This window comes from Nomascus leucogenys, chromosome 11 (genome assembly GCF_006542625.1).
Source record: "Nomascus leucogenys isolate Asia chromosome 11, Asia_NLE_v1, whole genome shotgun sequence".
Lineage (NCBI taxonomy): Eukaryota > Metazoa > Chordata > Mammalia > Primates > Hylobatidae > Nomascus > Nomascus leucogenys.
In genome coordinates, this window is record NC_044391.1 from 61384981 (window position 1) to 61961696 (window position 576716).

Here is a 576716-nt window from a genome sequence, read left to right on the forward strand (position 1 = left end):
ATGGCGGGATAAATGGAACAATGTGCTGAAAGCTGAGGAATTTTCCAACTGTGCTATGTCTCCCATTGCAGAACTCTCCTTATAGAATAATGAAAGTGAAACAGCATTTTGAAGACTCAGTTACAGCACTTTCTGGAAGATAGCACCTTGTGCAGTGAACAGGGTGTTTTAGAAAATGCATTCTATGATCTTAAGCAGTGAGTCATTTCCTAGCTCATCAAATTTAAGTTGGCCTGGATTGTAAAGAGTGCAATTATTTTATGTAAAACTAAGAAAGAAAAATATACTATCAAGTAAACTATAACTTACAATGATTGTAAGAAGCAGGCTGATGTCAGAGGTACAAAAACCTTAGAAAAAGACAAAAGAGAAGTTATGTAAGACAGAAGAAATATTGTAAGTGGTACACTTTTGTTCTGTAGCCATAATTCAGAAGTCAAGGAACCAAGGAGTGGAAGTGAAAGTGATGTTTTAACCTACTATACCAATGTCACCTTCACAAAATCCTGTGCCATTTTGGACTCTTCTGACATTTATTATTATTATTATTATTATTATTATTATTATTATTTAAACCTATTCTGACAATTTAATTATGTGGACTTGTCAAAATTTTATTTCAAGATTGTTCAAAAAAAGGGACCTAAGCAGACCAATTTAAAGATTTATCTTTTGCTAGTGACATTTATAGAAAACAGAAATGTTAGTTAATTAAGAAAAGATTTTCTGATTAGAGATGATTAGGCTTCTGACAGTCAGCTGACGGAAGGTGGGCAGGTGACTAGCTTTCCAGAATAGATCTCAGGCTTATTACAGTTCATCAGGCAATGATACAATGGTGCTTAGGCTATTTCATTAGGTATGCCCAATTTTCTTGGAAGGAGGTTGTGAAATACATTCCAGACCAGGTTTGGGGCAATATTTTGCTTAAGTTTCCAAAGGGAGAAATGCTTCCACCAGGGACATAACAACAGTTGCATTTTAGGCTCTTCCTGAAACAAGCAAAACAAAACAAAATAAAATAAGAACTAGTGTGGGAGTAAAATAACTGTTCCAGTGATTAATCGAATTACCAAAGAAAACTAGTGCTACTATTTCACAATGGAGACAAAAAAATATGTCTAGAGCCAAGTCATCGAAATTGTCTCCAAATAGTGGCCAGTCTAGGGGTAAAAGATAATGGAAAATTATATTGGTGAAATGCTCATTCAGGCAAGACCGGCAAGGAGTTAGACATCTCAGAATAAAGATTTGGATCAACGTGCAGAGAAAACAAAAAAACCATCAAGCAAACAAAACTAATCAGCTAAGGCATTGGGTAAAGAGTGTGACGTAGGTCATAGCTATACATAGTTCTTTCTGTTTATGTGATGTCTATATCTCTACCTACTAGTTAACTTTTTTCTTCTCTTCCCTTCCTTTTCTTTTTTTTATATGGGATTTGTGTGTGTGTATGTGTGTGTGTGTGTGTGTGTAAGACAGGGTCTTGCTCTGTCATCCTGGCTGGAGTGCAGTGGCACAACTATAGGTCATAGCATCCTCAAAACTCCTGGGCTCAAGTGATCCTCCTGCCTTAGACTCCTGAGTAGCTGGAACTGGGATTACAGCACACACCACCACACCCAGCTAACTTTTAAACTTTTTTATAGAGATGGGAGTCTCACTTTATTGCTTAGGCTTGTCTCATAGAATGCATCATCGATGTTAAATATCTAATTTAATTTATAGCTTTATACATAAGAGAACAATCTAAGCTGCTGTACAAGAGAGTCTAAAATCCAGTAGCTTAAGATAAAAGTTTATTTCTCTCTCATATAATAGTTGGGCTTATAGTCTAGGGCTCGATGGTGGCTTGAGCCACTATCAGAGATCCAAGTTCTTCTACTGCTTGCTCTCCCATTCCTAGAATGCTGTCCCTGCCTGAAATGTCAAAGATAGTTGAACCCCACATGCATATTTCAGTGTGTAGGAAAGAGGAAAGAAAAAAGGACAACAATGTTGAAGGTGGCATTTCAGCTGAACTAAAAGAAGCATGAGTATCACAAAAAGATCATTAGAGTGACTGATGAGACTTTGGTTCTCTCCTTTTGGAGAGATGGCAAATGCATTATATCTGTATGATAATGGTTATTTTCGATTGCAGTTGTTGGAAGTTTAAGTATATGGAGAAATGTGTGTATAAATGTTGCATACCCAGAAAATTGAACTTGGTGGATATAATGAAATGACACTCATATTCACTCCAACTTTCTCCTCATGTGACTTTCTAAGCAGCAAAGGTTGCAAAAATTAAAACTCCATGTTTTAGATTCCTTTGAAGCTGAGGTTGAAGATAAGAATTATGTACTGTATGTTACATAGAACTGCTTGAAGCATGGAGAGCAGACATCTCCCTATGCTTTGGGTGTTATTTTTGGCAGGCACCATTGTATACTTGTTGGTTTCACTGAAACAGCATTCCAACCACTGACTTCTAGACTGGAGGTTGATATATGTTTTCTGTAAAGGGCTATAGAGCATATATACCAGTTTTATGGAACAAGAGGCCACATACAAGCTCTGACCCAATTCCTCAACTCTGCCTTGCAGTGAAAGCAGCCACAGGCAGTATGTAAACAGAGGAGTGTGGTCATGTTTGCTGCCTGGATTTGGTCTGGGGAACATTGATTTCCAGCCTCTTTTCTGGAGCATAGTCTTGGAAAGGCAGATTCAAGCAGCATTGGTGGCCCTACCCAGCAATGCATTCTCTAGTCATTGAGAGTGACTACAGAATGGGTGTCAGGAGGGAGTTGTGGAGATGCTGGCTTATTTTCTGGCTCACAGTCAGAAAGGCTTCTGTGTTTCCCTCTCTTCCTAACTGTGGTAAGTTCCCTGGTGAGCCAGTTCTATTGTATTGATCTTGGAATCATTCCTGGAGGAAGCTTAGGATAAAGTCTGCCTTTCCATTCCTTTAATGATTTTTGTAGGCACTTTGTTTCCTACATTTAAACCAGTGTCTACATAAAATATGTCTACGGTGGATTCTGTTTCTTGTAAATAAAAACTGTCTGATCCTAGCTTACCTCTACATATTATTGAGAGTCCATAACTCTCAATAGGCAACATGCCAGGAAAGAGAGGCAAAGGCTAAGTGGATGTGAGGATATCTGGTTGCCTAAGGAAATGCTTTTTTTCCCTCCATAGAAAGCCAGAATAACACCATGCACAGTGCATTTTGGTCTGAAATCTTGGCAAAGAAGGCTTAAGCTCTGACTTGAATTCAACAAAATCACACTGGATTATGATTAGAAATCACACATGCAGTACATCAAGCTTTCCTTCCATTTGGACAGAAAAGCTACCAGCACCCACGTGGATAGTAAATGGTACAAGAGATATTCTAGCTTGTCTTTCGACAAATGCTGGGCTTGATTTTGTGGCTCTCCATTCCAAATTAGTAGAGAAAATAGTCTATAAATATGTTTAAAATGCTGATTAATGAGGGAATGTTTACAGTTCTGAAGATTCCTTTCTATTAGAAACAGATAAAACAGAAATTATTAGAAGATGTCTGACTGTCTTCTAATAATCATCCGACTGAAGAAGACAGGAAACAATCATAGAAAGCCAGGAGTAAGAAGCGAAGATTAGGATGCAAAGACAGATGATAGAAGTAGGAATAGGTATGGCTAGACTTACCAAACCCAATTACAGAGGAAAATCAGTGTTGAAGAAGAAGTGAAGGTAATAAACTTGTAAAAGATCAAATGAAGATTTGATACATGACCATGAGGTCTAGCAAGGTAAGTAGCAAATCTTTAGGGCAGGCTGCCAGCCTGGATAGCTTCTTCCAACATGTGGCTTAACTTGCCACTCTCTTAATAGTGCCTTTTAATAACAGAATTTCTTAATTTAAAAAGTGTAATTTATCAATCTTTCCTTTTTTGGTTGGTGCTTTTTGTTCTGTTTAGAAATCTTTGCATACCTCATTTCATAAAAGTATTTACCCATGTTACCTTCTAAAGCTTTGCATGTATATTTCACAATTAGGTCCATGAATTAATTATTACATTTGATGTAAAATGGGGATCAAAATTTGGTTTTTCATATGGATATCTACTGATACAGCACCAATTACTCAAAAAAAATCATTTACCTACTATCAGTGGCACTTTTGTCATATATTAGATTGGTTGGATATGTATGTGTCTACTCCTGGATTTTCTATTCCATTTAATTGGTCTATTTACTTCCTGGTACAACATTATATTGTTGTAATTATTGTAGCTTTATAGTAAGTTGTGATATCTGGAATTGTAAGTCCTCCACCTACATTTTTCAAGATTTAAAAAAAAATTCTTTAGTATTTCCATATAAATTTTAGAATTAGCTTTTCAGTTTCCACATAGACACCTACACAAACCTGCTGAGAATTTAATTGCAATAGCAATACATATATAAATTTATTTAGAAAGAACTGACATTATCTTTACTATGAAGAGGTTCACAGCTCCTTATAGGACTTCCATAGGCAGCTATGGGTGAACAGAACTTTTCAAAGATTTCTAGGATGTCCTCCAGAACTCACCTTAGGAATAAAGTTTGCATGATGTCACACAATGTGACTCTAAGTTTGTCTTGTCATTTCCATATTCTAAAGTAACACAAAGACCCTTGAAGTTGCCTTTGACAAATCTGATGTCAATAGAATGGGCACTAATAATTCTCCCACAGGGAGGGGTAGTAAATTGTTGTGAAAATAACACTCTATCAGACTTAGTATAAGAGGCTCAGCCAAAATCTCAAAATCTTCATCACTGTCCTGAAATCATAAGATATAGGACCATCTGTACAACTTAAAAGCCATGTATGAGTCCATTTTCACATTGCTATAAAGACCTGCCCTGAGACTGGGTAATTTATAAAGAAAAGAGGTTAAATTGACTCACAGATCTGCATGGCTGGGAGGCCTCATACAATTATGGCAGAAAGGGAAGCAGGCACATGGTGAGAGAGACAGAAGGTGAGAGAGACAGTGTGAAGGAGGAACTCTTACAAACTTATAAAACCGTCAGATCCCATGAGAACTCACTCACTATCATGAGAACAGCATGAGGGAAACCACCCCCATGATCCAATCACCTCCCACAAGATATCTCCCTTGACATGTGGGGATTGTGGGGATTATGGGGATTACAATTCCAGATGAAATTTGGGAGGGGACAGAGAGCCAAACTGTCAGAGGTGTTTGAACAAGAGCAACTCCATCTTGAATAGGGGCTTGGTAAAATAAGGCTAAGACCTATTGGGCTGCATTCCCAGGAGGTTAAGGCATTCTTAGTCATAGGATGAGACAGGAGGTCATTGCAAGATACAGGTCATAAAGACCTTGCTGATAAAAAAGACCGCAATAAAGAAGCTGGCCAAAACCCACCAAAACCAAGATGGCGACGAGAGTGACCTCTGGTTGTCCTCACAGCTCATTATATGCTAATTATAATGCCTTAGCATGCTAAAAGACACTCCCATCAGTGCCATCACAGTTTACAAATGCCATGGCAACGTTAGGAATTTACCCTATATGGTCAAGAAGTGGGGGGAACTCTTGGTTTCAGGAATTGCCCACCCCTTTCCTGGAAAACTCATGAATAATCCACCCCTTGTTTAGTATATAATCAATAAATAACCATAAAAATGGACAACAAGCAGCTCAGGCTGCTGCTCTGCCTATGGAGTAGCCCTTCTTTTATCCCTTTACTTTCCTAATAAGCTTACTTTCACTTTACTGTATGAACTTGCCCTGAAATCTGTCTTTTTTTTTTTTGCTTTAATTTTTTATTTTTTTTTAATTATACTTTAAGTTCTAGGGTACATGTGCACAACATGCAGGTTTGTTACATATGTATACATGTGCCATGTTGGTGTACTGCACCCGTTAACTCGTCATTTACATTAGGTATATCTCCTAATGCTATCTCTTCTCCCTCCCCCCACCCCATGACAGGCCCTGGTGTGTGATGTTCCCCTTCCTGTGTCCATGAGTTCTCATTGTTCAATTCCCACCTATGAGTGAGAACATGCGGTGTTTGGTTTGTTGTCCTTGCGATAGTTTGCTGAAAATGATGGTTTGCATTTTCATCCATGTCCCTACAAAGGACATGAACTCATCATTTTTTATGGCTGCATAGTATTCCATGGTGTATATGTGCAACATTTTCTTAATCCAGTCTATCGTTGTAGGACATTTGGGTTGGTTCCAACACCTTGCTATAGTGAATAGTGCCGCAATAAACATACGTGTGCATGTGTCTTTATAGCAGCATGATTTATAGTCCTTTGGGTATATACCCAGTAATGGGATGGCTGGGTCAAATGGTATTTCTAGTTCTAGATCCCTGAGGAATTGCAACTGACTTCCAAATAGTTGAACTAGTTACAGTCCACAACATGTAAAAGTGTTCCTATTTCTCCACATCCTCCAGCACCTGTGTTTCCTGATTTTTATGATGGCATTCTAATGGTGTGAGATGTATCTCACTGTGGTTTGATTGCATTTCTCTGATGGCCAGTGATGATGAGCATTTCTTCATGTGTTTTTTGGCTGCATAAATGTCTTCTTTTGAGAAGTGTCTGTTCATGTCCTTTGCCCACTTTTTGATGGGGTTGTTTGTTTTATTCTTGTAAATTTGTTTGAGTTCATTGTAGATTCTGGATATTAGCCCTTTGTCAGATGAGTAGGTTGCAAAAATTTTCTCCCATTCTGTAGGTTGCCTGGTCACTCTGATGGTAGTTTCTTTTGCTGTGCAGAAGCTCTTTAGTTTAATTAGATCCCATTTGTCAATTTTGGCTTTTGTTGCCATTGCTTTTGGTGTTTTAGACATGAAGTCCTTGCCCACGCCTATGTCCTGAGTGGTATTGCCTAGGTTTTCTTATAGGATTTTAATGGTTTTAGGTCTAACATTTAAGTCTTTAATCCATCTTGAATTAATTTTTGTATAAGGTGTAAGGAAGGGATCCAGTTTCAGCTTTCTACATATGGCTAGCCAGTTTTCCCAGCACCGTTTATTAAATAGGGAATCCTTTCCCCATTTCTCGTTTTTGTCAGGTTTGTCAAAGATCAGATAGTTGTAGATATGCGGCATCATTTCTGAGGGCTCTGTTCTGTTCCATTGATCTATGTCTCTGTTGTGGTACCAGTACCATACTGTTTTGGTTACTATAGCCTTGTAGTATAGTTTGAAGTCAGGTAGCGTGATGCCTCCAGCTTTGTTCTTTTGGCTTAGGATTGACTTGGCGATGCGGGCTCTTTTTTGGTTCCATATGAACTTTAAAGTAGTTTTTTTCCTATTCTGTGAAGAAAGTCATTGGTAGCTTGATGGGGATGGCATTGAATCTATAAATTACCTTGAGCAGTATGGCCATTTTCACAATATTGATTCTTCCTACCCATCAGCATGGAATGTTCTTCCATTTGTTTGTATCCTCTTTTATTTCATTGAGCAGTGGTTTGTAGTTCTCCTTGAAGAGGTCCTTCACATCCCTTGTAAGTTGGATTCCTAGGTATATCTCTTTGAGCATGTGAATGGATTCACTCATGATTTGTTCTGTTTGTTTGTTATTGTGTACAGAATGCTTTGATTTTTAATTGTTTTGTATCTAGACTTTCTGAGTTGCTATCATTAAGATTTTGCTGTGGGTTTTTATATTTTTGCCATTTTTTCTTTTTATTGTTTTTTTTTTTTGTTGCTCTGCAATTCAGCACTATGTTGAATAGGAGCAGTGAGAGAGGATCCCTGTCTTGTGCCAGTTTCAGAGGAATGCTTCAGTTTTTGCCCATTCAATATGATATTGGCTGTGGGTTTGTCATAGATAGCTCTTATTATTTTGAGATACATCCCATCAATACCTAATTTATTGAGAGTTTTTAGCATGAAGTGTTGTTGAATTTTGTCAAAGGCCTTTTCTGCATCTATTGAGATAATCATGTGGTTTTTGTCTTTGGTTCTGTTTATATGCTGGATTACATTTATTGATTTGCGTATGTTGAACCAGCCTTGCATCCCAGGGATGAAGCCCACTTGATCATGGTGGATAAGCTTTTTGATGTGCTGCTGGATTCGGTTTGCCAGTATTTTATTGAGGATTTTTGCATCAATGTTCATCAAGGATATTGGTCTGAAATTCTCTTTTTTGGTTATGTCTCTGCCAGGCTTTGGTATCAGGACGATGCTGGCTTCATAAAATGTGTTAGGGAGGATTTCCCTCTTTTTCTCTCGATTGGAATAGTTTCAGAAAGAATGTTACCAGTTCCTCCTTGTACCTCTGGTAGAATTCGGCTGTGAATCCATCAGGTCCTGGACTCTTTTTGGTTGGTAAGCTATTGATTATTGCCACAATTTCAGAACCTGTTATTGGTCTATTCAGAGATTCAACTTCTTCCTGATTTAGTCTTGGGAGGGTGTATTTGTCGAGGAATTTATCCATTTCTTCTAGATTTTCTAGTTTATTTGCATAGAGGTGTTTGTAGTATTCTCTGATGGTAGATTGTATTTCCGTGGGATCAGTGGTGATATCCCCTTTTTCATTTTTTATTGTGTCTATTTGATTCTTCTCTCTTTTCTTCTTTATTAGTCTTGCTAGCAATTTTGTTGATCTTTTCAAAAAACCAGCTCCTGGATTCATTAACTTTTTGAAGGGTTTTTTGTGTCTCTATTTCCTTCAGTTCTGCTCTGATTTTAGTTATTTCTAGCCTTCTGCTAGCTTTTGAATGTGTTTGCTCTTGCTTTTCTAGTTCTTTTAATTGTGATGTTAGGGTGTCAATTTTGGATCTTTCCTGCTTTCTCTTGTGGGCATTTAGTGCTATAAATTTCCCTCTACACACTGCTTTGAACGTGTCCCAGAGATTCTGGTATGTTGTGTCTTTGTTCTCGTTGGTTTCAAAGAACATCTTTATTTCTGCCTTCATTTCATTATGTACCCAGTAGTCATTCAGGAGCAGGTTGTTCAGTTTCCATGTAGTTGAGCAGTTTTGAGTGAGTTTCTTAATCCTGAGTTCTAGTTTGATTGCACTGTGGTCTGAGAGACAGTTTGTTATAATTTCTGTTTTTTTACATTTGCTGAGGAGAGCTTTACTTCCAACTATGTGGTCAATTTTGGAATAGGTGTGGTGTGCTGCTGAAAAAAATGTATATTCTGTTGATTTGGGGTGGAGAGTTCTGTAGATGTCTATTAGGTCCACTTTGTGTAGAGCTGAGTTCAATTCCTGGATATCCTTGTTAACTTTCTGTCTCTTTGATCTGTCTAGTGTTGACAGTGGGGTGTTAAAATCTCCCATTATTATTGTGTGGGAGTTTAAGTCCCTTTGTAGGTCACTCAGGACTTGCTTTATGAATCTGAGTGCTCCTGTGTTGGGTGCATATATATTTAGGATAGTTAGCCCTTCTTGTTGAATTGATCCCTTTACCATTATGTAATGGCCTTCTTTGTCTCTTTTGATCTTTGTTGGTTTAAAGTCTGTTTTATCAGAGACTAGGATTGCAACCCCTGCCTTTTTTTGTTTTCCATTTGCTTGATAGATCTTCCTCCATCCCTTTATTTTGAGTCTATGTGTGTCTCTGCACGTGAGATGGGTTTCCTGAATACAGCACACTGATGGGTACTGACTCCTTATCCAATTTGCCAGTCTGTGTCTTTTAATTGGAGCATTTAGCCCATTTACATTTAACATTAATATTGTTACGTGTGAATCTGATCCTGTCATTATGATGTTAGTTGGTTATTTTGCTCGTTAGTTGATGCAGTTTCTTCCTAGCCTTGATGGTCTTTACAATTTGGCATGTTTTTGCAGTGGCTGGTACTGGTTGTTCCTTTCCATGTTTAGTGCTTCCTTCAGGAGCTCTTTTAGGGCAGGCCTGGTGGTGACAAAATCACTCAGCATTTGCTTGTCTGTAAAGTATTTTATTTCTCCTTCACTTATGAAGCTTAGTTTGGCTGGATGTGAAATTCTGGGTTGAAAATTCTTTTCTTTAAGAACGTTGAATATCGGCCCCCACTCTCTTCTGGCTTGTAGAGTTTCTGCCGAGATATCAGCTGTTAGTCTGATGGGCTTCCCTTTGTGGGTAACCCGACCTTTCTCTCTGGCTGCCCTTAACATTTTTTCCTTCATTTCAACTTTGGTGAATCTGACAATTATGTGTCTTGGAGTTGCTCTTCTTGAGCAGTATCTTTGTGGCGTTCTCTGTATTTCCTGAATCTGAATGTTGGCCTGCCTTGCTAGATTGGGGAAGTTCTCCTGGATAATATCTTGCAGAGTGTTTTCCAACTTGGTTCCATTCTCCCCGTCATTTTCAGGTACACCAATCAGACGTAGGTTTGGTCTTTTCACATAGTCCCAAATTTCTTGGAGGCTTTGTTCATTTCTTTTTATTCTTTTTTGTCTAAACTTCCCTTCTCGCTTCATTTCATTCATTTCATCTTCCATCAGCGATACCCTTTCTTCCAGTTGATCGTATCTGCTACCAAGGCTTCTGCAATCTTCGCGTAGTTCTCGAAACTTGGCTTTCAGCTCCATCAGCTCCTTTAAGCCCTTCTCTCCATTGGTTATTCTAGTTATCCATTCTTCTAATTTTTTTTCAAAGTTTTTAACTTCTTTGCTATTGTTTTGAATTTCCTCCCGTAGCTCAGAGTATTTTGATCGTCTGAAGCCTTCTTCTCTCAACTCGTCAAAGTCATCCTCCATCCAGCTTTGTTCCGTTGCTGGTGAGGAACTGTGTTCCTTTGGAGGAGGAGAGGTGCTCTGCTTTTTAGAGTTTCCAGCTTTTCTGCTCTGTTTTTTCCCCATCTTTGTGGTTTTATCTACTTTTGGTCTTTGATGATGGTGACGTACAGATGGGTTTTTGGTGTGGATGTCCTTTCTGTTTGTTAGTTTTCCTTCTACCAGACAGGACCCTCAGCTGCAGGTCTGTTGGAGTTTACTAGAGGTCCACTCCAGACCCTGTTTGGCTGGGTGACAGCAGCGGTGGCTGCAGAACAGCGGACTTTCGTGAGACCACAAATTCAGCTGTCTGATAGTTCCTCTGCAAGTTTTGTCTCAGAGGAGTACCCGGCCGAGTGAGGTGTCAGTCTGTCCCTACTGGGGGGGTGCCTCCTAGTTAGGCTGCTCGGGGGTGAGGGACCCACTTTAGGAGGCAGTCTGTCCGTTCTCAGATCTCCAGCTGTGTGCTGGGAGAACCACTACTCTCTTCAAAGATGTCAGTCAGACAGGGACATTTAATTCTGAGGAGGTTCCTGCTGACTTTTTGTCTGTGCCCCGCCCCCAGAGGTGGAGCCTACAGAGGCAGACAGGCCTCCTTGAGCTGTGGTGGGCTCCACCCAGTTCGAGCTTCCTGGCTGCTTTGTTTACCTAAGCAAGCCTGGGCAATGGTGGGCGCCCCTCCCCCAGCCTCGCTGCCGCCTTGCAGCTTGATCTCAGACTGCTGTGCTAGCAATCAGTGAGACTCCGTGGGCATAGGACCGTCCGAGCCAGGTGCGGGACACAATCTCCTAGTGTGCCGTTTTCCAGGCCTGTTGGAAAAGTGCAGTATTAGGGTGGGACTGACCCAATATTCCAGGTGCCATCTGTTACCCCTTTCTTTGACTAGGAAAGGGAACTCCCTGACCCCTTGCACTTCCCGAGTGAGGCAATGCCTCGCCCTGCTTCGGCTCGCACACAGTGCGCTTCACCGACTGTCCTGCACCGACTGTTTGGCACTCCCTAATGAGATGAAACCGGTACCTCAAGCAGAAATGCAGAAATCACCCATCTTCTGTGTCGCTCAGGCTGGGAGCTGGAGACTGGAGCTGTTCCTATTCGGCCATCTTGGCTCCACCCCCAGATATTTCTAGTTCTAGATCCTTGAGGAATCACCACACTGACTTCCACAATGGTTGAACTAGTTTACAGTCCCACCAACAGTGTAAAAGTGTTCCTATTTCTCCACATCCTCTCCAGTACCTGTTATTTCCTGACTTGTTAATGATCACCATTCTAACGGATATGAGATGGTATCTCATTGTAGTTTTGATTTGCATTTCTCTGATGGCCAGTGATGATGAGCATTTTTTCACATGTCTGTTGGCTACATAAATGTCTTCTTTTGCGACGTGTCTGTTCATATCCTTCACCCACTTGTTGATGGGATTGTTTGATTTTTTCTTGAGATTTGTTTAAGTTCTTTGTAGATTCTAGATATTAGTCCTTTGTCAGATGGGTAGATTGTAAAAATTTTCTCCCATTCTGTAGGTTGCCTGTTCATTCTGATGGTAGTTTCTTTTGCTGTGCAGAAGCTCTTTAGTTTAATTAGATCCCATTTGTCAATTTTGGCTTTTCTTGCCATTGCTTTTGGTGTTTTAGTCATGAAGTCCTTGCCCATGCCTATGTGCTGAATGGTATTGCCTAGGTTTTCTTCTAGGGTTTTTATGGTTTTAGGTCTAATATTTAAGTCTTTAATCCATCTTGAATTAATTTTTGTATAAGGTGTAAGGAAGGGATCCAGTTCCAGCTTTCTACATATGGCTAGCCAGTTTTCCCAGCACCATTTATTAAACAGGGATTCCTTTCCCCATTTCTTGTTTTTGTCAGGTTTGTCAAAGATTAGATGGTTGTAGATGTGTGGTATTACTTCTGAGGGCTCTGTTCTGTTCCATTGGTCTATATCTCTGTGTTGGTACCAGTACCATGCTGTTTTGATTGCTGTAGCCTTGTAGTATAGTTTGAAATTAGGTAGTGTGATGCCTTCAGCTTTGATCTTTTGGCTTAGGAGTGTCTTGGCAATATGGGCTCTTTTTTGGTTCCATTTGAACTTTAAAGTAGTTTTTTTTTCCAATTCTGTGAAGAAAGTCATTGGTAGCTTGATGGGGATGGCATTGAATCTATAAATTACCTTGGGCAGTATGGCCATTTTCATGATATTGATTCTTCCTATCCATGAGCATGGAAAGTTCTTCCATTTGTTTGTGTCCTCTTTTATTTTATTGAGCAGTGGTTTGTAGTTCTCCTTGAAGAGGTCCTTCACATCCCTTGTAAGTTGGATTCCTTAGTATTTTATTCTCTTTGAAGCAATTGTGAATGGGAGTTCACTCATGATTTGGCTCTCTGTTTGTCTCTTATTGGTGTATAGGAAGGCTTGTGATTTTTGTACATTGATTTTGTTTTCCTGAGACTCTGCTGAAGTTGCATATCAGCTTAAGGAGATTTTGGGCTGAGATGATGGGGTTTTCTAAATATACAATCATGTCATCTGCAAACAGGAACAATTTGACTTCCTCTTTTCCTAATTGAATACCCTTTATTTCTTTCTCCTGCCTCAATGCCCTGGCCAGAAATTCCAACACTATGTTGAATAGGAGTGGTGAGCGAGGGCATCCCTGTCTTGTGCCAGTTTTCAGAGGGAATGCTTCCAGTTTTTGCACATTCAGCATGATATTGGCTGTGGGTTTTTCATAAATAGCTCTTACTATTTTGAGATTTGTCCCATCAATACCTAGTTTCTTGAGAGTTTTTAGCATGAAGACTGTTGAATTTTGTCAAAGGCCTTTTCTGCAACTATTGAGATAATCATGTGGCTTTTGTCTTTGGTTCTGTTTTTATGATGGATTGCGTTTATTGATTTGTGTATGTTGAACCAGCCTTGCATCCCAGGGATGAAGCCAACTTGATCATTTCTTTATTTCTGCCTTCATTTTATTATGTACCCAGTAGTCATTCAGCAGCAGGTTGTTCAGTTTCCATGTAGTTGAGTGGTTTTGAGTGAGTTTCTTAATCCTGAGTTCTAGTTTGATTGCACTGTGGTCTGAAAGACAGTTTGTTATAATTTCTGTTCTTTTACATTTGCTGAGGAGTGCTTTACTTCCAGCTATGTGGTCAATTTTGGAATAAGTGCAATATGGTGCTGAGAAAAATGTATATTCTGTTGATTTGGGGTGGAGAGTCCTATAGATGTCTATTAGGTCTGCTTGGTGCAGAGCTGAGGTCAATTCCTGGATATCCTTGTTAACATTCTGTCTTGTTGATCTGTCTAATGTTGACAGTGGGGTGTTAAAGTCTCCCATTATTATTGTGTGAGACTCTTAGTATCTTTGTAGGTCTCTAAGGGCTTGCTTTAGGAATCTGGGTGCTCCCGTATTGGGTGCATATATATTTAGGATAGTTAGCTCTTCTTGTTGAATTGATCCCTTTACCATTATGTAATGGCCTTCTTTGTCTCCTTTGATCTTTGATGGTTTAAAGTCTGTTTTGTCAGAGACTAGGAATGCAACCCCTGATTTTTGTTGTTGTTGTTTTCCATTTGTTTCATAGATCTTCCTCCATCCCTTTATTTTGAGCCTGTGTGTGTCTCTGCACATGAGATGGGTCTCCTGAGTACAGCACACTGATGGGTCTTGACTCTTTATCCAATTTGCCAGTGTCCGTCTTTTAATTGGAGCATTTACCCCATTTACATTTAAGGTTAATATTGTTATGTGTGAATTTGATCCTGTCATTATGATGTTAGCTGGTGATTTTGCTCGTTTGTTGATGCAGTTTCTTGCTAGCATCAATGGTCTTTAGAATTTGGCATGTTTTTGCAGTGGCTGGTACCGGTTAGTCCTTTCCTTGTTTAGTGCTTCCTTCAGGAGCTCTTGTAAGGCAGGCCTGGTGGTGACAAAATCTCTCAGCATTTGTTTGTCTGTAAAGGATTTTATTTCTCCTTTACATATGTAGCTTAGTTTGGCTGGATATGAATTTCTGGGTTGAAAATTCTTTTCTTTAAGAATATTGAATATTGGCCCCGACTCTCTTCTGGCTTGCAGAGTTTCTGCTGAGAAATCTGCTGTTAGTCTGATGGGCTTCCCTTTGTGGGTAACCCGGCCTTTCTCTCTGACTGCCCTTAACATTTTTTATTTCATTTCAACTTTGGTGAATCTGACAATTATGTTTCTTGGAGTTGCTCTTCTTGAGGAGTATCTCTGTGGCATTCTCTGTATTTCCTGAATTTGAATGTTAGCCTGCCTTGCTAGGTTGGGGAAGTTCTCCTGGATAGTATCCTGAAGGGTGTTTTCCAACTAGGTTCCATTCTCCCTATCTCATTCAGGTACACCAATCAGACATAGATTTGGTCTTTTCACATAGTCCCATATTTGTTGGAGGCTTTGTTGGTTTCTTTTCTCTTTTTTTCTAAACTTCTCTTCTCACTTCATTTCATTCATTTCATCTTCCATCACTGATACCCTTTCTTCCACTTGATCAAATCGGCTACTGAAGCTTATGCGTTCATCACATAGTTCTCATGCCATGGTTTTCAGCTCCATCAGGTCATTTAAGGTCTTCTCTACACTGGTTATTCTAGTTAGCTATTTGTCTAATCTTTTTTCAAGATTTTTAGCTTCTTTGCAATGGGTTCGAATATCCTCCTTTAGCTCGGAGAAGTTTCTTATTACTGATCATTTGAAGCCTTCTTCTCTCAACTCATCAAAGTCATTCTCCATCCAGCTTTGTTCCATTGCTGGTGAGGAGCTGCATTCCTTTGCAGGAGGAGAGGCGCTTGATTTTTAGAATTTTCTGCTTTTCTGCTCTGGTTTCTCTGCATCTTTGTGGTTTTATCTACCTTTATCTACCTTTGGTCTTTGATGATGGTGACGTACAGATGGGGTTTTGGTGTGGATGTCCTTTCTGTTTGTTAGTTTTCCTTCTAATAGTCAGGACCCTCAGCTGCAGGTCTGTTGGAGTTTGCTGGAGGTCCACTCCCAACCCTGTTTGCCTGGGTATCACCAGCAGAGGCTGCAGAACAGCAAAAATTGCAGAACAGCAAATTTTGCTGCCTGATCCTTCCTCTGGGAGCTTTGACTCAGAGGGGCACCCTGCCATATGAGGTCTCAGTTGGCTCCTACTTGGAGGTGTCTCCCAGTTAGGCTACTCGGGGTCCAGGGACCTGCTTGAGGAGGCAGTCTGTCTGTTCTCAGATCTCAGACTCCATGCTTGGAGAACTACTACTCTATTCAAAGCTGTCAGACAGGGTTGTTTAAGTCTGCAGAAGTTTCTCCTCCCTTTTGTTCAGCTATGCCCTGCCCCCAGAGGTGGAGTCTACAGAGGCAGGCAGGCCTCATTTAGCTGCGGTGGGCTCCACCAAGTTTGAGCTTCCCGGCCGCTTTGTTTACCTACTCAAGCCCCAGCAATGGCGGACACCCCTCCCCCAGCCTCACTGCCACCTTGCAGTTTGATCTCAGACTGCTGTGCTAGCAGTGAGCGAGGCTCCATGAGCATGGGACCATCTGAGCCAGGCACGGGATATAATCTCCTGGTGTGCCATTTGCTAAGACCATTGGAAAAGCACAGTATTAGGGTGGGAGTGTCCCAATTTTCCAGGTACCATCTGTCGCAGCTTCCCTTGGCTAGGAAAGGGAATTACCTGACCCCTTGCACTTCCCCAGTGAGGTGATGCCCCGCCCTTCTCTGTGGGCTGCACCCACTGTCTGACAAGCCCCAGTGAGATGAACCCGGTACCTCAGTTGGAAATGCAGTAATCACCCGTTTTCTGCGTCACTCATGCTGGGAGCTGTAGACTGAAGCTGTTCTTATTCGCCCATTTTGGAATATCCCCCTGCCAAATTCTGTCTTGTGTGAGATCAGTGAAGCCTCTCCTGGGGTCTAGATTGGGACCGCTTTCTGGATACACAACCATATCAGGCCAGAAACAGTTTTAGAGGGTTTGCAGAAATCAACAAAATGTTACATTTTAACAGTGGCTCCAAGACACGTTTATAAAGGTTGAAGCTGATTTATCATAACCAGCTTTCTGAGAAAAAAACTGTGTTAAAGAATGAAGTGAAATAACATATATAAAATTAGTAATACCAACCATGAAATGAGGTGTGTGAGTTTTCTGTTTTACTATAATCCACTGTAAGATTTAGTTGTCAGACATAGTTTATGGCCCCCAGCCGGATATTTTAAACACTAGTTATTTATATGATTTTAGATTTGGCTGCTGAACTGCACACACTTCCAGGGCTTTATATGTGATCACTGGGCTCTGGATCCAAAGGAAGCCTCAACTGCACAGGCATCCAAGGCCCATGGATTGAAGCAGAGCTTGTGGATTGAGATGTGAGGTTTGGTTATTCTTCTCTTTACAAATAGAACAAAAGTGATCCTCTTGATAGATTTGTAATTCAAATGGTTATAGCGGCTTACAGAAAATAAGCACTCATTTCAAGGTAGCTTTTGAAGTCACTGAGTTTTGTTAGCTTAGAAAGATATCTTTGGCTCTTGAAAATCAAAAGGAGTAACTTCTGTCTTAGGGAATATACATAACCCAGTGAAAATGTTGACTGATAAACTTTTTTTTCTTTAAAAGTACTTGGGACTAGTAGCATTCTAGATAATTGTACTGATTTATGTGCTGCTACTACTAGCAAATGCTTACATAGAACATTCTGCTTTAGCTATAGTTTGATAAGTGTAAATTTCTGCTATCCTTGCTGAAATTGCTACATCGAAATTAATGGAAGTTATCTGAGTACAATTTACAATAAGATAAACAATGTCAAACAAAGGTCATTTCCTGTTGACTAAGATAATGAGGTAAAATTAAAATATTCATGTGTAATGACAAATAAGATTTGTAAACAAAATATCCAACCCATTGGGAAGGGCAATTAGTAAAAGAAACAATATGCTTTAAATGCTAGAAAAAATATCAAACTTTATTAATACCCTGATCAAAATAAAATGATGTTGAGGATTGTTTATCTCAACTTAACCCCAACTTCCATTCTGAATTGGAAAACTTGCTGACTGAAACTGTGAAGTTGAAGACCACTCCTTTCTAACTTTTTGACTTCAATATAGATATTATTTGACTATCATCAGTAATTCCAAATTTTGCAGGTGATATTTGCATCCTTGCATATGGTGTGCAAATCAAGGCAGTTTCTAAGATTACTGCTGAATAGGTAGAGATTTGTCTTCACTCCCTTTCTTTCTGTTCTTTTTTCTCCCTCCCTTGTCCCACCCACCTTGAATACCTACAGACACCTGTGTACTACTGCTGCCAGTCTACTTGTCACTGCTTCAGGGGTTGCTAGTCATCTCTAAAATCCATGTTTGCCTCTGTTTCTCACTGACGTGGGACATTACCTTTTCCAGCCTCTTTCTCTGTTAAGTGGGGCAAGGAGACAGAATTCAACAATGTGCAACATTTACAAATTGAGTGTCTAAAGTTTATTTCCAGATCTGCCTTCTCTTGTTTTCCCTTCTCTGTTAGCCAGATGCAAAGCATTCAGTGGAAGTTATGGAGGCTCTAGGTGATAGAAGAGTCACTGACAAAAGAAACCTGGGTACCCAAGTGACTATATGGGGCAGAGAAACCCACTTCCCACTGCCTCCACCCTAGCCAACCTCCACATTCAACAAGAATGGGAGTAAATAGTAATTCTTAATTTTGGTAAGTTATGAGGCTTAAGAATTGTTTATGAGCAGTTAGCATATCTTCACAAATACAGTGTTCTCTTTCCAGATGATTTGTCCGCTCTCCACTTACCCTTTAGGATAGGAGTTGGAAAACTACGAAATTGGCTAAACAGAGCCATGCCCTGTTTTTGTACAGTCTGCAATCTAAAAGAGTTTTTTTCTAAGTTTAAAGTGTTTATTTAAAGAACAAGATGAGAAGGAAGATGGGGAAGAGGAAGAGGCAACAACATGACAGAGATAGCATGTGGCATAAAAACAAAAAATATTTACTGTCTGGCCTTTTACAGAAAATGGTTGCCAACCCCAGCTCTAGAATATTAGGGATCGTCCAAGATCCTTGGTAAGAGTCTTAATGTGCCAGACTGCTCATCATGCGGTCACCAGTGTCTATCTAAGCCAAGACTGCGACTCTGCACCCTGCCACAGTTTTTGGCATCCAGGTTCCAGATTAGGGCAGGGCTCTCTGCAGACATACAAGGGGTGGGCATGAGGTGGGCATTCTAACTTATCCCTGAGCCTCAGTTTTTCACGTGGGTCCCCATGGGCACCTCTCTTTGGGCCTGGAGTCACACAACCACCATTTGAGGGGGGCTATAAGATTTTGGTTTTAACACTCCAGAGGCTGGAAAACAGACTCAAATTCCTGGGGAAGGAAGTAGTCTTCGCTATCCCTCTCATGGTTTTCACATTGTAATCTACTAGGTTGGTGCAAAGTAATTGCAATTTTTACCATTGCTTTTAATGCAATTACTTTTGCACTAACCTAATAGTTCCAAGATTTCACAAAACTTCTATCAGTGTAAACATTGTTCCTGCAAAAACTCTCATGGACACTAACACAAGAATGGAGGCTGATACATGTTATGTATGTGGAGAGGGCATATCTAAGAGTGTGCATGTAGTATATGTATGGTATTTTCTACACTGGCAAGCAATTGGCTAAAATATCCGATTATATTTGTGTTTGTATAGGACTGACCATCTAATGAAAATATTTGAGATTTTAAGTTGGCAGTGAAGAAGCTATCTATGCCAGGCATTCCATTTTGGGAGTGGAAGTTTCTTGACTCTAAAATTATAAAAATTTGGTTATTACTTAGCTGACTATATTTAAGAGCGTTCTAAAAGCAAAAACCGAGGTTCTGGGGACAAAAGAAAAAAAAACATAGTTTCTCTTGGCTGAGAGGAATCATGTACACCTTACTAGGGTGCGGGAGTCACAGTCTTGGTGCCTAGAGTATTAAGGCTGAATTTTATAATGGCAGTGTCTAGACCAAACTATCCTACCAAGCACAACCAAATCTGGCAACTGATCATAAAATATAAAAAAGACAATTTATAGTTAGTGAAAAACTTTAAAATCTCTTGGAATTCAAATCAGCGTTAGACTGAATTATAGTTTCATCAGAATAAATTCAAAAGCAAAACAAAAAAGGACAAAGAAATGGCTGACTGCCCAAACATAATTCTGGACTTCTTGACACCTGCTGACTATGGATTTATTTGTTCTTATAAATGTTTTCTTGAAAAATAAAGCATATCCCAGATATGCAGTCTTATCTAAGCAATCACAGAACTTTTAATGAAGTTATGTTAGGAAAGTTTTTAAAGGGAATACAGTTTTAAATCCTGGGTTTCATACAACATGTAAAGCAGGCCTGGTGTTATTATGCTTTACAAATATTTTAGGATTACATACTTAGACTAGAATAAATCACCTATTTCTCCAAAATAAAAGGACCACCAAATTTTATGGTCAACTCTCTCTTCCATGTCTGAGAGAAATATTGCTTGCAGAGCCAAGGAGGCTTTGTGCATGAAAGAGCACATGAATGAAAGACATCCTCTTGCCAATCTCCCTTCACTGACTTCCAGGGAATTAACATTGACAGGCTTCCTGATGTCAGTCCCTCTCCTCCAACAGGCTTCTTATCCACTTTAATTCCCTGATGGAGTGACTGGATAAACAAATCCACACTATGTTGGCATCAAACACTAATATTTTTATAAGCCTTCAACAAATTTAATACCTTTGGCTTTTTGGCAAGGTTTGCCCTCTCAGGGAAGAGAATGTCAAAACCTTTTGTAAAACCCCACAATTATTCTTACTCTTTCAAGGTTATTTTTAAACAGATTGCTTGAAGAGAACAAAATTGGCATGAGCTGTTAGCTTTAAACTCATTGATTAAAACTGGGAGCAACATGGCATACATCATCTTTCTATATGGATAATGGAGATAATGGTAATGTTTTTCAGCAGGTAAGAGTTTTAGGATTTAAAGGAGGTGTGTTTTTGTTGTTGGTGAAGTTTTTTTTTTTAATTTGCCCTTTTCCCAAAGGGAAAAATTTTTGTTTCTGCAGAAAACATATTTTAACATATTTAAACATATTTTAAAGTACTCCAAGAATGACTAGCTAATTTAAATTTCCGTTAAGAAAAGAACTAAGAATGAACTTCTAAAAAAAGACTAGCATAAAGACTACACCTTGGACAGGCCTGATGTTTCTTGTACATGATCAATATCTAACGCCAGCCATATGGCTTCTATAGGAGAGCAGTTTGCCTGAATGAGCAGGTCAGTCTTCTAGGAATGACACACCATTACCAGTTTACAGATCATTCCTGTCTTTGTCTGTGAGTCACAAAAAGAAGTAAGACAATTTTCTTTTGGCATTTTATTCCTTTCTTTCTCAATCACCTTTTCCTTGCCTGGAGCAGCAAGGACCTTTGTATGCAGGCATCTACAAAGACTGCAATATTTCGGCCCATTTGAAGCTTTCATATTGAAATTCTGCAAATTTGTATTTCATATTCTTAATGCTAATGCTGATTTGATCTTGGAGCAAAATGCCCTAAAACAGACGCTAGTTTCTTTTTCTCCAGAATAGTTTAAATTGCCTATACATTTAAAAAATTGTATTACAAAAGCTCATTTTCTACTATTTTATATTGTATTTTACTTTATTACCTCATAACCTATTTGAACAATTAATTGATGGTTTCTCATAAAACTGAGTACAGGTCTTTGCTTTTACAATGTCCATTTTCTTACATTCTCATTATTACAATGCCTGGCAATGTGGCCACAAAAGTCAACTCTTTGTAGAAAAACTATTTAAGAATAATAATCTTGACAAAATGTTAGTTTAATACGATTTTACACTGTTATATATAATTTATTTTTTGCATTTTCTGTAAAAAAGCAATGCATCATTTTGGGGAGAATGTCTGTGAAAATGCAAAGCTTTATTTTACTCATGCACTTGAAGAAGGCAAGAATTACCTAAGATAGCTTTTTATTCACATTTTTAAATTAAAATAAACATTCTAAACCATAGATAAGAATATTATAAAATATTTTAGTAAATCGGAGATGGTCTAGAATTTTGAATAAAATTATTTCAATCAAGCTAAGTACAGGCTACTGGAAGATTTTCTACAAAGAGAATTTGACAATTTAGATAAGAAGCAACAACAAAGACCATTAATCTTCCTGCTGTGAGAGGTAATATCACAACCTTGTGGTATTTCTGAGATGATGGAAGGCCAGGCTGATGAGAAAGCTGATGTGGCTTCAAGAACTTTTTGTCCAAATAAAAGCAACATGCATTATGTAGACAAGAAGGAGAGACAATTTACTTTCAAGGTAGCTACTAAAGGAAGCTTTTTTTTTTTCAGACTTGAGATTTTTTGAGATAAACAAGCTCTTATATTTATAAAGCAATACACAAAAATGTAATAGCCTACCAAAAAAAAAAAAAGCTTCTGTCATCTTACAGGCAAGTACCTGATATATTGTAGAAAATGTATCCCTACTTCACCCTCTCACTTTGAAACAACAATCACAAAAATTGGGTCAATGGAGAACTTTCTGGGAGGTCATACTAATTCACAGGGGCAGAGATAAAACAAAACAAATTTGATTAAGAAAAGTCAAATGCAAGTAGAAACAAAGCGATGGAATTATGTGAAAAATAGCAGGCTCATGTTTCCTATCAGTATATGAATTTAGACCTTTTTCACACTTTCTACTGAAAGGTCGAGGGAAAGGGAAAAATAATATAAATAAATCAGTGTTCCTGGATATACAACATAAAGACATTTTGATCATGAGATCTAGTGTCTCAAAAAGGAAAGGAAGAAAAGGAGGTAAAGGGAAGGGATAGTTTGAGAACAAGGGAAAGAGGGAAGGAGTAAAAAGAAAAGGAAAGCAAAGAACACAAACCAACATTTTCAGAGCACTTACTGAGCTCTAGGCACTGTGATAGGTGCTTTCATGTATGTCACCAGATCTAATTTTTAACATAAATTTCTAGATAAATATTATTACCCCATTTATATAGAAGAGAAAGCTGAGATGCATAAAAATTAAATAAAGCAAACTGAAACCAGGATTAAAAATCATTTTGACTGTTAGCTCATTCATTCTCCATTTTATCACTATCATTGGAAATAGTACAAATTAATCTTCTCACATGTAAATGACTAATCATTGCCCAGTGAAGTGGATTTAATTCCTAGAGATGGCAATCTTCCTATCAAAATTTGAATCTCCAAAGAAACCTCAGTGTTTTTGGCCCCAGTCCATATATAAGGTGTTTTAACTATGGAATCTGCAACATGGACATCAGTGGAGACAATCCACAGCCGTCAAAGTCCATCAAACTATTACAATGTACTGATTGGGAAATCCTTCTGTGATGGCTGCTGTTTTCTTAGTCAGGGGTAATGATCTTCCTTTTAGAAAAGAATAGTTTAGCTTCCGTAACCACTCAAGGGATTCTCCCTGCCTGCTGCATAAAGACAGGCATTGCAGTAAAGAAAGTGTTTAACAGACAGGAGGCCAGCCACACCACATAGGAGATGGAATTAGTATTCAAATCATCGCATCCAAAGAAACTCTCAAGGGTTAGGGGTTTTTCGAAGGCAGTTTGGGGAAATGTATAGGGGTAGCCAGGTAACAGGTGCTTGCTGCTGATTGGTTGAGGCAGAGATGAAATCACAGGGGGTCAAAGCTGTCCTCCTGTGGGCTGAATAGCTTCTGGGTGGGGCCACAGTAGTAGGGATGGCAGGTCCAGGTGCAGCCATGAGTTTCAGATGTGCAAAAATACCTGAAAAGTATCTCAAAAGGCCCATCTTTGGTTCTATGATAGTGATGTTGTTTGCAGGAGTAATTAGGGAAGTTGCATTGTCTTATAACCTTCAGAATAAAGGCTGACAATCATTTGTGTCTCCGCCTTAGCAAGACTCATGCTCCTCTCCTACCCCAGCCTGATGGCCTCCCATTAGCTTTACAAAAGTGGTTGAGTTTCAGGGCAAAGTCCATTATCATTTAAACTATAGCCTGAATGTCTTCCAAAGTTAGCTTTGCCCAATAGCTCACGAATAATTAAAGGAAAGGCAAGATAGGGTGGACTAACTCAGATCTCTTTCAGTGTCATAATTTTCTCACTGATATAATTTTTTCAAAAGTGATTTTACCTCCGAGAGGAAAGGATGTCATTGTTGAGAAATACTTTTTTCTTATAGTTAACCACCAATTCCTGGACCAGATATAACTGATTTTGCACCCTAGGATTTTAACCATCTCCTATACTGCTTTCTCTTTGATTTTGTTTTCTTTGCCCAGTTGCAGCCCTTCAAAGCTCCACTCTTAGTTACTAAGCAGACTTTCTTCCTGCTGCTCCATCTCTGTTTATTGAGGTCACTTCAATCTCCTTCTGTCTCTTGTATCCTCCCATTATTGGTTCCACCTTGGCAACTTACTTCGATCTGCCTCTTGCTAAATTTGTATGCTATGTCCTGCTGTGTTTTCTGGTTTGGGTCACACTGCCCTACAAGAAAACTTTGGAATCAATGTCCAGGATCTTAGGTGATTCCCTTCATTTGGGGCAAATCCCTGGGGGCTTCATGAAAGTTGAGATGCTGTGGGCAATATTGACACAGGAGTTTTCTTAGTTACTTTGCAAGCCAGGGACCTCCAGCCAGTGATGCCCCTGCCTGGGCCTCACTCAGCCATGCTCCCTGCCACTGGAGGCAGCTGCCCACTCGACCCACCCAGGCTGTGCCTGGCTTGTGCACCAGCTGAGCCTGCAGCTGGGCCAAGCATGCGCCAGCCCACCTGTGCTGTAGCTCATACCCACGTTCAGCAGTTCCTGAGTTCTTGTCCCATGTCCAAGAATAATGAGGATATTCTGACAGTTGAAGGGTGAGGAGGGCAGAGAAGAGTTTTATTGAGGATGAAACAGCTCTTAGCCAAGAGGGCTCGTGAGGGTGGTCAGCCACCTGGAGTTGGGTGTTTCTCTCCCAGTGTGGCTGAGTCCAGGACTTTTGTGGGCTCATAATAGGGGAGTGCATCCTGATTGGTTTGTGAGTATGCAAAAAAGGTTAAAAACAAAGGCAGCAATCAAAAGTGGGCATGGCAGTGTGAAAAAACATTTAGGGATGGGTAGGTATATGTAAAATAGGTGAAGGGTGGGGATCGATCAGAGGAAAGCACGCCAAAAGGGAAGAAAGGTTCTCAACCTGGTCCCTGGATTTGAATTGTAGCTTGGCTTTCAGGCTTTAAACTGTCTTTGGTTTGCAGTTGGGGTTTCACAGGGGTCCCATTCCTATCTGCCTAGGCATTTGTCTGCTTCCTGCCACTATCAATATGAACTTAATGACAGTGCTAGAGTATATTGATCCAACCATTCCCTTGCAATTTCTTGTCCCCTTTACCTTCCAATATTGTGACTCTCATTCTCAAGTGGGCCCTCAGTGTTGCCCAGTGGATTCACCTGCCATATTTTCTTAATACATTCTCTCTTATACCTTCACAGATGGCCATCTTATGCCATCTCTCTCCTTCAACCACCAGTACCTCCTCCTCGCTTTCCAATCAGAATAACTGGCCTTTCTTCCTCTATAGAAAATCAAAGAAACAAAAGGATACAATTCCATATGCTCCCAAAACCACTTCTACTGACTTATTAATATATTTGCCTTTCCTCCATCACCTGTAGGTAGAATAACCACCAACTCATCTACGGTCAATCCCTTCATTTGGGCACTAGATCCCAACCTTTCATGCCAATTCAAATACATTAAGTTAGCAACCGTCTATTCTCTATGGCATCATCAATTTTCCCTCTTTACTATATCATTCTCGGTATCATACCAATATGCTATAAAACCTCTTATCTATACCTTTCTTCTTGCTGCCCCATTTCCTGGTCCTCTGTTCCAGTAAATTTTTTGATAATGTTGTCTATGTTTGCTATCTCTATTCCTCTCTTCTAATATTTTTCAGAACCCATTACAATCAGGCTTTTAATTCACTGAAACAGCTCTTGTCAAGGTCTCCAATGACCTGTAATTGCCAAGTTCAATGGTCAATTCTCTGTTCTCATCTAATATTTAGTAGAGTGATCATTTCCTTATTTCCACTTTCTTCACTTAACTTCTGGCATATTTCTCTCTCTATCTCACTCTCCCTCTCTCAGTGCCCTTCTTCATTAGCTATTTCTTCCTAATCTTCTTTGCTGGTTTCTATTCATCTCTCCTAACTCTAAATTGGAGGGTCCTATGACACAGTACTCAGATGTCTTCCTTCACTCCCTAGGTGAGCGCAACTAGTCTCATGGCTTTCAACATGCCCTCACTTCCAGACTTATACTTCTAGCCCAGGTGTCTCAGCTGAACTCCAGACTCATATACTCAACTGTATAGTTGACATTTCCACTTACAATTATAATATGTAACTCAAGCTTATATGTCCAGACCAAATACTGATTTTCTACATCCCTGCCCCAACCTGCTTCTCCTATAGGCCACCCTATGTCAGTAAATGGTAATTCCATTTTTTCATTGCTCTGGTTAAAACATTCCCTTTCCCTTTCTCTTCTACCATATTCAACCTATTACTAATCCTACTTGATCTACGTTCAAAATATACCTAAAATCTGACTATGCCTTACTATCTCTACTACTATCACCACTGTCCAAGCCACTGTAATCTTGTTTGTATTATATCTACAAGCTGTTAACTGGTCCTTCTACTTCCACACTTGTTTCAATCTATTCAGTCTATTCACTATACAGTAGCTAGAATGCTCTTTTGAAAATGGAAGGTCGGGTGCTGTTACATTTCTAACCAATACTCTCCAATGACTTCCTAGCTCATGCCAAGTAATAGCCAAAAATCCTGTGTCTACAAAATGCTTTCCTCTCTTCCCAACCTTTTCAACTTTGTCACCTACCAATTCCCCACTCATGGCTTATTCTGCTTCAACTACATCAGCCTTATTGCTGGCTTCAGGGGTTTTGTATGCAGTTTCTTCTGCCTAAATGTTTCCCCTGAGTTCCACGGCTCCCTTCCTCACTTCCTCCAGGTCATTGCCCATGTGTGCCTTCACTGGCAAAGCCTCCCTGACCTAGTATTAAGAAGGCTCAATACCTCATAACTGTCCCCAGCCCTCCCTACTCTATCATGTGCTTATTTCTTCACTTGTTTTGCTTATTATTTTTTATTGGCAATCTCCTTTCACTAGACTATAAACTCTATGAGGGCAGCAAGCTTTACTTGTTCTTTGAAATATCCCTCATGCCTACAGTAATATCTGTCTCAGAGTAAACTTCAATAAATATTGTTGAATAAATACGTTGGGATAATAATAAGATTAACTAATCTGACTTGTTTGCTGAGGAGGTATTTTCTTAGAATGATCACCAAACTACAAGTATTAAAGGTCTTAGGCAAAAGAAAAAGGAAATGAAAGTAAGCTAAGGTTTCCTGGTAATTTGCTTCGTGTGTGAAGAAGTCAACCTTGATTTATCTACTACGTGATGGTATGGATTTTTTTTTTTTTTTTTTTTTTGAGATGGAGTTTCGCTCTTGTTGCCCAGGCTGGAGTGCAATGGCATGATCTTCGCTCACTGCAACCTCGGCCTCCTGGGTTCAAGCAATTCTCCTGCCTCAGCCTCCCTAGTAGCTGGGATTACAGGCGCCTGCCACCACGCCAAGCTAATTTTTTGTATTTTTAGTAGAGACAGGGTTTCACTACGTTGGCCAGGCTGGTCTTGAACTCCTGACCTCTGGTGATCCACTTGCCTTGGCCTCCCAAAGTGCTGGGATTACAGGCATGAGCCACCCCATCCGGACTGGATTTTGGTTTTCATCCTCAAAGTCTAACATTATAACCAGGCCTGTGCTCACAGTAAAGGAGCAGAAAATTCCATATGAAGCTTGCCTTTGAAGTGTCCTTACAAACGTTCTGACACAAGCTTCTCCCATCACAGACAGGCCAATGCTTGCTCAAGGGCACTCAGCAAATCAAGGGCAGAGCTTTTTATTTTCGAATCTATTTTAACATACTTGTATAACAGAGATGCTTCAATTTTCTGTCTTTTTTTTGGTAATAAAAACTATCCAAAATTTAACAACAAGGTAAAGAGAGTTCGGTGCTCTTTTAAAGTCATGTAAGAGCCCTGCCTTACCAGCCTACCAGATCTGTCCAACAGAAATACAACGTGAACCTTATATGTAATCTGAATTTTCTAGTAGCCACAGTAAAACATTTTAAAAGAAACGGGTGAAATGAATTTGAATAATTTATTTAACCCAATGTATGAAAAATATTATTTTGACCTGTAGTCAACATAGAAACTTATTAGTGGGGAAGTTTACATTTTTTTTTCGTGCTGTTTTTGAAATTCAGTGTGTATTTTACACTTGTAGCAGGTCTCAATGTGGACTTGCCACACTTTAAGTGTTCTGTAGCCACATGTGGCTAGTGGCTTACATATTAACCAATACAGCTTTAGGGAAACCACCTATGTTTGACTTTTTTTAAAATTTTTTAATTTTTAATGACATTTATTTATTTATTTTAATTTAATTTTTTTTTTTTTTGAGATGGAGTCTCACTCTGTCACCCAGGCTGGAGTGCAATGGTGTCATCTCGGCTCACTGCAAACTCCACCTCCCAGGTTCACGCTATTCTCCTGCCTCAGCCTCCCGAGTAGCTGAGACTACAAGGTGCCCACCACCACGCCTGGCTAATTTTTTGCATTTTTAGTAGAGACGGGATTTCACCGTGTTAGCCAGGATGGTCTCGATGTCCTGACCTTGTGATCCGCCTGCTTCAGCCTCCCAAAGTGCTAGGATTACAGGCGTGAGCCACTGTGACCAGCCATCATTTATTTTTAATAGTTTCCAGATTCCATAAATTTTGATCATAATGTTAATTTAGAGATGACGGGTTTAATACAATCAACTTTTTGTCCAGTAGTGAAACAAATAACTTTTATTTAGTAGAAAATATAACATCAACAATCATGATTTCATTGTCATGTAGGAGTTTTGTACCTCAGTTTTTCATCCTTTGTCAGCATTCTTTTCTGTGCTGACCATATGTCCTCCCACTCACCACATGTCCACAGACCAGCCTCTCCTATCTCCCTCTGAATCAACTTTGCAGACCTGGTTACTTCCCATATTAGTGAGTTAAATGCCTCTTTGGCATGGATTCATCAAATATTTGCAAGAGAATTATGTTTTTAACTTTCTGAAATGTATATTTTGACATGTGGGTATTTTAATTGGCATAGTTTAAGGCATCAAATTTGTACATTGAAATGTTTCATCTTTTCAGTCAGCATCATCAAATTTGTCTCTTTTAGCTGGCATACAGAAATCTAATCACAGAATAAGTGCATGACTGCCAGTACAGAGGGATTTGTGGAACCTTAAGACAATCCTCTTTGTTGAGAAATTATCAGCCTTTAGGGCTGAATGAAATTCCAGCCAGGTGTTAACAAACTAGAAAACACAGTTATCTGGAAAGGGAGACATCAGTAAAGCCCCTTGCCACCCCCTGTCCCATACCTGAGAATTTTCCTGAGGAAACAGGACAAAGTAGCCAAGAGTATTGAGGGAGGAAGCATAAATCGTACTTTGTGTGTGTTGCAGCAGGGACTGGGGAGTAAGTATGAAGATGATGGAACATGAGGATAATTGTGTCACAGGTGCTCTGAGAGTTTCTTGAAGAAAAAATACTTCCTAATTTCACTTGGATTTGGCCTTACCAACAATTTAAACCACATGAAAGCGTGATGACATTGGCACAGCAAACGTCTGTTTAACTTACTGGAATTTACCTATGTCCCACCTGAAGAAAACAGAGAGTAAAGGAGAAATGTAGAGCAAGAGAGGAAGAGTGAGAGACATCTCTTTAGTTGCACGTTTGTCTTTTTCTTTGTCAAATCATGGCCTCTCCTGTTGCAGGCCTCAGGGAAAGAGAAACAACAGCACAAGTTCTGAGTGACACATGTAAGATTAATTCAGCTTTTGAGTCTCCAAAGACTAACTTATTTAAGAGTTAAAGGACGTTCAAAAGCAATTTTGACTGTATGTGATTTTTGACTTACCTAACCCCTGAAGAGAATAAATATCCTACCCTGTTATCGTAGAAACCTGTCAAGCAATTTAAGTAAATCATGATTCAGAGCATCCTTGTATCTCCTTGTTGCCCAGTGCCATTTCCCAGCACTTAAAAACCGCTCCTTCAAGATACTGCTTCTGAGCTCCACCCATTTGCATCTCCCCTCCTTCCTTCTTGGAAGGCGTCTGCTCCTAGTTCCCAGTCTCACTTGAATCTCTCATTTAATCTGGCTTTTATAAAAAGTTTCTACAACAAAGTAGAAAAAAAATTCCACCTTTTTCTTACATTGGGGTTGTCCACAGGTCATTTTTCTCCACCTATCACAAATTTCTCAGCTCTTTAAGAAAAGCTTCTTTGTCATACTCTGGTCTTGTTACCTGCACTGGAGACCTTTTTGGAATAGGAGGTCCTTTTATTTCTTGTCCCCTTGCTCTGGACAGCTTTATCACAAAACAATCTTAATTTTCTCCTAGCACTTCATTATCACATTGTTTGTTTGCTTGCTTTTCATTGCCTGTCTTCCCTACTATTCTGTCATAAGTGCAGGGACTATACGTTATTCACCATACCATCTGGGCATTGTAGGCATACAATTTTGTTGTTGTTTTGAGTAAACAATTGAATGCAACAAGTAAAGTTGTTAATAAATAAGTAGGTGTCTAAATCAAAGCTATTCAAAACTTAGAGAAAAGAAGGAATTGTTGAATGACTGCTATTTCAAACAGTTTGCTTATACTATTTGATACAGCAATCCTGAGAGATATGTATTATCACCATTTTATAGACTAAGAGTTTGGGAGTAAGAGTTTGGGAACTCATTCATTGATTCTCAGCCTACTAGTTGATTCCTGCAGGCTAAATTTCCCAGGCTTGCTGGATAACTGACTTCTAGCTGAGTTTGGACCAAGTGCAGCATCAAGCCTTCGTCCTGTGGGCAGGACGAAGGACACTGGGGAGTATCTCTCTGTCCTCTTGTTTCTCAGAGAACACTGGTGTCCTCTCTGGTGCTCCATTTTCTATTCCTCCATCTCCTTCTGATTCTAGCTTTTTCCAATTGACTCCAGCCCCATACTCCAATGGATGTCTTTTCCTTCACAATCACTTCAGCCTAAGGATGGTAGTCATTTCTTGCTACTGCTAATCTTGGTTGATTAAACACTTCCTGTTTAGCTTTTGATCTCTTTTTCATTGTGTCACCCTTTCTTGTATAACTTTTTTGCTAGTTTACATATGTAGAGTGGCTTCTGTTTTCTGACTGGACTTGAAATACACAGGGGGTTTATCCATGCAAACCCTGGCAACCTGTACCTTTCTCTGGTTAAAATATTAAGTGCTAAGTACTGTTACTGGCATATTTCTTTTATCTTTCTTTTTTTTTTTTTTTTGGAGACATAGTCTTGCTAGTCTTGCTCTGTCACCAAGTGGCATGATCTCAGTTCAGTGCAACCTCCACCTCCTCCTGCCTCAACTTCCTGTGTAGCTGGGACTATAGGTATGTGCAACCATGCCTGGCTAGGTTTTGTATTTTTTGTAGAGATGTGGGTTTTACCATGTTTTACCATGTTTCCCAGGATGGTCTCAGACTCCCAGACTCAAACAATCCACCTGCCTCAGCCTCCCAAAGTGCTGAGATTACAGGCATGAGCCACCATGCCTGGCCTCAGTTACTGGCTTATTTCTAAGAACCCAACTTTGCAGTAGATGACAGCAACACATATCTTTCCTAGTCTGAGTAGAAATGCAAAGATGAATAGTGATAATAATTTTATTTTATAATTATCCATGCAACTTTCAAATCCTTTCACATGACATTTAATTTTCACTGTATTTTAGGAGGAGCCAAATATTTTCTCAGCCTTTCAAACAGAGTAAAGCTGAGGCAAAGTAAAGTCAAATGATTTGTCCAGGTTTTTTGGTAAGCCAGAGCTTTTTCTACTAGGATGTTATAATTAAGAGTCAACCTTTGCAAACTCCTTATTTAAATTATCGTTCAGAGATGGAAGGGAGGGAAACAGACAGAGGAATGCCATCTAACTTTCAGTGGCACTTAAAGTCACACTTCAAATGTCTTTAGCAATGCCACTTGGGAACATCACAGGGCATTTGCTGCAATCTCAAAGATGCTTAGCATTCAAATCAGACATTGCTACAAAGGATACAGAAGAATGCTAAAGAAAAAACATACATTATATGTGTCTGTAGATGTATGCACATCCATATCCATATGTACACCTGCATTAGTATTATCTGTGTAACATAAGAAGACAGAAACTAGAAGTGTAGTCTCTATTTCCTAACTAATAAAATTACTCTTACTTTCAATACTAAGGCAGATTAAAACATGTATAATATACAAACAGCCACTTCTATTACATAAGATGATCATGTAAGAGAAAAAATATTAACTATATATAAATGTCAAAAAACTAGTACTCAATGATGTTAGTACTAGTTTTAAAGAATGTGTGGAACAAACCAAAAGAAAATGCCGTTAAAAAAAAATGTAAGCAGTACGTGGTGGCTCATGCCTGTAATCCCAGCGCTTTGGGAGGCCAAGACAGAAGGATCGCTTAAGCTCAGAAGTTGGAGACCAGCCTTGGCACCACAGAAAGACCTCATCTCTACCAAAAATCAAATAAATTAATTGGGTGTGGTGGTGTACACCTGTAGTCCCAGCTACTTGGGAGGCTGACATGGGAGGATCACTTTATTTTGCACTCTGCCATAGTTCTTGGAAAATAACAGGTATGATTAATCTTTTGTTATACATACCACCTATCAGCACAGCAGTCAACAGGAATTCAGTGAGTTTTGTCTTGTTACTCTGTTTTATGGGGAATATGATAATCTTTTCAAACATAGTTGGTGCTGTTGATGGTCTAATAACATCTACTGTGGGCAGGGCTGGGCTCTGAAGACAGGCCAGCCCATTAATTGGAGCAACTCCCAAGTGTAGGTCCAACAAGGGGAACATAGCATGGGACACAAGTAAACAGTTAGGGATTCTTGGCAAGCAAGTCTCACAGGATGGATGTTTTAAAATAAAGCAACAGGAGATCCTGGCCCATGGATAGGACATAGACCACGCAATTCAAGAACAGATTTATTATTCAGGAGTTTTTCCATTGCAAATGACAGAAACTCAACTCAAAATAGCCTTTTCACAAAAGGGAATATATTGTTTCACGTACCAAGAAGTCTGAAAGCACTGAAATTTCAGTCACAGCTAGACCCGGTGGCTCACTTAAAGATATTTTAATAGTACTCTGTCTCACTCTTCATCTCTTGAACAGGCTCATGCTGCATGGTAGGCCAAATGGCTCACCATAGCCCAATTTCATATCTTAGTATCCTATTAACCTCAACAGAATAGGTCTTTTGTGATTGCCCCAGAAGAACAGTTCTAGGGAAGACACTTCTTGGCCTGTCTCGAGTCAGGTGTGTATTCCTGGACCTGTCACAATGGTCAGGAGCCTCCCCAAAGATGGGGGAATTTTGGCCAGGCCTGGATCCTATTCCCTCCTCTGTTTAATGGGGAGTGACAAGATGTATATGAACCACATGAAATGGATTTCCCAAAGGAAAGAGGAATTACATTAAAGAATAAGAAGGAGGGAAAGCCAGGTAGGCCAGAATAATAAATGTCCACTACATAAACAATAATATTCAGAAAGACAGTCAGGGGTTTGACACACAGGAAGCCTTTACATGTGTGAAAACAAATGGATTCTTTGTTTGTGAGGGATGCCCAGAGGTGGTAAAGACACCAGTGGGCAATGGACACGATGCTGTCATGACATGCATTTTTTCCCAGAATATGTATCAGTAAAAAGGAGCAATTGAATAACGCCAAACTAAAAGATAAAAGATGAATTCTCTACTACCATTTTTTTTGTTTTCTACGTGAGTGGCAGGTAAAAAATTGCTCCCCTGAAATGGATCATTAATTTAAAACTAGTTAAATGTAAGTTGTCAGAGAAATGTCAGAGTTATGGGTCTAGTAAAGTTAGTGAAAGTATAAAGTGTGTAATTGCTTACAAATGAAAATAAAACCCAAATGTTTTCTATTATTGAAAATAGTAGCCGTTTACCTGTGGCCCAATTTTAAGTTATAATTATAAAAATTCATTATTGTTTACATTATTTCCATTTTTGACTTTTTGCAATTGACTATTTCTACTTCCATTTCCATTTTTAAATGTTGCCTTTTGCAGTTAATTAAGGGATGGTTCTTTTCCAGTGTAGAAGGCAAAGACAGTTTTAGCAGAGAAGAAAGAGATAGGGTTTGGGGTTATTGGCTGATTATACTTGATTCCTTTTGAACTATTCCTTCTATCTAATAAGAAGTGAAAAAATGTTTGCCGAATACAGCATTAATTATCCATGGCTGGATCCTGGAAGCCAAATCGAAGTTCTCTGAATAATGAGAAAGTGCTGAAAATAAATATTAATGATAAAGTATTACTGACCATGAATTATTATACTTTGAAAACATTTTGTTTATATTTGACTCTTTTGAGAACACAATGTCCTCAAATTCTTCAGCCTTCTATGCCACTTCTCTCTCTCTCTCTCTCTCTCTTTGAACCTTAAATATGAATGTTCTTAGTAGCAGTATTCACAATAGCCAAAACGTGGAAACAACCTAAATGCCCATCAACTGATGAATAGAGAAACAAAATTCGGTACATTCATACAATGAGATTTTTAAAAATTTCCATTTTTATTTTAGATTCATGGGGCAAATGTACAGATTTATTACAAGGGTATATTGTGTGGTGCTGACACTTCTATCTTTAAAATCCTAGTAACAGTAGTGATATGATTTGGCTGTGTCCCCACCAAAATCTCATCTTGAATTGTAGTTTCCATACTTCCCATATGTCATGGGAAGGACCTGGTGGGATGTAATTGAATCAGGGGGTGGTTACCCCCATGCTGCTCTTCTCGTGATACTAAGTGAGTTCTCACAGGATCTGATGGTTTTATAAGGGGCTTTCTGCTTTTTGCACAGCACTTCTCCTTCCTGCCATCATATGAAGAAGGATGTGCTTGCTTCCTCTTCCACCATGATTATAAGTTTCCTGAGGCCTCCCCACCCGTGCAGAATTGTGAGCCAATTAAACCTTTTTCCCTTATAAATTACCTGGTCTTCGGCAGTTCTTTATAGCAGCAGGGGAATGGGCTAATACAGCAAATTGGCACTGGGTAGTGGGGCGTTGCTGTAAAGATACTGAAAAATGGGGAAGCAACTTGGAACTGGGTAACAGACAGAGGTTGAAATAGTTTGGAGGGCTCAGAGGAAGAAAGAAGATGTGGGAAAGTTTGGAACTTCCTAGACACTTGTTGAATGGCTTTGACCAAAATGCTGATAGTGATATGGACAATGAAGTTTAGGCTGAGGTGGTCTCAGATGGAGATAGGAACTTGTTTGGAACTGGAATAAAGGTTATTCTTGCTATATTTTAGCAAAGAGACTGGCAGCATTTTGCCCCTGCCCTAGAGATCTGTGGAACTTTGAACTTGAGAGAGATCATTTACTGTATCTGGCAAAAGAAATTTCTAAGCAGCAAAGCATTCAAGATGTGACTTGGGTACTGTTAAAAGCATTCAGCTTTATGCATTCACGAAGATATGGTTTGGAACGGGAACTTATGTTTAAAAGGGAACCAGAGTGTAAGAGTTTGGAAAATTTGCAGCCTGATGATGTGATAGAAAATAAAACCCATTTTCTGAGGAGAATTCAAGCTGGCTGAAAAATCTGCATAAGAAACAAAGAGCCAGATGTTAATTGCCAAGACAACAGGAAAAATGTATCCAGGGCATGTCAGAGGTCTTCATGGCAGCCCCTCCCATCACAGGCCCAGAGGCTTTGGGGAGAAATGGTTTTGTGTGCTGGATCCAGGGCCTTGCTGTTTTGTGCAGTCTTGGGACTTGGTGTCCTGGCCAGCTGTGGCTAAAATGGGCCAAGTTATAGTTCAGGTTGTGGCTTCAGAGGGTGCAAACCCTAAGCCTTGGCAGCTTCCACATGTTGTCAAGTTTGCGGGTGCACAGAAGTCAAGAATTGAGGTTTGGGAACCTCTGCCTAGATTTCTGAGGATGTATGGAAATGCCTGATGTCCAGGCAGAAGTCTGCTGCAGGGGCAGAGCCCTCATGGAGAACCTCTGGGGAAAATGTGGAAGGGAAATGTGGGGTTGGAGCCCCCACACAGAGTCTCCACTGGGGCACTGCCTAGTTGAGCTGTGAGAAGAGGGCCACTGCTCTCCAGACCCCAGAATTGTAGATCCATCAACAGCTTACAGCACGAGCCTGGAAAAGCTGCAGACACTCAATGCCAGCCCATGAAGGCAGCCATGGGGGGCTGTACCCTGCAAAGCCACAGGTGTGGGACTCCCCAAAGCTGTGGGACTCCCCAAAGCTGTGAGAGCCCACTTCTTGCTTCAGCATGACCTTGAGGTGAGACATGGAGTCAAAAGAGATCATTTTGGAGCTTTAAGATTTGACTGCCCTGCTAGATTTTGGACTTGCTTGGGTCCTGTAGCCCCTTTATTTTGGACAATTTTTCCCATTTGGAACTCCTATATTTATCCAATGCCTATAAACCCATTGTATCTAGGAAGTACCTAACTTGCTTTAGAGTTTACAGGCTCATATGCACAGGGACTTGCCTTGTCTCAGATGAGACTTTGGACTTGGATTTTTGGGTTAATGCTGAAATGAGTTAAGACTGGGAGACTGTTGGGAAGGCATGACTGTGTTTTGAAATGTGAGGACATGAGATTTGGGAGGGGCCAGGGGCAGAATGGTATGGTTTGGCCGTGTCCTCACCCAAATCTCATCTTGAATTGTAGTTCCCATAATCCCTACATGCAGTGGCAGGGACCCAGTGGGAGGTAATTGAATCATGGGCTGGTTATCACCATGCTGCTGTTCTTGTGATAGTAAGTGAGTTCTCACAAGATCTGATGGTTTTATAAGGAAACTTTCCCTCTTTGCTTGGCACTTCTCCTTCCTGCTATCATGTGAACAAGGACGTGTTTGCTTTCCCTTCCACAATGATTGTAAGTTTCCCGAGGCCCTCCAAGCCATGTGGAACTGTGAGTCAATTAAATCTCTTTCCTTTATAAATTGCCCATTTTGGGGCAGTTCTTTATAGCAGCATGAGAATGGACTAATACAACTAGTTTACATTTTTCTATCCTTATTGATTTATAGGAAATACTGTCTTATACCACATTTCTCTTTCCAAATATTTCTCGGTTAACATTCAGGAATGCTCTCTTCTTTTACAAATGCTTCCTGCATGTCACTTGGCATCTTTTACTTCAAGCTGCTTCTCTGGACTTCCAGACACATCACTGCTTGCCAGGTCAATATTACTCTTCTAGGATATTGGAGCACTCCTTTGTGTGGGAGCATGTTCATCCAACAACTTTTTAAAGTTTACTGTTTAACAAAACTATGCAAAAGCATAAGAACAGAAAAAGTTATAATGTAGACTGCAGATGGGAGGCATGGAAATCTCACAGCCCCCCCTTTTGCCAGAGAGCAGACATAACGGTTTCTACATTCAGTTGCCACACCCCTCCTCCAGGGATCAACCAGCACTCTCCTAATTCCCATACGTGCCACTCTGTTGCAGAGACTGATTTCCCGGCCTTGACCACGTTACTTTACATTAGACCTTCCTTACTTGGCTAGAGTCCAGATGTCTAAAGTCGAGACATTATGCACAGCTTTTAGAATTTCAATACACAAGTACAACTTATTTTATTATGCTTTGCTTTATTCTACTTTGCAGATATTGCAATTTTTTTAATAAATTGAATGTCTGTGGTAACCCTGCATGAAGTAAGTTTATTGGCATCATTTTTCCCACAGCATGTGTTCACTTTGTATCTCTATGTCACATTTTGGTAATTCTCACAATATTTCAGACTTTTCCATTATTACTATATCTGCTACTGTGATCTGTGATCAGTGATCTTTGATGTTACTATTATAATTGTTCTGGGTTGCCATGAACTGCACAGATATAAGATTTAATTGATACTTAATTGATAAATGTTAGGTGTGTTCAGACTGTTCTGCCAGGTAGCTCTTCTTCCATATCTCTCCCTCTCCTGTAAACTCCCAATTCCCTGAGATACAACAATATTAAAATTAGGCCAATGAATAATTCTACAATGGCCTCTAAGTGTTCAAGTGACAGGAAGGGAAACACACCTTTTACTTTAAATCAACAGCTAGAAGGATTAAGCTTAGTGAGGAAGGCATGTGGAAAGCTGAGATATGCTGAAAGCAAGGCCTCTTGTGCCAAACAGTTAGCCAAGTTGTGATTGCTAAGAAAAAGTTCTTGAAGGAAATTAAAAGTGCTACTTTAGTGAACATACAAATTATAAGAAAGCAAAACAGCCTTTATCGCTGATATGAAGAAAGTTAGGCTGGTCTGGATAGAGGATCAAACCAGTCACAACATTCCCTTAAGCCAAGGCTTAATCCAGTGCAAGGCCCTATCTCTCTTCCATTCTATGAAGGTTGAGAGAGGTGGGGAAGCAGCAGAAGAAAAGTTGGAAGCTAGGAGAGGTTGTTTCATGGTGCTTAAAGAAAGAAGCCATCTCCATAATATAAAAGTGCAAGGTGAAGCAGCGAGTGCTGATGAAGAAGCCGCAGCAAGTTATTCAGAAAATCTAGCTAAGATCATTAATGAAGGAGGTTACACTAAACAACAGATTTTCAATGTGTACAAAACAGCCTTATACTGGAAGAAAATGCCATGTAGGACTTTCAGAGCTAAAATGGAGAAGTCAATGCTTGGGTTCAAAGCAATGCAGCTGGTGACTTTACTCTGTTACCATTCTAAAAATTCTAGGACCCTTAAAAATTATGCTAACTCTACTTTGCCTGAGCTGGTGAATAGAAAAACAAAGCCTGGATGATAGCAAATATGTTTACAGCATAGCTTTAATATTTAATCCCTGTATTGAGACCTACTGCTCAGAAAAGATTTCTTTAAAAATATTACAGTTCATTTGACAATGCACCTGGTCATCCAAGAGCACTAATGAAAAAGTAAAAGGAGATTAATGTTGTTTTCATGCTGTTAACACAACATCCATTTTGCAGCCATGGATCAAGGAGTAATTTCAACTTTCAAGTCTAATTATTTAATAAATGTATTTTATAAGGCTATAGCTGCAAGAGATAGTGATTCTTAATGGATCTGGGAAAAGTCCAGTGCAAACCTTCTGGAAATGTTTCACCATTCTAGATGTCAGTAAGGACATTGATGATTCATCAGAGGAGTGCAAAAATCAACATTAACAAGAGTTTTGAAGAGGTTGATTCCAACCCTCGAGGATGACTTTGAGGGGTTCAAGACTTCAGCAGAAAAGTAACTGCAGATGTGATGGAAATAGCAGGAGAACTGGAATTAGAAGTGGAGCCTGAATATGTGACTGAATTGTTGCAATCTCATGAGAAAATTGTAACAGATTAGGAGTTACTACTTATGGGTGAGCAAATAAAGCAGTTTCTTGAGATGAAATCCACTCCTGGTGAAGTCGCTGTGAGTATTGTTGAAATGACAACAAAAGATTTAGAATATTTCATAAACTTGGTTGATAAAGCAATGTCAGGGTTTGAGAGGATTGACTCCTCTTTGAAAGAAGTTCTACTGTGAGTAAAATGCTATCAAAGAGTATCACATACTACAGAAAAAAAGTCTTTCATGAAAGGAAGAGTTAATCAATTTAGCAAACTTCATTGTTGCATTATTTTTAGAAATTGTCACAACCACCCCACCCTTTAGCAGCCACCAGCCTGATTAGTCAGCAACCATCAAACATTGAGACAACATCCTCCACAAGCTAAAAGATGACTACTCACTGAAGGATCAGATGATTATTAGCAGTTTTTAGCAATAACATCTTTTGAAAACTAAGGTCTGTACATTAATTTTTGAGATAATGCTATTTCTCATTTAATAGACCAAAATATAATATAAACGTAACTTAATATGTACTGGAAAACCAAAAACTCCATGTGAATTTTATTGTGATCTTTACTTTATTGTGGTGACCTGGAACCAAACTCACAATATCTCTGAGTTATGCCTGTATGGAAAAAGCCTCTGTTCTGGAATACACCTACGTTTGCATATCTAAGTCTCCCTTAAAAAGTTATCTCCATCCAAACCCCATCATACATACATATATGACACACAGAATCTTCACGAAAAGATAAATCCTGCTGTGTCTCAAAGGCAACAGGCAAAGTAGTAGTTTGTCCTGAGAGACTGTTTAAGAGAAGTCAGCAAATATATTTTAAGTCCATGAATCGCATTTTAGAAATGAAAGTACAAAACTGTGACCTCTCTAAGGATGCAAGAGAGTGGAATATGATCTCTCATGTTCGTGAATACACCACTGTTAGTGTATAAGTATGATACTGACTTTCAAATATGCAAATGCATCACTGTTATTTCAGGGATTAAATGACTGCCATAATTGGACCTGCAATCCATTCTATGGACCATTTCTAAAACTGCCATGATTTGCAGTTTTCTGGATCTGAAAGTGAAGTACCAGAGTTTAGGTTTGCAAACTATCAGCATAGTCTGTAATAGTTCCACACCGATGTAATTATGAAAAGGTGTGTTACCAATTTTTCCCATTTTGAAGGTTTTGAATATCCACATTATTGAAAGAACAGCACAAGCAAGAGGCAATGTCGGAAGGTGGCGACAGTGTCCGAGACAGAGGAGATTTTTCAGTCAAGCAAGGTTTCTGCAACCTTCTACTGACAGTTAAGAAGCAAAAGGTGGAAAAACAACTGAAGTGTGGAAGATGAATTATCAGACTAAAAACCTTTATGTCTAACCAGAATGGTGGATGGAGGTTTTATTAGGAAATACAATTATTATTTTATTCAACGTACACTTAGTGACTACTTACTATCTGTAGTGTTCTGAATTGTAGAGGACAGAAACAAGAAACCACGTCTACAAAAAGGTAACATTTATCTACATTGTATACATATGTTTACTCATGTATGCACACAAAACTGTTAATGTTAAATGAGATAATACGTAAACCATGCAATAAGGAAAGGTAGAAAATGATTAGGGAGTTCAGAAGACAGCCCTACTTGGCAGAGAACAAAGAATTAGGAATAGCAAGGAGAATCATTTGTCTGGAAAAACAAGGTACATGTAAATGAAAGGTGAAATATAAGATACCTGGAGGCCCTAGAGTATCCTTCAATACTCTTGAACATTGTTTCATAACAATGAGATTCTACTAAAAGCTTTTGATCCAGGGAATGACACAATCAGTGTTGTACATTAGGAAGTCAGTCTGGTGCTAGAAAGAAGGTAAGGATAAGATAAAAGAAGAAAATTTAAAACTAGAACAAATTTGACATATTTGCAGCTAGCTTATGAAATCATTATATAAAGATTATGAATGAATTTCACAAGAGGGAACTAGTTTGACCTTTAAGAGTCCACGTTAAATGTTTATCCAGGCTGATGTAAGTTATTAAACTAAAATCATTTCAGATGTTTCACAGTGTTTACTGAAGTTTCCTCTTGGCTTTTTTTTGGCACGTGCAAATACATTGCAGTGCAATAAATGCGCTGAAGTGGGGAAGAGAAAGCTGCCCTTTTCCCCTCTTGTTGTGTCCTACGTAGCTTTAGTGACTCTAGGGAGCAGAATAGGATTACTGTAGAAGCCTAGAACCGGCTGTGCCTGAGCTGTGGCTGGGGATAATGAAGGCATCCACAAAGGAAACATATTTGCTATTACTTCTATTCTTTCCAAACATTTTTCATCATGAACACATTAACTGATCCAGCCTTTGGAGACTTAAGAGAGTGTCAGGAAGATGGAATTGAAAGCTGCCTCGAGAGAATTCTTGTGGAAAAACTAATGTTGGGCGGAAGGAGGCTTTTCATTATACAGTATCTAGGAAAATGCGTAGTTAGCATTCATTCTAACAAGAGTAAAAGAAAAATTCATTATTATTTGGCAATGAATCTTCTTTATTAATTCCCTCGTTTATCTATGAAAGCTTTAATGAGCACCAAACACATATTACCATTATAAAGCCTGGAGAAACTGTCAAGGACTCCAGCTTAGGGTACAATTAGCAGTACAACAGGTTAAGGGCAGTGTAAGAAGGAGAAACAAGGGGCAGAAGTGACATGTGGAAGGGAGATGTCAGTTAATCAGGGAAAGCATCCTACAGAGGCAACAGCTAAGCTGAATTTTTATAGATGAATAAGAATTTGTCAAGAAGTATGTTTGTCAAGAGGTCATCTCATTCAGAGAGAAACAACACCTGCAAAGACATAGGGAAGTGCCAGAGAATGACTAATTAGAAGGCAGAGACCAGATATGACTGGCATAAATCATTAAGTTCAGAACTCACCCTACAAAGTGTGATTGTTTTTGAAGACCGTTTCATAGTGTCAAAATCTGAAATGTACAAACAACATACTTACAAATAGAATCTGTTCTGGTTGGCATTCTTTTTTATTTTCAACTAAATTTTTATATGATTCCTTCAATATTGACACACTAAAGAAAGACAGTTGGTATAGCTATCTTTCTGGTTTGCCAGGACTGGGGGAGGCTGGTTTAGGGTCTGGATGTGAAGTTGGGAAAATTGAAGTGCTTTGCAGTGGAGGACATTTTGTAGTCAAAGTAGCAACATCTGAGAGTGAAATTCAGTTCATAAAATATGCAATGGGAGAAGAGCTAAGAAAGCTTATTTAATTTGCTTAAGTAAATGAGTTAATTCATGTGAAGTGTTCAAAACAGTATTTGGCATATAACACTCAACAAACGTTAACTGCTATTATTAATATTATTTATATTTTAAAGGAAAAATAGAGTAGGAAGAAATAAGGAATATTATAGATGTGGAGTAGGGTTTTTCATTAACTCAGTATAAAGATATCACAACTGATACATTCAACAAACATTTATCAAACATATTCTCTGGGCTAGGCACAAAGATTCTGGAATATGGGGACACAGAAGGGATCAAAGGAGACAAAAAAGCCCTGCTTTGCTGAGTATGGCTTAGTCTTAGGAGTCTGGAGCCAGGGTTATGTAACAGACTCCCAAATCTGTGGGTACTGCAATGGCTCTCCTTCCTGTCTCCTTCTGCAAAGCCCACTGAAGAGGGTCCTAGTGAGGAGAAATATGACGGCCAGAAGAGAGAGCACCATTCCCGTGGCTGACTGCAAGACTCAGCCAATCTTCTGGCTGCTGCTGTCCTGGATCTCTGGGCCCAGCCCATGCCCTCATCGCCTACCCTGACTTCTCCCTGTGTGGGGAAGGGGTGGTGGGGAGGTTTCCCGGGGGTACTCCTTTTGTGCAAGGATGTTGCTCCCGCTGCATGGCGGACTACTTATATAGCTGAGTTTACTTTTGAACTGAATGTTAATCAAGTATCAGATCAATTACGACTTAGAAGCTTTTGAGGCATTTTTTTCTGAGTAATCTAACCTAATCTATCATAGCTAAACTGATACTTACCAGGAAAAATAAAACAAAAGCCCTCCCCCCCACCACCACATTTCATTTTGTTTAAATTCTAAAAATGTAGGAGTGGATGATGTCAATAGCTGTCAATGTCCTGGTCTGAGAATATCTTTATTGCTGTTTAAACTGTATATTTTTATGTAAAATTAAAACTTTACTTTGAAAACTAAAAATTTCACATAAATGTCTGTGTAAGTTGTTAAATTTACTATGTAATGATTCTTTCTATTGTCTGCATGACATTACAACTTGGTGTAACTTGCTCTGCAGAGCCATTCAGCACTTATTTTATCAGTCCAAGCACCTTAAAAACCTCTTTTTCGTGTATTTTTATCTTTTCACCCAGAGGAATGTAGGGACAATTATATCATTGATTCTGAACTATTTCTTAAACCTAGAGATACACTGAGGCTTTCAGGATTGAGACAAATTGTCCAAAATTGTGTGGATAGATTCAAACAAATTTGTCTTTTACATGCACACAAGTACTCATACTCACTCACATGGACTGTCTTCTGCTAATAATGGAATTAGGCTAAATTAAGTCATCCAGTAAAAGAACAGGAAATTCAGGACAATTGGTCTGTGAGAATTTGGAATGAAAAGTGTTATTTACTTAGAAAATGGATCCACTAAGTGTAAATTAACCTAAATTATACTCTTTTTAGGGGGTTGGGATAAATAGACTGCTAAGTCAGGAAAATTATATATAATTACTATGAATCACTTTCATTGAAATTTTAACAGAATGTCTCAAGATCTTGCTGAAGAATATCCCAAGAGCAATGTACATTGGATGATAATACAGATAGGAGTATTTTAATAGCAGATGAACTATTGTTTCTAAATATATTCTATTAAGATATACCTTCAGGGATCTTTTTTTATTTAACACTATATCAATAATATAGTGACACAAGCTATCTTGTCAAATCTACTAATCACACAAAACTGGAAGAGAAAAGTACTATAATGGATAATAGAATCTAGATTCCAGAGAAATAATGATTTTAATTAAAAAAATAAATTATAGGATGAGAAGAACTTGATATAGATGTTTACGTGGGTAGAAAAAGCCAGGAAGTTTTAGTTGACTAGAGAATAATATAAATATATGATGAATATTAAAGATATTGCATAGACTGAGAGAGGCAAAGTAATTTTAATCCTCAGTGGTCATGATACATCTGGAATATTATGTTTAGTAATTGATGTCATGTTTAAATAGAGACATCTGCAAACACTGGCACCTCCGATGGAATTTAAGTGATATGAGGAAGAAAATGGAAACCACGTAACATGAGGAAGCACTGAAGGACCTACAAGTGTAGGAACTGTAGAACACAACATATTCAAGAGAAATGCTAGTTGTATTCAAATAATTAGAACAATGGTACATAGATGAGTAATTAGATTAATTTTGCATTAGTGAAGAAGACAAATCTACAATCTATAAGGAAAAATTAAAAAGAGGAATTTGACTCAATGTAAAGCATTTTCATTCATCAAAATTGTGAGGGGAGAAATCTTAGGCCAAAAATCCCTTGTCATTGTTTCTTGTCATTAGAAAACTTCAGCTAGAAATCAAATGACCATGTTTTGAAAGTTGTTAAAGGAGAAAAAAAAAGAAAGTTGTTAAAGGAAGCATTCATTTACATTGTAAATGTTTGAGACTTGCACTGCCAGTTGGATTCTTAGGGATTTTCCAAACGTATTTGAATTTTCTAAAATTGTTCAACTAATATTCCAATTGCAATATTTTTGTATATAGTCCTTTAGGATAATCTCTTTCCCTTTTATTTAAAAACAAATCCCCAGAAAATGTGAATGCAAAATGAAAGTCCCTTTTCATCTCTTTTAATAAAAGCAAAGTGATTAATTTTTTAAGATTGGCATGGCCAAGCAAGTTTACATTGAAATTATGCAAATACAAGTTATTTCCAAATAAAACAAGTTTTACTTTAGCATGTGCAATATGCCTTGACTTCACTTATATATATGCAAAAGGTTTTGACTTCTGCTTGGAAACATTTCTGTTTTTTTCCTTCCACTTTTTACTTTTTTTTTCAACCTGGATTTTGGATTCTCCAATATAGTAAGTATATAGTGTATAATTTGTGGTATAAATTCCTCGATATAGTTGAGCCTTAATGTTCTCAACAGAAAAGCTATACCTCAGCTCTTCAAGTGCCTGTTTTGTCCAAATGTCCACACCTTCTATTTAGGATGGATAGTTGGATGGACTACAGAGATGACCGGTGAACCTATCGTAGCAGCACTGTTCCTCCATCCTATCATCACCAGTGCTATGCAGAAAATAGGAATCTATCTGGAGAAGCCCATATACTGACAATTTGACAGCTGGTTCCCCTTCTTCAGAGGGAAGTGGATATTTGTGTTGTATTCTCATAATTTCAGAAACCTGAAAAATTTATGTAACTAGAGTTTTTAGTATAAAATGAGAAATTTATTGGCTACCATTGGGATTAGTTATAAATAATAGAACAGTGTATGTGAGCTTGCTTACTAGATTAAATGTAAACTTTTTTATGTTTTTGTTTTTATTCTTTCTTTTACTTTTTTTTCTTTTTGGTTAGGTTAAACTGCAAGATTTCACTTGGCACAGCTCCTAGAATGTAAGGGAAATTTAGAAGCAGCTAGAGTTGCCCTTCTTTTCACTTTTGTTGAGATTGATGCCAGAGGCATGATGGAATACAAATGTGTGCTACTCCATCTTGTAAGTAAGCACATTCTGTTTACTTAGGCACAATGCACACGTAATTTTGTTGATTTGATTCTTTGCATAAACAATGAGAAAAGGAAAGTCAGCACAACAAAGGAGGAAAGAAAAAGCAGTTGTTGACTTGTCTAACTTGAGCACTGTTGAAGTTCAGTAAGCTGTAGTAAGAAGTTATTGAGAGAATAGTGGAATTTGGAGTCTAAATGCCTGGACTTAAACCACAACCCTGACATTCATTAGATTTATGACCTTGGACAAGCTATTAGCTTTCTCTGAGTTTCAGTTTCCCATTTGTAAAAATGAGGATAAGGATAACCCATCTTGAAGATTTGTGATGAAATCCTGCCTTTTCTAAAGGAATCTGGCACACAGGGGCTACTCCAAAAAGACTATTTAAATCTGAGAACTCATTGTTCTTTTATTCCAAATTGCCTGGTTTCTGCTATATTTCATTATGGTTGAAAGTTTTGGCTTAACTATTTAACAATCATGCTTCAAAGTAATTCCAAGGCAAGATAAGGTGAAAAAAGAAGGATATTGGATGGGCTGCAAATTTATATTTTCCATTTTCTATTCCTGGAAGTCTTTCTTCCAGGATTTGGATTATATAGGTCTTGTTTGTGTTCTTTTAGTGGTAGCCTTGACATTGAAAATTGCATTTCAGCAAGTTTTATTAATTGTCAGTATTTAAAACTATGGATTCTGCTGCTTTTGTGGCTATTACTTACTGTTTCTGGTTCAGATGCTTTTTGTTGCTCACTGTTAGTTTTTTTTTTTTTTAACAGTTTGTTGTTCAGATTAGAAAAAAATGTATTATCGAGGTACATTTTTGAAAAACTTAAAAATGCTTAGCTGATTTTTCAAACTAAATTAAATATTGTAATTAAAAACACAAATAGTTATAAAATTGAAGTTGTCTTTCAAATTATAGTTATAATTTGTCCTTAAAATTTCTAGAGTTCATAATATTCTGCTTCCCAGGTGATATAATTTGGTCTTAAAATTTCCAGAGTTTATAATATTCTGCTTCCAAGATGATGTACTGATCCCTCTACTTCTCTTTCCTGGTTGAAAATCTCTGTTTTAATCCTGATTACCCTTTTCTCTATTTATATTAATCCATTTTTTCAACCACCAGATGTCCATGTTTGTATTATTATTTTTTTCTGGAAGCGTACATAAATGTATTCTTTATGAGACCTACATTTCTAAAATTATATTCTTTTGCCCTGGAAAATAAATAGAAGACTGAATTTCACCAAGATATTAGTCAGTGAATGCTAAGTGTCAGGATGAGGTACTTTTATTTGTATTCCAATTAATATAGTCTCTAAACTAACTCCTCAAATATTCCACCAGGACCAATTTCTTAGGAGGGTACATAATTTTTAAAAAGTTATTACTATGACAAATTATAAGGAGTTGTCCCTTTGCTCTACTTCTTCCTACTCACAATTTCTGTTTCCCCGAGGCAGCCATTTGCAACTCTTTTGATATGTTTTTCTAGTATTAATTCTCAAAACTGTAAATTGTATGTTTACAAATCATCTGTCATCTATGAGTTATTTTCTAAACATCTGAAGAGCTGAAGATTTAACTGTCTTATGTTTCCTCTCAAATCTCCCACATTCTTCCCCTCCACCTCTTCCAAACCATCACTTCACTAAAATTTTTACAGAGTGGAGTTGTAGTTCTATACTGTAGTTCTATACTGTAGTTCTATACTGACACTTTTTTTGCTGAATGTGATGGTTAATTTTATGCATTAACTTGATTGGGCCAGAGAATGCCCAGGTATTTAGTCAAACATTTTTCTGAGTGTGTCGGCAAGGGTAATTTTGAATGAGATTAATATTCAAATCAGTAGAAAGATAATATGGTGGTCTTCATCCAATCACTTGAAGGTCTGACTAGAACAGAAAAGTTGAATCTCCCAAGCATAAGCAGGAACTTCTGCCGGAATGTTTTGGAGCTGGGACATTGGTCTCAAACTGAAGCATTGGGTATTCTTGGGTCTCAAGTCTACTGACTGTTGAAATAGAAATTACAACATTGAATTGGAAAAAACTACTTTAAAGTTCATATGGAACCAAAAAAGAGCCCACATCGCCAAGTCAATCCTAAGCCAAAAGAACAAAGCTGGAGGCATCACGCTACCTGACTTCAAATTATACTACAAGGCTACAGTAACCAAAACAGCATGGTACTGGTACCACAACAGAGACATAGATCAATGGAACAGAACAGAGCCCTCAGAAATGATGCCGCATATCTACAACTATCTGATCTTTGACAAACCTGACAAAAACAAGAAATGGGGAAAGGATTCCCTATTTAATAAATGGTGCTGGGAAAACTAGCTAGCCATATGTAGAAAGCTGAAACTGGATCCCTTCCTTACACCTCATACAAAAATTAATTCAAGATGGATTAAAGACTTAAATGTTAGACCTAAAACCATTAAAATCCTACAAGAAAACCTAGGCAATACCATTCAGGACATAGGCATGGGCAAGGACTTCATGTCTAAAACACCAAAAGCAATGGCAACAAAAGCCAAAATTGACAAATGGGATCTAATTAAACTAAAGAGCTTCTGCACAGCAAAAGAAACTACCATCAGAGTGAACAGGCAACCTACAGAATGGGAGAAAATTTTTGCAACCTACTCATCTGACAAAGGGCTAACATCCAGAATCTACAATGAACTCAAACAAATTTACAAGAATAAAACAAACAACCCCATCAAAAAGTGGGCAAAGGACATGAACAGACACTTCTCAAAAGAAGACATTTATGCAGCCAAAAAACACATGAAGAAATGCTCATCATCACTGGCCATCAGAGAAATGCAAATCAAAACCACAGTCAGATACCATCTCACACCAGTTAGAATGGCCATCATTAAAAAATCAGGAAACAACAGGTGCTGGAGAGGATGTGGAGAAATAGGAACACTTTTACACTGTCGGTGGGACTGTAAACTAGTTCAACCATTGTGGAAGTCAGTGTGGCGATTCCTCAGAGATCTAGAACTAGAAATACCATTTGACCCAGCCATCCCATTCCTGGGTATATACCCAAAGGACTATAAATCATGCTGCTATAAAGACACATGCACACGTATGTTTATTGCGGCACTATTCACAATAGCAAAGACTTGGACCCAACCCAAATGTCCAACAACGATAGACTGGATTAAGAAAATGTGGCACATACACACCATGGAATACTATGCAGCCATAAAAAATGATGAGTTCATGTCCTTTGTAGGGACATGGATGAAACTGGAAAACATCATTCTCAGTAAACTATCGCAAGGACAAAAAACCAAACACTGCATGTTCTCACTCATAAGTGGGAATTGAACGAGAACTCATGGACACAGGAAGGGGAACATCACACTTCGGGGACTGTTGTGGGGTTGGGGGAGGGGGGAGGGACAGCATTAGGAGATATACCTAATGCTAAATGACGAGTTAATGGGTGCAGGAAATCAACATGGCACATGGATGCATATGTAACAAACCTGCACGTTGTGCACATGTACCCTAAAACCTAAAGTATAATAAAGAAAAAAAAAAAGAAATTACAACGTTGGCTCTTCTGGTTTTCAGAATTGTGGAGAAACAAATTTCTGTTGTGTATAGCCCACTTACTCCATGATATTTTGTTACAGTAGCCCAAATATATTAGGACAATAGTTATGGACATGGATATACAAATATCTTTTGAGACCCTGCTTTCAGTTCTCTCAGATATATATCCAGTAGTGGAATTGCTGGATCATATGGTAATTCTATTTTAATTTTTTGGGAAATCACTATACTTTTTCCACAGTGGCTATGTCATTTTACATTTCCACCAACAGTGCACAAGGATGCGAATTTCTCCACATCTGTCAAGAAGTTTATTTTTATTTTCTATTTGTTACTTAATAGTAGTCATCCTAATGGGTGTGAGGGATCTTTATATCTTTATGGAAATGAATATGTTGTCTACCAGAGACAATTTTGATAAACTGTATTATCACAAGAAATTGTCTGCTGTATTTTCAGTTTTCAGCATATATCTAAAAGTTAGTTATTTTACAATACATATATCATAAAGATATATATTTATCATATATATTTTATATGTTAATTTTATGTTAATCATGTATATAATACATATTTATATATTTATATATTTTATAAAATATGTATGATTAATATATATTACATATATATGATTAATATATATTACATAGATATGATCAATATATATTACATATATATTTCTCCTATGTATCAATAGTAATTTCTCCCATGCCATTTCTTTTCCTTTTATTTTTACTCAATTAGCTAGTGTTTTTTCTATTTTGTTGACTTAGAGAATCAAGATTTTTCTCTGAAAGACTGTTTTCTGTTCACTACCTCATTAATCTCTGTTTTTATCTCCATTATTTTCTTCACTGTGCTTATTTTGGCTTACTTTTTAAAAACTTTTTGAATAGGAAATTTATTTATTTACAATTATCTATCTTTCTATTGATATATATGGCGCAAGAATTGGCAAACTATTTTTGTAAAGGGCCTATAAATAATATATATTTTATGTTTTGTGGGCATACAGTCTCTCACAACTACTCCACTTTGCAGTTGTGCAAAAACAGTCACAGAATATGCTTAAATGAAGAAGTATGACTCTTTTTGTAGGCCATACAAAACAGACAGGGAGTTAGAGTTCGCCACTACTGTGACCAGTAGTTTTCTGACCCCCGATACAAATGCTTAAGTCTCTGAATTCTCCAATTTTTCTTTAAATATATCCCACAGATTGTAATAGGTAGTTTTTTTTTATCATTCTTTTTTTCCAGAAAATTTTGTGATTTCTGTTTGTGTTTCCTCTTCTACCCAAGAGTTACTTAGTTTTTTATTCCTGTGTGAAAAAGCCATTTTTATTTTAATTTCGCATTCTTTTACATTGTAATTAGAGTGTGTTGTCATTGTGTCAACTTATTAAAGTTGCAGACTTCTTTGTGATCTGACATGATTTCTTTTTGTGACTATTCCATGTGTACTTGAGAAGAAACTATATTCTCCATATATATAATGTAGTGTCATGTTTGATATACCTCCATAAGACCTATATTGTTGATTATGTTATTTATATTTTCTCTAATCCTTTTTTTCTTTTACCTGTCTTACACTGAGAGTAATATATTAGAATCAAATAAATATAGTGTTTCTGTTTTATATCTCCTCTCATTTGTTTTAAGTGGTTATAGTATTACCTAGTGCTTGGATATTCATAACTTTCATATCTTCATTGTAAATTGTGGCTTTTAATATTTTAAAGTGCCCATTTTTCTCATTTAATACTTTTTGCCCTGAATTTTACTTTAATGTCAGAAACACAATTCCTTCTTCCTTGTTGTTTCCATTTGCCTGATATAGCTTTGCTAATGCCTTTATTTCTAGCACATTTGAATTATGTTTTATGTGTGTCTCTTGTGCACGGCAGAGTTGAGTTGCTTTATGAGCCAATTCAAAAGGAGCTTTCTTTTAGTAGGTGAGTAAAGCCTATTTATATTCAATGGTACAATAATTATGTTGGTTTCTGTCGTATTGTGTTATAATTATTGTGTCTATTATATTTACTATATGCCTTTCTGTATTTATGGAGTTTTATTTCCTTTATTTGAAAATCTCCTTTTGTATTTAGAAAGTCTTGTGTTTTGTATTATCTACTACCTATTCATGCACACCTTTTAAGTGCCTTTAATAAACTTATTTCTTCCTTAATGTTTTACTCTGCAGTCTGTGAAATGTACATGTTATTCTTTGACTCCCACCTATCACCTTTACAGTCAATGCTCTTATTCCACTTTCTCTTTTCTCTTTCTTTTCTCCTTCCATCTATTAGTTGTGTTCTTTCTACTTTGTCAGTATATGTAATGCTTACACACTGTTCTTTCATTCATGTATCAACTTTGTATTAGTGTTAGTTCTACAGTTAAACACATTAAATGCTCATCTTTGGTCCTTTTGTATAAGCTTCCCCAGGCATCTGTTTTGGTGAAGTTTCTCTTGTAATAGACTACTCATGAAGAGCTCATGAAAATAATACACCTTGATTTTCTTTTAATTCAAAGCTATTTATTTCATAGGCTTGTTATTTGAAGGATGACTTGGCTGCATATAAAATATTTTTCTCACACCTTCTCTAGATTTTTAAAAAGTGTGCTTATTTTTTTTAAATGTGACCTTGCTTTTTATGTTGCTTATGAAAAGTCTGGCACCAGCTTACTTTTTTTAATCCTTATAATTTTGTTTTATCTGCAGATGCTGATGATTTTGTTTTTGTCTCACAAAACCTAATCATTTTACCAGGATATGTCTCAGAGTTATTGTTCTGGGTCAGTTTTCCCAGGTATATAATGGGCTGTCAGTTTTTAAATTAAAGTTTTCTTTTGAAAGTCTTGTTAGATTATAGTTTTAAATATTATTTCTGTTGATTGTGTTGCTTTCCTTCTTCTGGGATTCTAATTATATGTGTGTTAGGTCTTCTTTGTCTTCTATATCACCTACTATCTCTCTAAACGTGTTTACTTCTTTATTTCATTTCATTTTTATGGTTTCTTTTCTTTCCCTCTTTCCTCAATGCTCCTTACTAAATTTCCATTTAAATCTATTATCCCTTGAACATTTGGTAATTTATCCTTCTTTTCTAATATGATTTATATAATTTACTAAACTCTTGTTGCTTTCTTTCAGTGGAAATTTTGTTGATGGTGTTTTTTTGGGGACCATTTGTATTCTTAGCTTTTGCATTTTTAATTTTTATATTTTCTAAAAATACCTTCAAATTCCTGTTTGAGGATTTTAAACTAAGACTTAAGCATTGTGTTATAGGTTTATTCTGCTTTGTGGCTTGTTTTATTTTTGAGGAGAAATTTTCTCAACTGAAATCTTGATTCACACCTTCTGTTTTCTTACTTCAATGCCATATATAAAATTTGTTTGATTTATTTCTATTTGTGAGCATCTAATGGACGTTTGATTTATTTCTATTTGTGAGCATCTAATAGATTCTTTGTTTGAAAGCTATCTCTTAGTTTATGGAAATGTAGTTTTGCTAATGGTTCCTTATGTTTATTTTGGTGATGGTTTATTTTGTCTCCTTTTGTTTCTGCAAGATTGTTAATTCCCTCCTCTTTGTATTTTTGTTTTCCTCTACTACCATATTTTCCCAAGAGGCATCACCCTTCTCTGTTTATCTCTCTTCCCTAGAAGTAGTTCTTCTCTCAGGCTGTCACTCCAGTTCTCACTTTCAAGTACCTTTCCTGTAGTAATGTGAATTACCAAGTATCAGGCCAATACTTGTGCATTTGCTGCTGAATCCTTTTCTTGCCCCCTTAGGAATACTTTTTCCTTAATGCATATATTTACTCTGTCCTCTTTTCATGGACTTTCTTAAGCCTCCCCTCTCCTATCATCCATACCTGCAGGTATGCAATAGCCGTGGAAACTCTGTCAGAAATTGGGTGTTTGTTTATTTACACCTAATCCGACTCTTTTATTATCCTCTGAGTTTTAATAATGCCGAATACTTGGGTCATACGTTATTTTATTTGCCTTCTTTGTTGCTCTTATGTTTTTTGAGATAGCGTGTAAAGACATTCAGATTCAGGCAGTCACCCTAACCCTCCATAAATCTAGTTTTAAATAAGGTTTTTGAAATTGAGCCTACATTTGAAAATACATGACATGAGCACCATATCCACAGTTCTATAGCAAGACATGTCCCTTAGTTTTCTGAAAATAGTCATTTTAGGCTAGGCATGGTGGCACACACCTGTAGTCTCAGCCACTTGGGAGGCTAAGGTGGAAGGATTCTATGAGCCCAGGAGTTCAAGGATGCAGTGAGCTATACACTCTAGCTTGGCTGAGAAAGTGAGATCTTGTCTCTTAAAAGTAAATAAATAAATAAATAAATAATAAGCTTTTTTGTAGCAGAACTATAATTTAATCTCTTAGAGAAACCACCTTCTCTGAATAAGTTGTTTCTAGAAATGTTTTTCATAAATAATTAGTAGTTATAAATTAAAGTGAGTATCTCCAGACTCAACCTTGTGACTCTGCTCTACAATCTGGTCAGTTTATGGCTTCACTGAGTAGCTTTATAACTCTTCCTCTCTTCTGATTGGTGTAAAAATTTTACCTATTCCAACTTTAGGGAAATTATGTGTGTGTAGGGGAAAATAAAGTTTGGGTACCTAAGCAGAATTATGAGAGTATTTCTATTATGTGAAGGGAATTAATAAATTATCAACATTAGTAAGTAAACCACCAAGTTATTTGATGTAAAAGCATTAGAAAGCTTTGCTTAAATGGACTGACTGTATCACTGCAGTGCTAACTCCTTTGAGCCTACCTTGGAGCATAACCAAGCAGCCTACCCTGTCTCTGACTGGACCACTCTATAGGACAGTTCATCCAGTGGGGAGTTGTCAGTTTGTGACTACGTGAGTGCTCACCAAAATTGTTCTTTCATTACTGCCTGCCATGGAGATATATATATATATATATATATAATATATATTTAAATATTCATGTGTTATTATTGTTATTTATTTATTCTAAAATATCTGTTGAGGCCGGGCGTGGTGTCTCATGCCTGTAATGCCAACACTTTGGGAGGCCAAGGTGGGCAGATAACCTAAATTCAGGAGTTCAAGACCAGCCTGGTCAACATGGCAAAACCCTGTCTTTACTATAAATACAAAAATTAGTCAGGCTTGGTGATGTATGCCTGTAATACCAGCTGCTAGGGAGGCTGAGGCAGGAGAATCACTTGAACCCAGGAGGCAGAGGTTGCAGTGAGCCAAGTTCATGCCACTGCACTCCAGCCTGGGTGACTGAGTGAGACTCCCTCTCAAAAAAATAAATAATAATAAACCTGCTGAGCACATAAGTTCCTGTTCTCATGGAGCATACACTCTTGAAGAGGGAGAAAAGAGATATACAAATAAACAAATAAATACCAAGTTTATTTTTTCCTACAGGAAAGTGTTAGGAAAGGAAAACAACAGTGTGATGTGATAGTGAAGATACTTTAATAGTGTTGTCACGAAAGTCTTCTCTAAGAGGTGACATTTAAGATTAGACTTGAAAAATCTTAAATAGCCAATCATGAAGAACCAGGCAAAGGTCTTCTATAAAAAGGGACAGCAACTGAGTTCGGCACATTTGAAAAACAGAAAGAAGGCCAGTATGATTAGAATACAGTGAGCAAAGTGTTGAATGGTTTAAGATGAAGTCAGAGAGGTGAGGAGGCACCAGACCACATGTAATGAAAAAGAGTTGGATGTTCTAGCTGGAATTCAAGGCTATCAAAGGGTTTCAAAGGCGGGAATGATATAATCTCAATTTTACTTTTAAATGATCACTCTGGTTGTTTGAATAAAGTAAATAGCTGGGAGACATAAGTGGAAGGAGGGAAATCAATTAGCAGACTGTTGCACTAGGCCTCCAGAAAGATAATTGTTCATAGCTTTGATCAGAGTGACAGCACTGAAGATACATTAGAATATAATCTGGGAGGAGGATTAATATGAATTATGAATGAATTAGATGAGTGAGTGAAATGGAGGAATGAAGGATGACTTCTTGATTTTGAATCCGTGCAACTAATTGGACATTGAAAAAATAATCTAAAAAAATTGGCATTTAATATTGCAGGAATTGTTGCTGATTTGCTTTATTGTCATCACAAAAGTAGAGAGGAGGGATACAGAAGAGCATAAAAGGGGACTGGTAGGAAGTTTCCATTTTCTTTTGTTGCATCCGGTCAAAACCTATGGTTTAGTTTTATAGTATTGTTAGGGTCAGCAGGGATTCAGTCAGTGGCTGAACAATGGTGGCCTGGGCCTCAGCATGCAGTAGGCTGTGCACCTCTGCTTAGTAGTGTTGTCAGGGAAGTCTTTTCTGAGAGGTGCTATTTAATACTAGAGTTCAAAAATAATAACCAGGCATATGAAGAACCAGGAGAAGACCCCTTTTCAAAAAAAGGAACAGCAACTGAGTTTGACAAATTTGAGGAACAGAAAGAAGGCCAGTGTGGCTGCAACATGGTAAGCAAAGGGCTGAATGGCTTGTGATGATGTCAGAGAGGTGGGGAAGGGTCAGATCATACATAATAAAAAATAACTGGACATTAACACTGTAATGTAGGGCCGACCATTCGAGAGTCTTAAATAGGGGAGGACTTGGTTGAGAGAGGACTTTTAAAGTGAGAAAGTGTCTCAGGGTGGAGTAATTCCAGCTCCAACAACCCTGCATCTCCTATCAATTCCATTATGCTTTTCCAAAGAATTGTGGCACACATGAAAAACTTCAGCATCTCATATCATTTTCAAGACTACAGTTTAAATAAATCATTATAGAAGGTGGAGCCAAGATGGCTGAATAGGAACAGCTCCGGTCTACAGCTCCCAGCATGAGTGACACAGAAGACGGGTGATTTCTGCATTTCCATCTGAGGTACCTGGTTCATCTCACTAGGGAGTGCCAAACAGTGGGTGCAGGACAGTCAGTGAAGCACACTGTGCGTGAGCTGAAGTGGGGCGAGGCATTGCCTCACTCAGGAAGTGCAAGGGGTCAGGGAGTTCCCTTTCCTAGTCAAAGAAAGGGGTGACAGACGGCACCTGGAAAATCGGGTCACTCCCACCCTAATACTGCATTTTTCCAACAGGCTTGGAAAACGGCACACCAGGAGATTGTGTCCTCCACCTGGCTCAGAGGGTCCCACACCCATGGAGTCTCACTGATTGCTAGCACAGCAGTCTGAGATCAAACTGCAAGGCGGCAGCAAGGCTGGGGGAGGGGTGCCCGCCATTGCCCAGGCTTGCTTAGGTAAACAAAGCAGCCAGGAAGCTCGAACTGGGTGGAGCCCACCACAGCTCCAGGAGGCCTGCCTGCCTCTGTAGGCTCCACCTCTGGGGGCAGGGCACAGACAAACAAAAAGTCAGCAGTAACCTCTGCAGACTTAAATGTCCCTGTCTGACAGCTTTGAAGAGAGTAGTGGTTCTCCCAGCATGCACCTAGAGATCTGAGAATGGGCAGACTGCCTCCTAAAGTGGGTCCCTGACCCCCAAGCAGCCTAACTGGAAGGCACCCCCAAGTAGGGACAGACTGACACCTCACTTGGCCGGGTACTCCTCTGAGACAAAACTTCCAGAGGAACGATCAGACAGCTGAATTTGCGGTCTCACGAAAATCCGCTGTTCTGCAGCCACCGCTGCTGACACCCAGCCAAACAGGGTGTGGAGTGGACCTCTAGCAAACTGAAACAGACCTGCAGCTGAGGGTCCTGCCTGTTAGAAGGAAAACTCACAAACAGAAAGGACATCCACAGCAAAAACCCTTCTGTACATCACCATCATCAAAGACCAAAAGTAGATAAAACCACAAAGATGGGGAAAAAACAGAGCAGAAAAACTGGAAATTCTAAAAAGCAGAGCGCCTCTCCTCCTCCAAAGGAATGCAGTTCCTCACTAGCAACGGAACAAAGCTGGATGGAGAATGACTTTGATGCGTTGAGAGAAGGCTTCAGATGATCAAACTACTCTGAGCTACAGGAGGAAATTCAAACCAAAGGCAAAGAAGTTAAAAACTTTGAAAAAAAAATTAGATGAATGTTTAACTAAAATAAGCAATACAGAGAAGGGCTTAAAGGAGCTGATGGAGCTGAAAGCCAAGTTTTGAGAACTACGTGAAGAATGCAGAAGCCTCAGTAGCTGATGCAATCAACTGGAAGAAAGGGTATCAGTGACAGAAGATGAAATGAATGCAATGAAGCGAGAAGGGAAGTTTAGAGAAAAAAGAATAAAAAGAAATGAACAAATCCTCCAAGAAATATGGGACTATGTGAAAAGACCAAACCTATGTCTGATTGGTGTACCTGAAAGTGACGGGGAGAATGGAACCAAGTTGGAAAACATTCTGCAAGGTATTATTCAGGAGAACTTCCCCAATCTAGCAAGGCAGGCCAACATTCAGATTCAGGAAATACAGAGAACATCACAAAGATACTCCTCGAGAAGAGCAACTCCAAGACACATAATTGTGAGATTCACCAAAGTTGAAATGAAGGAAAAAATGTTAAGGGCGGCCAGAGAGAAAGGTCGGGTTACCCACAAAGGGAAGCCCATCAGACTAAGAGCTGATCTCTAGGCAGAAACTCTACAAGCCAGAAGAGAGTGGGGGCCGATATTCAACATTCTTAAAGAAAAGAATTTTCAACCCAGAATTTCATATCCAGCCAAACTAAGCTTCATAAGTGAAGGAGAAATAAAATATTTTACAGACAAGCAAATGCTGAGTGATTTTGTCACCACCAGGCCTGCCCTAAAAGAGCTCCTGAAGGAAGCACTAAACATGGAAAGGAACAACCGGTACCAGCCACTGCAAAAACATGGCAAATTGTAAAAACCATCAAGACTAGGAAGAAACTGCATCAACTAACGAGCAAAATAAGCAGCTAACAGCATAATGACAGGATCAAATTCACACATAACAATATTAACTTTAAATGTAAATGGGCTAAATGCTCCAATTAAAAGACACAGACTGGCAAATTAGATAAGGAGTCAAGACCCATCAGTGTGCTGTATTCAGGAAACCCATCTCACGTGCAGAGACACACATAGACTCAAAATAAAGGGATGGAGGAAGATCTACCAAGCAAATGGAAAACAAAAAAAGGCAGGGGTTGCAATCCTAGTCTCTGATAAAATAGACTTTAAACCAACAAAGATCAAAAGAGACAAAGAAGGCCATTACATAATGGTAAAGGGATCAATTCAACAAGAAGAGCTAACTATCCTAAATATATATGCACCCAATACAGGAGCACCCAGATTCATAAAGCAAGTCCTGAGTGACCTACAAAGAGACTTAGACTCCCACACAATAATAATGGGAGACTTTAACACCCAAATGTCAACATTAGACAGATCAACAAGACAGAAAGTTAACAAAGATACCCAGGAATTGAACTCAGCTTTGCACCAAGCGGACCTAATAGACATCTACAGAACTCTCCACCCCAAATCAACAGAATATACATTCTTCTCAGCACCACACTACACCTATTCCAAAATTGACCACCTAGTTGGAAGTAAAGCACTCCTCAGCAAATGCAAAAGAACAGAAATTATAACAAACTGTCTCCCAGACCACAGTGCAATCAAACTAGAACTCAGGATTAAGAAACTCACTCAAAACCGCTCAACTACATGGAAACTCAACAACCTGTTCCTGAATGACTACTGGGTACATAACGAAATGAAGGCAGAAATAAAGATGTTCTTTGAAACCAACGAGGACAAAGACACAACATACCAGAATCTCTGGGACACGTTCAAAGCAGTGTGTAGAGGGAAATTTATAGCACTAAATGCCCACAACAGAAAGCAGGAAAGATCCAAAATTGACACTGTAACATCACAATTAAAAGAACTGGAAAAGCAAGAGCAAACACATTCAAAAGCCAGCAGAAGGCAAGAAATAACTAAAATCAGAGCAGAACTGAAGGAAATAGAGACACAAAAAACTCTTCAAATAATTAATGAATCCAGGAGCTGGCTTTTTGAAAATATCAACAAAATTGATAGACTGCTAGCAAGACCAATAAAGAAGAAATGAGAGAAGAATCAAATAGACGCAATACAAAATGATAAAGGGGATATCATTACCGATCCCACAGAAATACAATCTACCATCAGAGAATACTACAAACACCTCTATGCAAATAAACTAGAAAATCTAGAAGAAATGGATAAATTCCTCGACAAATACACCCTCCCAAGACTAAACCAGGAAGAAGTTGAATGTCTGAATAGACCAATAACAGGCTCTGAAATTGTGGCAATAATCAATAGCATAGCAACCAAAAAGAGTCTGGGACCAGACGGATTCACAGCTGAATTCTACCAGAGGTACAGGGAGGAACTGGTACCATTCCTTCTGAAACTATTCCAATCTACAGAAAAAGAGGGAATCCTCCCTAACACATTTTACGAGGACAGCATCATCCTGATACCAAAGCCTGGCAGAGACATAACCAAAAAAGAGAATTTCAGACCAATATCATTGATGAACATTGATGCAAAAATCCTCAATAAAATACTGGCAAACTGAATCCAGCAGCACATCAAAAAACTTATCCACCATGATCAAGTGGGCTTCATCCCTGGGATGCAAGGCTGGTTCAACATACACAAACCAATAAATGTAATCCAGCATATAAACAGAACCAAAGACAAAAGCCACATGATTATCTCAATAGATGCAGAAAGGGCCTTTGACAAAATTCAACAACACTTCATGCTAAAAACTCTCAATAAATTAGGTACTGATTGGACGTATCTCAAAATAATAAGAGCTATCTATGACAGACCCACAGCCAATATCATACTGAATGGGCAAAAACTGGAAGCATTCCCTTTGAAAACTGGCACAAGACAGTGATGCCCTGTCTCACCACTCCTATTCAACATAGTGTTGGAACTTCTGGCCAGGGCAATCAGGCAGGAGAAGGAAATAAAGGGTATTCAATTAGGAAAAGAGGAAGTCAAATTGTCCCTGTTTGCAGATGACATGATTGTATATCTAGAAAACCCCATTGTCTCAGCCCAAAATCTCCTTAAGCTGCTAAGCAACTTCACCAAAGTCTCAGGATACAAAATCAATGTACAAAAATCACAAGCCTTCTTGTACACCAATCACAGACAAACAGAGAGCCAAATCATGAGTGAACTCCCATTCACAATTGCTTCAAACAGAATAAACTACCTAGGAATCCAACTTACAAGGGACATGAAGGACCTCTTCAAGGAGAACTACAAACCACTGCTCAATGAAATAAAAGAGGATACAAACAAATGGAAGAACATTCCATGCTCATGAGTTGGAAGAATCAATATCGCAAAAATGGCCATACTGCCCAAGGTAATTTATAGATTCAATGCCATCCCCATCAAGCTACCAATGACTTTCTTCACAGAATTGGAAAAAACTACTTTAAAGTTCATATGGAACCAAAAAAGAGCCCACATCGCCAAGTCAACCGTAAGCCAAAAGAACAAAGCTGGAGGCATCACGCTACCTGACTTCAAACTATACTACAAGGCTACAGTAACCAAAACAGTATGGTACTGGTACCACAACAGAGACATAGATTAATGGAACAGAACAGAGCCCTCAAAAATAATGCCACATATCTACAACTATCTGATCTTTGACAAACCTGACAAAAACAAGAAATGGGATAAGGATTCCCTATTTAATAAATGGTACTGGGAAAACTGGCTAGCCATATGTAGAAAGCTGAAACTGGATCCCTTCCTTACACCTTATACAAAAATGAATTCAAGATGGATTAAAGACTTACATGTTAGACCTAAAACCATTAAAATCCTACAAGAAAACATAGGCAATACCATTCAGGACATAGGCATGGACAAGGACTTCATGTCTAAAACACCAAAAGCAATGGCAACAAAAGCCAAAATTGACAAATGGGATCTAATTAAACTAAAGAGCTTCTGCACAGCAAAAGAAACTACCATCAGAGTGAACAGGCAACCTACAGAATGGGAGAAAATTGTTGCAACCTACTCATCTGACAAAGGGCTAATATCCAGAATCTACAATGAACTCAAACAAATTTACAAGAAAAAAACAAACAACCCCATCAAAAAGTGGGCAGAGGACATGAACAGACACTTCTCAAAAGAAGACATTTATGCAGCCAAAAAACACATGAAAAAATGCTCATCATCACTGGCCATCAGAGAAATGCAAATCAAAACCACAATGAGATACCATCTCACACCAGTTAGAATGGCCATCATTAAAAAGTCAGGAAACAACAGGTGCTGGAGAGGATGTGGAGAAATAGGAACACTTTTATGCTGTTGGTGGGACTGTAAACTAGTTCAACCATTGTGGAAGTCAGTGTGGCAATTCCTCAGGGATCTAGAACTAGAAATACCATTTGACCCAGCCATCCCATTACTGGGTACATATCCAAAGGACTATAAATCATGCTGCTATAAAGACACATGCACACGTATGTTTATTGCGGCACTATTCACAATAGCAAAGACTTGGAACCAACCCAAATGTCCAACAACGCTAGACTGGATTAAGAAAATGTGGCACATATACAGCATGGAATACTATGCAGGCATAAAAAATGATGAGTTCATGTCCTTTGTAGGGACATGGATGAAACTACAAACCATCATTCTCAGTAAACTATTGCAAGGACAAAAAACCAAACACCGCATGTTCTCACTCATAGGTGGGAATTGAACAATGAGAAAACATGGACACAGGAAGGGGAGCATCACACTCTGGGGACTGTTGTGGGGTGGGGGGTCGGGGGAGGGATAGCATTAGGAGATATACCTAATGCTAAATGACGAGTTAATGGGTGCAGGAAATCAACATGGCACATGGATATGTATGTAACAAACCTGCACATTGTGCACATGTACCCTAAAACTTAAAGTATAATAATAAAAATAAATAAATAAATAAATAAATATATAAATGAATCATTGTAGTGTGTTTTTCTTTTTGTAACCAACCTGACTTAGGTTAGTGTTTTTACTAGAAATTTACTAGCCAATAATGGAATTTTTGATAGTACAAGAACAATCTACCTATTGTAGAATAATAAGATTGTAAACAGCAGTAGCAATATAGGAAAAATTCAGACATTCAGCTATACTGGAGAGGTATGATAGGCAGCTTCCAGCAATATATGCAATAAATATATATGTCTGTATCTAATCAGTTAACTCCCTTTAGTTAGACCACCAGGTGGAGGCAAGTCCAGGCTTTGATCCAATTTTATTTCAATGCCAAATGGTATAGCTTCTTGAGAAAGGGAATTATTATGTCTATCTAAAGTGTAAGGAAGTTTTCTTTTAAGTAGAGCTTCTTAATTGAAAATTCAGTGGTGGCTAAATGCTTATATTTACTGGAAATAGACAACAGTTTCTCAAGCTGTGTTTTTTGCTTTCCTGTGTGTTGAGATATTTGTGGTTTATGTTCCTCATAATGTAACTGAAGACTCAAAGGAATGGCAACAGAACAAGACAATGGCAGATCTCATTTTCTTCAGAAACAACAAGCTGGAATTCAGAGTCCTAAAGTTTGAATTCTACATATTTTCTACTTGTCTAGGTGGATTTAGAATTTTTGGTGCTTTAACCTGTGACTTGCCGTATTTTCATATTTAAAGTTATGAGAGCACCAAGTTAACACATAATGAAGATAAAAAGTGACACAGCTGCTCTTTCTATAGTGAGAAACTGGTGATATGGTCCTTAAAAATCTCTGCTATTTCACATGAGAATAAGGAAACTAAAAGCAAAGTAAGTTGTCACTACAAAACTACATGTATGCTATTTCTTATCCTCTGTCTAGTTGATTTTCATTTGTTTACAAATACCTAATTCATATGACACTTTTTCTGAAGGCATCTCAAATGACATATAATCGAAAGTAGACAGAAGTAACATTTTTTTTTTCAGTTCTGACCAGGATACCCAATAAACAAAATATAGACTTTGCCTTAAGGAGCTTTTATTTGTAATGAACAGAAATATACCAATAAATGCCTACAACAAAATTTTATAGTATCATGATAAATTTATGTGTAAAGTGTAGAAGTACTGAAAAGGAAGTGGTTATATCTGGGCATGGGAGTAGGAAGAAGGGATAGAGAAAGCTTAATGAAAGAAATAACTTCCAACAAAATTTTGGCGGGCAAACAAGAATTCACCTGGTTGAAAACAGTCTAGGTGGGGAAGAGGGAGGAATCGTGTCCGGGTTGAGAGAAGAACAGGTGTGAAGACAGAGTCAAGCAAAGAGAATGGCATTAAGGGTGCTCTGTTTTGTTTGTGTTCCTAATTCTTTAATTTTCTTTTTTTATAGGCAACAAATATTTATTGAGTACCTATCACGCCCCATGGACTGTTTACTTTATGAAGCTTAAGTTCTAGAGAAGAGGTAGGTAACTATATTCTACAAGATAGGCAATAAACCCAATGAACACAGAACACATACTGTAATGGAAAATGCCATTGAGAAATTGGAAGTAGGAAAGGGGATGGAGAGATCTGGGATGGGGATTGGTGAAAGTGAGTTTTAAATGAGATGGTTAGGAATGGGCTCACTGGGAAAGTAATATTTTAATAAAAATCTGAACAATGTTTTCATGCAGAAAACAGAAGAGCATTTCAGGAGAGAAATCAGAATAGTCCAAAGCAGGCAGAAACTGAAGCATTAGCAGGGTTGTATTCCCTTCAGAAGCTCTGCAGGAGACTCAGTTGCTTGCTTCTTCTAGCTTTTGGTGTTTGCTGGGACAGCTTGGCATATGGCTGCATCACTTGCTTATCTTCAAGGGCAGCATCCCCAAATCTCTCTCTGTGGTGTCTTCACATTACCTTCTGCTCTGTGTAGTAAAATCTCCCATTCCTCCTTCTTATAAGGATTCATGTGGTTGCATTTAGGGCGATCTCAGCTGGATAATCCAAGATAATCTCTCCATCTCAAGAGCCTTAACTTAATCACTACATAGACTGTCACATAAGGTAACACTCACAGATTCCAGGGATTAGGGGAAGAGGGTATAAACTTCTTCTATTTAGCCTTATTTGGGCTTCTTGGAGTTTCCCCTGTGTTTACAGAGTTTAAGGGTCAGTTTAAGATTTGGATGGAGTTTATATTCTGAACTGGGGACTCTCTTTTCCTGGATGTCTATTTTCTAAGGTTGACCTGTCTTACTTCTTTCTTCTGTTGTCATCTAGAGTTCTGTCCACTATTTCTTCAAGACAGAAATATTGTGCCTTTATTGTTGTTCGAGACTTAGCCATCCTGTTTGGAATTAGCCAGTTTCTGCATTCAAGACCAAAAACTAGATGAAATAGGAAGCTACTTTCTGTCATTTCCTTTTCCCACAAATATTCACTTCTTCAGTTTCTGCCTGCTTTGGACTATTCTACAGTGCCCTGAAGTAGGTGTTCTCTTTTTCCCAGAGTTTATAGTTTTTATCTATAGGGTAGATGGTCAACAGTAGTTACTTCTCTATTACTGAAAGCTGGGCCTGCACATTTTTTTAAGAGCACATGGGGCATTTACAAAAAAAAAATGCAAGTTTTGGTTTATAAACAAAGTCTCAACAAATCACCATAGGTTGCAGCCCTTTTAAAGTATTTTTCTGACAAAAGAAATTTAAAATTCTAAAACAAAAAGATAAACTAAAAACCGTAAATGACTATATATAAAACAATGGACTTTTAAATAATCTTTGAGTCACAAAAGAAAAACAAAGATTAAAAAACATTTGGACTACATGCTAAAAAAGACATTAAAATGTGTCAGATATACTAAAGCACTACTTAGAGAAAATATTATAGACTTAAAAGCAAATATTTAAAAAGAGAGAGGGTGAAAAGTCAATGATGTATGTTTCCATCCCAAGAAAAGAAAAAGAATACCAAATCCAAACGAAGTAGAAAAGGAGGAAGGAAATAATAGAGATAAGAGCTGAAATAAATAAAATTAAAACCAAATATACATTAGAGAAAAATAACAAAGCCAAATTGATATTTGAAATGATTAACAAAATTTCTGAACACTGTGAAAAACAGACAAGAAAAAAGCTGACAACTTATCAGTAATCAGGAATAAAATTTAGATTATAAATACAAACTCCAATAGACATTAAATATAATAAAGGATATTGTGAACAGTTTTGTTCAAAATATTCAAAATAAGTTTGAATATTTGGATGAAATGGACAAATTCTCTTCTCTGTTCCTTCTCCTTTGCACTCTCTATTATTGTGTGAGGGTGGGATGTATATTTGGGTAGACGACCTTTTATAAAAGCACTGCTTTATTGTATTATGCCATTCTTGCATTGCTGTAAAGAAATTGCTTGAAACTGGGTAATTTATAAAGAAAAGAGGTTTAATTGGTTCACTGTTCTGCACACTGTACAGGAAACATGGAGCTGGCAGCTACTTCGCTTCTAGATAAGCCTCAGGAAGTTTACAATCATGGCAGAAGGCGAAGGGGGAGCAGGGATGTCACATGGTAAAATAAGGAGCAAGTGAGAGAGAGTAAAGGGGAGGTGCCACATGCTTTTAAACAAACAGATCTTGTGTGAACTCAGTGTGAAAGCTCACTTATCACTAAGGGGATGGCCCAAGTCATTCATGAGGGATCTGCTCCCATGATCCAAACACCTCCCACCAGGCTCCACCTCCAACACGAGGGATTACATTTCAGCATGAGATTTGGGTGGGGACAAACATTCAAACTCTACCATTAGCCAATAATTTTGAATATGAGTATTGTTTAACTTTGCTCCTCATTTTATGGCATAGTAAACTGAGGTTTACAATTCTTTCCCTATTCTCTTAGTTATTAGTGGAGAGTTGAGCAAAGGTGTTGTTGTTTAAATGTATCGTCCAAAGTTCATGTGTTGAGAATTTAATACCAATGCAACACTGTTGAGAGGTGGGACCTGTAAGACATGATTAGCTCATAAGGCTGTGCCCTCATGTGTGGACTAGTGCCCCTATGGCAGGAGTGGGTGATTTATAAAAGAGTAAGTTGAGCCTTCTTCCCTCCCCCTCCTTTTTACCCTCTGCCATGGGATGATGCAGCAGAAGGCCCCCACCAGATGTCAGCCCTTTGATCTTAGACTTTCCAGCCTCCAGAATTGTGAGGAAATAAATTTCTGTCCTTCATAAATTACCCAGTCTCAGGTATTCTGTCATAGCAGCGCAAAACAGACAAAGATAAAAGGTCTTCTAACCCCCAGTCTTTTATCCACTTCAGAGGGTAAAGGTATCCATTATTTCAAAGAGCTATTCAGAAAATAGGATTTTCAGTGTCTATAATGAGAGTTGGTAATGAAAGGAAAGGACATATTAATTAAGGTTGAGAGTGGGAGTTCACTAATAATATCTGACTGCTGACTTTCCATGAATGAGGAGACTAAAGCTACAATTTAAACAACTGAATTGAGCATTGGCTGCTCCCCATGAGTTGTATGAGTTGAAAGAATTTGAGGACACATTGGCTATGAACTAAGGAGTAACACATCCTTTTGTTACATTATACATTGACTCCTATTATATAAATGGGGCAACATGAAAGATAAATTAGTGGACTCCATTGTGAAACAATAGATGTGAAGATGTCCTTGCAGTATTAACTTGTGTCCTTTTCTGTAAATTTGCTCTTTTGGTGCATAGCAGTTACTGATAAGCTAAGAGATTCAAATATTACTCTTAATCCCTAAAAAGATTACAGTGGCTCTGCATGAGTAGCAAGTTGCTGCTGTTTAATATATATCCAGTATTTAGTATTCAAAAACTTTCCCGTCGTGGTCTCCCCACCACGTGGCACTGATAGTGTGTGTGTCTGCACGCATGCTTGGTGCACTGTGCGTCCATCCCATTGCCTGGATTCCCAGTTGGCTATGTAAAAGCTAGGTCAGTGGGCTGACGTGATCTCTGAGATGCTGCAGACTGGGTTTAGCATGACTCTCTTTAAACCAGTAGGCAGAACCTTGGTTACCTTTCTGCTGTGGTAATTGCAGCTTAAAATATTAATTGGGAAAGCCCGTTTTCCTTACTCTCCTGTTTTATTGCCATATCGAGTATGTTAGAAACTGTTCTGGAAGCATGGAGAAGTGAGGAAACGGTGGGCGGAGCAGAGGAGAAAGAAAGGGCGTACATGCTGTGGAAAGCTGCACTGTTGCTGTAGTTTCCTTTCCCTTCACTGAGGTTTAATCACTAGTTGGAGGAAATTGGAATGTTTGAAGAAGGGCCAGTGCAGGGTGGAAAAAGGAGGGGAAGACAGGAGAATTCAATAATAAGGCCAAAGGGAGTTAAGCAAAGCAATGCCCAATAAATTGTACTATGGAACTCAGTAAGTGACTAGGGAGTCAGAGCCATCCACGGCACATAGCAAAATTGTCCTACTGTTTCTTTTGAACATCTGCAGACAGGTTCTATACCAGACTGCCAGATTGGAAGCCTTCAGACTGTTGTTTCTATAATTCCCTTCTTCCTAATTTTAGGGACAGAAGTGCCAGCTGGCCGTTCATTTTCCAACAGCTTTCTTCATACCTCGACACCAGTCCTGATCACTCTGATCCCATACTCATGAGGCCGACCTCAAACTTACAAGCAAGTTGAATCTGAGCTGAATTTATAGTTAAAGTGGCATGCTTTCACAGATTTTTATAGATGCTGGAAGATGAGTACACCGGTAGGACCAGTCCTGAAAACATCAAAAGGCTGGATGATACAGGGAGGAAAAAGAGAAGGAACTCTGCTGAAAGAAATACCAAAACTGTTATTGTTCATGTGGTAGAAAAAGTAATGAATGAAGTCTTAAGACCTGGGGTCTAGCTGCAGCTTTCCCCTAACTAGTCACATGACCTTTAGCAAATTCTGTCCCTTCCTCACAGAATAATGAGTGGAATTCAACATTTCTTTCTTCTTCTTTTTCTTCTTCTTTTTTTTTTTTTTTTTTTTTTTTTTGAGACGGAGTTTTGCTCTTGTTGCTGCCCAGGCTGGAGTACAATGGTGCGATCTCGGCTCACCGCAACCACTTCTGCCTCCCGGGTTCAAGAGATTCTCCTGCCTCAGCCTCCTGAGTAGCTAGGATTACAGGCATATGCCAGCACGCCCAGCTAATTTTGCATTTTTAGTAGACACAGGGTTTCTCCATGTTGGTCAGGCTGGTCTCGAACTCCCAACCTCTGGTGATCTGCCTGCCTTGGCCTCCCAAAGTGCTGGCATTACAAGGAATTGAATAATTTCTAAGATCCTTCAAACTTTCATATTTTCAAAACCATATATTTGTCAACAAATACATATTAGATGTCTGCAATATACCAAGCATTATATACCCATCTATAATATTTTACTGCCTTTGTTTTTGAAGGACCACATTTCTCTTTGGTTACTCAATTTCCTCATTGTGAAATGCGACTAATGATGACCCTCCTGCTTATTTTAGAACACAGAGGGAAATTGTCTGAAAGTGATCTGGAAAATTTAAAATGTTCTGCAGCAGACACCTTTGACATATTCATTTGTATTCTGGGAACATATGTACAGGTTTTTCTCTTTGAGATAATAAGCAATAACCTGAAAACGCTCTGTTTTACTTGAAAATGTGTGAGATGCCTGATCCAGAGAGAAATTATCCTAATACTGTTAATATTGTTCTAGAGTTGTGTGCGCATGCTCACACAAAGCTGCTAATTAGATCATAGTAAATGCACAAAGTAACATTGTCTGCTTGAAGAATAAAGAATGTGTTCCATGAGAGCTTGCCTATTTTATTCATCATTATATTTATAATAGTAATATTTGTTGAAGGAAGGAATGAAGCAATGAAAGAATGCAGATTGCAGAGATTTCTTTAGTTTTCTTTTCATTACCAATTTCAATTCTTGCGTCGTCTTCAATATTTAGGTATTTTCTTTGATACTTTTTCTTCTCCTCTGATTACCTCTAGAGGAGAGTATATTGAAGCTCATTTTGACTCAAAATAATTTATGCTTAGGAATCAAAAGATGTTCGTGTCGCAGACACACATTCCTAAGAAATATTACTATTGTAGTTGCTTCCTGAGATCGTCTCTAACGTGTCCAATACATTATTCTGCTTTAGTTCTGTAGCACCTAACCCAGGGTATGGCACTGAAAAAGTGTTCAGTAATTCATGAATGATTTGGCCAATCCAATGGAATAACTGGTGTGAGTACCTGCGACAGAGGTGCATGACTAATAGGAGTATTGTGTAAGAAATGACACAGGGGTTCTGAAATTTTGCCATGGCATATTTAGTCATTTCCATTCAGTGTTAAGATGGTTGTCACCACACAAATCATATCTATTTGTTCACTGTAAATTTTCTCCAGGGTCACTTCCCACCTTCAAATGCATTTTCTATTCTATTCTATTCTATTCTATTCTATTCTATTCTATTCTATTCTATTCTATTATTATTATTTTTTGAGGTGGAGTCTCGCTCTGTCGCCCAGGCTGGAGTGCAGTGGGGCAACCTCGGCTCACTGCAAGCTCCGCCTCCTGGGTTCACGCCATTCTCCTGCCTCAGCCTTCCGAGTAGCTGGGACTACAGGCGCCCGACACCATGCCCGGCTAATTTTTTGTATTTTGTTTGTTTGTTTGTTTTATTAGAGACGAGGTTTTACCCTGTTAGCCAGGATGGTCTCGATCTCCTGACCTCGTGATCCGCCTGCCTCGCCTCCCAAAGTGCTGGGATTACAGGCGTGAGCCACCTCGCCCGGCCCCCAGCTTCAAATGCATTAATCGGATTCCTCCAGTATTATGAAGAAAACATTATGAAGAGCCTTACCTGATGATAGTAATAACAACCGTAACCACTAAGTAGAGTCATTTATTAATGTAGCAATGCCATATTCTCTAATTATGACATTCTATAGTAATTCTATACATTATTAATGTAGCAATGTCATATTCTCTAACAGTTGTCCAGTGTCCCAAGCCTATCATAAGCTCTTTGAAGCTCTTTGAGAACGAGAGTTGTGTCTTATGCTCAGCACTTAGGATGGCTACTTAATTTAGATAGAAGAAGAATGTGGCTATTTGCAGGCAAAAGGCAACTTGAGTCCTCACATGGCACTATATACTAAGACACCCTACACCCCCAGTTTTACATGTGGTAGTTCTAGCATGTTCCTTCATTTAAGGATTCTCTTGAATTCCATAATTTCCAGATTCCACCTGAATAAATGGTGGAGATGGCAACTGGACACAAAGTTATTTTACCCTGTTCCCTTCACATAAAAGGCAGGCTTGGGATCACTTAGGTTTGAGGGCATAAACATCCTCTCAGTGTCTGAGTACCAAAGAAATGATAAACTACTATCAATAGAAAAGTAACAGATAGCTTAATTATCAATCAGTCTAGTGGTGATTATTTTAAGACTTTTGCCACAAACTGAACTGCCCCAAAGCAAATCTCTCATGCAGTTTGGCCTTAATTTCTTTTACTCTTTTTTTGAGAGGTTATTATGCAGTGCTTCCCCGTTTAAAACACTGTTTCTACCGGGGAATATTTGGGGGTCTTCTGCATTACAGACTAAATAATTCAGTCTTTTCTCAAGAAAAACTGCCATGTTACATCTGGACAAAAATGGAAACTTTAAAAAAAGGCTCACATCGTTTTATTTTCCTTTCTGTGTGTGTATTTTTTCCCACAGAAGTATCTTATTATTTCCTAATCGAAGCTCCTTCTTCTCTATGAGGCGCTGGCCTGATATTTTCGCCTGACAAATCTCCCGGAGCAGATGGTCCCTTCAGGGAAGCTCAGGAAAGTGCTGGGTGTCTAGTTATTGCCTGGCCCCTCCCTACCTCTTGGGGCCTCAAATGACAAGTCATCAAACCAGTTTCCCTCCAGCAAAGGTCCTTGATCCGGTAGCAGCAGGTTTGGGTTTCAGGCACTGCAGAGACCCTTTGCAGTTGGGTTTAGCAGCTACCCAAGTCTGCAGCCTGCGCTGGTCCTGGGGGTGAGAGTGATATCCCTGTTGTCCAATCAGAGACGCGGGTTTCCCTGTGGTCCCCGCCCCCCTTTCCCTGCTGCCCCAATAACCGCCCTAAAAGGCCGGGCTTCTGCTGTCAAGTAGCCAGGGTGGGCTCCGCGAGGCGAGGAGGGGCTCCGGTGGGGAGGTGCGCTCCCAGGTGTTTGCAGCGGAAGTGAGAAACCTGTAGGGTATGGTCCAGCTGTGCGGCACCGAGGCGAGCAGGAGCGGGGAACAGGTAGGAAGCTGGACTTTTCCTTCTTTGCAGATAAAATAAAGAATGCGCATTTCCATGCTGTTGCCTCCCTTCCCCCAGCCCCGCCCAGCCCTCGTCACCCCCAAATCTCCTGCGGTCGCTGCAGCTCTCGCCGTGAAGTACGGCGCGGGAAGGACTGGGGCGGAGGTGGCTGGGGTGCGGGGAAGCAGGGGTGCGGGATGCCGGAGCCCTGGGGTGCCAGGCAAGGCAGGACGGCAGTGCCCTAGGAGAGGGCTCCGAGCCCGGGGTCTGTGTCTCGTCAACTTTCCTTTCGGAGGCTGCCGCCGCCAGCGCCGGGAACTCGCCCCAGGGATGCCATATCGCCTCGGCAGGGGAGGGGTGGGGAAGCAGAGAGGTCGGCAGCCCGGGGCCCGCAGGTCTTTTGCTCCCGACGCCGGCCCGCTCCTGCTCGTCTTTCGCATCCCACCTGGGCGCCTGGCTAGCGCATCGCGGAAAACCTGGGAGCGGTTGCGGAGAGGGGAGGAAGGGACTTGTTTGTCCCCTGAGCCCTCTGTTAAGATCTGGCTCCCTTCAGGAGAAGGGGGTGGGGAAGAATCCCTGCAACTCGAAGGGCACGTTGCGATTAATTACATCTCCGTTGAGAAGGCACCGGCCCTTCTCCACGATCTGCGGCAGGTGGGAGGGAGAGACCGCGGAGCCACTGCCCCTCCCCTCCTAGCCTGGCGCTGTCTACGGGAACCACCTTCACACCTAGTTTCTGAAAGGTGGGTTTGGCTTCAGGGATTTCCAGGGAGTCAAGTGATTGTGCCCGGATGGGCTCGGAGCGGCTGCGAGGCTGCCTCCCTAGGTGACCGCATCTGGGTAGTAGGTGTTGGCTCAGTGCCGGTTCCTGCAGGAGTCAGATTGCTGGGAGCAGTAGGCAGAAGAATTGCAGAGAGATCCGACGCTGCATCACCCTCTGGGACTGATGACACCCTGCTTTGAAAATTCCTGAAAAATCGGGATGATGGGAAAGAGGGAAAGGGGATAGCTGCGACCTTTCCTTATTTATTTATTTTCATGCCAAACCGGGCATGGGTATTCGTACGTGTGCTTGTGTGTGCACATCTCCAAGGTGGAGCTATATATAGCTCCTGCATACCCAGCCCGGCTTCCCTGCTGCTGAGCCGGCTGCCTTGGCCTTCTCAAGCAATCTGGAAGCACTGAGTGGGAGGGGCAAAAGGGAATCCAATTCTCCATTGGGGGAAAAGCCGGAGAAGAAGCATTCAGACTGCTGAAACCCTGAGTGAAATAATGTTTTTGTAACTTACGTAAAGATCAATATTTCATATTTCATGTTTTCAATATGTCATATTTCATGTTTTCAATATTTCAGTATTTTGAAAACATTCTTAGAGTGCCAATATGATCTTCACCCATTTCGCCGCATTTTTCGGTTTCTAAGTGTGCATATGAAACTTACCAGGCCGAAGTGTAACGCAAATCAAATTAATACATGCCGTATCTGGGATATTTTATTAGACTCGGCATAATGGTTTGGTTATTTGGTAGTAAATTTATTTCAGTGATAACTTATGGCTAACAGCATTTGGGGATCTGGGAATGGATCCACCCACTTTCCAAGACTAAGGAACTGCTAGAACCCTTGCGGGGGTAGATGTGAGGTATTTCTTTGTACAGATTTTACTTGTGGACCTGATATTTAAATTTGTACTGCTTTTTCATATCACATCTATTTGTACTACATGGGCTTTCTTTTATAGATTGATGTATGTGCATTTATCTTTGCCATTCCCTGAAATTATTTATTCCTGATGACCACCTTTCCATTTTCACAGATGAAGAAACTAAGATTCAGAGGACACAAGTGATTGGTTGAAAGTCTTCTGAAAACTTTAATATTCCAACAACCTGCCGTGTAATTATACTGCATAGCAGTTTCCCCTCAAATAGAGTACTTTTTAGCTTCCCATGATTTTTGGTCCTGGCAACAAAATGTGGTTAATGTTGATACCAGGAACAATATAAATCAAGTTTATTCAGTTCTAGTCTGACATGTATCCCTACAAAATTTAATTCTGTGTTTTAAGAACAAAATTCTGACTTGCCAAGTCATTTTGAAGATAAATGATTTAATCTACCAAGTTACCATCACAGGCAGTGTGAGCTGGCTTTTAATTTTGCTCTGCAACTTCCTGATGATCTAATTTGGAGCAAGTTAATTAAACTCTGAGAATCTGTTTCCTTGTCTTCAAAAGGAATTTTGTAGCATTGAATTTTCAGGTTGCTATGAGGGTCATAAAAAGTATGCATGTTTCTATCATGGGGATGGGCACATAGTGGGTCATTAATAAATAGGGCTACTGGTAATAATAACAATACATTTGTATGTATCAACTAAATGCATTTTAAAATTCATGGTTCTAACAAAACGATCACTCCTCTTCAGAATCTCTAGTAGACTATTTTCACTTGGAAACTTAATCATACTTAGTCTTATTTTGTTGCTTAATCCTCATTTGTATGTCTGATTTGTTTTCTAATTAGGAAGTACTTTGCAGAAAAAGACTACGCTTATAATCTTTTTGTATACCCCACCACACTGAACACAGTCCTATAATAAAAAGATTCTTGTTCAGGAAGCATCATCCTAAGAAGCTGGATGGGTGCTGCAATGATTTGGGGATATTTTTTTGGTAGAAGGCTATGCCTTGGGAGGAAACTTCTTCTAGCTTTATGATCCTCTCCATGAGGAGTAATGGATGACAAAAAGTGTTTCTATATCTTTTCATAGAATGATTCAGTTCTCCAGTAGGGGTTATGACCATGTACTGGTTCTATGTATTCTCTTGTATCTTGTGTCCCTTGAGACCAGCTAGAAAGAGCTGAAATAGACAATTTATATTTCTGTATACAAAATATGCCCTGTAATTGCCTTATTTCAAAAAAATCAACAAATGCTCCAATTTCCATCTATTTCTACATGTAAATTGGCCATGGTCTCTATCATATCCCACAGCTTATTCTAACTCACCAGTAAGCTCCTTCTCCTCAATTCCAATGTTTGTTTTCTTTTTATTGATGTATTATCCATTGTTCTCTTCTGACCTTCTATTTTCCATATTGTCCATCTTCTTCTTGAAATTTTGCTCCTTGACACCACAATGCTGATACCATAGTTTTTTCTTAATTTTTCTAACTTTCCTTTCTTTGTCTCCCTCTTATCTTCTCTTTCTACTTCTAGCTTTCAAGCAAATCCCCCAAATTGATGACAATTTATCTTATTGAAAATAAAGTTCTCCTTCTGCATTTCCATTCCTAATCTCCCTCCCATTACCCATTTCCTTTACACTTATCCTATTGGCTAAGAGCACAGGCTTTGGGAGGAAGCCTGCAGGTGTTAATATTTAGGTATCATGATGCAGTTAAGCGACCATCAGCAAGTCAGCTGGGGATTATCATAGCACTTATGTGAGAGGATTTTGTGATTTTTAAAATATTAAGTGAGATAATGCATGTTAAACATTCAAAATAGGGTTTGGCCCAAGGTAATTACTCATAAAGAATAGCTATTAATAATAGAAGTGCTAGTGTAGCAATCGTAATGTACAAGGTGAAAACTGGTTTTGCTTTTTCTCCGTCAATAGGCATCATTCCTAAACTGGCTTTTATCAATGGAGACTACAACTTTACAGGCTTTCTGGCTTGTGGTTAATTACTTTTTAAGACGTTCTTTCCACTAGTCCAAGTGTTCACCATATAGTCAGTAATTAATTCATTTTTATTTTCAATGCTAATTTGTATCTTTCTCTGCTTATTCCAGCGCTAGTTTCCTCTGACACTTCATGCCTGGATGAGTCCGGTAGGCATGTTCTCAAAACTTCCAATGTATAAGTCTGTCTGCTGTAATCTAAGATGCCATGTATTATTGGTATAATGTGTTTTCAATTTTCATTAGTGCTTCTATTTTCCTTTGAAACTTTCACTGTACTTTAGTTCAAATCTTAAAAAGCACTGATTTTGGAGCAGGAGACTCCGGTTCAACTCCTGACAATAGGACTGATCTGTTGTGTGACCTTTGAAATGTAGCAGCAGGAGGATGGGGCATTATTTCACTTCAATAATATGAATGATCTACTGTGTAAAGTTACATTCAAAAGTCTATCTATTCAATATTAAATTGAAAATGATACTTTATTATTATAAGGACATCTAGAATCATTAAAGAAATACTGGGAATAAAGAAAAATCCACCAAATTCCACAATACAAAGAGATCCTATTTCAATCTTCCAGTCTTATTTCTATTAATATGAATAGGTATTTTTCAATTACAGATTTGAGTTTATAGTGAACATGCACTTTTGTATTTAGCTTTTTAAACTGAATATACCTTAAACATTTATTCATTTCATTTAATATTCTTACTATCCATGTGTCTTTTGGCTGTCAGTATTCTTTGATAGATCTTTAGGTTGTTTTCAGTTTTGCACCATCATGAAAATGAAACTTTGTATACATTAATATTTGCATTTCTGACCATTTCCTTATGACAACTTCTTAGAAGTTACCCAGTCAAAGTGTAAATATTTTTAACTTCATAACACTTACTGCCAAATTGCTTCCCCCAAAATATAAGCACAGATTTATGCTCTACCAGTCTACCAGTGGTTGGACCAGTTTGGCCATACTCTCATTAACACTTGGTATTATTTTTAAAAATTGTGATCATTTTGATAGTAAAATTGTGTATCTAGTTATTCTTCTGAGTTATTGTTCCTATGATTTTGGATGAGTTCAAAAATGTTATTATGTTTATAGGTTCTTTGTATTTCTTAATTTGTGAATTTCATTTGACTCTTTATTGGAGTGTTCATATTTTCTTCATGTAATAGGAAATCTGTGGTATATTGCAAAAATTGTCCTCATCTTGTTCTTTGCATTTTAAAAAATGCTTTCTAACACACAGAAATATAGAGCTTTACTGTAGTTTATAAATCTATTTGCAGTAGTATCTCTTTGTAGCTTTCAGGTTCAGAAAACTTTCTACCATTTAACGGAGAATTGAATATAAAAACAACATGTGACGGTGCTATTGCTGAACTTCTCTCCTCCTTTGAAGCAGAATCTGGCTTATATATATCATATGTATATCCCAGTGCGAAACGGCTCTGGGGACACATAAAATTCACTCAGTCTATTAAGATCCCATTATTCTTTAGGCAGGTCTCCCATGAAGTGAATAGTACCTTAATTCTTTCTGAGCTACTATCGTCCATTTCAAAAGAGCCACAGGGCAGAATGCACTATGGAAGATATTAATGGCCAGGTTACTCAGCCAGAGCAGGGCACTTTGTTTGCACAATTATCTGAATGACTCAGGCACTAAATCTGCTTCTGCCAGGATTATCCAGATGGTCCTTAATTCACTAGATAATTATTCACCCCTGTACTTGATTTTGATGGTGTAGACCTGAGCATGTCATCACTTTTCCTGCACTGTTTTGTTACTACTCTAAATGCTTAGGGCTGGTTGCATTAGTTTCTTTTATGAGAGGCAGGTTGCCCAGTTCTTCAGAGCACAAGTGTTAAGAGTTATGCAGAGCTTTGCATGAAACCTAGCTCAGTCAGTTACTAGCAGTGTGGTTTGAGGCCAGCCACTTAATTTTTTTTTCCTTTTTTTCTTTTTTCTTTTTTTTTTTAACGGAGTCTCGCTCTGTCGCCCAGGCTGGAATGCAGTGGCGTGATCTCGGCTCACTGCAAGCTCCGCCTCCTGGGTTCACGCTATTCTCCTGCCTCAGCCTCCCGAGTAGCTGGGACTACAGGTGCCCATCACTACACCTGGCTAATTTTGTTGTATTTTTAGTAGAGACGGGGTTTCACCGTGTTAGCAAGGATGGTCTCGATCTCCTGACCTTGTGATCCGCCCGCCTCGGCCTCCCAAAGTGCTGGGATTACAGGCGTGAGCCGCCACGACCGGCCATGAGAGCAGCCACTTAAATTTTTATACAACATTGTTTTCTGTGTAAGAAACATATTCAGAGTTTGATCCCTATTTCATTCTCCTCCCTCATAGTCACCTTCTTCTAAGTATATTCTATATGTCATAACCACAGTTGTCTTTCTAAAACCAATTTCATTGTATTCTTCCTCTGCTGAAAATTTTTTGTTAGTTCCCCTTTTTTTGTATTAGTAAGATGTCTGAAGTCTTTTGCATTGCACCTAAAGTCCTTTATTAAATGGTACCTGGTAACTTCTCTAGATTCATTTTCTGATTAATCAAATTTCTTCCATCTCCCATCTCCCACAATGTCAATCAACTGAACTGTTTGCCTTCTCCTAATGCATCCTGTTTTCTCTTTTCTCCCAACACCCTCCCATGTTCCCCATGTTCTATTCTCTACTATAAATAACCTGTTTTCTTGTCTGCTTTTTAACTGACCTAACCTTTTCATGCCTTGGGTCAGCTGCCACCATTTTTTGGAGGACTTCCCTGAATTCCCAGTCTTAAATTTTGACTCCCATGGTAACCTGTGGATATCCCTGCCGTATCACTTACCATACTATATTGTACTGATTGTTTACTTGTCTCTTGCCCCCACTGTAAGTCCTTGAGGATAGAGACCATACGTTATTTTTCTTTGTGTCTGATAGAGGACCTGACATAGAGTTGATACTTAATAAATATTTTCTGAAGACATGAATAAAAGAAGGTTAAGATTAAATTAGTTTTTAGGATTTCAACAAATGAAGGATTCATATCTTTACCCTGGAAACCAATCAATAAAAACTAAAAATTATGTCGATCTTCACAGTATTTCAAAAATTAACTTCCTGGTTTTGTTGATTTATACAGAATGAATAAAAAAGAGTTTTTTTTTTAATGAGGAATTTTGTAATGAAAAGCATGCCTAGGACAGCCAATAATTCCAAATTGCTAAATCAGTCAATAAATATCTTTTAAATAATTCTGCATTTTAAAAGGAAAGAGGAATGTATAGTTATATGGATAATGTAGATGTATAAATTTAGCTGTGTTGGAATTAAATAATGGCAAAGTTAATTTCACTTTTCTTTATTTAATAGAAGGTCTTCCATTGGTGTCATCTTTGGTAGATTACAAAGCATGGTCACATGCATAGTCTTATTTGATCCTTCGAAACAGTTTTGAAAGTTAGATTCAAAGGCATGGTCATCCACTTTACAGATAAAAAAACGAGCTCAGAGAAGTAACTAATTTGCCCAAGGTTACACGTTAGTGGCAAATCTGGACAAGTAAGATGATCTTGCTCATAGTTGAGTGTCCCATGTGTTATGCTTGGCCCAGAACATCTCACTGAGCGATGACTGCCACCATTTTGTCTAGGTTAAGGACAACAATCTTGATAGTAACAATCCCCTGAGCCATCTAGTAAAAATGTATTGCATTATTACCTACATAGGGTTTTTACTTAGATTTTTAGTAATCTGAGAAGAAACCAGCTGACACAACTTTTTGCTTTAAACATATTTTAAAGTCTTATATTTAGTTACTTGATCATTTAGAACACACACACATACACACACACACCATATTACCATTTTTTTTGTTTGTTTTGAAGTATTTGTCTTTTTATATTAGGTGACAAGTACAATGCTCTTTCCCTTACTTTTTTTTTTAAACTTGAATTATTAAAATATTTTTTTCAGCCAGGCATGGTGGCTCACACCTGTAATCCCAGCACTTTGGGAGGACCAGGCGGGCAGATCATGAGGTCAGGAGTTTGAGACCAGCCTGGCCAACATGGTGAAACCCCATCTCTACTAAAAATACAAAAATTAGCTGGGCATAGTGATGCATGCCTATAATCCCAGCTACTGAGGAGGCTGAGGGAGGAGAATCATTTGAACCCAGGAGGCGGAAGTTGCAGGGAGCTGAGATTACACCATTGCACTCCAGCCTAGGTGACAGGGTGAGACTCTGTCTCAAAAAAGAAAAAAAAAATCTGGATTTTCTTTATTTAGTAGACAATGTTCAACTTTAGTCTTCAGGTTTTGGCTTAGCATATATTCTGTAATCTTGGAGAACCAGATAGGTCAAATGCATTTTTTAGGAAATAGTGCAAGTGATGAAAAAGAAATTTATGAAAAAGAAATGGGTACTTAGTAAGAATGGTGATCTATCCTAGTTTGAAAATTACGAACACCGAGATATAAGATGATTTTTAAAATTTGACTTGTGCAAACGTCTTCTCTGTAATTGCACCTCAATTATTAACAATCACTTATCGAGCACTCACCCTGTGTTGGGCATTTAAAAAAAAAAAATGTGTTGCACATGACCATCTCAAAACTTTACAAAACCAGTGAAAAGGATTTTTAAAGTTTATTATTCCGATTTTGCAGATCAGGGAAGTTAGTTATTAAAAAGTTAATGCATGGAGAGGATAGAATTCACACCCAGATTGTCTGACTCTGAAGTACAAGTTTTTAATTGCTGTGTTATTCAGCACCAACCCCCAGGGCTCATGATAGCTGGTTTTAGTATTTCGTGAGTCACGGTTTAAAACGCTGCTATTCTAAGTGACCGGAATCTATCCCTAAACCCTCAAATAAATTTAGTATTAATACAAGGAATTAAATCATTCTAAATTTGCATATGTTTTATTTATGAATATCTTATTGATATCTTTCACTACAGTAATTTACATGGTGCAGTTTCCCAAGCATGAATTGGACCATTACAATGTGTCATTTAAATATGCCTCTGATGAGCCAATCATTTGAATTTTGACGCAAGCACCAGAAGTTTTTATGCATTTCTGCCCTAATTTTGCTTTCTAACATCTCAAATCATAAATAGTAATTCTCTCCTAAGGCTTCTAATCTGATAGTATTTAATTGTCATGGTTACTAAAAGTACAGATTTGTTAACTGTAACAGACAAGATGAATATTATAAACAATATTTATAATATTCTAGCTTGAAACGCAAGCTGTTTACTGTAATAGAATTTTATCTCAGATAAAACTTTCCTTTGTAAATTATTTTTATACATTAAATGTGGTGTAATATAATTTACAATATTTGTAAATGCCTAATGGATTGACTTTATTTTTCTTTTGGTCTACTTATATTATTTTGGAGAGAGTAACAACTTTCAGATTGCTTGAAAATTAACCTGGTTTCTCAAAAAATGTTATTTTCAAATTTTGGTTTATGCACAAGTTGAGTGGTAATAAACCTAAGACATCAACTTTCAGTAAAACACTGTATTATTACATTCTTTCCTTTTCCCTTTTTAATTAAAGAATAGCAGACATACAGAAAACATTTGGCTCAGTGAGCTATAACAAAGTATTCATACTGTGAAATCAATATTCATTTCAGAAGAAGGAATCTTGTCAGCACCCAGGTACCCCGCTTCCAGCCCCACTTAATCACTATCGCCTTACTCTTCTCCAAAGACAGCTTCTGACTAATAAGACTGTAGAATAGTTTTGTCTGTTTTTAAAATCTACATAAACGGAATCATGAAATATGCATTTTTGTATCGGATTTTTTTTTTTTCCCCCAGAGACAGGGTCTTGCTCTGTTGCCCAGCCTGTTCTCGGACTCCTGGCCTCGAACGATCCTCCCTGCTCAGCCTCCCGGAGTACTGGGATTACAGGCATGAGCCATCATGCCTGGCCCAGATTCCTTTTGTTCAAAATTTTTTGTGAGCTGTGTCAATATTCTTGCATGTAGCAATAATTTATTTTCATTGTACTGTAGAATTCTATTGAATGAATGCCCCCAAAATATACATATTTATTCTATTGTTGAATACTTGGGTTGTTTCCAGTTTTGTGTTATTACTGATAGTTCTCCTACGCATGTTTTCAAATTTATTAGACATTGTTTTTCTTTTTTCTCTTTGAGAGGAGTTTCGCTCTTGTTGTCCAGGCTGGAGTGCAATGGTGCGATCTCGGCTCCCCGCAACCTCTGCCTCCCAGGTTCAAGCGATTATCCTGCCTCAGCCTCCCAAGTAGCTGAGATTACAGGAGCCTGCCACCACGCTCCGCTAATCTTTTGTATTTTTAATAGAGGTGGGGTTTCACCATGTTGGCCAGGCTGGTCATGAACTCCTGACCTCCATTGTGCCCGGCCCCAAATTGAATTATACCACGTACGGTGTTCTGCCACTTCCTTTTATCTTGGACAACTTTTTCTTTCCACATATTATAGTGCCAACACATTCTTTTCAGCACTTGCATAGTATCCCTTTGCATAAAACACAATTTATTTGTCTCATTGTTGGAACTTTGGGTAATGTTTCCAATGTTTTTTAAAAAAGAATGCTACAGAAACATTATTCTACGTGTAGTTTTGTATATTCCTGGGAATATTTTTCTAAGATACTTCCAGAATGAAATTGCTAGCCAAGAGGTATATATATATTTTTTACAGATGATTGGTATTTCCAAGTTGCCCTTTAAAGAGACTATAGTAATTTATAATCTTAGAAACATGAATAGGAATGTCTGCTTTTGCATATTCTCCCTAGTACTATTATCAGTCTTTCAAATATGTTTGGATTTTGTATTTCCAAATCAAATTATTACTGAAAAAATAATATAAATGAAGCATACCTGTGTGCTAAAGAGATCATAAAACATAACATTTGGTGTTTCCCTATAGACTAAATTTTGCTATTTTATATAAAAATATTTCAGTTATTTTTGGAATTATAAAAACATTTCAGTTTATTTAAGTGGATCCTAAGTTGTTTCATAAAATTCAAACTAAAACTCCCCTGCCTTCATCGTTATTTTTAGTATTACAGCTTTTCAATGGGTAAAGACTTAAATCTATATTCTGGCACTTAGTAGATACGTAATTTTGGAAAATTTACTCAGTTCCTCTTACTTTGAGTGCCTTCGTTTTCCAAAGTCGTGAAAATAGATATGGAAGTTAAGTTTGCTGTATCGCTCTCATCTGATGGTTTTCCAGGTTTGATTTAGGTAATTAGGCTACTTAGGCAGGTGCCTGTTTCTCACTGACCTATTTATGACCCTCTCAGAGCTGCTTGTTCTTCAGTGAGAAGAGTTTCTAGACATGAAAAGGGGCCTGTTTCCTATGAATAATCTACAAAGTAGTCTCTTCTGCTAGTTAGAAATGGAAAGAAGTGATGTGAATAATATTTCCTTCTTTCCTTCATTTATATTGTTGGTGAGAGGAGGGAGAGAGAGAGAGCGAGAGAACAGAAACACAGATCTACCACGTGGTAGACATTGCACTGGGGCTAGAGATACAGTAATGATTAAGTGAGACTTTTTCTTGCCTTCAAGAGTCTTCTAAACTAAGTTTGTAAAATAGATAAAAAGGTAGTTCAAAACCGCGAATGGGTGCTTTGAGCCAAGCAGAGCCAACATGCTAGGGGAATTATTCTATGCAGAGGACAAATAAAGTCCTGGAGGCAAAGAACAGCATGACTGGTTCAAATAACAAAAAGAAATAAAGAAATATGGTATAGTATAAATTATACAGTAGCAAGACACATGACTGAAGAGCAGAAAAAGAAAGTTTCTTTAAAGTGTTGAAGTATGTGTCTTATTCTCGGAGCAATGGTTAAAAGAAAGGCAGTGATTTAATCAGATTTCATAATTATTTTTTAGGATTTAATAAAGTAAAAGACACTAGCTATGAAAGGACTGTAATTTCAAAAATGTTAAAGAAAATAAGTCTAGATTTGAAACAGCATATCTAGATCATTCTTGATAAAAAAAAGAAATTTTGAAAACTTGGCAGGCCCATACTCTCCGAATTATCTTTTAATAAGATCTAGTAGTAATTTTATTATTGACTTCATCTTGCTGTTAGGCATGTTATGAAAGCTCCCTTTGAGTAGTTAAGAAAAGATAATTAAAGATAGAGTCATATTTTTTCATCTTCATCTTTTTCACAGCTTCTTTGATTACACAGCTTCTTTCTTGATTTTGGCTAAGACACATATATTTTGAAAGCCATAAAAATTCACAGATGTCCTAGACTTAGGATTTTATCCCTAGCTATGGCTTAGAATACTACCTTGCTTATTTTTATAAACACGTATGGTTTCCTGTTTGTATACAATCATATCTGTTATGGGGGTATAAGAAATAGTCATTTACAATATGACTAAATCACTAAGGAAAAGATGTACAGTAAAACTTGGATTTTGGAGATATTTTAAACTGATGGTTTCTATAAAATGCTATTCCCTGGAACTTCTCATGCCTCACATCACCAGACCGAGAATTTTTTTGTCTTATTTATTTCTACAATGGTAAAGTAATTAGTTGTAAAGACGAAAAATTGCCATTGCTACTGACCTAAATGATGATGTTAGTGGTACTGAAATGTGCTCGGAGAATCATTGCTCAGCATGTGAAAAGCTTATCCTTGCAATAAAAATCCCTCTATTTTCTGATACTCTGATAACATTATATATTGAGAAGTCACAAAGATTTACTGATATATAGCAAGTGTAATTTCTTCTTTGTTTCTTCTTTACTTTCTGTCTCTTTTTAGTGCCTTCAGTGTTCAGGGAAGTGTCATGCCAAGGTATATTGACAATACTGGTCCTTTTTGAGTGTCCAAAAACAGTGGTATTTCTCGAAACTAGTGATTGCCTATTATTTGATTCATTAGGGAATTAAAATTTGTCAGCCTTTTCTCCAGGATTTTGTTTCATCCTGAGAATATTTTCCTTCCCAATTGCTTGCAGTTGACACCACTATTTGAATCCTGATGAATTATTTCTGCTTCACGTTTGCCATAGACCTTCTGCTCAATTTGCATATGCTTATATACTTTCTTTATCATAAACTTCCCTGTGTTTGAGATGGGGTAAGCACTGTTGATGATGGGTAGTAATAGAGAATCATTCCATCTACATCAGATCATACTTTTTTTTTTTCAATGTTTAATAACAGGTTCTAGAATTCTGGGCAAAAGTAACATCTCTCTTTTTTTTAAGTGTTGTATTAGTCCATTCCTGCATTGCTATAACAAAATACCTGAGACTGGGTAATTTATAAAGAAAAGAGGTTTAACTGACCACGGTTCTGCAGGCTGTACAGGAAGCATAATGCAGGCATTGCTTCTGAGGAGACCTCAGGTAGCTTCTAATCGTGGTAGAAGGTAAAGAGGGAGCAAGCGCCTCACATGGCAGGAGTAGGAGTAAGAGAGAGCGGCGGGGAGGTGCTGCACACTGAGACAACCAGATCCCACAAGAACTCACTCACTATCCTGAGAACAGCACCAAGGGGTTGGTGCTAAACCATTCATGAGAAATCTGCCCGCAGGATCCAATCATCTCCCACCAGGCCACACCTCCAACATTGGGTATTAAGATTTGACATGAGATTTGGGTGGCAACACAGATCCAAACTATATCATTTGATGCTTTATATATATATATATATATATATATATATATTTTATTATACTTTAATTTCTAGGGTACATGTGCGCAACGTGCAGGTTTGTTACATATGTATACATGTGCCATGTTGGTGTGCTGCACCCATTAACTCATCATTTACATTAGGTATATCTCCTAATGCTATCCCTCCCGCCTCCCCTGATGCTTTAACCAGAGAGAAATCTTTGCCTGTGTCTTCACTGTATATCTGGTAAACATCTGCTCATTTCTCAAGTTTCCTCCATGCCACATTTTTCAGGAAGCTTCTCCTGGCCTGACTTCTCCCAGGCAGATCGACACCTCCCTCATATGTTCCTAGTGTACCTTGTATAAACTTCTCACATAGCCTCTTTAACACTTCATTATCCATACTTATGTCCATGTCTCCCTTTCTTTACTAGATTGTAAGAGTAGAGAATATGTCTTTTCAATTTTTATTTTGAATCTTCAATGCCTAGAACACTGCCTCAAACTTATAGGACCCCTCAAAACACACTAATGTTTTGGATGTTTTTAAGTAAACAAAGAAAATATTTTAGAAATGTTTTTTGTAATAATATTTCATATTCTGAAAATCCCAGAGGAAGGTTGTCTATTTATTAGCAGATGCCCACACTACTTCTTCCATATTGGTAGATAAGATCATGATAATATATATGCTGTATAACTGATACATTATAAGGCACTGGCTGTTCTCAATATTTACAGTTCATAAGAATTACCTGAGATTGTTAAAAAGGAGGAATCCTGACTCTCATCCCTACAGACTCTGGCTTAGTAGATCTGATATGGGACCCAGGAATCTGCATTTCTAACAGTGTCTCTGTTGCTTCTCAGAGCACATTCCAGAAACAAAACTTTTGATCAACCTAGATGGAATTAATGCTTGTGCTTCAACAAAACATACATATAAAGACGTGCACGCACACACACACACACACACACACACACACACACACACAACCCTGCTCAGATTAAGACTATGGAATTGCTTTTAAATACCTCAAGGATCACCACAATGCCAGAGCCATCACCATTACTTCTTTCTCTTACTCTGTCATTGCTTTTCTCCTTTTCCTCTTTCATTTCTTTTCTTTTCTTTTCTTTTTTTTCGAGATGGAGTCTCGCTGTGTCGCCCAGGCTGGAGTGCAGTGGTGCGATATCAGCTCACTACAAGCTCCGCCTCCCGGGTTCACGCCATTCTCCTGCCTCAGCCTCCTGAGTAGCTGGGACTACAGGCACCTGCCACCACACCTGGCTAATTGTTTTTTGTATTTTTTAGTAGAGATGGGGTTTCACCGTGTTAGCCAGGATGGTCTCGATCTCCTGACCTCATGATCTGCCCCCCTCGGCCTCCCAAAAGGCTGGGATTACAGGCTTCCTCTTTCATTTCTATTATCTTTCTTCTTTTCTAACAAAGGATGGCTTTTTACAAACATTGCTAACCAATCTGAGCATCCCTTTCCTTTCATGTTGAATACTAATTTATTTCAGTGCACAAAATGTTCCAATCTACTGTGCTTGTCCAGATATGTTTTTTGATGACTGATAATGGGTGACTGATTTGTCTCTAAAGAAAGTGTTTCATTGTGAGATGAAGAGGAAAATATGAGGAAGAAAAAATATTTTGGAGTCTTCAGTTTCTTGTGTGGCCATTGGAAAGACGGTTTCTATACTGCTAATTTTAATGTAAGATATTTTTAGTCAACCAAATTCTCAATGTGGCTGCAAAATGAAGCATAATTTATGTACAAACTAAGAGCAAAGGCCACTTGCTGTAATTTTTATATAACTGTTATCAAAAATTGATGCATTATTTTATAATATTAACTCTTCCAATGGCTTTTTAGTCCTAGGTACTTTTCTCAAATAGAAATTATATTGTGATCTAGAATTTTGAATGTAATTTGAAGTTACATTTTCTTCCATTTATTAAATTTTACATTAGGGAGAAATTATGGTATATTACTCGTACTATGCTTTCATTTTGGAAGTCAAAATTGTACCACTAAGACTCTCTATTAACATTTCTTAATTAACTATTGGGTTTCTGGCAAGCTATGGGCATACCTTGTAGTTTTTGTGGGTTTAGTTCCAGATCACTCAATAAAGCCAGTATTGCAATAAAGAGAGTCACACAAATTTTTTGATGTTGCAGTGCTTATAAAAGTGATGTTTACACTATACTGTAGTCTATTAAGTGTGCAATAGCATTATGTCTAAGAAAATGTACACACCTTAATTAAAAAATACTTTGTTACTAAAAATGCCACTAATTGTCTGAGCCTTCAGCCAGTCATACTCTCTTTTTGCTGGGAGAGGGTCTTGCCTAGATGCTGATTTCTGAGGACTGATTTAGGGTGGTGGTTGCCAAAGGTTGGGGTGGCTATGGCAATTTCTAAAAAGATGACACTGAGGTTTGTGAAATCAGTTGACTCATCTGTAGCATGCAATTCTGTTTTATAGCCTTTTACCCACAGTAGAGCTTCTTTCAAAATTGGAATTGATCTCTCAAATTTTGCTACTGCTTTAGCCACTGAATTTATGTAATATTCTGAGTCCTTACTTGCCATTTCAACAATGTTCACATCTTCAACAGGAGTAGATTCTATCTCAAGAAACCACTTTTATCCACAAGAAGCAACTCCTCTTCTGTCACAGTTTTATCATGAGATTATAGCAATTCAGTCAAATATTCAAGCTCCACTTCTAATTCTATTTCTCTCGGTATTTCTACTTTTGCATTTATTTTCTCCACTGAAATATTGAACTCTTCAAATTCAACTTCTTCCAAACTCCTGTTAATACTGATACTTCTATTTGACTTCCTCCCAAATGTACTCAATGGCATCTAAAATAGTAAATTCTTTTCAAAAGATTTTTAACTGACTTTTTTCCCAGATCCATCAGAGGAATTACTATCTATGGCAGCTAAAATCTTGTGAAAGGTATTTCCTAAATAAAAAAAAAATCTTGAAAGTCAGAATTACTCCTTGATTCATGGCTGCAGAATGGGTGTTATGTTAGCAGTCATGAAAATAACAGCAATCTCTTCATACATCTCCCCCAGTGCTCTTGGGTGACCAGGTGCATTGTCAATGAGCAGTAGTATTTTGAAAGGATTGTTTTTTTTTTTCTGAGCAGTCGGTCTCAACAGTGGGCTTAAAATATTTAGTAAACCATGCTGTAAACAGATATGCTACATCCAGACTTTGTTGTTCTATTTGCAGAGCACAGGCAGAGTAGAGTTAGCATAATCCTTAAGTGCCCTAGAATTTTCAGAATGCTAAATGAGTATTGGCTTCAGATTAAAGTCAGCAGCTACATTAGCTACTAATAAGAAAGTCAACCTGTCCTGAAATTTTGAACCCCGGTGTTGACTTCTCCTTTTTAGCTCCGAAAGTCCTAGATGGCATCTCTTTCCAGTATAAGGCTGTTTTGTTTACATTGAAATTACGTTGTTTAGTGTAGCCACCTTCATGAGTGAGCTTAGCTAGATCTTCTGAATAACTTGCTGCAGCTTGTACATCACATCACCACTTCCTGCTTCACTTCGCATTTTTATGTTATGGAGATGGCTTCTTTCCTTAAACCTCATGAACCAACCTCTGCTAGCTTCCAGCTCTTCTTTTAGCATTCACAGAATGGAAGAGAGTCAGGGCCTTGCTCTGGCTTAGGCTTTGGCTTAAGGGAACGTTGTGGCTGGTTTGACTTTCTATCAAGGCTACTCAAACTTTCTCCATTATCAGCAATAGTCTGATTGTCTTTCTTATTTGTGTGTACACTAAAGTAGTACTGTTACATTTTTTCAAGAATTTTTCCTTTATACTCACAACTTAGCTATTTCTCCAGGAGCCCCAGGTTTTTTCTTAGCTTTCCACATAGCTTCCTTACTAATCTTAATAATTTTTAGCTTTTGATTTAAAGTGAGAGACGTGGGACTCTTCCTTTCAATTGAACACTTGGAGGCCGTTTTATTTGACTTTTTTTTTTCCCAGAACCATCTGAGGAATCACTATCTATGGCAGCTAAAATCTTATGAAATCTTACGAATCTTAGAGGCCATTATAGGGTTACCTGAACTAATTTCAATATTGTTGTCTCAAGGAATGGGAAGGCCTGAGGAGAGGGAGAAAGATGGAGGAATTACCCCTTAGTGGAGCAAGGTAATCAACCTATTGATTAAGTATCAATTAAGTCTTACGTAGGTGCAGTTCATGGCACCCCAAAACAATTACTATAGTAATCAAAGATCACTGATCACAGATCACCATAACACATATAATAATAATGAAAAAGTTTGAAATATTGTGAGAATTACCAAACGATGACACAGAGATAAGAAGTGAGCTCATGCTGTTGGAAAAATGATGACAATAGACTTACCTGACACGGGGTTGCCACAAAACTTCAATTTGTAAACAAATGTCATATCTGTGAAGTGCAATAAAGTGAAGTCCAATAAAATGAGGTATATCTGTACTGATAAATTTCCACTGAATGTGGAAATCTAATATCTGATCTAAGATGGTAGATACGAATATAGTGACTGGTATTCATTTAAGATATTTTTTGAGTACAGACTTGTAAAACAATGTTACAACTGTTTTTACAAATATTATTTATTCATATTGTCCTCTATTTCTAAAAAGAATACTGCAAAACCAAGGAATTTCTTATGGGTTCTTGCAAATATACAGGTAGAGACAATCTTGCTGTTCTCAACAATTATTTTATCTTTTTAGATTTCATAGTGTAATTCACACATAAGCTAGTTATTTCTACTTTTGAATTTTAAATTCAGCCTTTCTCCACATGCTTTGGAACCTATTCTAGAAGAAGACACTAATACTTATATTGCTAAAAATATCACTCTGAGGTGCAATATCTTAGTTAAATTGGGCTTCACCTCAGCGTCACTATTTCTACAGCTATCCTTTAAACCTGTCAGAGAGAGGAATCTCTTCTCTTTCATATTTCTAATCCCTCTACTGGTGCTGTGGATCTGAACTTTCCATAATATGAAGGGAAATTTTCTCTTGTGCTCAGAAGTTTCTACTCCTGAAATTTCAGTCTTTCCCTGTCAATTCTAGAATTCTCCTGCCTTCAAACTTCTGGGTTATGTTTCTCTACTAACTTTTCTAGCTATGTTTTTCTTTCATTTTTCTCTTCCCTTTTCAGAATTACTAGTCTGTAGTTTCAAAATCTCTTCCACCCAACTTGTTGTAGAGAAAAAGTAAAGCCAATTTTGGTCTAAGTCTTCTTTCTCCTCTTAGGTTCTGGGTTATATCCCTTCACATTTTTAGGGACCTCACTGTATTCATTATCACTTCTTTCTTGTATCTTAAACCTTACCCTCTCTATTGACCTCCTGATGTCAGGATTTATGCTTGGCTAATTCTCTTTATCTAAAAAACAATGCAGAAGAAATTAAACAAATGAAAACCCTCCTTAAACTTTTGCACCCCCAACTAATAACCATAGTCATTTCTCCTTCTTCTCTTTTGTAGCCAAATTTCTTTCTTTCTTTGTTTCTTCTTCCCCTCCTCCTCCTCTTCCTACTCTTCTACCTTTTCTTCTTTTTTTAAGAGACAGGATCTTGCTCTGTCTCCCATGCTGGAGTGCAGTGGTATAATTAATAGTTCACCATAACCTCAAACTCCTGAGCTCAAGGGATCCTCCCACCTCAGCTTCCCAAGTAGCCGGCACTACAGGCACTTGCCATTATGGTTAGCCTGTTATTTTTATTTGTAGAGAAGGGATCTTGCTATGTTTGCTATGTTTCCCAGGCTGTTCTCAAACTCCTGGCCTGAAGTGATTGTCTTGTCTCAGTTTCCGAAAGTGTTGGTATTACAGGAGTGAGCCACTGTGCCCAGCCCCAAATTTCTTTAAACATTCATCTATGCTTACTTCACAGTTCTTTGTCTTGAATTCACTCTATAACTCTGAAATCTGCTTTTTATTATTTTATTAAAGCTGCAGTTTACTAGGTCACTAAAATATCCTTATTTCATAAATTGTATGAATACTTTTCAGATGTTATCTTACTAGACCTTTCATCACAAATTAACACTGTTCAGTTTTTCTTCTTGGAAAAAACTTTTGATAGTTTGGATTTATTTTTCAGCAAATATTCATTTATCTTCTATTCCTACTGTGATAGAGCATACTGCCATGTCAGTTGATGTTGTGCTAGGCCATATGATTTTCTGTGACCAATGTAATAGTAGTGGATAGGAACTAAGTAGAGGTTTCAAATGTGCATCTGCTATTTTTTTTTTTTTTTTTTTTTTTTTTTACTTAAAGACTAGTGTGATAGTAATGCTTGGTTCTTATACTCTGTCATCTGCCTTGAGAAGCACATGTGCTAGGAACCTGCGGATCCAAGGTGGATGTGGAGAGATCTGAGCAGAGCTGAACTCAATACAAAGCTTAGAGCAAGCCCAACCAACCCCATAGCCTAAAGTGTAACTGGCCCAGTCAAACTGTGGACCTATGAGCAAGAAAAAAATAAATGCCTGTTGTAATTTGGGGATGTTTATTTTGCAGTATTATGAGACAATAGCTGATTGGTATAACTCAATTCCTAGAAACTTAATAAAACCATCTTCTGGATTTTTCTTGTAAGTTTCAGGAACCATTGTAACATGCTATAGTTTGGATGTTTGTTCCCCAAAACCTCATTTTGAAATTTAATTCCCAATGTTGGTGGTGTAGCCTAATGGAAAGTGTTTGGGTCACCAGGGAGGATCCCTCATGAACGGCTTGCTGTCATCCTGCAGGTAATCTGGGGATGTGAGTTATTTCTTAATTCCCATGAGAGCTGGTTGTTGAAAAGAAGTCTGGCACTTCCCTTCGCACTCTTGCTTATGTTGCTATAAAGGAATACCAGAGGCTGTGTAATGTATAAAGAAAAGAGGTTTATTTGGCTTATGGTTCTGCAAACCGTGCAAGAAAAACACCACTAGCTTCTGCTTCTGCTCAGGACCTTATTTTTGCATTCATTTCAAAACCAAGTACATTCCATTAAAAAGTTTTTAAATGAACTGAGCCTTTTATTTTGAATCCTATATCATGGCTTTTTTTTTTTTTTTTTACTGCTTTCTCAAAAATATAATTGAAGTGATTTATGTCATCTAGAGAAGTATTTTTCTCCCTCAAGTCATGGATTGATATAGTTCATGGGAATAATTACAGGGATTTATTGAGCAGAAATTTAAATAAACTTGATGTTGGATAAAATCAATACTGTCATGCCGAGGAGCATTTTATCATGGTTGTTATCATACTTGTTTATATTATACTAAATAAAGTATGTGTGTATATATATATATTTTAAATGCAGAATAAACTTAGTGATTTATGTTTCTTTATGCTAATAACCTATTGATTATTTGGAATATTATCATGGGTTGATTTTTCTATTTATATGGAATGACATAACACATATAAATGCCCCCCACACACCATAAAAAAGATTTGACTAATGAAAGTGCTAGAGAAGTTGTGCTGTACATGTAATATTTTTAAGGTCCTATCATGTTAAAAATATGCCATAAGGCATAGGAAAAGAAAGTCAGTATTTAGGGAGAATGAAGGAGCTCTATATGTTCCCAATACAATAAACGAAAAAGTAAATGAAATGTCCAATCCAATAACCCTTATGAATTATTACTATGAGAACCACTGAAAAATAGAGTCATATGTCTTTTCCACATTTAGTGCTTTGGTCAAATCTATTGTTTAATGACAGAATCATACCTTTTTCCCCTAGTATTATGAAATTACACTCTTCTCTATTTCTCACTGCTAAGAGGAACAGGATGAGGTCAAGTGACCTCCCTGGTGGGTAATTGGGATTCTACTGATCACTGGAAAGATCTTATTTTATTCTTTGACTATCTATGTGGTATGAGATGGGAATGATTACCCGCTGTTTTATTTTTTTGTTTGTATTATTCAGAAAATAGCATTCTCTACTTAAAGAACTTACAATTGGCAGTTGACTTAGCATCTTGTCTGTTTGAAAATTCTTCACAGGTAGACACATATTAAAGATTTTTGGATTTTCAAAAAGCAGATTTTCACTTTAAACATTAATAAACTCAAGAAAGTCATGCAATTAGGGCACTTCATGAAGAAAAGTGGAACAGTATGTGTGTTTCTGGAATCAATGGGTTGCTGGATAGTAACTGTAAATCTTACACAAAGGATCCCATATTACTGAATAATAGCACCTTCCCCCATCTCTCCAACATAGGCATGATTAAAATGTTGATTATTTGTGAAGTTACGTTATCCATCTTTGTTGGAAAATGAAAAGATACAGTAGCATGTCTAATCCTTTATTATCAAGATGCTCTTATCTTTTATATCTTCACAGAAATAGAGGTTGAGATCAATATTATATATTATTTGCTTTAAGAAGTGACATGTTGAATCAGCTTTCCTGCAGACTTTCATTTATTCAACCTTGAACTGATTACCTTGTAAGATGTCAGGGTTGTCAAAAATGCTATTTAACATGAATTTTTTTATAGATATGAAGCAACCAAAATGCAAGATTATATTTCAGTGAGCTAAAAGTGACTATATCATATGAATATTCTGCAGCTTCTGAAACTTTGGGATTTTGTGCTATCCAGCTCCCGAGGGATTCTTACTGCCTCAGGACCTGCTGAAACAAAATATGCCTTTGATATTTAACTCTATGCTCTGTATGCGATCCACTCAAAACTAGACTGAAAGTCTTTTGTTTCTTAAAAAAGAGGTAAATATTGACCTTAGACAAGAACTTCAGGTCCTCATGGTCATTCTGCAGCTGACTGAAAAATTCTCTGTGAAAGAAAACAATTTTGGGAGCATTTTTGTAGAAAAATTAAAAAATGGATGTAGAAAGACATGCGATAAGAAAATAGAGATTAAGAAAATGTGGCACATATACACCATGGAATACTATGCAGCCATAAAAAATGATGAATTCGTGTCCTTTGTAGGGACATGGATGAAACTGGAAAACATCATTCTCAGTAAACTATCGCAAGGACAAAAAACCAAACACCGCATGTTCTCACTCATAGGTGGGAATTGAACAATGAGAACTCATGGACACAGGAAGGGGAACATCACATTCCAGGGACTGTTGTGGGGTGGGGGGAGTGGGGAGGGACAGCATTAGGAGATATACCTAATGCTAAATGACGAGTTAATGGGTGCAGGAAATCAACATGGCGCATGGATACATATGTAACAAACCTGCACACTGTGCACATGTACCCTAAAACCTAAAGTATAATTAAAAAATAAATAAATAAATTAATTAATTAATTAAAAAAAAAAGAAAATATAACACCATGGATTAAGAACTGAATTTCATTTGTTTTAGATTTCCTCTAAGCCCATGATTCTTAAGCATGAATGTACATTGAGTATCACTGGAATTGCATGTTAAAACAGATTCCTTGGCCGGGCGTGGTGGCTCATGCCTGTAATCTCAGCCCTTTGGGAGGCCGAGGCGGGCGGATCACGAGGTCAGGAGATCGAGACCATCCTGGCTAACATAGTGAAACCCCGTCTCTACTAAAAATACAAAAAAAATTAGCCGGGCGTGTTGGCGGGCACCTGTAGTCCCAGCTACTCGGGAGGCTGAGGCAGGAGAATGGCGTGAACCCGGGAGGCGGAGCCTGCAGTGAGCGGAGATCACGCCACTGCACTCCAGCCTGGGCGAGAGTGAGACTCTGTCTCAAAAAAAAAAAAAAAAAAAAACAGATTCCTTGACCCCACTGTCGAAGAGTCTAATTCATTAGGTCTGGAGTGCGGCCTGATAATTTGCATTTTAACAAGCTCCCAGGTGATGGTGGTACTGCTTTTTCGAGAGCCTCCTTTGGGTAGCACTGCCCTAAGTAGTAACTTTGGTGCCAACACTTCTTTGTTAACTGGTAGCTCTTATCTCAGAAAATGATAATGATGCCAAGAGTATTAATGCGAGAAAAGAACAAAACAGATTCGTTTATGCATAGGATAGCCACATTAGCAGGATTTTTTTTTTGCCTTCATTTAACAGTACTAATTTTTTTTTATTAATTGGTGCAAAAGTAACCACAGTTTTTGCCATTACTTTCAATGGCAAAAACTGAGATTACTTTTGCACGAACTTGATATTAAAAAACAACTAAATAGTCTTCCAGGGCTTGATCTGATTCCCCTTGTGTTGGAGAAAATATTGACAATCCTGTTGCTTTTAAGAAATAAATCTGTTAGGGTCTCAAGTTTTTATTACAATCAAGCCTTTGGGGGAGCCAGTGGAACAGATCTGAAGCTTTTTCATTAACTGATTTCAAATCTCTTATAGTTTAGCAGTCAGAGGAGTTGATGTAATTTGCCATCACAAATCACTAGTAAATGCACCCTTGAGATTAAGAATTAAGTTCCACAGATATCTGTAACATTTTAAAAGTCAGGATGGTAGAGTGACTCACAACCTAGTTGAATGTTAAAATCACCTGGGTAACTTTAACAATACTGATCTGATGCCTGGGCACCACCATTCAGACATTCAGAGTTAATTAGTTTGGGCTTGCACCTTGACGTAGGGAAATGGATAGAGGATAATAGTTAAGGAGGGAGAGGTGCAGATATGAAGAAAACTACCATTTCTTGAGACCTACTTTCTTTGTCAGGCACTACAGAGGGCATTCTAAAAATACTGTCCCTAAGCCTCACATAAACTCAAAAGGTAGCTTTAAAAAAAATCTAAGGAAAGAAGCTTGAAGAAAAGGATAAACTTTTCCATGGCAAGAGGTTGTTAAGTAATGAGGGACTGGCCCCAGCATCCTTGCAAGGGTACTAGATGCTTCCATTCCTTCTCTCTCTCTCTCTCCTCTTCTTCTTCCCTTCCTTCCCTCCCTCCTCCTTTCCTTCCTCTCTCTCCCTTTCTTCCTCCTCTTTCCTTTTCCTCCCTTCCTTTCCTCCTTCCCCTTCCTCCTCTCCTCCTCCTTCTCCTCCATCCTTTTCTTCTTTCTTCTTCCTCTTTTTTCTCCTCCTCCTCCTTCTCCTCCTTCTTTATTCTTCCACAAATCTAAATACCTTGGGACAAGAGACAACCTCTAACAAATGTTGAAAGTCCCATATAAGGAGCAATGTATCCTTCACAATATACACTTGATACCTATTATGAATAAAGCTTTGCCTACACCACCTGGGTGTCGGACATGGGCAATTACAAAATGTATCTAGAGACTGAGACACTAGCTGCATTTCCAGGCATATCTGAAACTCATTGGCTTAGCCTTCAATGAAAAGGACATTGGAAGATACATAGATAGTTTAGATTCAGAATTTGGCAACAATTATTATTGTAATTGTAGTTGAAAACCATCTGTGATCTCATTACATAGTTACAGGGACAAGATGAGGGTAAACTTCTGATACTAAGAATAAATGAACCATATCAGAGTGAACACCAGAAATTCTTTCTTCTCTAATGTTAAGGAACCCATGTAGAAATCAGTCTACTTAAAAACAGATAAATATAACCTGCTCCTATATATATTAACAACACTTTAAAGCTAACAATTACAAAGCTCTTTTAGATGTGTTTTATAATCTTATTTAATCTTCACAACATCTTTTTAGAGCAATGGGGAAAGAGAAAATAATGGTTTATATATTAATAGGTGTGTACAAAGCCTTTTGTACATATTTTTATGTAACCGTCACAGGTAGCCAAAAGTGTTATTTTTTTTCTGTTTTATAAGAAAGGCTCAGAAAAGTGAAATAACTTGCACATAGTCATTGATTCAGTAACTACTGGAGACTGAGATGAAAACCTGAACCCGCTACAAGCAAAAAGTTGACTAAAATTACTGCTCTCACTCTCTTTAACAGTCATTTGTATTAAGCTGAAACACAGTTGAACCTCTGTATAGAAGCTATTTGTTTGACCTAAATGTATATATAAATAAGAAAATCAATACAGGACATTCATTAACCTAAAATTATAAATAATAAATCCATTAAACTCAACTAAAATGAACACTGAGCTACTTTTCATATAAAGGGCTTTGAAGAATGTCATAGGGTATAGTTATTATATTCTTGATATGCATTGGATTTCGGACTTAAAATTTTTTTTCTTCCTTTCAGTTCCAAAGTACATACTTATTTGAACTTTAGCTACCCATCCAAATTGGTATTTAAAATAAGTGAATTTCTGCTTATTCACTGGGTGTCAATATTTGTAAATATAAAGTCATTTTCAGATGAACTTCATTTATTTTATTTCAAGTCAGTTTCTTGAAGGAGCCTTATGACATCATGAGGAAAGTCATTTCACAGTTTTATGTAGAAATATAGTTTTGTTTTTCTAGCATTGGTTAAGTTGAAGCTTCAGAATTGCGGGCACCACTGGATAAAATTACTCCTGTATACATGGGACACCTGGCGGATTACTTCAGCAAAATAGGGCCTTGTTGAAAAGTAATTGTGCCCGTGAATTCTTACAAAACTAGGTTTGTCATCTTTAGGTCTATATTAATCAGTCTTTAGTGAGCTTTAAAGTTTCTAAGAAAATGGGACTTTTTTGTAAATAGGTTGTATATTTTGTCTTTAAAGAAGAAAGATTCTAAATTTTTAATTGAATGACTTAAAAGTAGATTAAGTTTTAATTTTTTCTCAATGTTTTATTTGTGTTTTCACATGGAATTGGGTCTATTTAGTTTCTTTTATCTCATCTGACAGATATCTCTTTCTTAAAGTAATGTGCATTCTCATTTGAAACCAAGAACATGCTGAATAATTGTAAGGATATTTCCTGAGGTTCATGAAAGGTTTGTTGTTTGTTTGTTTTTTGTTTTGTTTTGTTTTGAGACAGAATCTTGTTCTGTCACCAGGCTGGAGTGCAGTGGCACAATCTTGGCTCACTGCAACCTCCACCTCCCGGGTTCAATCGATTCTCCTGCCTCAGCCTCCTGAGTAGCTGGAACTACAGGCGCGTGCTACCATACCCAGCTAATTTTTTTTTTTTTTTGTATTTTACTAGAGATGGGATTTTGCCGTGTTGGCCAGGATGGTCTCGATCTCCTGACCTCGTAATCTGCCAGCCTGGGCCTCCCAAAGTGTTGGGATTACAGGCGTGAGCCACCGTGCCCAGTGTTTTTCAGTGCCTTCTCTGATAAGGAACCCGAGAGGCTTCCAGTCAACACTGGGGGCTGGCTTCAGTGAATTCAGTCATGCTGGTAGAGCCCACTATTTTCGTCCTAGTGGGTGAAAAAGGAAGCCTCTAGGGGCAATAGCTAAAGTGTTCTAAAACCCATCACGTCGCAGCAGTACAACTAAATAGAGTCCTCACATGGCACTGTGAGGTAGAGACTACTATCCTCTATTTAAAGATGAAGAAACTGAGGTCAAGTGAGGTTACAAGTTTAGAGTCAATAAGTGATAGGGCTGGGATTCTAAGTTACATCTGATGGACATCACACCAATCCTTCAAAACTTTCTCTTACTCTACTGTTATCTTTATCTGAAAAGGCCTTTATGTGCATTTCTGGGCCCTGGCTATTCATATGATGAATATCTGGGATTTTTTTTTTTTTCCATTAGGGAACATTTTCCAAAGATGCCCTTAGAAGGATGGTTTCATCACATTTTCTTTCCCCTCAACTTGGATGTTTGGAGGGGTTGTTTTTTTTTAACAGAGGCTATTTGAGATCAGCATTATTTGATTACCTGCATGTTATTACGGTTCAAAACTTTGTAAACACTGAACAACTGAAGTTAATCATTTACTTATTTGTCCCTTGAACAAGTGTTGCCCCTCACTTAGAAATAATGTGCTCAATATGGAAAAATTAACAGTTGCTGAGTCACCAAAGGAAATAATGCAATTTATGGATTTTTTTTTAATAATATTAGATTTTGCTGAATAAATCAGTAATATGTGGACACAATAGGAAGATGAATTAATAGTTACTTTGATTTAAGATTGACGAGAGTTGTATTTTCGGAGTATGGTATTTATGGAAGCTTTATATATAGGCCTAATCATTTAGACATCATAAACTTTAAGCTCAAAAATTGCTGTATAATTTCTAAGCTTTTTATAAGCAAATTCTAATTAGTTGTCCTTCTTAACCTGATGATCGGGCTTACAAAAGAGTTACTAAATATCACAACTGAAAGAAAAGAAGCAGTGGCTTTTATGAAAAATAGAATCTATCTTTGAATCAAGACTGAAACCTTAACTATATTCCATGTGTAACTGTGAAACTTAAATTATCTTATTGTGCTTTGAGATCAATAAAATATATCATCCTTATTTGCTTACTATATTCTTGCATGGTTCAAATGAAATACATAACATGCTTGCTACATAACTGTAGATCTTAGACAACAAAGCAAATATTTATTATTTACCATGTGTCAGTACCATGCAAAGTTAAAAGAGTAGAGTTTGTTAAAAGATTTGTCTTGGTGGTCCAAATACTTTGACATTCATCAATGTGGCTTTCTTTTTTTTTTTTTTTTTCAGACGGAGTCTCACTCTATCGCCCAGGCTGGAGTGCAGTGGTGCGATCACGGCTCACTGCAAGCTCTGCCTCCTGGGTTCAAGCAATTCTCCTGTCTCAGCCTCCTGAGTAGCTGGGATTACAGGCACATGCCACCACGCCCGGTTAGTTTTCTGTTTTTTTTTTTTTTTTTTTTTTGGATTTTTAGTAGAGACGGGGTTTTATCATGTTGGTCAGGCTGGTCTTGAACTCCTGACCTCGTGATCTGCCTGCGTCGGCCTCCCAAAGTGCTGGGATTACAGGCATGAGCCACTGCGCCCGGCCTAATGTGGCTTTCTTAGACTTGTCTACTCATGACTAGTCTAAGAATTAGACTATTTGTTTTTATTTTCACCTATTTATCTCTAAAATATGTTAGAATCAAAAGAGTAAGTTTTGAAAAACATATTTATTGGTACTAACTTGGTCTCTTCGGTTCTAGTTTTTTTCATTGATTTTTAAAGACTTAATTAAAAGTATGCTTGTTTCATTGTTAAATACTATAGCTAGATCACAGGATAAGTAACAACCATCTCAAAGGGGTGTGTGTGTGTGTGTGTGTGTGTGTGTGTGTGTGTATACACACACAAGAGTCATGCAGTACAACCAGTGAATTAAGGCATAGAGTAAAATACCATTTGTGTGACTGTTTGTTTTGTGTTTTTGAGAATTGAATTGTATTTGAAATGCAAAGACAATACAGTAGATGGATAATTGAATCATATTATAAGTCTCCTTGAAGGTTTAATAATCCTAACAATTTTTTGTGTAATTAAAAAAATATTGTCAGGCCAGGTGCGGTGGCTCACGCCTGTAATCCCAGTACTTTGGGAGGCTAAGGCGGGTGGATCACGAGGTCAGGAGATCAAGACCATCCTGGCCAACATGGTGAAACCCTGTCTCTACTAAAAATGCAAAAAAATTAGCTGGGCATGGTGGTGCATGCCTGTAATCCCAGCTACTCGGGAGGCTGAGGCAGGAGAATCCCTTGAACCAGGGAGTTGGAGGTTGCAGTGAGCCGAGATCACACCACTGCACTCCAGCCTATTTGTAACAGAGCAAGATTCTGTCTCAAAAAAACAAAAAAAGAGAGAAATGTTATAATATATATACATATATACACATATATATACACATATATACACATATATATACATATATATGTAGTCAGATTGTTTAAACTGAAATCCAGCTATGAATATGTAAAATATAAAGTGAAATATGATTTTCTCATTTAAGAAAACAAATGCATTCGTTGAATCTCTCTCTTCTCTTTCCGAATCCCAGGCATCACTTTCATCTAGACATCTCACTTATCAGAATTACATTTCAGACAGTGATACTTACATAAAGGATTAATGCATTCTATCTCTGTCCTCTTTCATAGCAATCTCGTGTGCCAGTTTGTCATGTTTCTTATCACATTCTCTGCCCCAAAATGGCAAAGTAGCTACATGGATGATGACTATAAAAATATGCAGGACTACCTCCTTTTTTTTTATATTGAACCTTTTTTTCTAGGTTTTAAGGTTCTTTATGTCATATAAAGATCTCTAAAAACATCAACTTATTTTCCCTGCCAAAGAGAAATGCCAAAGAAAAATTTGACTTTGATTCTCAATCTCAAAACTTAGTATATTCATTTTTATAATTTATCACAAAGGATGCTGTCTGCTGAATTGGGACATATTACATTAATTTGAGCCGTGGGGAATAACAGACTTCTCCATCAGCTAACAAACACCTTGTAGGGGAGCTGCGCAGGTACAAAAGAAGGACAGGGCCACATTTCCTTCCTTATAATATAGAAATTCAAACTAAACACGCAGTGTCTGTGGCTCATTTGGTGACAAAATTTGATCTTGACCTGAACTCACTTGTTAGGATAACCTGTTCTGAACTGGTTTAGGCAATTTATATCTTCTCTATTCCACTTGGTGTGAATATTCACAATATTCGCAGTTTTTGCTGAAGAAATATGGATGTCTTTGATTACATGTTGTAATTCCAAACATGTATATACACATATATACACAAGTTTCTAAAAATTATAAAAAATATCTAGGTCCAAAACATATCTGGCCCTATGAGCTTTGGAAAAGTGGTTGTAGGTCTCTATTAGATATTGTCCATGTCTTCAAGCCACTTATAGTTTATTGAGATGCGTGACAGTAAACTCCATTCTCAGAGAGTCAAAATAGTTACTGAAAGTCTAACAGTTGGCCGATATATACATATACACACATACGTACGCACACACGCATGCACACACTATCCATGTTTTATATATATTATATATAGTATGGATTTTGTGGTACATGAGAAAAGAAGTGTTAATGTAGAATAAGTCTAGTAATGTAAAACATTTCAGAGAGTAATAGAACTGGTTCTCTCTTTTCTAAGCGTATTTGAATTTATTTCTTAATAAAATAAAGCAAAACCACATCCAGTAAGAAAACTTCTGCATATATGCTGAGGGAAAACGTATATAAGGCAGTAAAATTTTAATGAGAGCCTTCCAACAAATGTGCTTTTTTTTTTTTTTCCTATGTAAAGGAAAGGTGTTTTGAAGATAGAGTAGGGTAATCAGTTTAGAGCAAAGAACTAAATAGAATTTGTTGGCTTTCACTCTCGCCTTACTAGATCTGACTTTAGGCAAGTTACTTAAAATCTCTCAGCCTGCTTTATTGTCTATGAAATATTAATAATAAAAGTAGCTGCCATAGAGTGCTGCTAGAGGATGACATGGGATAGTGAGTGTACTGGCGGGAGCCTGGCACAGAGGAGACAGGCCGACTTCGCTCCTTATCTGGAAGCTGTTCCATCCAGGCCTAATAGATGATGTTTTTAGACTGTGGAATTCCACATAATTAATTCTTAGCTATTCAAGATCATTATTTTCATTGCATATTAGATTTCCCTTTGCTGGGCTAAATTGTTCCGTAATCTTTTAAGATTTCATCTCTAATAACTAAAGTAGTCGTCTGGTGAAGAAGCCAACCTCAGCTGCTTTACACTTTCAGTTTTATTAACCTGAAAGCCTCCAAGATGACTCTCATGAGACTTCCAGATTGAACCTTCAGAATTTTTCCAGAAAGTGCAGGAAACTGGAACTAAATGGAATATGGCTATATAAATGTTCGTCTGAGTGGTTTTTGAGCTTTGAAAGAATATATACTTTATTATCCCTGATTTGTTTTTTAAAGTGTTTTATGAAACATTTGATGTGTTATTCATGGACTTATCATAGGTGACTGAAACTTTTATAGCTCTGTTATTCATTCCAGGCATGAAGTGATCACACCTTTTGCCCTGTTAGGATTGTACCACAGTAAGCAACAAGATACAAAAACAGGGGATATATGTCAATGGGTTATATTCACAACTAGAAACTCTGACATATTTCTGCTAGATATAGTGAAGTCATACTAGTTTGAAGGAACTACTAATGTGACCAAGAATCTCTGCATATGTTTAAATGGTTTATCTAAAATGTAAGTGGAAGAGACGGTAGCAGGGCCTCATTATGACTTTCATGGACCCTAGACACTTCTAACTGCCTGGGCCTCTCCTTCTAATAGAAAGAGAAAGAGAATTATAAATTATAAATGAGAGGCAGAGACAGAGAGAATTACAAATTATATTCTGTCTTGGTGTAAAGACTGGATTCATTCATTATATATTCATTATTTTATATATACTATTCCTTGTATGTCCAGGCTGGATTCATTATTATATATTCATTATCATTGTATTTTTCATTTCTAATTTTAAGACAAATTAGAACATTTTTGAACCTCTAAATGTAACATGTACCCTAGGCACTGTCCCTACTATGCCTACCTCATAGGTAAGTCGGTCCCAGATACTAGCAGAAGTTTGCTAATCATTTCTCTTAAAAGCCAGTTATGGTCAGATTCTGGCATATTCTGGGAACAAAGAGAGGGCTCCACTGCAATCCCTGGATATCTACAGGAGTGTCTTTCAGGCATAGAATAGAGGCTTGGCTCATCCAAGTACTGATTTCTTCAACAAACAGAGAAAAAGAAAACTGACCTTCAATATAGGCTGATAGATCCTGTCCTGACTTCCAACACAACTTAATTTCTGTCTGCCACTACCCTAGGCTATTGGATCTCCTGACTAGCAAAATAAAAATGAAAGAATTTAAAATTATTTCATTCTCCTTTTATTTGTGCTATAAATATCTGGAAATAGATACATAAGTTTTTTGGATACTCAGTACTGAAAATGTACAGACCGTCCTCTGTGATCATGAGCAAACAGAAGAACACTTACTTTGGTTCAAAAGGTAGTGATATTTAAAATAAGACAGAGTATAGATTTATACATTGGTTACTACAACACACGATAAAGAATTTTTGAATTTATTATGTTGGTATCAAAAATAAACCAAGGACATGCTTTTCCGATTAAGGTAGAATAAGAATCATGGATGAGAAAATGCTCTGAAACAATGAGAGATAATGTGGAATGAAAAGCACTATTGCTACATTTAAAACCTGAAAGAAAATAGAGATTGCTGATGAAATTTTACCAAATCAGCCATGTAGACGACAAGTTCAGGAAATTCCCCTGGAACTCAGAAAAATATAAAGAGACCAAAATTACAAAAGACAAATGACATGTGACCAAGAAAGAGTTAAGTTCCACTTAGCTTGACTAAATTGGCTTCTTCCTAAGTCTCAGTCACCTTACCTCCCTTTTCTAGGGGATTTACCTTAGAAAACTTGTAATCGGGCTGGGTGCAGTGGCTCATGCCTGTAATCCCAGCACTTTGGGAGGCCGAGGCAGGTGGATCACCTGAGGTTGGGAATTCGAGACCAGCCTGACCAACATGGAGAAACCCTGTCTCTACTAAAAGTACAAAATTAGCCAGGTGTGGTGGCGCATGCCTGTAATCCTAGCTACTCAGAAGGCTGAGGCAGGAAAATCACTTGAACCTGAGAGGCAGAGGTTGCAGTGAGCCGAGATCACACCATTGCACTCCAGCCTGGGCAACAGAAGCGAAACTCCGTCTCAAAAAAAAAAAAAAAAAAAAAAAGAAAAACAAAAGAAAACTTGTCATGGAAAATTCTCTCTCTACCATTGCACTCCAGCCTGGGTGACAGAGTGAGACTCCATCTAAAAAAACAAACAAACAAACAAAAAAAAACAGATAAATATAACCTGCTCCTATATATATTAACAACACTTTAAAGCTAACAATTACAAAGCTCTTTTAGATGTGTTTTATAATCTTATTTAATCTTCACAACATCTTTTTAGAGCAATGGGGAAAGAGAAAATAATGGTTTATATATTTATAGGTGTATACAAAGCCTTTTGTACATATTTTTATGTAATCCTCACAGTTAGCCAAAAGTGTTATTTTTTTTTTTCTGTTTTATAAGAAACGCTCAGAGGAGTGAAATAACTTGCATATAGTCATTGATTCAGTAACTACTGGAGACTGAGATTACACCATTGCACTCCAGCCTGGGCAACAAAAGTGAAACTCCGTCTCAAAAACAAGAAAAAGAAAAAGAAAAAAAAAAGAAAACTTGTAATGGAAAATTCTTTCTCTACCCCTTTGAGACATACATAAATCTTTTCCCAGCCCAGCCTGTAGCCAGTTTTACAATCCAGAAATGTATTTCTCAAGGACCTGGGAGCCATCTCTTTGAAATATAATCATTAAGGAAGATAGCACCCCTACCCCTATCTCTTAGTTTCTATAGGAGAGTAGAACCTAATTTCAACAAGTGCCAATTAGCAAACACAGTTGACCTAATCACCAGCCTCATCATAACATTCTTCAGTACCTGTCCACTAGCTCACCTCAGCTCTTAAAATCTCTCTTACTTATTGTTTTGGTGGAGTTGAGTTTAATCCCTTTCAACTACTGCAATAGTCTTGAGTAAAGTTTTTCTTGCCTGGTTAAATTTGTCCAGTACAATATTTCTTTGACACAAGGAGGCCAGAGCTCTGAGATTAAATAGGTGTTTAGTAGGCACTCAATTGAAAAAAAAACAGCAAACAGGAGAAGCAATAATTTAAAATAGTGGGGAAAAAAAGTTTCATGAGTTCAAGGAAGTCTTGAGTCAGCATTTGTATAGTAATAACTGATGAGAAGAAATCAATACACAAGTATGGCAAAATATCTAACATTTCAAGAATAATAAAACCTTTTGTTTAATGACTAGGGAGGGGGAAAGAATGTGGCAAACAGAAGAAAATAAATTTTACCCACTCCAGGATTCGAATATAGCTATTCTTTATTATTGCTGATGTGGTAAAAAGTAATACAAATATTAAAATATTTTGGAAAAATGTTAAAACAATTCAGAAACTACGTTCTGGCTTTAAAATAGTACGTATGAAGAAATTTGAGAAAAGGGATGTATTACTTCGTTCTCACACTGCTATGAAGCAGTACCCCAGACTGGGTAATTTATAAAGGAAAGAGGTTTCATTGACTCACAGTTCTGCATGGCTGGCGAGACCTCAGGAAACTTACAATCATGATGGAGGACAAAGGAGAAGCAGGCACCTTCTTCACAGGGTGGCAGGATGAGGTAAGTACCAGCAGGGGAAATGCCAGGTGCTTATACAACCGTCAGATCTCCTAAGACTCATGCACCATCACCAGAACAGCATGAGGGAAACCACCCTCATGAATTTGAGATGAGAATTTAAAAATTCTAATAATGAAAGTATTTATTTAAAATGCTTCCTCATGTTCTTTTTTATTATAATAATTAAAAATGTCTGATAATGAACATGAGGAAATATTATTTTTAAAATATATGATACAGTATAGTAAATGTGATGGTTAACTAGACTTCTGCAAGGACAAATTGTCAAAAGAGGAAAAACAATGCAAAAATCAAAGACTCTTAAGATTGGGGCCAAAAAATTCCTGATATATGCTATTTACAAGAGAAAAGTTTAAAAGATTTTAGTCATTGTGTTTAAAATGACATAAAGCTTTAAATAAAATAAGAAGAATGTCAGACAAATATAACAGCAAATGAAAAGCAGAAATACTCAACAGAATTCAAAGCAAAGAGGATAAATGGAATGTAGAGGATTAGTTTTATAGATGGTAAGAAAATGTACATCACAGATAAAAAAAAAGGATGGACCTGAATGAGCCAGAAAATGTACATGCGAATTTTAAGAAACTGTTATAAATACAAGGAGACTCAAATGATAAATAATATAAACATATTGGATTTAAGTGATAGAACTAATAAGATTAACTTATATACTAAACTTGTAACTTATTTAGAAAAAACACTTTATTTTCAAATTTCCATGTATCCAAACAAAATCAATCCTATATTAGGCCGCAGACAAATTATTGAAAAATTCTAAAAAGCAAAAACTACACATGCTACACCCTTTATCTATAAAATAAATATAGGATATTTATTAAAAATCCTAACATAAAAATATGCACTGAATTTGAAAAGCCTTCCCAGATGCAAGTGATTTATTAAGGAAATATACTCAGGACAAATCCGTAAGTGAGGGAAATAGAATAATGTGTTCGAGTGGGATGAGAGACTGAAGTCTAGTCTCAATCGCTCCCAATATAAACTGGCATCCAAACGACGCTGTACGGGTGTCCGCCCTCAGGCAGAGCAGCAGTGCTTTTGGACTGTCCTATCACGAAACCATTGGCTGATGTGTCATGCCCAGAGTAAGGCATCTCTTCTTAGGCCAGGACAGTTTCCCAGAGAAGAGTGCAGCTATGTGCTCACGGTAGCTGGGAGACATTCGTACTGATTAGTAAAAAGGGATTCTGGGTTGAGGACTGACATCAACAACAGCCATGCTTTCAATTAACATTAATTTTAGCAGCTAGAAGGAGAAAACATAATGAAAGTAGTATAAATAAGACAAGGCTTTGTTTTTTTCATGAAACAGGAAGTCCAGAGGCAGGCAGTTTCGATCTGTGCGTTAACTCCAGGACATTCTTAAGTATCTCTGCTTTTTCTCCCCCCTCTCCTGCTCCATAGTATCCTAAGTGTGTGGTTTTATCCTCATGTTGAAGATGATTGCTAAGCCTTTGGGCAAATGACCATATCCAGGCAGGAACAAGGGGAAGAGTAGAGGACCAAAAAAAGGGAAACTAGTGGTAAGCTCTGTAAGACCTCTTCCAGAGCTTTCCTGGAAGTACGACCTAGCAACTTCTATAGTATCTCATTGGGTAGAACTAGACCCTAGTTGTAAGGACTTGACAAAAATGTTGGCTGTCCACATTCTATAGGAAAGGAAGGCAGATGAGAAGTGGGATTTGGAATGGCTCTGAACACCAACAATGTTTACCAAATCAACCCATTTTACATTTGAGATAAATGACTCTCTTAATTAACTCTTAGGAAAACAGTCCCTTTTACAATTTTATCATGTTTAGAAAATAACAGAGATTAAAAAGTACATATAAAATGATGCACAGGCTTCCTCTTCCTCCTCCTCTTCTGGGTGAGTACTCCCCCAGCAGGCAGGCAGCATGGCGGCCAAGGAGACAGGTGGCTGGAGTCCCCAGGACAATCTCTATTGTCCTACCTGCATCAACTTGGCATCAAGGCTTGCACTTCTGCTCACAGAATATCTCAAATAAAATTGAACTGCTCACAAATTATTACATAAGAAAGCAAAAGATGAAAAGGAAAAGCAAGAAGTGTCTTCCTGGACTGTAGAAGGTGATATTAACACTGACCCTTGGGCCAGTGTTAATATCCGTATACTGGTAAACTTAGACCGCATTATCCACTGATGCCAACAAGACCGGTGCCAAGTTACTGTCAAAGACCAGATTTTACTGATCATTCCTTGGGAATGTCTGAATCTGAGCAGGCTCTTAAAGATACTTCTCAAGTTAAATCATTCTGATCTGAAGATTAAAAGGGATCCGACTTGTATCTAAGCTGCTAGAGAAGTTTTGGATATTGCTGCTGGGATGGTTAAACCAGGTGTAACTACTGAAGGATCAGACCATGCTGTACACTCAGCATGCATTGCAAGAAATTGTTATCCTTCTCCTCTGAGTTATTATATTTTCCCACAGAATTCCAGACAGTCCTTGGAAGAAGGTGATATTGTTAATGTCGACATCACTCTTTACTGCAGTGGTTATCATGGGGACACGGTGAGAACGCACGGAAATTTGTTCAGACCACATATGAGTGCCTCATGCAAGCCATCAATGCAGTGAAACCTGATGTTTGATACAGATAACTGGGAAACATATTTCAGAAGCCTGCCCAAGCAAATGAATTTTCAGTTGTTTGAAGCTATCGCGAGCATGGAGTCCACAAGCTTTTTCATACAGCTCCCAATGCACTCCATTGTGCCCAAAATAAAGCAGTTGGTGTGATACAGTCAAGCCATGTATTTACAGTTGAGCCAATGATTTGTGAAGGTGGATGGCAGGATGAATCCTAGCCAGAAGGTTGGACTACAGTGAGGAGACAGTGAAAGCGGTCCGCTCAGTTCCACTACTCCTTGCTGGTCACAGACACTGGCTGTGAAATGCTAACCTGGCAACTTGATATGAATAGCCTCACTACATATCCCAATTTTAATTTCTTCCAAAATAGCACATCTCAATAGTACCTTCTTACTGTATTATGCATTTTGGGGGGAGTAGAGAAAGGAAGGGGACACTTTCTATCATTTGTTTTGTTTTGACCAACGGTAAGAAAGGACTACAGCAATTTGATGTGTCCTCAAGAACTTGTTTTGAGTCTAAAAAAGCTGAGAAGAATAAAAGAAACATTGCTCAACTCTTTTCAGTGCTGTCCCTTCCCTCTAAATCTTCCTACACACCCATTTTCTCATTATGAGACTTTTTAAAGTTTAGATTATGGCAAAAGTAGCCATGCTCCCAGTGGTGGCTGACTGTTGCAGGGTGTGAGAATTTTGTAGTACACTGCTATGCCAAACCGCTAGTTGGTCAGAAATGGGAGGGGCAAAGCCCCTTCTCTTCTTTATTTTGTTTCAAGGGCATACCTTGGAGATTCTCAGAGAAGGGTGGAGGGTGCACTGTGGAGGATGATGGGGAAAGAGTTCTAAAGTGTCTCCAGCTGTGAGCACAGTGAGTCAAGTGTGCTGTTAGATTCTGTTTAGTAAACCTGATGGTGACTGTAGCAGGGATGTAACTGTCCATGGTATGCTGAAAACACACCTCACCTTTACATAGTTGAGAACCTCATTAGAAATGACCTCAGTTGCCCAATATCTATGTTCCTTTTGACAGTTGTCCAAATAGGAATGTATCCAATGACTACATATCAGATCCTAAAGTCATTGTCATTATTAGAGTGGACTTAATTAATGGGTATTTGCTAACTTTCATGTAATATAATTTCATACCACTGACATGTTCTATAATAGTTGTAAGAGAATATCTTTTCCAGAGTGTCTGAGGCCTTATTGTTTTAAAATAGTTATAATAACATTTCCATTGCTTTTATTATTTTATTGATTTAGTAAAGTGACTGTATCTGGTTTCAATTTGGGGGAGTATGTGTGTGAAGTTTTTATCAATCTGTAATATTTGTGATGGAATGCCTTGCAATGTAAATGTTAATATAATGTGTAAAATGAGATTTAACAGTTTAAATGACTATCAAAAAAGATATTATGCAACAGGCATAGTAAAGCCGGAAAATAAGGAAACTAACAATTAAACAAACTAAGCATTAGAAAAAAAGAATAAGAATATATACTTGAGGAAAGTAAAGAAGAAAAAAATCACCAAAAACAAAAGCTTAAATTTAAAAATTGGGATAAAAAGGGGAAATGCCATTTTTAATTTAATATTTGTTCTTTGACAAGGTCATTAAAATAGACCAATCCTTGGCAAGACATATAGGAAAACAAAGGAGAAAAGAAATGTCTAATGTTAGAAATGATGGTGGGAGGGATATAACAACATATTTTGGGTGTTTTTTCCCTTAACAATAAAGCAAATACTATGACAATTCTATATTTTTTAAAAAGGCCAAACAGGAGTGAAGTATAAACTTTTTAGTAAACCGTAAATGACCAAAGTTGATTTGACAGATAATAGAAAACCATGGGGAAAATGGATAAAGCAGCCATTAATTTTCAAAACACCATTTGTCAAATTGAAACGGAAACAACAGTCTGAGCAAAAAATCCTCAGCACAATTTAAAAATATAAATTTCAAAAGTTTTTTAAAATGTACATATTCTTTAGATATCTTGCTCGCAGGGATTTTTATTGGGGAAAGAATGAAAAGATATACACAAAGATTGATGTGACCAGGTATGCAATATACCATAGTTTATTAGCACTACTTATTATAGAAAGTATTGATAATAATTTCAATATTCAACTGCAGAAAATTGTGGGTCACACATACAGTGGAATATATTAATTAGATTGAACTGTATCAAATTGCCACTATTGACCATTTCTAATCAATAAAAACAGTGACTACAAACCTAACAAATACACACAAATACATATTTAGATATCCCAGTAATTTAACTGTGGTTATTTCTGACTGGGGGGCTTTTGGGTGATTTAAACAGTCTAATTAGATTCTAATACAGGAACAAAATAAGCACGTAACATGCATGTATTGCTTTATAATCTTTCACTAAATTATGAACTCTTGGGGAACAGGAATTTGGTTTTGGTAATCATTACATTCTTGGTGCAGAAGGAAATCTGAAAATATTTGTTGAATCAATGACTGAAAAAATATTTGTACTATAAAATAGAAAATGTTAAATTGCAAATGAGAAAAGCTAGAGTAGTTGCTCATTAAACCATTTGCCTCACCGTATGGAAAGGTCAAAGCAATTTTAAGACTATAGTGCTTAATTTAGGCAGTAATTTTTTTGCAAAGTATTCAGTATGTATAGTATCTGATAATGTTATGTCTACTTTCTAGCTATCTTTGAAAACATCTTATTAAATTTCATAAATTTAATATGTGGAGAACTAAGGAAAATTCCAATGATAAATGGGGACATTCAACATTAAGAGAACATTCCCGTGTAAAAGTTTGGAACAGAACTGCAGCATAATATTTTAATTTATCATAATGATTTATGAAATTACACCAAATACATTTTACAGATTCATTATCCAAAATTCTCAAACTTCAAAAATGAAATATTTGAAGATGTCAAATAATTATGTAGACCATGCTGATAGTCTGCCAGGAAAACTTCACTGCAGAATTGTAGCTGAGTTGTTTTCCCCTCTAGTGCATAGAGGGGCATGAGAAACCACTGACTGTGATGGTCTTTAATGTAATGCAAAAGAACATTGAAATCCATATTTGCTCAGAAATCCTATTAGTGTCTCTATTGAGGAAACCTCAAAGAAAAGCACTGAAGTGTTAATGATTTGCCTACAGAATTTTTGTCCAAATGTTTGGATAAGCTGACAGGAATCAATTCTATAAAAATCCTTTCTTTCAAATTATTTCACTAATATAAAACTCCCTAATCCAGTAGCATTCTTTGACATTTTTCTTAATATCAAAATGCTAATTTTGCCTACATAATATTCATAAATGAAGCAGGCATTTTTTATTACTCTCTCTCCTTACTCATAGGGTTGGTGTATATTTTAATTAGCTTCAAAAGTTACAACTGCCTTGTTATTTTTACTAGAAAATTTATTCTTGTAGTCACCTAATGGATATGATAATCAGTACAGAGCCTAGAAGCTTCTGCATTCTGTTTATAAAAGAGACACAGTTCCTGGGTATGAATTTGGGCTCTGAGTGGAGACAGGTAAACCAGGAGAGAATATTTATAAATACAGTAAGTAGATGTATTTGGTTATAATATTTTGTTGGCAGATGTTACACTTGATTTGCAGTTTTCGAAATACAAAATACAGTGTCCTTAAAATAGAATGTTGCCTCCTAACAAAAAGCTTATAAACCGGAATAAGGCAACTATTTTTGCTTATTTATTTATTTTTTTTTTTGGTCACAAACAGATAGCTTAAAAATGATGGCTGAAATACACATTCTAGATTTGGATTCCTTATTTTAAAAGTCAGATTTTTTTCAGAAATTAAAATATATTCAGTGGCAAAATTTGACAGCACAATGTGGGGTTCATAATTTTACTATCACGCTATTCTCAAAAGTGTTCAAGTAAGGAGGTCTTCCTGCCCTCCCCCTTCCCCTGCCAGAGGAAGAAGTACAAGAGATTTTTGGCACCATGAGATAAAGAAAGGCAGCAGGCTTAAAAAGCAACTAAAGGACTTGATTGTGAGGAATTCTTTATTGCCAGTAGTGTTTGTTCAACGTTGAACTAGGAAGAGTTTGCAGAATATTTCCAATTTGATAAAGTATATAATACATTCTAAATATTTTATATTTAAAAAGAATAAATATTCGTTCTTGTCTTTTTACATTTATCTCTACTGCCACACAGCTCCATTGAGTGGAATTTAGAAAGTTTGTCTGTGAAAGAGTACAGTCTTTCAATTGATCCTCACATTTGTCAAGAACACTGACGATTGATTTGATTGCAGCTCCAGCAGTTAAAGGAGTGTTCATTTCATGATCAAGTAGCCTGAAAACACTTCTTTAAAGTGAACGTTTCTTTTATATTTGGTGATTCACTGCTCACCAGTGTCTCTGTTCCTGGGTTTTCCCCGCAACTCTCCTTCTGACATTTCCATTAAACTGTAAAAAATAAGTGTTGGCTGATTAACATCTTAAGAGCTCTGCAAAAAGCCATATCCATGAATCAAAGTCAGTGTGCACCACTGGTAATTAACTTGACAAAATTCAGCTTTCCAAGCTAATCATCCTCTGGCTGCTTTATGTAATTGCTGTCAATTCAGATCTACAAAACAATTGGAGTCCACTAAAAGGCAGAGAGAGCATAAGAACTAATGATTAGGCCAAGTTCTCTAGCTGAGAACATATTCTGATTAAAATGCTGGAGTATAATGAGGAAACAGAAACATTCAAAATGTTAACTTGAGGGTTCCACATTTATAATTATATGAAAACAGCCCATTTAAGATCAAACTAATGGTAAGGGTTAAGTGGTGAGATTCAATGTAATAAATATCCTAGGGTTTACCATGTAAAAGTTACTGAGCAAGACCCTGAAAAGGCAGTAGCCCTTTAGGGCACTGCAGGGCATCATGGATGAAGAGCACTGCTTCTGCAATGAGACATTTAAATACTGGCCTTGGCTAGTTGCGTGATTTGGGACAAACTGCTCACCTTCATTCAGCCCACATTTTCTCATTAGGAAAATGGAAAAAGTGATGTTACCTAGCTTATATGTTTGAGGATTAATGCAAACAATGACCTAATCTGTTACCTGGAATTTCGTAGATGCCAAATAACTATCACATATTCTATTATCATTACAATTTATCACTAAGGGAAAAGTCAAGTATGCAAATTAATATAACATAATAAGCATGCTAAGAAAAATACAGATGAAATTGCCCATTGTATTTACAAATGGAGAACCAACATCTGGGTCAGGAAAACTTGAAGGAAGAGAAATTGATTTTGGAGGTGTTTTTTCACAAGAAGTATAATTTATCAACTAAGTTGAGAAGATTCATTTCAGTAGAGTAAGAGCAAAGTCATTCATCAGGAAAAGCATGATGTGCAACTGAGGAATAGTAAAACAATCATTTTACTAGGCATATGATTTTATGATAGTGTAAAAGAAGATTATACTGCAAAGAAAGGTTGGATAACTATTGTGGGTTGACTATTTAAATCATCATTGTTGAATGTTTCAAAGGATATTTTGTTCATTCCTTAAAGATCAGAATATTTCAACACCAAAGAGTTCCACAGAACCAAAACAGGCTTTGTCTCCCCAAAAACCCTCAGTAGACATATATTCAATAATTAAAGCTATGTATACTTTCTTAGATTAAAATCAGTAGCTTTTATGGAAGTCAGTTTAGTACTCTTATTTAGAAGTGACAAGAAACTTCAAACAACATAAGAAGATTCCTCAAAATACACATTTGGTACATACAAAGAAAGGTAACTAGAATATTTTAAATATTATTAAAAGTCTATAATTTTATTTATTTATGTTTATTAATATTTATTGTTTGGCTAAGGCAATGGGCATCGTTCCCATGGAAAAATCACCTATTGAGTTTATCAAATTAAACACCTTTTGGGCTGAGTCTTAAAAATTCTGATTTCATTTGTTTAGAGTGAAGCTCAAAGCATCAGTAATTTTCAAAGTTATAACGGAATCCTAACTGTGAGAAAGGCGACCAAAGATACTTCCTCTTTCTCTCCTCTGAAATCATGTAAACAAGAATAACGAGAAAAAGGTAAACCATGTTTTTGTCAAAAATAGGGACATCTATAATCTTGAATCACAATTTAAGATGAAGAGCTGTCAAATGCAATAAATATCAAATCAGGGTGCAGGAAGATACTGACAGAGGGCATATGGAGTTACATATTTCAGACACAGCCAGCCAGATGCAAACATTTTCCAGAGCATTGGGGGATGCTGAAGAGGAAAATTAACAGTCCTTGGTTTGAGTGAATAGAAGCAACATGTTTGAGCAGGCTGTAGGAACTCTCCTGTCCTCCATTTGTTACTACAGAGAGGCGGGGGAGGTAGGTCTCATTGAGGAAATCACAATTGCTTGCCATCTTTGCCGGAAGAGAACTGTGGAATAAGCAGAGGAGAAAACATCTATTGTGATTATCCTGCAGCTGTCTCAGAAAGATGGGGCAAGACATGCTGGCCTCATACAAACATCCAATCCCCAGGGGAAGCTGAAGGAAAAGGCAGCACTCTGTGAGCCAGGGCCACTTTCTCTTAAATAGACCACTATTCTGACACACACAAACACATACAGAATCAATCAATCAGACATGAGCACTTGGAAGTGTAAAAGGCATGTAAATGATAATGAAGATCTGGCAGTCATTAATACATAGGCACAAGTAAAATGGACAGAAATATAGTAAAACAATATTCTAATTTGTATAGGATATTCTAATTTATCTCTCAGACCACGGCAAACAAATAGACCAAAAGTAATGCATAGATCTTAATAATATAATTATAAGATATGGTTTAAAAAGCTCTTGCAATATTCACATGAGAAAAAAAATAATAGATCAGAAAGAAATTGCTAACATATTTCCCAAAGGAAAAGTATTAGCTTCACTGATCACAGTGAAATAAGTGGCTCTCACAAGTGGCTTTTGGGTTAAAGATGAAGTTCAGAGCAAAAGAGCAGATTACTTGGAAAATAAATATAATAAAGCATTATATATGAAGACCTATGGTATACAATTAAGTCACAGTAACTAGAGGCAAGTTCCTAGCCATGAACACTTGCATTGATAAAGAATGAAAATAAATAATTTTGGTAACTAACTCACACATAATACAATAAGTTAAACAAATGAAAATATTTAATAATTTAAAGCAGAAAAGAAATGTCTTAGAGAACAGACAAAACAGAGCTAACAAATCAACCCAATAACTGGGTCTTAAACAAACAAACAAACAAACTAAAAACAGTGACTAACCTAATCAGGACGCTGGTGGTGAAAGCACAAATACATTAAGAACTGGAAATGGGGAAATACCTCAGAGGCAGAAGACATTAAAAGAATTGCATAAGGGTAGTTTTTTCAACATTATAAAAATAAATTTTAAATCCTACACGAAATCAGTATTTTTCTAAGAAAATAGAAATGAGTGAAACTGATCCTTGAGAACAGAGACCAATTGCTAAAGAAAAAAATTCAAAAACTTTATCATGGAGATATTCCCCCCTCCAAATCAGTATAAATCCAGATTGGTTGGTGGATTTCATATATAAATTTTTTATCTTCAAATAGTTTGAAGCACTACAAGAGAAACAGATGCTTGTAGCACTTCAAGCTATTTGAAAAGATAAGAACATAAATATTTACACTTGTATAGTAGTCAGGGTTCTCTAGAGGGACAGAACTAATAGGATATATGTATATGTGTATATATATATACTTATATATATGGGAGTATATATATATATATATATACTTATATATATGGGAGTATATATATATATATATATACTTATATATATGGGAGTATATATATATATATATATATATATATATATATATATATGAGTTTATTAAGTATTAATTTACATGATCACAAGGTCCCACAATAGGCTGTCTGCAAGCTGAGGAGCAAGGAGAGCCAGTCTGGGTCCCAAAACTGAAGAACCTGGAGTCAGATGTTCAAGGGCAGGAAGCATTCAGCATGGAAGAAAGATGTAGGCTGGGAGGCTAGGCCAGTCTCTCCTTTCACATTTTTCTGCCTGCTTTATATTTGCTGGCAGCTGAGTAGATTGCACCCACCAGACTCAGGGTGGGTTTGCCTTCCCCAGCCAACTGACTCAACTGTTAATCTACTTTGGTGGCACCCTCACAGACACACCCAGGATTAATACTTTGTATCTTTCAATCCAATCAAGTTGACACTCAGTATTAACCATCACACAATTATATTTTCTAATCTAGCATTACATTACTACCAAAATCTGACAAATTAAAAAGATGTATAGACAATAGAACTTGAAACAAAGATCAGAATAAAAGACTAGCAACTAGAATGAAACATCACAAATATACAGTAATATACCACCACTAAGTGTGGCTTACTCTAGGAACTCAAATATGGTTCTGGATTGAGGCACCACATTAAGAGATCATAAGAGAAAAATCAAATATTAAAATACGCAGAGATTGAAATTATAATTCAGTGTATATTCTGTATTTTTAAAAACTTTTAATAAGATAGTAATAAGTTTGTGTATTCTTGATAAATAATCTATAAATCCCAAAGTGATTTTGAAGAACAAGTGAAGGGGAACTGCTGTATCGCATACCAAGTTTAGCATAATTTCATAATAATATGATATTTGTTCAGAGTATACAATGTTGAACAAAACAGAGAGCTCAGAAACTTACACTGATGTCATTATATGGATATACCAACTAGTGGGGGAAAAGAAAACTATTCCACAAATGGCACTGGGAAAACTGCTGTTTTATTTTGGGAGCTAGGGTAGAAATCTTTACTTCACACTAATAAAATAATTCAAGTCCATCAGAATTTTGAAGGGTAAAAAACATTTAATCTTTAGAAAAAGAATATTTGAAAATATGTGGTTGACTTTTGTGTTGTGAAGCATTTCTTAAACAAATTACAGAAAGCAAAAGGGAAAGATTAAAAATGCAAAGCTTCATTTTGACAAAGGACATCGTTAAATACAGTTTGAAGTTAAGCCATAAACTAGCAAACGCAATATACAAGACCTACAATAGAAAAGGAACCACAAAAAAGATATAAAAATTTTATAACTCAATAACTGAAATATAAATGACCCATTAATAAAGGGTCAAATATTGTGAACAGGCGTATCAGAGAAGAGAACATCTGAACGGTCAGTAAATACATGAAACGAGGCTCAATGGCACTAACAGTCAAGGAAATGCAAAATAAAACTACAGAGATTTAATGTTTTCTGTCTACCAAATTTGCAAAAATTAAAAAGCATAGCAGTGGAAAGTTCTATCTGTAGTCGACGGGATTTTGAACTAATAAAAGCACTCTGGAGCCCAATCCGGCGATATTTAGTATAATAGGAGATTCATAGGCCCTTCAACCTAGCAACTTCACTTCTAAACACATATGCTGGAGAAGAACAGTGGTTCTTAACCTTGCGTGCGCATGACAGTCATACCAGTACCCAGGCTGCACTACAAACCAGTTAAGTCAGAAATACCAGAGACATTTTTCCGGCGTCAGTATGTTATAAAGCTCCTCAGGGGATTCTAGTGTGCAGTGGAGCTTAAGAACCCATTTTGGAGAATCTCTCACAAATACATAAGAAAAATGAGAAGAAATCTATGAGCGTATTAATTTTAATCTTGTTTGTAATAAGGAAAAACTGCATTTCAAATGAGTAAACAACTTGGATAGTCAATAAGGATAAATCTCAAAATCTCAGCATTTAGTTTAAAAAGCTAGTTGCAGAATGAAACATATTGTATCATTTATATAAGATTTGAAGGCATGCAAAACAATGCTTTAAAATGTTGTTGATCACATAATGTGCAGCGTTTTGAAATGTGTAAGAAACGCTGTGATTAAAAAACAATTTCAGGATATTTCTAGACCTCAGGCATAAGGATGTCAGATTTAGCAAATAAAAATACATTTAAATTGTATATCATATGAGACATACTTACACTAAATATTTCTTCATTGTTTATCTGAAATTCAAATTTAACAGGGAGTCTTGCATTTTATCTGGCAATCCCACTTGGGAGGGGATCTGGAAAGGTAAACAGAGGCTTCAGCCATATCTGTAATGTTTTCTTTCTTTAAGAAATAATTGAAACAAGTATGGTCAAATGCTAGAGTTTGACAGAGATTGTTTACTACAGGGGTATCTTATATTTTTCTGTGTCCTTGAAATACTATTATAAACATATTTTGAGGAAAATACAAGGAAAGAACAGACCTCAGTAGTAGTAACAATACAAAGGAGAAACTATATTGAAATAAACATTAGTAAATGTCCAAGATCAATAAGAAGAAAACATATTACACTACCAAGGATTAGAAAGGAGGATATGAATAGACAGAAAGACATGCCATATCTTGCTTTTGGATTGTTAGACTTACAGTGTAAAGAAATCTGAGCTTCCTATGTTAGTCCATACATTCAATAAATTCCCCTCAAAAATTCAACATAAATTCTTATGAACTACACAAAATAATGGACTCTAAACTTCATGAGGGTAAATAAATTCACAAGATCTGCCAGATAAATCTGAGAGTGATGAAAAATAAAGGGTAGATAACTCAACCTTGTAATGAAACATGTTATAAATCTACTGTAATTAAAACAAAGGAGTATGTAAATAATCATAGTTACATTCGAGCTGAAGTTGTGACCTTTGATTTGGATGGCCATAGAAGTAAAATGGTGTCAATCATTGCATAATGCAGATTTACCCCCAATATATTTTAAAATCTATGCTATCCTCCTTATCTTTTTACTTTTTGCCCCAATTCGGATTTCTATCACCTTTCTTCTGGAAATTATAGTAACTCTAACTGCTGTTCATACTTACAGTATTTTCTTCTAAAACCTTAGCCAAAATGATTGATCATAAGCACAAAATGTGTCAATTCCTTACATAAAATAGTTTAGTGCCTCTTCATTGCATCCTTGACAAATGTCAGGCATGGTAACATGGAATAAAAGACGCTTTAGGGCCCAGCCTTGGCCTCCCTCTTCAGCCTTATCTCTAGCACTGAAATAACTCTGAGAGCTTCCCCTTGTCCCCTCCTGATATGGTTTTGCTGTGTCCCCACCCAAATCTCATCTTGAATTGTAGCTCCCATAGTCCCCACATGCTGTGGGAGGGACCCAGTAGGAGGTAATTGAATGATGGGAGTGGGTTTTCCCATGTTGTTCTCGTGATACTGAATAAGTCTCATAAGATTTGATGGTTTTATAAAGGGCAGTTCCCCTGCACACACTCTCTTGCCTGCCGCCACTTAAGATGTGCTTTTGCTCTTTCTTTGCCTTCCACCCTGATTGTGAGGCCTCCCCTACCATGTGGAACTGTGAATTCATTATACCTCTTTTTCCTTATCAATTATTTAGTCTTGGGTATTTCTCCCTAGCAGTATGAAAATGGGCGAATACCCCTCCTGTACACCTGGCCATTTCTCACTGCCTGGAACTTTTACCTTTTTGCACTCAATTCCTAGCATCCTATATATATAATTGATGGTTAGTGAATGAAGTGATCTATGGAATATCTACTGAAGTCGTTTCAATAAACAATTGCATACATGCCCAGACAATTGATATTTAAAATAGACAAAAAACAATAAACTTCCTGGGATAGGAAGCTGGACAGATATTTCTAGTTTTATTGACTATGTCCTTACGCTGGTTTGTTTACTTCACTTTAAAGCAGCTTTAATTTAATAAATCTGTTTTTTGATATCAGTTAAGTGTAGAAGAATCAAACCGTAATCCATATTTCTTCATTTTACAATGGTGGTTCCAAGAAAAACTCTAATGAGGAAGCTTCCCTCATTTTTATGATCCATCCCTTTTTCTTCCTGTATATGCTCTCTAAATTATCATACATCACAAAAAGATAGAAGAGTGATAAACTAAAACAATGGGTTTAATTAGAAATAATCTGATCATTTAACTTTAATTACAAGGCTATTGATGTATTTAAATTTCATTTTAAATGACATCTATTAGCAACTATTTGCACTGGATATTATAAATATCAACTTAACACTTGAAATAGCCTGTGCATTAGGCATTAATTCTATTTTACAGATGATGAAATGTGACATTGAGTTACCACTAGTAAATGCCAAATCTCAGAGAAGTAGACATTATATCATTTCACTTCAGACTTATTTTCCTTGATACAAGTATTTATCCTATTTTTACTCATCTTTTGTGATGGATATTTACAAATAACTATTATTAGATGAAATAAATTTTAATGGAAAAATTTTAAAAATTCTAGAAATGAATTCATAATGTATTATCATTTCTAATTGAATACATTTAAACTTGCTATTGTTTTTTAATTTTTCTTTGTGAAGCAGAATTTATTTTCCTTTTTTTCTCTCTTTACTGTAGGGGGAAAAAGTCTAAGCTTTCAAAATTTCCAAGAGTTTTGTATATATATTCTGAAGAAATGAGACAAAACTCCTTCTACTTATAATAGGGCTTTTTCTCAAGTCAGACAAACTGACCCAATAATATCACATTACAGTGGGATTTTGGCCTAAAGTACTTAAAATATAACCCGTGTAACCTAGCCACAACTGAATGAAGCCAATAATGCTCCCCTACTGTTCGATGATAAAAAGAACTTCAGGGAAGTTTCATTTATCCTGCTCTTTCACTGTTCAGCAAGGTGACTGCCAAGTTGAGTTTACAATAGCTTAAATGGGCTAAAACTAAAAGCATTTGGTAGAGTGGTATTTCACCATAGTAGTTCTTGTGCTCAATAGCTGAACTGAATTTACACAAAAAGGGACAGAGGAAAATGGTTTGTCTTTTTTTGCAGAGAATTCTATCCAAATTAACTCGCATTTAATTACTTCGTATTTTGGAAATGACAACATTTTCAAGTGAGTAAAGTTTGTCTTTTCTTTGCTGCTTGTCAACTCTTTCATCTTTCTTCTTTAAGTGTATGTTTTTAATTAATTAATTAATTTATTTATTTATTTATATTTTTTGTGAGACAGAGTCTCAGTCTGTTGCCCAGGCTGGAGTGCAATGGTGTGATCATAGCTCACTGCAGCCTCAAACTTCTGGACTCAAGCAATCTTCCCTAATTTCTATATCTTGTGTTCTCTCATGTCCTTTGACTTCTATTCCTAGAGACCTGTAAGCCTTTGCTATTAATTCTCTTATAAGGCCTTATAAGCAATCAGTTTTCAGTCCTTGAAAACTGATTCATGGTGCTCTGATAATTTTCCTCCTCAATCATTAATCAAATATGCCAGGCACTGAGTGAAGCATTAGCATATGATGGATGTGCAACTAATACTGGATGAGACAATGATACAATGATGAGTAAGACCCAATCTCTACTCTGGATGAGATTATTATTAAGTAAGCAAGATGGAATAGCCAGTAATTAAATTCTGTTACCTTACAGTAGGTAATGAGTTAAATATATGAAAACTGTATAATGGGAATGCGGCGAGCAGGACAAATTATTCTGCAGGTTGAGGCTGGGGGAATGGGAGGCTTCATTAAAGAAGAAACGTCTGAGTCTTGTTGTGAAGGATGTCTAGGGAGAATAATTGCAACAGTTTTCTAACCAGTTGAGGTATTCACAAGCAATGGGGTTGGGCAAGGACCAGTTGTGTCCTGAGTCTTTCTATTGAGTTTGGAAGGAACACAAGGTGTGGGGCGGGAGTGACAAGTGATAAACTTGGACAGTTAGACTTGCTCTAGACATTCAAGGACTTTCTTTGTGATGCTTTTGAGTTCGAATGTAATCATGTGGGCAATGCAGGACAAAATAATGTTAAAAAAATTGCAATGAATGACAAAGAGGCAGGGAGATTGTTGGAATAGTTAAGGTTGCCAACTCTGCCACATACTAGCTGTGTTATCAAATTACTTATCTTTTTGTACATCAGTTTTGTCAACAATATGATGCTAATACATATGACTGGTGTAAAGATTAAATTAGGTAACAAAGGCTAAGTATTTAGAATGGGTGTTTAGGAAAAAACAAAACATGTTTGTTGGCCCCATAAATGTCTTCTTTTGAGAAGTGTTTGTTCATGTCCTTTGCCCACTTTGTAATGGGTTGTTTTGTTTTGTTTTCTTGTAAATTTGTTTAAGCTCCTTGTAGATTCTGGATGTTAGATAGATTGCAAAAATATTCTCCCATTTTGTAGGTTGTCTGTTTGCTCTGATGATAGTTTCTTTTGCTGTGCAGAGCCCTTTAGTTTAATTAAGTCCCAATTATCAATTTTTGCTTTTGTTGCAATTGCTTTTGATGTTTTTGTCATGAAATCTTTGCCTGTGCCTATGTCCTGAATGGTATTGCCTAGATTTTCTTCTAGGGTTGTTACAGTTTTGGGTTTCACATATACACCATAGAACACTATGCAGCCATGAAAAAGAATGAGATCATGTCCTTTGCAGGGACATGGTTGGAGCCAGAAGCCATTATCCTCAGCAAACTAACACAGGAACAGAAAACCAAACACCACATGTTCTCACATATAAGTGGAAGCTGAACAATGAGACCACATGGACACAGGGAGGGGAACAATACACACTGGGGCCTGTCGGTAGCAGGGGTAGAGGGAGGGAAAGCATCAGGTTAAATAGCAAATGCATGTGGGACTTAATACCTAGGTGATGGGTTGATAGGTTCAGCAAACCACCATGACACACATTTACCTATGTAACAAACCTGCACATCCTGCACATGTATCCTGGAACTTTAAATTAAATTAAAAAAAATAAAAGAACAAAACAAAACACAGAGATGAACGCATGAAGGGAATGAGGGTGGAAAAGATGCATCAATTTCGGTAGATTTCTGGAATGGAATAGCCTGCATTTGGGAACTGGTGCGTTGTGATGGGAAAGGTAGAGAAAGAAGTGAAATTTGCGCTGAGGTTTTCTAGCATGGTAGCATAAAATGCTACAGAGGGCCAGAGGTGATTGAAGGAATTCCTGTTAACATTTTTGTACAAAAGATGCTACAAATCTTTGCAAGAAACTGCTATATCTTTCAGTTGATATCAGAATACATAGGACTGAAACTTAGAATAGAAGTAGTAGTTAGAAAAGAAATATTTGGGAATTAAGGGAGTAAAAGACAGCTGTTAAAGCCATTCAGGTTGAACGTGTGGATTAAAAGGTGGAAAGAATTGTTCGTTACAGCAGTTTTTAAGGATGACCAGAGGAGAAATTGCTAATGATAGATTCATAGATATATTGAGAAGGGAGAACTTTTGGTGCAAGAACTTTTCATGGAGGCGTTTAACACCCATGTTACATATTAGGAAAATAAAATTACTGTTCGGGAGAACATTTGGAAAAATAATCATATTTATTTTATGTGTTTATTTGAGCCCTTTGTTTCCTAAACAAATGTTTCCTTACATGTTTGTGATTGGACTGTAACAATGTATAATCTGCTTCATTCACTTAATATTTGATGTGATCCATATTGTCACATAATCTTCATAATCACCATATTTAGCAGCTATAAAAAGTCCATATTGAATTGCACCAAATTTCCTTGACTGTTTCCCAACTGGGAGATATGTTAACATTTTCGTTATTTTGTTCTGCCAAATATCTTCAGAACTAAAATGACTTTATTAGTTTCTCATTTTTCGTGATGTTGATGAAAAGAGTCAAACTCTGTAAAATATTTGAAGAGATTTATTGTGAGCCAAATATGAGTGACCATGGCTTATGACACAACCCTCAGGAGATGCTGAGAACATGTGCCCAAGGTACTTGGCCAACAAATGTATAAGTTTTATACATTTTAGGGGGCCATAAGACATCAGTCAATACATGTAAGATGTACATTGGTTCTGTCTGGAAAGGTGGGATAACTGGAAGGGGGCCAGGTTTCCAGCTTATAGGTGAATTTAAAGATGTCCTGATTGGCAGTTGGTTGAAAGAGTTTATCTAAAGATCTGGAATTAATAGAAAGAAAATGTCTGGGTTAAGATAAGGGATTATGGAGAACAAGGTTCTTATTATACAAATTAAGCCTCCAGGTGGCAGGCTTCAGAGAGAATAGAATGTAAATATTTCTTATCAGACCTAAAAAGGTGCCAGCCTCTTAGTCAATTCTCTATTTTCCAGGGAAAAGGCCTGGAAAAGGGCAAGGGGATTCTCTACAGAATGTAGTATTTTCCCCACAGAAGACAACTTTGCAGGGCTATTTTAAGATATGGCAAAGAAATGTATTCGGGGTTAAAATATTTTGATTTCTTTATCTGTCATGTGATGTTATCCCAGAATCAGGTTGGAAAGTAAGGTATGTTGTATAGGGTTAAATAAAACCCCTCTGATGAGACTTTATGGTTTGTAGGGAATGACTCCCTGGTCCCTTAGATAGGAATTTGAGCAAGAGAAGGGAAAAAATCAAAGTTTAGTTCTCACTTAGGTAGTCCTATTTATGAAACTGGACATAAATCACAAAATGTCTATTCCACAGAATTGATATTTACTTTAACAGTAAAACATATTCAACCTTCCAACAATTATTGATGCAACAACTTAATTATTAGTGGCATTCTCACTTGCATTATTGTCATTTTCCATCAAGGTACAGGTATTGGCATCAAATGCTCCTTTTTAAAAAAGACCAAATATTGGCAGTCTTACTACTACCAAATTATACTTAACTGTAAAACATTTTAAGGTATTAAAATCTGCTTCAAATAATCTTGGCTATTCCAATACTTATTAACGAGCTTAATTCTGTATTATTCACTAAAGAACCAACCATATAAGCCATTATCATATATGAATACGTTACTGGCAGCAAATCTATAAGGGTCTGCAGCAATCTAAATTCTTGCCTCCTCAGAAGAAAGAATTTGACTGAGGGGCATAAGACAGAAAAAGAGACAGAGGTAAGTTTAAGAGCAGGAGTAAAAGTTTTTTTAAAAGCTTTAGAGCAGGAACAAAAGGAAGGAAAGTACCCTTGGAAGAGGCCCAATAGGTAACTTGAAGGAAAAGTGTGGGGTTTGATCTTTTGATTTGGGGTTTTATATGTTGGCATACTTCCAAAGTCTTGCATCCCGTTTCCCTTGATTTTTCCCTTGGGGTGGGTCGCCTACATACACAATGGTCTGCTAACGCTTGGGAGATGAGTATGTGCAGTGTGTTTACTAGAGTTACAGGCACGCTCACATGAAGCATTCTTCCCTCTTCCAGTGGAATGCCCATGGAAGGTCATATACCAGTTAAACACTGCCATTTTGCCTTGGAACTGTGCATGCTTGAGCCCACTCACCCAGTTCCTGAGGTCTTATCAGGAAACTGTCAATCACCAGGTTCAGGTGTTTTTATCTATTAGGAAATTGCCTTTCCCTGATGCTGGCTGCAACCAGTTATTACTTTGAAGAGGCAGTGTGACAACTGCCTGACCATCACCTGATGGTTGCCTGACATTCCTGGTGGGGTACGGGGAGCCCTCTCCTGCCCCACTCCTACCTGACTATCTACTGTAACAAATATAGCCTAGACACATTACGTGTAATGGAAATAATTAATCTGATAACATAGATCAATGTGAAAACTCATTCTGTCTCTATCATTTAGTTTCCAGTTGGGAAATTCATGTTTTTGTTTGTCTCACTGGGTGTACAGTTTACAAATGAAGTAATTATCATACATGGCATTTCTATCTCGCCTTTTCAAACCAGTTGAATTTTGTACATATTATAATAGTATTCCAATATTTTGTGAAGGGGTGTGTGTGTGTGTGTGTGTGTGTGTGTGTGTTAGTGACTATTTTAGATAAGGTGGTCAGAGAAGGTATCTTCAGAGAAGCAAGCCATGCAAAGACATGGAAGAAGAATTATAGACAAAAAAAGATGATAAAATACAACATGCCAGGAGCCTAGTGAGCAAAAGCCAAGTGATAGATTCCACAGCACAAGTGATGAGGTGGCTGGCCTGGTGCACAGTGGTGCATGATGCTTTTGCCTTGTGTTCTAAGTATGTGGACCCACTAGTGGATTTTAAGTGGAGCTCTTAGCTAATACGATTTGCACTTTTAAAATATCAATTTGGCTGCTGGTTGGAGAATAGCTTGCAGAGGGGAGAGGAAATAAGGAATCTAGTCAGGAAGATATTGTTTTAAATTAACAGAATAAATAATAACACACGGAGTGGTAAGAAAAATTAGCCATATTAATGTCGATGGACTTGACTGTGATTTGATACCAAAAAAAAGTGTTTCTTAATAGGAAGTTGAGATACAGATAAAGACAAGTACATTACAAGCAACAAAAAACTACTTTGGTAACAAAGGCTTCAATTTGCATGACTTCTTTCTCAGAAATCAGTAGTCTGAGTTGAGTGAAATGGTGTATTCATGAAAGGAGAGTATTAGATACTAAATTAGATCTCTGTGCAGGCAGAGACCCACATTGTGGAGGGCATAAAATACAAAGTTCAGGAGTTTGTACATCATCCTGTAGGCAGTCGTATTAAATGCAAATATTTGAAGAGGACCATGGAATGTACAATTTGGTGCTTTAGGCATATTGATCTGGCAGTGGTTTTTAGCAGTTTTGAGGGAATAAGAAGGCACACAAGAAGACTTGCTGGGGAATAAAATAATAGATGGGATATAAATGAATATCTGAGCAGAAGCCAGGTTCATTGTTAACTGTTAGGTGAGAGACATTGGAAGGGACTGTCTGCAGGGTTGAAGAAGGAAAAATGAAGGGTAACTCCATTTTATTTACATAAAAAAATTCATCATTAATCCCTGCAACAAACTGGTGAGGTAGGTAAGATTCTTTTACAGAAGAGGAAACTGAGATGGCCGTGGCATAGTAGCTTGCTAAATTCTCACAAATAGTGAGGGACAGAGTGGGATTTCTAAGCCCTGGTAAATTATATAACATTGTCTCCAAAATATGCTGAAATAATTAAAAGTTTCTAAAGATTGATTGTGCACACTTATTGTACATATTCTCAGAATATTTATTTCCTTGCTGAAATAGTTGTTGTACTTGAAAACTGTTGTGCTTATTTATATTGTTGTTGCTAAGCTATTTAAAACACAAAGTAAAATCAAAACTTTATTTAAATAGAACTTTGGCTTTTAACTCCACTGTATTCATTTAATCACAAAAATAATGTTAATGTATTTGTTCGTAAAGTCTTTTATATTGCTGTTTTGTTAAATCTATTTGCTTACTGATTTAATTAATGATTTGTCTATGACAGACCTAATTGGAGATTACTATGCTTAAAAAAATAGGATAGAGTCAAAGAAATAAAGCTGTAGAAACAATTTAGTGGAAGAGAAAAGGCTTTGACGATAAACAGTAGTCTAAAAATTTTAAGTGCGATATATATTTTTTATCTATGTTTTCTTGCTAAGTTAAAATTAAAATGTGCTAGACTTGAAAACAGACAAAACACCCCTGAGGTTCTTTTACCTGGTTTTATACCACAGTATTCTTTGATATTAGTGAACTATTTCAGTTTGCTTCTTTTTTTTTTTTTTTTGTTTTTTGTTTTTTGAGACGGAGTCTCGCTCTGTCACCCAGGCTGGAGTGCAGTGGCGCAATCTCGGCTCACTGCAAGCTCCGCCTCCCGGGTTCCCGCCATTCTCCTGCCTCAGCCTCTCCGAGTAGCAGGGACTACAGGCGCCCGCCACCACGCCCGGCTAATTTTTTTGTATTTTTAGTAGAGACGGGGTTTCACCGTGGTCTCGATCTCCTGACCTCGTGATCCGCCCACCTCGGCCTCCCAAAGTGCTGGGATTACAAGTGTGAGCCACCGCGCCCGGCCCAGTTTGCTTCTTTGCATTGTTATGGGAATGATTAACCTGGTGTTCTCCTGATTTATTAGTGCTATCTGAAAAGCATCAATACTTTATTGTCTCTCTGGAATTCTTTTTCATTTTGTAAGAATCACTGAGAGACTGAGCTATATAATACTTGTATAGAGCTGTGTCCTCTTAAAGATATAAGGTAAATCATTATAAATTGTCATTGATTTCGCATAGTGGGCCAGTTATTGTGGCAAACTGAATGTACAGTAAACAGCCTATACCTCTATTGTCCACCTTTCAGTTTAACCCACCACAATTCACTGATTTCTTTGACTGAAAAAAATATTTCTTTCTTTATCCTTATGCTTAGTAATGCACAGGAGTGTACAGATATTGGGATGTGTGTTCGTACTACTTGAGACATCTTTCAAATGAACAAACAAATGAACTTCCTCTGGGTGAATAAGAGCCAGAATATAAGTATAATTCAATATTTTTTGTTAATAACGTGGTAGGGCTAGGGTGAGGTCATAAAGAAAATGAGGGACTATCTATACAATGGTAATAGTAGTAGTTATATATGTGGGTTTTTTTTGTTGTTTTTTTTTTATTTTTTTTCATTTAATCCTTGAAACCACTCAGGCAACCAGCTCTTATTTACAATAATGCCATTTTCATGGATAATAGAAAATGAAGTTCTGATAGGTTAAGTAACATGACCAAAATCACAGAGTTTACATTTCATGAAAAGTAAATCTATGTGTTGTGGCAATAGGTGTTGTGGAGAGCTTCAGTGAAGCTGTGTGAGGGGGAGAGTCTGGTGAAAGAGAAGAGTTGGAGTCTAGGATGTTAGGGATGAGGTTTTCACTATTTTACGTATGTGGTTAGGAAGTTCTGACTCTCAAGAAGGAAGGAGTGATCCACTGTATCAAATTCTCCTACTAGTCCCTATAAGATGAGAACTGAAGTTTGGACCTTTAATTTTGTGGTGTAGACGTCACTGAGGCTGTGAAAAGAGCTATTTCCTGGAGTGGTAAGAAGATAAGCCTGATTGAATTGGTTCAGAAGAATGAGGGGAATGGAGACAGTATTAACAGCTCTTAGTGTTGCTATAAAGGAAAGCAGAAAAATGGGACAGTAACTGGATGAGGATGTGAGATCTAGGAAGGCTGACTGTCACTTCTAAGATGGAAAGTTTTTTAAAAATCAGATTTGCATGATGATGAGTTCATCTACTAGAGAGGAAATATCAATGAGGCAGGAGGGGAATATTCTGGAGCATTGCCACTAAGTAGCTATAAAGGTATGGATGTGTTCTGATATATAGGGAGGGATTCACTCCAGGTAAAGTAGGGAAACTCATGTATTTTAACAGAAGAAAAGATATAATGCATGAATACAGATGAAAGTTAGTTGGTGGGTGTGGTGCTGGCAATATTTGAAAGTTCTCTTTTGATTGCATTTTTTAAAAAAGAATTAGAAAGCATGGATATTAGCTGCACAGGGTGGCTCACACCTGTAATCTCAGCTCTTTGGGAGGCCGAGGCCAGAGGATCACTTGAACCCAGGAGTTTAAGAACAGTCTGGGCAAGATAGTGAGACCCCCATCTCTATTTTGAAAATAAAAAATAAAAAATAAATTAAAAAGCATGGACACTAGTTGAGAATCAGAAAAGAGGAAAAATGCTAGTGAGGGAATAGAAATGAGAGAACTCAGGAAAAGGCACTTTGGAGAAAGAGGATTATAAAGAAAATATATTTATCTTGAGGATCTGATGTTTGAGATCCTCTGGTCATTCAAGAAGAGAGGATATCTAATCCTTTTGTTTAGTCAGGAGATGAAGACTAGAGATAGATTTGGGTATTTATGGCACAGATATGGTAATTTAAACCATGCTGTAAAATATATGGCCAGAGAGAACTAGCAGAGTGAGAAGAAGCCAAGGTCATAACTTGAAGAATTTCATTATTTGTTTAAATAATGGAAGAGCAGCCAGTACAGGAGGAAGAAAACAAAGACGGGTAAAGAAAAGTAGGATCAAACAGCAACGGCAGTGACAAAAAGGACATTTACAGAGTGTTCAGTTTTTAAATGGAATCTAATAGGATGAAGACCAAAAAGAGACCGCTGCATTTTTAAAAATTAGGAAGTTATTGATTATCTAACTGGGAATTATTTCAGAAGAGTGATGGGTTTGAAACTACAATAGTTTTGGCTGCAGATTTGATATATTTGACCATGAGAGTGAAATGAAACATCCTGGGATGTTAATAGTTTAAACTGAGTCAGAGGAATTTTTATGTTTTTATAAAAGTTAACTAAGTATCTCCTGTGTGCCAGACACTATTCCCAGTAGCCTTGGACAAAATGGACATTGTGGAAAACATATAGACAAAAATTTCTATCCTCAAATTTCTTACATTCTAGGTTAGGTTCGTTCTTTTGGCCTGGAAATTTTGTATCAGGAGAACGAGTCAAAGGAGAGAGAGAAATAAAGGAGGTGTCTCTAGGGCACTGCAGAGCTAAGAGAAATTCACAAAGTGTTTAGATTACATGACAAGAGGAAACCATGATAAACTGTAAACCAGGCAACCCTGGTTTTCGGTTCGTGGCTTCTACATGAACTAGGATTTTGTAAAGAAACACTATAATTCAGTGAAAACAACAATATACTAGGTGTCAGAAGACTGTGGTATCAGACCCACAGCATCACCGTTATATGAGTTAAGGAAAGAATCCCACAGAGCCATAGCTTCTTCTCTGCTAAATAGCGATAATATCTACCTATTGACCTCCAAGTGTTGTTACATTGGTCAGATGAAGTTATATGGTCTCTAAAGAGCCTCATAAATTAAAGGGTTTACTATAAGAAGGTGCTAATTGACAAAGCACATCTTCAGAATCTTGTGACCCATATTTTATGGTTCTCAAATTGAAGCCATTTTTATTATCATTATTTATTTGTATTTATCTGAGGTCTACTGGAGTGAATTTTTTCATCTTCTTGATGTTTTTATTCTTAAATTTAAATTTGTAAAATATTTACAAAACATTTAATGAAGTTTTTTTATGAGCCATTAACAAAATAAATTTGGAATATATAATTCTCCTTGACAACCGTGCACTGACACAGAAACAAAGGCTTTATTATGCCCTGTATGGTCACATGTTTATAATAGATGAGCCTTGGCTTACAATAACTGCTTTGTTTAATGTTTATTAGCCCATGCCTTGCTGCAATTTAACTTGTCCTAAATTCACTGTTTCAGAACTACAACGTGTGTAGCACATTCATTGTCCTTTGAATAATACTCTGTTGCTTGAGTAGAATCTCAAGAGACTATAACCTTGGGATTTTAAGTTTCTTTCCTTATATGCTCTAGAAAACCCTTAATGAATGTTGATTATGTAAAGGCATTAAAATATTTTAAGTGGTAGAAACTGTCCTTATATGATTTTGAAAAAATATCTGTTTTTTAAAAAATATCTACGTAGAGGGTCTGGCTTACCTCACATTCTCCCCTTAGTGCTGATGTTAATGAACATGATCCAGGCGTCAACTTCAACTAGTGGTTATTTTATCCAACTTCAAATAAGACAATTCTATGGTATAGTATATTGTTTATAATTCTAATCTTGATTCCAGGAAGTTTCCATAATTTTGATGATTATTACTTAATGTTTTACAATGGTTTCACAAAAGTTAAAGACAAAAACATTTCAAACATAACATTTTAAACTCTAGAACACTTTCTTTTTAGATACCCTTGATTTATAAAAACAAAATTTGTTTCTCCTTATTTTCCTCAATATTACTAAATAAAACAAATGGCTAATTAAGGTACTAAGGTAATGAGATTATCTCATTCAATCAATTTATGTTATAATTAAAACTGAAGTTTAAAAATATTCTGTGACTGCCCAAGCTACAGGATTGGAATGTAGAACCTAGAATCCCTTCATTACCAGAGTATATGTCATTGCCTTTGGTGGTTTTCATAATTAAGTATTTTCACATATGGTAGTGGTAGTGATGGTGAGCGAAGAGTAGCGTTGACCACAATCCTGCAATGTTAATTTTACCTTGCAGGGGCCTGCAACCATGTGAATACTCTGAAGCTCTAGTAATCTTGACCAATTCCCACTAAAAGGAGTGAAGAGAGGCAAACCTTATTCTCCCCTCCTCCTCGTCTCCTTCCTTTTCGTCTTCTTCATCTTCACTATTTGTTGCTTTCTTAACTTTCTGAATATACTGCTATAAAAAAGAGGAAAATGCTGAAGAAAATTACAATGACCTATAACTCCATGACTCAGAAATAGCCACTCTCTTTATTCTCCTATCTTATCATTATTTTTCTTAGTCCATTTTCATACTGCTATGAAGAAATACCCGAGACTGGATAATTTATAAAGAAAAAAAGGGGTTTAATGGACTCACAGTTCCACGTGGCTGGGGAGGCCTCGTAATCATGGTGGAAGGGGAAGCAAATATGTCCTTCTTCACATGGTGGCAGCAAGAAGAAGTGCCAAGCAAGAGGGGAAAAGCCCCTTATAACACCATCAGATCTTGTGAGAACTCACTATCTAGAGAGCAACGTGGAGGTAACTGCCCCCATGATTCAGTTACCTCCCAATAGGTCTCTCCTGTAACACATGGGGATTATGGGAACTACAATTCAAGATGAGATTTGGATAGGGACATAGCCAAACCATATCATTATTTTTCTGATGCATTTTTTCTAACAGATATTTGAGAAAATTGAGACTATATATTTCACACTATTTTATAACCTCCCCCGTAGATTTGACAGTGTCTGGAGCAACATCAAATATGCTTACATGTTCTTCAATATTATGAATTTTAATTGTTCTATAACATTTTAATATAAGGATATATTATAATTTAATTCATCCCCTATTGTTGGAAATTTATATTGTTTCTATTATTCACTGTTATGAAAATCAGATTTTTTAAACTTTGCTTCATATTGTTAAATTACCTTCAGAAAGTTATCAGTTGATATTCTGCCAGTATGAAAGCCCTCGTATTCTTCTATGCATCACAATATTTGGTGCACTATAGATGCATGTGCATATACACATATATAGGATAAATTATAATATATGTTTAAATAAGTTAAATACATAAGTCATAATAGTACCTCATTTTTTGGTTTTGTTTTACATTATTATCTATGGGCAAGGCTAAATATCTTTCATATACTACTGGCTATCCCTATAGTCATCCCTTGTATCTACAGGGAAATTGATTCCAGCACCCTTACAGGTATCAAAATTCACAATGTTCAAGTCCCTTTTCTAAAATGGCATAGTATTTTCATATAACCAATACACATTCTCCTGCATACTTTAAATCATGTCTACATTACTTATAATTCCTAATACAATGTAAATGCTATGTAAATAGTTGTTATACTGTATTTCTTTATTTGTATTTTTTTTACTGTTGCATTGTGTTTTAATGGTTTTGAAAAATACTTTTTTATCCACAGTTGTTTGAATCTGTGGATGTGGAATGTGCAGATACAGAGAGCCAACTGTATCTTCTTTTGCATTTCTTAATCGTGCATTGCCAGTTTTTTCTTTTGAGCAATCATTTGTAACAGTTATTTGTATTTTGATGATATGTTCTCTTTTTCTAGTATTTATGTTGCAAGTTTTTTCTCAAGTTGTCAATGTTATGTTCATAGTTTTAAAAATTAAATCTACCTGTATTCTTTTTTGCTTTGTATTGTCATAATTATCACATCTATTATTAGGTCCCTTTCTGTACCTCTAGTCTGTGAAAAGAAACTCTATACCTTCTATTAGTACCATTTTCAATATTGTTGTTGCTTTATAATGTGTACTCATATTTTAAAACTGGTTTCTATACATTTAAAAAAATTTCTTGGTTGAGGCTGGGTGTGCTGTAATCCCAGCACTTTGAGAAGCCAAGGTGGAATATCCCTGGAGCCAAGTCATGATCAGCCTGGACAACATAGTGAGACTCTGCCTCTACAGATCATAAAAAAGTTAGCTGGGCATGGTGGCATATTCCTGTAGTCCCGGTTACTTGAGAGGCTGAGGCGGGAGGATTGCTTGGGCCTAGGAAGTTGAAGCTGGAGTGAGCCATGATTTTTCCACTGCATTCCATCCAGGGCAACAGAGTGAGACCGCATCTCAAAAAAAAAAAAAAAAAAAAAAAAAAGAAATAGCTTGGTTGTTCTTACTATTTATTTATTTATTCCAGAAATAAAAATACTTTTTCATTTTCTTATTTCTTATTTATTTATTCTTCCAAAGAAACCTATCTGGGAAAAGAGAAGTAATAGCAAGTTTGTGTGTTGATAGGAATTACCAATGGGTGTTGGAAAACATCGATGACACAAGAAGAAAAGGAGGCTGGGCAAGGCGGGTCACATGATGATACGAGTACTTTGGGAGGCTAAGGCGGGAGGATTGCTTGGGGCTGGGAGTTTGAGATCAGCTAAGGACCATAGTGAGATCCTGTCTTTACAAAATATTTAATTAAAAAAAGTCAGCTGGGCTTGGTGTTACAATCCCAACTACTTGGGAGGTGGAGGCAGAGGATACCTTGAGCCTAGGAGTTTGAGATTACAGTGAGCTATGATTGTACCAGTGCATTTAAACCTCAGTGACAGAGGGAGACCCTGTCTCTACAAAAATTAAAAAGAGGAGACTTCCTGGAGTGATTAGAGTAGGTGAGAGGGATGAGATCTTATGTATAAGGGGGAAGTTTCGATCTTGTAGACCCTTATTATTATATGGTACTTGCCTAGTAAGGGTGGAATTGAGGGAAGGGATATTAATAGCTTTAGGAGAGAAGAGTAATTTTGAAATACTAATCTAGAAGAATGGGAGCATGAATGGTTTGGTTTATTGGGGATTGTTCAATTTCAGGAGATTGTTCATAAATGTAAAGTGAAAACATTCTGTATGATTTTATGGTGTGTTTTGTTTTTCTAGCCACATTTAGATACATAGTTGCAAGCACAGAAAAGGTGTAACTGATTTTAACTAGGGTTGGATCCAGTCAAGGATACAGTGAAGCAGGATAGGAGCAAGGGAGTTTTATAAAATGAAGTGATTTTTATAATGTGTCATGAAATTTAAGCCAAATAAGGAAAGTAGTAAGAGCATGAGTTCGGCGTGAGGGAGCATGTAGTAGGATCTATGGATTGTAGATCCTGGTGTGGTAGAACCATTGTAGTTAAGGAGCTTAGAGCAAGTGATCTGGGAAGAAGGAAGGCCGTAGTCAGAGAGTACAGTGCTAGAAATTGAGATTATAAAGGGAGTGTCCTCACTGGTGTAACCAGAGGAGCTGCAGTGGCATGGAGGACAAAATTACCAAATGAGAGGAAGTCAATAACTAAAAGGTCAGTGTTTCAGAGGAGCCATGTGTATAGCTATTGGAACTGCCAAAAATTACAATAAAATTCGCATTGGAGATTGTGACAGTGGGCAAAGATGTCTGAGAAATTAGTAGGTAATTGCAACAAGAAGTGGTACTGGATGGTACCGTCAAAGGCCGTGAGTTTCAAAGCTGAGGATTGTTAGGAAAGGCATTTGCGCTAGGTGTTCCCCGAGCCTAGAATGCTTTCCCCTAGATCTTGCAAATAGTTTGCTCCTCTTTACTAATTAGTTCTTTGTTCACATGTCACCTCCAAGAGGCTTTGCGTCATCATCCAATTTGAAGTAGTCCCTCAAGTCATTCTCTGCTTTGTTGCTTGCTTTATATTTTAACAGCACTTATAACTAACTGAAACTATCTTGTTTATTTATTTGTTTTTGTATACTGGACACTCCTTCTTAGGGGATATATTTTGAAAACAGTTTTGCTAGTCTTTTTGTGTGGCTAGTTCCCAGACTTGTGATTACAGCCACATAGTAAGCAGTCAATAATTAGTTTTTGATTGAATGAATGAATATTATAGGACATCTTGGTCAGCTTGGGCTGCAATAATAAAATGACATGGACTGGGTGGCTTAAACAATAATGCAGTTCCTGGTGAGGGCTCTCTTCCTGGTTTGCAAATGTCAGCCTTCTTGCTGTAACCTCATATAGCAAAGAAAGAGTGACTCTGGTCTCTTTCTCTCCTTCTAAGTATATTAATCCCATCATGGGGGTTCTACTCCTATGATCTCATCTAAATATAATTATTTCCCAAAGGCCCCACCTCCAAATGCCGTCACGTTGGGGGTGAGGGTTTCAGTATTTGAGCTTGGGAAGGACGAAAACTTTCAGTCTATTTCATAGATGAAATATTATCTTCCACATTCCTGTGACTTCTTTCAGAATCCAAATATATTTTTTAAAGCATCCTCCAGCTCAGAACATTCATTCTTTTAAGAATTCCTATTATTTACCCTTTCCTCAAGAAATGTGAATTAGAATATAAGAAGAAATAAAGTATAAAGGTAAGGCTTGCTTTGTGATATTTAAGTTTTCAAAGTTAGGACTCACAGATTTTGTCAGTTATTACTTCAAGCAATTCTCACCAGTGGGTTAACGAACTTGAAGTACGGTTATCTTGATGTATTGGTTTCAGCTTCCACTATGCTGTTTTGCTCAGCCAATGATAAGCTTCCATAGATGTTGACCACACAAAGATAACCTTGTTGCTCCCCTCACTATGACATTCTTTTAGAATTCTTTGCACATTCTTTTAGAAACCAGGGTAAGCATGAATTGAAAATCTCATTAGTAAGAAAAAAATAAAACCATTTGTCTATCTTAAGTTAGTCTTTCCTTATTAAAATAATCAAATATCTTTATATTTTTGTGCTAAATACAAAGTACTATAAATAAATTTATTTTCTTATGACTTGACAATAAGCAGACATATTAGGTAATTAACATGCTATTTAGTTTATATATAGAAAAGTAGAAATAGCATGGTATAGTAGAATGAGCACTTGGTGTTGTCGAGGATTAATTAAGATAACAAATGTAAATCTGTCTCCCCTTCTTTTCTCTTTAATGGACCAAATATGTGTTATTCATCTTCTTACACTTTAATTTGGTGCCTTAGAGAAAGACATTTTTTCCACATTGTAGATAGTTATTATCTAGTATGATTCTAATTGTTGCTGCCCTATTTTTATAAAATGCCATTCTGTAATCACATCAGTGATTTAATGTTTCTAATAATTTACATTTTTAAGCCTCTGGTGTTATGAATGTTTTATACAGTAGTTCATTTCTATTTATATATTCAGAATATTTGAAGTTCAAAACAAAGTGTTTTTTTTTTATTTGTTGGTGTTCTGAGAATTTTATAGGAGATTTGAAGAGAAATATGTCACCATTTTAAATTCTGCAACCAGTTATTGAACACCTACCAAGTGAAAGACCCTAAGATAAGAAATATAGGCACCTTTTTTGAAGTGAAAATTACTGAGACAATAATTACAAAGGTTATTTAATTTCCTGTTACAATGTAATTCTTTATATCTGCTTAAAAATTGTGTCTTCTATAGATTTTGAAACATCGATGGACGCTCCACATTGTAATATTTTGCATGCCAGCAAACTGTGTAATCTGTTTTTGTTTTATTTTGTTTTTATTATGAAAAACTTCAAATATGTACAAAACTAGATGAAAGAGTATAATGAACTGCTACACATACATAATCCAGTTTCAACAGTTATCAACTCAAGATGAATCTGATTTTTTTATACCGCACTCACTTGTATATAACTTACCTCTTTGAACAAAAGTTCTCGAAAAACAAATTTGAAGGAAAGAGACTTTATTCCAGTGAAGAGTTTGCAAACCAGGGGAGACACAGCCTTCTTGTAATGAAAGTACACTCCAGACAATAGAGAGAGGATTCAGGTTTTATATATATGTATATATATATTCTTTTGTTTGTTTGTTTGTTTGTTTGTTTGAGACAGAATTTCACTCTTGTTGCCCAGGCTGAAGTGCAATGGCAGGCCCTCAGCTCACTGCAACCTCCCACTCTGGATTCAAGCTATTCTCCTGCCTCGGCCTCCCAAGTAGCTGGGATTACAGGCATGTATCACCATGCCTGGCTAATTTTGTATTTTTAGTAGAGATGGGGTTTCACCATGTTGGTCAGGCTAGTCTCAAACTCCTGACCTTAAGTGATCCATTTGCCTCAGCCTCCCAATGTGCTGGAATTACAGGCATGAGCCACCATGCCTGGCCAAGTATTCAGGTTTTATAGCAAAAGTTCCTGCTCAGTTTCCCAATAAGGTTTGTTTATACAAATGGAGGATTGAAACTTGCTTAGTTCTGATTGGTTGATAGAACTGAGCCCTGATTGGCTGGGTCAAGGGAGCTCTGATTGGTTGGTTTCCAAGCCCAAAACCAGAGGTCTCTGTTAGGTGTTTTTTCTTTTTTTCTCTTTCTTTCTCCCTCCCCTCCCCTCCCCTTCCTCCCTTCTCCTCCCTTTCCCTTTCCCTTTCTCTTTCTCTTTTTCAGACAGGGTCTCACCTAGGCAGGAATGCAGTGAAATGGTTATGGCTCACTGCATCTTCTACCTCCCAGGCTCAAGTGATTCTCCCACCTGAGCCTCCCAAGTAGCTAGGACCACAGGCACCCACCATCACACCTGGCTAATTTTCTGTATTTTTTTGTAGAGACGTGGTCTTGCTGTGTTGCCCAGGCTGGTCTTGAACTCCTGGGCTCAAGAAATCTGCCCACCTCGGCCTCCCAAAGTGCTGGGATTACAGGCGTGAGCCACCTCACTTGGCCCAGATATTTTTTTTTCAAAAAGCCACTGTGGGACTGGGGAGTGAATCAGGCAACAACTTATCTTGGCACCTACAACAGGAACCGATTTGACTTTATTATACAAAGGAAGGTCCTGTGATACTTTTATAACATCTTTCTGAGAACACAGAGTAGGTGACCACTCCCTTACCCAGCTATGGCCACCAGGTTCTGTCTTAAATATAGACATCTCAGTTAGCTGCGGGAGTCCATTTTGCCTATTGGTCGGGGACATACTTTAATACCTTAGATCTGGAATCAGCCACTCCTCCAAGCTCTGATTGCATTAGTACTGTAAGCCTTTAATCTGGGTGCCAGCGGATTTTATTGCTACCACGCTGGGTTTGTTTTGGTTTTTTGCTTTTTTTAGTTGACAGTATAGGAAATATGTTTTGTTTTGATTTTCAATATAAAATATATTTTCAGTTCATACTGGCTTTTACAATTGAAATTTAAGGTTTCTGAATTTTTAATCACTTCTTACATCTGTACATCTTTCTTCCATGTCAAGCATCCCATGTGTCATGAAAACGAGATGATTATATATCACAATTATATCACAAATTTATATCACAAAATTACACATTTGTTTTATCCTATAAAAACGCACAAGAATATCTACAATATAAACACTGCTACCAACATTATTTTTATTGACAGCAGTTAATGTTTGTTTCTTTGCAGTTCTTTTGCAGTTCCTTAGATTATAGCTCACTAGGCATGTGCAAATTATTGTGTTTTAAAATCACTTGGAATTGCTATTCACAGTGTGGCTATACCAGTGACTGGATACACATTTGGATCTATTTATTTCATTTCATTTTGTGATTTTAAAAGCTTTTTATTGAAAATTGTATTTTATTTTCTAATTATCCAAAATATTTACACGGTTCAATGAAAAAATACAAAGCTAATTATATTTAAGTAAATCTAGTCGATAGCTCACACCCTGAACTCTATTTTTTTATCCCCTTATAGGTGACAACTTCAAAAAACAAATAGTTCATACTTACATTGTTGGTCTTTTAAAATAATACACACACACACACACACACACACACACTCTTCCACTTTGATATCATAAAGGCCAAGGAGGTAGTCCGTGTTAACTGTGTCCCCTAATGTAATTTAATTTTATATGATATGCTCCAGAACACTGAATTGTTCCCTTGGAAAAATAATTACTCTGTCAAATAAATTTTAGTCAAACTAAATAGGTTTTCTGGAAATGTGCATTATAATCTTCAGAAAAGATTATCATACATGTAGCATTTCACAAATGTATTTCATAGGTAATCTATTTGTAAGTCAACATGATAAAATCTCTAAGTGAAATATAGTTTGGAAAATACTGACTTAATTCATGTACTATGGAGTTGTCAACAGATTTATCTAAAGACTTACAATTTTTAAATATTTTTCATCTATACCAATTTTTAGAAAAACATACTCTGTAATTTAGTGTAGTAACACTTCTTTTTAGTTAGACGCCATTTAATTTTCTTATAAAATAGTAGTGGGTATCTTTTAAAAGCATCCTAGACTTGGGAAATTATAATAAGATTTGTTCTTCTACCTGTCTTCACTGGATCACTTCTATTCTTTAATCTGCAGTTTTCTTTTTTTTTTTCTTGAAAAGTTTTAGTAAACTATTTTTAAATATATAATTCAGTCAGTTTTTATTCCTGGTTCTCAGTTTGGTTGTGGACATGTGGCATTAAAACATATTTTGGTTTTATTTTATTTCTTAGATAGATCCGCTTAAATACTTAAAAAGGTAAGCTTTTTAAAAAATCTACTGGTTGGTAGCTGTTGCTTGTATGAGTATTTATATTTCAGTTATTTTACTTGTATTATTTTAAATTTAACATTTTTTTCTTCATAGTTAGAGGGTTTTTTGTTTGCCCATCTGTTTTACTGTTCACTTGGATTTTGGGGGCTGTTTGTGTCTTCGGTGAACAATCATCAAAGGCTAGAATCATAGAGAAATTAAAATGTTATTTTAGAATAGGCTAAACTTCTAAGCTTAATTAAACTTTCAAATTAATACCAGAATCCTAATTTAAGCTGAATGGCAATGCAGGATAACTGATTTCTCTGTTTTTGTTAGGGACACTTTTACAATACAATCCTAATTTAAGCTGAATGGCAATGCAGAATAACTGATTTCTCTGTTTTTGTTAGGGACACTTCTACAATACATATTGACTAGCACAAACATCACAAGGTCTTTACATGCCAGACTGTATACTTTTTGTTCCTCTTTAATTCACAATCAGGCTCAAATATGTTAATCTCTGGGTAACTAAAAGTAAGTATATGTTTAAAGAAAGCTAGACTTTATTTTCTTTCAAAGGAATAGTAAGTACAAACATTATGAATTTTACTGTTACACGTATACAAAGATCACCTCTAATGTAGCCATTTACAAGTACAATTTCCAAAGTAGAAATAGCCTTAAACTACCACAAGAGGGATTTAGGGCAAACCTTCTACATTTTGTAGAATACCTTCATCAGTGATGAACTGCTAGGTATACTCTTTAACTGTGGGTAAAAATCATGATGATAAGAAAAGGAGTTGGTCCATGGACAATAGAAGTCATCACCTTAGAAAAAAGATTAAAATTTAAATGTTCTTGAGAATTCAGAGAAATAGTCAGAACTTATCCAAAATAAAAGTATATTTAGGCAAAAACTTTACAAAATTTTAGATGAGTAATATGTATTATCACAAAAACTCAGCATAATTTCAAAACAAAACAAAAAAAGAAGTAAATGTTTTTATATAATGTATGAGTATAAATGTTCTACTGCATAGAATAGCAAAAGAAGGAAAGGACTTGTGTCCTAGCAGCTGGGTTTGAATCTTCACTCATGCATAAGAACTGTCTGAGACCCTGCTTTGTGCTATACTGTGTGCAGGTACCACAGATAAAATGATGACTAAAATTATACATGGTCCCTTTTCTTTTGTGGCTTACATTATAGTGGCTAAGACAGGAATTGAGTAAATAATAATAATAATGAAAGCATGTAATTAAAAAGTGAAATGGGTGCTCTGAAGTTAAACTATAGTTTGAATATTTGTCCCCTCCAAATCTCATGTTGAAATCTGGTCCCCAATGTTGGAGTTGGGGCCTAGTGGGAGGTGTTTGGGTCATGGGGCAGGAGCCCTCATGAATGGCTTGGCGCCCTCTCTGCGGTAACGATTGAATTCTCACTCTGTTAGTTCATGTGACAGCAGGTTATTTAAAAGAGCACAGTGCCCATCTTCACTTCTCTTCCTCTCTTTCTAGCCATGTGACAAATCTGCAGCCCCCTTGCCATGATTAAAGGTCTCCTGAGGCCCTGATCAGAAGCAAACGCTAGTGCCAGGCTTCTTGTACAGCGCACAAAACTGTGAACCAAATAAATTCCTTTTCTTTATAAATTACCCAGACTCTTTATAAATTACCCGGCCACCTTTATGGCAGTGCCGAATGGACTAAGACAGTAAGCAAATAAAATGAGCTTAGAAATCTTCATATTAATGGAAACTTAAATCTTGAGCGAATGTCAGGAAAGAGTTCACTGATGGAGGAATTTAAGGGGAGATCTGAAGGTTAAGTAATATATTTATTAAGTAAATTTAGTAAGTAAATGAAGGGTGAGGGGCTTGTGCAGCTGACAATATTCTAGGATGGAAAAATGTAGTGAGAACAAACGTTTTGTGGAGGGAAGAAACACATTGTATTAGGAAAATGGAAAGAATGTCACTGTGGCTAGTGTACAGAGAAAGGAAAGAAAATGAAAGGAAGGTAAGGCTAAAGAAAGGAGAAGAGGGTACACCACAGAAGGCTTTGTAGGCCATTTAAAGTATTTGGGTCTTTGTCTAGGGTGCCACAGAATAAAATGAGGAAAACGAAGTGGGGATTCAGAGGTAGGTAATATCCATGACTAATTTATTGAAAAGTGAATTTCAATGAACTTACTGAAAATATGTTGAATTATCCTCACAATCTCAAAATCTTACTGGCTTCTAAGTACACTTATTTCCCACTCAATGGTCTGAACATCTCCTGTAGCAGCTCTGCTCCAGATTTCAGACTCTAGGCCTGGGATCCCTCAGAATATCTCATTAGGGACTCAATATCTACCTGGATAATACTTTTCTTATAGCATGGGGTGTAAGAGATGGGGGCAGAAATAGCATGGGCCAAGCCAAACCATGGAAACATCTTTAAGGCTCTGTTTAGAGATGGTTTATTTCCATCTGTTCACATAACTGCTTTCCATTAACTGAAGCAAGTCACATGGCTAAATTCAAACTTAATAGAAGGGGTACTCCTTCCATAGAGGGAGTGTGGAGAAATGTGATTATTTAGTGAACCATAATATCTACCTAAAGGATTTTCTGGAAGCTATGGGTTAGGAACATTAAAGAACAATAGCACCAGGCAGATTTAACAGGGAAGGAAGACTTTATTCAAGACTATTGCAGTATGGGAGAAAGACTGTTGCAGTAGGGGGAAGAGATTAGCCTCAACTCCAGTGAAACAAAAGGCAGAAAATGCTGAGATGAACTAATGCTGAGATGAACTAATGGAATAGTATTGAAGGACATTAAGAAAAGAGGTTTGTCTATTTGATTAAGCCATCTGTGTTTTCTAATTGTTTTTTATTGATGTTAGGCTCCTACTCTCCCACAGAGACTGATAGATAAAGGTATTAATACTATCTTTTTTGATGATTACATTTCAACGAAATGGATTCCAGGCCCTTGAGAAAGACTTTCCTGGTATAGAAGATTTACTTCTCCAAAGTGCAGAGAAAGAACTCACAATTGCAAGATTTAAAAAAGCAATGGTCTGAGAAAAGTGAGGACAGGGGCCTATTGTTAGGAAGAAACCTGCCTAAAGTCTAATAAAGTCGAGGGAAAATGTAAGACTGTCTTGGTTAGAAGAAGGAACAACCATATGCTTAGAAGCATGTCAGCAACGTCCCTTAGAATTCCACCTTTCATGAGAAGATACTGTCCGGGCATTATTGGATTTCTTCTTTGAACCATTGATTGTTTAGCAGCATATTGCTTAATTTACCAACATTTGAGGATTTTCTAGTTATCTTTTGGTTTATGATTTCAAATTAAATTTCCATTGAGATTAGAGAACATATTTTATTTCATCTGTGAGTCTGCTTTACAAAAATATTTGTAAAATGTTCCATAAGCACTTGAAAATAATGTGTTTTTGTAGTAATTGGGTACAATATTTTATATTATATATATTAGGTCATATAGAATAAATATTATATATATGTATATCAGGATATTATGTTAATTGAGGATATTGTTGACAAGATTGATAATGGATATATATGCAGAATATGGTAAATAAAGGAATCAAGAATAAGTCTAGATCCTTGCTTTGTGGCTTCACTTGAGCTGCAGTGTGAATGATGAGGACATTTTTCTAAGAAAACTCAGAAAGGAACAGGTTCGAGTAATATGTCAAATTTGGCCATGCTAAGTTTAGATGTCATTTGACATACAAGCGGAGATGTCAGTTCAGGAGTAGAGTATAAAAGTTTTGAGCTCAGTGAAAAGATAGGAAGCTGATTCATAGATTTGAGAGTCTAATAGTGTCACCTGGACAGAGCGTTTAGCTAGGGAAGAGTCCTAATGTATTTCAACTTCAGAGATAGAACAGAGGCAAAGGAACCAGCAAAGGAGAACAAGAATGAGTCTTTAGGAAAGTGAGAGGAAAATAATAAGTTTGGTTAACAGAGTCAAGGGAAAAAATGTGTTTTAAGATGGAATTCAGTGGCTGTGTCAAATATTTCTAAAAGGTGAAGTATTATGAGAACAGAAAAATGACTATTGATTTTGATAATCCAAGACCTTTGATGACCTTGACAAGAATAGTTGGCAAAAGATGGTATAACACTTACCCATATTTTTTGCCAATAGAAAATTTAAAACATTGTTTAATTCTGAAAGAATAAATAAATTCACACATTTATCAATCTCCTGCTGTATACAGGTCACTGGGGATACAAAGATAACAAATGATGTTTTATGCTTTGATGGAGCTCATAGTGTTGGAGGGAATCAGACATGCAAAAACAAACTAAAACAAAATTTTACAAGTCCTGGGCAAAAGAGATATCCAATGTTGTGGAAGCTGGAGATGCCCATGGTTATTTTAACTGTGGGAAACTAAGAGGAGGAAAGACTGGGGCTTGAGAAGTGCTTGACAGTTTTCTTGGCAAACATTGGAGGAAAGTGCATTCTAAGCTGGGCACGGTGGCTCACGCCTGTAGTCCCAGCACTTTGGGAGGCCAAGGCCCACAGATCATTTGAGGTCAAGGGTTCAAGATCAGCCTGGCCATCATGGCAAAACCCCATCTCTACTAAAAATACAAAAATTAGCCGGCATGGTGATGGGTGACTGTAATCCCAGCTACTTGGGAGGCTGAGGCAGGAGAGTCACTTGAACCCGGGAGGTGGTGGTTTCAGTGAGCTGAGATCATGCCACTGTACTCCAGCATGGGTGACGGAGTGAAACTCCATCTTAAAAAAAAAGAGAGAGCATTCCAGCATTTCAAAAGCATTGAAGAATGTGCTCTAAAGGCAGAGCATTTAATGAAATAATCAGAGAACTGTAACATCACCTCTGAGATAATTAGAAATGTGTGTATGTATTGGATGGGGCTTGGTCCTGCAAATTTTAGGTGCTACCGGCCTTTACAAGGGAAGGAGGATAGTAAACATTCTGTAATCCTTGGATGGATTATCTTGATCAACTTATCTGAGACACCTCAATAGGGTGTTTCCCCGTGGAATTGTAATATAATATATTAGAGTGTGATACATGGAAGGACAGGCGGTGGTGGAGGATGAGAAGAGATGTTGGACAGTAGAGAGATGCAATGATAAATAATGGCAGATATTTTAGAAATAGAATTCATTTAACCTGGAGACTGATCAGATGGGTCTGAGGTCAGGCAAGGTTGTGACTGCCACCTTTTAGATGTGAGTCACTGTTTGGATAGTGGTGCTTCTCAATCAGACAGGAATATACGGACAAAGCAGATGTCAGCCTGTGGGAGATGTTGAATTTATTTTTGAACAGGTTAAATTTTAGGGGTCTATGGGAAATATTCAAGTATAATGTCCAATATAAAATTGACAATAGGAATCTGGACTTCAGAAGAGAGATTGGGAATGGAGATAGATGTGAGAATCATGGGTTAATAAAAATGAACATTATAGTAATGAAAAGTTACTTTAAAGTAAACAAATGTAATGATTCAAGGAAATATATATTTTTAATATGATCAATGAGAGTATTTAGAAATTTCAAATTTCCAATTTATTTTACATAATCTCTCCTTGGTCTGAAAATTACTGGGGGTCAATAATACTATGATATAAAATGTTTACTTTTTAATTAGTTCTTAATAATTGAATTATCTTATTTTTTTCTACTGACCTTTCTTTTCTTTCTTTTTTTTTTTTTTGAGAAGGAGTCTGACTCTGTCACCCAGGCTGGCGTGCAGTGGCGCGATCTCGGCTCACTGCAAGCTCCGCCTCCCGGGTTCACGCCATTCTCCTGCCTCAGCCTCCCGAGTAGCTGGGAATACAGGTGTGCGCCATCATGCCCGGCTAATTTTTTGTATTTTTAGTAGAGACAGGGGTTTCACCGTGTTAGCCAGGATGGTCTCAATCTCCTAACCTCGTGATCCACCCGCCTTGACCTCCCAAAGTGCTAGGATTACAGGCATGAGCCACCGCACCAGTCCCTTTTTTTTTTTTTTTTTTTTTTTTTGAGACGGAGTCTCGCTCTGTCGCCCAGGCTGGAGGGCAGTGGCGCAATCTCGGCTCACTGCAAGCTCCACCTCCCGGGTCTATTGACCTTTCTTTATATGTTACTTAAATACGACTTGAAAAGTTATCAAACTGAGATAATTTTCATTCCACTTTTCTTATTAATTTATATTTTAGTAAGTAAAAATAACTAAAGTGTTTTCCTTAAACAATTGACTTTTCTAACCTAGTAAATTATAAGGCCCATTAATGTTTCTTTAATATTTCGTATTCCCAAAAAGGAAAATCTTAATGTAATAAATAATTTTGTTGCAATATTTTATCAGTTATACTTCTAAAGATTGATCAGCTTATATGTTTATAGACTGATAAAATAATTTTAAAATAAATTTCTTCCCAGTACAAATGGAGATTGGCTTTACAACGTTACTCATATTCTCAATGTATCCTTTAAATTCCTTTACAACATTTGTATTACAGTTTATAATTTACAAATTATTAATAGTTGCTGTGTTACTTAATTGTTACTACAATTCTGTGAAGTGGATCAGTAATGTTATTTCATGGAAAAGGACACTTTAGCTCAGAACTGAAGGTCATGCAGCTAGTAAGGGCTGAGGGGCCCTCAAGTTGGTTCCTGCACCGCAAGCCTGCAGATCTTTGTCCATACCTGGGCAATTTCAAAGCCATATCAGACTTTTGTTAAAGCACTTGTTTGTACTGCTTTTACAGTTCCCTTATAAGCACACACTAATTAGGAAATCCTGTCCTTTATAGAAAATGGCCAAGACGTGATCCATCTTCTCCTAACCCCCTGTCTTTTTCTCAACTAGGCACAAGTAAGCATCTTGTATGAAACTGAAAAAGTACTACACTTTTTGGGTTATAACAAAGCAAGGTTATTTTCATCTCTAACAGTTCCTGGCTGATCACCGTGTTCCATGCCACAGAAAAGCCTGAATAATTCCTTTAAACAACGTACTGAAGCCAAGAATTAGCATTCTTTCTGGCTGAATTGCAACTGCACACAGGTTGGCCTCTCATTTTTGCAACAATGTTTTCATTAGGTCAGCTGAAAGGTTGGCTTCTCTGAATGCAAAGTGAGAAACAGACAAGGAAGAGGAGATTGAGCAAGAAATAATCTCTAGTGAGTCCCTTGTGTACATTTTCTCAAATTTTAGATAGTAACTTTATTCTTAGGCGCAATCAAGGACTATTTATTTTTATTTTATTATACATAAGAATCTTTTATTTGTATGTTATTGCATATGTTCATATATAAATATATATGTTTACATGTTCTTTCAAACTCTGGTGGTGTCCCCAAAACTGTGTGCTATGATGATCAGCACGAACCAATCATCCCAAAGCAGGGTCTACAGAAGGTCTGAGTGGGTATAATTGCTTTCTAGTGGCAATTCATTATTGCAGATTACAAAGTCAGATATACCATAGTGCATCTGTGTGGAATTATAAAGAATTCATTTTTGTTATTTTCATTCCTAGATTCAACATGCTTTAAAAAAACATAAAATAAAAATAAGCAGAATAATTCTATGAAGATGAATTTTAGTAGTTGTAAACAATATCTCTTTTTTTCTGAAACACATGAGCAATTGATTTTTATTAGTAGGAGGGGAAGAATAACATCGCACTAAATTCAATCTTCTGATAAACGTGATGTTAATGTTATTAAATATCATAGCCAATTGTAATTATTTTGGAAACAAGAGCAGACTATGAAGTGCATCTTGTGTTTGCCCATGGCCAACAATTAAAATTCAATTTATACAGGAGAAAAAAATAAATACATTATAAATTTGGTGTTTAATGATATTTATTCTGACATTTATGCACTGAACTCTAGTACGTTTCAGTTAACCCAGTGTAAGAGGAAACAACCAGCAATGTGAGGGCTTATTTAGTTAGATACAGTGCATAGGAACTTGTCTTCATTTAAAATTTGTGCATTTTGTTCATCATGAATTTTTGCATCAATTTTGCTGCTTTATGATATTGCACTAAAATATTATTTATCTTTATTAGGGATTTTTTTTTTTGGAGTTCCCTTAAACTTTGCACCTGAGGCAAGTGCCTTATTGTTTCATCCTGGTCCTGGCCCTGTACTGTTTAGATATTTTAAAGGCAATAATAAATTGTAATATTTATAGAAATAAACCTCTAGGAAAGGTTTCATCCTTGGCCCACTATTTAATTAGTTATGTGTAAATATCTCTAACAGAACATTATTAAAAATAAAAAACGGGAACCATATGTAGAGAGGAGAAGACCTAAGGGCCTATGAACTCTGTTGCAGGGAAGTGAGAAGAGAGTTCTGCTAGGTTGTTTTGTCCTCAGGCACAGGGTTCTTTTGACAGGTAGTGAAACAAAAACTGTAACCCTATTGAGATTGGAGGAGCTCTATAGCCTTAGTCATGCCAAGCTTTGTATTTTGTTAAATACTACCAAATCCCTCTTTATAAAGCAATCACATTTTTTAGCACCTCAAAGTATGCCACTGTTACCTGGAAAGAGGGTTCCTTGGAGAATAAATTGGCAGTCTTTGTAACTTCAGTTATTCTGGAGAGGCATTCACCAAATCAGTGATCCATAGAAAGAATAGCCCTCAGGCCCAGGGTTGCATTCAGAAAATTTTCAGAGGAAATCATTAAAATCTCTTGGAGTCTTTTCTAAAGAGCCAACTTAGATGCAATATTATCTGGAACTGGAAATAAAACTAGCACTAGAATAATAAAATTTTCAGTAATAAAGCATGTGTAAATGGAATCAGAACATTTCTATGATAAACTTTTGTTAAAATACAGCCATTAGATTTTCGTATGTATGGATGTGTGTATATGTGCATGTGTGTGAATGTGTGTATTTTCAATGCTTTAGGTATTGAAGCCATGAAAAGAATTAGTAAAGGGTGTGTATATAGCTTATACCAATTCACATATTGGGTTCAAATAGGAATTTTAGAGTCTAGATGCCATATAAGGAATACATAAAGCTTAACATATAACATGCCATTATCAAAATATAATCACAAATATTTCTAAAATGTGTATAAAGAGGGGATGATCAGAGATTGTGCAAGAGACTGAGACTGGCCTGACTTGATTCATGCTTTTTCTCTTACATGAACCTTATTGGTATTTGCAAAATAATAAATACAAAATATGAAGCTATTACATTTTACTAGTGACAGTGAAATAAGCAGGGGTGGGTGCATTATGAAACTAATGAGGTGGAAACTCCCTTATTAGTGTTTCAATTTTAGTTCATTGTTTTCCAATCCTATGAGCTGAGTCTTGCTTTGCTTATTGAGTCAGAAACCTCAGTGCATTTTCATTTGTTCATAATTATAGTCTGTCCATGTACTAAAGAAGCCTGCTCTAAGAGAAACCCAGGAAATAAATTCAATAGGATCTCATGAAACTCTTAGAATATTCTAATAAGGAATCACATTAGATATAAATTTAATTCTGCTACAATTAGAGAAAAGATTGAAGCTTGTGAAAACTTGTTGAATTAGGATCACACTCAGAGAGTATTAGAATCTGGGCTAGAACCATTTCTCAGGCTTGCAAACTAAAATTCTTTTCTTTATATCAGTCTGTCATCCTGTATTCTTTCCATGAATGGTCACTATGTATATTTTTTACTTTGGCTTTAGGATAATTTGCTGAGAAGCTTAATTTTCAAGTAAAATAAAGTCAATGTCTAGTGTTATTTATTTCTTTTATAATGTCGTTCTCGCAAATATTCTGCTAGATATGGGAAACTCTATATATTTAAGAGGGATATGTTCTTATTTAGACAGCCCAGACAGGGGAAACCTAAGACTATTTATCTAATCTGTGCTGATGCAGAAAGTGTTCAATTCAGGATTAGTCAATGATAGTGTAAATAAGTGGGAAAGATTTGTATTGCTGCTTTCATGAGCAACTGAGTTGCAGAATTAATAAGCACAGTAGGCACCTACAGGCTGTGGGTTGCCTATGGCCCTACCCAAGGAGAATTGCCAGTTGTAAAATTGGTTAGGGTGGGTGGTGTATTTATGAGGTGTCCAAAAAATAAAATATGAGATCTATTATAATTATTTGGTAATACTAATTATTTAATAATATCAATTTTATACGATTTTAAACTTTTGTTTAAAAGACAATTTAAATGGTCTTGATCTGCACCCTCTTCCTTAATGCTATGCCGAGGGAAATACACACATAGCAAGTTGGACAAAACACATGGCAAATGGCAGAGGAGGATTAGAATCTAAGTCTCCAGGGCTCCCGGCTCCTTAGATTTCTCAGAAAACTATGCTTGTACCATTATATGGTCAAGTAAATTTACTAGAGGAGAAATCTGGTTATCCAGATACTGGAATACTAATTTTGGTTTCACCTCCAACCCTTCATATAAACTTTTTTCTCATATTTATTTCTTATCTGCAAAATAATATACTGTAGATGTTATATGGAATTGTGAATTATTCATATAATTCAGAATAAAGTTGTTTCTAAATTGCCTTCAAGTATTTGTGCTTTAAAGATAAATTATTTTTTATCCATGTGGTACAAGTAAAAAGCAAGAAGAACATGAACTTTCTTTGGCTGAAGCAATCACACTCATTTGTTTGTCATCACATATTGTGTCTTATCACAATATAATAGATGACTTCCATAGTAAGTTACCTAGAGGAATTTTAATTATAATATGAGAAGCTAAAGCCAGAGAATAAAGAATTAAAATCTATTCTGGTATTAAAACTAAGAAGAAGCAAAATAGAGGGGAGATATTAATACTTGCCCAATGGTTATAGGTTTGAAAGATTAACTTTATATTTATACCTGTACAATTTTTGCCATGTTTTCTCTTACCAGTAATTCAATACCGTAAGTTGAGTATTTAGGCTCACGAAAAATAAATGTAAGTATCGTTCTGTACCTTGATAATTTCAAAATGAATATTGAGCTGATGTTGGGAAGGCATTGAATATATCTTAATAGGACAATCAGATGATTATGGCCGTGACATAAGAATATTTCTCTGGAATCGATGCACCAGATAAAGTGGAAAAGGAGGCTAACTAAAAAGTTGTTGTAATTGTCTAAGCAATAGAAAGAAGGGCTTCATTAGCATGGGGACAGTGAGACTGAAAAGATTGTAGACTCCATTAAAATTGCCACTTCACATGCTGTTAATTTCTAAGGGAAGTGGAACTAAAATGCACTGTGTCAAGCTCAGATAAGTGGAAAAGAAGTATGTATATCGTGTGTGTGAATATATATCATGGATTGGATATACGCACATTGGATATACATATATTCCAAACTTTTGTAACTAATCTTAGATAGGCAAATGTGTATAAACATTGCTTTGGTTGATATATTAGTTCTTTTAAAAATTCGTGCAATGTATCCACCATATGTTGACTCTAATATTAATGTTTCTGTCAAATAACACCTTCAAATAAGTTTAAACTCCATAAAAATTAATACCTGAGTTAAAGACAACTGAATTCCAGATTTGTTTTATGAGACAAAGTGCTGATAAAACACTCTGTCTAAGCCTGTAGCCTACTCCTTTTCTGCTCTGACTGGCTTGGCACTTTTCATTTTAGAAAAACCATAGTTAAGTCATTTTAGTTTTAATTTTACATTCATCCTGTACAACAGTGAGGATTCAGACATTTTTCCATCCTTTCAAATTCTCAAAAGCTATATTTATTTTAAAAAATATAAGAATAGATGTGTAAACCTAGGAAATGATTTTAATATACATAGTTAACATTTCATTGACTTTCATATGTTAAATCTGTGCTGTGTGAGCAGCAGGAAGCTACAGAGACTTCCGAAAACAAAACAAAACAGTGTTAGCTTTATGATAGTGCTCAGCATTCTTCACTTTAAACAATGTTTTTCTGACCTCTGACCAGCAACTGTATACATACATATATATATATATATATGTTGCTATTCTAAGTACTTTCGGGCAAGTGTGAGCTGTTATCCCTGTTCTTAATGAGCAAATTTTGCACAAAAATTAGAGCATATTTCCAAACCAATGTATCAGCAAACATTAGTTTACATTATATATAATTGTTAGAAGCATATGTTTAGTATTGGACACAACTCCAGATATGATCTCATCAAATGCAATTTTCATGGAACTTATTTTTGTCAGCACACTTACCATCTTCTTTCTCTACAATTTAAGCTCAACTACAGAAAAGATGTGTTTGACTTGTTCTCACTGGTTGTCACGGTATTTGCAGTGCCATGAAGAAGCTGAGTATAGAACAAGCTGAAGTAGGCAGACCCTCATGAGCAAAAACATGTAATTCCAAACAAGGAAGATTGTAAGATAACATAATAACTTGGTTGATATAGGTGGGATGAGTTGATCAGGGAAGAGAGAAGCTCAAAACAAACTGAAGACTGCATAATTTTTTTTGCAAAATTAAGATCTATAAGTGAGGATTGGTGACAAAAGGAGGGAGGCTCATATTTGAAAGAGCTCCTCAGAAGGTTGCCAGGTAGTGTGGGGTTTGTGTTGTTGGAAAGTCACTCTAAGGAAGGCAGTCATGATTGTGATGTCTAAAGAGAATTTCAAAGACTGGATTCATTTCTGAATGTTTAAGGGAAGACATTGATCTATCAGTAGTTCAATTATTCATGAGAGGGAAATTTGCAATCTCACAAGACAGCACATATTTAAAGAATGATTATAGACAATATATGTGATCTAATGAGAGTCTCCTCCAAGGAGAAGAAAACTAATGGTGATTGTCAACTTTCATGAATATTTTAACAAGTAAATAAACTCAATGTGATAAAGTCTGCTTTGTAACATATTCCACTGCTTCCTCTCCAGTGTAATTTCATGAATAACTACAGAAATCACACACTTAACTCTCATCTCAATATATAATTTAGCTATTATTGAATCTTCTTGCACTAAGAGAACATTTAAATTATGCGTTTAGTCTTCTACTTTTGGTCTTTTTTTTTTCATTACCTTTCTCCAGTTTTTTAAAACCAAAGTTTACTAAAATATTTGAGAGAGAAATTAGAGCAACTAAGTCTTTTTAAATTTTTTATTAGTATGGTTAAATAATAGTTGTACATATTTATAAGGTACATGTGATACTCTGATATAAGTATACAATATGTAATGATTAAATAAGGATAATAGAGGTATCCATCATCTCAAGTATTTATCATTTCTTTGTATTTGGAGCATTCCAATTCAACTGGCTTAATTTAAAATGTACAATAAATTATTGTTAATTATGGTCACCCTGTTTTGCTACTGAACACCAGCTCTTATTCCTTCTATCTTACTACATTTTTGTACCTATTAACCATCCCCTCTTTATTGTTCTTTCTAATGTTTAATAGGAAAGTGGTTATTTTTCTTGATCTACTATATGGAGGAGAGATTTTAAAAATAACTTTAGGTGCTGTATTTGGAAGGAAACTAACATATTTAAATGAAGACTACAATTAAATATTTTTAAATATAATGCATGTTTCTTTAATATAAATGAATTATATATAATATAATGTATATTTCCTTTGGTAGATATTAATTTGGAAAAATTTTTACATATGAGATATAATTACCTAGAGGCCTAGAAACTTGGGTAGGTTGTTTATCTTTAGTTCTATAATTATTTTTTCCATTATATTTTGGGTACTAAATAAATATCTCCTTGATTGCATATCTAAGCCTGATATCCTAGTAGGGAATAACATATGTAGGTATATTATGACTAGGCCGTGGTTTATCTTTTTTTATCTTTACTTTTTACTTCATTTGAGAAATCATTTCTCCTAATCACAAGTAAAATATGAACATACTTTAACTCTGGAAATCAGCATTCAAAAACTAAAGTGTACAAAAACATAAATCCAAGAGTTTAAAGAAAGACAGTGGAAAGACAGAGTTACATAATAAATTTTGTTATGTGTAGGCACCAGCAAGTTTTATCTTATAGTTAAGACCTAAGTTAGACACAAATAACTAAGACAATGGTGACTTGAACTGCTAGCAACATTGTGGGGTAACATTGCCAAAAACAAGTAGGCAAACAAAAAAAAATCCCCAGAGATCAATATGAGGCAAAAACGTAGTGTAAGTAGTATGTTGTCACTGCATAGTTACTTCATGAGCCAATTACAGATATAGATAGATTTTTAATAGTATAAGACAAAAGTTTTTTGAATTATACAGTGTGGCTTATTAATTATCCATTGTAAAAGTTACAATAGCAACTATTTAGGGCATTTGCCTCATTCCACATGATGTATGGTAATGTTATTGCAGCCCAAAGCACTGATATTTCTCTATTATTCCTTTGTTTTAAATTTCCATTCTTTTTTATTTAAAATGGGCCACAAATTATAGTTTCTGTGTTATACTAGCCAGTGTACAGTTGGGACTCATTACCGAGTCTAGAATTCTACAACACTGTAAGACAGATAAGATCAAGAGTTCTCAGCAAGAGTCGGACACATAAGATAAAAGTAAAGCCTTTATAATAAACCAAAATTCACTGAATTGCACACTTAAAATAGATCAATTTTAGGGTGTGCAAATTATATATCAATAAAGTTAGTTTTTGTTTTCTTTTGTTTTGTTTTAAGATAGAACCAGGAGAGGATTTCACTTCCAGCCATTATTGATTTGTGACTCGTAATTCTTAGGTCTTCCGTGAAATACTGTGGGGTCAATTACTCATGCCTCATTTTTATATTTTGAATTGCTCCTTTTTTCCAGATACATTCCCAACTTTAAAAATGCCCATTGAGCTTACATTCTTAAAAACAAACAGGAAACAAGCAAAAATCTTTCTCTGTCCCTACTTCCTTCTTTTCTGTCTTCTAAGTTTTAGACTTAAGAAAGGAATAGTTTCTGTATTATTTCAACATCTTTAACACCTCCCTTTACTATTGGGTTGAGAGTGACTTTGCAGAATTCACCAGTTACTCTTGAATTGCCAGCTATAATGATTTCTGTACAATTCTCATTTTTCTAGAACTCTATCAAGTAGGGAACACACTTAAGAAACTCTTTTCATTAAAGCAGTTTTTGTTTTTGGCTTCAGTGACCCTATTTTTAACATGTTAAATGTTTTCTCTGGTCACACTTTTATAGTGTTATTTTGTTTTTTGTTTATCTTGTATATCCCACCTCTCCCAGTCTTAAATTCTTCCCACTTATGTCCCCTGATTCTCTTGGCATTAACTGTCACACCTCTATAAAAATGGCATCCCAAACCCTAACTCTAACCTTGACCTCTCTCTTTACTTTGGGTACATATATTCAACTTCCTTTTTGATCAATATGACATTTCTCACTAAACCTTAAAGTGAAAATCATCTCTCTTTCTCCAGACTCTATGTCCAATATCAGGTAATAGCTTATCCATACATCTTGTCAACCATGCTAGGATAGTCAGGGTATCTAATTACTATGTTTTTTTTTATTCTCTATATCCAAACAGTTACCAAGTCTTATCAAGTCTATCTTGAAATTTCTTTTATATATGAAACCTTTCTGTGTGTGTATAGTAATAAGCTCTTCCTAGGACTTAAAGGAAGGGAAAGGCTAATGTTACATATGCTGTCTGGGAACACAGCATTTCCTCAAGACCTTACTTTTTGGTAACACCTACGTGACCCTCCTGGCACAGAGTTTAGCATAATGTAAAAGAACAAGTCTTCAGGGTCAGCACAGGATGAGTACTATCACATATGGCATATTGCAGTGAATTAGAAAAAGATTCCTTCTGTAATATACATCCTTCTTTTTAAAAAAGTCACAATGTAAATTTTTTAAGAAAAATATATTTTATTGCCATCTATGGGAAAAAGTCTGGAATAAGTATACAAATCTGCATTGTCTATGCTCTGATATGTCGTGTTCTAAGGGGTGCATAAACTGCATAAGCACACATGGTAGCTGTGCGTAATGCTGTGCTTTTCAAATCCTGGTCCAACTGTTTAGTAGCTTAACCTTGGTAATATACTCAACAACTTTGAACTTCAGATTCATCACCTATGGCGTGACTAATAACACTGTCTCTTTCAGTCAGTCTTTAGGAAGGGTAAATATGGAAATATATATAAGTAATAAGCAACTTCAAATTTACCTGTAGATGTTTTCAGTCTACTGCCTTGAAAGCACATCATGACAAGATACCAGATTGTGGAACTCCTTACGCTAATGTAAAGGGGCAATGAAAACACTGTTCGTTTTAACATTTCACTACAAATCATTAAACGTGTCTTCAGGAATATTTATTTGAGGTCATTTCAAAGGAACCAGAGGAACAGTCATCCTATTTTTTTAATAACTCAAGATGTAGCCTGGAATCTAATTGTACCTGAATGTTGGACAAAACTATGTGAAGGCTTATTACCAAACTATGAAAAAGTATCTTGGCTTCACCATTTCCATGTTATCATCATATTTTATTGTTCTCCTATCTCAGAGGTCAGCAAAGCACAGGCCATGGACTATATCCAACCCCTGTACTGTTTTTGTAAATAAAGTTCTATTGGAACATAGCCACATGCATTCATTTATATACAGTCTAGGCTGCTTTCCTGATACAAGGGCAGAATTGAGTAGTTGTCACAGACACCATATGGTCTGCAAATAATAAAATATTTATCTGGGCCTTTATGCAAAATATTTGTGAACCCTGATTTTTTATCCATTTTAAAATACCAATTCACTTGACTTTCCATTCTGCTCAATTCTACAAATAGACAAAAAATATTATGTTAATCTGGAGCATAGTGAGTCTTATTTTGCCTTTCAAAGTATCTTTTATGAATGAACTTAAACCTAATTATAGCATGCTGGCTTAAACATGAACAATCCCTTAGGTTTTGTTTTAAAAAACAAAACTAACCAAAAGAAAACCTAAGACAAAGCAACTTGTTCATTTTTGCCAGATTTTTATTGGAACTACATAGAAAATATTTCCTATAAGAAATTGGCTCTCAATGACTGATTGTTTTGTTATTAAAATATAATGGTGGGGAAAAGTCCATTTAGTAGTTTTAGAAGAGCCATGTTGTTTGATGATACAGTGACTGAGTTAGTTGCCTGTTTGAAACTATTTTTGACTGATAGTCAGGAAATTCCATGAGTGCCTACTTCGTTCATTAAAGCAAGTAGTTGAAACCTTTCCTTTTCATATGGAAAAATGACTAAAAATCAGGCAGCATATTGTTATGGAAAAATATGAACAGTCAGGTAGATGTAGTCTTACTCAAATACTAGCTGTATAATTTTGGGATAGACTTTAGTTTCCACATTTCTGAAAGCAAAATAAATAATCTTTATTTTTTTAAAGATTTTTGATAATTATGTTAAAATCTTAGTAAAGAACAGTTTCTTAATTAATAGTATGGTAAAGATTGGGTTCATTAAGTAAAATATGTCAAATTTACTCAGAATATTCTTCAAAAAGTCTATTTCTCAAATTTTCCCATCTGTTTGTGTGAATTTATTTAGCAGTTTGTTTTGTGTGCTGCTTCTCATTCTTGAAAACAAGTTAAGAACTTAACTTTATTCACCTTTTTCCACCTACCTTTTAAAATAATTCTACCAAGGACACTTATAATTTAAAAGCTAGTTGTCTGGTATCATTTGGATGTGTAGATACAGCTAAAGGAATACTTAGTTATGGAGTAAGGAAATAAACAGCAAACCTTAAGAGATTAATTTTTTTACTGAGCTTTCCAAAGTCCTAAATATCAGTGGCCAGGGATTGAACCTTAATCATAATTACAGGCTCCAAAAGCATTGCTGTCATTTAAGACATTCTTTTAAATGTGTTTCTTTAGAGTTAAGCCATGAAAGTGAAGTTTTCCTATTATTGACTGTAAAACAGTTAAGAGATGCTTTAGAATCCAACATAGAAGGTCCTCAAAGTTAAATGAAAATAAGAGCAGAAGTTAAATCTATTTTTAAAAGAAGAAATTGAATATAAAAAGTGTCATTGCCATTGATATCAAAGTGCAGGTATAATCATAGTTCAGCAGGATATATTTTAGCTAGATTATGAAAGCTTTCCATAGATGAGCACAGTTCAAAGCAATCCGATTCTGGTTTCTGTTTCTGCCATTGTTATGAGGACTCTTTTACATTGGAAGACTAAATCTCCCCAAACAGGTGTCATTCTGGAGCAAATTGAAAGAGTTTGAGCTTGGATTATGGTCAGGATTCCTAAGATCTTCTGGACCACATGTCTTTCTCTCGAAAAGCCTTCAGACCAAAGTGTGTTCTCTTTTTATATCCTATTCTAGGCCATAGTCCTACCATGCCTAAAAGTGACCTGCTTTGGAAATATGGCTGATCAGTACAGGTATATAGAAGAAATTCTCTGTGAACTTTGTAATTCACAAATTGTAAGAAGTTGTTTTAATAGTACAGGATGATTATGGGAAGCTATGTATCTCAGTTTGTCTACCTAAGATGGGCATCCTGGGAGGATGACAGGTGAACTTGTCACGTATGTATCCCAATTGGGAAAAGGAATAAGGAATTATCTGAATGATTAGGTTTTGAAGTTTAAGACCATTAGGAATTCAAAATATTTGAGAAGGAAAGTCTGACAATGATAAATAATTTATTTAGTTAACAACACTGTGGGCAGCTACAATATGGTTTCAGCTACAATATGGCAGCCACAAATTTCAATTGATTCCCATGCTACCTATCAAAATAAAATAAAATTTGAAAGTCTTTCTTATACTTGCATGTCTGATATTTTCATAGAGAATGCCATTGTGTGAGAATAAAATGTCAAATTCTCTATTCTCGGGAGGCTGACATGGAGCGATCACTTGAGGACAGGAGTTTGAGGCCAGCCTGGGCAACACAGTGAGATTCCATCTAAGAAAAAAAAAAAAAAAACACCAATCCTCATTTCAAGGTTCATCTCAAAAATCCATGAATCAAAAGAGGAGGCCTTTGAGGAGAGGTTAAGGCATTCTATTCAAGCCTCTTTTTTTTTTTTTTTTAAGAGGTTCAGGGTTTGTTGAGTAGGAAGGTATGATGTGGCTCCTGGAATGACTGCTCACACCAAAGGGTAGAATTTTCGTTTTAAAAGAATTTTATGCAAAAATGATGGAAATCTTTTTTTTTTTTTAATTTCTAAGGGTGATATGACTCATTAATGCATCAGGCTTTCTTTTACACTAGACAGCAATCACATGCTCACTACTAAGGTTACCTCTGTTAGCAAGAGGTATCTCATCCATAAGCAGCTAATAATGGGAACCAAATAGATGAAATAAATCGGATGTGAAACAAATATAAGACCCTCGAAATGTAAGTGACCAGCAAAGAGAATAGTGCATCTTGGGACATAAGCTATGACTATATTAGACCTTCAAAGCCATATTTGCACAGATAGGTAAAGTGCTAGGAACAGGTGAACTCACAACCCTACCTGTGGGACAAAAGGCCTCAGATGAGATAAAGAGTGAAGTCAGAAGAAGAGAGATTTTATATAAGCCACCAGAAGACACAATAGCACTGCACTCTCACATTTGGGTCTCTGGCCCATTGGACATCTGTCTTGACCATTCCAATAGAAAATTTAAATCTTGGTTCAGGCTGGGCCATTGATCCTGGTCCCAGTCCTCTATTGAGTATGTGTCAGAAATCCCTGGGTGAACTTTCATCTCTTTTCCTAAGGGTTCCATGGGAGACAAATGTTTCTTCTGCATGTATTAGGAACAAGCTTAAATGTGGTACAAATTTTGTTATTTTATTATCTTGTATGGGCTAACGGGAGGGTTAGTCATTGTTAAATTTCTGCCTCCCATTAAATTTCATCATTATTCAATTTTTTTAAACCAATATGTGGGTTGAAATGAGTCACCAAAGTGAAGAACTGGAACGTAAAAACCCGAAAGCAACATGATCAAGTGAATATAGCAGAATAAAAGGCCCTAAATTGAATTGTTTCTGTGTGTACACTGTGTCTTCTCAATTCTTCTCTATTATAGTCAGAATGGATCCTTATTGATTTATTTAATGCATGTTTATATTTTTGTTTCTGCATCTGATCTCATATTTTCTCAGGAGAATATAATGCTTTTCCTTTAGAATGCAATGTTAATTATCAAGGTAACTGAGATTTGGGAATTTAATGCGCTCTTTCTGTTCTCTTCCTTCTATTAATTTTTTATTAGTTATCTTGAGAGAATAAATATTTTTAGAATACTATCTGAATATAATTTTGTCTTGTCACATGAGAAATTGTTAATTTTTGAAGTTTAATTTTGTTACATAATAGTAATTTGAGTGAAACCATCTCCATTACCTATCGATATGCACACATATTTTTTAAAAGTTCCAATAATAGTGTTGTACATCATAAAGTGGGACAAATTCAGCAGTGATATTAAAGTATTATAGTTTTATTTGAAGTATTAATTTCTAATAGAAGTTGATAATGCTGAATAAGATGGTGTTTTGGATATGAACCATTAACAGGCTTTGAAAAAATAAAAAAAAGGTCAAACCATTTTAGCTTAAAAGTATTTACGGATTTCATAAATATAATTTATGAATATGCCAAAACCTTATATAATGGTCAAAACAACAACTTAAAACTTCTTAGGGATTAAAATGCAACTGATCTTCTATAGAACAAATTGAAAATTTTTGCTAAAAGTAAAAACATTTTAATCTTCAAGTTAACTATAATTTCATAATTACTGATTTGTAGATATCCACTTTGGATCATTTCTAGTGTAGTTACTAGATGAGGTCTGTCTAACACTGAAATTTGCTAGAGGGACAATTGGAATGATGCATATTTGAGGAAAATTTAGGAATATTGGGTTACCCAAGTAGATGGAGGTATATGGACTTATTTTGTTGATAAGAGAAAGTGATTTTTCCAGCTTCATAACTGATCCCCTAATTCCAGTGTTCTCTACCTGAAAAATAATGGGCTGCATTTTATAATATCATAGTTGAGTAAAAGAATCCACAGTCTATATGGGGTAGCCAAATAAAAAAAGCTTAGAATGACAAATTATCTAGTTTTTCCAAGGTATAAAATGATGACTTAATCCTAACAGAAGCAACAGAGGAAGGGTGTGCATGCTGTTGCCAGAAGACATAAAGGAAATAAGTATTTATGATAGATTAGATGAAAGGAATAAAGAAAAGAGGAGAGAAATTGGTTTTGGTGTTTCTTCTATAGCATAAGGGAAATTTTCAAATGAATGTACGTAAGAATACAAACTGTTTTGTTAGAGAACAATATGAGTTTGGTCTCTATTTTGCTTTTAAAGTACCAGTGGGAGCTCCGCTTCATTTATTCTATAGGACATAGAAAGTTGAGTGAAGAAGAGTTAAAGATTGAGTCCTAGCTCCATTAAATATATTTATTAAAGATTTTAGAGTGGGTGATTTCTCTGAAAGAATTAGTATAAAAATAGAAGAACATAGAGCTGGCATTTTAAATATAATTATCAGATGAACAGTTTTGAATAAAATATAGCTGTGTGAGATTAAAAAATATATGTGAGAAGATGCAAGCTGAACGCCAGTCTTGCCTCCTATACCTGACTCAAAAATCTCAAAAGATTTTGAGTTTTGAATGTTTTTTGCTAGTTTGCTTGACATTAAAATGTTGACTTCTACAAAGTGAATAAAGTAGATTAAAGGCTGATCATCAGACTCCCTTGATAATGCAAATTACATAGAACACAACTCTAGTAAACATCAATTTCAATATGTTATTGACAATGTGACTTCTCTTACCTTAAACATTTTCTTTCATGTGGTATTATCACCATTCCATTAACAATGTTTCAGGGAAAATATGATTAAAACAACTTGTATTTTAGAATCACAACACTCCTTCACTCGTTGTGTGAAACATGTAAATCAGGTAATAAAAAAACAAAAAATGAATCAAGAAGAGAAACTCTTCTTATGCTAGAAATTCATTTTGAGAGATGTCATTCATTAATGCTGAGATAAATATTATAAAAATGAAAGACACTTTTTCTTAACATTAGTAAATAAAATATAGATGGAAATTATATGTACAACATAGTTACAAATTTCTTACCAATTAATTTCTTTATACTGACCATCTTCACTTGTAAATTAAATTTGTCAATTTTATGCTAAATTTTCAGCTAACAGTAAAGAAAAATAGATATTCTCTTCAAGTTTCCCACAGTGTAGTTAAAAATATCAGATATGTAAACAAATTATTACAGCATAATGTAATCCCCTGCTACAGAAGCCCAAAGGGTGCTATTACTCATTTTGACTGGGTGGTTCAGGACTAGGGAAAATATGAATCTTTATCAAACTTCTAAAATAAAATATAATTTCTGAATTTAGACCTGTATTTGTCTGGAAATGAGTCTTCATATGGCACTATCAATATATTTTTAGAAAGTGGGGATTTAAAATGTGAAACTTGCGCCTGTGGTCTGCTACTTACTTTTCTCACACAGCAGTTCCCCCAATAGTAGTACTTAAATGCATTAAGAAGTTGAGTGGAAAAGCCATCACTTTGGTAATTGTTTTATTTAAGGTAATGGAACTCATGTACAGGCAATGCAATGAGTCACTTCAGTTTTTGAAGATAAATTGAGATAGTTTTAAAGATTATATCGAGGGTTCTCATTCTGGCAGGTTATAAATGAAAAACTCTAACATATGACTGTAAGAAATGTGTTTTTAAATGTTTTGCTGAGCAGGCTAGAAAAGAAAGTATTCCAAGGGATAAAGATGAAGTGAAAGCAGGGACCCTGAGAGGCAAGCAAGTGCCAAGCTGGGAATGTAAGATAAAGCCTGGCTTGCCCAAGTTGGAGACTGATAGAAAAGCTCCCCAGAGAGCAGGATCCCAAAGGGCAATACTGTGAGAACAGGTTCAACAGGGTCATGTTCTGTACAGGAAATAAACCTATCACTGGGAATATACATCAGAGAAATGTACTTACCCACACCTTGCCACTGATTGGATTGGCACAAATCTGCCCTTAGAATTCAGAAATATAAGGTAGCCTTCACTCAGGTTTGGGGGCAGAATTCACCTGCGTGGTCCAACAAACCTCAACTGATATCTTTGAGTGGTTACAGAATCATAGTCATGGGGTGGATGCAAAAGGAATCCTTTGTAGTGTGAACCTAAATTCAAGGCATTTCCTAGATACAGTTCTAAGGAAATGAGTAAATCATCTGAAAATTATAAAACGTAAAAAATAAAATAGACTTAAAGCTAACAAAAGCATGACAGGAGATCTAGACTTACAAAGATTTCAGATATTGGAAGTATCAGACACAGAAAAAAACTGTTTAGTATTCTATTAATTTTCTTTTGCTGTCTGTGTTGTTCCATTTTTGCATCACTATGAAGAAACACCTAAAGACGGGGTAATTTATAAAGAAAAGAGGTTTAATTGGCTCATGGTTCTGTATGCTGTACAGGAAGCGTGGTGCCAGCATCTCCTCAGTTTCTGGTGAGGCCTCAGGGAGCTTTCACTCACAGTGGAAGGCAAAGTGGGAGCAGGCACGTCACGTGGCAAGGAAGGGGGTGAGAGAGAAGGGGGAGGTACTGTCTCACGTGTCCCTGTGAAGAGACCACCAAACAGGATTTGTGTGAGCAACAAGGCTGTTTATTTCACCTGGGTGCAGGTGGGCTGAGTCCGAAAAGAGAGTCAGCAAAGGGTGGTGGATTATCATTAGTTCTTATAGGTTTTGGGATAGGCGGTGGAGTTAGGAGCAATGTTTTGCGGGCAGTTGGTGGATCTCACAAAGTACATTCTCAAGGGTAGGGAGAGTTACAAAGAACCTTCTTAAGAGTGGGGGAGATTACAAAGTACCTTCTTAAGGGTGGGGGAGATTACAAAGTACATTGATCAGTTAGGGTGGGGCAGAAACAAATTACAATGGTGGAATGTCATCAGTTAAGGCTATTTTCACTTCTTTTGTGGATCTTCAGTTGCTTCAGGCCATCTGGATGGCTTAGCTTGGGCTCAGAGGCCTGACAGTAGGATACTCTTTTAAACAACCAGATCTCACATGAACTAACTGAGGGAGAGTCACTTATTACCATGGGGATGGTGCTGTCATGTATGAGGGATCTGCCCCCATGATCCAATCATCTTGACCTGGCCTCACCTACAACATTGGGGATTACATTTCGACATGAGATTCAGAAGGGACAAACACCCAAACTACATCACAGCCATAACAAATTATCACGCACATTGTGTCTTATGACAACAATTCTGTAAAAACATAGTTCTCTAGGTCAGACATCCAGTATGGGCATTACCAGACTAAAATCAAGGTATTGTTAGGTTATATTTCTTTCTTGAGACTCTATGGGAAAATCGTTCTCTGACTCATTCGGGTTATTGGCAGAAGTCAGTTTCTGTGGTTATAGGACTGAGCTCCTTATTTTCTTGCTGCTCTAGGTTGAGGGTTGCACTCAGCTTCTAAAGGCCACAGAATGCCTTTGTGTACCACCTCTTCATCTTCAAAGCCAGCAACAGCTGATTAAGTCCTTCTCACATCACATCTCTCTCTAGCCCTTTCAGTCTAAGCTGGCAGTGTTTCTGGTGACACGAAATTCTCAAGAACTCTGTGAGTGTCTTGTGTATGTCACAAGGCTTTACTTCATTAGATAAGAGGCATGTCCATGGTTCTTTCCAAGGTGATCCCTTCATTTTTGGCTTCTGCTGAGATGGCTGAAGGGACTTATAAGGTAGAAGATATTTACAAAGTGGTTGCTTTGAATATTATTAGTAGAAGTATGGGCATTAGAGACTGTCCAGTCTTCAGAACTGGAAATCCAAGGGAAACTGAAGCAGGATAAATTAAAAGAAAATTATGCCTAAACACATAAAAATGAAATGCAGGACATCAACAATAAAGAAGAACTGGAAGCAGTTAGAGAAACAAGGGAAAGCATCACTGAAGGAAAGGCAATTAGACTGATAACTTCTAAATTGCAACAATGGAATCCAGAAGATACTAGAATGTGGGATCTGTCTAGAAGATTCCATTTCTCTGTGAATATCTTCCATGTCACTCTGCTCACTTCCATCTTTCAGTTATACATTATTTAACCGGCCTTATTATTGTATTTCTTCCCTTGTCCTTTAAATTCAGTTTAGCACTTCTAATATCTAATAAATGAGTATAAATCTGTCACATATTTAATTATTCATTTATTCAACCAATATTTGTCATCAGCTCACTATGATGTTCATTATAGGCCAAGATTTACTGGAATACTGGGGATATATTAAAAAATCTGCCTCTATATCAAGTTATTTATTTATATCAATTTTTCCAATTTAGAAGTTGTGAGTATAAAGTCATACCGTTCATCTTATTTATAAGGTAACTTCTCAATTGTTTATCACTTAAAAACCTTTATCTTTATAACTTTTATCTTATATAATTTTCGAACAATTCCATGGTCTCTCTTAAATGTTACAGTTGACTCAGGACTTGGCAGCTATCATCAATCAACAATAATTTGTTTAGCACCAAATATGTGCTCACTACTCTGCTTAGCACTTTTGGGCACATGGGGAAAAGTGTTACAGCCCAGCTGTATCTTTCAGTGTCATTAGAGACTATTCATTATATTGCATTTGGCAGACTCCGCTTTTTGTTATTTTTATAATTGAATTATTTTGGATTTTTAATAACTTCTAGTTCTTCATCACTTGTATTAGAATAAATTATAGAATAGATGTTCAAAGTTGTTGCTTTATTTTTCTGAGCATGACTAATATAAGAAAATCTCATGACTTTTCATTTCATTTCATCAAAACAAGAATTCCTTATTAAGTAAAAGTAAATCCAAGCAGTCACAGGGATTTAATGCCTGAGATTCAATGAGGAATAAAATAAAATGACCATGAATTTTTCATAAAGCAAACATAAGCTTTATTTTTTCCCAGAATTACACCAATGACATTCATCTGGAATTTAGGAAAACATTTTGCCGAATTCCAGATGAATTTCATTGTGTGATTCATCTGGAATTTAACATTTTGCTGAATTTAATAATTTACTAAATTTTGCTGGATGTATAATTTTATCTGGAAAATATATAATGTGGCATCTCTTATGTAGAGGATAGAATATTAGTGTTAAACAGAACTGGTTTGAACCTTGGCTTTGCAAATTACTAGCTGTGGATGCTTAGGCAAGCTACGTATCTCCCTGGAGCCTCATCTCACTATTAAAAAACAAACAAACAAACAAAAAAACTAGAATTCAAACACAGTTTTTTGGCCGGGCGCGGTGGCTCACACTTGTAATCCCAGCACTTTGGGAGGCCGAGGCGGGCGGATCACGAGGTCAGGAGATCGAGACCACGGTGAAACCCCGTCTCTACTAAAAATACAAAAAATTAGCCGGGCGTGGTGGCGGGCGCCTTGTAGTCCCAGCTACTCGGAGAGGCTGAGGCAGGAGAATGGCGGGAACCCGGGAAGCCGAGCTTGCAGTGAGCCGAGATCGCGCCACTGCACTCCAGCCTGGGCGACAGAGCGAGACTCCGTCTCAAAATAAAATAAAATAAAATAAAATAAAAAACACAGTCTTTTTTATTTCGAATTATATTAACTCTAAACTTGGCATGAGCATATTTGCAGAAAGTCCAATGTCTCCTCCCATTGTCCAAGATTCCTAGAGAATTGCTCCATCTAATGTAGTCTGCCCTGCTTCCAAATGCCAGGCTCAGAGAAAACCAGGAAGTTCATCCATTGATTTCTGTCACTATACACACAGCCACTATGGAAAAGTAGTTCCCAGCACATTCTAACTGGTGATTTTGCATGCTACTGAAAGGGATTCCTCAACACCTGCGAGCTTCATGCTTCCATCTGTCATGTAGAAGCACCTCAGCCAGTGTTCCTACATGTCCACCATGATGCAGTAGCCAGGGCAGGAAAGACGGCCAGCTTCAGCCCTTCTGCAGAAGCCTCTAAACCACAGTTCTGAGCCTGGCCAGGCTCTCCTTTGCCTCATGGTGACCTATTTGGGGCTCCTGATGGCCTTTCCTGCCAGCAGCCTCAGTCAAGAACAGAAATACTTCAAAGAGGTTCCGGTAGCATTAAAATCACAAAAGGATCCTTCTCCAACAACCCCAAATGACCCCTTGGAAAATTTGCTAACACCTCTGTGACCCAATCTTGAGGAGGCTGGAGTCAGCCATAATTTAGCAGATCATAAAAGGACCTATTATTACCTTCCCCCAGGGAAATAGATATCTCCTAGGTGACTAGAGGCAAGTAAAGTGACTGTTTAAAGTTCTTTCTAGGTTTAAGTTCACTAGCAAAGCTTCTCTTTCTTTTATGTTCTGCCTCGTCACATATATCATACATCGTGCTATTGTTAGGATTAATGAGATGACATATGTAAAGTATCCACTACATAGTAGACACTTTATACATGTTAATTTTCTCTCTTTTTCGACATTCTTAATTTTTAGTTTAGATCTTCATTGCTATTTTTCATTTTCACTATATCCCACACGAGATTATAAAATCTATAGAGGAAGGGAGTTATGTCTTACATATCTTTCACATCCACAGATTATTTAGTATAATTCCTTGCAGCTACATATTAATTGCTATATAATTATTATTTCAGTGAATACTTTGAGATTGATTTTTTCCATATGTAGATAATAAAATCTGCTTTTTAAATTTCTTTGTGTGACTTTCTGCTATGAATGTTATTATTCTGAGAAGAAGCTTGGCAAGGAAAGGAGATGGATTTCTAATCCAACTATTTGCATTTTGATAACTGAATCACCCATCAGTCAATAACACTTAAATTGCTTAGAAATTTTCTTGAACACTTGAAATAATGGGTTCCCTTCTTTCTCAGAAATGGTGAGGCAAGAATACATTTGTAAGAGGCATACTGTTGCAATGAAAACAACCTAAAGAAACTGAAATCTGAATTCTGAATCTCCACTGATACTGGCAAGGGAACAGGCAAGTCATTCAGTGATTCTCATTTGGCAAAAAGGGGGTGACAATGAAAAGATCATTATAAGGATTACAGAAAATACAAGCATACTGTCCTGTGATAGGAACTCTTTAATTTAAAAAATGCACACACATGTTGAAAAAGTTGGAAAATAAGAGAAATAACTCATAATCTCATATCTCATGGATAAGCTTTTGTTAACATTTTGAGATATTTTGAGTTCATATATGCATAAATTTTAATATCCTATTTTTTACTTCATGTTTCATTGTGTTGAATTTTGAACTTTTCCATGTTGTAAATTCTTCAAAAATATTATTTTAATGCTATACTTTATATAATGTGGACATTTCTCATGGTTTCACCAAATTTTTTCTATTGTTTAACTTAAAATAATTGCATTATCATCTTTGTAAAGTTTCCATATTTCTGTATATTTTCTTGGAAAATATGATGGGAACACGTGGAAGATTCTTACTTTTTTAGATTTACATCTTTGATATCTGCTAACTTAACATTTCTTCTTCCATCTAATCTTGAAATACCTCCACAGACCCATGACTTGTATAAATCTATTGTTTTGCTGACGTTCCCACATGTGTGCTGCCTAGGGCTAGTGTTAATAGCATGCACTTTGCCTATATTGAGGAAGTCTAGCGGCTGCATGCCCCTCTGCTTCCTTCTAGCTGCAAATTCTAGTACATGGAAAGACTTGTGCAATACGTGTGACTCCTGCTCTTAAGGTCCAGACCCAATTGGCCTTTGAGATTTGTCACATCCAGCTGATGCCCCTTGCTGCCTCTAAAAGGCAACACAGATGAACTTCAGGAGCCAGGGAATCTCCCCGACAACTTCCTGCGGTGGGCAGTGTTATGGATAGGAAGACACATGCCCAACTTGACCCAGTGAGCTGTTACCACCTTTATGATATGATCAGTTCGTTCTTCCAGAAGAGCTCTTAGAAAACTTGACCCCTAGATTACAGCTTTCAGTTAACATCTATGGAGAATTTAAATGAATAGGCACTAGGAATTTTCTCTGTGCATCACTATCTCCCTTAGAAAAATAGACTGCTTTGTCCTCTTCTCCCTGCCTGTATGTACCTCCTTGCCTTCTCACTGCCGTCCAGACTTTGGGTCCTGGCAGCACTGAAAATACCAGGGATACTGCTGCCCAGTAAACTGCAGGCAAGAAGGGTGTACAGCACCACTCATTCAAAACCACTTTCCAATCTTAGGGGAGAACTTTCTGTCCACATCTCCTGTCCCACCACCAACCAACACAAGAAATGGTGCAATGTGAATCTTTTTTTCTCCATACATTCTTCTCTCCAAGTCTCTTTCTGAAGCCCCTTTGAAAATTCTTTCCATGTTAAAAGATCCCCCAAAACTAATTCTACCTAATTCACATCAATGACCTTAACTCAAACTCAAGGAAGCCCCTTGTAATAGTTAAGGTCTGGGCTTTTATTCTCAGTCAGCCAAGGATTGTCTTCGTAGAATCCCTGCGTTTTAGTCTCAGCCACAGTTTGTAAAAGAGAGGCTTTCCCGTAGTCTATGGCTGGGGTTAGGAAAGAACACTTTCCTCAAATTCTTTATTTCATATTCTTACAACAATTTTGTTATTACTTGTTTCGGTTAGCGTTAATAACTACCCTTTTTAAGTGCTCTGTTTCACAAATTTATTATTTGCACACATTGATGCCGATGATAGATAGTTTGTCAGCTTTTTTTGTTTTATATTTTAGCAAAGGAAAAGAGATTCACTTTTAACGTGGCATCAGTTACCTTTGATTTTGCTTAACCCCTGTCATTGTCTTATCTCCAGAGATGGTTATCACCTTGTTCCTGACAATATGTATAGGTAGAGTCACCAAATTGCTGACCTCAATTACCAAAATATGTCCCAAATTCTCTACTATGGTCTAAAATTCCCATGGTTAAATTTACCATTTAAATTGTTCTTTGTAACCAAAGTTGGATCATTTTCTCTACTAGACCAGTTAAAATATGTGTGGGCACTGAATTTTTCTTTTGATGAAGGGATGTTGATTCAGTTATCAGACTAGCTTAGGAATAAATTTGGGTGGAACTAAGAAATACATGTAGACTATTCCTTTAAATATTGTAGTCATATACCTATATTTCATTACTCTAAAGTCTACAATGTTCATTTACATCTATAATCATTTTTAACCTTCACAAAAAACTGTGAATTATGTAGCTTGTGCACAGAGCTGATGAATAGTAGAAACTACAAGATAATGTAGATACCACTTTGTTAGGATATGCAAAAATGATCTCCAAAAATATACTACATGTCAGAAAGTATCCCACCCACATCTTCCCACTGAGCACTGGAAATGATGGCTGACTGCATGATATTTCAATGATTGGGAGAGATGTTTATATTGATGTAAATAAAATAAGGGCTCAAACTCCTGAAGATGTAGTCTGATCAATCTACTCTTGTTTCAGAGTACTTGCTATGTGCTCAGCACTGTTTAGAGTTTTATGGGCCATTCAAAAGAACACAATATTGTTCTATTTATCAAATAGCTCATAATCTGTGTAAGGAAATCAAATTAACCTGAAGAATTATTAGAAAAAATAATGAAGAATTCATAGAAAAAAACTAATATTAGGGTTTGGAGCACTGATCATCTAGGAATTCCGAGAATGCAAAGAACAATAGGGGCTGGAGTCCTCAGAGGATGATTCCTTGAGGAAATAACACGAGTTGAGCTTTGGGGAGAAATGGGACCCAGCAGCACCCAAATCTCAGCTCCTCCACCCACTTTTTAATTTTGTTTGGAATGTTACCTAAACTCCTTTGAACCGCACATGTTGACAGTGGTAAAATGAGCAGGCAACGCTTACTTTACTTATTGTGACTATTAAGTAAGATGTTTTATAGAAAATACAAGTGCTTGATAATAACAAAAATCTCCATTTTTTTTTACATTTAAAATCTATTATTTAAACTTGTTTACTATTTAATCACTTTATTTGTCTTTCTTTTCTTCTCTGGACGTGTAAAAGAAGGTAATGAAAACATTCAAGAAGGCAGAAAATGAAAATTATTGTAAACCACAGCACTAAAATAATAGATACAGAAATCCTTGAGGACACAGACTTCTCTGTGGGTTAGTGGAAAAAATAAATTCTTGATTTTCAAAGACTACCACTCTTCTACTTTCTATCTTGATATACAATTATTTGTCTTATATTTATTATTGAACTATGAGGTGTTGACTTTTGTGGGTCTTTTTAGTTTTAATTGTTTATTTTTATTTCCCAAGAGCCTTGGCAAAATTCCTTGCATATAGTTTTTTAGGAAATGTTATTCATTGGTGTATTCATTAAGTAAGTATTTCTTCAGCAGTGAAGGAAACCAAAAATATTTCACCTAAAAATATATTTCTTTGGCCTATTTTGAGATGGCTATTCAGACCGGTTACAGACCACAGGAATAGCTCTGAAAAGCTTCCCTTTGTGGGGAGAGATTTGCATTTGTAGGGAAAATCTACATTAGTGAAATAAACAGCCAGGCTTTCTCCCGAGTCCTCCTTAGCCTCATCTAAAAAAGATTAACTCAGTAAAAAAGAGACTCAGAGTCTAACAATCTTAAAGGTCTGATGGAAAAACTGTTACCACAGGTTAGCGTCTCATCTTTCTGAGGGCTGCTACCTGTGAGGCTTCATCTGAGTAACAAGACCATCTTCCTAGCCACGCCTTTCCACCTTTCCCTTCTGTTGTAACCTGTCTTGCCATGCTCCAATCCTTTATTTTTTCTGCAACCTCAGGATGGTATACAAACTTCAACTATCTGGCTCCTCTTTTGAGTCCCACACTTTATGCATGGTTCTGGTGTCCATATGCACATTAAAAGAAATTCGTATGCTTTTTTCCCCTGTTAGTCTGTCTTTTGTTACAGAAGTGTCCCAGCTAAGAACCTATGAGAGTTAGGGAAAGAAATTACACATTTTGTCCCTGTCAGCACCTACTTGTGGGAAAAAAAAAAAAAAAAAATTCAGGTTGTATATGTAATGTGGAACCAGATCATGAAACACTTTGGACTCTGACATCAACATTTTAAACTTATAAGATAAACAATAATGCCCTTATCTCTTTCTGTCACTCTAAATTATGCCTTACTCTAGCATTCTTCAAAGAGCATAAGCCAAGCTGTGTCATCCTTTAGTACTTCTTTTATGCGGCTTCCTCTTCCTGGAATCACTCCCCTGTCTGCCACCTGGAAAATATCTACTCTTGTCCCGGCACTTAGATGAATGAAACCTTTTCTGACCTTCTTCTTCCCCACCCCTTCAGGGAGGTTATTCTAGTTTCTCCTTTCTGCTTGCTCTGAATCCACTACTTATTTTTATCACAGCCCTATAACATTATTCCATCCATTTGTTCAAATCTTTTTCTATTATAAGGTAGTACTATTAGACCGCAATTACTTTTGCACCAGTCTAATACATTAGAAATGTGAATACTAGGGAAGTGGTGGTAAGGGGAAACTCATTTGCATAAATTTAGATCATTTCTCTTATACATACGTAGTAAGTGTTCCACAATTTAAGGTTTTACCCAGATGTGCGTACAACCTGAAAATCTTCGGAGTGCTGGCAAAATAAGAAATTTAGTTTAATAACCCTATCATTGTACAATGAGGAAACCAACTGAGATAAATAGGCTCATTGAGCAGCACTTTGCATGAATATTTTTTAGTTATGCCTGTAAGAGACAGCAACATTATTTTTGTATTGCTGAAGTGCTTTGAGAGTAATGCCCTGGTGACAGCATAAACAAAATACAAAGGCCAGTTTGTTTTTATATATAAATGGGGGATTGTTGGTGAAGAGTTGTGCCAGCCAGTACAGAGTGGAATAGTGTTTTATTCCTCTCAAGATAGATAGATAGCTGAATTGCCTGAGTTCCTGCTGTTTTATGGCCTGCCCCTTGAATTTAATAGTGAATAACTATTTTTTTTTTTTTTTTTGCGTGGTTGGTGAGGAAATATATAATTTAAATGAAACTGAACAAATCATATTGTCATTAAAAATATGTTTATCTGATATTTTACCTAAATGATATGTTGCCAAAAATATTAAATATCCTATTTATTAAACATTATGGGGTTTTCAAAGTAAATTCTGTCTTTATTAAAATAGAATGGACACCTTGTTAATGCATTACACTTTTAAAATGTACAGAGGATTACAGCACAGAGAGATGCAGAAAAGTTACTATAATTCTGAGAAAAGAGATGGGAAAGCTTACTTCTAGTAGCTCCCATTGGGAAGGAGTGATTGGGAAAGGCTTCTCAAACAGAATAAACCTGAAAAGTGGGTCTGCCAATTGAGGAAGGGAGAATTAGAAGAGACAGAAGATTGGAGTGGAATCATGGAGGCCATTGCACACCATGAGAGAATTTTATTTTTGTTTGATAGATATAAAGGAGTTGTGATGATTAATTTTATGTGTCAATTTGGCTAGGCTATAGTACTTACTTAATCAAACACTAATCTAGATATTGTTGTGATGGTATTTTGTGGATGTGGGTTGCAATCAGTTGATTTTAAGTAAAGCAGATTTCCCTCCATAATGTGGGAAGATCTCATCCGATCATGTGAAGGTCTTAAGAGAAAACCCTGAGGATTCCCAGATAAGAGAAAATTCTGCTTCAAGACTGTAGGATCACCTACTGCCAAGTTTTGAGCCTTTCAGCCAGCCTTGGGGATTTCTTACTTGCCAACCCTACACCCACATCCTCTGAACCAGTTCCTTAAAATAAATCTCTGTAAACATGTCTACATGTATACACACACACACACACACACACATTTTTTTTTTTTTTTTTTTGAGACAAAGTCTCACTCTGTCACCAGGCTGGAGTGCAGTGGTGCGATTTTGGCTCACTGCAACACACACATTTTATTAAGCAGAATCTATACATTTAACAGAACCTATACATATAGATTATATGTGTGTATATATGAACATATATAGAATACATATATTTAAAATAGATGTATTTAGAATATTTAAAATATATGTATTCTATTTATAGGCACATATATAAAGGTTCTGTTGGTTCTGAAAAATACACACACACACACACACACATAATGTTTATTCTATTGTTTCTCTTAAAAACTAATAAATGGAATCAGGAGTTATAACAAGTTTTAAACAAAACTATATTTATTACCTTTCTGGCAGAAATTAGATTCTGTAATTTTAAGCTCTTATTGGTCATTAGTTTATGCCAGATTTATGCTACATGCTATACAGTAAACAGAAGCATAAAACAATGCCAGTTTTCAGGGATTTTCTGCAATCGTTGCTAACAGTTTTTATCACTTGTGTGTGGTAGGCAATGTGCTAAGTATTTTTTAAATTTTTTACTTAAGTAATCAAGGCAACATTCTTATGAGGTGGATATTTTTAACATAGATATTATTATATTTGTAATTTGACAGATGAATTAATTGAATTTACAGCTAGTAAATGTCATACCCAGTGCCAAACCTGGGCTATAATGCATGAAATTTGTATTTTGCCACCAAAATGCACATCTGCTCATGTAATACAATTTGACTATGATCAATGACCAGTGAACAATATAAAACCATGCTCTTAAATATTCATAAAGAAAAACATAAGTAGCTGTATTTCTTGTAGAAAAGGGTTTCTAAGCACAGGAGGCTTCATGGGTTGTGGAAGGAGGCTACTGGCTTAACCAGTAAGAATAGAGAAATAGCATAGAATGTGATGACCAGCTCTAAGAAACATTAAAGCAATCATGGTATTTCAAAACCTCAATTAACCAACTTCAAGTCATACTTTAATAGATTTGCTTCAGACCTTTAGACTAGGGCTCTTCAGAATATGGCTCTGTGACTAGTAACATCAGCCTCACCACTACCCGAGAGCTTGCTAGAAAAGCAAACTTGGAGACTTCATTCCAGATATTATATATCAAAATCTCTAGGAGTGGGGCCTAGAAATCTGTTTTAAACAGCTAAGTGATCTATGCTTAAGTTAAAGTTCAAAAAGTACTGTACTAGAACAACAGGGCTGACAAAGAAGAGTGCCCTGATGCTGAGGTGAGCTTCCCCAGGGAAAGCAAAATGAAGACATCAAGCTGGAGTGAACTAGAATTAATAATGGTTAATGAATGTTCTGTCTTAGGCATCTTGCAAGGTGGGAATCTGGGACAGAAATAACTTCAGGAGGGACAGAACTTAAGGAGAGTCATGGAGAAAATGAAATTCTCTCACTTAAGTGAAAATGAGTTTGGACAAAAGTCAGAACGGTAACACCACATAGGCCAAAAAGGTCAGGATTGTGTGTGTCTAGGATCAAAGCAGAGTTAACAGTGAGGACAAAGCTTGGCAAGCCAAGGAGACAAAAGTCCTGGGACAAAAGAATTGCTATTCTCAAGAGAAACTAAAGCTGTTAGAATTCATAGCCGCAGGTCTGAAGTTGAATATAAACTAATTATTTGGAAGCAGGCAGCCCACATCTATTAGTTCAACCCTCTCACAGTTGTCAATTCCCCATCTTATTAGCACCTAATAAAATTATATCTTGTGCCACTGATGCATTCACCTATTAATTCAAAAAATAATTTTGGCACCCCCTATGTGCCCAATACAGTGATAAATAGCAGAGATACGAGGGTAAGTGAGACAAATGTGATCCCAGACATCAGGAGAGAGACATTGAATAAATAATTACCCAAGTAGTAAGTATTTTATGACAATTATTCTAAGTTCTACCTAGAAAAAGTATGGATATTGTGAGTATCACAGGACACCTAACCTATCCTGCAAGGAAGACTGGTGGGAATATGATCTGGGAGTTTTTTAGAGGAAGTAAATTTTAAATAACAACCTCAGATAAGGTGTTAGCTAAGAAAAGAACTGGGGAAAAGCATCCTAGGCCAAAAGAGCAGCTTATGCAGAGACAGAGAGTATGTTAAGATAGAGTGGGAGGATGCCCAGGGTGACTGGAATGTAGTGAGTGGGGGGAAAATAGCCAAAGATAAGGCTAGTGATGATACAGGATCTGCCATGGCCCGTTGAAGACATAGCATAGCATCATAAGTATAATAAGAAAACATCAAACATTTTTAAGCTAGTAAATAATGATGACACTGACATTGAGAATATTCTTCTAGGTGCTCTGATAGAGTTTTGGTACAGAGAAATCTTTTAGGAGTTTATTGCAATCATTCAAGCAAGGGGAAATGATGGCTTGGACTAGTTTAATGGTGGTGAGGAGCGAAAGAACACAATGGATTCGGTTTATAGTTATGAAGTACAAAACAAGGTGCTAGTGGCCATAGAGGAAGAAGAAAATATAAACTATGACATCTAAGTGGCAGATGGGTGGAGACTGCTCCCATTAACTAGAATAGGGAGAACTGAAAGATGATCCCATTTTACGGGAAAAGTCAAGAGTTCAATTGTGATTGCTTGAGTTTGAGATGCCTGTATATATACCTGAGTATAATATAAAATATATAAGTGGGTTAATGAGTCTGGAGCTCAGAAAAGACATTTGGACTGGAGATGTAAGTTTGGATGCATTATACATGATAGATCATGTTATTAGAGTGGATGAAAATATCTAGGGAGAGAGGATGAAATGAGAAAAAATTTCTTATCCTTCAATCTTTAAAGCATGATAATAAAAATGTTGCACTGGGAAAGGAGATCGAAAATAAATGAACAGAGAAGCAAAAAGAAAAGGAGGAGAGCTTGTGTCTCAGAAGCCAGTTGAGATGCTCCTACTAAAGCGTCATTGATTGTGTGCCACAGCCCCAGAGGTTTAATCAAATGGAGTGGGACAGACAGATTCGCTATCTTTTGTTTTCTTATACTTACTATACTTTCTTAGTCAATCTTGCCCAACTAAAGACTTTTTTTCAGGCAAACAAAGCTGCACAAATTCACTGCCTATAGACCTGCAGCACAAATAATGGCAAAGGAAGTTCTTTAGGTGGATGATAGCAGAGGGTATTCCCCAGAGCAATGCATTATGAAGGCCCGAGGTATAAAAGTCTATATTCTACCACTCAGCCATTAAAAAAAGAACAAGATCATATCCTTTGCAGGGACATGGATGGAACTGGAGGCCATTATCCTTAGCAAACTAACACAGGAACAGAAAACCAAATACTGCATGTTCTCACTTATAAGTGGGAGCTTAATGATGATGAGAACACGTGGACACATAGAGGAGAACAACAGACACTGGGGCCCACTAGAGGGTGGAGGGTGGGAGGAGGAAAAAACTCAGGAAAAATAATTAATGAGTACTAGGCTTAATACCTGGGTGATGAGGAAATAATCTGTACAGCAAATTCCCATGACATAGGTTTACCTATTTAACAAACCTCCACATGTACCCCTGAACTTAAAATAAAAATTTTCAAAAAGTCCGTATTACATCCATGCTACTCTCTAGTCAGAAGCAGAATGCAATATAAGCGTAACATTCTAACTTATTTTTTAATTTTATATATATGTATACATAAAGATCAGTAAATTGAATTACTGTTCAAGTCTCTTAGGTTATTGGATCATTACTGAAGGAAAACAAGGCATTGAAAGGTTGTTGGAAACATGAGATTTGATAAATCATGGAAAATATATAGGAAAATACCAGTCACAAATAAATCTCATAATCTATAGCTTAATATTGTTTGATTATATATATATAATAAAATCTGTTACTTATAATCAGATGTATTATTTGAAGTTTAATTGATATTTTTATACGTGATAAAATCTATTACTGAGTAATTATTTAATAATCTATATATATAATAAAATCCATCACTACATAGAATTTGCACTAAAATTACCTGTATCACCAAGTCAGAGTATACAAAGGGTAAAATTATGATAAATACTGAAATTAAATTCCTTAAATGCCTGATGAGTTTATTTTTTTCTCTCGGCATTAAGAAGTTGGTAAAAATTGATATAAAAATTAGCAAACACTTTAAAATGTGTTTGTCCCATTTTCTGGCAGAACATAACCCTTGTGTTTCCACACTTGGCTCTCCTTGTGAGAGATAATATTTTCTGAATCATTGAGACCTGACAAAACAAAAGGCTTCAGAAAATCTGGCTAAATTCATCAGCCAGTCAATAAGTAAGCCTTTATTATAACCAATTTTATGCAAGCTCTGTACTAGATGTGTACAATACAGAAGCATAAAGCATGGTGCCAGTTTGCATAAAGTTTATATATTAATAGTAACTAACAACTAGGAGCACTTACTATATAGAAGCACTATGCTTGGTATGTTTTTTCATGTTCTTTCATTTAATCAGTCCTTACAATATTCCCATGACATATGCATTATTATTAGTAGTAGTATTTTCATTTGAGAAATAAATACACTGAGGTTTAATGAGCTTAGGTAACTTGGCTATGGACAAACAATAACTAAGCATACAATATGACATTAAAGTCCAAAGTGTGAGAAATGAAAGTTCGTGCTTTTAACAATTAAATATACTCTCTCTCCCACTTTCCAACTAATTGGGAAGGTGATATGGTTTGGTTCTGTGTCCCCACCTAAATCTCACCTTGAATTGTAATCCTCTTTATCCCCACGTGTCAAGGGTGGGACCAGGTGGAGGTAATTGGATCACGGGGGTGGTTTCCCTCATGCTGTTCTCATGACAGTGAGTTCTCACGACATCTGATGGTTTTATAAGTGTCTGGCATTTCCTCTGCTTGCAATCACTCCATGCTGCAACCCTACGAAGAAGGTGCCTGCTTCTCCCTTGCCTTCTGCCATGATTGTAAGTTTCCTGAAGCCTCTCCAGCAATCCAGAACTACGAGTCAATTAAAATTTTTTCTTTGATAAATTACCCAGTCTTGGGTATTTCTTCATAGTAGTGTGAGAATGGACTAATACAGAAGGTAAGGAAGATACATTTGAAATAATGAATAATACAAGTTAGGAGGAAAAAATGCTCTTTAATTATCCTTATTAAAAATAATATTCTCTACTCTTAAGCAATATTTGTGAAATTATTAAATTAAAAAATCAGCAGGCTTCCCAGCCAACTGAGGTTTTCTCACTTTTGATAGAGAGGAAAAGTGACGGCTTAATCATTGAGAGTACGGACATAGATCATACCCTGGAAACAGAAAGTTAGAAAGGTTAAAGGCATAAAGCGTTTTCAGCATATCTGGCAGTCATCTCCACATCAGATGAACACATCAGCCTTAACAACTAGAAAAATAGGAGCCAGCTAAGAACATTCTCAAAGAGCTGAGGAGAATCTCCCTGGAGAAAGCAAAGTGAAAACAGCAGACTTATTAGAATTAATAACAGCTAATCAGTGTTCTGTGTTAGGTTGAGCATGAGCAGGAATCCGTAACAGCACAGAATTCAAGTAGGTTAGGCATAGGTAGGATTGTGGAGATAAGAAAACTTTCCCACATAAGAATAAATGAGGTTGGACACAAAGTCAGAGCAGAATGTGGGTAACATCAGGTCAAACTAGAATTTTTTTTTTTTTTTTTAAGATAGATTTGACAAGCCAGAAGGCAAAATCCTGGAAAAGACAAGTAGCACAGATTTTTAGAGAGAATAATAATAATAACAAATACCCTTAGCCAAAGGTTTGAAGTTAAAAGTGAACCATTTATTCAGCAGCAAGCATCTCAGTTCTAGATGGTCAACTCCATCACGGTAAATGGTAATTCAAAATTAAAAAATCAGATCATCTGACATTAGCAATAATATACATTGATTCATTTATCCATGCACTCAGCAAGTATCATTTGGTAACCTCTATGTGCCTATCACAGTGATAAACACCAGGCCTCTGATAAATGAAAGTCAAATGAAACAAATATGTTCTTTGCTGTAGTGGAAATTGCATTATAGTGGAAGAGTTAGGTATTAAATAAATAATTATAAAATTGGGTTGTTAATTACAGTTTTGATCAGAGCAATAGAGATAAGGTAAAATTTTGTGAGCATAAATTGAAGAAGGAAGTTTCCTAGTTTGCAAAGTAGTAAAGAAGATACAGCCTCAAATACGAGACTGTTAGCCAAGTAAACATTTGGAGAAACAGCACTCCTGACAGGGAGTGTAAGTTTCATAAGTTGAAAAAAATAGGGAGATTGCCAGTGTGGCTGGAAAGTGGTGAAGGAGGGGGAAAGAGAACAAGATGAGGCTAGAGGGTTGGTCAGGGGCCAACAGGATGTTTTATGCTATATTGAAGATTTAAAATATTAATCGTAGTGGGAAAACACATTTTGAGTCCAGCTGGTATGATGACATCCACATTTTTAAAAGACACTTTGAGGTGTTCTGATACAGTATTTGGTGTGAATTAGCAAGCAGGAGTGTGAATACAGGGAGATCATTTATCAGGCTATTTCAGGAGTCTAAGCAAGAGATAGATTATGAGGGCTCGAACTTGGTTCGACAATGAAGACCAAAAAAAAAAAAAAAAAAAGGTAGATGGAAGATGGATACAGTATATAATCGGGGGATAGAAAAAGGAATTGTAGCTGTAGGCATCAAACATGAGCAGATGGTGTAGGATGGTGCCATTTACTAGAAAAGGAAGAACTGAAGGAAGACCAGATTTTGGGAAAATATTGAGAGTTCAGTTATCTCAGAATGAAATAACCAAGTAGAAATATTAAGTGGATGTGTCTACAGTTAGGAAAAGATATCTTGGTTGGAGACAGAGTTCGAGTTCATCAGTATATACATGTTCTATAAAAGATGACATCTGTAACGGGAAGACAGAAGGAAATCCAAGTTTAGAAAAAGAAAGCTGAGTTGTGTATTGCCTGAATTTGAGATGTTTGTATGATACCCAAGTGTAAATATTAAGTATGAGGTAACTTCAGTATGGTCATAAAAAATGGACTTAAAGGTAGAAAAAACATAAACTTTATTTCTCAACATAAGCTCTTCAATGACAAGACACTTTTGTAAGCAATGATACCAGCCATTTAGTCCATCTCTAAAGAACTAAGAGTCCTGGGAATTTAATCATGCCAATGCAGTCTTTTTTACATTATTAACTGAAGAAAAATCAGTGCCCTTTACAGACTTTTTAAGATTAGGAAACAAAAAGAAGTCAGAAGGAGCCAAATCAGGACCATAAGATGTATGTCTGATGATTTCCCATCAAAATCCTCCCCAAATTATGCTTGTTTGATGAGAAGGATGAACAAAAAAAGCATTGGCATGGTGAAAGACTATGGTGAAGATTTCCCAGACACTTTTCTGCTAAAGCTTTGGCTATCTTTTCAAAACACTCTCATAAAAAGCAGATATTATCATTCTTGGCACTCCCAAAAGTCAGTAAGCAAAATGCCTTGAGCATGCCAGAAACTGTTGCCATGAACTTTGCTCTTGGCCAGTCTGTTTTGCTTTGACTAGACCACTTCCACCTTGCTTTGATTATCTTTGTCTTCATCTTCAGAATTTTACTGGTAAAGCCATGTTTCGAATCCTGTCAAAATTCTTTGAAGAAATGCTTTAGAGTCTTGATCCCGCTTGTTTAAAATTTCCATTGAAAGCTCTGCTGTTATCTGCAGCTGATCTGGGTGCAATGGTTTGGGCACCTGAGTGGAAATTTTGCTCAACTTTAATTTTTCAGTTAGAATTGTGTAAGCTGAACCAATTGATATATCTATCGTGTTGGCTACTGTTTCTTCTGTTAATTGTAGATCTCTTCAGTTAGGGCATGAACAAGATGAATGTTTTCCTCACGAATTGATGTGGATGGTGTGTCACTGCAGGCTTCATCTTCAACATTGTCTCATCCCTTCTTAAAATGAGTTATTCATTTGTAAACTGCCAATTTGTGGGGAGGCATTGTCCTCGTAAACTTTTTGAAGAGCATCAGTGATTTCACTATTCTTCCACCCAAGCTTTACCATGAATTTAATGTTTAATTTTGCTTTAATTTTAGCAGAATTCAAGTTGCTCTGATAGGGTCTCTTTTCAAACTGATGTTTATCCTTCTTAGTGTCTCAAACTAGATCCTGTTTAGATATGTTTTAACAAGCTAGTATAACTTTATTTTGATGCAAAAAAAATTTGAAACCCATGCTTAGATTTTCACAATATGCATTTTTGAAGACCCCCTTGTATGTAATTTGGCTAAGGGTCTGAATTTCAGAAAAGAAATTTTGGCTAACATATAAGTTTGAATTTATTATATATGATCTTTCAAGTTACAAGAGTAGATGAGAATATCGGGAGAGAACATGAAGGAGAAGAGGAGAGGGGAAGAGGGAAGAGGAGAGGAATGATGAGAAGGATACAGGAAGGGAGGAGAGGAGAAGGAAGGGCAAGGAGAAGATAGGGGAGATAACTTTTGGACCACAGATTTTTGAGGGAAGATAAAGTACATCCACTTTAAGGGCATTAAGCTGATCTTAATACCTGATCACTTACAAGACAACAAGCTATGATTCACTTACAATTACCTACCAAGAGTTACTGCATGGTGGAGGTAAAGGAGGTATGGTTGAGTGTGCTCACTAGGCTAATTTATCTAGTTCCAAACTTTCCTGCTGCTAATTGCTCTAGAGACTACTGAACGTGGTAATGTGACTCTCATTAAATGAATAAAATAATTCCAAGTGACTTGCACTTCTAGACTTTGTTCTGGAAGTTACATAGAACAAAAGACAGATCAGGTAAAAGCAGTGATTAGGTTGTGGGCTTTGAAATTTCCATCTATTCCTTTGAATATAACAGTAATAATATTGAACTAGGAAAGGTGTAACATTTATAAATGTTAATAAAATTCAAAACAAATGTTGACAAGATATGTGTACATAAACAGTTCACAAGCCACCTGCCATTTTACGAATGCTAGTCATTTTCTTTAATAATTCCATAAAATTTTATTTCAGGTACTATTGCCATTTTGCAGTTGTTGTTTTGAAAACCCCTCAAGAGACTGTATGTTTGAAAATAAGGTTGGGAAACCAGTTTAATATTCCACTGGTACAAGAGCAGATGGTTGCCTGACCTCGTATTAGATTGAGGGATTGTAGTCACATGCCTCTGTTAATAACAAGATGGGATTGATGGATAGAGGGGAGGGTAAGATTTAAGATGCATCAAGAGAGCAGGGCTTAGGGTAGGAAAGGCAAATTTTAATGGATTCAGGTTATAGGGTCTTCAGAATTTTATCTCAGGGTAACTGGAGCACAGTGGACTGGCTATTTTTACCATTTTAAGAGCTCTTTATTTTTTTTTAATGTATAGGCCAAATTTCTCTCCAGCATCACATTCCTTTGGCCTAAAGAAATAGTTTTAATATTTCTTGTAAATCAGGTGCATTGGAAATGCATTATCTCAGTGTTGTTTTTTTTTTAAATCTGAAAAATGTCCTTATTTTGCCTGTATTTTTGAAAGATTTTCACTGAGTATCAGATTATGGATTGACAGTTGTTTTTATTGTTGCTGTTGTTTCCTTCTTCAAAGATATCACTGCAGTGTCTTCTGGTGTACACAGTTACTGACAAAAAAGTCTGACTTTTTAATGTTTGTTCCTTGGTGCACAATACATTTTTCCATATTCTCACTGCCTTTCATATATTTTTAATTTTTATTTTTATCAGTGTGACTGTGATGTATCTACGTGTTGTATTTGTTTATTCTGGTATTTATAATATTTGAGGTTCTCTGAGCTTCTTGGATATGTGGTTTATTGTATTTTCTTCTTTTTGGAACATTTTCAACAACTGTCATCTCAAATATTTCTTCTACCCTCTTTTCCCTCTTTTCTTCTGGACTTTTACACGAGACTGATATTTACCATCTGATAGTGGTCCGGAGTCCTTGGAAGCTCTGTGCGTGGTTTTTCTCCCCACCATTTTTCATTTTATGTGTCAATTTGGGTGATTTCTATTAGGCTATCCTTAAGTTCATTGAATGTTTCCTGAGCTGTATCAAGTGTACTGGTTGGTCTATCAAAGAAATTCTTAATTTCTAATATTATCTTCTTAAAAAAAAAAGTCTGGTACTTCCATTTGACTCTTACGTAAAGTTTCCGTCTTCCTGCTTAAATTCTCACTGTGTTAAGGAAGGTTTCCCACTGTCCCCTTTATATCTTTTAGCATTTTAATCGCTGATTTTTTTTTTTATTATTATACTTTAGGTTTTAGGGTACATGTGCACAATGTGCAGGTTTGTTACAGATGTATCCATGTGCCATGTTGGTTTGCTGCACCCATTAACTCGTCATTTAGCATTAGGTATATCTCCTAATGCTGTCCCTCCCCCCTCTCCCCACCCCACAACAGTCCCGGGAGTGTGATGCTCCCCTTCCTGTGTCCATGAGTTCTCATTGTTCAATTCCCACCTATGAGTGAGAACATGCGGTGTTTGGTTTTTTGTCCTTGCGATAGTTTACTGAGAATGATGTTTTCCAGTTTCATCCATGTCCCTACAAAGGACATGAACTCATCATTTTTTATGGCTGCATAGTATTCCATGGTGTATATGTGCCACATTTTCTTAATCCAGTCTATCGTTGTTGGACATTTGGGTTGGTTCCAAGTCTTTGCTATTGTGAATAGTGCTGCAATAAACATATGTGTGCATGTGTCTTTATAGCAGCATGATTTATAGTCCTTTGGGTATATACCCAGTAAGGGATGGCTGGGTCAAATGGCATTTCTAGTTCTAGATCCCTGAGGAATCGCCACACTGACTTCCACAATGGTTGAACTAGTTTACAGTCCCACCAACAGTGTAAAAGTGTTCCTATTTCTCCACATCCTCTCCAGCACCTGTTGTTTCCTGACTTTTTAATGATGGCTGTTCTAACTGGTGCGAGATATTTTAAATTCTCTATCTGATAGTTTCAATATCCGAGCTATCTCTGAGTTTAGTTTAGTTGGTTACTTTGCTTTTGAAAATAGGTTGCTGTGTGTGTGTATGTGTGTGTATGTGTGTGTATCTCATAAATTTGAATGCTAAACATTGTGTATGGAACAGTAGAGGCTGAGGTCAATGGTATTTATACCTGAAAATGAGCAGGCCCCTTCTATTGGGTTGTTAGTGTGTGGAAGGAGATCTGAATTTTTAGTTGTTTCTTACTCTGGCTATCTTCAATGGGACACAGGCTTCAAATTTCTCTAGCGTGGCCTGATGCTTAGAGAGAACCTGGGTTGCTGTTGCTTGTTTGTTTTCTTTCCTATTTTTTTAAACCAATGTTGTAATTCGCTCCCAGCTGTCAGTTGACTCTATGTGCCCTTTGCACAGATGATATCTCTCTCCATGTTCTTTACTGCACTCCAAAGGTAGAATGTTGTTGCTTGACACTCAGTGCTAGGTTATATTGGAGTGCAGGGATAACAGGCTCTCTATTCTGCTCTAATCTCAGCCTTAAAGAGCTCCTGTGTGCCTATGCTTCAAGAGTGCGGGTTTTTCAGCATTTCTGCGCCTCCTCCCCATGAAGGCCAAGCTACCTTATATATGCAGCTGGTCTTGGCAGAGAGTTTCCCGCCAATCCTTTAGCAATAAGAGATTTCAACTTGCTATTTGGTATTGCTGTAGAAGCCTAGATCGAAGTCCTCCCCCAGAGAGAAGAGTGGTTTTATTTGTTTGTTTGTTTTTGCCATTCCTCCAGCTGTAATGTCTCTTTGTCCTGTGGTTATGAGACCTTACCCACCCGCTAATGTCATAAAATGTCTCTTTTGTCAGAGAGGAGAGTTCAGGGAAGTGCATGGCATCACATGCCTATTCCTCCACAGTTCCCAATCATTTCCCACCCAAATGGACCACCAGTGGGGGCTCTCTGGTCTCCCTCCCTAACGCCAATCTTCTTTATGAGCACTTGAAAAATCTCCTTGGAGCTTGCAAGTGATTAAAGCTTTTCTTTTTGTCAGATGGCCCGAGCTATTTCTGATTGACATGGTAGCCCATATGGCCTCTGCAGATCTTTAAAATTTTAGCTAATTAAGTCTCAATCACACACATATTGTCCCTAGTGTGGCACGTCTTTCTCCCATACTCCACCACTAGTGAGACAGTTTGTGTGGCCTGCTTTTCCCTGGAGGCACTTGTCCCTTTTTGAATTATGGGTTACATGATTACCTTGTAGTCTGAGCTCTCTGACAAACAATAAAATCATTATTTTCTAGTTTATTCAGTTTTTTCATAGTTATGGTAGAAGCACTATCCTTTGCAGCTTTCTACATCCTAAATGAAGGCAAGTTATAGGACTTTTTTGACTCAGTCATATTGATGTAGAGCAGCCACACTATACCAAGCACAGGAAAGGTACAGAATAGTGATAATTCATACAAAATAATCACTGATTCTTTACCTGGAGATGACCCTAAAGGATGGATACTTACCTTGGGCTGGGATCAAGAAGTATAAAATCCCTGGAAATGAAATAACATATATTCCCTCCTCTATAGCTCTTCATTCCTTTTGATTTCACCTCCTCACTTCTGACATATACTTGCAAGAAAAGGGGGTGTCCACATCATATAAACGGCTCCCTCAATTATTATTATTATTATTATTATTATTTTTATACCCCTCCTTTTTTTATCCCCATCCCTACATGGTGAGTAGTTCTCTAGTCTGGAGAGTATGGACCAGAGTCTTGATTACCAACAGAGCTAACATGGTAGACATTTCCAAAGAGCTAGCATAAGGAGGGCAAAAGGTGGCTCTAGCCTTGTCTAAAAGCTAGTGCTACCCTCTTCTTACATTTAAGATTTCTGCTGCACCAAAGGCCAAAGCCTCTCATTTTCAAGGACTCTGGAACAGTCCTGCAAGTGCTCTAAATGTAGAGTGATTAGAAGATCTTAGTTAATTAAGATGGATACAGGTTAGGAGTGGACTTCATAAGATCCTTCTCAGATCCTGTCAGAACCTCAAAATTCTTCTCTGTTCTTACGTTTCTTCAAATGGAATCTATGATTCTTACCCTACTTTGTTAAGCCATTGTACTGTTTAAATTACTGTTGTGTATTTTTAGGTAACTACCTTATAAACCTATTCAACCGTAGGAAAAAGGTACATTTGGTGCTAATTTTAAATATAATTACCTTTAACATTTTCTTTTATCTCTTAATATCTTTTAATATTATTGTCATCCAGGAGGGATAGGAATTTAAATAGGATGGTTCAAAGCATATTTATAGCTAACTTGCGTGCCTGTGATGAAGCAAATTTAACCACAATGATTTTCCAAATTCTTTGTTTACTTAGACAGTATAACTGCCTTTGATAGTTTCTTAATTTTCTTCCCTCAACTGTCAATGGTAAAAGTACAGATCTTTTGGAATAAGCATTCCCTGGGTGTTCCTTTAGATTCAGTCATTGTTCAGTTGACCAAAGAGAAATTACTATAGCTCAACTTTTGCCTATCCATACTGGAACATTAGTTAAAATTTTGTTGACTGTGTTAAAATCAAAATTTAAAAACACGATTTTTTGGAGTTAGTTACGGTTAATTGTCTTTAAATCTCTCAAGTCATTGAATTGTGAGCTGAGATGTGCTGGTAAATGTGTAACAACCGACTCTCCCAGGGAAAAGAGAAAACCCTAATGTGCAGCATTTGCTGATTTTGGTCATATAAATATTTCCACCATGGTTGATTCCAAGCTACCAACATGATGTCATCAAACATCATGTAATTGGGAAGAGGTACTCAATAGCACAGAATTTCCACCATACAGATAAAATAGGTGTAAATAATCTCTATAGCATTAATAATATTAAAATATATAGGAATGATATATTTTGAGTATTTAGCATTTTAAAAATATAATTTAAAGCTTATCATTTAATTATTAATGATGACTGTGATTTTTTTAAACAACCAACTTGCAAAATTCCTGAAATTAAAATAGGCTCTTCCAAATTGTGATGGGCTGATGGCAACAAACCACTGGTTCTAAGCCTTTGAGGACAAGAGCTTTTAAATTCCCACCACCAGACTGGGTTTTGACTCACAGCCCACATCAGCGAATATTTGTGAAAGAAAGAGCTCAAGTCAAGGTTAGCCAATACAAAACAAACAAACAAACAAAAACCTAGTTATTATTCTTTGAATTCATACATGTGCATGGTCCAAGCTGGTTTTTCTTTTGCTTCAATTCCCTTGTTTTTCTTTGTGCATGTAATTTAGATTATTTTTCAAACATAATTATTACTGGGTCATACAATGGTCACTCTAGTCAAGAATCTTGCATCTGACAATTTTTCACCAAGAAGACAGTCTAGATCATGTGTTATTCACATAAATAAGGAATTTTATTACCTACTTTAAATCAATTATCTATTGCTAATTGAAATATTGTGTATTTCTATATAAAGTAACACTTTGTTCAGAAAGATCCCTACACCCATTCCCTAGAACTAAAATATTGGTTGTATTTTCAAGATATCTTTATGTCTTCCTCTTTAATTTCATAGGACAGATGTCTGTGATGAAATCTTTTCCAGGAAATTACAGCTGCTAGTTTCAAGATAAAACTCCTTATGAAGAAGCAAAGTTGATTGATTACCTTATGCAATAACTCCACAAAATGAATGTTTTACAAAATAACTTGCTTGTATATTAATATCCTTCTCTGGGGGTTAGTTTGGGGCAGGAAATAAAATGTGTCCCAAAGTATACATATGAAAAGGAACTTATACAAAATCATCTTATTAAAATGTGAGGCCAAGACAGGAGGATCATGAGGTCAGGAGTTCAAGATCAGCCTGACCAGCATGACCTGTCTCTACTAAAAATATAAAATTAGCCAGGCATGGTGGTGCACGCCTGTAATCCCAGCTACTCAGGAGGCTGAGGCAGGAGAATCGCTTGAACTCAGGAGGCAGAGGTTGCAGTGAGCCGAGATTGTGCCACTGCACTCCAGCCTGGGCGACAGAGCGAGACTCTGTCTCACATACACACACACACAAAAAGTCAAAACTCATTTGTAAGTGGCTCTATATATTTGGAGAATTTTAAAACTCTACAGATTGTTTTTAATAAAATTCAGGTGACACTAATCTCTATTGTTAATCGTCAGGATAGTGTCTATCTTTGGGGCTGGTAGAGGATGGATTAGTGTGCATTATTAGTGTGAACAATATATACTTGTGTGCTGTAATCATGGTATGGTTATCTTAAAAAATATATGCAAAAGTTTTTAGATAAGTAACTTTTTAATGAAAATGAGGCTGAAAGTCCATAAATGAAGCCTGTATTTTAAATCAAGTATTGTAGCGAATTTTGTTTGGGGCATTTATTCATTCATGCATTCCTACAATAAACCCTCTTTTATATTCTTCAGCTTTGTTGAGGTATACTTGACAAATAAAAATTTTATGTATTAAAGGTGTACATGAGTCACAAAGTGATGTTTCGATATCTACATACACTTTGCTAAATGATTTCCACAATAAAGTTTGTTAACATAGCCATCACCTCACATAGATACCTTTTGTTCTTTTTGTGCTGACAATACTTAAGATCTACTTTCTTAGAGAATTTCAAGTTTATAATATGGCATTATTAACTATAGTCACCATGTTTTACATGAGGTCTCTAGAACTTATTCGTCTTACAACTGCCAGGTTTGTACCCTTTGACCAACATCTCCCCATTTCCAGCACGCTCAAACATCTAGTACCTCACCTTCTATTCTGTTTCTATGAGATTGATTTTTGTTTTTAGATTTCACATATAAGCGAGATTACATAGTGTTTATCTTTCTGTGTGTGACACTTCAGTTAGCATAATGTTCTCCGGGTTCATCCTAGTTGTTGTAAATGACAAGATTTCCTTCCTTTTACAAATTGAGCTGGAATCAGTGGCTGATGCCTGTAATTTCACACCTTTGGGAGGCTAAGACTGGAGGATTGCTTGAGGGCAAGAGTTTGAAACCAGCTAGGCAACATAGTGAGACCTCATGTCTACAAAATGTTAATAAATAAATAAAGTAGCTAGGCATGGTGGTACATGACTGTAGTTCTAGCTACTCAGGAGGCTGAGGCAGGAAGATCACTTGACCCTAGAAGTTTGAGGTTACAATCAGCTACGATCATGGCACTGTACTCCAGCCTGGGTGACAGAATGAAAGCCTGTCTCTAAAAATAAATAACAAATAAAAATTGATTAATATTTAATTGCATATACATCAAATTTCTTTATCCGTTCATTCATCAATGGACACTTAGCTTGTGTTCATGACTTGGTTATAGAGAATAATGCTGCAGTGAACATGGAAGTACAGATATTTCTTCAAGACAGTGATTAAATTTTCTTTGGATATACACCCTGAAATCGGATTGCTTGATAATGTGGTCATTCTGTTAATTTTTTAGTATCATCCATAATGTATTACATAACCCTTTGCTGGTATTTTATAAAGACAACACAATATGCCTTTTGAAAACACTGAGGTGAGGATATTTGCATTTATGTTTATCAGAATTGGCCTGTAATTTTCTTTTCTTGTAGTGTGTTTATCTGACTTTGGTATAAGGATAAAGCTGGCCTCATTAAAAAGAGTTTGAAAGTGTTCACTTCTCTAAAATTTTTCAAACTGTTTGAGAAAGATTGGCATAAATTCTTTTCTAAATGTTCGATATAATTCACCAGTAAAGTCATCCATTTCTGGGCTTTTTTTGATAGAAGATTTTTGATAACTGATTAGATTGCCTTACTTGTATTGGTCTGTTTAGATTTTCTATTTCATAATTCAATCTTGATAGGTTGTACACTTCCAGGAACTTATTGATTTCTTCTAGATTATCCAATTTGTTCTCATATAATTGTTCACAGTAGCCTCTTATAATCCTTTGTGTTTTGTAATATCACCTGTCATGTCCTTTTTCATTTCTCATTTTACTTGAGTCTTTTCTCCTTTTTCCTTCATCTCACTAAAGGTTTGTCAACTTATTTCAAAAAAAAAAAAAACTCTTAGTGTCATTGACATTTTCTATTGTTTTTCCATTTTCTATTTCACTTATTTCTGCTGTGACTTTGTTACTTCGTTTCTTCTACTAACTTTAGTCTTAGTTTGTTCTTCTTTTTCTCATTCCTTGAGGTGTAATGTTAGGTTGTTTATGTGAGATCTTTCTTTTTTTTTAAATGTAGATATTTATTGCCATAACTGTCTCCTTAGAACTGCTTTTGCTGCATCCCTTAAATTTTGGTATGTTGTGTTTTCATTTTTGTCTTAAGATATTTTCAAAATTATCTTTTGATTTCTTTGACTCATTGGTTATTCAGGAGCATATTGTTTAATTTCCACATATTTGTGAATTTTCCAGTCTTTCTGTTATTATTGACTTCTAGATTTGATTGTAAAAGATACTTAATATGATTTCAAGCTTCTTAAATTTGCTGAGACTTATTTTGTGGCCCAGTGTTTGATCTGTCCTAGAGAATGCTGTGTGAACACTTGAGAAGAATACGTATCCTGCTGCTGTTGCATGGAATGTTCTGTACATGTCTCTTGTGTTCATTTTGTCTATAGGTTATTTAAGTCTGCTGTTTTCTTACTGATTTTCTGTCTGGATGATTTATCCATTGTTGAAAATGGGGTATTGAAGCCCCTAATACCATTGTATTTGTGTTCATTTCTCCCATCAGTTCTGTTACTATTTGTTTTATATATTTAGCTGCTATAGTATTGGGTGCATATATACTTACAATGGTTATATCTTGATGAATTCACCCTTTTATCATGATATAATGACCTTTGTCTCTTATGACAGTATTTTACTTAAATTCTATTTTGTAAAAGACCATTTTATAGGCCGGGCGCGGTGGCTCACGCCTGTAATCCCAGCACTTTGGGAGGCCGAGGTGGGCGGATCAAGAGGTCAGGAGATCGAGACCATGGTGAAACCCCGTCTCTACTAAAAATACAAAAAATTAGCCAGGCGCGGTGGCATGTGCCTATAGTCCCAGCTACGCGGGAGGCTGAGGCAGGAGAATGGCGTGAACCCGGGAGGCGGAGCTTGCAGTGAGCCGAGATCGTGTCACTGCACTCCAGCCTGGGCGACAGAGTGAGACTCTGTCTCAAAAAAAAAAAAGACCATTTTATATATTTAGGGTTCCATTTGCATGGAATATCTTCTTACATCCCTTCACTTTGTTTGTATGTGCCCTTAAAGCTCTAGTGAGTCTCTTGTAGGTAGCATCTAGTTAGGTCTTATTTTTCTGTTCATTTGTCTGTTTTACTCCATTAAGCCACTCTGTATTTTTTGTTGAGAGAATTTAATCCATTTGCATTCAAGATAATTATTGCTAGGTAAGGACTTAATACTGCCATTTTGTTAATTGCTTTTTTTTTTTGGTTGTTTTGAAAATTAATTCCTTCCTTCCTTCCTTCTTTCCTTCCTTCCTTCCTTCCTTCCTTCCTTCCTTCCTTCCTTCCTTCCTTCTTTCCTTCCTTCCTTCCATCCCCCCTTTTCTTTTCCTTCCTTCCTTCCTTCCTTCCTCTTTCATCCTCCCTCTTCCATCCCCTCCCCTCTCCTCCTCTTCCTTTCCTTTCCTTTCTTCTCTCCTCTCCTCCTCTTCTCTCCTTCCTTCCCTCCCTCCCTCCCTCTTTCTCTCTTTCTTTCTTTCTTTCTTTCTTTCTCTTTCTTTCTTTTTTCTTTCTTTCTTTCTTTTTCCTTCTTTCTTTCTCTCTTTCTTTCTCTTTCTTTCTTTCTTTCTTTCTTTCTTTCTTTCTTTCTTTCTTTCTTTCTTTCTTTCTTTCTGCCTTCCCTGCCTTTCTTTTTATTTTTTGCTGTCATTTTTGACTCAATAATTTTCATTTTTTTTCTTTTTTGCTTCTAAAAAGAAAAAAAAACAGGATACATATGCAGAATGTGCAGATTTGTTACATAGGTATACAGGTGCTGTGGTTTGCTACACCAATTGACCCATCCTGTAAGTTCCCTCTCCTCACCCCCCACCCCACAACAGGCCAGGGTGTGTGTTGTTCCCCTCTTTGTGTCCATGTGTTCTCAGTGTTCAACTCCTTCTTATGAGTGAGAACATGCAGTGTTTGGTTTTCTGTTCCTGGGTTAGTTTGGTGAGATCGATGGCTTCCAACCTCATCCGTGTCCCTGCAAAGAACATGATCTCATTCCTTTTTATGCCTGCATAGTATTCTATGTTGTATATGTACCACATTTTCTTTATTCAGTCTATCATTGGTGGGCATTTGGGTGGGTTCCAAGTCTTTGCTATTGTAAATAGTGCTGCAATAAACATACATTTGCATGTGTCTTTATAATAGAATCATTTATATTCCTTTGGGTATATATCCAGTAATGGGATTCCTGGATCAAATGGTATTTCTGGTTCTAGATCCTTGAGGAATTGCCATACTGTCTTCCACAATGGTTGAACTAATTTACATTCCCACCAACAGTGTAAAAATATTTCTATTTCTCCACAGCCTTGCTAGCATCTACTATTTCCTGACATTTTAATAATGGTCATTCTGACTGGTGTGAGATGGTATCTCACTGTGGTTTTGATTTGCATTTCTCTGAGGATCAGTGGTGTTCAGCTTTTTTTCATATATTTGTTGACTGCGTAAATGTCTTTTTTTGAGAAGTGTCTGTTCATATCATTTGCCCACTTTTTGATGGTGCTGTTTGTCTTTTTCTTGTAAATATGTTTAAGTTCCCTATAAATTCTGGATATTAGACCCTTGTCAGATGGGTAGATTGCAAAAATTTTTCTCCCATTCTTTAGGCTGCCTCCTCACTCTGATGATAGTTTCTTTTGCTGTGCAGAAGCTCTTTAGTTTAATTAGATTCCATTTGTCAATTTTGGCTTTTGTTGCAATTGCTTTTGGAGTTTTTGTCATGAAGTCTTTGCCCATGCTTATGTCCTAAATGGTATTACCTAGGTTTTCTTCTAGGGTTTTTATGGTTTTAGGTTTTACATTTGAGTCTTTAACCCATCTTGAATTAATTTTTGTACAAGATGTAAGGAAGGAGTCCAGTTTCATTTTTTCTGCATATGGTTAGCCAGTTTTCCCAGCCATTTACTGAATAGGAGATCCTTTCCCCATTGATTGTTTTTGTCAGGTTTGTCAAAGATCAGATGGTTGTAGATGTGCGGTGTTATTTCTGAGGTCTCCATTCTGCTCCATTGGTCTATATGATTGTTTTGGTACCAGTATCATGCTGTTTTGGTTACTGTAGCCTTGTAGTATAGTTTGAAGTCAGGTGGTGTGATACCTCCAGCTCTGTTCTTTTTGCTTAGGATTGTCTTGGCTATCTGGGGTCTTCTTAGATTCCATATGAAATTTAAAATAGTTTTTTTCTAATTATGTGAAGAATGCTAATGGTAGTTTGATGAGAATAGCATTGAATCTATAAATTACTTTGGATGGCCATTTTCACAATATTGATTCTTCCTATGCATGAGGATGGAATATTTTTCCATTTGTTTGTGTTCTCTCATTTCCTTGAGCAGTTGTTTGTAGTTCTCCTTGAAGAGGTCCTTCACATCCCTTGTTAGCTGTATTCCTAGGTATTTTATTCTTTTTGTAGCAATTGTGAATGGGATTTCATTTATGATTTGGCTCTCTGCTTGCCTATTGTAGGTGTAAAGGAATGCTTGTGATTTTTGCACACTGATTTTGCATCCTGAGACTTTACTGAAGTTGCTTATCAGTTTAGGAAGTCTTTGGGCTGAGATGATGGGATTTTCAAACTATAAAATCATGTCATCTACAAACAGAGACAACTTGACTTCCTCTCTTCCTATTTGGACACCCCTTATTTCTTTCTGTTACCTGATTGCCCTGGCCAGAACTTCCAATTCTATGTTGAATAGGAGTGGTAAGAAAGGGCATCCTTGTCTTGTACCAGTTTTCAAAGGGAATGCTTCCAGCTTTTGTCCATTCTACATGACATTGTGTGTAGGTTTGTCATAAATAACTCTAATTATTTTGAGATATGTTCCATCAATACCTAGTTTATTGAGAGATTTTAACATGAAACGATGTTAAATTTTATCAAAGGCCTTTATTGCATCTACTGAGATAATCTTGTGGTTTTTGTCTTTGGTTCTGTTTATGTGATGGATTATGTTTATTGATTTGTGTATGTTGAACCAGCCTTGCATCCCAGGGTTGAAGCTGACTTGGTCATGGTGGATAAGTTTTTTGGTGTGCTGCTGGATTTGGCTAGCCACTATTTTATTGAAGGTTTTTGCATTGATGTTCATCAGGGATATTGGCCTGATGTTTTCTTTTTTTGTTGTGTCTCTTCCTGGTTTTGGTATCAGGATGATGCTGGCTTCATAAAATGAGTTAGGGAGGAGTCTCTCCTTTTCAATTGTTTGGAATAGTTTCAGAAGGAATGGTACTAGCTCCTCCTTGTATTTCTGGTAGAATTCAGCTGTGAATCCGTCTGGTCCTGGGATTTTTTTGGTTGGTAGGCTATTAATTACTGCCTCAATTTCAGAGCTTGTTATTGGTCTATTCAGGGATTCAACTTCTTCCTGGTTTAGTCCTGATAGGGTGTACATGTCCAGGAATTTATCCATTTCTTCTAGATTTTCCAGTTTATTTGCATAGAGGTGTTTATATTATTCTCTGATGGTAGTTTGTATTTCTGTGGGGTCAATGGTGATATCCCCTTTACCACTTTTTATTGTGTCTATTTGATTCTTCTCTCTCTTCTTTATTAATCTAGCTAGTGGTCAATCTATTTTGCTATTTTTTTTTTTCCCCAAAAAAACAGCTCCTGAATTTGTTGATTTTTTTGAAGGGTTTTTCGTGTCTCTATTTCCTGCACTTCTTCTCTGATCTTAGTTATTTCTTGTCTTCTGGCAGCTTTTGGATTATTTTGCTCTTGCCTCTCTAGCTCTTTTAATTGTGATATTAGAGTGTTGATTTGAGATCCTTCTAGCTTTCTGATGTGGGCACTTAGTGCTATAAATTAACCTGTTAACACTGCCATAGCTGTGTCTCAGAGATTCTGGTACATTGTCTCTTTGCTATCATTAATTTCAAATAACTTCTTGATTTCTGCCTCAATTTCATTATTTACCCTGGAGTCGTTCAGGAGCAGGTTGTTCAACTTCCATGAAATTGTGTAGTTTTGTGTGAGTTTCTTAATCTGGGTTCTAATTTGATTGCACCGTGGTCTGCGAGACTGTTCATTACGATTTCCATTCTTTTGCATTTGCTGAGAAGTGTTTTACTTTCAATTATGTGGTCAATTTTAGAATAAGTGCCATGTGGCACTGAGAAGAATGTATAGTCTGTTGATTTGGAGTAGAGAGTTCCATAGATGTCTACTAGGTCCCCTTGATCCAGAGCTGAGTTCAAGTCCTGAATATCCTTGTTAATTTTGTCTCTCATTGATCTGCCTAATGCTGACAGTGGGGTGTTAAAGTCTTACACTATTATTGTGTGGGAGTCTAAGTCTCTTTGTAGGTCTCTAAGAACTTGTTTTATGAATCTCAGTGCTCCTCTCTTGGGTGCATATATATTCACAATAGTTAGCTCTTCTTGTTGAATTGTTCCCTTTACCATTATGCAATACCCTTCTTTGTCTTTTTTGCTCTTTGTTGGTTTAAAGCCTGTTTTGTCAGAGACTAGGAGACTAGGATTGCAACCCCTACTTTTTTTTTTTCCTTTTCATTTCCTTGGTAAATTTTCCTCCATCCCTTTCTTTTGAGACTGTGTGTGTCTTTGCATGTAAGATGGGTCTCCTGAATACAGGACACTGATGGGTCTTGACTCCTTATCCAGTTTGCCAGTTTGTGTCTTTTAACTGAGGCATTTAGCCCATTTACATTTAAGGTTAATATTGTTATGTGTGAGTTTGATCCTATCATCATGATGCTATTTGGCTATTTTGCCCACTAGTTGATGTAGTTTCTTCGTAGTGTCATTGGTCTTTATGTTTTGGTGTGTTTTTGCAGTGGCTGGTACCGGTTTTTCCTTTTAGTATTTAATGCTTTTTTCAGGAGCTCTTGCAGGGCAGGCCTGGTGGTAACAAAATCCTTCAGCATTTACTTGTCTGGAAAGGATTTTATTTTTCCTTTGCTTATGAAGCTTAGTTTGGCTGGAAATGAAATTCTGGGTTGAAAATTCCTTCCTTTAAGAAGGTTGAATATTGGCCCCTCATCTCTTCTGGCTTGTAGACTTTCTGCTGAGAGGTCTGTTTTATTCTGATGGGTTTCCCTTTGTAGGTGACCTGGCCTTTCTTTCTGGTTGCCCTTAACAGGTTTTCCTTCATTTTGACATTGGAGAATCTGATGATTATGTGTCTTAGGGTTGATCTTCTCATGGAGTATCATCTTAATGGTGTTCTCTGTATTTCCTGAACTTGCATGTTGGCCTGTCTTTCTAGGTTGGGGAAGTTCTCCTGGATAATATACTGAAATGTGTTTTCCAGCCTGATTCCGTCCTCCCCAGCTCCTTCTGGTTGTCCAATCAATTGTAGGTTCAGTTTTTTTGTGAAGTTCCATATTTCTTGGAGGCTTTGTTCATCCCTTTTCATTCCTTTTTTCTCTATTCTTGTCTGCATGTCTTATTTCAGTAAAGTGGTCTTCGAACTCTGATATCCTTTCTTCCGCTTGGTCAATTCTTCTGTTTTTACTTGTGTATGCATCACGAAGTTCTTGTGCTGTGCTTTTCAGCTCCTTAGGTAATTTATATTCCTCTCTAAACTGGATATTCTAGTTAATAATTTCTCTAACCTTTTATCAAGGTTCTTAGCTTCTTTGCATTGGGTTAGAACATGCTCCTTTAGCTCATCATAGTTTTTTATTACCCGTCTTCTGAAGCCTACTTCTGTCAATTCATCCATCTGATCCTCCATCCAGTTCTGTGCCCTTGATGGAAAGATGCTGCAATTATTTGAGGGAGAGGAGGCACTCTGGCCTTTTGGGTTTTCAGCATTTTTTCATTGATTCTTTTTCATCTTTGTGAGTTTTTCTAGTTTTGGTATTTGAGGCTGCTGACCCTTGGATGGGGTTTTTCTGGGGGCCTTTTTGTTGTTGTTGTTGATGCTATTTTTGTCACTTTGTGCTTGTTTGTTTTCTTTCAATAGTCAGGTCCCTCTTCCGTAGGGCTGCTGCAGTTTGCTGGGGGTTTTGCTTCAGGCCTTATTCATCTGATTCACTCCTGTGCCTACGGATGTCATTCAAGGAGGCTGAAGAGCAGCAAAGATGGGTGCCTGCTCCTTCTTCTGGGACCTCTGACCTTGAGGGGCACCAACCTGATGCTAGTAGGATGGCTCCTGTATAGGGTGTGTCTGACAACCCCTGTTGGAGGGTCTCACTCAGTTGGGTGGCACAGGAAGCAGGACCTGTTTAAGAAAGCACTTTATCCCTTGGTGGAAAGGGTGTGTTTTGCTGGGGGAAACCCACTTGTCTGGGCTGCCCAGAGTCTTCAGAATGACCAGGAGGAGAGGCTAAGTCTGCTGGTCCCCAGAGACTGCGACCACCCCTCCCGCTAGGGGCTCAGACCCAGGGAGATCTGAATTCTGTCCCTGAGCCTCTGGCTGGAGTTATTGGAGATCCTGTAGGAAAGCCCCACCCACTGAGGAAGGATGGGTCAGGGTTAGACCTGAAGAGGCCCTCTGGCCTTATTCCACAGCAAGTGTGCTGTGCTGTGGGGCCAAGTCTTGGGACCAAGCTATCCAGCCTTCCTAGCTCCAGCAAGGGAAAAGCACAGCCTGGAGCTATAGAAATAGGTGCCGCCCTTCCCCCCGCCCAGGGAGCTTAGCATGTTAGGCATCGTAGGTCCCAGTGCTGGCTGCTGTTCCTCCCTCAAGGAGCTCAAATGGCTTAGACAGCAGGCAGCTGCAGCCAGTGCTGGTCGCCCCTCCCACCTGGAGTTCAGTAAGCTTAAACAGATGCCAGCGAGAGGCTGTAAGAATCTGCGCATTCTGGGATTGGGACACTAGGCTCTGGTGGTGTGGGTTCACGAGTAGGATCTTCCGATCTGTGGGTTGCACATTTCTGTGGAAAAAGGACAGTTTCCCCTGCTGGGTATCGTGCTCACTCACCACCTCCCTTGGCTCGGGGGAGGGGGTTCCCCTTCCTTGTGTGGTTCTCAGGTTGGCTGCGGCATCACACTGCTCTTTCTTCTCTCCGTGGGTCATGCCAGCCTTCTAGTCAATTTTGATGAGAGAACCTGGATACCTTGGTTGCCAGTGAAGGATTCACATGCTTCTTATGTTTTTATAAGAAGCATGGCACTAGCATCTGCATCTGGTAAAGGCCTCGGAATACTTTCATTCATGGCAGAAGGCAAAGGGGAACCAGCATGTGCAGAGATGACATGGTAAAAGAGGAAGAACGAGAGAGGGTGAGGAAGTACCAGGCTCTTTTTAACAACCATCTCTTGTGGGAACTAATTCACTCATCTCTGATGGAGGGCATTACTCTATTCCTGAGGTATCCATCCCCATGACCCAGACACCTCCCATTAAGTCCAACACTGCCACATTGGGGATCAAATTTCAATGTAAGGTTCAGAGGGGACAAGTATTCAAACCATAGCAGTGGCTCTGATTCTGAGGTGTGGACACATATGGAGTGGCAGTGAAGTCGGAGTCCAGAATACAGTCGTGTAGAGTGGCTATAGGACCTGGAGTGTAGGTAGCTCTCAGGGACTGTGGCTCTGGTGTCTGAGACATGGGCACTTACAGTGGAGTCATAGAGCCAGTGGTCTGGAACACGGGTACAAGTGGAGTGGTCATGACTCTAGAGTTTGGTGGGGTTTGGGAGGTAGCATCACAATAATAGTTCCTTTTTGGGGGAATCACAGCATCTCCCTCTCCAGGTTGTTCACAGTGGCAATGGCTCTGGGTGAAAGTTACCAGTGTCCCTTGCAGAGAAGATTCACTGGAAACCATGCTGGCACCCGATGCATGGCTAATACTGATAGCCCCCACCATTCTAGACATCTCTAGATATCTCAGGTGTGCCATTCTCCCCAGTGATTTATTCTGTGTGATTATTCTGGGCATTTTGCTTATTTATTGTTTGTTTTGTTTCCTTTTGTTGCATGGATTCTTTTGAAACTTTGAGCAATCCCAAGGATGTTTTTCTTGCCTTTGTAGGGAAAATAAGGCTGATGTCTCCAGCTCTGTCATCTTGATGACATCACTCCGCATTAAATCTTTCTAAAGGAATTACTTACTGTTTGATTCATACTTCTCAAAAGCTCAAAAGTTCTAAAATAACCAAGAGTGTACACATATTTGTTGAATAAATAATTTGAGACATAATGAGACAGGTCTAAATTGTCTTGAGACTGGAAATATGTTTAGGCTAAATTATTTTTCAAATATTTAAATGTGTTACTAGAGAAGCTAAATAGGATGTAATTTTAAAAGCTCTTCCTTAATATGCATCCAGAGAGACAGACTGGCAGGTATCCAAAGCTATTTGGTGACTCTCATGGGGCAGAACTTGTTGCTGAGATTTCTTGATTTAAATATGAGTTGAATATGCCTTCCTCTAGGAGTATTTTGTCACTTAAAAAGAAAAACTGCCTATTTTAAAGTAATTAAAATTAAATATGATTAAATAGGGATTATTAGAATTATTTGTTATACTTTGATAAATGTAAAAGACTTTATGTTTTTCAATTATACTTGTAACCATTAGTAGTAATATTAGTGGTCTCATTTTACATGGAGATTAAATTGCAATTAGCTCATTTTCATGAAACCTGGGAAATCATTTGGTATACGGATATTTGACAACTATTTGAAACATTAGGGAAAATCCTGGGTATTTTAATGGAACCAGAAATTCTTTAATGTTACATAAACCATGTACAAGTATCTCAAATTTTGAAACATGTTTGATACCTGTTCACTGTAGGTATTTAATTTTTTTTCTTTAACTGAATCTCTTTCTTAATGATTGGAGAGATGCTTCAAATAGAATTGGATGACATTAGACGTATTTTTTTTCTCCTGGTTACCATCTTAAGAGGGAAATAGAAACTGAAGAAAGGGGACTCCAGCTACAAAACCAAGGTAGCTAGCTTTATTATATTTTCCTCACTTTTAAAATATATTATTGATATTTCAAACATTTAGATAGTATTCAAAAACAAAATCAAAATTTGTGTTCCACTACCAGCTTAATAAATAGTAGTACTATGGGCAATTGAAGTCTTCTGTGAATTTCTTCCTGGTAATACCCTCCTCTGCTCCCCAGAAGTAACTATGATCCTGAATGTGGTATTTATATACTTCTCAATCTTTTTTATAATTTCCAGTCTAGACAAAACATAATTTTTTTTTTTTTTTTTTTGAGACAGAGTCTCACTCTGTCAACTAGGCTGGAGTGCAATGGCACAATCTCAGCTCACTGCACCCTCTGCCTCCCAGGTTCAAGCAATTCTCCTGCCTTAGCCTCCTGAGTAGCTGGGATTACAGGTGCCCGACACCATGCCCAGCTAATTTTTGTACTTTTAGTAGATATGGGGTTTCACCATGTTAGCCAGGCTGGTCTCGAACTCCTGACCTCAGGTGATCTGCTTGCCTAGGGCTCCCAAAGTGCTGGGAAAAAATATTATTATGCTATCTTGCTTGTTTTTACATGTTATGATTGGAATTGTGATATATGAGTTCTTCTGTACATTTTCTTCCTCAATATTAAGCTTGTAGGCTCTATGTTGATACTTGTAGCTCTATTGTATTATTTTTGAGTGAATTTTTAAAAATGCTATTAAAGTGTGATATAAAGTAACAAACATGGCTTTTTGTCACATGGACCTCAAATTCTGTCTTATTCCGTATATCTGTGTACCTTTAAGAAAGTTATTTAAATGATCTCAGCCAGCTTTTAAAAAAATCTATAGAATGAGGTAATAGCATCTTCTTTTATCTTCCAAATTTTATTTTAGAACCAGGGGCTACATGGACAGGTTTATTACAAAAGTATACTGCTTGGTACTGAGGGTTGGAGTATGATTGAATCCATCACCCAGGTAATGAGCATGATACCTAACAGGTAGTTTTTTTTTTTTTTACTCCTACCCACTTCTCTTTCTCCCTCTTATATTCTCTGGTGTTTTTTGTTACCATCTTTACGTCCATGTGTACCCAATGTTTAGCTCCCACTTATAATTGAGAATATAGCATATTCTTTATAAAGTAGTCTTGGTATAATGATATAATGGGTATATATATTTAAACACATATATGTATATATACACACAAACATATCCACACATATATACAATAATATATGTTTGGAACATAACAAATATTAATTCTTTTCCCTATTATAATTTTCTTTTCTATCTCCACTTTTTAAAATTAGTTGTGATTACTATAAATACTTTTTATATAACAGGGACTACTTGTTGGTATTCTGGGATATAAGAATGCAAGGAAAAAAATTTGAGAAAAAACATTCTGTTATGTCTGTGGTTCTCAGCAGCTTGATGCAGTGAAAGAGGCCTGAGCTATGAAGTCATAAATCCTGGATGTGACTTCCAGCTCACTGGTTCACTGGTTATGTGACTTGACCAAATTACTTAATTTTCTTTTAGCCTGATTTTTCATTGGCAAAATGGAAACAGATGCTACTTAACTGATAAGGGCTTTGTGATGATGAAATTAAATCAGTTTAGTAAAGTACTAAACATTTTTCCAGGCTTATTATATATGTGTAATGCAAATTAGCAGATTTCCCTTTTACCATCAATTTATTAATATGTCAAATATTAACAGAAGTCTGTTATATACATCTAATTATCTACATTTCAGGGCTTTATTTTCCGTCTTCTTTTCACTGTACACTTTCAAACCCTGAGTTATTTCATGGACTTCCATAGCTTAAGCAGTTCTGGACACTAACAAACCAACATATTCAGCTACAGACTCATTATCCAATAGATTATTGGAAATGTTATGTGCCTAACTCTTCATCTTCCTAGTTTACCTCTCCTTTGTTAAATCTAAAATTATTTTCTCATTATCTCACCATATTCTTATAATACTTAGTTCTACTACTCTAGTGTTTAAATATCTCTAAAATATTTTCCTCATCACTGTATCCTTACATTTGCCTTGTTTAGGCCCTCATCACTTCTGGTGGATTAGAAGTGATATTTTATTAAATGTATCCCTTGCTCCTGTTTATGGCATCCAGTCTATCATTCCTCCACAAAATCTGGCCATATTACTCTCTTGGTGAGATCTTGAAATATTTCTATTTCTGCGGAATAGCATCAAACACCTTAACAGCATTGAAATTGTCCTATATAATCAATATTTTAACAGTTTTTAAAAGGTCTATATAAATCAGATTCTATGTAATTTTGCCCTATCACCTGATAAATTGTCCATTGTATCCAAAGTTCTCATCATAGAGAAACTTGAGTTTCTCAAAGCTTATCATGCAATGTCCTCCCTCTCTACAAATGCATGTGTTGTTGTCTTTCCTGGAAATGCCTTCAAGCCTTTTCTTCCAATACTAAGCCTTGAGAGGAAATAAATTAATGTTTCTAAAGTCCTTACTGTATCAGAAACTGTGTTAAGTAATGTAAAGACATGGCAATAGTTGAATTTCCTAATAACTCCATGAAGTTGACAAGATCTCCATTTCAGAGATGAAATTGAGGCAGGATTTAAACTCTCATTGGCTGACTCCAAAAACTGTATTTTTAACAATTGTGCCCTAAATAATTTATTTAATTCTCACAAAAACCTAAAGAAAGATAGATATTTAAGTTGATTTTTACGTGATAAAACATGCTCTTGTAGTATGAATGGTGTATCCTAGTCATATAGTTAAATTCAGCAAAGCCTAAATTTAATATCAAATTTGACAAACATTAAAGCCCATATTGTTTCCATTATAAACCCCTGTGTCTTTAAATATCACCCCTTCCCTCAATGAATCATTTCCCAGTGCTCCCACGGGTAGATGATAATGCCAATGTTTTCTCTGCTGATATGCCTCGTATAGTGGAATAAAATAAGAATAATTAACATTTACCGAGCAGTTATTTAACATATAGACACATTTCTATGTGCTTTGGTTAATTATCTAATTTACATATCTCAATGAGTATCATAGCGACCATATGCATTACTCTGCAACAGTGTGGTTGCCTGTTTTCCTTATGAAAGTGTGAACACCTTGGAGGCAACAACTGACTGATACGTATCTGACTTCCTAGCATCTAGTGCAATTCCTTGTGTGTAGAAGGTCCACAATAAATATTTTTAATTAAATGAATGGGCTATGTTAGGGAGTGTCTATGATATTGGTAGGACACAGAAAAGTAGAAAGCATGTCTTAAATCTTGGAGAACAAATGAAATCTTCTCCCACAGTACTTATCCCTTGAACTCAGGAATGCAGAATCTTTAGTGGTTTAAATTCTTCTCCTAAAAATTACGCATTTTCCAAATGACAGTAGTCAGTTAGACATCTTAATAGATATCACAGATTTATACCTAAATTTGCTTTGATTTATACCCAAATTTTGATTTATTTTATTGGCCCCATTCACATTATAGCGTTCACTCCTTATTTTACATGCACTATAAAATTCAAAGTATTGGAAAGTCTCTTGATCTGTAAAGACATTACATTTGTCTAAAGTGGCCATCTCTGTTTTCCATCCATTTGGAAAGCTCATTTAAGTGTTTTTCTCAGGCATAGCCAGACTTCTGAAAAATGGAAATTGGCTCTTCATTACGACCTTGTCTTTGTTTTATCTGAGAGTACAATTGTCTACTTTTCCTCCATCATTTCCATTCAAGGCTTACTTGCTGCATCTTTTCTTGACTTCCTCAGGATTTACTATCTGCATAGTTTTCCTCGTGCCATATGTTTCTCTACTTTGCTGGGTTCTAATTTTCGTCTATTCTAGGATGATGACGACGATGATGATGATGAAATGATGATGATGATGATGTGTGTGTGTATATGTTGTCTTTGTGTGTTTCTCATCTCCGTCTCCATCTTTAGACAATTGAAACCTGAAACTTAACCAAGCAGATGCAAAGTTGCAGTCTTTGTTTCAGAGTTGGCTACGGAGATTTGTATGTGAGAAACGATACTGGCTTTCCTTCCACTCACTGACGAAAGAGGGACTAAGCTAATGCTCTTCCCAGCCACCTGGTTATGCACTGTTGAATCATGCCATTTTAGGAAACTGAAATTTCTAGTGCTTACATTTGTAATTATCGTAGGTTATGTCAGTAATTTAGATTTCCTAAATTATTGTACTCTATATAACCTTGTACCTAATAAATTTCAAAATATTCAAATTTTATTTATAAATAAAATGCTTTTTATATGAAATTGCTTCTATATATGATTAAATTGATAAAACTTCTGTGATTTATAAAATGTCTGAGGCCTTTAAATCTTCTATTTAAGGAATAAATAATATTACTCATAGAAGAGAGAAATATCGGGGAGCCAGGCACGGTGGCTCACACCTGTAATCCCAGCACTTTGGGAGGCCGAGGCAGGTGGATCACGAGGTCAGGAGATCAAGACCATCCTGGCTAACACGGTGAAATCCCGTCTCTACTAAAAAATACAAAAAAATTACCCGGGTGTGGTGGCGGGTGCCTGTAGTCCCAGCTACTCGGGAGGCTGAGGCAGGAGAATAACTTGAACCCGGGAGGCGGAGCTTGCCGTTAGTGGCGATTGAACCACTGCACTCCAGCCTGGGCAACAGTGTGAGACTCCGTCTCAAAAAAAAAAAAAAGAAAACAGAAAAAAAAAAAAGAGAGAAATATTATAAAACAAAGTCTATGTAGCTTACTTGAAGTTTATTAGCTTGGGGGCAATACATGCGAATATGAAAATAGAAGCTACCCAGGGCAGAACAAAACATTGTGGCACATGGAATACATAATAGACAGAGGAAGTGGATGGCTAATTTCTCAGACTGCCATTTGGAATGTTTTATCATCTTTATCAGTCAAGTGCAACTGTCTTCTCTATGGCTCAGCAGGGATTATGCTTCACATGCGCTTAGACATCTCTAAACTCAGCACCTATTGTCATCAGCACCCCTACTACCTTCAAGGGCTGATATCAACTGCTATTGATTTATTGATGAAAATAACCATGATGACACCACCAAGGGTGAATAGCTCCCTACAGCAGAATTATCAGTTGGAAAACTTTGGTTTAACTCTGACAGTCATTCTTTACTCAACCCTGAGTAATGAACTTAAAGGTTTCACTTTGATTTTACAAATGATCAGGTGGAATGACATAGAAATATGAATTGTGTGTGTGTGTGCATGTATGTGAGACAGCGTATAAAAAGAGGCTTTGGGAAGACATGACTTTAGGCATCTCAGTAACCTTAATAACATCATGTTCAGTCCACTTTTGGTGGAAAAAGAAGGCTTAATTGGTTTTTATATCTAAGAAACTTTGAAAAATAGACAAGCATTTTATACATATATGTATTTGCTGGTTTACATGAATCTCCCATCCTACAGTATTTTTGCAAATACTGCAGTATTTTGCAAATACTGTTATGACATTTTAAAATGCTACCTTTGTTTTCCCTTGATGAATATTAGCAAAATTAAATGTACATTTTGTTTTAAAGCCTGTTTTTTTCTTCAGGCAATGAAAACAATGCTGTGTTCTTAGAAGCTTAAATTCTAAGAGCAAGAGCTCTCAGAACCACTGACACACCCAAAGTAAAGGTGCTTATGTTCCAAAACAGTTAATATTGATGGACACATATACCCATATTGATGATTTTTAAGAGAAACTCCTTCCACATTTTTGAATTGAAAAATTAATTATTTGTCAATTAAACTTCTCTAAAAAAGTTATTCAAATGAGTCCAGGTAAAAATCTCCATATTTTATAGCCACATATTTTCTCTTTCTTTCATTTATTTATTTTCTTAATTTTCATTTAGCCTTGTTGATGTTCCAGAAATGATAGCGAAAAGCCAATTCCGTATATCTCACTTATAATGTAGAATATCAGCCTAAACTTGCAGAAACTATATCTTTTGAATAAAAGACAGCAGATGCTGTAGCATTTCTGCCAAAGAAGGAGTCCAGTTTAAACATTCTGCAGTATGCAAATGTCATCTCCTCTATGTGAATGTTTTCCCCGAGTGGATGTTGCAGGGTTGGAGTCTTCTGCCTATGATTTAGGTTGTAATTTTATTTGTGGAAATAAACCAATCGTGGAGCTCCAATTGTCTGGGCGGTGAGGTGATCAATAGCCCATTACTGGATAGAACAGCGACTACAGGAAGAGCATTGAAGATTTTAATGTATGAATTATGCATGCAGCGCGCATTCTTTAGTCTCCGAACAGAATGACAGGGTTTGTGAAGTCGCCTCAGATAGTTTCTTGCATTAAGTGACTGCAGTGAAATGCTTAATATTTTCAGGCATAGAAGCAGCATTGACTCCGGCCAGCCGAATTTGGAAGATGTAAATCTGCCAGCTCACAGCACGGAATGCTTTATTTGAAAGTATTGCTGTATAGACAGCCAGCTTTTCTGTCATCTAACCTGCTCTCCCCAGGTTGGCTGAAGGATGGGAGCGGCTGTGCCTGCCTGTGAGGTCACAGCATGAAGTCCTTTTAACTTGCTTTCTGCTGCAGGAGAGAGGCGTATTGTGGTATAACTGTTGCTGTATTTATTCAGATGGACAATTTGCAATAGATATTATACCCAGGACGACAGATAAGTCAACACATAAGGTAAGTCCAAGGTTTTTTTAATAGGTTAGGTGATTGTAAACTAGAATATGCTGAGTTAGGATAATGGTGATGCCATATTAGTGAGGTTGACTCAGACCTTAGTATTGCAACGCCAGCATCAGGACTCTCAATTGTTATGTTAAATGAGAGGTGACTTTCTATATTTGATAGTATTGGACCATAGGGTATTTGATCTTGCATGCAAAAGCTTTTCAAGAATGTACTAGAGCTCGAATGTGTGGAAGACTGCAAACTGGGGAGGGGCAGCAGGAGAATGAGCTGAATCGATAACTGGAAATTACCTCCTTGTGGGGAAGTTTTAGCACGGCTGTGGCATCGCGTTGGCTCAGATTATTTCCTTAATGTCAACATTTTCAGATTCTAGTAAAAGATGTGGGTAGACACCAGAAATGCTCAAACCTTCTCCCAGAAGCAGAGGAGAGCACTGAGGTACTCAAACTCAAATACTGTGTTGCATACAAATTGAGCAGATGGAATTCAAACAATTTTGGACTAGCCTGCCCTTGAGGGAAGACCTTGCTGTCAAACAAAACCATTTGACTTCTACCTGTGGTGGTTTGGTTTTATTTTTCCCTCTTGTCAAGAATGCCTTACTCCAAAACGTATGGATAGATGACATGTTGTGACATTTACCCAAAAAAGAGTTTTATTTCTTGGTGTTTAAAAAATTACCCTTATACAATTATAGGACCCACTACATAAGATCCAAATAAAATTTACAAAAACTCTGTAAAACTGAAAAACACAGTACTATATGAGTATATTTGTCAGAAGTCATTGTTAATTAAAGTTGCTTGCTTAAATATCATGGCAAATGATTAATTCCTGAACATTTGTTTAGGATGACAAAACAGAATTAATAAATATAAAGCAAGAGACACTAGATAAGTAAAATTCTTTAAGGATACTCTTCAATTTATATTACTAGTGAATATATATTACTAGTGAATATATATACTAGTGAATTTATATTACTAGTGAATATATATGCACATGCATACATACATATATATTATCATTCATAGTTTATAAAACATTAATATATGCACTATAATATATAGGTATATCTACTTCCTCGTGTATGTTTATTGATACTGTTTTTAAAAGTGTGTTTGCTAAATCATCTATCAAGACCAAGAACAGATAAGGACGAGTATGTTTTGGAAAAAAAAAAAAAAAAAGCATCACTTTATTTTTTTTAAAAAGAAAGAAATTTAGAGTAATGATGATAATAAGAGCACAGGAAAACTACATTTCATGCATTTCAATTCTGCTACAATGTTGATATTTTATTGGGGTTTCCTGTTGTCCAGGCGTTGTGCACAGAACTCCCAGCATTACAGAATGGTTTAAATCTTCAAAGCTGATCTAGTTTAGGTATGAGGAAACTCACACCTGAAGTTTTTCCTTAGGGAGGGGAATAAAGGAAGGAGATATTACTACCTATATATCTTAGAGGTCTCCTGATGCTGAGTCATGGTGTTCAGTTCTGCTCAAATGCCTCCTGGCTGAGGTGGCTGGTTAACAGCTAATAAAATGGAATCTAGAGGAAAATGAGAAAGAATGGAGGGGGGCAGAAACTTAAGGATACTTATTGCCTAATGACACACACTAAATTCTGAGTAATAAGTAGAATGTCAGTGCTACTTGTTGGATCTGGCTGAGTTGACAGTAGGAGAATAAAAGCTCCCGTGCTGGGTGACAAGATCATAGCAGTAGAATTACTAGCCTAACAAGGGGAGAGTGTATAAACAAAGGGGTTCGAGAAGCACTGCCCTTGTACTTATCTAAAGCTCTCTGTCTTCTTTCTAGTCTCAACCCAAGCCATTAATCAATCTCATTTAAAAGACATAATGTTCAGATAAAGAATAGTTTCCGGATCATGTAAGGAAACTCTGGAATAAGATGTGCTCAGTTCCTGCTTCCCACGGTGGTTATAATTAATTTTTATAGGCTATCAATTGGGAGGAACCAACAAAAAATTGATGAGAATTTTTAAATATCTTCTTTGGTATATATGAGGCACTAAAATGAGCTTAGATAGTGATTGTTATGGCAACATATAATCGTATTAGATATAATTGGAAATGGAGACTGAATATATTACAAAAATATATATTAAAAAGGAAACAGGGCAAATGGAATGAGAGAGTAGTGAAACATCAAACATGAGATTTTGAAAGAAAAATGTACTTAAATTGTAGTTGATATACATTATTAGTGACTCAAAATCAATGTATAAAAAATTCTGAAGTAACAGGTTTACTAATATAAGGGTTTATAATTTCTTTAAAAAATAAATGTTAAAGGTGACTTAGAGTGAGAAATAATTGACAATAATATTTTAAAGTAGAAAGGTGTAATATTTCTTATAGGGAATAAATACTGATAGAGCTAAAATATATTTGTACTTATGTTGTAATAAATTGAAGTAGAAATCTCTCTCTATATATTGAGAGAGAGGGAGAAAGCATAGTGTATATGTATATACTCTTTATCTGTCTACCTATCTATCTAGTTTTCTACTTAGGAACTACCATAAGTGATCTGTAACTATCATAATCCTAAGTGGTAGTTACATATATATATATATGTATACACATACACTATATATGAAATATATATACTATAAGTTAATATACAGTATAGTATATATATTTACAGTATATATACTATAAATATATACAATATATACAGTATATATACTATACATATACTATAAATATATACAATATATACAGTATATATACTATACATATACTATATATACTATACATATATAGTATACTATATATACTGTAAATATATACAGCATATATATATATACTGTAAATATATAGTATATATATTTACTTAGAGTGTATACATTTACACATATAATTAAATGTATATACTGTATTTACTTAGGATTGTGGTAGTTACAGATTACTTACGGATGATTAGGAGGCCTACAAGTATTTGAAGAGAGGTAACATACCCATTTTCAACAAAGCAAGTTAATATGAAAGTTGAGGAAATCAGAGCTTATGATTAGACAACAAGAAAATTTCCCATAGGGTGCTTCAGTAAACAGTCCTGATGAGTTGCAAGCTTTGTGAAATTCACAGAAAACTTTTGCAGGTATGAATCTACAACAAAGAGTGATTGTTTGGAGATATCATCTTCTTTTCTCTCCTGTTTGAGAAAAATGATTAAATTAGTTCCCCCTCAAAATTTTTTCCCTGAGTAATTAGCATATGAAACATCTTTCTTTCAGATATGCTCTTCAGGGTTGACTCTGAGGAGTGCCTCAGTTTAATATAGCTTTATGGATGCTTCACCAATTTATTCCCTCCTATTGTAAATATACCTTTTACTCCATTTTCATTGTTCATCAATCTCTTTCGTCTCACAAGACAACTCAGTGCAATAAGGAAGCATTTATTAAGGATCCTCTTGTTTGGTTTTGCTAGGTACTCTGGTTTTGTAGATGCAAAAGAAGATGAAGGGCCTGTGCTTTCAATGGGAGCAAACAAGTCAAATGCAGGGGGAAAAAAGATAAAACATAGGAGCACCCAAAAATATTTCGTAAAACGTTTTACTGTCATAGGAGAAATGAGGAATTATGCACAACATTTTTTAAGTGGCACCTGGAGGAAGAACATGCATAAAAGTATGGAGGCTAAAATTAATATTATGTATTTTAATGTTGGTACTGAAACAGAGGGATTGGATGGGTGGTGTAGCTGAGAATAAACAAGGTGGGGGCAGGTTATTAGGAACTTAGCCACCAGAATAACATGTTTAGACTTGACTTAATAGGCAGTGAACACCCACAGACATTATTTAATCTCACTGGAGGCATTTAATGATAAAGAAGTATCTGACTCTTGAATCAGATAAATTCTCAGCATTTCTTTTTAATGGCTGCTAATCCTAAATTAAATAGTCATGCACCACATAAATACGTTTTGATCGCATATTTGACAGTGGTCCCATGAGATTATAATGGAGCAGAAAATTCCCTGTTGCCTAGTGATATGGTAGCCTTTGTAATGACATAGAGCAACACATTACCTTTTTTCTATGTTTAGATACACAAATATTTACCATTGTGTTGTACTTGCCTACAGTATTCAGTACGGTAACATGCTGTTCATGTTTGCAGCCGACAACAATAGGCTATGCCATACAGCCTACGTATGTAGTAGGCTAGACCATCTAGGTTTGCGTAAGCACACTTCGTGATGTTCCCACGGTCAAAATCACCTAACCGCTCATTTCTCAGAATGTATCCTCATAGTTAAGTGATGTGTAACTGTATTGTATTAACCATGTCTTTTATTTTCTGTATTCTGATACTTTAGCTTTGCAGACCCTGGAAGGACCACCCTTCCTAGGTGTTAGCTGATTACTGGAGTTAGTATACAACTTGCCCCTGAGTACACTTTTCAAATGCAAACCAACCAATCCAGAGCCCCACCACTACAACCACCTTCCTTATCTGGGCTCTCACACTCTGGGCCACTATCCACTTGGCTAATCACCCTGGGGACACATACCAGACAAGTGACAAATGAAATTTTTCAAACTAGCCAATCCTAAACACTGACCTGCTCCTGTTCGTTCTGGTGAAAACCACACAGTTCCCCTCTCTCCCTCTGCCTCCTGACCAGCCCCAGTTCTTCTCCATGTTGCTCCTTGTGGTGTGCTGTGCCCTTTGCTCTGGTGATCTGTGGGTTTAACAAATTATCTTTTTTTTTTTTGAGATGGAGTTTCATTCTGTCACCCAGGCTGGAGTCCAGTGGCACAATCTCGGCTCACCGCAACCTCCTGGAGTGCAATGGCGTAATCTAGGCTCACTGCAACCTCCATCTCCCAAGTTCAAGCGATTCTTCTGCCTCAGCCTCCCGAGTAGCTGGGATTACAGGCATGTGCCTCCACATCTGGCTAATTTTTGTGTTTTTTAGTAGAGACGGGGTTTCACCATGTTGGCCAGGCTTGTCTTGAACTCCTGGCCTCAGTTGATCTGCCCACCTCAGCCTCCCAAAGTGCTGAGATTACAGGCGTGAGGCACTGCACCTGGCCAACAAGTTATCTTTTCAATGACAGTTGTCTCCAGATCTGTTGTCCTTAACAAACCTAAATAATAAAACCTACATTAAAATAAACTTAAAAATCTTCTAAATTTTAATACAAACTAACATAAATATAAATACTATATTCCCAGGACATGAAATAAATTAGCCAAGTCTTTTTTCTTAAAAAAAAAAAAAATCATTACCTTTTTACTGAACTGTTTTCTTATTTTGAATTTAAGGATAAATTCTGAGTGAATCTCTTATAAAAATAAACTTAACTATTTTCCAAGTTGCGGTTGATAAAGGGAGGGTACATCCTCTAGAAATGTGAATGGGCAATTAGAAGTTTTCAGTCTTATGTCAAGATACATAAGTCTAAAGTTTTAAATATTTTCCTGAGATTGCTTTAACTTGTAGTATGTCATATCTACTGCATGGGAACAAGCGTTTACTTTGTCAAAAGACTAAATCAATGCTGAGGGAAAATGCTATCTTTATACTACTTGAATATAGAAAATTTTGAAACTGTAACTACTAAATGCTAGTGTTGTTTACATAATGTCTGTAATATCTGATGAGGAACTACACTACACATCCTAACAAAAAGAAATTCTGTTACGTTAAGCCACAAAATTGAATTGAATTGCACTCTCTTGAGAACAGTGTCCAAGGAGAGATTGTTAATCAGTGAATGCAAAACTTTAGAACAATGAACCAAATGCAATTAAGCAGAAGACTAACAAGAATTAGACCACACAGAAAACCATGCTTTGAAGAATATGTATCACAAGATAGTATCTTTTGGTGGTGCACTCCATTATTTTAAAATACCATCACTGAAAGAAGAGAACAGTAAATGATTTTAAGAGGTAGAATAATTCAAATATTAAATGCATGTTTGATTTTTACGGCCATTAACTGCCCTTTCACCCATTCTACTCCTAGATTGCATTATAAGTTATTACTGTAATCGTAATAGCCCTTTGAGAAATAAACTTTTGAAAAACTCGAGTGGCAAATTGATGACAATTTAGGTTGGGAATACGTTAGAAAAGATACTAGTCATGATAGCAGATGGAAGGGCAGCAAGGTAGGTGGCTGGGAGGGAATCTGGAGGCGGAGCTGTGCCAGAAAGAACATAGGAATTTAAACAGATGGAAGATGATATATCAGTTGGCAGGGAGAGCCGCTGGGTGACAAGCAGAAGAATCTATTGAAGAACTGGGTGGATAGGCAGCCAATAAGTGAATTAGATGAACCAGTAATAAAAGAAATAGATCAGTATGAGGGCACCCAAGCTCCAGAACAAATAGACAAGAACAATAGAAAGCAACTACAATTAGTCCCTTTGCTTGAACCTGAGGAAATTACGTTTATTGTAATCTTTTAAAGTGCTTTGAAGTGATGATGAATAAATGATGATAAATAAGATGATGATCACCTTCCATAGAAGGAAAATGTTAGTATAAAATTTAAAGATGCTTACCACTAAATAAATATATTCTATAAAATTATTATGAGCATACAATTTATTTTATGTCCTAGTTTTGGGTTTCCTATAAATTGAGTTCTGGCCCTGGCTTGGTTACCATATGAGGCTATGGGGACGTGGCTGGAAAATAATGCTGATGCATAGTGAAAGTGGAGAATAAGAACTTGAATTCCTTTCAAAAAAGAGAATTTACCAGACTATGGCAAATGTGAATATGGTATTATCTTTATAAAAATAGCTTATGTTGTTTTTGTCTATTAAAGATGATAATAGCAGTGTCTCAATGAGGATAAAGAAGACCATTACAAGTCATTTGGTCTCTCTTCTGCCTTCAGACTTACCCACTCTTAAATCACCATATTCTTAGGCAATTATTCATACTTGCAAGCGCTTAGTATAATTGTGTAGGGCAGTTATGCACTTTTTAAATGACAGCTGTCATTATGGGTTGATAGAAAGTACCATACCCAGGAATATTTGTAGGAAGGACTTGGCTTAATATGACCATTCTGATTGACCTTCAGATAATTACATGGTTTCTTAGCAGAGAAGATACTTCAATTTGCCACATTATAAGCTTAAAATTAACATTCTTTTTATTCTTCCATCTAGCCTATAAACTTATTTTTCTGGTACTGTCAACCATATTTCTCAGGCCAGTCTATGACTTTCTATTTTACTAGCCAAAGCCCATATGCCATTATGCCTGAAACTGGGTTGTTTTACTGCCAATATGATCATTTCTAAAATATCTGTATTCCAGTCAATCCCACACACAGAATCAGGGATCATTTATCTCAAGGGTTGTCTGAGTTATATGAATATTCTTTTCAAGTGAATTTTTTTTAGGTGGCACTTTAATCTCTTGAATTAAACTCCTGAGCACAGGCTAGTAGCAGTGTCTTCCGAAATTCTAAGTGCTATTTATACACATACACACACACACACAAGTTGGAGCAATTTCCTAAAGAACAAGATGAGGCAAATTCTACACATATGCCAGGTACTAGGCCAGGCCAGACAATGAGGGATACAAGGATAAATAAGATATGAACCTTTTCATCAGAGTTTATATTTTGGTGGATGAACAGGTAAATATATATATATATATGTATGTGTGTATGCATATGTATATATATGTGTATGCATATGTATACACATACATATATATGTGTGTATGCATATGTATATGTATACAGGTGTATATATACATACATATGCAGGTATATACACATATATGATAATATATATAATATAATATATGATAATATAATTGTATATATAGTATTATAATCATATATGTATATATTATAATACATATAATATGTATACAGGTATATACATACACATATATGTGTATATATATATAAAATCAGATACTATGGTACACTTTAATAGATGCAATGACATTATATTCATGTAATATATGTGTATATCATCCTCCATAATGGCAAATCTCTTGAGGTTAGGGAACACACTAATTTATTAATTAGTAAATATTTATTAAGCCTCTTTTATGTACAATGGTTATGCAAAGGGAAGATTTTTCCCTGTTGCTGTGGGCAAAACAGTCTATTGAAAAAGACAAAAGAAAGGCGCGAACTTTCTGTGAGATATAATGGTACACAGTATGTACAATAAGTGCATATAAATTGGGCTCTAACCAAAATCAGGAGAGGACATCAAGGATAACTTCCTCAATGAAGAAATCAAAGGATACATAGGATAGTTTTTAAACTATTTAAGTATTTGTATAATGATTTATTCATTGTTGTTATAAAATAATGGTGTTGACTGTAAACTTCAGAGGTTCACACTAAAAAAGATACGTGTATTTAATGAACAAAGGAAGCCAACTATGTGTTTGGTGTTGAGATAATTATTTAAGTATTATCTCACTTAATCCTCTCCAGAAGACTATGATATCCTCACTTTTAAGATGGATGTTACACTATTACTAAAACCCTTTAGTTCAGGATTAGGAGATTAAAGTTTCTCTTTCATATCACCGTAATTTTGCAAAATTTTCTTGGCCACTTTGCAGAAACTTTTAAATGTCAATGCATTTATATATTCGGTGATATTTTGGAACCCCTGTATTCATTAGATTGTTCATCTCCCTTTCCTTTTAACTAAAATGTATATAATGGGGCCAGTACAACGTTGCATGTTAATTTTTATTCAGATGCTATTGATTAGGAGATTGGAGGGGGGGCCTCAAGATGGCTGACTAGAAGACTTTCATGCCCACCTCCTCCACTTTAAAAACCAAAATAGTGTTCAGACAGTCACATATTGAATATATTACCTGAGAGAGAGTGGTGGAATTCAATAGGGAAGTGACAAAAACACCAAAAGCAGGAAAGAGAAGGGAGAGAGAGACAGTCTGCCTGCCCAGAATCAGCTGGAAGCTGGGAGTGACTTCCCAGCCCAGGGAGTAGGTGAGCAAGACACATCCAATGGCCCACATCACTATCATGGAATTATGCAGTCCTGGCTATAGGAGAACCCCTTATTATTCTCAACCCTTGAAACTATCATAGTGAGCTGCCAATAGACTGCAGAAAGGAACTGCTCCAGGGAGGGAGCTTGCACTGGGTCCCACACCCTTTCTGAGACCTAAGTGGCTACAGCAAGGTGCCATTTTTAAACCTAGCTTTTGACAGGCTGCCTGTTGTCCTGGGGTGCAGCAGCATTGAGTCTGAGGTGTTAGGGAAACTTGGGCTGTCCCTGATGGGACTGAGGAGCAAGCCGAGAATGTTCCTGCAGCCAAGGCTCAGAAGCAAGTGAGGTGTGGGCTGTAGTGGCCACTGCCAGGAAGCAAGCACTGCTGGGACAGAGACTGAGACACAAGCAGGATGCAAGTTGACACTGAGACATGGATGCCAGCTGGGTGGACACTCCTGTAGCCAGGGCTAGGGCCTGAGCTAGGCTCAGGCTACCACTAGTAGTGGTGGAGTATAGGACAGACCTGTGTTTTCTACCAGCTGTGGCCACTGAAGATAACCCCACCCTCTCCAATGGCAGGGTCTCAGTATGGCTGCTACTGCTTCTCCCTGGAGCATTGCACCTGGCACCTGAGGATTACCCTACCCCACCCACAATGTTTGGTGCTTGCTTTCACCATTCAGGGTACTGAGCAAAAGGCCACCCAGCCCGGCATTGCACCTGCAAGACAGAGCACGCAGCCTGTGGCCTTGGGGATGGCCCAAACCAATTTACCACTCTGGAACCTGAGCACTCCTACTAGCGTCCTGAAGTTGGCTCTAAACTCCCAGCCACTACCACTTCAGCTGGCACTTATCTGCAAGTGCCATCTGTGAGCCTGGAAATGGGCCTGCCTAGCCCATTGCTGCTACCACCAACATCAACACACACCAACTGAGACCCAAAGAATTTTTCCGCCATTGCTATTGCCATTCTCCATGCCACACCAGTTGCCCAATGTCCAAGTATCTGACCACCCACTTGGTCTACTGCTGCCGCTACTGGAATCTGAGCAAGACATCCGGAGGTTCAAGAGTCAGCCCTCCAGTAACTGCAAACAAACGTACCTGTGTATATCACCCAGTGGAACAAAAATAGGCAAACTCAGCCCACTGCTGCCAGCACTGTGGCCTGAACACTGGCCCACCTGATATCCTAGTCCCCAGCATAACCTCACCACAGCCTCCACTAATAACCACACCCTAACTCACCAAAACATGACAGGCATCGCTAATGCTGTATGTAGCAAAAGAAATTATAGAGAGACACAGTTAGAATCAAAGTCAAAGTTCCCTACCTGAACAACACCACAGAAATATCCTTAGGAAAAGTTCTCCCCTACAAAAGTAAATTCAAAAATAGGAAGAAGCAACAGTTACACCATATGTGCAGATATCAATACAAGACACATGAAGCATGAAAAGGCAAGGAAATGTGACACCGCCAGAGGAACACCGTAATTCTCTAGTAATAGATCTTAATCGAAACAAAATTCAACATTTCAGGCAAAGAATTCAAAATATTTATTTTTCAAACACTCAGTGAAACACAAGAGAAGTCTGAAAAATGATACAAAGAAATCAGAAAAAACAATCCAGGATAAGAATGAGAAATTTACCAAAGATATTTTTTCCCTAAGAGAAAACAAATAGAAATTCTGGAACTGAAGGACTTTTTGAAGGAAAAATAAAATACATTTGAAAGTATCAAAACTGGAAGCTAGATCAGGCAGAAGAAATAATCTCAGAATTTGGAGATAGGTCTTTTGAAATAATGCAGTCACACAAAAATATAGAAACATATTTAAAAAGAATGAGCAAAGCCATTTTGACATTTGAGACAACATAAAACCACTGGATAGTCAAGTTACTGTATCTCCATGGGTGAAGAAACAACAACAAAAAGATTAGAAACTCTGTTTAACAAAATGATAGGTGAAAATTTCCAAAATCTAGCAAAAGATTTAGACATTCAGATAAAAGAGGCTTAGCAATCCCCAGGTTGATAAAATACAAATGTGTCTCCATGGCACATTATAGTATGACTGTCTAAAGCTACGGATAAAAAGCCAATCCTAAAAACAGCAAGAGAAAAGTATACAGTCATCTATAAAGGAACCCCATTAGACTAAAAGCAGATTTCTCAGTTGAACACTTACAGGGCAGAAGAGAATTGGATGATCTATTCAAAGTGCTGAAAAAATGTCAGTCAAAAATGCTATATCCGGCAAAATTATCCTTCATTAATGACGTAGAAATAAAGTCTTTTCCAGTCAAGCAAACGCTGAGGGAATTCATAACCACTAGGCCAGTCCTACAAGAAATGCTCGTCCTAAACCAGAAAGCAAAAGAACAACATTCACCAGCATGAAAACAAGTAAAAGTGTAAAATCACTGGTTAAAATAATAATACAAAGGAGGAAGAGATAAAACTCAAACAGTGCCACTGCAGAAATCCACCAAACAACAAAGAGTATCAATAAGAGAAAAAGAAAGGGACAAGGAATATATACAACAACCAGAAAACAACAATATGACAGGAACAAAGCCTCACATATCAATAATAATCTTAAACATAAACGAACTAAATTCTCCACTTAAAAGTTATAGACAGGCTGAATAGATTAGAAAACATGAACCAACTATATGCTACTAATAAGAAACTCACCTTACCAGTGAAGACACATATAGACTGAAACTAAAGGAATGGAAAAAGATATTCCACATAAAAGGAAACCAAAAGCAAGCAGGAATAGCTACATTTATATCAGGTAAAATGGACTTTAAGTGAAAAGCAGTTAAAAAAAAAAGACAAAGGTCATATAATCATAAAGGAATGAATTCAGTAAGAGATATAACAATTCTATAGATACATGTACTCAACACTGGAGTACCCAGATTCATAAAGAAAATATTACTAGATAATACTACTAAAGAGAGAGAGGCTATAAAGGATAATAGTGGGAGACTTTAACACCCCACTCTCAGCATTAGGCAGATTATCTAGACAGAACATCAGCAAAGAAATATTGGATTCAAACTAGTCTTTAGTCCAAATGGACACAGTAGACATTTACACGACATTCTATCCAACGATGACAGAATATACATTCTTATCATAAGCATGTGGAAAATTCTCCAGGATAGATCATATGTGAGGCAGCAAAACAAGTCTCATCAAATTTTTAAAAACTTGGAATTATACCAAGTATCTTCTCAGACCACAATGGAATAAAACTAGAAATCAATACCAAGAGGAACACTGAAAAGTAAACAACAAGCTCCTGAATTAACATTGAGCCAACAAAGAAATTAAGATGAAAATGAAAAGAGTTTGAAACAAATGAAAATAAAAACAGAGCATACCAAAACCTATAGGGTACAGGAAAAGCAATGCTAAGAGAGAATTTTATAGCAATAAATGCCAACATCAAAAAAGCAGAAAAATTCACAATCTAACAATGCACCTAAAGGAACTAGAAGAACAAGAACAAACCAAATCCAAAATTAGCAGATAAAAAAATAAAAATGAGACCAGAACTAAATGAAATAGAGACTAAATAAACAATACAAAGGATCAATAAAACAAAAAGTTGGTTATTCAAAAATATAAACAAAATGGATAAACCTGCAGCTAGATTAATCAAGCAGAAAGACCTACATAAACAAACTAAGAAATAAAAAAGGATATATTACAACAGATACCACAGAAATACAGAAGATCATCAGAGAACTATTATGACCAACTATACACTGAAAAACTGGAAATGGATAAATTCCTAGAAACATACAACCTACCAAGGTTAAATCAGGAGGTAGAAAACCTAAACAGACCGATAACAAGTAGCAAGATTGAATCAGTAATAAAAAGTCTCTCAACATAGAAAAACCCTAGACCAGATGGAATCACAGTTGAATTCAATCATACATACAAAGAAGAACTAATAACTACCTTCCTGAAACCACTCCAACAAATTGAAGATGAGAGTATTCTCCCTATCTCATTTTATGAGGCCAGCATCAACCCGATACCAAAACCAAACAAGAACACAACAGAACAAGAAATCCCTAATATGTCTAAGGAACATGGACACAAAAATCCGCAACAAAACACTAGCAAAATAAATCCAATAGCATAACAAAAAGATAATACACCTTGATCAAGTGGCATTTATACCAGGTATGCAAGGATTGTTCAACATATGCAAATCTATAAAGGTGATACATCACATTAATAGAATGGGGGACAAAAACCATATGATAATACCAATAGATGCAGAAAAAAGATTTGACAAAATTTAATATCCCTTTATGACAACAACTCTCAACAAACTAGGCATAGAAGTAATGTAGTTCAACATAATAAAGGCCGTATAGGACAAACCCATAGCTAACATCATACTCAAAGGGGAAAAGCTGAAAGCCTTTTCCTTCAGAACTGGAAGAAGACAAGGATGCCAACTGTCACCACTCCTATTCCACACAGGATTGATACCTCAAATGCCCTAACTTGATCACTGTGCATTATAAATATGTAATAAAAGTATTCGTTACCCCATAAATTCGTACACATTTTTTAAAAAGAAAAAAAAGAAATAAAAAGGTATTTTTAATTAGGAGAAAGTCAAATATAACTTGAAAAATAAGCCACTCATAAACCCTAATCTAAGTTAGGTTAAAAAGGTCACTTTGCTTGAGTATGGAAAATGTGACGGGCAAATACAGAATAAAGTGCCATTTTAGGAAATATGTACATTTTACAAGATGTTCAGTGCATGTACCCTACTGAAATATCGGTGAGTATCTTGATGAACAAGTTTTCAATAAATTCACATTAATTAGCTTGTTATTGGTTCCTCTAAAATATGTATTGTTGATAGCAGGTAGAAGGAGTAAGTTCAGTGTTCAATAATAAAATAGGAAATTGTAGTTAACAATAATTTACAGTATACTTCAAAATAGCTAGAAGAGAATTGCTATGTTCCCAACACAAAAGAAAACATAAATGTTTGAGGTGATGGGTATCCCAATTATCCTGATTTGATCATCACACATTGTATATAGGCATCAAATTATCACATGTACCCCCATAATATATATAACTTATGTATCAATAATCATTGTAAAAGAAAAAATAATAATTTTTAGTTTCCCTGAGGAGATGCTTTAGACACTTTTGCTTCCTTCCTATCTCTGTCAAGCAAAAATAAATATTAACTAGTAGAGTCTTCTGTGTAAGATTGAAGATTATGGAGGGCAACAATCTGCTTTGTTCATCTTTGTATTCCTAGTGTCTAGCACAGTGCCTTGAACATAGTGGATGTTCAATAAATATATATTGAATAAAAGATCACATGAATTATTAATATGAAGACATTATTATTTGTCACACCATCAAATTAATAGACTTTTAGGGACTTATGTTTAATGTACATATCAAATGTAAGATGAATTCTGTAGTAGTCGATCTTGTTTTTCAATGACGAAAATGTGTCTCAAACTAATGTAGGCAAAAGGGGGATTTTATGCAATGATATAATACCACATAGCTGAAGGCTGTATAAGCAAATGCTAAGAAGGATGGAGCTGAGGTGTAGCTGGACCTAAAGTATACCTTAACTAGAGACGTCCAGAATCAACAGTGTCAGCTTCTCTGAAAATGGGCTTCATTTCCAATGAAAACTAACTTCTTTATGCCTCAGAAAACATGCCTGGTCCTGAGTCTAGGTATTTTCATATCTTGTAGCACTTCCAATCCCCCTCCTACCAGTAAGTATATTTTAGTGATAGTGTTTACAAATATTATGTTGTAAATGGCCAGTTCAGGTGATAAAGCATAAATATTTTGTTGACATATTGATTGGAAAATTAATGGGAAAACATGTGGTTGAAAACTTGAACAGATATTCTGTTCAATAAAAGTTCTTTGAATATTTTAATAAAAAAGAAATTGTGGCTTATGCTGAAGTTAATGAATATTAGGGATAAATGTAATTAAAATATTTTAAATTATTTTAAGTAATATTTGCCATCTTTTCAGACTCCATTGGAAACAGTATTCTGCTTATCTCTCCATGTCCCCAAAATTTGCCACATTGCCTGGTATACTGTCAATTGTTGGTTTACATTTGTTATTAATATATTGATAATAAGGTCTTCTCAGCTCACATATGAATGGACTACAATTAGGCAGTTGTGATAAGAAAGTATGTACAAAACTAGTAAATGCATCCCATATTGTGACCTACTCATACTTAAAGGGCAAATTATATAATACAAATTGTTTAGAGATAAATGACTTGCAAGATAAGCAAGAATCTAGACCAAAAAGAATATGTCTGGTTGGGCCTGAGTTTGTTCTTAAAAATAGCCTGAAATACTACATCGTTTCTTTGGAATTCATTGAAGATGTTAAATACGTGGGAAATCCTTGAGAGGAGTAGAACTAAGTAGAAATAATGATAAAGATTTTGAGAGAAGTGGTTATTTCTGCCAAATTAGCTAGAAGAACAAGAACATGGCTAAATATTTTCACATAGATATATTTGGATGAGACTTTTGTAGGAGTGCGTGAATGCCAATATTGTTGATTTTGTAATAAATGCCATATTTTATTGAAAAAATTCTTTGGCACAATGATTTTTTTTTTTTTTTTTTTTTGAGACGGAGTCTCACTGTATCGCCCAGGCTGGAGTGCAGTGGCACGATCTCAGCTCACCGCAACCTCCGCCTCCAGGGTTCAAGCGATTCTTCTGCCTCAGGCTCCTGAGTAGCTGGGTCTACAGGCATGCGCCACCACACCCGGCTAATTTTTGTATTTTCAGTAGAGACGGGGTTTCACCGTATTGGCCAAGCTGGTCTCGGACTCCTGACCCCATGATACACCCGCCTCGGCCTCCCAAAGTGCTGGGATTACAGGCGTGAGCCACCACGCCTGGCCACAATGATTTTTTGATGTTATTAAATGCAAGAAAAATCATAAATATGGTTTTTTTTGTGTGTGTTCTTTACTGAAAGCAGAATGTAGCCCTCACCTATGAAAATATGAATGCCTTTAAGCAAAGCCTTCCTTTAATTTAAATTGAACCTAAAAAAATGCTTCTTGCAGTAGTGAAAAAAATATTTTTGGTAATCTAAGAGTGATATTATTTAGAATTTGCCTCTCTAATCCTTCATCAAGAATAAAACGAAATCTTAGAAATGGAAGAAGTCTTATAAAGATTATGAGTAACCCTTTAGTTTTACAGGTAAAAAATTGAATTTCTCATGATTGATTCTTACTGTCTAAGGACCTACTATTTATGCATACCCATGCAATGAAAACTAAGTTTAAAAGCATAAATAGTTAAAAGTGTAATAATAATTGAAAATTACAGTAACATTTTTCTTAATTGTATAATTCTTGATTCAAGTTTAATGTTCTTTATGTGAATTACGTTTTTAGTTTGAGGGAAAATATTTTTTAATGAATTGCTTTTGCTTTGCTAAGTTATCTATTTCAAGAAACAGTCTTTCTCCAGAAAATAAAGGAAATTTCAATGAAAGAAAAATCACTCTTCTGTTATTCCAAACGTGTAAATTTCTTAGATCTTAACTACAGAAGAATAATGTTGAAAGAAAATCATTCATGAGCATTGATTAGGAAATTGGTGCCCATTGAGATATGCTCAGCATCAATATAAACGTAATTTTTCTTCAAAAGAGCTAGTTATATGTCAGTTGACTTGCTGAAAATGCTTCGGTTATATTATTAAAAACGAATTTCAGTGGCTTTTAACTTAGGAATAAACAAGAGTAAAGGTGTGAAACTTGAAATGCAAGTTTATGAATCTCCATTTGTCATATAGAAAATTGATTAGAATTGTTAGCCCAGTAAAGTGCAGATATATAATAGATACTAAATGTAGAAAAACTAAGAACATAATATTGGCTACAAATTAGACAATGCAAGAAGAATGAACACAGGTTAATTTAACTTGTTAGTCTCAAATATATATTATCACGTGTTTCACAGGAAAATTATATTATTTATTGTGTTTTGCTGACAGAACAGAGTACCAAGTAAAAGAAAAACTATTAGACTATTAAAAAATAAAAAATGCAATCACACCTGAATTTATGTTAATGAGATGGTGGGTTTTTTTTCTCTTTTTTTTATTATTATACTTAAGGTTTTAGGGTACATGTGTACAATGTGCAGGGTTGTTACAGATGTATCCATGTGCCATGTTGGTTTGCTGCACCCATTAACTCGTCATTTAGCATTAGGTATATCTCCTAATGCTGTCCCTCCCCCCTCCCCCCACCCCACAACAGTCCCCGGAGTGTGATGTTCCCCTTCCTGTGTCCATGTGTTCTCAATGTTCAATTCCCACCTATGAGTGAGAACATGCGCTGTTTGGTTTTTTGTCCCTGCGATAGTTTACTGAGAATGATGTTTTCCAGTTTCATCCATGTCGCTACAAAGGACATGAACTCATCATTTTTTATGGCTGCATAGTATTCCATGGTGTATATGTGCCACATTTTCTTAATCCAGTCTATCGTTGTTGGACATTTGGGTTGGTTCCAACTCTTTGCTATTGTGAATAGTGCCGCGATAAACATACGTGTGCATGTGTCTTTATAGCAGCATGATTTATAGTCCCTTGGGTATATACCCAGTAATGGGATGGCTGGGTCAAATGGTATTTCTAGTTCTAGATCCCTGAGGAATCGCCACACTGACTTCCACAATGGTTGAACTAGTTTACAGTCCCACCAACAGTGTAAAAGTGTTCCTATTTCTTCACATCCTCTCCAGCACCTGTTGTTTCCTGACTTTTTAATGATGGTCATTCTAACTGGTATCAGATGGTATCTCATTGTGGTTTTGATTTGCATTTCTCTGATGGCCAGTGATGATGAGCATTTTTTCATGTGTTTTTTTGGCTGCATAAATGTCTTCTTTTGAGAAGTGTCTGTTCATGTCCTTTACCCACTTTTTGATGGGGTTGTTTGTTTTTTTCTTGTAAATTTGTTTGAGTTCATTGTAGATTCTGGATATTAGCCCTTTGTCAGATGAGTAGGTTGCGAAAATTTTCTCCCATTTTGTCGTTTGCCTGTTCACTCTGATGGTGGTTTCTTTTGCTGTGCAGAAGCTCTTTAGTTTAATTAGATCCCATTTGTCAATTTTGGCTTTTGTTGCCATTGCTTTTGGTGTTTTAGACATGAAGTCCTTGCCCATGCCTATGTCCTGAATGGTATTGCCTAGGTTTTCTTCTTGGGTTTTTATGGTTTTAGGTCTAACATGTAAGTCTTTAATCCATCTTGAATTATAAGGTGTAAGGAAGGGATCCAGTTTCAGCTTTCTACATATGGCTAGCCAGTTTTCCCAGCACCATTTATTAAATAGGGAATCCTTTCCCCATTTCTTGTTTTCGTCAGGTTTGTCAAAGATCAGATAGTTGTAGATATGCGGCATTGTTTCTGAGGGCTCTGTTCTGTTCCATTGATCTATGTCTCTGTTGTTGTACCAGTACCACGCTGCTTTGGTTACTGTAGCCTTGTAGTATAGTTTGAAGTCAGGTAGCGTGATGCCTCCAGCTTTGTTCTTTTGGGTTAGGATTGACTTCGTGATGCGGGCTCTTTTTTGGTTCCATATGAACTTTAAAGTAGTTTTTTCCAATTCTGTGAAGAAAGTCATTGGTAGCTTCATGGGGATGGCATTGAATCTATAAATTACCTTGGGCAGTATGGCCAAATGAGATGGTGTTGAATAAAGCTCCTAGATAGCCTCAAGATGGGGCTAGTCACCAGAAAGGCCAAATAATTAGAGAGCTGGAAATGTCAGTTCTACCCTTCAGCCCCTGGAGATGAGAGGAGGACTGGAGATTGAGTTATATAAACTCTTCACCAGTGAGATTCAGGGAGCATCCCACTTGGTGAGCACACTGAGGTATGGGAAGTGTGGTGCACCCAGAGAGGGCACAGAAGCTCTGCACCACTCCCCAACCCCCATAACTTGCCCTATGTATCTCTTCTATTTGTTCCCAAATTGTAGCCTTTATAATAAACCAGTAAATGTAAAGAAAGTGTCAAAAACAATAAAAAATGAATATTAGTGGAATGGAAATTAAATATTCCCCATTAACAGTAAAAAATGATTGCCGACAGATTGAGTTAGTTGGGGAATGTGAATTACATAGTGACTTTCTAGTGTGATCTAAAATGAATTCAGCAAACAGATCTATGGGAAATAATCAGTTTACAGGTGATAAAAAATTACTTTAGCAATGACACTGTGGAGGAAGTTAGAAAAACAGTAAACTCATACAGATAATTGATACAAAAAGGACAGAGCAAATTCTCCAGTAATTAATAAAGAAATGGCAAGGATTGGGGTGAGGGTTAAAAAAAAAACTAGTTCAACCATTGTGGAAGTCAGTGTGGCGATTCCTCAGGGATCTCGAACTAGAAATACCATTTGACCCAGCCATCCCATTACTGGGTATCTACCCAAAGGACTATAAATCATGCTGCTATAAAGACACATGCACACGTATGTTTATTGCGGCACTATTCACAATAGCAAAGAGTTGGAACCAACCCAAATGTCCAACAACGATAGACTGGATTAAGAAAATGTGGCACATATACACCATGGAATACTATGCAGCCATAAAAAATGATGAGTTCGTGTCCTTTGTAGGGACATGGATGAAACTGGAAAACATCATTCTCAGTAAACTATCGCAAGGACAAAAAACCAAACACCGCATGTTCTCACTCATAGGTGGGAATTGAACAATGAGAACTCATGGACACAGGAAGGTGAACATCACACTCCGGGGACTGTTGTGGGGTGGGGGGAGGGGGGAGGGACAGCATTAGGAGATACACCTAATGCTAAATGACGAGTTAATGGGTGCAGGAAATCAACATGGCACATGGATACATATGTAACAAACCTGCACATTGTGCACATGTACCCTAAAACCCTAAAGTATAATAAAAAAAAAAAAAATAAAATAAAAAAAAATAAAAATAAAAAAAAATAAAAAAATGGCTCACGCCTGTAATCCCAGCACTTTGGGAGGCTGAGGAGGGCAGATCATGAGGTCAGGAGATCGAGATCATCCTGGCTAACATGGTGAAACCCCGTCTCTACTAAAAATACAAAAAATTAGCAGGGCATGGTGGCGGGTGCCTGTAGTCCCAGCTACTCGGGAGGCTGAGGCAGGAGAATGGCGTGAACCCGGGTGGCGGAGCCTGCAGTGAGCAGAGATTGCGCCAGTGCACTCCAGCCTGGACGACAGCGAGACTCAGTCTCAAAAAAGAAAAAGAACTCAAATGCTTCCATGAAGTCCTGGTAGCATGTTCATTGCTTCCATGTGTCGTCACTCCATAGAGCAGTAGAAAAGCTTCACCAGAGTCAAGTCTCCACCACAACAATGCTCCCACTCATTCATCTCATCAAACTAGGGAGACTTTGGGAGAGTTTCCATCAGAAATTATAGGCATCCTCCTTACAGTCTTTTTCTTTTTAATTTAACTTTTTATTTTTTTTGTTGAGGCAGAGTCTCTCTTTGTCACCCAGGCTGGAGTGCAGTGGCACATTCTCCTGACTTCGTGATCCACCTACCTCGGCCTCCCAAAGTGCTGGGATGTGAGCGACTGTGCCTGGCCCTCCTTGCAATCTTGATTTGGCTACCTCTGCTTCCTTTTTGTTTTCTGATCTTAAGCAATGTTTAAAGGGCACCCATTTTTCTTCAATTAATAATGTAAAAAAGACTGCATTTACCTGGTTAACTTCCTGGGATCCTTAGTTTTTTAGGGATGGACTAAATGGCTGGTCTCATGGCTTAGGAAAGTATCTTAAACTTGATGAATAAAGTTTATATTATTTTTTATTTTTATCTTTTAATTATATTTTTCCACAAACTTTTTGGAGTCCCCTTATGTTTCAATTGCAATTTCTGTAGCAAAGTACTTCAAATCAGCCAAAACTTTTTTTTGTTTTTACATTTCTATTTCAGGGGGAAAAAACTGAATTCACAAATGGTTGCTCTTTCTTTTTAACTTGTGTTACTTTCAAACGTTGTGTTCACTATTTATGCAAATTAAAACTGTAAACTGAAATTTTAATTTTATTAGTTTCAGGGAAAAGTTTAGAAAGCAGTGGATTTATAATGTGAATAGCAATTACAATTATATTTTACTAGATATATCCCAGGCACATTCTTGAATAGGAAGTAGAATTACAGCCTGAAGGAGTGGGCTGTCCCTCTCCTGTTGAGGATCCTCCACTGGGAATCAGTGGCCCCCAACCTTTTTGGCACCAGAGACAGGTTTCATGAAAAACAATTTTTCCACGGATGGGGTGAGGATGCTTTTGGGATGAATCTGTTCCACCTCAGATCATCAGGCATTAGATTCTCATAAGAAGCGCACAATCTATATCCTTTGCGTCACTTGCACGGGCAGTTCACAATAGAGTTTGCACTCCTGTGAGAATCTAATGCTGCCACTGATCTGACAGGAGCTCAGGCAGCAATGCTTGGGGGCACTCCGCTCACCTCCTGCTGTGCAGCCCCCTTCCTAACAGGCCACAGACCCATACCACTCCGCAGCCTGGGGTTTCGGGACCCCTGCTCTAGAGTTTCTAAACTCTACAAATATTTTGTCTAGGAATAGTCAGCTTTATGCCTTGACAGAATGGATTCTCCAGGCTGTGATTTGACATCAGATTTCATATAAGGATTCATGTATAAAGAACGCATCTGATACTCTTCTCTACTTCCCTTTAAATAACTATTTCCCCCAATTTCATTTATATTAAGTCAAAATTCCTATAGTGTTTAATGCTAGCAAAAATGTTTAATTTTATCAAAATTATTATTTTATTAGGTTAGATTAGAGCTATGTAATTGGCTGCCTTTTTTTTACATTGCTAGTCTAACTAAATTTTCTGTTCAATTAGTAGGTAATGTGGTACTGTGCTCTAGGCTAGACTATTAATTCCTTTCATATTGTTACCTCATTTATTATTGTGTTGAAGGCTTTACAGACTATGTAAGTTGTCACAATTTTTTTGCAAGTATTAGTGTTTATATAATGAAAAATTAAGTAGGTGAATAATGTATGAGTTAGCATCTAGCCCCTCACTTGTTTTGAATGAGTCAAGAGATTCAGATACTATTTTGAAAGTTATAATAAACAGTAATCTGACCACATTCAGTTCTCTTTAAAAATGATATAGATGTAATAAAATGAAGAAAGGGTATTTTGAAAATGCTCTTTTGATTTTTTTTCAAGTCCTTTCAAGGATTTATGTCACATGTGTGGTTCCTAGAAAAGGTACTTGGTCTTTAGGTCTTCTCAAAGTTTTAAGTCCTACTGAAGTTTTAAGTCCTACTGTACTGAGTTATACATGATGGTTTTATATTATAGTTCAGACACTCTAGGGCACCAGGTGTGTGTGTGTGTGTGTGTGTGTGTGTGTGTGTGTGTGTGTGTTTTTCTAGTAACAGTAGGGACCGGTTATAAAGGAGAAAAATCCTTTCTTTCCATATGGATTAATTGCCTTCTTAAATAAAATAATCAAATACAATATAAGAATATAATGTAATCATATTTGTGATAGATCCAAATTACTAAGGTAATGAACTATCAAAAGAAAACATTCCTGTGGGGTTAAAAGGATCAATAAATATTAGTGTGGTTGTACCATCAAACAATGGACTAAGAACCGAAGAACCTGAATTTAGTCCCTTGAGATTTTAGACAAATGGCTTAATCTCTCTAAGCTTCAGGCTACTGATCATTAAAATGGGGATTAGTAATACGTGGCTTCACCAATTGTCAGACTGCTCATGAAGTACAAATGAAATATTCCCTGAACTGTTTATGATCTTTACACATATTTTAAAAAGGTGTAAAGACCAAGAAGGTAAATTTAACATTAGCAACAACAAGAAAACCTACATATTTGATTAATAAGGGTGATTTTATTTGATTAATATATATGTAAAGTTAGTCATTCAGGGAAAGTAAAACATAAACAACTGTAATAAATACATTAATGACTGACTCCAAAAGAAGCATATTATAGCTTGGAAATCATAGCGAATCTCTCAACCAATTCCTGCAAAACTGACTCACAATTATGCCCCAATCGAGTCTACCCTCTGATTCCCCGAATAGCAGTCATGGAGGTTGGTTGTAATTGATTAGGAGAAACAAAGGTAACTGTGCTAGCCATTATATTAGGGTCTCTAATTTATTCTCAAACTATTTGAAGAATTTCTATTAAGGGGACTGAGTCTACATAAAATATGGAATGCTAACAACACTTTCTTAATTACCTTTGTAGTAATTGCTAATGTATAATAATATATTAAACAAATAATAGTGATTTGTATTATTAAAATAAGGATTTTCAATTTCTCAGCATGCCATATGCAGCCAAAGCCAAATAAATTCAAATAAGGAAAAGACTCTTTTTTTAAAACCTGTGAGACACAGAATACTATTTTAGTGAGATACATATATACTGTATGTACTATATATGTATCTCACCAAATATATATATATCTCACTGTATTCTGTGAAACATAGAATACTATTTTAGTGAGATCTATATATATATGTGGGTACTATACATATATGTAGTTAAGAATCAATCAATTCCAATCAACTCTAGAAAATGATATTGATGTATATTTGTAAATGCTTGTATCTTTAGCATTATAATCTATGTTTGTTGAGTCAATTCTATTTAATTTGAAATTGTGATTTTTACACAGGCACCTAACAATTTGCTAATTTTTCCTGAACTCTCCTTTCATGGACATGCCCTGTAAACCTACCTATATTGCTCATTATGAAATTAACTTATGACAAATCTTTGTCCATTTTACATTTTTCTAAAGACTGTTAGCTTGCATTCATTTGGCTTGAAGTTTCTCTAGACTAGGCCAGAGTTATTTTTTCTTTCTTTTGATTTTTCAGATATGAATTTGAATTGATTCATTACTTTACAGCTGTTATGTTAGATGCATTCTAAACAGTGCCCTGCAGGGCTATCCAGAAGGAGTTCTGGTAAAAGGAGTGAGTAGTTATTGAGAGCTCTATTCCTTTATATGTTATAAAACAAAATGGATTTGCTAAAGCCTTCGATCTATTCATTTATGATTCTTTGTATTAAAAAAAAAGCTTTTAGAAGATGCAGACCCAGTCTGAATCTGTTATTGTTCCCTTTTCAACTGACATAATCAAAATTATTCAGCAATGATATTAAAATATGAGCTAGTCTTTATAAGTTGCATGACTAGATGAATAAGTATAAATAGTTTTTGTATTCTTCCGTTGTCTATGAGATTATGGTTGGTGTAGATTTGTACCAAGTGATCTGAGGAGTTTCTTTAATTGTTAGTGGGAGTTGTGGATAAGGATACCTACTCATTTTTGCATTATTACTGTACTAAATCTAAGCCAATTATAAATGATCAGTCCCCATTTTATTCTTTTTCATTTTGAAATTTAAAATACCATTTGCTTGGCATAAATGGTGTTTGTTTGGCATTTTGAGGTTTACAAAAAACATTTGATTGGCATGAAATGGTTTATTTCCATCCAATTGTCTTGAATAGGAAATTACTTTCATCTAGATAACTTTCAGATTTCAGGGCATGAAATGGAAGTATTCCTGCTGGGAATTCTGATTGGGACTGTATTTACTGTACGGTGAACCTTCATTTGCTACAAATCAAGGACTTTTCCAAAGCCTTTGAGTAGACTTCTAATAGTGGTGGTAATTGGGACTCTGGATTGAGCTCCGAGTTAAAGGTGGTAACAGAGTTTCCATGTGCCCTGAGATCAAATAACATTTTAGTAAAATTAGAGCTTAGAAATAGGTGTGACTCTCTTGTCTCTAGTTTGTATATACTCTTTTCACTTTTCTCTTTCCCTCTCATTGTCCTGGCATTTTTCCAGTGCACTGGGGATGAAAGCCCTGGTTTAGAAAAAACGTATATACATGCACGCTCACATCTGCACACACGTGTTTGCTTTAAATCATATATTTCGCAAAGGAGTGGGTAATCCGCATGAAATATGTAGTCAAAACGAAAGTCTTATCCATATTTTGAGACTCTGCTGGGACATCTATCTTTCAGCCATTCTCAGCCTCTCTGGGGTTAGTCTTCCTAGAGAGTTAGATGCTCATTTTTGTTAAAACAAAACAAAACTACATGTGTAAAGTTGTTATTCATACTTTTTTCTCCCCTTATTGTTACCAGCCAGGTCCAGGTCCATTCTGACCAGGCACAGTAAATTAATCACTGTGACGTGGGTTTTGCAGAAGAGAAATTTATTCGCACAGGCATCCAGCAAGGAGGCAGGGGCACAGCTCTCAAATCTGCCTCCCCAAAGATAAGGCTTAGGGATATTTATGAGTTAGGGAAGTGGGGTGGTCTAAGGCATGGGGAAAGGCGATTGGCAGTGGGGGAAAATGAAGTAATGGGTTTATTCTGTGCAAGTATAGTCAGGGTTGATGGCATTTCATAGGACATATGTACAGAAAATGGCAGCATTAGCATAATCTGAGGGTAAAGTTTTGGGCCCTCTGAGGTGAAAAGGACATCTCTCCGGTGCTTGTACAGGCTACAAGTTGAAGGCTAGGTGGTCTCAACTGGCTTGAACTGGACAGGAGCTGGCCCAAGTTCTTGAAAACCAAATAAATCAACCATTACCATGGTGACCAATGGATGTTGTCTGTAAAGTAGCCAGTGAAGGTTAAGTTTCAGCATTCAGCAGGGAGGCCTTCAGCTACCGTGGCTTTCAGCTTCATGGAAAAAAGAAAAATAATAATAATAATAACAAAAACCAAGTGAGTGAAAGCAAACAGGGCTGTCAGACCTGATCAAATTAACCCCTCGGTTTCCTTGTAATTACTCAGCCATACTTAAGGTTGGTATGAAAGCCATTTTTCTTCTTATTTTATAGATGAGGAAACGTTCAGAGAAGTTGGCTTTTGGGTTGATGAGCAATGCTTAGTTTTAAACTTGGCTGGCTCTCTCTGGGACCAGTGCTCTTTCAGGTACCTGGTAATGACTGTGGCTTGGCTTTCAAGCTCTTTACCAGATTTCTTGGTAAAGATATCATTCATTTACCCAAAAATGTTTATTAATATTTTAAGAATCTTGTGTGCTGCCTTTTTTTTTTTAGTGCCGTATTCTCTCAATTCTAAATGGCACATTTTTCCCACTACTAAAATTAATGTCCCAGTGACATTTTTTTCAAAATCTGAGAATAAATTGATTCAACAGCTGATGTCATAGAACTGAGGAAGAACAATATTTGTGTTCCATCACTATGCCTAGAAAACCTATTACATGTCTTGAATTCCCTCTTCTCCTACCTCTGAGAAAAATTTTTGCTTTTGTGTGAAAACTTTATGTATCTCAATTACTATTATTTCAGTTTTTACAATCTTCCTTTATTAATTTTCATGATTCTAAATTTATTTTTTAAGTCACTCAGTTTTTTTGAGAAATAATCCTTATTGCATAGTTTTTTTTTTTATCCTGAGAGAATTTGATCTAATGTCTACTAGTTTTTCAAATGATCTTGCCAAATAGTTACTGAGGTTTTTCAAGAATGGCTGGACTTATTGGAATGTGTTTTCTCCATTGCGTTAACATAAACATTATCCTGTCTTCAAACTTACTTATATTCCATGACATCTTGTCAGTATTTTTCAGCCCTGGTAAGAAAAAAAGTATGTAAGAAATTAAGTTTTATAATTTCTTGCTGACTTTTTCTGTCTTTGCCTTAACTGCTGGAGGTTTTGTTACCAGATATGACAGGACCTGAGCAGAGTGAGATCAAGGTTGAAAAAAAATTGAATGTCTGAACCACTGACCCTAAGAGTAAGATGGAAGGTAGAAGTGGAAAGCATTCCAAAAGATTATGTTCAAAGGACTATGGAGCGCAAAACCTCAGCATAAAGAATTGAAATGAAATCAATGGCTCCATTATTAGTGGATTAACTGAAGTATTGAACAGGAAACCAAGACTGGATTTTTATTGAATGAACCTAGCCCACATGAGAAAAGTTAGTGAAAGACTCAACTGACCACTCAATCCAAGGCATCCTTAGTATTTGATCTGTGACATCAAAACTGTTTCCAACATGTGATGGTCATGTTTACATTGTCTTAGTCCGGCTTCTTTCTTTCATTCACCATTTATTTATTCAACACCCACTATCTGTAAGACACTGTGATAAAGAAGTGTTTATACAAGACAAACAACAGATATACAATCCTTTTTTTCCCCCTATAGACTGTAGTCTATTGGGAAACTTGGGCAATAAAATAGGTAATTACAATGAAGGCTATAGCTTTGATATCAGGAGTTAGTCTAGCTCCCTCTCTAGCTCTATCCACTTCCTTTCCCAAGCCCCTCTGCCCTTACTTTTTGTTTAAACAGCTCTGATCGTGTCAAGTTATTTTGAATACCTTTAAAAAATGCAGGAAGATACAGAGTCCACTGACCATATGCCTCAGTAGTGAAAAAATGTGTTTATGTACACCTGCCTCAGAATGAAGCTTCCTGTACCTCCAAATTTATAATAATTTTCCAAATGTTTTCTCGGCTTTTTTCAACACCTCTTTTCCAGCATCCTAGATCAAAATGATTGATTTTAGAGATTTTTATTAAATATTCTTTAACTCATTCCTACTGTATGCTAGGTACTATGCTATCATCTCTCAAGAATATAATGATAAGTAAATAGGCTGACATGCTGTCTATCCTTAGGGAGTTTACAGTCTAGTGGTAAATACACATATTAAATTAAAAACATGCAAATGACAAGTCAGCTTGTCATACATGGTAACAGGGAAATTGCAATTTCCTTGTGGGATAAAAGTGAGTGGGAGCGAATTTAGATGAATGTGGAAAGACTGACTCTTGGTGAAAGTTTGATTTATTTTGAATCCTGAAGAATAAAGATTTATTCAAGACAGAACATGGGGGAATAATTAGTTATTCCCACATTCTCATATTTAGTTTCATCTCATCTCATATTTCTAGATATAAAAGTTTGGTCATGGTTTTTTAAAGATGTGAATTACCTTAAGTCTCTAAGTCAAGACTCTGTGTCTCTAAACTTGGATCAGAAACTAGCTGAAGAAATAAGAAAAGAAAAAAAAAGACTGTCATGCAAATGTCTAACCATTTAAAATATGAGGATTTAAGGAGCCAAAGGCAGATCAACAACTGAAAGCTTTTCACTTCCGTTAACATTTCTGGTTCTAAATTGGAAGTTATGTGCTATGACAACATAAGAAGAGGATTTCTAACTCAGAGTAGGAGAGCCAAGGAACATATTCTAAAGCAACTGATTTCAGAATTGAGACCTAAGTGATAATTAGGAGCTAATCAGAAGAGCAGATGGCGAAAGGAGAAAAAGTGGAGGAAGATAGCCCAGAGGAGTCAGGGAGTCAAGAAAGAAGAGGAATTTGAGAGAGTCCAGAGGCAAGAGGGCTGAAAAGTCCTGTAGTTCAGTACCCAGAGGATGCTGCTATAGGGGAACAGTGGCAATGTATCACTGGGGAGGTGATAGGAAAGGCAATGAGAAACCCTTAGATTGTATTAAGAAGACAAGTGACATGATTGAATTTTTGTCTGCAAGAAAGCTCTGGCTACTGTTGTGAAAACATTTTTGAGTAAGGCATGACTGTGAAGCAGAAAGAATACTAGCGGGTAGTGCAGTAACCTTGGATAGAAATACTAATGACCTAGTCTAGTGGTTACCAAACTTTGTTCCTCAAACACTCCCAAAATAATTTTGTAAAATTGTGTATCATCTCATATACTTGTGAATTGACATAAACATTCGTCATAAGTTTAAACTGTTGCAAAATGTAATTTTCAGCATATTCTAAATTTTGCCATTTTAAATTGTCTGTTGTATTCCTCTTAATAGTACCCATTAGAGTCTGAATAATACCAAGATTCAGTGCTCATCATTATCTATTTAAAAATATTTGATATAACTCTTATACAACTCTAAAAATTTCGTGCCTTTTTTTCTTTTTAATTTATATGTTCGCTCTCATGGATTTCACTCTTTTATTATATATCATATGGTCAAAAGTAATTAATAATGCATTTTAGTTATAAAATGGTTATAATTTAATTTTAAACATTTCATATAACTATAAGGTTTTGTGTTAATTATTTTTCTAGAATGAGTTGTCAAAATTTTTATTATTGAACACTTGACTAAATCTGTATAACTACATTTCAAATTCTGAAAAAATTGTTACTGACAAAAGAAGTACAACTTTATTGGCAATGTATTGCTTAATGTAACAGATGGGCTTTTAAAATTTTAATCCCTCTACCTTTGAGAGATTGTTACTTATTGCCAAAATTAGGCAGAGTTTAATATTCTGTTTTGAATTTTTATTTTTATAGATGTGTATTATAGATGGGGATAGAGAGTTGAATAGAACAATTTATGTCATTCAATTATTGAAATCCTAATCATATGCTAAAAATTACATGGTGATCTATTGTCAAAATTTATCTTTAATAAACTTAATTTTGTTGAATGCAAAGAAATGGAAATTGCTTGACTTACAAAATAATTTAGTTGCTAGCCATTCACTTTCTCAATAGCAATACCAGTATTTCTCAACATTTATATCAGTTACCTTTTTGTTTGGCGCTCCCAAAGAGTCTACACGCTCAATCAATGCACATTAAATTTTGGGTGGGTAAGAACTATGTCTTTCTTCTGTAAAATAAGAGGAAGGTAACTAGGAAAGAGGGAGTTGGAAAGTAGAGCCTGCACTTGTGTCTGAAGATAGAGAGGAAGATAAATGTATCTTACGTTAATTATCTAAAATCTTTTTCCAAGTACAACTTGGAAGGATTTGTATGCTCTCAGGAATATATATACACCAGTTTAAAGACCACTCAGATAGATTGAGGCAGTGACAATGACAGTAGAGAAAAGTGGAAAGACATTAGAAAGAAAGAGAAATATAAGGTGAAAAACTCAATAAATTTCTGTATTGTGTTAGATTGGTAGCATGTATAAAAGTTCTAGAAGCCAACAAGCGTGGGCTACATTTTAAATATTCCTCTGGAGAGTAGAAAATCACTGAGCAGGGAAATAGAATGATTTGCCTGGTATCTGGAGATAATAAGTTTATAGGGCTGACCTGCAAGGCTGTGCAATTTTCTCTGCAGTCATCAGCCACAAGGGTGAAGATGCAGAGAAAGCACAAAGTTGAGGGCTTTGCATGCTAATTTCAGAAAGTCGATTTTGAGGGACGGTGAATTATTATGAATGAAAATGATACATTTCAATTTCTCTGGGCAAGATAAACTAAAAGTGGACTCAAACAGAGGAATGTATGTGTAGTAGTAAGGAAGACTTGCCAAAGTATGTCAGGAAGGGAAAAGAACTTGAGGAAAAAGTCCAGCGGCAGGAGGTCTGGGATGTCCTACAAGGTTGACTTTAAGGTAATCCATACACAAAAAAACTTGGGAATGCGTAGTTCCTGAGAAACAACCCCTGAAGATCAAAGCAAAGAAAGCTGCCATAAAAATAATCAGAATGACATTCAGGAGACAAAGTTATGGAACATTCTAGACTCTCTCTCTCCAATGTTTTACGAACATATACTTAAAGCAACTATACAATATATAACACACTGGACATTATATTATTTGAAACTATTGACATACATATTAATAAGAGTTTAGATGTCAACATATAATATGCAAAGGGGTACATAACTTTTTTAGGTCGTTTTGTAGGCAAAAACTTTGAAGACCACGGAAATGAAGTACTGAGAACTAGAAGCAGAAATTTAGAGATAATGATGTTTGTCTAGATGCTGGGGAATATGTGATGCTGAAGGATGGTGCTGGTAGACTTAGAGTCAATTTTAATAATAAATCTACACAACTTTTCCAAAGAATTGTATGACTATGAGTATTCCAAAGGTGTTCACCAAATGAGCCATTCTAAGAATTTGGTAGGGCTGTTGAAAATAGCAAAGGCAGTATGGGCAGATAATACCTCTTTTAGTGGAAAAGAATTTGATAAATTCATCTTCATTACTACATTCTAGCTTGCAGAGGTTTGTGGACAGTGGAGATGACTTATGAACTTTGGTGAAAGTTGACAGAGAAAGAAGCCTGGGGTTAGAAACATTTATACCTTTAAATCATTCACAAGAAATGAACGACCTGAAAGCAGGTGGGTTCTTAGAAAATAGACAGAACTATGGTGCTGCTCCAGTAGAGAAATGAAGTTGCTTCCCGTGGAAAAACTCAAGTCAGAACCTTGATGCCTTCCAGCAAAATAGTATTAAATTGATGAATTAAATTTTTCTAAATGTGTTTTTGCATATTCATACAAAAAAATCTCGGAAAAGTCAGTCATTGTCACCTTCCAGGTACAAAAAGCTGAGCTCTGCATACACAGCCCTTCATATTTCCAGAGATAGCCCAGGCCCTAAACAGGATTTGGCCAGCTTCCTTGACTCTCTGTATGAATCTGCAAGTTTCTTTGGGTTTTGTTTTTCTCGTCTCTGGTGGTGGTGGTGGTGGGATATTACTTTTTAATTCTGTGTACACATTGCCACAAACTTAGCAACTGTTAAAACATACTTTGTTATCTCAGTTTCTTTGGGTTAGGAGCATGGGCACAGCTTAGCTGGATCCTCGGTTCAGAATCTCACAAGGTTGAAATCAAGTTTAGCTGGGCTGTGTTCCTTTCTGGAGCTTGGTATTCTCTTCCAGTTGTTAGCAGAATTCAGTGCCTTGTAGTTATAGGACTAAGGTCCTAATTTTTTGCTGTCAGCTCTGAGAGGTCACTCCCTATTCATTGCCCTTCTCACTGCACCTTCATTTGGCCTCTCCCAACATAGCAGCTCACTTCTTCAAGGCCAGCAGGAGACCCTTTCTCTTCTGGAAGGGCCCAAGCCCTCTTTTGAGGACTTTCACCTGATTAAGACCAGCACATTCAGAATAATTTCTCTTTCAATTAACTCAGAACCAACTTATCTGAGACCCTAATTAAGATTAACAAACAATATGAAAAAAAGCTCAACATCACAGATTATTAGAGAAATGCAAATCAGAACCACAATGAGATACCATCTCACGCCAGTCAGAAAGCCAATTACTAAAAAAGTCATGAAACAACAAATGCTGGAGAGGCTATGGAGATGTTGGTGGGAATGTAAATTAATTCAACCATTGTGGAAGATGGTGTGGTGATTCCCCAAAGATCTAGAACCAGAATACCATTTGACCCAGCAATCCCATTATTGCGTATATACCCAAAGGAATATAAATCATTCCATTACAAAAATACATGCACATGTATGTTCATTGCAGCACTATTCACAATAGCAAAGACATGGAATCAACCCAAATCCCCATCAGTGATAGACTGGATAAAGAAAATGTGGTATATATACACCATGGAATACTATGCAGCCATAAAAAGGAACAAGATCATGTCCTTTGCAGGGACATGGGTAGAGCTGGAAGCCATTGTCTTCAGCAAACTAACGCAAGAACAGGAAACCAAACAGTGAATGTTGTCACTTAGAAGTGAGGGCTGAACAATGAGAACACATGGACATAGGGAGGGGAACAACACACACTGGGGCCTGTCAGAGGGTGGGGTTGGGGGAGGGAGAGCATCAGGAAAAATAGCTAATGCATTCTGGGCTTAATACCTAGGTGATGGGTTGATAGGTGCAGCAAGCCACCATGGCACACGTTTACCTATGTAACAAACCTGCAAGTCCTACACATGTACCCCAGAACTTAAAATAAAAATAAAAAATTTAAAACAGATATAAAGAGGAGATGGTGAAAGGGAATGAAAAGGTTAAAGAATGTGGAGAATAGACCCATAAGTAGGTAAAATAAATGACTAACAGACTAATAGTTCCAGAAGGCAAGAACAGAATTGAGAGATGAGGAGAGGCGTAAACTATGGACTTTAGTTAATAAATATCAATATTGGCTCATCAATTGTAACAAAAGCCTCACACTAATGTAAAACATAGGATATATAAGATAAGATAATAGCAGAAACTGTGTGGGCAGACGAAGGGAGTATATGGGAACCTATCTGATCTTTTTATCACAATTTTTCTGTAAACCTAAAACTGCTCCAAAAAAGTTATTAAAATAAATAAGTAAACAAATTGTGCAATGGAAAAAAAAACAACAAAAACAAAAAGATTTTCTTTTTTTTTCACTTTTGCCACACAGTATTTTTTCACCTTTGTGTAACCTAATACAGAGAGTAATATCCCATCATATTGACAGCTTCCACCCACATTCAATGGGAGAATAAGCAGGAACAGTATGCTGGGGGTCAGGGCAAGAGTTTTGAGATCATCTTACAATTCTGTTTACCACAGGAGTGAAGGACACAGAAGTATGGTGATATTTGATTATCTATATCCTGTCACTTTAGTATAAAATTACTTGATTCAAGTTTTAATAAATTTTTACCAATGCTAATGTTTTCAATTTGGCTTGCTTAAATAATTCACCATTCAAAACTTTTCTACTTTCAACATCTAAAACTGAAGACTACTTTTTATAGCTGATGTCAGTGAAAAATCTATTAATATAATTATTAATCATACTTTTCCAAAACTTTTCCAACTATACTGTTTTCCTTGAAATAGAACATCCATTGTCTTACATATTACATTTGAAGTTTTCACCTGTTACAAACCGTGTAAGACTTTACATTTTGTCTAATTCTTTACATAATCTTGACCAGAAATTGGATTTTTAAACCTATTAGGCTCAATTCAATTCAACAGACAAAATTCATCTTTATAAACATATATTGCATACTTTATTAGCTAGTCAGTTTGCCAGGATATAAAACTGAAAAAGATTATTCTGTTCTCAAATAGTTTGTGAAAAATTTCCTGATGATACATTAGGATAATTTTTAATATTTTGTCTGGATGTCTTCTAAGGTCTGATGCAATATGTGTGATGTCTTCTCTAATAACATTTATACAGTTTTGATTCTCTGGACACCAACTGGGTGTTCAACAATTCAATTCAATTGTGCCTCTAATTTACTGGAGTTAGTGCAGATCCCACAGGTTAATGGCTCAGTCTTGCAAGATTGCCCCCCACTTCAGATGCCAGTTGCAAGCCTCAAGCTTCCTGTATTTCTGATCAACCGGCTACAAATTGCAGGCACCCACGACATCTTACACAGGTTTAATAAATTGCTGTAATGTCTCATAGAACTCAAAAGAATGCTACTTACTATTACCAGTTTATTTTGATGGATGCAACTCAAAAACAGCCAAAGGGAGGAGATATGCAGGGCAAGTATGGGACAAGGGGCAGGAGCTTCCATACTCTCTCCAGGCATGCCACTCTCTGAGTACCTCCATGTGTTCACCAACATGGAAGCTCCACAAACCCCAGCATTTAGGGATTTTAATGGAAAGTTATTACTTACGCATGATTGATTGGCCACTGGCAGAAAGTTCAAGGTGGGGCTGAGAGTTCCAAACTTCTAATCAAGGCTTGGTATTTCTGGCAACCAGCTCTCTCATCCTGAAGCTATCTAGGGGCCCACAAAGAGTCACCTGATTAGTACAAAAGATACTTCCATCATCTTTAACACTCAGGAAATTCCAAAAGCTTTAGGAGCTCCGTGCCAGAAACAGGGGACAAAGATCAAATATCTATGTAACCACTCGGGGTAATATAACTACCAATTCAGAAATTACCACTGTACAACATAATTTAAATTACTTCGGAAAGAAACACATGGCTACTTTAAAGTTAACTGAAGCCTATTTGCTAACTTAAAGAACATATCACATTTTCTTGACATTTGCCCCAACTGAGTTGGTTTGTCCATGTTAAGTTTTTTTCTCTTTCTGCAGACTTAAGTGTTTTGGCTGCATTTGTCTCAGCCCATTTATAAAACATTAGATGAAATGTTTTATCTAATGCTCCTAGCACTAATCCTTAGGGAACTCTGATTAAAAGTTTTCTATTTAGAAAAAAATACATAGTTATGATTAAATTTGCCTTTTTTTAAAAAAAGTAGAAATGTCTCTCAAGTACCCAGTGAAACATTTTTAAAGTTTTTTTAATGGAATTTTGTTTATAAATTAAGAAAATAAGTGTAAGTAATTTCTACTAGTTTTCTTTCTCTTTGATTTTTTTTTCTCTTAGTCAGAGATTATTTAGGAATGTATGTTCCCCTTGAAATACTGCTGGATTGCTCCCCACTGCACCATTTTATTGTAGAAGTGAGATTCACTCACTCTAGAATAATCCTTAAGAACCGTTCTTTGCCTATTTATATTTACCAATTTCTTTTAAAGAACCCTCTTCAAAAAAGTTATTTTCAGTTTACTCATTAATTTATTGGTTTCCTTTGAGTTTACAATATGTATCTTTACTTAATCACTTTTGAATGATATTATGCCACTTCCTATATAGTACAACCACCGTTACAACAGTGTACTTCCAGTTCTTTGTGCCGTCACTGTTACTGTTGTCATACATGTCATTTTTACTTATGTCTTAAACCTCACAACATATTGTGATTATTTTTGTTCTAGATAGTGACTTTTCTTTTACAGCAATTACGAATTAGGAAAAAGTGGGCGGGTTGCTTGAGGACAGGAGTTTGACGGCTAGGAGTTTGAGACCCACCTGGGCAGCAGAGTGAGGTTCCTGTCTTTACAAAAATAAAGAATAAAATAAATAGCTGGGCTGCACCTAGCTTCTCAGAAGGCTGAGGTGAAACAATCACTTGTGCCCAGGAGTTTGAGGTTGCAGTGACCTATGATTGTACCACTGCACTCCAGTCTGGATGACAGAGTGAGACCTTGTCTCTTAATACACACACACGCACATACACACACACACGAAATATTTTTCTTATTTACCCTATTTTTACTTTTCCGATCCTCTTCATTTCTTTCTGTAGTTCCAGGTTGTGTTCAGTGTCATACTCTTTCTGCTTAAAGATCTGCCTTTCACATTTCTTAAAACATGGGTTTCCTTTACGGAGGTTACTGATTTCTCCTGTAGTCTGACAAAAATAAAATGTTTCATGTGTTTCCTCTCCTTTTGGAGAGGTTTGGCTTTTTTTGTTACCCAGGTTACTCGGTGGCTTTACAACTTCAGGTCTCTGATACACTCGAGGAAATTTATGCATATTATCTGGCTTTTTTCACATTGTTACACAAAGGCCAGGTCCTTTAAAGCTTTCAGCATCCAATGCAGAAGCAGAAGTCCCCTCACAATTCACTCCTTCAGTGATTGTATGCTGTATTGTCAATGTAAACGTCGTGAAAAAAATCTCCTTGTTATTTCATGAATTTAACCCTCTTTTCTGAACTGGGTAAAGACTCCTTCTTTCACTGAATTTGCCTTAATACCAAGCTACATCTGTAATCTTTATAAATACTGAATACATGCTTATTGAAAGTTGCAGAGCAAACTAGTTTTTCTCCCCATTTCATCCTAACTGTATACATAATATTTTGAAATCTACCATTACTATAAAGTAGAAGCATTTTTATATTTATTAAATCTTTGCATCTTTTCTCTACCTTATTAAATGAAGATGTATTAAAGAAAGCATGTTTTAACTTTAGTCATTTAAAATATAGCTATTACATATTTGCTGTTTTATAGGCATTGAGGAAGATGTTCATGAGAGCACTGTCTTAATGACAAAATTGGGTTTGGGGACTTTGGTATTTTATGAATTTAAAATGATAATCTTAGAATTATTGCCAAATAGAACTGCAGGAAGTATATTATGTTCAGTGCTGGACTGTTACAGGTTCTGAATTAATATTTATGAATATAAAATTCATCCATGATACTTGAGAAAGCTAAAATTGTTTGGATTTTCCTTCTACATACTGTTATTTCAGTTAAAATATAATTGACAAATAGATAATTTATAATTCTAATTCTAAAATACTGTAATTCTGTATTAGAATAGGGTAAGATAAAATAGGCAACAATTGTATTAACAAATATCCATAAAACCTCAGGTATTTGACATAGTAAAGGTTTATTGACTATTCACATCACAGCTAAATGCACTAATATCCTATCTCTTATTTCATGTATAGCAAATGACCTCTAAGGATTCCCTATAGGAGGAGTCCCCAGCCCCTGGGCAGTAGACTGGTACCGGTCTATGACCTGTTAGAAACCGGGCTGCACAGCAAGAGGTGAGCAGCAGATGAGCAAACATTACCACCTGAGCTCCACCTCCTGTCAACAGTAGCATTAGATTCTCATAGGAGCTGGAACCCTATTGTGAACTGTGTATGTGAGGGATCTAGATTGTGAGTTTCTTATGAGAATCTAATGCCTGATGATCTGTAGTGGAACAGTTTCATCCTGAAATCATTCCTTCTCATCCGTGGAAAAATTATCTTCCACAAAACCGGTCCCTGGTGCCAAAAAGATTTGGGATTGCGCTGTACAGAACAACAAAGGGCTGGAGGATTTGGTGGGATCTATTTTTCTTTCTTTTTTTCTTTTTTTTAGACAGAGTTTTGCTCTTGTTGCCCAGGCTGGAGTGCAATGGTGCGATCTCGGCTTACTGCAACCTCTGCCTCCTGGGTTCAAGCAATTCTGTTGCTTCAGCCTCTGAGAACCTGGGATTACAGGTGCCCACCACTACGCCCAGCTAATTTTTTGTATTTTTAGTAGAGATGGGGGGCTGGGCTGGTCTCAAACTCCTGACCTCAGGTGATCTACCTGCCTCGGCCTCTCAAAGTGCTGGGATTACAGGTGTGAGCCACCGCACCCAGTCCTATTTTTCTTTTTCTTTTAATAACTTTATCGAGATATTATTCACATACCCTACAATTCATCCATTTAAAGTGTACAATTCACTGATTTATAGTTGTGCAATCATTAATCTAATTTCAGAACATTTTCATTCCCTTAAAAGAAACTCTATATGTGTTGGCTTCATTCTGCCCCCGTCCTCTCTTCTTATCCCTAAGCAATCACTAATCTACTTTCTATCTTTATGATTTACCTATTCTGGACATTTCATGTAAATGAAATTGCACAATATGATTTCATACCTTTTATGAATTTTCTTTCACTTAGCATAATGTTTTCAAGGTTCATTGATGTTGTATCATGTATAACTACTTCATTCCTTTTTATTGCTGTATAATATTCCATTGTATAAATATACCACCTTTTCCATATCCATTCATTAGCTGACGGACATCTGAGTTGTTTATGCTTTTTGGCTATTATGAACAATGCAGCAATGAATATTTGTGTGTAAGTTTTGTGTAGATATGTGTTTTTATTATAATTAAGGGTGGAATTGCTGGGGCATATGGTAACTCTATTCTTAAATTTGGAGGCAAAGTTACCACCAAACTGTCAGCACTATTTTACATTTCCACCAGCAATGAATAAAGGTTCCTGTTTCTCCACATCCTCACCAAAATTTCTTCTTGCCTTTTTTATTAAAGCCATCATAGTGGGTGTGAAGTAATAGTTTATTGTGGGCTTGATTTGCGTTTTCATAATGAGTAATGATAGTAATGATTTGGATGTCTTTTCATGCGATCATTGTCCATCTGTGTATCTTCTTTGGAGAAACGCCTCTTCAAATCCTTTGTCTATTTATCTAATTGGGATTTTTGTCTTTTTAAGTATTGAGTTATAAGAGTTCTTTTTTAATTCTGGATACAAGTCACTTATTAGATATATGTCTTGCAAATCTTTTGTGCTATTCTGTGAGTAGTCTCTTCACTTTCTTGATGATATACTTTGATGCCCAAAAGTTTTCAACCTTAATGAAGTCTAATTCTATTTTTGCTTTTCTTGCTGATGCTTTTTGTATTCTATGTGAGAAATTTTGGCCTAACTCGTGGTCAAAGATTTACTCCTATGCTTTCTTCCAAGAAACATACAATTTTAGCTCTTACATTTAGATTTATGACTCATTCTGAATCATTTTTCTTGGTATGGTGTGAAGTAGGGGTCCAAACTTATTTTTTTTGTATTTGAATATTTAGTTGTTTCAGTACCATATATTCATTGAACTGTCTTCATATTCTTTTCAAAATCTATTGACCATAAGGGTAAAGGCTTATTTCCATACTCTGAATTCTGTCCTATTGATCTATATGTCTATTATTACCAATACTACCCTGTCTTGATTATTGTTACTTTGTAGTGAATTTGAAATTTAGAACTGTGAATTCTCCACTTTGTGCTTCTTTTCAGTACTCTTTTGGATATTCTGGGTCCCTTGGATTTTCATATTAATTTTAAGATCGGCTTGTCAAAATTTGCAAAAAAGTCAGGTGAGATTTTGAAAGGGATTACATTCAGTCTATAGAATACTCTTGGGAATATTGACATGTAAAAATATGATAAGTCTTCTGAACAATGAACATAAGATGATTTTCCATTAATTTAGGCCTTTTGTTTCTTAAACAATGTTTTGTAGTTTTCAATGTAAATTTCTTGCACTTCTTTTATCAAATTCGTTCCTAAGTTATTCGTCTTGGTGCTATTGTAAATTTAATTATTTTTAAATTGTATTTTCAGATTGTTCATTGCAAGTATATAGAATATGATGATTTTTGCATATTTATCTTCTATCCTGCAACCTTGCTGAATTCATTTATTAGCCATAAATTTTTTAGTGGATTCCTTAGAATTTTCTAAATACAAGATTATGTCATCTGCAAATAAAAATAGTTTTATTCTTTTTTCCTAGCCTGGATTTCTTTTATTTCTATTTCTTATCTATTTGCTCTGTCTAGAACTTTCAGTAAAATGTTCAATAGAAGTGGTGAAAGAGATATCTTTGTCTTATTCCTGATCATATGGGAAAAGTATTCAGTAATTCATCTTTAACATGTTAGCAGTAGATTATGTGTTGATGCTCTTTATCAAATTGGGAAAGTTTCCTTCTATTCCTAGTTTAGTAAGCATTTTGATTATAAATGTGTTGGCGTTTGTCAAATGCTTTTTCTACATCTATTCAGGGTGATCATGTGGTTTTTGTTTTTTATTCTATTAATATGATGTATTGCATCAATTGATTTTTGCATTTTAAACTAACCTTGCGTTACTGGGAAAAATCTCACTTGGCTATGATGTATAATCCTTTTTACCTATCTAGCCAGATTCAGTTTGCTAATATTTTGTTGATAATTTTTACATTTGTGGATCTCACTCACCTGTTTATTTTTTTATATATTTTACATTGATAACTAGATGTCTTAGATAATAACATCATAGCAACTCTGGATACTGATTTCTCCACCTTGCTATTGTTATTGTTGTTCAGTTTTTGGTCATTTGTGTATTTGTTTTGTGATTCAGCTGAAATAACTTTGTGAAGTCTTTCTATGCAGGATGTTTTTAAGGGCCAGGCCTAAAAGTTACATACATCACTTTTGCCCCAATCCCAAAAGGTCAGAATTTGGACATGTGGTCCACACCTAACTGCAAGAGAAGCTGGGAAATGTAGACAAGCACAGTGTTACTTCATGAGCACCAGAAGTCTCTACCATCATTCAAACTTCTAGTTATCAAGTATCTCTTTTCCACATTCAACGTACCTTGTTGTCCAAGGAGCTCAATCATAAATCACTGAATTCCAAGTTGAAGAACTCTCAAGTCAGGAAATGCATCCACTTGGCCTAGTGACATAGCAACTAAAAAGACAAGGTGTCCCCACACCCCATCTGCATCCATACATGCCCCTAACCTAAATGCTGGGGCAGGGGAAAGAAAAATATATCTACCATTAATAAAATGGAAGGCTGGATGACATACAAAGATCACTTAACTTTCTATGAGATATTGGTCAAAGGACACAAAATGTCAGCTAAATAAGAGGAATAATTTCAACAGCATGGGACTATAGTTAATAACAATGTATTGTATTTGAAAATCTCTAAGAGTCAATTTTAAGTGTTTTCACTACAAAAAAAATAAGTATGTGAGGTAATGCTTGTTAATTAGCTCAGTTGAACCATTCCACAGTGTATACATATTTCAAAATGTGTTGTATATGGCAAGTATATATAAATTTTATTTGTCAATTTAAAAAGTAACTTGTCTACAGAAATACTAGAATCCTTTAGGACAGATAATTTGTGAAGTTTTTCCGCTCTGGCAGTGAGGGAAGTCTCCTGAAACTCATTCATGCTCTGCTCTCTGAGCGTGAATTTTTCTTTTTACTTTTCTCTTTACTTTGTTAAACGTTTACTAACATAAAATGGAGCCACACTGGTTCCTTTCTGTAAAGGGAGAGAAGAGTAAAGATGGGCTTTCTGAGTTTATTATTATTATTATCATTTTATTGATATCTTCGGTGGTACTTTTATGTTTGTGCTACTGTGGTTAGAAACACCACTGGATTACATCCTAGCTTTGAACCTGATTTAGGGACCTGTTGTAATTTCTGGTTTTAGCTTTACTACTGGAGAAATTATTTGCTTTGAGAAGTTAAAAGTGTTATTAACTCCCAACTTAAGATCTTTTAGATTTTATTATTTCTTGAGATAATAGCTTCTATTTCTTTTGTTTATTTTTATTTCTAATGTATTTCCTTTCTCTCTGGGCATAAGATCTTCACCACCATCAATAAAAATAATTATCCAGATGCAAGTTTTTTATTTATTAGAACTAGGAGGCCATTTGAATGCTAAGTTTTCTCTATACAGAGATCATTAAGATTTTAATTTGGATGAAAAATTTTAAGTAAAATTTCAAAGCAAAGCTTCTAATCCAGTCTGCTAAATGGGATTACAGAGAATTACATCCTTGGTAGATGGGAGCAGAGATTCAGGTTGAGTCAGTACCTAACGTGGTTCAAACTGAATCTGAACCCAGAATGCCAGAGGAACAGTCGCTATAATAATTTCTATAAAGTCTACAAAAGGTAGTTAAGGATGCTGAAAACTGACCTTAGCAGTAGCATTTCTTTACTCTTCAATTCCACAGACCTAACTCCCCTGCACTCTGCGTTAGCCTCCTGGAACTACTTTCACCTCCTTAAAAATTGCCCCCTTTGCTCCTCTTGATGCTTCTGCACATGCTCCCTCTGGGTGATATGCTGCCATTGATGCTGTGGCTGATGGTCCTGCATCCCAGCCTGAACACCTATCCTTGAAATTTCATGGTCTTTGTCTCTACTTGCAGTCAGTTATAAATTCTGTGTGGATTGAGACCAACTGTGTTTTCTCTTCCCAGCAGCTGTAACCTCACATGTACCCCGCCACTGGTGCTGTGCTAGAAAGCAATCATAGATGCTTTAAAAAGAGTTGTCATATGAATAAAACCTCACCCACTTCTCAGTTTTGCTTGAGTTATGGATCTTGAAGTTAGTTATTTGCTATTTAGAGATTTTGATACTACACTGTCATTATTCATTTCAGACTTTTTTCAGAAATATTAAAGTCAATGTTTCTGTGAAAATTGAAAAAATCTTTGATTAGATTTCTATTAATTTTGAATAAAATGCTACATTAATGAATGAATGTTTTGATAGTTTATAAACACAAAATAATACAATAGTAATTTAAGTGATATACAATAATAATGTAAGTGATATTCTTTAAGGTTTGATCTAAGGACACAAATATATGTATTAAACATTGAATAAAAATAAGGATGACAGGATGCTAAATCCATCGCTTCATTCCTCTTTTTTTATTTTTTGAGACAGGGTCTTTCTCTGTCACCCAGGCTGGAGTGCAGTGGAGCTATCACAGCCCACTGCAGCCTTTCCCTCCCTGGGATCAAGTGATCCTCCCAACTCAGTCGCCAGAGTAAGCTTGGACTACAGGTGCATGCCACCATGCCTGGCTAACTTTTGTATTTTTTGTAGAGACAGGTGTCTCACTATGTTGCCCAGGCTGATCTTGAACTCCTGTACTTCAAGCAGTCTGCCCACTTCAGTCTCCCAAAGTGCTGGGATTACACCTGTGAGCCACCGTGTCCAGTCTTCATTCCTTTTTTATATACATAGATTGTTATAGTCAATTCATCAGAATGAACTATAGTCATAGGAAAATATTGGTATATAGTTTCTTGATAAACAATGCTTGTTATTATGCTAAACCTATTGCAAAATCTATAGTGGTTTTTCACATGTTGCTTTCATGGTTTGCAAACCAAACACAAATGAACTATTAGAACCACTAATTATCTTGTCTGTTAATGAAGATATTGGAATGGAAAAGAAATTATTTTGAGTTTCAAAGGTAAATAATATACTCCAAAGACAATGATTATTTTTCTCATTTAAAATGTACATTGATATGGTTTGGCTTTGTCCACACCAAAATCTCATCTTGAATTGTAACTCCCACAATTCCCACGTGTTGTGGGAGGAACCTGGTGGGAAGTGATTGAATCATGGGGGTGGGTCTTTCTCATGCTGTTCTCGTGATAGTGAGTGGGTCTCACAAGATCCGATGGTTTTAAAAATGGGAGTTTCCCTGCACAAGCCCTCTTGTCTGCTGCCATGTGAGATGTGCCTTCACCTTCCACCATGATTGTGAGGCCTCTCAGCCACGTGGAACTCTAAGTCCAATAAATCTCTCTTTTTTTTTTTTCTAAACTGCCTAGTCTTGGATATGACTTTATCAGCAGCATAAAAACAGTCTAATACATACAGGTTCCATTAGAATTATTCAAGGAATAAAGCAAAAAAATAACATAAAATGACTGAGTTACTGGAAAATGGGACTACTCATGGCAGAATCTATTGTAACAAAACACATCTTTGTCAAAATTGTCATTTCATTTGGGATCTCTTTTTCAATTCTTGAGGCAAAAATAAGATAATTTATATGTATAGTTTAATTTGCAGTCTAGGGAGACTTGGTATATAACTCTAGCCATAAGAGATTTTCATTTCCAAACCTAACATTTCTGGCAGTTCTGGGCTTCACTTTTTGGAGGGAAATCAATAAATCAAATTTTAATCAGTATTTATTGAGTACCTACTAACATAGACGCTATGGTAAGGAAAGGTCTGGGTGAAGAAATGACAGAAGTTTATGAGATATTCTTGCTGATTTAAAGAAGTTTTTATGCAGAATACACACACATACACACACACATGCATGCACACACACACACACATACCAACCCAAACACACTGTCACACACAAATAAATAAGTTTATTATCGTTGAGCTTGGCCAGTTCATAAAGGATTGGTCTGAGTGGAAAGACTAATGAGAACTACAACATCCTTGGTTTACAGATATTTCCATCTTGTGTTATACAGAGCTAGCAAACAAGTATCTAAGAATAAAAGTGGGTGAATAGATGCAGTTCCTCCTTGAAGCATACCTGAATTTTGTGCTCTGTCTACCTGGAGGAGAGAGACGAGTGAGGATTCTGCCAGGCCAGATAAACATAAACCAGTGTCTCAGAACCTTTTATCCCCTGGAATAATCCTAACTCATATTTCTCTCTGCTGCCATAAAAGACAATTCTTTGTTGAGAGTCCGTTATGTAACTAGTGAGAAATCCCTAAGTAGTGACTTGGATCTGTTACAGAGGAAAAAAACAAAACAAAACAAAAAACAGAAGAAGAATCTAGAGGATGATAAACACAGGGTATGGTGTTCTGTGCTATGTTCAGGAAGTAGGCTGGAGCTGAGATAGATTGAATACTCCGGGACTTACTTATATAATACCTAATTGCCATAAGTATTCATCGTATGACTCTAGGGAGAGGAGAAGTCAATAAGTATTCATCGTATGACTCTAGGGAAGGAGAAGTATGGCTTACCCTTTAAAAGATCATTCTAAGCAATTTTGTAGAGAGTAGACTACAGGGAGGTCGGTTGGGAGGCCTGGACTACAGTAGTAGTGGAAATATGGGGCAAAGTGGTTGGATTTGGGACATTCTGAAGCTAGACTCTAAACATCTTGCTAATAGATTGGATGTCAATGGAGAGAAGGATAATCAGTAATCTCTGTTTTGTGCTTGATCAACTGAGCGAATGTTAGTTTCATTCTCTGAAATGATCCCCAACGAGAGAGAGGAAGAGGTAAAATGTTTTGTATAAAATATTAAGGTTATATTTTGCATTTTACATTTCCAAAATAGAATTAATTTGGCCAAAAATGATCATGTTCAATGGAGTGAGTCAGACCAACTTGCATAATTCTAACATAATTTGAATACTCATCTGTTATTTTTCTTTTGGCTGGAGGTTATTGTTGTTGGTGGTGGTTTGACAGAAAAATTGCAGACTTTTTGGCCAACTATGAGAAGGAAAAACTTGACACACAAAAAATCTGGTTTATTGAGTGATTTCTAGAAATGAAAGGTATTTCTATTTTCCTAAAATGTGAATTTATATTTGTTCTTTGTCCACCACCGAATGAGATTGGATACTTTTTGAGAGGAAATGATAAAAAACTATTTTTACTTTTATGGGGCCCCTTTCTCGAAGTTACCTTGGAAGTCATCTACCATGAATCTTGATTTTATAGTAAGAGAAAACTGAGCTATTATAAATACCAAATGAATTTTAAGAAGATCTTACATATTTAATCAGTCAGCACAGACCTTGAGCTTAAGAGATTTCGGTAGGGTTTTTCTGTTGTTTCGTTTTTTTTTTTTTTTGTGTGTGTGTGTGTGTGTGTGTGTGTTTTCCCTATCATGATGCAGAAAATCACAATCATTATTTACAAAATTAAACACTTTTAGTGTATAGTTATATCAAGTGTAACAAATCAATATCAAGTATCAAAATCATTAAATGAATTTGTGTGGACTCAAATAAAGGCTTCCACAATATAAATGAAATGCTCTGTTTACCCTGCCTTGAGTATTTCTAACTATATAGTTATCCTGAGAGGGCTTAGTGAAATGCCTCTGATATTCAAATGGCCTTTGAAATATTGATTATACTATCTACAATAATAGTTTGTATTGCATGTACTAAGCATTTTTTCTTTCTTTCTTTCTTTTTTGAGATGGAGTCTTGCTCTGTCACCCAGGCTGGAGTGTAGTGGCACTATCTTGGCTCCCTGCAACTTCTGGTGCTTGAATCTCGGGTTCAAGCGATTCTCCTGCCTCGGCCTCCTGAGTAGCTGAGATTACAGGTGCACGCCACTATGCCCAGATAATTTGTGTAGAGACGGGGTTTCACTGTATTGGTCAGGCTGGTCTCGAACTCCCGACCTTATGATCCACCCACCTCGGCCTCCCAAAATGCTGGGATTACAGTCGTGAACCACCATGCCCGGCTGTACTAAGCATTTTTATAGTCATTTTCTTGTTGCATATTTACAGCCACCTTATGAGCCTGGTACTATTATTACCACATTTTTAAAAATGCATAAACAGGTTGAGAGGAAAGATAATTGCCTCAAACCGTAAGGGGGTAAGCAGCCCGTCCAGGACTTAAACCCCAGTCAGGCTGACACCAACCCCATGCTGCTGTCTACTCTCCTCTGCCATTTTAGTAGTTGGTAACCCAATAAATGTATCACAATCGTGTGACTAAATTCTTACAGAAAGTAGAACATATTATAATGAAGACAGAGAGGCATTAGGTAAGAAACAGAAAGTGCCTAAGTAAAAATTCTAAAAAGTGCTATAAGATATACAAATTATTTTAACCTTTTTACACATAAATTGCAAGAATTATCATTAGTATATATTCCTGAAAATTTTAGCAATTTGATTTCCTGTCACATTATACATTATATGTAATGAAATATGATGTATTATAAAATGTATAAGACATAAGCTTAACTCATGTCTCAAAGAATAGTTATAATCCTCTTTATTAAACACAACTTTGATAGAGGTTTCCTGGGTTAAGCTTTTGATTATAATACATGTATTTTAAAACATAATATAGACTCTCCACATTGGTTTGATTGCTAAAATATTTTTTAAACCAAAACATGTAAAATTTTAGCAATTTTTCTTTGCTTCTTCCAAATGTTCCTGTTAAGTTTTAGTGTGTTAGGCCAAAGGATATTTATAATGATATGAAAAGCCTTAACATATGTTTTTGTAGTCCATGATATTTGCCCAAGGATCTTCCTTTTAGAATACAATACAATTTTAAGATGTACCAATATGTTTTAAAGGCCTTATCTGTAAAAACCCAAAACATAATTCAATTCTAAATTTCTCCACTCTTTCATCCTCTACATTTTTTTTGTCAGTTTATTACTCTGTAGACTAAAAATCTGTAATGGTTCCTCATTGCCCCAAACTAAATATGTAACAATAGCTATCAACTATTGGAATATCTGCTGTGTGCTGGGCCCTTTAGTACATTACCTCTCATCCTTCCAATCACCTGCTACATATAGAGACAGGAAAACTGGAGCACCAGGAGCTGACCTTAAAACCCATGTCTATTTGGTTTGAAAATCTTGTATTCTTTCCACTAGAAATGATGGTACCTCCTATTTAGTAAATGCCTACCATGTTCTAGGCACTATACTCAGGAGTTTGGGTTCGAATCCCGGCTCTACCACTCCCAACCCATGTGTTCTTGGGATCATTACTAAAACTTTCTTTGCCTCAGTTTTCTTATCTATAAAATTAGGTAAATAATAATAATAAGAGTACCTTATGGGATTATTGGGAGTATAAAATGAATAATCTATATAAAGAATTTAGTACACAACCTAGTAAATACAAATACATATTAGTTATCCTTATTTTTAGGAAATACTTCAGATATACAAAAACCTATAATGATAATAAATATCAAAGACACAATGAAATTTAAAGGATAGAACATTAGAAATACAATTGAAGCACATGTTATTTTGTAGCTCAGTATTTATCCTTCTCATGCATGCTTTTGTTCTTTCATTATAGATGTATATATTATTTTACAGATGTCTATATTATAAAGCAATATAAACATTTTCAAATTTTTTAATGGATGAGACCAACTGCATTTTTTCTGTAACCTGCTTTTTATGATAAATATGACACTTGCAAAAGCCATCATAATTGATAAATGAAGCTCTAGTTCATTTATTTTCACTGCTATACACTACTTATGAATGAAACTGCAGTGAAACTAGCAGAAGTCCATTGTAGGAATGAAACTACAGTTCATTCATCCACGCTCTAATTGATGTATATTTAAGTGTGTTTTAAAACTTTTACTATTTCATAAACTGCTATAGCATAACAAATGATGATAAAAGTAATATAAAACACTTTCTAATGCTTACTTCTCAGGCAATGATTTACATATGTTGAATCATTTAATCTCATAAAATCTCATAGTAAGAACTATTATTATCTACAATGTACAGATGAAGAAAGTGGGTCAACTTGACACAGCTGGTACATGGTGTTCCTGGAAATAAAAATAAGGTAATGAGGCCAAGATGTAGCTGTCTTAACCACATGTGCCTTTGGGCACACATATATGCAAGAGTGCTCTAGGACCGGCTCTCCATCTTGTCTGCACATTAGAATCATCCGGACACTTAAATATAATGACTCATGCCTAAACCTCTCTCCAGATAAATTAACTCAAAATAGCTGGGGATCAAGTCTAGACATAAATATTGTTTAATCTGATTTTTAATTAAACTTCTTTTTCTGAGATAATTGTAAATTTGCATGTTATTGTAATACTATTTACCACTTACCCGGTTTGCCCCGGGGGTACCATCTTGCAAAACCATAGTACAATATCACATCCAGGGTTGACATTAATACAGTCAAGATCCTGAACATTTCTGTCACCACAATGATCCCTCCTGTTGCCCATTTGTATCCACACCCATTTCCCTCCTGCTCATCCCCTCCTTAACCCCTGACAATCAGTAATCGGTTCCATATTTCTGTAATTTTGTCATTTCAGGAACGTTATAACATTCTATATAAATGGAAAGTCAATTCCAAAAGGTTGCGTACTATATAATGGAATTCACTTATATAGGATTATATTATAGGATTCTGTTACACAGTATGGGATCCCATTATATAGGATTTCATTATATATATCTTTTTGGGATTGACCTTTTTTATCTATCAAAATTCTCTGAAGATTCATCTAGGCTGTTGCATGTATAAATATTTCACTTCATTTATAGCTTATAGTAGACCATGGCATGTAAGTACCACAGTTTGTTTAAACATTCACCTGTTGAAGGACATCTGGATTGTTTTCAGGTTTTTTTTGCTATTAAATATAAGCTTCTGTGAATATTTATTTACAAATTTTTGTTTGAATGTATGTTTGCATTTCTCTGGAATAAACACCAAGGAATGCAATTACTAGGCCATATCACATCCTGACTTATTCCTGTCTTTTAAGGAAATTGTGTTAACTGGCCAACACCTCTCTCTTTGATCACCCTTAAAGGTCAAAAGGTCAGTGTCTATCTCAAAGTAACATTACTTTTTATCTCCAATGATGATTTTGCCACCAATATTTTTAATTTTGATATGAATATTATTTCTAAGAAATTGGAGATCACAAAATAGCTACAGGTTAAATATTGCTGACATCATTTAATAAAAGCCAAAAAAAAAAACCCAGAAAACAGTTTAAGGTTTTCTAATCTGCAAAGCACCCTACAAGGAAATTAATATCTGTATGCAACCATCTCACTAGCTTTGTTTACTAGACATGGCATGTGAGAAAGAAAACACTTCAAATATTTAAACATTTCTAAAACCAAATTCAAAGAAGCATACTTTTCTAATGAGATGTTCATTGACTTGAAACCAAAGTAACAAGAATGCTTTGAAGAAAAAATACCCAACAATTTGTATAGTAAACTGGATATAGTGTTCCATTTAAACTCATAGAACCCCATGAAAAAATTAACCAAGTAAGACTGGATGATATCCACATCCTAGAGGCATGTTTCTTATTTATTAGAAATTTGACTAAACCATCAATATGGCCACCTTTATTCTCAGATATTTTTAGGATACTAGAGCCAATGAATATAATGGTCTATTAAGGAGAATATGTTTAAATAATCACAGAAATTAAATATCTTATCCCATTATTATTTAAAAAGTTGTATGTGTCTATTTTTATACCAAAACATTTCCTATTAAACATATATGTATATATTATAGCTTTTGTTATTAGCTTTGTTTTTTCCTACCTGCTGCAACCGGAAATTTCTCTGCTTCCTTGAGACAGAAACATAATTGTGTATCTGTTGGACAAATATTATTTTCCTTTTTTAACAAAACTTTTTGATAGAAGAGCTTTACGTTGGCATCATTTTAATGAATTCAATACATTCATTAAAGAAGTGGTAAGTCTAATAATATATTTGCTTCTGTGCATTATTTTTCTCTAAATTTTGGGCTACTTGTATTATATACTGTTTCAAAACCTAGACACTCAAGTGTGTCATTTTCCATTGCAATTAATCACTTGGTTTTGAGCTGCTCTAAGAACTGAATTTCGCCAAAATAATTGTGAGTATGAACTTTCCTGTTTGTGAGCTTCTTGAACAAGTTGGCATATTTTCCCTTCAACAACTGTCACCATCTGACAATTTGCTGTTATAGCTAGACTAACATTAAGATTTAATTATCTAACTCTGGGATCAGTGAAGGTCAGACATATTTAGACAGTTTTCCACAGAAAAGTTTGAAGTTAATACCCTGAGTTTCCTTGAATTGCATTTAATAACTTCTAGATTAAAACCGCAAATAGTAGAATCAAATAAACAGACTCATGGCATAGGTCCTGAGAGATGGGCAACTGGAGAAAGAGGTCCAGATGAGATTATTTCCTCTGAAAGTACTAGTTCCTATTGTATTGGAGGAGAGAAGATCTAGATAAATATTCATATAACTCAGTTTTCTGCATTGCACATTACAGAAAGTCTACAGAGAACTCTCTGGGAGAGTGAGTCAGAAACCAAAATCAATCTGGGACAATATATCATTTATTTTCATACTGGAATGGCTTTCAAATCGTCTTTTATTGTTGTTAATGACACATGTTTCTTCTATGTAACAGTCTCTGAATCAAACGAAGAAAAGGCATAAATATACTGATGAGGTTTAGATAACCCATGTCTAAATAATCAGAACAAATCACTAATGGCATTTAAAGTATTCCAAAATGCTTGTTACTTCAACTTGTTCTCTCTATACCACTTCACATGGCTATTTTTCTGATACTTACTTCTTTTGTTGCCTTACCCAATCACAATCAGGATTAATGCTTGGGAAACTGAGAAGTGACCCAAATTTATTATAGGCAATTATTTTTCCACTTCTGCCTATCTGTCCCTGTAAACTTTCCCCTCATCATCTGATGCCTAATGTATTGAAGACCCCATCCTCCTATCTTCATCTCTTCCTTCCCCACCAAAGAAACAGTTTTTTTCCTTTTTTCTGAGACAGAGTTTTGCTCTTGTTGCCCAGGCTGGAGTGCAATGGCACGATCTTGGCTCATAGCAACCTCTACTTCCTTGGTTGAAGCAATTCTCCTGCCTCAGCCTCCCGAGTAGCTGGGATTACGGGCATGCACTACCAAGCCCAGCTAATGTTGCATTTTTAGTAGAGACAAGGTTTCTCCATGTTTGCCAGGCTGGTCTTGAACTCCTGACCTCAGGTGATCACCGGCCTCAGCCTCCCAAAGTGGTGGGATTACAGGCGTGAGCCACCGCACCCAACCAAGAAACAATTAAAAAAAAAAAAACCCTATTCTCTGATCATTCACAGTAAGTTATAAATAGCTCATAAAATTACTAAACATATACAAAAACAAATCACGTTTTACAAACAGGGCAAAATGGTCTAGACTTAACATATAGAAAGCAAGTCAATTTTTTCTCCAACTACAAATGACTGATATGTTAAATTAGTTTTACCATTTTTTTTTTAAATCAGAGTCCGTTATCCAGAACTCACATAAGGAAAAGTTTAGACAAAATGGTAAACCCAAATCACCTACGCAAGATCTTTATGAATGGGTGTGATAGTCCTTTATGTGTAATGTTACTGAACTAGTAGCTGCAAAACCTTTGTCTATTTTCCATTTTCTGATCCCTCTTAGGAAGTAATAACACATTTTTGTAAGTCAATAGCTATCGCCATGATTCCCAAAATAGGGGCCTACTAGAGTATTTTACATTTTTTGAGTGACACCCAACTTCTTTATCTTTCAGATCTCAATATTTTGTTTTATGAAAGAATCAAAGTAAGAAATCTAAGCATATGAAAAAGCACTTGATTCCAAAGGAAGAGATCATTTGAGTTGTTCAAAGGCTTACATGCTTAATGCACTTTCTATTTGTTAATGAGACTTGTTCACATTATATAGCTTTCAATTAGTTGTTTTGAATTAATTTTTTATAGTCCATATAAAATTATAATATTACAAAAATAAAATCAACATGATTGAGGAGTCTGAAGGGCAGTGAGGTCACATATCCCAGCCTTGGTTTATTCAGAGATTGATTAACAGGCTGTGCCTTGGAGTTGGCTCATGTGCAAGAACTAAATCAATGTCATGGTTTTTCATGTTGAAATTTTAAGACACCATGATGACTTTAATTATATATATTAAATTTATCAAATATTATAGACAGCACACTTTACTATTTCTTTATAGAACATTGGTCAGCAGCTCTTTTCGAAAACCAGTCACCCATCAGAATTTTATTTACTACTTCTCCAAAGGATTTTCCAATACTCCTCCTACAGTTAAGTAAAGGCCATTTCTCTGGCATGTGTTTTCTAAAGTCCCTTAGCTTACTCAAACATTCTGAGAAAACAACAAAGATCCTGCTTTTCTAAGCAATACCAGACATAAAATTCTCCAAAGAGAAATAAATTGAGCATTTTATGCTGAACCAAGAATGTTCTCCTTCTCCTCTCTCCTTTTTTATATGTTATGCAAAATGAGCCAAATGATGGGGATTAGGAATGAGAAAAAGAAAATTAAGAAAGGAATGAGACAAAAATCAAGAAAGAGTCTAGTAGTGTATCACCAAAAAATAAGATATGTGTCAGGCAGCAAGGAGGGAAATTACAGAAACTAACTGAAGGCTGGAGTAAGAAAATATGCATAGTTTTGTTCTTGATTTCCTATGTATAGGAGGAAATTATGGTCCTCTGTGAGAAGACAGGATATGAAGTTCACAGAGACACATAAATTCTTTCTTACAATAAATCCTACTTGTATTATGACTTTTACCTTTTGTGAAACTTTATGTCCTTGTTTTTTTTCTCTGTTGGGCATTTAGAAATTTGTATCAAGATAAAGAAAAAATAGGTAACTCATTAGAAAAAAAGAAATTCATAGTGATTATTGTATGCTACATGAAAATAAACAGCATTGTCTTATCAAACAAGCTGAATAAAGATTGTGAAAAATGTCTGTAATAATACCTTTGCTCCAAGAATTTTAGTGCTAACTGCTGCAAGGAATACAAAATGGTGTAATACAGAGTGTACTCCCAAGGAACAAATTTATTTGAGGTGACACAAAGTCATAAATAATGTAAATATAATGAAAAAAACAGATCAGCAATAAGGAAAAGGCAGATTATATAGTGGATACATACTATGAGTGTATTCATTTATTCAACAACTATTTCCTGATTATCAGCAAACCTAAAATCAACTAGATTTTAGAGGTCCAAAGATTATTGTGAATTCTACAATTTAGGAAATCTAAGTAAGAGAATTTCCTTTTAGTAAGTTTTTATGTACGTTTGAATGGGATGTAGGAAAATATTCTTTCCTAAGTGGATGTAAATACGTTTGCTGAGTAAATGGTTATAAAGAAAATAATAAAGTCGTCAAGTTTTCAGGATATAATGATAAATACCTTTGTCTGTAATGCCAAGTACAAATACATTTCTGCTTAAATGATATAGAAGTGAGAATGCTAGAAAGGAGAGATTTTAATCATTATTCAAAATATTTGCTATTGGTGCTATGTGCAAAAAGAAACTTTTAAGCAAGTAGATGATGTAGTAAAAGATTGTGCATCACTTAGTACTCCTTTGACAATAAGTGTCAGAGAACCCAGCTAAAGCTGACCAAAAAAAGAACAGGTTTGTATTGATACATATGACTGAAAAGTTCAGAAGTAAATAGGGCTTTACGAATACTCTGGAACACAGATGATTTAATCAGGAACTTGTTTTTATCCTTCTCTTGACTCTATTCTCAGGCTCTATGACACTGTTTTTTCAGTTTTAGGCTTATATCCTCAAAGCATTCAGTCCAGTAGAAAAGAGAGGGAAACTTTGGTTTGCTTCTGAGTAAAGTTACTGTGTTCTATGCTTGGAACTTCTAAGGTCAGAAGCTTATCTCTTAGCCAATCACTGGGGCTTAAACGATGGCATTACACAGATTTACCAGGAGTAGACTACAAACCTATCCTTCACTTCCTGTGAATAGAAGAATTCAGTAATTTAATGTTATAACTGGATAAGCATAGAATCTATGTGCTCCCACTTACATCCACATAGAATGAGGATTGAGGAGGTTTATTTCCCAGAGAATAATTGTTGTACTGGAAACAAGCGCAATGCAGAAGTTTTGTAAATCCACCCAAATATTTACTCCAGGGCGTTGTATAATAGCACTATGCTGAAAGGGTTGGATGAAAGAACACTTGAAGAGAGAATGACCACGTACTATGGCTATAAATTATGTGAATTTGAGCTATATACATAAACTGGAATGGAAAGGGTGATATTCATGTGCAAAATTTTTTGAAGAATGACCTGGTAGAGCTTGGTGATTGTCTATTAGCTTATCCAATAGTAGATGTTTTCGTAGTTACACATATTAGGGCTATACTATGGCCAGAGGTTCCTAAACTTTTGCAAGTTACAGCACTCTTAATTTTTCAGTTATTTTTGCATGGCACCCCTTCACCAAAATAAATAAGAAATATATTTAATAAATATTGACTACTCCAGTAGGCCCCTATTTTGGGTATCATAGCTATAGCTATTGACTTACAAAAATGTGTTATTATTTCCTAAGAAGGATCAGAAAATGGAAAATAGATAAGGGCTTTGCAGCTACTAGTTCAGTAACATTACATATAGAAGACTACCACACCCATTCATGCAGATCTTGAGTAGGTGATTTGGATTTACCATTTTGTCTACATTTTTCCTCATGTGAGTTCTGGATAATGGACTCTGATTTAAAAAATGATAAAACTAATTTCACATATCAGTAATGTGTAGTTGGAGAAGAAATTGACTTGCTTTCTATATGTTAAGTCTAGACCATTTTGCCCTCTTTGTAAAATGTGATTTGTTTTTGTATATATTTAGTGATTAATAAGCTATTTATAATTTACTGTGAGTGATCAGAGAACAGCATTTTTTAAAAATTGGTTTCTTTGGTGGGGAAGGAAGAGATGAAGATAGGAGGATGGGAGCTTTAATAGGCATCAGATGTTGAGGGGAAGGAGTACAGGGACTGATAGGGAGAAGTAGAAAAAGAATTTTCTGTAATACATTTGGGTCACTTCTCAGTTTCCCAAGCATTAATCTTGATTATGATTGGATAAGGCAACAAAAGAAGTAAGTATCAGGAAAATAGGCATATGGAATGATACAGAGAGAACAAGTTGAAGTAACAAGCATTTTGGAATACTTTAAATGCCATTAGTGATTTGTTCTGATTATTTAGACATGGGTTAAATAAACCTCATCAGTATATTTATGCCTTTTCTTAGTTGGATTCAGAGACTGTTACATAGAAGAAACATGTCATTAACAACAATAAAAGTAGATGATTTGAAAGCCATTCCAGTATGAAAATAAATGATATATTGTCCCAGATTGATTTTGGTTTCTGACTCACTCTCCCAGAGAGTTCTCTGTAAACTTTCTGTAACACGAAACACAGAAAACTGAGTTATATGAATATTTATCTAGAGATAATCTTTCCTCTAAGACAATAGGAACTAGTACTTTCAGAGGAAATAATCTCATCTGGACCTCTTTCTCCTGTTGCCCATCTCTCAGGATCTATGCCATGCCTAATCATATGACAGAGCTCAAAATAGTAGTCCGTCTTCACTAAGCCCACCTGGTGTACCTTCTAAGCTTAATATGAGTGTCAATATTCATGCACACATAGTCTCCAATTAAAATGCTTTGAATTTAACATATTTCATATTTAGTATAAGTAAAATAGTTTATAATAGCAAAGACCTTTTAAAATTATTTTTTTCTTACTTGCTTTGCACATATGAAGCTTTGATTTTTACATTTTGGCTTCTTTGTGGTTTTATTATCTGAACTGTACATTTGATTCATTTGAGCAAATCTCCTTACAAGCTAGAATATTTAAGATACATCTGATCGTCTTTCAGTAATTTATTCCAGAATATTTATTCATCACTGACTATATGTCTTGCACAATATATATGCTTTTAATTAGGCCATATGTTACAATCACCTGAAGATTTCCTCAAGCCTAAATTTTAATCAAGCCTGACTCCAAACAGAATAACTAGAGTTTTGTACCAGGGGAGGCGTGTGTTTTTAGATTCCCAGGTGCTCCTAATTTGCATTCACGGTTAAGAATGATCTACTTCAAGCAATGCTTTTTTAAGTTAAATGTATTCCTCAGCTATTTGTTGACTATTTCTGGTATTGAGAAAAATGAGGATGATATAGTCGTGGTGTCTGTTCTTTTTCAGTCCACATTCTTGACAATTAAAAATATTACGAAATTCATAAAACTGTGACAGAGAAATGCAAATGTATTTCTCCAAACTTAAAGCACAAGCGTCATAATATTTCAAAGGAAACAAGAAAATTCTAGTGATTTTTGAATTGATACTCCTTTTCTCCCTTTCCAGCTGCCTGCTACCTAGTTCACATGGTTTAGTCACAGGATAAAAGTTTTCGAGCACTTTCCACAGATGTGAATGTTTGATATAAGAAAAGACACTCTGGTTTAAAGAGTGTTGCTAGGAAACACAGTTTGAAGATGAAATCCCCTACAGAGCTGTCTTCCATCCTGTAATAAGAAAGTGTGGTGGTAGCATGTCCTGATTTAAAAAGCAAAAAAAAATCTATTAACTGTGTATCCAGAGGGAATTTGTTACAGGCTCATTTAAAACTTATTTGGAAATAGTTTTGGTTTATTATATGCATCACAACTTCCGGGAATTCTTTTGTTTTTTAATTGGTGCAAGGATAAAGTTGTAAGCATATAATATTTTGTCCAAATAATCACTATAAGAGAAATGCACTTAAATACAATAATGAACTCATGTTAAGTTTTGCTTTAATAGTAATTTCTATTAAAGTAATATGTCCTTTATCATAGGAAAATGTGGATATACAAAAAATATGCTAAGAAAATAAGGATTGCCCATAATGCCACCTTATAGAAATAATCATGCTTTGGTGTTATTTATGTTTTATTTCTTCTAAATACTCAAGGCATGTTGGCTAATGGTTGTTAAGGTTTGTTCTGACATGTGCCATTTAGCAAGTAAAATAGTTTAATCCAGTTATATTTATTATAATTTCTTATGTACTTTGATGCATTTCTAAAATCTTATTTTATGTTTTTTAATTACCCTTTTTTTTTCCTTATTTTCTGCCTTCTATTTGATTAGTTTATGTACCATGTATTATTGAGGTCGTAATATCTAATATTTAGCCCTGCATTTTCACATAATCCAGTATAAGCTTTTCCTGATTCTGATTATTATAAAGCATTTGAAAGTGTAATTTTAAGGCTTCCCTAATATTTTTATCATATTGCTCTATTATATGTAAACACATCAAATTATTTAATCAGAATAGATTTCTCTATGAGGAATCACTGTATCAAAATATCTGAATACTTTTAAGACACTTGATGCATATTACTAAATTATTTCCTGAAAAGGTTGTCTTAGTTACTACTTCTTGTAGCAGTATAGGAAAATATTAATCATTGCATCCACATAAACATCAAGTATTGTTCATTTTCATGCTGTGCAAATTTTATCAAATAAAATATATATACAGCATTAATTTGCATTTTTTATTCATATGTCATACATGTATGTTCATTCATGTAAGTTTAACATGTTCTTTATTCATTAGTCTATTACAATAGTCTTTCATATATTAACTGTGAGTTCCTTATAGCTATGTCTGTAATCTTTTTGAAGTATTTTCCCAATTTATATTTTGCCCTTAATATTCATTCATAACTTTTATATATACAACTTAAATTTTTTCCTTTGTATTTTCTTATATTCAAGGAGTTGGTGTATTTATTTCCTTTTTAAGTTTGTATAAGTTAATTTGATTTTTATATTTTGACTTTTAATTCGTCTGAGTTTTTGTTGATATATGAAGTGAGATTAGAATACTTACTGATTTTTTTCTAGCTATTTAATTGCCTCAGTGCCCTTTATTAAGTCGTATTTCATATCTTTACCTATTAGCACTTTCACAAATAGAGGATGTAAGCAATATAAATGTAAGCCTGGTTTAAATCTTAATTCCACCACTTACTAGTACCAGAAACACCACAATCCTGGGCAGATTGCTTAACCTACATGACTCAGGTGTTTCATCCCTAAAAGGGACACAAAGAAAGAACCTACATCAAGGTTTTTGTGAGGGGTGAGATAATACATGTAGGGTGTCTGGCACACAATAAATGCTCAGAAAATGTTAGTTCTTATAGAATCTGTTTATTCTTTAAAGAACATCATTTTTTATGAAGCTTTTTATTATGATTTTCAATTGGTGGGATTATAGTTATTTTATTAGCCTTGAGAAACAATTTGGTAGAGTACTTAAGCACTTGGACTCTAGAGCTAAACTGCTTGGTTGTGAATCCCAACATGCCAACTAGTTAACTGTGTGACCTTAGCTACTTCACATCTTTGTGTTTCAATTTCTCTATCTGTAAAACTGAGATATTCATAGCATTTACCATAGAGATTTTCTGTGAGAACTCCAATGAGAATTAAATGCATTTAAAGTGGTTAGTAGTAAATGCTATGTATGCATTAGCTATAATTTGTTCCAAAATAGTCTTAATGTCCTTTTCAACCATTTTTCTTCTCTAGTAAATTTGAGACTTATTCTTTCAAGTTTAGAGAAATCCCATTTGTGCTTTGATTGAAAGTGTGTCATTTTGGAAAACCTTAAGAATATCGAGTCTTGTTATCAGGAGCTGGTATATTTTTCCAATTTGTCAATGCTTCTTTTAAGTCTATCAATAAATATAGCTTTTCATTTCTTGTACTGATTATTAAAAGTATTTCTAGGTCATCAATCGTGTTCGTTAATACTGCAGGCTGAGGCTTCATTTTTCTTATTTCTAAGTAGAAATTGTTAGTACAAAAGAAAACTATAGTTTATATTTATCTTCTGCTTAGTCACTTTGCTGAACTCTTAATGTTCATATTTTATTTAAATCCATTTTCTTTGATATCCTGGTCTATAATTTTACTGTATGCAAATAATAGTTCTGCATCCTCTTTTTTGATTGTTGTAAATACAATTTTTGCTTCATTTTGAACTATATTTGCCTAAGCTCCAAAACAGTGCTAAATTCTGTGTTTTGGGTATGGTAGAAGACACTGGGATAAAAAAAACAGACCAGACAGTGATGGGCCCTGTCCTTACAGTGTTTTCAATCAATTCCCATGGACTTAACATAATATTGATCTATCAAATCCTGTGTGTTGGTTTGCATTATTTAGGGGAGATGTTATATAACCTTCATTAGATTATTAAAAGGGCTTATGTTTATAAAAGGTTAAGAGTCTTTTATCCTAATTTACAGTGATAAATCAGTCTTATTAATATCCCAATTAATTTTTGTGATGATTTATGTGTTCTTATTCACTGTTACAGACTTTTTAAAATTTCAAAATAACTGTGATAGTGTTACCCACTTCTTTATATGTGTACTGTATATATATATTTCTAATTACCCATATTCTCAAAAATCAATAACTAATTTTTCATAGAGAAATGTTAAAATATATTGAAAATAAAAAGATTTTAGGTACATTAATTTACATTTTTAAGAGTCTTATTTTGAGTGTTCAAATGTACTGGGAACATAATTCAGTCTGTAATCATGGCTTGGTCACCTACGGTTTCTGTAAACATAAATATAAATAAAGATATGGTTTACAGTCTTAACTTGTTTTAGACTCCAGATTACAATTTAAGGAAATGTGATTAACAACAGCACCAAAAAAAGCAAGTATATAGAATTTGGTTTTCTTTTGCCAACAATTAATCTTTTTGTGGACTGCAGAAACACGGGGGAAAGATAGCTGATTGGTAGGAAAGACAGCAAGGGGTTTACTGGGCCTGGTAGAGAGACTATGGGCCCATTTTATCAGTTTAATAAACAAAGTAAGAGTCTAACAAGCTGGGTGACTTTCCACAAACAAAACAAGTTTGACAGTTGCAGCAAAAGGAAGAGATCCTTTCCCCTGATTTAGCATCTAGGAGAAAACCATTCAAAGGAGGGACACTCATGTGGACAGAGAACACAGCCTTGCTTCCCCTCCTGCCACTCATTCATTCCACAGCTTCTTGCCAGTGGGCGTGCAGGCCTGTGCCAGGGATGCGCTCCAAGGAGCCAGTCAGCAGAAATCTCTTGAAAGTATTTTGACTGAAGCTGTAAAAAGTTGAACCATTTGAAAATTCCTTCTCAGGTTATTCTCTATAAGGGTTAAACCTGCTGCCTTGGGAAATTCACTTCCTATCTGTATACTTGTATTTATAGTAGGAGGGAGATTCTTTAATAGGTTGGTGAGAAGTAGCTGGGCCTATAATTAAAATCACTGCTCTTTATTAACTAGATTTTAGCCATAATGTTGAGAGGAAAAAACAAAGATGGGGGATGTGATAAGTGATTTGAAAGAAAACAAAACAAAATTGTTAAGAGTCAAATATAGTGGTCCAGTTTGAATGGAACTGAAGGAAAGAAAAGGGGCAATTGGAATGTCATTGCTTCTCTTTTCAGTCTCTTCAATTTATCCCTTTACATATTCTGTACAAATATTAAGCAATTTTTTTAGGTAAGTGGCATAGTTATAACTCTCAAAACAATTTGCTAATTTATACGTTCAGGAATGTAAAAACTGTTTACTAAGCAGTTCCCGTATGATAGGCATTGTGGTAGGTTCTCGGGTTTTTGAAGCCCCAAATCAATGGGGCTTCAAATCAATAATTCAGACACTGACAATTATTTAATCATAAAATGTAATACTCATCCTTAAAGAAAGGCACAAATGGTATAAATCTCAATGTATTATTATGAGTATTAAAAAAAGATAATTCACATAAAGAACTGGCAGTGACGTGGCAGTTTACCTATCATATGTACTCCAGTGATGAGAAGAATCATGCAGACGGGCATTATGCTGAGGATGAAGATGTTATGGGACAGGTACCGCCATTTATTATCATTGGCAAGCTGCTTGACTTCTCTAAACCTCATTTCTCGATGTGTTACTTGGAGTCAATAATAGTTACCTACATGTAATTTTGAAGATTAAAGGTATTTGTAAACCACCGGTATTTGAAACAGTGGGTGTTCTATAAATGAGTTATTTCCTTTACTAGACTCCTATCCATGGGATATTAATCTCTAATACTATACGGATATTATCAATTAAAAAGAAATACAGATACATGAGTGGTATATTCTGAGAATAGTGTTAGATATGGACTATCTCTAAGGTCATTTTTAAACAGAGCGAATATCACCTTTCCTGTGACTCCACACTGTACTTTATTTCTCCCTATAATTTTGTTATTTTTTAAAAGACTTTAAGAGTTTTAGGTTTACAGCAAAGTTGAGCAGAAATAACAGCAAGTTCTCATATACCCCTTGTCTCCTCACTCATAGCCTCCCCCACTATCAACATCCCGCATCAAAGTGGTACAGTTGTCACCATCGATGAACCCGCACTGATACATTATTATCAGCTGAAGTCCTTAGTTTACATTAGGGTTACTCTCGCTGTTGTACATCCTATGGATTTGGATGGATTTATAATGATAGTATCATACAGAATAGTTTCATTGCCCTAAAACTCTTCTCTGCCACTGCATTCCAGCTCCGTGATCTCCCTATTCATTTCTCCCTCCTTGCTAACCCCTAGGAAATACTGATTATTTTACTGTCTCTGTGGTGTTACCTTTTCCAGAATGTCATATGGTTGAAATCATACAGTATATAGTCTTTTCATATTGAATTCTTTCACTTAGTAACATGCATTTAAGTTTCCTTAATATATTCTCATGGTTTGACAGCTCATTTCTTTTTAGTGCTAAATAATACTCCATGGCCTCGTTGTACCACAGGTTATTTCTTGATTCCTCTACTGAAGGATGGGTTTCAATTTTTGGCAATTATTAACTAAGGTGCTATAAACATCCTTGTGCCAGTTTTTGTACTGACATACATTTTCAACTTCTCTGTGTAAATACTAAGGAGTGTGATTGCTGGATCATATGGTAAGAATATGTTTAACTCTGTTAGAAACTGCCAAACTCTCTTCCTAAGTGGCCGTACCATTTTGCATTTCTACCAGTAATAAATGAGAGTTCCTGTTCTTCCACATCAAATGCTACTGAGGATATGGAACAGCAGGAACCAACAACATTTGGTGTTAGATTTTTGCCCTTTGAATTGGTATGTAGTGATATCTTTTTACCATTTTAATGTGCAATTGCCTGATGATATATGATGTTGAGCATCTCTTCATATACTTATTTGCCATTTGTTTATCTTCTTTGGTGAGATGTCTCTTCAGGAATTTTGACCATTTTCTAGTTGAGTTGTTTGTATTCCTATTTTTAAGTTTTAAGAATTTTTGTATATTTTGGATAACACTCCTTTATCAGATGTTTTCACAAATATTTGTCCCTGCCTATGGCTTGTCTTCTCCTTCTCTTGACAGTGTCTTTTGCAGAACAGGAATTTTAAATTTTAATGAAGTCCTGCTTTGCAATTCTGGTTTTCCTGGATTCCGCCTTTATTGCTATATCAAAGAAGTTTGGATTCTGCCCCTATTGCTCTACCAAAGAAGTTATTTCCATACCCAAGGTCGCCTTGACTTTCTCCTAGGTTACCTTGTAGGAGTTTTATAGTTTTGCATTTTAAATTTAGGTCCCTGACTCATTTTGAGTTAGTTTTTGTGAAGAGTGTAAGGTACGTATCTAAATTTTTTTGTTGTTGGGCATGGATGTCCAGTTATTTTGACATAATTTGTTGAAAAGACTGTTTCTTCATTAAATTGCCTTTGTTTCTTTGTCAAAAGTCAGTTGATTATCTTTATATGGTTCTATATTTGAACTCTCTATTCTGTTCCATTGATCTATGTATCTGTTTTTTTCACCAGTACCACAGTATCTTGGTGATCATAGCTTTATAGTCTTTATGGCTTTAAATCTTGAGCTTGGACAGTGTCAGTCCTCCAGCTTTGCTCTTTTTCTTCAACATTTTGTTGACCATTCTGCTTCTCTGTGTAAACTTTAGAATCACTGTCAATGTAAACAAAATAACTTGCTGCAGCTTTGACTGGAATTGTATTGAATCTATAGATCAAGTTGGGGAGAACTGATATCTTGACAATTTTGAATTTCCCTCACTATGTTTTTATCTTTGTGTTTTACCTAAATCTTTGTTCGAGGAAAGAATAATTTGAACTCTTCTATACTAGAGCCCTATCTAAAACGTTTATCCTCTTTGCTATCCTTAGTTTTGGTCAAATAACTAGTTGGCTGTTAAGGCTGAGCAAAGATCTACCGCTAAGAATTTGTATTGTGAGCCTGTCTGAAGGTGAATGATGTATAGATTAGATGCGAATAGCAGAAAGTGGTAAGAAAGACATAGCTACAGTGGAAATGAGCTTCTCTCAGGGTCTAAAATCTATTACTCTGCATACCCCTTAAAGTGTTGCTCTCAATGGATTTTTTTTTGTTTCATAAAATAATATGTGTATTCCAGATGAATCCAGGAAGTTTCTCATTCTCAGAAAAACACTAAATCCCAGCCACATTAGAATTTTTCCATGAGAGGCTATATTAGGTTACTGACTCCTATTCAAATAAAAATATTAATTACAGAAAACAAAATGGAATCATTCCCAAAGAAGGAGACACAACAACAAGAGATGAAAAACCATAGCCAAACAATCATTATTACCGGCATGTCAGAAATAGTACCTGACTCAGTTAAGATATTGTGCTTTGACAGAAATGCTAATTATGTTTCAGGACATAACTTATTCAAGAACTATATACTCACAGCTTCCGGAAGGGAAGTCATGTTAGGAGTTTAATTTTCACGCTAAATCAAAATCACTTAGAATGTCAATGATAGTTTAAAATTTAAGAATAGAAATTTGGACATATCAAACTCAAAATTGATATTTTATTGAAAAAAACTAAATGTCTTTAAATTGCTATAACAAACATTGTATGTTCAAAATTAGTTCACAAAAATAAAAGAGGACAAATTTCTGCATTCTTCAACCTCCAAATTTCTAATATCTTTATTCTAAGAAACTGCAGCTATTGTAGTGATATTCCTCCAATCCTGAAAACACTCAGGAAGCAATTTTTTTGAAATGTTTTACCTTGGCAGGAACTTTAGATCAAAAAGTATCTCTTTTTAGAGATACCTTTAGAGCAAAGGTATCTCTTCTAAACTTGTAAAGAAAGTAAATAATCTACCAAGAGAACAAACAGCTTCATGGCTGCCAATAGACAGAGCTCTCACTGCTTCCTCCCCTTATTTTGTTTCTTTTAGTTAGAGAGCCATGGCAAAGGAAAAACAAAATAATTTCAGATTTATATTTCTGTTGCTTCTTTTTTCTTCCTTCCATTTTGTTCATTGCATAAAACAAATTGATAGGAGGTTCTATTACTGGGCTTCAAATGTCATCAATATGTAGATGACTTCCAAGTAGCTATCCCCCACTCCTGTCTGACCTCTACATTCTGGTCTTATTTATTCAAATGTTTACCTAGTATCTCCACTTGAATGTCTAATGGGAAACTCAAATACAATATGTTCAAATCTAAATTATTGGTCAACTCACTTTCCCATCAAAACTTGGGTTCCCTTTTGTTGAATAGCAATATGTAACACCCTAATAGCCACCCCAAAAGGCAAACACTCATCCCTGAATTCCTCCCTCTTCCTCATTGTCTGTTCCAATATCTCTACAGGTACTATGCAGTCTGCTTATCTTTCACTGGTTCATACCCTCCTTGAAGCCAAGAACCATATTTCTTGGATCTGTTAAATCCCTAGGACCTTTAAAGATTTTAAAACAAATAAAATTACCTATATAACAGCTTCTTATTTGCTAAGCAAATGATTGCTTTTACATACCTACATTGCAAGTGATACTGGCAACTTCACTGCATTGAAGAAGTCACTAGATCTTGAAAGATAAGCTCTATTGTATCCTTCCTCCCAATTGTTAAAACCCACAGCAGATAGATATACATGAAGAGTGAATGTTGATTTAAACTATGAACTTCAGTGAATAATAATGTATTAATATTAGCTCATCAATTGTAACAAATCGACTACAATAATGCAAAATGTTAATGGGGAAACTATGCAGGAGAGAAGGGATATATGGAAACTCTGTACTTTCTGTTCAATTTTCTTTAAGTCTAAAACTGCTCTGAAAATAGCATATAAAATATGTCACAGGAAAAATATTTCTCTCATTTTATGCCATTATATTCTCAAGACATCTAGAGACCCATTTTTTCTCCAGTTCCCAATGCCTTGTCTTTTAATACCTAACTTTTTATTTAATTTTTTATCTATTAGCTGAGTATATTTCATTTCCCTTCCCGTAAAAGAGATAACATATAATGCTGACTTCATGAAGACTTATGAAGAAATCAATTCTAAGAAATAAAAATATTTCTCAATGAGTTTATTACAATTGAGATGGGAATTTTTTGGAAATTCACACTTAATAGTATCATTTCTAGAGAATTTGGTCCATATAAATTCAGTCTTGGCAGCTAACCATTAGGGGTTTTTGAACTGGCCTATTTGATAAATGTTCTAACTTCTCAGTGGAATAAAGAAGAGAGGAAAGAACATTATAGAATGATTCTTTTCTTTAATAAATTTCCATATAAAAGGGTTTTGAAAGTCTGGCCTCAAGATAATTCCGGAAATAGATTTTCAAAGACTGCGACTCAAGTTTCTGTTTTATAGTAAGCTTAAGTTTTATGAAGTGTTAAATTGATGATCAGTTATATGGAAGCCTCTATTTATAATAGTATAGTCCATTTTTATACTACTTTTAATTTGCAAAGGTGCTTTCATATATTATCTTATTTGGTATTCATAGTCATCCTGGGAAAATTGTAGAACATATGCTAACTCCTAAATAGATAACCACAATTTCACAAAGTAAAGAAAAAGAAATGCATGGAAGTATCCTCAGTCCAATTTTATCAGTCCATTTTCTATTGCTTCAAAACGCCTGCAACCAGGGAAGTTATAAAGAAAAGAAATTTATTATTTCTTACCGTTATGGAGGCTGAGAAATCCAAGGTCGAGGGGCCATATCTGGTGAGAGTCTCCTTGCTGGTGGGGACTCCGTAGAGTCCTGTGGCAGCAGCAACACAGGGCATCATGTGGTGAAGGGACTGCGTGTGCTCGGGTGTTTGCTCAGGTCTCTCTTCCGCTTCTTGTAGAGCCACCAGTCCTACTCCCATGATAACCCATGAATCCATTAATCCATGAATGGATTATGATTCAATCACCTCTTTAAGGTATCCTCTTTAAATACTGTCATGTTAGGAAATAAGTTTCCAAGACATGAAATCTGGGGGACACAAGCAAATCATAGCACCAATGTTAACCATTTAATAGTAATTCTTGTGCTTCAAGATTTTTATTTATTTTTATTTATTTTTTATTATTTTTATTTATTTTTTTGAGACAGAGTCTCTCGCCCAGGCTGAAGTGCAGTGGCGCGATCTCGGCTCACTGCAAGCTCCGCCTCCCGGGTTCACGCCATTCTCCTGCCTCAGCCTCCCGAGTAGCTGGGACTACAGGCGCCCGCCACCACGCCCAGCTAATTTTTTTTTTGTATTTTTTTTTAGCAGAGATGGGGTTTCACTGTGTTAGCCAAGTTGGTCTCGATCTCCTGACTTCGTGATCCGCCCACCTCGACCTCCCAAAGTGCTGGGATTACAGGTGTGAGCCACCGTGCCTGGCTGCTTCAAGATTTCTTAATGAAGGTAGTTGCATAGATGTTCATAGGTGTTTTTCTTTTAATTATCAGCTCTATTCTAAGACACCTAAATCTTCTGAACACACACACACTTACATGCTGACACACACTTACACTTACGCACATACATTTATTAATCACACACTGTGCAAAGTATTTAAGCCCCATTAGGAATCTAAAGATATGTATAAGGTATGTTTTTTTTCCTCTCTCTCGGAAACTTACAGTGTAGTTAGGGGTAGAGAGAAACGATCACAGGTGTCTTACGTACATTTTTTATATAATTATCAGAAGTATGTATTATATTACTATTCCCATTGTACAGACACTGAAATGGCTTGCCTAAATCCACTGAGCCATGTGCATCAGTTCTGACTAGACTCACATTCTGTACCCTTGTCTCTCAGCCTCACTGCCTTTTGTTAATATAAACATCTAAAATGCTACAAACATAGGCTCAGATTTCCTAGAAGAGTTTTATATTGGATATTCTGTTCTATTTATTGTCCATTAAGACATATCAGAAACACCAAATTTCAACAAAGAAAATACTTCTCCAAAATACTTTCTTTCCTCAACCTTTTAAGTTGTCCTCAAATATATTTTTTCTAATTCAGTTTCCCAATATTCAGTTGGAAGTGGCCTTGCATTTAAAAAGTAAGCAAGAATATAATATCAGTAGGTGAGACAAAGGACAACTCGAAGATTTTTGACGAGGGGGAAGACCTCAGAGGAGGAGGTTGCCTGAGGAGACACTTTCCTATAAAGATAAAATTTAATCTGGATCCTGAAATAGAGTTGAAATTCTTATTTTCTCATTTACAAACTGAAGCTAATAATAGTAGCTACATCATTTGTTTAGATGAAAATTGAGTTAATACTTAGGCTTTTATTTTTTTTTTTTATTATTTTTTTGTTTTGTTTTGTTTTGTTTTTTTTTTTATTATACTTTAGGGTTTTAGGGTACATGTGCACAATGTGCAGGTTTGTTACATATGTATCTATGTGCCATGTTGATTTCCTGCACCCATTAACTCGTCATTTAGCATTAGGTGTATCTCCTAATGCTGTCCCTCCCCCCTCCCCCCACCCCACAACAGTCCCTGGAGTGTGATGTTCACCTTCCTGTGTCCATGAGTTCTCATTGTTCAATTCCCACCTATGAGTGAGAACATGCGGTGTTTGGTTTTTTGTCCTTGCGATAGTTTACTGAGAATGATGTTTTCCAGTTTCATCCATGTCCCTACAAAGGACACGAACTCATCATTTTTTATGGCTGCATAGTATTCCATGGTGTATATGTGCCACAATACTTAGGCTTTTAAAACAGAGCCTGACTTAGAAGTTGGAAGATGCAGTACGTATATCTTAACTACTAAGCTAAAAATTGTTAAGTGTATCTTTTAATTTCTATTGCCTAGCATAATGCCTAACACATAAAACTATTTAATAGATAATTGTTGAATGACTGATGAAATGATGGTGTACCATTGGTAAATTTTGAGTCAGAGAGTATAGTAAGAGAATTATAGTTTTTGGAGGTCAAATTGACATTTGTATTGTTCACTAAGCTTCGGAGATTTGGATGTATGTTCTTTACAATAATAAATGCTTAGACTGTTTCCTCTTGGTGGAAGGGATCAAAAGGTAGATCCATCAAGTTTTCTCTAAAGCTCGTGCCTAACTAGGCGCTAAGCTTTTGAAGTTTGAGAATTTGCTTCTACTGCTATTACTAACTGGGGCTTGTATGAAGCATTGCACATAGTAGGTACTCAGGAAGTATTTATTGATTGACAAGACTTGGATTTGATACAAGGAAATAGTTGCTTACATTCAGGGAGAATAATTAACGATACCAGAAACTAGAGAATCACTTTCCTTTAGATACCAGTTTTTGTATAATCCACATCTCTTTCTGTAATTTCATATGACTGGAGGCATGTATTGACCCTTGCCCTACTGACAAATTGATTCATATTTGATATAAATTTGAATAAAAAGGAACAAAGCTCTCTGTATAGCCCAAGGCCGTGTTGTGAATGTAAGTCTGAAACCTCAATGGTTTGGGGGCACCAGGTTAAGGTAGCCAGGTAATTTCCCCAGTATCTGTTCTGGTAATGAAACCTTTAAAAGGAGCCAGAAGAGCAGAGCCTTCATAAACCAAAGCACTTAGGGTTAAATATTATGATGATATTTTCTTGTAGAACTATTCAACAACTCTCTGTGAAAGAAACAAAAGTTCAACACATGGCATTTAAGGTGCCATGATTCGAACACACTTCTCTTTCTCAAATATTTTCATGAGTATATCCCCTAGCCATGCTTATTCTTCAACGGTCTCTGAATTTGACCTTTATTTTTCTCCTTTCTCTATTGCTACTTCCTCCTGGATCTGCTTGCCAAATATGGAACAATAATTTGTTTTTAGTAATTTCTCAATAAACATATTCAACAGATTTTAATGGAGTATCTTTGATGTGTTAGGCATCATGTTAGGTAACGTGGGGGGTATAGAAAAAGGAATGAGATAATCTGCTGTTGAGGAGCTTGTAATTTAGAAATTCCCTCCCTGAATAAATATTTTTGATTTACCAGTACTTATGCTACTGCTACAATATGTCTGGACATGGTAGATATTTAAGAAATATGGGCCGGGCGCGGTGGCTCACGCTTGTAATCCCAGCACTTTGGGAGGCCGAGGCGGGCGGATCACGAGGTCAGGAGATCGAGACCACGGTGAAACCCCGTCTCTACTAAAAATACAAAAAATTAGCTGGGTGTGGTGGCGGGCGCCTGTAGTCCCAGCTACTCGGAGAGGCTGAGGCAGGGGAATGGCGTGAACCCGGGAGGCAGAGTTTGCAGTGAGCCGAGATTGCACCACTGCACTCCAGCCTGGGTGACAGAGCGAGACTCCGTCTCAAAAAAAAAGGAAATATGTATAGAATAAATTAATAAATAATTTTAAATTACCATTCATCTACCCTTATAGGATTACTTTGTTCTATATTCTTCAAAGAAAATGTAATACATTTCTTGGTCTTTGAACAGGTTTTGAATAAAAACAGCTGTCTGCATGGTTAAATTGCACAATCATTGAGATTAACTTATATATGTTTCAAATGTAAATACTTGAACAGTTTTAATTGAATTGAAGTGAATTTAACATAAAATTCTCTTATGTTCTTTCTAGAAATAAGGGCCTAAATAATTTTGGTATGAATCACTTATCAGTTTAAGTACTGATACAATGACCTGTATTCAATGACTCTTTTATCTAAAAAACAGAATGTCACTGATTACATCATGCTCCCAGGAGGACTGTACCTTCCGTATTGACATCTCTTATCCTGAACAGCAGCTAATAGGAGTTATGACATCATCAGTCTCATTCTCCCTTCAGGGGTGGTCTCGTGTCAGAAGACACTCAGAAGTTTTGTGTACCTTTAGATTTGTGAAGTGGAATAAATACCTGATATTTTAACAAAGATATTCAGATACTGTGCAGCATGGAGCAGCCTTGAGCACCATAATCCTATGCAGCAGTGTTAGGTAGAACGACTTAGAAGAGTGGAACCTCAGAAAGCACAGTGGCAGCAGTGATGAAGCCTTTTTATTAGATGTGGGCATCTCCATAGTGGAGTAAGGCCATACAAAGGGAATATTACAGCACAGGAAGTCTTTAAAACTCTCAGGGTACATTGAGTGAGCTCTTGGATCTGGCACTGTTTCTTTACAGGTCTTATCCTTTTATGCTTATATGTGAGAGCAAAAGAGAAAGGAGTTTGGACATTCTGTCTTGCTGACATAGGATTTTTTTCTGCTGTATTAAATTCAAAATTCTACTTTGGATCTTTAGATATGATTCACCGGTATCACAAAGCATATTTCTTTTGTAGTAGTCTACCAATCCCAGATCGGTCTGAATTGCAGTTGAGCAACAATGGTAGTTAAAACACATTCAATCAGGTCATTATAGTCCAATAAGACAGTCTCATATAAAAGTCAGAAACCTTCTAGTTATTTGTCAAAGCAATACATCAGAATGCCTTGTTTATTATGATACGGCAAAATGAATCAGATGTAGACATAGAGGATATTTATTTATCATGTAGACCAAATGCCACACAAAATATACTATAGACATAATTTTAAGAGACAGACTATTAAATATCATGCATCTTCTAATTTTTAGAGATGCGTTGGCTGAACATGTGGCCCTAGAACACATTTGCATGCACATAGATACCTATACATTGTTCTCTGTGAGCAATGAAAATATTCCAACCTTCACTTCACACACTTACTACAACAATCCTTGAACTTCAGTATGCCCACAAATTTCCTGGAAAACTTGATTAAAATGCAGATACTAAGACTGTTCTTCAAGAGTTGCTCAGAAATCGATCTTAACAATCACATGCCAAATGCTGTTAATGTAGGTGGCCCTTGGACTACAGTTTGGGAAACACTGACTTATTGTTATGAAAAATGTTAATTATTGAATATGCAAAATACTGTTTTTTTAATAATCTAAAGCAAAGACAGATACTAAGTATCTTTTAAAAAATTAAGTAATAAACAATAAGGGATTTAAATCTGAACGGAATAGAAGATGTCAAACCCTTGCTGTGTGCTCTGTTACTAGCTATTTGTATTTCAGCAATCCCTGTAATCCCTTTAAGTCAGTCCATCTCTAGAAATGGCTGCTGAGGAGAAAAAATCTTAAGGCTTTGACAGATATGGATGTTAATTAAGTGCTGACAGCACGGCATGCATTTTACAGAACTGACTGCTTACATTTTTAGATAATTGGATTTATAATTAAATTAATCGCTCATTTATTTTTGAAATGATGTAATGCAAGCAGAGGAATGTAAAAATAGTGAAACTTTGTGATATTTATGGCATATATTTTTACTGGTATAATTTAAGCCCATGGTGTCACACAGGACTATAATTGCTACAGCCATGCGTATTCCCTGGAATTTCAGGAAACCATCATTTTTAGGTGGCAGCAAAAATAGGAAGGCCCACATAGATTTTTGTCCTACATTTTGGAAGTGTGTGTGTGTGTGTGTGGTTAGGTGTCTTGTAAAGTTTGAGAAAATGCAGAAAAGCCCTGCTGATTCCAAACTATCTTGCCCATGGAACTGATAAGGTACCAACTCCACACAGTTATTTTGCTTAGAATTACAAAATTTGACATGCTAATGGAAAATGGAGATAGTAATAATGAACAAATCAAGTGATATTATTTCTTGTTATCAGCAATGCTGAGAATTACTGATTCAATCAATGAACAAAAGAGGCGCAAGATTTAGAACTCACAAATGTATTGATGAGATTCCACTCAACCTCTTTCCCGTCAGTATATTAATAAGAATCAGTTTATTACTCAAGGGCAAAGCTATATTTTAGATTTGGCAAATAATTGCTGCTTAAAATATTAAATGAATATTAAAGGAAAGATCAAACATGGTAGATAGGTTTTAGTAGGAGTTGCAAAGGATGAGGGGATGTGAAACTGACAACCGCTCTGTTGTCGATGATTTACATGAAGAATCTGTGTAGAAGAGATTGAAGGGAGCCAGGCAATGAATGGGAGTACTGAAGGTGACACAGTAACCTCAGATACATAAATGCAGTAGGAAGTAACAAGCATATCTGCTTAAAATCTTATAAGCCACTAACTGGTACATTTTCGTATCTGATCCTGACCAAATCTCTCACATTTCTAGAGCTGTACTGAGTTAATAGGGATCATGTAGATTGCCCAAAGATGCATAGCTAGTAATACAGCCAGGGTTTGAATCCTTTTATTCTAGACGCATTTAAATTCCCTATGTTTTATTAGTTTTTTAAAAAGATATTTAAAATCTATTCTTGATCTAGATCATAAAAAGGATTTTTTATATTCAAAAATTAGCATATTTTTCATAACACTAAGTCAGTGTTTCCCAAAATGTGGTCCAGGGTCCACTTAACACCACTGGGGTGCACTTGTTAATTAGACAGATTCCTGAGTAAATCGCAAGATAATAAGAATTTCTGTGGAAATAGCTCAAGCATCTGATTTTAATCAAGTTTCCTAAGTAATTTGTAGGCATACTAAAGTTCAAGAATTATTGTAGTAAGTGTGCCAAGTGAAGGCTGGAATGTTTGACACTCTGGGGATGTTACATATCATGAGATGTTTTAGAATATGTTGTGTTGCTCCTCTTTCATATATACGGCACACACATTCAAGTGACAGGCTGTTTGAGGGGCTAAGGCTGTTGCCATCTGAAGACCAATGCAGCTCTACCTGCTCATTGAATAACATATTTTATTCTGACAATGGAAGGATAGTTTGTAATCATTTGCAGAAAAGGGGGTATTCTCCTTGCGTGTGTACTGTATTCCTTGGCTTAGAACAATATGGTCTTCAGAAATTTTTATGAAATGTATTTGACCACCGCAACAAGCTGTTTAAACATCGTTAATGACTTTGTAGAATATGGTTAGACTTTTGTTTATAGAGTGTAAAGAAATCAGCGTGAGGCTAATCTAAAGCATACCATTAGTCAGTTAAAGGGAGTTTCATCACCTATATTTAAATTGTATTTAATAATCCAAAAATTAACTGGAGAGAGATAATATTTATATGAAAGTGCTTAGTTGACTTTGCATTTAATTGTATAGTATCCCCTTTTAAAGGGGTAGCAATTTTAAAATTCAAAACTAGTTTTATTTCCAGAAAATTTCATGTAGTAATTTCACGCATTTCACTTTTATGTACAGATGTTGCAAAGCTTTACATCCACACACACATATCCATATACATGCATTACCTAAACCTCACAATAATACTCTTAGTACGAACTTGGATCTTCATTTTAAAGACTGACACCTCAGAAGATTAAGGCACTTGAGCAGCAGAGGCAGAATTTCAGATCGAGTCTGAGAGGAAATTGTCCCTCAGTTTTGAATTGTAGAGTAGGAGATATTGGTGTCTTTTTGCCTAGAATAATATGTGCTTAACTTGAATAAGCTTCTGATAATCTCTTGGAAATAGAACTTTGTAGTGAATGTCGTTCAACATCAAATTTTAGGTTAAATATTTTTTTAAAAAATGAACTTTCACAAGGTTGAAATAGAGGTACAATTTATGGATAAAGGCACATTTATTTTTGTGCCTGATGTGCCATAATTTTTTTTTGTAAAAGTGATATGATCATTTGCTGATATATATGAATATTTCTTCAAGATTCCTGCGATATTATCTGTCAATGTAAATGATTGTCTAATCATCAGTGCAATGAAAAACTAGTTTCATTTGTCATGATGGAACACACTGTCATTACATAGCAGTACTAAATTCTTTGTAAATAATAGTTGCTACTGTATTGTTGAAGCATTTTATAATAATTTATTTGGACTATACAGCACCAGAATAAAACATGACAAGAGCTAGATGGAGGTCTGTCCAGCAGAAAAATGCATATCTAGATATAGGACAGATTTCTCAAATGAGAAAACCCTAGTGTTGTCTAAAGGAAAGAGGAAGATGGCAGAAGAATGACAAGTAGAGGAAGAGAGAAGGAGAAAGAAAGACAAAGATGTTTCATACTGCCTTGCCTTACTGTACTGTGAAGTGTTGTTGTTTTAAAATATGTGTAAGAGATTTAGTAAAGGATGCTGGAGAACAGAAGGTGAATTCTCTTGGAAATTAACAGAGTGCCAGTCCATGTCAGGGATCCATCAGTCATGGAGACCCACAGAGCTGTGTGAGGTTGTGAGATGCAGCTGCAGCAGCAGCAGCAGCAGCAGCAGCAGTACCTGGCATACGGCCTGGCTGGGTGTACAAGAGGTCACAGGGCTCTGAAGGCTGACATGTTCAGGGAGCTGGCCAGCACAGCATGGCCTCAGAACAGGAATGCACCCCCAGTTCCTGCTTCTGGTCCTTCTGTTATTTCAGTTGTTGTGAAGAAACAAGTCTGCTCCTGTGACTGACACATGTTTGTCAGAGTTTTTTTTGCCTCTGTCACTTCATTTTTTGCAACACTTTCAGGTCCACGGAGGTCAGGGGGCTAGCTGTGAATTATTAAGTGGTGTGGCCTCAAGAGAAAAGTAATAAGGGCAGTTTCTTCCACATTAGCAGGAACGGGCTCAGCTTGCTGCTTTCTCTACTGTGCTGCTGAAGGATGTGATCAGAGGAGTCACAAATGATGGGATAACTGGTAACACAATAGAACAGATCACCAGCAGAAAAACAAATATGTGAACAACATATGAAAGATACTTTTATACCTGAATGGCAAGAAATCCATATCATAAAATAAATTACATGCTGCTGGGGGATGTCTCACTGTCCTATTGAAAGACAAAACATTTCGAAGTGAAGGAAAAGATAGCATGGAATAACACAGAGAGTCTCAAAATAATGAAAAGAACTTTTCATTCTGATTAGAGTGTACATATTCAGATCTGGAAAACAGAGTAACGCCCAATAAACCACATATTTCAAAATGCTTTTAAATATTGATACTTTAAATATCCTTTTCTGGAGTATATTTATAAACTACAGGAATCCCTAACAAGGATCAAAGCCCCAGCAAGAGACATTTTCTTTCCTTCTTTCTTTCTCATCTCTTCTCTTCTTTTTGAGATGGAGTCTCGCTGTGTCACCCAGGCTGGAGTGCAGTGGCGCAATCTCGGCTCACTGCAAGCTCCGCCTCCTGGGTTCGCGCCATTCTCCTGCCTCAGCCTCCCAAGTAGCTGGGACTACAGGCGACTGCCACCATGCCCAGCTAATTTTTTGTATTTTTAGTGGAGATGGGGTTTCACCGTGTTTTCCAGGATGGTCTCCATCTCCTGACCTCTTGATCCGCCCACCTCGGCCTCCCAGAGTGCTGGATTACAGGCGTGAGCCACCCCGCCCGGCCCTCTTCTCTTTTTGCTTCTCCTTCTCCTTTTTTTTCCTTCCTTCCTTCCTTCCTTCCTTCCTTCCTTCCTTCCTTCCTTCCTTCCTTCCTTCCTTCCCTCCTTCCTTCCTCCCTCCCTCTCTCTTTCTTTCATTCTTTTTTTTCTTTCTTCCTTTCTCAGAGTTTCACTCTGTCACCCAGGCTGGAGTACAGTGGCACGATCTCCACTCACTGCAACCTCTGGCTCCTGGGTTCAAGCAATTCTCCTGCCTCAGCCTCCCAAGTAGCTGGGATTACAGGTGCATGCCACCATGCTCAGCTAATTTTTTTGTATTTTTACTAGAGATGGGATTCCATTATGTTGGCCAGGCTGGTCTCAAACTCCTGACCTCTGGTGATCCACCCGCCTCGGCCTCCCAAATTGTTGGGATTACAGGTGTGAGCCACTGGACCCAGCACCTATTCTTATTTTAGGAAATTAAAGTTCATTTTGGATTGGATTATAGTTACATACATGGTCCATTCATTTCATCATTTATTCAATAACTCCATATCAAGTGACTTATGTGTGTCAGGCATTAGCGCCACAACAATGAACAAGATATGTATCCCCTGCCCTGGTTGGCTTATGGCCTAATGGAATAATAAATGGTTACTGAATACTTTCAGTCAACACTTTGCATGCACAACTTTATGCAAACATTGCAATAGTGCTATGAATTAGATACTCTTTCCATATTAAAAGGTGAAGGCAATTAGGCTCAGAGGTTGAGTAACTTGTCCAAAGTTGCAAGCTAAAGAATGGTTGAGGCAAAATTCGGCAAGATCTGGCTAACTTCCCCTGTACACATTTATGCATTTTGGCGCATGTTCCCATATACTGTGGTCATTATTGAGAAGGAACTGTTAAATTACATTCTAGCCCTAGAAAAGTTGTCTGTATTTTATTTTCAATTTACTGAGATCTCTTGCTGTATGTGGACACAACTAATCTTTTTTTAGGCCTATTCCACTTCTTTTCCAGATTATCTATACAGTTCGTGGGTAAATAGACCAAAATATCACTGATGTACTCTATAATGAAAAATAAGAAGCAAACTTTCAAAGAAACTGCTCTTAATTCTTCACCTTTATTTATCTGTTTCTTTTTCTCTCTGGTCAGTGCTGCTTTCTTGCTCCTCAGTACCAACACTGCAGTAGCATCTATTGCTCTTAAATGTGAATATCTCTGGGAAACGTTTAGAATTCTCAAATTATAAGTTTACTACTACACAAATTCGGATTTCACTCTGTCACCCAGGCTGGAGTAGAGTTAGGATTACACAAATTAGGATTTGTGTAATAATAATAAAAATAAAAATAATAGTATGTCATCTAAGTTAATCTTTACAAAGTCAATTGCTTGATTGGCATTAAAGCTTTGGCATTTTTATGTGTTTGCTTTTTCTAACTTTCTCTTCATTAAAAGAACTTGTCTTATTTTGTATGCGTAACTCAATGAGAAAAATTAGAAACTATCAGGACAAAAAATGATCAAATTCACATTTTTGTGACAAAGTTTAGATAGGCATAACCAGTGTGTACACATTTCAAAAATTTTCACTTAGGTCTACATGTAGATAACGATGTCATGCACAATCAAAATAAAAAGCTAAAAATCTTTCCACAGATCATGTACTTGATTTTCCTGTCCTCTAAAAGAATTGTTGGTCGGGTGCGGTGGCTCACGCCTGTAATCCCAGCACTTTGGGAGGCCGAGGCAGGCGGATCACGAGGTCAGGAGATCGAGACCATCCTAACACGGTGAAACCCCGTCTCTACACTAAAAATACAAAAAATTAGCCAGGCGTGGTGGCGGGCGCCTGTAGTCCCAGCTACTCGGGAGGCTGAAGCAGGAGAATGGCATGAACCTGGGAGGTGGAGCTTGCAGTGAGCCGAGATTGCACCACTGCACTCCAGCCTGGGTGATAGAGAGAGACTCCATCTCAAAAGAAAAAAAAAAATGTTTTTCGTTCTTCACCTCTATTAAACTATTTATTTTCCTCTCCGCCCAATTCTGCCTAGGAAAATAAATTAATAAAAATTTAAAATTTCAGACATATATATTTAAAAGGAAAAATATGTTTATCCTGGCCTATATATTACCATGGTCCAGGTAAAAATCTTGTCCAGCCTCTGCCAAATGCTAGGATTCTTGCAAATCAGGGAGTATATGTGTTCTCAAAATCCATTAAAAATAAATAGACTCCAATATTTTTCTTTGACATAACAGTATGGTGCAAGCAATCAGTAGGATTTTAATGTTGCTGTTTTAAATATGTTCAACTATATTTATATGTTAACACTACAACATGTGTTTTCCTTTTAGAATTGTTTTTCATGCTCTATTTATTTATTTATTTATTTATTTATTTATTTTTGAGATGGAATTTTGCTCTTGTTGCCCAAGCTGGAGTGCTGTGGTGTGACGATCTCGGCTCACTGCAACCTCCGCCTCCCAGGTTCAAGTGATTCTCCTGCCTCAGCCTCCCGAGTAGCTGGGATACAGGCATGCGCCACTAAGCCAGGATAATTTTGTATTTTTAGTAGAGATGGGGGTTTCACCATGTTGGTCAGGCTGGTCTCGAACTCCTGACCTCAGGTGATCTACCTGCTTCAGCCTCCCAAAGGGCTGGGATTACAGGTGTGAGCCACTGTGCCCAGCCCATGCTCTATCTTAATTTATGTTTTCATTCAATTCTATGTCATGAGATTTCAGTTATGCTATTATATATTCTTTAAAACAATGATTTAATGTCTTTTCAAGATGAAACTCCTATTGTGTCATTATTGATGAGTGCTCTAATGCCCTAGGCCATATCATTCTGAAGGTGATCCAGTAAGCAGTGATTGAGGCAGGAAGTCACCAAATGACTCAAATCTAAGAATGCAACACTCCTGTATAATGCCCTGCCTACCGCAGGAAGGCCCATTCCCACCGTGCTGTGTTTACCATGGTTTCAGTGAAAATGATTAACACTTTTTCATGTTTAATAGCATACAGGTCCACACAACTATGTCATTGCACTGGCTTGTTCACATATCTGTGTACTCTTTTTCTATGAACTTCTTAAGAGCAAGCAAACTGTGCCTTTCTTTTTTGAGTCTTTGTAGCTACATGCTTAGTCACAGTGGTGGATTTTACCACAGAGATGATGAAACTTAAGTTGCAGGGCCCTTACCTGCATAAGGCTATTCCAGGGTCCTGGGGGAAACCTTAGCAGTGTAATCACATGGTCATACATTATTGCAAAATTTTTAAAAGCAAGATATTTTAATTAGACTGCTACATGGTTTTGTAGTTTCGTTTATATTAGTAATTTTATTTTCTTCTTGTCCTGAAAGAAGGCTCTCCGAATGGACAATTTTGGCCCCACAAAACCTTGATTGCCCCCTGTTGACATGCAAGGAACACTTATTTGCTTTGTGGTTGAATAAGTGAAAGAAGTAAAAAGGATGAGGAGGAATGAATATTTCATTAATTAATATATTTTAACATTTAAAATTAGCAAGTCTGGCAAAAATTTTCCTTAAGCCACTAACAGAAAATGCTAACATCATCACCCTTGTGTAATGTCTTGTGAGTTTACAAGCTCTTATACAAATGTAACTTCAATTGAATCTTTGAACCAGGCCTTCAGTTAAATGTAACCTTCAATTAAAGTGAATGATATCAAAATGTTTACAACTGTGCCATTTGTAGAAAAGAATTATTATACTCAATGTTTACAGAGGAAAAGAAACCTAAACGCATGATTGAGTGACGCTCGTGATTGCATTGTGTCAATACTAGGATGGCAGCTGAAGCCTTCTGATACTGACTCTACCCTTTGAATTACACGGTGTTTACAAATATATTTAAATAAATGAAAACTTATTCTACAAACAAAAAGCATAAAATCACATAGGTTAATAATGTTCTCCTCAAATGATGAACATTTCCCATTTCCTTCCCTTTCTTTCTTCTCCTCTCCTCCTCTCCCCTTCCTTCCCCTCTCCTTCCTTCTATTTCTTTCCTTCTTCTTGTTTTCTTTCTTGATGCAGGTGTTTAAAATTATCCAACTGCCATAAAGCTAAATTCTTTTTTGGAAAATTGAGCCGAACTTCTACTGAATACAAGATGAAAATGTGGTTGCTTGTCAGTCATCTTGTGATAATATCTATTACTACCTGTCTAGCAGGTAAGAAATATCCTTTGTATATTCTATCTATATTATGTCAACATAATTGATATTTGTGTTTATTTTATTAAATGTGTTGTATGAAGTAAAAATTCTTATTTTCTCTTGACATCTGGGTCAGATAAGTAGATAAATATGTATTAAGGGTGACCCTATTTCCTTCATAATTTCAATTAAGATTTCCCAAAACATTGTCAGTCTTGGGTAATAGTGTGCTGGTGAATGTTTAAAATCTAGATCTCTGGGGAGATCCCTGAAGTGTAGCATTTGTCTATTACGGGGACATAAATTCTCCTACCATAGCCAGTTTCAACTTGACCATTTAATGTGGAAAGATGTGCAACAGCTCACCCGTCTGTAGTATTTTCACCACCCTGATATAAGTAACCACAATGGCAAAGAGAATATAAAATATAGTAAATAAAAGAGAGAAAGCAATGGGTTTTAAGCATTTGTTCCCTTTGTTCTTAGTATAATTTATTCATTTGTAAATTAATACAATTTTTAATACTGGCCATGTTTAACAACTGATTCACAAAATTTCTGAAAATTAATAATCACTTCTTAAGAGTTATAAGTAGATGCAACACACTACTGAATCTTACAACTCTTTTACCAATTTGATCAATATAATTTTAAAAATGATTAAAGTAATCTACAGTGTGTGTAGGGACATAAGACTAATAAAACAGTTTTGAGAATGAATTCATTTTAGGACAAAGAAATACTATATTTCTGTCTTTCAAAGGCAAGTGTGAAGCATTTGGACCTATTTCCTACAATGAGAGGCACATCATATCTTTATCTGAAAAATTGATATAATTACCCAACTAGTACTTATTGAGCTAGGTCATTATTATGAAAGTATTAGAAAAATTGAATTCTAACAATCAATTTTTCTAATACTTTCATGTTAATGTCCTAACCCAGTAGATACTTGTTGAGTGACTGTTTTGTTCAAGACATAAATGGCCCTCATCCTTTTGTATATAAATCCCCACTGATCACTTTAATGATTAATCTGACAGGCATCATTATTAAGAACATAAAAAATATTATTTTATTTTGGGGAATAATTTTTATTATGCTCACTCCAAAACTCAGAAAAGATCATTTCATTAGTACTTAAGGATTTTAATGACATTGATAAATATATATTTCATAACCAGGGTAATTATGCACACACACCCACATACGTATATGTAATTGCATGCGTAATATATTTACATATATATAATGTAAATATAATAAAGAAAAAAATTGGTAAAGTCATTGTGAAGTCTTATTTTTGTGAATAAAATAAAAACAAAAACTGTCTTATTAGTTCTGAAAATTCATACGAATTCTATTGACTGCAAACTTTGGTGCTGCAACTATCAATGTAAAGATAAGAAATAAATATCTGCACAGATGTGAAGATATTTCAACCTTTATAGTAAAGGGCCACTACTCTCATTCCATTGTCTAGCATCTCAGCTATTTAAGTAATGTTTGAAACCACAATTCAAATAATTGCTTCAGGATCAAAATTGTTTTTTCTTTCATTTTTAGAGTTTACATGGTATAGAAGATATGGTCATGGAGGTAAGTTGACCAAAGAGTAAATCTTGTAAACATCTTTTCTCTATTGAATCATATTTTATCTCTGCTTTAAGCTATTAACTCTCTAAACTTTAAGGCAAATGGTTAATGTTAGATCACTATGAAATTTTATAAGGTGGTCTTTCTGAGATTATAAGCAAACTGTTTGTTGAATGAGTGGATATATCATAAACAAATATCTTATCAGAGGATTGTAGCAAATGGAAAATATTCAATGTGGCTGGCATTTTTTCCTGCATGCTTTGTAACAATGCTATGCCACTAAATTTGGAAGCAATATTTTAAAATTTGTAAGCATTGAACTTATTTTTGAAAGCCTCTTTCTTTGTTGCAAGGGAGATAACTAAAGTTAGTGAACTTGGAATCTTAAGATTCAGTTCAATTAAAAGTCCACAGATACTGCAAAATTTATTGTTTAATAATCCTTCCAGTTTAGAGCCTACTTCAACTACCAAACAGATATTACAGAAATAAAGTCAGCAGGGTATACTGGAAAAAATACAGAGTCTAGAGTAAGACCAGCCTGAATTTGCATTTTCAGCTCAGTACTCACCAGATAATCTTATTATCTAGTGTAAATTATATAACTTCTATGAGTCTCAACTTTCCAATATGTAAAAATCACAGAATTGTTGTGAGGACTAAAAAATGAATTGCACTGATAACTTCTAGCATAATGACTGGCAAGTAGGTGCTTAATGAGTGTAGCAACACTAGTAACTTATAAAAGCCACTGCATAATGGTAGGAGAATGAAAAATCATGAAGAATCACTGAACAACCAGTGTTAGAACTTGCATGCCAAATCAAGGTTACCCATTGTATTAGTCAGTTTTCACGCTGCTGGTAAAGATATACCCCAGACTGGGAAGAAAAAGAAGTTTAGTTGGACATACGGTTCCACATGGCTGGGGAGGCCTCAGAAATATGGAAGGAAGCGAAAGGCCCTTTTTTTTTTTTTTTTTTTTTAGACGGAGTCTCGCTCTGTCGCCCAGGCTGGAGTGCAGTGGCGCGATCTCGGCTCACTGCAAACTCCGCCTCCCGGATTCACACCATTCTCCTGCCTCAGCCTCTCCGAGTAGCTGGGACTACAGGCGCCCGCCACGACGCTCGGCTAATTTTTTGTATTTTCAGTAGAGACGGGGTTTCACCGTATTAGCCAGGATGGTCTCAATCTCCTGACCTTGTGATCCGCCTACCTTGGCCTCCCAAAGAGCTAGGATTACAGGCGTGAGCCACCGTGCCCGGCTGTAGAAGGCACTTCTTACATGGCAGCAGCAAGAGAAAAATGGGGAAGAAGCAAAAGCGGAAACCCCTGATAAACCCATCAGATCTCGTGAGACTTTCTCACTAAGTATTTTTTAAAAACAGCCTATGGCCGCTTTTTCCAATTCCTTGACCTATATTCTCCTTTTAATCTGCTGCAATCAGTGTTTCCCAAGACCACTCAACCAAAACTGCCTCATTCATGTCTCTGATGTCACACATTGTAAGTCCAATGGTCAGCTCTCAGGCTTCCTACTTAACCTGCCGGCAGAAGTGCTGCAGTTCCAGGCATCACACACAGACGTAACAATGTCTTATAGGCAAATAGAGCATGCTTATTTTTTTCTTGCATCTATCTGTCTTTAAAAACAAGGAGACCTTTCCCAGAAACCTTGCACTACATGTCCAGAGTTGGGTCACACATTCACCACCAAGCCCATCATTAGCAAGAGTAATGGCATCACTCCCTGTCAACCTTCTGAGTCATATGAGGGATGGGTTGATCCTTGAACTAAGCTGAGCTTTGTCATTGAAGGTAAAGGGCAGAAGAGGAGCTGATTAGTCAACCAACAATGTCTGCTGAATTACTCAGGTGAATTGAAATTGAGATTTTTCTCACAAATGAAAAAGTGATATCCAATATGTCATCCAGCATATATAATAGTTTTTAATGATTATTTTACAGCAACATTAGTAGCTAGTGTTCAAATATATGTATTAAAACAAAAACATTTTAAATTTGAAAAACAAAGTACATAAAGATTATAACAAAATCATCAAAACCAACTTCACTCTTCATGTCTTTAAGAATATTTTTCTTAATTTTTTTTAGATTTTGTGAAAGCAATATTGTATTCTATTGAGATAAGAGAGCAAATATGAATAAGTTGCACATAATCAATCTGTAATGTTTAGATATTTAATTAATAACTAAATCATTTGACAGCAAATATTTTAGATGCTTTTTTCCACTTGTGGTCTGCGTTTACTTTACTTTCAGAAAGAAAAAAAAACCTGCAGCTATTGTAGGACCAACTTACACCCGGGCTAATTTAAAATGAAAATAAATATCTTTAATTCCTTTGTAATTCATTGAGAAAAATTATCTTAAGAAAGAAATAAAATAGCAGTATAATATATATTTTGTAAGAATTGGGATATGAAATAATATATAATTTATACTTTGCACATTTAGAGTCACGATATGACTGTATAGTATCCAAAGCTAATATTAAAAAAAACTATCTTCATTGCTTAGCTGTAGGGAGGGTAGATAGAACATTTCATATATCTTTACAGTACTTGTACCAAGACTTCCTGTATATTTTTTCAACTAGACTCACATCAGTCACTAAGAATTATTTTCAGTACATATTTCTATGTCTAAATATGATTGACATTTTACAGCAGTCAGTGACCTGTCACTATTTTGATCTATGGTCCCACATAGCCCCATTAGTCTAAATACACTAGAGTTAGACTGAAACAGGCTGAGTTCTGGAAGCAGGCCCACCAGCCCAGTCATGCTATATATTAGGATGTAGTAAGACGTGAGGTAGGTATCAGAAGATGCCCAGCCAGGTGTGTAAAACAGAGTCTAGGTGCTTCAGAGGTGGGTCACAGGACAAGGAAGTAGTTCCTCTAGAGAGATGTGACAGGTTCCACTTGGGCAGGTAAAGCCAAGCAAGGAGAATTTAGTTCACTTAACTTTCATGCTAACCTGACTATAGTCTTTATTCTAATAACTGTATTTCTGCAAGTTTTTGAGACCAACTCCTTACTTTGTATATTTAGTTATGGAAAAGTACTGCAATGTTACCTATTACCCATGACCCTAAAATATTGGGGCACCAGAGTATTTAAGGGCTAAGCCCATCTTTTCTCATCTGCAGGAAATGGTTGGCAGTAGAGATAGGAAGCTGTAATATGTGGAAGAAGGATGCTTTGTGACAATTTAAATATTATCTCATTTAGAGAGTTTCAAGAGAGCTTACACCACTCCCCACCCAATAATCACTGTAATACTGTAAATGTTGTAAAAATTTCCATTTTAGTCTTTTGAAATTTTGATGCCATCACCTTTTTCTAATAGATTTTTCCGAGGACTCGTCTTATAACATGCTTACGTAAAATTGTGTTTACTAACTAACAGATTGAGGTGACATACAATAGAATGGGAAGTGGAGTTTGTCTCAAAAAGTATATAAAATGAATACAAATATCTCTGAAGCACAAATCATAATTTTACTTTCAATTTCCAGAAATAAAATAGAATAACAATATTATAGTGGACACTCTCCACATAGTGATAGGTGAAGTAATCCCATTTGAGATTATATAACTGACTAATTATATTAATGGTGAAAGTGAGGATGAAAAAACAGTAGCTTTTGCCTCTCATTTACATTAGTAAATATGACGTAAATATTCATACATTATCTCTATCTTCATCTTTTTGATCACATTTAAGAAATGTACTTATGTCTGTAATAGATTTATGATAATCACATTATCTGGTAGGAAATAAATGTATTTGCATTAAAAGCAGATCAAAATAGTGATATGAAGTGTTAAAGCTTCAATTAGCTTGAGAGGTCATCTATAACTTTGTGCTCCTTTTAAGAAGAATCTATCTAGTAAAAAAAAGGAATGTATTTAAAAAATAATTTTAGTTTTTAAAAACACAATCTCTATCTGTGGTTTGTTTCTTATGCCTTTTAACCTCATAATGCTTCCAAAACATCAAAATTTGTCATCTAAGTGTTTCCATGGCTGTAGAAAAAAATCAATAGATGACAGTATTTTCTGTAGGCTGAGAACATAATGCTTATGTTGGATTATTTATTGGATCCTATGCTGAGCCTTGTATTAAAATATCCCTGAAAATTCTTTTCCCTGCATCTGAGCACCCTAGTTGAGCTAGGGTGGTCGGAAACTAAGGTACAGCCTGCAAGGGAGACATGAGGATCATATTCAAGAGGTTCATGCTGAACCTGGCAATGCAATACAGATGCTTGTTTTGAGTAGTTTTTCTTTCAAGGGCCCAAATATGTTCCTAAAATAAAATATATACAGTAATTGCTAAACCATCAAACAGAATACATTATGTGATTCAGGCTTGAAAAGTTTAGAAAAGCAAGAAGCATATAGTTATGAAATAAAATCCTTAATAGAAAAATGAATGTAACGTGAAGTGTGTCCTATTCTGCTTTTTGTTCTAGGAAAGAGCAAAGGGAAATATCTTAACTGCAGTATTCTCTCAATGTGAAAAATAATTTCAGTATTTTCTTGGAGATTCGCTTCTTATTTTAATCCCTGAAAGCTTGCATTGTCTGTTCCTATAAAGCTCAAATATAAGTGGGAGTATTGGGAAATATATACATATAATTTGTGAAAGGCATTATAACTGAGAAGAAAAAGTATCATAAGGCACCAATATTATCCAGTTTGGCCTGTAAAATTCACTCCAAAATTGTATATCCCCTTTGAGGGTTTGCTCATTCCTTATATATAGGAATAGCCCTATATACACACACAGTATAACCTTATAGGCATAGCCTCATCATTATTAGTATGTGACATTCTATAATTTTCAATGAAAATTTTCCTTGCTAGCACCTTTTTCTTTTTTAAAAAATACATATTATTAAGATAAAAAAGCTACTTAAAACATATTCTCAGTTTTCTAAAAGCTGACCAACTTTTATCTCAAAAGCATAATATACCTTAAATGAAAGGATACATTATCAAAAGAAATATTTAAGACTACTCATTTCATTAAAATATGAAAATCTACTAACTAATCCTTACATAGAAATATGTTCATGTGCATCTGTCTTTATTGTATTTGAAGGCGCCAAGCAGTACTTTCAATAATCAAAGCAATTCTGAATGACCATAACTCACCTTACTTCAAAGAGATAAAAAAGCTTCTTTCAAGGAAGCAAATGAAATTATAGATTAAATTTAGAATTCTGGACGATGACCCTCCATATAATGACACTTCTGGAAGCCACTTTAGAAGCAGACAGTAGACAGGCCGGGGCTATTTCTACACTGGAAGTACAATTGTGTAACTGGTCTGTACCTCTTGAGATGAGTTCATATTTTAGGAAGTCATATTTAATCACTACTATATTCCCCATTATTAAATGAGACTGATATTTAGTTTCTAAAAAATCTTTCCAATGTGCTGTTTGTAGAATGCAAGTCGAAGAAGGTTCAAAGGAAAACTCTTAACCCTGAAGACCTGAGATTCTCTTAACGAAGTCTTTCACTGAGCAGATCTTTTAAGTAAATCCAACTTAATCCTTTTTTTTTCTTTGATAGATCATGCTTTCGGTGTTGTGTCTAAAAACTTATTGAGGTACCCAAAGTCAGATCAAGGACAGCTAACACCTATGGTGTATCAAATTGTTGCTCCCAACATGACCATCTGAAATTTCTATGCTAGCACTGTTGTAAGAAGTGGAAACTCAAGATCCAATCCAGTGCAGATTAGCGGCCTTATGTTTCAAGTGTATGCATACTTGCAACGCACATTCATTTCTCCTTAAATCTCCTTACATGTATAGCCTTCTCCATTGGTAATAACATTTACGTCATCACCAGGCTTGTCGCATAAGTATCAAAGTACCTAGAAGATCTTTACGAACTTTACACTCCCCTAAGCAATATTTATTTTTAGTTTTCTAAATATTTATGAACTTAGACTTAAAATAAATTGTTTTAAAATAATTCACACTAAAGTCATTATTTATCAAGGATTATAGTGGGAATAGAAATTATCTTACCTTCAAGAAGAGAATCTAGATATATTGATTTCTCTATTTTTGTTTTTAAGCATTTTTATATGCATTGAGAAGAAACAACAAGATCTTCAAATTGGCAGGTGTTACTAAATTGCTCCAGTCAGAAAACCTGTGCAATTGGGAGAGACTCAAGGAATAGTTTATGAAATTGTCAAACTGAGAAGAAAAATAGCATATGATTTTTATCAGAGATAAGCACAAGGTCATTTCTTTCAGAAATCAGAAAATCCAGACCTTCGATAAAAAAATGAAAGTCTTCAGTAATCAGGATTCAGGATTCAGTTGTCATTTTTTCCCTGCTGTGCTGTTACAGCCTGAATAGCCAGAAAATATCAGGCATCATCAGTAAAAGTATTAGAAGTGAAGCAGAAAACATTACATTCATTTATGGCTTTTACAACCTCAAGAAGGATATGGAACTAGAGACAAACTAGAACACAACTTTCAAAATTATTAGCAGAGAGCATCTCTATGACTACCTCATATTTGTAATCTTCATAATAATTGTGGTAGGCACATGAAGTCCTTAGGACATATACTCATGTTCCTTTCTTTTCTGAATGTACGAGCCCTGTAAAACAAATTGCTTGCCTAAGACAATAACTCGAAAAGTTCATGGCAGGAACTAAGTCTCAGTTCCTCTCATTCTTCTGATTCTGATCCAGCTATTTCCTATCTGAAATAGGATGGTGGTTATGTAATGTGTCTGAGGTCTATAAACTATTGAATAAAAGTTTCAGCAAATTTCAACCAAGAATGAGGCAGCTCCCTTTGAAACATTTTGGGTTAACTTATTAATTAAATAAATTAATTCTTCATACCAGCGGTGGGGGCGGGGCGGGCAGAACTAAGTTGAGGATTTTAGTAACCATCTATATGTACAACAAAAATGTACTGTGTCCCAAACAACACAGTGCTAATAGCACCAGAGCTACAAGAGTGAAAACTTGGCTTCTGCTTTTTAGAAGCTTCATGATTAGTCTAATATCTTATATACATAAGAAACATAAACTAAATTTTGAAGAGATTGGCAAATTCATGAGAATGTTTTTAAAATTAGCATTTATTCATTGCTGATTATAAGCCAGGTACACTGCCATCTTTCATGAATTGTCTCAAAATAATTCTGATAATAACCTTATCAGGTAGATTTTATTATCCCCATTTTATAAAGAGTGATATTCAGCTTTGGAGAGATTAAATAATTTGTCCAAAGGCACACTGATAATGGTACTGAGACAAGATTTAAATGACATAATGAAACTATTTGTTCAAAAGGAAGCTGGAACAGCACTCTCATCTTCAAGTTTAGTGTCAGAGAAGATAAAATGTTTGTGTGCCACTGTCTTTACCTCTCTCTTAAAAAATAACTGGAGGAGTGAATCATGGCTTAGATTGGGCAGAGACATTCCAGTGACCTGTAAGAATATTCATTCTTTCTAGCCACACAGATGATTATTAATTCATTTGAGGCATATGGCTTTGCACTGTGCTCTGTAAATGCTGCCGCAGTGGTGGCACGTGAATGATTCTCTTCTCCTCATCCTGCTGTGAGGTGTCACTCTTCCCTTCCAGGGAGAATAGACCACCAGGAATAACTGCTTCTCAACACAGCTGTTTGTGACAAATTTTAAACCAGTTGTTCAGATCCAATATCCGTGTAATTTATTGATTGATTGTTCTAGATGGTGCTGAGTGCCAATGCTAGTCACATGTTTAGAAAAAAATCAACAAAAACTGGCTCAGAAAAGAGACTCATTTTCTCAACATCAAGAAGCTCTCCTTCACATTCAGACTCTTGTTCAAAAATCATTAGGCTCATTTTGTTTTCCAGACAACCCAGGAGAATGATGTACACAGATGAAAGACATAGCCACCTGTTCTCAAGCATTTGCAATCTAGCAGAACAAAAAGTTGTACCAAGAATCATAGCAAGTGTATTAAGTACCACAACCTTTATGGGGAGCTACAGGAACTCAAAAGAGGACCAATAAAAGCCAGGAGAGATGAGAGGTTTTGGCTTCCTGATGGAACTAACTGTGGCTAGGTCACCAAAGGATCACGCAAATTTTGATAGGACAAGAAAAGTTGAATGATGATTCTGGGAAAACCAAAAGCATATGCAGAGGCTCAGGGGCATGAAAGTACAGCTTGTTTGGGGAAGTGGAAAGTAGTTAACTTTTGCAACACATGGTACATTTGGAGAAATGACAGGAATGCACAGAAAATAATTTTAAATGAAGAACCTGATGTTTGGCTCAGTATTATGAGGCAAATATCTTTGTTTTGAATTAAAATGGAGATTCTGTTTCTGATTTTTTTTCAAGTAATGTTTTTTCAATGTTCTCAAATTTTCTTTGACTTATAAAGCAGCACAATGTAAAACAATTTTATTTTTCTTGTAGTTTCTGAGGAAGACAAAGGATTTGGACCAATTTTTGAAGAGCAGCCAATCAATACCATTTATCCAGAGGAATCACTGGAAGGAAAAGTCTCACTTAACTGTAGGGCACGAGCCAGCCCTTTCCCGGTTTACAAGTAATGTACCTCACTTCTTCTCTTTTCAGAGTGGAGTGTCAGAGTAATGATCACAGATCAGCATCTGTGAACTTGTACAGATATAATATAGTGCTTTCTGCAAATTCCATGGACGTTAACAAAAATATTGGCATACAAACTATTAAAGAAGTTGTCTAATGCTCAAAGAGCAGATTTTCTTAAATATATGCAAATAATTCTCTTACTATTTTTTGCACAGATAATGCTACTGGCATTTGACATTATCCACTTATAAACTGTATAATGGAAATCATGTTTTTAGGCCTATGAATGGTTACATAAAATTATGCATAATTTAAATATACAGATTTGAGGATAAAATGTTTTTGTTATGTACTGGCCTGGATAACTCATACCTACAGATATGGATAAATTTTCATATTAAGTACATTTAAAGATCTTGCACAAATAACTGTAGAAAGCACCATCTTTTTCAACAGTCTCATATCTGTATTCCACCCAACACAGCAAATTTCTTAAATGTCTCTACCTATAGGAAAATCTATATAAACATACCTCTTACTGTTTTTCTGGGTTACATATGTATGCTATCAAAAACAACTTTATAAAAAAGCAACAATGAGTTTTCCTGCTTCAGATGGGTCAGAAAAGTATACTAACAATTTCTCATCTGATGCAAAGAATGACATGCAAAAATCAACCAAATGCCAGTGGATTTAAATTTCACCTGTGCAATGGTTCCATGAAGACAAAACAAGTGACTGATGGAGAAATTGGGGGCTCTAGTGTGTTAATGTCACCTGACTTAATTGAAAGTTGTCACTCAACAAAGTTAATTTTAATATTTTTTCCTGGATACGAAAGTAACTTTCTATTATTATAAAAAGTTCTTATAAAAGAGAATATCCCCTTCCACCCATTTGATTCTAACAGTACTCAGTTTTTTCCTGCCTTTGGCTATAATTACAAAATTATTCTTAAGATAAAATAGGAATTTAGATACAAAATCACCATCCCATTGAAATTGTTTTTATTGTTTCCATTTCATGCATGGAAATATAAGTAGATATTTTATAAATTATAAATAACACATTTGTTCTCAAAATATTTGATGGGCTAGACTTATTTCCACCCCTAAGCCATATATAATGAGAGCCTGTTTGTCACTGACATGGAATAGTAGAACTAATAGGATCTGTAGAGGCGATCCAATCCAAGAAAATTTTACAGGAGAGGAAGCTGAATCCTGAATAAGTAAATTTGCTTGCTCAAGAACTAGTAAATCACAGATCCAAGACTGAAACACAGGTTTTATGATTTCCAATGAGGTATGCAATTTTTTCATTATTTATCTATCTGGATAGATTGATAGAATCCCAAAAGCTCTTTCAGTGACACTTATTCTGTGACACTCTGTTGTTAACATTCACACAAGGGACCTTAGCAAATCAGTCTCTAGGCTGGAACAGAGGCAACAAAAAGAAAGGGCTGCTCTCAGATAATGTTCTAGGAACATTAGGAAAAGGCTATGCTTCTCCTTGCTGCCCCCATCCCCCCACCCCACAGGCACAATAGAAAGCAAAGCTTTGCTTTGCCAGTAAGTCACCAACTGCCTCTCTCAGGTTGCACCCAGCACTGAAATTCCCACTTTGAGTTTCGCCTGGTTATCCATACACTAATAGACAGAACTGGAGAAGACAGATAGATGTTTAATCTTGTTATGAAGACAGTCTGCATTTGACAGGAAAAAAAAAAGTGGGGGGAAAGAACAGAAAAAAATCAGCTCATGATGCAAATAGTTTGATGGAAAAGAACATTTAAAGTTTTTAAAATGTACATAATTTCAGGACAAATTATACCAACCTTGGTAATCATCCAATTTTTCATTCATATAGTAGTTATATATTTGTAGCATGTTCTGTGACAACATGCTATTCATAGCAACATCCTGAGAGGTACAACAGGGTACTTTACTTCTGACTTACAAGCCTTGAGGCTTTCATTATCTTGCCCCCATCCCAAAGAAACAAGCATTACAATAAAAAAGTATTAAAAGGGATTGTAGCAATAGTCTATGTTTCTGAAACTAGACCAGTGAACTTCTTCAAAGACAGAAAAAGGTAATCCTTATATGATGTTACAAGCACAATCAGATCCATGTGGAGGAAGGTAAGATAATAAACAAAAATTTGGAACCAATATAATGAGGGAGAAATTACAAAAATTGGAGCTGCCCAACAAAGAAACCCACTGTCTTGACAAGAGCTAAGCAACTTAACACTAGATGGTTCAGGCAGGGACAATATTGCCATCACCTGGGGGAAGAGGAAGGCTTTATTCGTTGGATTGTAATTTAGTAAGTTGTAAAAATGCAAAATCACAGTTTTCTATACTTGCTTTTAAATTATCTCCTATACTGCAAAAATTGTAACTAATAATGTTCCAGTAACTTTGATTTGACCACAGATATTCTAAAGTCATTAGGACTTTTGGGCATGATTATTACTCTAATTAGAAGTGGCCAGGGAATGAGCGATGTGGCCACAAGCCACTACTATTTGAGCGATTTGACCACAGCTCTAGGCTTATGACTTTCCTGAGGACACGGAACTTTAAAGGATAAAGAATGATTATAAAATTATACAGTTGGTTCTCTTAGTTGAGAACTATTTTCTACATGCATTCTTTTCATCATCACATCAGAAAGTTAGATTCCTGTTTCCAGTCTATTTATAACACTATCCCTATCAGTTAATGCTCTGATTATCTGCAGCATGTCTTATATTGTTATGATATTATGTGGTTGGGAAGAAAAAGAATTGTTCCTCTTTTTTTACTTCATTAAAAGTAATCTTTGTGTAATGAGAAAAGACATAAGTGACCACTAACTCTAGGCTGAGGGAAATCCAGTTTGACTTGTATGTTTGTGGCTCGGAATAAATTTTTAAAAACCCAACTGACTTTTATCATTTTCAAATTGTGTGACTGACCTCTAGTGGTCAGAATATGTCACTTATTGAGCAGAACCCAATGTCAATTAGTTTGTTTCATTGAAATTTAGAGTCAGATATTGATATTTTATATTTTATTTATGGTAGAACAATGCTTTTAATATTTTATACAGTATATCTGCATATGTATGAATCTAACTGGTGCATAGATGGCTATCAATTACATCCCAAGAAATCAATTTATGGAGAAAAACTCAACAAAATATTTGTCACTTGAGATACCTCACAAAAAAAGACAAAATACGTCATGTACTTTGACGTTTCCTTGTCTGTACTTGAGCTAAATTACAAATTATGGTCCTAGAGACTCAGAATTATGGAGTACAAAGAAATATCACCTGAATCATATTCTTAATTGTCTGATTTCACATGGAGCCGTACCCAAATTATTTTAGAACTGTGTTGGCTCCATAGAGTTGCCAGGTCTCTGATATGACCTTTGTGTCTTTTTCTCATAGATGGAGAATGAATAATGGGGACGTTGATCTCACAAGTGATCGATACAGTATGGTAGGAGGAAACCTTGTTATCAACAACCCTGACAAACAGAAAGATGCTGGAATCTACTACTGTTTAGCATCCAATAACTACGGGATGGTCAGAAGCACTGAAGCAACCCTGAGCTTTGGATGTAAGTAAACTGTAACTTTTAAAAAAGGGCAAGCGTGTTTAGGTGAGTTCAGCAAGAAGAACAATCAAGGATAGTGAGAGGAAGGCATCATAGATGAGGTGGATCTTACAAGATGAGTGGGCCCTTATTGTGTAATGGAGACAACAAAGCACCTCAAGGCATACTATGAATGCACTTGAAACAGTGAAAGATGATGTCAAATAAAGGAGGCCAGCATCTGAGGATCTTCAATGACTCTTTAAAAATTAGCATCAGGCTAGGCGCGGTGGCTCATGCCTGTAATCCCAGCACTTTGGGAGGCTGAGGCTGGTGGATCATGAGGTCAGGAGATCGAGACCATCCTGGCCAACATGGTGAAACCCTGTCTCTACTTAAAATACAAAAATTAGCTGGGCGTTGTGGCGCGTGCCTGTAATCCCAGCTACTCAGGAGGCTGAGGCAGAATTGCTTGAAACCGGGAGGCAGAGGTTGCAGTGAGCCGAGATGGTGCCACTGCACGCTAGCCTGGTGACAGAACAAGACCCTGTCTTAAAAAAAAAAAAAAAAAAAAAAAAAAAAAGGCATCAATGGAAGCACCAAGCCATGTATTATCAAAGGGGCACTATCACCCCTAAGGGGGTGAAAATTGGCTTTTGAGGGAAGAAAATGTCACATATGGCAACATAATGGCTGTGACTCTTCAAAGATCAACCCAATATGACAATATTGTATTCCCTATTATTTAATTTCTCATAGTAGGAGTAAATTTAATTATATTTTAGTTAATTTATTTTAAATTTAAATTACATGAAACATTTCTTTTAATTAGGGCTAATAATGAAAAACTGTGCTAAGCTAAAAATTAGAGGTTGTTTCGAAAGAAAATTTTACATTGGGAGATGAGTTGGACCAGGTGATCTCCAGTATGTGATTTAAGTCAGCACTTAAATCTTTTGCAAAATGAATTATAGGATGAGAACAATGTTTTAAGAAGTCCTTCATGTTAGGGTTTATCAGGAGGGAATAAGAGAGGTACAGGAAGAGAAGTAAGATTAAATTAGTGTGGTGAGAGTGGAAATGTAAATAACATACATTAACCATAAGGAAAGAATTAACAGGTTGCATTGCACAAAAGGAAAGAAGACTGGACATTTTTTTTCCAAGCAATGTCTAGTCAGAGGGTAGAAATATTCTGTTCTCATTAATAATGTGATGGGAGCAAGAAAAACCAATTTCAAGGATGGCAGGAAACATTTAAATGGTTGCTTCACATGCAGAGGTTATTGTGATATTGAGTTACCCAAGTTGAAATGTCAAGTAATATTGAGGATAGGGATGGCATTCAAGTAAGACACCAGGCCTAGAGAAGTAGATTTGAAAAGTCCTCTGCAAAAAAGTAACACTTAGAATAGATGAATTTTCAGAGGTATACACTTTATACTGAGAAAAGTAACAATTCAATGTTATAATTTGGGTGCTGATCACAGGTAAGTAACAGGAAGAGAGGCAGAAAAAAAATAGAATGAGTATCAGTAAAATAAATGAAGAACTGGAAGAATATCAAGGAATCAAGTGAAATGTAAGTTCCAAATACATAGAAAAGAGTAAAGAAAATTAGAACTGAAGCAAACCCAGAATTTGAGAAGGAGCAAGAGATTGGTCACTTTCACGTTCCCTAACGAGGGTCCTGCCTTTCACCCTTATACCTTCCCAATATCCAAGCCCTCCCTCAGGAAGAGAAATACCCTTCAAATGAGTCCATTCCTCTGAGTCATTCCTTCTTACTTTCTCTGGTAGGTCCCTGGGTTTGTCTGATTTCACTGTATTTCCAGATACCCTGACTGAGATTCTCCCTAAGTCTGAAACAAAAGTCTTTAGGATATTTGTGATTTTTCAGGGTTGTCAGAATTCTTACGCAGGCTGCTCCCAATATCCATAGACTTTGAGCTCATAACAGAACTTTTTAATAGTGTATACAAATCTCAGCAATGTAAGAACGAGGAGCTGACTTTACTAGGCTTCACCAAACCACTGAGAAGTGCTGTATCTCATGAATGAGTTATTCGCTGAAAGGTAAAATTGATGAATGTCTCTCTTTCTATTGACCAGAGAGTGAATGTTTCTCTTTTTTTCTTTTGAAATTAGATCTTGATCCTTTCCCACCTGAGGAACGTCCTGAGGTCAGAGTAAAAGAAGGGAAAGGAATGGTGCTTCTCTGTGACCCTCCGTACCATTTTCCAGGTAAACTTAATTCCTCTCTATTAGCATCTATGAAACAAAATGGACAAGTTTCCATTTTCTTAGTAATAATGCCACATTATTAATAATCATGGCTCATTATTAATTAAATGAGACTGAATATTTGCATACCTTGTAATGTGTCACTAACTGTTATGGACGCTTCCTTTCTTGGCTCAGTCACCTGGCTCTAGTCCCAAGGATCTCTAATCATTTCAGTTTATAAACATATATGTATTGTATTATGTCATCATTAAAGTTCCTATTCCACAGGGAAGTTCTGTTAGATTTTCTAGAAAATATTACTGAAATAGAACAGTACCAAGAAAGGATGTATAATCGATCATTTTCTTAACAAGTTAGTATCTATGAAATACTGTGAACTGTATGTAACTAAACACTAGAAGGGATAAAGACATAATAAATTATTAATCTCCTTAGGAATACCAATCAGCAAGAATAATCATCTACTTTATAAATGGGGCTAAATTAAGTGTCATCTGTTATGAAATTCAATTTTGAATCTATGTTTTCTGTAATTTTATATGGCTAAGACAAAAGCCACCAAAGTGCTAATTAAAAGATGAATTCCTCATACACTTTCACCAATTTTCATGTATTTATCAAATATCCCTTTGAAACAATATATAACTACCTATTTTCACAATTTAAAAATCATGTGTCTATTCTTATAGTTCTAATATTATGCCTTAAATTTGACTTTAAACATCTGCATAGAGAATGAAACGTAACAGCCTTTAAAACTCCATACAGGATTTTGTGTGGAATACATCAATCTGATGTGTGTGATGATTGCTTGATAAATATGGAGGTACATATAAAATTCAAAATTTGTAACACCCTTTCAATGAGAAAGGTGTTTTTCTTAAGGAACTATTGAAACTATATATATATATATATATATATATATATATATATATATATATGTTTATTTATTTTAAAAACCTACCATTTTCATAGCGTTTCCCACAAAGTAATGACCAAAAGTATCCAGTGACTACATTTGACCATATTCAATACTGGATGGCCTTCACTGCATCACTCATTGACTCAGAAAATCTCTTAGGAGTATTTGTTATACAGCAGGAAAAATGTATGCCACAGAAGTGCCTCAGTGGAGCAAAACAGGAAAAGCTACCAGCCTTCAGAGGTCTTCCACTGGGAGAGTCAGACGTTAATAAGATAAATGGCTAAAAGACATGGTATGTTAGATATTGCTAAATAAGGAGCTATATATATGATGCAAGGAATTGCGGACAGTAAGTATTGAGGGGACGACTGAACTTAGGAGGAGCATCACCAGAAGGAAAGTTGGAATAAACACCGGAAGGAAGTAAAGGAGATAACAATATGAGTATCCTAGAGAAGAGCATGCCGGGCAGACGCTGAGGTCAGACTATGGAAGACCAAGGAAGCCAGGGTGGCTGTCATAGACTGAATAAGGCAGAGGGTAGTAAGAAATGAACTAAGAGAGGTACAAGAGCTGCATTATGGAGGACCTTATGATCCATAGCAATTATTAATACTTTGGCTTTTACTTTGAATGCAATTTACATTGGAGGGCTTTGAGCAGAGGAGACGCATGACATGACTTCAGTTATAGAAAAGTGACTCTGGTTACTGTTTTAAGAAAGGACCTGGGGAGGACAAAGGTGGAAACAGGAGATCGGTTTGGAGGTATTGTAATAATTTAGGTAGCATATGATAGACCAGAGTGGTGACAGTGGAGGTGGGAAGATAAAGCCAAGCGTATTCTAGATAAATAGAATATATTAAATTCTATATAGAAATCTAGGTATATTTTGGTTAAATTCTAGATATATTTTGAAGGAGAAGCCAAGAGGATTTGCTTGTTTACTTTATGTGGTATATAAGATAAATACAAGAGTTGAGGGTGGCATAAAAGTTTTTGCCATGAGCTCCTAAAAGAATGAAGTTGCCATTACTTCAGCTGAAGGAATAGGTGTGGACATGTTAAATGTAAAGCATCTGTTAAGCTTCCAAATGGAAATCAAGGTGGCAGTTCTATGTGTGTGTAGATGTTGGGGGTGATGGAATATCAATTTGTGATTCATCATTCAATAAGTTGTTTTCAAAACCATAGGACTGCAATGTGATTACCTAGACTTCTGGGGCAAAAGCAAGAAGTGTCATGTATCTACCGATAAAAGCAACATTTCTTAAGCATGTGCTGGCACTTACTGAAAAAATAATTTTATGGTTATTTATTGTTTAATCCAGTCTATAATCCGAGGAAAAAAGATGGCTTTTGCAAAGATGGTTGATTTTATCATCTGTGTGGGGCTAGGAAAGACACAAAGAAGATGGTCTGTTGAGTCCTTGAAAGAAGTAGATCAGGGCTTAGCTCTTGATTGTCAAAATCACATCTCATCCGTAAGTTGGAGAGTCAGGGTGGCTATGGCTGCAGTCTTGGTACAGCTTATTTTGGTGATGGTGGGTGGGGAAAGAGGTGAGAACATCAGTTCTGCCTCCCCTTTGCTGTATGACCTCAGGAAGTCACTTCACCCTATGAGGCCTTGGATCCCCCATTTAAAAATGGCAAGAGCCATTCCTACCTTTGTTGTAATAAGTGCTGACAGCTTCTAACAAATTGCAATTATTGTTTTGTCCAAGTGAATGGCTTTAAAAATAAGTAAGATTTGTTAAATAAACTTAGATTAATTATATTGCCAGTCCCACAAATGCAAAGGCCACATCTACTTTGTTTAGCAGCACTTGGAAGGTACTCAGGTTTTGCAAAATAAATAAATTAGAGAATCTACATTGGGCATTCACTCAGTCAGGTCAATTGTTCCATTGTCCAAGACTTACGTTCATATAACATCATGACAATAACTTCTCGGATTTAGCATTTATCCCTTATAAGGATCAAATACCATCACTTCTTTCATTCCTTTTCACACATCTCTTATGAGTGGGGCACAGGAAAATGTCTTACATTTTAGAGAAATTGAGTAGTAGAGTGACTAATTGGCCTGATAAAAGATACTGAGAATTAAAATTCAGGTCTCTGTATTCACGTAACCACTGAGGATTCAGATTACTCTAAATGCATTTTGTGGGCAGTATCTTTCATACATTCTATAGTTACAAATGTCCTTTCTCTATAATGAAATACACACTTTCTTGACATTTTTGGCTTTGGTGGTGGGGCAGGGGGAGTGGGGATTTAATTTTTAACAGAAATCTTTACAAAATTTGGATTCACATTTCAACTGAGAATAGGAAATATTATTTCAGAACAGAAAAGATCAAAGTCTTCTTTTAAATGTATTATACATATCAGCTTGGATGAAAGACTACTTAATACTCCTTTCTGAATGTGATACTTCTTTACTTATCCCAGGAGCCCTCATTTAAGAAATTTAAGCAGCTCCCTAAATATTTTCCTATACTAATTATCCTGTGACCCTAAATCAGCAAAAAGAAAACAAATTAAAAGAATTCAATTATTCACAGATATAAGTGCCTAGAAATATATGTTAACCATAATTCTGAGTTAGAGGCTAATTATGATAGTCTAATTTCTGCCTCTTTTTAACTGTATTTTGTTTCTTCAATAATAAACATATGCTGCTGCTTCTATAATTTAAAAAAATCAATATTGAAAACCAAAAGAATATAATCATATTCACTGCCTGTCTTGATGTTGTATTTTGCTGGAGAAAATTACATAGCTAAGCTAAATATAATGCCCAGGTTATTATTCCCAATTATGTGAAGCTTATATAATGTGCATCTCTGTTAGTTTCTCATAGTCATTGTGCTTTCACACTCTCTTTGAAAGCTTTGCTAGCCACGTTGAGTTCCCCAAAGCAAAATAGCCGTTTGTCGTGATTATTCATCTTTAAAAGAAGCCTGAGTGCTGCGAGTTCTTGGTTTTTCATGATTTTACACCTAAAATCCTATCTAGTCTGACCTGGAGAGATTCCCACTTACATTCTTCCCAGTAGAAATTGTCTTTATGTGATCAAGATGTTTTGAAGGGAATCATCATTTTTTGACCTAAAGGTATGCATTGCCCATTGTCTCCTCTTGTGTATTTGTTGAATGACTCCTGGGGAGTCATTCATCAAAACAGAGAGGAAAGAAGGAATAGAAAACTATAGGAAATGCAGCAAATTAAGGAGGAAATTCAGTTTTCCATTTAACTAGTTAGTGTGTTCAGCCAAAGGAATTTCATATGCGTAAGAGTTACCATATGATACATCTCCTAATATTTAATTAAACCAGTACTACACTTTTCCCTGTTTCTGTGGTTTTCTTTTTTTATTTTATTAATTTTTTTTTGCACACAAAACAATAAACATTTTCTAAAAATACATACAAACAAAAAGATGCATATCAAACATATTAGGAAGGTTGCACATGGGAAGACGGGGAATAGAAATGGGGGGTGGGAATAAAAGAAAATAAATGAGAAAGGGACTGTATATGGATCAATGATAATAACTCAATCCTCTATTTGACAAAGAAGAAGGAGCAGGAAGAGGAAGAAAAAGAAAGTGGGATAAAGGATCAGAAAGGGAGGAAAATAGAAAAAATTAGAGTATGACTCCAGGGTAGACCTGTTTTGTTGTCGCTGGGTTGGTTGGTTGGTTTGTCTGTTGTATTTTTCATATGTTTCGCCAAGTTGGCCAGGCTGGTCTCGAACTCCTAGCCTCAAGTGATCAACCTGCCTCGGCCTCCCAGAGTGCTGGGACTATAGGCGTGAGCCACCATGTCCAGCCCCCACAATAGGTTATGTAAGCTCATTTCTAACTCTATAATTTAAAATAGGTGTACACACACACACACACACACACACAAAACAGATAAAGTGATAATATGGTAAGTAATCTTATTTATAAAATGCAGTACAGCAGATTAATCATGGCTTTGGAGTTATTAGACGTGGATTCAAAATCCCATTTCTTCTTAATAGTCATGAAATTCTAAGCAAGTTATGTAACCTCTTCGAGTTTCACTTAGCCCATCAATGAAATGAAAGCAAGAATATTAATAGTTTATAAAATAATAGAAATAGATAAATAGATGTAATTGCTTAGTGTAATGCATATATTCATGTAAAATATGGTACATATTTAAAAGTGTGCACTGTTTGTCTTGGCTTTCTCCCAACATTTGTTCTACAATGGCCTATATTAGATTAAGTGATAGCTTGTTACTAGCCCCTATTAAATTATGTAACAACTTTGGGGGAAGCACTTAATATTTAGAAGACAATATTTTCTCCTAGATGATCTTAGCTATCGCTGGCTTCTAAATGAATTTCCTGTATTTATCACAATGGATAAACGCCGATTTGTGTCTCAGACAAATGGCAATCTCTACATTGCAAATGTTGAGGCTTCCGACAAAGGCAATTATTCCTGCTTTGTTTCCAGTCCTTCTATTACAAAGAGCGTGTTCAGCAAATTCATCCCACTCATTCCAATACCTGAACGTAAGTATTGTATTTGTTACACTCTGTTTTTGCAAGGTTGTCTACATATGGTATACTTACCGTAATGAAAGAAATATCCAGTGAAGACTAGCTGGCTTTTCAGGAAGGACAATATAGAAGGGGGTGCACGTTGACGGGGCCAAAGGCCTGGTCCTAAGCTTTTTGTGTTGAGAAGATTCAGCTAATAAAATTGCTGTAAGAAGGTTAAGTTCGGATGAGTTGCCTCTAGCTCGGGAAGTACACAGGGGACTGATACCTTAGTCCGGTTGTAGTGTATTGGTTACAGTGGAAATCACTGACATCTACTTTTTGTTTTGTGGCCATTCCTACTTCTTAGTAAGCTCATGAAGAAATCAAATGATTAGTAGATCAAAACAAACAATAGTAATTATAGAATTTTTTTTAAGTCATTTTGATTATTTTGGTATTTTTAAGGAACTATTTACATGATACAAATAAGTAAACAAATGGTCTTTTCTAATCTACATAATCAGCATGGGGTGCTACCCTGGTAGCACCATGGTGGATGACCACTGACAATCTGATTGGCCTCTCCCCAGGCTCCAATTGAACTACTTCCCCTTTAAAAAGCACTGCTGCTTAAGAGAATCAAATCACAGTATACTTGCTTACTTTACATTATCTCTATCCAAGTCCTTCTGCTACATTAATATCAGCAAATTCAAGCTCATGAGAGCATACCAGCTTCAGATTAACAGATTTAGGTTTGGCTCCTGCCTTTACCCCTAAGTACAGTGTGATGATGGGAAAAATGCCATAATACCATTGAGGTTCCATTTTTATTTTTCTCTGCAAGACAACACTCACATAATTGGTATTCAAAAAATATTGTTGACTTTCTGGCTCATTTTTCTTTTCTCAGTTTTAAGAGATAATCTCACCCCCTACTTCATAGACTGAAAAGGAGCCATCATGTAAAAATTCTCTTGATTTTCTTTCTACTCTTCCCCAGAAATATACTTGCAGTTCAGCACTTCTATTTATTTTCTTACTTTTTGTCTCCATAGCAGAAATATTTCTCCCCTCACTCAAGCTAAGTTCTCCAGTTGTTCTGGTTCTCATTCCATTTATTTCAATTAGAAACTTCACTACAACACTTATTTTCTTCTTTCCTGAATCTTCAGATTCTACTCTACCTCATTATCTCTGCATATTCTCTTGTATTCAATGCAATTTTGAATTACTATGAATTCCTATTTGCTAAATCCAAAGGACACTTTGAAGTCCTTATTCTGTTTGAACTTTGACACTGCCTCTTCTGCCTTTCGTGAACTTTTCTTTCTTCACTTAATTTCCTGAATTCTTCATCTCCCTTCTGCCTCTCTGACAAATTTCATAGAATATTCCTCACAAAATATTCATCTTTCTTATATTTTTCTCTAATCTTTTCCTAGGTATTCTCACCCACTTAAACATTTTCAACAGTATACCTTTGCAAGAGGCTTCAAGTTCACATCTCCGAAACTTTTCTTGTGTTTAGATCTCAATTCTTCCTATATCCTGGACTTGTCCCCCAAAAAGCTCTCAAAGATGTTAAGCTCAAAGTGTCACAAATACACGTGTTATTTCTCTCCAAAACCTTCTCCTTTTCTTTAGCTTATTTAGCAATACAATTTTATTTCCAATAACTCAAGGTAGCATTATTTATTATCAAATCCCAATTTCCACTGATCTTCAGGACAGCTAACCCAGTGGTTCTTAATTAGTATGTAAGCACCTGGGGAGTTTTGGGAATAATGCAGGACCCAGAGATACTGATTCAGCAGGCCTGGAATGTGGCCCAGGAATCCACAAGTTGAACCAGTATCCTAGGTGATTCTGATGATGGAGCCTTTAATCTACACCTTGAGAAACATTGATCCAAGGAGCCATCCTGTTGATTCTGCCTCTAAAATACAATTTATATTTACTGTTTCCTGTCTGTTTTCACTGTAACTACGCCCTAGTGTTGGCCCTCACCTGTTTTGCCTGAAGTATTGAAACAGCCTTTTTTGGACCTCTGAGACTGTTTTCTCTATTTCTCCTCTCCATGCTCCATCCTTTAAAAATGCCAACAAGCTCTTCTACTTAAACCAAAGATAAGATCCATATTACTTCTCTTACCAAGTCCCAATGGTAGTTACTTGATATGATTTGGCTGTGTCCTTACCCAAATCTCACCTCGAATTGTAATAATCTTCACTTGTCAAGGGTGGGGCCAGGTGGAGATAATTGAATCATGGGGGGCTATCTCCCCCATACTGTTATTGTGGTAGAGAATAAGTCTCATGAGATCTAATGGTTGTATGAAGGGGAGTTCCCCTGCACATGCTGTCCCTTGCCCACCGCCATGTAAGATTTCCCTTTGCTCTTTCTTAATCTTCCACCATGTTTATGAGGCCTCCCTAGTTATGTGGAACTGTGAGTCAATTAAACCTCTTTCCTTTATAAATTACCTAGTTTCAGATATGTCTTTATTAGCAGCATGAGAACAGACTAATACATTACCTATTGAGAAAATTCATCTCAAAACCTTTAATATCCTTTTTTCAGTCCTTCTAGATTGTGGGTTCAAGCTCATATACTTCAGCATCATTTGAGTTCCTAGACTTTTTAAAATTCTTTGCACACTCCTGGAGCTTTGTCATAATATGCTGTTTGCTCAACCTGAACTAGTCCAATTTAAATGCCATATTTGCCTCAGAGTCCTATAGCCCTTACCTACTTCTAACTACCCTCCTCATCAGTCACTCTTTCAAAGTACCCATCTTGATTTGGCTTATATATCATTATTTATTTATTTGTCTCTTTAGCATTTTACAGTGTGAGGTACACACTAAATTTGTGATCCTAAACAATGCTTTTCACCTTTCTGAGCCTGATTTTTTCTATAAGCCTGAAGAATAATACATCTTTCAGGACTGATGTGCTAAATAAATGAAATAAAGTGTCTAGTTTCAAGAGCGCTGTGTTGTCTGAATAAATGTTTTCCTTCTTTCCCTCTCTCCTTCCCCCTTTTCAATTTGTTTCCCTTTGCCTTTATCTCTGTGGGCATTTCTTCTTTTCTCCTTAGTTTCTTGCCTTGCGTCTTTCTTTTCTACTCTCTTCTCCTTCTTGTCTTTCCTTCTCCCTCATTTTCTTTCTCTACCTTCCTGAGTTCCATGCGGCACTGATCACAATGTTTGACACATATCTGTTGCTCACTAAAGACAGGAATTTTTTTAGTAAATTGAGTCACATTGGTTATGCAGCTGTCAGAACGAGCCAATATTATTGAAAATACTGAGAAGTTATACTATATTCATACTGTGCATAAACAAACAAATCTATCCATTATGATATGACCAGTACCTGTACAGAGAAAAGCTTCCATGTTGAAGCAGCTCTAATCCTATAGAATTACCATGTTTAAGAATAACTACTATTGTGCCTAATAATTAGTGGATGTTTGTGTTTCTCCTAATATTAGGAACAACAAAACCATATCCTGCTGATATTGTAGTTCAGTTCAAGGATGTATATGCATTGATGGGCCAAAATGTGACCTTAGAATGTTTTGCACTTGGAAAGTAAGTATACTGACACTTTTATTAATATACATAGAATAGTACCATTTTAGGAAATAAATAATTGTTTAGCTATAAACATAAAGTAATTGTCTTTTAAGTGTGTGAAACTTTAGCACTTGTATCTTCTATTTAAAGTCCTGTTCCGGATATCCGATGGCGGAAGGTTCTAGAACCAATGCCAAGCACTGCTGAGATTAGCACCTCTGGGGCTGTTCTTAAGATCTTCAATATTCAGCTAGAAGATGAAGGCATCTATGAATGTGAGGCTGAGAACATTAGAGGAAAGGATAAACATCAAGCAAGAATTTATGTTCAAGGTAGATACGTTATTTTAATTTTTAAATTTTGTATAAATTTCATCAATATCTTATTTACAGCCATTTCCATACATGAAAAACTACTATATAATGATTAATAGTTTTGAAAACAGTGATGCATGTTACATCATGGAGAAAGATAAAATATTTCTCATATGTCTAATGAAGTCACAACTATGAGTTATAGAAGTTACGAACTTATTACCAATTGAACCATAGGTAATAGCAATGGATTGATAGAAGTGTTATTGGTAATTTTCCGAATATACACTTAATATAGTTTGTTTACTCATTTTATCACTGTCTTTTTCAGTATCTTTTTATTTATAGAAGAAGCTATGTGTTATGACTTAGTTTAAGTCAGTGGTTTGCAAACTTAAGCGTGCATCAAAATCACATGGAGGGCTTGTTAAAACACAGATTGCTGGACCAAACTCTCAGAATTTTTTATTCAGAGGTCTGTTAGGGGCTCATGAATTTGTATTTTTAACAAATTCCCAAAGGATGCTGATAATATTGGTCCTGGAGTCACACTTTGAGAACCACTGGTCTAAGGAATCATTTTATTTTTTTTGACAAAATTATCTTGGCACAAGCCTTTGATTTTCACCCATTAAAATACACTTACATTTGGGAAGAGATTTTTTTTCAGGCCACATTGGAACTTTCCAGACTGAAATAATCTCTATAATGTTCCACAGCATGAACCTTGCAGGTCACAAGTGAATACACATCGAGAGTTTCCACAAGATTATTCATTTTTAACTCTGGCTACTGTCCCATTTCACTTTCTCCTGTGTCTCCCAAAAAGGAATAAAAAATCTGACCATTTCACCCATATTCTCCAAAAGTGTTGTCTCCATCTCCAGTTTTTCTTCTCTCTTAAATGCATTCCAACATGATTTGCATCTCTACCTCTCCACAGAAACCTTTCTTTTCATGACCACAGACTTCCATATTGCTAAAGCTAATGATCAATTCTCAATTGTACTTTGATCTAACAGCAGTGGTTGCCACAGTTGGTCCTTCCCTTCTTCATGATTCACTTTCTGTGCTTCATGTCTGCAACCCACTTTGTTATTAATTTCCTTGTATAATCTTTCATTCTCCATTGCCTTTCAACTCCATACTTTTCTAACATTGGTGTGATCAGGGCTCCATCTGTGAAACCCATCTCCATTTCAGTCACTCCCTTTATGATCCCACTCGTGATCATGGCTTTAGACACACTCTGTACACTGAATGCTCTAACCCAAACATTTACCCTGAACTTCAGACTTGTATGTCCAATGCCACAGTAACGTTAATGCGATACATATCAAGTGTGCATGAAATGGCCTCCTGAAAGGAAGGAAACACTAGGTAAGATCCTTTAAACTTTGAAATAAATCCACCACTTTCTACTAGGTTTCTAAAGCTTATAGACCTGTTTTTATTCAACATATTAAGAAAACTACGCTCCAGGTTCTCAACAGAGTAGAATTTTGAACTGTCTAATATCTAAAGCCTTAGAAGAACGTATTTACAGAAGGTAATTTAAGAGAAATATTATTCTTTACTAATGCAGCATACTAAGTATTATCTTTAGATCTGATCACCTCACTAGAAGGTTACCTAATTAAGCCATATATAGAATGTGTCAAGCCAATTCAATTATTCATTACATGATGTAATAGCAAATGTCTGTGTTGTCTATGTGAGGCCAAGACAGGAAGGGTGCTGATATTCCTGTATTATGTATTGCTAAGATTGTATACAAAATAAAACCTCTCTCAATTCCAATGAACATATCCACCAATATTTTAAAAAATATCTCCCTATGTTACAGATAAATATAATGATGAGTGAAAACATGTACTAAATAAGATTATATATGCTTTAAAATATATAGGTGTACATATGTCTACATGTATAATGTAGACATTATAATGTATAATGTTGATGGTTTTTGGTGAGATAAAAGTGTTTTCTAGTTTTTAAATTTCTGGTATTTTATTACTTGTTAAATGCTTTTTATAAGATGCATATATTGCTTTTGCTGTAAAATTAACACAAGTTCCCAGTTTCAAAGAAATATTATTCTCCACTCAGGATTCTTTCCTCCTACTTCCTTTTTATTTTATATTAATTTATTTATCTGCATATATTTAGACTAGATAACTGAAATAATCAAAAAGACTGTCAAATTGTTTATTTGCTTGTTCTCTAGAAATATTTTTTCTTTGGAAAATTTTTAGCGTTTTCTCATTTTTATGGATGCTTCTTTAGATATCAAGTAGATCAGATTAAAGAATGAGACTGAGATCAATTTTACTACTGCATGGATTTCAGCAATCATAGCTACTGTATATAGTTTCTAATATGGAAAGAGTATATTTAGGTGTCCAAGTCACTTTTCTAGCACCACAGTAAGATGTTACAGTGGCCACTAGCTGAAAAGTTCCATCAAAATGAAGATGATGTATACCTGAGGGAGTGGGAAAAAAATCTGAGTCTTTATCCAAAATGTTAAGAGATGGTGTCATATTGAATTGAGATGTAATTCTTTAAAACCTCAATGGTCATTTTGACAGACTTGAAAGGTTTATGTTAAGAGCAGAAAAAAATCAATTATTTTAGTACTAATTATAACTCAGCTTTTCAACAACACGATTTACAAATGGAAAAATAATGACTGAGTTACAGTTACCTCCTGCTGTAATAATACAGGATTTGCATAGGTTAAACCTATGCAAAGACAAGGCCTATTACTGAATTCAGGATACCTACACTATCTGATGTATTCTGCAGAATTAGGTTAACTAAATGTAATATTTATACTCTGGAGATTATGATGGATCTTGAGACTTTCATTTAACGTTTACAATGTTCCTTACTTTTTAGCATCCCCTGAGTGGGTAGAACACATCAATGACACAGAGGTGGACATAGGCAGTGATCTCTACTGGCCTTGTGTGGCCACAGGAAAGCCCATCCCTACAATCCGATGGTTGAAAAATGGATATGCGGTATGTATGTTCAAGTGCTTTGCTGTTCCTGAGTTCCTGTTCAAGCAGTGTTTCAGGGTAGTCCTGGGATAAATTTAGCAGGAGAGCCAATAGAGAAAGGGTACTTGGGCCCTGAAATATAAAAGCTTCCTAAAAAAGACAAAAACTGAACATAACGTATCTTCTTTCAGTTTAAACAACTTTCTGTAATCTTACTCTACCTTCTCTCTCTCTCTCTCTCTCCTTATTTTTTCCTTTGTTCCACTTTTCCACCCTCTTCCTACTCATCCATCTCCAATACCTAATATTATCCTCTTTTTCTTGCCACTATTTTCCTGTACCCCACAGAGACAGAGGTAAGAGTGAAGCTCTAAGTCCTATCTTTGGCCCTGGGGACAAGTAGCAGCAGTGGGATTCTTCTCTACCTTCCCACTGTAATCTCCCAGCTGGTCCAAGAGGGGAAAAGGTGGACTCTCAGCTCTGTAGGATGAATAGAACAAGAGCCTTTGGGCATGGTAAGTGGGTTTTCTTTTCCCATGCCATGAAAATCCCACTCAGTTCATCTTAGGTAACAGTGGGGGCAGATGAACATAATGTATCTAAATTAAAAGACAACCAAACCCAGACCTAAGTGAAAGTATTTCTATTAAATTTCATTGAGAATATGTTTCAATTTTATTCTTTTCAGTATCATAAAGGGGAATTAAGACTGTACGATGTGACTTTTGAAAATGCCGGAATGTATCAGTGCATAGCTGAAAACACATATGGAGCCATTTATGCAAATGCTGAGTTGAAGATCCTGGGTCAGTATCATTTCTAACTTCTGTTAAACATTGTTAAAGCAATATGTCATATCACACAAAATATTTATTGAGCCTACACAAAATACCCAGTACTGTGTTAGGTGTACGACCTAGGTTGGTTGCTTACTGATTTATTTATTGCTAATTATCATAATTCAGACTAATGAAACAATGGAATAGAATGAATCTTTGCCACAAAAAAAGTCTTCTTCAGAGCATTAGCAGCAGTGGCCATACCTAGGAGCACATTAGAAGTGCAGAATCCCAGGCTCACCCCAGACCTACTGAATGGACACTTTAAAAAGATCCCCAGATGATTTTAATACAAAGATAATTTTGAGAATGACCAGACCAGAGGATGAAGAGTCAAAACCCAGATGAAGATATGCCTAGGCCTAGAAAAGCCTCCAGAAAGTACACAGTTACAGATGATTGTAATGTGTCGAAATATATGGATGAAATCTGCTTGGAATCTGCCAAGGGAAGAGGAGAGAGAGCAGTGGATTAAATGTGGGGATGCTGAGGAAAGTCAGAGCATGCCATCAATGGAGTAACCTTTTTTAAGACTCTATATTCTGTTCTGGTAATTATTGCTCTGTACTTGGAGGTAACGATGAACTACAAATGATCATGTACTCCTTAATTAGTTGATTAGATCCATTATTCCCACAGCTGTTTATAGATAGGTCCTGCAAGCAGGGCTCCAATTATTTTGGCATTTTGCAGAGTGTTTGCATACAGATGATGCTCAGTAATTGTATAAAGAAGGAGAGACTGCATTGTTTAATGAAAAGTACATGCTTTGGAAACAGAAGGACCTAGGTTCAAATGTGACTCCCACTTATTACTACCTGTGGCACCTTTGCCAAATTAGATAATCCTAATAGATTTCAATTTTCTCATTTATAAACTGGGAATAGTTCATTCAACATGTGGTTTAGAGGGTTGACTAGGACCATATGTCAGTGTGTATAATGCTGGTCAATTTTCTCCAGCCTTTCACTTTACTTTCCTTGAGGAATTGAGTCAAAGCAACTGAATTGTGTTAATTTTAAGGTAAATGTGTATAAAATATTTGATTGAAATTAAAGTTATTTATTTATTGAGACAGGGTCTCACAGTGTTGCCCAGGCTGGAGTGCAGTGAGGCGATCACGGCTCACTGCAGCCTTGACCTTTGAGGTTCAGGTGATCCTCCACCTCAGCCTCCTGGATAGCTGGGACTACAGGCATGCACCAACATGCCCAGCTAATTTTTTGTATTTTAGGTAGAGATGGAGTTTCACCGTGTTACCCAGTCTGCTCTCAAACCCCTGGGCTAAGCCATCTGCCCACTCCAGCCTCCGAAAGTGCTGGGATTATAGGTGTGAGCCACCAAGCCTGGATTCTAATTAAAGTTTCTAATAATCAATTCAGTTATCATCAACAATTGTACATTTGAATTGGGTGAATTTTATAAGTCAAAGTTATTAAATAAAAGTTACAATGCATTAGGTATAGCATGCATATTGGTGACAGCTGATCATATTTACTGAGATTAATCCTTTCCATTAACTATTAAAGGAGAATAAAAGATTCTACAACACAGAAGCAATGTTTAGGCTTTACAAACAGAAAGAGAAAAATAATAATTTGTTTTCTTTTTAGCGTTGGCTCCAACTTTTGAAATGAATCCTATGAAGAAAAAGATCCTGGCCGCTAAAGGTGGAAGGGTGATAATTGAATGCAAACCTAAAGCTGCACCAAAACCAAAGTTTTCATGGAGTAAAGGGACAGAGTGGCTTGTCAATAGTAGCAGGTCAGTGCTGAAACTAGAAATCCAATTGCAAAAACTGTTTGAAAAAGTTTATTTTATAGGAGACTTGTTTATATGTTAATAATGAAAATGTTGTTTGCTCTAAATTATTTTTTTTTTTCACAGAAGATCCTGTAGTTCTAAGTTGGACAGAAATACCTACCCCTGTCAGTATCTATTATGATGAAAGTTCAATTAACAGGACTCTATAATGTATAAGGAATTTAGAAAATTGAAGCTCAGAGGTGTTTTTTGTTGTCTTGTTATAAATTGCCCAATGTCATACAGCTAATAAACAATGGGAAATAAAATAGGAGCTCTCTAACATATTTTTCCCCCAATATAGGCATCTATATCCATTCATATTCAACTGAATTTTATGCAATTAGCCTATTAAATATTTTTGTAGAAAAATAAAAAGATGATTTCAAAGTGCAAATAATCTCTTCCCATCTTGAAATGAACAAGATGCTATCATCATATTCCTTACAAGTGGACAATCTACCAATGTTTTGGTGGTTTGGGGACAAAATGAAAAAGCAGTGTACACCTTATATAGATTATTTGTATGAAAGCCACACTGAACAGTTTGTATGTTTCCTAGAAGAAGTAATATTGAGTGCAAAAATTATGAGGAGGAGAAAGCCAGGATGGGAAATGGGAGGGATGGGATGTGGGCATTGGCTTTGGGGTGTATTCCAGAATGTGAGGGCAGCATGAACAAAGGCCCTATGGTGAGGAGTTTAGAATGTGTAAGAAATTGCAGAAACTGAAATCAGTGTGATTTTTCCTTAGAGGAAAATGGAGGAGACTTTTAAGAGATGAGACATAGTAAGCCAGATCATAAATAACAAAGTTTTCTATGCTAAGGGGCTTGGGCTTCATCTAAGAGTAATGGCAATCTGTTTAAACTCTTAAATAAGGGAGGACAAGGATCACTTTTGTATTTGAAAGACTATTATTACTCACATGTAGAAAATACATTATTTTCTTCACAGTAACCCAATAAAGTAACATGGGAATTATCATCCATATTCTGATGTGTCTAAAGCTTGGTAAAGTTAAAGTGACCTTCTGAAAGAATATATTGATGCTATCTAAACTAGAACTTGAAGTTGTAAGACATTGATATAAGTTGGGAATATGCCAACACAGCCCTCTTATTAGGATGAGCACAGGCACGGCTGTTTATGGAATGGGGCAAGAGGACAGGGACATCAGGGGCTTCCCTGAACACACTGACTTTTAAAGTTAATATGTTTGACCTCAGAGTTGTTAAGATTTTAACAAAATGATACTACAAGAAATGTTAAAGGAAAAGCCCATTTGTTCAATATGCTGCTGAAACATTAATGGTCAGACAATGAGCAATGCAGAGACCATGATCAAAGGGCAGCTACATGTGTAGGTGCTTACTCCTTCCACAGCCTAGAGCAGGGCATTCCCCATTGGACAAACCATTAATTCTCCTCTGTGATAATAAAATCTTTTTCTGATTCTGATGAAGACCGATGTCATGGACCTCTTCAACCAAGGATTTCCCAGAACTATGTTTCATGGACTTGTTTTTCCTAAATATCAACATGTGTTCAAAAAAAGAAGAGAAAGATATAGCTCCTGAAATTTTACAATTTTGATTGCGTTATGATATTTTTAAAGCCTTTGAAATCAAATTGCATTTTTCCTTGATGAAAGCGTCTATAAATCTAATTTTTACTTAGTACTTTAACCCATTACTATCTCGTTGTAAATACCATTTAATAGTAGATAAAGTATTCATATGCAAATATATTTGAATTATAAAATAACATGTATGAAAAGCTAAACATAAAAATTTTTGTGTCTATTTTGAAAAAGAATACCCAAGGACTAACTAAATATTGGTCTTTAAGCATAATCTTATTCTCCTGAAAATAATTATAAAAACCATTTCCACATAACTAAGTTATTTCTGTATCTGGTTAGTGCCTAAAGAGTGGTTTATGTGATATATGGGAGAAGCTATGTATCTTGATAAATGGTAATTAAGTTCTCACTTTATGATTTTTTGGCTCAAATGATATATTTTCTGCAGCAGAATTTCTTTGTAATTAGTAGAATTAAGTTAGTTGCTAATTTAAATTCAATGGATTGCTGTTAGCTCTAAAGTCACTTTTATTTAAACCACTTATAGGAAGGGATCTTCATTAGTCTGTTCTATTCCAGAGGTTATTCTGGAGTAATTTTGGCAACAATAAGTGACCAATTGGTTAAAGACCAGATTGTTCCTAGTTTGTTTGACAGCTGATCTATATCATAGTATCTGGAAATAAGGATAAGATCTTGAGAGTTTAGTCTATATTACTTTAAGAATAAGGAGAATTATTACAAAAAAATCAGGTTTTCTAAATATTTTTATTAAAAAGTATTTTAATTTCAAGGGCAAAGTACCTGAAAGTATAAATGAGATGAATGACACATGGAATTATGTATACCCTTTAAAGATGGTAAAGATCACTTGAAAACATAAGTAAGCTAAAAATATTAGCGTGATTTAACAAAGAATCATCATTGTGTTTTCCCCTGCTACTTCATTATAATTTTTGTTGTGTTTCTCGAAAAATCATTAAATGAGAGGGATGTGGGAACTTGGCTGAGGACTTATACTAGAGCTTAGTGAGAAAAAGTGTGACCCATTAATATTGGTACTGAATTAATATGTGTCCTCCAAGAAGCTGACGCCAGGAAGATTAGCTATGTAAGAAATTAATTAATGGCAATGCATGGGAGGGAAAATAGAGAGGAAGCGGGTGGAGGCTTGGAAAAGTATTTTACTGAGATACAGGTCTGATCCCAGTTGAAGGACAGAGGGAAGGAAGGAAAAAAGATTGTGTTGAAATGACTTGGACTGCACTGCACTTCTAAGAGGGTATGGTCATGCCGCCGGAGAGTCTTCCAGTCAAAAATGCGTATCAGAGGAGTTGCTGTCTTCCAGGAGCAGGCCTGGCTTAAAATTCCTCCCATGATCAGTCATTGGCTGAGAACAGCCTGTGGAATGTGTGGCTTTGAATAAACACAGTGATGGATTTTTGAGTACAGGGTCTGGGACAGAGAATAAATTACACTCCTCAGAGTTGGAGAAAGAGGCATATTCTCAGCTTCCATCATCTTAAATAATTACTTTTATCATTATATTATTTTGATACTTCATTTCTCCTTCAACAACAAAAAGTATTCTGAAATGAGCTTCAAGTCAGGACTGGATTGTTCAAGAAAGGAAAGGAAATCCTGGACTATAATATTAGTGGAAATTTTGTTATTTTCTTATATGAAGATTTTTATCAGTAAGGTAGATAGTTTTGTTTCTTTTATCAGACTTTGCCCTTAAAATGGATATACGTTTGCGTGTTTTGTGCAAACGTTCAAAGATAATTTAGTTTTGAAAATGATCTATTTAAAGAAAGTAAAAAATCCAGTGACAGGCAATTCAATATTTAATCTAAGTGTCAGTTTCCATGTAATAAAACTTAGTGAGTTTTAGTCTCCATCCCCTGGGGAAGAGGCTGACAAGCAGGGAAATATGTGTAGAATGAAAGACTTAGTTTCTGTTCAAAGAAGAATTTCCTAAATGTTAATTTGTTCCAGAAGTTGTTACTAAGGAGGTTTTAAAATATTTTTTAAAGTTTCTAAAAATAAAATATGTTTATGTTTCTCTGTGGCCATGGAAATGGCAGTCTGTCCTCACCTCCTAGTCTGAATTGAAGTCCTAAGGTTACATTTCTGGGAGACCTGGGCTCATTTCCTTCAGGCCTATGACTGATTTCAGCCTGTCCCAGAGTGGAAGGTCAGTTAGAAGGCTATGGCAATAGTTCAAGAAATAGATGAAAGTGGATTTCCAAAACAAATTGTCAACTATGAGAAAAAATATTATAACTAAAGGCTAGAATTTTCAACTTACAAAAACGTCTGTGGTCGCATGATTTATATAGAATGTAATAATTGAAAAATATTAGTGTTTGTAATCTAAGACATAATAATGTATTTTACTAAATCAGGTTTGTGAATTATATATATTTTTATTTCACTAGAATACTCATTTGGGAAGATGGTAGCTTGGAAATCAATAACATTACAAGGAATGATGGAGGTATCTATACGTGCTTTGCAGAAAATAACAGAGGGAAAGCTAATAGCACTGGAACCCTTGTTATCACAGGTAAGTTAATGTTTGAGGGTGCTTAATTTCTAATGTATGAAAAAATGATTCAGCACTAAGCATCAAAACAGTCAATGTATTTGTAAGTTTCTTTTCCAAAAGGATTTCAGGCAAGTTTCTTGCTTGATGATATTGTTCTTGGAATTTGGATGTGAAAACATCTTATTTTGCACAGATAAATAAAAATATATTGGTTTTATTATTTTAATATACCAGATAATATGGTGTCTTATATCTTCTTGAATTGTGCTTTACTTTTTTATTTAAAAATCTATAGATCCCACACGAATTATATTGGCCCCAATTAATGCCGATATCACAGTTGGAGAAAATGCCACGATGCAGTGTGCTGCGTCCTTTGATCCTGCCTTGGATCTCACATTTGTTTGGTCCTTCAATGGCTATGTGATCGATTTTAACAAAGAGAATATTCATTACCAGAGGAATTTTATGGTATGTGTTTTAAGTTTCATCTTATTAACACCCCAGTGATTCCTATGTGTCTGCATTGAAAGTTCTATTACTATAATCACATTTTATATCATCTTTGTTTTTCATGAGACCAAAAAGCAGGCAAAAAAGCTTTCTGTGGTTCTCTTTATATTAACTGTTGTACTGCTAAATCTTTCTAAAATGGCTAGCCCTGAGGATTTTGGTAGAAATATTAATCAATTAATATTAATTGGGCTTTAGGTATGATCTCCCCCTTAATTTTAATACAATTGATGTGTATTATGTCAGTATATATGTGCCCTTGGTTCTAGTGCCTTCCTTTTTACTTTAAATGAAGAGCATAGAACTTAATCTTTGTTATAATGATGACCTTAAAGCATTTATTTATGCTTTAAGAGTAAGAAAGAGACAAAATTATATATGTTGGAGAATTAAAATTATATATGTTGGAGAATTTGGAGAATTCGTTTATGTGATTTGAAGAGGGTTAAATGGCTATATTTTAAGAATTGAAAGGTGTTACATTCTACAAGTCCTGTAGTTAAACATAGTGATATAGAGAGTCAAGGTGTAGAAAGAAATAAAATAGAGGGAAAAGACTGGGAAATAATGCAGGCAAAACAACTTGTATAAGAACATCGTTGGTGTCTTGGTAGGCTGTCTAGGTTACAGTGTAGTTAAAAAGTAAATTAATCACTGGCCCTACCAGCCTCTTCTTTAGAAAAGCAAACATTTGGAAGACTAAGGACATATTTAGAACGCAGGCATAATTAAGAAAACTTTTATTTTAGAAGTCAGTTATTAATATAAAAAAAGAAGCACAAATGAACTCAGTAGGACATTTAAGATTAAGTCCCATAAAATCTGAAGATTGTATGTACACATTATTGTATTATGCTTTCATATTTTCCAGCTATGTTTTTAGCTTTAAGAGAGTTTTAATTTATCTGATCTAGCTACAACTGTACACCTCTAGTAAACATACCAATCCTCTTTCAGTTTCTGAACCAAAATTATACTTTAAAGAATAACAATTGAGAATTGGCAGAGAACTGTAAATTTTGTATTTTGACATTATATCATGTAATATATTTTCCTTATAGATCTGAAACTATTTTGCACATGCCCAAAATTAGTCAAATTGGCACCAAAATCTCCAATACTTTATTTAAATTGTATTTTATTTCGCAAGAAAAGTAAATACAACTCGAGTTTTATTCATTTTAAGGGAAAAAAGTAAGCTAAACAGGGATCTTACTTTCTCAAAAAGTAGGCTTCTGAATTTGAAAGAATTATCTTTGGTGTTATAAATTGAATAATTTCAAAAGTAAAGTCTAGAAGTTCTACAACCATAGTTTATAAAGTAGTAACTAATAGCTGCAATGAAGTCTATGTAAATAAATTTGCAGACAAAAATTGCCCTAAACTGAAACTTCATATTTAGAGCTTATTTATATTCTTTAAAATACTAGTTACATTGTGCTGGTACATGTAAATAATGACTGCGAAAATAAAATGAAAAAAGGAATTTAAAGAGAAAGAAAAATTGATCCCAGTCCCTTTTTTAAAAAAACAAACAAACAGGAAAACAAAGAAATAACTGGAATACTAATTAGGAAACAAATAATAAATTAGACCATAAAAATGTAAAAGACCTTGTGGCCACTTAGTGCACGCTCTCCCTTTTCAGATGATAGCTGCAGAGATTCACGTAGTTACCCTCTCAGCTAGTCCAGAGCAGAGTCCTGACCGCAGGCTCAATCTCGGGACTCACCACCTCAGGTTTCAGTTCATTCCATCAAATAATGGTCTGACAGTGAGAGCAAACCTACTCAACTGGCTAGATGAGCATCTTAATTGAATCATAATATCAAATGCACATGTTTAGCACTTCGTAGATGGACAGATGCATTCAATTATCTCGATTTTTAAAAGGCCCGGATAAGAATCATTTAAAAATAAATAGTTAAACTGAATTCTGTCTTTGTCTTTCAAACCAACACAAGACTAATGAAGCTGTCCCTGGCACCTTCCTTCTCTTTTAAGGCAAACTACAAAGTTAAACTTCACTGGTCAATATGCCATGCAAAATTTAAGTAAAAACGCTATAAATATTTGATCCACCTTTTGGAAGAGAGTCCTAACAGCTATTAATTGCTTCTAGGATTGTTAATAGATCATTCTCAGAATAAGTGGCTCCTCCTATCAAAAGCATAGTGAATATATATATGTTTCTTAAATAATGATTTGGTATTTTATGTAGTTCTCCCAATATTTCAACAATTGAATAGCATTTGTTCATTAAGAATATGTACTAAGCACATGCCATAAGCAGACACAGTTGTAGGCACTAGGTTAAATAAAACACTGAAATAGACACGGACACCAGCCCAAAATAAACCAATGATACCCCAAGAGTTTAAGATTCAGATGTAAATGTTTTTTGGTAGCTATTACAGTTAACAAAACCGACATAATTAACATGTTTTAACAATTTTCATTGCTAAAATTTAATACAGGAAGTTCTGACTAATAATAAATAAATAATAATGACTAATAATAAAAAGGAATAGGGAAATCAAATTTTAAACTTTTTATTTCAAGAACCTAAGTTTTTATTTTCCAATTTAGTTTCAATAATAAATTGAATTCAATAATTAAGTATACACTGATTTTAGCTTGCTATTCTTGATTGTAACCACTAAGGGGCAACCTTGTATAAGAATTCAAATTTCACAGCCTGGTGTAATTTGGGACTTCTTTTCCTTCATGAGATTAAACAAATGCATTTGCTGATACTTATGAATAAATTGTGAGATTATAGGTGCTTTTTAAATGTCTTCTTTATATTTTTTCTAATTAAAGTTATGTAACTACTAGGAAAAATGTAACTATACATTTTTAAAGATGTATATTTCTTTTAAGAGTTTAATGGGAACATCAATAAGCAAAAAATAACACTGTCTTTGTATTTAGTAATCCTACTTTATGTAAAACTCTTTGGGATTAATTTATTTTTTAATGTAACTTTCAATTTTAAGGCAGTAATTGCACACCTAGTACTGATTATAGAAAGACACTAAGGAGTTAAACATCTAAAATTTTCCTGAGCATTATATATTAATATGTAATAATTGTCAGATGTTCCACTGGAACTTGAACTCATGCATGGGGGATGTTAAAAATACAGCTCGAAGCAGAAATTTAATAAATCTGAGGCTTTGATACAATAAGATATTAAAGCAGTTTATCTGCCATTCTTTTATTTTGTTGATGTTATATGGCAAATGATCATAAATATTTCAAGTCCAATTATAAAGTGGCTCCTGTTTTGGCTTTCTAATTCAATAGCTACTTAGTCTTTTAGAGTAAATACAAAAGGCAGAGCCATTTTATTTATTCATTTAATGTATAACCTTTCTTGTTCCAGAAAAGACTTAAGACAATCTATCAAAAATATGAATTTTAAATATCTCATGTTATTCCTCTTTCAAGGTGGCATCTAACCTGTAGAATTTTTCAGTAGCCCTCAATTTTTGACATTCACCTTGGGTCATTTTCTTTCAACTGTTTAACAACATTCCCTGCTTAGAGCCATTATCTTAGCTAATTACATGAGTTTCTTAAAGTTTCCAGTTCTGGAGATTGTCACTATTTCATTTGTATGTGTGTGTGTATGTATATATATATATATATATACATACACACACACATGTATTACTCTTATTACAAATACATGTTAAAGTTGTAATACTGCTGGACATTATTGCCTGTCTTTTATGAATTCATAAATATCACTTGAATTGTTCAGAGATTGTGTCATAAACCAACCTGGGCTTTAGGCTTCATTTTCTCACCTCTTATGTGGTGACCCTGATCCAGGGATTAAAATTCTCTAAGCCTCAGAATTTCCCTCTGTAAAACATGATTAATCATTCACTTACTTCATTCAGGTTATTTCACTGGATTTGAAACACTAGTTACTTCATGCAAGAGTGCATATAGAGACTTGGCACAGCATCTGAGAGTATTGGGGACACAAATAAAGTATATAAGTGGTTATTAATACTTTTCATAATAGAGCAATCATCCCCCACTGGAAATTCCAGAAGCTTTTGCTAGTCTTTCTTTTATTTTTTTTGAGCCACAGATCTCATTTTTCACAATTTAACACTTGCACTGCTTGCTGTGCTGGATACTTAGACTGAGACCAAAAAAATAAAAAATAAAAAATCTGGGTATTTCATTGCTGAGGGCGGTGAAGAAGTAATAATAGCCAACATTGATTGTGGGCTTACTGTTTAGACAGAATTGGGTTAAATGTTTTTCACATGTTTCTCAGTTGATCTTCACAGAAATCCTCTGTGGAGTGCATATTATTGTGATTTTCTCAGTTTTCAAAGTGAGTATTAGAAAAGTTGAGTAACTGGTCCCATGTAATCATACAAGTCGCTAGTGGCTAACAGAAGATTTGAAAACAGGTGTCCTGACTGCCAACCCTGTAATCTCCACCACTTTGATTCTTCATCTTGTGGTTAATGTTCATGTCTGTGTCTATTTAAATAATTCTCCCCTAAGTATTTGACGCTTTACAAGACAGTACTGTTCAACTCACATTTTATTCTCTAATCTGGTATAATGAACCTTGTATGCTCACTCAGATTGCCCAAATTACTTCATTCTCCCTACACTGTTAGCCATCTTTGCAATACACTGTAAGTCAAGTCTACACAGTTTCAAGCGTTCTAACTATGAAGTTCCTGGCAATTCCTAATGATCCCCTGTAGATAGGTACTCTAGGTGTGTGTTTGCAGGTATGTGGGTGTGCATTTTTTCTGACTGCATAGGAAATACCATTCAAGAGAGAAGAAGACAGATTTCTTACCCAAAGGTTATTTTCCTTTTTTAAAGAAAAATTTTATTAAACACATCAAAAAAGGTCTTTAGATTTTAGAAATATGTATTTAAAACTAGATGATGCTGTGATCTTGCACAGAAATGTCGTTTCTGCAAGACAAGCAAAAAGGAGAGGAAAAATGATAAAACAGAAGTAAATTTGTTATTTTTTAAATATTTCTTTGTCTCTATTCACTATTTTTGTTGTTGTTGCTGTTTTTGTGGGTTTTTTTCTTTTTCTTTCTTTCTTTTTTTTTTTTTTTTTTTTTTTTGAGACGTAGGTTAGCTTGTTGCCCAGGCTGGAGTGCAATGATGCAATCTCGGCTCACTGCAACCTCTGCCTCCCAGGTTCAAGTAATTCTCTGGCCTCAGCCTCCCAAGTAGCTGGGATTGCAGATGGCTGCCACCACACCTGACCATTTTTTTTGTATTTTTAGTAGAGATGGGGTTTCATTATCTTGGCCAGGCTGGTCTCAAACTCCTGACCTCAGGTGATCCACCTGCCTCAGCCTCCCAAAGCACTGGGGTTACAGGCATTAGCCACCACACCCGGCCTCTATTCACTGTTGAACAAGAAGGTTAAGATTATCCAGAATTATGTGGGAGAAAACAAGGACGGCTGGGCAATAATCCTTGGTAAGAATCAGATTTGAGCCGAAAAAAATCAGAGCAGGAGACCAGGCAGCCACAGGGAGATCGTGGAAGCCCTGAAGTATTCTAACTTTGGTCCCATGTGGAGACATTTTTGGTTATCACAATTATAGAGGTGTTGGGGGGGGTGTTTTGGGCATCTGTTTAGCTATTAAATATCCTATAATGCACAAGACAGATTCCAAAAACATAGTATTATCTGGCCCAAATTATCAATAGAACCAAGCTTGAGAAATGTCCTCAAGAAAGGTATTAAAGAAGAGACTTAGCAGTACTGGGACTAGCCACTGCAAGGTTTTAAGCATGATATATTGGAAACAAAGAGATGTTATATTGTTTTGAGCATCTGAGAGTATTGGGGACACGAATAAAAAGAAACTAGATTTTTTAAAATGCATATCCAAAATAGTTTAAGTAGTAGAGGTTAGGTTTTATGTGTTTCTTGAATTTAAGACTCTTAAATTTTGATGAGCAGTGGAAAAGAGGGAGAAATAAATAAAAATTATACCGGCTCCTGGCATAGTCTTATGACACACAAAACATACAAAAGCATTCGGCCCATGTCAAATTGCTCTATTTTTCTTATCAGTAATTAGTTGGAAAAGAGTTACATAATTAGATAATTCTATCACACTTCATTCTGTATGAATAAATAACTTTTCTGATCCCATTTTTACTACCGTAAACCTTTACTGATACCTAACTGCTATGTTTTATTTGCTATTTACCAGTGTTAAATGAAGGAAGATATCTATGTTCCTGGGTGTGTTTTTAGTTGGGCTAGCTTCTTTTAAGATCATCACACTTCCCATGTATAGACCATGTTAGCTGATGTCACTCTCTAGCCTAGCTTCTCATAGTCCTTACTAAGCACTTGTTGATAAGGATGCCAGGTGAATGGAATTAAGCATATATATAAATAATATATATTATATATTATTTATATTATTTATATATTATATATTATATATTATTTATTAAATATATATTATATAATATATAATATATAGTATTATATATATTGTGTAATATATATTATATAATATATAATATATAGTATTATATATATTGTATAATATATAATACTATATATTATATTATATAATTATATGTATTATATTATGTAATAATAATATATTATAATTATATAATATAATAATATATTATATAATAATAATATATTATAATTATATAATATAACATATTATATTATATTACATATTATTATATAATATATATTATTATATTATGTTTTTATATAATAATTATATTATTATATAATAATATATATTATAATTATATAATTATAATATATATATTATCCACATAATTCTGGATAATCTTAACCTTCTTGTTCAACAGTGAATAGAGGCCGGGTGCAGTGGCTAATGCCTGTAACCCCAGTGCTTTGGGAGGCCAAGGTGGGTGGATCTACCTGAGGTCAGGAGTTTGAGACCAGCCTGACCAAGATATATATAAAAATATATCTTATATATTATATAAGATTATATAAGATATAAAAATATATCTTATATATTATATAAGATTATATAAGATATAAAAATATATCTTATATATTATATAAGATTATATAAGATATAAAAATATATCTTATATATTATATAAGATTATATAAGATATAAAAATATATCTTATATATTATATAAGATTATATAAGATATAAAAATATATCTTATATATTATATAAGATTATATAAGATATAAAAATATATCTTATATATTATATAAGATTATATAAGATATAAAAATATATCATATATTATATAAGATTATATAAGATATCTAACTATATCTTATATATCTTATATATAACTATATCTTATATATCTTCTATAGAAGATATATAACCGTATCTTATATATCTTCTATAGAAGATATATAACCGTATCTTATATATCTTCTATAGAAGATATATAACCGTATCTTATATATCTTCTATAGAAGATATCTTCTATAGAAGATATATAACCGTATCTTATATATCTTCTATAGAAGATATATAACCGTATCTTATATATCTTCTATAGAAGATATATAACCGTATCTTATATATCTTCTATAGAAGATATATAACCGTATCCTATATATCTTCTATAGAAGATATATAACCGTATCTTATATATCTTCTATAGAAGATATATAACCGTATCTTATATATCTTCTATAGAAGATATATAATTATATATCTTCTATAGAAGATATATAACCGTATCTTATATATCTTCTATAGAAGATATATAACCATATCTTCTATAGAAGATATATAACCGTATCTTATATATCTTCTATAGAAGATATATAACTGTATCTTATATATCTTATATAATATTTATATATAGTTATATATCTTATATCTTATATATTAAATAAGATATATATAAGATATATAACTATATCTTATATTATCTTATATATAGGATATATCATATATTATATAAGATATATAAATATATTTTATAAGATAAATATATATATATAAAATATATATAGACTTTGAGGGATCTGCCAAAATTCATCAAAATCTAAGGACACCCCTTTTACATAGAACTCCACACATATTTAAGCATCTCCACATTACTTATTCTGGCTTTTTATGCTTGTAAAGCACAGAAAATAAAAACGGGTAAATAAACCTGTAAAATGTTGGTGTCTTAAACATTTTATGAGTTTACATGGTGGACTTCGATGTTTTATTTACAGCATTCTAGAAATATGCTACTTTGTTATTAGTGGTTGCAGTCCTAAAAAAACTATCTAATTTTTTCAGTTTTTGCTTAAGAACGAACATGATCTAAGGATTTGGACATTTGTTCTGGTTTTGCACCTGATGAGTTATATGACATTGGGCAAAACAGTCACTCTGAGCCTCAGGCTTCTCCTCTGTCATATGAGGAATTTGGACTACATCAAAAGTTTCCAAAATCAACAGTAAAAAAGGTTTTTAGCAGCAAATGCTTTTTGCAAAGACAATTTAAATCAGAACCTCAGTTCTGAACAAAAGATGAAAATGAGATTGCCCTGACTGAAGATGAAATTTTGTGTGCATGTGCGTTTTTGTGTATTTGTGTGTCTGTGGAGGATACTACACAGCCAAGACCCTTATCCACAGGGTCTCTCACTTCTTCTTATCCCCAAAATGCCCATTCTGATGACTTTTTTCTACAAAGTGGTCCAAGAAGATTTTTAAAACTCTAAAGCTAATGGGAACCAGTTTGAAAACCATAGAAATTAAATGATATATGAGTTTTATTTCAACTCTAAAACATAGGTTCCAAATCAAAGGCATTGATGTTTTTGTCCATCATTCAAAATGCTTAAGAGAAACCTCAAAGAAAATAGTCTTTTGAGTTTTCATTTAAAATGGCCAGCTGATCAAAATTGGACTCTTCAGCTGTCACTCTCATTGTTTATTACATACAAAAATAGCCAAAGTTAGAGATTTTCAACACTTCTACTCTTAATATATATGCAAACTCACTCTTCGTAATTATCTTAGTAATCTTAGAAATTATCCTGGACAACTTGCCTTATTTATTTTTTTGTATGTCCAATGACATCACTTCACTTTAATAAGTTGTTTTGTCATTTTATGTTTTTGACTCAGTCTTAATATTGATGCATTACTTAAAATAACCCTAACAAAAACTAGATAACATTAGAGAATTACTGTTAATTATGTTATGTGTGAAAATGATTTTGCATACAAAAATTAGCCTAGGGTGGTGGTGCACACCTGTAATCCCAGCTACTCGAGAGGCTGAGGCATGAGAATCATTTGAACCCAGGAGGTGGAGGCTGCAGTGAGCCGAGATTGTGCCACTGCACTCCAGCCTGGGTGAAAGAGTGAGACTCTGTTTCAAAGTTTAAAAAAAAAAAAAAAAAGAAGAAGAAAAGGAAAATGGTTTTGTGATTATATAAGAGAATGACCTCAATTTTTTGAGATTCAAGCTAATGTCTTTAGAAATTGCTGATGAGTCGATGAGTTGAGTAGTACCGCTATCATAATATCTGGAATTTATTTTTCAAGGGTCCAGCCCTAGACAGAAAGACAGATAGTGGACAGAGAGAAGCAAATATAGAGCTAGTTAGCTAGACAATTAGATAAGGCAAATATGGCAAAAAGTTTACAATTGTTCAATCTAGTTGGCTGGTTTATAGATGGTGATAGTACTATTCTTTCTACTTATGCTTGAAAATTTAAATAGCAAAAAAAAATAAGTAAAATAATATCATATCATATATGAAGAAGCACCACATCTACTTACCAAACACTGAACCTAAATCCAGTTATCTGATCTATTAAGCACTACCTCGGAAACAGCTTGACCTGGTGAAATTAGGGCTATATATTACCCATGGAGCCTTCCACAAACAGCTTAATGTAAAATCTCAAGGTCCTTATTTCTAAAATGAGAATATTAATAGTAAATCGTTGGGTAGTGTTACTTCTGGAACTCAGAAGTGAAAAGGAGATAGTCCTAGTTTCATTATTAGGGCTATGAAATTATAATTATAGAAATTGAATAAGAAAATGTATGTAAAGTAGCTAGCACATTGCTAGACATTTAAAAAACATTGAATAAATTAGATTTGGTAATAGTAGGAGTTCAGTAGTAGTATCAGTAGTGGCAGTAACAATAGAAGTTATAGTAGCCATTTTAATAGTAATAGTAGCAGGTTTAGTAGTATTAATAGCGACACTAGTAATACTAGTGGCTGTAAGTTACAGTAGTTTTGTGTCTTCCTCTGTAAAATACAGCTAAAAATAGTACGTATCTCATAGGATTGTTATTAAGAGTAAGTCAGTTCGCACGTATATTTATAACAACCTTTGACACCTAGTTAACCCTAACTTAATATCTGCTGTTAGCAGAGCTGGTGGTGGTAATGTTTGCAGTTGGATATGACATATTTGCTATATTATTTTTGCTTTCTCTAACAAGCCAAAAGTAAAGAAGAAAAGTTTTATTGTTTCATGGATATAGCATATATCAGACATATTTAATAATTTCTATGTTTGTAAAACATATTCTTTAAAGGATGTACTTCTTTCCAAACGTCTGTATCTCTCCCTTTACTCTGAACTTAAATGGAACAAATTATTTAAGTGACAATTATGAGCTCTAAGTTTTATCTAGACCTTTTCTGTACCATATAGAATCTTTGTTCACTAAGATTAATTCAGTTTGTTAATATAACATAATCATCGAGACTCATTTACATTGCAGAAATGATTTTGCGTTAGTTTATGGGGGAAGGTGAAGGAAGGGCTGGGTATTTATATGTTGGAAGTCTTTTGATTTAAACTTGGGAAACTTCCAAGTGGTCAACCACATATACACTTTGGAACATCCCTGAGCTTTGCTATCACAATTTCCAGTATGTGATTCAACTCTCCTCATATGAAGGGAAGAATTTTGTAATTGAGCCAAGCTGTGGCTTTTAGTAAAAATATAGTGAGCATTCGTATCTAATTTGTGGCTAGAATGTGCTGAGGCCCATGATCTTTACTTGCTTTGTAAGCATTCTGCCAACCACTGAGAACCTCAACTTTTCTTGAGGTATGGAAAGTGCTAGTAGTATTTATAAAAACTTTAGGAGTGCTTTCATACATACACAACTATATTGGGAATGATACTTTATATTTTTTTTCTTTCCTTCTGAGAAGTTTTATTGCTACATGTTCACCAAATGTAGAACCAGTGAGAATAAACATTACAGTTGCTTCTTACTGCTTTATGCAAGTGGGCTTATCAATAAAAGAGTTAATTTTCAAACGAGTTTAACATTAAACTTTTAGAGTAGTTTAAAGTCGTAAAAGAGTTTATTGTGAAAATTAATGAATATGAATTTAACATAATGTATTTTAGGATATAAAATAGTTTGTGCTTTTTATTACATGTGACAGTATAAGAAGAATGACCACATTATTCCTATCAGAATAAAATAAGTGAATGTATAAACAGCACCATGTTTCAAAGAAAGTTTAGGGAAAAAAGATAACAATTTCATTAAGAAAGAAGATTAGAAGGCCGGGCGCGGTGGCTCACGCTTGTAATCCCAGCACTTTGGGAGGCCGAGGCGGGTGGATCACGAGGTCAGGAGATCGAGACCACGGTGAAACCCCGTCTCTACTAAAAATACAAAAAAATTAGCCGGGCGTGGTGGCAGGCGCCTGTAGTCCCCAGCTACTCGGAGAGGCTGAGGCAGGAGAATGGCGTGCACCCGGGAGGCGGAGCTTGCAGTGAGCCGAGATTGCGCCACTGCACTCCAGCCTGGGCGACAGAGCGAGACTCCGTCTCAAAAAAAAAAAGAAGATTAGATACATCACATAAATATTTTTAAAAGGGCAATTATGATACCACAATATGTTTATTTTTATATTACTTTCTGCCCTCATTTTTTTGATGTAAAGTTGAATGAAGAAACATTTTAAATTGCTAAGGTGATTTTTTTGAAAATTCAAATCTCATGACATGGCTCATTGAAATAGTGGGAGTTTAGTAACAGGATTATCTTTCAATTAGACACCAAAGCAACCAAAGTACCGAGTTCATTTAATGAATAAATACAAAAAAAGTGCTTTTTACTTATATGCAGACATTATTCTTTCCAAATATAACTATTATTTTGTGTCATAATAGTTTGAAAGATTTTACTTAATACATTTATATTATTGAATATTTAATATTAAGTGCATTTCTATTAAGGATGTCAAGATACATCAAAACAGTCTATTTAACAAATACATCATGTTTATTTTACCATAATTATTTTATACTTTTTCCTCATTAAAAATATTACTTAGACATATATGTCATTAACTTTTATGATAGATCAAGAAAAACTCATATTTACCTTCTCTATATACGAATCTTATTCTCTGCTTACCTAAAAAAAACTTAAATATAACCATAAGTAATAAAATAACATCTTTTACCTCCTTTGTTAGATGAATTCTATTTAGGATAAGAAGTTAGGCCAGCTGCATTTCTCTGATGGCCAGTGACCCAGCACCATTTATTAAATAGGGAATCCTTTTCCCATTGCTTGTTTTTGTCAGGTTTGTCAAAGATCAGATAGTTGTAGATATGCGGCATTATTTCTGAGGTCTCTGTTCTGATCCATTGATCTATGTCTCTGTTGTGGTACCAGTACCATGCTGTTTTGGTTACTGTAGCCTTGTAGTACAGTTTGAAGTCAGTTGTGGGGTGGGGGGAGGGGGGAGGGACAGATATACCTAATGCTAAATGACGAGTTAATGGGTGCAGCACACCAACATGGCACATGGATACATATGTAACAAACCTGCACATTGTGCACATGTACCCTAAAACTTAAAGTATAATAATAATAATAAAAAAAGGCCAGCTGCAAAGTTGGGCACAGTCCCCAAAACCACTCTCACTTCTGACACCAACTGCAAGTTCAAGGGGTTGCAATAACCATCCTCAGTTTCCATGCTTTGCTAGAAGGGACTCACAGAATTCTCTTAAAGCTGTTATACACATGGGTACAGCTTCTTACAGGAGAAGGATACAAATTAAAATTAGCCAAAGGAAAAGGCACACAGGGCACAGTCAAGAAGTAAAAAACACAGAGCTTCTATTGTCTTCTTCCCATGTGGTTAAAATGCATTACTCTGACTGCTCTGATATGTGACAGTATCCTTGAAGTACTGCCAACCAGCAAAGCTTACTGAGCCTCTCTGTCCAGAGTTTTTGGGGGGACTTCATCAACTAGACACGATTCATGGACTCATTGCTCACATGGTTAATCTCAGTCTCTAGGTTGACTGATACCACATGAATCAAAGCCCCTACTCTAAGTCAAAATGTCCTATTTGTGGCATGACCAGGCCCTTCTCTAAGACTCTACAGGTGTAGTTAACTCTTACCCTAAATCACATGGTTGGATTTTCCAGTATGACCCAACTCCTACTCTATGACCAGCCCCAGCTTGAAGACTATAGAAGTGTGGCTAACCCCTACTCTAAATCATATGATTGGACCACCCTGTATGACCCAAGACTTCCCAAGCAAAGAAAGACATTATAGAGATTACCTTCTAGAAGCTGAGGGCAATGGCAAGACCTCTCTTTGGGCAAGGCTAAATTCTTTACTACACATAGGGGTGGGAAAAGTTAGAAGTTCAGTTTTCTTGTATGTTAGTGATATTGTTTTCTCTATAAATTTTCACGCCTTCCCAATAACCTATTTTCTTATGAAAATAGTGTATAGATATTTGAAATATATCATTCCTGGTAGTTTATCTCATAGATATGGATAGCAATAGTTTTTCTCAAGTCAGTTATTTTATCTCATAACATTATCATTATCTTACCTGAAAAAACCATTTGAAATTACTAAAAGAATGTCTATTTAATAAAAACACTTTAGATTATTTTAATGTATCTATTCAATATTTGTTGAATTCTCTTGTATGTCAGATATTACATTAAGTACTTTGTGTGTAATAATAAGTAAGACCTGGTTCTTTCCCTAAGGAATTACAGTCTAGTGGAAGAAATCAACAGTGACACGATTACAGTAGAAAGGAATAGTTACAATGAAAATGTACAAAGGGCAATAACTAATCTAGCCTTACAATTTCAGATATGGGAGGGGTATACAAAATGTGAGTTGAACATTCATAGCCAATTAATGGAAGTGGGAGGTGGGGCAATCCAGGCAATGCAAGTGATATATGCAAAGGTTTGATGTGAGAACACATAGCAAAGTATATCCTATTCACTGTGGCTGGGGCACAGGAGTTAGGTGCAGGGGTAATCTGTGGAGGTTGAAGGTGTGTGTACTTCAGTCTCACATAAGAAAAGCCTCATTATGTGTTTAGTAAATGCTGTCACTGTCATGGGTTATATGTACTTGCTAACAGAATTCTGAATGTAGCTAAAATGAAGTGAATACATATTATCTTAAGAGCAGATACCAAAATTCTTGACAATTTGACAAGTTTATTCAAACAAGGTATATTTAGTTTGATTATTTGCTTGGCACTGTGCTGGACTTGAGAAGACAGTGTATACAACTGTATACATATATAACACAAGGATACAACATGTCTGCTAAATACAACAGACGTATTTCCTCACATCAAACTTACAGTCGGCCAGGGAGACCAACTTCAACCACATAATCACACAAGTGTTTAACTGCATTTAAGATACGTAATATGACATAAGTTTCATGGTAGTATAATAAAATATAGAAAGGGGACCTGCCTAGTCCACAGAAAATGTAAAGGCTTGCTGGAGAAAATGATTTGAACTGGTACTGGGTAGAGGTGAAGGTGATAGGGGAGGGGGTATTGAGGTTATGAGGGGTATGAATCACAATTCCAGAAGACGAGACAATGTGATGAACCAGAGATTGAAGAGAACAAGATGCATTTGCAGTCCTAAAAAGAGAATGTCCTTCCTGGAGAGCAGAGTGTGAGTGAGATGGCACACTAGGTGAGCTGGAGCATCAGACAGAGCCTGGAGAATGGAATCAAGTTGACTATAATAATGCTACGGCTTTTGTCCCAGGAAAGGGAAATTTTAAAGGTTTCAGTTTATCTGATTTTATGGAGACAAATGAGTTGGGCCTAGCTGCATTTTTAAAAGGTTATTCTAGGTAACCAGTAGAGAAAAGAATAGAGTGGAAGAGTGGTGGAAGTAGTGATCAAATAAGATGTAGGGGTTCAGGTGAGAGATGTGGGTAGTTTGGACAAGAGGCAGTAGTGATGGAAAGAATGGATAAATTCAAGAATTCATGATGAGTTTATACGGAAATTGAAGAAAGGGAGGGGTTCAGAATGTCCTAGAAGTTCCTGGAAAGTCAGATGACTAGAAAAAAATGGGTATTTGGGGAAGGAAATCCAAATGCTATCAAGAAGTCAAATAAGACGAGCTGAAGCAGTGGGACTCAGATGAGAATTGAAGAGTAAGAAATTAAGAAATGGAAAAACTAAAAACAGAATAGATATTGTCAGAATCCAAGTAAAAATCAAACAATCAAACAGCTTAATATGACAAAATAAGAATTATTTATTTCCAAGAGAAAGAAGAGAGAAGTAAGAGAGTGGTAGTAGGAGTGGCTGCCAACAAGATGGCAGAGCACTGGGAGAGGTGAAGGTTACTGGGAAATTCCCAGTAAATTTATGGCCAACAGGACTTTTAAAAACAGAATTATGCAGTAGATGATACTTTTCAAAGTTGATTTGCTCTACCTTTTTTTAATATAACCAGTTCCAGCTCCTTCAATTGTTCAGTAAACTCACTTTACTAGGTAATACTTCATGCTATTTGGTTTTATGATAAAATAGAGAAAGTGCTGAATTTCTAGTCTGGAGCTCCTTGATAGGACATACATACATAAATACAGACATGACAGACCAGGAGGACAGAAGGAAAAAATTCACCTATTCCAGGAATTCGTAGAAATCTTGGGAACTGTTTTGATTTTTGGCCAATCTGTACCTCAAGGGACCGGAATATCTCAACCGACATTAAATTAAGACTGGCTAATATCAAGGAATAAGGTGTGTGGCCACTGATCAGTTCTTTATGTGGAGATATTAGTATTCTGTTTCAACTAACTATACCAATACGCTCGCCCAGCTATTATTCTTAACCTCATTAATCCAGCAAGGGTTGCAAACCCAAATGTTTTCCAAGAACTGGAGGGAACATAATATATGAAGAGGCTATTGGTAGAACCTATGGGGAAGCAAAACATTCACTCCATGCACAGTCATGATACATCATAGGTATCTAGATAATTATGACTGAAATAGTAAATCAATATTTTTGGTTCACAGGAAAACCAAATATCCATTTAAAAATTGAGTTTTCCAAACACCGCATGTTCTCACTCATAGGTGGGAATTGAACAATGAGAACACATGGACACAGGAAGGGGAACATCACACTCCGGGGACTGTTGTGGGGTGGGGGGACGGGGGAGGGACAGCATTAGGAGATATACCTAATGCTAAATGACCAGTTAATGGGTGCAGCAAACCAACATGGCACATGGATACATATGTAACAAACCTGCACATTGTGCACATGTACCCTAAAACCTAAAGTATAATAATAAAAAATAAATAAATAAATAAAATAAATAAAAATTGAGTTTTCCAAGTTCTCATTCTAAGAAAATATCTTGGAGATAATTAACATGAACTTTGACATGCTCCCGCTACCATACAAGCTGAATGACCTTACTTATCTTAGTTAAATTACTTGGATTCCCTAAGTTTCACTTTTATTGTTAATCAAATGGACACAATAAGAGCTATCTCATAGGGCAGTTGTCAAAAAAGAATTGAATAAAAGTGTGTGTATGTATGTGTGTGCCTCTGTGTGTGTGTGTATATATATGTATGTGTATATATATGTGTGTGTGTATATGTGTATACATATACATATGTGTGTGTATATATACACGTATATGTGTGTATATATACGTATATATACGTATATACGTATATATACGTATGTATATACGTATATATACGTATATACGTATATATACGTATGTATATACGTATATATACGTATATACGTATATATACGTATGTATATACGTATATATACGTATATACGTATATATACGTATGTATATACGTATATACACACACACAAACACACACACACACACACACACATATATATATATATATATATATATATGCTTGCACAGACCAGGACCCCGTATGGAGTAGGCATTCAATAACTATTAGCTATTTTTGGAAATTACATTGAAATGGTGCCTCATCATCACAAGCAAAATTTCCTCAAGACTCTCAAAAATATGTGTTGAACACTCCTGGAGGCAATAGAATAGAGCATTGAACAAAGCAAAAATTCTTGCCTCTTGCCCTCACAGAATTTATAATTTGACAACAGAGTACATGTTAGTGGAATTGTACATTTTCTCAATTTCTGCAAACTTTTAGTATCTTTGTGAAATGAACTATAGCGCATATTAAAACTAGTCAATTAGATCATCTTTGTGAAATCAAATCAATCATTCTTCCAACCCATATAGCATTTGTTTGTACTCACTGATACTTAAAACTAAGTTTACTAGACCTTGATATTTCTCTTTAAGATACATCAGTTAAACAGTTTCATCCCTTGAGTTTCTCTTGATATAACCCTCTGATTGTGGAAATAATAGAATGTTAAAGATATGAAAGCTAAAAAAAATACCTTATCAATAAATTATTCACTTTATTTTTCAGTTGAGAAACTGAAGCCTAGAGCAAGGACATACAGTTAGCATGTCTAAAACACATCCTTTAAGTGGTGTTCATTTTGTTAGGGGAAAAAAACTACCTCTTGTATCTTAAATGCCACATAATTGGTGAAAAGTGTACTGATTTGAATAATTGCTGTTTTTGCTAACAGCTGGATTCCAATGGGGAACTGCTCATCCGAAACGCGCAGCTGAAACATGCTGGAAGATACACATGCACTGCACAGACAATTGTGGACAATTCTTCAGCTTCAGCTGACCTTGTAGTGAGAGGTAAGAGTTTCAACATTTTAAAATTACAAAACCAAAAGTATTTGACTTGCATAAATGTGTATAATCTTCTGGTAACTCTGGTGCAAATTCTTATATATTTAGAGTCTCAATCCCATGCTTAAGAATGGATCTTAAGCTTCTTCCCATGCCTAAGAATGATCTGTGCCAGACAAGTAGTAAACAACACTGATTGTTTGTTTTATTAACTGCGTATCTTCTAGAAAGTTACACCACATACTTCCTATTAAATGTTTGTGCTTTGTAGACTTACCAAAAGTTCTTGTTTCCTGCTAATACTTTTTAGTGTGTTGAGTATAGTGCTGTTTCCTTTTTTATTTCTATGGAAAAAATATATACTGATGCTGCTTACTATAACCTCAAATGTTATATATTTATCACTTTTGTCTTACAGTATAAAGTTAATTTATACATGTATCATGTTTTTATTTGTTGCTGGTTTTTTCAAATTAGTGTTTTTATTCTTATGAATAACATAATTGAGATTGTGATGGAATACACATTTATTAAACATGCAGCCCCTTTGCTACTGGCCACTGCCATAGCAGTGAGGCTGGCTGGGAACACAGCACACTTTGTTTAAAATAAAGAGTTGGCTCTTCACTGACTGCCCTTTAGTTTAGCACCCAAGAAGTACCATGTGTTGACCCCAGTTTGTTTACCTTTAATATCTCACTTCATATAACCAACTCGAACCATCTAACTAATCCACAAAAAATACCCTTTAACTTCCATATCAGTTGCTTTATTCACAGTATTCCTTCTATGTCTTTTTCTCATAATTTGTTGACCAAATCTTATTCATCCTTCAAGCCTTAGCTAAAGTATATACTAAGTTCATGAATCCTTCTCTTGATGTCCCCAATATGAGCTCCTATCTTCTGAATTTTCATAACTTATATTGCTTTCTATGTTTTGTAGCAATTGGTACACAGTTATCTACTCTCCTAAGTTGTAAAATTCATATTTTTTTTTAGTGAATGGCAGAGTTCCTTTGCATTGTTTCATAGCTCTCTCTGTCTCAGTGTCAGTTAAAATTGTTATTTTTTCACATTTCACATACTAAAAATATTTATTGAACATTAATTGTTCCTTTTGCCTTTACTTTTCACACTATCAGATAAATTGGCAATAAAATGATATTTGTGGCTTGTTTATTTTAATTCTCCTTCCACATCCGGGTCAATATAATTTCACTCAACCTCATGCAGCTCCTGCATTTCCCTCTAGAGCAATGTTAATATGGGGTCCCTAAGCAACACTGGGCAAATGCTGAAAACCCTTCTATCCATTTGAATATATTCTCCCATAGAGTTATAAGAAGTCTAGTTGAAGTTTCTTCATCTGAATGAACTTAGAAACACATTCCACAAAACACTTATTGAATAATAACAAATAAAAATGAGACTACAAAATCCTAAGTCAAACAAAGTTCATTTAGGTTCAGTATTTTCATTTATTTTGTTATCTGGGACATTGATTGTTTTCAAGAATTATTAGGGGGAGGGATTAGAGGGATTAGAGGGATTAGTTCACCATTCTTCCTAGTCAGACCACTAGCTGTTAAGTCATTTCCAGACATACCCAAAGTGTATATTTAATTGAAATTGCTTGCATATGAAAATAATTAGCATTAATATTGCAATAGGAGTTATGTTACAATGTGTGGACATCAATGTCGTCATATGATTACATTGTAGTAAACTCGTAGTACTATTATCATAGAGTACTTTGTAATATTCAGAGTGAAGAGGAATTTTACAGATGAAATGCAAGGGTAGTCATGATACTAGCCACACATACTTAGGTAATTAATTATCACCACTATATGTATTTTTATAGAGAGTAAATAAAAAAGAAGCTATAGCAGATATTATGTAGAAATAAAAACGTATACAGCATTTTAAGTCCTTGCACTATAGTAAGATGCTAATAAAACCATACAGGTACATGAAAATACTGCTTACCTCTGTTAAAGTCAGCAGAGTCATAACCATTCTTCAAACCTTATTTCTAATAATAGAAAAAGTATCCATTTCACATCAAAAGAAATTTGCAATTAAAATAGTCAAATATATTTGACTATTGCAGAACTTGTGTCAAAAACATATATAAAGCAGATGTTCTAATATGCTTTATATATTTAAACCAGAAGGTATACAATTAAACAGTTGTTTTTCTTTTTTATAATGATGGTGAGTAATGTATAAGACCTGCCCTGCCTTAAGTGATATTATTATTGGTCTATTTATTCATTTAGTTATACTTTTGTATCTAGTTCAGGAAATCATAATCTGGAGACTATCAACAGGCTTTAAGGGATCCATGGACCTCCAGAAATTGTACATAAAATTCTATGTGTATGTACCTTTTCCTGGGAAAATGATTTGTAATTTTCATAAGATTTTCGTAGCCAGCAAGGTCCCACAAGGCATTAAAAAGCGCATCTATTTTTTATTTTCCCATCTAGATCAAGACTCTCTAATAAAATAAATTGAAGAGATGATTATTCAGTTCATGCAAAAGAATAAAAAAACTAATAAATTTCATGTAGTTAAATCTAATAGCACATTTAGATTGTGAATTGCTTTTAAAAGATTCAATTTGCACTCAACCCTTCAACATTACATGTTTATAAAAAACATTAAATATGTTATGTAGTAGACAGTAGACATCTATAAGAGCTTTCCATATTTGAGATGGACTAATTTTAATCCATATTCAGATATTGGTGATCTGAGCTGCAGCTGCTGAAATTAGTGCAACGAGAAGGATAGTAAACACAGTAGGGGGAAAGCAATTTCATCTGAGGATCGCTAAGAAATTTTTGTATAACAAAACTGCTTCTGTGTATGAATGGTTATGCCTAATCAGAAGACTGAAACAAAAGTATAAATATTTAGACATAATTAAGACTGTGGATTTCTCTTAGCCTACATCACACCGAAGGAAATGAATACATAGTAAGAACAGTGTTGCTGCCCTAATCAACATGTGTGTGTGCATGTGTGTGCGTGTGTGCACGCATCTGTAATTGTGGGTGGGCAAGTGTGAGTATATGCATACAGCATGATGAAAACAATTTATATCAGAAAAAAATGTGTTTTAGTTTATTCCTTGCCTTTTTATTGTATAACTACTTGACTGCTTCGAATGTAAGCAGTCAAGTAGTTAAATCTGAATGCCTCTAAATATAAAACTAAAATTAAATATAGGAAAAATATAGTCAATGGAAAATGTGGCATTGGATCTGATTTCATGGGGCCTTTTACCAAGAGAAAACACTCCCGCTGTGGGTTTTTTGTGTCATGTATGGTAGGATTTAGAAATGAAGAAAGCAGTGGCAATTGTCGCCAAAGAAAAACAATCTGTGGAAAGTGTCCCCGATAATCAGATATGAACTATTGTAATTCTGTAAAAGCATAAATGTGTACTTATAGAAAGCTATAGCACTTTAATTTATTTACCATATAACTGGGTCCAAAGATGCTTGAGGAAAAGAGGCCAGTAAAGTTGCATGCATTGTCTAATCCTCCAGCTCTGCAAACAACTTCAAATCATGAGACTGTATTGACCATGGAATTTTCACTTTTCTTTTCCAAAGTTGGCTTCTATATGAGTTATATCTGTTAACTTTGGCAATATTTCTGTTAGTCCTTCTACAGTATAGAGATTATTTTGGCAAGAGTAACGTTTCTTCAAACGCTGTTTTCCAGGAGGTCTAACATATAAAATTGAAGATGAAGATAAATAAATAAACATTTGTGTCGTCACAACCCTGGCAAAAGCAGATTATCTACTCTGAAATAGGACACCTTCAACCCAGCGCCCTAAGGATTCTAACAAATTTAGATAAATAAAATATGAATCTATATAAAAAATGAAAATTGATGGCCAGGTGTGGTGGCTCACAACTGTAATCCCAGCACTTTGGGAGGCCAAGGAGTGCGTATTGCTTTGAGACCAGCCTGAGCAACATGGCAAAAACCCGTCTCTACCAAAAATACAAAAATAAGCTAGGCATGGTGGCAAGAGATTAAAACGCTATGCTTGATATGATGACATTTAAATAACTTATAGAAGATTTTAGTGAAAGTTTTTTTCCTATGAAAAACACATATTGACATCAATTGGAAATAATATTGTTGGTGAAAGGAGTAATTTCAGAATCACCCCTTTAAGACAGGGGTTTGTATAATATAGCTGAAGGAATTTAGAACTTAAATCACTATAGATTACTTAATATTTAAGAGGCCTTAAATATGTTGCATTATGTTTAAAATGTTTAAAATATTTATAGTTTAAAATGTTAATATTAATATTTAAAATGTTAATATTTAAAGGTCTTAAATATGTTGCCTTATGTTGCCTTAGCTTTAAAATAAGAACCAGGTATTACACTTCAGATATTTTTAGGCTTCTCGTATAAAAGTCTCCATTAAGAGTATTGATATAAATTTCCTCTGTTGTTGCAATAAAATTTTTATTTCTTAGGTCCCATAAAAGTATATTTCAGGTTGCCTCATCAAGTAAGTGTCTGATGCTTGTGAACAGCCCTGTATGAATATTTTTTAGCAAACAACGTTTCTAAAGCTCTTCAGCTAAAAGAGTGTCATTTAGAGGCAAAGGTTTTGCAGGATTTATACAGCAAGATTTATTTTGGAAACCTATGTGTGGCTTGCCAAATCTAAATTCTCATTCATGAGGGCACCTTTGGACAACATTCAAAAATAGACCATAAAATTAGGCCCCAAATAAAAAAGAAATTAGGCTTTAACTTGTACATGTATTACCACTTTCTCTGGTATTTCTGATGTATTATGAATATTTTGGCAATGCTTCTGGCTTAGGAACACTTTCCTGCCACGTGGGTGAACAAAACATGTTTGCCACTGAAATTGCCAAAATAGAAAATGCAATTAGGATTATATCTTATATACTATATATTTGTTTACATCTTATATATTACATTAAATGACGTTTCTTCACTCAAATCTGAGTTTAAAAACAAACAAAAGAAAAAGAAAACGACTTTGCTATGTAAACTTTTTCTTTTGGCCTGGTTCTCAACTCTAACATATGCTGTATAGAATTTTAAAATGTTTTGGAAAAAGAGTAGCTGAAACTAAAGCAAATGATATGAAAACTCTGTAAATAATTTTGTCCTCAAAAGAAGTTTGTGTTGTTTACATTACTACATTAGAAGCTTATTTATTTTACCTTATGTGGACTTGTATTTAGGTGAAAACACCATGTAAGTGAGTGTGTGTGTGTGGGTGTGTATGTGTGTGTGTGTGCGCAGCTTTCCACTTTATTTCTAAGGAAAAAATACAGTTACAGAATGGAGAGAGATATTAGAGGTCATCTTTATTGATATACTCTGTTAAGGTTTTTATTGCTTAGCCTAATGACGTGGTTACCAGATTTTTTCTTAAGAAGGCTATTTGGTTGATTACTAAACCACTTTTAAACTCTTGGATAAGTTAAGGTAACACGGTTGAACAAATAAATAAGCCAGTAAGCCTGATGGAAGCTGTCAATATACGTTTTAGGTGGAATAATAGTGCAGTATTTTAAAGTACTATAATAGTTGCCTAAAGGTCTTTTCTATGGAAAATGCTCAATTATTTTACTCCCAGCTGGTTTACATTAGCAGAGTTAATATCCAGGGTATCCCACTCTTCACTGCCCAGACAAAATTAATTCTGAAGCATTTACTTGGAGATGATGGTCCAGGCAAATTACTATTCTTTTTTTGTAAGAAATATGGAATAAACATTTTCTTTCTCTAAGACAAAATTGTTCTAATGGTCCTATTATTGGCAAATCATGTGTTAGTTACGTCTTTTCTCCTTCCCACTTTTTCACAGTAACTATATGAAATCTCTGCATTATGTTCAAATTTGAAAATACAATTTTAAATGTAGAGTTAATCCTATAGGTTATCTAGAAAGTTCCTACCCCTTCATTTAACAACTTGGACTCAGAGAGAAAGAGTTCCTCCCCTGTATTATCCATCTACATGGTGGCAAACAATAATCTAGGGACCCCGGTCCAGCCTTCTCATTGTGCTAGACTTTCTCCAGAAAGTATGGATAAATGAAATCTGTAGTTAATTTCTAAAACTCACTATACCAGAAAGATTATCAAGTCTATTCTGGAGCTAGTAGGACAAATTCTTTTAATAATTTTTACTAAATAGTTAAAGTTATTGATTTCAGTTTCTACTCTTTTCTCTTTCTGTTCCCACTATCTGGCGTATGCTAATACAAAATATATATTTTTTAAAACATCGTAGGAAAAATAAAGCCAAAGACATGCATTATAAACAGATGTAATCACTAATTCTTGGATTATTTAGGGTTCTATTTATATGACTAGCTCAGGGACTTTGGATATTAGTGAGGGACACAGGACCATATGCTGCCATGTGAAAAGTTTGTGTAACTCTTGGTGCTAAATCAGATTTTATGCTTCTGTGGTATCTGGCATAAATGTTCATGTTGTGTTCAAGAATCCTTACATTCAACATATTCTTAAATAAGCAAATATGGGCTTATGTTTGAAATTATTATTAAGGTATGCCAGGCCAAAATAAATTAAAAAGGACTTTTAAATTAAGCAATTTAAGTATCATGTAGTTGGGAAGAAGAGACATAAAGGTTCTATGTAATATATGCACCAAGTTAAACAGGCATGTAAGTATACACACCTCATCACACCACACACACACACACACACACACACACGCATGGGAAGGGATCCAGAAAAGAGACGAACATATACAGGCAGAAAGATCTGGGTCCAAATCATCACAGTCAAATCAAAGAGAATGGTTGAGGTAGTTTTTCAAGTATTTGGGGCAGAAAAACACACATTTACCTCAGATATTTGGATAATTGCCTCTGCTTTCCACTTGCTTTGGCCAACAAAGTCTTGCCACAGAGACAGACTAGAGATTCCATCTCATCAGCCTTGCAGAACTGAGACAGGAAAATGGTCCTTGCTGCCCACTCTGGCTGGAACAATTACAACTGGGCGCCATTCTGAGCCATCCTGACCCCACTCTGCACTAACCACAGCAATACATCCATTGATAGCAAAACCTGCCCAGAAATTAAGCCTTCCCCTTCCCACTGAGAGTCAACAAATTCAGATCAAAGAAATACGACTGGGCTGGTTCTCCATAATTGTAATACACAAAAGCTAAAATACTGAGCTGAAATGCATATTTGGTTATAAGAAATGCAGAATTTAGAAAATTTAAAGTCAGAACTTATTTAAATAACTAGTGGTTATTTAAACAAAAACTCTAGTAAAACTGACAGCTTTCCCAATTACTTCTGGAATTTTAAAGTACATCAATAATTAGAAATTGTATTTCTCAGTGCAAGTTCAGCGTAAATTGATGTACACTCAAGAATTTTTTCAAATACGGCCGCAAAATAGGTAATTCATTCAGAATGAGTCACATTATTTTAAATTTTAAGATAGGTCTTGAAAATTATCTAGATTAGCACTTCATCTTACAAATTCAAAACTTAAAATATAAGGGTTAGAAGATACTATGTTATGCACTAATATAAATTTAGATTTTTCTTTCCCTCCACACTAGAGTACAGTGAGAAAAGCTCCCCTGGAGGAGTTCTTCTTTTCTGCAATTAATTACTCCCGGGTCTCTTATAATCAAACTGGTCAGCTTTTGGCAAACTGGAATTTCTTTTTTGCTGCACATTTAGTGTGTATCCATGGCTCCTTTAAAAAATAATCGGCCAGGGGAGGCTGAGGCAGGAGAACTGCTTGAACCCAGGAGGCAGAGGTTGCAGTGAGCTAAGATCATGCCACTGCACTCCAGCCTGGGCAGTAGAGCGAGACTCCATCTCATCTCAAATAATAATAATAACAATAATAATTGGCCTGGTGCAGTGGCTCATGCCTGTAATCCCAGCACTTTGGGAGGCCAAGGCGGGTGGATCAGGAGGTCAGGAGTTTGAGAACAACCTGGCCAATATGGTGAAACCCCATCTCTACTAAAAATAAAAAAATTATCGGGTGTGGTGGCACCTGCCTGTAGTCCCCCGTGCTTGGGAGGCTGAGGCAGGAGAATCACTTGAACCCAGGAGGTGGAGGTTGCAGTAAGCCGAGATTGCGCCACTGCACTCTAGCCTGAGCGACAGAGGGAGATTCCGCCTCAAAAAACCAAAACAAACAAACAAACAAACAACCCTTCTACCACACAGTTTGATTCCAGGGAGACAGTAGGAAAGCTTTACAGAACTTAGCAGGCCTTGGGAGCTTTTAGATACTGTATGCATTTCAGTGCTCCATATTGATTCATACATCCATGCATATTTACCAGACACTTATGCCAAATTAGGCTACAATTATGCCAATAATGTCAAAGTTCAAGAGCAATACAGATAATCAGTGATACCTACAAGTCTCGATGAATATGAATAAATGGCAATTAGTTCATATTTTGAAAGTAATTGTGATTTATGTTGGTAAAATACTATATTTTTCCAACTCAAATCTTTAGGCTGTGAAAAGGTATATATATATATAAAAAATGATGAATACAAAATACAAAATAAAAATAAAGATATATAATTATATAATTTAATGTATAATATATGACAATGTAACTACATAGCATGTTATAATAAAATATATATTATATATCATATAACATGTATTGATTACATCATAAAAGGATATATAACATTTATTAAAGACATTGTTTACCAGATTTAAAGGACAGGTATCATTACTGTATTATATTCATTTTACACATGAGAAAATTGAATCTAATGAGGCTAAGTTAATCACTCAAGGTCACAAAGCTACTAAGTGGAAGAACAAGGTTTGAATGCAGACAGTCTAATTTCAGGTAGAACACCCAGCTCATGGCTATAGCACACTGTAACTAAAAATTAATTCAAATATATTCAATGTGATAAAATAATCATTGTGGAAAAGCTAAGCTGCTGGCCTTTTACTTTCTCGGCAATAAATGTTTATTCTATAGAGTGTCACTGATACTGAGCTTGTTATTTTATTTTTGCTTATGTTATATTTATGGCTGGCCTATTACAAGGGAAACTATAGTAGTTATTTTTTTTTCAGCTACTCGACTTTACACAGTTATAACTACAATAGCAAAACCAGTAAATGAATTGTACTAGATGGCTTAAAGGCTTGATTTTATAATGTGCTCTTTGGCCTAAAAATAGGTAAATGAAATTTTGATATGTGTTTTCCTGTTTTTTAAAATAACATATAATTCATACAGTTAAAAATAGTTCATTCAGAATATTTAAATATCTTAGATTATAATGTCTACACCTATAGGACTTTCCTATAAATTTTACCATGTCGTCCTACAAAATTACTATGAGGTGGTAGTACAAGGACTGTTATTCCCATTTCATAGGCAAAGGAAGTTTAATAAAGAAAAAAATATATTTTCAACTATCAGTTATAAAGCCAGAATGTGGCCAGATACTAGTGTTCCAAATTCAACTACATGAACATGCTTTTCCCTTCTTGATGTTTAACTTTCCCAAAGACAGAAGTCAGACCATATAATTTTGTATCGTGCATCTCTATCATTGTTGGTACATGGTTTGTCAAATTAATTAGATCATTCCCTCAAAACACTCTGAGTTATTGATAATTCCAAGTTAAGTTAGAGTATAGTAACATTTTAGCTTGTTTAAAATTAGAATTTCATTAATAGTTTCCCTTTTCAGCTCATTTGACTAAATAAGACAAAAACACCTTAGCCTCATTGCTGAAAATATAACCAAGAAAAAACTTAACGACGTAAAATCCCTTTCGAGCAGTTTTATTACTTATGATTTTTGTGCAGTCTGCCATTTCCAGTCTCATGACTATGCAGTGCTTTTTTTTGTTGTTGTTGTTGAGAAGGAGTCTCGCTCTGTCGCCCAGGCTGGAGTGCAGTGGCGCGATCTCGGCTCACTGCAGGCTCCGCCCCCCGGGGTTCATGCCATTCTCCTGCCTCAGCCTCCCGCGTAGCTGGGACTACAGGCGCGCGCCACAACGCCCGGCTAATTTTTTTGTATTTTTAGTAGAGACGGGGTTTCACCGTGTTAGCCAGGATGGTCTCGATCTCCTGACCTCGTGATCCGCCTGCCTCGGCCTCCCAAAGTGCTGGGATTACAGGCATGAGCCACCGCGCCCCGCCTATGCAGTGCTTTCATGATGGAGCCTTTTGCAGGCTTGCTTCCCACCCAGTTTCTGGAAGCTTAATTTAGTCACAAAAGTATGGGCACCTGCGCAAATTAGAATGAAGGAAACTCAGAAAAAGCTTTTACCCTCTAAACTAATCATCAGTTTATGAAGCTACAGAGAGATTTTAGTGCTTTTGCATTCCTACAATAGCTTCTCCAACTCTAGTTGCCACTACTGGGATTAAATGAAACATACACAGAGAGAGAAAGAAATGTTTAAGTATTCTGCAACTGACGCTGAGCTAGGATACCCCATTAGATCAGAGCAGCAAGGCGTAGTTCTAAATCTTTTCTCTGCCAGAGCGCTTTTCCATCATCATGTTTAACTGTACACTATACTGCCATAATTGATTGCAGATTTTGGCATAAATCCAAAAAAACCTTTTTCCCCTGAAAAGCACAACACTATTTTAATTGTTATTTGCTTAATGCCAGCTAACAGTGATGATCATTGTGTGGACATGGGAAGACATAAGGGAGTGGCTGAGGTTCACGTGCATTTCCCAGGGCACCCCTGAAGAGCCAACATCTTCACGTAAAAGTGCATTGGGGGCCGGGCGCGGTGGCTCACGCCTGTAATCCCAGCACTTTGGGAGGACGAGGCAGGTGGATCACGAGGTCAGGAGATTGAGACCATCCTGCCTAACACGGTGAAACCCTGTCTCTACTTTAAAAAAAAGAAAAAAAGTGCATTGAGATACAAGCGAGTGAGAGTTAGCGTGCTACAGGGATAACTTTGAATCCACTTTATCCTTTGGGAAAAAAATGCAGAAACTTCTGAATTCTCAATATTATTAGTAGCAAATTACTTGCGACACACCAGAGTGTAGAAATCCCTTGTGTAATTATTCCCAGAATGGTCTAAGTTCCGTGGAACTGAAGAACCCACCTGTGAGCATCTGCTTCCTTCACTCTTAGTGACTCTCAACAATGAGAGCTTGACCCCACCCCTCCTTCACACATTCCTGAGAATTTCTCCAGAAGAAAGGAACTGTTACTGATAGAAATATTTCAGATCCCGCTGATATGTAGGGTCTGAGCAACTTGGAGGACCACTATTTGATATATTTCTACATCGTCTGGTAGATACAGTGACTAATTCAAGGAGATGACACCCCTCTCTGGAGGAGTTTAGGGAGGCTCCCTTGGTGACTGTTCACAGCACCCCCTTTTCAGACTTAAAATCTCAAATCACAGATAAGCAAACTCTGGTAAAAGACTAAAAACTACCCAAACTGCATTTAAAAGAAAAAAAAAAGAATATATCTAAAATTAGGATTTTCAGTTCTCATCAAAAGGATTTAAAATTTCATATGCTTAAAATGTCAAATGAGTCTTATGACCTTTTTTACTATTTACCGTAAGGTCTGAATTTACAACAAGCAGTCAGCTTAGGCAAGTTTTCCTAGTTTCCGTTTCTTCTATTTAAATAGCTATCTCCAGGGGGCAGTAGTGGCTATAAAATAGTATAATTCTAATAATAACTATCCTTAGTTATACGTAGGGGAATGAGGTAGGTGATCATTCTGTTAATTACATGGTTTTCCATAACAATATTGCTGTATTAATATACACATACTGCTGTTAAATGATTTGCATGGTGTGATAGAAGAGCTGTGGCTTTTGGTATTAGGTAAATCAATTAGATATCCACTTTGCCTACCTAACCTACGGTCTTAGGCTAGTCTGTTAATCACTGTAAGCCTTAAATTCCATATTTATAAAAGAGAATATGAATAGTTATAGTCCATACATTGTTCATGGCAACTTTTTATAAATGTTTTCCTTTACTTCCTTCCCTTTACTATGAATGTATATGTTGACATAAGAAATAAATAAAATATGACTCAAGACACAGTTCTCACAAAACACAGCCTCAACTGTTGATTAACTTTTTCGAACCATTGCTTCAATGTATCCTCATTATTTTTTTTCTTAGAAGTCTTCAAGGCATAAGCATATATTTTAGTAGATAGACTCGCACTCTGTGGAATGAAATTTACAAAGGATCCATGAGATTTGTTTCATTTATTTGTTTTTTTTGAGGAGAGACTTCAATTACAACACTTGCTCCTTAGAAAGTCAGTCACCGTGTATGAGGGAAAGGTTTTAATTGGGCCACAGCTTGTGGCATCAGTCTTCTCCCTTTGGTCCCCCGTCCTCAGTGTGTAGGGAAAGATACCTTTCTGTGTTTATTCTTTCACCTTACCCATCAAGGAAATAGGGCAAATCCCCCAAGTGCATGGCTTCCTGCCCCTAACTGGGCATCCACACTCTCCCTTCAGCCTTGATCTTTCCTCTTGCAGGTAAAAACAGAAAAGGTGGAGAGAAAAACATGGTGGATTCCTTTCTCCCCGTCTGTGCAAGCCTGCCTCCAACCTGGTGATCGTTGACACTCACCATTTCTGTGAAAGACTTTTTTTTTTTTTTTTAACATATTATACTAGATTTGACTAACTCAATCTTGTAGCTTCTGCAGTTCCCCTCACCCCCAACCTAGTTCTTAGAGTATGTTTCCCCTTTGGAAACATGTAAACATATTTTGGGCATAAATATTTTTTAAAATATAACTATAATGCTTCACTAATACCTTAAAAATGCCTAGTGAACTAACTCAGTACATTATATAATGGCCAAGTGAAAGTTTTGTGTTTTCATGTCCTGTTTTTCTTTGAAATTATATAGCCCAGAAATTAGCTCATTATCTGAAAAATGTATGAAGAACTGATTAATTGTGTAATACAGGAGTATTGCCATTGAATGTACTGTTTGATTTATTCAAGCAGGTAATGAACAATGTTGTCAAATTCTCTAATGAGACATCATAATTAGGACATAAGCTAAAAGGGGCATTACTCCGGCAGTCTTTTTTTCTTAATCCTAGTGCCATACATATGAAAGAATGAAAAGCATTACTTCAGTAAACAACTGAAGTCCTACCATGGCTCTGTAGGGTTTTTGGAACAATTCCTGGAATTGGAAAGTGAAAATGGATAGCACATGGAGGAAACCCTCATCTGAGTAGCAAGATTTTAGTAAAGATGGCTAAGCCATTAACAGCATGCATTCATATTTAATTGTATTGACTCCTGCCATCAGCTTTTGTAGATCTTTTCTTTTGGGTGGAAGGTTGTGATTTTTATTGGGAGGACTTGAGTAGAAGTGGACGATTAAAATTGAGGAGTATATAGTTCTTTCTGGGACTGCTTAAATGTTACTGTTTGAAAATGCCTTCACTTTCCCCCTTTGGTCAAAGAGATGCGCTTAAAATTCTTATTCCTTCACAATAAATAATTTTGATTTTCTTAGACAGGCTTGCGTTTAGGTATGAGTTTCTCCTTTACTTCATTTAGCAATTCTCTCTGTGGTCAGAAGAAATCTGAAGAAAGCTTTGAGGGAAATGAATATAATTCTTAAATTATTATATGTGTATATATATATAGTTTAACTTTAAAAATAATTTATTAGTCATCATAAAGAAATAAATGTCTCTGGCTCAAGATGTTACTTATTTCCTTCTTTTATATTTTCTAGTCTCAATTACTGTTCCAAAAGGAGCTATCTTAGAATTTAGACTAGATATCCAGATTAATTGCCATTTTTGTAAGATGTTTAAAATCAGTTTGAGAATTTTGATGTGTCTGTAAACAGCACCATGGAGACAGGTATGAATCATATTGAGGGCATCTTTCTATGTAGTCCATACTGAAATTATACAACCAAGACCAGATGGGAATATTGTTTTTTAAAGAAATAATTGGCCGGGCGCAGTGGCTCACACCTGTAATCCCAGCACTTTGGGAGGCCGAGGCGGGCGGATCACAAGGTCAGGAGATCGAGACCATCCTGGCTAATACGGTGAAACCGTCTCTACTAAAAATACAAAAAATTAGCCGGGCGTGGTGGCGGGCGCCTGTAGTCCCAGCTACTCGGGAGGCTGAGGCAGGAGAATGGCGTGAACCCCGGGGCAGAGCTTGCAGTGAGCCGAGATCGCGCCACTGTACTCCGGCCTGGGGGACAGAGAAAGACTCTGTCTCAAAAAATAATAATAAAAATAAATAATAAAAATTCTAAAGGAAATCACAGGACAGATGTGACTTGTACCAGAAAAGGACAACCTTCAACTATATCAAGTAGAAGAATTATACAGGTTCATTTATCTTCATTTAGTCTTGTTCTTATTTCTAACTGGGATCTAAATTTACCTTTATCAATATCAGAGGTTAAGAAAATTACCATATTCCTATTAAATGGTAGACATATTTAATAAGATTCAGCTTCATCTTAGTACAACTTCAAACATCAACATGATCACACAACATTGATTTATATTTTAAAACAGGATAATGGAGCCATTGTCTTAGATAATTTTCAAGCAAGAACAGGACTGCAATAAATAATGAGACGTTGACATTCCTTGGTAAAGAAGATGTCTCCTGCCCTAATATGACTGTCACTCAGCAATTTCAATTTTATGTTTACTTGATTTAAAAAGGGAGGATAAATTGTTCTGAAAAGTTTTTTGTTTCCTTAGCAGTTCAAACTTTTCATTGAAATTTGTTGTTTTGGTAAAAATAAACAGTGCACAGAATATTTGCACGTGGTGCTTTGCTTTTAATTACTTACTAGGGAATTACCAGTGGAAAAAAGAATGTCACCAGTGTTTTTCCTACTTACACCAGTTCTGCAGCATGAATATTTATATTAAATGTATGTGCTATATGAATTCCCCAAAGAATCAGTAGTTTTGGGGGGTTTATTTCCAACTATAGTTGTTTAGAAAGCCAGTGTTTAAGAGGGAGAGAGCCGGTTAGGGCTACTATCTAAGTAGTGGCACCAATTCAAAAGATAATTGGGGTGTAGTCACAGCTACTTTACATCCTGTTTAGAAATTGAGACACAAGGATCTTGATTTCTAGTCTTCTATCCAATTTGATTTATCAAAAAAAGAATCTTGATTATTGTTTAAGAAAATATGGTCATCTTATAATGTGTGAATGGTCATTTGGAAAATTTATTTATTGTTTTCTCACTATCTTTCCTTGAATGTCTAAATTCTTCTTCATGGAATGTTACTACATTTTTAAAGCAGAAATGACAGAACTGATAAACAACTGTATTTCTCCTCATTTTTAAAAATTAGTTTACATATGAATGAGAACTGAGTAAAAATCAAATCTATATTTTGTTCATACATAGGTATGTTTTTCTAAAAACATCAGTAAAATCCAGGAAAGATTACCAAATATATTTATAGCGATCAATAAAGAGTGGGAATGTATTGAATATGAATTTATAAATGGATGATGTGTTTATCTTTACTTAGCTGAGTTAACACAGAAACAGAGATTTTAAAAGGCATGATTGGTGGGGCATGATGGTACACACCTGTAATCCCAGCACTTTGGGAGACTGAGGTGAGTGGATCACAAAAGCCCAGGAGCTCAAGGCCAGCCCAGGCAACATGGTGAAACCTCATCTCTATAAAAAATAAAAATAAAAATAAAAAATAAAAAAAGCTATTATCAGTATATTACAGTTTTTGTCATATTTTCCAAAATATTCACTTGTATACAGGTAATTCATATTCTCCCCAAAAAGAAAGGTCAGCAACGGAAACCTAATAACATTTTTGAATGTGATACTGACAATGCTGTTTTAAAAATATTGTTTTTAGGATAGTTGTTGAAAATTTGGTCTCATGGCAAATCGATTAGGTTCAGATTCTAACTTTGACATTTACTTGCTGGGTGAACATGGCTATTTTATTTAACCTATTCCTGTCTGTTTCCTCACCTGTAAAATAGGAAAAATAATAGCACTTACATCATAGGGTTATTGGTAAGAATTATAAAAGATTTGGTAGTGACTTCGATATAAGTACCCAGAAAAACGCATAATTTTTATTAAAACATACAATATAAATTTCCCCTTTTTGAATCACTAATAATTTTATACTATGTTAATTTTATATTGTTAGCAGTTCAAGTCCAAAGAGAACAATAGTGTAGACTTGTTGTCATCCAGGTAATTACTTGGAAGTCTTTTGCAGACAGGCACATTTAAGCTGTATAATCTAAATTTGAAAATGGACGTTTTCTCATTTCGAGCATGTTATACCAGAAAACACTGTCTTTGATCCCATCTCTGTACTCTTTCACTGATTAGCTATGTATCTCTGACAACAGCCCTTATAGACTTCAGTGTCCTTTTATAAAATGGATTCTTTATATATATAGATAATATATTTATATATTATTTATATAGATAAAATATTTATATATTTATATATATAAAGAATCCATTTTATATTATACATAAATATATAATATATATTATATATTATACATAAATATATATTATATATTATATATTATATATTTATATATTATATATTATATATTATATATTATATATTTATATATTATATATAATATATATTATATAATTATATATAATATATAAATATATAATATATAATATATATATTGGTTTTAGTGGACTCTTAAATGTATGTGATCTACCTTAAATATTGAAATGTTTCTATTACTTGTCTGTAGTGCATGATTTAATCGTAAGAATGTTGAAAACATAAATTTAGAGAAAGAGAGTAGGGGTGTGGCAAATGAGACTCTGCAATGAACCATGAATGACAGGAGATCATTTAGGCCATCTCCCCAGTCCTTTACTAGGTAAAAAAGTGACAGAAACAAGTCTCAATAGCTGTTCGTAGGCTTGTTTTTAGCCAGATTTGAAGAACTCCCAAGGTAAGAAACATAACACTAACAAGGACTTTGATAGATCATTATTTTTGTATGCCCCATAGGTGATATTTTATGGAACATTCTCAGTCAACATTCTCTAAGACACATTTTTAAAGTGAGAGTGAAAGAATATAATGGCTGCAAAACAAGAATAGTAAGAGAGGGGGTCATGCAAATAGGAAAGAAAGAATAGTCCCACAGAGGCAGCCCCCATCTGAAGTACAGAAAGGTAGACCAAAGAAGGGTAGCGATTTGAACACTATGATTTTGAACGGGAAAATAAGAATCAAAAAAATCAACAGTGAAGTTTGTCCTGCCAACTGCAATGAAAGAGGAATTCAATCAGCTGGATAGGCTGAGCACAATTAGTGGTGTCCACTCTTGATGCCATCCTGTCAGCATTTGGAAGAATCAGGAAACGGAAACAGCAGAAATAGTAGGGATATAATATATGAGCATAATAAAATGTATTTCAAAAACTCGAGAGCATGGGGTAGGGGGAGGTGGTGACAAGAGAGGAGTGAAGATAAAACTGTATTTATAAAAGCATAAAACAAAAAGCATGCTTTAAATACCTTTTTATTCCCTCCTCCATATTTTTCTTTTTCTCCTTTCACCTCTTTCTAACTCCCCAATATTAATGTTAGTGAGAAAAATGGATAAAAAGACTTGGCCAGGTCTAGTCAGGAATACATTCCAGTTCTTTTTCCCCCAACTTCAGATCTTTAATAATTACAACCAAAGAAAGAAAAAAAATAGAAGACTAATTTGTCATCTAATGTGTCTAGGCATTTAAAATCAGGTCAGATTCCAACAGTCTTTTTCAATTGACCAATTTCTCTCTTTTATGTTAACTTTGGGGTAAATAGTTCTTAGAGTCGTTAGTTATCTGGCTGAGAACAGCCTAAGAAACTGGAAGGAGATATCAGTAAAGTAATAGTGAAATAAGCTGCATGCATGAGGCCATTTGCTTACATTTTCCCTGGTTTCCTTAAGGATTTATTGAGAGCACATGGTAATGGAAACTAAAAAAAGAAAAAAAAAAAAAGAAAGAAAGAAACTCAGGGTTAGAATTACGTATGGTTGGGTTTTTTTCATTGACAAAAGAATCAGAAGAGTGGTCAGTTCCTAAATGCCTTCCTTCGTGCTGAGAACAAAGTAGCTTTGTCATTTTATTTTCTACCTCAACACTTCTCTGTCCATTCTAAACAAAAAAAATAAGCAAGTAACATCAGCCTACACTTCTCGAAAACCTTCCTGCTGAAAGACACTGCAGGGCTGGGCCTGGCTTGAAGTCAGACCGTCCACGTTTGTCTCCGTGCTCTATTTTTTGCCACAAATTGATTCCTTAATACACAGAGTATCTTCACATTCCCAAATTTTCCTCACCTACATCAAAATTACTGGAAAACATTTTACTTTCTATGTTGTCCTATAAACCAAAGAGTATCTGAGACAAGTCTCAAGAAAGTTTATTTTGCCAACGTTATGAATGCACCTGTGACACAGCCTCAGGCAGTCCTGACGACCTGTTCGCAAGGTTGCTGGGATACAGCTTCATTTTATGTATTTTAGGGGGACATGAGATATCAATCAACACATGTAAGATGTACACTGGTTGCATCTGGAAAGCGGGACAACTCAAAATGGGGGGCTCCCAGATCTTAGGTAGATTTAAGGATTTTCTGATTGGCAATTGGTTGAAAGAATTCTTACCAATAGAAAAGAATGTCTGTATTACCATACAGACTTGTGGGTGGTGGGGATCAAGGTTTTCTCCTGCAGATGAAGCCTTCAGGTAGCAACCTTCAGAAAATAGATTGTAAATGCTTCTTATCAGACTTAAGAAGTCTGTTCTATCAATAATTCCCAAAGGGAGGAGGGTATAATGAGGCATGTCTGGCTGCCCCTTCCCATCACTTCCTGAACTAGTTTTTCAGGTTACTTTTGGAATGCCCTTGCCAAGAGAAGGGTTCCTTTCAGATGGTTGGGGAGCTTAGAATTTTATTTTTGGTTTACTGTCCCTGCTTTCTTTTAAGTAATAAGTGGTAGATAAATACTCTGTAAACAGATCCCTGACAATGACTGACAAAGTACTAATTAATAACTCCTGCCAGGCAGCTAAGATGCTCAGAAATCTTTTAAAGAAGTAATGACAATAATAATATTGTTAATAGATAAGGTTTCCTGATGGTTTTCTATGTACCAGGCTGAGAACTACATTCTTTAAGGACATTATTTCAGTCCTAACAATCATCTGTTTTTTTTGTTTGTTTTGTTTTGAAATGGAGTCTCACTCTGTCACCCAGGCTGGAGTGCAGTGGCGCAATCTCGGCTCACTGCAACCTCTGCCTCCCAGGTTCAAGCAATTCTCCTGCATCAGCCTCCTGAGTAGCTGGGATTATAGGTGTCTACTGCCATGCCAGCTGATTTTTGTATTTTTAGTAGAGATCTGGTTTCACTATGTTGGCCAGGCTGGTCTTGAACTCCTGACCTCAGGTAATCCACCTGCCTTGGCATCCAAAGTGCTGGGATTATAGGCGTGAGTTACCACACTTGGCCTAAAACAATCTTATATGTTTTTGTATTACTGTTATTTTACAGATGAGTAAACAGGAGCTTAACGATTTTAAGAAACTTGCCCAAGATAAATCAGGGCACAGAATTGAAAGCTGAGTCTATCTTAATTCTCAAGTCCCTGATTTTTAATACAATTATGACTTTAATAGTATTATTTTTTCTCAGGCATTTTTGGGGAGATATTTGTAGGCAATTACTAGATGGAAAAATCTACTTCATATCAGTGGAACCAATACCGAGTAAGATTCCCACACCAGGGTTTTGAAGACACCAACCCACCCCTTTCTGTTTGTCTTCTCAATTCCACCTCTTCATGATGATGTAGTATTTCAAGACAATTGGAAAAATGAAGACTGTACTGTGGATGACAGTTATGTTTACAGAACTGCCTGAAAATTAATTATAATAAATTTATTTATCTATACACCAAATATTTATGAAGAACCTACCATAGGCCAGACATATATCTGAGAAAACAATGGACAAGTATAATTATAGTGTTTTGCCCAACAATATTACCCTTAAATGAGTGGATGACTGAATTATTATGCATATAATGTCTCGACAAATACACTAATAATATGCAGCTTTACTCTGACCTTTATGAAATATTATTCATTTGACACCTCAAGAACATCAGAGAATAACAGCAGGGAAATGATTTACACTTCAATGGTTAATGATTAACCTATGATAATTTTGTCTTACATTCCCTTTAACATTTTCTGAATGCCATACCCCTATGCTCAGAAAAAGTATCTGAATGCATGCATTACAGGGCTTTTTCTTTGTTTGAAAAATTCTTTTATTATTCACCTCTAATTTTTTATTTTAACACTCTAAAATATTCTACTTAGTAATTGACTTAGGATGCTGCATTATGTGAAGTAATGAACTCTTGATTCTGATCAAGAATGTACACTGTATTTCAATGTGTTTTCTTACATATGAAAAATGCAATGTGTTCTCTCTGAATATCAAATGTGTTCTGTTATGTGTCTACTTTCAATTATTTAACATTAAGAAGTCTAAGTATACTATTATAGGTTATAAATTTATAAAAGTTCATTTGCTTTTCTTATATTTATATGTGATATATTTCCAAATAATAAAATTTACTGTCATGGATAGGGTATGTGTCTTGTGTTATTTTAACATTAGTGGTGATGTGTTTTTGTTGATCTGCACACACTTTCTTCCTTGGGACTTTCTTCCTAAGGAAATGGGTGAAGGTTTGGGGTGTTGGCCATACCTCTGCAAATACCAATGTTCTTATAAAGAAAAAGGCCATCTAAGCTAAGCAACCCAACTGGTATGTAAATATAAAGGTATATATTTCAGCTGAAAGATAAAGACAAATGTCCTCTTTAGTATTACATTAATTATGAAAAATGATGGTGCTACTTAATAAAAATTGTTGATTATTATATTAAATATGCCTAAATCAGTTGGGGGTGGACTCCTTTCTGGTGCAAATAGAACAGGTGATATGCATGTTTAGTTATAAACATTCTGAAATGTCTATACCAGGAGCTGTCTATTAACTGAGAGGCTTCTTCAGCTTTTTAAGTGATAGATCCCACTTCACCTCTTAAAGGACATTTTTTTCTTATTTTCATTTGTCTTATTTGAAGACAAAAAGCTCTTCAAAGCCCAAAAAGTTGTGTCTCATTTATCTTTTAATTTCTATTTCCCGGCACAGTGCACTGTTGAGAGGATAAAGGAATAGTATTGGTACTCAGTTACCAATACTGTAATAGGTTTACTATGAAAACCTATTTTTAACATTGTTTTTTTGTTTAGCAAGAACAACTCTTCTAAGACTCTTCAATATAATTTGAGGTTTTAAGAGCATTCCTGGTACATCTCTGAATTGACAATTATTTTCTATATATTATATAAGTAGAAACATTTTTAATATTACTTATTATGACTATAACTAACATGAAATGTATTATGCAAAATGATACATGAAATGATTCCCAGAAATCTCCACTTCAAGTAAAATGAATTACCTATAACATTTAGAGTTATAAGAAAGTATATGGGCCAGTGCGGTGGTTCACACCTGTAGTCCCAACACTTTGGAAGGCCTAGGCATGAGGATCACTTGAGCCCAGAACTTGGAGACCAGCCTGGACAACATGGTGAAACCCAGTCTCTGCAAAAAAAGTACACACATGCACATAGAAATTAGTTGGGTGTTGTGGAATGCTTGTAGTCCCAGCTACTTGGGTGGCTGAGCTCGGAAGATCCCTTGAGCTGGGGAGGCAGGCGGAGGCTGCAGTGAGCCATGATCATCCCCACTGCACTCCAGCCTGGGTGGCAGAGTGAGACCCTAATTCAAAAAAAAAAAAAAAAAAAAACCACAAAGAATAAAGAGGATGTGTTCAGTTCTGGGGAGGCAGAATGACAATAGACCAAATGTTCCCATTCTAAACTGAATTGTGCTACCATCTCTGATTCATGCATTCAGCAAGAATTCATTAAATCATACTATGCTACAATCTGTGTTAGGTCCCCTTGGTGTCAATTGCATATAATGAGTCAGAGATTATCATATCTGCATAACAATGTCATTTTGAAATGATAGCATTTATCTCCTTCCTTAAAAAGACACACATGAAATCATTCAGTGAAAACTACAAATGATATCACTTCTTATAATCTATATTTAAAAGAAATGCAGACACACTGATTATATTGTACAAATGTTCTTTAGATTAATTGTTAGAAGACATTTTTGTATTCTAATGTGTGTTTGACTCACTAGTTGGAATTCACTGATTCATTACCCAAATTTTCATTTCAGGCCCTCCAGGCCCTCCAGGTGGTCTGAGAATAGAAGACATTAGAGCCACTTCTGTGGCACTTACTTGGAGCCGTGGTTCAGACAATCATAGTCCTATCTCTAAATACACTATCCAGACCAAGACTATTCTTTCAGATGACTGGAAAGATGCAAAGACAGGTGAGTTTTATTTGTCTGATTAATCCATGCATGTTTTCAAAGTGAATCCTTTTCTCAAAAACAAAAATTTGGGGGTTTAAAAAATGTCATTATCTACCTTGAAAGGCTTTCTTAAATTTTTCAAAATGTATTCTAATATTTTGGTAGTGAAGAAAATTACATGGAACTTACACATTTAACTGTGTTAAAGCTATAGAAAAAGAAGTATCATTTCTAAATCAATATATAATGGAAAGCAAAATGAGGCCTCCTGGGTTTCTTACTTGAGTTTTGTGTGAGATTTACTGCCCCAAAATTATTGGGAAGTCTATATTTGAGCAAATAGCATTTATAGCATATTATTTATGACCCTTTTTATTTGGGTATGTATGTACTGTAGTTCTGAATTTCTAAAAAGCCACATTGATCATAAATCTTAAATTAAGCATCCAAATCTTACTACTATAACCCTTTATGTGAATGATGTCACCTGGTTTGAATTTCCTCAAAACAGATTTTTAAAGACATTTTGGATCTTTCAAACTTTTTCTTTTCTTATATTAAGATTTTCTAAAGTTGATTGGGAAAAATTAATTAAGTGGGTACTTTCCTTTGTCTACAACTTTGCCATTTGTCATGACTAGCCTACAATATCACACATCAATACATATATTTTCTCCTGTAAAACGGAAGATTGAAGATCTTTTTGATAAAATAACCTGTTTATCTTTGTAACTTTTGATAATATTTTTAAACAAACTTGTCATTGCCAGAATTCTTTAAGACGGAAAAGAGGAGACATAGAAATATTTTCCCATTTGTCACAAGAGGTGAAAAGAGACACGAGTGTGTGAATAAAATGTTCCTCCTTTTTAAAAAACTAAAAAAAAAATTACTCTAATCTCCCAAATCTGCTTTCATTTTAGATTTATCTTAACATAATGGAAATCCCATTTCCCAAATGCTAATATTTGTATTGCTCACTAAGATGTTTTAATTTAAATTTACTTCTATTTGATATTTCTCTCCCTCCAGGGAAATAAATCAAATATAAACTGGAGGTCTGTTGCAAGGATTTAGGATATATTTTAATATCAGATGATTCCCCACCTAAGTGTAAAAAGTTGCAATAAATTAGAAACAGGTGAAATATTTCCATTACATTATGCTTATTGTTTTAAGAATTATCTGTAAATATTCTTGACAAAATCAGACCTTCTGAAAAATAATTTTAAAAACCTTTTAGATACTTTATAAACCTAAAGCATGGGCAGTTTCTATCTGATCTTTGACAAACCTGACAAAAACAAGCAATGGGGAAAGGATTCCCTATTTAATAAATGGTGCTGGGAAAACTGGCTAGCCATATGTAGAAAGCTGAAACTGGATCCCTTCCTTACAACTTATACAAAAATTAAATCAAGATGGATTAAAGACTTAAATGTTAGACCTAAAACCATACAAACCCTAGAAGAAAACCTAGGCAACACCATTCACGACATAGGCGTGGGCAAGGACTTCATGTCTAAAACACCAAAAGCAATGGCAACAAAAGCCAAAATTGACAAATGGGATCTAATTAAACTAAAGAGCTTCTGCACAGCAAAAGAAACTACCATCAGAGTGAACAGGCAACCTACAGAATGGGAGAAAATTTCTGAAACCTACTCATCTGACAAAGGGCTAATATCCAGAATCTACAATGAACTCAAACAAATTTATAAGAAAAAAACAAAAAACCCCATCAAAAAGTGGGCGAAGGACATGAACAGACACTTCTCAAAAGAAGACATTAATGCAGCCAAAAAACACATGAAAAAATGCTCATCATCACTGGCCATCAGAGAAATGAAAATCAAAACCACAATGAGATACCATCTCACACCAGTTAGAATGGCCATCATTAAAAAGTCAGGAAGCAACAGGTGCTGGAGAGGATGTGGAGAAATAGGAACACTTTTACAGTGTTGGTGGGACTGTAAACTAGTTCAACCATTGTGGAAGTCAGTGTGGCGATTCCTCAGGGATCTAGAACTAGAAATACCATTTGACCCAGCCATCCCATTAGTGGGTATATACCCAAAGGACTATAAATCATGCTGCTATAAAGACACATGCACACGTATGTTTATTGCGGCACTATTCACAATAGCAAAGACTTGGAACCAACCCAAATGTCCAACAACAATAGACTGGATTAAGAAAATGTGGCACATATACACCATGGAATACTATGCAGCCATAAAAAATGATGAGTTCATGTCCTTTGTAGGGACATGGATGAAAGTGGAAAACATCATTCTCAGTAAACTATCGCAAGGACAAAAAACCAAACACCACATCTTCTCACTCATAGGTGGGAATTGAACAATGAGAACTCATGGACACAGGAAGGGGAACATCACACTCCGGGGACTGTTGTGGGGTGGGGAGAGGGGGGAGGGACAGCATTAGGAGATATACCTAATTCTAAATGACGAGTTAATGGGTGCAGCAAACCAACATGGCACATGGATACATACGTAACAAACCTGCACATTGTGCACATGTACCCTAAAACCTAAAGTATAATAATAAAATTTTTTTTAAAAAAAAGCATGGGCAGTTTCTACTTTTCTGAAGAGAATGGAAAAGTATGATAATAATGAAACTATTAGAAATCTAGCCACATTAAAATAAATAAGTGGTTTAAATTTGGTTTGGCCCTGAAAAAAGAAATACTAATTGCAATCATTTTCATTATTTATGTATGCTTACTATGTAGCTCAATTTAAATATGCTTCTTATTTTAAAATATCCACTAGAAAGTAAGTTCCATGAAGGTAAAAACTGTTTTATTCACTGTTGTATCTCTAGCACCTAGATCAGGGCCCACAGTGCTAATTCATTAAACATGTTTATTGAGTCCCCACTGTGTGCCAGAACCTATTCTAGATGCAGTATGTATAGCTGAGCAGCAGTGAACAAAATAACAACAACAAAACCTGTCTTCAAGGAGCTTATATTATAGTAGAAGAGATGCCAATACAGAATTAAAATATATAGTAAATCATATGGTGATGAATGCTAGAGAGAAACAACAGAAAAGAGGAACGGGGAGGTAGGAGATGTGTTTTAAATAGGGCACTTCTCATGTTCTCACTCATAGGTGGGAAAAGAATAATGAGAACACTTGGACACAGGGTGGGGAACATCACACACCTGGGCCTGTCTTGGAGTGGGGGGAGGGGGGAGGATAGCATTAGGAGATATACCTAATGTAAATGACGAGCTAATGGGTGCAGCAAACCAACATGGCACATGTATACATATGTAACAAACCTGCACGTTGTGCACATGTACCCTAGAACTTACAGTATAATAAATAAATAAGTAAATAGGGTACTTCTGATATTAGTAATAGCCACTGCTGCTTTCTGAAAGTTCCTATTTCCATTATGTATCTTTTCCAATTCTTCTACTTTCATTGAATTTGGGTCTTTGAATCTAAAGTATGTTTTCTGTTGGCCACATATAGTTGGATTTTTCATCCAGTTTGATAGTCTCTGCCTTTTGATTGAATTATTTAATCCATTAACATTTAATGTTATTATTGATACAGTTGAATTATAGCTGCATTGTATTTTTGCTTTCTAAATATTTTACTATTTTTGTTCCTCTTTTCCTTGTTCACTGCTTTCTTTTGGAAGAAGTGAGCATTTTCTAGTGTAACATTATAATTCCTTTGATGATATTCACTGTGTGTGTGTGTGTGTGTGTGTGTGTGTGTGTGTGTATAATCCTGCTCTGAAGGGAAGTTTATATTCACTATACATGTGTATATTCAAACACGTACATACTTAATGAATACTCTAGGGCTTACCAGATACATTTGAACTTATCAGAATAGGTTTTATAATTTTATTAGCTTAAATTTCAGTGAATATGAAAGTGTTTCTACTAGATAGTTCTATTTCCTTCTTCCTCTTTTGTGCTATTACAGTACTATATATACCATATATTATATTACTATATATTAATAGCATATATAGTATTATAGTAATATATATTACTATAGTACTGTATATTAACATTTTGTTATATATGCTATTATAGCATATTTTATTATATGCTATTATAGCATATTTTATTATATGCTATTATAGCATATTTTATTATATGCTATATGCCATATATAGTAATATAGTTATATATTGCTATAATAGCATATAATATATGCTATTAATATTTAGTAATATATTATTAAATATATTACTCACAGACAAAAGGATTAAATATATTACTCACACACAAAAGAGGAAGATGAAATAAAGCTATCTAAATAAAGCTATCTAGGGGAAACACTTTCATACTCAGTGAAATATATATAAATAGATATATTACATCTATATAGGTCACAAACTCAATAATCTTATATTATCACTTTCTGTAATTGTTTGCCTATTAAACCAATATATGTTTGTTTATATTATACTTTGTTAATTTGTCTGTTATATCTTTTATATTTACTACTTCTAATCCTCCTCACTTGTTCATGTTGATTTGAGTTATCATCTGTCTAAGTCTATTTTGCATTGCTATAAAGAAATATCTGAGGCCAGGTGATTTTGAAAGGAAAGAGATTTATTTGGCTCACACTTCTGCAGGCTATACAAGAATCATGGCGCCAGCATCTGCTTCTTGTGAGGGCTTCAGGAAGCTTTCATTCATGGTGAAAGCAAAGTGGCTTGTCACATGGTGAGAGAGGGAGCAACAAAGAGAGAAGCAAGGTGCTAGGCTCTTTGTAACAATCAGTTCTTGCATGAACTAATAAAGCAAGAACTCACTCATTATTGGAAGAAAGGCACAAAGTCATTCATTGGGAATCCACCCCCATGACCCAAACTCCTCTTATTAGGCCCCACCTCCAACATTGGGGATCAAATTTCAACATGAGATTTAGAGTGGACAAATATACAAACTATGTATCACCATCTGATGTCATTTCTTCACAACTTTGCTCCTAACCTGTCCCCTTTGTGCAGCTAGTATCAAATATATTACATTTCAATATATTATAGATCCAAAAACACAATTATATATATAATGCATATATAAATGCACAACATATGTGTGAATATATATACATACATATATAGTTTTCTACAATTGCTTTTAAATAAGAGAAGATAGAAGAAAAAATAAGTATTTATACCATCTTTTATAATTACAAAATTACCTTTACCAATGCTCATTATTTTGGGGGAGTTTATTCAAATTGCTGTTTGGGATCAACTACTTTCAACTTGAAGAACTTTAATTTTTTTTTGTAAGATAAATCTTTTAGTAACAGTTTCTCTCAGTTTTTGTTTATTAAGGAGTGCATTTTGCCTTTGGTTTTAAAATATATTTGCTTGGGATGATATTCCTGGTTGACAGTTTTTGTTTTTCTTTTCTTTTTCACTGCTTTGAATATGTCATCTTAGATGCCTTTTTCAGGCTGAGAAGATTGTTTTCTATTCTATTTGCTGAAAAGTGTCTCAAAATCCCTCTATATTTACCAGTGTATTTATTATATCTGGGTTCCTCATTCCTTTCTGTAAAACTGTTTTTTTATTTGGTATAATTTGCACTACTAAGAAACTTACAGCATTTCTAATTGTTCAGGTTGTTGCACTCAAAAGTTTTTACATTTTTTCTATCAGAAAATGTCTAATTTCATCATTAAGTGTTATTTTTATTTCATACAAAATCCAAATTGTTCTTCATTTTACTTTGATCACTTTAAAAACATTGTTCTGTTGTCTTTTGTCTCCATTGTTTCAGGTGAGAAGTCAGTTATTGTTTTAATCATAATTCCCTGTACTTGATATGTCCCTTTTATGTGACTCCTTCAAGATTTCTTTATTTGCTTTTCAGCTTGATAAAATGCATTTATCCTAATGGAGCTTGGCTTCTTGTATTCTTGGGTTGATATTTTCTTCAACTTTTGAAAATTCTTAGCCATTCATTACCTCTTCACATATTTCCTCTGCTCTACTCTCTCTTCTTGGTTTCCCTTGACACGTATGTTAGATTGTTTGATGTTGTTCCACAGATAATGGACTGTGTGTGTGTGTGTGTGTGTGTGTGTGTCTGCTTATCTGTGTGTCTGTGTTTCTGTATGGATAATGGCGAATTTTCTCTCTTGCTTACATAGATAATTTATTTTGCTGGATTTGGTCTGCGAATAATCCCATTAAAATACTTTTGACCTACTGCTTTATTGTGTTCAGGAATTTTTATTTCTAGCATTTGGCTGCTTTTAATATTGTTCACATAATATTCCATGGGAATTTCCTATTTGTTTATACAAGTTGTGCATGTTTTCCACTTGACATTTTTACTTACTTAACATAGTTATGCTAAAACCCTATCAGATGATTTAAACATCTAGACCACCTTAAAGTCTAGCTCTGTTGATTTTTTTTTTATTTCTTGACAGTGGGTCATATTTGTTTGCTCATGTGTCTGATAACTTTTTGCTCAATTCCAAACATTGTGTATAGGAGAACAGTCAGTGATTACTAAAGTGAATATTAATTGATGTCTGGGAAAGTGCATGTCATTGCTTTAGGGACTGAGTCAATCAGATTTGTAGTTGAGATGATCTGAGCATTGTTGTTAGATTCAGTTTAGCACAGGCTTAAAGTAATTTGAATGTATGATCAGACCTTCCTACATATCTGAGTGTCTGGAGGTTTTCCTGTCCTGCTATCAGATTTCGGCAGACTCTTCTACGTTGGACCCCACAGAGGACTCTTTCAGCTCCCCTGCTTCTGCCCAGATACCTGCTGCTGATAATCAGTCTAAAGCCCAGAGTGCTCAGGCTTTTTACTCAGTTCTCCTTCTCTTCCCTTAGATTTCAACAGGTCCAAAGCACCTGTCCCTCACAGGGGAAGCAGATCTCTCTCAGCACTCTTGCCACTATCTCATGTTTGTGGTATCGGTGCCCCAAAGGGAAGTCTTTTTTGGCTCTTTTGTTCTGCCCCAAAACTTTCTTGAGTACACATGATGAAGGCCTGTGAAAAATAATTGTCAAATTACCATAGATTCTCCTTGTTCTTTGATCTCCGCATGTTTTTAAACAGCCATACCAGCCTATATTTTGTCTGTAAATATCTCTTAGAAGTTAAACTGTTTTCTTCTTGCTAACATCTGTGACTACATCCTTCTTTCATCACTGTTCTACCAATGATGAATTTTAGTCCATTGTGTCTTCACAAACTCAGCTCTCTAATGGGCTTTGAAAGATAATGGTTTATAGATTATCTATGTGTTCTTTTTGTTAGTGTACTAGTGAAGTTCTCTTGTGACTGCGTCCTAAGTGGAAGTGAAAAATACTTTCTGCAACAAATACAGAAATAAAAATCATATGGTTTTTATTTATGGTGTGACCACTAGGAAACAAAGGTACAGGATTAAATTCAGCTTCATGAAGGTAAATACTTAAGATATGAAATAAATATGTTTCAAAGATACCAACTTTCAGTGTTCCAAAGATTAAATTTAGAATAATGAGATGAAGAAATAGACTATGTACTTTTAAGGCAACCTATTGTAAATTTTACTTCTCTTGGACTGTTTTTAGCGGATGGACAGCAGACAGCTTGATGCTGTTCCTGGAGTTCTACAAGATGCTCAGGTCGTTGTTAGAAAATTGTGTTTGATTCTATGCTGCTGCTTTCAGAGGACAAATTATAGAATATTGTTAGTGATGGTGTGTGTGTGTGTAAGAGGATGTTGGCCAGAACATGAAGAGGCATAGTAACCATGCTATCAGAAATAGTTAAGAGAACCTGGAATAGATTATCCAACATGAAGAAGAAAATATGTTTATATTTAAATTTCTGTCTTGTGTGAGACTGAGTTGATTATTAAAATTTTTCTGCAGTTAACATCTTTGCACATAAATGTTTCTCTATACTTTAGATTATTTCCCTAAAATATATATTTGTAAATTAAATTGTTGAGTATAAACAGCCAAAACCCATGAGCTATATTATATAATCGCTCTGCAGTAAAGTAGAACCAGTTTTTATTCCCATCAGCAGTATTTGAGTATCTCTTCTGCCGTATCTTTACCCAGTATTATCTTTTTAAAAATGAAAACTCCCTAGGTTTATTGTAGGACAGTATCCTTTTTTTTTTTTTTTTTTGCCTTTCTGTTTCTTCAGTTTTTGTAGTTCTCATTTAAAACATGAATTTCTAGATTTTTATGAGGCTACATTCGTATTTCCCTTAGAGAATGATCAAGGATTCACACCTTCTGAGATGCCAGAGCACAGCTTGCTTTACTTTTGCTTCATGGAAATTTGCCTAACCTATGGCTTCTTCCAGAGTCCTGCCAGGCGATCTATGGGTTGGGTCTAGGACCTGTAACATAAGACTAAGTAGGTGCGCTAGAACCAGTGAGAAGCCTTTAAATGCTCATTTCCAGTCTCAAACAGACACCTGAATTTTTATTTAGAATCTCTGAGTGAGTAGGTTTTTTCTGCGTACTTTCAAATATTTGGGTTTTAGATTGAAATGGGGGATATCAAAGATTCTGCTTGTGTTCAGATCTTAAAGAAATACCAGGACTCACTCAGGTAACTTGTAAAAGTCTACAGTGGAGGGGCTTACATTGGCTGGAGTTATTCTTGACAGAATCTGTTTTTTAGTCCCGAAGTCATTCTGGCTATTTCCAAAGCTGCTCAAACAATTAATCAGTGTGCTCTAAAGGCAGGGTACCACGAGCATGATTTCCAGGCAACTAAAACACAATGAATTATTGGTCTTATGATACCCATGAGGCTTGATTCTCTTTTCCTTAAAGAATGGTGAGAAACTTCTTTTTATTCTAAGCCTTAGGGCCTCAAGGCATTTGTAAATAGTTCTTTGAATTCTTGCTTATAGCTGGTTGCTAAACTGAGTACTTTGGCCTAAGTACTAAAGTAAGAACTAAGGTCTCCTGCTTTATATCTATTTGCTTAAATTTTACACTAAAAGTAAAACAAATTTTTAAAGAACTACCCATTTAATACACAAAGTTTAGTTGTTGTTTTTTTTTTTTAAAGAGAGATGCCTCTAATAGGCATTATACTGTTAAGATCTGATTTTTCACTGCTGAGATTAACTGTATGGCCTGACTCAGAACTGACCCGGTTAAAAATCAGGTCTAGAACAAGGTCTGCTCTTGATCCATCCCCAGTATTTGCCTCCATTATGCAAAGTACTTTACTCTCTTTCTGGCTCCAAGAATAACAAACAAGTTGCAAGGAACTTGGCTGAAGAAAAAGGACACAAAGTCTCTCTGTTCCTGTTTCTCTTCTTCATTTGGCTTGAGGCATAAATCTGCTTCCAAAGCAAAGCTGACTTCTTTAGGGAGCAGGCCTCTGCTCCCAAACTGCATAGGTGATTTTGGAAGCAGTAAAAAAAGAAGAAAGAGGAGAAGAAAAAAGGATCCAATAGTTCCTACCAGGGCTTAAGGAATAGGAGAGAAGATTGCATTAGGTACAAGTCCATTTATGAAGACATTTAGGGCTCACAATAAAACATATAAAATGTGTTTAAAAAGTAAAACCATGTTTTTAAAAAGCATACAAAGCGGCAGTAGGAGATAAATGAGAATCAACTCACAATTGAAGGGAAAGGAAGAGGCCTTAAGAAGATGGAGTGGTACTATCTGCTTTAGACAGGACAGGACAATTTATGGGCTGAATACATGACAATATAGAGTCATGGAGTGATGGATATTATGTGGTGGGGCAAGGTAAAAGAGTGCCCTCCTTCTCTTACCTGCCTGATTCAAGGATGAAGAAGACACTAAAGTGATTGCTATAGACAAGACTATGCTTCTTGCATTGAGACATTGTCTACCCAAATAGACAAAAACTTTAGAATTTGTATTACATATATATTTTAAGCAAAAATGTATTAAGTACTTCTATTTGTAAAACATCATGCTGGGCCTACTAGGCCCTGAGGAGTTTCAAAACATGAATAAAAAATAGAAGAAATGTATATATGGCCACAAATGATAGGAACAAACAAGGGGGAGACAGAAGAAATATATTGAGTGTGGGCCTGACGTGGACCTAGCCAGTCTTGGAGTTCCATTTGTAGTGATAATATGGGCTACTTAGCTCAAGATAAGAGCTGGGAAAACAGACAGAATGTGTTTTAAATTATGTATTTCTGATGTGGTTGGGGTCAGAAGTGCCACCCAGATTTGCAGAAGTGAAAGCAGCTTAGAGAGAAGAGACACTTTTAATTCTTGGTACCTCTTTTAAAAATGATAGATGTTAATCATGTTTTTGCTAAATTATTCCTACTACTTAGATGGTTTTATTGAGGGGATATTATATCTACCAAAACATGTTTGTTTTAGATATTTGTATTCTCGTAGGTACTGATGTTAATATAAATTATCAGGAATAATAATAATTGGATTTGTTCTAAAAAGAAGAGTTGTCAAGCTATTAGCAATCCTGGTGGGAATACTATTTTTAAATATTTACAGCAAATTCCTTCCTTAATAATTCAGAATGTCCATTCTGGAATTCCATCCCCTTAACTTGCACTTCGTTTTCCCCCTTTGAGAGAGTTTTTTGCATCTTTGGACCAAGGGCTTCTTCCTAGGGTCCACCTGCTTGAGGTCACGACTCTGAGTCTGTTTGCTTTTTCTTCCTTTCTTCATCTCACTCATTAAAATCAAAGCCTTGGCTCCTCATCTGGAATCCAGATCTAGCATAAAATGACTCCTGTTGACTTTTCTTGCCTTACTACCATCGTTCCTTCACGTATTTTTGGTGGTCAACTATGATCTTCTACTTTATGAAAATGTCTTCCATTTGTTTGGGATATTTTCATACTGGATCCTCACACTTTTTACATGCACTCAAAATCAGTCAATCAACTGCAGCTTCTCCACACACCCACCTGGTTCTTCTTTGTCTGTCCTAGCAGATACCTGCCCTTACCTGTTGACCTCCCAGCTTTCTGGAAAAGCCCCAGTGTAGCCTTGACTACCGTAAGAACACAATATCCTCATTCTTTAAAATGCTTCCAACATTTCCATTCTTCAAACCCTTAAATTGTGCTGGAGTTTTGAGACTAGGAAGCAGGGAAGCAGGTCAGACTGCCTCAAGCCTCCTAAAACACTTTTGTACTGTACACCCCCCAATCCCTGCCAAACTCAATAATTATAAACTCACAAATAGCTCCATCAGCTTCTGCCTTTAAGGTTCAGTATTAGTTTTCTAGGGTTGCCAACAAATTAACATAAACTTGTTAGACTAAAACAACAGAAATTTACTCTCTCACAGTTTGGAGACCAAAATCAAGGTGGCGGCAGGGCTGCATCCTCTCCAAAGTCTCCATTCCTTGCTTCTTTCAGCTTCTGGTGGCTCCACATGTCCCTTGGCTTGTGGCTACATCACTTTCATATCTACCTTGGTGGTCTCATGGCCTTCTGCTCTTCTAGGTGTGACTCTTCTCTGTGTCTTTCTTTTATAAGGACATTTGTCTTTGGATTTAGAGCCCACCTAGATAATTTAGGATAATCCTATCCTAAGATTCTTTTTTTTTTTTTTTTTTTTTTCCGAGACGGAGTCTCACTCTGTCTCCCAGGCTGGAGTGCAGTGGCGCAATCTCAGCTCACTGCAAGCTCCGCCTCCTGGGTTCATGCCATTCTCCTGCCTCAGCCTCTCCGAGTAGCTGGGACTACAGGTGCCCGCCACCATGCCTGGCTAATTTTTTGTATTTTTAGTAGAGACGGGGTTTCACCGTGGTCTCGATCTCCTGACCTCGTGATCCGCCCGCCTCAGCCTCCCAAAGTGCCAACCCTAAGATTCTTAACACTTACGACCTTAATTTGAGGATCTGCCAAGCCTTTTTTTTTTTTCATGTAAGATGACATTTACAGGTTCTGGTAATTTGGACATGGACATTTTTTGGGTGGAGAAAGGCACCATTTAACCCAATACAGCCTGTTTTCTATAAGGAGTTAAAATCAATGAAAAGTGTCCAGTAAAAAAGGGCTACCTTGGCCGGGCGTGGTGGCTCACGCCTGTAATCCCAGCACTTTGGGAGGCCGAGGCGGGCGGATCACGAGGTCAGGAGATCGAGACCATCCTGGCTAACACAGTGAAACCCCGTCTCTACTACAAATACAAACATTAGCCGGGCGTGGTGGCGGGTGCCTGTAGTCCCAGCTACTCGGGAGGCTGAGACAGGAGAATGGCGTGAACCCAGGAGGCAGAGCTTGCAGTGAGCCGAGATCACGCAACTGCACTCCAGCCTGGGTGACAGAGCGAGACTCCGTCTCAAAACAAACAAACAAACAAAAAGGCTACCTTACTCAGCGTTATCACTTCACTCCATAAACAGCCCTTCACAAACCTAAACTTCACTTTACTTTTTTCAATTACCTAGAAAAATGTCCTTATGCATGTTAATTAAAACAAACAGGTTCTGACTTGGTGTGAGGGAGGAGTGAAAGAGATAGGAGATAAAGAGGTAGAAATCCTTAATAAATCAAAACAGAGGGGAAGGTAAAGGGAAACTTTTAATCAGAAAGTCAAAAATATATGTCAAATCTACAGAACAAATCCATAACAAAATAAGAAATTAGATGGCAAAAGTAGTGTCTAGCAGAGTTAAAATTATGGCAGGGTGAGATGAGACAGTCTGAGCCATGCAAGAATTTGTCCAAAAGTAGAAACTGGACGCTGGGGTGCTTAGCATTTATTGTGTTGATGGACACGTCATCTTTAAAAATTACATATTCATGGTCTACATTGCCAGAGAAAACTTCCCTAAATGGTAAGATATTGAGTCATAGACAAGCCTACAGGTACAGGTATTTATATGAATAGGTTATTACAAACACATGTGGAAATATTTGAGGCAAGCTTCTAATAATGCACAGATGTGCCTTGGTTGCATGTTTTATTATATCTCAATTAAATAAGCAAGCTAAGATCACATTCCACCCATAATTTATCATCTCATCTATATTAGTATCTAGTAGCATGAATTCTGAGGGATACTTAACAAATCTTAATAAAATTATTATGACATTTATTATCACTGGTCCAAATGATTTGAGTATAAATCTACAAGACCAAGTAAAAAGGATATAAACATTAACCTTTTCTACCCTAGTTATAAATCATTTGCTAGCCATAGACTGTATCAGTGGCAATACATAAAATTTTGCTGCTCTAATCGTACCTTTATCTCAGGAAATCTTTTTAGATTGTGCCTTCAGAATACAGCTCCTTGCTATTCAAGGTGCAGTTCATGGACTAGCAGCAAGCCTGGAGGCTTGTTAGACATGCAGAATTGCAGACTCCCTGCCTCAAACTTACTTACGTAGGTGATTCATATGCATATCACTCTTTGTAAGTTTATTATTTATTAAACCTCTTCTCTTACTCCCTTGAACTTAACATTTTGTCATTCCTAGTTGTAGTTTTTACTTCAGCCCAGTGTAATATATACCATTCTCCCTGAAATAGTAAAATAAAAATGGAAGTTATAAAAGTGATAAGTTAATCAACCTATATTCTCTATTTACTGTTTATTTTATTTAGATCCCCCAATTATTGAAGGAAATATGGAGGCAGCAAGAGCAGTGGACTTAATCCCATGGATGGAGTATGAATTCCGCGTGGTAGCAACCAATACACTGGGTAGAGGAGAGCCCAGTATACCATCTAACAGAATTAAAACAGATGGTGCTGGTATGTATATAGAAGGAACTTGAAATTTTAAAAGATTTGTAAATACAGTGCCACTTTAATATATGGTTGAATGTGTTTGAAAATAATGCTCTGAGGTAAGTGATTCATCTAAAAAGCATGTATGTGTATTTCACTATCAAGACAGTCAAAAATCAAAAGAGGAAATACGAAGTTTAAGAATATTTTACATAATTAATATAGAGGAAGAGGTAAATAGGACCTACTGAAAATGTCACTAGAGACCATTGGAATGACGTGTTTAGATTATAAACTTTAATGTAAATTCTGAATCTTAACTAGGCAGACTCTTGCTTGATTAAACACGTTTCATGATTTAGGAGGTTCATAATTTTGTGTCTCTCTCGAACTCGTTTATAACTGAATGGCCAAGTCAGTGGATATTTTATGGTAAATACCAACTGCAATTAAATAGCCTTTAGTGCAGGAAATACTCTATTATTTTTTCCTTCTCCCCTATATTACTAAGGAAAAATGTTGTTCTGATTCTAATCATAGCTCTTCTTTTATTATTCCCCGTATAAAAAAAAATGTAGCCTCTCTGAGCTCATTTGACTAGGACTTGCCAAACTTCAGTGTTTTAGATGGTGTAGAGAAGATTTTAAATGAATGACAGAGTTCCATTAAAATGCTACTGTGATCTCTTAATATCACTTCTCTACATTTCTGCTTACCTTAGTTCCTTGGCCTAACTTCTAAATATAGTTATGAGTTCTAATGTCTTTATTTTTAAAAGCCAAGTAACTCACAGGGACTGCCGTAAGTAAACTATCTCTTAAAGTTTCATGTAATTTAATGTGATTTATTAGATAAAAAAATGATAATTCTGAAATTAACGGGCCAAAGCACTAAAATACCTGGTCTGTGTTCAATATTTTCACATTCATTTCATTTAATCCTCATAATAACATTTTGACATAGGTAGTCCTATGCTCATGTTCATTAATGGGCAATAGACTCAGAGACACTAAATAGTTTATCTAAGTTAGTATGACTAATTGCAAGATTCAGAATTCAAATTTAGATCTGACAACTGTTCTCATACATTGAGCTTTCTCAAAGTCAGCTTCTCAAGCAGGATTCTAGAAACACATCTATTTATACGAATCTTTATTAGAGTTCTAATAGAAACTTAGATTTCATCCTTAACTATGATATTAGATATGACCTAAACACTAAATTTTTTGTTTTAGCATATCCACTTACAAAATGAACACTAGTGTTTGCTTTTCTCTACCTCACAGAAATTTTATCAGGATATGTAGGTAATCTAAGATGAAGCTTTATAGGAGACAGATACCACATAGCCAGGATTCTTGTGTTTGGTTTTTATTATTATTCCCTAGAGCTGCATATGTTTGTAATAGAGGCTTCTGTATTATGGACTGAACACTGTTTCTCTTTCTTTAAAAACAAAAATAAAAAGAAACTGTGCCATGATCCCACCGGTGGTTTACCTATGTAATTTTATACTGACAGATCATGTATTTGATTTGATTTAACAAGCATTCATTAAAATTGCAGAAAAATACCAAGTGATTAAATTGGTCTAAACAAACTTATCTCAGGTAAAATATTTTTACTTATCTAAAATACAGACCTTTAATCATGGAGTTTAATTAATTTTCTGTGATTTCTTGACTAATACAATGTGACCTAAGTCTTAGCTGAACACCATTCTTTGAAGTAAAAATCGTCAGAGAGAAAGGATACTTTCTTTGGCACTGATAATAGAGGTAGGCCTCCCTCCTTCTTTCTTAGAATTGTGTTGCAAATATTATCTTTATTATTTATCTCAGAAAATGATTTCTTTACAATATATAGGCTCATCATCTAGACATGATTACCATAAGATCTGTCTTAAATTATTTTTTAATCTCAAAGTAGAAGTGACAACATTAAATATTTTTTAAGAATAGTAACAACAAAAACAATGTCTCGGAGAGATTCAATCTAATTCTTTCATACCTAAATGTCTGAATATAATTTATACTTAAGATCATATCTAGAGATGCTTCCATGGGGTAATGGTGAACACTCTGGACTCTGAATACTTAACATCATATCTAGAAGTGATATGCTCACTATCAGTGGTTCGCATGTAACTCTGAAGAATATTTACCATGATGTCTACTTATCCTTAAATGTTAGGACAAAATTGTTTCTAAGTAATATCAAACCTAAGATTTTGGCACAGTTGTTACTTTAAACCAACTTATTTTTGTCATCACCTTCTTTAGGCATCACCTCTTACATTACATTTTCTCAAATGGTATTTTGTTAAGGACTTAGTTCCCTATCTGATGTGCTTACAAAAATAACTTCCCTTACAAGCCATTAGAGCCAAGGCCAAAAGCCAACACACCTATTCACAGAGTAAGATACAACCTTGTAGTGATATGAGATGATTCATTCTTCTCAATTGTTAAAAAAAAAATTAATTCTGTAACTTCTAACACATTTGTTAATCTATCATCAGAAAATATTTTGAGATCTTTGATTAATAAATTCATTACTACAGTTTACACATTTGCAGTATATTGTCAGACACAGTACTTAGTTCTCTGTTTGCATTGCTTAAGTTAATTCCCACAATAACTTTATGAAACAGATGAGGAAGTTAGATTACACCCAGCTAATTTGAGGCAAATTAAAGCTGGGATTCAACTCTAGGTGTTTCTCATTCTAAAGGCTTTGCTCCTAAACCACTTTCTGAAGACAGTGGGCAGTATTGTGGCTCCGGGCCACTGATCCTTTGGTGGAATGCTGGCACTATTATCTAAAAGCTATGTAATTCGAGGCACATTACTTAACCTCTGAGCCTCACTTTTTTTTTTTTTTTTTTTTTTTTTGGACAGTTCAGTGGCTCTTTTTTTGGAGCGCAGTGGCACAATCACAGCTCACTGCAGCCTCGACCTCCAGGTCTCAAGCTACCCTCCTGCCTCAGCCATACTAGTAGCTGGGATTACAGGGGCTCGTCACCATGCCCAGCTATTTTGTGTGTTTTTTGGTAGAGACTGGGTTTCTCCATGTTGCCCAGCTGGTCTTGAACTCCTGGGCTGATGCAATCCACCCGCCTTGGCCTCCCAAAGTGCTGGGATTACAGGCATGAGCCGCCACCGGGTCTGTTGTCACTTCTACTTTGAGATTAAAAAATAATTTAAGACAGATCTTATGGTAATCATGTCTAGATGATGAGCCTATATATTGTAAAGAAATCATTTTCTGAGTCTCACTTTTTTCATTTCTAAATGGGAATCATTTATCTTAAGGGATGATTTTTATGTTTACAAACATATTAGGAAAGCAGTTAGCACTACAATGCATAGTATTTGCTCAATAAAATTTATTATGCTATTAAATTTCCTTTAAAAATTTAATATGCTTACAAGAAAATATGGTCTCCTGTCTACTTTGTAATGGATTACCATTTAGCAATACATTTCCAATTTTTATAAGCATAGAAGAAAGATCATATAATTTTATGTAATTTTCAATCATCTTTTAAAAATCATTTTATGTATTTGATACAAAATTCGACAGAATTTCTCTGACTGTTGTTTCGCCGTTTACTTGCTTTATTAAAATTGAATATGCATAAAATTGGACATTCACATTTTTATGAGAAAATAAAAATACTTTCTAAATGAGGGATGTTTGTCTTGTCATGTACCATTATAACAACTCTCTAAGACATGCCAGCATATGTTATGTGGGACAAAGGCTGGTTCCCATTTGATGGAAAGGTTGGTCCCCAGCCTCATTATGCTGATTGAAAGACATGACATTATCCAATGCCACACATGCCCTTATCTGTCCAATTACTTAATGTTAAGATCTCAGTGCACACTTGGGTGCATTCTTTGGATTCAGACAAGTGCATTATAAAATGGATGCTCCCAAATGAAAAATTAGAAGATGTATTTGTAATTCATTTTAACCCATTTAATTTTGACTGTAGAAAAGAGATAACAAAAATATCCTTTGAAAGAATGTGTCATTGTAAGACATGCCCCCATAGCTAATAGCTCTGCAGGTGCAGTTAGTGAGTCCACATCCTAAAATGGTACATTCAGGTTTGTTTTAACAGCTTTGTTTATTAGCCAGATCAAGCCAGTCAAAGGAAGGAAAGAGAAAAAAGAATTAAACCAGGAATAACACTTTCATATTAAGTATAAAGCCTTGATTTCATGCCTAATGAAGGTCTGTTGTTCTTTCATTTAGTATTCTTTCTCATTCTTTCTTTTTTCTTCCTCTTTTTTACACATATTTGATAAAAGAGAAGAATAGAACTAAGAAAACATTTTATAGCTGGTAAGGTACTATGTGATGTTAGTTGCTGTCATTAATAATTAAATAGATAAATCTTTTTTAAAAAGAAGCAAAGAGGATAGATTTTTAAGCCATCTGAAGACCTCAATTAAAGATGGCACCTTCTCCACATGTAAGCAGTGTAACCTGGGCAAGTTAATTAGTGTATTCGGGACACATTTGCCTTTCCTATTAAGAGGGGATCATGCCAGTTCTCCATTAACCTACTTCAAAGTGCTGATCTGGGTATCCAATTAGATGTAGTATATGAAAATAACTTCTAAGTTCTAGATGTGTCTATTATTAAGCTGAGTTCATTCATTCAGCAAACTTTTATATTTAACACATCGAATTAAAACTAGTTGTACGTATTTATTTTTTACCACTATAGGAAGAGCATATCCAGTACTGGAATCTGATTTTATTCATATAGTTATCTTTAGTGCATCACACAACACAATGTCCATAGTTGGTGCTCAAAAATATTTGTAGAAGATAAAAAGGAGAAACCAGGAGGGTAAGATAATGACTGGGGCTATTGGAAGTTAATTGAGTACCATGAAAAAAAAGGAGTGATCAAGGCAACAATAGATTTGCATATTATAATTTAGAAGAATCTATTGCCAAATACATTGTGTTTTGATGACTGAAAACAAGTTTAACATATACATTCGATGCTATTGTCCATATACTGATGAAAGAAAAAAGTGTTCAGTTTTTAACTTAATTTAAACAAATAGTCTGTAATTGGTTTGGATTCTTCACAAGAATTTTATTGTGGATAATTATAATTTTAATGTGAAGAATTCTTTTCTGCCCATCCAAACATTTTCCCCAACTGACTTACTCTTAGATTATCATTTCACTGTGCAACTAAAAACTCATTCTGCTTCACCTATTTAAATTTCTTGTTTGAAAAGAAGATCTATAACAATAAACAAACCTACAATTTCTATCTGATGAGACATAACTATCTGTGACCCTCCATCTTTTTAACCTACAATGGGGACATCATTTTAACATGGTAGATTATATTAGGGGTGTTAGCAATCCACTCCTCTATCAGAGCAAGCGCTTATAAGAGTTGCAAAGAACTATTCTCATTTTAATATTAAAATATTATATAGTTCATTTGATTTTATTAATAACTCTTCAGAATTATATACTTAAGTGCTTAAAGTATAATAATAAAAAAGAATGTATGTATAAATATAGAATTAATGCAGGTGTTAGACTTCAATCCTTTTGGTTTTCCAAACTAGAGCACTATTTACATAACCATATTGAATCTCCTACTAAAAAAAATTGTATTAAATCACCATGAAATTTTGATGCAAGTTAAAGTAAAAAGTCACATTCATGGCTAACTTTTCATCTGTAAAAATGACTGTATAAGTTAAAGTTATAATTAACAAGAATTAGTCAATATGTTTTGAATCAAGAGCTTATCTTCATATACTTTATAATTTTTATAATTTAGGATTTGTCACAAGCCAATTTGTGCATTCTTAAATAAAACATCAAAGCCCAAAGACGTACTTATATGCAAATTATTTAAGCATTCAGATCTGAAAGGAAAATTGGCAGCATTAATTTCTTTTCATGGGAAAGAATAGTCATGGCATTGGCTTGATTTTCTTTAAAAAAAATTTTTAGATCTATGAAATACAGAAGCACTCTTATAAGCATCATAAGGGAATTACTATTAAATAGAAATTAAGACAAAAGGATAAGTTAAAGCATCTCACTATTTTTAACCGTTCACAGTAAAATTATACATGTTGTTAATAAATGATTAATAATTCAATGATTTTTTCTGAATAATAGCTTACATTCTTTTTAATGATTCATTGTGTAAAGAATGTCTAGTTTGTTTTCTGTTAAGTGCACTGGAGCCTAAACTTAAGCTTCCTTGTACTTAGGGTGATTTACTTCCCTGAAACAAATCACACTTTGGCCAAGTCCTCATTTCTGCAGGGCTGAGTGCAAATAGAGCACCTAACTCCTCTATTCTCAGATTCATGTTAAATATGTAGGTTATGTGTCAATTCCACCTGTGAAAAACTTTTTCTAATATGCTAAGGCTACAATTGAACATTCAAAGCTAAATGAGAGAAATTAAGTCGATAGTCCAAGTAAGATATAAAAACACTTTATTAAGAGAAGCAGTTACTGTTCTTCTGCGCTTTTTTTTTTTTTTTTTTTTGAGACAGCGTCTCGCTTTGTCACCCAGGCTGGAGTGCAGTGGCGCGATCTCGGCTCACTGCAAGCTCTGCCTCCCCGGTTCACGCCATTCTCCTGCCTCAGCCTTGCAAGTAGCTGGGACTACAGGTGCCCACCACCACGCCCAGCTAGTTTTGTTTTTGTATTTTTAGTAGAGATGGGGTTTCACTGTGTTAGCCAGGGTGGTCTCCGTGTCCTGACCTCGTGATCCGCCCGCCTCAGCCTCCCAAAGTGTAAGATTACAGGTGTGATCTACCAGGTACGGCCTCTTTTGTGCTTTTATGTCCCATTTTCCATGGACTGAGCTCAGTGAATGATCTTTGAAGAGCAAATCAATCTTGAAAATATGTTACAAAGTGCTTAAAAGAAACATGATAAAATGGAAAGAGATACTCAATCTAATTTAAACATACTCCATTTTTAGGTCCGTTCCAAATAAAAAGGCTAACATTGATTATAATGAAAAACATTTCAGTAAAATGCTTTAACAAATAATACTTGTCCTAAGGAAGGTAATATTTGATTCAACAAATTGCAGTATAATATTTATTTTTGAAATTATTTGCCTGTGACTACTATACTTGTACTTAAACACCCTTATTGTTTGATTATAGGACAACTTACTTTTTGTTTTCCTATAGCATGAAAAGTTTTAACTTCAGAATATGAGTTATAGGGGCAAAAGAATTCCTAGAAGTTATTTTAATATTCCAGCTCTTAATATATATTCTATCTAAAGTGCTACAAATTATTTATTTTTTAACCCTGTGTAGTCAGTTTCATTTTCTAACAGTCATGTGATGACAGTTGAATAGTAAAATAAAATCTCTCAAACTTCATATTATTAATAATTTATCTATGGGGAAACAAAATAATCATACAGTTTTAATTTGTTTTTTTAAATTTTATTTTAAGTTAAGAGGTACATGTGCAGGTTTATTACGTAAGGTAAACTTCTGTCATGGGGGTTAGTTGTACAGATTATTTTGTTAACTAGGTATTAAGCATAGTACCCATTAGTTGTTTTTCCTGATTCTCTCCCAACTTCCACCCTCTACTCTTCAATAGGCCCCAGTATGTGTTGTTCCCTTTTATGTGTCCAGGTGTTCTCAACATTTAGCCGCCACTTATAAGTGAGAGCATGCAGTATATGGTTTTCTGTTCTTGCACTAATTTGCTAAGGATAATGACTTCCTGCTCCATCCATGTCCCTGCAAAGTACATGGTCTTGTTCTTTTTTAGGGCTGCATAGTATTCCATGGTATATATGTACCACAATTTCTTTATGCAGTCTATCACTGATGGGCATTTAGGTTGAATCCATGTCGTTGCTATTGTGAATAGTGCTGCAATGAATACTCATGCATGGGTCTTTGGAATAGAGCAATTTGTATTATTTTGGGTATATACTCAGTAATGGGATTGCTAGGTCGAATGGTATTTCTGTTTTTAGGTCTTTGAGGAACTGACACACTGTCTTCCACAATAGTGTATAAGTGTTCCCTTTTTCTCCACAACTTTGCCACCATCTGTTATTTTTTGACTTTTTAATAATATCCATTCTGACTAATGTGAGATGGTATCTCATTATGGTTTTGATTTGTCTTTCTCTAATGATCATTATGTGGAGCTTTTTTCATATGATTGTTGGCCATATGTGTGTCTTCTTTTGAAAAGTGTCTGTTCATGACCTTTGCCCACTTTTTAATGGGGTTGTTTTTTCTTGTAAATTTAAGTTCTTTATAGCTGCTGGATATTAGACTTTTGTCAGATGCATAGTTTGCAAAATTTTTTTCCCATTCTGTAGGTTGTCTGTTCAATCTGTTGCAGTTTCCTTTGCTGTGCAGAAGCTCTTTAGTTGAATTAGATCCAATTTGTCAATTTTTGCTATTGTTACAGTTGCTTTTGGCATCTTCATGAAATCTTTGCCCATTCCTATGTCCTGAAATCTTTGCCCATTCCTATGTCCTGATTGGTATTGCCTAAGTTGTCCTCCAGGGTTTTTACAGTTTGAGATTTTACATTTATGTCTTCAATTCATCTTGAGTTCATTTTCATATAAGGTGTAAGGAAGGGGTCCAATCTCAATCTTCTGCATATGGCTTGCCAGTTATCCCAGCACCATTTATTGAATACGGTGTCCTATCCCCATTGCTTGTTTTTGTCAGCTTTTTTGAAAATCAGATAGTTGTAAGTGTGTGACCTTATTTCTGGGTTCTCTATTCTGTTTCATTGGTCTATGTGTCTGTTTTTGTGTACCAGTACCATGTTTTTTTGATTCCTGTAGCCCTGTAGAATAAAGTCGGGCAGTGTGATGCCTCCAGCTTTGTTCTTTTTACTTAGGGTTTGCTTTGGCTATTTGGGCTCTTTTTTTTTTTTTTTTTTTTTTTTTTTGGTTCCATGTGAATTTTAAAAGAGTCTTTTCTAGTTCTGTGAAGAATCTCAATGGTAATTTAATAGGAATTGCATTGAATCTATAAATTGCTTTGGGCAGTATGGCCATTTTTATGATATTGATGCTTTCTATCCACGAGCATGGAATGATTTTCCATTTGTTTGTATCATCTCTGATTTGTTTGAGCAGTGGTTTGTAGTTCTCCTTGTAGAGATATTCATCTCCCTAGTTGTCAGCATTCCTAGGTATCTTATTCTTTTTGTGGAAATTATAAATTGGATTGCATTCCTCATTTGGTTCTTGGCATGACTGTTGTTGGTGTATAGGAATGCTAGAGATTTTCCCACATAGATTTTGTATCTTGAGGCTTTGCTGAAGTTGTTTATCAGCTGAAGAAGCTTTTGGGCTGAGACTATAGGGTTTTTGTTTTTTTTTTTTTTTTTGAGATGGAGTCTCGCTCTGCTGCCCAGGCTGGAGTGCAGTGGCGTGATCTCAGCTCACAGCAACCTCTGTCTCCCGGTTTCATGCCATTCTCCTGCCTCAGCCTCCCGAGTAGCTGGGACCACAGGCACCTACTACCATGCCCGGCTAATTTTTTGTATTTTTAGTACAGACGGGGTTTCACTGTATTAGCCAGGGTAGTCTCGATCTCCTGACCTCATGATCTGCCCACCTTGGCCTCCCAAAGTGCTGGAATTACAAGTGTGAGCCACTGCACCTGGCCATGGGTTTTCTACATATAGGATCATGTCATCTGCAAACTGATATGGCTTGACATCCTCTCTTCCTATTTGTATGTCCTTTATTTCTTTCTCTTGCCTGATTGCCCTGGCTAGGACTTCCAATACTGTGTTGACTAGGAGAAGTGAGGTCTTGTGCCAGTTTTCAAGGTGAACGATTCCAGCTTTTGCCCATTCAGTATGATGCTGGCTCTGGGTTTGTCACAGATAGCTGCTATTGTTTTGAGGTATGTTCCTTCAATACCTAGTATATTGACAGTTTTTACATGATGGGGTGTTGAATTTTATCAAAAGCCTTTTCTGTATCTATTGATTTAATCATGTGGTTTTTGTCTTTAATTCTGTTTATGTGATGAATCACATTTACTGATTTGCATATGTTAAACAAGCCTTGCTTCCCAGAGATTAAGTCTACTTGACTGCCATGGATGAGCTTTTTGATGTGCTGCTGGATTTGGTTTGCCAGTTATTTTTTTGACGATTTTTTCATTGAGGTTCATCAAGGATATTTGCCTGAAGGTTTCTTTTTTGTTGTATTTCTCCCTGGTTTTGGTATCAGGATGATGCTGGTCTCATAGAATGAGTTAAGGTGGAGTCCCTCCTCCTCAATTTTTTGAATAGTTTCAGCAGGAATGGTACCAGCTCTTCTTTGTACATTTGGTAGAATTCAGCTGTGAATCCATCTGGTCCTGGGCTTTTTTTTGGTTAGTTGGCTATTTATTACTAACTCAATTTTACAGCTCATTATTGGTCTGTTCAGGGATTCACTTTCTTCGTTGTTTAGTCTTGGGAGAGTGTATGTATCCAGGAATTTATCCACTTCTTCAAGATTTTCTAGTTTATGTGTACAGAGGTGTTCATAATATCCTCTGGTGGTTTCTTATATTTCCGTGGAGTAAGTGGTAATATCCCTCCTTGTCATTTCTGATTGTTTATTTGAATCCTCTCTCTTTTCTTCATTAGTCTAGTCAGCAGTCTATCTATTCTATTTTTTTCCAAAGCACCAGCTCCTAGATTTATCAATCTTTTGAATGAAATTTTGTGTCTCAAACTTCCTCAGTTGAGCAGTGACTTTGGTTACTTCTTGTCTTCTGCTAGCTTTAGGATTTGTTTGCTCTTGGTTCTCTAGTTTTTTTAGTTGTGATTTTAGGTTTTTAACTTGAGATCTTTCTAACTTTTTGATTGGGCATTTAGTGCTATGAATTTTCCTCTTAACACTGCATTAGCTGTGTCCCAGAGATTCTGGTATATTGTATCTTTGTTTTCATTAGTTTCAAATATCTTCTTGATTTCTGCTTTAATTTTATTATTTACCCAAATATCTTTCAGGAGCAGTTATTCAATTTTCATGTGATTGTATGGTGTTGAGTGAATTTCATTCTTGATTTCTAATTTGATTTTGCTGTGGTCCAAGAGATTGTTTCTTATTATTTCATTTCTTTTGCATTTTCTGAGGAGTGTTTTATTTCCAATTATGTGCTCAATTCTTGAGTATGTGCCATGTGGCAATGAGAAGAGTATATATTCTGTTATTTTGGGGTGGAGAGTTCTGTAGGTATCTATCAGGTCCATTTGATCCAATGCTGAGTTCAGGTCCTAATCATCTTTGTTAATTTTCCATCTTGATGATCTGTCTAATATTGTCAGTAAGGTATTAAAGACTCATTATTATGTGGGAGTCTAAGTCTCTTTAAAGGTCTCTAAGAATTTGCTTTATGAATCTGGGTGCTCCTGTCTTGGGTGTATACATATTTAGTGTAGTTAGATTTTCTTGTTGAATTGAACCCTTTACCATTATGTAATTCCCTTCTTTGACTTTTTTGATCTTTATTGGTTTAAAGTCTTTTTTGTCAGAAACTAGGATTGCAAACCTTAATTTTTACTGTTTTCCATTTGCTTGGTGGATTTTTCTTCACCCCTTTATTTTGAGGCTATGAGTGTCACTGCATGTGAGATGGATCTCTTGAAGACAACATACCAGTGGTCTTGGTTCTTTATCCAGCTTGCCACTTTATGTGTTTTAATTGGGGCATTTAGTCATTTACATTTAAGGTCACTGTTGATATGTGTGGATTTTATACTGTAATTATGACGTTAGCTGGTTATTTTGCAGACTTGTTTATGTGGTTGCTTTATAGTGTCACTGGTCTGTGTAATTCAGTGTGTTTTTGTGGTGTCTGGTGATGGTCTTTCCTTTCCATATTTAGTGATTCCTTCAGGAGCTCTTGTAAGGCAGGTCTGGTGGTAATTCCTTCAGTGTTTGCTTATCTGGAAAGGATCTTATTTCTCCTTGGCTTATGAAGCTTAGTTTGGCTAGATATAGAATTCTGGGTTGGAATTTCTTTTCTGTAAGAATGTTGAATATTGGCCCCAAATCTCTTCTGGCTTGTAGAGCTTCTGCTGAAAGGTCCATTTTTAGTCTGATTGGCTTCCTTTGTAGTTGATCTGACCTTTCTCTCTAGCTGTCTTTAGCATTTTTTCTTTCATTTCAATCTTTAAAAATATGATGATTATGTGTCTTGGGGATGATCTCCTTGTGAAATATCTTACTGTGGTTCTCTGAATTTTCTGACTTTGAATGTTGGCCTTGCTAGTTAGGTTGGGGAAGTTCTCCTGGATAATATCCTGAAATATGGTTTCCAAGTTAGTTCCATTCTTCCCATCTTTTCCAGGGACACCAATGATTTGGTCACATATTTTTTGAATTTTTTTCATTCCTTTTTATTCTCTTTTCTCTATTCTTGTCTGACTGTCTTATTTCAGAAAGCCAGTCTTCAAGCTCTGAGATTATTTCCTCTGCTTGGTCTATTCTGCTGTTGATACTTGTGATTGCATTATGAAATTCTTGTGGTGTGTTTTTTATCTCTACCAGGTTGGTTACATTCTTTTCTAAACTGTCTATTTTTTCTGTCAGTTCCTTCATTGTTTTATAATTATTTTTAGCTTCCTTACCTTGGGTTACAGTATACTGCTGTAGCTCAATAATCTTCATTCCTGTGGATATTCTGAATTCTATTTCTGTCATTCCAGCCATCTGAGCCCAGTTCAGAACCTTTGCTGGAGAGGTGATTCCATTATTTGGAGGAAACAAGGCACTCTGGCTTTTTCAATTTTAAGCCTTCTCAGAGGATTCTTTTTCATCTTTGTGGCCTTATCTACCTTTAAGCTTTGAAATTGATGACCTTTGATTTTTTTCCTCTTTTATCCTATCTGATGACCTTGAGGGTTTGATTGTGGTATAAGGTAGATTCAGCCAACTAGCTTCTGCAAGGTTTTATGGGGCCAACATTCACCTCCCAATTCCTGGACTGCATGCTATAACTCTGGGGGACTCATATTGGACCCTGACTTTGTCCTCTGGCTCCTCAAGGTTTGGAATCCACTGCACTGGAAGGGAGGGCTAAGGTGTAGCAGCTGCAGCAGAGTGCTAACAAGTGCTGGGGTGTCTGCCTCCCTGCAGATGTTCACCACAGTGGCAGAGGCAACACAGCTGGGGGGCGGGAGCAGAGGACCCCTGCTGGAGAATGTGTGTGGGCACACTGGAGGTGGTATTAGCTCAGAGGCTGGGTGCTGGTGGGAAAAGTCTGGGTGCCTTCTCTGTGTCCCCTAAGCAGGTGTGATCCACCATATAGTTCTGCATAGAGTTTTATTTGTTTCTGTGCAATTAATGTACATACTTTGCCAAAGAATTTACATAGCTAATATCAGAAGTTTTCATGCAGGTATCTTTGAATCACAATTATTAGGAGCTACAATTCAGTAAAAGGATACCTTGCTTTCAGCACTCTAAGGAAGATGTGGTAATCCAAAATGGGAGGGGATCTGGGGACTAACATTTCATCTCTTTGAAACATTAACAGATTTCAGGACGGTATTTCAGACTGAGTCAAAGCATTTGCATGGAAAAAGGTATGTCCTCTATAGAAACATGGACTTCATCCACATGGCTGGGTAGCTGGGTGGTGCCCAGATTGCAGGAACAAACAATGAATACTTTATTCATCTGTACAAGGCCAGTTAGGTGCTAAGCATACAAATCCAATAAGGTACAGTGCTTACCTGAAGGAGTTTCAAGGAGAGAGAAAAACCTGGAGAGAATCAATGAAGAGGCCATTGGATTTGGCAGTTCAAAGCAGTTTTGTGTGTTTTTAAAGAGAAATTTCAGTTATTTAAAGAAGTGGATATGAAGCAGCTATATCACCTGGGGTATATACCCTGGGGTTTGTCATCTTGCACCAGAAAAATTTAGGACATGGACTCACACGAGGAGTTTAGGAGCAGAGGTGTAATAGGCAGAAGAGAAGTGAAACAGTTTTCTCTATAGAGAGAGAGGGGTCCCTCAGCAGAAAAGACTGGCTGTCAGTGAATGCGCCAAATTTTATAGTCAGGTTTGAGGAGGCAGTGCCTGATTTACATAGGGCTCACAGATTGGTTTGATCAGGTATGATGTTCACATAATGCACGGGGAAGTTTGGTTGTCCCACTCTAATGTTAGTATGCAAATGGGCTTTCCAGTTGACTGGTGCCATCTTCTCTGATTCTCACTGTACACTTGGCTGACAAAGAGAAGAGGACGTGGACCATCTTGAACATGTCTAGTCCTTACTTCCTGCCAGCATTCACCCATGCAAGCTCCAAGCTTGCTTGTTTATGTCTGCAGCTCAACTTTACAGGCTGCTCTTTGTTAGAAAATGATTTGTGGCTGCCTTTCATTAGAAAGCAAAGCATTACCAAGGACTCTTATACAGTTACTTTCTGCCTAAGTGATTTCTTCTTAACTTCTTATCGTTCTCCCCTCTGGAGTGGTAACCCTAACTGCTGTTAGTGGTCATTTGAATGATGACTCTTTCTGGCAACTTCCTCCTAAAAGGGGGCATTGTGTGGGGAACAGCAGCTATGGCTCCTCCTGGGGTCAATCTAAGGGTCCTTGGAAGAAAGGCATGTCCACGTATGGTTCTGTCTGCAGCACCATTTGGAGTTTGATTGTTTCTAAATGAGAAGAGATGAATGTTAGTTCAAATATGAGTATTAAGATTGCCACTATTAGTGGAGGTACTATAGGCCACAATCATAACAGTAGGGTTTCATACCTGTCAGTCATTTTGATGAAATGAAATACTGGTTTGCTTCTACCAAATGTTGCTGTACTTTACCAGAAGTGTTGATATAAAAGCAACATTTTTGTTTCTTTGAGAAAAACATATATTCCCCCCTTGCTTTGCCATTAGGGGATAATTTCTGGTCTAGGTCATCTTTTATAACTTGCAATATGATTGGGAGAAATATGTTATTGGGTGGCTAGTGTAATTTTAGTGTTAACCCTAGCTAAATCTTTCCTGCAATTAGTTCCTTCACAGCTTCCACCAACTATCTATGACATGCTTAAACTTTCTGGCTTGTCCTAAACATCCTTCTTTTTAAACAACCAACTATTCTTTTTAGGACATGCATTTACCATCCTTCTAATCCTTTCATGACTTCCACGAACCATCTCTGACATGCTTAAACCTTCTGACTTGTCCTAAACATCTCTCTTTTAAACAACTAGCTATTTTCTTTAGGACAAGTATTTCTCATACAAGATCCTTTCTTCTATAAAATCTCTTTCCTTTATAACCTTCTTTGCACCAAATGGTAGCATGAGCATGGAGAACTAAAAAAGCATACTTGGAGTCAATGTAAATGTTAGCTACCTTTACCTTGCTTAACTCAAGTGCTCTTCTAAGAGCTATCAGTTCAGCCGGTTGAGCACTTATGCCTGGAGTGAGAGACACACTTTCAATAACATTCAGAGTGACTACTGCATATCCTGCCTTCTGTACTCCTTGCTCTGTAAAGGAGCCTCTGTTCATGAAGAGGGTCCAATCTGGATTTTCTAGGGGAGTTTCCCTGAGATCTTCCCTGGCCACATAGGTCTGTACCACAACTTGTTCACAGTCATATTCAGGTTCTCCAGTTCCCTTGGGGAGAAAAGTGACTGGGCTTAAGCAAAAACAAGTGTTTAACTGGATGGTGGAAGCCTCTAACAGTAGGGCTTGATATTTAAGGAGCCTGCTGTCTGTTAACCAAAGGCTTCCCTTAGAGGAAAGTAATCCCACCACATTATATGGGGTATAAATAGTCACGTCATTTCCCAGGGTTAATTTGGAGGCTTCTGGGACCAGTAGGGCCACTGCAGCAATGGATCAGGGGCATGCTGGCCATCCTTTAACCACCAAATTAAGTTCCTTACTCAGGTAACCCACTGACTGTTGAGCTGGTCCACAGACCTGTGTTAAAACTCCCAGGGTCATTTCCTTCCTTTCTGATACATACAGATTGAAGTCCCTTCCTATGGAAAGGCTGCGACTATGGCCTCAAGGAGATGGAAGTCCTGAAGTAGTCTTCATTCCCCATTGAGTTTTATGTGCTCCTAACATTGGGGTGTTGAATGGGCTGCTTGAGGTTTTGAAGAGGCCCTGCATCTTCAGGTTATTAATAATGGCTTCTAGCCCTTTCCTAGCCTCTGGCTTCAGTGGATATTATTTCTGGTTAGGAAAAGAAGTGGGATCCTTAAGATGGATCTGTACTGGCCTAGCAGTTACAGCTCAACTTATTCTTCCTTGAGTTGCCCATACTTCCGGATTGATACTAGCTTCTACCAGGGGGTGACAAAGAGTTTGTCCTGAGGCTGTAAGGATGCTGGTCTGCATGCAAGTAAAGTATCTCTACCTATTAAAGGAGTGGAACTTTTTGGCATGATTAAAAAGGCATGTGTAAATAATAGGTTTCCCCATCTGCAACCTAAGGGGTTGTGAAAAATATTGAATTAGAGTTTTTCCTGAGATGCCCTGTGATGCCATGGTCATGCTACGGAAAGAGGGGAGGCCTGGATTAGAGAGGAGAAGAGAGAGAGAGACTGGCTGTAGTGTTCACAAAGAGATCTACCTTCCTTCAATTTCCAGAATCACCCAGGGCTCCTGTGCTGTATGTTGGTTTGAGCCACTGGAGCTCCAGGACCCATCAATCCTGTTGGACCATCTGTGAGACTGGTTTGGAACCCAGTGACCTTCATCTCTGGGGGCAGTCTGACTTTCAGTGCTTCCTTCCACAGGCTAGACAAGGTTAAGGTGGTTTTTTCTTGCTGCCTGGGCACTCTTTCTTAAAGTGCCCTGACTTGCTGCACCGATAGAAACTAGCATATGTACCTCAGGGATCCTGGGCTTTGTATGTCTGCAGAGCAGCTGTTAGTGCCTCTGCCCTTCTCTTTTGCTTCCTCTCTTTCTCCTGGATCTCCTCCTCCTGGTACCTATTATAAAACACCAAAGTGGTCACCCTTAGGAGGTTCTCCAAGATGCTATCTGGTGCTATAGCCTTCTTCTGTATTTTCCTTCTAATATTGGGAGCTGTCTTTTTAATAAACTTGTCCCTTAGGATGAGCTGTCCTTGACTGATTCAGGGGATAAAGGTATGTTTTATGAGTGCCTATCAGTCTTTCCATAAAGGCTGCAGGATTCTCATCTGGTTTTGGTCTATCTTGGAAAGTATAGAGTAATTAATAGATTTTGCCCTAGCCCTCCAATATGTACATTAAATGGTGTTTCATTTTCCATCCATCTGTGGCATCACTGGTGTTCCAATTAGGGTTTTTTTTTTTTTAGAGGAACTGCTTCCCTTCCTATTGGGAATGGTGTTTCCATTATTTCTTTGCCTTTCTTATCTCCTTTTTTCCTTTTTAAGCTACCACAGGAGATACGTTGTTCATCTCCAGAATTTTCTGCTGCCTGCAGAGCTGCCTGCTTTTCCACTGTGGTTAGAATTTGGCTTAAGGGCAGCATAACATCTCTCCATGTATGGTGAAACACTTGAGTTAAATTTTGGAAGGGTTCTATATACCTATCAGGATCATCAGAAAATTGGCCTAAATCTTCCTTCATTTGCCTAAGATTCTGTAATGAGATAGGAACTTGAGATGACTCCAAATAAGGGGGATTCTCAGATGGCTCCTCTGGAAGTTGCTTTTCTAGTCTTAGGGAATCATTCCCTTTGGGCCTGCCTGATATGATTGCTACACCTGCAAAGGGCTAGTAAGAAGGCCATGCCCTTGTGCAAAAGAAAATGAGCCATTTTTTCTTCAAAGTCTCAAGATCAAAGGAGTCCCTGTGCTTCAGAATGCACTCCAGAGGAGTACAGGCCTTAGATGATAAAGAGAAGGAAAAAAAGGCATCCCTTTAGTCTCCTTCCTTTTGATGTGACCCAGGGTGGGAGAAAGACAGTGGGGGTGTCCCCCTGCTGTTTTCTCTCCATGGTTCCTGGCATCCCAGCACCTTGTTAAATGTGCTGCCCATGGTTGCAGATGTGGCTTCCCCAGCCATGGAACCGGAGGAACTAAGTGGTGGGTTTTAGTCACCCTCACCCATGCAACTCTAGTCCTCTGCCTAGACTTGTCTGGCCTTTGGGGCTCCCTGAAAAATAGATCTTGGGAGAGAGTGTGTAACAGTTGCATTTGGGCAATTGTTGCACTCGCCTTCTTAATGGAGGAAGCATGCTGGTTTGAGCTCCATATCCTGCTATTATGGCCCATGCTAAAGTGTTTACCCTTAGAGAATGGTTCCAGTTAACTTCTGGACTTAAAATCCCCTTACTAATTAAGTACCATTCTAATCAGAGGCAGAATAGGTATCTTAAAAGAACATAGGGACCAAATGGCCATTTTCATGAAGAAAGGACAGTATTAAGACTAAAATTTGGTTTTGGAGGACATTTTACTCCTAATTGCTGAAGGCAGAGTTTTCCCATTCACAGAAACAGCATAAAGCCTGGTTTCTAGTAGAAAGGCATAAAAAGGGGAGAGAATTGGGGAGCTAGAGTGTTTGGGTAAAGGACAGTGTGCCTTATGGAGAGGATTCCTATTCCACTAGGTGGTGCTGCTGACTTTGAGATGCCATGTGCTCTCCAGACCAAGGGCAGAGTGACCTTGACATGCCATGTGCTCTCCAGATCAAGGGCAGAGAGAGAGACCTGGAAATGCCATGTGCTCTCTAGAACAAGGGCAGGGAGAGATGCTCACTGGGGGTACCCTCTGTTCCTAGAACATCACAAAAACACCTTCCCTTGAGCTATATGCCCATTTACTATGACATTCTCTGATCTTGCCAAACAGGACTCCTTCCCTGAACCATAAATCTTCCCACACATTGCATACACAAAGAGGATAAGAGTTATGACAGTTGCCAACAGGAAAGAAAGAAATTATGATAGGAAAGTTGGAAATCTTGTGGCCAATAGCCCATCAGGGGGACAGTAGCTGGGGTCAGTCCAGTAGCCTTTGGATAACACCAGGGGTAGCCCCAGCCAGAAATCCTCAGTTGCTCCAGGACTTCTTCCAGCCCCATATGACAGCTAACTACTCCATGAAAGAAAGCTGGTTCAAACATGGCCAATATGCCAAGCAACCTATGTTCGTGGGTTCTCCATGTTCTCCCCAGTAAGCCTGTCCCCCAAGTCTTATATGGCTGGCAGCCACGCTAATTGTTTTATGGCTGAAGAGGGTCCAGTATTTGGTTTGATTTGGTTCTTAAATGGAGGCCAATAGCCTCGGAATGAAAGGACAGAGTTGGAGTCTGCTCCTCTACTCATTGTTTCGATTAATGTTGTACCCTGGTATCCTGGATGAGGTTCCCAATATGAAATGGCTACGTTGTCTGGGGTATATACCCTGGGATTCATCATCTCACACCAGGAAAACTTAGGAGGTGGACACACACAAGGAGTTTAGGAGTGGAGGTTTAATAGGCAGAAGAGAAGTGAAAGAGAAACAGCTCTCTTTCTGTAGAGGGAGAGGGGTCCCCAAGGAGAAAAGACTGGCTGGCATTGAATGCGCTAGATTTTATAGTCAGGTTTGAGGAGGTGGTGTCTTATTTACATAGGGCTCACAGATGGGTTTGATCAGGTATGATGTTTACATAGTGCGTGGGAAAGGCTGGTCACTGTACCCTAATCTTATTATGCAAATAGGCATTCCAGTTGATCAGTGACATCTTGTCTGCTTCTTACTGTACATGTGGCTGACAAAGAAAAGGAAAGATGGAGCTGCCATCTTGAACACGTGTAGTCCATAGTTCCTGCCGGCATTCACCCGTTCAAGCTCCCAGCTTGCTTGTCTATGTCTGCAGCTCAACTTTACAGGCTGCTCTTTCTTAGAAAATGATTTGGGGCTGCTTTTCATTAAAAAGCAAAGCCTTACCAAGGACTCCCATACCCTTTCTTTCTGCCTCAGTGATTTCTTCTTAACTCCTATATTGGATATATTGTGGGTTGTTAAAAAGTGATTATGGAGTGAAGTACAAAAAAAAAATAGCCATATATCAGTTCTTCCATGCAGTACAGTGGCAGAAAAGGATGTGATGGCTTGGGGATTAAGAAGAAGGCAGTATGACAGAAAGATTTTTAAGATCAGAGACTGCAAAGGGTCTTTCTAGCAGGGAAACTGATACTACAAGATGATAAGAGAACGGGGGAGAGAGTACTTTGGAGTCACTGATGGCGCAGTTTCAGAAAAAATTGGGGAATTGAAAGTGAGAGCATAAGAGACGATATTAGATTTCTAATATTTCTAGATATTTGGGGAAACATCCAATACCGATGCATGGTTTCTTAACATTTATTTGTAGAATGAAGCATGAAACTAACACAACATTAAGTCGTTAGAAGTTCATAGGGTTCAAAAGTAAAACTGGCAAAATCTTTTTCCAACAGTCTATGTAATCTTTCAAAATCATATTAACTGAAAGGACAGAAAGAAGAAAAAGATGGGGAAGCAAATTTGCTTCACTGTCTCTTGCTGAGGGAAATGGGAACACTTCCTATGGCACCAAATCAATTTTTATCTTGGCAGAAAAACTGATTATCACAGCTACTGTGAGCCATTATTATTATAATTGAGTGGATCATTTGTCCAGTATGTTTTTCCTAGTAAAAGAAAAACATTTGTGGTTTCTGTGGTGAATAAGAATTCTAACACCAGGAAAAAAACACAGGCCCTATTTTTGTTGTTGTTTTGCATATATTTGTTTGTTTGTTTCAGCACCAAATGTGGCTCCTTCAGATGTAGGAGGTGGAGGTGGAAGAAACAGAGAGCTGACCATAACATGGGCGGTAAGTATTGATGAGTTGCATATATTATAGGTTGCTCTATGTATATTTAACTTCCACCCCATTTTGTTTCCTGAAATAAATTGAGATGAAAGTGAATGCCTACTGCACAAGCAATAATATATTACTATTTTTTTTCTTAAATGCAAATCAGATTTTATCTGGTATACTGTGGCTTAGTGTGTAGCTCCTATGCAAGAATAAATCCTGGATGCTAAGAGATGTGTTAGCCTAGGTGATTAAACATTCAGCTGTCTGATTCCAGAGATACTTTGATCATTGTAGTCTGGTAATCTAATTGTAATTTTAAACATTGTCTCTGGACATTCTAAATTCCAAAGATTCCATTTACAAACTTTGTATCAAAACCCATTTTTAAATTGGAGACTGCCTCCTCACTTGAAGCTTACTTTGATCACTGGTGTAATCTAGCATGATAGGTCAGTCTTAGAAGTCACCCATGGGACTAGTTACTGAGGTATCCAAAGCATTTTATTACAGTTTCAGGAGTCAAAGAGTTCTGTATAAGAGACTACAATCTCTAGAAAACAATACATCTTGGCTGGATTTTTGAAATAGGAAAGATATTGGGAGGGGTGGGAAAACTTGTAACAGGACAAAATTGTCTGACTTAGACACCTGGCATTTATCCAGATAACATGGATTTACAGATTCATTTATTCATTAAATACACTTAGTGTTGAATCACTGCAGGTAGTCAAAGAGCACAATTTAGGCTCCAAAGGATTTTGAAGACTGTGGAAAAAATGACAGGTTTTATTCTTTGCATCAGTCAAATGGATTTAGTTAATAAGTGAATGTTTAGCAAAACTTGACTCACTGTGTGCTTTGTAGTCATTTTCTATACTCAGCATTTAAATCACATTTTAAAGCAAGATTTAGCAAAAAAAAATCCATTTGCTAATCTGAATCTTAAAATATTTATTTCTAAGTTTTACTGCCAATGAAATGTCCAAAAAATGCAAATATTATAAAAATTAGAACATTTCGCTTTTTCTCTTATGGCTTGATTTTTATAAGTTCTGTGGATATCTGCTACAGAATAAGATGGGCCTTATAAAAAAATTCAGTATTGGAAATTCTCCTCCAAAGATTCAAGTTCAAGTTTCTGGAGATAGAGCCCGAGAGTTATTTTTGAGTTTCATAGCTATTCTGTTATACTCTAAATTCCAAAAACTAAGTATAGAACTATCAATAAGCAAAATGTTTAAACTATTGTAGAAATGTTAGGCTATACTATCTAATAATCTAAAATCACATACCTATTAATATATTGTGCAACCACATACAGCTTCTACCATTTGACCTTTACACATTTCTTTATCTTCCTATTTAATATAAGTATGTCCAAGCAATAGTGTTATATTTACTTCAAGGTTTTGCCTCAAGACATCTTAAATTTGATTTTCTGGTTAAAAAAAAAAAGTAAATATACAATGTGCACATTTACCTTAATTGCCAAAAAAGGCTAACTGACAAGTACTCACTAGAAGTAGCTGTAAGTCAGTATTTATTAATAATAAGTGATTAGGGCTGACATAGACTTCTTTATAAGACAATTGACATGAGTGATAAGAAACCTTGAGGAAATGATGAAAAACCAAGCACTTGCTTTAGAATTGGAGATAGAAACCCAAAGCCATCCCCCTACAAATGAGTGCAATATTGCCCCTTCCTCCTTGTCACTTACTTTTATTCTTCTTACCAGTTTCTTTTTGATCACAAGGTAGATATTCTAGGCTAGAGTCTTATATAACTGTCTTACCATTGCCTTTCAATTCTAATGGAATTCATTTGCTCATCCCCTAAATACGTATTACTTGAAGCCCTGTTCTAGGTGCTAGGGTTAAAGAGGAAAACAAAACTGACGAAAACGCTGCCTTCATAAAACGTGTATTCTAGTAGTTGAGAGAGACAACAAAGTAGATAAATAAGTAAATTGTATAGACTTTGTTAGGGTTAAAGAAAAACAATAGGTAGGGTGTGGGGCATGGAGCACTGCGTTGGAGTCTTGCAGTGGCAGAATCTGTGGTCAGAGAAAACGTCGAGGTGATTTTACCTCGGGAAAGTGAGGGGGCAGGAGGAGTCACATAACATCTAGGTGAACATTCTAGGCAGAAGGAACTGGAAGGAAAAAGGCCCGGAGTGAGAGGCCCCTGAGGTGTTCTAGGAGTAGTGAACCTACCACTTGGTAAATAAGATCATCCCGTGTTTAAGCAAGTTTTTCCTCTGATATTTGGAACCAGCACTAATGTATGAACTGTGTATGTTTTTACAAAGAGCATGCCTCCATGTGTGTCATTATCCCCATAGCGTTTCCTCCCTGTTACCTGGATTACTAAAACCTACTCAATCTTTTAATTTCTATTTAGCCTTTGTCAAGAGAATACCACTATGGCAACAATTTTGGTTACATAGTGGCATTTAAGCCATTTGATGGAGAAGAATGGAAAAAAGTCACAGTTACTAATCCTGACACTGGCCGATATGTCCATAAAGACGAAACCATGAGCCCTTCCACTGCGTTTCAAGTTAAAGTCAAGGCCTTCAACAACAAAGGAGATGGACCTTACAGCCTAGTAGCAGTCATTAATTCAGCACAAGACGGTAGGTAAAAGAAAGACCTTCTTACATGAGGAGGGAGGAAAAACGTAATTCTCTAGTAGGCATTTAGTTTGTTTCCTTTCAGGCCTTACTTAATAAGACCTTTTTATAGCATTATGCATTTAGTAAATGAGTACTATTTTGAACCAAATTAAACATCAGCCTCTTCATCTAAATGATGAGAATGTTGCTAGAGTCTTTTTCATCATTTAGATCATGCCCATGGTATTAGGAAATCCCCATTAAAATAATTGGCTCTGACTTCCATTTTTGGGCTCTTGATTATAATTTTGTAGTCAGAAACTCTCCATACTTGAACGGAATCTCAAAATGTCTGTATATTCATAAAGTTTATAATTTAAAAATTCTATAATATGGCCAGGCGTGGTGGTGCATGCCTGTAATCCCAGCACTTTGGGAGGCTGAGGCAGGCGGATCACAAGGTCAGGAGATCGAGACCATCCTGGCGAACACGGTGAAACCCTGTCTGAACTAAAAAATACAAAAAAATTAGTCGGGTGTGGTGGCGGGCGCCTGTAGTTCCAACTACTCAGAGAGGCTGAGGCAGGAGCTTGCAGTGAGCCGAGATTGCGCCACTGCACTCCAGCCTGGGCGACAGAGCGAGACTCCGTCTCAAAAAAAAAAAAAAAAAAATTAACTGGCCATGGTGGCAGGTGCCTAGAGTCCCAGCTACTCGGCAGGCTGAGGCGGGAGAATGGCGTGAACCTGGGAGGCGGAGCTTGCAGTGAGCCGAGATCACGCCACTGCATTCCAGACTGGGGGACAGAGCAAGATTCCGTCTCAAAAAAAAAAAAAAAAAAAATTCCATAACGTATATATTATATATATTATTTGTAAAATGGCCCAAAATTCTAACCTAAAAACGTGTTTAATTGTAGCATTTACATAACTTTTTATTACAATAGAGAACACAAATTTTGTTAAAGGAAATCTAGATATAGTTATATGAAAAAGGGGTCAGTTGAAGTTGTTTTCTTGAAAAGGGAAAAATTTGTCCTGTAGGGCATTTAGGAAAAAAACAATACTAATACCAGCTCTTTTTGTTTTTCTAGAAACTTTAACTTAACTAAGCATGGTCATAGAAGACTTTATATATTTATACAAATGATACAGTTTTAGATTGAGCATAATTACATTATTTTCTCTGATTTCTGTTTAAGCTGCTATACTTTTGTTATTTATATTCTTGTTAAAAATAATACCTTTCTGGCCGGGCGCGGTGGCTCACGCCTGTAATCCCAGCACTTTGGGAGGCTGAGGCAGGCGGATCACCTGAGTTGGGAGTTCGAGACCAGTGTGACCAACATGGAGAAACCCCGTCTCTACTAAAACTAAAAAATTAGCCGGGATTGGTGACACATGCCTGTAATCCCAGCTACTTGGGAGGCTGAGGCAGGAGAATCGCTTGGACCCGGGAAGTGAAGTTGCCGTGAGCAGAGATCAGGCCATTGCACTCCAGCCTGGGCAACAAGAGCGAAAGTCCATCTAAAATAATAATAATAATAATAATAATAATAATAATAATAATACCTTTCTTTATTCATGTGCACTGTGTAAATAATTAATGACTAGAAAAGCAAATAGAGACGTCATTGCCTTCTGATCTTTGGCAATGTACGTTTACCCTTGGCCGAGTTTCTCTTTGCACATGTGTGAGAAGCACAAGTAGAAGAGCTTGAAAACTAAAGGTGTGTGAGGTACTCTTCTATCATTAGAGGAAATGGTTCTGTTGGTTCACCCAACTTCCATTGTTTTCACTCCAAAATAGACATTTAGCCATGCCTTATACCTCAACAGAAATTCTCACATATATTCATCGGTCGCAGAATTATTAGTTTTAGTATTTGTTAAAAATGTAATATATAATTAAATCATCCTATGATCTTTACTTTTATTAAATGCCATTGTATTCTATATATGTATGTCATAATACCATGTCATATGTCTTAAATAGACATAACAAAATTTAATATAAAATGCAGTTATTCATATATGTAAAAGTATGTGTGTATATATAAGTATATATGTATATATTTAAAATTATATATACACTTTTTACTGTATTTTTTACTGTGTACAAAAGTATGTGTATGTTAATATGTGTGTGTGTGTGTGTTTGCGTATGTGTATTTTTTTTACTTTTAAGTTAGCACAACCAAATATGTCAAAAGAATAAAATGTAGAAATAATTTGTTTATTATCAAACAGTGGAAAAGTCCTGATGACAAACTTATATTCTCTATGCGTGTGCTCATTCAGCAGAAATATGATAACTTGGCTGGGCGTGGTGGCTCATGCCTGTAATCCCAGCACTTTGGGAGGTCGAGGTGGGCAGATCGCTTGAAGTCAGGAGTTCGAGACTAGCCTGACCAACATGGAGAAACCCCATCTCTACTAAAAATACAAAATTAGCCAGGTGTGGTGGCACATGCCTGTAATCCCAGCTACTCAGGAGGCTGAGGCAGGAGAATCACTTGAACCCGGGAGGTGGAGGTTGTGGTGATCTGAGATCACGCCATTGCACTCCAGCCTGGGCAACAAGAGCGAAACTCCGTCTCAAAAACAAAACAAAACAAAACAACAAAGAAATATGATAACTTCACTCAGTTTTAATAATTTGAAGAACATGAGTATATCTTACAGATAAAATGAGTGTCTTAAGCATTTTACAAGTTACCTTCTCACCTTTTTACTGCTTTACTTGATGCTAAAATAAGCTTTCAGGCAAATAGCTTGTCATCTATTTAGTCATGGCTATTTGTATTTAATTATATTTCTTTCCTAAATATTTCATGAGTCTCATAAAACTTGCATGTGTTGAAACTTGTGTAAGTGTTAATCTCTTCTTCCACTGCTGAGAAATCAATCATAGTGCTACACGTTTGCCTTGTTTTGGAAAGGCAACAGTGTTCATGTGTAGAACATTTTTAAACATTAAATAGGATTATGGCATTTTAATGAAAGACAATAAAAATTGATCACCCCTGCTTAAAGCCTTCATTGGTTTCTTTGTGTAAATTTCATAAGGGATATAAGTTACGTTTTTTCCCTGAACAGAGGCCTTTTTGATACATATTTGACTTGATGCCCAGTTGGAAGATTAGACATATAAAAGCTTTCTTGAGCCCAGGAAACAGTGGATGTTACAACTTGTTTCAAAGGCACTTAAAAAAATTTTTTTAAAGATCTTAGCTTGAACATAAAAAGGGAAGTTTTATTAATAATATTGCTGTTTGTAGTTAGTTCACACAAATAGCAAATAAGAGAAAATGTATTATATTGAACAATTTTCTATAATACCAAATTTCCTATTTCTGATAATATAGAGTTGATAGCTAAATATTAATAATTTTAATTTGCATCAACAGGCTTTCTTAAGCATATCAGTTGAGAGAAATTAAAAAAATAGTATTTTTTTGCTCACAGATGTAATAGAAATTGATGAAGCTTTCTGTATTTGGTAAAAGTGTGTGTGGAAATGTGTATGTGTATATGCCTATATTAACATTTATGTAAATGAATGTGTGTGTGCACATGTATCACTAATGCCATAAAATAAAGTAACATTAGAAAAACACAGGAAGAGGTAATAAAATAATTGCACTTATTTCAGTTTGAAAATATTAAAGCTATTTTAGAAACATTAAAATTAAAGTATGGTCCAACAGCATTCATATAGCAAATGATGCTATTCGAATTTCTTAAATGTAAATATCTCACTAATAATATAATGTTCTCATAAAATTTCAGCTCCCAGTGAAGCCCCAACAGAAGTAGGTGTAAAAGTCTTATCATCTTCTGAGATATCTGTTCATTGGGAACATGTTTTAGAAAAAATAGTGGAAAGCTATCAGGTACGTTAAATTTTTATCAAACTAAATACATTTATTCATAAATATATAAGCATATGTTTTCAATTGTGTTGTATGTTTCAATGTCCCATTAATTTATGTGGCAACTAATACTTTATTCTCTGTGTCTAGTATTGTGGTGATATATAAGTTAATTGTTAAGAATAAAACAGGGGTTCCTAACTGGCCTATCTACGGGAGGTGTAAAGAAACCTAAGTCCTGGCAAACAATTAGCCAAAATAAAAACTATGGTAATAACAGTTATGATTACCCAAGGTCTTTTTAGGAAAACATTCTCATAAAAAGCTAGTGAATCTCAAGTTTTTTGGAAAGGATTTTGGTAATTTATAGAAGCATCCTGAAAATAGTCATCCTCTTTGAGTCAGTAGTTCCATTTCGAAAAGTCCCTCCAAAGTAAACAATTGTAAATATACCAAATATGTCTTATGTTATCTATGAAGTAACAATCCAAATGACACAAATAAAACTTCCCTTGAGCTTAATGTTAAAGAACCAGTAAGAATCAGTCAGACACAAATGAGAAAACTTGTCTTAGTCAAGGGAGTAAAAACTGGAAAATCAAAACGAGAAAGATTAGTTAGGGTCTTTAATACAATGCTAATGCAATTTAGACTGAGTTATGTAGGAAATGTGAAATCATCGTCTCACATTTTTAAGTGCAAGTGAAAATTCAAAGGAATTAACATGGTTTTTCCTTTACAGATGAGCAAATGGATACCAAAGAGATTTGACAACTTGCCTCAGTTGTCACTTACAGAAAGGGTCAGAGCAGTGTGTAAAACTCAAGTTGTCTGATTCAAAGTTCAGGGCTTTATTGCCACACATCACAGACTCCCCTGTTTTTTTTCAGTGAGTGCTGTCTAGGGCTGCCCCTCCACCCCCCCTACTCCCCCAGCCAGCTTGCATTCTCAGCTCCAGCACCCTCCCTTCTCCCTTGTCCATGCAATATTAGCTCCATGAGGGCAGGGTATTGTTCTATTCTCAGTGCCATGCAAGAACAGTGCTGAGCACCTGGCAGGCTCTAAATAGATATTCACTGAATACTGATAGGAATAATGAAGTATGATTAAATAAAATGTTACAGTTGGGCTTTCCCAAGGCCATGTTTCTGAGATGTAGCTGTAAAAGAAACTCAAGCCTTCAAGCCTTTGAGCAGAAACACCCAGACCAACAGGAAGTTTTTTTTTTTTTTTTTGACACAATAGGTTATAATTTGGGAAGATCTTAAAAAGCCCTCAGATCATCTATGCAAGGGTTCAGCTGAATTTATTACAGAACAGAGAAGAGTAGACTGGGAATAATTAGACTGAGAATACACAATATTCATAACTTACTAACCTGACAATTATGTTTACAGCTAGTAGAAAAGAAGTGGGAAAGAGAGAAATTCACTAGATGTCACAAACCCCTGTAATAAATACGCCTGAGGTATCTTTGGGAGAAGACATCAAGGTGTAGAGCTTGGAAAGTAAAATTTTGGAGCACAGGATTTTTTTCTTCTTTTATATTATTTCTAACTAATAAAAATTGAAAAAAGGATAATTTAACATATAGCCCATATCATTGAGTCAAAATGCCAAATATATGACATATTCATTTAAAACATGCTAGAAAATTATATATTATCTTTGTCAATGCCAAGAATTATATATTGACAATTTGCTTACTTTTAACAAGAAGAAAAGGAAATAAGAGGTAGGAAGCAACATAGTGGAACCAATGATTCAGATAATAATTAAATTAAATATGCTTTTTTAATTGGGAACTAAACCTTGATTAAGGATTTTCACATAGTCAGTAAAAAGTAATCTTTATCAAATAAGATTTTCTCAAATGATAATTTCAAGGGAAAAGAATGTACCATGAGGAGTTGGTTTCACACATTTCTGACCTTTTCCAACTTACGTTAAGTAAAATCTTATGCACTTTGCTGCTGAGCAAACATGGGTTTATATTTCAGCTCTGTCACTTAAGAATTTTGTAGATAATTGATTTGAACTTTCTGAGTTTCCTCACCTATAAAGTGAGAAAGTAACCACTGCCTCATAGAACTGTTATGTGAAAGATATTAAATAACCTGTATTTAAGAATTTTCCCAGTTTATGTCATTGGGCATTCCAAGGTGGTGGTGGTGATGATGATGATGGCAGTGAGGAAGATGATCATGATGATGTTAATGATGAAAAGACTGATAACACGTTTTGAGTTCTTACTGTGCTAAACACTTAACTAAGCTCATTTTATTAAATCCACACAACCCTAGAGGATAGACACTATTATTATCCCCATTTTAGAGATGAAGAACTTGAGGGTTAGAAATGTTTGTCTGAGTAATAATTGTCATAATCAGATTTTAATCTAGTTCTTGCCTCTCCAGAGAATGGCTGATTAAATTGCTGGAAGTAAATCATAGAATTATTCTTTCCATTCATTCTTTCTTAAAATTATTTTAAACCTTTCACACAGGGTCTTGAATATCAAAGAGACAAGCATGAACACTTAAAAGAGAAAAATCCATATTATTTATTGTTCTGCAGGAAATGCTCCTGTGACTGTGGCCACTGGGGGAGAGGGGGGTCTTGACTGACTATAATGCGGTTATTGTTTCCATTTTAAAATATGATGGGAGAAGCCAATGGTTTAACAAGATAGATGATGGTGAAAACTAATACCCCATTGCACTTCCCATGAAAATGTACGATGGATCTATATTTTTCTGTGTATAAAGATACACAGAAAGAAAGCAGCACATTGAAAACATAAAATATAAAGCTGGAAAGCCCTGAATCCTGCCGGATTGACACCATCTCAAGGTTCATTTCCTGACATTTCAAATGAGAATTCTGAGCAACTGAATTTAAAGACAATCTCTTCCCTTGTGGTTTTAAAGTGTATCTCGGTAGAATGTTTATGTCACTTAGTACTTTTTTCTTACTTGGTTAAAGAGCTCCCCACTTTCAATCTTAATACCCAGTAAGTTTTTCTATAGTGTAGGTAAGCTAGAAGAATACAAGAAGTCTTTCTTATCAAGGGCATTTTGGAACTTTGGGCTTTTGCCCAGGAATCCACAGAAGACTTAGTTTGCTCACCCAGCAGGTAAAATATTCACTTAATTAATTTAATGAAAATAAGTAAAATAGGCTACCAGGAATAATGAATGCAAAAACTTTAGCAGCTGAATTAGAGATTAATGCAGATGACTGATTTCACAGTCATCATAAAAGATGAACAATCCTGTATAGTCTACTCAAATGTTTTTAAAGTTTAAATTATTATGGTGAGCTGAAACTGATTACTTAGAAAGTGCTTTATTTTCTTATTTTGGAGAAGACATCCGTTTTGGTCTTGATCTCTTTGAAACAGAGCCTCAAACAAACATGTGGAGAAAGGTTGTTTATTATTGTTGTTCATTGTTTGTTTTCAATATGATCCTAGGAAGCAGGTATGAGGAAAAGGCAGAGTGAACAGGAAAGGGGGGAGCTCAGATACAAACGTGCTATTTGTCTTGTTGGCAACCACTGTGGGCAACTGGTACTCCATCCCTTGAGACCTTTGAGGACTTTTATAAATGTGCCTCTGAAGCTGCCCTGCCTGGGATGAAAAGGGAAGCATTCATCCACTCCTGAATGTTCAGAAATGTGCTCATTCAACATATAAACCTCACTTTTGCCAAGTGAATTTGAGCCATCCTGTTGCACTTCATAATAGTTTCTTACATGTTTATGTAAATAAATGCAGGATTATATTATTATTAGACATTTTAATCTAGGCATTTTGGTTAATTGTGAAATTATAATCCTGCTATTTTATAGACAGGGCATCTAAAATATGTAAAATATCAGGATAGTTACAAATATTCCTTTTCTTTTTATTCTTATATTACATATAACATATTTTTATTCATTTTATTCATACCTTAGATATAATTATAAATCCTGAATGCAAAAAAAGCCTTTATTTAAAGATGAAAATTATAATCCATAACTTTTCTTAAACTTTAAGAGAAAAGGAATCCTGTAATTATTTGACAAAATTAATCATTTCTAATAAAAAAATCGATAACTTTTTTAAAAAATTATTTCATGGGTAAATAATTTCTACAGTTTATACAGTTATTAGATATATTTGTTTGATATCGAGCTTCTATATGGGTTCAAAGGAAATAACATTAGATACTTACTTCTGAAAGGAGCTAGAAGAAAGTATTACTTTAGCATGTTCTAGGCCACATAGTAACTATTTTTATCCAGCAAAATTATAGTCCTCTCCAACTGCTTTAAGAATGGCTCAGAACAAGTTTGAAATCATGCAAACAGAAGTAAAACAGGGAAATAAATGATAAAAATTATAGTGACAAATACTTCCAAATGGAGACCACTTTTATATTTTGAAAGTAAGTCTGCTGCAAAGTTTTTGGGATTTTTAAATTTTTTATTTTTTATTTTTTTTAGTCAATGTAAAACTATTTTGGGCAATGAAGTAAGACTTTGATTCGCTTTTCGCATCTTTAATCATTTCTTTCCTGTGTGCTGTACTACATTCTAAGGCTGATAGAAGGGTAGATATCATTAAGAAAGATTTGAAAATATGACGATCAGCCAACACCAATGGTAACAGAACCAGTTGAAGAGAACTTTTCATAGCTGAAGACTCTAAATCTTGGCAAAATATAACTCATCCTGAATGTTTGCAGATTCGGTACTGGGCTGCCCATGACAAAGAAGAAGCTGCAAACAGAGTTCAAGTCACCAGCCAAGAGTACTCAGCCAGGCTCGAGAACCTTCTGCCAGACACCCAGTATTTTATAGAAGTCGGGGCCTGCAATAGTGCAGGGTGTGGACCTCCAAGTGACATGATTGAGGCTTTCACCAAGAAAGCACGTGAGTCTCACGTTTTGCTTTTAGACTTGTCAAAAACTACCACTGGATTCAATCACGATGCGAATATATTTGAAGGAAATTTCCTTCCTAGCTACCTGAGCACATTTTTCAATATCCTTTACAGCCACACAAGATTTCCCTTAAAACGTGAGTTATTGTAGATGACGAAAAAATGTGAAAAATACCCTCACACATTAAATATTCCATTATAGAAATAAAGTTAGAAAACTACCCTTTTGTAAAGGCTGTCCTCTCAAATTTTGTGCCATTAACTTGTCTTAACCCTGTACTTATTAATTTAAACATTGTTTTCATAGGAGTACATCAACAGCATGTGAAAACTAAAATTCTGCTTATTTTTACATGCTTTAATTTGTAAACCTCTGTCATTGCACAGTGCAATGCAAGTTAAATGTGTAGCATTACGCTTACTCTCTTATTACTGTATGTTCTAGTACTGTATGTTTTAGGTGGTTCATAAAACAAGACCACCTATCCCTGCTCACGTTCTGGTCATTCTAATCTCTCTGGATTCATTTTGATATCTCTATTCTTGAACCCGAGTGGAATAAATAAAAAAGGAGAATTTGTATGTAGGACTCTAGGGAATGTCTCAAGAATCTGAAGATGTGATTACCATTAGAATTTGCAAATTTATGAAATTCACTTTGGGACAGACTCTCTCAGTGAGATGACAGAATGTAGTGACAAGAACTAGAATTTGGCGTCTAACATGTGTTTGACATCTGTCTCTGCCACTTGCTAAATGTATGACAATAGATAAATTACCTAAATGTCAGTTTTCTAATTCGTAAAAGGAGCATTCATTTTTTGTTCTTTTTCCATTTGTTCATGTATTTATTCATTCATCAAAAATACGCTGTGTGCTCAGCACTATTCTTGATGGTGAGGATACAAAAGGGATCAAACCCAGTCCAAGGTGCTCTTCTCACATGGTTTACAAGCTAATGAAATGAGATAGAAACTTCAAACAAACACAAACTCTGACAAATAAATAAGTGGGATTAAAGCAGATGACAGGGCAATAAAATGAATAAATAGACAGAAGTAAAGTGACTTAGATAAAAGTGAAATTCCGATTGGGTGGCCAGGAAAGGCCTCTGAGAAGATGCCAGTTAAGCTATGATTTGAGTGATAAATGATAAGAAGAACCTTCTATGTGAAGAGCTTTAGGCAGAGCCTTAAGGTTCTTTGCACTCTAAGTAGTACAAAACCTTAAGGTGGAGAGCACTTAAAATATTTTAGGTGTGGAAAGGCCACTGGGTCCAGGGCGTGGGTTCTGAGTAAGGAGGGGGAAGCATTCTGGGACCCAATTGGGAGAACCTTGTAAGTAATTGTGATGAGTTTGAGTTCTTTCCAAACATGATAAGAAGCCATTGAACGATTTTAAAACAGAGAGTGATATCTAATTTATGATGTTGTTTTTTAAAAAATCGTTCCAGCTTCTGGACAGAAAATGAATTGTGGTGGGTTAACAGTGGAAGCAGAAAAGCCAATTAGGAGACTATTTCAGCAGTCAAGGAGAGAATTGATAGTGGCTAGCACTAAGTGAAAATGGAGATAGAAGTGGAAAGTTTTCTGTAGGCAGAGTTGACAACTTGCTGCCAATTTGGGTGTTGGCAATGAGTGGGATGAGAGACTAAACACCAAATTTCTGCTTGAGAAACTAGGGGGGTTGGTTGTGCCATCTGCTGACGATGGCAAAGACTCATTGGAGAAAGATTTGAGGATACTTGACATTATATTACATTTGAAAAACATATTACATTTGATTATATTACATTTGAGAAATCTTTTAGAGACTCAAGTAGAAATAGGCTGATATCTGCCTAGATAGAGAGATCTCTAGCCACATATGTCTAGAGGTTGAAGGAGAGATTAGGGCTAGAGGCAGAACTGTGAATATTTAAAGCCATGGGCCTAAGTGTCAGTACTTAGGGAAGATCCACATAGAGAGTAGAAAAGGTACATAGATGGAGTCCTAAATCATCCAACAGTTACAAGTTGACAGAGGGAGCCAGCTAAGCACGAATAATGGGAAGCAGCAGTCCATGAGGTAGAAGGAAAACCCAGTTGTTAAGATCTGAATTTAAGAAAAAACGAGAGATTCAAGAAAGAAGATGGTCAATTCTGTGAAATGCTCAAAAAATGTTAAATTTAAAAAAGAATAAACAAGTGACATTAGATTTAGCCAAGTGGAGGTGATTGACGACCTTGCAAATAGCAATTTCAAAAGACTAGTGGAGAAAGAAACCCAAGTGGAGCATGATGAGAAGAGAATAAAGGTCATATTACCAAGCTCACAGGGCAATGGGGTACATTAAATGGACTCATGGATGTAAAGTGCTTAGCATAGTGCCTGGCATATAGTAAACACTTATTGAAACTAGATGGTGGTGGTCATTATCATCAGCATTATAATACCTGATGCAATAGAATATGCAGAATCAAGATTGGATATAGTGACCATTGATTGCATATTACTACTTTTCACAGCTCCTAGCCAGCCTCCAAGGATCATCAGTTCAATAAGGTCTGGTTCACGCTATATAATCACCTGGGATCATGTCGTTGCACTATCAAATGAATCTACAGTGACGGGATATAAGGTATATACAAATAGTGATGATTAATGTTTGCAATTCTTGCTGTTGCAGTGAAACCCAAGATGGGTTTCTTTTCTTTTCTTGAGATGGAATTTTGCTCTGTCACCCAGGCTGGAGTGCAGTGGTACAATCTTGGCTCATTGCAGCTTCTGCTTCCTGGGTTCAAGTGATTCTCCTGCCTCAGCCTCCCAAGTAGCTGGGATTACAGGTGCCCACACCCACGCCCAGCTAATTTTTGTATTTTTAGTAGAGACAGGGTTTCACCGTCTTGGCGAGGGTGGTCTTGAACTCCAGACCCCAAATTATCCACCTATGTCAACTTCCCAAAGTGCTGGGATTACAGGCATGAGCCACCACGGCCGGCCCCACTCCGCTTTCTTATTCTATTTAATAGTTGTAGAGCAGAATCAGATGACATAGTGCCATGATACATTTTGAAATGGAAAACATTATCTTCAGTGAATTTCAGCAAAATGTTATGTCAAAAGTGTAAGATAAGTAGAATACTTTAAAGATAGAATAATCAGAGCTTAAGGAGGAGAGAGAACGAAACTATTTTTGTTTGGCAATGATTATGATAGGGTTGCCCAGCACCCAGCAAACTCCTTGATAAACTGTTTATAAATGAATAAAAAGGAGAAAAGCTTATTTTAAATATATTCTTTATATCACACACTATCACATTTTTCACTGGATACCAAATTTTATGGAAAATGGTAAAAATAAAAATTGAGAGACAATTTTCAGACCATTTCAATATATTTTAAAAGTTCTCATTTTGGACTTTTTTCTTAAAAAGTCTCATTCTTTCTGTATTTTTATTTTGGGTCATCTCAAAAAATAAAATTCAGATGCTTAAGTCACATCTCCTTGGATAATCCTACAAACTTGCAAAAATCAACTATTGTGAATTGAAACTAACATGATTTTTTCATCTCGTTTTAAATTTAGTTTTAAATTTATTACTTTCTGTTAATCAAAGTGTAAGCATTTTTATTCTGGTTTTAGTGTTAGAGCATTGGCTCATTATTATGACTTTACTGCATATTTACATTTCTGTACTTCATAAGGTACTCTACAGACCTGATGGCCAGCATGACGGCAAGCTGTATTCAACTCACAAACACTCCATAGAAGTCCCAATCCCCAGAGATGGAGAATACGTTGTGGAGGTTCGCGCACACAGTGATGGAGGAGATGGAGTGGTGTCTCAAGTCAAAATTTCAGGTAAGTGAGTCATTTAAGACACACTTCAACTAAGTATTTGGGAGTTTCTAGACCCTTTGGATTCCCAAGGGTAGGGATAAGCCTGATACTCACACCAGTGTCCATATTTTCCTAAGTAGATTGGACATATCGAGGATTCCCTGAAACTTGGTATTTCTCCTCTTATGAGTCACAAAAGTAAGCCTGTGACATACCACATACTTCTTGATTATTATCTGGATGTCAAAGCACAGTTGAAATCTTTCAGACATAAGACGAACAAGTTTTTGGGATCCAATATACAGTATGGGATGTATTAGTTTGATTGTGGTTATCATTATACAACGAATACATATATCAAATCTTCATGTTGTTCACCTTGAATATATTTAATCTTTGTCAATTAAATATTTTCAAATAAAAAGCACAATTAAAATGGCATAATTTATTGAATACTATATAATACTAGGCTATTATTTAATAATAACCCAACTTCTCTTATATCAAAAGGAAATATACTAGGCTATTTTTAATACTCTTCTAACTTTCTTTCACTTGGTCTATAGATATTGATATAGTAGTAAAAGAGAAAAACACTAAATTATAGCCCCTTTGTCTTTTCTCTTTCTCTATCTTATCTATTCCTTTTCTACAAACTCTATTTCTCACACCTTTGTTTGATTTGGAAATATATATATTTGAGGCAGTCATTTCTTTTTTTTTTATTTGTAGCACTCTGTTATTTAATTTTTGACATATTTTTCTCAACCTATATGCATGATATAGTTTAATTATACTGAATTTCAATAGATGTTAATTTGAGAAATGTATGAGAGGCTTTGACAATACCAGAAGATCCTAGATCAAAGATGATAATAAATAATTTATAAGAAAATTTGGTTAATCTGTACAACAAACCCCATGACACAAGTTTACCTGTATAACAAATCTGCACATATACCCCTGAACTTAAAATAAAAGTTAAATTTTAAGAAAACTAAAAAAAGAAAAGAAAATTGAAAATTTGGTGATTTTGATCTAAATAAATGAATATGCTATATATTAAACCAACAAAAAATCCTTTAACACTATGCCAGAGTATTTAATGGTATTTAATAAATGCTGGCTTTGGGGGTGAAGCCAAGATGGCCGAATAGGAACAGCTCCGGTCTACAGCTCCCAGCCTGAGCGACACAGAAGACGGGTGATTTCTGCATTTCTGTTTGAGGTACCGGTTTCATCTCACTAGGGAGTGCCAAACAGTGGGTGCAGGACAGTCGGTGAAGCACACCGTGCAAGAGCCGAAGCAGGGCGAGGCATTGCCTCACTCGGGAAGTGCAAGGGGCCAGGGAGTTCCCTTTCCTAGTCAAAGAAAGGGCTAACAGACGGCACCTGGAAAATCGGGTCAGTCCCACCCTAATACTGCGCTTTTCCAACGGGCCTGGAAAACGGCACACTAGGAGATTGTGTCCCACACCTGGCTCGGAGGGTCCTATGCCCACGGAGTCTCACCGATTGCTAGCACAGCAGTCTGAGATCAAACTGCAAGGTGGCAGCGAGGCTGGGGGAGGGGCGCCCGCCATTGCCCAGGCTTGCTTAGGTAAACAAAGCAGCCAGGAAGCTCGAACTGGGTGGAGCCCACCACAGCTCAAGGAGGCCTGCCTGCCTCTGTAGGCTCCACCTCTGGGGGCAGGGCACAGACAAACAAAAATTCAGCAGGAACCTCTGCAGACTTAAATGTCCCTGTCTGACTGACAGCTTTGAAGAGAGTAGTGGTTCTCCCAGCACGCAGCTGGAGATCTGAGAATGGACAGACTGCCTCCTAAAGTGGGTCCCTCACCCCCGAGCAGCCTAACTGGGAGGCACCCCCCAGTAGGGACAGACTGACACCTCACTCGGCCGGGTACTCCTCTGAGACAAAACTTCCAGAGGAACTATCAGACAGCTGAATTTGTGGTCTCACGAAAATCTGCTGTTCTGCAGCCACCGCTGCTGACACCCAGTCAAACAGGGTCTGGAGTGGACCTCTAGTAAACTCCAACAGACCTGCAGCTGAGGGTCCTGTCTGGTAGAAGGAAAACTAACAAACAGAAAGGACATCCACACCAAAAACCCATCTGTACATCACCGTCATCAAAGACCAAAAGTAGATAAAACCACAAAGATGGGGAAAAAACAGAGCAGAAAAGCTGGAAACTCTAAACAGCAGAGCACCTCTCCTCCTCCAAAGGAATGCAGTTCCTCACCAGCAATGGAACAAAGCTGGATGGAGGATGACTTTGATGAGTTGAGAGAAGAAGGCTTCAGACAATCAAACTACTCCAAGCTGTGGGAGGAAACTCAGAACAATAGCAAAGAAGTTAAAAACTTTGAAAAAAAATTAGATGAAAGGATAACTAAAATAACCAATGGAGAGAAGGGCTTAAAGGAGCTGATGGAGCTGAAAGCCAAGTATCGAGAACTACGCGAAGATTGCAGAAGCCTTGGTAGCAGATGCGATCAACTGGAAGAAAGGGTATCACTGATGGAAGATGAAATGAATGAAATGAAGCGAGAAGGGAAGTTTAGAGAAAAAAGAATAAAAAGAAATGAACAAAGCCTCCAAGAAATTTGGGACTATGTGAAAAGACCAAACCTACGTCTGATTGGTGTACCTGAAAATGACGGGGACAATGGAACCAGTTGGAAAACACTCTGCAAGATATTATCAAGGAGAACTTCCCCAATCTAGCAAGGCAGGCCAACATTCAGATTCAGGAAATACAGAGAACACCACAAAGATGCTCCTTGAGAAGAGCAACTCCAAGACACATAATTGTCAGATTCACCAAAGTTGAAATGAAGGAAAAAATGTTAAGGGCAGCCAGAGAGAAAGGTCGGGTTACCCACAAAGGGACGCCCATCAGACTAACAGCTGATCTCTAGGCAGAAACTCTACAAGCCAGAAGAGAGTGGGGGCCGATATTCAACATTCTTAAAGAAAAGACTTTTCAATTCAGAATTTCATATCCAGACGAACTAAGCTTCATAAGTGAAGGAGAAATAAAATACTTTACAGACAAGCAAATGCTGAATGATTTTGTCACCACCAGGCCTGCCCTAAAAGAGCTCCTGAAGGAAGCACTAAACATGGAAAGGAACAACCGGTACCAGCCACTGCAAAAACATGCCAAATTGTAAAGACCATTGAAGCTAGGAAGAAACTGCATCAACTAACGAGCAAAATAACCAACTAACATCATAATGACAGGATCAGATTCAAACATAACAATATTAACTTTAAATGTAAATGGGCTAAATGCCCCAATTAAAAGACACAGACTGGCACACTGGATAAGGAGTCAGGACCCATCTGTGTGCTGTATTCAGGAAACCCATCTCACGTGCAGAGACACACATAGACTCAAAATAAAGGGATGGAGGAAGATCTATCAAGGAAATGGAAAACAAAAAAGGCAGGGTTGCAATCCTAGTCTCTGATAAGATAGACTTTAAACCAACAAAGATCAAAAGAGACAAAGAAGGCCATTACATAATGGTAAAGGGATCAATTCAACAAGAAGAGCTAACTATCCTAAATATATATGCACCCAACACAGGAGCACCCAGATTCATAAAGCAAGTCCTGAGTGACCTACAAAGAGACTTAAACTCCCACACAATAATAATGGGAGGTTTTAACACCCCACTGTCAACATTAGACAGATCAACAAGACAGAAAGTTAACAAGGATATCCAGGAATTGAACTCAGCGCTGCACAAAGTGGACCTAATAGACATCTACAGAACTCTCCACCCCAAATCAACAGAATATACATTTTTTTCAGCACCACACCACACCTATTCCAAAATTGACCACATAGTTGGAAGTAAAGCACTCCTCAGCAAATGTAAAAAAACAGAAATTATAACAAACTGTCTCTCAGACCACAGTGCAATCAAACTAGAACTCAGGATTAAGAAACTCACTCAAAACCACTCAACTACATGGAAACTGAACAACCTGCTCCTGAATGACTATTGGGGACATAATGAAATGAAGGCAGAAATAAAGATGTTCTTTGAAACCAACGAGAACAAAGACACAACATACCAGAATCTCTGGGACACATTCAAAGCAGTGTGTAGAGGGAAATTTTTTTTTTTTTTTTTTTGAGACGGAGTCTCGCTCTGTCGCCCAGGCTGGAGTGCAGTGGCACAATCTCGGCTCACTGCAAGCTCTGCCTCCCGGGTTCACGCCATTCTCCTGTCTCAGCCTCTCCGAGTAGCTGGGACTACAGGCGCCCACCACCACGCCCGGCTAATTTTTTGTATTTTTAGTAGAGACGGGGTTTCACCGTGGTTTCGATCTTCTGACCTCGTGATCCGCCCGCCTCGGCCTCCCAAAGTGCTGGGATTACAAGCGTGAGCCACCGCGCCCGGCCGTAGAGGGAAATTTATAGCAGTAAATGCCCACAAGAGAAGGCAGGAAAGATCCAAAATTGACACCCTAACATCACAATTAAAAGAACTAGAAAAGCAAGAGCAAACACATTCAAAAGCTAGCAGAAGGCTAGAAATAACTAAAATCAGAGCAGAACTGAAGGAAATAGAGACACAAAAAACCCTTCAAAAAATTAATGAATCCAGGAGCTGGTTTTGTGAAAAGATCAACAAAATTTATAGACTGCTAGCAAGACTAATAAAGAAGAAAAGAGAGAAGAATCAAATAGATGCAATAAAAAATGAAAAAGGGGATATCACCACCAATCCCACAGAAATACAATCTACCATCAGAGAATACTACAAACACCTCTATGCAAATAAACTAGAAAATCTACAAGAAATGTATAAATTCCTCGACAAATACACCCTCTCAAGACTAAACCAGGAAGAAGTTGAATCTCTGAATAGACCAATAACAGGCTCTGAAATTGTGGCAATAATCAATAGCTTGCCAACCAAAAAGAGTCCAGGACCTGATGGATTCACAGCCAAATTCTACCAGAGGTACAAGGAGGAACTGGTACCATTCCTTCTGAAACTATTCCAATCGATAGAAAAAGAGGGAATCCTCCCTAACACATTTTATGAAGCCAGCAAGGTCCTGATACCAAAGCCTAGCAGAGACATAACCAAAAAAGAGAATTTCAGACCAATATACCTGATGAACATTGATGCAAAAATCCTCAATAAAATAATGGCAAACTAAATCCAGCAGCACAACAAAAAGCTTATACACCATGATCAAGTGGGCTTCATCCCTGGGATGCAAGGCTGGTTCAACACACGCAAATCAATAAATGTAATCCAGCATATAAACAGAACTGAAGACAAAAACCACATGATTATCTCAATAGATGCAGAAAAGGCCTTTGACAAAATTCAACAACGCTTCATGCTAAAAACTCTCAATAAATTAGGTATTGATGGGACATATCTCAAAATAATAAGAGCTATCTATGACAAACCCACAGCCAATATCATACTGAAAGGGCAAAAACTGGAAGCATTCTCTTTGAAAACTGGCACAAGACAGGGATGCCCTCTCTCACCACTCCTATTCAACATAGTGTTGGAAGTTCTGTCCAGGGCAATCAGGCAGGAGAAGGAAATAAAGGGTATTCAATTAGGAAAAGAGGAAGTCAAATTGTCCCTGTTTGCAGATGACATGATTGTATATCTAGAAAACCCCATTGTCTCAGCCCAAAATCTCCTTAAGCTGATTAGCAACTTCAGCAAAGTCTCAGAACACAAAATCAATGTGCAAAAATCACAAGCATTCTTGTACACCAATCACAGACAAACAGAGAGCCAAATCATGAGTGAACTCCCATTCACAATTGCTTCAAAGAGAAGAAAATACCTAGGAATCCAACTTACAAGGGATGTGAAGGACCTCTTCAAGGAGAACTATAAACCACTGCTCAATGAAATAAAAAAGGATACAAACAAATGGAAGAACATTCCATGCTCATGGATTGGAAGAATCAATATCATGAAAATGGCCATACTGCCCAAGGTAATTTACAGATTCAATGCCATCCCCATCGAGCTACCAATGACTTTCTTCACAGAATTGGAAAAAACTACTTTAAAGTTCATATGGAACCAAAAAAGAGCCCGCATCGCCAAGTCAATCCTAAGCCAAAAGAACAAAGCTGGAGGCATCACGCTACCTGACTTCAAACTATACTACAAGGCTACAGTAACCAAAACAGCATGGTATTGGTACCACAACAGAGACATAGATCAATGGAACAGAACAGAGTCCTCAGAAATGATGCCACATATCTACAACTATCTGATCTTTGACAAACCTGACAAAAACAAGAAATGGGGAAAGGATTCCCTATTTAATAAATGGTGCTGGGAAAACTGGCTGGCCATATGTAGAAAGTTGAAACTGGATCCCTTCCTTATACCTCATACAAAAATTAATTCAAGATGGATTAAAGACTTAAATGTTAGACCTAAAACCATTAAAATCCTACAAGAAAACCTAGGCAATACTATTCAGGACATAGGCGTGGGCAAGGACTTCATGTCTAAAACACCAAAAGCAATGGCAACAAAAGCCAAAATTGACAAATGGGATCTAATTAAACTAAAGAGCTTCTGCACAGCAAAAGAAACTACCATCAGAGTGAACAGGCAACCTACAGAATGGGAGAAAATTTTTGCAACCTACTCATCTGACAAAGGGCTAATATCCAGAATCTACAATGAACTCAAACAAATTTACAAGAAAAAAAAAACAAACAACCCCATCAAAAAGTGGGCGAAGGACATGAACAGACACTTCTCAAAAGAAGACATTTATGCAGCCAAAAAACACATGAAAAAATGCTCATCATCACTGGCCATCAGAGAAATGCAAATCAAAACCACAATGAGATACCATCTCACACCAGTTAGAATGGCCATCATTAAAAAATCAGGAAACAACAGTTGCTGGAGAGGATGTGGAGAAATAGGAACACTTTTACACTGTTGGTGGGACTGTAAACTAGTTCAACCATTGTGGAAGTCAGTGTGGCGATTCCTCAGGGATCTAGAACTAGAAATACCATTTGACCCAGCCATCCCATTACTGGGTATACACCCAAAGGACTATAAATCATGCTGCTATAAAGATACATGCACACGTATGTTTATTGCGGCACTATTCACAATAGCAAAGACTTGGAACCAACCCAAATGTCCAACAACAATAGACTGGATTGAGAAAATGTGGCACATATACACCATGGAATACTATGCAGCCATAAAAAATGATGAGTTCATGTCCTTTGTAGAGACATGGATGAAACTGGAAAACATCATTCTCAGTAAACTATCTCAAGGACAAAAAACCAAACACCGCATGTTCTCACTCATATGTGGGAATTGAACAATGAGAACTCATGGACACAGGAAGGAGAACATCACACTCCGGGGACTGTTGTGGGGTGGGGGGAGGGGGGAGGGACAGCATTAGGAGATATACCTAATGCTAAATGACGAGTTAATGGGTGCAGCAAAACAACATGGCACATGGATACATATGTAGCAAACCTGCACATTGTGCACATGTACCCTAAAACCTAAAGTATAATAATAAAAAATAAAAGATAAAAATAAATAAATAAATAAATAAATGCTGGCTTCAATTTTATGCCATGTTTTTGTGAAATTTGCCACAATACATATATACATCCTTTACAAATCAAAATAGAACTGTGATTGTTTTAGTTTAATCATCAGTAATTTTGTCTTTTAAGAAAACAGAGAAATTACATAGATGTGAAAGGAAAAGAAAATAATCATGTTCCAAATACCCTAAAATAGCTACTGTTAATGCTTAGTTGAATTTACATATAGTCACTCTGTATACATATATAATTTCATGTTTCAGCTTCCATTTATTTTGTAAATTATTTAAAAATTATAAATGATATTCCTTCAAACAAATATGCAAACTCATTAAAGTTTTTTCTATCATAAATAATAGTTTTAGAGTCCATTTTCATAAATTAATCTTTCTTCAGGTTAAATTTAAGACAAAGTGTTTTAGGTTGCTGAATTTCTTCAAAAACATTTACTAATTTCTATTCCTATTATCATTGTATATAAGTGCTTTTCTCACTACACCACTCTAATATTATTGTCTTTCTTTTTAGTCATTGCTAATTTGACAGGGGAAAACAAAATTTTATTTTTGAAACATTTTCTATATTCAGAACTTTGTCAACACCTTCAATAGTTTTACACTTAGTGGGCTGTTTCACAAAAGGAAATCAGAGGGAAATATGGCCATTATTTCAAGGAAGGTAAAGCACAAAGTAACTAAATAAATTGCTCTTGAACCCTGGGCCTTCTTTCTCTTGGGTAGAAGCCAGCCACAGCGAGCTTTTGCTCTCTGTACTCACCCTTGGTTCATCATTCTTCATAGAAAGGAGAACCTAGCTTCTGGGATTTAGACTAGAGGTTTTCAGCAAGAGATGCTGTAGCAGTGATGGTAACATCAGTTTACCTATCACTAACGGCACTGGTAAATGTTAAACAGTAGAATCACTAGGGATAGGGGAAAGCCCTGTTTATAATGTTTGCCTGTTTCTGTGGTGTAAATATTCTCACTGTGTGATTTCAAGCTTTCCAAGTGATGTCACTTAATGTGGAGCTGTGAAGAGCTACCCAGTAGCACATCACTATATGTAATTGCCACCTTACAGATAAAATAAGAACCTCAAAAACATTGACAACATTATAATATAGTAAAATATTAAGAAGTGATGAGTTTTGAGTATTTACTACATTTGTTTTAAGCTTTTAAAGTTTACATAAATTCTATTTTAATAATTACATTTTTAACACATTGCTCATAAATTTCCTAAAAATTTCACAATTGGATTTCAGGGGTTGTATGGGCTGATTTCAGCATACCACAGCTGTAATTTGATATTTCAGTATATATAGCTCACATATAGAAGAGTATTTTTTTATCCCAAACTTAGGATATTTTTCATATTTTTCTCTTTTTGCTAACTAATGGACAACATTCTTATTGATTTTAGAATTTCTATTATTTGTCTCTTATCCTGACCATAACTGTACAAATAAACTGCAGAATTAACATTATGAAATGTCAGATGCTTGGTGAATAACACCATTCTAGAATATTCTTGTTTTTAAGTTTGGATTTTCAAATCATTTAAATTATTTTAATGAGGAAAATGTGTAAATACAAACAGAAATTACAGGTTTTCTTCTAAATTTAAAAGACTCTTAGTACTTTCTTTTGGTTTTCATGCCCCAAATACGTAGCCAGGATTATAACACACTACTAGATCTTAATGTTTATAAGCATTATGCTGTTCGTTCATCATTCATTCAACAAATAGACTTTAAATGCCTATAATACAGCAGTCACAGTTCACATATTTAAAATGTGCTAAGATTTACATATTTCCACATCTCTGCCTGGCCCTGCTGCAATTCTAATGATCCTCTTGCCTCCCAGTGTTTGCCTCCCAAGGCCTATTATCTATGCAATAGACAGAGGGGTCTTTTAAAACACAAAGCAAATCATGTAACTCTCCTCTTAGAAAGATAGCTCACAGGGAATGGCATGAACCCTGGAGGCGGAGCTTGCAGTGAGCCGAGATCGCGCCACTGCACTCCAGCCTGGGTGACAGAGTGAGACTCCATCTCAGAAAAAAAAAAAAAAAAAAAAGAAAGACGGCTCACAGGTAACATGTACATTTCTTACTGTGGCCTATAGCGGTCTATATAATCCACCCTCCCTCTCATCTCAATTAAGTGCTTTGTCCCTTTCTCTATTGACATTTCTCTTCTAGAACACTTCAGTGTTATCCCTGCCTTGACTGTACTTGTTCTTCCTTCTGCCTGAAATTCTCTGGATCTTGGCATGTTAGTTTCATTCTCATCATTGTTGTTTCTGTTCAGATGTCACCTCCTCAGAAAAGCTCTATATGTGGCCAGCAATTAAAGTAGCGGCCTACTCTGAGTAAATCTTCCTTATATCATAGCACTGTTTACTTTTCATCCTAATGTTGGAGTAACCATGTAAAATTATCTTATTTATTGTTTTTTTTTTTTTTTGAGACGGAGTCTCGCTCTGTCGCCCAGGCTGGAGTGCAGTGGCGCGATCTCGGCTCACTGCAAGCTCCGCCTCCTGGGTTCACGCCATTCTCCTGCCTCAGCCTCTCTGAGTAGCTGGGACTACAGGTGCCCGCCACTACGCCTGGCTAATTTTTTTGTATTTTTAGTAGAGACGGGGTTTCACAGTGGTCTCCATCTCCTGACCTCGTGATCCGCCCGCCTCGGCCTCCCAAAGTGCTGGGATTACAAGCGTGAGCCACCGCGCCCGGCCCTATTAATTTGTATTTATCATCTCTCTCCATCCTTACTTGAAGCTAAGCTCCATGGGAGCAAGCTCTTGTTTGCCTCAGTTGACCTTTGAATCTCCAGCACTTGGGGGACTATCTGGCATGTAGCAGGGTTTTAACAAATAACTGTTGAATTAATTCATGAATTCTGTATAGAGAAAAGCTCACTAACAAGAATAACTTGGGCAACTTAAAACTATAGTTCTCATCTCTAGAAAACTGATATACTTCTCCATTAGGTTCATGATTTATATTATTTCATGTGCTGATCTGCAAACTTGATTCTTAAAAAAATTAAGACTTCTTTTTAGACATATTTTGGAAATATTTCAGATTTGATTATCTATAACTGCACTTCTATCTGACTTGAACCCTGTTATCCATTGCTTTAATAACTTATTCTTTATTGAATATTTGTAGTGCATATCAAGGCAAATGTAACACAACAAATGTTTCATCACACACATACTATCCCTAATAATTCTATATTATCCTTCAAAAACCATTTTTAATAAATTATTTTGAGCAAATTAAGAAAATACACATATAGCTATAATTTTCAATATTAATTTCAATAAGCTAATTTGGATTACTACATGTTTTCTATAAATTTTAGAATATCAATTGACAAGGATCCTCGGTCATAAATAAATATCCTCAGAGAAGCACATATTTAATTATTTCATATTTTAAGTCTTTTTCTTTTTAGTTTTAAATAGACTATAGATAGCTGAATCAAGAAAGACTTTTCAGAACATTTTAGAGTCTGAACATTTTTCTGCAGAAAGAAGTAATCATTTGAAATTTTTAAGGTAGGAGTAACATGATCAGATTTTCTCACTTGGAAAATCATATTGGTGATTGTGGAAAATATATATAGTAGGAGACTAAGATATAAGGAGATGAAGTACAAGGTTATTGCCACAGAATGATTAAAAGATAACGATGTACTGGGCCGGGCACAGTGGCTCACGCCTGTAATCCCAGCACTTTGGGAGGCCAAGGCAAGTGGATTGCGAGGTCAGGAGATAGAGAGTATCATGGCTAACATGGTGAAACCCCATCTCTACTAAAAATACAAAAAAAATAAAAATTAGCTGGGCATGGTGGCGGGCACCTGTAGTCCCACCTACTTGGGAGGCTGAGGCAGGAGAATGGTGTGAACCCAGGAGGCAGAGCTTGCAGTGAGCTGAGATTGAGCCACTGCACTCTAGCCTGGGCGACAGAGCAAGACTCCACCTCAAAAAAATAAAAATAAAAAAATAATGATGTAATGATGTCCTGAACTGGAAAGAAGGCAGTGGTGGATGTCTAGGATAGATTCTAAAAGAGCAAGGCATTTTTTCCATTTGATTTAAAGTTACTATATATTCATTTTTTGTATTTTGTCTTCTAATAAATCTGTAATTTATCCTGATATTACCACCGATGATGTAATCTGAATAGTTAACCTACTATTTTTGTTAACTCCAAGATATTAAGTTAAACTGTATAATCAAACCCACTGACTTAAACACTGTGATGGAAAACACATTTTGTTGTTTTGCTTAGTCCTCTTCTGCCCAGTAGCAGAAGGAGGTCTAGAAAACTATTTTTTGGGTACAACTTTTATATGTTTAACTCCATCACTACTCCTGTTCTCCCTTCTCCACTTCCTAAGTCTTGCGGTGTAAGAGGGACAAGAGGATGGTAGCATGTTTAGATTCATTTCATATGTTATTAAATTTAGTCTGTGATTAACATACAATCAGATATTATCATTCAGGAAATGCTGTCTCTTCAACCATCTAGAAATAACCAAATATTTTGTTTTCCTTTACACCATTTTTCATGGGATCAATTTGAGTATTCAAGTATATAAATCTAGCCTATATATTTTTAGATTGACAAATAGCTTACATTTAAATTACCTCTAAAATACATATTCTCTTCATTACCATTGAATCATGACTAATCACTCAAAGCCTTGCCTAACCATATAAATGTACTTAGCACTCCCAGTTTTGTAACAAACATGAAGTTGGAAGATAAATTATTTGGACAAAGTAATATTTTGTGAGTCTCTAAATTCAACTTTGGGAGGCAACTCATAGCCTTGATGATTACTAACATAACTCCTGCAGTGACCAAGTTTGATCCAGCAGTTGTTGGACAACTTCCAGCACAGGGAATTTCCAGAGTCTTCATTGTCCTTCAGAAGCTTTAAGTACAACTTCTAGAAGCACATTTTAACTCTATGTCAGGCCATAAATAGCACCTCTGTATCTAAACTAACCTGGGGTTTTTGAAATTGTCCCTAAGGTTTCCATTAGCTGCTACCAAGTTCTCACAACAACTTCAATATTTTATTTTGCTCATTTACTTAGACTCAGAAATAATTTTGCTGAAACATTCCTTGAGGGAGCACATGTAAGAATGGAAAGGAAATTTTAAAATAATCCTCCAAGATTTACTTTCTACCAGAATAATTTTCATTAATGAAATAAAGTCTTAGTCTCCAGAGTTATATTTCAGTATTATAATGTGCCAATTATTTTTTTCCTATGATAAAATAAAACTTACTCTTCAAACATTACAGATTTTCAAAAACATTTTGTTCTCTAGTAAATTAATTCATTCAATGAGTGTCTAAACACCAACCATATGTCAGGCATTCTGCTGGGCTATTGGTTACAATAATTGCAAACCCTCCTGAAACTCCCATTCTAATGGATATCAGAAGAATAAAGAACCAACAAACAAATAATAAAACAATTATATTTAATTAAAATACAAGGAAAAATGAGTGGCTAATATAAAAAGAGGTAGACCAGTTTTTGGTAGGATGATTAGGTTAAGCCTCACTAAGAAGGTGACGTAGGCTGAAATCTAAAGGGCAGGAACTAGCCATATGACAAAAGTGTGGGTAAAGGAAGAGCTTGTCATGTCAAGGACCTGAAAGGAGGCTGGTGTAACTAGTGTGTAGTGAGGATACAGAGTCATGTGGGATGGGGTTGGAGAGGTAAGAGGGGTGAAGTTATGAACAGCCTGGCCTTGACTATATCTAAAAGGCAATACTCAGATGTTTGTAATTTCTTGTAAGTTCAATGGAAAAAATGTTGATGTGCTTTCAGGAGATGAATGACATGATCTAATTTAAGATCATTTTCTGGTTTTGTGCAGAAAATAGATTGGAGTGAGACAAAAGGGGAGGGAGTTGATAGAGCTGGTGAAAAGAAAGCAAGTCTGAGACACAATCAGAACAAGGCACTCTCTTTCAGAAATAATTAATTTATAGGCTACCGTAGGTTTTTTTATGACTCTAAGAAGCAAAGCAAATCCTAACAAGATATTTTCCAGGATAAATGGTTAAAGAGTGTATGTGAAGACCCTGGCTTCTGCTTTTCTATGACTTCCCAATTCTTCCCCTTCTGCCTTTTGGTGGCAGGAGAGTCTGCAGGGAATATAGTGTCCACATTTTTACCCCAGGGAGACACAGGAGGGCACTGAGAACAAGAAGAATGATGCTGAGATTGAGAGAAAATGCTTCATACCTTCTAAAAAAATAAAGAGTTTTATATGATAATCATCAAAACTTAGAGAACCAAGCCAAATGTGGATTTTTTTAGGAAATATGAAATGAAGGAAGGAAAATAAATTAGCTCTTAGCTTCTAAATCAATTTCATGGTATAGAAATTGTTATTTTTAGTAGCACCATTAAAATTATAGAATAAAAGCTCCAGATATTGAAGTGATATGATGAAGGTATTTAAAAGCAAGATTTACCCAAGATTCAGAAAATAGTGATTAATATAACCTAATCACCAAGGCCCATAGATAATAGTGTAGCCATTATATTTAGTTACTTCCCATATTTTCATTTTCAGTATTATGATAACCTCATAATGGATATCTTTGTGTATAGACCTTTTTTCTGGATTCCCAATTGTTTTCTTAGAAATTGCTAGAAGTGCAATTACTGGATTAAAGGTCATGACTTTTTAAAGGCTTGGCATATACTTGCCAAACTGTCATCTAAACAGCAATGCCTGCATTTTATCATTAAACAAATTTTTGTAGCATTTTGTCCTTTTAAAAATATTTGTTGAGCAAAAATACTATTTCACTATTTTTTATTACTATTAATGTAAATATACAGATGTGTTTGACAGCTGTTTATAGTTCCATTTCTGTAAAATTCTGTTCATGCCCTTTCTATGTTTCATATTAAGAACTTCCTTCAAAATGTTATAATCAATGTATAAAGGAAGATTATAAAACTTTTCCTGCCATATTTGTGTAAATATTTTTCCAGGTTTGTTTTTAAATGTTATTGACGATAGATTGGTATGGTTTATTTTCATGCAAAATGATGAATTCTGATTATAAAAGTTCCCAAATATTTAACGTTGAACATAAACGAAGTCACAAAACAATACATATAATGTCATGTATCACATAACAAAGTTTCCATCAGTGATGTACCACATATACGATGGTGGTCTCATAAGATTATAATTCTACATTTTTGCTGTACCTTTTCTATATTTTTATATATATATATATATATATATATATATATATACACAAATACTTGCCATTGTATTACAATTGGCTACATTATTCAGTACAGTAATATGCTTATGCTGTGGAGGTCTGTATCCTGAGAGCAATAGATTATAAATACAGTATGCCTTCTAGATATAGTCATATGTTCACACAATAAGGAAGTTGTCTAATGACACATTTCTGTGAAGACATTCCTGTCATTAAGCTACGCATAACTATAAGCCCATTTACATGAAGTTTAAAAATAGAAAATACATTGATGTTTAAAGAGGTTTGTGTGTTTAATATAAATACACACACACACACACACACACACACACAATTTACATATAACATGTGAAACTTCCCCAAAAAGAGAATGATTGATGCAAAATTCAGTCCAGTGTCGCCTCTGTGGAGTGATTGGAGAATTATCAGGAAGAGGCTTCTGGGGTAGTGCCTGTATTCTATTTCTTTGCCTGGCTGGTGAGTACACAGGCATTGATGGTATTGTTTTTAAATTATGTTTTTAGGCCAGGTGTGGTGGCTCATGCCTGTAATCCCAGCACTTTGGGAGGCCAAGGTGGGCGGATCACTTGAGGCCAGAAGTTTGAGACAAGCCTGACCAAAATCGTGAAACCCCATCTCTGCTAAAAATATGAAAATTAGCCGGGCACGGTGGCACACACTTGTAATCCTAGCTACTCAGAGGGCTGATGCAGGAGAATCACTTGAACCCAGGAGGCTGAGGTTGCAGTGAGCCAAGATGGCACCACCGCACTCCAGCCTGGGCGACAGAGATTCCATCTCAAAAATAAATAAATAAATAAAGTTTTTGAAAATACTAATTTACATAATTTATTTTAAAGTGGCAAAAGTCAAAAGAGGGTTGAACTAGTTGAGTAAAGAATAGTTAGTTTGGCATTTTGGAGGTCTATGTATTAGTTTTCTAGGGCTGCCATGACAGTACCACAGACTGAGTGGCTTTGCTCATTTTCTCACAATTTTAGAGGCTAGATCAAGGTGTTGGCAGGGTTGGTGTCTTCTAAGGCCCCTCTCCTTGGCTTGTAGATGGCCATGTCTTCCCATGGCCTTCCCTCAGTGTGTGTGTGTGTGTGTGTGTGTGTGTGTGTGTGTGTGTGTGCGCACGCGCACGCGCGTGCATGCGTGTTGTACTTTCTTCTAAGGACTCCATTTATATTGAATTAGACCCACTCTAATGACTTTATTTTACCTGAATTATCAATTGAAAGACCCTATCCCAAATGCAGTCACTTTCTGAGGTACTAGGGGGTTAGAACTTCGATATATGAATTTGGGAGGGACAAAATTCTGCCCAAACAGAGGTCATTGGTAGTTTCGAGAGAGCAACTTTCACAAAATAGTGTGGGTGAAAGTCTTATTTCTCTAAGCAAACCTCATAGAACTTACATTTTAAAGGGAGGAGGCAAAATAAATAATATATGGCAATACATAAAGTTTTGTCAGATAGTGATAATATCTGAAGGTAGCCGAGGAAGGTAAAGAGAGGTGGGAGAGAGCAAAGGCATCTGTTTTCACTAAGAGTGCCAGGGAAGGGCTTATTCTGATAAGGAAATGCTGGAAAAAAATGGAATAAAGTGAGAGAAAAGTCGAAGAAGTTATCTGGAGGGAAGGAAATGTATTCCCACCAGAACAGTACAAAAGCCCTGAACTGGCTGTATGTTTAGATGTTCAAGGAACAGCAAGGAGACCAGTACGGCTGGGGCCAAGCAAGCCATGGGGAAGACATAGGTGTATCTGAATCATAGAGTTTTATAGGTCCTGATTAAGGACTTTAAATTTTATCCTAAAGGTGATGAGAAGCCACTGAACCATTTTAAGGTGGGAAGTGACATGATCAGATTTGTATTTTACAATAGAGCATCTCAACCACTCTTTGGAAGGGAAGTAGAAATCTCATGAATGGTGGTGCAAATCTCTGTGAATCTCTGGAAACAGGGGGATCAGTTAGGTGATAGTCCAAGCAAGAGATGAAGACAGCTTTGACTAGTGTACTAAGAGTAGAAGTGGGAGGCAGTTATATTCAGGATTTATATGGAGGAAGACCCAACAGTATTTTCTGATGATTTTATGAGGTATGTGAAATGGATATGGCAGAACTTTAAGGATTTAGACAGACCAGCACAATCATCTCCTGAAACAAGCAGCAGAATTCTGTATTAAAACAGAATCATCTGCTGAAAATACATGAAGAAAAGAAGAGGTAGTTCAAATTTTGACAAGCTGAGTTCAATATGCCAGTTCAATATGCCTATGAGACATTCAAGTGAAGAGAGAGAAAAAGAGAATCATCTAGCAAAACTGAGAAAGCAGCTGAGGTCAGATGACATAAACTTGTCAGAGAACCAACTGGCATAATTATATAACTTCATTTGCAATGCATAGCAGCCTGGATGGAGATGGAGGAAACAGAGATAGCAGATGTTTGTTGGTGTTGCCCAAAGTTGGCAAATTGCATGGTTAATATAAGTGGAGATCAAGGAAAACAAGGATTTATTACTTCTAGTTAAAGAATAATTAAAATCGCTGAACAGAGAGTATGTATTAGATATTATGAATATTAGAATATTTTCAGCTGTTAGTAACAAACTCTCAACTCAACTCTCAATTCAAAATTGCTTAAGAAAGCCCTTGTGGAATCATGTCTCAAAAATTTAACTAAAGAGCAATTTTTCCCCATTTCTCCACTTGAGAGGTCTCAGCTTCATTCTAAGGCTGTCCTCTCTGCGGTTGCAAGATTCTGCAGAAGTGTTAGGAATCACACAGACCCTATAATGTCCAAGAAAGAAGAGGGTCTGTCTCCTTTGAAGCTTCATCTTCAAAGGAAGCCCAGGTTTTCACAGAAGCTCCTCAGAAAAACCTTCCCCGTAATGTTCAGAACTGTGTCAAAAGTCTTTCCTTAAACTAGTTAAATATCTTTTCTATAATTGCTCAAAGTGATCAAGATTCATGGCTGGTCTGTGGTTGAGAAAACCTTCCTTGATGAGTGAATAATATCTGAGCAAAATATGAAGAGTGAATTAGCAAAGAAGCAGAGAGAGAAAGATTTTTACATGGTGTTCAAAGTTAAATAATGAGGTAAGTAAACACAGACATAGGATATACACTTAGAGAAATTAGAGACGAGGAAATTAGGTCAAAGAGCAGCTTCATAAAAATGCAGAGAAAGAGTAATGGAAATTTACATAAAGGCTAGGATGTTAGCTTCAAAATGCAGGATTGTTTTGGATTCAAGAAAAGAAATTGCTGACAAGATGGATACTGAGATTAAAACAATTTATGATGCTGGGCAAATTGCCAAGGATGTCAATAAGTTGAGTTGTAAGAACTCTGGTTCAAACAAAGTCAGGAAACACAGGTTTATCCTTTAAAAATATATTATCTGGCTCTATCACTGTTAAATAATATTTAAGTAGTCAAGTAGAAAGGAATATTTAAGGATTGGTTTACACCATTAATGACATAAAAATTGTAAATGTTTTTGTTTTGTTTTATATTTTAGTTATTCCACAATTTTGAAATCTATGAGGCAAATCTTTCACCTCAAATAGCTGCATATGGTGATGTATTCTAAATTTAGAATGTTATACCGGGAGGGTAGAACCTGGAAAGAATATTGCTGAAGGAACTAAAATTGGAATCTAATGTGAGGAGGAACTCCCATATATAGTGAGTGCTTTGGAAAAGGAGGTCAGAAATTAAAGGAATTAATCATTTTTGGAGAATGTAATTATAGTGAAGAATTTTCAGAGAATGAACCAATAGTCCTAAGGGAGATACCTTTATTCAAAGAATGATTTTATTTTTCTGAGTATTGGGTATTAGCAAAATTTTAATTTTACTAAAAAGTAATGTGTTTCTCTCACCTGTATGTAAAACAGCAAGGTTTGAGAAACTTAGTTGTAAAGTTTCAACCAATTTATGATATATGCATGAATAAATTAGTCATGAGAAAATGGATAATCTTTTACAATGATATGTCTTATATGAAGAATTATTGGTAAGCCTAATTTTGTATTTTTCTATGAATGTTGATTTACTAATGACATAAAAAGTTACATTAAGATATCTCTTCTTTACACTCAAGTGGATTGAAAACATCCTGTTCCTAATGATGAACTAAGATACACCTACCCCCGGCCCCAGATCATAGGATATTACTTTACATTCTCTCCTGAAATAAGAGCAACACATAAGTTAATTAAAACAATCAGATTATCTTTAATAGATAAATGCATCAACCATCAAAACAAAACTTCAAAATTCACTTTCCTTTGAAACATTATAGGCTATGTTGAAATTTGTAACCCTCTTAGGAAAATATAGAGACAATTGTCTGTTCTGAGAAAGGGAACTGGGTTTTAAATTTTCTCTCCTGAGGTTTGACACTTATTCACTATAACATAAATTTGAAAACCATTTAGAAAAGAAAGTGACTTTGTGATTGTTAAAAATAAAACCCTTGAAATTTCTCATAAATATAACTGGAAGCCTTTAATGCCATAATAAAATGGAATAGAAAATGCTTAAACTGGAAAGTGATATGTCAACATACTAAAATGGTCCATTCGATACTACATTAGGGACCAGCTTTAGTGATTTATGAAGGAACATTTAGGTCTCAAAGTAATTCCCATAGTTGGGTAAGGCTAGAAGCCAGGCCTCTTGGTAGACTATTCACAGTATGAGAGCAGTGCAAAGGACATTCTAGAGGCAGTTTTTATAGACACCTTCTGCAAAATCATCCAGACCAAAACCAAATAAATAATTTAGAACAATTTCAAGAGTATGAGATTCTCCAGCCAGTAGTCCTTCTTCTATAACCTTCCATTTCAGGGCCTGCGTACTTGACTCTCACTTCTTTTTCTTAAAAATGGGCTCAGAAGCAAATAACCAGTCTTGGGTCACATGGCCAGGAGAAGTAGGAAGAGTGAAGGTTATTGAAGGTTACAGAAAATGCAGGAAGAGTCGAGGGTGTGGCAGAGTACAGAGACTGACTCCTCAAGACCCTTAGCCCATAGAGATGCCTTAGAATTCTGATGTGCCTAGAAGTTGTGAATCTTTAGGATATCAACATCCATGTAGAAGATCCATCCAACGCCCTAGCCTCTTAATTTATCTTACTTTTCTTTTCTGATGATCTTGTCCTGTGTCCTGCACCCACTCATGATCACAACCTAAACAGGAATTCACAGATTTCAGTGTGAATTTGAATTTGAGGGGTTTCTGAAACTTGGACGGTAAAAAATTACATTATAATTTTCATGAATTTCTAAGTGAAATTTGGCATTTTAAAATATGTGAATTTAGGTCACATATTACTCTGTTACCAATAACAATCACACATATTCTCATATATTTCAGCTGTTGAAGTATTACTTCAATAATACATTTCTTAAATCTGCTCCTAGATCCTGTTATTTAATGTGTTAATGTGTTAGTAACTTACATTTGGTATCTTGATACTTCGATAAATGAATTTCAATATAATAGGTTTTTTAAAAACTCTATATTATATTTTATGCATGTAATAAGAGCATTATTCTCAGTATTTTCAGAAATCCACAGACCACTAAACGGGTCCACGTCACAAAAAAGTTTAAGAACCCCTGTAAATCTTGATATTACTAATAACTGCAAACTTTTTTTAATTTGATTTTAAATACTGTGTTCTCTGACCACTGATTCTTCTTTTTCTAGTTTATTTCCTTAAATCTCCTCCCAACTCCAGCAGTTCTTCTACCTTCCCCCACCCAGACTACCAGTGATCTTATTGCTTATTCCTTTTTTTTTTTTTTTTTGTCCTTCATTCATCCTCATGTCCTCAGCTCCTGCCTTGAATGTCAGCTCAGATTCCATGGTTCATATTGAAAACAACTGCCCTATGTACCTTGTCCCTTTCCCTCTTTATGCTTCTCACTTGGCCAAACCCAAACTCAGATTAAATATAACTGTTCACATTTTATGTGTCCACATCCAGGCAGAAGCCATATGCCCCTACCAAGATCTCCCCTTTGCATTCCCATCCCTTGTATTCCCATCCCCAACATTCACCCTCTCACCAGCACCACATACCTAGAGACTCTGAGATCTAATCTGTTCATGCCCTTCAGCCTTGTTTATGACAGTCACCTACAGAAACCCAGGACTCTCTGATTAACACAGATCCAGGTGCCCGTTTTCTGACATCTCTATTCATACTTGACTCTTAAAACCTTCCCGCTGTTTCCTCTAAAACTCACCATCAGTTATCAGTAGAGTCTTCTGTAACTTCCATCTATTCACTGAATGCTTCCTTCACCTTTTAACTTTATCTGAAATCTTGCTCTCCCTGATGACATTGCCCCTTCTGCAGTCTATTCAAAAGTGGTGGCTGTCTCTCTCATACCCCTTGAAGGCTTCACCTGGTGGAGGGTAGATGACCTTCCTTCTTGTCACTTCTACAGTATTCTCTTTCTCTCTTGCCTAAAAAGCTCTGCTTGGAATCTCATACCATCACCTTCTCCCACCCATTTCCCCTTCTTGTCCAAGTTTTCTGCTAGCCTCTAGGGCCACTCTTACTCATTCCTTGAAGACTTTAGTTTTCAGATAATTTTCATTCTTCCAAATGACATTGGAGAGAATGCCATTCTCTTTTATAGTTCTTTCATACTTTCTAGTGATACAATGTAGGCATAAATGATTTTTGCATTACTCTGTCCTCTCAGTTTCTTTCTCTTATTGGTGTTCTTCCCACAGTTCTACCCTAACCCTTTTCATTACTGTCTACATAATCTCAAACATCCTATCCTCTGCCCACTTCCTATCTTCCCTCTTACTTTTATACTCAGACTCCCAAAAGTTTTTGACCTATCAGGAAGGACAAGCCATTGATCAGACCACTATCTGTGTCCCTTACCTTCCTCGTATCCTCACTCTTTCCATATCCAGCTTAAATCCTACAGCCATATAATATGATTACTCCCTTGCATAGACCACCCATTCCTCCCAGAGGTTCCGTTTTGCTTCTCTCTCTTCACCATACTCACTTGGCTAAAGGAATGGATTAAATTTAACTCACTACTTGCTCCAAGCCTACACTCTCCCAGCTAAAGGTGGCCAGAGAAGAATGCCAACATGAACACTGGTTTCACCTTGAATTCATGACCACAAAACTTCAAGTGGGCCCATAGTGCTGCTGGGCCATTCCACTAGATTTTCCTAGCACATCCACTCTTTCTTTCACCTAGATAACTATGTCACACCTTCTTTTTCTCTTTCCTTTAATTTCTAACACAGCTTTACCATATTCCCTGTTTAGTCAATGACCTTGCTTCCTATTTCTCTGAGAAATAAAAGCAATCTGAAGCATTCGACACCTACATATGTGCCCATGTGAACTGCCTTTCTTCCTAAGATCCTGGCTGAATGTTCTGTGTTCCTAAGGACACTCCTCCACATGGAAGCCAGATTCTAACACCTCTCGCTAATTCAAGAATATTGCTTCAACTACCCTTTCCTTCCTCTTCTACATCATTACATTTCTTTTTTTCTATTTGATTTTTCTCATCACCATACAAGTATTCTGCAATATTGCCCACCTTTAAGGGGGTAAAAAACAAATAAGACAAAACAAAACAGAGCAACAATTCAAAGAAAGAAGAAGGAAAAAAAATGAAGGAAGGAAGGAGAGAAAGAGAAGAAGGAAGGAGGAAGAAATGAAGAAAAATGAAAGAAGAAAATCTCTTCCAGTAACTAACGCATGTTCTATTATCTTCTTTGGAGAAAAATTCAACAAATAATTTATCATCTTTACCACCTAATTCCTCTTCCAAAATTCTATCTTAAATTTGGTACAATCAGATTTTCACCCCAACACCCTGTCAAAACAGCTCTTGTCGAGGTTGCTAATGACCTCCAAGCTTCTAATTTAGGAGTAGTCCTCTCCTTACTCAACCTCTTAGCAGCAGTGATGCATATGGCCACTTCTCTTTCTTGGCTTTCTGAGCACCAGTCTGTTTTGATTTTTCTTTTCCCCTTATGAGCTGCTATTCTCGGTCTCCTTTTCTGATTTCTGGTAATCATTCCAACCTTCGAACTTTAAAATCTCCCAGGACTCAGTACGTCAGTAATTCTTTTCCTCTTAGCCCTTAGGTAATCTCATGCAGTCTCAAGGCTTTAAGTGCATGGCATGTATTTGCAGAAAACAATCAAATGTCAGTCTTCTCTGATTTATTCAGCTGCCTGATTGCTATCTCCATTCAGACATCTAAATTGAACTCTTCCCCATCTCCCTTTGTTTGCTTTTTCTGCAGTTTTACCCATCTCAATAAAGTATCTCCAACCTTCTTTGAAGTAATTTTTGGCGTCATTTTCTTTAACACACCACATTCATTTCGTCAAGAAATCCTGTTGGTTTTACCACTAAAATAAATGTATTTAGAAACATCCACCTCTGCTGCTACCATCATAAGGTCCAGCCACCATGCCTTGTCTCCAGGACTGTTGCACTAGCCATCTAATTGTGCTCTTCGCTTGGTGCTTAACACCTACAATTCATTCTTAATATAATGACCACAGTGATTATTTTAAAATATGTCAGCTCTTCTCATGTCTCTGCACAAAAGCCTTTAATGGCTTCCTATCTGAGAAGGGGACTAGATCATATTCATATTTATATTTTGCCTGATCTCTGCCAATCTGGGTCACTACCATTAACTGCCCAGCTCATGACATATAAGCCAGTTTCTGGCAAACATAAGCCTGTTTATTTTATTTCCCAATGTCCTACAAAATTTGATTTAACTAATTAAGATGTCTGTATTTTTTTTTTTTTTTTTTTTTTGAGATGGAATCTCGCTCTATCACCCAGGCTGGAGTGCAGAGTAGCACAATCTGGGCTTACTGCAACCTCCACCTCCCAGGTTCAGGCAGTTATCCTGTCTCAGCCTCCCGAGTAGCTGGAATTACAGGTGCATGCCACTAGGCGGCCCACCTATTTTTTGTATTTTTAGTAGAGACAGGATTTTGCCATGTTGGCCAGGCTGCTCTTGAACTCCTGGCCTCAGGTGATCTGCCTGCCTTGGCCTCCCAAAGTGCTGGGATTACAGATGAGAGTGACTGCACCCAGCCAAGATGTCTACAATATTATTATAAATTTGTGTATGTTTTTATTATTTATATGTTATATTAGTCCATTCTCACACTGCTATAAAGAACTACCCGAAACTGGGTAATTTATAAAGAAAAGAGGTGTAATTGACTCACAGTTTCACAGGCTGTGCAGGAAGCATGGCTGCGAAGGCCTCAGGAAACTTACAATCATGGCAGAAGGGCGAAGGGGAAACAAGCACATTTTTACACAGTGGCAAGAAAGAGAGAATGGGGAAGTGCTACACACTTTTAAACAACCAGATCTCATGAGAACTCACTCACTGTCACAAGAACAGCAAGGGGGAAATTCATCCCCATGATCCAATCACCTTCCACCAGGTCCCTCGCCCAACACTGGGGATTATAGTTCAACCTGAGACCTGGGTGGGGACACAGCCAAACCATTATCATATGCCTTGATTATTTAGCATAGGTATATTCTCTTTTCGTGTAAATGAGAGTAATGGTGTCTACCTTTGATGTGAGCCATAAATGAATACATTAAAACCTGTTTTTATATATCTTAAACCTTTGCCACCCAATTCTAACCAGAAGTATGAATGAGAAAGATAACACTCTATATCAGTATTTCTCAAACTTTCTTCATTATTGCCTCCCTAGGAAGCCTTGTTACACATTATTTTTCCAAGTGTTACCACTTATGAAATTTTAATACCAAAAACCCACTGTGTAGCTATTTATGTTCTGTGGCCCTTTAGTGATCCAAAATTATTATGAGATTTCAGATTTTCCCACCCCACAAGAACCAACTTTCACTTAGTTGGAGGCCATGTTGGCCCTATTGAGAATGCATGCTCGGTGGAGATTCTCACTCATTCCATTCCCTGGAGACACAGTAAATTCTATGAATCAATCAATCCAAACCTTCAGTGAGCTGTGTTTTTAGAACACATTGTTTTGTGATTTTTTTTTTTTTTTTTGAGATGGAATCTCGCTCTGTTGCCCAGGGTGGAGTGCAGTGGTGCAATCTCAGCTCACTGCAAGCTCCGCCTCCCAGGTTCACGCCATTCTCCTGCCTCAGCCTCCTGAGTAGCTGGGACTACAGGCGCCCGCCACGACACTCAGATAATTTTTTTGTATTTTTTAGTAGAGACGGGGTTTCACCATGTTAGCCAGGATGATCTCGATCTCCTGACCTCGTGATCCACCCACCTTAGCCTCCCAAAGTGCTGGGATTACAGGCGTGAGCCACCGCGCCCAGCCTGTTTTGTGATCTTATATAATTAATTTTGTATTCAGTTGTACTTTAGTCTTATGCTATTGGCTTAGTTGAGGGCAATTAAAAAGTACAGAAACAAAACCAAAAAAATACACAAAATCTACTATTATATTATTCTACGATTGTTGAGGACATATTTCTATATAACACACACAAAAATGTCCTCTTTTTAAGGAACTGTGAATGAAAGTTCTCTCAGGTATTGGTGAACCTATAGAAGTGAGCACCCTGGTCTAGGCCAATAAATAAATATTTAGTGTCTAAATAAAATAATTTAATATTAACATTAGATGAGTCTTGAAATTCCTGCATACTATGTATTTAATGGAGAAGGTGAGATCTTGTAAGAGGAAGAATGCAAGGAGGATCACTTCTGTCTAAACTCTGGAACAGTTCATCTCCTAACATCCACCCCACACAAACACACACACACACACACACACACACACACACACACACACACACCCGAAAAAAAAGAAACCTACAGTTAAATATTCCATTCTCTGTGAGCAGTGTAGATATTACTTATTGGAATGTATTAAATAGGAGACTCATTCTCCACACACAAACACTCCAAATAGTTTATCAGCATCTTCCTTCAGTAGAGTGCTCTACTTTAAAAGAACTCTGGGGGTAGAATACTGTGATAAATATGCTTTCCCAATTTTTTGTATTTCTAATACTGTGTTGGCCTCCAGTACAGATTATATCCTGGATATCTGCCCAACTAGACTCTTCCGTAAACTTTGTCTCTGGTCTTCAGACCAGCAGTAGATAAGCTCTTCCTGAGACATTACTTGTTTTTATCTTTTGGATAAAGACATTGGAAACTCAATGGCTGATGTATTTCCGTGTTTGCACTGCATGGCCAAAGCTCAGAGCCAAATCTGCTACATGTCTCTAGCAAAATATATAAAGTATTGTATATTTTACTTTAAAATGTCTGAATATATACGCAGTGGCTTTAAAAAGTGCCTGGAACAACGTAGACACAATAAATATTAGCAATATTTGTACTAGCTTTAGGTGATGTTGCTTCTATTTTGGTATTACCTCTTGTTTTGTATCATGTTTCCTAACTTTACCTTTTTTCCTCTCAATTTTCTTATTTGTTTTCTTTATCATACTTTATCTATCTTCATAAACGATCAGAAATCCTTTTTAGAATGAAGTAGCCTGTAACTTATAAGTAAATATTTATATTTTATCCCCCAAAGAGCCTGGCAAACCATTTTGACTCAGTATTTGTTTTTTCAATTTAACTAGCAAAAAAAGTTATCTAGATAAATACTGTTGGATTACAATATCTGGAAGACTTCAATAGTAAATGTCTTAAGAACATTTATGTATTTTCAAGAAGTACGAAACATGAATCAGATTTCCAATATATGCTTTATAATTAAATTTAAGCCAAAAAGAATTCTTGAAATATTATTTAAAGTTATAAAGAATACATCTAAAATGTGAGAGCCAATAAAATCCAAACAAGAAATTCTTAAAATGGGCACAAGAAGAAAAATGAATTAAAAAGCACTTATATATTTAGTATAATAAGTGTTCTTAGCAAATAGAGAACTGGCATGTGTGATTCTAAGACTACATAGATATTGTAATCCAAGCAGAAGTCTAAAATATAAAGCAAACCAATTTGATAGAGAAATATTTGAAGTAGAAAAAATAATGATGCCATCACATTTGAAAAATATAGTCATCATAATTCTTACATTCTTCCAAGTATCTCAAGTGCTTTTGTGACATTATATTGTCCGAGTTTATTTTTAGAAAGCCTTGGTTTTTATAAATAAAAAGACATTCTTTCTTTTTATAGAGTCACTACAAATGGCTGACTAAACTTCTAAACATATAAATACACTGCCATGGATATATGATACCCAAAATGAATTTGATGTAGAGGAAAAAGTAGTTCACAGATAAAATTTATTTAGATTTTGTCTCTTTCATGTTTTCACAAAGTATATATATATATATATATATATATATAAACATATATATAGACATATATAGACATATATATATGTCTATATATATATTTGCCAATAATGCAGTGTCAGTTCTTTATAAGGTTGCTTATTCCTGCAAACTCTTGTTATTTTGTAATTTTGTTAATTATTTTGCCCTTTATATTGATGATTTAGATGTTTGAACATATCTTTTGTAACTTTCTGCAGCCACATGTTATTCTTTTTGCTTTTGCTCCTGGGACTAAAAACTGTCATCATCAAGAACTTTTAATTAATCTTTAACAGATTTTAAAATAACTAACATATATTTAAATATCATTACAAATAATATAATGCTAGCTCATATTTCTTATTATACTTGTTGAACTTTGGATTCAGTTAAAGGAATAAAGAATCATTTAACTTAGCATTTTCTTACTCTGATTTTTTAATCCTTTTTTACCCATTTTTAAAATAAATACAGTGTGCCACTAAGGCAAAAGTCCCCAAAACTCTATTGTCTTCTTGTTCTTTCATTCTTTAAAAATATATATGGTATGCCAGCTCTTAATCGTGTTCATGGAAACTTGTAAAACAATAATCAATATTTTATAAGCCAGAGAAAATAAATATAAAAGGAAATATTTTATATCTGAATTTTAGAGGCTAATTCCCTTTCCTCAAAGAAAGAGAAGTTATATTATTCTCAAATTAAAGTGAAAATGAGTATGCTTTCTTATTGCTACTTGATTATTTAGGACTATATAGTGCCCTAAAGTCTCTATACTATCCTTTCTGGAATAAGATTTATTTTTCTAAAATTTGAGAATGATAAAATTAGTAATAAATTTTGCTAGGAGTTATAGCATCGATACTGGGAACAAAATAAGGCAACTATATTACAGGCAACAGTAAACATAGTATTATACATATTTCCGGGAACATATTTGACTATAAAAATTTTTCTACAAATTAAGTAGATACTGTTGTCAATGCCTAATGTCTTACATACTTTTCCTGGAACATAACATGTATGAGGCAAGGTTAGTTATACAAAAGATGAAAAATCACAGTGAGAATATGATTACAGTCTCTGCTTTAGCAAAGAGAGAAATGGTAATTCTCTCCTCATTTTAAACATAAACAAGTTTCCTGTCTTTATAATTAACCTATTGATAATATAAACCAAAGCACTTACCACAGAGCATAGCAGTTGCTCAATTATTTTATTTATCTTCAGCAGTTACTAATACACTCTGTAAGCTAGCACACGAATAAGGAACTTCACATAGAATAATATCTTTAAATTACACTATCAGTTGCCATGTCACATTTAAAGAACTCATTCTCTAGTTATTAGATGTACTTGAATGTACTTATATGGCTTAGAGAATGTCAAGTCGTGCAATATATTTTTGCAAATTTGATGAATTTTCATTTATATGTGTTAATTTTAAAATATTGTTTCAATCATTTAATATATTTTCTCCACAGTTCTGCTGCATAGTCAATGAACAGTATGTCATTTGTAGTTTATCTTCAGCCATTTTTAATTAGATGAAATCCAACATTGCACGTTTTAAAACTAAAGATTAGGCATCATTCCAAGTAGCAAATATTTTTGTTATGGCGATTCTTCTAGGTTAATAACTTCTCTGACATTTGCCCAACTGTGTTTCAAATATAGTCTAATAGAATATGTATTTGCTTTCTATAAAATTAGTGTCCTAGAAGATGATAAAATATGTTGAAGTGTTAAGGAAATTTTTTTATTATTTTGGATTGGTCTATGAATTAATGAAATGGAAATTAATATACCTGAGAGGATCAACTATAACTTTACATTAATTTAGAGTGTTATAAGCAATGGCTTAGAATAAGAGTTTACTTTTTGTGAATATCCAGGATAACTTTCACTAGCTTCTCCCTTTTTCGCGATGCATTTCTTGGTAAATATTTTGTTACCATCACGACAGTGGGTGTTTCTAAAACCCATTCATATATTTTGCCCCATCTCTTCTTTCTTAGTGTATTTGCCTCCTCCTCCAGGAAACCCCTTTTCTGCCGCCACCTGGAAGTACCCTCCTTTTTGCTCCCCTCATATCTTTGGCATTCTAAGTGCAATTGTGTCTACCACACCATAATCAGTTGTGGTTTACTATAATTCAACCAAGATCTCTTGAGAAGAAGAAAGGCCATTTCTGCACCCAGTACTGGCCACAGAAGTAGTGGGTTCTTATTAAATTGAAATTCATGAATGGAGGTTTGGCAGTTAAGTTTTTTCCTGTTATATTAAAACTGAGAAGCAATCCTAAAGAAAGGAAAATGACTTGGACAGAAACACACATTTTAATCACATTTAGGTGGTTCCTGCCCGCTTAGTTAAAACAACCAGCATCTTTAAGTTGGATCATGTCAATGTACCTTTCTCAGCAGTGACTTCCTCTCTCTTCCCTCTCAGCTTCCCACACAGGGACATTACAGCCACGGATTTGCTCTTACTTTGAAGAAGCACAGGTACCTCAGTACCTAGATCCTCTTTTGGGTTTGCACAACCTTGGAGATGCAGAGTAGTTAAGTTGTAGTCAGAAGAGCCCTGATTCCTCCCAGCTTAGATTAAGTGGTACCCTAAATCCTAAATACCTTCTAATGCCCTTTAGTTTGGGCCTGGCCAGATACTTCTTTCCTGAGTCCATTACCAGAATTCTTTGGAATGTGGCCTGCAGAGACCACAGACAAATGGCACTCATTTTTCAACAAACGAAGTAGGTTAGAAAATAATTTTCCAGCTATAATAATACAATGAGCCACCAATCATGAAATATTTATTTATAATAGCAATGCACTCTGTATCTTTGTTACAATAACACAATTAGCTAAATGTTACTATCACCATTTTGCTGATGAAGTCACTGAAATTCAGAGAGTTTATGTAACTTGTCCAAAGTCATACAGCTGGTTAAGCTAAGAGCCAGAATTCAAACGATCTAGTTCTAACACTAAAGCATGTGCTCTTAATCTGTATACTATGTTAGGATGGGATTAGTTCCATATGGCAATTTTTAGCAAGAACCTGATATTGGGACATGACATAGCAACAAGAGAAGAGAAACAGAGATACCCAGAAATACCCAGGTCATTCTATAAGTAACTACTATATTGCAGAATAAATAGTGAATGCTAGACAGGCACAGCTAAAATTTCTAGCACTCCAACTCCCAAACAAATTTTGTTAACTATTTGGGAGAGGACCTGACATAGCCTCTGCCATTATCTAAACAGACAGAATCCACATGATTCTTGGAGGAGGAAAAAATTAAATAAACTCAGATTACTTTCTTTTAATCTTCTAGACTCCATCTGTACAAGTGGAAAATTCATCTGGTTCAGTTAAAACTAACATATTTAAAGTACCAATTATATAGTCCAATTAAGGTATTATCTAAATATAACATATTTAGATAATAATTTATTATATTATAAATATCTAGATATTTATAAATATTTATAATATTTATAAATATCTAGATATTATAAATAAATATTTAGATAATATTTTATTTCCTCTAAAGAAACAGCCATGTATTCCTGGTCCAAGATTATATTCTAAACACAGGCTTAACTTAAAGTAGACCATTATCACTACAGAAAGGAAGAAAGGTGCTAAATAACACTTAAAAATCTCACATGTACATTAGTAGACCCTTTACAAGGAAAAGATTGTTAAAGTTTAATGTGCAACTAATTTAGCTTGGTGAAATCTTTCTGATATATATTATAAAATCAACCTATGGCTAGCTAACAATGTAATTCTCAGAATATGGAATATCAACATAAGACTTTGTTCATATTTCTGAATTAAGCACTTTAGTGGATATTGGTTTAGATGGGCTGATTGCTTGATTTTAAATCTTATTTGGTGAATTTGGAATGGAAGATTAAGAAATAAAGGTAGAGAGGTATGATTGGAGTAAAAGTTATATTTAGACTGTGAATAGAGAGAAGATTAAGTTTGTGGTCTTTGCTTTTTGTTTTCTGGTGTTTTGGCGTGATTTTTTTTATTTCTATATTTTACTTTTCTTATACATAAGCATGAGATGATGAGGTCCTAAACTTCTAATGCACAGGCAATAGAGGTGAAGAGTTGTGAGAGATTCTAGAGCTATACTGGAGATAAATCAGTTGGACTTGGCACCCAAGTTGATATATTACAGGCGAGGAAGAAAAAGCACTTTGCAAATGACTGCATTTTCTCTTATGAATAATTAAGTGCATGGTACCTCATGAACTGAACTAAGTAGTGCAGGAGGATGGACAATTTTTATAGGAGTAGTGGCAGGAATAGGGAGCATAGAGGGAGAAAGAAGTGGTCCTGTGACAAACGCAAGAACCCCAACATGGAAAAACAGGTAAAGTGAACAGGAGATAAAACAATCCAGGTAAGACATAGTACATCCAAAAATGAGTCAATGCTCCCAAGCTTCTTTTTAGCTTTCCTAACATTTCTCTCAATACCTAGAAAATTCATTATGAATTACTTCATACATGGTAGCATATCGTCATTGACAAACACCTAAAAGTCCCTGTTTCCACTGTCAAGATAAATGAGTATAATAAGACACAAGTCTTGAAAAGAGGAAAAGCAATAATAACCAAAAATTGTATGATGGAATGAATAAAAGAAGCCTGGCAATACTGGTAGAAATGCTGGTATTGAAGGAATTTCAGTTCCATTCACTTGTGGGAATTTGATTTGTTCAATGTAAACAAAATGGTTTCTTAAAGAATTTCCCAGAATTCCAAATGGTTAGAAAGAAGTAACTACTCCTCTGATTTTATAAATAAACTCCTGCAAAAGTGATAAAAGTTAATCTTTTTTTCCCATTTTTTTAACTTAAAAAGAATTTGAAAAGAACTTAAAATTTCAAGGTTTAACACCATGAAACTATGACTAAGGATGAGCCTTTTCGGAAAAGAAGGAAGTCTGAAAAATATATAAACAGAACCAAGGAAATTCTGTGCAGATACAATCCAAAGTGATTAAAATTATTTTATATCTTCAGGATGAGAAACTGAACAAGCACAATCTCTTAGGAATTCTTTAGACTAGTCAATGTCCAATTCTAGCCAGTGACTCCTTACACACTTTAGACTATTGTTAAAACAGCTGAAAAATTATTTCTGCTGTGGAAGTACAAAGAGAAGATTCAGCTGCTTATGATCCTCTTAATAGTTTCAGTGATTCAATGAATTTGGACAGTTTCTTATAAGAAATTCATGTGCATATAGCAAAACAGAGAGACACCAATGAATCCTTTTTGATAGATGGATGACATTGAATTATGCAGTAAGGTCCCAAGGTCTAACAAACAAATGAGTTCAAGGTCATAAAAGGAAGAAAAATCTTAATAGCAAATACCAAATACCAATACACTAGGAGAAAAATCTTAATACCAAATACCACATCTTAATACCAATCTTAATACCAAATACCGATCTTAATACCAAATACCAAAATACAGCCTCAAACAGGTGAATCACTCATTTGTCATAGCCTCAAAGCCAAAGATGACTGAAGACCAACAGAACTTTTTGCCCCGGTTTTATCCTGAGAAAGTTTCTAAGGCAGTTGTGTCTCTGCATCACCATTTGAAACCAGTGGGAGAATGGGATTATTGGCTGTCGTTGCTATTGAGGCTTTTAGAAACCTCTAGTCATTTTCAGCTCTCAACTCATTACATTAAGGAAGGTGGCATCACTGCATTCTCTAGCAATATTTAGAGATGTTTATGAAGCAGCCAGGAGGCAGAGGAAATAGTACTGGGCTTAGATTCTGGTTTATGTTCCATACCGAAGTTTACTGTCTTTTAGGTATGTAAATATAAGCCCTAGTTCCCTAATCTGTAAATACAAATAATGATACATACTTTAACTGTATCTTACAAGAATTTAGTAAAATAAATGTTGTAATGTGTCCTAGACAAACTAGGCACTTACTAAGTGGTTTAAAAGAATTAAAAAAATCCATTGAACAGGCCAAGTGCATGGCCTGCGCCTGTAATCCGAGTACTTTGTGGGGTCGAGGTGAGAGGATTGCTTGAATCCAGGAGTTCCAGACCAGCCTGGGCAACATTGTGAGACCCCATATCTACAAAAAATATTAAAAATTAGCTGGGAATGGTCATGCATGCCTCTAATCCCGGCTACTCAGAAGGCTGAAGTGAGAGAATCACTTGAACCTGGGAAGTAAAGGCTTTGGTGAGCTGTGATCGCACCTTTGCACTCACTCAGGCGACTGAGTGAGTTTGTCTGAAAAAAAAAAAAAAATTCAACAGATATTTGTTAATGACATATTATGGATCAGGCTGTCCAGAATCTTGTGAATAAATGAAATAATTTTAAGGGAAATTGACTGTCATGGCCAGTTAGTTTCACTCTTTCTCTTTATTGTCAATACCCACAAACACCAACCAGTCTCCGCCAAAAAAGAGAAACAAAGCAATAGAACGAGCAATTTTTGTGGTGGGGGATGATTGCAAGGGACAGTCTTTCTTTATATGTAAATAAACCCACAGGGCCATGTATCTGTTGAAAATGTCCAAGAAGTCCTAGTCACAATGCTCAGCTGATCCCTCAAGACTTGCCCTGAAGAGGAACCATTAACCTTGGCATAGTGGAACATGTAAATTTTCAAACTTTCTCTCTGGCTCTACTTGTCTCTTTGCCTCAAAAACTAATTTCAAGAAGGCAAGGTAGAGGCAGGGGAAGGAATAATTTAGCACTTGTTTTTATAAGTATGGCAAAGTGGAATGGGCATTTGAAGTTCCCAGTCTTTCTAACTTTGATTGAGGCTGAGAAAAGTTACTCCTGGTGATAACTCAGTGTATTCCACAAAGTTGGGGCTGTAAATGTGAGAACGTTCTGTCAAACAGCTATTTCCAAAGCCAAGTGCATAGATTACCTAATAAGCCGGCTCTGGTTGTTGGTTAATTAACCACAAATTAAAAACTTGAATGTTATTTATAAAATATTTTGTATACGTTGGGAATAAAATCCGTTATACATAATGCTGTGTATTCTACAGAACAGAACCCAGATACCACGGTCTGGGTCTCTTCTGTCTTATTCCAGACTGAGTATATTCTCACTAAATACTCACTAAAAAATCAAATATCTTTTTAAATGAATAAACTACATTTAATATTGCAAATTCACAATTAATAGATGGTTTTTACTTTGCATTTTAACCCCACTATGTAAGTATTAGACTCCCAATTTTACAGATAAGTAAATGGAGCACAGAGAGATTTCTACCTTACAGATTTGTAAGTTTTACATCTCAGCTCTAGTCTATACTTGCATTGTTGATAACATGTAGACAGGATGGAAACCTGGAAAGAAAAAAATTATGCAAGAGAAAATGTGCAAGGAGAAAGAGACAAAGATGAGACAGAAATGTCAAAAATGAATCAAGCAATAATAATTCAAAGATTCCTTTGTTTCAGACATTGCATTAAATCTCAGTTAATACATTTAAAACATTCGTTTTTACCTCGATAGCTTCACATTGACCAAGTGTTAATTCATGGAAGTAAATGGGACTGCATGATTTTTTTAAAATTATCATTGTCAGAAAATTAACCATACAATACGTTAGATTTCAGTGTCTCAAAGTAAAACATACCTCTGCTTCTTTTAGTGTTTGTTTTTATACATTTCTGCCACAAAATTTAATAAAATAAATACCAAATTGATTTCCTCACCTAGTTCTGACAGCAGTCCCATGGAGAAACAAACATAATTCAGTAATTTGCAGAATGGAACACCACCAGTAAAAGAATCCCAGAAAATTCCCAACTGGTTAGACTAAGACCTTATGAGAGGCCACACACTCAAGTGAGTGGTAACAGTATGCAGATAGAATTGTCTCACCTCAAGTCTCATGCTTTTGTGTAACTGTCACCTTGCATTTCTAAAGATGTAGGTAAGCCAGTTTTAAAAGTCCTCATAATTATAGTCTCACCTTGCCCAAAAATATCAAAATTGGGCTTGTTGAGCATGTGCTTATTGGCCAGGAGGCAGCTAGAAGTTGCTTTTATATTTCCCAGCAAATCAATTGGTCATCACTCTATTGGAAATGCTCACTCCTTTCTCAAAGAGGAAATGCATCCTGGTGATCTGGTGTTTTCTGACAGGGAAAGGGCCAGAGTCAACAGTAAGGAACAAATACAACTGCCAGGATAAGCTGCCAGAAAACCATGTACCTCTGCCAAACAAACAAAGATCTACTTTGCTTGACATGTGGGTTTGGATTCACAATTGCCAAACAAATAGGAGCAGAAAGATTAGTGGGCTTCACTGGATGGAAAAACCCACCGAAGCCACTACACTTAGATGATCAAGCACTTAACGTATATTTATAAACTAATATCAACTTTGATTAGCATAAATAAGAGAAAATGTAACAAATATGTTTGTAAATTTTATGGCTCAATGCTTGATATTCTCAAATATATTATGGTTTGCCTAGAATTACAGACTCAGGGCTGTAGTAGGAACCTTAAAACTTGTAACATTGAACCCTATCATTTTACAGAAGGAAAATCCACATCCTTGAGAAGTAAAACAGCCAAAGATCACAGAAGCATCAGAACCACGTCTTGAGCCCAAATACTCTCTGTTGCTAAAGTTATATAACTAGCTATTGACAGAACAGGAAGTAGGTCTTGAGCTGTCTTTTTTCTTCTCTACCTAGCTTAGTATTTGAGTGTTGCTATCTCAAGTAGGCAAAGGGAGATAAAATCATCAAAAGCAAAATAAGCAAGCTGATACACAGACAATATCATAAAATAGATATTTTAGGGAAAAGCCAAAAATCATCAAATGTGCAAAAATTCTGTTGAACCTCAAAGATCAAACCCATTTTATTTTCTGATTTCTCTTTGGGTCTCTTCTTTAGAAACTCTTAAAACCAATTAGTGTGACTATCCATTACTTTATTTTGTCAAAGTCATGAAGTTAATGCTTACAATAATCTAAAATTGAAAATTACATTAGCATTTTCCCCAAGAAACTGGTTTGAAGCTAATTCAGCTAACTTTCTAAAAAGACACCTCCTTTAATTCTTAACATTAGACCATTCATAAAAATAACAATTTTGATATATAGTTCAAAGAAAATGTTAACAGTAACCTCACTGAATTACAGCAGTTTTACTGAAAATTGTATGCTAGTTTCCAGGCAAGTACAATTTTTCTACCTTACAGATTTGTAAGTTTTACATCTCAACTCTAGTCTGTACTTGCATTGTTGATAACATTTAGACAGGATGGAAACCTGGAAAGAAAAAAATTATGCAAGAGAAAATGTGCAAGGAGAAAGAGACAAAGATGAGACAGAAATGCCAAAAATGAATCAAGCAATAATAATTCAAAGATTCCTTTGTTTCAGACATTTCATAAAATCTCAGTTAATACATTTAAAACATTCTTTTTTACCTCAATAGCTTCACGTTGACCAAGTTTTAATTCATGGAAGTAAATGGGACTGCATGAATTTTTTAAAATTATCATTGTCAGAAAATTAACCATACAATAAGTTAGATTTCAGTGTCTCAAAGTAAAACGTACCTCTGCTTCTTTTAATGTTTGTTTTTATACATTTCTGCCATAAAATTTAATAAAATAAATACCAAATTGATTTCCTCACCTAGTTCTGACAGCAGTCCCATGGAGAAACAAACATAATTCAGTAATTTGCAGAATGGAACACCACCAGTAAAAGAATCCCAGAAAATTCCCAACTGGCTAGACTAAGTCCAAAACAAAGCTCTTCACCACAAATTTACCATTTTTTCAGACAAATTCTTATGAGTGACTAAATTTGCAAAGTGGCAAACTCACAGTAGGCCTTTCTGTACAAATAAATAAGATAAAAAATGCTGAAAAATTCGAACGCTGCACCTACCTTGACTGCGTCCCAGTGGTTACTCATAAAATGGATCCAGTACTCTTGACAAGTTCACTGAAAGTGTTGTCTTCAGTAGCTAAACAGAGCACTTGCTTTTCTTGTGTTGATTAGCCTCAAGCAATTGGGAAAACAGCTAAAAGCTGTGAAAGGCAAATTAGAGAGGTTTTAAATGATACAGGTGAGCAAAGTCCTGAAACACGTTTTTCCAATTACCACAAATTTACCAGAAAACATACTTTTCCACAGCTGTGGGCAGAATATAATTCCTGTGTGATGGTCCTTGATAGAAAGATTACTGTGGTCAACAAGTTTGGGAGATACTGATTATCCTCTGTTGCTTTGTTGATTCTCAACATGCATTTACTTGCACTTTTTAGATGAGAGTAGTCTCTTTTTTTGCCCCAGAACTCTTTTGCTCCTGGATCCACGCAGCCCTTTCACTGGGGAAAGTACTGTTTCTCCTGATATAAGAATGAAAGCTACCTTCTTCTTACATGGCCCTGCCTCCTTGGCCAGAGTGATTGGTTGGGGGATGGAAACCTTCTCCAAGCTAGTTCAATCAAAGAAGCTACTAACTCAGCCACAGTTATTGGTCTGGGGATAGGTGTGTGATCTGATGTTTGCAAAGCAGAGCCTTTCCTTAAGAAGTTTTCATTAGTGTTGGGGTAAAAAGACAGCCCAGTCTGTTTGCTCTTAAGAATACGTGATGTGAGCTAGGAGCTCGTATCTCTCTTGAGAGAAGTCAGTCTGAGAATGTGAGGCAAAACGCCGGGCGCGGTGGCTCACGCCTGTAATCCCAGCACTTTGGGAGGCCGAGGTGGGCAGATCACGAAGTCAGGAGTCGAGACCATCCTGGCTAGCACAGTGAAACCCCATCTCTACTAAAAATACAAAAATTAGCCGGGTGTGGTGGCAGGCGCCTGTAGTCCCAGCTACTCAGAGAGGCTGAGGCAGGAGAATGACCTGAACCCGGGAGGCAGAGCTTGCAGTGAGCCGAGATTGCGCCACTGCACTCCGGGCTGGGTGACTGAGACTCCGTCTCAAAAAAACAAAACGAAACAAACAAACAAACAAAACTGTGAGGCAAATTGTAAAAGAACAAGAGGTGAAAGCCAGAGACTTGGAAGACGCAGGTATTCAATTATCTGCTCCAGCTGTCCCTCAGGCCAGTACAACATCAGCTGTTAGTTTGGGGTTCTGTTTCTTCAAACCAAAGATCCCTGACTACCATGCTACACAAACACTGGAGCTGGAAGCTAGACTTTTACAGAAAAACTCACTATGCCCAGCTTATGCTATTGTTTGCTTTATTTTATCCAACTACTTTTCCAGAAATACAGTGCAGGTGTAGAACAAGAAATAAACATCATGAAATGTAGTAGGAATTGCTACCATTTACTGGGAGTTATCTATTAATCATGCATTTCTGAAATGCTTTACATAAAGCAGTTGTTTTCAAACCGTGATAAGCAGAGTCCCACATGTTCCACGGGGTGATGGGGTTGGGTGAAGTACAGGCGCCAGAATGAAAATAGAGAAGACAAAAATCTGGTGGCTTCCTGCTCCTAAACCCATCTTTGAGTAAAGCATCCCCCTTTCACCCAGTTCAATAATGGATTTCCACATATAATTACTTCTGAAGAAAGGTTATGCTGCCTCTCTAGATAGATAGATAGATGCCATGAGGCATATTATTATCCCTATTTTACAGTTGAAGGAAAAAGGTTTAAAATTTAATTTTTTTTAATTAAAAAAATTAAAGAACATGCTCAAGGTTATCCAGATTAGGCAGCCAGTAAAAGGCAGAGTAGAGTTAGAACTTCGCTTTGCCTGTTTCCAGAACGTCTGACTCTTAGCTGCCATGTGATACTGTTCCCAATATACCCTTGTGGCTCCGACCAGGACAGGCACTCATTGCTTGCTTTATTTTTTTATTTTTATGTATTTATTTTTTTGAGACGGAGTCTCCCTCTCTCGCCCGGGCTGCAGTGCAGTGGCGCAATCTCGGCTCACTACAAGCTCCGCCTCCCGGGTTCACGCCATTCTCCTGCCTCAGCCTCCCGAGTAGCTGGGAATATAGGTGCCCACCACCACGCCCAGCTAATTTTTTGTATTTTTAGTAGAGACGGGGTTTCACCGTGTTAGACAGGATGGTCTCGATCTCCTGACCTCGTGATCCACCCGCCTCGGCCTCCCAAAGTGCTGGGATTACAGGTGTGAGCCACTGCGCCCGGCCTCATTGCTTGCTTTATTGATACTCATATTAGCCAGCTTGTCCTGTTAAAATTTAAATAGCCAAAGATGAAGCAGAAACCTGTAGTCTGACAAAGCCAGAGTTATTGACTGGATGTAGCAAGGAAACACACACCAGAGCAATGATGGAATATCAGGCAAGTGCGAAGGAGAAGTGTCTTATGTAAGGTTTGAGTTCCTGCTGAAGAATTCTGAGGAGGGTGGAAATAAAGTGGCAGTCAGATCTGGATTAGTTTCTGCTTCTGAGGTGGGAATCGGAGGAGCAGGGATTAACTAGAGCTGGGGCTGTCATGAGGGGAGTGCAGTCCAGCAATTGGGTATTCCCACTAATAGGTGGGACAAGTAGAGCAGAGCTGGGGCATCATTGGTAACAGCACCATCCACTCGGTGAGGAGGTCATGATGGCATTCTACAGCAGCTCTGTGATCTTGGTAGTGTTTCCTGTAAACTTGACAGTTGGCATTATCCATGTCTGTCATACGAATCTGAATAAAGGTTTTGCTATTTTTCTGCCTCAGCTGATTTTCACTCTAATCGTAGGGATGTTTTTACTCTTTCAGTTCTCAAACACGCTGCTGTCCCAGCAGGAGTTTTATTAAACTCAACAATTTTCAACGCAAACATCCATTCATGTGTACCTAATATATCTCATATATATTAGGCACACTCTAGGCAGTGGGAAATCAACCATCTAATAAAACACTTTCTTCTGTATGGCCAGGGCCATTAATAGACCTTGGAAAAATAAAAAATAATATTGGACCAAGACTAGCTGGAGGACTCCTGGACTGAGTAGTAAAATCAATGCCTTCTGATATTATATTATGAATTTTTAATACCATCTCTTTAATAGGAAAAAGTTATTTTCTGAGGAAAAGTAATCATAGGAAGGTATAACCCCTTTCTTTGCCCAGGTTCCTGGAAGTTAGAGAGATTATGCAATAGAGAATAAAATGAAAAGAAATATCAGGGGGTCCCACTGAAGGTCACAGCAGTTTCCTCTAACCATCTTCTTCCTTAGACCCCCTGTGCTCCATAAGAAGAAAAAATTCAGGGCCTACAATGGAAGCATAACTCAATCATTTAACATTATAGGTTGAGTACTTTCTATTCACTAGGCTTGATATTAGTCAACACAGCTAAAATATGATTTGGATATCATCTCTGTCTTGAAGTTGTTCATAATATAGAGATATTAGTAGTTGTGGTCACAAAATGTGACACCACAAAGAGAAAATTCTAAATGTTATGGCATCATCAGCAATAGGTAAGCAGTAGAAACAGAGACTGCATCACACTGTCCAGATTGAAGCATCAGAAAGGAGGTTTGTATTAAAAATCAAGTAGTTTTCTACCTATCAGAAAGCCTGCAGTACTGCTCAAGTTTTAATTGAAATTTCTGTTTTCAGCATCTCTCTCCCTATAGCAGGAATTCTTCCTGAAGGAAGTATGAAATCAAAGTTTAGATTAAAAAAATAAAAAACAGGAAATTCCCAAGGAAGAGATATAGTACTCCAAATTGGTTTTACATTTCTTCTGATAGAGAAAAATTATTCACAAGATCAATGATTTGTTCAGGTTTGACATTCATCAGCTATGTGAAAAGCAAAATATGTGTTTACTATATACCATGTAAATACCAGAATTATGATTGATAGCAGTATTCTGATATATATGTTGTTAGATTCAAAACCAACATATATTGAAAAACTCCTCAAGAATATATGTCATTTAAAATGACATTAAATAGTACTTCAATTCGGTCTCTAATTTCTGTTTGGAATGTGGGAGAGAAGTGAAGATGAAGACCAAAATTACGTAAGCTTGAGCCATTAGAGAAATTAAATATAACACACGTAAACATGGAGAGTTTATTTCAAATATCCTGATGTCAAAGCCACAAATTATGAAATTGTATTTGGTTTTCATACTAATACCAAAACATCAAGATGGTATCCACAATTCACTAAATGTCTTTTGAGCAGCCACAGTTTGTACTTTGCCAACCCACATATTCAGGCAAGTACATAAACGTGTCCCCATCACAGATGTAATTTGTGGTCAAAAGACAGAGCATTGTGGAGACCCTGCAGTCATCCTCAGACAAAAAAGGCTTCAGGACAGATCATTTACACTGGGTCAAACGTTGAACTTTAAAGGTTTTACTGTGTGATTGAGGTTTATTATTGGGCATCTTATCAGAATAAAATAATGTGTGGTCTGTGGCATATTTTTAAAAATATGTAGAAAAGTAGAAGGTAAAAAAAATTACAAGAATACAAAGAACTCTTTGAAACAGTTTATGTGTTAGCTGTTTTCCATATGACATTTATTATTTTCCTTCTGTGCCCTTGCCTTGACACAGTAAGTGCAGAGCGCAGCGTCCTTCTGCATTTCTAAAACTGATCCCTTGCTAAAGTTATCTGCAAAAACATGGCAGAGAGGTCAAAAGTGCATGGCCTTTGCAGCTGGACAAATCTGAATTCTAATCCCCTCTCTGCCATCTAGTGCCTATTGGACTTGAGCAAGTCATTTTACCTGACTCAGTTACAAAATATATAAAACTGGGGTAAAAAGACATACCATGGTAGGTTGTCGTAGTCATGTCATAATTGACATAATGAGCCAACGTAGTCTTGTAGCTGGCTGCAGGGCAGTAAGTAGCATCTCTCATAGTAATGATAAGTTTACCATTGTTATTGATAGTGTCCTTAGGAGCTCTGCTACTTGAGGGCTGTTTATATTGCCCTTGTTATCTGCCCTCACTTTTTGACCCTCACTTTCCTGCTCATTTCTAAGAATTACTTTATCTGTATCCGATAAAGCTTTCCCTCTTATGTTTCCAGGCAGCAGGGCAATGTTGAAGACAAGCAAGCAGACAGACACAATTATCTTCCACCTTATAGGGAACATGAATGTGCTTTTAATGACCAGAGATTCAGGAGAAATGCACTAAATCTCACTGAATATAAAAGGACCATGCCAAAGAATGAGCTGTTTATGGTGACTTTTAATATGACAGATAATAATAATTTATTTGGTGGTTTCAAATTTAGAGAATAAACTTCCAAAAATTAACAAAAACTATTATATTCGTAAGTCATTGACTAAATTTTTTAGGTCTTCACTCATTCTAGCAGCATATTCATTGAAGATAGTGCCAGCCAGGCATGGTGGCTCATGCCTGTAATCCAAGCACTTTGGGAAGCTGAGGCAGGAGGATCACATGGGCCCAGGAGTTTGAGGCTGCAGTCAGCTATGACTGAACCACTGCACTCCAGCCTGAGCAATAGAACAAGACCCTGTCTCTTAAAAAATAGTAGTTAATTTATTTAAAAAGAAGATAATGCCTAATAGTTGTGGACATTGGGAAGAAAGAGTATGACTTTTTGGTCCTACTTTACAACAGTTTCTCAAAAATTCTCAAGTCAGCAGGACACGGACCCATAAACTTACTTGACTACAGGAGTAGCCCTTCTAAGTGTCACCCAAGATGTAAAATAAGTCCATAGCATATTATAATACATCATTTCAATTTTTAACTCACAGTATAATATCTCAGGGCAATTGTGCTTTAGATAAAAATTGAATGAGATTAAAATTATCAGAAATACATTACTTAAGTCATTCTGTATAAATGTATAAATGTCTTAAAACCATTGGGATGTGAAGTTATGCAAGATCTACCTAGCATACCTATGTCGTCATTATCTCAGGAAAAATTATTAGTATTTTTACTGTATCTCTTTATCTTACTTTTTAAAGATTGCTTTTTTAATGCACGTATATATGTTTCTTGACATTTTGCCTTCTGGTAGGAATTTGGGACTGCTGGATCATAGGGACAGCATACACATTTGTGATCATATTATTTTAAATGATTAATTTAATCATGTTGTATAAACAGTTCACATGGTCTCACACAGAAAATCTTTGATCAAAAGCCTTTGTTTTTCTTAAATCATGTAAGAATAAGAGACTCTGTTTTGTAAAAGGACCCATTTGTTTTCCGGGGCTATGCAATCTTGCCTTAGCCGAAGCAGACTAAATGAGCAATAGTGACGTGTATCAATGAAATAATATGCACACTTTTGGTTTACCCTTGCAGGTGCACCCACCCTATCGCCAAGTCTTCTCGGCTTACTGCTGCCTGCCTTTGGCATCCTTGTCTACTTGGAATTCTGAATGTGTTGTGACAGCTGCTGTTCCCATCCCAGTTCAGAAGACACTCTTCAACCCTGGGATGACCACAATTCCTTCCAATTTCTGCGGCTCCATCCTAAGCCAAATAAATTATACTTTAACAAACTATTCAACTGATTTGCAACATACATGATGACTGAGGCATTCAGGAACCCCTTCATCCAAAAGAATAAACTTTCAAATGGATATAAATGATTTTTAACTCGTTCCAATATGCCTTATAAACCACTTAACCTGATTCTGTGACAGTTGCATGATTTAACCCAATGGGACAAGTTACAGTGTTCAATTCAATACTATAGGCTGTAGAGTGAAAGTCAAATCACCATATACAGGTGCTTTAAATTTAATAACAAGTTGTGAAATATAATAGAGATTGAAATGTTGATTGTATGTGGTAAATGTAAGAGTAATACAGTCTCTTGTACTTTCCTCACTGTTTTGGGTACTGCATATTATTGAATGGCCCCTATCATTCATGACATCTTGAGTTTTCTTGAAAAGACAATAGAGTGTAACAAATATTTTGTCAGAAATCCCAGTATCAAATCATGAATTGAAAGATTTTGACTATTGAAAACCAAATTCTAGAACTTACTATCAGTATTTTTATTTTCAAAGTAAATAATTTTCTAAATATTTGATTTTCAGAATCAGTTTTTTAATGGTAAAGTTAACATACCATATAAAGATTTTTTTTTACTTTTATATTCTACTCTGAAGTTATTTTATGCTTTTCTTATCAATTTCAAATCTCAAAAATCACAGCTCTTATCTAGAGTATCATAATATTGCTATATTTGTTCATATGTGGAGTGACAAATTTTAAGTAGAGTGCTTCCTTTTTTATTGAGATGTGACAGTCTTTACATGGTTAGGAATAAGTGACAGTTAAGTGAATATCACAATTACTAGTATCTTGGTTTTTCTGCTTCATTCCTAAGTATTACGTTTCTTTATTGCAGATGTCAGATCAAAAAGTCACCTGTAGGTTGAAAAAGCTACCGTATTCCATTTTGTAAAAATAATAATAATAATAGTAATAATAATTAGTTTTAAGCTCATTTCCCACTTCAATGCAATACTGAAAACTGGCTAAAAATACCAAATCAATATATTGCTAATGGTACTTTGAAAAGTATGCAAAACTGGAAGGCCAGGAGGAGGCAAATAATATGTCTTTCCGATGGTGTCTCCCAAGTGTTGGTGCTTTGGGTTTTTATAAGTTGTGAAAAGGAAGATGCACATTTCTTCATTCTCCATGGTGTGCATGGAAATGTGTTTGAGTGTGGATGTAAAAGAAATCGAGTAATAAAGAATTTGCTGGCTCGTGAAATAGTGCAATGTTGGATGCTTCAAGAGGTATAATCCTATTTTATTAGCACAAACTTGCTAGCTAATTAGAGTTTATCTTTTTAGAAAGGACACCATATAGGTTCGTAAAAAATATTTACAGGAAGCAAAATAGATCTATTACTACTTTACCGACTTTACCCCCTTTCTTTAATTTGTATAATTTTTGTACTATATATCGTTGTGTAAATGTTTAGAGCCTTCATTATGAAAATATCAATAAATATTTCATTAGTTTACATTTAACTCTTTGTTATAAAATGAAACTTTTAAAAATAAGTGAAATGGATGATTTCCCAGTGGAAGTATGTCAACAGTCTTAAGATCATTGCCAGATTTCATAAAATATTTAAGTATTTGAAAAAGAAACAAAATGTCTTCATACTTTAGGGAAACGAATACTCTGTATACCTTCTGTACAAATGTTTGTGTTTTCATTGTTACACTTTGAGGTTTTACTTTTGCAATGTGACCCATGTTGGGCATTTTTATATAATCAACAACTAAATCTTTTGCCAAATGCATGCTTGCCTTTTATTTTCTAATATATGATAATAACGAGCAAAACTGGTTAGATTTTGCATGAAATGGTTCTGAAAGGTAAGAGGAAAACAGACTTTGGAGGTTGTTTAGTTTTGAATTTCTGACAGAGATAAAGTAGTTTAAAATCTCTCGTACACTGATAACTCAAGCTTTTCATTTTCTCATACAGTTGTACAGATTTAACTGGGACCACCAGTTTTAAACTGTTGTCAAGCTAACTAATAATCATCTGCTTTAAGACGCAAGATTCTGAATTAAACTTTATATAGGTGTAGATACATCTGTTGTTTCTTTGTATTTCAGGAAAGGTGATAGTAGTTTTATTTGATACTGATAAATATTGAATTGATTTTTTAGTTATTTTTTATCATTTTTTCAATGGAGTAGTATAGGACTGTGCTTTGTCCTTTTTATGAATGAAAAAAATTAGTATAAAGTAATAAATGTCTTATGTTACCCAAGAAAGAACAACTGTCCTTTCAATTTTCCTCAAGTTTAAATTTATTTTTAGAAGGTTTTCATTACAAGTTCGATAGCAGAGAATAAATATTCTGGTTAAGCAACAGTTCAGTATTTGAAGTACTACAAAAAGTACACACATAGAAACACATGCAGAGTCATTATTACATTGAAATAAGATCACCTGGTAAATAACTTCAACCCATGAAGATGTCAGTGAATATCATTCAATGTAAAGTGAAACACTAAAGCAAACTGCTAGATGCTAAGAAAATGAGACTTTTTAACCCTGAATGAGCTGAGCCTGGAATAGAGGTATCTGCATAATGGCATGAATCTATAGGAGAAGTCTGCTACAGGTAAAGCTTCTGAGTCCTGAGACAGGCTGAGCCCAGAAAACTGCATCCCACGGCTGCCTGTATTCTGCCTTCCCATTTTGTCCTGTGTTCTGATCGTGGTTTTGCATTGGAATTCTCATCTCCCTTCCTGTTTCATGAAGCTTGATTCACACTGGATTCTGGTTTTCCTTTTTGGACGTTGTCTCTGTTTCTAGACCTTAAGTATTAGATTACTTCCCTTCTAATATTTTGTATTTGGTATTTGACCTTCAACTGACCTCAGCTCAGATTCTCCAGGCTTTGGAAGATCAAAGCTTCTCTCTGTGAGAATGCATTCCATGTTAATGATTCTCAAACCTGGTTGCCCATCAGGATCACCTGGAGAATGAGAAAAAATTAAAATGAATTCCCTGGACCCCCGTCCAGATTTACCAAATCAGAATCTGGGGAGTGAGCTATATTTTGGAGGGAATGTTCAGTACTACCTGATAGGGAGTTGAGTTTGAGGTTTTCGTGATCACTGCAGGCTAGATTAACTGATAGTGTCAACTGAAAGAAGAATATATTTCAATAGCATGTCTACATAACTTAGTATCTCTTAAGAAAAAAAAAAGAATCCATAAGCTTTGCTTGCTTAAAATGCTGATTTGTATATAATTATTCTTATCTTTTGTTCTACATCTTAATATCAAAATACAATACACTTTTTGTCTGGCAGAAATATCCCCTACCTTGTTTGTATCCAGACTGCAGACAAAAATGCACCTCATAAGATTTCTTCTCTAAAGAAATGTTGACTTTTTCTTTTTCCTTCATGATACTTGGAAAATGAATTAAATTTTAATACTTAATTTCCTGAGTCTATCATCTTCTGGAGGTTGCTAATAAAAAAAAATGATGAAAGCCTCCCCCAAACTTCAATATTTGTTTCTTCAGAACAGACACATGATGACTTTGAATGAATTGACCTGTAAACTAGTTTATAGATTTCACCATTGCTCACCCTATTTTAAAACCGAGTTTCACTTTTCCGTTACTAGAAATAAGTCTGCTACCTGGGGTAATTATATCAGTTCCTATAATGCCATTACTAATTTTGCTCTAGAATTCAGTCAGGCTCATCTTGAAGCACAACCATGAAGTTAATCCTTTTTCATTCAGGATCATTTTCTTTGACACATGCTGCCTTGAAAGCAAAGCCAAATATCTTAATCTTTTCTTGCATTTGTTTCCCAGAACTGCAGTAAAAATTACCACAAACCAAGGGGCTTACAACATATTTTCTCACAGTTCTTGGAGCTATAAGTCTAAAATGAAGGTGTCAGCCTGCCTTCTGGAGACTCTGAGGGAGAATCTGTTCCACACCCCTCTCTCGTAGCTTTTCATGGTTGCAGGCAGTGCTTGGTATTCCTTGGCTTGCGGCTGCAACACTCTAATCTCTACCTCTTGTCATATGGCATATTCCCTGTGTGTCTTGGTGTCCACATTTCTCTCTTTAACAGGACACCAGTTGCTGGATTATGGACCACCTTAATATCCAGCATGACCTCAATTTAATTACATATGCAAACACCCTATTTCTAAAATAGGTCACATTCACAGGTACTGAGTGGACATATATTTTGTCTCAACCTAGTAGTTCTCGTTTCCTCTTTTTAAAACCTGATATGCATCACTCACACTAATGTGGATATGACTGAAATGCTGCTCTAAGTATCTTTTCAGAAAGCATTTATGTTGATAATTACAACAATATGGATGAAACTCAAATGCATTATGCTAATTGAAAAGAAGCCAGATTCAAAATGCTGTGTGATGCCATTTATAGAACATTCTGGAACAGTCAGAATGCTAGTGGTTGCAAGGAGTTGAGAGGAGGTAGAGGGTCTGACTGCACAGAAGCAGCATGAGGGAACTCTTAGAGGTAGCAGAACTGGTTGTGGTGACTCAAATCTATGCCTTTGTCAAAACTCACAAAATTGCCCATCAAAAGGGTGAGCTTTACAGTACGTAAGTTAAAACAACTTTTTAAAAAATGAAATTTTGAAAAGATCATGACCATTGGACAGATCTGTGATAATATTTTAATGCTACCTGTTATTACCTGTAAGATCTTGGACAAGAAATGTGACATTCTGAGGTGTAGTTTCCTCTTCTGTAAAATAGGGATAATACTTCTCCATTGTTCAGAATTCTTTTAGTTGCAAATGACAGACACTCAACTCCAATAGCTTTAAGAAAAATAAAGAGAGTCTATTGGCTCAAATAATGTAGTCTCTAAGGTGGAATAAGGGCTTTAGTAATGTTCTTAGGGTTTCTCTTCATCAGTGGATTCTGCATCTCTGGCAGGCTATCTTTTTGTGGAAGGAATCCGGGGTGCTGACAGTTCCAAACCTACATCCTCCTGATCAGTGGTCCAAAAGTATTAGAGCCTCTCTCACTCTGACTCAGCATACATAGAAAATCTCAGTGAAGACTCAGATTATCCCCAGGAATTTGGTTTATTTTATTTGCCAATTTGGATATCCTGTCCACCCTTCTGAGTAGTCAAAAGGTGGCACAAACATTGTAATAGAAATACCCACCAGCCGGACGTGGTGGCTCACGCCTGTAATCCCAGCACCTTGGGAGGCCGAGGAGGGTGGATCACCTGAGGTCAGGAGTTTGAGACCAGCCTGCCCAACATGGCAAAACCCCACCACTACTAAAAATACTAAAAAATCAGCTGGTGTGGTGGTGTGTGTCTGTAATTCCAGATACTCAGGAGGCTGAGGCAGAAGAATTGCTTGAACCCCGAGGGCAGAGGTTGCAGTGAGCCGACGTCGTGCCACCACTGCAGTCCAGCCTGGGCGACAGAGTGAGACTCTGTCTCAAAAAAGAAAGAAAGAGAGAGGGAAAGGAGAGAAAAGAAAAAGAAAAAAGAAAGAGAGAGGGAAAGGAGAGAAAAGAAAAAGAAAGAAAGAGAGAGAGAGAGAAAGAGAAAGAAAGAAAAAGAAAGAAAGAAAGAAAAAGAAAGAAAGAAAGATAAAGAAAGAGAAAGAGAAAGAGAAAGAAAGAAAGAAAGAAAGAAGGACGGAAGGAAGGAAGGAAGGAAGGAAGGAAGGAAGGAAGGAAGGAAGGAAGGAAGGAAGGAAAAGAAATTACTTCCCACCATGACTAGATGGAGTGGAGAAGGATGGTTCCCCCAGAAGAAATATCAGGTGCCTGTCAGCACGAAGACCCTCCTTTTACCACATCTTAAATGTACACTATTCCTGGTGATGAAAGGTGAGGGGAAACCACTGTCAATCAGTCCCATCTACACTGCTTTTATTATTTCTAAGAATGACATGAATATTCAACTATAGTACAAGTTTCCAAGGGACTTTGAAACTTCATTAGAAAAGCTTATCTACATTACACAATCACTTCAATTAATTGCAGGGAAGGGACGTGTCACATTAAAGTGCTGCAAACACATGCACTATTTTAAGTGAACTATATTCATTATTCACAAAACCTCAGTGACATATAACAATAAAAAAATTGCTCACACATTTGGACAGCAGTAAGTCAGATACGTGGCTTTGCTTATCTGAACTGAACTCTCTCACATGTTCGGGAGTCAGTTGACTGTCAGCTGTTCAAAGCTGCCCTTAGGTGGGGCCTTTAGGATAACTTGGCTCCACTTCACTTTTCTCCCATTCTCCAGCAGGCTAGACCTGGCACGTTCTCACGGCTGACAGAGGTGCAAGAAACCGAGTGGAAACATGTAGCTACTCTCTCAAGCTTTTGCTTGCCTCATGTCTGCTAACATCCTATTGACCAGATTGAGTCATATTATAAACCCAGAGCCAAGAGGCAAGGCAGGTCACCCACATATGTGGGTGGGCACTTTAAAGGTGCAGCAAAGGGTGTGGATATAGGGAGTGTTGAAGAATTGGAGCCAAATGATGTAATGTACCACAGATACTTACCAAATTCCACTGGATCTAAGAGGCCATCGATTTTACTATTAAAAAAGAAAAAAATTATAATTAAACTATAACACAATACTTGTTTATCATGTAGAATTGTTATTCTTATTGAAACAGCTACTTATTTGGAAATATGTTTTTATTGTTTGTTATACTCATGCATAGACAATGAAGAAACTACACAAAAATTGTGCTAAGGCAGTCCTACAAGTTCTCCATATTTAGAATAAGATTCTCATAAATCATTCCTAAACTTTGAGTAGTTGATGCTTGTATTTTGTTACAAAATGTCATATTTTGGTGGTATCGGTGTCTACGTCATTACTTGAAGGATTCTCCAATATTTCCTTCAAGCTTCCGATGCCCATTCTGCCAGTGTTTTCTCAATCTTACGAGGCATCAACAGAAAGTTATTGTGGCCATTGAAAAAAATATGTTCATAAACTCTTCTCTTCAAGAGGTGGAATGTAATTCTGGTCCCCTTGAGGGTGTGCTGAATTTAATGAATCACCTCTAGAGAATGGGATAAAGCAGAAGTGACAGTGGAGGACTTTGGAAACTAGGTAATTAAAAGCCAGTGTGTCTCCATCTTAATCATTCTCTCTCTCTCTTAGATCAATGTCTCTTTGAGAAGCCAGTTGTTATGTTCTGAGGGAATTCAGTCAGCCCTGTGGAGATACTCATATAGTGAGAAACTGATACCTCCTGCCAGCATCCCTATGAGTGAGCCATCTTGCAAGCATATCAGCCTCAGTCAGCCTTCAGATGAATACAGTCCAGGCTGAAAGCCTAACTGCAGTGTAATGAAAGACCTTGAGCTAGAACCACCCAACCATCTGCTCCCAGGTTTATGACCTTCAGGAACTATGTGAGATAATAATTATTTGTTGTTTTAAGCCACTACGTTTTGGAGTAATTTATTACATAGTAATAGATAACTATACAATTGGCATATGATTAAGACTCTAAAGTGACTTGTCGATGAAAATTTTAAGAAAATTAAGTTGTCCAATTTGACCAATAGAAATAACAAAGGTAACCCTATATGCCCAGCTACTCTATTTTTATGTATTTCTGTATGCTATTATTTAATTTCAGCACTGAATTATAAGACACTTAAAAAGCATTCAAACTCCTGTGTTACCTCCAAAATATTTCCAACTCAATTGAAGTAATGATAATATAAACAGTTATGATAAGGTGACTTATGTGTAGGCAATAACAAATCTGCCATAGTTGTCTCCTGGCTAAGAGCAATTGAAAGATACCATTAATTTTAAGATGCATCCTATTTTAAGAGATGTTAACATATTTTAAAAATGTGTGGACTAGAAATATGGTACTTAACAGTTCTTATGAACACTTGCAGCTTCTTTGACTAAATTTAGGGTAAAGAAGATAAAGTTATATTTAGGTTAGGATGTTGAAGAGTAATTGGTTTACTGAAGATGCAAGACTCCAGTTTGGCTGTCTGGGATCCCAGTGGGAGCTGAGATGAGCATGGCTGTCCAGGGAAATAGTTTTTACCTTTATAGCTATCATAAAGGCAACAGCTCAAAGAGTTCTATCTAACTCAACTGTTTCACTATTTCTTTACATCTTCACACATTAGTACAAGCCCATGCATGAAATAAGGACTCAACACATATATAGGGAATGGATTGTTGAACAAAAAAGAGGTTTTAGATTTTCAGTGTTTTAGCATATTTTCTAGAAATATTTTTATGTTACTTGATTGATAATGTGCTTATTTCACATATTCTAATATTGTGAGAACTCTTTCCTAAAATAACAGTTGGCTTTTGACAAGGCTGTGTTTACAGGTTTGAGTCTGTAAAAAATTATAGGTGGAGAAAAGGCTCATTGAAGGGTGATCACTAAAGAGGAAGAAATTTATCTATAGTTGTACACCCAGGACATATCCAGGACCTCCTCTTCTGAGTATTGTTTCTGCAACATTTCATTTCTAAATGTTTGCACCACAGGCATGCTAGATCATATTAATATAAGCAATAATACTCTATAATTTGTGGCACACTCTAACGCCATATGCACAATGTCTCATTTATTATTTATTTTTGTGTATTTATTTATATATTTTATTATGTGTTTCTCTATTTTATCTCCAATCCCACATCACACCATGCTTTCACTGTCATGTATTCAATGTTTGTCCTTTCAATCAATCTTCTTTATTTTATTTATATGCTATTACATGAACAATAAATAGGATTCATATATTTGGTTTTATTTATATAAATTATATTTTGCTGCATATTCTATTCTGCTTCATAGCTCTTTTGGCTAACATTACTTTTTCTGATATATCTATATGTATGTCTAGTTTATTCCTCTGGTTGATTTTGGTACATTTTATCCCTTTGTTCCCATTCTGTTTTATAATCTCCCCACTAGAGATAATTTTACAGTAAACATTTTGCATGCTTCTTTATGTACCTCTATGGGAATTTTTCTGGCATACACATTCGGTAATAGAATTACTAGGTTATTGTACATGTGTATAATATACTATTTATCATGCATATTCATTCATTCAACAGCGTACTTCTCTTCATGTTGAGGATACAGCAATGAGAAAAATTAAGTCATACCAATTTGAAAAAGGTGACTCCAATTTTCACTTCTTTCAACACAAGGATTTCCATTTTCTCATCCAAGCTTGATATTATATAGATACAAAATTTAGCCAATCTGGTCCTGTGTAAAGTGTTTTAATTTACATTTCTCTGATTACTAAATGTTCTGACCACCTCTTTGTATAATTATTACTTATATATTTTTCTTTTGTGAATTGTCTGGTCATAACAAAACATTTTAACATTCTATAGAAATCTTAAACATACACATACTGATATGGTTTGGCTGTGTCCCCACCCAAATCACATCTTGAACTGTAGTTTCCATAAAGCCCACATGTCATGGGAGGGACCCGGTGGGAGGTAACTGAATCCTAGGGACAGGTTTTTCCTGTGCTACTCTCCTGATAGTGAATGGGTCTCATGTGATCTGATGGTTTTATAAAGGGCAGTTCCCCTGCACATGGTCTCTTGCCTGTCACCATGTAAGACATGCATTTGCTCCTCCTTCACCTTCTGCCATGATTGTGAAGCCTCCCCAGCCATGTGGAACTGTGAGTTGATTAAACTCCTTTTTCTTTATAAATTACCCAGTCTCAGGTATTTCTTCATAGCAGTGTGAAAATGGACTAATACACTAAATTGGTACCAGTAGAGTGGGGTACTATAAGGATATCCAAAAATGTAGAAGTGACTTTGAAACTGGTTAACAGGCAGAGGCTGGAACAGTTTGGAGGGCTCAGAAAAAGACAGAAAAGTGTGGGAAAGTTTGGAACTTCCTAGAGACTTGATGAATAGCTTAGACCAAAATGCCAATAGTGATATGGACAATGAAGGCCAGGCGAGGTGGTCTCAGATGGAGATGTGGAATTTGTTGGGATCTGGAATAAAGTCTTTTGGCAAAAAGACTGGTGGCATTTGCCCCTGTCCTGGAGATCTGTGGAACTTTGAACTTGAGAGACATGATTTAGGGTATCTGGTGGAAGAACTGTCTAAGCAGCAAAGCATTCAAGAGGTGACCTGGGTGCTGTTAAAAGCATTCAGTTTTATGTATTCACAAAGATATGGTTTGGAATTGAAACTTATATTTAAAAGGAAAGCAAAGCATAAAAGTTTAGAAAATTTGCAGCCTGACAATGCAATAGAAAAGAAAAACACATCTTCTGAGCAAAAATTCAAGCTGACTGCAGAAAATTGCATAAGAACAAGGAGCCAAATGTTAATCGCAAGACAATGGAGAAAATGTCTCCAGTCCATGTCAGAGATCTTCATGGCAGCCCCTTCCATCACAAGCTGGTAGGCCTCAGTGGGAAAAAATGATTTCGTGGGCTTGGCCCACAGCTTTGCTGCTCTGAGTAGCCTCAAGACTTGGTGCCCTACATCCCAGTATGGCTAAAAACAGTCAATGTACAGCTCAGGCCACTGCTTCAGAGGGTGCAAGGCCCAATTCTTGGTGGTTTCCACATGGTGTTGGGCCTGCAGGTACACAGAAGTCAAGAATTGAAGTTTGGGAACCTCTGCCTGGATTTCAGAGGATGTATGGAAACACCTGGATGTCCAGGCAGAAGTGTGCTGCAGGGTGAAAGCCCTCATAGAGAACCTTTGCTAGGGCAGTTCAGAAGGGATATCTGGGGTGGGAGTCTCCACAAAGAGTCTCTACTAGAGCACTGCCCAGTGGCTGTAAGAAGAGGACCACCATCCTCCAGACCCCGGAATAGTAGATCCACTGGCAGCTTGCAACATGTGCCTGGAAAAGTCACAGACACACAATGCCAGCCTGGGAAAGCAGCCAGAAGGGGGCTATACCCTGCAAAGCCACATGGTCCCAAAGATCATGGGAACCCACTTCTTATATCAGCCTGACCCTGATGTGAGACTTGGAGTCAAAGGAGATCATTTTGGAGCTTTAAGGTTTGACTGCCCTGCTAGATTTTGGACTTGCATGGGGCCTGTAGCCCCTTTTTTTGGCCAATTTCTCCCATTTGAAATGGGTGTATTTACCCAATGCTTGTACCTCCATTGTATCTAGGAAGTAACTAGCTTGCTTTTGTTTTTACAAGCTCATAGGTGGAAGGGACTTTCCTTGTCTCAGTTGAGACTTTGCACTGTGGACTTTTGAGTTAATGCTGAAATGAGTTAAGACTTTGAGGAACTGTTGGAAAGGCATAATTTGTTTTGAAATGTGAGGACATCAGATTTGGGAGGGGCCAGGGGCAAAATAATATGGTTTGGCTGTGTCAGCATCCAAATCTTATCTTGAATTGGAGCTTCCATAATCCCCACATGTTGTGGGAGATAACCGGTGGGAGGTAATTGAATCATATGGCGGTTTTTTTCCCTTGATGTTCTCATGATAGTGAATAAGTCTCACAAGATCTGATGGATTTAGGAAGGACATTTCCCCCACACATTCTCTCTTGCCTGCTGCCCTGTAAGATGTGCCTTTGCTCCTCTTTTGCCTTCCACCATGATTGGGAGGACTCCCCAGCCATGTGGAACTGTGAGTCCATTAAACCTCTTTTTCTTTATAAATTACACAGTCTCAGGTATTTCTTCTTAGCAGTACGAACATGCACTAATGCACATATCTTATGAGCAAGTGATTTCACTTATGGGTAAGTGATTTCACTTATGGGTATATATGATAGAAAAATGTGTGCATATGTGCACCAAGTATCAGAATGTTCATGCTAGCATTGTTCCTAATAGCTCAAATTTAAAATCGACCTAAATGCCCATCAATAATGGCTTAGATAAATACACTATGGTAGTGTATTAGTCAGGTTCTCCAGAGAAACAGAATGAATAGGATAGAAAATAGATAGATGAAAGATAGATAGACAGACAGAGATTTATTATGAGAGACTGGCTTACATGATTAAGAAGTCCCCCCATTTCCTATCTGCAAGCTAAAAGCCCAGGAAATGTGGTGGTATAGTTCCAGTTCAAGTGCAAGGCCTGAAAACCAGAAGTGCTGATGTCAGGGCAGGAAGTGATGGATGTCCCAGCTCCAACAGAGAGAGTAAATTCACCCTTCCTCTACCTCTTTGTTCTACTTAGGCCTTCAACGGATTGGATGATGCCCAGCCACATTGGTGAGGACCATCTTCTTTACTCAGTCTACTGACTTAAATGCTAATCTCTTCAGGAAACATCCTCAATGGCATACCCAGAAATAATGTTTTGGCAGCTATCTGAGTATCCCTTAACCCCATCAAACTGGCACATAAAATTAACTATCACAGGTAACTTTCATATAATAAAATATTATACAACAATGAATATGTAGAGCCTATTGCTATATTCAACAGGAATGTATCTTACATACAGAAATAGGATGGAGAAGCCAAACACAAAAGAATACATGCTGTAAGATTACTTTTTAAAAAGTTCAAGGACAGCAATTGCCATGGTTTGATCATTACACATTTGAGCACGTATCAAAATATTACACATACCCCCAAAATATGTACAACTATTATATATCAATAAAAAAAGTAGAAGAACAGGAAAAATTGGTCTATTTCCTTAGAAGTCAGGATATTGGTTATATTTGGAAAGATAGATGAGAGTAGTGAGTGTCAGGGAGCATTAAGGGACTTCTAGGGAGATGGTTTTTCCTAAAATGGGTGGTAATTGCAGTGTGTGAAAATTCATTAAGTTTTACACTTATGACTTGCACAGTTTTATATATATCCATGTTATGTTTCAATAAGATACTAAAAATTCACTAAGCCTATTTGTACATAACTCTGCATTTCTAATTATGTCCTAAGGTAAAATTGTTAGAATAGGGAATGTGACTATTTCATGCACATATCTCCTACAAGGGGCTTATAAAAGTTTTTATTCTTGCTTAACAAGAAATACAGATGACTAAAGAACAAATCATAATCAAATGTGATAAGTCCTATGATAGCGAAGATTTAAGATACTTTGAAAATGGCGTGGGCTTGGCAGCAGCAGTCTAGGAATCAGGAGTTTCTCAGAGGGAACAATGGATATGAGACTACCTGAAAAGAAAAAAGCCTGGGTATTACATGGGGACCAATGAGGAGAAGAAGTTGCCATCAAAAAGAAAGGCACTGTGAAGGCACCAAATTGAGAGAAGCCTAGTGAGGCTCAGAGGTTGTAAGGACAGTATGGCTGGAGTATGAGAATTGAGGCCAGAGTGATGGACAAAAGTGGATGGTGAGAGCTTTATAGACCCTGCTAAAAAATAAATAAATAAATAAATAAATAAATAAATAAATAAAAACTGTGCTTTATCTAACAGGTAATAGGCCACCTTGAAGGGCAAACAAATGGTGAAATAATAATGTCCGCCTTTTACACCTAATTCAGACTACAGTGGAGGACAGCTTAATGCATGATTGTCTGTAAAGTAAAAATCTGAAATATCATCATGACTCTACAAATGACTTGCTTAGATAAGCAGAAATATGTTATATTGCTTAAAAGTTTCTCTCTCTAATATTTCATTGTTTACAAATGATGAGATTCTCCTTTAGAGAATATTGTCATATAGATATTTTAAAAGTGGATAGATTAACATTTCCCTCCGCACTTAACCTGTTGTGCCCAGAAACATTGACTGACTACTTACCTATTTTCCATTTCCAAAACCAATTATTGGGATGAAAACTACTGGTATTGAGTGATTTGCAAATTACCAAAAGGACAAACTGTCTGATGAATTGTAGATTTCTATATAATTCTATTTCTTTCCTTTAAACAAGTGTCCCTTAAATTTGAGGAAATCATAGCTGAAATCAAACAAATCAACTCAACAATCACAAGCTATTCGGTTGACTAAAATTATTATTAAAATGTTATTTAAATATATACAATGTAAAATCAGTTATAAACTTCTTGTTCTTGTAACTCATATCAAAGCAAATTTAAAAATAAAACAAAGATACAAGGCTAGTAATATTAAAATTAATAACTGATTTAATATGACTATTGATGTTGTTTTGCTGAAATTAAATTGCTGCCCATGGGCCTAGATATCTGAATCCTTCCACCATATTTTTCTATTCTAGTTTTTGGCAGACAGTGCTGACATTTGGACATCACTTAGTGCAAAATCATTATTTATCATTAAGTTCACATCTGTTCCTTTCTTATTAACCAGAGATTGTACCAATGAAATTGGCACTTGGCACCAATGAAATTGTAAACACATACTCTAGGAATACAATTATAGGAAACATTTAGTTACCCCATGGTCATCTACAATATCCAGAATACGCCTGCATTATTTTTAAAGATATCATCCAAAGATAATCATCGAATGATCGGAAGTTTTAAATTCTCCTTAGTACTCTCAGAATTTGTGGAAAGCAGGTTCTTAGACCAGAACCAGCTTGAAGAACCCCAAATTAAGTCGTGATAGGCAAGAGTTAAAATGCAAATATTATTTGTAAAGAATAGCACAGGCAACCTTTTCACATCCTAACTCAAAATAATTTGAGAAGAGAAAGGCTTTGAAGAAAAGGAAATACAACCTTATTTGGCTTGATTCAGGGATTAGAAATGGTCAATATTTAAAGCATTTGTAGTGGTCTGAAGCTTTCAGAAGGTGCTAAAATTACAGATTCCACAGTGATCATCATCCAGGATAAAGAAGGTGATTAAAGAGGAAGAATGTAAAGCATAATGTGAATATCTAATAAAAATTATCCTTAACATTAGTAAATACAGACATAGTTACACTTTTCATTTCAGATACACTTGTGTAGAATTAAAGTTATTCAGGAAAGTAAAGAGGCAGACTTAGAAAATGACGTCAGGCCCCAACGGGATTGTGTACCTTGCTAAAGCAAACAAGCTCTCAGATAAGATTGACTGATTGACATTTTTGGCACTTGAGACACTACTGATCCTGTATATTCATGACTTTCTCTTACTTGAATTGTAATTCCTGTTCTTAAAAAAGTAATCTTCTTATGGATTGGCAGATTGCTTGTTTCTGAAATGGCTCATATGGCATGAAATGGCATAATCTAAGCAATCCCGTTTGGGAGGACTTGAAAAAACACTTGAAAAATCTTGGAAAACACAGCAACTCTTTGAAAAAAAAAATTACTAGAAGACTTAAATGATAGAGTGGAATTCCAGATCTAGAAATACTGACCGAGATACATGATCCTTGTGAATTTCAGGTTTGTTCACTCTAATAGGAGGGAGTTTACATAAATAATTACTGGCTCAACCTCTCTGTATCATCAAATCAAGCAGAAAGATACATTTCCTCCAAATTGTATCCCAAAGTTCTATAATATTAATATTAAACAAAAAGACAAATAAATTATGTCTCCCTCTACTTATTCACTTGGATCTCACATCCATCCTATAAAGAGTATTTCTATCTCACTCCACATATATGCTTGGTCCTGAGCACTTGTGGGCTAAGTCCTAATTGACAAGCAATCTCTTTCTGTGCTTTGAATGCAGGAAGAAAAGTACAACATATTTTTATAACACTATTTTCGTTATCTCAATCTGTAAAAAGAAATCGCAGTCTTTCTTATTACTGACACCTAGAACTTTACAGTGAATTTATTTTTGTGTTTATTTTGCGTAATCAAACACTGTTTAGCCAGAGAAATACTGCCTCCAGGCCACTATGAAGTTATACAAAATCATGATTCATTAATGATCAAATAAAGAATGCTGCATATTCAAGTTCATAACATTTTTTTCTTTTAGAAACAGGGTCTCACACTGGCAGCCCAGCTGGAGTGCAGTGGCACAGTCATAGCTCTCTGCAGCCTGGAACTCCTGAGCTCAAGCCATCCTCCCACTTCAGCCTCTAGAGTAATTAGGACTATAGGCATGAGCCACAATGCTCTGCCAATATATTTTTTTGGAACTTTTTTTTTGTTTTGCTTTTTTTCCTTTCTTTCCCTATTTTTTTAAATTCTGATTAGCATAACATAGTGATGAATCTTCAAGGGGAGAACTCTGTTCTCTGGCACTCAGAAAAGCTCAGTCTGGGTGGCCATACTAGAGAGGCATAAAATGCCATGTGGGTCAGCAAGCCCAGACCAAAGAGCTGCCTCAGACAGATGTCTGTCCCCAGAGTAACCACAGGAAGCCCTTTGATCTCCAGGTTGGCCCATTACCCTCCACCTTCTGTGACAGGCTGCTCTTTGGGGTTGGGTTCCTGAGCAGCTGCCTCTTTTATGCTCATTCTCTAGAATCTGCTAAGGACAAATGCCATCTTATTCATCACTCCTTCTAATACCTTCATTTACCTGTGTCTTCTGATAACACCTCTCAGAAAGCTATAGTTCTTGAAAGTTTCTATAGGATTTCTAAAATTTCAAATATGCAGTCACTTAAAAAAAACCACACCACAGAAAATCTGGCAATTGCTATTCAGGAAATGAATTTTAAAAGATGACCAATTGGGCTATGCTGGCTTTGAAGAAGTAGACTCATAAAATCAGGAGAAGGTGGGAGTTAAGTAGTGGAAAGCAACTGCTTCTCATGAGCTGAAGAGCAGCTGGCAACACACTTGAATGTTACCATGCAGACCGTTTTAAGGCCTCTAAAATAGATTTTCTCATTAATTATTTAAAGGGTCTACCAGGTTTGATTTAGTTTGGTTTGGATTTTTAGTTACGATCTCTGGGAAGTTGATTCAAAAGATTTCTAACACATGTGAGGCTAAATATAGACTTACTTGAACTTTCATGGTTAATTTCTGTCTATCTGCTCTCATAAACATTGGCATTTAAGAATTAAATAATTGTAGGCCACGTACAATAAGACAACGCATAAAATAATTTTCAGTGCATAATCTCTTAGATGGCAAAATCGATGATTGCTTTAAAAAATATGCCATTCCCTTTGACAACTGTATTTGTTTCTTATGACCACTGTAACTAATTACCACAAGCTTGGTGGCTTAAAATAACAGATTTATTCTGTCACAGTTCTGGAGCCAGAGGTTCCAAATCAAGACATTGTCAGGGTCATACTCCCTCTAAAGGATCTAAGGAGAATCCATCCCTTGCTTCTTCTATATTTTGGTGACTGCTAGAATTCTTTGGCTTGTGGTCACATCAGTCCAACCTTTACCCTTCTCCTCTTTGCCTTTTCCTCTTCCATACATGTCAAATCCTCCTCTGTCTTCCCCTTATAAAGACATATATTGAATTTAGGACTAATCCTGATAATTTAGGATAATATTCCTATCTCAATATCCTTAGTCACACATGTAAAGTCTTCGCCACATGACAGTTTCCAGGGATTGAGACCTGATATCTTAGAGAACTACTATTTAGTCTTCTGTTTTTCCAACTTAGGCTTCTTTTCCTGGAGTGATAATCTCAATAAAAAAATTCCCATAAGCAACGTGATTGTTTCACAGTTAATAAGTTTATGTTACTATTCTGAATAACAAAACATGTAAAACATTATACTATAAATTACCTGGCAAACTTTTCAAAGGGTTTCAAAACAATGTTTCCCAGAGCTGTGGTTTTACAAAATGACCTAACATTATTTGTCTCATACCTGAATCAGTATATTTGCCACATAAATTTCCCCAAATATTCATCATTAAGGAGTATTGAGTGATAAATACCCTAATTTTTCTATTCCCATTTTTTCCTAGTTCTCCTGGACATAGGTAAAATAAAGTATGAACTTTAAGCTTTATTTAATATTTATAACTAAATAATTCTATTTGTTACATAAATTGACATTAAATATGTAGATTCTAAATCTGAGAATGTACTAGATACTGTCAGTCCAAAAATCCATTCATCTTACCTCCACCACTGATAGTTCATCTCTTTCCTGTACTGCCATGCACAATTTCTCAGGAGCTTGCTCCTGTATTGGGGCTTTAATCTTTTTCAATGTTATTATTACATGAGCTGATTTTAAGCCCCTCCTAGACTCGTAGTAGAAATGCCTCCATTGAGATGAATAACTCACATGTTTTCCAGGAAGGATACTCACAGGTATGCAGCCTGAAACAGCCACAAACATGTTCTCAAATTTGTTTCAACTGAGCTTTCCTTCCATCAGCAAGCTACCAGGACTATCATTTCTTCATTTCCCAAGTTCATCCTTGGATGCATCCCTAAACACTCAACACAAGGAAACATATTATACAAACTCTTCAAAAATTCCCAAGGGAGAACTAAATTCCTTGGCTGTAAGTCTTCATTTGTTTCTTTTTCCTCTTCAATCATTTTCTATCCATGATGTATGCCACTCACTCTCTATGTACTTGGATTTTACCTGGTCATTTTCTTTTTCTATCTCTCTGAGCAGTTTTTTCCAGACTTCCATTTACAGACTCCATTGCTAAAGCAGCTGTTATTTACTGCCCAGCAACCCTTTCCCCACATTCAAGGGTATAACATCTCAGTTTTCCTCCTCTAAGCCAGACGATTAGGTTAATTTAAACCCCATCCTCATTACTAAAAGTTGGCCCTGATTGGCTTAAACCAGTTGTATCCTGCTGGCTCTAGAGATTGGTGCAGGGGTGGCATTAGAGTTAAGATGTGTTTCAATGCAAGCAACATAAAACTCATCCAATAGGACATTTACTGTTGTCTCATCAAAAATCACAAAGACAAAAATATTCAACTCGTATCAGGCTACCAATAACAAACAAAGTAAAACAGCAGTAGAGCTGCCTTTCAAGAAACCTAAGGAAAGAAAATGCAAACCACAGGTCTTCATATATCAAAGCTGAAGAAACATATTTTGAACATGGAAGAACTCATTGGATGCTCTCCACCTGTGCCCTTTTTGAGGAATCTACTGCAGGGTAAGCTTTACACAACCTAAAGCCGACTGGAAAATTCCAGCAAAGGAACTGATGGTGAATACTGCACATAATTGAAAAGCTAAAACTTAAACCATAGTGAGGTTATAGAATAATAATTTCAAAACATTATACTTTCTGACAGAGTAGAAAGAATGCAACTTTAAAAAGGTGGAAACAAGAGAGAAAGAATGTAGAAAGTAGAATGATATTATTAACTTTTGTATAGGCAACAGGCCTCAAAAGATACTATTTAAAACTAATATGGGAGATAGTAAAAAGGTTAAATACAGAAAAAATAATATTAAGGGCATTATAAAATGTATTAATGTAAAATTAGCCACTAGAATAAAATATAAAGCTTTTTAAATACCAAAACTATTTTTTAAAAAAGGAAAAAAGACACACCAAAGAGAAAAAGAAACAGTAAATATTACATAATTTGCATATGTACAACTTAAGATGATACAGCGTAATAGAATAGACAAAATAATAAGGGCATGAAAGATCTAAACAACATAATAATATAGATCTTTTTAGGTATATATCAAGCACTACACCCAAAAGTTTAAAAAAATAATTTTTCTCAAGTACGCATGAAATAGTCACAATTGACTCTATATTAAGGCACACACAAAAACATAGTAAGTTTCATGCAGTGGAAATACTCTGTAAACACTGATCTCAGTGCAATATGACCAGAAACTAAAAATAAAAGCAAAATATAAAAACGCATCACCTAGAAGGGACATAAAATGTGGAATGGGGCAAGGCAAGAAAGAACCCTATTGGAATGGATTAGAATTTCTAAAATATTTGTGTATGATGTATATATGCATGTACATGTATGTATATATAAAAAGACATATGTATGTATATGTGTGTATGGTTTTCTACCCACATATACATATCCTTGTTTATGTGAACATACATTCGATCTATGTGGGTAGTATGTATGTATGAGTATACACATGCATGTATTTTCTAATTTTGTTCACTGAAAGGGCAAAGGTCCCCAACAGCAATGACTGCAATGAGCATGTCTAGATACCAGATCTTAGTCTCTGCTACCACTCAACCTAAAAAGGAACCAGGGCTCTTCTGCATAATGACTAATTCCAGGGTTAGGGCAGGGCAGGGACAAGATGAGCCTGGAACATTAGTTCTGCCAGAAAGTAAGAGCTATCCAAAACATGATGTGGAAGATTTCACAAGAATAAAAACGAACTTGAAGGATTGCCACTAGTCAAATCTGGGACCATGTGAACAAGATAAATAAGGACAGCAATGAATTATAAATCATTGAAAAAATAATATATGAGTCTATCATGATGAGAGAGAGAGAAATGGGAGAATTAATGAGGTCTCTTGCTCACAATAAAATGCTAGGTGCTGACAAGCAAATGATCATATTTTGTTTCTTGATCAGTTAATATGGTGAATTACATTGACTGATTTTCAAATGATAAACCAATATTGTATTCTTGGGTAATCCATTTTTATACATTTTATTAGGGATTTTTGTGTCAATTTTGTATGTTCATGAAAGACATTTATCCATAGTTTTTTCTTCTTTTAAAAGTTTTGTCTGGCTCAATGTCATGGTATTCCTGGCCTCATAAAATGAGTTAGAAAATGAGTTCGTGTCCTTTGTAGGGACATGGATGAAACTGGAAAACATCATTCTCAGTAAACTATCGCAAGGACAAAAAACCAAACACCGCATGTTCTCACTCATAGGTGGGAATTGAACAATGAGAACTCATGGACACAGGAAGGGGAACATCACACTCCGGGGACTGTTGTGGGGTGGGGGGAGGGGGGAGGGACAGCATTAGGAGATACACCTAATGCTAAATGACGAGTTAATGGGTGCAGGAAATCAACATGGCACATGGATACATATGTAACAAACCTGCACATTGTGCACATGTACCCTAAAACCCTAAAGTATAATTAAAAAAAAAAAATACTAAAAAAAAAAAAAAAAAAAAAAAAAAGAAAATGTTCCTTCTATTTTCTAAAAGAATTTTTGTAGGATTGACTCTTTTTTTCCCCTTTGTTCACTAAAATATCAGCATGGGACAAAATAATTTTTAAGAATGTTTGCACCTGATTTAAGGTCTTTCTTCTTTTCCATGTAAGGATTTAAAGAAATGCAAATCAAAACCACAATGAGGGGACAGGTGCCATGGCTCACGCCTGTAATTCTAGCACTTTGGGAGGCCAAGGTGGGCGGATCACCAGGTCAGGAGATGGAGACCAGCCTGACCAACATGGTGAAACCCCATCTCTACTAAAAATACAAAAATTAGCTGGGCGTGGTGGCATGCACCTATAATCCCAGCTACTCAGGAGGCTGAGGCAGGAGAATCGCTTGAACTCGGGAGGCAGAGGTTGTAGTGAGCCGAGATTGCACCACTGTACTCCAGCCTGGGTGACAGAGCGAGACTCTGCCTCAAAAACAAACAAACAAACAAACAAACAAACAAACAAAACGAGATACCATCTCACGCCAGTCAGAATGGCAATTATTAAAAAGTCAAGAGTCAAAAAACAACAGATGCTGGTAAGGTTGCAGAGAAAAAGAACAACTCTACACTTTTAGTGGGAATGTAAATTAGTTCCTCCATTGTGGAAGACAGTGTGGCAATTCTTCAAAGACCTAGAAGCAGAAATATCATTTGATCCAGCAATCCCTTTACTGGGTATGTGCCCCAAGCAATATAAATCATTCTGTTATAAATATGCACGCACGTGTATGTTCATCGCAGCCTATTCGCAATAGAAAAGACCTAGAATCAATCCAAATGCCCATCAACAGCAGACTAGATTTTTAAAAAGTGGTACATATACACTAAGAAATGGTATGCAGCCATAAAAAGGAACAAGATCATGTCCTTTGCAGGGACATGGATGGAGCTGGAAGCCGTTATTCTCAGCAAACTAATGCGGGAACAGAAAACCAAACACCGCCTGTTCTTACTTATTAAGTGGGAGCTGAACGATGAGAATACATGGACACATGGTGGGGAAGAACATACACTGGGGCCTGTCAGGGGGCCGGAGGGAGGGAGAGCATCAAGAACAGCTCATGGGTGCCAGGCTTAACACCTGGATGATGGGTTGATCTGTGGGACAAACCATCAGGGCACACGTTTACCTATGTAACAAACCTGCACATTCTGCACATGTACCCCGGAACTTAAAATAAAAGTTGATTAAAAAATAAGTAAATATAAAATAAAATACTAAAAATAAAATAAAATGATAAATTATCTCTAACCAATGTTCTAATTGCATTGCACTATGTTCTGTTTTCACTATTATTTAGGTTAAATATTTCCAAATTCTTTTGCGATTTTTGAACCATGAGTTATTTAGTATTTGAAATTGTTCAATTTTCAAATACTTTAAGCTCCCATTGTTCAGCTCTCACTTATAGGTAAGAACATTCAGTGTTTGTTTTCTGTTCCTGTGAGATTAAAATCTATTTTAATTGATTTTAATTTAATATAATTGTGGTGATCTCTCTATAATTTTATTCCCCTTAAATATATTGGGACTTATTTGATGGTCTAGAATACGCTCTCTCTTGGTGATTAGTCAATGTGCACTTGAAATAAATGTGCATTCTGTTGTTTTGTATGAATAGTGTTCTATAAATATCATAGGCCATGTTGGTTGTTAGTATTCTTCTGATCTTCTATATCCTTACCAATTTTCTGTATTCTATCATTAACTGAGAGAGGAGAGTTGTGTACCCAATTATAACTTTGAATCTGCCTATTTCTCCTTTCAGTTCTATTGGTTTTGGTTTTGGTGTGTTTTGTGTGTGTGTGTGTGTGTTTTTTTTTTCTTATTTTTTGTATTTTAAAGCTCTGTAATTGGGTACAAATACAATTAGTATTGTCACATATACTTGATGACTTGATCCTTTTAATACAATATCTCTTAATATCTCTAGTAATATTTCTAGTCTTAAAGTTTACTTTGTCTCATACTAATAGGTCCACTACAGTTTTCTTATGATTAGTGTTCCCTCTTTGCATTCTTTTATTTATTTACTATTTTTGTCTTTCTATTTAATGCGCATTTTCTGTATAGAGTTTTATAGTTCTTCCCCTTTTCTGTTATTAGCCCTACCACTGCTGTTTTCATCTCCATGCTTTTGCTTACTGAATCCTTCATATGACTCAAAGAATTGAAGAATGTTTTGCAACTCACAAAAATGTGTAACAGAATTATGTGATCTTTAGCTCTTTTTAATTTCTAGCCACAGACATATACTCTTAACACAGACATATACTCTTTTGTTTGCTTGTTTTCAAATACTACTTAGAATGTGGCTTATCTTTTTCTTGTACATGCTTCCTGAACAACCCCAAAAATGGACAACACTTTTCTTCATTCTAATATTCTGCTTGGTAACTTAAACCTCAGCAGCCACATTGTATAAGATGCATGGAGCTATAGGAGGCAGTTTAATGAGCTGCTTTGCAAAGCCTAGCAAGTTTCTCAGTTTTTAAATTTAATTTTCCAAGTTAACATTAGCTTCATATGCAGATAATATTGGTTTTAAAAATACAGAAATATATTTCTTTTCCCTTAGAAATGTGGAAGAAGAAAGAGGAAAACTGGTTTGGCAGTTTTGTTCCACAAAGTCTTTGAGAATTTAGGCTCCTTCCATTTCACCGATCTGTTTTTTCTAGTCTTCAAGATTTAAGAGGGTTGCAGGCAGTGGAGAAGAAGATGGGAGGAGACAACAGCAAAGGGCATGTTTTGGCTGCTTTTAATGAAGCTTCCTGAAATCTACCAAGTGACAAAGTTTTACCTTCTTCTTAGGGAAGCTGGTAAATGTAGTCCTTTTTCCCTAGAAGGCCATATACCTTAAAAATGACGGCTGAGGCAAGACAGTCCTCTGACTTCTTTATCTTACTTTGTATTTATTTACCTTACCCAAGCTGAACGATGTCCTGCATTTATTTATTTATTTATTTTTGGCCTGCGCTGTCTTTTTCACTACTTGTCAACGAATTTCATGTGAAATATTGGATTCCTGGCTTTCCTTGAAAAAGCTGACAGATCTAGCAACAATGGGATATGTGTCCACCAGGAAAGAGCTGGAATTGAGTACAGCCTCCCTCTCTAAAGGAGGCCTTCACTCTGCAGATAGCAGAGGTTGCTGCGCCTTCCTGTTCCTAACCCACTGGCCAGCTGCCTGGCCCCACAGGCATTTGTTGATACTGCTCCTGTTTCACACCCTTTCCCCAGGGCAATGACTGCCAGGTTAGCTTATACTTCATAGCTAAGGAAGGTCACTAGAGAAGTGTCTTGAGTCACTATGCAGCTTTAACACTGAAGCTGGTTATAATTTAGTTTAACATGCCATGTATAGTTTAATTTCTCTTTTACTAAAAGATATTTAGGCTACTTCCAATTTTTATTACATAGAATTTTGTATATACTTGTATGTATTATATATGTTCTTTATATATTTTATATATACAGTTGGCCCTCCATATCTTTGAGTTCCACATTTGCTGATTCAACCAATAGCAAATTAAAAATAGTTGGAAAACACAGTAAAAATAATACAAATTTTAAAATATACTATAACAACTATTTACATAGCATTTACAGTGTATTAAGTATTATAAGTAGTCTAGAGAAGATTTAAAATATACAGCAGGATGTGTGTAGGTGATATGCAAATATTACTAGCCATTTTATATAAGGAACTTGAGGATCAACGAATTTTGGAATTCACAGTGGGTCCTGGAACCAATGCCCCCATACCAGGTACAACTGTAGTATTATACATATACACAGACACACTGTATCTACCTCATATGGTGTGTCAAGAATTGCAGTTACATAACCCATGTAAAGCACTTAGAAGAGTGTCTGAAACATATAAGAACTGCAAAATTAAGAAAAGTCTGAAAGATCAAGTTTTAGAGATTATATGAAATCACCAATATATACAAAAAAATATATTTAATCAATTCCAAGCTGAACTTTTTTTTATATTTTAGCATCTATAAAGTTGGGATGTGTCTTATCATTGATGGTATCTCACAATTATGGTCATAAAAAAGGCTTTTTTTCAAGTAGATGAGCTTATGTGAGTGCTTGAGAACTTGGTCATGACATTAATACATGCTCACTACAGCTAAGGAACAAGCACGGCTCACAACTGGAGAACCACACCTAATGGTGTTTACATCCAGAACATCTTGATTATATTATGAATTGGTGTTTATTGAAAAAGTTACTGTGTATGCAAAAACACATAAAAGCAGCAGCAGTGCGTACATTTTATATTGATGAAGTAAATATTCAGTGTTGAAGAAATAACTGCAAGTACCAAAAGTTGCTGAATGGATGTCAGAGATTTGGAAGAAAATATGTGAGACTAAACTGTGCTCCATCATCTACTGTCTTTATGGCTCAGAGAACTAAGAACACTAAGTACTCTGAGTCAAAAAGTGATTTATAAGAGAACACTGAGTCAAAAATGATTCACAAAATGAAGATGATTTAGGCATATCTCAGCCAATTTATCTCATTTATATTTTTCCTTTCACATGCAAGACTAATATATTTCTAAGTATATCTAAAAGAGCTCACTAACCAAAACAGCGTGGTACTGGTACCAAAACAGAGATTTAGACCAATGGAACAGAACAGAGCCCTCAGAAATAACGCCGTGTATCTACAACTATCTGATCTTTGACAAACCTGACAAAAACAAGCAATGGGGAAAGGATTCCCTATTTAATAAATGGTGCTGGGAAAACTGGCTAGAAAGCTGAAACTGGATCCCTTCCTTACACCTTATGCAAAAATTAATTCAAGGTGGATTAAAGACTTACATGTTAGACCTAAAACCATAAAAACCCTAGAAGAAAACCTAGGCATTACCATTCAGGACATAGGCATGGGCAAGGACTTCATGTCTAAAACACCAAAAGCAATGGCAACGAAAGCCAAAATTGACAAATGGGATCTAATTAAACTAAAGAGCTTCTGCACAGCAAAAGAAACTACCATCAGAGTGAACAGGCAACCTAAAAAATGGGAGAAAATTTTCGCAACCTACTCATCTGACAAAGGGCTAATATCCAGAATCTACAATGAACTCAAACAAATTTACAAGAAAAAAACAAACGAACCCATCAAAAAGTGGGCGAAGAACATGAACAGACGCTTTTCAAAAGGAGACATTTATGCAGCCAACAGACATATGAAAAAATGCTCATCATCACTGGCCATCAGAGAAATGCAAATCAAAACCACAATGAGATACCATTTCACACCAGTTAGAATGGCCATCATTAAAAAGTCAGGAAACAACAGGTGCTGGAGAGGTTGTGGAGAAATAGGAACACTTTTACACTGTTGGTGGGACTGTAAACTAGTTCAACCATTGTGGAAGTCAGTGTGGCCATTCCTCAAGGATCTAGAACTAGAAATACCATTTGACCCAGCCATCCCATTACTGGGTATATACCCAAAGGACTATAAATCATGCTGCTATAAAGACACATGTACACGTATGTTTATTGTGGCACTATTCACAGTAGCAAAGACTTAGAACCAACCCAAATGTCCAACAACGATAGACTGGATTAAGAAAATGTGGCATATATACACCATGGAATACTATGCAGCCATAAAAAATGATGAGTTCATGTCCTTTGTAGGGACATGGATGAAACTGGAAACCATCATTCTCAGTAAACTATCTCAAGGACAAAAAACCAAACACTAAATGTTCTCACTCATAGGTGGGAATTGAACAATGAGAACTCATGGACACAGGAAGGGGAACATCACACTCCAGGGACTGTTGTGGGGTCGGGGAAGTGGGGAGGGACAGCATTAGGAGATATACCTAATGCTAAATGATGAGTTAATGGGTGCAGCACACCAACATGGCACATGTATACATATGTAACAAACCTGCACATTGTGCACATGTATCCTAAAACTTAAAGTATAATAATAAAAAATAATAATAAAAAAAGAGCTCTTTTGCTAAAGAGAAGATTTCTAAGTGGTAAGAAAACATTGTAAAATTGGTACCTTTTTCTTTTTTTTCTATTATTATTATACTTTAAGTTTTAGGGTACCTGTGCACAATGTGCAGGTTTGTTACATATGTATCCATGTGCCATGTTGGTGTGCTGCACCCATTAACTCGTCATTTAGCATTAGGTATATCTCCTAATGCTGTCCCTCCCCCCTACCCCCACCCACCACAGTCCCCGGAGTGTGATGTTCCCCTTCCTGTGTCCACGTGTTCTCATTGTTCAGTTCCCACCTATGAGTGAGAACATGCGGCGTTTGGTTTTTTGTCCTTGTGATAGTTTACTGAGAATGATGGTTTCCAGCTTATTCCATGTCCCTACAAAGGACATGAACTCAACATTTTTTATGCCTGCATAGTATTCCATGCTGTATATGTGCCACATTTTCTTAATTCAGTCTAGCATTGTTGGACATTTGGGTTGGTTCCAAGTCTTTGCTATCGTGAGTAGTGCCACAATAAACATACGTGTGCATGTGTCTTTATAGCAGCATGATTTATAGTCATTTGGGTATATACCCAGTAATGAGATGGCTGGGTCAAATGGTATTTCTAGTTCTAGATCCCTGAGGAATTGCCACACTGACTTCCACAATGGTTGAACCAGTTTACAGTCCCACCAACAGTGTAAAAGTATTCCTATTTCTCCACATCCTCTCCAGCACCTGTTGTTTCCTGACTTTTTAATGATGGCCATTCTAACTGGTGTGAGATGGTATCTCATTATGGTTTTGATTTGCATTTCTCTGATGGCCAGTGATGATGAGCATTTTTCCATGTGTTTTTTGGCTGCATAAATGTCTTCTTTTGAGAAGTGTCTGTTCATGTTCTTCACCCACTTTTTGATGGGGCCGTTTGTTTTTTTCTTATAAATTTGTTTGAGTTCATTGTAGATTCTGGATATTAGCCCTTTGTCAGGTGAGTAGGTTGCAAAAATTTTCTCCCATTTTGTAGGTTGCCTGTTCACCCTGATGGTAGTTTCTTTTGCTGTGCAGAAGCTCCTTAGTTTAATTAGATCCTATTTGTCAATTTTGGCTTTTGTTGCCATTGCTTTTGGTGTTTTAGACATGAAGTCCTTGCCCATGCCTATGTCCTGAATGGTAATGCCTAGGTTTTCTTCTAGGGTTTTTATGGTTTTAGGTCTAACATGTAAGTCTTTAATCCACCTCGAATTAATTTTTGTATAAGGTGTAAGGAAGGGATCCAGTTTCAGCTTTCTACATATGGCTAGCCAGTTTTCCCAGCACCATTTATTAAATAGGGAATCCTTATCCTATTGCTTGTTTTTGTCAGGTTTGTCAAATATCAGATAGTTGTAGATATGTGGAATTCTTTCTGAGGGCTCTGTTCTGTTCCATTGATCTATGTCTCTGTTGTGGTACCAGTACCATGCTGTTTTGGTTACTGTAGCCTTGTAGTATAGTTTGAAGTCAGGTAGTGTGATGCCTCCAGCTTTGTTCTTTTGGCTTAGGATTGATTTGGTGATGCGGGCTCTTTTTTGGTTCCATATGAACTTTCAAGTAGTTTTTTCCAATTCTGTGAAGAAAGTCATTGGTAGCTTGATGGGGATGGCATTGAATCTATAAATTACCTTGGGCAGTATGGCCATTTTCATGATATTGATTCTTCCTACCCATGAGCATGGAATGTTCTTCCATTTGTTTGTATCCTCTTTTATTTCATTGAGCAGTGGTTTGTAGTTCTCCTTGAAGAGGTCCTTCACGTCCCTTGTAAGTTGGATTCCTAGGTATTTGATTCTCTTTGAAGCAATTGTGAATGGGAGTTCACTCATGATTTGGCTCTCTGTTTGTCTGTTATTGGTGTACAAGAAGGCTTGTGATTTTTGTACATTGATTTTGTATCCTGAGACTTTGCTGAAGTTGCTTAGCAGCTTAAGGAGATTTTGGGCTGAGACAATGGGGTTTTCTGGATATACAATCATGTCATCTGCAAACAGGGACAATTTGACTTCCTCTTTTCCTAAATGAATACCCTTTATTTCCTTCTCCTGCCTGATTGCCCTGGCCAGAACTTCCAGCACTATGTTGAATAGGAGTGGTGAGAGAGGGCATCCCTGTCTTGTGCCAGTTTTCAAAGGGAATGCTTCCAGTTTTTGTCCATTCAGTATGATATTGGCTGTGGGTTTGACATAGATAGCTCTTATTATTTTGAGATACATCCCATCAATACCTAATTTATTGAGAGCTTTTAGCATGAAGGTTGTTGAATTTTGTCAAAGGCCTTTTCTGCATCTATTGAGATAATCATGTGGTTTTTGTCTTTGGTTCTGTTTATATGCTGGCTTACATTTATTCATTTGCATGTGTTGAACCAGCCTTGCATCCCAGGGATGAAGCCCACTTGATCATGGTGGATAAGCTTTTTGATGTGCTGCTGGATTCGGTTTGCCAGTATTTTATTGAGGATTTTTGCATCAATGTTCATCAAGGATACTGGTCTGAAATTCTCTTTTTTGGTTGTGTCTCTGCCAGGCTTTGGTATCAGGATGATGCTGTCCTCATAAAATGTGTTAGGGAGGATTCCCTCTTTTCCTATTGATCGGAATAGTTTCAGAAGGAATGATACCAGTTCCTCCTTGTACCTCTGGTAGAATTCGGCTGTGAATCCATCAGGTCCTGGACTCTTTTTGGTTGGTAAGCTATTGATTATTGACACAATTTCAGAGCCTGTTATTGGTCTATTCAGAGATTCAACTTCTTCCTGGTTTAGTCTTGGGAGGGTGTATTTGTAGAGAAATTTATCCATTTCTTCTTGATTTTCTAGTTTATTTGCGTACCTTTTTCTAAGTAGTATGTACAGTAATTGTATATCTAACATATATGACATCATAGACTGATGAAATCTACGAATGAACAATTTCTTTAGCAATTCAGTGTTTTTAGATCCTGGTCGAGATTTAAAATCCAAGGAGAGGGGCATGAATAGTCCTGTTTAAATCACATGCCAGCCTATTGTCGTTGAAAAGGGTGGGGTACCTGATGGGCAGTTCCAACACAATTTAATTCGATAATGATGGGAGAGATTTCCAAAGAAATATCAGAATCTTATTATAAAAAAAAGGAACATGAATATTGAGCAAGCAATACAATTGGGTTAAAAAAAGTGCATTATGAATTTTGGCAGCTTGACGACTGCCAAGATCTATTGTAAAAAAAAAAAAAAAAAAAAAAAAAACTGAAGCAATTTAAATTAATCAATAGTCATGAGATATAAATTCACCAGAATCTTCATCAGCATGATGGCATACTCTAATTATTGTCTGTTATATGTTGTTATATATATTTTCCAGTCTATCATTTTTCTTTTAACTTTGTTTACATGGTGCTTTTTCATACAGATCATTGTTATTTTGGTATTGTTGAGCATCTAGAACTCCCAGCCCATGAAAGAAAGGGATTTAAGCTCAACAGAGTATGTTCTCTTGAAAGCAGCCAGTATAACTGGGTTCAGTGCAGCTAGAGAATGGAGACAGATCCTCCGATATGCTGACGAGATAACTAACTGGGCTGTTCAAAATAGTGAGTTGGAGATTTCACCCTAGGTGTCAACAGAGGGGCAAGCCCTTCGTAGATTACTGAGTCTTCATCTCTGTCTTCCCTTATGCTGTGTTGTAAATAACAAAACATAGAAAACAGCCTACACAGGATCATTCTTGATCCTTGGGGAACCCAAAATTTCCAGAAGGCATGGAATCCTCTCGAGCCCCTACAACGAAGTTAAACTGTCCATGTGTATCACCAAACACCCATGTCCAATACTGACTTTATTCTATTATTTCCATGATATCTTTCAAAAGAGGGGATCATGAGCATATGGAATTTTATCCCTTAAGACATCTAGATGTTTTCTGTCTTGGCTAAACTTCAACCTCAGTAGTAAAGCAATAATTATGTAAAGCCAGTATTTATCTCAAGTACTTTTTATTAAATATTCAAAAATGCTAACAGAAATGGAAAATGTGTACATACAACTTTGTAATTTAGAAAAACGACCAATAATCATTCAACCAAGTATTTTGACTCAGAGGTTCTTTTTTATAAAATCTGATTTTACTTTTGGTACTTCATAATTGGTTTATTTTAGTCTGTAAACAAACATTAAGAGAGATAAGAGAACTCTTAACTCCCGAAATATAACTCCTAACTCCCGAAATATAATTTAGAAGACTACATTTTTATTCATACAACATAAAACATTAAATCATGTCTTTATCCTTCATGCTTCATGATGACGATGTGTTTGCAAACACATATTTAAAAACTCGAAAAATATTTTGAAACCAAATACCTGTACTAATGCTGAGGAGAGGGAATCATTCTGAAACAAAATGTGTAAAGAATAAACAATTGCAACATCAGTCTCCCCACAAGTTTATGGAATGATCACAGAAAGCAATTCTGAGTTCACACAATAATCCACTTTAAATGCTTGCCATTATGATTTGTTTGTGATTCTGGAAACCATAAGTACTATTATTTTTGAAAAGCAATTAATGCAAAACAGCAGTATTAAATGTGTGTCAACAGAATTACTCATTAATATAAATGCTTTTCCCAATTATGGTGAGAGGTTTTGATTATTTGTAGTCAGAGGAAATTAAATTAAATAAACCCTAATATCTAGGGCCTTGCCATTTTGCTTCATAAGCAATAGATATTTTAAGTTAATCCTTGAGGTTGATTGGCTGACTGCCATTATTAGACCAGATCCTGGGTTTCTAGTGGGGAAAGTTAGTCCTAAGAAAAAGTCATCTCCCATGATACCTTAAATGTAGTTGATGCAGGTGTCATTTAAATTTCCAGATACAGAAAAATTAAGTCAAACGTTTGAGAATGAATTTTCAATATGTCTGGTAGATACTTTATAAACTTTCATAAAATGCTTCATTAAAAAGTATAAAATAATAACAAAGATTTTGCATTTAATCTGAACTATAACTTATGTGATTTCCTGTCGTTAGCCTAGACATATAAATAAACTCTATGGACAGTTCTTGTGGGCTCAAAGACCAAGATTTGAAGATTATTCAAGATTCTTTTTTTTTTTTTTGAGGCAGAGTCTCACTCTGTCGCCCAGGCTGGTGTGCAGTGGTGCGATCTTGTCTCACTGCAAGCTCCACCTTCCAGATTCAAGCAATTCTCCTGCCTAAGCCTCTCAAGTAGGAAAAAAAAAAAAAAGACTCTTGTTAGCCCTAAGACCAGAGCTTTGTCGACAAGGACATCATCATTTGAAGTGAGCTTTAATGTCTATTCACAAGTTATTTTTGTAATTCTATTCCAAATTCTTAAACTTGTCAAATCACAAGATGATATATAATATGTCTTGCTTTTTATGAAATGACAATTTTCAAAAATGACCTAGATAAATAACTTAAAAGAGAGATAGCACACTTCAGAGAAATATTTCAAAAAACTTTCTTCATGGAACAAATTGGTTTTAAAACAGCACTGCCCCCTGAAACATTCTGAGATGATGGAAATATTCTATATTTGCACCATCTAAAGTGGCAGCCACTAGCCAATGAGAACTTGAAACATACCAGTGTGAGGAGAAACTAAATGTTAAGTTTAATTATTATTAATTTAAATTAAAATGGTCTCATGTGACTAATGGCATGTTGGATGTCGAAGCTCTAGGATATAGATTCCCTATTCGAATAGCCATGATCACTCATCATTTGTTAATCATAAGAAAGAGGAAACAGTGAAACTCTATAAAAGCAGCTCAGCTCTTCTGGGTCTCAGTGAATACGGACACTGGATTAAGTCATCCCAAAATGGTGTCAAGAATTCTGGTAATGAATAATCCAGTCTCATCAATTAATATGTTAAACTACTGATCCACAAAACTGATTGTATTCATTTTTCACCTTCCCAAACAGAATTATATATTAATCACTTCAGACAGTGGTGTTTACTTATAAGGTTACCACCACTGACCTAGTAAATATAGATATGTGTAGTTATGAGTCTGGCTTGGAAATCAGTTTCCCAGAGGTATTCTCAGTCATTCAATTGTTATTTTGCAATTTGTGTTAATATAGAATAAATAGAAAATACTTTTATTACCTATACTTTATTACCCATACCTATTGTAACAAATGTATATTTATTGATTATAAAAATTTGCATGTTTAAAAAAATCCAAGCCATACAACATATAAAATAAAGTTAAAAAAATTCTATCAACTAGAAACAATTATTGTTAAATTTGTTACCTTAATTCCAGACATCTCCATTCATAAAGAAACACAGAGGTATAGATAACTAGATTGAGATCAAACTAGTATTAAAATAGAATTGTACTTGTTATTTTCATTTTCAAAATTATGACATGCTATTTTGTTTTAATTTAAAATTTAAAAGTGAACAATGCTGCATTAAAATGAAATGAATTGTTGTTAAATTTTTGGTAATTGCTTCTTCATCAAAAAAATACCATGACCTAAAATATTCATCTAAATTAAATTTTAAATGATTACCACAAAATTTAAGTTGTTAAGTCATTTTTGTTTTTAGCTAAATATCTCGGTTGCAGGCAGTAGATGAATGGCTCATATGAAGACGAGGAAATGAATGTTCAAACACTGCCTCCTACCATCCCTCTTCTTTCACTTAAAATTAGTGATCTTGTTTTTGGTTTTTGTTCTTATTTTATTTTATTTTATTTTATTTTATTTTATTTTACTTTGTTCTGTTTTAAATTATATTCTGAAGGTTTATATCACTTACACTCTATTCTGTAATATTTGGATTCTTAATGATAACTCAAGCACAATATGACCAGCTCCCAGCTCTCCAGTAGATTAAAACTTGCCCTTCCTAATGTCTTGGCCATTTGGGTCATAAGTAGCTTCAGGCTTCCACTTGCTCCGTCCATAAAACTTGAAGTCATTCGTCATTCTTGAGTCCTCTCCATCTCCCTCATTCCAATTCCAGACCATATTCTGCTGGCTCTACCTCCTAAATGTCTCCAGAACCTACCCACTTTCCAGCACCTTCACTGCCATAACTTGGTCCAGGTCACCATCCCTCGCCCTCAGATCCTTGCACAGTCTCCCACCTGGCCTTCCTGCTCTGCTCTGGCCCTGGCCCCTCAGTCACATCTCAACACAGCAGACAGAATGATGCTCTTACAAAGACAATACAGTGATTTTAACCCCTTGAGCAAAACACTTCAAAGCCCTAACATTGGCCTAGAAAGCCCAATGCAGTCTTGCCCTGTTACTCATTCCATCCCATCTCCTACTATTTCACTCCAGGCACATTGGCCTTCCCAACTACACCAGGTATGTTCCCGCCTCATGCTTTTCATACTTGATGTTTCTTCTTTCTGGAACCACTTTGCTTCAGACTCTGTCACCATGAAAGATTTACTCAGATGCCAACTTCTCAGGGTGGCCTTTCCTGACCACCCTATTGATTGATTGATTTAAATATTTTATTGACACAAGTATGTGTATATATTTATGGGTCACATGTAATGTGATATTTTGTTACATGCACAGGCTGTATAACCATTAAGTGAGGGTGTTTGGGATGTCCATCTCAAGGATCTATTATTTTATATGTTGGGAACATCTCAAGTCCTCTCTTCTTGTTATTTTGAAATATACAATGCATTATTGTTAACTATAGTCGCCCTCTCTGCTATCGAACATTAGAACTCATTCCTTCTATCTAACTGTGTGTTTGTACCCATTTACCAACCTCTCTTCATCACCATCTCCCCAATACCCAAACACCCTTCCCAGCCATCATCCTACTGGTAACCATCATCCTACTCTCTAACTTCACGAGATCAACTTTTTAAGCTCCCATATATGAATGTAAACATGCAATATTTGTCTTTCTGTGCTTGGCTTATTTCATGTAACATAATGCCCTCCAGTTCCATTCATGTTGCTGCAAATAGTAGGATTTAATTCTTTTTTATGGCCAAATATTATTCCATTGTGTATATATACATTCCATAGTTTTTTCTATTCATCTGTTGATGGACACCACTCGGTTGATTCCATATCTTGTTATTATGAATAATGCTGCAATGAACATGGTAGTCTATGTACCTTTTTGATATACTGACTTCCTTTCCTTTGGATAAATTCCCAGCAGTAGGATTGCTAGACTGTATGTTAGTTCTGTTTGCAGCTTTCTGAGAAATTGCCATACTGTTCTGACTTCCCAACTTAAATCACAGTCCTCTCCTCAAACTTTCCATCCATTTCTCTCTCCAGCTTGTTTTTCTCCGTAGAACTTATCACCTTCTGACATATTGTGCATTTTACTTCTTACTTTGTTTATTGTTTGCCATCCCCCTATTAGAACGTTTCCAGAAGGGCAGGAAAATTTCCCTGTTCTGTTCACTGTTTTAGGTTCAGTGCCTGGGACAATAGTGTCATATAGGAACTTGGTATTTGTTTACAGAAAAAGATTGAGTGAATAATTGCTGCAGGATTTTTTAATAGTTTTTGTTCTTGATTATTCATGTCTTCTATTTTTATATAAATTCAGCCCCTCACTCTGTTACCATTGTTTATATATTTCTGAATTGTCTGGAGATTTTAAAATTTTCTATTGCGATGTAACAACTTACCGCAAACTTAATGATGTAACACAACACTCATCTAATAACTCACAGTTCTATAGGTCAGAAGACTGGCACAGCCTCCCTGTGTCCTCTGCCAAGGGAATCACAGGCTGAAATCAAGGTGTCAGTGAGGGTGAGTGCTCATCTGGAGGCTCTGGGGAAAAGTCAACTTCCAAGCAATTCTAATTGTTGGCAGAATTCTCATCATTGCTTACTGAATGTCAGCTGGGGCCATTCACAGCAACTAGAAGCTACTTGTCTGCCTTGCCTTCTGTCTTCAAGCCAGAAATGTTGAACCACTTTCTTCTCGTGCTATAAATCTCTGACTTTTTTCTTCTGCAACGAGTGGGAGAAAGCGCTCTTTATAAAGGTTTATGTGATTAGGTCACACCCACTTGGAAAATCTTCATATTGTAGGAACAACTGACCTGGCACCTTAATTATGTGTGTAAAATCTGTGTACCTAGATTGGTGTGGAATTGAATAACTGGGAGCAGGTGTGTGTATTGCAGGGGCTGTGAACCTTAGAGGGGCGTTTTAGAATTTAGATTTTTTTTTCTTCTTCTCCTAAGAAAGGTTTGTAAGATCTGTATTCCTGAATTGCTGCAAACTTGAGAAACTTGTCTCCTAATGGGGCAAACAATTATTTACTTTTTTTACCAACCAAAATGCTATAGACCTTGCTCCTCGTATTTCCTGCTTTTAGCTGTCTCACTGATTTTTGCTACTAGTTTTCCACTCTTCTTCTGATTTTCTGGATTTAATCATTCAGTCATTTGGGTTTTTTTTTTCCAAGAAGTAATCATGGGCACAATAATTCCTAAATTTTTTGAGTGTTTCCAAAATGCTTTTTCAGTGAATAAAAAAAAAAAAAACTGGCCATAATATTCGTTCCTTCAAGACTTTGTGAACATGATCTGTTACCTTCTGATACTGATTATCGTTGTCAGAATGTTCAAGTCCAGCCTGATCTCTTTGTTGGTAACTTTCTTTTTCCACATTCATGCCAAAAGTTTAATAACAGCCAGAACACTGATATTTGATAATTGCATCTTTCACATAAACTTTTAAAATACAGATTTAGCTTGTATATCAAATAAATTATTTTCCATCATATCTTCAAATCACTTTATTTTGGGGGTTTCTACTTCAAAAACACCAATTATCATCCACAAGCATATTTGTCTTCTTTTCTTTTAAAGGACTTCCAGCTTTCTCTTAGGTTGTTAATTAGAATTTTTTCTGTCTATGTTCTCTTCCTTTCTGCAAATTCAGAACAGAGTCCTATAGAACATTGAGGGCTGGTAACATATTTTTTTCTTTTGCCCAGCTAGAACACAGCAATGATAATTGCTCTGTCTTTCACAGCTCTGCCCTTCTCTTTCAGAGCTTTCCTCCAAGCTCCCACTTTCCCCTGCACACAATTCTCATTAAGTAAACATTTCCTGAATTTTTTCAGCTTTTGGGTGTCACATTTGGCACATTTGGGAGGTAAGAGCAGGGATAGGTTTGGGAACTGTACTAAGACGAGAAAGAACATTTTGTTTATTTCCTTTCTGTTACTTTTTAAGACAAAGTACTAAATTATACCTTTCCATTGTTGGGTCTCTCTTGGCGAGATTGTTTTTCCTAATTTTGAAGCTTTTGCTTGTTTACTCATTTCCATGTTTGCTGTTTGTTTAGTATGTTTTTACCTTTGTTATTATGATGTAGAAGGCAAAGAAAATGATCAATAAAATATAATTATACAACTCAATAAATTATTACAATATGAATATTTCTAGGACATGGATAATTTTCAGTAACCAGAAATTCTCCTCCTCCTCACTGATTTATTTCCTTTAAAGGTAACCAGTATCCTGATTCCTAACACAACAGTTCATTCTTGCCTGTCTTAAATGTTATATGAGTGAAATAATAAGGTATGTATATTTTTTCTGGTTTCTTTCAGGCTATATTTCTAAAGTTTATCCATCTTGTTGCATATAGGTATAACTTACTTGTTTTATTTGCTCTTTAGTATACCATTGTTTGAGTCTACCATAATTTAGGCATTATATATGGGCATTTGGGTTACTTCCAGGGTATGCCTACTATAAATATTTGAGCTGTGGACATTATAGCATGGTCTTTGGTACATGTTTTTACATATTTTTGTTGGATATATTTAAAAGTGAATTGAGTCACATGATACGCATATAGTCAACTTAATAGAAAGTGCCAAATTGCTTTCCAATGTGGTTAAGCTAATTACACTAATTCACACTTCTACACTTTTATGAGGACTACTATCACTCAGCATACTCACCAACACTTAGTATTACCAATCTTTTTACTTTTAGCCACCTCATGGGTGTGCAGCGAACCTGTACATAGGTTTGCTTCCTATTTTGCTGATTAAAAATGAAGTTGAACACTGTTCTGAATTGAGTGTATTAAATTAGCATCCCTACTAAGATATTTTCTGTATGACAGAGGGTAAGCCAGAGACTACAGTCCTAACAACCGCCTGTCTTATTTTGCACTGAAGTCTAACATTTAGAGGCAATTCCTAGAAGGGAAGGGAAGGTCACATTCTTCAGAAGAGGTTGTAGCAAGACTCACAGGCAGACATTAGATTCACAGAAGCCTGTTGAGAACTATTGTATAGAGAACACAGACTCTTGGGAACTATTTGCTTTACTGATGTAGACTGAGAGGGTGGGAGCTTCTCTGAGCTCTACTCTCTCAGCTCTTTAAATGTTTGTACAAGCTTCTAATTCCCTCTAATAAAGCCCTTCATACCTGGAATACATAGAGTAGCTTCTGTTTTCCTGTGCAGATCCCTGATGCTCTGTCATATGTATTGGCCCTTGAGGTATTTTTGTGAAGTGCTTGTTCAAGTCCCTTACCTTTTTCTCCTTGCTGGGTTGTCTTTTTCTTATTGATTGGCAGGTGTCTTAGTCTGCCATCACAAAATATCAGACTGGGTGGCTTAAGCAGCAGAAATTTATTTTCTCACAGTGCTGGAATTGAAAGTCCATGATCCAGGTGCCATCAGGGCTGGATTTTAGTGAGGCTCCTTCCTGGCTTCCAGACAGCTGCCGTCTCACTGTGTCCTTAATAGCCTCTTCTCTGTATGAGAGTGGCAAACTCTGTTGTCTTGCTCTCTTCTTACAAGAACATCAGTCATATCATATTAGGACCCCACTCTTATGACCTTAAAGGCTGTATCTGCAAACACAGAAACATTGGAAGTTAGGGCTTCAACATATGAATCTTCAGAGGACACAATTCAGTCTGCAATGGTAGGAGTCCTTTATATTATTCCTAAGTTCAGCTATAGATGAAGAAAATAGTTATCTCACTTTGTAGCCTGTTTTTCAGCCTCTCAAATGGTGTAGTTTGATTAAAAGTACTTAATTTTGAAGTAGTTTAATGAATTTATGATTGTGTTTATGTTTTATTTTAAAAGTTACTTCCTAACAATAGTCATGAAGATATTCTCCTCTGTTATCTTTATTTAGATGCTTTATTATTCTGCCTTCCATATTTATGTCTAGTGTCTACCTAGAAACAATTTTTGGTAAGCCCTTTTTCCCATATAGTTTTACAAATAACCCAGCACTCTCTATTGACTAGAGTATTCTTTCTTGCATTTCTCAAAAGTACTAATGTTTGCATAAATCAAGTATCTGTGTCTATGTGAGCCTTTTTCTGGGCATCTATTTCACTGCATTGGTTTATGTGTCTATAGTTGATACAGCCCCACCCTCTCTTAATTATCTACCATATAGCAAGCCTTGATATCCATAAAGCAAGAATTCTTACACACAAGAATGTGTAATGCAAGATCGTCTTAGCTATTCTTGTTCTTCTGAATTTCCATATAAATTTTAGAGTCAGATTTTCAGTTTCCATTTTCAGTTTCCTGCTAATCTATTTTTGTTATTTTCTGTTTTGTTCTGTTTCCATTTGAGTTAGCTTCTTGGGGCTGGGGGATGGTAGGGGTGTGAATCTATGCTCCCTGTTGCCACAGTTATCTAATGCATACAAAAATATAATCTTAAATTATAAATTAAATGTATATAATTTAACTTCTAAAATCACCTTCAAGGTAAGACGTAAAATACTCAGACAGTTAAACTGCTACATTGGCTTGTCCTGGCCTTTATTTCCAGCCACAACACTGGCCCTGTATCATCCTTCATCTGACATTTTGAATATTTATCAGAGGCCAAGAATAGAGCTACAAGTTGAACTTATCCTCTTCCATTAGATGTCAGCCTGGGTGTCATGTTTTCCAGAAGTCTTTCCTGAGTTTCTTCAATAGGGCTAAGGACTCTCTTCTCTGAGCCAGAGATAATTTTCCCTATCTATGTTAGCCTATAGTCTTAAAATTGTCTAGAAATTATTTCCATCTCCCTAAAAAGGGGATGGAGATACAATTTAGTCATCTTGAATCACAAAAACTTAGGGCAAAAGCCTGTGGTTTAGGGAATATATACCAGAGAGAGAGTGAGAGAGAATATATGTATAAATAAGGAAAGAGGGAAAGAGAGTTGTCATTTTGTTTTACTATCATAATAGTTTGCATTATTTTTCTATAAGTCATTGCTATGAACTTCTTTTGATTATCATAAAGGACACTGGGAGCACATATTTTAGAAGAGTACTGAAAAGAAATGGGGGTTCTGTAGGGAAATGGCTCTGCCATGGTGCCCTGGCAATCTTGCACAGCTCCACGCAGGGCAATGCTTGACCATAGTCTGACTCAAGGCTTGATGGCGAGTTCTGTGACTCTCCTTTTGGTGTAAGGGGAGTTACACCTTTTAAGGAGTTGCTGGAAGGCAGTTTCTCATTCCAATCTTGTGGAAGACTCCCACAAGACGATCCTGGTTTCAGTTGAGTAAAGGACTTTTCTACCTCACCTCACCCCTTGGAGTACAGCTGCAGAATTCTTGACTAAGTTTATAAACCTGCTTGGCTGTGGTATAGAGGCTGCTCCTCCATGACAGAGTGACACTTCACTGGTGTCACCCACCATCTGACTCTTCTGGGTTAGTGTCATAATGTGGAACCAGGGACTTGGGGAGCTGACATCATTATGCTGATGTTGCTTTGCTTTTGCTTAAGAAGCAAATTGTCAGGATCTGTCTAGGACTCTTGACTCCTTACTAGCCAAACCTATGGAAGGGTGCAAGCCAACCTTACAACTGTAATAGTCATCCTTGTGGTCTTCTTAGTCGCTGTACTTCTGCTTTGAGAATGCTTGACCACTTGATAGATTCTCCTTAAAATGTCAGCTGATTAGCAAATCTTCCTTCAGATTCTGCCAAAAATCCTTATTAATATGCTTTTTAAGATTGAAAACTCGGCCAGGTGCGGTGGCTCACGCCTGTAATCCCAGCACTTTGGGAGGCCGAGACGGGTGGATCACGAGGTCAGGAGATCGAGACCATCCTGGCTAACCCGGTGAAACCCCGTCTCTACTAAAAATACAAAAAATTAGCTGGGCGTGGTGGCAGGCGCCTGTAGTCCCAGCTACTCAGGAGGCTGAGGCAGGAGAATGGCATGAACCCCGGGGGGCGGAGCCTGCAGTGAGCCGAGATCGCGCCACTGCACTCCAGCCTGGGCGACAGCGAGACTCTGTCTCAAAAAAAAAAAAAAAAAAAAAGATTGAAAACTCACGATGACAGTATAAAGAAGAACCTACTGTCTACTTGCTGAAATAGAACTGGCAAAATAAAACAATAAAAGCGGTGACAGCCTCTGTGCATCAGGTTCATTTGTAGGAAAAATTATGCTTCGTTTTTCCTTAACTAAATGGTTTCTTTTTCAGACACACGAGATTGGTGCCAAGTTCTTTGCTACCCCTGGGCATTTAGCAGGCTGTGTTCCCACTGCCTGCTCTCCAGCCCTGTTCTCACCTGACAACCACATTTATGCTCAGCACATGGTTAACCCCTTCTCATTCTTTAGTCCTCAGCTTAAATACCATCTACCCAGAGAATCGTTCTTAATCCTCGACTACTTTCCCTTTCTCTATGCTTTCCCTTTGTCATATGTACCACAATTTTTTATTAAAAATGAAAGAGACACATTATGATTATTCATGTTTCTCTCTCCCACTGAAATGTAAGGTCTATGAACATAGAGATCATAGTTTTTGTTTGCTTATTATTACCATGGTATTTCCACTACCTAGCTCAGTTCTGCCATATAGTGGAGCTTAATAAATATTTATTGAATAAAATAATAATCATGGAGTGAAAAACTAGAACAGCAGCCACCCACCTTTGGTTTTTTGGGTGTTAAATCAGATTGCTGTATTTCTCCTACCAGTTAAAATTTCTCTTTCCTGCTGTATATACTCAAGGACTTAAATTCCAGAAGTATTTGACAAAACGCATATGGTGGGGTGGGTGGGAGTGTTGAGTTAGGGATTCCGCAATGTTATTGAGGAAACTGATGTTACTGAGGGAGGATAGGAAGAAAGGATATTGAGAATGTCACATTGAGGCCTTGGAAGTAGAATCCCCACAGTTAAATTATGTAGATGGAGAGCACACAAGAAAAAGGTGAAAGTATTTGAAATTGAGGGGTGTAATTTTTAAAAATAAGTTTTTATTGCTAGGCATGGCGGCTCATGCCTATAATCCCAGATACTCAGAAGGCAGAGGCTGGAGGATTGCTTGAGGACAGAAGAACAAGACCAGCCTGGGCAACATAGTGAGAACCTATCTTTAAATAAATACATATTTTTCTTAGTTTCATATAAAAAATAACGGTCTTAGGAATTGTAAGATGTTCTCACATTTGTCCCTCAAATCTTAATTAGACAAAAGTCTGCTAGACATTTGTTTTGGAGTTCACATCAACCAAGTAAATAGAGAAAATCACCAATTTTAGTTATTTATCAATATCATGTTCTGCAATGACTTCTATGAAGATGAGAATTAGTTACACACACACACACAGAGCACACACACAAATAATCAGGCAAAATTATTGCAGCAAATAAAAAGAATCAGTATCCTAAAGATTCAGAGGAATACCAATATTTACTAAGCCAGATGAACATTTTGGGAAATTGACCCCCTTAATTCAAGAGATAAAGATTCTAGCCCAAAAATAGAGACAATTATAAATGCAGGTATAGATGTAAAGGTCACAAACAAAAGAATGTAAGTGTGATAGAAACAGACAGGGTGGAGGAAAACCAAAAATCGAAACAAACTAAAATACTAAGTAACAACGAATATCAATGGTTGGAAGACAAACTTGAGACGCTCCCCCAAAGCGCAGAAGAAAAAGACAAATGAGGCCGGGGGCGGTGGCTCACGCTTGTAATCCCAGCACTTTGGGAGGCCGAGGCGGGCGGATCACGAGGTCAGGAGATCGAGACCACGGTGAAACCACGTCTCTACTAAAAATACAAAAAATTAGCCGGGCATGGTGGCGGGCGCCTGTAGTCCCAGCTACTCGGAGAGGCTGAGGCAGGAGAACGGCGTGACCCCGGGAGGCGGAGCTTGCAGTGAGCCGAGATTGCGCCACTGCACTCCAGCCTGGGCGACAGAGCGAGACTCTGTCTCAGATAAAAAAAAAAAAAAAAAAGAAAGAAAGAGAAATGAAAATAGTAAGATATAAGGGAGGGGTAATAGTGAGTGAACTCGAGTATTAGAATTATTATTGGGAAAGCTACCAGAACTACTACAAAATAATCTAAAAATCTATCCTGCAAAAATTATAAAAGTGATCTTTACTCAAGAGAAGTAATATAGTTTGTTCAAATGAAAATAGATTTATCTTGAGATAAACAATTGGAAGAGAAACAATATGTAGCACATGAGCTTCCCCATAAAAAAAAAGGCCACCAGTATTCCTATAAAAGTATTAACACAAAGAAGAATAGACTCATGTAGTGGATACAAGAGTTCCAAGAGGGAAAGACAGAAGACTGCGAACCTAACTAAACTCAGATCACAGGATCCCAAACCAGGGGAATTTACTATGTGTATATCAGACGTCTGTCCTTTTTTAAAAAATCTACTCTGCCTTTGATCTTCTACCTATCAAATTTATATTGACATTCCCCCATTAGCTATACCAAAGTTATTTTGTGGCAAGTTAAAAAACATTGTTTTAAATACTTCAGAAGTAGTTTGCAGAATTAGGGAAATGGAAGAAGCTCACAGTAAAAACAAATGAACACACACACAAACACACACACACACACACAAAACAAAAAACAGAAAATGGAAAACCATTTTATAGGAGTTATAGATATATTGTGGAATGTTGGTGTGCATATTTCAAAAATAATTTTAAACTGAGCCTCAAACACTACCAGAGGAGGTTGACTAAGAATTAATTTGATAAACCTCTATGGAATTTAAGAAATTAACTACCAGCAGTTTGTATAACTTTAAGTAAATAAGTTATAGAAAATAATTAATGGATAAATGGATAAAGACAGCTGTTCTGCAAGTAGCATAAAGCCCAACCTTTACAAAATACATTTTCACTCTAAACCACCAGGCTACAGTAATATGCCCCTTTTAAACTGTTTTAATAATATAGGTTCAGTTTATTATTTTCATAGGTAAATCATGTCAGTTCATAGGCCACAATTCTTTAGGTATTTTTCCTGGACAAAACCTTGGAAATTGTAGAAAAATGACATGATCTCACCACTCAATAGAACAGCTATAATCAATTAGCTATAATCATATCCAATAATTTTTTATACATTACTTCACTTGCTTGCAGTCATTACACACATGTAATTTTATATCCTGGCTTTTATACAATGAGCCCTTTAACATGTGACAACATAGTCTTCATAATTATTTTCATAGCTACACAATATTCTGTTGAATAGAGGTTTTGCAATTGTCTTAGCTACTTTTCTTCATTTCAATATTCGAGTAGACCATGGATGAAAAGTTTGTGTCCCTTTCAAAACTGATATGTTGATATCTCATCTCTAATTTGATGGGGTTTGGAGGTGCGGTCTTTGAGAGGTGATCAGGGCATGAATGTGATTAAGCTCATGAAGGAGCCATCCTAGGTGAGATTAGTGCCTTTATAAAAGGACCCTGAGAGCTCCCTGGTTCGTCCTGCCATGTGAAGATGCAGCCAAATGACAGCCATGTATGAATCAGAAAGTGGACCCTTACCAGACACCAAATCTGCCAGCGCCTTGATCTCAGACATCTCAGCTTCCAGAACTGTGAAAAATACACTTCTCTTGTTTATAAGCCACTAAGTCTATTGTATTCTGTTATAGCAACTCAAATAGACTAAGACAAATAGCTTCCTATTTTTATTGATGACAGGAAGCAAATCATACACATTGTTTTTATATAAAGTTTATTATTTCTTTAAAAGGTTTGCATCAATGTTACTGCATATCAAAATATATTATTAGTCTTGATCTATGGTGCTCAATCAAATGAAAACATAGTGTTGCCAATACGCATGTATGAGTACCAGTTTTACTTCACATTTATTGTTATTTATCATTAAATTTTTACTTGTTTTATTATTTTATTTTCATTATTGTTTCATTATTTTAAAAATTTCTTTGAAAACTAACAAAATTGGCATTGGTCCTTGTTTATTATTTGTATTAACTACCAAAATTTGATAGAAGTAGAATGCAAAAAACAAAAAATCTAAAATGTGGCATTAACTCAGTAGAGGTAGAGGGGATATGAATATTGGAGCTTGGAAGCCTGGTGACTTTTGTTGCAAAGCATTGAGTCAAAATATTGCTTATCAAATTAACGCAGGAACAGAAAGCCAAATACCACATGTTCTCACTTATAAGCAGCAGCTAAGCATCAGGCACTCATGGACTTAAAGATGGCAATTATAGACACTGGGGAAGAATAGAAGAGGGAGCAGCGGAAGGGCTGAAAAACTGTTGGGTACTGTACTCACTATCCGGGTGATGGGACCAATTGTACCCCAAACCTTAGCATCACACAATATACCCACATAAAAAACCTGCGTAGGTATCCCCTCAATCAAAAATAAAAGTTGAAATTATTTTTGAAAATCATATTGCTTACCATACTTTGGAAGATAAATGAAGTACCAGCCAGTGCTGTAGCCTTGGGTAAATAAGTGGGAAAAAAATCAGAATGTGTTTGTGTGCTGGCTGCTTCTTGAAACTTCCAGCAAACAATTGTATCACAAAATTCCAGCAAAATTTTAGGTTAGAGTGAACTAGTCTGCAAGTAGAGACAAAAAGGCAATAGATCTTTGTTAGGAAGCATGCTGCCTGTGGCCTACAGACTAAATTTGACTGAGAATCCAGAAATGTGTAATCTTGTTGAGCAATAGAACCAGCTATGTCTACATACGAATTGAAGCTATTAGGCACTAGTTCCCCACCCTACAAACTATGTCTACATACGAATTGAAGCTATTAGGCACTAGTTCCCCGCCCTACAAACTATGTCTATATACGAATTGAAGCTATTAGGCACTAGTTCCCCGCCCTACAAACTATGTCTATATATGAATTGAAGCTCTTAGGCACTTGTTTCCACCCTACAAATTTTGTGAGAGCACTGACAAAGGCAGAATTAGGAAGAATGCCTTTACTACTCCTGCTCATCTCTTCAGAGTTGGAGAATGGGAGATAGACTATCGGCCAGAAACCAAAAACCATGTTCTGTGTCTAAATAAAAATGTTAACAGTAGTTACCCTTACAGAGAGAATAAATTCTGATTTCTTTTGAATAACATACAGTACATTCCCATATCCTTATGGCCTCATCTGTTTCATCCTCCATGGCCATCTCTTCATTCCCCACTATACTGCAGATGGGCCGGACCTCCATTTCCCAATGTGCCTTGCTTTACTGAAAGCCCATTTATTTGTAGAGATAGCTCCCTGTGGCTGTCACCCTTTTTCTTCCTTTGCCCTAAATAAACTCCTATTCATCTTAGCATCCATAATAATGTCTCTCCCGGTGCTATAAACCAAGAAATAATTTTTTTTATAAAATTGAATTGAAGTGAATCACCAGAGAAAGGTGCCTCCTGGCTGGTGATTCATGATGGCAGAGGAGGCACCTTAGTGTAATTGGGACTGTTTCATGATATTTTTCCAATTATCTCTCTCTGTTAATTCTCTCTTAAACACACAGACACACACACACACACACACACACACACCAGACACATTATACACATTACTACATGAAGCATGTTAGCCAGATGTAAACCACATATCTCAACTACCAAAAAAAAAAAATACTGAAAACCTGCTTGAATTTAAACATGGTAAATAATTAGCATATTGTTTTGTTTTTTCATAGATCCCATTGTCTCTGTATTTTTCTCTTTTGGTGTTATAATAGGAACCTCAGAAAGGCTTCTTTTCATAGGGTACCCGTACAACATCCAGGGAATGCTCTGGTACACAAACGAATGGAACAACACAAAAGACTCAGAATTACAAATTGTATCCCATTCCAGATATAGAACTATTCCCCATCTTAAAATGACACTTTCCCTTTTAACGAATAGCAAGCCAAATGTGATCAGATTCACAAAACAGCCAGCTGAATAGCATGTGGAATGCTGAAGAAATAATAAACAAAAATGCAAATGAAGCTGGGCACTCTGCCTGGAAAACAGAATCTGTGTGCAAACAACACATATTCATGCCAATTGTTAAACCCCTTGAAAGGACCTTCACCTGTGCCTCTCTCTAAGCATAAGGCCAAAGAGGCAATAGGTGAATTTTCCACCAACACACAGTGAGAAGGTTGTAACAAGTGAAGATCACACATCTAGGAAAGACTGGGAAAAAATAATTGATTTAATTTAATTTAATCTTGATGAGGATTAAATCAAGCTTCACCTCTAATCTGACATGTTGGCATGTCAACATAGGCATAACTACTATCATCACCCAAGAGCAATTCTCAGGAATTACGTCATAGTTGAGCTCCATAGTTTAAACCTTATTTTGGTCAATCAAAGTCTTTTTTAAAAATAGAGGTGTTAAAGAACTCAAGAACTAGAGTTAGTCTTATTCTAGATTATATATGATTGGGCAAATCACTTTTTTCTGGTTCCACCCACATAATGAAGTTAACCATTTTGCAAATTCACAAGTATAAGGCATTCTGTAAATATCAGGTGCTATTATTGTTACAGTTAGCAAGGGAGAGGAAGTGCATTCCAGACAAAATAATGATGTTGTCTAAAGTGTGGCAGTAAGAAGAAGGCAGGCACAGCTATGGAATAGGTATTCACCTGTTTGGCTGGCCCAATAAACTTTGCAAATCTTTTTAAGGCCTCCACTAGTCTGTCATTATTGGTTGAGAGTAATTATCTCTTCCTTTGATTTTGATGACTTTTCAAATTCATTTCTTCACAGACAACTATTTTCTTGCTGTAATTGTTGTCTGGACATTAGGAAGAACAATCCTCTGCCTGACTGTGAGGTCCTATGACCTCAGTTTCTCTTAATTCCAATCCAATATGTCAAGATTTCTCACATACAGTTTTCATGTACCTGCTGAAGATTTTACAAGAGTTCACTTTAAGAGGCTACTATTATAGATCCCTCAAAGTCCTTCATTCTCTGCCCTCACTCAAACAATCTAAAATCATTCCCCATTAAACTCTAGAGAGAACAATCCGTTTCACTTCTGGAGAATATTCTTAACCAGGCCTGTGTCTCAAAGGCTCAGTCCCTTCCTCCACCTGAAATTTCTTTCCTTCCTTCCAGTCTCTTCATTTTTGCCCACTTATCAAAAGCAGGTGATCTTGAAGTCTCTACAAGTGTTGTAGCTGACTTACTCCTCTGAATTCATTTAGTACTTCCTGATTCGGGACACCATTTAACACTTGTTTATATTTTGTATTTCGAGATGACCCAATTTGATTGCACAGGGAATTCTGCTTCTCCCATACATAGTAGATGTCTCAAAATACAACTGATTAGTGTATTAACTGATTGGAAGTGAATCCGAAAAGTGGTTCAGAAGTCTCAAAAATACAACAAAGCCACTTCTATTTAACATTCATATTCACAGATTTGCCCACTATCTCCTCTGCCAAAAGCCTATTGGCCTTAGGACATTACCTAAAAAAGTACAGTGAATATCAATGGAGGTAAAGAAAGTTTTCGTGAAATCAGATTTGTAGGCTTATGCTGTCACTGTAAGGAAAGAATACTTATTTAGGATAACAAACTGTGTCTTTTGAAGTTTGATGATGGGATATGCAATAAGTTTCCTCTGAGGGTTGAGATAAAATTTAAATGAATAAATGATACATAGTGGCTGCTATAAAATCAGAAATGTGGCTTTCTGAAACTATCTATCTGTTTCAGTGTAAACCATATGGTATGTGCATTGTAAGCATTACTTATATTTAGTATTTAGGTTTTATAAGGAATGAAGAAAAGTCATACCACATCTAGAAAGGGTGTGAACATAGAAGGCAACACTCATGGAAAGGTCTGTGTCTTGACAATATTTTTGATCAAAAGTTGTCTCCATAGTTACAATACTATTACCCTTATCTTACATGAAGTAATAAATCACTGTATTTTTTAATGTTACTTAGTTACTAAAATGTAAAATTCCTGTAAAGCCAAATTATTATGTAAAGTTCATATTGAATATTTATTTTAAAATAAACCAGCACAACTACTATGCTTTTTATGTTAGTGAAAAAGAAATGTTGCATTAATGTTTCTTGCAATTTACATTTCCGGAAATAGATATGGGTGGATCTATTCTCAGAGAAATTACTTCATCTAAAGAGCTTGAGAGCTATGTTTATTATTAATATTTGATTTTACTATTAACTTATCAAGTAAAATAGTACTATGATAAAGAAATGAATCAGTTCTCTGACTTTGCAGAATACTGTTTGGTATCATCATAGTTACCAGCCCCTTCAAAACAAATTTAGGCTTGCAATTTATGGAGAAATTTAGAGAGGAGATGAATAATAGAGACTTCAGCCACTCGAAGGAGTTATTACACTATTCCTTCTGACGGTGTTTGGTTTTTAAAGCTTTAATTTGATGTATTTTGAAGGGCCATGGCATGAGGTCATGCTAAAAAGATTTATTATGTGACTGAAATATTGCATACCTGATACTTTCAAACTTGGAGAATTCCCTTCTTAGATAAAATAATCTGAACAGCAATTTAGAGGAGTGCAACAGCTTGAGTTAGAGCACACGATATGTAAAAGTTTGGAAAAGCAAGGCTGACAGTTTTGGGTGAAGGAAAGGGCAAGGTGGAAGAGTACAGAGAGGACTTGCTCGGAGGGTGTGGTCTCCTGCAGCACCCCGTTCTCTGGCAAGAACCTCCACCGGGACAGCCAAAGCTTAATCAAATCATGCAATAGGTGGAACAGAGAGCAGCTGACTGGATTACAGTTCCTCCAATTATTTCCTCTTGCAAAGAACTTTTGTTACCATTAGAGAAACAAAAGCACATTTGTGTCCCCCACCTTCCATTACTCAAATGTCCCTGTATTATATCTATCAACTAAGTATTTAAATTAAATTAAATAGATGGGCACAGATATCAGTAAGTGGCTGCAAAGTTTATGCAACAACAGCAATGTAATGTAAGGCAACACTAACCTGGTCTGATCCACCTGTCCAAGCCAAGAAGGCCAAAGTAATTACTATTTTACTATACCTGCACCTGGATTCTGTATTACATTTCAGGTAGACTTCTATATGAATTTTACTTTAATTTAGTACTGAAACCAGGAAATGAAGTAATCCCTAAAAGCACCATGTGGACTCAGGTAAGTCACATGCTTTGATGGATATTCACAGTTATATATCATAAAAAGAAATTTAGAGCTATTACAACCCAATGTTTTTTTTTTTCAAGTAAGTCATATAAAATTTTAACATCCACATAATTTTCCCAAAGGAAACTTTAATTTCTCGGCATGGCATTATGATAGTCATGGTACTGTTTAAAACACAATGGTAATTGTACCTGTGATTCATGAATTTGGGTGAGCCATATGGTATATACAGTATTAATTGAGCTGGTTGAAATCCAGAAGCAGTGAAATGTTCATCTTCCTCTGACTGTACAAAAGTTCTGAATGCTGAAGCATTACTTATTAGCACATCAGACACTTCATGCTCAGAAATGCTCGCAAGTTTGTCAGCACTTTCTGCTTAAATTCTTGAATGTCTCTATCAAATTTTCTCTCTCCTTTTACTCTGTCATTGAACTCTGTCTCTCTTTCACACACACACACGCAAACAGATGGACACACAGCTTGTACTTATCTCAGTTTGCAATGCTTTTGCTTTTGTAAATTTGAGTGCTCAAGGGGATTTGGAGACTTTTGGTCATATTTGTTTTTTATTTTTTTACTAAAAAAAAAAATAGCTTGAATGAAAAAGGTTTTCCGTCAAGACTTTGCCTTCTACCAGGGCCCAATTTTCCTCTCTCAAGAAGAAATTGACAGCCCCTATTATGACACAGCTGCTCTCTTAGGTAGCTGTATGTATTTATTTCATATAATCCTTATAATCACTCCAGGTAATTCACTCATTTTATTCTTATGTCTATTCAAGCATCACCATGTCAGGAAAGCTTTCTATGCTAAACTAAATAGGAACTGCCCCTATTATCTCAATCCCTTTTTTTCTATTTTTATTATTAGCACTTACTATCACCTGACATACAAACTTTGATTATTTTGTTTCATCCCTATTATAACGTAAGCATTTTCAAGTAATCATTTGTCCTGCCTTTATTACTAGATATACTAGGTATCTTCATTGCTTACAAGAGTAGCTGACACATAGTAGATGCAAATAAATATCTGTAGAATGAATGATAAGCTATCAACCAAGGGCTAAAGAACAAAGAGTCTGTAGTCTTAATGTATGGACTCAACTCCCTAGAGATGAAATATAAAATAGTGGCTAAGAGTGTAGCCTTGGAGTCAGACCGCTTAGGTTTGAATCCCAACTTTACCATTTGGTGACTACATGACTGATATGGTTTGGCTGTGTCACCACCAAAATCTCATCTTGAATTGTAGTTCCCATAATTCCCACGTGTTGTGAGAGGGACCCTGAGGGAGGTAATTGAATCATGGGGGCGGGTCTTTCCCATGCTGTTCTCTTGATAGTGAATAAGTTTCATGAGATCGGATGGATTTATAAAGGCAGTTCTTCTGTACTGCTCTCTTGCCTGCCACCATGTAAGACATGACTTTTCTCCTCATCTGCCTTCCACCACGATTATGAGGCCTCCCCAGCCATAAGAAACTGTGAGTCAATTAAGCCTCTTTCCTTATAAATTACCCAGTCTTGCATATGTCTTTATTATGAGCAGGAGAACAGACTAATACAGTGGCCTTGGACAAGGTATTTACCTTTCCTGGGCTCCAGTTTCCCCATGTGAATGGTGATAATAGTAGCAACCACCTCATAGGTGTGGCGGGTAATGTGAAGTCTAGGGCCCATTGGCCTTTGGGAAGCTGAATCACATGCTAAGGCCCCCAGTGTGTGATGAATGAAATTAATGGATACTGCATGCTTAGAAAAGTACCTGGCACTTCATGTTAAAGTTATCATTAACTTCATTCACTTCAGTTCATAGATGAAGATACTGAGGCTCAGAGAAGTTAAACAACACATTAGGTGGTAAAATAGGCCTTCAGACAGAGCTGCTTCTGTTGTTACAGGTGTTGTTTTTTTTTTTCTAAACCGGATTTCTTCTCCTCGTCTTATTCTCTTTTCTTATTTTAGTAATGCTATTATTAAAAATAATAATTATTAATAGATATTGAGATTTTACTCAATGTGAGCATTATAGATGGTAAATAAAATAGAGGTCTCTTTTAAGGAAAATATGTAGAAAAGTATACTTGGATATATAAAAGGAATTACAATTCATATTCTATTTTCCTTTAAAATCTCTGAGTATTGAATTTTCTACCTACAGAGATAATTTTCAATCGCTTATTTAAAAATGCTTACTGACAAAATTTTAGGCTGAGAGGACTACAAATATAGATACTTTGATAGGTAATAAGGTCTTTCGATTGTTAATTTTACTAGTGTTGCCTTTGCCCTTTCACGTGATAAAGAATTTCATTAGCTTTATAGATTATGTGTTTTAGCACCTACCTTTTATTCTATCACAATAGTCATTTCTCTGATACCCTATAGTAGTTTTTCACACATTTTGTTTTCTAGAGAATCTTTTCTTCAGAAAGCAGTTTACTAGGAAGTTCTCTACGGAATGTATCTGAGTGGGGTTGCTCTGATGGGAATAATAGATGTTGTAGAATACAGGTTAATTAATTCATTTTTCACCTCCTCCCAGGCGGCCTCTAAAATTCAGAGAAGACTCCAGAGTAAGACAATCATTTCAAAAGAAATATTGTGAATGAAGACAGGTTTCTTATGCTATGGAGTAAAGTCTACTTAAAGGAGATTTTAAAAGAAACGTAGATTTTAAAGGGACACTTTTAGAAGCTTACATGTATTCATCAGTGTTCTGCAGACAAGCAGAACCAATAGAATATCTTTCTTTATCACAAAGTATTGGCTCAGATATGGAGGCTGAGAAGTCCCATGATCTGCTGTTAAAGAGTTCGTTACTATTATTATTATTTTACCCAATGTAGGTGACAGGTTGATGGGTGCAGCAAACCACCAGGGCACTGTATACCTATGTAACAAAACTGCACGTTCTGCACATGTAACCCAGAACGTAAAGTATAATAAAATAATAATAATAGTAACTTGCTGTCTGCAAGCTGGAGACTTAGGAAAACTATTGCTGTAGTCTGAAGGCCTAAGAGTCAGAGGTCAATGGCATAGATTCCCATCCAAGTCTGAAGTCCTGAAAACCAGGAGCATGAAGGGCAGGAGAAGCTCCATGTCCCACTTCAAACATCAACCAGAGAGGGAATTCAATGTTCTCTGCCTTTTTGTTCTATGCAGGCCCTCAACAGATTGGATGATGTCCACTCACAGTGGGGAATCTTATCTGCTTTATGCAATTGACCAGTTCAAATGTTTATCTATTCTAGAAATACCCTCATAGACACTCCCAGGAATAATATTTAACCAAATATCTGGGCATCCCATGGTCCAGTCAAGTCAACACATAAAATTAACAATCACAATTCAGATGAGCTTCAAAACAGTTAATTTTCCTTTAGTTCTGCCTTCTTACTCTAAGGTTGATTTATTACTGTCATTTGCCTTTTTAAGAAACACTCAGTGACTTCTAGGGTATTCCAATTATTAAAGCTTTATCTTAAAACTCATCACTGTCTTCTGACTTATTTTTAAAATGAGATTAGAGAAATGGCTTATACAGTGATCTGGATTGATTCTTGCTATATATTCATCTCTTCCTCTCCACTCCACCTGGCTTCCCCCTGCCCATTCCAGGTTTCAAACATTAATCCTATAGCCAAGGTGTGTAAAAACCAGAGAGAATATAGCAGAACGGAAAGTAGATGCAGCCTAAAAGCAAGAGTTATTCTGGGTTTAGGGCACTGATAAGGTGTCATGGGTAATGTGAAGTCCAGGGCCCATTGGCCTTTGGGAAGCTGAATCAAGTGCTAAGGCCCCCAGTCCAGACCAGCCTGTCCATACCCCATTCTGGGCAGTGAATGACAGAGCTACCACAGGTCAGGGACTGCCTGTCTGCCTGGAAAATGAGAATTTGAATACATTCAAGATTCCAGTTCAGGGCCCTTTCTCTGATGGGCTTTCTGTGATGGGAAGGAAATGTAAATCTAGACATTGCCTCTATTCATGACTAAAAATCCACTTTTCATAGGTTCAATATGATGGGAGTTTATTTAAGCAGGACAAGAAAAATAATTTTTTGCACACTGTATTTGTGGTCTAAAATGAATCTGCTGCAAATAATTTAAAAGTATTTATTTTAATTGTGTAATGTTTTTCTGAAAATCATTAAATGTACAAAATTATTTCACGTGGTTTGAGCATACAGTTGTGTGTATGTGTGTTCCCAAGCTTGAATATTAACTTGATCTGTTGCGCTAATTAATAGAATTTCCAAGTAAAGCAGGGAGTTATCAAAGATTGATTATGAGTTGATAGTAATAGGATTGATTGGCCCTGACTCCAGACCATATATGTGTGAATATTTTACATTATGTTTAATGAATATTGTCTCCTAAATATGTCCAATTTCCAATCTAAAAGTTGGATTTTAGTACTTATTTGCTAGCAAATACTTTTAAAGAGTAAAATGTTAAAGTTTATTAAACACGAGTCCAGCTACAATTATGTGATGAATTATTATAAGTTGCATTAAAGTCTTCTTGTATTTACAAACATGGGACTGTTAAACAAAAGACACTGATAATCAGCATTGATAGCAGTGCTTTTAATTTTATAAAATAGAGATAAGGAAAGATAAACACAAAAATATCTGCATATAATTTCAGAAATATTTAATTTTCTCTCTAAGAATATCTGATGCTTTCATAAAGGTTACAATTCTCTGCACAGTCCCATGGATGGGGGCTTCGTAACTAATTTTTCTTGATGAGGAATAGAGGATGATTGATTAGGAGGAGAATTCATCTTAGTTAATGTTCTTTGTACTTTGTATTACAAAGAATTAAAGTAGCTGTGATCATTAGCTTTGTGGGAATCTGTAGCTGAAAACATGTTAGGTGACTGGTAGCCACATTGAGGTTTCATAAAGATCACGCTTTGATTTTGACTGTTGCTTGTTAGTAGCATTTTTTTTTCTTTCTTTTTAAAAAGTCATCCCGTTTGCCATTTGGCTTCACCTCAGCTTGTCTTATGTCACCTCATCCATCATACATGAAGGGTTGTTGGCAGGGAGAGCAGTTTCTCAAAGAATTATAATATGACATGCTGTGAAACTTCTTTCTCTATGTCCTTTAGCAATAGCTTTGACCTATTCCTCTTACTGTGGCTATGCACCAACTATACCCTATTAGCCATTCCCTCAGTAAAATTTATTATTATTGCAATTAAAATGATGCCTATGTTGAGTAGTTCATGAACCAGGCCCAGTGCTAACCATCCCAGGCTCCTTTGTGTGTCTTTATTATATAGATGTTGAAACAGAGAGATAAGGTAAGTTTTCCATGGTTAGTATTAGGTAATGTGTGTCAAAACTGGGACTCAAACATAGATCCAATCTAAAGTCCATTTTTTTTTTTTTTACCTCTTGACAAGATGTCACCTCTATATATCCAGCCTGTATCTTTGTTTTAGTTTATTAATTCATTGGTTTATTTAATAAACATTTATTACATACCTAGGACAAGGTGTTGGAATCTAAAGATACATAGAACAGAGTGGCTGGCCTCCCCAGCCTTTACTCAAGATGAGAGAGAGAAAAATTAGCAATCAAAATTAAAAGAAATCATTGTTTAGAGGAGGAAGAGAAACACAATTCAGTTTTTCTTGTGAAACTCAAGGATAAACTTTGCAAATTAGGGTGATATTGGAGCTGATTCTTGAAGGATGAGTAGGTATTGAGATAGGAAAAAGCAAGCTTTTTTTGAGGAACATCAAGACTGGAAACTAAATTAGCAAAGCTTGAGAGGTTGACAAAGTCTGTATCTTGTTTAGCATCCTAATGGGAATGTATTTTTTTCTAGATGTAGATACAGGATAAACACGGAAGCATTTTATGCAGGGGATTTTGATAAGGTGAACATTTTGTAAAGATTACTACAGATAAAGAATGCCTGAGAATATGAAGCCTCCTTGAAAACTGGCTGATTCTGGATCTCAATTTTTATAATTCCCTTTTCTTTTAGAAAAGAAATAATTATTTTTGGAGTACTTATAATAAAATGCTCATGTATTTGTTTATCCTTTGATCATATTTATTCTTTTGGGTTTGGGTAGAAAGTTTGAAGAAACTGAAGAAGCCACAAGCTTCTGAATGAAAAGGCATCAGTAAAATGTATGTAAATGAATTCGAAAATGTACTGGAGTTGTAGTTAGTAAAACCAGATTTCGATTTTGCCTCTAGTAATTAGGACAGCTTTTGTTTCTTTGTAAAAATAAGAATATTTATTTTATTTTATTTATTTATTTATTTATTTTTTATTATTATACTTTAGGTTTTAGGGTACGTATGCACAATGTGCAGGTTTGTTACATATGTATCCATGTGCCGTGTTGGTTTGCTGCACCCATTAACTCATCATTTAGCATTAGGTATATCTCCTAATGCTGTCCCTCCCCACTCCCCCCAGCCCACAACAGTCCCTGGAGTGTGATGTTCCCCTTCCTGTGTCCATGAGTTCTCATTGTTCAATTCCCAACTATGGTGAGAACATGCGGTGTTTGGTTTTTTGTCCTTGCGATAGTTTACTGAGAATGATGTTTTCCAGTTTCATCCATGTCCCTACAAAGGACATGAACTCATCATTTTTTATGGCTGCATAGTATTCCATGGTGTATATGTGCCACATTTTCTTTTTTCTTCTTTTTTTTTTTTTTGAGACGGAGTCTTTCTCTGTCCCCCAGGCTGGAGTGCAGTGGCGCGATCTCGGCTCACTGCAAGCTCTGCCTCCCGGGTTCACGCCATTCTCCTGCCTCAGCCTCCAGAGTAGCTGGGACTACAGGCGCCCGCCAACACGCCCGGCTAATTTTTTGTATTTTTTGTAGAGACAGGGTTTCACCATGTTAGCCAGGATGGTCTTGATCTCCTGATCTCGTGATCCGCCCGCCTCAGCCTCCCAAAGTGCTGGGATTACAGGCTTGAGCCACCGCGCCCGGCCGTGCCACATTTTCTTAATCCAGTCTATCATTGTTGGACATTTGGGTTGGTTCCAAGTCTTTGCTATTGTGAATAGTGCCACAACAAACATACGTGTGCATGTGTCTTTATAGCAGCATGATTTATAATCCTTTGGGTATATACCCAGTAATGGGATGGCTGGGTCAAATGGTATTTCTAGTTCTAGATCCCTGAGGAATCGCCACACTGACTTCCACAATGGTTGAACTAGTTTACAGTCCCACCAACAGTGTAAAAGTGTTACTGTTTCTCCACATCCTCTCTAGCGCCTGTTGTTTCCTGACTTTTTAATGATCACCATTCTAACTGGTGTAAGATGGTATCTCATTGTGGTTTTGATTTTCATTTCTCTGATGGCCAGTGATGATGAGCATTTCTTCATGTGTTTTTTGGCTGCATAAATGTCTTCTTTTGAGAAGTGTCTGTTCATGTCCTTTGCCCACTTTTTGATGGGGTTGTTTGTTTTTTTCTTGCAAATTTGTTTGAGTTCATTGTAGATTCTGGATATTAGCCCTTTGTCAGATGAGTAGGTTGCAAAAATTTTCTCCCATTCTGTAGGTTGCCTGTTCACTCTGATGGTAGTTTCTTTTGCTGTGCAGAAGCTCTTTAGTTTAATGAGATCCCATTTGTCAATTTTGGCTTTTGTTGCCATTGCTTTTGGTGTTTCAGACATGAAGTCCTTGCCCACGCCTATGTCCTGAATGGTATTGCCTAGGCTTTCTTCTAGGGCTTTTATGGTTTTAGGTCTAACATGTAAGTCTTTAATCCATCTTGAATTAATTTTTGTATAAGGTGTAAGGAAGGGATCCAGTTTCAGCTTTCTACATATGGCTAGCCAGTTTTCCCAGCACCATTTATTAAATAGGGAATCCTTTCCCCTTTGCTTGTTTTTGTCAGGTTTGTCAAAGATCAGATCAAATATGCAGCATTATTTCTGAGGGCTCTGTTCTGTTCCATTGATCTATGTCTCTGTTGTGGTACCAGTACCATGCTGTTTTGGTTACTGTAGCCCTGTAGTATAGTTTGAAGTCAGGTAGCGTGATGCCTCCAGCTTTGTTCTTTTGGCTTAGGACTGACTTGGCGATGTGGGCTCTTTTTTGATTCCATATGAACTTTAAAGTAGTTTTTTCCAATTCTGTGAAGAAAGTCATTGGTAGCTTGATGGGGATGGCATTGAATCTATAAATTACCTTGGGCATTATGGCCATTTTCACGATATTGATTCTTGCAATCCATGAGCATGGAATGTTCTTCCCTTTGTTTGTATCCTCTTTTATTTCATTGAGCAGTGGTTTGTAGTTCTCCCTGAAGAGGTCCTTCACATCCCTTGTAAGTTGGATTCCTAGGTATTTGATTCTCTTTGAAGCAATTGTGAATGGGAGTTCACTCATGATTTGGCTCTCTGTTTGTCTGTGATTGGTGTACAAGAATACTTGTGATTTTTGTATATTGATTTTGTATCCTGAGACTTTGCTGAAGTTGCTAATCAGCTTAAGGAGATTTTGGGCTGAGACAATGGGGTTTTCTAGATATACAATCATGTCATCTGCAAACAGTGACAATTTGACTTCCTCTTTTCCTAAATGAATACCCTTTATTTCCTTCTCCTGCCTGATTGCCGTGGCCAGAACTTCCAGCACTATGTTGAATAGGAGTGGCGAAAGAGGGCACCCCTGTCTTGTGCCAGTTTTCAAAGGGAATGCTTCCAGTTTTTGCCCATTCAGTATGCTATTGGCTGTGGGTTTGTCATAGATAGCTCTTATTATTTTGAGATACGTCCCATCAATACCTAATTTATTGAGAGTTTTTAGCATGAAGGGTTGTTGAATTTTGTCAAAGGCCTTTTCTGCATCTATTGAGATAATCATGTGGTTTTTGTCTTCAGTTCTGTTTATATGCTGGATTACACCTATTGATTTGTGTATTTTTCTCCCCCTGTCTCATGGCATAATTTGAGCTTCAAAGGATAATATCTGTGAAAGTTCTTTGTGAATTTTATAAATATCATAGAAAAGCTGAACTGGAGCTTATCATTTTTGCAGAGGCTTGAAGTGGGTGTCTCTTTGCCTTCCACTTTCAAATGGCTTTAAAGTTTTAGTGTAGTTTATAGTGTGGTAATTGTCATGCTTAATACTGATCACAGCCAATAAATCTTCTCTTGTGACTGGCATGATCTAGAAAATATCTCTCTGAGTGATGGGGAAAAAATCCCAGAGATGAGAGAGAACTCATAAAGTAAAGGAAAGCTGTGGTAAAGGAGAGTACAACAGTTTTTCTCCCATGTTTATGGATTTAAATCTTCTCAACAGTCAGCCAAGGGCTTCTCAGTCAATATTTGGACCTAAATTTGTACATAAGATTTTCTAACACAGAGTTTTAACTTTGCATCTTCCTTCCCTTTTGAATTTCCTTCACTTTTGAATATGCCATAGCAGAGCACAGTCACATGAATTTTATAATGAATAAATTATTACAAAAAATCATTTCAACTTATTAGACCTATTAATTTTATCCTTTATGCTATGAATGGAATTTTGTCCCCTGAGAATTCATAGGTTGAAACTTTAACCCCCATTGTGACAGTAAGTAGATATCGGACCTTAAAGGAGGTTATTAAGATTAAATGAGGTGATAAGGGGGGAGCCATATTTCAACAGGCCTGGTGTCTTCAGAAGAAGATGAAGAGGCATGAGATTCTTCTTGCTCTTAGCATGCATCAAGAGAAAAAGCCATGCCAGGATCCAACAAGAAGGCAGCTGTCTACAAGCCAAGAAGAGAGACCTCACCAAAAATCAACGCTGAAGGAACCTTCCTCTTGGACTTCTAGCCTTCAGAACTGTGAGAAATAAATCTCTGTAGTTTAAGCCACACAAGCTGTAGAATTTTGCTAGGACAGCCCTAGCAGACTAAACTCTGTATTTCAAGATCTGTAGTCCTGTGTCATGAGAGTCAGGGCATGTTAACTCAGATTTTTAGCATGCCTTGAGTAACTTACAGGAAAATCATTCAATTTGAACAAAATAAAAATAATAAAATGTATGTATCAAGAGTCAGAATGACGTAGTTTCTATATTTGTCCCTGCCCAAAAGTTATGTTGAATTGTAGTCCTTAATATTGGTGGTGGGACCTGGTGGGAGGTGACTGGATCATGGGGGTGGATTTCTCATGAATGGTTTAGCACCATCCTCTTGGTGCTGTCCTCATGATAGTGAGAGACTTCTTTTAGGATCTGGCTGTTTAAAAGTGTGTGGCACACACTCTCCCTCTTGCTCCTGCTTTCACTATGTGGAGTGCCTGATTCTAAGGACTCCCCAGAAGCAGATGCCACTATGCTTCCTGTACAGCCTACAGAACCATGAGCCAATAAAACCTCTTTTCTTATAAATTACCCAGTCTCAGATATTTTTTTATAGTAGTGCAAAAACAGACTAAAACAGAAAATTGCAATGCAAGAATGGCCTAATGCACACTTTATCTTGGATTTCTTTCATTATTATATTTTCTGTTTCTATTAGTTTATTTTATTTTCTCATGGTTCAGTTAATAATACATTCTATGTTAAATAGAGAATCCATGATATCAATGGTTAGTATGGAATCGAAAAACAACAAAGCGACACAATAAGGACAAGGCATTTCTTCCAATTGTCTGAGAAAACCATGTAAAGAAGGGTAAAATCTTTGCAGAAAATATTTGCTAATGATATTAGAAGTAAACTCGACCTAAAGCTACTATTTCAAAAGACTGAACAACATGTAAAGCTCACTTTACTTTTCTGTATGTTATTATATAACTTCTAAAGAAACGAATACATAAATTAGCCTCAAGACTCTATAGATGAAAGCATTGGTTCGTAAGGACTTCATGACCGAAGAGTAGGTTCCCCTGCATGAAGAATCAAGGGTAACTCATAACGATATCATTTCGTTGCCATGTTCCACAATAATCGTTGGTGTAAAAATCTAATATATTTATATCTATACATGTATATGTGTATATGTACACATACACATATATGATAATCTCATTTTATATTATACTCTTCAAAAGGGTTGCATTATATTAATATTTATTAAGCCACATAGCCAAGCATATTTTACACATGCTTCATAGAAAATAAAAATGTTCATATTTTCCTTCTGTATCATAAGTGTTATGTATGATTTAAGATGTGGGATTTAATGTCTCCTGTAATAGACATTTCCCATTAGTATACTGGACTATCATAAAATGTTTGCTCCATGAGGACATTGCCCCAATCCAACATCAACACATACCTTTTTTCTCAAATAAGGGGAGGTTTATTCATTTATTTATTATTTCTTGTAAGAAAAAAAAAAGAAACATCAATCTCGAGACCTAGTTTATATCTATTTGTCCTTGGAAGAGTGAGCAGTTGGGCAAACATCATAAGTAATAAACTTGTCATCAATCGTAGTATTGAGTCAGTGACATTCACTGCTCCACCCTTGGGGAATTAATGAAGGAGGGAGACACACAGTGAACTGATCATTATGATATGTGTCATTTGACCTAAAGTTGGAATGAGCACAGGGTGCTGTGGAACACAGAACAGAAGGATCCAATCCAGTGTGGAGCAAACAGGGAATGCCCCTGCCCCGGAATGGAGGAGATAATGCCTTCAAACCTCACCACAAGTCTTCAGGGTGATGTGGGACAAGCTAGCTTGCTTGTCCTGTAGTGAAGAACTAGTAAGGTGATAGGAACCCTCTTCTAAACAAAGTGTGACATCTTCAAGAAAGTGCCATTTCTTCATTTTCTCAGAGTGGTTCTTCATAAAAATAAAAGTAACAAGAGATGGTCAGATTTGCAAAAGAAGAGTAAGGCGGGAATAAGAAGAAGAAGAAGAAAAGAAGAAGAATAACTTTAACCATGGGGACAAAAGAGGGAAAGAAGCAGACATGAAAAGAAAAACATAGCAGTATTTGTTCTCTATCACCACTGACCCACTAACGCTGAACCAGAAACCGGAGCATGATGTGCTATGCATTTAACATACATTGTCTCATTTAATCCTCAAACCATCTATGAGATCTTCACTATTTTACGTATATGGAAAATAAGAAACAAAGAGGTCAAATAGCCTATACAATGGCTATTAGCAGACTGGGGATTTCAGCTCAAGTTTATCTGATGCCCTGACGCCATGCCATCTGTCTCCTTGGTAGCTCTTTTACCAGTCTCATCCTCTCTGCCATTTTTTTGGATCGGTCTGTCATTAATTATCTCCTAGAAAATGACAATAGCTTCCTAATTACTCTTCTAGCCATTTGCCAAAGTAAGAAGGGTCAGACCAACCCCCGGCAGTCCCTCTAGTGCTGTTCTCTGGGCCATCAAGTTCTGTTTCTGCTTGAATTTGCATTTGGTAACATGGCTGGCATAAAGTATAACATAGCAAACCTATCTAAAATGTTTGACTATTTTAAAATATATTTGCACCTGGGTGCAGTAGTTCACGCCCGTAATTCCAACAACTTGGGAGGCTGAAGTGGGAGAATTGCTTGAGGCCAGGAATTCAAGACAGCCTGGGCAACATAGAGAGACCCGATCTCTACAAAAGAAAACATTTCATTTAGTTAGCCAGGCATAGTGGCACATTCCTGGAGTCCCAGCTACACAGGAGTCTGAGGTGGAAGGATCACTTGAGACCAGAAGTTCCAGGTTACAATGAGCTATGATTGCATCACTATACTCAAGCCTGAGCAACAGAGTGAGATCATGTTTCTATAAAAATAGAATAAAATACAATACATTTGCAAAGATATCGTTGCCGAGAAGACCAGAAAATTCATACTTGGAAGCTGAGATTTCACTACCCTTAAAGATGTCCTTTTCCATATAAAATGACAGCTTCCCTCTAATTTCTAGCGCTGATGATTTTCTTTAGTTCTGGATGTTGAACTGCTGTTGAAGAAAATGCAACTTTAACACAGTGGTAGAGTTGCCTCCAGTTTCTTCAAGCAAGTCCATTATGCACACAGCTCTTAGGGTAACCTTGCTGAAATATTAATTTGATCTGTATAGGCCCTATAATGATTCATCAAAACCTTCACAATAAAGTTCAAACTACTTAGCTTAGTGTATAAATGTTAGGAGCCTGGTCTCTGCTTTCCCCAGGAGCTTATATCCTATTATTCCCTCACACAGAACCTATTTTTCCCCCATCTATACCAATTCACCTGTGGTTCCATCAAAGGAATTACACTTTTCTTTGCCTTCACCTGCTGGTCCCTGGAATAGTTGATCTCCATATTGGTTTAGTCAAATACCAGATCATCTTTCAAACTTAAGCTCAGGTATGTTTCTTCAGGGCCTTCATCTCCTTGTCTGATTGACTCTTCACTGTGCTTCCATTACACTTCAAGAGTACCTCTATGGAAGACTGACCATGTTTTGCTGCAGGTCAGAGTTTCTTTACTCATCTCTGCAATAAAGGGTCAGTTCTCTAAGGACTCTGTATGCTGGTGTTCAGCACTGTCCCTACCCTTTTAGTAGGTGCTCGGTAAATATTTTCTGATTTATTAAATGGGATACAAGAAAGAGATGTAAGGAATTCAAGTAAAGTAAATGAAGAAATTAAAAGAAAAGCCTATGAAAAAAGAAAAATAAAATGTCAGGTATCTGTTGAGAACATCTTGTGTGCAAATAAGGCCTATGTATTATGTATTATTACTATGTATTGACTTTAAAAAAATGAATGGATGAATATTTGATGGGTAACTGGAGGAAAAGTGAGAGAACAAGCAGTAAAGTGTACAGAAAATTAGAAAATGCTGCAGATAAAGTGTGAATGGGTAAAGCAATGATGACAAATTGTTTCTGATATTTCATATGATGATTTCCAAATGAAGACTCCCCATGATAAATTACTTAAAAGTCATAAGACCAGTATCCAACTCCTCCGATTAATCAGTTGTTTCATTTAACTTTAGTAATAAGAATAAGTTAACCTTTGAATAAATTGTTATTTTGTAAAGGGCTTTCATATGCATAATCTCATTTAATTGCACAATAGTTATGTGAGAAACTCAAGGCAGGTATTGCTGCTATTACAAATGAGGAAGCAGAACTGAATTAAATGATTTGCCCAATGGTACTTTCGAATCTGTGTTGTAACCAGAATGGATCTTTAGATCATGGCAGCCAGCCACTCATTTTGTAGATAAAGAACAGCGTAGGTGATATGCCTGGACTAGCTCAGGGTTAAGTAAGTGGTAGCCAGGTTTACCCATTTCATATCTCCCAGTCAGGTGCATTTCTAATCAATCTAAATTGTTTCTTTATCATTGTTTATATCATGTGCTTTTAAATGCCAAAATACAATTCTTTATCTTTGTGCTACATTTTCTGATTGATAGTATCCCTGCATTAAAAAGTTGTATCTCATAACCTTGTCTCTGGGAGCTATTACTTGCAAAAACCCTGACTGGTAAGGTTTGTGAAAATTGACTGTCTAAGAAAGTGAACTGATTCTGTTCTCTCTTAGTTCCTAGCTGAATAAGGACAATGGGAAGCATTTTCAAGTAAAAATAAATAAAATATCTGATATGTCATGTCCTACTGGCATAGCCTCAACCTTGAACCCCACACCCCACAACTGCCAATACCTGCTTTATTGAGGAGGAAATGTAGGGGGAGAAATTAACTTGCTGCCTAGTTCTGTGCAAACATATTTATACCTCACCAACCACAATCCCATCCAACCACACACAAACACGTAGGATTAGAATTCCTTCTGCTCATTAGCTACCACTATTGTTTCTAAATTGCTGAAGAAACTCATTGCTGATGATGTAAAAACCTAGAACATATCTACATCTAACAAAGGAGATAACTGCATGCCTAACACCTTATTTTATTAAAAGCCTTGTTTTATGGATATTGCATTCAGAAAGTATTTACAGACAATGGAAATGAGGCACTTCAAATCTAGGGAAAATATAGACCTCACTGGAGATGGAAAAAAAAAGGGAGACAAAACTTACCTCAAAGGGTGGTTGTGAAGGTTTATGAAACATGTTAAAAATCTGTCTTGAAAGATACATTGCAAGCAAAAGGTTTTAAATATTGCCACATAGTTCCATATTACCATGATATAAAATTACAGGTTTTATGTGTGTGCAATCAAAAGCTTACTGCTCAGTTTGGAAAGTTTTGCAATCACTACTCCACCAGTGAGGGTCAACCTTCAAGGCACCTACCTCAATTCAGAGATCATGCTGTGAGACCAGTAATAAGGAGAGTCAAAGTCTCTGCCTCCAATCTATTTATTTGTGTCTTTGGGGCCCATAATCTTTAAATCTTTAAATATTTTGAAGGAAACAAGTTTATTTAATGTTCACCACCTAGCTGCAACATTAAAGCAGAGATATTTGTAAATAAAACCATGACTATTGTGAGAGAATTATATTAGGCTTGACTTGTTTTGCTTCTACAACTCAATTTGTGTGCCAATATAAAGATGATAATGCACTATAGAAATTTATCAGAGTGTCTAATTTCATAACTAGTTTTACCTAAAAGTTTCTGCCAAGATTCACTTATCTAAGCTTTACAACAGAGAGATGCAGAATTAAGATGATTTCTAGGTAAAATGCAGAGTGACTCAAATAATCCAAGAGAAAACTTTGTAGAGAAGAAAGAAGAGAAGGGAGAGGAAAGAGGGGAGGCAGAAAAAGAGAATAAGGTCACATTTTCTGCCTGTTTGACATACATCTTCCCTTACAAGCCCCTCATCTCATAGGTATGGCAATTTATAGAGTGGTAGACACCATGGTTATATCTGTCCTTATCCATTCCCTCAGGAAACCATCTTTTCTGTCTCCAAGGGCTCCTGGTGGCACTGTAAATTATGATGCCCTACCCGTTCTCAAAAATATGTATAAAAGCATCCTTAACCTGCAGTTCTACACACCTCAGGATACTGTGATTTATACAGGAGCATATACGTGTCCTAGCCTGAAAGCATCAGAGTCTTTCTAAAGAGTATGAGAAAAGTCTCAACTCTCTTTGGACTATGAGATATAAGAATTCAGGTTGGAGGCTGCCAATGTTCTTCTTTCTGTCTATATGGAAAGATGTCGCCTGAGAATTAAGCTCACAGACAAACCTAGGCGATATCATTTAAGTCCCTGGGTCCAACTCTGCTTGGAATTCTCAGTTACATGAGTCAGTGTGTTTTGTATTCTTGTCTTTCTTAACTAGGTTAATTTGTGTTGAGTTTCTTGCTACTCAAAAGATGTGACTAATACAGCCTTTATATGGGTTTTTTCTTAAGTAATCCTCTTGAAAACCTAATTTTACAGATGAGAGGCTTAGAGAGGTTAAGTAAATTATCCAGTTAACATCTAGGAAGTGTCATTGCTAGATTCAAATCCAGATAGGATTTCCTTGAACATAAACCCAAAGACATTCAGAGTGGACCATGTGGGCCTGGCATTCTTGATAGTTGTATTCTTTGTCCTTTTTATTTAATTTTTATTTTCACTTATTATTTTCTTTAATTAACATTTCTTTCTTTTTATTTTAATGTATCTTTCGCGCATAAAAGTTCAGATGGCTGAGTTTGTCCCACGTCAGTAGGAATAACTCACCTTCTGCAAATATGAGAGCTCTGTTGCAATGCTTATTGTTGTATAATGTGATCATTTAGAATAATTTGCAGTGGTAAAGAAAAAGCCAAACAATGACTCACAATTCTCTATTTATTATTTTGCCATTAAAAGTAATGGGAAAAAACTACAATTACTTTTGCACCAACATAATATATTACTGATTTCATGCACATTTTATACCTCTATCACATTTCTGATACTTTTTTCCTAAGATTTTTAAAGGAAATATTGAGAGAGAATTACTAGGCAGCAAAAGATTTCTATGCTCCCAATATGTTCCTTCCTTCTGTTACTAAATCCAGCCTATTCTTTCTTCACCTATAAAATCTCTACTCCAATGCCTTGACCCCCAAATCTTTTCATACATAAATTTAAAACTTCCTTTTTCTAACCCTCTCCTATTTTTCCTCCTTGGCCCCACTGTTCTATTCACTGCTACAAAATTTATATGAAATTTAATTTTCTGCCTGCCTACTTGCTTTGCCACATGTGAAGAAATCATACTAATTAGGGCCTTCCACTGTGCTCAGCCATGGATATGCAAAAATTATGATATGATTCACAGCCTTAAAGAGCACTATGTTTAGTTGGAGAGACAAGCATATTAATAAAACTTCATAGCAAAGCCAATAATTAGTCTTATAATATGGATATATATGCTTGGAAAGGGAGCCCAGACATAAAAGCAACTAATACAAATAAGACCCAATGGATATGTTAGATTTCATACACAATTGGAGAGGGAGCAGTGGTGTCAAACAGAGACATGCTAGACAGAAGATGCAACAAACACAAAGACATGAGGCATAAAGGAACTTAGCTTGGATCACAAAGACATTTTGGAATGTCTGTCCTGCTTGTAATAATACCATTCAGGACATAGGCATAGGCAAAGACTTCATGACTAGAACACCAAAAGCAATGGTAACAAAAGCCAAAATTGACAAATGGGATCTAATTAAACTAAAGAGCTTCTGCACAGCAAAAGAAACTATCATCAGAGTGAACAGGAAACCTACAGAACAAGAGAAAATTTTTGCAATCTATCCATCTGACAAAGGGCTAATATCCAGAATCTACAAAGAACTCAAACAAATTTATAAGAAAATAAAACAAACAACCCCATCAAAATATGGGCAAAGGATATGAACAGACACTTCTCAAAAGAAGACATTTATGTAGCCAACAGACATAGGAAAAAATGCTCATCATCACTGGTCATTAGAGAAATGCAAATCGAAACCACAATGAGATACCATCTCATGCCAGTTAGAATGGCAATCATCAAGTCAGGAAACAAAAGGTGCTGGAGAGGTTGTGGAGAAATGGGAATGCTTTTACACAGTTGGTGGGAGTGTAAATTCATTCAACCATTGTGGAAGACAGTATGGTTATTTCTCAAAAATCTAGAACTAGAAATACCATTTGTCCCAGCAATCCCATTACTGGGCATATACCCGAAGGATTATAAATCATGCTGCTATAAAGACACATGTACACGTATGTTTATTGCAGCACTATTCACAATAGCAAAGACTTAGAACCAACCAGAATGCCCATCAATGTTAGACTGGATAAAGAAAATGTGGCATGTATACACCATGGAATACTATGGAGCCCTAAAAAAGGATGAGTTCATGTCCTTTGCAGGGATATGGATGAAGCTGGAAACCATCATTCTCAGCAAACTATCACAAGATCAGAAAACCAAACAATGCACGTTCTCACTCATAAGTGGGAGTTGAACATTGAGAACACATGGACACGGGGAGGGGAACATCGCACATTGGGGCCTGTCGGGGGGTGGGGGGCAACGGGAAGGGTAACATTAAGAGTAATGCCCAATGTAGGTGACGGGTTGATGGGTGCAGCAAACCACCAGGGCACTGTATACCTACGTAACAAAACTGCACGTTCTGCACATGTAACCCAGAACATAAAGTATAATAAAATAATAGTAATAATAGTAACGAACTCTTTAACCATCCCTTCCATCAGAATTTAAAATGTGGCTTAATTTTTTTTAATTATTTATTTATTTATTTATTTTGAGACAGGGTCTTACTCTGTCACCCAGGCTGGAGTGCCATGGCACAATCATGGCTCACTGCACTGCAGCCTTGACTTCCCTAGGCTCTGGTGATCCTCCCACCTCATCCTTCTCAGTAACTGAATAACTGTGGCTACAGGCTCACGCCACCACACCTGGCAATTTTTTTTTTTTTTTTTTTTTTTTTTTTTGTGAGATGAGATTTCGCCATGTTGCCCAGGCTGGTCTTGAACTCCTGAGGCTCAAGTGATCTGCCTGGCTTGGCCTCTCAAAGTGTTGAGATTACAGGAAGGAGACACTGCACCGGGCCTAAAATTTGGCTTAAAAGAGAAAGGAAGGAAAAGAAAGAGCGATCTCAAGCTGTTGGATCTATAAACTGTGAGTTTCTCCATTGCAACTGCTATGTGGAAGAGATAGGCAAAGAAAGCCATGAAGCCATGAAAACAATAATAAAACATACTAAAACAGAGTTTTGAAGCATTCTTTCATATGTTCAAGTGTATTATGAAATAATGATAGGGCAGGCATTGTGAGAAGTTCAGAAAACAAAAATGCAGGCCCTGCTCTCATGAAACCAACAGCCTAATGCAAAGAATAGACAATAAACAAACCAACAAGAATACATCAGATAGTGATTAGAGCTATGACGCAACTAATCAAGGGGATGTAGTAAAGAGTGTTTGGGGCATTGATTTAAATTGATGGTTCAAAGAAGGCCTCTATAAGGAAGTTGCATCTAAGCTAAGATCTTAGTGACAAAAAAAGAAACCAAAAAAACAAAAAACACTAGTGATGATTCAGGGGATGAATTTTCTAAGCTGAGAGTACAGGAAGGAGTAAATATAGCATACTAACAGCATAGAAAGAAGGTCAGAGTGATTAGAACTTGGTGAGTGAAGGCAAGAATAATAAGAGGTGAGGCAGAGAGGGAAGCAGGGACCAGATGAGGTAGGACCTCTATTTCAGGGTAAGGATTTTGGATTTTATTTTACACTTAATCATAAACCATTAAAGTAGACTAAGTAGATGAGTGCTATGTTCAGATATAAGTATCTAAAAATAACTTTAACTTGCAAGAGGGAAGCAGGGAAATCAGGTCACAGAAAACCTGAAACGGCTCAGGTTAGAGAATATGGTAACCAGGTAACCAAGCTGGTATCACCGTAGATGTAACAAACGGGACATCTGGAGATAGAGAAATGGCTTGCTAATCAATAAGATGAGATGAAGAAAAAGAGAAAGCAAGAATGATTCATAGGTTTTTAGCTTAAACAATTAAGTGGATGAAGATGAAATTTTCTGAGATGGGTATGACTGTGAGAAAAATAAGTTTTGATTGAGTGGAGTGAATTAAGAGTTTCCTTTGGGCCAGGCCTGGTGGCTAACGCCTGTAATCCCAACACTTTGCCGGGCCAAGGTCGGCGGATCACCTGAGGTCAGGCGTTCAAGACCAACCTGGCCAACATGGTCAGACTCCATCTCTACTAAAAATACAGAAATTAGCGAGGTGTGGTGGCACATGCCTGTAGTCCCAGCTACTCAGGAGGCTGAGGCAGGAGAATCTCTTGAACCTGGGAGGCAGAGGTTGCAGTGAGTTTAGATCGTGCCACTGCACTCCAGTCTGGGTGATGGAGTGAGACTTTGTCTCAAAAATAAACAAATAAATAAGAGTTTCCTTTGGATCATTCTAAGCTTGAGATGACTACTGGACATCCAGGTGGGTATGTCAAGTGAGCAATTAGATATTCAAGTCTGCAGTCCAGGAGACCAGTTTGGGGTGAAGCTATAAACTTGTAAATCATCATGTAGACACTATTTAAAGCCCTGAGCTGGAGGATATTACTCAGCCAGAAAACACACACAGAAGAAAAAGCTCTGGCCATCTAGAGATTAAAACAAGGAAGAAAAGTCAGCAGAGGAAACTAAAAAAGATGTCAGTGTGACCGAAGATAAACACTAGAGTGTGATATTTCAGAAGCCAAAAGAAGAAAGGGTTCAATAATCAGGGAATATATAATTATGTTGAATAGTTGGAGAAGTTGAGTAAGATGAGGCCACAAGTATAACTATTGGGTTTGGAAATGAGGAAGACTTTAACACTTTGATGGTATCAATTTTAGGATAGTGATAGAGATACAAATTGTACTGGAGTAAGTTGAAAATAGGAATGAGAAATTATTTAGTAGAGAGATTACACTGGTACGATTTTCAAGACTCCATTTTTAAGAATACCAGAAATACGCTGGAAGAGCTGAAGGAACAAATTCCTACAATATGTATGTGTGCTGATGAAAATGAACCAGCAGAGTAGGAGAGATGGTGACATTGGGGATGCAGGAGAGGGAAGGGACACGGGTGGGAGGCTCTTGAGAAGGTGTTAGGGGATTAGAGGACGGGATCAAGGAGTAAGTGAGGGAGTGTACCCTTTGATGTATTACAACAGATGTGGGGGCACTGCCTCTGTTGTAACAGGACAGACACAGGCTGTCAGAAGAGTGGTGGATTTGGGGGTATATAGGTATGGGAGCTTCTGCCTAATTGCTCCTATTTTCTCATTGAAGGTATTAGCTAAAAGGAAGAAAGGAAGGTAGAATGTTGGAGTTTGAGAAAAGGGAGGTAATTCGAAATAAATATTTTAGATAATAGGAGAACAAATGTTCCAGAGTGATAGAGTAGGATTCCTGACCAAAGTTGAGCCCTCACTTGAGATTTGTGGTGGTGAATATAAGGTGAGACTACTTGGTACAGTTGTGTGTTTTTTCCAGCAACATTTATACCCTCAAGTATTTAATATGGGAATAGATGCAGGATTTTTTTGCTCCTTAGTTTAGCGAACATCTGGGTTCTTGTCACACAACCAGGAAAGATTAGGCATGCAGACACATTGAGAGGTGAGGAGAGCAGAATTTATTAAAAGAAAGTTCTCAGTGGAAAAAGAACGGGTCCTGCCAACAGGCTCCTACCTCACAGATTGAATACTAGGCCACCACACACACGAGCTGAAGAGGCCAGGCTCCTCCCCACTGCATAAGGTGCAAAGCGCCTGTGGCTCCACCCCATTTTTCCAGTGTACAGGTGGGCCCCCAGTCTGTTGTGGGCATGCACAGACAAGGCCTGGGGCAGTTTCGCTAACCTGCATAAAAGCATCTGCATAATAGCATGTAAACACCTGTGGGGAAGGTTGGAGATCCTCTGGGGATCCTCCCTTATCTGCCTCCTGCATCTATCAGAATGGGTGAGGTTTACCACCCTTGCAGTTTTCCAGGCAGATATTGAAGGAAGGAGAGAGATGCATGAAAATTAAGAGTTTTTGCAAGAAAGTATTTTTAATTATTGGCCATGAAATCTAAGCTGTATAACCATAGCAATGAGAATTACTGGAATGTAGTTGCCATAGAAAACAGTGGTAAAGAATTAAAGGTTTCAATGAAGGCAAAGACTTGCTAGAGTAGGAGAACAAGACTAAGTAAGCTAACTGCAGGAGGCGGGCAGTGAAAGTTTAAAGGTTGAAATAAAAATTCTGGTGGTGTTTAAGTCTCTTATAATTATAATGTGGAAAGACCGTGATACTGTTAAATGAGATGGAGTGAAATTTTTAAAAAATGGAAGTGAGGTCAAGGAATTAAGAAAGCAAGGTATTTGGTAGATCATCCAAGCAGACATAGAATCGGCAGGAACAGTTCCAGAGTGAATATGCCAAAGAAGGCAGGGAACAACCACTGAAGTTACCATGAATGAAAGGGATGTGGCCTAGAGGCTGGCGGGTGAAACTCAGAAGGAGGGTGGCAGTTGATACAGCTTGCTGGCACAAATTTCAAAGAGCCTGCTGTATTAGAATGAGAAGGATGGAGAATGCATGGAAACAGCCCCAGGAATGGCAGAAGACATGCCTTCCCCTTCTCTGAGCCCTGAGGTATGTTCGAGGAAAACAAAAACAAAACAAAACACTCTTTACTCCAGAGTCTTGACAGGTGTGCAGTGTCAGCAGGGTACGATGGCCACATTTCATTTAAGACAAGAGAAGTGAAGGAATGTTCAGAAAACAAGTTACTGAAAAAGGGATTGGCTATTTGTTCCAAAGGGCAAAATGGAAGAGATCTGGATGGTGAGGTCTGGAGAAAGGGCAGATTAGATGCTGCAGTGTTAGGTTATAATCCACCGAAAGAGTAAATTTACATTAAAAATCCAGCCCACAAACATAGCATGTCCACAGATAAGAAAGCAGAACCTCACAGACCACTCTCTCACTTAGTGTGTGAAGCACTTTGATCAGTTGTGTTCTATTTATATAAATAGAAAATGCCATTCGGGGCCCTCTAAATCATGTTTATGACCCAATGGAATGGCTCTTGGCTTTTGCTTCAGGTTTCTTTTTTCAGAGAGGTTTTCTGGTTGTTTCCTAAAGTGGCCTATCCAGTTATTTTCTGTCTTCTTTCCACGTTTATTAGCTTTGCGATGCTTATAACCAACAGTCATCCTACTTCTCTTTCTAGTTATTATTGTCTACATCCTCTCCAAAATGTGAATTTTATATGAGCAGGGCATGTCTGTCTTGTGTATCTTTTCACTGCCAGCACAGTACCTGGCATGAAACATGCAGTATATAGATAGTGAACTGATGGATCATTGAGAATACCAATTTTAGGTGTTCTAGACTACAAAGTTTCTTAGTTGTCTCTAGGACTGTATTAAACCCTTTCTGTGCTTACTAAATAAATATCCTTTGGAAGATATCTAAGAAAGTTTTCTTTATCCTTTAGCTTAGACTGTATGTCAAACAGTAAAATGAAAAAGAAAAGCCCACTAGATATGCACCATCAGTCCCTCCAGACTCACTTTCTTCCTTTTCCATCCTGTTCTGTGACCCTTTGTTGACTGCATTCCCCTCTGGCTTCCAGCTGGGTCCAGTGAATAAAAGCACCAATAGGAGATCCAGAAGTAAGAAAAGCTGGAGAACAGATGTTTATTCTCCAACTCTTCCTCCTGGGAATGGGTTGCAATGGCTGTGCTACTCTGTGGAAAGATCTCTCAGGTTTTCATAATTGCTCCTTCCCCTTGCTCCTTGAGGCCTAGAGGTGATAATAGTCCTCCCCTCACCCTTAGACGTGATCCCTTGCCCCATGCTTTTTACTCTGCCCACGACTTTCTAAATAGTTCTGTCCTTAAACTCTCCCCAATTACCTCATTTGTTTCCTGCCTGGATTCTGATTGAAACAAAAATATTTTTATTTAAAATAATCCAGTACCATCTGAGGTGCCTCTGGGTTTAAAAGTCATGCCAAGGGCATTTTGGAACAAGTCCATAAATGCCTAAGAAGATATGCTTTCCACTCCCCATTTCTAAACTTATGGAATTAAAAGGGTGTTTTCTAGCTACAGGCAAACATTCCATTTTCACCATGCCAGTATCATTCCTTCAATCAAAACCATTTATCAACTACCTACTGTGTGCCAGGTTATGCTAGGCACTGAAGATACAAGTAGTCAAATAGGCCTCAGTGCCTGCCATTAAGAAACTTAAGACATTCTTCTGAAAAATCTATCCCGTGTTTGGTATTCAAAGCAAAATTAGGTTGAGTGCAACATTATGAAACACAAAAAATATCCAATTTGAAAGCTGTGGAAAGAACAACTAAATATATAAATATAAAAAGTCTCAGTTTGATAATTAGAAGATATTAAATATTTTGATAGATAAGTAAAAAAATGTATTACTTTTTGAAGCATACATATAACTGTGGTTTGATATGGAATTCAAAAAAGAATCAGAAATAATATGTGTACCTATATGTGCATATGTACATATATGTAAACATATGTATTTCATTTGAGTAAGAGTAAAACACAGATATAAAGCAGAAAGCAATTAGCTCAATTTTTTCAAATTAGGTAAATCACTGTCTTCAATGTAATATTCAAATAGGCAGTACTTGCACTCCTAATTTAGGATCTATTGCACAAAGCAATTTTTATTAGGACCCATTAAGTTTATTTTGTGGTATGCCCATCGATTTGACCTAAACTGCTTAGCTATAGTAAACTTTTTCATCCTGCTAGCCTCAAGGGAATACTGGGTATGACTCATGAAATGAAGTTTGAGATATCAGGGTTTTATTAGAGGTTTCCAAAGTAAACCTTAATTTAGATTTAGATTCAAGCCTTAGCAATCAATTTACTTTTTATCATGAGTGAAACACTAGGTTGATAATTTAATGCTCTTTAACACTTGCTAAAACATTTCTTCACATTACATTTTTATAAAGCAGAAGCCATTATTGATACTTTGATATTTTTTCATAAATTATTCCACTTACATAGAAAAATATGCAAAATCAAAAATTTATCCGTATCATAAAAATTAAATTCAATATTATTTGAAAAAATAAAATCAATTTAAAAACCACCTTCAAATTAAAGTGATGTTGGATTCATTAAGTTTCTGTTAAGGCTCCGTAAAACCTTTCCTTTTTTCCTAGAAATTAGAAAAATGTGCCAATTAAAATAGAATAAAGTTTGAAGCTAAGTGTATCTCAGGATGGCTAACATAATTGGTAAGTGTTGTGGGGTTGAATTGTGTCCTCCCAAAGATATGTACCTGTGAACGTGACCTTATTTGGAAATATAGTCTTTACAATGAATCAAGTTAAAGTGAGATCATACTGGATTAGTCTGAGCCTTAAGTCCAATGACTGATGACTTTAAAAGATAAAAGGAATTTGGAGACAGACAGACACACATGCACACACACACACACACACACACACACACAGAGGGAAAGGGTCATGTGATAATGATGGGAACAAAGAATGGAGTGATGCAGCTACAAGAGGAGGAACTCCAAGGATTGTTGCACCCACCAGAAGCTAGGAAGAGGCAAGAATGCATTCTCCCCAAGAACTTTAGGAGGCAGTGTGGCCCTGCTGACAACTTTCTATTGAACTGCTTGTCTCTAGAACTGTGAGTGAATACACTTCTTTTGTTTTAAGCCACCCAGTTTGTGGAACCTTGTTACAATAGCCCTAGGAAAACTAATATAGTATACAGGGTTTTCACAGATAACCATATTTTTCTTTTTCATGGGGATAGAAGGCCAATGACATGTATTTAGTTAAAATAAACAAGCATAATATATGTAACTACAAACAAAGCATAAATTAGGCCATCCAGAGAAGCCTGCCAGAGTAGCTAAAGAGTTCTGCATGTTCCACGACAAAACATTTATAGTATATTCAGCTGCAATTTAAGGATAGCTCTGATATCTTAAGGACCATAAAGTTCCTTTTACAACTTATTATTTAAAAGACATTAAACAGAGAGGAACTAACATTAGAGAGTGTCTATTGTATGCCAGGCCCAGTGAAAGACATTTTATTTTTTGGATGTAATCTAATCCTTATGTATTAGTTGGTTCTCACACTACTAGGAAGAAATACCTGAGACTGGGCAATTTAAAAAGGAAAGAGGTTTAATTGACTCACAGTTCCACATTGCTAGGGAGGCCTCAGGAAACTTAAAATCATGGCAGAAGGTACCTCTTCACAGGCAGGCAGCAGGGAGTGAGTGCAAGCAGGGGAAGTGCCAGACGCATATAAAACCATCAGATCTAATGAGAACTCACTCACTATCACAAGAATAGCATGAGGGAAACCAACCCCATGATCCAATCATGTTCCACCAGGTCCCTCCCATGACACATTGGGATTATGGGAACTACAATTCAAGATGAGATTTGGGTAGGGATACAGCCAAACCATATCATTCCGTCCCTGGCCCATCCCAGTCTTGTGTGTTCACATTTCAAAACAGAATAATGCCTTTCCAACAGCCCCACAAAGTTCTAACTCATTCCAGCATTAACCCAAAAGTCCAAGTCCAAAGTCTCATCTGATATAAGGCAAGTTCCTGCTGCCTATGAGCCTGTAAAATCAAAAGCAAGTTAGTTACTTCCTAAATACAATGAGAGTACAGGCATTGGGTAAATCCACATGTTCTGAATGGGAAAAAGTGGCCAGGATGAAGGGACTACAGTTCCCATGCAAGTATGAAATCCAATAGGTAGTCATTAAACCTTAAAGTTCCAAAATGATCTCCTTTGACACCATATTTCACATTGATGCAAGAGGTGGGCTTCCAAGGCCTTGGCTTTGCAGAGTACAGCCCCTTCCTGGCTGCTTTCATGAGCTGGTATTGAATGTCTGCAGCTTTTCCAGGCACACAGTGCAAACTGTCAGTGGATCTACCATTCTCTGGTCTGGAGGACAGTGGCCCTCTTCTCACAGGCCCACTAGGCAGCGACCCAGTGGGGACTTTGTGTGGGGGCTCCAGCCCAACATTTCCTTTCTGCACTGTCCTAGCAGAGGTTCACCATGAGGGCTCTGCTTCTGCAGCAAACTTCTGCCTGGACATCCAGGCATTTGCATACATTCTCTGAAATCTAGGTGGAGGTTCCCAAACCTTAATTTTTGACTTCTGTGTACCCACAGGCTCAACACCACATGGCAGCCACCAACGCATGGTGCTTGCATCCTCTGAAGCAATGGCATGAGCTGTACCTTGGACCCTTTTATCTAAAGCTGGCGCTGAAGCACCTGGGATGCAGGGTACCATATCCCTGGACTGCACAGAGCAAGGGAGCCTTGGGCCCACCTCAAGAAACCATTTTTCCCTCCTATGCCTCTGGGCTTGTGATAGGAGGGGCTTCTGTGAAGGTCTCTGACATGCCCTGGAGACATTTTGCCCATTGTCTTGGTGATTAACATTCAGATCCTAATTACTTATGCAAATTTCTGCAGCAGGCTTAAATTTCTCCCCAGAAAATGGGTTTTTCTTTTCTGTCACATCCTCAGTCTGCACATTTTCCGAACTTTGATGCTCTTGAGGTGAAACCCTGTCTCTACTAAAAATACAAAAATTAGCTGGACATGGTGGCAGGAGCCTGTAATCCCAGCTACTCAGGAGGCTGAGGTAGGAGAATCACTTAAACCCAGGAGGTGGAGGTTGCAGTGAGCCGAGGTCACACCACTGCACTCCAGCCTGGCAACAGAGTAAGACTCTGTCTCAAACAGAAAAGGAAAAAGAAATTTCTTCCACCAGATACCCTAAATCATCTCTCTCAAGTTCGAAGTTCCACTGATCCCTAGGGCAGGGGCAAAATGCTGCCAGTCTCTTTGCTAAAGCATAACATGAATGACCTTTGCTCCAGTTCCCAAGAAGTTCCTCATCTCCATCTGAGACCAACACAGCCTGGACTTCATTGTCCATATCACTATCAGCATTTTGGTCAAAACCACTCAACAAGTCCCCAGGAAGTTTTGAACTTTCCCATATCTTACTGTCTTCTTCAGAGCCCTCCAAACTGTTCCAGCCTCTGCCGTTACCCAGTTCCAAAGTTGCTTACACATTTTTAGGTATCTTTACAGCAGCACCCCACTACCTCAGTATCAATTTACTGTATTCGTCTATTCTCACACTGCTATCAAGAAATACCCAAGACTGGGTAATTTATAAAGGAAAGAGGTTTAATTGGCTCACAGTTCCGCATACCTGGGAGGCCTCAGGAAATTTACAATCATGGCAGAAGGCACCACTTCACAGAGTGGCAGGAGGGAATGAATGCAAGTAAAAGAAATGCCAGACGCTTACAAAATGTCAGATCTCATGAGAACTCACTCACTATCATGAGAACAGCATAGGGGAAACCACCCCCATGATCCAATCACTTCCCATCACGTCCCTCCCACAACATGTGGGAATTATGGAAACTACAGTTGGATTTGGGTGGGGACACAGCCAAACCATATCACCTTACAATTAACTCTGATATTGAAATTATAGTATCTTCACTTTCCAAATAAGGACATTATAGAGTAGCTGCCTAAATTATAAAGTAAGTTCCCTAAGATTACACCGTAGTAAGTAGTAGGGGTAAAATTTGAACCTAAGTCTAAGGCAGATCTAGGTTTTGTGGGACCTAAGCTTACACAGTAGGTAGGGGGAGAGCAAAAGACAACAGAACATGAAATGCATTGCCTTGTGCTAGTGAGAGGCCCTCAAGCTTAAGCTTTATATAGTTAGCTCCTGCCTGAGCATCCCTGACGTCCAAGCATTTTATTTTTCCAGGCATTAAACAAGTAATACAAGTTAGTTATAGAAAAATAATAAAATGTACTCATCATTTTTATTTTATTTTATTAATTTATTTATTTTGAGACAGAGTCTCCCTCTGTCGCCCAGGCTGGAGTGCAGTGGCACGATCTTGGCTCACTGCAACCTCCACTTTCCAGGTTCAAGTGATTCTCCTGCCTCAGCCCCCACGAAGAGCTGGGATTAAAGGTGCCTGCCACCACGACTGGCTAATTTCTGTATTTTTAGTAGAGGCTGGTTTTTTTCATATTGGCCAGGCTAGTCTCGAACTCCTGACCTCAGGTGATCCACCCCCCGCCTTGGCATCCCAAAGTGCTGGGATTACAGGTGTGAGCCACTGTGCCCAGCCTACACTCATTACTTTAAAAATCACTCAACATTCTACCAGCCAGAGTTAACTGCTGTTAAGTACAAATCGTATACATCCTTCAAGAGATCTTGCTATACATATTTATATCTTGTTTCTTTTTTGTTTAATATATTATTGACATTTAAAATATAAGCCACAACACAACAGTTTTCTGTTTATAACTATGTAGTGGCTTCTATATCAATTTTTATTAGTTTTTTGTATCAAAATAACATGTTATTAATTTAAAAATAAAATACTGCTGTTAAGCTTACAGCTAATAACAGGAACCCCTGTAACTCCGTCATCCAAACTCATACCCTAGAAGCAATCTTTTTAATCTCGAGCTATTTTTTCTTGCATTTCCTCTAAAATTTAAGATATTTATCTAATATTCTCTACGATATTATCTACTGACCTTCTAATATGGAATATATGAACTTAGTATTTTCCCATTTTCCTTAATGTTTCGTTATTTCATTTTTCTAAAGTTTTTAGTTATCTTAATATTCAGAAATTACCTTATTATCCTTATGTTAATGTCATTCATTGGCAAATCAAGAGATAAATATTTCTTTCTTGTGCAACATATTTTCTTCTGGAATTAATAATGGTCATTATTAGTTAACATTTATTCCTTTGTTACCAGTTCTTTCAAATATTCAGACAGAACTCTGAACCCTTCTGAACATTACATTCGACATGGCCACACATTAAATAAAGTTTTCATTCCAGTTTGTTGTTGTTGTTTTCAATAAAGATATTTCTGCTGGTCTTCCAAATATATTGCTGTTTCCTAGGCCTGCAACTCAGCTACTGACGTGAGATCTCCCTGGGCTATTTTATGATGATTCCAGTTTTCTTTGCTCCAACATTTAACGTCCATGTTGTTCTCTTTATTCACTCCCTCCTTTTGGTGGAATATATCCTGATAATAGTTTCCAAAGCACGTGTATATGGAAGACAAATTATTTGTGAAACGTGAGTGCCTGAAATGTCTTTATTCTACCCTCATATGTGTTTAATAATGTCTGGCTATAGATTTCCAGCTCAGAAATAATTTTCCAACAGGATTTTGAAATCATTACTCTACGGTCTTTAAGCTTCCAATATTGATGAGGAGCCCAAGGCCATGCTGATTCTCAATCTTATCTAGGTGACCAGCTTTTATTCCCCACTCCCCAGAAGATTGTAAGGTTGTTGTTTTCCCCTTAGTTTACAATATTCCGAATGATGTGCCTGGTGTCATTTTCCATTCATTGGTCAAAGAGTCAATTATCTCTTCTAGTTTAGAGACTCGCATGTGTCTATTCTAAGAATATTTCTTAGATAAGTGCATCTTCTTTGTTTTTGTTCTGAAACTCTAATTTTATTGAAATATTTTGTTTAAATAAAATACCAATATTATATTATTTAATCACATATATTTTATGTTATTCCATTTTTATCACTTCATTATTTTATTATTATTAAATAAATTAACCCCAATTTTGGTATTTATTTTTAGCCACTGTATGGTTCCATATAGTTCACTGAAATTAAGGCATAGTTTTCCTTTAAATATCTTGACTTTTTAAAAATTTCTTTTCTAACTTTTCAAGTTAGCATATTTGGGTTAGTGATGAATATGAAAGAACAAGTTGAACACAGGTTAGCAGGGAGAATGAGTAATGTTTGGCTACTTACATAAGTATTACAGCAAAACAAACTTATGATGTCCTAAGCTCTTTTAAAGTTAATGAACTGCTGTGTTCTGACAACTGAATTAGTCATCTATCGTGCTACATCACGGTGTGGAAGAATCCCGTGAAAATGTGTGTTATTCACTTATGGAATACCAAACAGCCAGTCTTCTTTGTTCATGGTTAGCTTTACTTTTTTTAATATGAGAAAAATGATTATTTTTTGAAGATTTTTTTCTCTATTATGATACGTCACAATAGCCACCAAAGCAATGATTTTTTTCCTTTTGAAAAAATAAGATTGGTGAGCCCTTTCAGAATGTCCTAGATAACATGCAAACTCTCTCTCACCTTTTTTAAAAAAATATTTATCTTTCCAAAAATTGCTGCCAATTTTATTTAACAAATACACTCATTCTGGTCTTTGTTCCAATTTCTCAAATGGCACCAATGACTTGATGCCTATTAATCCAATATTAATTTTTATCTCACTCAAACTGCCTTGATACTGTTAACTATTCATTAGCTACTGAGTGAATGAAATGAGTAATTTTTCTACATCACTCAGTACTACATCCTTGGTACTTTGCTTCTGACCCTAAGTCTAGTTCTGCAAGTTTGTACATGTTCATAATTTAAATTGCCATTTGCATGCTAACAACTACAATATTCAAAACAACCTATATCATTTTTCATCACATTAAGCTCTTGTGTCCTAAACAATTGATATGCTGCACAGTTACCTTTCTGTGTGCCAGTTCAGCTGTGTAGGGAAGCTAATTTGTAGGGACAAGGGGAACCACTGAAATGCTTTTCATTCCCACATTCTCTTTAAATTAACCTTTTATGAAATGTTATTTTCTGGCCATGACGATTCACATAGCTCTCTTTAGTCTCAGATCTCCTGTAGTGTTCAGTTTTAGCCATTGAGCTTTTGTGTTTTGCTTTAAATCTGCTTGTTTTCTTTACCCAGTCATATTGTAAATTCATGGTAAGCAGAGATTATATTCCCTACCATTATATCCCTAAGAGCGTCCTTTACTGGGCAAGGGTAGGTACTCATTAAATACTCATTGAAAGCTTTTTAATCAAATTGGTGGGATTTTCCCCATATTTTGGATTCAGCTCAAACATCATTTAATACATACCCTTTTTTTAGTTAAAAAAAATCACAAACTAAGACTTTTTAATCTGGTTACTGGCCTTTAATTTAATGTTAACTGCCACTATTAGGTTGCATTACTGATCCAAAGAAAATACTGACTGTTGGTTATTTTCTGGCTTGTGATTAATGGAATGTTATTGAGTAACGTTAGGTCATATTCTTTGTCAGAATGTGACTTGGAATTTGGCAGCTACACCATCAATTAGCAATATTGCTGATAACCTGTATTTTATACAGCAAGTAATTTGTTTTTCCATAGTAGCTGGGAGAAGGAGAGAAGAAAATGATAGTTACTCATCGCCACAAGTCATCTGTAGTAAAAATGATACATTTAAAATATTCTTTAATGCTCTTTTTAAAAATCTTTAAAAATCTTTATGTGGTTATGTGTATGCACACATGCATGAGTATCTTGGTAGGATTTCTGATCCAACATTAAGTATTAATTTACTTTATTGCCCACTTTTAATCTAGCAATTTGATGCTTCATTTATTACCTAAATTTTTGAACCAGAGTGTAATATTCATGTCGCCATACCAAGGTTCCAGGAGCATTTACATTGCCAAGCCAAAGAGTTGCTAACTTTGCCTATTTTTGTTTCCCTTTTCTGAAATGCATTTTATTGAAGCAAATTCAGACTTCAGTGATTTTATTTCACATTTTAAAGTAAGTGGAAAAGCATTTAATGTCTACCGTGTATCAAGTAATGTGGTAGGTACTTTTCATAATTCAAAAAAAAATAGACCCTAAATAACTTAGACCAAAAGAATGCACAGCTTGTTAGGTACCAATCTGATTTTTATTCTTCAATCTTTTCTGTTCTCAAGTCCAACTTTCAACTATTGATCCACCACTAACACAGACATTACAATTTTTCTGCTACATACTTCTAGAAATATAATTGATATTGAAATTCTCAGGCCCACATTAAATAATAACTTTTATGACTTTGAACTAGCACAAACTCATACTGTGTAACTAACATTGATTGACTAATACTACATTAGAATGAAGTAACCAAAAAATCTGGGAGGGAAAAACTATTTTTCAGTGTTCTAAGTAACATAATTAACATGTTATCAATGATGAGAGTTGCCCAGTTTGGAATTAGACTATCAAAATCATGCACATTCATGGCATTAACTCAGTTACCCTTCCCCATAAAAATAAAAATATTATAGATTTCCACTTATTCAACCCACTTTTATTTTCATCAAGACTATCAATTTGTGTTCTAAAGAGCATAAACAATACATCCCATGCCTCAAAAAGTGAACATGTATATAAAAGTAGACAGGAAGAGCAATAAGCTTTTTTGAAAGAAACTAAAGCAGTTTGGGAAAGTCATAAACTCCAACAGTTCTTAATGAAGGAGTCACTATTTTTAAAAGTTCTTGCTTTAGAATTTATGACCCAATTGATAATGAAATAAAGGATTAATTGCTTCAAGTCAGATTTACAAATCTAAGATGCTGCTATAATTCATTTAAGATTTTCTATGTATAAACTAATACATTTTATAAAGTTAAGAATTATTAATTTCCATGAACCTTTACTTCTTAGTGTATACCAGCCAATTAATAACTATTGACCAACTATTCTGAGACTCTCCCTTATCAGCATCCACATCCTGCCATGCCTACAGACCTATGGGTGATAATCAAGCATACATTCAATGCTTGGTGAGGCATATTCAGGCATACATGAATTTATGGGCTATAAATGCAGTAATTGCATTTTAATGTAATTTTCTTAAAAGTAAACTTTTCTGAACTATATCTGTGTTGATATTCCAAATTATAGTTTTTCTAAATAATTATTTGAGAGTGACAGTAATAAAACACACCCAACCTATAATATTTAAGAATGATGTGGGCACATTTTCTGCATTTCTTTTCAAATGGGCGTTTTAGACAAGTACACCTATCTCTGGCTTAATTATTTTAATTTTTTCAGGAAAACTCTTCTGCTGGGTGAAAATTGTTAAGTGAAAAAAAAATCCATGTATTCTAATAGGAAAAATTATTAGATATCCCCCCATTCCACCCAAAGATACCCAGTTTTCGTAGGTAGAAAAACGTTTCAATTGAATGAGGACAAGTTTATATATTTTAAAGGATTTGAAAATAAATACATAAAGTTTGTACATAAAAAGTAAGGTAATAAAGGTTTATTACATTCATCAAAGAATATTTGATAGTGGGTTACGGTTGGTAGAGTTAGTGAAGGAGGATGCAAAAGAGTCATTCTTTGGAAGATGGTAGAAACTCAAGGAATGAGACTTGATCTTTGGATTTATCAACATGAAGGTCATTGATGGCCTTGAAAAGAAGAATTCCTATAAAGATTAATAAGACGTTAGTAAGTTATCTCTTTATTTATTTATGTTTTCAAGACAGGGTCTCGCTCTGCCATCCAGGCTGTAGTGCAGTGGTACGATCACAGCTCACTGTAGCCTCGACTTCCAGGGTTGGCCTCCCACCTCAGTCTCCAGAGTATCTGCTGCTACAGGCATGCACCAGCACACCTGGCTAATTTTTTGTATGTATGTATGTATGTATGTATTTACTTACTTACTTATTGTAGAGAGGGGGTTTCACCATGCTGCCAAGGCTGGTCCCAAACCCTTGGGTTTAAGCAATCTGCTCACCTTGGCCTCCCACAGTGGTAGGATTACAGGTGTGAGCCACCATGCTTGGCTTCTTTTTAATATTTTATTTGTGGTAGGTTTTAATTGCTCTTCTGGAGTATATTAGCCTAATTTTTTTTTTAAAAAAAAAACAGTATCATCATTTAAAATAGTCAGATACTCCTTGTTGTTGTTTCAGCACCAATATTTAATTACCAACCCCTTCCTTCTTTCAACTCTTGTGCATCTCCTGTATACTATGTTCACTTTTTAACGTAGAAAGTTAAATGAGGTACATCATATCTGATCTCTTAAAAGCTTTATAACAGAATGAGATAATTTATGGTGAAGAGGTAGTAAAGAGTAAGACAAGACTTAGTTCAAATCCCAGCCTGAGTCCTCTTCAAAAGGACTAATTATATTGTGAATCTATGAGTGTAAAATACTATTAGTTAACTGATCTGACAGTATATGCTCTCATCCAGTGTGAGTAAAACATCTTAATGTGTCTAGTACAGCCACCAACACCTAATAAGTGAGGGATGCTATACATTCCCCAAACCCTTAAGTCACCAACAGTGATAAACCTCATTTCATTCATAAGACATGTTTAAAAACAATAAAATTCCTTTAAAAATCTAATTCAGATTTTTTACAAATTAACATTAGCATATTGACACCTTAACCAAGTTGTGGAAACACTTAACTAAAATTAAACCATAAATTCACTGAAGTGTTCCAGTTCTTTATTATGATGTATATTTTACACATTTTTTTTTGTATTGACATGTTGAAATGGTGGGTTTTTAAAATTTTTATCTTTATTTTAAGTTCTGGGATACATGTACAGGATGTGCAGGTTTTCTCACATAGGTAAACATGTGCCATGTCGTTTGCTGCACCTACCAAACCATCACCTAGGTAATAAGCCCAGCATGCATTAGCTATTATTCCTGATGCTCTCTCTCCCTTCACCCCACCCACTGACAGGCCCCAGTGTGTGTTGTTCCCTTCCCTGTGTCCGTGTCTTCTCATTGTTCAGTTCCCACTTACAAGTGAGAACATGCAGTGTTTGGTTTTCTGTTCCTTTGCTAGTTTGCTGAGGATAATGGTTCCCCATTCCATCCATGTCCCCGCAAAGGAAATAATCTCATTCCTTTTTATGGCTTCATAGTATTCCGTGATGTGTATGTACTACATTTTCTTTATCCAGTCTATTGTTGATGGGCATTTGGGTTGAGTCCGTGTCTTTGCTATTGTGAATTGTGCTGCAATAAACACAGAGGTGTATGCATTTTGTAATATAATGATTTGTATTCTTTTGGGTATATACTCAGTAATGAGATTGCTGGGTCAAATGGTATTAATGATTCTAGATCTTTAAGGAATCACCATACCATCATCCACAGTGGTTGAACTAATTCATACCCAACAGTGTAAAAGCGTTCCTATTTCTCTGCAACCTCGCCAGTATCTGTTGTTTGTTGACTTTTTAAAATTGCCATTCCAACTGGCATTAGATAGTATCTCCTTGTGGTTTTGATTTGCACTTCTTTAATGATCAGTGATGTTTAGCTTTTTCCTGTTTGCTGGGCACACGAATGTCTTCTTTTAAGAAGTGTCTGTTTATGTCCTTTGTCCACTTTTTAATGGGGTCTTTTTTTAATTGTAAATTTGTTTAAGTTCCTTGTAGATTCTGGATATTAGCCCTTTGTCAGATGGATAGATTGCAAAAATTTTTTCCCACACTGTAGGTTGCCTGTTTGCTCTGATGATAGTTTCTTTTGCTGTGCAGAAGCTTTTTAATTTAATTAGATCACACTTGTCAATTTTTGCTTTTGTTGCAATTGCTTTTGGTGACTTTAACATGAAATCTTGGCCCGTGCCTAAGTCCTGAATGGTATTGTCTAGTTTCTCTTCTAAGGTTTTTAAAGTTTTGGGCTTTACATCTAAGTCTTTAATCCATCTTGAGTTAATTTTTGTCTAAGGTGTGGGGAGGGGGTCCAGTTTCAATGTTCTGCATATGGCTAGCCAGTTTTCCTAGCACCATTTATTAAGTAGGGAATCCTTTCGGCATTGTTTGTTTTTGTCAGGTTTGTTGAAGATCAGATGCTTGTAGATGTGCAGTCTTATTTCTGAGTTCTCCATTCTGTTCCATTAGTCTATGTGTCTGTTTTTGTACCGGTACTATACTGTCTTGGTTATTGTGGCCTCATAGTATAGTTTGAAGTCAGGTAGCATGATGCCTCCAGCTTTGTTCTTTTTGCTTAGGATTGTCTTAGCTATACAAGCCCTTTTTTGGTTCCACATGAATTTTAAAATAGTTTTTTTCTAATTCTGTGAAGAATTTCAGCGGTAGTTTAATGGAAATAGCATTGAATCTATAAATTACTTTGAGCTGTATGGCCACTTACACGATATTGATGCTTGCTATCCATAGGCATGGAAAGTTTTTCTATTTCTTTGTGCCCTCTGATTTCCTTGAGTAGTGGTTTGTAGTTCTCCTTGAAGAGGTCCTTCACTTCCATTGTTAGCTGTATTCCTAGGTATTTTATTCTCTTTGTAGCAATTGTGAATGGGAGTTCGTTCATGATTTGGCTCTCTGCTTGCCTGTTGTCGGTGTACAGGAATGCATGTGACTTTTGCGCATTGATTTTGTATTCTGAGACTGCTGAAGTTGCTTATCAGCTTGAGAAGCTGTTGGGCTGGGATGATGGAGTTTTCTAGATGTAGGATCATGTCATCTGCAAACAAAGACAATTTGTCTTTCTCTCTTCCTGTTTGAATACCCTTAATTTTTTACTCTTGACTGATTATATACTTTACATACTTAAAGCCATTTGTACTAAGTTTCATTCCATAAACATTTAAAAAATTATTTAGTAAAAAAAAAGTCTATTGATAAGGCTATTTTTTTCACTCTCTAATTTTCATAATTAGACTCAAACACTATGTCTCTCCAGTTTTCTTCATTCTGGTATTCTACGTTAGGTAAACATTTAAAATTCTATTATCTGCTATATTATGCTTTATCAGGGACATTGGTTTGATTTTCTTTATTTTAGGAAGCACTGTCACCTACTTCTTTAAAACATTTTTACTATTTTAAAGTTTGCAACGTATATTTTTCTAAGCTGTGTGGTTGACAAAGAAGTACAAATTAATTTGTAAAGTATCAATGGGTTATATAAATATTTGAACATAGACATCGTCTTCTGATAGGGTTGATGAGGTATGTGGTCGCCCTGATGCTATGTACACAATGCACTAGAGAATTTTCTATAAAGGGCCTGCAGATAGTTAGCATTTTAGGCCTTGAGGTCCATACAGTCCCTGTTACCATTGTAGTGGGAATAAACCATAGACAATACATCAACAAATCGATGTAACTTTATTCCAATAAAACCTTATTGATAAAAGAGGTGGCAGGTCAGATTCATCCTTTAGGTCATAGTTTGACAACCCTTCTCTAGAGAACCAAATATGTGCTATGTTATGACTTTCTCAGTAGACTATATTATTTTAGGGACACATACTTTTTTAATATTAAGTTCAGAGTTAGAAGAAGAACACAGGAGTTTATTCAACTTTATATTCAAGGTACATACTGTGGGTTACTTCATGAGTGTGAATCTACATTATTAAAAGTTATTTTGGATTCTTCAGAAGCTAAACCAATTCAGATGTGATTCAAGAAAAGTTTGCATACAAAGAATTCTATAGGGAATAGTAGTTAAGCCTTCACTTCACTATGAAGCAGTGAAGTTTAGGTTTATATCCTTAAAAATTAGTATGTTTAGTTTTAAATATTAACAGGAAGTACTTGTGATTTATTCAATTTAAGGAGTATGAAGGGAGGGTGAGACAACATGTAAATTTGAAAATTACTGAGATGATTTATTTAGGAATGTTTGTGAGGCTGATTATAAACATCATTTTAAAATAAAATTTTAGAAATGAAGAATAGAAATCCCTGTCTGTTAAAAAGTAAATTGTTATACTAAAATGTAAGAAGCAATGTCTCCTTTTCAAAAGTAAAGGCATAAGTGTGGTAAGATATAACATATGAAAAATGTGAAAATAAATGCAAAACCCACAGGTCATGGGAAAGAGAAAAAGGTAGTAAGTAGGGCAACAGAATATATTTACAAGTAGATAATAATGATATTAATATTTTGATTTTATTATAATCATTTGTGGAAACTGAAGTATTATTCAATGGTGACACAGAGTGTTTCACGGATCAATGCACCCATCAAAATACTCTTCTGCTTGAGAAAAAGGGACTGGTAAGACCTCATTTCAAAAGGTTTTCTGTTAAAAATTTACTTCAGACACGGTTATTAGATTAGACTCTAAACTCAAGCCGTATACTGCCAACTGTAATATACACAGAACAATTAAATCTGGGAGATTTGATGAGTCAATGGACAGAAAGTCTACACTATTAAAACTATTCTAGGGGATTGCTTTTCTGAACGCTAAGTAATTTAGTGTTTACCAAAAGAAGCATAGAAACCCATATTTTAATATGAATATTGAACCAATTTCTTCCTCTGATAAATTTCCATAATACATTTGGACATTTTGAAGGATCTAAAGAACTGTTAATTTTGGTAAGTGCATATCTCCAGTTTGTCAATAGAACAAGATCTATGGACACTTAGATGCCCAATCTAAGTCTTAATGCCTAATCTTAAAATCAGAGTACAGCCATTAGCATACATGAAAACAGAATTTTTAGAGAAACAGGAGCTAACTTTCCTTTGACAATTTTCTGCAGATAATTAAATAAAGCAGAATTACCAATAGCTAGCAAAGATTGTTGACTTTAAATTTAGCTATATGTATTTTTGTTGTGATTGGTGATATTTTATTGCACCTTATTTTTAATTTTCAAATTTTATAATAATTTAATATTTAGACAATTTCCTTGCAGCTTTCAAAGGACTGCTGCTAATTTTATTAGCAGTTGTTCTAGAGATATGTATGTCTGTTAAGGTTCCAACAGGTTATAGGAGGTATGTATTAAGTGTGTAGTAGAAAATATATCCATGATAGTATTTATCAGACGAATGGAGGGCAATTAAAATTGGAGGTCAGAAAAGACATACATGGAAATTAAGTAAAAGGTAAAAGACTAGGAAAAGATGGAATTCCATCCTTCTTACCCTGCTCCAACCTTGACTGTTTCACTGTCTTTACCCTCTCGTTCCTTCCTGTATCATCAAGTGTACAGACAGCAGAAATTATGCCAAGTAAGTGAAGCCCAGAGTTGAAGGATAGGGTGAAGAACAAAAAAAATAGATTTTATAAACTATATTGATGACCCCAATCCTCCTTACACATCTCTATTATTTGAAAGAAGTTAGATGATATAGTTTGGCTGTGTCCCCACCCAAATATCATCTTGACTTGTAGCTCCCATAATCTCCATGTGTCATGGGAAGGATCCAGTGGGAGGTAATTGAATCATGGAGGTGGGTTTTCCCATGCTGTTCTCATGATAGTGAATAAATCTCATGAGATCTGATGGTTTTATAAACGGCAGTCTCCCCTGCACACACACTCTTGCCTGCCGCCATGTAAGACATGCCTTTGCTCCTCCTTTGCCCTACTTCATGACTGTGAGGCCTCCTCAGCCATGTGGAGCTGTGAGTCCATTAAATCTCTTTTTCTTTATAAATTACCCAGTCTCAGATATGTCTTTATTAGCAGTGTGAGAACAGATTAATACAATAGGAAACCAATTTCTCTACTAAACCTATGCTTATACATTTTCTTCATTCACTCAGCAAATATTTGTAGAGTATTTATCATGTGTCAGGTATTGCTCTGGGCATCAGAGTTACAACTGAGAACAAAAGTAGACAAAGATCTCTACCCCAATGCAGGCTCTTAGAGAATAGATTGGATTAGGAAAAGATGTATTTCATAAAATATTTTTCTAAAGATTGAGATTCTCACAAGCCAGAATACTAATATTTTATTAAATAGAAAAGCATGTCCCTTATTTACCTCGGAACTTAAGCTAAACTTCTGTGGTAGAAACACAAGTCACTTGTTTTGCAACTAAGTCAATGGTCCAGTTTATTTTTCTGATTGAAACTTTTTATTCTATTTCTATTCTTTCTCTGATACATTTCCATAATACATTTAGACATTTTGAAAATCTAAAGAACCCATAATTTTGGTAAGTCCATATCACCAATTTGTCAGTAGAATTGATTTAGTTCTTCTATACTGCATTGATATTATAATGAAATCCAGATATTTCTGGTAAAATACATTTTTTAAAATGCTATTATGGGGGAATATGTTAATTGTCCAGTTACTATTTATAAAAAAATTGGTTTTATGGAAGAATAGGGGGCCTGAGTATTGTAAAGTGTAATGGAAAATAAATCTGTTTAGTGTATAATCTCAACTGGAGAAGATATATAGAAGCAAAATAGCAATAATTCTTGGTGCTAAGCTTTTAAAACTAAGAAAAAAAGCTAAATAGTTTAAATGTGAAATAAGCATTAATTCTAGGATTAGTTGATCAATGTTCAAATTCTAGCCTATGACTTTGGACAATTCACTTAAAGTTCTGAGACTTAGTTTTTTCATTTGCACAATTGTGAGAATGGTAATACCTGTCCTTCCTTGAGGAGCTGATGTGAGGGAAGATCAAAAATATAATATTTGTGAATGCATTTTGTAAACCCTATGGTCCTACAGAAATTGGAAGAATCATTGTTCTTAATCTCTAATATATTTTTTGAGATAGTGTAATGAGGGCACTTTTCATTTATTCAGGAGTCATATATTAAATATATATTCCTTAAGTTTTATTCACTTGATCATTTCTTCTTTCTAATGTAACTCCTACTTTACAGCAAAGAAAAAAATAGCAAAATGAGATCAAATTAATGCTTCACTTTCAGAACTCTTTATTGAGTTTTAACCCTTTTATCTATTTTGCTTTAAGATGACATCCAGGATAAGAGTCCCTGACGTTGGGAGGACATCTCCTACCTATATTATGCAGTAACAGTTATTACGATTCTCTTCACAGATTCTTTGGGATGCTTGGCTTAACCTAACAGTGAGCAAATTGCATTCTAATAGAATAATATTTAAGCTTCATTTCAAAATCCTAATTCCAAGAATTAAAATAAATACTCCGGAAATCCTCCATGCTCTTTCTTCTTTTCTTTTTTTCTCCTTCGTTTTTCTTTTTGTTAACAGCTACATCCCTCTCTAGACTTCACATTTCATTTGCTTTTTCCTACTTTTAATTATGTTAGGTGAACAATAAAGGCCTTTTTTTATAGACATAACTTTAAAAATTAATGTAATTAAGCAGATTGCCTGTGTAATATGAGAATCAATCATTTACTACAGAAAGCAACTAAACAAAAATCTTAGTAAAGCTGGAACATTTGCTGTGAACACTTGAAGAATCTGTCAATCCACAATTTAGCAAATTGTCCTTTTTCCTGAAATTTGACTTTAATGAAATTTATATTAGTGATTCATAATCATGGTGGTTACAATATTTAGTTGCTCAAAACTTTTCTTAGCAATTTAATATCACGTAAAAAGTGTAAGATAAATAAGTTACATGAGGAAAATCCTTAAGAATGTAATTTGTTTTCTATTTTATCTTTAAAAAAAATGGCAGGCCTTTATTTTTCCTGGATGCGTCATTAGCTCGACAAATTGTGAGGTACCTAAAGTTAGCATTCAGTGAAGTCCTAACTCTCCTAGTGAAACTCGTCTCTACCATATAGTATATTTTCTATTTTGTTCAGAGAATGCAACTCCTTAAGCCAACTTTCTGAGTGTGAATCCTTGCTCTATGCCAACTGGTTGAGTAATGTTACCCATCTGTAAAGTAGGATTAGCAATAATACCCACCTCTTACAGTTGCTGTAAAGCTTAAATGATTTAATAAGTGTAAAGCACTTAGGAAAAGCCTGATACAGGGTGTGTGTTATTTCCTAGTATTAGAGCCTTCAAACCCAGGCAACCAGAATTTAGCCTTCACGGCTTTCCACCTGGGCCTGCCTCCCCAGCAGCACCCATTCTCCATTCTCCTAAGTTATAATTTGCCTGCCCTCTGTTTCATTCTTCCAGAAGTTTGATAGGCAATGGCTAACATGATCAACTGATTGACCTGAGATGATAATGACTAATGAAAGCCAACTTGGAAAAAGTGAGGCATGTGAAACCAGAGAAACCCAGATTTAAATCTCAGGTTGCAACCTACGAGCTCTATGACTTGGGGCTAAATACTTAAACTCTGTTACCTATGGTGGCTTCATCTCAAAAATTAAGATGATAATAAGGTTGCTATCACCAGCTGGTGATCCTGTGGATTCCATCACAGAAGGTGAACCACTCTGAGGGATGTAACACATTGATCATGGTAATTAGATCTCATGTGATTGTGGCAGCTGATTGGGCATCTGTCTAAGTGTACCCCTCCTGTATCTGAAGCTGTGCCTGAAGTCAGCAAGTGCTAACAGCAAGGAAGGGGAGATAGATAAGAAGTCTGGAGAACAAAGACAAACTGAGGACCATGAAGATGAGCTGGAACCCGCAAGAACATGCTGGAGCCTGCTTCTGTCTTTCATTGGCACCTGCATCTGAGTCTCACTGCCTCTTGGCCTCCAACTTTGAAGAAATTGGTGACACTGCCATGGAGCTGTATATGAAATGGCCCAGATCTGGAGAAACTGAAGGAGTATCCAGTGGGAGCTGCAGGAGCTGTTGATCCATGCCAACGAGGTGAGCTAGCAGATGTAGGACACGATGTGTGAGGACACAGCACCTGACCATCTACCAACCTTCCCAGCATACATATGGCTGCTGCATCATTTCTGCCTTCCAAACCTTGCACAAGCTATGCTCTTGGCCTATCAGAATCCAAAACCATTCAGGGAAAGGAATTCTCAAAACATCAATCCAGTTTAGCTAAATTGACACACTATGAAGCCACCACACATATCTACAGATGTCAAAACCTTATACCCTTTATCTTAGGTGAGCAAGAAGTTAGAGTGCCTTCATGTTCTATAACTGACTTCTTCCTGCTCCTGAACCCCACTCACATAGTGCTGAAAGAAGGAAGGACATAAGCTTAACAGTTAAATGCATATTCCTTGGTTTAAACAGTTTTGGGGGATAAAATCAATCTCTTTCATGTAAATAATTAGTGTTTAAGTATTTCTTCAACAACCCAGGACTTGTTGCCTTCACCTTTTCTTGTAGCTAAGATGACACCTGGCTATGACATCAGGTTTGTAAGATTTTGTGAAGATCGAGTATGTTATGGCCTCATATGCATAGGTATATCCTGCTGGTTTCTGCCACTGAAGTCTGAGTTCATGGAAACTTGCGGCCTAGTTTTAGCATAGTTAAGGCCTGGTAGAAGGATCAACTAATGTTGATTCTCCCAGGGCTTTCCTGGCTTTGAAATAGAAAGTCTCATACTCTCCTGATGACCTCAGTCTCACGCAGACCTGACCAAGTGGCCACCATAGGGCTTAATGTTCCTCCTCTTTCTGACTTGGCCCAGGCTCAGTTCTTGTCAGTGCTACCAATATCTAAACCTTTTCTTCTTGCTCCAACCAATCCAATGTTCGGTGTGTCCTGAAGTCTCTATTTCAGGGTTACCTTATCCCTCCTCCATGGCAACCATTACTATCTCTCTACTCATCTAATTTCTAAAACTTCTTACTTGGAGGACTTAACAACTTCTGAATTCACTTTATATGGCACAAAAGCAGAGGGAAAATTGGGAGATGGGGTTGCTATTTCAAGCCCTGAGCATTTTCAAGGTTTGAAAGTGTGAGGATGGAGGTAAAGAATACACTTTTCTAAGAATGTTCACATCGAGTTTAACCACAGAAGGGATATAGGAAGGAAAGAGGGAAACGGTCAATGTGTTTGATCATTTCAGCTTCTTCTTTTCTCTTTTCTTTTCTGACATTGAGTGGGTACTGTACTTGTGTCATATCCTGAGTCCCCTCTACCTATGGCTTATGGTAAATCTTCAGGTAAAATATACATATCAGGGTGCTCCTGATATGTATATTTTGAAAATTAAAAAAAATAGTATTTCTTTTTTCTGTAAACCCTAGCTTTCAAGAATAATGCCTTCTTATGGACACAGGAAAGTTAACTTTGAATTTGTTCTCAGTAGAATCTGCTCTCTTTTCCTTGCATGATAAACCACATGGTATATCATAAACGGGGAAACAGATTTAGATTGGGATAGAAAATTATTTAATTTTTGCAAAATATTAAGCCTGTTTGCAATTATGTCTTTCTGCTCCTCTTTCCCTCTCCCCAGGATGTTTATAGGAGAGTCCTGTTGTTCGTTCTCTAATTTAAAAAAATAATAAAGACAAATGAATCATAATTCTTGAGTTACTTGTCTGGTAGGGAACACATTTTGAGAAGGAAGTTCTTTATAATAAAATTTTTCAAATCAGAAAACATGCAAAAATGCACACTTTACAAATATATGACAAAACCTTCTTAAAAATGTTTTACTGAGTCAAGGCCAGAGTCGGACATCATCAAAAATAAGAGTTCAGGGTAAAGTATTAGAATGAGAAAAAAAGTGTATTTTAGCAATCTGACTTATATGTAATTTTTCCCACTGTAAATAGTGTTCACATTTTGTAATAATTCATTAATAATTAATACATAAAAAGAACAATTATAGGCACTTTACATATATATTGACTCATCTAATATCCCTCCCATAACCCCCTGTGCTACAGATGAACAAACTAAGGCACAGGGAAGTGCAGTGACCTGCTCAAGGACATGCTGTTAGAAACAGCAGAACCATGAGTTGGACATTAGTGGTATAGTGAATTGAATGGTGACTGGAGGCCCACATCCTAGCCCCTGGAACCTATGACTGTGATCTTACTCGGAAAAAAACAGTCTTTCTGAGGTAAATTAAGGATCATGAGAGGTATCATCTAGATTATCTGGGTGGGCTCTGATTTCAATGATAAGTGTACTTTTTAGAGACAAAAGAAAGAAGAGTCAGAGAGGAGGAGGAGGAAGCAATGTAACGTTGGAGGCAGAGAATGCAAAGATACAGCCACAAGCCTAAGAATGCCTGAAGTTACCAGAAACAAGAAGAGGCAAGGAAGGAATCTCCCCTGAAGCCTCCAGAGCGAGCATGGCCCTGCTAACACTTTGATTTTGACTTTTGGTCTCCAGGACTGTGAAAGAATACGTTTCGGTTGTAAGTCACTCAGTTTGTGGTCATTTGCTGGGGCAACACTAGGAAAATCTGTAGGTGGCCCGGCTCCATAGCCTGTGTTCTCAATCCTGAAGCTATACTGTCCCTCAAATGAGCAGATAATCCTTAAAGTTTGAAATTCATGCTACCCTTTCCCAGGATGTTTGCTTCACCATCCTCCAAAGCTACTATTTCAAACATTCTCTCTCTTAAAATTACTACATCTTTTTTCTCTTCTCCTTAGTCTTATTTGATGAAATTGCTCCATATTTTATTTATAAACAAACCCCTTTGATTGTTCAATTTCCAAACTTACCAAATTGGCTCTCCACATTTTTGAATTTTTTCTTCTTATGTAGTTGAAGTATTCTCTGCTTCTATCCAAACAAACATTTACACAGCTCTTGATCTTCTTATTTGCTGTTTCAAATTCTTTACTCTGGTATTCATTATCTATTGCTGTGTAACAAATTACCCCAAAACTTAGCATCTTGAAATAACAGATATTTATTAGCAAAGTTTTTGTGCATCAGATATCTGGGCATGTCCCACCTGTGTCCCCTGCTTCAGAGTCTTTCACAAAGCTGCAATCAAGGTGTCAGCCAGCATTGGAGTCTCATCTGAAGACTCAACTGGGGAAGCATATGTTTCTAATTTCACTTATGTGTCTGTTGACACGAATCAGTTTCTATACTTGTGTTGACTGTGAGACTCAGTTATTTGCTGGCTATTTTATAGAACCCATCATCAGATGCTTGCCACATGGGCCTTCCCAATATGGCAGCTTGTTTTATCAAAGCTGAAGAGAGTCTGAAAGCAAGACAGTAATCATAGTCTTATGTAACTGATTCATATGAGTGACAGCCTATAATCTCTACCACATTCCATTAGAAGTAATTTGCTAGGCTAGCCAACACTCAGGGAAAGGGATGAATACTCAAGGGCTATAGATCACTGGGGCCATATTAGAATCCACCTGTGACAATTCTCCAATACCTTCTTTCTCCTACATAATCACATTCTCCATCTCTAATAGAACACACTAGTCAGTATACAAACATGCTTTAGATTATCTCATTTTACAAAGATCCTGTGACTTCACTCTTTCAGCTAGTACCCAGTTTATTATTTTTTATTTTTATTTTTTTCAGACAGGGTTTTGCTCTTGTTGCCCAGGCTGGAGTGCAATGGTGTGATCTCGGCTAACTGCAACCTCTGCCTCCCAGGTTCAAGTGATTCTCCTGCCTCAGCCTCCTGAGTAGCTGGGATTACAGGCGCCTGCCACCACACCCAGCTAATTTTTGTATTTTTAGTAGAGACGGGGTTTCATCATGTTGGTCAGGCTGGTCTCGAACTCCTGACCTTCCTGACCTCAGGTGATCCACCTGCCTCGGCCTCCCAAAGTGCTGGGATTACAGGCGTGAGCCACTGCACCCAGCCTTATTATTTTTTAATTTTGTAATTATCACTTCATGTATCTTGTTTATGAAATTTTATCTTCTTCTGGTAATAAAAAAATGTTCTTCTATGCTGTTTTTCTAAGACTTTGTTGTTTTTTGTTTTATAGGTAGATACACATACCTTTCATTTAGAACACTTTCATACTTAAAATTTTGTGTATTGTATAAAGCAGGGATCATTATATTTTTATTATTGTTATCAAGTTGACCCAGAATGATCTAATTTTTTAAGAAGTATCCACTCACATTGTACTGTAGACTAAACTTTGTCATAAACATGTGATTCACTGCAGGTTAATTAGATTCCTGTATATTGTATAGTCTAAATAAAACTGTGAATAACAATTAACCTTATAAGACTGATTTTACATCTTCATGGAAGGTTATATTTTCCCATAATAATCTTGAAATGTGAAATTAAGTAAATCCCACTGATGAACACACAGACCACAGACACACAGTAAACAGATAGTCCACACGTGTGTAGACACACACAGGTATCAAGACTTCTACACTGTCAATAAAAAATTAATTTGATTAATTCATTAGACAAATAGCATTCCTTTGTTGCTTCCTTATGTAACCTATTTTTGACTTCATAAAGTTAAATTTTTGTTTGTTTATTTCTCAGTTATTGGAATTTTTATGTAGATGCTCTTCACTAATTTTTCTGTTGGTATTTCAATTATTTTCTTAAAGATTTATAACATGCATGTTTATTACTCACTTTTTTACTTTGTTGTTAATTTGCAGAAGTTTTAAATGTAATGCAGGCAAACCTACCGACATTTTTCTCTATTTTCTTCAGATAGATTTTTAGAATTTCAGTATGTTTTTATTATGTAGAACTTATCTAGGCAAATGGAAATTGGTTAAAACTTAAATGGATTTTGTTTCCAGTATAATATGTAGGTAATTTTCCTAACACCATTTACTGAATAATCTGTTCCTTTCCCAATTTTCATGCTGGATTGGGACTAGATAATTTGAGAAGGCTTGGCTCAGTGTTAACTCTTGCAGTATTTGTGTGGAAGTCACCTATCTTCCCTGTCAATTTCCTCCCTCCATTCCTTCTCATTCACCCCTCTAAATATCCAGGTTCTGTCCTGGATCTTGTAAGCTAGGGTATCCTTACAGCCCAAAGTGATGCTGTGTGTGTCTGTATTCTGTCTTTCCTCTTAGGTTCTCTTAATGTTTGATATACCCTTTATCTTACCTAAACTATCTCATAGCAGAAAAATTAACTTAGAAAAATATAACGTATATTATCTTTGTGCGCCAGTGCACAGTATGTTCACAAAACATATGCTACCCTTTTATTATTATTTTCTCTTTCTGAAAAACAGGATTGAAAAATAAGTATAGAAACTATTCTGTTATAGCAAATGCTCAGCAGACCTAGTAAAGGATCAAAGCAGGTAAAAAGGTAATTTGCTTTTCCTGCTTTTACTTTAAATATGGCTTAAATCAATCAATTTAAAATCTAAATATCTCTGTAATCATTATATAGACATTATAAATAGGCACAATTTATGCAGCCATCTTCAGGAAATATGCTTTGGTGACATACAGGTATGCAAACTGAATTACACTTACTATGACAAGATTAAAAGAGAAGCTGTTAAATGGATATGCATGAAGTAGGACCTGCCTGTAATTTTCTCTTTCCTTTTCCTTCATTCTTACCCTGTCTCTTTCTCTCACTGTTTTTCTTTTCTTTTTTGTTTTTACTGAGCCTTAGAAATAGAAAATTGAATTAATCATAATTCTCAACTCACGATACACCGTCATTATTAGTCTATGCAAGTCACTCTATTGCTTTATTTTTTGCTTTTATTCCCACTCTTCACTGCTATTACTTTCTTTATATAGTCACCTACTCCACTTAAATTACTATGTATCCATGAAAAATGTGCATTGTGGTTTTATGAATGTCTCTGTTTTAAATTTATAAACATGGCATTCTGCTACAGATGTGCTTGTTGTTATTTTTAACTCAACACTGTGGCTATAGACTCAGCTGTATGTAGATCATTGCTCTTGACCACTGCAGAGCCCAGAGGCTAATCTACCACTTTTTTTTCTCTTCTATTGGAGACGAATACCTAGGTTTCTCATAATTCCCTGGTCCCAAGACAAAGCTGCAAAGAACCTCCAGATCAATCTTTGGAAGAGGCTCCCAGGGGAGAGTTGCCGGGTCATAGGGCTGCACATTCTTGATGTCACTAAGTGATGCCAGATTGTTCTCCAGATTTGTGGGCTTATATTTCTTAAGTATCTTGGCAGAATTCACATTAAGTTGAAATTTTGATTTTGTGCCAGCATTCAGGGGCATGTTAGAGTAACTTTATAACTGTGTGAAAAATTAAAGAAAAAAATCTAATGTTTAAAGTGCTTTTACATGCAATTCTTTTTTAGATTATTTAACTGAAAAACAGCATTTCTGAGCAATAGTGCATACAGTATGTAGTTTCATTCATATCTATTAATGTGGGTCAGATTTTAGGAAAATATTTTAAGTAAAATTCTACTCTCTATATCATTGGAATAAAGGTTTATATATTGTGTAGCATGATTGATAGAATAATCAGACATTTTATTATTATGTATATTTTACATTTACAAATGCTGCACCATGAATTAATGTTTGCCCCAGAGAAGATCTGCCATTTATTAAACACTTCCTATGTGTCCATTTTATTATTCTTAACATATGTGTAGTAGTCATTATTTTACTCATTCTACAGGTAAAGAAATTAGCATTCAGAAAGGTTAAGTCATTTCCCACAAGAATTGTACAGCCTGTACATACAGAAACTAGAATTCAATCCAAGGACTACATTAACTACAAAGCCTGGGTCTTTCATCATTAACTTCAAAACAAAATGGTGTATGGCAATAAGAAAGACAGCATGCCTTAGAGGTTAACAGCAAAGTCTTATAAGCCAGATGTCCAAGTATAAATTCCAGTTCTGCCACTAAGAACTCTGAAACTTTAGCATGTCACTCAAACTCTGTATCTTACCTTCCTCGTCTATAAGACAAAGATAGTGACAGTAATAATATAATAATATCTCCTTTCTCAGGTTGTTTTGACTTCTAAATGACTAAAACATATTTAAAGCTTAGGACAGTTTGTGGGATATTTCCAGTCAGTTAATGATTTCCTATTATTTTTCCAAAAAGGACTATTCTTTTGTTCAGATATTCACTCCTCTTCCTCAAAGCCCTGTTCACCCAAGGGAAGCTGGACTCATCCCCAACTCCAGGTGTAGTCCTGGTTAGTCTGAGTCAATCAGCATAATTCTATGTTCCTTAGTGGTGAGTAGTTCTGGAATGGCTTTAATAAGCAATTATGCCCAATGACAATCAAGAAGATTTTTGCTGGGATTTTTCTAGAAAGGCCCTTTGCTTGCTTTTCTAGGAAGAACTACCTCCCTGACTGTTTGACATGCATGAGGAAACACAGAACCCTGACAATGACTGGCACCCATCCTTTAGCTATGAAGAAAACCAGCCTTAGAAGCCAGCCAGGACCTTAGAAGTTAAGAACCTAAGTCATTGAAGACATTATTCCACCTGCAAACACAAAGCCTGCTCTACCTCTAGACTCCAAACTATTGGTAATGCCAATGTGAGTTCAATTTTTGGTGCCATAGGTGAAAAGTTGTGTTCATAGAAACAGACCATGAATAAATGTTGTTATTTTTCCTAACTCTTAGAATTTAGAGATGAGGAGAATGAACTACTTCCACTTGAGGGGGAATTCAGGTGCCAGAGGAAACCCTGCTGAATGTCGAAATGCTAAAGACTAAAGGTTTTCCAGGAAAGTTTGAATATATGAGAAATATTCTTGGAAACAGAAGAGGGATTACATAAAAGGGCATTGTAAAAGAAGCAAAACATTGGATTAAAAAGATGAGCAACTATGTCAAATATTTTTAAAAAGAAAAGAAAGACACACAGTCAGAAAGAGTGGGGATGACAACCAATCCAAAGGGCATAAAATGTGGTGGATGATTATGAATTGGACAGGAGAAAGGAACATGGAGCTAGGAAGTGGGCGAGAAGTACATGAGTGGAATTGATCAGCCTCTTTATTCCAGTCAGAAATTTGGTGTGCAGTTGTGGCTTAACTTTGTAAATGAATACTTTAAGCATAATCTTAACTGTGAAGCAAAATTGCACATAAACTTATATTTATTAAACATTAAACAAACATTCACTGATGATTATATTGTGCATACAAACATGCATAGAAATTGGCTCTCCATAAAAATATATAAGTTTAGCATTGGAAATACCAAATAAATATAATGCTATCACAAAACTGGTGAACAAGATTTGCAACATATATGAAATATTGTTTTGGGGGCTTCAATAATCCAGATGGAAGAGTGGTTTCCCTAGCTCTTCTTCGAAGTTCCATTGAATGACACACTCTTCTCTCTAGGCTTGTAACAAGGAACGCATATCTACTTAATAGATGTGGTAAGACACATACAAAACAAAGACTCATTCTTTTCTTTTCGAGACAACACAAGCTGTGATTTGAACCAAGGCAACCTGGCTTCAGAGTTTATAGTGATTCTCATTCTAGTGATAAGTATCAAAATTGTTATAAAGGTAATAAAAACATTATTGTTCTAAGTTACACTTATTGAAATTTATTCCAGCTCTTTGTCTGACATGAAAACAAAAATATAAAATAATTCTAATTGCAATATTGTTTATAATGTGCAAACACTAAAAGCAAACTAAATCCATTAATAATCGATTCAGTTTTATAAAGATGATGCATCTATACAATGAATGACTAGAAAATAATTTAAATATATATTGTTGATTTCATAATCTGGAAAAGCATTGAATTTATATGGTGAGGTGAAGAAAGACAAACTACAGAACTGGGTAGATTGGTCTCCATTTGTTGAAAAATTCTACAGTAGGGCTGTATATATTGAAGAATATTTCTGGAAAATTATACAACAAATATTAATGGTTGTTATCTCTCAATGGTGGATTTTCAACAATAAGCACATGTCAATTTTATAATCAGAGAAAACATAATAAAGCAGTTACACTTAAAAAAATGAGAGAGAGAAAGAAAGGAAGAAGAGGAAACTAACCAAGTTGGAGAATAAAAATGACTACCAAATCCACCTTGCATTGCTGAGAATTTCTTCATAGATAAGGGGTACATTTTGTATCAGTTCTTATTTTAGTAGATTTACATCTAAATTTTATTTATTGCAATGACAACATTCTTAGTGCAAGTTATTTCTTAATTTTTTTTTTTTTTTGAGACAGGGTCTCCCTCTGTTGCCCAGGCTGGAGTGCAATGGCACAATCATGGCTCACTGCCACCTCTGCCTCCTGGGCTTAGGTGATACTCCCGCCTCATTCTCCCAAGTTGCTGGTTGCTGGGACTATGGGTGTGCACTACCACGACAGGCTATTATTTATTTATTTGTAGAGATGGGGTTTCACCATGTTGCCAAGGCTGGTCTTAAACTCCTGGGCTCAAGCAATCCACCCGCCTCGGCCTCCCAAAGTACTGGGATTACAGGTGTAAGCCACCATGGCCAGCCTACTGAAAATACTAAATTCTTATCATTTGAATAATGCAATACTTTTAACTATCTTTTAAATGTAAAACTTAACAGTCAATACTACTTATCAACTGTTAAGAAGAAAACTTCTTGATTTTTTATTGTGTCATGACTAATGGATCATTTTCTAGTTTGACTCTTCTTCCATCTCCTGTGAGTTTGGATTGACTTTAAAGAAGTTATAACGCTTCAAACTGAGTTGGGGGTAAGAACTAGGGAACAGAGTAATTAGATTTACAACTCTTGGTAACTGTGATTTTTAATTACATGACAGTTATTGAAAACATGAAAATCTATATTAGACATTTTCTTATTATGGCAAACAGCATACATTTGAATGAAGTACTTTCTCTTTAATATAAAATTATACAGAGAAATTACATTAAATTAAAACAGAGAAACATATTTTTAAACAGTCATTACAAATAGCAAACTACAAGAATTTTTTCCAGAAATTCTCTAAGCCTTCCCATTTACACAAGTTGAACTATATTTTGAGAGACTCTAGTGCATTCAATACTCTAAGTGCTACCTTGCTTTTGAGTTGAGAGTGGGAGGACATATGGCTCTGGAAGGGACGGGTATTTGCTTTACATTAATAAATAATAGGATACTCTGAGTTCTACTGTAATATATAATCATTTTGTACTATAATTGTAAATGGTAATTGAAGCATTCAAAACATAGTATAGACATTTTATTTATTCTTTCTTTTTTTGTCACCATTTTTTGTTATTATACTTTAAGTTTTAGGGTACATGTGCACAATGTGCAGGTTTGTTACATATGTATCCATGTGCCATCTTGGCGTGCTGCACCCATTAACTCTTCATTAAACGTTAGGTATATCTCCTAATGCTATACCTCCCCCCTTCCCCCACCCCACAACAGGCCCCAGTGTGTGATGTTCCCCTTCCTGTGTCCATGTGTTGTCATTGTTCAATTCCCACCTATGAGTGAGAACATGCGGTGTTTGGTTTTTTGTCCTTGCGATAGTTTGCTAAGAATGATGGTTTCCAGCTTCATCCATGTCCCTACAAAGGACATGAACTCATCATTTTTATGGCTGCATAGTATTCCATGCAGTATTCCATAAATACACATAAATACACATGCAGTATTCCATAAATACACATGCAGTATTCCATGGTGTATATGTGCCACATTTTCTTAATCCAGTCTATCATTGTTGGACATTTGGGTTGGTTCCAAGTCTTTGCTGTTGTGAATAGTGCCACAATGAACATACATGTGCATATGTCTTTATAGCAGCATGACTTATAGTCCTTTGGGTATATACCCAGTAATGGGATGGCTGGGTCAAATGGTATGTCTAGTTCTAGATCCCTGAGGAATCGCCACACTGACTTACACAATGGTTGAACTAGTTTACAGTCCCACCGACAGTGTAAAAGTGTTCCTATTTCTCCACATCCTCTCCAGCACCTGTTGTTTCCTGACGTTTTAATGATGGCCATTCTAACTGGTGTGAGATGGTATCTCCTTGCTGTTTTGATTTGCATTTCTCTGATGGCCAGGGATGAGCATTTTTTAATGTGTCTTTTAGCTGCATAAATGTCTTCTTTTGAGAAGTGTCTGTTCATTTCCTTTGCCCACTTTTTGATGGGGTTGTTTGGTTTTTACTTGTAAATTTGTTTGAGTTCATTGTAGATTCTGGATGTTAGCCCTTTGTCAGATCAGTAGGTTGCAAAAATTTTCTCCCATTTTGTAGATTGCCTGTTCACTCTGATGGTGGTTTCTTTTGCTGTGCAGAAGCTCTTTAGTTTAATTAGGTCCCATTTGTCAATTTTGGCTTTTGTTGCCATTGCTTTTGGTGTTTTAGACATGAAGTCCTTGCCCATGCCTATTTCCTGAATGGTATTGCCTAGGTTTTCTTCTAGAGTTTTTATGGTTTTAGGTCTACCATTTAAGTCTTTAATCCATCTTGAATTAATTTTTATATAAGGTGTAAGGAAGGGATCCAGTTTCAGCTTTCTACATATGGCTAGCCAGTTTTCCCAGCACCATTTATTAAATAGGGAATCCTTTCCCCATTGCTTGTTTTTGTCAGGTTTGTCAAAGATAAGATAGTTGTAGATATGTGGCATTATTTCTGAGGACTCTGTTCTGTTCCATTGGTCTATATCTCTGTTTTGGTACCAGTACCATGCTGTTTTGGTTACTGTAGCCTTGTAGTATAGTTTGAAGTCAAGTAACGTGATGCTTCCAGCTTTGTTCTTTTGGCTTAGGATTGACTTGGCGATGCGGGCTCTTTTTTGGTTCCATATGAACTTTAAAGTAGTTTATTCCAATTCTGTGAAGAAAGTCATTGGTAGCTTGATGGGGATGGCATTGAATCTATAAAGTACCTTGGGCAGTATGGCCATTTTCATGATACTGATTCTTCCTACCGATGAGCATGGAATGTTCTTCCATTTGTTTGTATCCTCTTTTATTTCATTGAGCAGTGGTTTGTAGTTCTCCTTGAAGAGGTCCTTCACGTCCCTTGTAAGTTGGATTCCTAGGTATTTATTCTCTTTGAAGCAATTGTGAATGGGAGTTCACTCATGATTTGGCTCTCTGTTTGTCTGTTATTGGTGTATAAGAATGCTTGTGATTTTTGCACATAGATTTTGTATCCTGAGACTTTGCTGAAGTTGTCTATCAGTGTAAGGAGATTTTGGACTGAGACAATGGGGTTTTCTAGACATACAATGATGTCATCTGCAAACAGGGACAATCTGACTTCCTCTTTTCCTAATTGAATACCTTTTATTTCCTTCTCCTGCCTGATTGCCCTGGCCAGAACTTCCAACACTATGTTGAATAGGAGTAGTGAGAGAGGGCATCCCTGTCTTGTGCCAGTTTTCAAAGGAATGCTTCCAGTTTTTGCCCATTCAGTATGATATTGGCTATGGGTTTGTCATAGATAGCTCTTATTATTTTGAGATACGTCCCATCAATACCTAATTTATTGAGAGTTTTTAGCATGAAGTGTTGTTGAATTTTGTCAAAGGCCTTTTCTGCATCTATTGAGATAATCATGTGGTTTTTGTCATTGGTTCTGTTTATATGCTGGATTATATTTATTGATTTGTGTATGTTGAACCGGACTTGCATCCCAGGGATGAAGCCCACTTGATCATGGTGGATAAGCTTTTTGATGTGCTGCTGGATTCGGTTTGCCAGTATTTTATTGAGGATTTTTGCATCAATGTTCATCAGGGATCTCGGTCTAAAATTCTCTTTTTTTGTTGTGTCTCTGCCAGGTTTTGGTATCACGATAATGCGGGCCTCATAAGTTAGGGAGGATTCCCTCTTTTTCTATTGATTGGAATAGTTTCAGAAGGAATGGTACCAGCTCCTCCTTGTATCTCTGGTAGAATTCGGCTGTGAAGTCATCTGGTCCTGGACTTTTTTTTGTTGGTAAGCTATTAAGTATTGCCTCAATTTCAGAGCCTGTTACTGGTCTATTCAGAGATTCAACTTCTTCCTGGGTTAGTCTTGGGAGGGTGTATGTGTCGAGGAATTTATCCATTTCTTCTAGATTTTCTAGTTTATTTTCATAGAGGTGTTTATAGTATTCTCTGATGGTAGTTTGTATTTCTGTGGGATCAGTGGTGATATCTCTTTTATCTTTTTTATTGAGTCTATTTGATTCTTCTTTGTTTTCTTCTTTATTAGTCTTGCTAGCGGTCTATCAATTTTGTTGATCTTTTCAAAAAACCAGCTCCTAGATTCATTGATTTTTTGAAGGGTTTTTTGAAGATTTTTTTCGATTTCCTTCAGTTCTGTTCTGATCTTAGTTATTTCTTGCCTTCTGCTAGCTTTTGAATGTGTTTGCTCTTGCTTCTCTAGTTCTTTTAATTGTGATGTTAGGGTGTCAATTTTAGATCTTTCCTGCTTTCTCTTGTGGGCATTTAGTGCTATAAATTTCCCTCTACACACTGCTTTGAATGTGTCCCAGAGATTCTGGTATGTTGTGTCTTTGATCTTGTTGGTTTCAAAGAACATCTTTATTTCTGCCTTCATTTAGTTATGTACCCAGTAGTCATTCAGGAGCAGGTTGTTCAGTTTCCATGTAGTTGAGCGATTTTGAGTGAGCTTCTTAATCCTTATCAAAGAGACAGAAAGTTAACAAGGATATCCAGGAACTGAACTCAGCACTGCACCAAGCGGACCTAATAGACATCTACAGAACTCTCCACCCCAAACCACAGAATATACATTCTTTTCAGCACCACACCATAGCTATTCCAAAATTGACCACATTTTGGAAGTAAAGCTTTCCTCAGCAAATGTAAAAGAAATTATAACAGACTCTCTCTCAGACCACAGTTTATTTATTCTTTCAAGATTTCCGGGAGGTAGGATGATACAGGTGTCAATGATTTCATTTTATAGATGAGATTATACTGAAATTAAATAATTTATGTCAAATCTATGGCACGGCAGAACAAATCATGGCAGAAGCATGTCTTTGTTTCTTAGACATCATTCTAGTCAACAGAGTTTCCATGTGGAATTTCCAGTATCCATTATTTTAAAAAATTATATTTTCATGTAATAAATTATTAATATATAATATTAATTATGTATAGATTTCCTCTGAGTTTGGGATAAACGAGCAAACAAGTGGCTTCAGAAGCCCAAAGAAATACTGATAGTAAATGAGATCAGTGATATTTTTCCTGCTTTTGTCTTCAAACCCTAGTTACATTGGTTTTAGATTATGGTTTCCACATCACTGTAATAAAAAGTAAAAAATGACAATCAACAAAATAATTTCTTTTCTTCCACTAAGCAACAAGCTGACTTAATGAGCTCACATCTCAAAATTCTGTGAAAATTGCTGTAATTTTGCAGAAACATCCAGAAAAGTATTACTACAGAAAATTTTTATTGAACTAAGCACAAAGAGTTTGACCAAAATATATAGTGATTGATTTATTATGACAAAACTTAAAGAACATATGCAATTGGTTTATTACATAGAAAACTTTCAGCTATTTAAAACCAGTTATGTGGAAGAAAATGGTCTAAAATAGCCATATTGGTTATTGGTATTGCATAGAACAGTTAATCAATATTCTCATTTGCATAAACTATTCAAAGGCCTCTAACAAACATGACCTTGGAACTTCCCTCATCAGAGGAAGCAAAACAAAAAGAGAGCTTTTAAACATTGGAATCAAATGAATGCAAATAATTACAGCATCCATTCACATATTACATTCGATAGCATATTTTATTCTAAAATAACCCCATGGCAAGTGTAAGAAAAACAAGCCTATACAATATAACGTTTAAGAGTCTGAGTTCTTTAGTGAGGCTGATCTTAGTTTAAGCCTAGGATCTGACACTTTTGATTTGGGTGAACTTGGTCAAGTTGTGGGAACAATAATAGTACCCACTCAAAATTGTCATTGGAAGATTTCAATGAGATTGTGTATGTAAGGAATGTAGTGCTGTGGCTGTCACATAGTAAGAGTTATTATATATTAGCTTGTGGTTGTTTTTTATACCATCTCTCTTTGTCAGTGACTATGACCCACAAGTTATAACATAAAATTAAAGTTAACTAAATGCAGAATTAATCTATTTTTCTCTATAAACCATCTCTCACAATAGTCCCTTCTTAAATAGAGTAATAGTACCCTTCCTAATGTCTGGGTGACTTTAGAAGAATCAGTCTGTAATCTAATTGAAAGTTGTCACAATTTTTAATTTAATACCTCACTTTAATTTGATTTTCCAAATTCCTCATTCTGCTGTGTCTGATAATTCATTCCTGCAGAGACTGCACAATTATTGTAAATTATTTACTCAATTTTGGTGTATATAATAGTTTTATTCAAATTACTTTATTCCTCTTAAAAATGGCATTCTGTACTGTCATAATACCCCTTCCAACTACATTTTGCCAAAGATAGCAGGAAAGCAAGATAATAGCAAATAACTCCTAATGGATTATGTGCCAACAGGCAGGAATTATAAGAATTGATACTGCTCTGTGTTCTCTGGATTTAACTGATTATGTATAATTCAGAGTAAAACATATCCAAAATGTATCGCTTCTCTAACATAATATGTTATCAGCCTACTTTTGTAAAAAAAAAATCTGCCTCATTTTTAATAAACTTTCAACTAACTCAACATCAAAGTATCTTTTATTGTTTTTATCAAGTTTGGAATTTTTCTATACTGTCAAAGTGATCTTGTTATTATCTCATGCATTACAAACATAGTCATTTATGCTACTAGGTGCAAATCTGGTCCCAGATTATGATGGAAAAATTATCAAGATAAGAACAAAGTCTGTTAACTTCAACACAGATGAATATATTCCGCAGGAACTATTTTGACCTAAAGTGGCTAAGTACTTTTGCCTCAGCTACCAGAGTAATTTTACATAGTTACAGATTACATTTAGAGCACTTGGGATAATTATAGAAATAGTACTAATTTATGATAAATGACCAGGGAATTGAGAAAAGAAAAATATTGATAATGAAATTTTCTTTATGAGAAAGTTTATATAATAGAGAATTGAAAAACTATTGTTATATATAAAGTACTAACTTATGCTATATGAACATATATAAAATAAATGTTTAAGGTCCTATTCTTTGAAAAATTCCCCCAACCTTTCCAACTTCATGGCCCTTAATTAAATGCATAAAACATGAAAAAGAGTCACAAATGAGTTGGTTTTGACAACCAACTCATTTCACCTCATCTGTGCATGAGGTGAAAAAAATGTTTCTCTTTCACATTTTACCTCTCCATTCATCATTTTTGAGTCTTAGAATACAGTATTTTATTTTGGGACTTTTAGCACTTGACTCAACAACCAATACCTCCTAGATTCATTCTTGGAAGTAGGCATGACTCAGAGCTGGGATGGAACCCTGCCTCTTCTCACTGGAAACACCCAAGGCACATCCCAGTTTCATTACTGCACTAGGAATTGGCCCAAATAATTTAGCAAGTTAATGTTTTAATCTCTTTTCATGAATATATGACTGCTGATAGCAGATCAAGGCAAAAACTAGTTACTAAGCTGAAAATACTCAACCAACTACTGATTGCTTAAAGATTTTATTTTATTTATTTATTTTTTCCTTGAGGTGGAGTTTCACTCTTGTTGCCCAGGCTGGAGTGCAATGATGTGATCTCGGCTCACTGCAACCTCCAACTCCCAGGTTCAAGCAATTCTCCTGCCTCAGCCTCCTGAGTAGCTGGGATTACAGGCACCTGCCACCATGCCCTTCTAATTATTTTTAATATATTTTTAGTAGAGACGGGGTTTCACCAAGTTGGCCAGGCTGGTTTCAAAGTCCCAGCCTCAAGTGATCCACCTGCCTCGGCTTTCCAAACTGCTGCTTAAAGATAATTTGAATCAAGCCATGATTCTTGGCTTGGAAATAAGCTAAGTGAATTCGTAGTCTTTCCTTTGTTTCTCGGTTGGCAAAGCACATTCTCAGGTCCAGGCTGAACGAAAGGTTATGAGAAATGTAACAGGCTTGGTTTTGGCTACAATGCACAGCTAGAAGCTGGCCTTGCCCAACAAGAAGACAGTGGCTTTCCTTTCAGCTTTTCCCTAAGTGTTAGTATTCAGCCTGCAATTTTCACTATCCAGGGATGTTTAGATGATAGAAAATTATGATCAGTGAAAACATAAGGGTATGCCCAAGCTAAAGATGCAAGGTGTTAATTTGTCTAATTTGCCAAAAAGCATCTAAATATTACTGGGTCTGTTTTGCTGAAATATTTGTGCATACATTAAACTCATTTCGAGTGCTTTCTTTGTTTACCCAAGCTAATTACTTCCATTTAATTAGGCTCCATATTCCTAGCTCACTCAAGCTTTTCAGTGATATTACAATTTTGCTAATATGTAGAAAAATATTTTACAGTCTGGGAAGTGAAATGAGACTATCTGACTCAACTGATGTCACAGACTTATGCCACAATGTTTCCAGATGGCAAAAGTTTATGAGGTTCACTTGGGTGTGTCCATTCCCTTAGAGTTCAATTCTTGTCATGTTCTTTCCTTATACTTAGCTCTTTTGGAAGTGCTTAGGCTTTTATTTTATTACGTACAAGATTTTCCTGTTCTGTTTGGCCTATTTCATTACTCAGTTTCACTTTGCAAGCCTTCATTTTTGAACATGTTATTCTCTGTGGACAACGTTTTTGATGTCTGCTTTTCTTTAATAATAAAAATGTTATGCATCCTGGAATTAGTCATACCACAATTTGCTCATGCTCCTTACTTTTGCTATAGGAATTGCATGGGTATACCAAGGACATCATATGAACTTTTCTTTTCCAAGTAACTGAAGTCTCATGGTCCTAACAGTCTCATGTCTCAATAGAATATTTTTGGATTCCATCTCTTCTCTCTCTTTTAAAAATGCTGCCAGTGTCATTGTGTTTACTGTAAAACCAATAAATGTCAAGCTATAGCTATAACTGTATATGTATGGTTATAATTATAAATGTTTATAGCTGTAAGTCACAACTTTTTCTACAGCTAAAAAAAGGAATAGATTTCTCCTGCCCAGAAGTATTTTAATAAATACTAGAACATGCATTTCCAGTTTATGCAATTCACAAAAATATTTTCATGCTGTTAATGTTAAATGATTTCTCATTTAATCAGAAATTTATTGTTTGCCTATTTATTTGTAGAAATACAGGTCAAAAGAGAGGGGGAAATTTGCAATATAGTGGCAAATGTTACTTTACCACATATGAATCTATATTATTAAATGAGAAATATAGCATCTTATTTTGAAAAAGAGTTTAAAAGCATATCAAACATCTAGCACATCAATCGTCACTGGTTATTGAGCAACTAACAAAATCTCATCTTTCAAACAGAAAGAAGGCTCAGAAGGTTATTAGCCTCTATTATCAGTCTTTGCTAATTCTTCAGTTAGCTCCAAGGATTTAAAAGACGAAGTCTGGAGCTGTTCTCCTCAGTTCCAACTGATGCCATTTGGTGTCATAGAGAATTACAAGCTTTCCAGGAACAAGGCTCAATTGGCAGCAAGGAATCATCAATGATTAATTTATAAAACCCACCCAAGCATCTGGTGGCAGCTTCAGGATAATGGCAGTAAGTGATATGCAGCCAGGTGACAGAATCTCTGCATTTCTAAGGTTCAGAAGATGATAAAGGAAGTGGAGTAAGAAGGGTTTGGAATGATGCCCTACTGCGTGTATTCAGGATGGCTTGTCATGCTACACAATTTGAAGAGTCAAACTAGGAGGGGAGGCAGTTTGGATCCAAAGGGTTCATTTAGGGTAAGTAGAAGGAAGCAGCCACTAAGATTTTATTTATATGTTATTTCACTGCTTTCTTTCATCATCCTTCCCTTTAATTCTCCCATCCAGGTTCCCAAATGATCACATTCCGGTCCCCAGTAGTAAAACGCCCATGGAAGTAGAAGATGGATGCTGTGGCAACTGAACCTGGAGTCGGACTCAGAATCCCAGCTTCCTCACTCGGGAGAAGGCCGTGCATGGCTATTCAGGGGCTCTCTAAGAAGGCAGTGTCCTGAGGCGGGCGCTTGACTTTTTCCCCATATTTGATGCTGGGTCAAGGATCGCGCCATTCTAACTCACCTGATTCATGGATCATGGTTTGAGAAGCCTGGCTTTGTGGATTTCCTAGTGTTATTTTCCTTATAGTGATTTCCTAAGGTCACAGTTTCCTAACTTCTGATTTTGTAGTTTTGATGTGAAAGAACAAAAGTGCTTCTATTTCAAACCTATTGGAGATAGACTCGACGCCGGACGGGCCATGGGCATTCAGCGGAAAACCAGACGGACAAAAAGATTCTGCTCTCCCCAAGCTTACATTGTGGTGAATTTAAAAGTTGTTTCTCAACATTAGCGCTGTACCCATCACCAGCCCTGCCCAGGGCGAGGCGCCTCGATGCTTGAAGTTCACTGTTCAGGCAAAGGAGAACACAGTGTCGCCAAGGACCATTGTAAGCTGGGCGGCCAAAATTTGAAAGAACATAAATCGCAGGGCAGCGAAGGAGGCGGGGATCTCTTGAGGTTACTTCTATTAGCGTCAATACGGGCGAAGTCAGGGGACCTAGCAGGAGCCTGAAAACTTCAAGCCAAACAAACTCTGAGATCACACCTCCCACCCGCCACCTCCCTCCGACTAGCCACTGCCGCCTCCGCGAGACGGCTGCCTCAGCGGGGGCCCGGGGAAGGCAGGGGGGCTCGGAGAAGAGGGACTCTGCTTTCGCTCCCACTTTCTTCCCCATCCCTAACATGGGCTTTGCCCTGGAGCGCTTCGCAGAAGCCGTGGATCCGGCTCTGGAGTGCAAACTGTGCGGCCAGGTGCTTGAAGAGCCCCTGTGCACGCCCTGCGGGCACGTCTTCTGCGCCAGCTGCCTGCTGCCCTGGGCGGTGCGGCGGCGCCGGTGCCCGCTGCAGTGCCAGCCCTTGGCGCCCGGCGAGCTGTACCGGGTGCTGCCGCTGCGCAGCCTCATCCAGAAGCTGCGCGTCCAGTGCGACTACCGCGCCCGCGGCTGCGGCCACTCCGTCAGGCTGCACGAGCTGGAGGCGCACGTCGAGCACTGCCACTTCGGCCCTGCCCGCCGCCTCCGCAGCGGCCGGGGCTGCGCTTCGGGGCTGGGCGGTGGGGAGGTGCCCGCGCGGGGGGGCTGCAGTCCGGCACCCAGGGCTGGCCGGGGCGGGGGCGCGCGCGGGGGGCCGCTGGGCGGCCGCTGTGGCCGCGGGCGGGGACCCGGGCCTCGGGTCCTCGCCTGGAGGCGGCGCGAGAAGGCGCTGCTGGCGCAGCTCTGGGCGCTGCAAGGCGAGGTGCAGCTCACGGCGCGCAGGTACCAGGAGAAGTTCACCCAATACATGGCTCACGTCCGCAACTTCGTCGGCGACCTGGGTGGCGGCCACCGCAGGGTAAGCAAAGGGGGGTGGGCACCGCGGGCATGGTCGATTGGGGTGGGAAGAGGAGCGGTTCTTTCTGACGCTTCAGGATTCCTTTGGAATTGGGCATCCTTCCTCACTATGCAACAGGAAGCATCCACACCCTGATCATACTTTCCTGTCATTATCTTACGAATGGATTGGCATCGAAGTTAAGGATTGTCCCTTTTCTGATTATATTACGATTGGAAAGAGTTCAACAGATTCGATTCTAACTTTCCCCCGGGAAAGTAGGAATTGGGAAAACTCATTTTCCATCCAGACTCTCGTTCTCCATCTTTCACCCTGCTGCCCACCGTCTCTGCCTATTTTTGGAACACTTGTCCCGTGCCTGAAGCAAATCCGAGAAGGAAAGACAGAAAGCAAAGACTTTCCCCGCCCAGCCTTTCCTCTCCCGCGGCCGCCAGCATCCCCGCGGCCCTGGCGGCCGCACACCTGGGACTGGTGTCAGCGTTGATGACACTTGCGCTGCCACTGCCTGAATCAACTGCCTTCTATGAAGTTGGGGACTGTGAGGCACGTCGGGGCCAGGACAGCCTCAGGAGTTGAAAGATGGGGTTTCTTAGACTTGCAGAGTTCTTTTCATCACTCTGACTTTCCCTAAATAAGCCTTCCTTGCCTCGGGATCTCATTATTGGTGGAGAGAGAGAGAGAGAGATTGAGATTGTGTGTGTGCGACCTGGGAAGTCCAGTCCGAGAACCTCCATCCGTGGTCAGACCCGCCCTGCGAGCCCCCAGGCAGCAGCTGTTTCCCTTCTTTGTCTAAGCTGCTGGCCCCGAACTGCGCTCCTGGTCCGCCCGCCCGCTTTCAGACCGAATAAACAAGCCTCTTTGCAGCACCCCGTGTGAAGAGGCTTGTTTATAAAGCTGTTACTTCTCTCCTGGAGGACTTCTGCACAGTGTTTGACATTGTTGGTCGCTGCCATGGTGAGCAGGGATTTAGCAGAATTTGCGCTCCATTCAAGGAGCTGTTTTCATTCTTCAGGACTCTCGGGGAGGAGCAACCCAGAAAGATTCCCATTTGGGACTGGCTGCTCCACACTGCCTCTAACTCAGGCACTGAGTTTAGAAGCGCCCGTCTTGAACCTAAAAGAGAAAATTGAAGTGAGAGGGACTAAAATGTTTCTACCTTGATGAATGGAAGCACACGGTGTATTAAACGACCGGTTTCAAGGATTATTTCTCTAGTTCATATATGCATATACATATACGCATATATACAGGTAAATTTACAAAATGGGAGGACCCAGGGAAAAGCACAGATAGAAGCTTTGTATTACCAGTCCAGGTTTCAAGGTCGTAGGAAACCAATGGTTGAAGGAAAGGAGCAACAGCTAGAATAATATTACAGAAAAGTCCATGCAACAAGTCAAGCTATGATTCTGAGAAGTGAGAAAAACTGCCCGTGATTTGCAGACTAGCCAAAACCTTCTATGTGTTCCTCAGAAATGTTTTTCTACTACCAGTAGGGGCTGCTCTGCGCATTGCCTGGGAAAAGCTCCTGGGAAAATATCGTGATGCTGATAGTAGTGATGATGATGCATATGGAATGTTATCATTCAGAAATAGTTTCCAAGTAAAGGTTAATAACATCTATAACCATGAATAAACCCACCTAGTCCAGCACTAATTCATCCTATGTTTAAGTTAGTCTTTACTAATAAACATTGTAGCTATAATTCGTATTTGTTTTACTATTATTTGGCCAGCAGGAAAAAATACATACTACTTTACCTGGCACAAACCCTTATTTTTTTATTCTGCAGGAATTATGCAAAACCAAATAGAAATATTATTTAAAATTAGGACTACAGTAGCCTAACAGATCCTGCATTACAACGGCAACATGAATGACTAAAATTTATAAATAGTTCCAGTGTTTCTTAAATTGCTTAAGACTTTACAAAATAAAAATTTTACACTATTGATAATTTATATTTTACTTTTCTGTAATGGAGGGAAAAATAAAGATACCTCCAAGGTTTAACCAGAAATCTGTTTTCAATTACAGTGAAATCAGATTTAGATACTGTATTAGGATAAAAGAGCTGCCTGTCTCAAAATGCAAAGCCATTTAGTAATTTTTGAAAATAGGGTTTTTTCCCCTCACATGCACAGTTGTTCTTTTTCAAATACATACTTGCAAAGTAAGTATAGGAAAATGTCAACCTTCTGCCACATTCTACCATCTTTAATTTTAAAGTTTTCCTCTTTTCACATGTCAGTTAACTTACGGTACATAAAAACTTATTGTAGGATTTATTTTTCTTTTATATTTTTACCTAGTCATTTTAAACATTTTTTTCTAGGATGGAGAACATAAGCCATTCACTATTGTGTTAGAAAGAGAAAATGACACTTTGGGATTCAATATTATAGGAGGTCGACCAAATCAGGTAAAACA

The 576716-nt window shown here is 36.3% G+C and overlaps 1 protein-coding gene and 1 pseudogene across 9 annotated transcripts; both read left to right on the forward strand.

Moving 5' to 3' along the window:
• The first annotated feature begins 71925 nt into the window (after window positions 1–71925).
• On the forward strand, window positions 71926–462165 carry CNTN1 (contactin 1). Of its 9 annotated transcripts, none has more exons than XM_030822635.1 (25): window positions 71926–72082; window positions 248849–248928; window positions 289832–289968; window positions 291520–291552; window positions 300052–300184; window positions 303636–303808; window positions 305933–306028; window positions 311307–311513; window positions 314983–315082; window positions 315218–315399; window positions 318283–318407; window positions 319075–319192; window positions 320839–320989; window positions 325054–325181; window positions 325459–325634; window positions 343621–343741; window positions 366169–366327; window positions 379905–380054; window positions 400807–400877; window positions 403268–403502; window positions 407271–407374; window positions 412087–412273; window positions 414791–414903; window positions 415971–416127; window positions 445841–446179. In XM_030822635.1, exons 3-25 carry the CDS (start codon window positions 289908–289910, stop codon window positions 445951–445953), a joined length of 3093 nt encoding a protein of 1030 aa, XP_030678495.1. In that variant the 5' UTR covers window positions 71926–72082; window positions 248849–248928; window positions 289832–289907; the 3' UTR covers window positions 445954–446179. The 9 variants fall into 9 exon arrangements, with proteins under 9 accessions (XP_030678495.1, XP_030678497.1, XP_030678493.1 ...); XM_030822631.1 differs by lacking the exons at window positions 71926–72082; window positions 248849–248928 and adding exons at window positions 447507–447593; window positions 459710–459782 and having other exon boundaries at window positions 445841–445896; XM_030822637.1 differs by lacking the exons at window positions 248849–248928; window positions 445841–446179 and adding an exon at window positions 459710–462165.
• LOC115837263 lies at window positions 106773–117016 on the forward strand (annotated as a pseudogene).
• Window positions 462166–576716: the final 114551 nt, after the last annotated feature.

Excerpts from the sequence above, each read along its gene's own strand:
- CNTN1 (XM_030822635.1), top strand. The coding sequence starts at position 289,908 with ATGAAAATGTGGTTGCTTGTCAGTCATCTTGTGATAATATCTATTACT. Across the intron at positions 366,328-379,904 it reads CTGGAAAGATGCAAAGACAG|ATCCCCCAATTATTGAAGGA; the intron begins GTGAGTTTTATT and ends TATTTTATTTAG. Across the intron at positions 380,055-400,806 it reads AATTAAAACAGATGGTGCTG|CACCAAATGTGGCTCCTTCA; the intron begins GTATGTATATAG and ends TGTTTGTTTCAG.